This window comes from Arvicola amphibius, chromosome 6 (assembly GCF_903992535.2).
Source record: "Arvicola amphibius chromosome 6, mArvAmp1.2, whole genome shotgun sequence".
Taxonomy (NCBI): Eukaryota; Metazoa; Chordata; class Mammalia; order Rodentia; family Cricetidae; genus Arvicola; species Arvicola amphibius.
The window spans coordinates 14,547,735-15,051,811 of NC_052052.2; the positions used below are offsets into that span (position 1 = coordinate 14,547,735).

Consider the following 504,077-nt stretch of genomic DNA (forward strand, 5'->3'; position numbering starts at 1 on the left):
TTTTTTTAAAAAATTTATTATGTATACAATGTTCTGTGTGTATGCCTGCAGGCCAGAAGAGGGCACTAGACCTCATTACAGATGGTTGTGAGCCACCATGTGGTTGCTGGGAATTGAACTCGACCTCTGGAAGAGCAGGCAATGCTCTTAACCGCTGACCATCTCTCCAGCCCCCATTTAAGTTCTTTAAATATTTTTTCTAAGGCATCTGTAAATGAATGAGCTAGTACGGTATCCTCCATATGATGATAAATTATACATTGAGGAAATATTTCCAATGGCGGTTGTATCAACACAAGTTAGGGATATTTAACATCCCCTGTGGAAGAATTTTCTACTGATACCCTATAACAGGCTGGGAATTTTTATAAGTAGGCACTGTGAAGACAGATTTTTCTCTATCCTGTTTTTGTAACAGTAGTAAAAAAGCAATCTTTTAAATCAATCACTATACTAGACCATCTTTAATAGAGAAAGCAAGGGAATTCCAGGCTGTAAGGAACCCATTGGTTGAATCATTTTATTAATAGCTTTCACATCTGTTATCATTCCCCATTTTCCAGATTTCTTTTTATTTATTTTGTAGGGGAAAATTGTTGTTTAATGGTAAAGCTTAGCATGCTCCAGCACCAAAACTGTCATGGAGTCAAAGCAGCAGGGAAGGCTGGGTGGCCCCATGGAGCCTCACATGGCGAAGAGGATGAGGAAGGCAACCATCAAACAGAAGAGTCCCATGGCCTCAGACAGGGAAAAGCCCAGAATGGCATAGGAGAGGAGCTGTGGCTTGAGAGACAGGTTCCTGGCATAGCCAATGATCAAGCTACCAAACACCATTCCAATGCCAGTCCCCTATCCAGCCACAACATCTGTGGCACCACAAGCACCAATAAATTTGGCAGCTGTCAATGTCCCGGGAAACAACACTGGTCTTGAGTTCCTGTCTGGACACCTGGAAATTGGAGCTGCTGCAAGGAAGGTTGTTATATGGGACCTCTGGGCTACTCACGAGGGGGGCAATGTAGACCTGATTAGCCCGCTGGTAAGGAGTGGATCAGAACTGGAGTAATGAGAATGTCCAACTGCACGAAGGCAAACCCCAAACTATATTGCTGATGATGGTGTCTGTTAATTGTGCATGGCCACATATGAATAAGGCTATGGAGTGTGGGGGAAACTGCGGGCCACAGGTCAGGAGTGTGCCATTCAACCTTCAAGTGGATGTGGAATTTCTACTTTAGATGAGAAAACCGAGGCAAAGCTGAGTTATCACCCTTGTTCTGCAATTCCAGCCCTCCAGAAGAGACCCAGTACATCATTTCCCCAAAGAAAGAAAGAAAGGTTCATGTTGGCAAGAATATCTTTGGGAAACATATGGTCTTAAAACCAAGTACGAGTGTCAATGCTGACAGCAGGTAGGGGCAGCTTCTGGGGCACACCTGGCAAAAGGAAGCAGGCCCATCTCATATGTCATGAGCTGGTATGAAGAGCAATAGATGCCAGCCTGAAGGCACCTGGAAATTATTGTTTTAATGTATTTTATCTTCTTTTTTGTTTGTTTGGTTGAGACAGGGTTTCTCTGTGTAACAGCCCTACCTGGCCTGGAACTCGCTCTGTAGACCACGCTGGCTTCAAACTCAAAGAGATCCACCTGCCCCTGCCTCTCGAGTGCAGGAGTTAAAGGCGTGCAACACCACTGCCTGGATTCTTATTCATGTGTGTGTGTGTGTCTTTGTGAGAATGTCACATGTGCCAGAGCCCATGGCCGGAAGAGGGTGCTGGATCCCCTGGGAGCTGGAGTTACACGTGGTTGTGAGTCACCTGATAGATGCTGCGAACTGAACTCCTGTCCCCTGGAAGAGCAGTGCTCTTAAATGATAAGCCATTTCTCTAGCCTTGTCTTATTTTCTCCTCTGTCCCACCTTTAACTGTGTCTCAATATATAACTCAGGCTGGCCTTGAACTTCTTGTCCTCTGGAGTCCTAAGATGTACAGTGTTGGCACTACAGATAAAAGATGCCTCCAGCTTTGAGAGACAGTTTTTATTATTTAGCCTATGGAACTTGCCAGAGCTGTGGATGATGCCCAGAAGAGCCATTTTTGAGGGCTGTGGATGGAACCTAGAGCCTTGCCCATGCTAGGCAAGCACTCTACCATTGTGCTGCATCTATAGTCCCCAAAAAATCATACCTGGGAGTCACCTGAAGACCTGTAGGTTGCTTTGCTTCTATTTGTTCTGTTTTAGGAGACTGTGATCCAAGAATCACCCTGAGGGGTTCCATATAGGTGCTCATTCCAGAGAGCCTACAGTTACTCATACCATTTGGGTAACTCTGTGAGCTGGAAGTGGTTGCTGAGAGTTGATCTGTAAAGACTACTGGATCCCAGCACGATGGCCCAGCAAGTACAAGCATCTGTTACCAAACCTGCCATCCTGACTTTGATCCCTGGGATGCACATGATAGAAGAGATCTGACTGCAGGAAACTGTCTTCTCACTTATATGTGTGCACCATGGCATGCACACCACACACACACAGCACACAAAATCAAGGAATTAAAAAAAAGTCTAGTGAAATCTAATGCGAGAACAGTGGTGCCACGCTTACGAACGGGGTGTGCTCTAAGAAATCTGTTAGGGAGGTTTCACTACCCCAACCGAGATGTGGTGGCTTACTCCACACCTGTGGCGCAGCCTCCTGGTCCTCGGACAGCATTGCAGGCCAATGTTAACACAATGGTGTCTGTGCACTTACACATACCTAAGCATAGGAAAAGTACAGTAAAAATGTAGGGTGAGCCAGGCAGTGGTGGTGCACTCCTGTAATTTCAGCACACAGGAGGCAGAGGCAGGCAGATCTCTGGGAGTTCGAGGCCAGCCTGGTCTACAAAGCGAGTCCCAAGAAAGCCAGGACTGTTACACAGAGAAACCCTGTCTCAAAATACTAAAGTGAAAAAAAAAGTAGGGCGATAGAGCTAGAGAGGTGGCTCAGAGATAAACAGAGCTTTCTGCTCTTGCAGAGGATCACAGTTTGGTCCTCAGCACCCATGCCAAGTCAGCTCACAACTGCCTGTGACTCCAGGGTTTCTGAAATCCTCTTCTCGCCTGCACTCAGGCACACCCCTCCAAAAGAGGAATACACAACAAAAATAAAAATAAAATATTGGGCTAGAGAGATGGCTTAGCAGTGAAGAACTCTTATTGCTTATTGCTCTTCCAGAGGACCTGGGTTCATCAGTATAGACATGGCAACTCATAACCACCTATAACTTCAGTAAAAAAGATCCAATACACTCTTTTGGTCTCCAAGGGCACCAGGCATGCATGTGGTATACATACATACATGCAGATAAGACATTGATATACATAAAAACAAATCTCAAAAAGGGAAATATATATAGAAGAGGACACACTAGGGTTTCTCAGCTCCATTATATGCACACTAACTGTAGAAGCCTGCTCCTACAAAGTCAGCTAGAGTTCCTGGATTAGGGGTCATTAAGGATGAGGAAAGTCAAATGAAAGGAACTGAGACAGAAACACAGGATAGAATTGGGATGTATGTTTGGCCATGCCAAAACAGCCAAACAGCCCGGAGTTCACTTAAGAACTTGCTTATATACAAAAGCAGAACAAAGCACAGCTCACATGGTCAGTATCTAACTACAAGACCATGAGTAAGCAGCCTCCTCTCCAACATGTGCTTGCTGCTCAGAAGCAAGCCTCACTTTCTATTGATGTTCCTGAGGTTTGTCGTCAGCAGTATACGCTCTACTAGATAGAGTGTTCTTTTCTCATGGGCTAAGTCTCTCACAGCCCTCAAGGTATTGGAAAAAGCTGAGCAAGCAAGCTTGAACTCAAAAGACTTGAGAGTCAAAATGGATTCTGGATGGTAACTGAGTCGCACCTAGGCTCCCACAATTAACTATGGTGTTGGACAGGCCATCACCCACCAGAATCCCAGGGTTCCTTCCCACTTGTTCAGAAGTCACCCCCACCTGTTAGAAGGGATGTTCAAATTGCACTTGAGTGAACCCTCCTCAGATCCTGTCCATCTGCATGTTGGCAGAGACTGCTCATTCATTTCCCAGCCGCCTAGACACAAATAACACAGAAACTATATTAATTACAACACTGCTTAACCGATAGCTTAAGCATATTTCTAGCTAACTCATATCTTAAATTAACCCATTTCTATTAATGTGTGTATTGCCACAAGGCTGTGATCTACTGGTAAGGTTCTGGCTGGTGGCTGGCGTCTTTCTCCTTTGGCAGCAACAAGGTGTCTCTCTGACTCCGCCTATTTTCTCTATCTCTGGATTTCCTGTCTGGCTTTACTAAGCTTCTTTAGTAGCCAATGGTAATGGGGAATCCCACATCACTTGCAGAGGCCCATGCTACTGCAGGCCTTCACAATCATTCCTGTAATAACATTTGATTCCCATGCAGTTCATTTTCTCTGCCAGTTTCTTTCATTGGCCTCATTTCTTTTGAAAAATCTCATGTTTCTTAAACCAATTTACCTCAAAGCACAGAAAATGAAAGGCTTTGGATTCATTCAAGGTTAAAGATGATCAGGTTTGATCAAGAAGACCCCCCAAAATCCTGCTTACAAACATACAGAAATAAACCTAGAAAAACTATGAGACACATAATGTATATTTTACCTATTCAAACATAAAACAAAGAAATCATCTCTGGCTAACTTGTATACAACAGTCTATACCTGTATTAATGCAGATATGTATCGCTACCTTTAAAAGTTTATGTATTTTCAGAACAAGGGGACCAGACACCAATAAAAATATAGTCCAGCTGATCCAACATCTCAGAGCTCCTCTGTCAGTTTCCTCAGAGTTCTGCATCCAGAACAGCTTCAAGGCTACCGGCAGAGATGATCTAGCCTCCCCAGACTACTCCAGGCAAGACTTAACCAACATGACTTTTCTCAGGGTCCCCCAAAGATGTCAGCATGCCCAGATAACAGGAAGCAGGCTAGAGAAACAGTACGTACAAATTCCCAAAAGATGGGAAATAGATATTTGTCATCAGTTAAGGGGGGTTGGTTACAAGTTGTTATTGATCAGTCAGGAAAAAAGCTAAACAAAAGGGTTAAATTAAAATATCTTTCTAAAGAAAAAAGGGGCTATGATATAGAAGTGAGATGAAAATGGTAGATTATTGAAACCATTTTAATCCAAAAAGCAATTATTAATCTCAAAATATTTTACATTGGTATAGATTTTGGTTTATTGATACAAGCTTAAAGTTAGTTTTGCTATAGTGTATGTATATTTTTACTCTTGTTTTGGGGTATTGTGCTTATGCAGCTCACTTACAAATACAGGTTAGTAGTTAGTCATCTATAATAATCAAACTTGTAATCATTTTAGTCATCCTATGTTTTCAAGGTTAGATAGATGGTCTTCAAACACTTCAAACACAGAATATGCCACTTAAAATATTTTAATAAAGTTTTTCTTGACAGGGAGATACATCTCCTCCTGACAGCACCAATTTACTTCAAAAGATGATGAACATCAAAGATGATCCATATGGAGTTTGCTTTAAGGCAAAAGCTAGTCATTAGTGCAAGAAACTCACCTTGCCTCAATTGCTGACAGTATACTATCCAAACTGGACCAGCAGAATGCAAAAGAAAGCAACTCCCAAACTTCGCCAAGAAAAGGTAGGACGGTCCTTCAAAATTCCTGCTTCTCAAAAAATGTCTGTCACATATACTAGGTCTGTAGGCCAAAGTTGGATGACCCAGTGTTACAGAAGAACTTTGGGTGACTGTCCAGGCAACCAGATATCCCTGTCAATAGGTAACATTACACCCTTCTGGAGTCCTGATGGAGTTAAAGATTAAATAATTAAACAAGTTTTTCTTAGTTATGATAATAGATTAGGTATAAAACTTTAGACTCACAAAGATAAGATAGACAATAGAGCATTTTCTCCAATTCTGCCAAATACAAATGGACTGGATATTGTAACTTTAATTCTTTTTTATCAGGGCGATTGAGTGCCAGCCTCAGATGCCCCCTCAGGATACAGAAGGGTACAGTCAGTGTACGGCTCAAAGGGTGTGAGGACAAAGAAATCTCTTACTCTGTGCTTCTCTTTGTCAGTTTCTTTTTGTTATCTCATGCTGCAAAGTTTTCAGCTTACACACACACACACACACACACACACACAGAGAGAGAGAGAGAGAGAGAGAGAGAGAGAGAGAGAGAGAGAGAGAGAGAGAGAGAGAGAAAGGCAATTCTCTGATAACTGCAAAGTTACAGAGATAGAATTTCTCAGGGTCATAAAGCAGGTAAGTGCTCTCCCTAGTGACACTATCAGCTTCTTTATGACCCCAGGGAGGTGTAGCTAGAAAGATGCCCAGTCAGCACTAAGAAGCAAAACAGTTGATTTAGGAAGCTTTAAATTAGAAGGGAGAAGTTTGTGCACAATACTACCTTCGCAGGTTAAAATCCTGTATTGAAAAACCAAGGTAAGAGCAGGTGTAGGGCGTCTAATAACTTTTAGGGCTAGAGCTGGGGGTCAATTGAGGTTAGCATTTTCCCAAGTTGGCTGTGGGAGAATTTGGGGCACCCAGTCTCCTTATCAGGAAGGACTATGAATAAAACAAGCTCAGACTGTCACCCCTTTATCTCTGAAGGTCCCAAATGTGACCTATATGAAAGACTCCTTTCCTGATCACATGTCCTGCCAAATGGGAGATAATTGTGGGGAGCTGGCTCCTAATGTTTACCTCTGGGAATGGAGGGGAGAGTAGACTGTGGAAACCAAGGTTTTTGACTATGTAACTAAATTCACTGGAGGTCCCAACAAGCAAAGGAACAAAGCAGGCTTTTAAGTGGCCAAAGTCCTTATGGGGCAAATATTCAATTATGAAGCATGTCCCAGTATACATTCTATGTATCAAAACTATTTACTAAATTAAGTCATCTTCCTGACCACCCACAGATATGTGTCCATAAAGTTGAAATGCAGTCAGAAGATTATGTATACAACACATGAGATGAACACTACAGTGCAGGTATTGGGGCAACACCAAGCTCCTCTAGCAAAGGTGAGCAACAGTTTTCAGAGTCGATCGTCCTGCAGGCCTCTCCTCCATCAGATAAACACTCATGGCTCACTGTGTTACTGAGGCAGGGACCCTCACTGAATCCACAGCTCATCATCTTGCCCTAGGAATCACATCTCTTGGGCATCAGGGTAACAGGCAAACTTTCACATGTATAATGCTTTGTGGGTGCTGGGGGATGGAACCCCAGTCCTCAGACTTGTGAACACTGCACCCACTGACTGACTTCAGCCCTGGGTAACATTTGCATACCACAGCAAACACACTTAAGTAGATTCTGATTATTCCCAGCTGTCATACCAAGAAGACACACCTTCCCTTCTTCCCTTCTTCCCTACCTCCCTTGTGCTCAGGGTCCCATACGTGCCAGGGCAGCACTCTCAGATAGCCATCACCAGAACTGCCAGCTCCCAAGTCAGCTGGTTGAGGCCCATGTCTCCCGTGGCAAGATCTTTCCTTCAGTAAAGAGTGTGAAGATTTCTGCAATCGGGATGCTGAGACGGCCCAAGAGCAGTTGACTCAATGAGAAGCTGGTCTCTAAAGCACCCTCACCAGGTGCCAGGCCCTGATCCCAGGGTTGGGAGGGAAAATACAAGATATGCTGTGGCATCTTGCACTGTGAAAACGCTAAAAGAAAGAGTGTGGGACAGCAAGGGGACATGAGCCTATTCCAAGGTTTAGACAATGCAAACTAGAGTGCAAACCCCAACCTTTCTGGTTTTATTTTTCAAGACAGGGTTTCTCTGTGTAGCCCTGACTGTCCTGGAATTTGCTTTGTAGACCAGGCTGGCCTTGAACTCACAGAGATCCACCTGCCTCTGCCTCCTTAATGCTGGGATTAAAGGCATGTGTCATTATGCCTGGTTCAATCTTTTTTTTTTATGCAGTACAGAAACTCTTCTAGAGCAGAGGCTGTGACGCTTTGTAGATGGTAAATTTTTGTTTCTAGTTGGAACTGGGAATTGGACATAGGACCTAACCTGTGCTAAGAATACACTTTGCTGCCTGTATCCTCAGCCTGTGAATGTCTGCTTAGAAAAACGACTCCACCACCCATCTGTGTCTAAATAAATGCAATTTAAAATGCATTTATTTTGTAAAACTTGTTTTTTCTCCCCTTATAAAGGACATCTTTCAAGTTGCTGAATAACTGTCAACTGTTTTCTTTGCACCGGAGACATTTACTGAACGTATTATACCTGCTCCTGAAGTAAAAATGTGTATAAATCCAGTATTTTACCGCCAGGCCCCGGAGAGCTTGTGTCTTGAAGCAGTGAAGGCAAGCCAGTTGTTGCCGCCTATTATTGCTTTGAGGCTTTGTGTATCCATGTGTGTGTTACATGTACGCTGTAGTAAGAGCACCCATCTGAGCAGAGTCTTAAGAGCTCTCTGACTTACTGCCTTCAGACAGGCTAGCTCACTGAATTGACTTTCACTCTGGTCATAATGCTCTCTCTGGATCAGCATGCGTCCATCTTCCCAGGGTTGGGGTTACAGGCACACAAAACCATGCACACCTTTTTATATGGGTGCTAGGGATTTGAACTCAGGTTCCCAGGCTTGTAGGGCAAGTACTCTTAGTAGTAGGGACATCTCAGTTTCTGCAAATTGTCCCCCCTAGATAGACTCTCACTCTTTAGCCCAGGCTGATCTTGAATTGGCAGCAATTCCCCTGTGTCAGTCTCTCCTGTCCTGGAATCACAGGCACGAGCTAACCATACGCAAACACTGTTCATCTTAAACTGGATCCCACCACACTCTGCTGGTAGCAATCCCAAGGCTACACACTTGGCCAACAAATTGCATTAGTTCAATGTTCATAACTTCATTTAGAACTCAGAACTCATTAACTCCAGAATGACCTTGAGCTCAAAGCAAGTCTTCTCAGTCCCCCCCCCCCCCCCCCCCCCCCCCCCGCATACCACCAGCTCCTTCACAAAGCCTGCACCTCACAGGACCTTCCTGGATGGGAATCGTCTGCACAAGGGTTACCACATTATACCATTCAATCAGGTGACTTTTCTGAAACTTCCAAGGCACCCAGGCTCTCCCAAAGCACTTCCCAAGTTCACTATTATGGCTGATGCTGCTGACTCTTCACCACAGAGAAACAGGCTCCATGACCGCATCCACTTGGATTCTGAGTGTGCTCAGCCAGGTCCAGGAAAGCCCTTTACCACAGTAGAAAACTGTTCTGCTGCCTCATGTCGGCAGGTCTCCTCCTGTGGACACTGTTAGGCAGAAGCCAGTACAAATCTCAGATTACATGGATATGGAATACAAAGTGTTTATTTGGGATCAGGCTGGCTTTGTTCATAAATACATTTTGTAGGGTGAAAGCCCAGCAACAAACTCCATCTCCAAGTACTACCTTCATGGAGGGGAAGGAGAGAAATAGGCCAGCAGCAGCAGCATAGACCCAGCAGGTCACCAGAGGCCTCACACCCACAAAAGGGCCCGATGAAGTTCGAGTGGAGTGATGTGGTCATCCACACAGCTTGAGTGATGCTGAACTCCACTCCTGCCACAAAGCAGCATTTAGCTCTCGATTTTTTCCCATTTTATGCATGTGTGTGTGTATGTGTGTGCGTGTTCACACGCATACACATGTACCTTGAGCAAAAGCACACGGGCATCAGCATGCATGGAGGTCTGAGAACAATTTGCAGAAACTGACTCTCATGCCAGCAAGCTGGCCCAGGGGTCAAGCTGAGGCCACCATGCTTGTCAGTGAGCACTTTTACCTGCAGAGGCATCTTCTTGGCCCAACTTCTTAGATTCCTTTCAAAGTTACCTTTGGGATTCTTTTTAATTTTTTTCTAAATGAATTTTTAGTTTATGCACATTGATACTTTGACTGAATGCATGTCTGTGTTAACGTGTTGTATCCCCTGGAGTTGGAATTACAGGCATTACAGTGGTGAGCAGCCATTTGTGTGTTGGGAACTGAACCCAGGTCCTCTGTAAGAGCTGCCAGTGCTCTTAACTGTAGAGTCATTTTCCCACCCTACCTTTGGGATTCTTAACTATTATAATGATTAATGAGAGATTTAAAAATCAGTGATATTATGGGGTGCTCTGCTGCCTAGAGTCCTCATACACACAGCTGCACTCCTATCTACACACAAGCACCCCCCGTATCCACACTGGACAGAAACACACATGGCTGCACACACATCATCAGCCACACCGTCAGAAGCAACTGGGATTAGGTAATGAGCAGCCAGCCAGCACCTCCCAAGCTGTCAAAAGGAGACGTCGTTTTATTTTAAACTTGCAATGCTTGTCTTTATTTTGTTCCTTATATTTTGAAAGTGAAAAGAAATAGTATTGAGTCAGTTCCTTTTTTATGTTTTTAAATATTTGTTCTATGTATTTACAAGCCTTAAGATTGCTCTAACGATTTCAATGGTATTCAGGGTATTTCCAGGGTAGCACTTTTTTTTGAACAATTCTTGGATTTTTCTGGTCCACAGTACTTCCTTCTGTTCCGAGGTTATGTATGTTTTGATTGCTAGTGTGATTTTTAACTTTTGGAAGCAAGCTGAGAAGCAGGCAGAAAGATCTGATCAGGGGTGGGAATGGAACGAGAGAGAGAGAGAAAGAGAGAGAGAAAAAAAAAGGGAGGGAAAAAAAGGATCTTTCTTACCTTGTTCACCCCAAACCTTCAAGTCTGGACTAACAGTTGTGTCTGAACACAGATGTGGGTGTATCTGAAGGGGAGGGAAATTGATTTCTCTGCTTTTCTATTATACAAGTTGTTTACAGAAACTGCAAATTAAAAATTACACACTGGCATTTGCAGTCCTTAAAATAAATTAAAAGTTCTCAACTGTTTTTTTTCCTTTCTTTTTTTCTTTTTTCTTTTTTTTTTTTTTGCTAAATGTGTTTTTTTTTTTTTAAAGTATGAGTCCTCGTTTAAAAAGAAAAGATTAAAACAGAAAATATTTTCTATAAATAGTACATGTATTTTGGTTTTCGAGCTCCCGCCCTCAGGTTTGCTGTCTCCTTGTTCCAGCACCTTTATCCTCCATGATCACCTGTTTCCTTTTCCCTCTCCCACTCGTGCACACGTGGGGTTTCTGCGAGAGTTGGCCTTGCTGCACTGTGATTGGCGAAGAAGTGAAACTTTTTAAAAAAATACTTAAATTGTTTCTTTTGTTTCTTTTGTGTATTTGAAGTATTAGTTATCCTCGGACTCCTCTTCTGCTTCCCGCAGCCACGTGAAAAATGCTGTGACAGATTTGAGGGCCACGCCCTTCCCATTCTGCTCTGCAGGGTCCTTGCTGCTTTCCCATTTATAGAAGGCATCCTCTGAGATCACCTCCTCGTCATACAGGCAATCAAAAAACATCCGGAGCAAATCTGCAAGTGGGTGGAAACAGCCATTGGTTGGGGCATCGCAGCAGCAAGGGGAAGCAGTGATGTGTGGACCAGAGAGGGAACGCATGCAGTGAGTGAGTGAATGGACGAAGGCAGTGAACAACTGAATCATCGTAGTGAACAAATACTTACTTCCTAGTACCACGCTCCAAACACTTTGATGCTGCAAACATTAACAGTCATTTGCAGAGGAAAACCCTAAGCAGTCTATATTACTTTTATACCTTTTATTTTATTCAAATCTAACATGTTCAGATACTGGGGAAGCTGTTTCTTATTATATAATTATCAAATTAAACACTTCACAAATTTTAAGGCTGTATGAAAAACAGAGAGTGACTTTGTACAGAAAACATGGGCCAAGATGATCTCTGCACTTTGGGGTATTAAATATCTCAACTGTTTGAATAATTGGAATTATTTTTCTCTTACAGTGGAAAAGGGAGAACACTGGTAGAGACATTACGCTCCTTTAAATGTATTTATTCTTCCTTTAAAACAGTTCCTTGGAACTGAGTTCAACCCAGAACACAGCAAGAGAGAAAAAGATAATTCTGTCATGATGGGGTTTTACTATGTATCTCTGGCTGGCCACAAACTCACTATGTAGAGCAGGCTAGCCTTGAACTCAAAGAAATCCACCTGCCTCTGCTCACTGAGTGCTGGATTAACTGTGAGCCCCATTGCCCCTGGCTCTTAGGACTCACTGCAGCTAGCTAGCTTCCTGACCATCAATCACACTAGTGGAGGAAGCAGTGAATGAATGGTAAATGTCAATTAGTATCAGAACCAGACAGATTCATAGCCACATTTCTTGATTAATCTTTGTAATTATAATAGTTTAACACTGAAATAAATCATGCCAAAACCCAACAAAAATAAAATCAGAACAACTCCAGTTGATCTACAGGGAAATGGAACAAGACCACAAGTCTGATGGTGGCAGGTTCCCAAACCAACAGTTCCCAGGATGTCTGCGGTCGATATACCTAATGCCAACATGGCAGCCACTTACTGCATCAGACAGCATCTCATCTGAAAAGCTTGTGTCCTCTTCTGCAACACCTCAGAAGGACACTATCCTGCCACATGACCTCACATGACTTTGAGAGAAGGACAAACAACTACAGTTTTGGATTCAGACTTCAGGGCCTCTCTGACTAACTCTGAGGATGAGATACTTTAGTCCTTCCTCTCCTCTCCCAGGAAGACTCAGGAGCACTTCCACCTTCAGAGGATAACTCTGCGAACGTCAGAACACAAGCAAAGTATCTGGAAACCACTCAAGGCCATCCCCGAAATAAGCCTGCTCCATCCATATGTACAAACTGCAATAATTCCTGAGGGTGTCCAAGATTCACTGGCCAGCACCTGACACTGGGGTGCATGGGTAACGGAAGCCTTGGTAAATGCCAGTGCTCAGGATGCTGAGATCATTGGCCAGCCTCTCAAGGCCATTTAATCTGCATCCAAGATATCCTACTTAAATGCAAGTTAAATAAAATGGGAAATTCAGTTCTCAGTCACAACAGCTACATTTACATGTACCACGGCCACAAGCATCTCAGGGTGACTAGGCTGCCATACTGAGCAGGGTATATGCATCCATTGTGACAGCAGAGCCATTAGACCTGGCCCTATGGAAAGATCAACTCTACACCAGTTGCCTTTGAGATATATTCTTACACTGCAGCCCAAACTGGCTGTGAAGCTATGCTTTTCTTGCCCTAGCCACACCCTGGGATGATGGGGGAACGTTACCCATCATCCAGTTCAACTATGTATGTATGTATGTATGTATGTATGTATGTATGTATGTATGTATGTGTATCTGTGCACCATGTGCATGCCTGTTGGGTGTGGAGACCAGAAGAGGGAGTTGTATCTCCTGGAACTGGAGTTAAGACTGGCTATGGGCAGCCATGTGGGTACCGGGAACCGAACCTAGGTCCACTGGAAGAGCAGCCAATGCTCTTTACACTTGAACTCTCTCTCTTTCTAGGCTCTAAGCTAGACTTTTTCCCCTCCTGGAGTTTAAGACAGGGTTTCTCTGTGTAATAGCCCTGATGGTCCCAAAACTTGTTCTGTAGCCCAGGCTGGCTTCAAACTCACAAAGATCCACCTGCCTCTTCCTTGAGTGCTGGCATTAAAGGCGTGTGCCACCACACCCTACTTAACTAGACTTAATAGCATTTTCTCACATAGGTTTTCACATTGCTGACTCTCTAAGTTGTTGCAAGTCATCCCACTACCCATGTCCAAACCCCAACTTTCAAGGCTTACAAATTCTACCTGATTGGCTGGACTCACTGTACCAAGATGGAAACTTACTGGCAGGTTGGTCAAGTTTTACTATTGATGCTTGTAGTGCATAAAGTGCTTGTAGTTCCTTCTCTGTGTCTGAGTCTAGGTACTTGAGTAAGATCGGCACTCTCTGCTTGATAACAGTAGTGTCCACTCTGAAGGTAGAACAGTCAGCTGCAGCGACAAGAACCAGAGTTAACACAGAACCCTTTCTACTGCTGAGTGCAGCAGGCATGCACATCTATGGAAGGAGAAGTAAGGGGCTCTAAAGCAAAGACTGAAATCTGTACATTCTTCTGTTGGATTGAACCAAGTCCCTCACACACTTGGCAAGCACTTTCCACTGAGTGGAGCCATCCCTGGACTTTTCATTTTGAGACAGGGTCTCACTAAGCTGTCTCATAAGGCCTTAAATATTTTCTGTAGCCCAGGCGGGCCTTGCGCTTTTGATCCTGCTGCCTCCACTTATAGGCCTCTGACACTAGTACACTTTTAATGGTATATTCTATAGAAAATGATATAAACCCTGAAGGGGAAATGCATGTGAAAGGCAGATTTCCCAACTTTTTACCTATGTAGATTATAATGAAACAGTACCAAGGTTTTATGGCAACTTAAGAGAGCCATATTAATCAGTTATCTCATCATAAAATTGGAGAGCTGACAGATATGTCGATTAGCTTGATTTAAACATTCCACATTGTAGATATTATCAAAACATCACTTTTAGCCTATGAATGTGTACAATTATAATTTGTCATACCAATTAAAAATATTACTAATTAATAATGTGGGAATTCAAATTAATACTTTAAAATGCAAAAATAAAGCAAAATTGGGAGCTGGAGCTATAGCTCAAGTTTACATGGCATAGATATTTAAACAATAAGCCAAACTTGGTCACAGGTAACTATACTTTTAGCACAAGGGAGGCATAAGCAGGAGAACTTGAGGTTAGCCTGGGCTATATGAAACCCCACCTCAAAAAAACCATTAAAAAATATTCAACCCGCTCATGCATGGAAGACATGGCCTTGATGATGGAAAGACAAAGTGGAAGGAAAAGTATGTGCACCCAAGGAGCAGTGCACAATTCCGCTCAACTGCAGAACATGAGGGGGGCAGGCAAGGGAGGCTCAGACCTGTTCTTACTGAGAGATCAACTATTCACCCTATGGCTGAGACAGCAGGTAGCACGATATGATGCCACCATTTGTGCAGAAACTGCAAGTGCCAAGAAATATAAAATGAGATCATGAAACACAGAGGCGACAATGTGTACTTTAGATGCTCGGAACCATAATCGACAGGTACCACTCACCTATAATAGCTGCTTTGCAAACGGCCGTCATTAAAGCTCTAAGGAATGTAGGCGAACTCATCTGGTTTTCGTCTAGATTAGCCTGGAAATGAAAACAGAAAGGATGTCTGTCAGGGTAAGGTGCTTCCACTTGTCTGTGAAAACGCTCCAGGCAGCCAGGCAGGTTTGAGGACTTCTTTCTCTGACCTCAGTCAATCATGCAGCACCATGTATTATGGTCATTTAGAGTTGCAACCACTGAACAACATTCCACGGTCACAACCCACAAGGAGACCCACCCTGTCTACATATGCAAAAGTGACCGCACTACAGGCGAGGGGCTGCTGCCCATGTCTAAATTTTAATTTTAGCACTGGGGGTTTGGGGAGGGGGAAAGGAGGGAGGGCAAAGGAGGACGTTCCGTGAGTTCTAGGCAGCTTGGTCTACAAAGTGAGCTTGAGGCCAGCTAGAGCTACACAGGAAGATGCAGCTGCACCATGAATAATGAATGCATTGTAGCCTGGATCATGTTCTCACCATGCGACTGCAGCCTTGGACCAACACTGCTGTTCATCTTCATCTACAGCAAATAGGACTGATTTCCAGAACAGCCTGGAACCTTTCAGGTGTTGAGAAATTCATTCCACTGATGTCCAATGAAGTCAAAAGGACCCTAGATTCCACTCCACTGCATGGATCCTGCTGCTTAGCCTAACACTAAGATGATGGGCAGCAACAGAAAAAGGCAAATGCACCAGGAAACAATACCTAAGAAAGGGTTTCAAATATTTCCATAGTATCCCAGGGACTTTTCCATCAGAGAATCAGCCTGAACACAGTGCAGCCTGGCAAGAAACACTGAACATGTTATTGTTTGCTTCTGGGTTTGAAAGTTTAGCCATCTAAGGTCGTTTAGAGACTGGCCAGTGGTGAAGGACTTTACAACTGAGGCAGGTCAAGGAAACCTCTTCCTGACACCTGTCCTCAATCCCACTCAACAGGAACTTCCGGGATCAGTGAGGGCAGGCAGTCAGATGGTCAGGTCTTTGGGACCACCACTGTAGCTAGGAAGGACTTTATTCCATTAGAGTTTCATGACCAGGCCAATCGCAGAAACAGAGGCATGTGGGGCCAGTGCCACATCTGGGGATGGACTATGGGAAGCAGTGGGTGCCAAGAGACATGCTGACAAACTGCACCTGCTTTACACTGCTTTAAAAGTACTTAGCTGGTCACAGTAAAGCACTGTCTGGTGAGCAGTGTGCACTCCAGGACTGCCTGGTCTCTAAAGAGAGACCTTCTCTCAAAAAACGAACTCAAGATAACCACCACCACCAACAACAACAAAAGGACAAAAACAAAAACCACAAACACACACAAAACCACCCATATAACTATATTTGGATTGAAGCCAAGCCTCAAAGAGTTACTTTTGCAAACATGGGAACAACTATTTTTGAAGAATAAATAATAGAAAAAAAAGTGTGTTATTTTAAGATAATGGGCTATTACATTTTCACTCACCGATATTTTATTTGTATTTACATATGTATGTATGAATGTATAGGCAGGGCTTCTCTTTGTAGCCCTGGCTGTCCTGGATCTCACTCAGTAGACCAGACTGACCTCAAACTCAGAGATCCACCTGCCTCTGCCTCCTGGGTGCTGGGATTAAAGGTGTGTGCCAGCACTGCCAGGCTAAACTGACATTCTTAAAAACTCCAAATAGGGGCTGGAGAGATGGCTCAGAGGTTAAGAGCATTGCCTGCTCTTCCAAAGGTCCTGAGTTCAATTCCCAGCAACCACATGGTGGCTCACAACCATCTGCAGGCATACACACAGACAGAATATTGTATACATAATAAATAAATAAATAAATAAATAAATATTTCTTTTTAGGAAAACTCCAAATATGGGGCTGGAGAGATGGCTCAGAGATTAGGTGCACCAGTTGTTCTTCCAGAGGACCCAGGTTCAATACCCAGCACCCATATGGCAGCTCACAACTTTCTATAACTCTGGCTCCAGGAGATCAAACAGCCTCACACAGACACACATGTAGGCAAAACACCAATGCATATAAAGTAAAAATAAGTTATTATTTTTTTAAAAAAACCTCCAAACAGTTATTTTATTTAGCTTTCAGTTAGGCTGCTGGAATCAAAGCTGTATACCACAGCTGCCTGGCCATTGAACAATATTTTTAAGGAACAGGTTAGCAGAGCAATTCTAAGTACTGGACAATACTTGAAATCCACAAAGGATGAGATTCCAAGCAAGGGAGCAAATAAACCAATTAACTAAATGTAATTAGACAACACTTGTAGACCATTTGAGTATTTCTCCTTTACAGCTACAAGGGAATGAACTGCTCCTTCCTTGTACAAATAAGGACAAGTATTGTAATTCTAGCATCTCACAGTAGAAAAGACTTGGAAAAAACTGCAAAGAAGCCTCCAGGTTAAGCAACAAAGTGAAGGAAGGAGGATGCTGGGCCTGCCGAAGGCTGTCGACAGCCAGACTCACAGGCACTGAGAGATCAGCCACTACTACAGCTGTCCTGCTCTCTCTTCTTGGTTTTTAAAAGAAATTTCTTTTATTAGGTAAAATCTACATTTGTTGAACCTTATCTTTATTTATTTGGTTAGAGTAAGGCATGTGTGTGTGTGTGTGGCTGTGAGTGAGGTCAAAGGCCAGCTTGCAGGAGCTGTCATTCCTCCATCATGTGAGTTCTGGTGATTGGCAAAGACATCAAGCTGGCTGCGCATAGTGGCCTCCCTTTAATCCCAGCAGAGACAGACGGTCTCAGTGAGTTTGAGGCTAGCCTGATTTACAGAGTGAGTTCCAGGACAGCCTGGGCTACAATAATAAGAGAACTTCTTTTTAAAAAGATCAAAACAAACAAACATTAAAAAAAAATGTATGAAAAAAAAGAAAATCCTATGAAGCTGAGTGGGAACTAGGGAAGGATTTGGGAGAGCTAGGGGAGGGAAAAGAATATAAAATGTATGGAATTCTCAATTATCCCTGCTGAGACTGTTGAACTGAATTCTAAAGAAACTACTGCAAATGTTAATGCAGCAGAACCTAAGAGTGGACAAATATATATATATGCAATTTTTTGGTAAAGAAATGTTAATTTATAATGAAGTTGGACAGTTTAAAGAACAAAAAGTAAAATCACAAGTATGTAGTGAATTCTGAAATGAAAGTTCTACCACTTAGACAATGTCCATCTACAAAGTCATGAGGGGATGGCGCTCAGCACGTGAGCTGCGACCTGACTTTCAGAACCGAAAGCTGTGCTGGTGGCACAGTGGTTAGCACAGCTGCCGTCTAAGAATCAACTATAACAGAATGGGTTAAGACCAGGAAAGAGATGGCTACCCGGTGGGAATCCCAGAGGAGGTCCTTGTGCTCACAGATAAGCACTGCGGGAACCAGGATTGGTTAACACACAGGGTTCCTGCAAAGGAAACTATACAGAACCTGCTACCCATCCAGAAGGCTGGGAGACCTTTTGGGCTGTGTGGAACAGACTATGCTGGATCCTCCCCCAAACCCTTATTATGAGCTTCTCAATCTACAGAATCCATCTTTATGGAAGATGTCACATGTATTTTACAAAGTTTCAATGTAGTCATATCTTAAGCTTTATTGTACACATGAGACTGAGTTGTTAATTACTAGGAATTTTTTTTAACCAAATTGTGCTGTCTAAAATAAACTAGTTGGGGTTAGATTACAAAGTTTGGACGAACATGGCTACTTAGTCATGTTGAACCAAACCACCCTCGTGCCTCCCTCCAACTGTTACTCTGCCGACCATGACAGTCACAGAGACCCCTGCAGCTACACTACAAAGTAATATTCAGAAAAATGCAGCCATGTTAAAGCAACCTTTAATTTTAATTACTCATCTTAGAATGAGACACAATTCCTGAGTTCCAGCAAGGCATCTGAAGCTATCTAATGAGCATATGACACACTCTTCTGGCCTTCTTGGGCACCAGGCATGCACACAGTGCAGACATATATGAAGGCAAAACACCCACATCATAAAATAAAATATTAAAACTATATATAAAAATATATATAAAATATATAAAAAAGCAGTGATTAAAAGAGAGAAAGCAAGCTTTCAAAAAAAGATTACCAGGTATAGACAGGGGAGAAAAAGCAATCAAGTTATTAGGGTGGGTCACATTAGTTCACAATATCTGGAGTGGTTAAAGACCACAGCAGGTTGTTGTGAGAGGGGCCGCTTGTTGGTTCCTGGCTGCTCAGCCCCGAAATAATCACACAGAAACTATATTAATTAAATCACTGCTTAGCCAATCACTTAAGTGTATTGCTAGCTAGCTCTTACATCTAGTATTAACCCATCTCCAGTATTTTATATTTTACCATGAGGCTCGTGGCCTACAGGCAAGGTTTCAGCATGTCTGTCTCTGGTGGAGGATCCATGGCTTCTCCCTGACTCCACTTCCATTCTCCCAGCATGCAGTTTAGTTTTCCCCGCTTAGCTAAATTCTGCCTTACTATAGGCTCAAGCCAGCTTTCTTTATTCATTAATGGTAATCACAACATTCAGAGGGGAAATCCCACATCAGCGGACACAGTGGGGTAAGGGAGAATTCTGCTTCTGTGACCTCATAAAAAGCCTGTAAGCACCTTCACAGACAAGCATTACCACTCAAAGGAATAGAGCAACAGGTTAAAACGTACAACATGCCGGAATACTGAAGAAAAGTCAGTGTACGTCACAGCAACTGCATGCTGCTCCTCAATTTCATCTAAGCTAGTACACAAGTGATAAAATATGGAATGCATTCTAATGAAATGAGGCCCAGAGAAATGGGTCTGTGCTCTGAATAGGTTTTTACTTGACTTGTTAAAGACTAAAATTGACTGGGCATGGTGGTGTATACAAGCAGAGGCAAGGAGATCTCTATGAGTTCAAAGCCAGTCTTGTTTAGTTAGCAAGTTCCAGACTAGCCAAGGCTTATACCTGTGATCTTGATTTAAAACAAAACAAAAAAATAACCAAACAAACAACCCCCCCAACAAACCAATAAATAAATAAAAGTGATAAAAAAGACTGAGCACTTGTAAAAACCCTCTGAATGATCTTTGAATTTCAAATACACTGCACACATATAGGCACAAAAGCTGCGGGGCATGGGGTAAAAGGTCTGAGGAAAAGGACTGCTGTGGGAACTCTAGAGAGACAGCCAGCAGAGCGTGGTTGGTGTCTGTACCTCTATCCAGTCGAAAATCCGCTCGTCGTCTGCCCTGTCCTCCATGATGAGTTTCTCCAGCCGCTGAGACAGCTCCTCAGCGGAGAGTTCTTTCTTCGAAAGTGCTTCAGAGGAACAGGAACTTTCTGACTCTATGAAGTCCAATTTCTGGAACCAAATAGGTCACATTGATATCGTTCGGTGTGCCGATTACATGAGATACTGGTATTGTTCAATGTGACAATTATGAGACACAGGCAGTGTTCACTGTGCTGATTATATGAGTCACTGGTGCGTTCAGTCCCATGGACAGGGAAGGCTGGCCATGAGCAGACACACTCCACACGGAGCTGTGAACGGCTGCTACTTCAGCAGCATTTCCATGAGTCTCCAGCCTTTCAAACAAATTGTATGTAGGGGACAGAGAGATGCTCAGTGGTTAGGAATGCACACTGCTCTTACACAGGCCCTGGGCTTGATTCCCAGCACCCACTAGGATATAATTCACAACTGTCAGTTACTTCCAGCTCCAGAGAGATCCATTGCCTCTGGCCCAAGGGCATCCGCACTCAGAGACACATACACTTAATTAGATCTAATTTTTAAATTGAAAAACAAATCTATTTAATATTTGTATGTATGTACATATGGAGGCCAGAGAATAACTTAAAAAGTTATTTTAGTTTTAATTACATGTCCTTATGGGCATGTGTACATGCAAGTGCAGGTGCTCTCAGCGTCCAGAAGAGGGCGTCTGACCTCTTGGAGCTGTGAGTTACAGGTGGCGGTCTGCAGCCTGCCATGGAACTGACCTCCACAGCAACTGTACACACATTCTTATCTGCTGAGCCAGCACTCCACCCACACTTTGCCTTTCTACCTTATGTGGGTCCCAAGGAATGAGCACAGGCCACCAAGGCTTGTGTAACAAGTGCCTTACCTGCAGCCATCTTGTCAGCCCAATCTTCAAACTTTTATATTGTACATTTCTATGCTCCATAAAAAGGCAAACTAACTCCCTATGGTTCTCTCTGTCTTGCTACCTCCAGATCACTGTGAACTGCAGTCTTGCAGGGAGTTAGGCTGCAGGAGGCCCTGAGGGCTAAGACTGCAGCTTCTCCATAACCCATGTCTGGTATTAGTTCTACAGAGAACAGTGGCAGCAATAGGTCCTAAGGATCCTGATCATGCTAACCACAAGGGCGAAAAATGATGTTATCAACTGTCATGGAAACAGTAACCAAAACCCACACTGTTCTGTCAGGCAATAAGTAAGCTACATGGCTGTGCATGGCTTTACACCATCTTTACACAGGAGTACTAAAGATCATTCAAACCAAGTTTTCTCCAGTGCTTTTTAAAATTTGGTATTGATTAAAAACTAAAACCCAACTCATTTGGATTCTATTTTGGATCCCAATGTTTTATTTCTTCCACACACTGCCTCTCCTATCTCTCCTTCTCCCCACTTTTGCAGGTTTTTAGTGGAATCCGAGACTATGAATGTGTCAAATAAGCATTTTGGCACTAAGCCACACCAGCCTGGCCCAACATTGTTATATTTTTCTGATTCGGTGTTGGTAAACAGTATGCTCCTCAGACTTCAGCACACATAAAGAAGCCTAAGAGGACAGCCATAAGCTTGATCTAGAGCTGGAGAGCTGGCTCAGTGATTAAGAGCATTGCACTGGACACTCTTCTAGAAAACTCAGGCTCAACTCCACCCACATGGTGGCTCACAACCATCTGTAATTCCAGTTCCAGGAGATCTGACTCCTTCTTCTGGCCTCCTTGGGCACTGGGCATCCACCTGGAGTCCATACATACATACATACATACAGGCAAAACACCAATCCACATAAATAAAAGCCATCAGTGTGTACAACTGTAAACTTTCCATGACATGACCCAATGCTCTGAGGGATTAAAGTATCTACAAGGAAAACCTAACATTTCACCAGAATTTACAGAACTTACTTTGAGCTATGAAGCAATTAACAGTATTAACATGTCAATAAAAGTAAAAAAAAAATGAAAACAAAGGCAATGCTCAGGGAAACACTTGTAAAAGTTACCTCTCTTCCTAGAATCTTGAGCACGGGGCTTACTTTCACTTATACCCAAGTTCACCATAGCAGCTTTTGTTGTGGGGTTTTGACATGGGGTCTCTGTGGGAGTTTGACTGTACTTGCCCCCAAGTGGTACTTCCTTGTTGAAGGAAACACGTCATTCTGGGGGCAGACTTTGAGGTTTCCTAGGCTTAGGATACTGTCTAGTTTCTCAGCTGACTTCCTGTTGCCTGCAAGATGTAGGACTCTAAGCTACTCCTCCAGCACCATATCGGCCTACATGCCACCATGCTCCCACCACGATGATAAATGGATTGAACTTTTGAAAATGTAAATGAGCCATGTCAACTAAATGTTTTCCTTATAAGATTTGCCGTGGTCATAGTGTTTCTTCAAAGCAATAGAAACCCTAAGACAGTCTCACAGGCTAGGTTGGCCTCCAATTCATTATGTAACCAAGGAGAATCTTTTAACTCCTGAACCCTACTCCGCACCTCCCAAGGGGTGGATTATGATGCTTGACCTCATGTCTTTGAAATCACAGGCAACAAAGGGAACATAGCCTGAATCAGAAGCCCACTTTTACACTGCCAGGGCTACCAGAGGGTCTCCTTTCAAGTATGACTTCTGCATTGCTTCCCAGTGTCCCGAGTTCAGCCTGAAGCACTGCTTGATTGATATCAGCAACTTCATTTCCCTGTGTTCAAGAAAGAATTTTCAGCAGGGTCTCACTATGTGGCCCTGGCTTGGCCTTGAGCCAAGAGATCAACCTGTTTCTGCTCAGTGAGGACCAGGAAAGTAGACATACTTTCTTGGTTTCCTACAACTGAAAGATTGCTTTGTGGAGTTCAGTATTATTTAGTATTACTAAGTCTTTATATATGTGTAGAATTCACAGAAAGACCATGGATTCTCGATTTGTCTTTACAGGAACATTTTTAACTACAACCTGAATTCTTGTTCTGGATACTGATTCCCTTCAATGAGGCTAATGGATACATTAGGACAGAACTGACTCAGATATCTGACTCACATTTTGGAACAGAATTCATAATACTGCCACTACTTTCTGCTGCAGTGGTAAGCACTCTTGCCTTTTCCTTTTTCCCTAAAACTTTACTTCTAGATCTGTGGTGGTGGCGGTGGCACACGACTTAGTTTTGTTCTGTTTTATTTCTGGATACAGGATTTCTCTGTGTGGCCCTGGCTGTCCTGGAACTCACTCTGTAGACCAGGCTGGTTTTGAACTCACAGATATCCACTTGCCTCAGTGTTAGCTACAGTGTGAGTTTAAGACTAACTGCTCAGCCATCTCTCCAGCCCTGTGGTTCTTCCTTCTATGAGCATGTCCCTAGTGAACCTAGACTACAGCTACAACTGAAGCAAATGCACAGCAACCCAGACACTGTCTTTGTACCCAAGATGACACTTCCTTGCTTTGGTTCTGTTATACTGCTCAAGCTGGCCTCAAATTTCTGGTAAACAAGTGATCCTCCTGCATCAGGCTTCTGAACAACTGTGACTCCAAGAACATCCACCCCATAGTGCACATCTCAATACATTGCAAAGCAATGGGTTTGCCATTTATTTATTTATTTTTACTACTGTGGGGTTTTGTTGTTGTTGTTTTTAATTTTTCCCCCCTTGGAGATAGGGTAGCCCTGGATAGCTTTCTCTATGTAGACCAGGATGGCTTCAAATGCACAGAGATGCCCTGCTGACCCAAGTGCTAGGATTATGTGCACCAGTAGGTATGGCCATTACTGATTATGTTATGACTGGCCTTAGTTTACCTTTTTGGTCTGAGACAGTATCTCACCATGTAGCCCAGACTGATTACCTGTAGATCCTACCTTCAGCCCCCATGAGGTGGGATTCCAGGGACTGGCACACAATGCTCAAACTCAAGGGATTCAGGATTTGCAGGGGTCTTGTGTGCCTTGACTTGGTGTCTTACAGTTGCTTGTTTAGTACCAGAATGCACTCTGGCTTGGAAATTTCTGCATTTGGCTATCAAACAGGAGGCAAGCTGAAGAAGGTTCTGATTTTAAGATCCCTCCAATTATTATCAGTGGGGTTTTAAATAGTCTGTCTACAGTTCTCTCTCTTGTAAGTGGCATGCTAGTCCCACCTCCCGCCCCCACACTCGAGAGTACCTCGTGGCTCGGAACACGGCAGCTTTTGTGACGTCACTACTTATCAAGTCCACTTTAGGTCACAGGTCAGTTAAGTATTCTTCTTAAACTATGTGTGTGAACATGGCTAGTCATGTGTGTACATGTGCATATATGTGTTTATGCACATCCATCTACCTTGCTTTGAAACAGGGTCTCTCACTGGCCTGGAATTCACTTACCAGGCTAGACTGTCTCGTCAGCAAGCTTTACCAATCTTCCAGTCTCTGACTATTCAGTACTGGGATACAAGTCCACACCATTTTTTACAGGGGGCCTGAGGATTAAATTCAGGCAAAGCCTTTTCTGGTCCATGCAAAAATGATGATAGTGTGCACAGAAATGTCCACTACAGCCTTTCCCACTAGATATTACAGCCTGACGACTGCCCCCTGCAGAGACTGCACCTACTGAGATTCATTAAACCTGTCTCTTCGTTTATCTGTATGCAGAAATCCCGCCTCTCTGCTTAACGCTCTATAATAAACATGGTGAGCTTCCCAGAGAGGCCACTTCACCCAAATGAAACTTTCCTGTCCATGCGCCTACTATCAGCAGAGGGCCCTGAGATGTCCTGGACGTGCTACCCGACACCAGCCGTTACTATGATTCTCAGCTAAGTTGCTGAAATGTTGGGGTCAAACCCAGGGCTCTACTGAGCCAGTATCTAGCCCCTCAACAGTACTACTTTGATTTATTTATTATTATCATTGTCTTCATCTGCAATGATGTGGCTAGATCCCAGGGCCTCATGAATGCTACACAAGAGCTCTAACAACCTCAAACCAACCATCATCAAAAGGAACTGTTACTCACCTGCTCTAAGAGAAAATTATGTACATCTTCCCCTTCTGGTAGAAAGTCCTTCCAGCTGAGTTCAGCCTCCCTCCATAAGGCTCCTACTTTCTTATGGCTCTAAAACAGAGATAAACCACCCATCAGTTTTGCTTGCAAGAAGGAACGAAGTTTTGCGTGACATACCTCTAGAGACTAAAAATAAAATAAAATTCAGTACTGATCCTTACTAGCGGGACTATTTTCTTCCAAGTAGAAATGTTTGAATACATGTAACTGTAATGGTGATTCTGGCCACACTGAGAATGCCCATACTTAGGAGGCAGAACTCATCTTGAGTTCGAAGCCAGCCTGGACTGCATAATGAGTTCCAAGATAGTCTGGGCTACAGAGTTGACCCTGTCTCCCAAACTTAAAAATAAACATATACATAAATAAATAAAACAGTGAATGACTTAGCATAACTGCTTATGAGTCAACTATTCATTTGCTAGATGCTTAATTTAGGACACTGCCAACAATTACTAAACATCCTAATCCACTAATTTTACATGTTTATACTGCTTCCCCCTCCCAGACAGCTCTGCTTATACACCTCATGAAGCAGACACAGGCCTCTCTGGCACCCCGATCAGGGATCACCTTTTTGACTCAAGCAGAAGGACCACACTCAGATGGACACACACAAGCAGGTATCCTTGCTGCTTCAGAAAGATGACGTAACAGAAACACTAGAGGCTAATGACATCATCATATAGTAGAGCAAGAGAAGAGTTGGTTTCAGCTGCAGTGTGACACATGCCTGCAATCCCAATACTTGGGAAGATAGCAGGAAGACAGTTATAAATCTGAGGCTAGCCTAGGCTGTGAACTAGAACTCTGTCTCAAAATCATAGAAATATACAAGTAAAAAAATCCCACGAAAAAGAGACAAAAACACATATCAAAATTCTGGGTTTTGTTATTTGCTTTCTGTTACTGAAAATTAAAGTAGCTAACAAATTTGAAGTGAGAACGGAGAAGGTAGAAGAGGGAAAGCTGAACTATAAGAGTTCAGGGAACACTTTAGTGTCGCAAGGCAGAGAGAGCTATCACAAGACAGGAAGTCCCAGAAGTGGGCTGTTCAAAGTGTCTAGCTATTTCACACAGGTTCCATAAATGAGTCCTGAAGGGCTTCTGCGCGTCAGAGTGGGACAGAAAGCTGTGGTTTAAAAAAAAATAAAAATAAAGCCAGGCAGTGGTGGCACACACCTTTAATACTAGCACTCGGGAGACAGAGGCAGGCGGATCTCTGCGAGTTCAAGGCCAGCCTGGTCTACAGGGTGAGTTCCAGGACAGGCTCCAAAGCTATAGAGAAACCCTGTCTCAAAAACCAAAACAAAAAAGAATGAAAACCTACAAAATGTAATCTATCACCCCAGCACCTCCAGCTCAGACAGAAGCACAGCAGGAGCCCCTAGCATCTTCCCAGAGTCCTGCTTTGCTCTGACATCCTCTTCCACACAACATCACCAGGATGAAGCACTCCCACCCCCTCTCCGTGAACGGCTCACCCCTGCCTATCTCGCTCTCCAGCCTACACAGACTTTGCAGGCTTAGTTATCTTTGAATAACAGACATTTCCCTGAGAAAAATTCATTATCCTGCACAATCACTTTACCACTTATCTGCAGCCAGATTAGAGTAGACCTCAGCAGTCAAGGTAATAAAATTAGCCATTTGTGACTCCAGAACTCCTGGAGCACAGTCCTGAGTCACTATGTGGATGCTGGATCCGAACCAGCATACTCTGCAAGAGCAGAACGTTCTCTTAATCACTGAGCCATCTCAATTCCAAGTATTAGCACAGTCATTTTGTTTCAAGAAAAGACAAACTCACAGTCACAAATACTAAGTCTCTTCAGATTCTTTAGAACTATTATATCAAATCATTCTAGTTGCGACTGAACAATTCTTCCCAGAGATCCTGGTAAAAGAGGAGTGAAGGCACCTCTGACAGAAACAAGCCAAGCAGCGGCACGCTCCTCTTCCCAAGATCAGAAAAGGAACACTCACTGTTCACATCACTGCCCTCTGACCACGCCAACAGGCCTGACGTTCAGCTAACACTCACCATTTGTTTGCATAGAAGGTGCAGTATTTCAGAAAGCAGGATCCCAGCTCTTCCCACGGGAAGCAAAGGCTTGCTAAATTCTCTGTAGAAGACAGGAGCAGCGAGTGAGATCTGACATAGCTTCTGTTCCGTAGCAGTACACAACGGAGGCGTGCCAATGGAGAGTGTGTGGGCTAGCTACTCAGACTTCCTGGCCACCACTCAGGCTTGATGGATGAACAGGAGTGGGGCTGTGGAAGCCCTGGATTTGTCTTTATTGTGAGCACTTAGGTGACTCTACTTACCTGCGACATCAAATGAAAGAGTGATGCTCATTTAAGGCTCAGTCACAAGTACAGTTAAGACAGGAATTTTTTTTTTTTTTTATGGTATTTTCTGAGTGAGGTGAAAAGAAACCGCTGTGCCATAGCCTAACCCAATCTTTCCTAAACTAAGTTCTCTAGGGCAAGCATCTTAAGCTCCCCAAGAAGGGGTTCTTCTGCCAATTAAATCAGACTATGCCCAGTTAAATCGTTTTTCTTGCTTGTTTTCCTGTGATAGTCTCACAGTCCCCAATGTGCACTTTGGAAATCTTTAAGAAGAGGGTCATGTGATACACGCAGTCAATCTTTAAGGGTCACGTGGTTTGCAGAGTGTGATGGTATGAACTGCTATAGGGACAGCAGTGTTCTGAAGGGGAGACTCATCAATAACACAAGCAGCACTGATCCCAATTCACATCCAGTTCACGATGCTGCCATTTGAACTGTGAGACTGGGATGTAGCAGAGCAGCTCAGCAAAGGCAGGCACAAACAGAGACTAACAGGAAACTTCCAGAAACAATCACTTCCTGGACTCTGAGCTGCATCTGGGACTCGTGTCCCAAACATATCTCCAGTATAGACAATGTAACAATTTCTTCTTGAAATTGAAGGCTGAGAGTCATAGGCTGTGTTATGAGTGTCCAGAGGCACCAATGGACAGCACTATGCCAGAGCAGGGGAGTTTTGAGACCATTTACCTTAGTAGATGTCAAAAAGAATAAATACAACTTACACAATAAGTTCTCTCATGGAAATTCCCCCTTCTTTTAACAAGGGGGTGACTAGTTCAGCCAGGTACAACCAAATATGGGGAATATCAATGGCCATGTCATCTGCCAATTCCAAGGTTTCAGAAAAACTGAAAAAAGAACAAGAGAAAAAAAAATCACTGAAAATGTAATTTAAAAGTTAAAATTAAACAGAGACCCAAACCAGTAAGGTACAACTTTGTGGACGCTAAGCCCATCCTCTGTGAAGCACCGGTCAGCTGCAGAGGGTGCCATGCTCTGGAGCTCACAGTAGTGTGGGGCGGGGAGGCAAACTGAAGACAGAGCGAAGAGACGCAACGGGCACGACAGGCAGCGCCAGGGGGGGAGGGAACCTCTGTAGGGACACGACGTCTCAAGTGCTTAGCCATTGAAAGTGTGGGACTAAACACATGTTACCATACAGCCAGAGACACGGGAGGAGAGAGACTTCCGTATCTTAGGACGGAAATCCAGAAGATGACGGCGGACCACTACAAACACTGTTCTAAGCTGCAAGTTATGATGGCCGAAGAGTTCTGGCCTTTGTGCTATGGAATGTAGATATTTTTTTTTTTTTTTTAAATATTTATTTATTATGTATACAATATTCTGTGTGTATGCCTGCAGGCCAGAAGAGGGCAGCAGACCCCATTACAGATGGTTGTGAGCCACCATGTGGTTGCTGGGAATTGAACTCAGGACCTTTGGAAGAGCAGGCAATGCTCTTAACCTCTGAGCCATCTCTCCAGCCCCTGTAGATATTTCTTAATGTGAAGTAAAATAAAGAGGAATTAAATATAAAACTTAGAAGAGAGCTGGACGCAGGGTCACATTCCTGCATCCCCAGCTGTTTGAGAGGCTAAGGTGAGAAGGCTAAATTCAAGTTTAAGATGAACTGTAACAGAGCCCGACCATCTCTCAAAAACACAGAAAGAAAGAAAAAAAGAAAACGGTGAGAGAAAAGGCTTCTGGGAGTCAGTCGGGTCATGTGTTGGGCTGAAGGCTGCAGCTACGGACAATGCAAACCATTCAGGTCTGTTAATGGTTTTCCTGCCTCCCTCCCTCCTTCCCTCCCTCCCCCTGCCCCCCTCCCCACTCTGGATGTCCTGGAACTCACTCTGTAGACCAGGCTGGCCTTAAAACTCACAGAGATCTGCCTGCCTTTTGCCTCCCAAGTGCTGGGATTAAAAGCATTTGTCACTATGGCCTGGCAATGGTTTTCATATACAATAGATTTTAAAAGATTTTAAAACCAGAGGCAAAAAACATGCACAAATCTGCCAGCTAAGTCAAAAGAAGGGAGGAATGAAGGGCAAGCCAGGAGCAGTGACTGCTGTGTCCTTAAATACCACATGTGCTTTTCCAAGGCAACAGCATATTCCAGTCAGGAGTCACCCAGCTTTTTTTTTTTTGGAGGGGGGGGTCGCTCCACACTACTTCATTTCCACGTAAAAGGAGCTTGCTTTATAGGAGCTACCATTTCAAAACATTCATATACATCATCTAACTGTGGTTTTCAGACATGCTACTGTCGATGTTTCGACCTCACAGCTTTGACATCCACTTGCTCTGCAGAAGAGACTAGCCCATGCTCTCATTATGTATGGGGGACACAATGGGAAACTCCAGGATTTCTGGGTTAATTACTTGATCTTGCCCACTCATGTTCTGTGGGCTCTCAGCATATAATGTGCCCAATAGACAACAGAAACCATCCTTGTTATTCAATAATAATACATCATTTTCATCTCGTAGCACAACTAAAAGACACTCATATTCTTGATCTGTTTCCACTTTGCAGTCAGCCAGTACATCTTGGAGCAGCTGACAAGACACAGCTGGGAATCAAATCCATTCTGCTGATAAAACTATCACCTTTCCCCCTTCTGAACATAGGGTTTCCATAGTACAAGTATACAGGTCTGTCTTTCTTTCTTTCTTTCTTTCTTTCTTTCTGTCTTTCTTTCTTTTTCTTTTTCTTCTTGCGGGGGTGGGGGAGGGGAAGGACAGGGTTTCTTTGTATAGTCCTGGCTGTCCTGGAACTCGATCTGTAAACTGAGCTGACCTCAAACTCACAGAGATCTGCCTGCCTCTGCCTCCCAAGTGTTAGGATTAAAGGTATGAGCCACCACTACTCAGCAGTATTTCCTTTTTAAGTTTATATAGTTAAGAACTTTTAGAAGAAAAAAATTTTGGGTATGCAAATTACTTCTATTTGCATTACTTAACCATCTTCTGTGTGTTGAGGGAATGAGAGAGCAGGACCATGCCTGTGTCCATGTATTCAGTGACCACAATGTCAATGGGGCTGCACAGGCTGCAGTAAACTGTGCTCTGTACAACAAACAGCAAACCACTATTGACCAAGGAAATCCCTAGGTCTAAGTCTAACCAGGAAAGTAAAAGACTTCCACCCTCCTTAGTGGGAACTCTGAGGACATTAACAAAAAGTGAGGGAAAGAAAAGCCATCTTAAGACAATGGCTTAGAATATTTAAAATGATAAAACATTCACTATCATTCAAAATGATCCACAGATCCAGCGCAACTTGTATCAAAATCTCATATATAGCTCAATTTAGGGTTTTGAAAAGCCCAGAACTTAAAATATCTTAGAATTACAAAAGACCTCAAACAGCCAAAATGTTGGAGGAAAAAAGCTCAAAACAAGAAAACAAAATTAAACAAAACAAAGCTGAAGGCATGCCTCTAAAGAAATTATCTCTGAATTCAAGAAATTATTTCAAAAAGGTATCATAAAGCAGTTGTAAGCAAAAGAGAATGACACTGGATAAAAACAGACCCACTGGCCAATGAAATAGGAGAGAGAACCCAAAATAAGCCCTGAGCACAGCCAGTTCACGGTCCACAAAGAAGAACACACAGTGGGGACAGGACAATCTGGTAAGGGCAGTGAGAAAGCCAGGTCTCCACAAGCAGAACAGTAGGCTAATCCTCTGCCCCAAGAAAAAACTCCAAAGTGGAGTGAAGATGTGATATTAGACCTGAAACTACTAAAAGAAAGCAGTGGCTCCACAGTGCCAACCCAGGTGACTCAAGGCTGCAGCAACCTAAGCAGCACTAAGACAAACAGGATGGTAGCCAACCCTGAAGCTGCGGAGTACAGGGAAGCACAAGATATAGACAGACACAGAACAGCAGGCAGCATTGGAGCTGAGCAAGAATGCTTAACTGCCTCCCGCCAGGAAAACAACCAGGACATGCTGTGTCATTTCAGCATCTGGGAGGAAGAAGCGGTGGGATTAGGAGCTAAAAGTCCAACTGAGCTACACAGCAAGGACCTTAGTCTCAGGAAATCTCTGAGAACTCCAGACCATTTTATATAAATTTAGAAGTTTGTGGAGGAGAAACACACACACATCAGTAACTTTCCTTCATGAGCCTGGTGATAATGAGCTGTGGTTACTTTGGTCAAGTCTTTTACATTACAGACATAAGATGGACCTCTCAGAGAAAGCCAGCAGATGGCTGCACAGCCTAGCCTAGCATACAGATTGCCATAATACCAATCAACACTGCACACGATGTTAAAATACTACAGTAGACATAAAGGTCATTGATGGAAAATATTACCCATCAGCTTAGGTGTGAGGATACCAACCCTTTGAAAAAGTCCTGCTTGCTGAGTTTTTCTGACTGCACCAGCTGATACAGTAACTGGCCCATGTGATCCCTGGTGATCTGGCTCCGTTCCAGGGTGAATTCGACACCCACCTTCACAAAAACATGCAGTGGGCCCTGGGCACCCAGCTCCTCAATGCACTGCGTGGCCTCCTGTTCAAACAACAAATAAAGGCTTGCTTCAAAACATACTTACATTAAAAGCAGTACGAAGCTTTATAAACAAGACATTTTCAAATCTAAGCTTTTATCTTATTTAATGTTAAAAAAAAGCTTTTATAGCAAATTCCTAAAAGAGAGAGGAAAGAAATAAAAATGTTCAGTCAGGTGTAGAGATGCATAAAGAAGGCTGAGGCAGAAGGATGCCTGGGCTATACACTGAGTACAAGACCTGCAGGGTGACACTATTAGGACCCATATCAGTAAATAAGAAAAAAAAATTATGTATCTAAATATAAATCTGAACACAGTGATAAACATCTGTAGTCTTAGTTGTGATCAGTTGGTTGGAAGGTTGAGGCAGGACGATCACTTTAATCTGACTTGAAACTGGGTAATTCAGTGAGACTTTGAGCCTCCTTCCCCTCTCAGACGATGGCCTTACATGGCCGACACTTTGGGTGCGTTTTAGATTTATCTTTGTAATTTTTCTGTGTGTGCATGCGCGTGAATGTATGCATGTATACCACAGGCGTCTAAGAGTCTGATGAATTAGAGCTAAAGTTGGTTATAAGCCATGTGGGTGCAGGGAACTGAACCTGAATCCTCTGCAAGAACAGTAAGTGCCCTAAACTGCTGATCCATGTCTGCAGCCCCTAGGTCAACAGTTTTATTAGAAGTAATTCAAAGGACCAGCATCAAAATATGTTCCTAAATAGAGTGTGATGGTTCATACCTGTACTCCTAGCACTCAAGAGGCTGAGGCAGGAGGACTGTCACAAGTTTTGAGGCCAGTCTCCACTATAGTAGGAGAATGAAAAAACAAAAAGATAACGTATGTGTGTGTATGTATATTATTTTATACTGTGTTTACTGACTTTGAAAAGAGATGTTAATTAACATTTATGCATAGAATGTGTATGGATGGTAGGTTGGTCATACATCATCTTAAAAATCTAAAAACAAGATACTGTGAAACAGAAAACTGAATACCAAAATTCAAAGACCTTAGTGTGAGTTGGAAGTGGTGGTGTATATCTTTTGTCCCAGGACTGTTTCACAGAGGACCTCTTCCCCCAAATACAAACAAGACCTATGTCTCAATGAGATCAACCTGCCTAGGAATGCCAGCACTGGCACAATCTTCCATTACAGAAAGTTACATGGATTATGGAGCGACCTTGCTAGTCAATTCTCTGAACTGGAGAACAAAATCCCATCTTCCTGGCCTGCTCAGTTTCCAGTGCAGCTCTCTGCCCTCAGCTACTACAGGGCTGTGGGAGGCAAGAAGGTGGCCAATGACTGCAGCAGAAGTGTCTGAGGTGTCTCTATTTTGTCTTCCCACATATGTAAAAAGCTTACACTGGGAACAGGCTACTGCTCCCTAAGTACAATGCAGCTCTTTATTGGTATGTTCAACAGAGAACTGATACTCCATGTCATGCTGTGTCTTTAGAGCCCTCTAGATTACCACAACCCTGATATCTGCGACACATTCTTGCCTGCTGTCTTGTGACTACTGCCTTTCTGCTCACCTTATCCTTTGCAGAAGAAAGCACGAATGCAAACTATTCAGTCTCCAGGTTAAAACCTGAAGTGACTATTTACTGTCTGGGCAGCTGTGCATGACATGTGCCACGTGTCCCAGGAGACCCATGAGTTTGGCTCAACACATTTCAGATGACATGTCACATAGCTGGACATGGGTTGGTGAGACAGCTTAGCCATGGGGCATGGGAAGACAGACAACAACTTGCAGTTCACGCATTCCTTCTGGTCATGAGGGACCAGAGGATTAACTCCAGGCCTGTTAGCATGGCAGCAAGTATCTTTTTACCTGCCTACATCATCTTGCTGGCCCTTACTTTCCTTTTTTCTGACTTCTGCCTGTCAAATTTCCCCACAACAGCCCACTATGCTATTTACCATATTTACTGCAGTAAATCTAGGTAGCATTCCCTAAAATGGGGTTGAAACACTTTAGGAAGTTCAGTAAGTATAGATAGATAGCATAGGCTAAAAACTTATGTTAGAGGATAGCCTGGTTTATAAAGAGAGTTCCAGTACAGCCTAAGCTACATAATGAGAACCCGTCTCAAAACAAGAAACAAAAACATACATGGTAGAGCAGGACAAATAGGAAGTCTTAAGTTCTGGCTCTGCGTATATTACTATGTGATTGCAATAGTATAATAATTTCTTAGACACACACACACACACACACACACACACACACACACACACTACTCCACCTCCCAGCCGGGGTTCACATGTAGCCAAAGCTAGCCTTGAACTCAAGCTCTTTCTACTGTTTCTACCTCCTGAGTGCTAGAACTGCAGGTACACACTACCAAGCCTGCTAACTCTGACCACCATTTCCTAAGAATGTGTGTATGCATGCATGTGAATATGCACTTGAGAACTACCAGTCACAAAATAAAGGTTCCACAAACGTTACCTTGCGCTAGCACTGGTAACAGATAGCTAACAGAGCACTTAAGAAGGTAGGAAGCCCTTCCCTGGAGTGAGCTCTGCAGGTCCTTGTGCTAACACCCTAACACTGCACAGGACATGAGATAAAGCTGTTTGTGGTCTGCAGCTAAACTCAGTATTGTATCTTCCACAGGAGACTCAGAATGGCTTTACATCTTGTTTTTCTTTCTGCAAACACGACTTTCACCATTAATGGAAACTTCAGGACTCATGAGGTGGCTCTATCACTGGCTTCAAGTGCATGAAGCACTGGGTCTGATTCCAAGGAACCCATAAACCAGGCATGATGCCATGTGCCTGCAGTTAAGGCAGTAGGGTGAGGAGGTGAGGTGAAGGTCATTGTTGGCTAGATACATTGGGAGCTTGAGGTAAAAAACCAAGAGGCCAAAATCACTTCCAGAGAATACCATAAGGATTATGCAAAACAATATATAAACAACTTGCAGAAGAGCAACTAGCACACAGCAAACTGTCAGCAAATGTCTCTATCACTGTCCAGTCCACACAGCCCACCTGCACGCACAGCTGCCTTCTGTGGAGAACAAGTGAGGCCTACCTGACTCCAACAGTCCCATCCGGGAAACCTGACTCAGCCCTACTCCTCTGAGTTTAATAAGAACCTTCCCCCTGGCTGGGCGGTGGTAGTGCCCACCTTTAATCCAAGCACTCGGGAGGCAGAGGCAGGGCAATCTCTGTGAGTTTGAGGACAGCCTGATCTACAGACTAAATTCCAGCTAGGACAAGCTTTAAAGCTACACAGAGAAAATTGTTTCAAATCCCCTGCTCCCACCACCCCTCAAAAAAAAAAGAAAGAAAAGAAAGAATAAAGAACTCCCAGGCCAGGCAGTGGTGGCGCACGCCTTTAATCCCAGCACTCGGGAGGCAGAGGCAGGTGGATCTCTGTGAGTTCGAGGCCAGCCTGGTCTACAAGAGCTAGTTCCAGGACAGGCTCCAAAGTCACAGAGAAACCCTGTCTCAAAAAATCAAAAAAAATAAAAAAAAAAAAACAAAACAAAACAAAAAAAAAACTACCTTGTACTCTCAGTTTGCAGGATCAAAGGTTTGTCAATCACTAACTCTGAACATCTACAATTTATGTCTGAAGCCAGTCTGCATCCCTTCTTCCTAAGTCTTTCATGGTTCTCTACTTCCATGCCAGGAAAAAAATAAGAAATAGGGGTGCTACAGTTCACCAGACACCCCGCTGTCTAGAAAGGTGGCTGAGGGGCTACAGCTCAGCAGTGAGTTCTTTGCTGTTCACTCAATGTTTATTCTGCTCCAGTCTCAAGTTGCTGCGAAAATACACCTGTACCTTTATCATCATCAAAAGCCAATTTTCTAGCTGGGTCTGGTGACCCATGCCTGTAATTGCAGTAAGGAGGAGGATGAGGCAGGAGGATTGCCACAAGATCAAAGCCAGTCTAGTCTATATATTGCATTCCACGTTAGTATGTGCTACTGAGCAAGACCCTGTCTCAAAACAGAATAAAATAAACCTGAGTCAGTGGTACAAACCCAGCAACTGGGAAGCAGAGGCAGGAGAACTAAACATTCAAGGTCAGACGTGGCTACAGAGGGAGTGTGAGGTTGGCCTTGGCTATGTGAGGCTCTGTTTCAAAAGCAACAAAAGCAAATACAAATACAAATACAATACAAAGCAAAACAAATACAACCAAACCAAATAAAACTTCTCAAAACTGAAACATTTCCTGCTCCCAAATTCTGGACAATATTAATTAGAAAGGCTGGGACACACATAATCAAAAGAGATGTACACAAAAAGCAGGTATGGACTCTGTTATTCAGAAAAATGGATGATGAGATTTTTGATACTAAAGCAAAATTATTTAAGACAGTTGACAAATGTTCAACAGAAGGGACATTTCCAACCTCAGCAGAGAACTAGATTGTGTCATATGACTTTGCCATTTGCCAGCTCCTCCAGCTCAGAGGACATTTGCGGAGTTATCTGCGCTGTCTGTCAACTGGACTGTGGGTTTCTGTCAGGCAGAAGGCCTATCCTACTGACCATCATTTTAAAGTCTAGGTGGAGAAGTTAGAAGGGCAAAATCACCTAAGGGTCTTGAAGTGTTGTAAGGCTGCCTGACTCGGAACACACAATGTCCTTCCATGCTTCCCACTTACAAAATAAAGAAAACTGGTGGCACCCATAATTCAGGTCAACATGAGAATGAGGATGTGTCCAAGGGCTCAGACAGGTGGATGTGGAGCCAGGAGTAACCAGCTATAACATGCTGCCTCTGCTCCTAATGCCACAGTCAGTTTAGTCTCCGCTTGGTTACACTGTCACTAGGATCCATTCTCTCTTCCCATTACATTTGTGAATGACAGAGAGCATCAATTTAAAACATGGTACCTGTCAGAAATGCATGAACTAAGCAAACTTAACCTTGAGGACTCGATTACTTAATCTATGCCTTATTCGCTCATAATGACACTGTTCAGACCCAACCCCACAGCGCTCTGACTTGGGCTGCCTAAGACCTACTTCCCTTCGTCACTGTCAACATTTACCTTAAAGTCATTGATGTGCAGGAATTCATCAATGATAGACTTGGACTTCCTCTCCACTTCTTCTTCTGACAGTGCAGGCTTGTCAGGGGCTGACATTGCACACATATCTGATTTCACTACGAATGAGACCAAAAAGTGCAGGAAGTGTCAGTAAAGTAGGGTCATGCTGGTAATATTTACACGCCTTTACATCAGTTTTGCAATGGAGATACTTTATAAATAGCAGTTTGACAGAATCAGACACATGAGAGCAGAATCAAGAAGCCCTTTACTTTAGAACAAGACAGGCACAGAGTAAAGTAACACCGTGGTCTGCTCTACAGCTACAAACAGGAGCTGGGATATTAACCTTTAGAGCCACAGCGCGGCAGTTTCTTTATTTTGATTTCCCCGCAACATTCCGAGGTTTACTACATGAAGGCCTATAGCACACACAAGGGCTGGGGTCCTGCAGGCCACACTGGTCCAGTGTGGTACCTGCGTAAACACCTCTTGACTTCTACTGCAACTGTGCATGCTGCTCCCTCAGCAGTGCTTCCCCTGCTTCACATCCGCTCATATCTACCAGGCATCATGACCTCTAAGATCATTCAAAACCACTGTATCAGTTTTGATCCAAGAATGTCTTTATGCCAATTTCCCACTTTATTTTTCTAAGAGCTGATAGAGTGTAGGTACATGGAAATAAAAACAGAGTCCAGATTAAAGACATGAAGGAACAGTTACAGCATCACCAAAGCTAGGTTGGGGAGCACATGCATACTAAATAAAAACAGACCCCACAGAAGTTACCAGAGAGATGGAGACTGGAAAAGACATTCTGATACCTTCTCTTTGTTAAGCAGAAATAATGAGAGCCTTCCCAGCCTTCAGGGTCTTTAACCAGCACAGACACTCTAATGACAATGGACAATGAGGGCTGGAAGGACTTGTGAGAAACTCAGAATGACCCGGTCACCCCGACACTCCAGAGACAGGGAGACGGAAAGCACTGTGAAGAAGACAGCTCAGGAAAGAGGCCTACGGCAGCAAATGACGCTGCTGTACAGGTGCTGCCAGTGTGGGTCCTGGATTCTGCCCATGCAGAAAGTCTTTGTGGTTTTCACTACTCCTTATCTTCCTTCATGGGTATGAGTGTTGTGCCTGCACCACTGAGTGCTGTGTCCACATAGGTCAGAAGCGGGTGCCCGAATTGGATGGCTGTGAGCCACCATGTGAGTTTTGGGAAGGATCCCCTTGGAGGGGGGCCGGTGTTTTGAACTGCTAATTCTCCAGCCCCGGTATTTTGCTTCTGCATTTTATGTCAAGAGCTAGTTCTGTCTTGTTCCCCAGAACCCCCTCACCTAGCTCCCTCGGCTTGTTTCGGTCAGCATCGGAGCTGGCCCTCTCGGCGTCCACACCTCCAGTCAGCTGCTTCACGGTCTCCAGCATCTCTCTGCGCTGCTCCTCCTGAGACTGATTGTCTAGCAGGTCTTTGCTGCTGCCCCTCAGGAAGGTGTTGGGACGGGCTGTTCCAGCTGGAAGTGGCTTGTCACTCTTCTCCCTGCCCATGCTCCCACGACTTAAAAGACAAAAAAGATATGTTTTAAAAGACAGTTTGTATTCAAACCACAGAACAACACTGTAAGCATTACCAACTACCACTGAAAATGCAGGTTTTCTACATATAACTTTATTTTAGACCTTATAGGCACGCGCATGTCATGGCATTCAGGTAGAGGTCAGAAGGCAACCTTAGGGAGTCAAGAGGTCTCCCCCACCTTAACATGGATACTGGCCATGAAATTCAGGTTATCATCCTTGACTGGCAAGCACATGACTAGCCGATCCACTTTCCAGCCTCCCACATGACTTTAGATACAAGGCAGTGACTATATTTCAAAGCATACTACTCTTGAAACAGGCTCAAATCCAAGTTTCCAGAGGAATACTGCCTAAGATGGTTTCATTTTACCTGTAGTAGGAAAAAGGATACTTATTTTTTAAATTGTATAGTCTTTGATTTTTTTTTTTTACTTAGAGTAATTTGATGGATCTTATATATAAAGTGCAACAGTTTTATTTTCAAGGATCAAAGGCACTCTTTAAAAACTCCTGCACGAGAGGGCTGGAGAGATGGCCCAGCGGTTAAGAGCATTGACTGCTCTTCCCGAGGGTCAATTCCTGCTCAACCCAGGATCAATTCCCAGCACCCACATGGCAGCTCACAACTGAGATTAAACCCAGGGCCTTAATCTGGCTAAGCATACGCCACGCAGTCTACGTATACTTCCACTTTACTAAAATATTTTAGGAGTCAATGCTAATTCCTTACTCGTTTATAGAACAGCAATGAAGTGTGAGCTGAACGAATGGCCGGAAACCACCATTAAGCGAGCCCAGACTCACAGCCTGAGAGACTCCAGAATTATCTGAGAGAAGCACAAGTGACCATTCCCAGCTAAAGGCATGTGCTTTATTATCTCAAGAGAACTGTGACAATTTATTCAGACAATTCTCCACTATTCCGACTCAGAAGCAGAAGACTGAATGGAGGGGCGGGGTGCAGAGGCGGGCAACTCAGGCTGGATGGAAGTTGACCCAAAGAACGTGCACCAGCACATGACTATCAGAACCATCAGAGTCCATACAAGCAGCAGGCACAGACCAGGTGCTCAACAGACTGCTGCAGAAGCCTCAGGAATGAGTGACAGGTCTAGACCTCTACTAACGGGATACAGTATTGAGCTTGAAGAACACAAGAGACAACTAAATGGCTGGCTAGTGACTGCTCGTGTTCCTTAATTTACACACTCGAGTGCAAGGATATTTCCACACTGGAAGAGCTTTCCAAGGCCTAGACCTGCCTGCACTGTTCTCTATCTGAGCCATCAGACTTTCCTAAGGAAAAGTAAGACCAGATATCCTGCTCTTCCCCGATTCCACTCAACCCCAAAGCCAAAACATGATTATATCCCCACCTTAGAAACTATGAAGTATCAAGGTTAAGGAAGACATTAACTTTACGGATAACAAGAATGCATGCAAGGATTATTACCATAGCTCACATGTGTTACAGGGAGAAAGAGACAGAGGAAGGGACAAAATACACCCATGTGCCAGGGAACAGACAGCCACTAGTAAACGCGAAAAGTAAATTCTCACCTGGTTAATGCCCTTCGGGAATCAAACTCTAAAGGTGTGGCTGATGGCGACCCTGAAGGTGCTGGAGGTTGCAGAGGAGAGAATCTATTTAAACTGGAAGCACTTGACCGTAAGGCATCTATAGGTGTTATAGATTTAGAAAAACAAAAACAAAAACAAAAACACAAAACACGAATTACATGGTCAATATGTAAATACTCTGTTTTCTTGCCTCCCGGGAGTAAGGAAAAAAAGCAGGAATTTCTTTCCTTTTAAAATCTGAAACAGGTCTATGTTGTCCAGGTGGGCCCTGATTCTGGGGACTACAGGTGAACTCCACGCCCCCCACTCCCCTGCCACCCTTGTTCCTTTTTTGATAAGAACTCATATAGGCCAGGCCAGTATAGAACTCACTATGTAGCCGAGGATGACCTTTAACTTCAGATCCTCATGGACTCCCATCTTCTGCAATGCTGGAACCACAAGCATTCTCAACCACAAACCATTGCTTGGAGTTACTAAGCTCAAACCCAGCGCTCTGTGCTACGCTAAAGCAGGGACTCTACCACTGAACTGACTCACCCTAGCCCGGAGGGCAGAAACTTCTCTAAGCAAAAGAGTGGAAACGGACAGTTTATCAAGCAAGAGAGCCAAGGAAGGTTAGAAGCTCAATGACCAGTAATGTTCCCCACCCAAAAAAACCAGGCCCACTGCTTACCGACAGTAACTTTTTTTTTTTTTTTTTTTTTTTTTTTACTTTTTGAGACAGGGTTTTCTCTGAAGTTTTTTGGTGCCTGTCCTGGAACTAGCTCTTGTAGACCAGGCTGGCGTTGACTCACGGAGATTCTGCCTCCCTCTGCCTCCTGAGGGCTGGGATATAAAGGCCTGCGCCACCACTGCCTGGCCCGACAGTGACTTCTAACAAGTGCAGCTGACAACTATCATATTCTGACATGTACATTACAGGGCTTTAGTATATCAGAACCTAGAGAGTTTTTGTTCAGCACAAATCTGTCCTTAAAAACATATTTAGCCAGCCACAAAAAAATGAACAGAAAAAGCCCCTAAGTATATAAGTCACCTGAGTAGGGCACAAAAACAGATGTGGTAAGCAGATGGAAGGGAACAAACCAGGACACCGCACAAAACTACCTAACATAATGCTTGTGATTTATGTAAAAGTATACAAATAGACAATGGGATTGAAAATAATTAAGAAAACTTGAAATTTCTTAGTTTTCCTTTGGGTCATTGGGTTTTCTCCGGTTGTCAAGACAGGTTTTGATGTATTCAGGCTTTTTCCAATTTGGTCAAATGTGCTAGAGGCATGAATTTGGACCAAGATACAACAATGATACCAACAAAAACACTGTGAGATGGCAGCTGGTAGTGACACAGGCCTTTAATAATCCCAGAACTCAGGAGGCAGAGGCAGGTAGATCTCTGTAGTTCAAGGGCAGCCTGGACTGCAAAGAGAGTTCAAGACAGAGCTGTTACACAGAAAAGCCTTGACTCGAAAACCAAAACCAAAAATACAATATTGTGAGAATTTTGCATATTTGCAATAAGGACTGTATGGTTCTTGAGTGTATAAACTTAAAAAAATATTTTTTTACTAATTCCTTAAGAATCATGCAATGTATTCTAATCATAATTACTCTCAATCCATTCCCCTAAATTCTTCCAGATCCACTCCCAACTCCTCTCCACTTACTGTTCTTCAAAAACCAAAAAAAAAACAAAAACAAAACAAAATGCCCCACCAAATTCAATTTGTGCTGCTTATATTACTTATGGGCATGGATCATAACAGACTTATCAGGACTGCAATTATTTTTGGTCTGTTTTGTGAGACAGGGTTTCTCTGTGTAGCTTTGACTATCCTGGAGCTGTCGCTGTAGACCAGGCTCACTTTGAACTCAGGAATGCCAAAGATCTGCCTACTTCTGCCTCCAGAGTGCTAGGATAAAGTCGTGAGCCACCACTGCCCTTTCTTAAAAGAAAACTAATCCTTCTTCCCTCAGAGGTCATCAAAGGTTAGGGTGGGAATGTGTGCCTCGCAGATGATAATATCCAGTCAGAATGTCGCTCATTCTAGTCCAAAAGTCAAGTCTGTAAAATACCTGCTCTTTCTTACCCTTCCTCCTCGCTGCAGAGTAGCCCTTGAGCAGCTAGGCAAGCGCTGCATCACTAAGCCACACATCGGCCTGCTCTTTTCTGAGACATGGTCTCACTGGCTTGTAGCTCTGCTGGTCTAGACCTCACTGTGTTGCCAAGGTGCGTGTCCAACTTACAGCAGTTCTCACTGCCTCGCCTCTTAAGTGCTAGTATCACAACACCTAGCTGCAAACTAGCTTGGTGAAGATATGGAACTAGCAGGCTTGAACAGAGGATCTTCCCATCTTAATCTCTTAATTTTAGGAGTTCAGGCCATTTGAAAAAACATAAAAATAAAAACCACCTAGTGCTGGCCTGGCATGGTCCTTTAATCTGAATACTCGGGTCTATATAGTGAGTTCCAGGCCAGTCAGGGATACAAAGTGAGGAATCAGTCTCCAAAAACAAAACAAAGGGTCTGGAGAGATGGCTCAGTGGTTAAGAGCATTGCCTGCTCTTCCAAAGGTTCCTGAGTTCAATTCCCAGCAACCACATGGTTGCTCACAACCATCTGTAATGACGTTCGGTGCCCTCTTCTGGCATACAGGCATACATGCAGACAGAATATTGTATACATATAAATAGATATTTAAAAACACAAAACAAAACAAAAATAAAATGCTTAAAAATAAAGCAAACAGCTTAACTAAAACAAAATTTTCTCTCAAAGTTTAATTGTTACTCAGGCAGTAGTGGTGCATGCCTTTAATCCCATGCATCTGGGGAGCAGAGGCAGAGCCACAAACAGAAACCCCTGTCTCAAATTACCACAAACAAACCAAACAAACAAATAAAAAACAGCAAATGTGGGAGAGGGGCTGGAGTCACAGCTCAGTGGTTAGAACACTGAATGTTCTTCCAGAAAACCTGTATCAATCCCAGCACCCACAAGGCAAGCTCATAACCACTTGTAACTCTAGGTCCCAAATTCCAGACCCTCTTCTGACCTCAGCAGCAAGAAGCAGGCATGTGGTGTACACACAAACCTCCAGGCAAAAATGTTCATACTGATAAAACAAATCTAAAAAAGTTTACAATTTTTTTTCTAAATATTGAGAGAGCCCTATAAAAAAAAGAAGCTTCTATGTGATGTTATCGAGAGGCACTGAGGAGTCCAGGCAGGTTAGACTATAGACCTTTTTCCTAACAGTTCCAGACCTGGAAGCAACACAGGGCAATGGATTATACAGACCTAGGCAGCCGTAAAGGGCCTCCACACATACCAGTCTCGCTTGCTTTGCTCCACCGCTGCTGCCTTTGCCCAGCTGCCCAGCTGTGCTTTAGAACCAGCTGAATCTTCTCGTCATGGTGGGCTGTAACAAAGTGCCAGGATATTCACAGGTAAATTCTAGAATGGTTTTTCTATCTTCTAGCGCAGTACAACACAACTTTAACAACAGCAACAAAAAAGGTTGGCGTTTCAGTTTAAGAAACCTGAATTTCACTGTAGCTTTGGAGCCTGTCCTGGCACTAGCTCTTGTAGACCAGACTGGCCTCGAACTCACAGAGATCAGCCTGACTCTGCCTCCCAAGTGCTGGGATTAAAGGCGTGCCCACCACCACCTGGCAAGAAACCTGGAATTTAAGCAGTGGTGCAACACTTAATCCCAGCACTCGGGAGGCAAAGATCCACACAAGCATAGTTTAACATAAACAAATTCTAGGCCAGCCAGGACAACCCTGCTTCAAGGTAAAACAGACCAATTTTCTTGGATTAGGCAAACCAGACCTGCATGATAGCAACACGGTTTCCAGGGTACTCAGGTCTGCTCAGAACAGCTTATTAAACTGCCAAATGAAACAACAGTTTCAAATGACTCTCCTAATACAACAATGCCAGCAGTTTTCAAACTGTTTACGTAAACCAGTCCAGGGCTGGTTTACGTAGCCCTGACTGGCCACAAACTCATAGCAATCCCCCTGTGACAACTACCAAAGTGTTAGATTTACAGGCGTGTACTGCCACACTTGGCTCTACAGAATGCATGTATATGTTTAAAATTAAACACACACACACACACACACACACACACACACACAACACACCATACACCTATTTGGGGCTTGTGTGGATGCAAGGTTTTTCATGTAGCCAAGGCTGGCTTTAAATTGCGGTGTAGCTGAAGATGACACGAACTTTCTCTGATCCTCTTAAGTACTGGGATTACAAGCATGCACCCAGTTTCGTAATTTTTTAAAGCATCATACTTGTTGGGCACTGGTGGCACACACTATATCCCAGCAGAAGCAGGTAGATCTCTGTGTGTTTGGGCCAGCCTGGTCTACAAGAGCTAGTTCTAGGAAAGCCCCAAAGCTACAGAAAAACCCTGTCTTGAAAAACAAAACAAAATAAAACATTATGCATCACAGTCACCTTAGTGATTTTCAGAAATTTGGAGGGGTCCAGAACTCGGCTGTTCTTGGCTCCTTGAACAGTATTCCATCCACCTTCGTCCACTCTTTGAACACCTGCAAAGGGGACATAATATACCAGTCTCTCATCACCTCAAGTCAGTCTGGTACTAGGTGAGCAATACTGTTAACGGAGGGATACCAGGGGATGACAAAGTTATGAAAATATTAATGACATCCCTGTTGAGTTTTATTTTCCTTTTTAAGAGACTGAGTTGTACTGTATATACCAGGTTGGCTCCATATGGATGCAAACCACTACACCTGGTCAAGAACCTTTAATCCACATAGCATGACAATGTAGAACAGGCACTGACTCTGAACAATCATTACCAACAGATAAAAACAGCCGACAACAAATGACTACTAGCTATTGGCTGAGGCAGGGTGAAGTCTGGTAGTGGCAGAGTTAATGGTAACTGTATCTGCACCGTGGAAGAGCTAAGTGAATGGTTCGTGGAATGGGCATGCTTTCCTCTCTCTCTTGATTGATCCTTAGGTGCTCCGGAGGAAAATTCTGACTTCTTTCCCTTTCAAACTTCATTTCTAATTGTAAGCTCTTGCCAAGTACACCTTTAAAATATACGCAAAGCCAGGCATGGTGGCACATACCTGCCAACTCAGAATTTGGGAGGCAGAGGCAGGAGAATCATGGAATTCTAAGCCAGTCTGGGCTACACAGAGTTCCAGGCTGGCCACATACACATAGCAAGACCCATCTCAAAAACAAAAGATAAAAAAACAAAATCACATAGAATGAGGATGGAGCCCTTTTTAGGTTGCTGAGTTCATGGCAGCTCTAATCAAGCTTCCAAGATCAGGATAAGAAATGGTTTTGGCTCTGTGTCATGGCCAATAATGTGTTCTATAAGTACAAACATCTTGCTGTTTGTTCTGTTTGGAACACATCTAGTTGTTGTCATCTCAATGAGAAAAAGACAAGATGTACTAACAAATGACCTACAACTAGTTATCAGTTTTTCTGGTCCCCACCGCTCTGTCCCTGTCTTCTGTGACTCTTGTTATCATCTAGGTCCAGAGCTCTATGCGCACTCTCCTGTTGCGGGCCTTTGAGCTTTCTCTCCTCTGTACATCTCCCTCCTTACACAGATGTGCGCATGACTTCCTGGCTTCACCTGTTTCAGGCTGGCTGGGCAGCACCAGCCTCTCCCTCATCTCCCTGGTCAAAGTCCTCTGGGATAGTGAGATGGCTCAACAGGTAGAAGCAGCTGCTGCCAGACCTGATGACCTGAGTTTGATATTGAAACCCCACATGGTAGAAGGGGAAAACAGGCCTCCTTCAATTGGTTCTCTGACCTCCAAGGCACGCCATTTATATAAATACTTTAAAAACTGCACCCCACTCCCTTTAACCCTTGCATTCCCCTCATTTCTCTCTTCTCACTTGTTCCATGGAACAGAGTAGTTTGATCAATGAAATATTCTGCTTCAATATTTATTTCCTGCTGCCCAGTACACGGCCTAGTTAAGTGACAGGCACCTGGAACTTGATGAACAGATGAAGAAATGAGCGATCACTTCACTGCCTTCTGAAAGCTGCAGAGCCGCACGGACTAACCGCTACCTGATCTTGGTGCCACCAGCACACTCGTGGCTTTCAGTGGCACCAGCGCTCCAGCTCGTTCCCGTCACTGTGCTGTTAACCACTGTCTTCTGTCAGTCACATGTGCACATCAGTCACATGTGCACATCTCCTACAAGTTAGGCCTTAACAAAATCTCTGCTTCTTTCTCCATTTTAGTCACCAGTCATAGAAGTCATTATCTGAAAAGGCATGCCTGCTAAGTCCTTGGTGGGGCAGCCCTTGAAACACAAATGTAAACTTTGCTCTCCTGACTGCTCTACAATGGGTGAAACTGTCTGCACCAGTCAATAGCAATTGAATGTTCACTCCGAGCCAGATGTTCCTGCTGGACAAGGCACAATTCCTTAAGTCCACCTTGCAAGCAGTATCTTGTGCAAGATCATACAGCTATGAAACAGCAGAACTGACACTGGGAGCCAGCAGCTCCAGAGTTCATGCTTTTAGCCATTGCTCTACAAAACCCAGCCGAGTATGTCACCCATAGAGATGCTAACTACGTTGCCTGCCGTGCTCACTGACACGCAGGGCACACTAACATGACCTATGTTCACCTGTGACAAGTTCAAAAGAAATTGACACTTTGGGAATGTTTGGAAAGTTTCTTCTCTTCTTCTTTTCTTTCTTTTGGTTTTTCGAGACAGGGTTTCCCTGTGTAACAGTTCTAGCTGTCCTGGAACTAGCTCTTGTAGACCAGGCTGGCCTCGAACTCACAGAGATCGTACCTGCCTCTGCCTCCAGAGTGCTGGAATTAAAGGTGTTCCAGCACCACCCAGCCAAGTTTGGAAGGTTTCTACTTCTGCTGCCTCTGCTCCGAACCTTCAGTAAGAGGCCAATTTCAGACAGAAGGTGCCTTTTGCAGACTTCACACAGTTTGCATCCTACATATCTATCTATGAACCTATGCACCCTTGGTGTTCTCAGAGGCCAAAAGAGGTTGCATCCCCTGAGATTTAGAGTGACAGATGGTTGTGAAGCACTTGTGGTGCTGGGAAACAGAACCTGGATCCTCAGCAAGAACAGCTAGGTGTTCTTAATCACTGAGTTATCTCTCCAGCTGATTCCTTCTATTTCTATTGGTACAAAGTCTCAGTTCCTTACACACAGAATTTCAGAGACAGTTGGAATGCTGAGTTTTGTGGAATATTACTTGACTATGTTACGTAAGGATGTGCTACATTGTTTAACGATGTAAAGATGTGGTTGCGTTTGTTTATGTAGTGGAGTATTTGTTTAACTATGTAAAGATATGCTATATTTGTTTATGCTACATTTGTTAACGATGTAAAGATGTGTTGCTCTGCCTGCATAAGGCACCTGATTAGTCTAATAAAAAGCTGAACAGTCAATAGCTAGGCAGTAGAGGAGTAGGTGGGGCTACTGGGCAGAGAGAGTAACCAGAAGGAAGAATCTAGGCTGGGGGGTGGGGTGGAGAAGATACTTCAGGCCGTCCAGCCAGCCAGCCAAACACAGAGTAGGACATACAGAATAAAAATAAAGAATAAAAAGTCTTGAAGCAAAATGTAAATGAAGAGGAAACATGTTAATTTAAGTTATAAGAGCTAGTGGAATAAGCAAAATGATGAACATTCTTAACTAATATTAAGACTTATGATTTGGGGGATGGCTGGTTGGCCCAAGGGGGGGGAAGACGACTGCTACAGTGGAGTTTAAAAAACACGTGTGATTGGTGCAAAAAGCCACAAGCCTGGAGCTTATAGGAAATCAACTGCAGCCTGTCTACCTGGCACACAGAAGCTACCAGCTTCTACTCACAACCCTCCTACCCACAAAGGGACAGGCATCTCTTATTAATACCAACTTGCTTAACACCAGTCCTTTGTTTACACACTTAAGAGAGGCAGAAACAAAACTAAGTTCTGATCTCAGTTCTCCCAACAAAAATGTCACTCGGTCGGAACATGAAATTACACCTGAGACAGGACACTGCTTATTCCCCTTAGTAACCGAGTGTTTATTCACTTCACAATGAAAACCCTTTCAAATAAAAGCCAGGTTTCTTCCATTTCCAGGCTCCTCTCTTAGAACTCCATGCCATTCGTAAATCTAAATTTTAAAGCCTACATAGCGTATCTGTCTGCACTGAGGACAGCCCCCCACATTCTCTGCACATTATTTCCCTAATAGAGAATCGTCTGCACTGAGGACAGCCCCACATCTCTGCACATTATCTCCTGTGGGAGTCAAACCGTGCAGTTCCAAGAGAGTTGTTTTCACTGCTTCTCTTACCTTGCAGGGATAGTGTGGAGGGAAGATGCTCACTGCAGGCCTATGAATGCCTGGCTTTGCATAAGGTCACAACACCCATTTCCAAGCTTGCACTCTCTTAGACAATGGTTAGTCTTAGGTGTCTTGTGTTGCCTGACAACCCCTCTCTGTTCTTTGGGACCTCATTCCGGCTCTTACCTAAGAGTCCCAGCACTCCATCCCACCCTAGCCATTCTTGCCCTCACCTGGCCTTCTCTTCTCCTTGGTCATCAGCTGCTGGGACTTTCCTCTGCTCTTCTTGTTCTTCTATTTTGGCCTCTTTGTGAATCTGCTCAATAGTTTTTGGGCCCTGATCTGCCTCTTCGGACACCCCAATTACACCTATGAAAGGAGAAAATAAGGTTATCATTCAAGTAATGCAAAATTCACAAACAGGGCGGGGGAATCTTGCTTGGTGCTTACCTAGCATGTACAGGAACAATAACCATAGTAATTTTCCGAATAAAAATAAATGAAATGCCTATACTTTTGCCTGGTGGTGGTGGCACACACCTTGTCTACAGAACTCAGGGACAGAGGCAAGTGCAACTGAGGCCAGGTCTGGTCTACAGAGTGAGTTCTAGGATGCCCAGGGCTACAACAAAGAAAAACAAACAGAAATAAACCAACAAACCTCCCAACCCCATCCTCCACCAAAATGAGCCTATGACTTTCCACCACAGGGAACCAAAGGAACCCAATAAATAGCTTCACAAAATGGAGATTATGCTTGTTCTCAGCTAGTCACAGAATGATGTATTGCTCTAGAAATTCAAGCTAACAAAATGATTAACTCGGCAGAGTTCAGGGCACATTCCAACAACTCGGTGGGTAAAAGTCAAAGGGAAGAAGGTTCCGATACAATCTCATTACTGTAATCATGGGGAGAGGAAGGGAAGTGGACCAGGAAGAACGAGGATCCCCCAGGACCTTGTAACATGAGGACTAGCCACAGTCACAGGGTTCTGCATCAAGTGGTGATGTCATTTTTAGAGCATCAATACATGACACTGATCCCAGAACTAGAATGCCACATTCAAACCGGCCTCTCTCTCTTCAGGAGACAAACTGGTCTCCCTCCATCCTGGCACCTCTCAACAGTTAAATGAGCAAGTGTGGTGGAGATGGCTAGAATTTAGTGTGTGGGATCTAATCATTGGTCGCAGCTTTTGCTACTGAGGTCAAACCTAGTGTTTAGTGAGACAAAGAGGCCTCATCAAAGCCATGGGACTGGGTGGTAATGAAGGTGGGGCCTAGGCTTCAGCTGAGGTAGTCAACATAGGGGATTAAAGCAAGAAAAAAGGAGGCAGATAAACACTGGAAGCTGGTATGACGGATGCACAGAGGGTACCGATAGGTACCATCTAGGAGTTTGCATTGTACACAGTTATCTCACTCAACATTTCTAAGACCTAGGGGTAGCAACAGTGCTATGTGGAAAGGAAACACGAGGCTTAGGAGTCAACATGTTCACTGTGGAGATGAGGCTCCAGCTGTTGAGCTTACAAAGAGTGGGTCTCACTGCCCACCAGGGGAGTCAGATGGCAATGTCGGGGCTGCAGTGTGGTGAAGACACACTCAACAGAGGGCAACTTCTTCCTGTCAGTTCAGTGCGTGGGAAAGAAGGAAAACACCTTTTCACCCCACAATCATCACCGTCTTATTTATCCAACTCCTTAAAACAGATGGGGACTCCATTGTGGTTTTGTGTTTCTTCTTCTTTTTTTCTTTTTTTGTCACCTTAACACAGAGTTGCCTAGGAAGAACCTCCATTGAGAAAATATTCCACCCAGATTGTCTGTAGGCATTTTCATGATTAATGTAGGTGCATATAAAACCTGGACTGGTGATCCATGCCTGGTCAGCGTGCTAGTGCACAGCTTTGATCCTTCACCTGGGAGGCAGAGGCAGGCAGAACCCAGTGAGTTTGAGGCCAGCCTGGTCTACATAGTGCTTTTGGTTACGGTGTTTATTGAAATGACAGAAACTGAGCATACCAGCCTGAGGTCTATCACATCCTGAAGCATGAATCGAATCCTGGATGAAGTTTTTCTTTCCTTGACGATTTTCTCCATCTGGTTAAAGTACTGGTCCATACGTGGCTGCAACACATAAAGCCACCAAGATTTCTGGCTGAGAAACCCAACTTTCTTTTTTCCATGTACTTTTTTTTTTTTTGTTTTTGTTTTTATTATAAAGGGTCTCCTTCTGTAGTCTAGGCTGTCTTAAACTTGTGATCCCCCTGCCTTGGTCGCCTGAGTGCTGGGATTATAGATATGTGCCACCATAAGGTAACAAGAAATTCTTAGGTGATTTAAGAATAAGATTTTAGCTGGGCAATGGTGACACATGCCTTTAATCCCAGCACGTGGGAAGCTGAGAAAGGTGGATCTCTAAGAGTTCAAGGCCAGCCTGGTCTACAGAGTGAGATCCAAGACAGGCTCCAAAGCTACAGAAAAATCCTGTCTTGGAAAAAAAAAAAAAGAAAGAAAGAAAGAAAGAAAGAAAAAAAGATTTAGATCTTGCCAGGCACTGGTGGCGCACACCTTTAATCCCAGCACTTGGGAGGCAGATACAGGAAGATCTCTGTGAGTTCAAGGTCAGCCGGATCTACAGAATGAGTTCCAGAACAGCCAGAGCTATAGTGAGACCCTGTCTCAAAACAAGAAAACATAGTGACTTGAGGCATGCAGGTGATACACACATGTCACCCCAGGGGGGTCAGCCTGGGGTACACAGTGAGATCCTACCTCAAGAGGAAATAAATAATCCTACTACCTAGTCTTTACTCCCATTTTCAGGTCTGGTGCCTTTCTTAACCCATTTCTGCTTACAGCCTATAAAATGGTAAAGAGAAAAAAAGAGAACGACCAAATAAGCTAGAGAATCTACACACTGATCTGCATTTAACTAGGGACCTCCCCACCTCAGATCTAAAGCAATTTCTGTATGTGACCGAGAGCCGCTATTGCAGCCTTCTGAGTCCCTGGGTCTTTACCTTTGCTTTCTCGAAGTCCAGGTCCTTGCCAATGGTGGTGAGCAGGCGACACAAGCACTCCAGGGACTCTTCGTCATGGTTCTTCAGCAGCTTCACCACACAGTCATGCATTATGGCCTCTGTTAGCATCTTGAGTTTAAAGAGTTCTCCAATAAACTTGATGTTGCCAATGGATCTCCGACGGGCTTTGTCCTTGGCTTCCTCCAGTTCATCATGAAGCCTCGTCCTCTCCTCGGGCTGTTGGGTAAAAAGGGGTGAGAGCATCTAAGATTTGGTGCCTTACGCTTTTTGGACTCTGGGGCTCTGACATAGAACAAAGAAAGGGCCTAACTCCTCAGAAAGAAAACGACGTGCAGAAATGTGAATACATCAAGATTTATAGAACCCAGCATCCTTTCTCAAGGACAAGGTTAGACTGACTTCTGGTATGGAGCTGAGTGCCTCTGACATTGGGCAATAAAACACCACTACATGCGTGTGCGTGCGCGCGCGCGCGCACACACACACACACACACACACACACACACACACACACACACGTACTAACAATAACAGGTCCCTTCGCATCTGCCACAGCTAGCTGTGGGACCATTCTGGCAGTACTTGATGCAAAGTCCTTACAGCACTGGCAGCTTCCAGTTCTTTCTGCTTCTTCTCAAAGACATCATCATCTGCTTTATCTTTTTCAAACTCCTTCTGGCAGCGGTTTAGCAGCAGTTTCCGGAAATTCACCGTGTTACCGGGCTTCTCTGCCATGGGAACCTTCAGCTGCATTCAGAGAGTAAAGTACAAAGGCAGCAAGATTACTTAACGCAGACACACAAACAAGTAAGCATTCTAAAAAAGGCATTTCCATAGTCCAGTGAAAAGGAGAAAAATGACACACCCTCAGACACACCTCTTGTCTTTTGTGAATATGCTTCCTGCTAACATCTGCTATCAGCACAGCTGTTAGCCTGGGTATACCTAGACATGACTGTGGAGGGTTATCTCTTTGTTTAGATCTTATTTATTATTGTATTTACACAAGGTGTGTGTGTATGTATGCATGTACCCATGCATATATGAGCATGGTGCATCCATGAAGGATTCTCACTTTCCACATGGATTACGGAGACAATTCAGTCTATCAAGGTGGTGTGACAGCGCCTCTGCTCACTGAGCCATCTCACCAACCCTTTATCTATGCTTTGTTAAGGTCTCGGGCGCAACCTAGGTGGCCCTGAATTCTGATCCTCCTGCTCCACCTTCCAAGAATTTGGAATACAGGAGTGCCCTACCATGAAGGAATTTTGCACAGCATTGGGCGTAGGAGTTGCATGTATGCCAGCCACCCTACTGCCTGAGCCACACCCAAAGCCCCTAGATTAAAAAAACAACAACAAAATGATTTAAACAATTTTGGCTTAAAGGAACAAAAAGAAATAACAAAGTAGGGAGAATTCCAGGGCCACAGCAAAACCTGGGAAAGGGCAGGGCTTTGAAGACTGACTGTTGCCCTAACTTTTCTCAGAAGGACGCCCTCACACTGGCCCATGCTTAGCAAGACTATCAGTATGCAGTACGGTGTTTACTTTTGTTTCTTTTGGAGACAAGCCACAGAGTGTTGCCTAGATCATTCCTGAATTAACAGCCATCCCAATTCATCCTCTAGAGGCACGCACCAGAACACCTAGTCTTTCAGGTGGCAAAAGAATGATCGTGTTAGATTTGAGTTTGGCTTACAATTAGCCATTTTAGAAATTTCCTGACAGCAGAAAGACCAGAGTGGAAGGGCTAGTCCACATGGAGGCAAGCAGTGAGGGTTTCTAGCTACTTTCAGTAAGAACTGCTTCCTAACACCTTCAATGGCTCCCTCCTATTGTTCATATCACCTGTAATACCCTCTAGAACCATGAGCTTCTGAGCAACATGCAAAAGGGCTTTTCTGGGCTCACAAAAGAAGATCCAAGAGTTCTGAAATTGCAATGGAGGACGGAGCTGTGCTACCATAGAGCACGGGAGGACAGAGCCCTGCTACCATAGAGCACGGAAGGACAGAGCTGTGCTACCTTAGAAGACTAGTCAAGTACTCCCTCTGATGCAGGAAGAATCATTTACAGTTTCTCCTCATCAGTCCAGGGGCCAACACAGCAGCAGGAAACATTAGCCTAGGAAGCAGGGCAAACTAGGAACTGCAGTTTAGACAAATGCAGCAAAGCTGCCATAAACCTGATGTCAACCCACAAAGCACAGCAATGAGATCATGGTGCAGTCAGGCCCACAGCCTTCAAGATGACAGAGACTGTGATGGCACATGTGAAGTGGCACAGGCCTGCAAAGCCAGCATTTGGGAGGTGCAGATGGGAGAGGGAGGGTCAGAAGTTCAAAGTCATCTTTAGCTATAGAGTCAAAGCCAAAGCTAGACCATGCCATCTACTCTATGACACCCAATATATGACAATGACTACAAAATATAGCAGAGAATCAGGAAGTATATCTATCAACAGGTTGGTATATGAGAGAACACTAACCTGACTAGATTCTAGAAATCCCTAAAAGGTTCTATAAAACCTACCCCTATTTTATACACTTTGGTACCGTCCAAGGACACAAGCAGAACCAACCACAATTCCACCAGCCTTTTGGAAAACCCACCAGTCTCAATATAGTGAAGTGTAAATAGAGTGAACTGGGAATGGACAGGCTATTGGCCATGGTGGGGGCATACCCCTAATCCCAGCAGCTGGGAGGCTGATGCAGGATAGTGAGTTTCCAAGCAGGCCTCAGCTATACAGCAGGACCCTATCCCAACAGGCCCAACCTTACGCCAAGGGGGTCTGACACTATACTATCAGCCCTTATGGGATGTTTCCAACAACAATGCTTGCATAGAGGAACCAGAGTCAGACGTGCACGTACCCACAGTACAATGAAATAAACACAACTTGTGGTTGTCTATGCGGTGGGAAGAGAGAAAATGAGATGAGCCAGAGATGGAAAGATGGCTCAGCAGTTAAGAGCACCTGCTGCTCGTCCAGAGGGATGAGAATTCTGTTCTTAGCACGCATGCCTAGCAGATCAAAACTGCCTATTAACTCCAGCCCCAAGAACTCTGACACCCTCTTCTGGCTTCCATAGACAGCCTGGACACACAGCATGTACTTACACAGAAACACACACACACACACACACACACAAAGAAAAAGGAAAGAAAACTTAAAAGAAATGAGCCGAGTGAAGCATGGGAGAACTCCCCACATGACAACAGAGGAGGAAGCCCACACTGCAAGTACAGGGGAACGTTAAAGCTAGGCTGAGGAGAGAGCCAGGCCAAGGTTCAAACCTCAAGTCTAGTTATTTATGTTCATATGTAATTAGGGATTGGATAAATGTCTGTGGACTTTTTTTTATTTTAAGATTTATGTATTATGTAGTACAGTGCTCTGTCTGCATGTATGCCTGCAGGCCAGAAGAGGGCACCAGACCTCATTACAGGTGGTGGTGAGTAACCATGTGGTTGCTGGGAATTAGTCTCAGGATCTCTGGAAGAGCAGTCAGTGCTCTCAACCGCTGAGCCATCTCTCCAGCCCTTTGTGGACATTTTAAGAACAGGGAGGTTACTTATTTATTTATTGCTTTTTGCTGTTGATAGCGTCTTACTCTGTACCTAGGCTGGCCTATTCCTAGCACGTATTCTCCTGACGTGCTGGATTGAAGGCAGGAGCTATATGCTCAGCAAGACGGAAATGATCAGATTTTAAACATTTTTGGTGACAACTATCTTTTCATTCCTGAGGCCAGAATTAGAACAGTTAATTTAACTTTAAATTTAGTTCATGTTAAAGTTAGCATCTGCTCTAGTTCTGTAAGATGACACTCCAGAATAAAATTGTTGCCTAGGACATAATTCCACATTACTAACTTAAACTTCCTCAGTCTTTCCAGGTTGGAGAAATCATAAGCCTATGCCAGTTTCAGTCCAGAGACCCCCAGTGGTGAGGACAGATGTTACTTTAGCACAGATCCTTTTTAATCAATGAGGACTCTATACATGAGCACTAGCAATATATTCTCCCCTTTCCATTGCCCCAATAACACTCTGGGAAGAATGTGCAGTGAGGGGAGAATATACCTCTTGGCGGTTCTGCTTTTACTGCTTCCTCTCTTCTTACCGTTACTAGGCATCGACACATGTTTGCATACGCCACAGAGAAACTGGGCTCATCAATAGCCTTCTCAAAGACCAGGTCGATGACTCCCTTCAGTCGCTCCTCGGTGTCCACAGTGAGTCCCGACACTTGCTTCATCAGCTGGTTGAACATCTGTGGTGTTAGTTTATTTAAGATACTCCGAACTTTTCTGAAAAGTTCCTAGGAGGGTTAAAATAAAAAGAGCATTACTATCTACATACTCCACGTAAACAAGGCCAATGCCCAACACCAGCGCTTTCGGTTACTGAGCAATTTTAGGAGAGGAAGACTTCAGTTACTTAAAGGTCAGAAAAGTCACCTGCAGTTTTAATGTCCCCCATGGCCCCAGGAATTCCACCTGGGGCTCCCAGTACCCTATACAGGACCAACTGCAGAACAGCCTATTGCGCCTTTCTCAGACAACAGGAACAAGATGCAGCTAAAACTTTAAAAAGGTTACAGGAACTTTTAAATCATGATTGTTTTTAGAAATTTATTACTAATTAGGGTTAAGTAAAAAGATTTTAATTAAAATGAATCTTTAAATAATGTAGAAATGATTCAGGCGGTGGTGGAATATGCCTTTAATCCCAGTACTCGGAAGGCCGAGAAAGGCCTGGTCTAGCTACCAAGTGAGTTCCAGGACAGCAAGGACTGTTACACAGAGAAACCCTGCTCAAAAAGAGTACATGCATGAAAATGCCATAATGAAACCCACTATGTAAATAATGTGTTAATTTAAAAAAATAGGAAGAAAAACATGCCTCATATGAACACAGTGAGAGCCACAGAAAAGGACACAGTGATTTCTTCTTTATCTTTGTATTGGGGATCAGACTACAGCCTTGTCCAATCTCAGTAAGCCTTTGCAGAGTGACATTTAAATCCACCAGTAAAGACAAAACAGATTATCATTCCTAAGGCTTACAGAACAATGCCATTAGAAAAAAAAGGATAAAGCCAGGTATGATGGCTAACATTTTTAATGTGTCAGAATCTCTATGAACTGGAGCCAGCCAGGGTCTGTCTCAAACAAAAACAAAAACAAAAACAAAAACAAAAAAAAAAAACTTTTCCACATACTGAAAAAGGCAGAAGAACTTACAAGGGAAGCTCAAGCTCACAGAGCACAGGCACAACCCCCTCACCTGCGTTTTAATGCTTTCAGGATCGTCGGCCTGGCTGTCCCGCTTCTGGCTGGGCTTCCAAGCGTTCTCCGCTTTTCTCAAGTGCACATCTTCCTTTACAGACACGGTGATGATCTTTCTGGGCTCCCTTCTCTGGCCAGGCTGAGACCTCCGAGGTCCAACATTCAACAACTAGGACAAGTACATGACATTCATTCAGAGAACACAGAGTGCCTGCGTCTGGAGGGCTACTCAAGCTTCATGTTCACAGCAAACAGTCTCGATGAAAAGACGAGGCATTAGGTGTTCGAGTTAGAAATAATCTTAAGAGGAAGAAAACTGGTCTCAGAATACCATCACTACAACATCGCTACCTCTTAAAGTACCAAAAGGATAATAAACTGCCATTCCCAGTCCTGCTCAGGAAACCTGTGCTCCAGGGAAACTGCACTGCACAGGCCACAGTGGCCGAATCACAGCCACGGCAATGACAAACATTCACAGTAGACCACATGGCAATCTGCCCCAAACACTAGCTGTTAAAAAAAAAAAAAAAAAGCCAGGAAAGAAGAAACTATTTGTACCAGTTGTGGTAGCACACACCCATACACCTGTCATCCCAGCACACGGGACAGGACACAGAAACGTCCACCTGAGCTAAAGGTGAGACCCTGTAGTCATATTTTGTTTGTAATCTAACAAATAAAGCTTGCCTGAAGATCAGAGGGCAGAGTTAAGCCATTAGAGGCCAGGGAGTGGTAGCATACATCTTTAATTCCAGGATTTGGGAGACAGAAGCAGAGGGATCTCAGTTAGTTCAAGGCCACCCTGTGCTACATAAGATTGAAATCTGGCTAAAAAAAGAAACCGCTCACACAGAGGTGATCCTAGCACTAGGGAGGTGGAGACAGGACTTATATGGCTGGGTGGAGAGAGGAGTATAAGGAGGGAAGAGACAGGAGCTCAGAGTAGTCTGAAGGACATGATGGTCCCTTCAGTTTGAGCATTGGTAGATGTAAAAGTTCTCTCTAGTGTCTGGCCGCACTGCTTCTCTGATCCTTCGGTTTTCACCCCTAATATCTGACTCTGGGTTTTTATTATTAAGAACAATTAGAATTTGTGCTACATTTGACACCCAACTTTTGGGGTATGAATTCATGAAAAAGCCACTTTCCTTGTAGGTTTGGAGCCACTGGTCCACCAGCTAGGTTTTCCTTTTTTCTTTCCTGCTGGGATTTCCTTGGACCCTCTTCTGGGACTGCTGCCAAACTAGGTAACTGTCTTATACCAATTATCAATCACGCACTAGGAATGGTAGTGACAAGTGGGCATCAGAATAAAAGTTTGAATCCCCATTGAGATTGTCAGAAGAACAAAATAAGGACACAGCACTGATGATAGGCTCGCAAACATTAAAAACAAACAAGTAGACAGGGAGACAGCTCAGTGGTTAACAGCATCAACTGCTCTTCTAGAGGACCTGGGTTCAACTCTTAGCACTCACATGGCAGCTCACACCTGTCTGTAACTCCATTTCAGTAGACCTGATATCCATGGGAAAACACCAATGCACAAAAAACAAAAACAAAACAAAAAAACAATATGGGTTAACTGAGAAAGACTAAAGACTAGGAAAATTCCATCAGGGACAGTTCCTAAACCAGGCTCTGAGGACACTCACTTACAAATGAATCTTCTACATAATATCTAGGTCAAACAACTCTGTTAAGACACTCACTCAGCCAAAGACAGTCTGGATTTCATGATCCAGATGAGGTTCCTGAGGCAGATCCTGTGGGTAAGTTATCTTTTCAACTGGTGGATATAATTCAAGAACAACGTTTCCAGACATTCAATCCAACCCACACTTGGACATGAAAACGTCAGAACAGATGCACTTGGAGAAAATGAAATGGCAAAGTCACGAAGCCACGGAGTGAGGGCGGGAGATGGATCGGGTGTTAAAGTCACGGAGAAGCCATGGAGGGAGGGCGGGAGATGGATCGGGTGTTAAAGTCATGGAGAAGCCATGGAGTGAGGGCGGGAGATGGATCGGGTGTTAAAGAGCAGGCTGCACAAGAAAATGACTGGAGTTCACAATCTTCAGCATCCATGTAGGAGACAGGCATGCATGGAATTGACAAAGCACATCTGTAATCTCAGTGATGGTGGACTGGGGCGGACACAGGTGATCCTGGAAGCTTGCTGCTAGCCGGTGTAGCTGAAATACCGTCTCAAAGAGTAAGGTCAACTGTGATATGGAAAGGCACCAGATATGGACCTCAGGTATGCCCACAGGCACATGCCCTGTCACACACGTGCACCATACACACATGTATCTTATCTGAAGATAGTCATTTACAAAGACTACTGCAAACACCAGTGAGCAGACCTCGAGACTATAACCTGCACCATCTCTTCACCCGCTTCATTCAGTTCCCAGAGGAAAGTCACCCTGGGTTAAAAGGTCACAAACAAGGCAAACTGGTATCTGAGCTTCTGTGAACCTGGAAAGCTGAATGTCACAGGTCCCAAGTCACATTGTCCTGGCTCCCTTAATATACAATTTACTGTCCATCTCTGTGTTTGACCTAACGTCCCTGTGACCATTGGCAATTCTCTTGGCATGGACTAACAAAGCACTAGCTTCACTAGCAGAGGGGATAAGAATGTCATCCGACAGCCTGTGAGGCTTGAGGCCACAATTTCCCTGCTTGGTTACAACTCCCTACCTAAAATCTCCACCTGTATATTTGAAGAATGATACTCTTTTGCTGTTAGTACAAAAAGTCACAGAACTGCCACTAAGTTAGAATATGATATTTGAAAAAACCTGAATCTGTTTTCCTGGGCCTTGACCACTCATATTTGGCTCTGGAATAAACTCTTATTGGAGTTTAAGATGATAGCTGTAGTTTCCACTGATACTATAAATCATCAAATTTAAAGTATGTATTAAAAATATATATATATATATTCTTTAAAAACAGTTCCATATAGTGAATGACTTACAGCCCACCCATCCATGTACATACATAATTTCAACCCACACATGGGATCCTGTTCTGTGATTATGACAGACTGAAAACAAGGTGTAGGGGTGATAGGTGAGCACTATCATGTCTACAGTTGGCTTTTCACATGAGTTCCATTCTAGGAACTGAACTTAGGCCCTCAGGTTTAGTGGCAAGCACTTTATCAACTAAGCACCTCTCTCTACTCATTTTCTGTTTTCACTATTTTACAAGATACAGCTTGTTCTCAACTTACACGGCTTCCTCTGGTTCAACTATTGGAAAACAATGAACAACAAGCTAGGAATAAAAACTGGGAAGGTACATGGCAAGGAGGCACCTTAATCTCTACCATTCAGGAGTGATTTATGAACAACACTGAGCAAAACGCGAGTAGCACAGAGGTCACCAGCCAGAGAATAACCAATCATCCCAGACACCTGCTGCTCTGCGAAGAAGCAAGCAGGGGCACAGTGTGATGCCCAGCGCAGATGCCACTTCCTCCTCTGAAAAGCCTGCCACTGTGTGTATGGCATCCTGTAGGTTACCAATGCTACACTTGTCATGGCCTAGAGTAAATGAGAGCAAACAAAAACTACATCGCCACAGCATGTCTAAACATAAATAAAAAGAGCCGGTCAGCACCCCACAGGTAAACTCTTAGGGGTGACACAGACATTACCACCAGTGGAGTGCAGCCTGGGGCTGTGCTCAGTTCCAAAACTGGCAACCCATGCCTGCTGTGTACTTAGTAAATCTGAGGAAACAAAGCCAGAGAGGATTAGCTGGGTGTCAATGGACGCTCTAGGTGACCGTGATGTCTCAGAATCCTACCAAGGTTGGAGCTACAGCAAAAGTATGTGCAGGCCACTTCAACAGAGAAGCCAGAGACAAAGACCAGACCAACTCAGTACAGAAAAAGGCACGCAGAGGTGCATTGTGCTTTTGCTTTAATATTCATAAGGACGCTATGGAGGGTCGTCTTTGCCTCTTCTACTTCTTGATCACAGGACTCAACATACAATAACAACACTTCTTGTCCTCAAACAAGATGTCTACCACAGCTTTCTAATTGACTCCGTTGTTATAGGGAACAGGCACTTACAGGCACGCCTCTTCCGCCAGGCGTATGCCTTCCAAAATCTGCAAAGGCTGGGGTGAAGTCGGGTCCGCGAGGCAAAATGCGAGGGTCCAGGGTTCGCATTGGCAATCTGGGCTGGTTGATCTGCACGCATGAAGAAGCACAGAAAAGCTTAAAGCACACAAGTTCCGGCTCATTCAGAGCCAGAAAGTTACCACAGACTTCTGTGATGCTGTGAGCTGACGAGGTAAGTCCTGGACTCTCCACCAAAGGAATTAGCTCCTGAGCCCCTAGGATGTCATGGCTGTCTCCAGGGATGATCGGCATTAGACCTGTGAGGCGAGGGTTTTACCCATGCTTCACCCCATGCCCCTACTCTCTTTATTAAATAAACACCCCTGACTTTAATAATTTTCACCGTGCACCATATAAACCAAATGTAAAGAGGAAGGAAGCTGGGGAGACAGTTCAATGGTTAGAGCACTTGCTGCCCTTGCAGAAGACTGGAGTTTAGTTCCCAGTACCCACATGACAGTTCACAACATCTGGAACTCCAGGCCTAGGAGATCTGATACCCATTTCTTGCCTGTATGTATATTAGGCAAACGTGATACACATACAATCATGCTGGCAAATACCCATACACATAAAGTAAGAAATACATACTAAAAACTCAAAATAGGGATGTCTATCTAAATGCAAAGGTCTAGGGACTTTAATCACTTTAAGTAACTATTAAGACAATTTTTATATATACAATATCTGAATTATGTCACCTGCCAGTGAAGCTTCATTTTGTAACTATCTCATCGGGTTTCTGACCCCTCCTTGTTGCTACCATATCAAAGTTTAGAACCTGGGAAAGAGCTCTATGAGTGCAGCCTTGCCTCCTCCTCCTCCACCTCATAGAAGGTTTTATCCCATCACTAGAAGAATAAACAATGAACAGACACATTAATACAGTCTTAAAAACCAACACTCAGGGCTCAGTAGTTAAGGACACTTATTCCTGCAGCAGACCAGGGTTCAGTTCCCAGCACCCACACAGTGTGGCTCACAAGTATCCTCAACCCCAGTTTCAGGGAATCTCTGACACCCTCTTCTGACCTCACTGGCACTGGAAGCATACATGCAAGTGAAACACTCATACACATAAAATTTAAAAGAAACAACAATAAAAAAAAAATCAGTACTGAAGAAGGGGCCTAAACATGCTTTTCAGTATACTAAAAAAGACAGGAATCTGGGAACAGCTAGTTCTCAAGCATTGCGTGTGGCACTTGGATGCTTATGATCAAGCATTTCCCTACGAGCTGCTTGTACTGCACCTGTCGCAGGAGCACTCATACTACCTGGCTTTCTCCCGAGCATGCGGCTTACCTTGTCGAGAACCACGTCGCTGATGGGAGGCAGGCCCTCTGGTTTTTGGATACAGGGAGGCATATACTGGAAGTCCAGTAGGAACTCCCTGTCATATTGCTTCTTGCCTTCTGTATCCACAGGCTTCCAGGACTCTAAAAAGAGCATCATAAGCAGAAACTGTTTGTCCAAACCTGTTTCAACACCTCCTCAAGGAAACAAAGGAGCCAGCTGAAAAAGCCAGCACAGGATGACAGCTGAAAGAATGAACACTCCAAACCAGTCTTGGCTCTTTCGAAACTGGGAAAGCCAAAGCAAGGAGCAAGCACTTTCTACACATCCTCATGAGAACCTCTGGACAGTCTCATTAGGACATACAGTAGTGCTTTTAGTAAATAAACCTTAAGCCAAGAAAACCGTAGGAATTGGGTAAGACTTAGTTTCCTGGGAACATGGTCGGCATATGGTTGGTTGCTCACATAAAAATGTTATTTTAGAGAAAAGAAAAAGTAAATAAAATGACACAAAACAAAAACAATTTGCTTCAGACAATGAAAATCTAGTCAGCTGAACAGAGATTTTCTTCTTTGTCTTCAGCTTAATTTGAAGAAAGCTAAGGGTACCCACACTCTTCCTCTACAACACCCTGACTTACAGGTTCTCTGAGTGAAAATGTCATTGTGTCTTTGGAAACTGTGTGTCACTATGGAGTTCAGCTCAGACTTCAGGGGCTAAAGTGTGAACCACCAGGACTGTCTTAGCTCTCATCTTTATTAGGAAATTTGAATTAGTAGTTTGCTATAGGAATTCACCTTTCTATTTGTACTATATGATCTATATAACCTCACCCTTGTAAAACAAAAATCAGTTAAAACATTTAATTATGTGTATGTATGTGTCTCTGTGTGGGTTTGTGCCCATGAGAGCAGGGCCTACAGAGGCAGAAAAGGGAATGGGATCCCCTAGACACAGGCAGTTGTGAGTTGTCTGAGGTTAAGGCTGGGAACTGAACTCTGCATGATCAGTATGTGTTTCTAAGGGTGTAGCCATTTCCAGACCCCTGGCCTTACCTTTATTATGCAAAATTAGAAAAATTCTATGTGAAATTTTATTGGACATTAAAAGCAAGCCACTATCTCCTTCTCTCCTTTCCTTCTTTGACAAAACTCAATGAAATCAAGGCTGTAGTGGTGGTGGTGGATGCCTTTCATCCCAACATTCAGGACGCAGAGGCAGGCAGGTCTGAGTTTGAGGACATCCTTGTCTACAAAACAAGTTCCAGGACAGCCAAGGATACAAAGAGAAACTCAGAGGGGAAGAAGAACAGAATCAAGCCCCAGATCATGCCAGGGTAGCAATCTATTTTATATTAATTATATTTATTAAAAATTAGGTAATTTATTGGGTCCTAGGATTTAAACTGCCCCATTCCCAACCATTACTGCTACACACTGGATTACAAAGTCAAACGACATCAGAGAGCTGGACCCTGCAACTGGGCAATGACAGTAGTGTCATCACAATTGTGAAGAATAGGCTGGTGGTCACCGTCAGTGTTTAGTGATCTGGTATAAGACTGTACCTGAAATACTGTTCCTCAAGTTTAAAAAGAAGGTTTTAGGCAAATGGATTTTTTTGTTTAATAGTTGCAAAATTCCACGTGCAGTACGAATATAATACCATGATTTCAAAAAGCCCACCCACAGCAGTGGTGCACACACAACAGGCCACTTGGGGAAGTATATGCACGTAATCCCAGTTCTTCTGGAGGCTGAGGCACAAGGACTGCAAGCCAAAGTCAGCCTGGAATACAGAGTGACTTCTGCTGTAGCCTGGGTGACATCATGAGAGACAGTCTCAAAAGTGAACAGAAAAATAGGGCTGCAACACAGCTCAGTGGTAGAATAGTTTCCAAGCATTAAAAACTAGATAAAAATTTAAAAATTTTAAAAATTAAAAAATTTAAAAAATATAGGCTAGTGGCTTCCAAACATTCTGGATGACACAAATGTTCACAGGGACTGGGGGACGTGAGAAGAAGGAGCTGGAGAGTTGATATGATCAAGATGCATTAATCTGCCCAAGAATAAATAACCATTTTTAAAAAGTGACAAGTCAGGAGTGGTGGACGGTGCCTATAATCAATCTCTCGTTAGGCTGAGGTAGAAGATCGACACAAGGTTGAGGGCAGACTGGGCTACATAACGAGATCTTGACTCAAATAAATTAATGAAGAAATAAGGACTTCATGAAGATAAACATAAAACTGAAATAAGTTTCTCAGAGCAACACTTAACTCTTATGACAAAAAAATTGCAACATTTTTCATTTATTATGCTTTGTAATTTTACTGCTTATTGCTCTGCAACTGTAGCCTGTACAAGGAGTTGAATGCAGCAGTTTGAAAAGCCCTGGCCTGGGCTATCTCCAAGTCTCACATTTTTACATTCTAATTCTGCAACTTTACTTTGCACTGGCAGAGGAAGAAAACTTTTCACCAATCCCAAACTTCTCATGCAAGGAGCCACCTCTCCACATGCCGACAGCAAGGCCCTCCATAATGTCCCACAGCAATCAGGCGTGCAGTGGTTACTGAGGTGCTGAGAACAGATCAAACCTCCGTCATGCCAGGACAGGGTCTGAATGCACCCACAGTGTCCGGCTGTGAACGAAACCCTCCAGAGCTCATGACCCCAACTCTGTAGCACCTCCTCGCTATGCAGGTCCACTCTACCTGGCTGGTCTGTACAAACATTCAGTCACTAAGAGTCAGTTTGGTCAGGGGAAAATAGACAAAACCCCTGAATCTGCAGCACGGGGAATGTCCACACTCAGGGCACTGCTTACCACTACAATACAATACCCATTAGACCAGCGCAAAGAGAAAAGCCTCGTTTCTACAAGCTGCGCTGCAGATTCCCACTGGCTGCTGCTCTGGGGCAGTAAGGTTTGGACAGGACTCTAGATTTACTAGTCACTAAGCGCCATATTGGGCTAACCTATCCGTCCTGTAAATCTTACTTTAGAATGAGTATTTATCTGTGGAAACATCTCCTTAAGACCACATAGAAGGAAACCGTGAAGGGACACAGGAAGTCAGGGCCAACTTACCTGCTTTAAATGGTAAGGTGATCCCATCCCCAGAACTATCGGTAGAGCCTGAATTGGCGTCGCCTCCTTCCCCCTCAGAAGTACTCTCGGCACCATTGCGTAGAAGCTCAGCTTCATCTCCATTTTCTTCCCCAGCTTTCACTCTTTTCGGGGCAGATGGGTCTCTCTCAAAGTGAAACCCTTGATTCATTTGATCTTGCTCAGGTTCAAGTACTATGTCATCTGGAAGCTCCTCTTCAGTTTTAGGCTAGAGTACAGGGCAACACAGAACTCACATTAAATATGCATAACAAAGGCATACACTACTCCATCAAAACAAAAAAATAACAAAACACAGGAAAACACGCCACTCAAGCTGAGTATCTGGATTCAGCACACGGCACAAGAACTATTTCATCAGTTCCCACATGACAGACAATTCAGACAGCTACTGAAATGCTTCAAGTTGGGGCCGACGGAAGCTAAATATAGTAAAGGCTTCGTGAAGAACTGTGCTCTCCTCTTTCTCTCTCTCTCTCCTCTCTCTCTCTCTCTCTCTCTCGTCTCTCTCTCTCTCTCTCTCTCCTTTTTTGAGACAGGGTTTCTCTGTGTGTGGTACTGGCTGTCTTCGGAACTCACTATATAGATCAGGCTGGAAATCAAGGATACTCCTGCCTCTGCCTCCCAAGTGACCATCCCAGCTAAGCATGCTAATTATTAAAAGCTGATGGCAGGAAAGAATCCAGGTCAGAATCTAAGCAAGTATGTCCCCTCTTGTAGTTCATCACATATCAAAAGACACTAGAGGGCAGAGGCTCCTACATGCCTCTAGCTTTGAACAGAGTATTGGGAAATTGAATTAGAGTCCTATAATCATACTCTACAAAGAGGCCATAGGTAGTTACAAAATCTGATAACTTGTTAGAATCCAAGAGCCATTATAAAGAAGTACACATACACAAGAATTCATTTACAGAAAAAAAAATCTCAGAACAGTGCCTTTCTGGGAGTCTATTTTATAGGCCAAGAGAAACTATTACTCCTCAGATCATTTCTACCATAAGTCTTGGTGCTGGGCAAGATGTCAAAGGTCTTCATGAGCAGCTGGACTCTTGAGCCAGCGTTCTCTGTGAAGTGAAGTGTCTGGTAAAGGGGGTACCCTGAATACAAGCCTTCCCGACCAGCACTCACAAGGAAGGGGTTCTGACGGAAGGTACTCGGCAGACAATCATGTTACATCAATTTTGTTAAACTCAAACATTTTTACTTTATCAATTAAGTATTGAAAAATAGTAGCAATGTTTTCCTACAATACATGAGATAACAAGGAAAGACACATTTTAGCGTTTTATCAATAGATATGGATGATTTAAAGACCTACACCCGCGAGTGGTGGCACACACCTTTAATCCCAGTAATTGGGAGCAGATCTCTTTGGTTTGAGGCTAGCTGGTCTACAGAGCGAGTTCCAGGACAGGCACCAAAGCTACACAGAGAAACCCTGTCTCAACAAATCAAAACAGAAACAAAAGACAACACCTACATGATAACATTCATACCATTTACTATTCAAGGTCATCCTAGGCTACTTGGCAAACTTTCTAAAATCAGTAGCAGGTGTCATGCAGAAACTTGAGGGCTAGTCTGTGATCTATGAAACACTGTCTCAAAACAAAAAAGAAAGCAAGCAATCTAAACTTTCAAATGTAGGTATCAAATTCTAAGAAAATAGGCTGGAAATGATGTTTTCAAGTAGGCCACTTTCAACTTTGCCAAAAGAAGACTGGGTGAAGCTACATGGTTAAGAGAAGGGCGTCAGTTCCATGCACCTGGCACTTTAGCATGCTCTGCGTACACTGACAATGACTAGAGTTACAACTTTCACTCAGTGCAGGGCATCAAAAGATTCCCTGCTGCAGCGTTCCAGCAGGGGGAACACAGGCTCTATCACTAGACCATATCACCATTCTTCCCCACTGCCCCTCAACAGTTGGCTGTTCTGGAACTAGCTCTTGTAGACCAGGCTGGCCTTGAGTTTACAAGATCCTGTCTCTGCCTCCTTCCCGAATGAAGGGATTAAAGGCATGCACCACCACGCCAGGTCTATATCACAGTTTTAAAAATTCTTACTTAAGACCTGTAAAGTGTAGAAGTGAAAGTCATTTCCTAAAACCAGAAACAGGCAATCATGTATAAACAAAGACTTGAAACTTGGAAAATTCAATTTGTAACCACAAAAGAAGCACAAGACACCTGTGGCATGAACAGTAAGCCACAATGTGAGGAGGATACAGAATCACTGAGGAGACCATCTTGCTGGTCCTTAAGGAGCAATTTTAAAGTATTTTTTTCTTCCTATTTATTTGTTTGTTTACTTATTTATTTATGGTTATTTAAAGACAAGCTCTCTCTGTGTAGGCCTTACTGTCCTGGAACACACACTATCACTCTATAGCTCAGGCTGGCCTTGAACTCAGAGATCCACCTGTGTGTGCCACCAAGCCTAACTAAAATGAGTGTATTTTCATGTACATTTTTAAGGCTGTAAATGACTGAACAAAACATTTTTATGAACACCAGTATGTAGTCGCACATTAACTATTCCTTAACTATATTATTCTTAAAGACTGAGAAGATAATGTACGAAAGGGTGAGACTCCCTGTGAAAATGAAGGTAAAGCATCTAGTACTTAATACACTGCTCTAATGGTTGTTATTGTAGGAAAGCATGGGACTATGATTCCTGAATCAAGACTAAATGAAAAGGAGAAACTATTTTAAGAATTATAAAAACATTTCATTTCTGTGGGTATGTGTGTGTGCACATTCATGTGGGTGGCAGTACCCATGGAGTCCAGAAGAAGTCATCAGATCCCAAAGCCAGAGTTATAGACAGGGATGGGTCACCCACTACAGGTGCTAGGGTGTTCTGGGGAAGGAGCCCATTCTCTCACCCCTCTAGCCTCACTACTTATAATTTTACACTGTGTGGTTAGAGTGAGTGGCTGCTTCGCAAGGAACCAAAGCAGTTTTCCCATCCCCACAGCAGGACAACCAGGGCTACAACAAGCTCTTGCCCACAGTCTGGTTCTGGCTCGCAAACTGCTTTCATAAACTGTAACAAATTAAGGATAATTTTTATTCTTGCCTCGGTTGCTATACCAAAAAGAGGATATGTCTTTTAAAAACAAATTCCAATTTCAATACACATCAGTAAGTTTAATGGAACACAACCACATTTCACCTACTGACACAGTGTATGCACTGTGTGGCCTGAAGGGCTGTGGTGGGAATATTAGTACCACAACCTTTTAAAAGGAAGAGGTCCTGACCTCCACACTGAAGAAAACAATGAGTATGTGAAGGTTCATCCACTCAGTATTCATTGACTCTTAGGAATGGGTCCAGAGCACAACACGAAAAGAGTAAACTAAAGTGAATGAGCCAAACCCGGCGTCGTTTCAAGAGGAATCCACATGCACTGCTCAAGCCTTACCCGGGCTGTGTGTGACTCCCCAGCCTCTAGGAAGTATCTTATCCTCTGCAGGAACATCATTTTCTCGGCAAGCTTCAAGGCAGAAACCAACTACTTGTACCTCTCTAACCTAGTGCTAAATCCTGTCCCTCAGCAGCACAATGATGTCACATCCATACACCTTTTTAGTGGTTGCTAGGGAACTCACTGTGACATCAACAGAGCGCCGCGTAAGGAAAATAATAGGATTGCAGAAGCAACAAAGGATACCATTAGCTTTGTGAACAAGACCAAGTTTTTCATAGAAACAAGGGCCTCGTAAGAAAATTATTTGAAAGCTGCCTTAGGCAGTGAGAAGCCTCAACAGGCAACACTTGCCTTGAAAGGCTGATGACATCAGTTGGATACCCAGAATCCACACAAAGGCGGAAGAGGAAGAAAGACCTGACTCCACAGGGCTGTTTTCTGACACATGGAACATGACATAAATGCAGGTACACAAACACAAACACAAGCTGACTCAATGGAGCGAGGCTGAGAATCTCTCTCCTCAGTCCAAGTCTAAGTTGTAAATATGCCCCCTTCCTTTAGAAAAATACAGCAACCACTAAAATGTAATCATATAGTATCTTCAGTAAAAAGTAAGAAAAGAAGAGTTTAAGGGACTATCAAGAAAGCCAGCTGGGAATGTCCAATACGAAGTGCTAGGCACGAGGAACGATTTGACTTTGGGTCCCCAGAGCACAGAAAGGCCTATCCCTGGAACTCAGTGACCAGCCCAGCTAGCTCATCTCCAGGTTAGTGGCGATGGACTAGAAAGTTACGGATAAAGTGACAGACTAAGACATCCAATGGATGGTTTATATACATCCAATGTACATGATTGCACCTCAATATAAAGGTTCAAACAAATCACACACAACACACAAAACAACAAATAAAACCACAAATAACATCCCAAACACACAGTTCCTAACTAGGAAGAGTCGACCAAACTTAACTATTTAGAAGAAATATTTTCACAGACGAGCAACAATTATTCAAGGAAATCAAACATGTTATCAAAAGTCTTAAAAACAAAGACCCCCCCACATTAGATTTTTAGCTTGATAAACCAAGATCTGATTGGAAAATGTTATCTCAAGAAAGCCAAATGTTGCAAGGCAGTGGTGGTGCACACCTTTAATCCCACCCAGTACTTGGGAGACAGAGGCAGGTGGATCTCTGTGAGTTCGAGGCCAGCCTGGTCTACAGAGTGAGTTCCAGGAGAACCAGGGCCATTATACAGAGAAATCCTGTCTCAAAATGACAACAAAAATCCCAAAACAAACAAACAAACAAAAAAAGAAAGTGGGGGCTGGAGAGATGGCTCAGAGTTTAAGAGCACTGACTGCTCTTCCAGAGGCCCTGAGTTCAAGTCCCAGCAACCACATGGTGGCTCACAACCATCTGTAATGAGATCTAGTGTCCTCTTCTGGCCTTCAGGCATACATAGAGGCTGAACACTGTACATAATGAATAAATAAATCAAGAAAGAAAGAAAGGAAGGAAGGAAGGAAGGAAGGAAGGAAGGAAGGAAGGAAGGAAGGAAGGAAGAAAAAAAAGAAAGAAAGAAAGAAAGAAAGAAAGAAAGAAAGAAAGAAAGAAAGAGAAAAAGAAAATGACGTCTTCATGAAATGACATCACTGGTCTTGGGAGAAGCTCAAGGGGGCTGTCACTCACCTCTGCCTCTGCCTCTAACACCTCTTCTGGGGTTCGGGTCCGCTCTTTCACTTTCTTCCATGTCTTTGGTGCAGTGGTGGCGGTTTGCACTGAAAGACAAGATCAGTTTTGTTACCTCTGCAGTCTGCTGGGGACTGACACGTAAAACATCCTTACATTCAAACCCAGCAGCACAGAGAAAATCACCTATGGTCAGGAGCCAGATGACGGCCAAGTGAACACTTGTACAGCAGCAGCCTCACTAATGCAATGTAAGGTAAGTGTGTTAGACATAGCTCAGCTTTCCACTGGTGGCATGTGACTCAGAAAGGATGGAGCACTCCTAATCTAAAACTTCAAAACCTAAAGTTTTGTTTTGGGTGGTTATTTTTGAGGCAAGAGCTCACCATGATGTGCTGGTTGGCCTGCAACTCTATGTAGACCAGATAGATCTTGAACTCAGAGAGATCTACCTGCCTCTGCCTCCAGAGTCTGAAGCAGCTGGACTTTCAGGTTAGAGACACTCCTCTAGTCATGTCTGCACACGCACTTCTGAACTGGAAAGCTGAGGTCTGAAAGGCTGAAGTTCCTAGCACATCAGATCACAGTGATACAGACTGGCAGGAATCTGGTCTTACTAGGCAAATGTGTGATCTTAAGAAATCCCCAGCAGAGGTCAGCTATTAAGCGTAAAAATGAAGTCAGCTAAGACAAGGTTTTCCTTGAGTATCAGGCCCCGAAAGCTCTCTGTGTAAGGTTTTTCTATGGGAGGCAGCACTGACCAACACCCACTTTCATCTAAGACCAATGCCAATGGCCAAGGCTTTCACAGTGCTGAGGAAAACTGACCATAAAGGTAACTTTTACCAAGTATTTCTATTATCAAAATTCTAAATGGAAGATTGAGTTCACAAAGACTTTTCTCTTGTTGTTGTTCTTATTTGTGGTGGTGTGGAGACTAAAGGCAGGAACACAGCCATAAAAGATATAAAATATTCATTAGACTTATGATCTCTCAGAATTCACATCTGTGTCAATACACGGATATGAAATTTATCTACAATTTAATCATCACAGGGTGAGCAGAAAATGTTAGAAGGACCTTAATAGAAACACAAGCAAAGTACACAAGCCCAGAGCAGAAGGGCTCCACGTCTCCATGAACGGACTGTGAACACACAAACTGTTTAGGATTGTCAACATTCTCCAAATCACTCCGCCATCACAAACATGCTACCATCACTGCAGGAACGTGACGGCTGTCCTCAGGTCGATTTACCTTTAATCTGTTTTTCTTCAGGGATACACTCAGCCAAGAAAATATTAAGCCAGCTATTATTTTTCTTTTGCAGCCCATATGAGGTAAAACATTTGGTCAGCGTATAGAAGTTGTGGGGATATATATTCTGGAGTTACGTGTTTCTCATGGGTCTTTTGGTCTGACACAGACACAGACTATTTAAAACAATTCTCCAGAATGGTTTTGGTTTTCATTTTGCTTTCACTCTACTAAGAGATACAGAGTTTGAAAAATCTTAGTATTTTAAATTTCATTTATTTTAATATTGGCCTGAATTCGGTCCTAAATTCCATTCACGGAAAAGGCAAGGACAGTTGAGGGATGATTTTTTTGGGGGGAGAGGGAGAACTAAATATAAACTCAGAAATAGTTTCTTTTTTTTAAATGTTTATTTATTTATTATGTATACAACATTCTGTCTGTGTGTATGCCTGCAGGCCAGAAGAGGGCACCAGACCCCATTACAGATGGTTGTGAGCCACCATGTGGTTGCTGGGAATTGAACTCAGGACCTTTGGAAGAGCAGTCAGTGCTCGTAACCTCTGAGCCATCTCTCCAGCCCCAGAAATAGTTTCTATAAACAACAAAAACAACGCAAAACATGAAAACCTATCAGTGATTTCTTCCAATAAGCTATGAAATTCTCTGAAGACTTAAATCTAATAAGCAGCAGAAATTGATGCTAATAACTGGTAGCTGCCTTGCTCAACTGGCTAAAAAGTTACTTAAGGAATCTGAAGCAGTAAATTGTGGCACACTGGAGTGGGAAGTGAATAAAAGAGATATCCCTTCCTTCTGAAAAACTGAGTGCTGCACACGGAAGACTGCTCTTCTATTCTACCATGACTGACGGGGTGGAGCAAAATGCGGGAGTGAGAAAAGCTATCAGCTCTGGAGGGAAGAAGTTAGGAGGAGAGGCAGAGCTGCAGGCTCAGATTCCAGGACTTGGTGACCTAGGCTGAGGAAGGTGCTACAGTTGAAATGGCCTCAGGCTGTCGCTATTCTGGTCCACTGCAGTAGGGACACTCAACAAGACCCAGCAGGCTGTGGAAAAGAGATGAACTGTTATTATCGTCTGCGCTATCAACATTGCATTAGGCCCCGCACGTGCTACACTGGTGAGCCGCACCAGCAGTCTGAAAGAAGCATTTCTGACATTTCCAAGACAAGGATAGGGGTCTCCACTCTTGTGCCAACACTGTACAGGCAATAGAAACCCTGAGGTGTTCCTAGTCACATAAGCCTAGACATGCCCCAGCTTCTCCCTTTAAAGAATGACATGTCCACAGGCATACATAATCAAAACAGAAAATACTAAGTAACACAGATGACCCACACAATATTATCATCCCATCCTTCTCCAAACTGTTACATGGTCAGAGGGAAACCATTTCCTTCTTCCCAGAGTTTTCCATGAAGTGACTCACTGACAACCATGAGAACTTAAGGAAACACAGGAACGCAACCAGCAGATGTTCAGAAGACTGTCATATCTGGAGGCTTGAAATAGAAACTAGAGGCAGAATTAAATCAGGCATACTCCCAGTTACCCAGGCACAGAATTCAGACCCTATATAATATTGTGCCACATTGGCTGGGTCAATGAAAAGCTAGAGCACACGCATCTTCCCAGTGCCTAAAAAAGGTGTAAAAACAAGTTGGACTTGTGTTTTTACTCATTCCTCATGTTGTCTCTACTAGAGACAAGCTGCATTCTTTCAGAAAACTGTCTTCGTCCAGTGTGGTGGCGCACACATTTGATCCCAGTATTCTGAAGGCAGTGGAAGGCATATCTCAGTGAGTGTGAAGTCACCACTGCCCTCCAAGCCCTGCGCACAACATTCTGGGGGCTCCTCTAAAGTCACCCACGTTCCTTTCCCAGATGCCTAAGAGCAAAGCAGGAGGAATCACAGCAGCAACTTTACTTCACATCACAGCTTTTCTATTACACTCTGTCAGACCATCTGTGAGGAAAAATCCGAGCAAAACAACCCGAGGCGAGGAAATCGTCAACTGAAGCAAGAGTAATCTGTTATGGTGGCCAAGAAGCAGGCAGGAGAACAGTAGCAATAGCTGGTTTTCCCCTTCACCTCCTTCCACTGAACCTGGGCCATTGGCAGGCCTTTCCTCATTAGCTAAACTTCTCTAGGAATGTGTTCAACCCAGCAATGGGCTTCACATTTCCAAGGCACTTCGCACAGTTAAGAGCACAGTAAATATTATCCACACAGTCCAGAAGCCGGACTCATATGTCAGAATGCACTTCAGACATGATCCTTTGCAAGATGGGGGAAGGGAGAGAGGTCAACCATAAAGCACAACACTGGGAGCCATTTTATCCTGAAGTACCACAGGTATTTTGGCCAATTTTCTTTCTGTCATTTGGAAATAACAGCTGCAGGGCGGCAGAGCACACCTTTAATCCCAGCACTTGGGAGGCAGAGGCAGATGGATCTCTGTGACTTTGAGCCCACTCTGGTCTAAAAAGCAAGTTCTAGGACAACGAAGGTTATTAACACAGAAAAATTCCATTTGATTGTTGTTCTTAATAATAATAAAAACTGGGAGTCAAAAATAGGGAGGGGTTAATGCTGAAAGATCAGAGAAGTAGAGCAGCCAACCACTAAAGAGTTCTTACCTCTCTACCAATGCTCAGACCAAAGAGGTCTCTACAAATCCTTAGACTGAATGCTGACCGTACCTGAGCTCCTGTCTCCTCCTGCTGTATGTTCCTCTCTCCTTCCAGCCACATCACTCCTGTCTCCACTTCCCTAGTGCTGGGATTAAAGGTGTGGGATCCCAAGTGCTGGAATCACCTTTGTGTAAGATGTTTCTCTTTTAGACTCAATTTCGTGTAGCCCAAGGTAGCCTTGAACTCACAGAGATCCATCTGCCTCTAAATCCTGGGATTGAAGGTGAGTGCCACCACTGCCTGGCTTCTATGGCTAACTAGTATCTTACCTCTGCACTCTGATCTTCAGACAAGCTTTGTTAGATTGCAAACAAAATAGCACTACAACCTATCTCAAAACAAAACAAACAAAACCCATAAAGAACGAAATAACAGTTACATATATATTTCATGTTTAGTTTACAGTCTGGGTATTTTTTATTGAATTTTATTATTTTTTTTTTTTTTTGGTTTTTCGAGACAGGGTTTCCCTGTAGTTTCTAGAGCCTGTCCTGGAACTAGCTCTTGTAGACCATGCTGGCCTCGAACTCAGAGATCCGCCTGACTCTGCCTCCCGAGTGCTGGGATTAAAGGCGTGCGCCACCACCGCCCGGCCTTTTTTTATTGAATTTTAAAATTAAACAAGAATCTAAACCTTTAATGTATTGGACTTTTGTGGAAAGTTCCAACTAACCAACCGCCAAAATTACTACATATTAACTGTAGGGTGAAAAGGCCCAAGGAAAAAACACCCTGCCCCTGAGCAGACTCAAACATGTACTTGAAATCCCACTAATCCCTAGCCACCCTGAAAGCTCTAGCCCCACAAGAAATCCTATATAAGCTCCAAACCCTGTTCAGTTTGCTGCTGTTTCTCACCCTAGAGGTAGTCATGCTCCTGGATTTTTCCTTCCCAATAAATCTATTGAAGCGGTTTGTTGTGCATGTGACACTTTTGCCAGATTGGAGCCCAGTTTTACCATTTGCCCAGAGCCAGGCCAGAGCAGAGCTGTTACACTCCATCAACACTTTCTCCTAGTGAGCAGAGATGTAACACTTGGCAGGAGCAGGACCTTCACTGGGGAAACCCTCCCCTGCTGGAGTAGAGTTCTTACACCTGCATTGGGGAAACCTTTCCCTGGAGCAAAGCTGTAAGCGCCAGGCTTACAGTGACTTTGTGGTGTTCCTTGGCTCCCACCTGCTAGGACACCTTGCTAATCAGAACAGCAATGCTCACACTGGCTGCACCGAATGGGCCTTAACGTTAGCTTCCACTAGTGTTCTGGGAGGAAGAAAGTGCCGAGTGACAGGGGCAAGGCTGAGGTTTCGGGTGTACTAGACAGTGAAAAGACCCGAGAGCTACAGGTACATTACTAAGAAAACGGAGTCATTTAATTAGAGCAAAGGAGCAGGAGGTGGCTCTGATGAAGGCATCTGCCACTAAGCAAGATAACCTGAATTCAATTCATGAGTCGCACAAGGTGGAAGGAAAAAAAAAATCAATTCCCACAAGCTGTCCTGACAGCCATACAAAGTGTTGCACACGTGTGTATACTGACAGAATGCACAAAATAAAATGTTAAAAAGACAATAAAAAGTAGGAACAGAATGAAATGTTAGACTAGCCTATGGAAAGTTCATATCAATATGAAGTTAACAGGCTTGCACATCCAGGGACTCTGATGAGCCACTGTTGGTGGCAGGTCCTAGAATCTGGAGCATTCCCTACATCAGCACCATCAATCTACACAAGATCGTGTCCTTACTCCTCCCCATAGGACCCATTCTACACCTGCATCCCAGGGATGTACATTTTATCAGGACTAACACTCAGGGTCAAGAAGCAGCCTCCACAGCTTTGTCTCCCTGTCACAATGGGACTTCTCACCCAGGTACCTGGCTCTAGCAACTACCTGTCTGTCATAAAGACCTGAGTTGTGCTTTTCATTTGAACAGAAACAACTAACAGAGGTCACTGCAATTCAGGATGAACAAGGTTGGTCCCCGACGAGATGGCTGAAGTAAGGGGAACTACAGTTTAGGGGATGGTACATGGTAGTTGATGTAGTACAACTTCATGGTTAAGACCAGCACGGACACAGGGAGGTCAAAGCCACAGAAGAAAAAGCTTGCTGCAAGACGGCAAGCGCTACCACTGCTGCTATCACTTACGGTAGTTACAGCCACCAACCAACAGCACAAAATACAGTTATGTCGGAGTTACATCAAACTGATTTTTAATTTACTCATTTAGCTGACTTGAGCATGGCTCGTGGAGGTCAGAGGACAGGAGCTTGTCCTTGTCTTTCAGCACGTGGATTCAAGTGGAAGCCAGGTCGTTGGGCCAGGACTGCAGGTTCTTAGGTTCTGAGGTCTCTCGGGAGCTTCCCAGGGTACTCAGCCCAGTACTAGCTTTAATAATGAAGTGGTTTTGCTGCTTTTCTTTATTCCTGTAAATTCTTTAGACTGAAGAGACTTCACTCTCTTGTCGCAACCTAGTAATAAGAATTGGGAGTGTGGCTGCCAGTCGAGCCTCAATTACAGAAGGATGCTTTTCTTCCTTTCCACTCTCTGGACAGTGTGCATTCCCCTCTAGTTTGGACCAGTGTGTTCAGAGTACAGGGTTCGGGACTCAAGTGACATAAAACTGAGAAAGCATTTCACCTGCTGAGGGGCAATTCATTGTCACAGGCGTACACATAAACAGAGTAGAATGTTCCAGCAATGGAACTCTCAGAGAGTTCCTAGCCTAGACACCTGGCGCTCAACTCTTCTCATCCTCGTTTTAGTTCTCTTCTTAGCGCCGTGCCCTGCGGTCAGCACTAATCACAGTCCTCGCTCCACCTCTGGGCCTCTACCTGGCTTCTTTAGGCAGTGTAAATTATTTTGTCCTCCTCCGTGACATTTTTGTTTGTTTCAGAAATTCCCATGGGATTCTAGAAAAAGAAATCAATTTATCTTGGAAACAAGGATAATATGGATGAGAAAAGAGAAATTTCACAGTGAAGACTGCAGGGCATGATGGCAAATGTCTTTGATTCCAGGACTGTGGAGGCAGAGGCAGGTGGCTCTCTGTGAGTTTGAGGCTAACCTAGTCTATATTGTGAATTCCAGGACAGTGAGGGCTTGTCTAAAACAAAACAAGAACACCCACCATAAACGGTGACTGCATAGATAACTGCAAAGAATCTCATCAATGGGGAAGATGCATGAACGGTGCCGGGAAGAGAAGCACTCAGGATTCTGCTTCTGGTACCGCACGCAGCCTCTGAGGCGCCTGTGAGGTTGGTAACTTCTTCAGGTTCGGTTTAAAGCTTTTCAGGGCTGAGCATCAGAAACAAAAATAGTATAATAAAACGAAATGTTCAGCCTTATGGTCTACCAAAAATAGATAACTAGATATAACTAAGAGTTTTTACTTCTTGCTTTAACATTATTCATCAGTAAGGCTAATTAATGAGTGACAGCTAGGTGAATTCTATTGATGTTTTCAATAAACACCTCATATTTTCTACTTTTAAATTTTGCTAATTTTATCTTTTTTCCCATCCTTTGAATTTAATAACAGTTTCTGAAGGTGGATGCTGAGACCAAAGTATGAAGATATTATTCTTTCAAAATATATACAATTATTGGTTTAAATCTCTATCTAGTTGGGTGGTGGTGGCACACACCTTTAATCCCAGCAATCAGGAAGCAGAGGCAGATGGATCTCTGAAGTTGAGGCCAGTCCAGTCTACAGAGTTCCAGGACAGCTAGGACTACACAAAGAAATTCTTCCATCTAAATAATCAGCATTGCAGTATACTATGCAGAATATCACTCCAAATGCTCACATCACAGCCCTAGGACATCATGTGTGGCGGTGCCTTTGCAGATGTGGTAAAATTAAGCATCTTCAGATGGACAGGAACCCATTACTGCCAAGTAACCAAAAAGGCATTTTAAGGTAAAGGAGGCAGCAGGACTGCGCAGCAGTAAACAGAGACTGAGAAAGCAAAGGACAGGCTCCCCCATGAGAACCCCAGAGACGCGGGCCTCTGGGAAGCTCCCGTGCATTCCACTGTGGACTTCTGACCCACAAAACTAAGATAATAAACACCCACTGTTCGTACTAAATTTACAACAGCTGCTGTAAAACAGCATGAGAAACATTCCAGAAAACCTGCTGGGTTGGCTTCTCACTCTGCTACAGATGAAAATGTTTGTACACTTCCCTTTGGCTTTTCCTCTGACCTACCAGGAAGTAATGGTGCCTGAATTCTAACTGCTGGAAAGAATTGCAGAAGGGCGTTTCTCCGTGATTTCCAAAATGAATTGCTCCATGGCAAGAGAGAACAACTGCTCTAACTTAAAGCTTAAGGAATTTAAGATACTGATTGTGCACGTAGGACAGAAGACAGCTTGTGGAAGCTGGTTCTCCACCATATGGTCTCTGGAGGGAAGCAGGTCATCAGACTTGGTGACACATACCTTTAACCACTGAGCCAACTTACAGGCCCAACTAGAACACTTTATTAAGACTTTTTAGCCGGGAAGTGGTGACGCACGTCTTTAATTCCAGCACTCGGCAGACGGATCTCTGTGAGTTCGAGGCCAGCCTGGTCTGTAAGAGCTAGTTTCAGGACAGGCTCCAAAGCTACAACAAAACCCCGTTTCCAACAAAACACAACGCAACAAACAAGAAACTTTTTAAATGAACCGAAATGAAGTCCATCTTGGTAAATTTGTCATGTGCACTTGAAAAGAATGTATAATACATGTTTTAAGGATTTCCCACTAGAATTTCTTTTTAATTTATTTTATGCATTGGTGTTTTGCTTGCATGTTTATCTGTGTGAGGGTGTCACATTCCTTGGAAATAGAGTTTCAGACAGTCATGAGTTGCCATGTGGGTACTGGGAATTGAATATGGGTCCTCTGGAAGAACAGTCAGTGCTCTTAACCCCTGAGCCATCTCTCTACCCCACGTTAGGGTTTTTTTTTTAAAATTCCAATTAATTAAAGTTGACAGAGTAGCCTGCTCATTTCTCTACAGCATTTCTGCCTTTCGGTTTGCTGGTCTTGTCAAGTCTGTATATTCCCTTCCTGTCAATTCGTGGTCTCCACAGTCTGGACATAATGAGACAGTGACAGTAACAGCACAGACAAGGAAAACTGGTTCAGACTGTAAAGTACGGGTAAACTGGACCTTCATTTCTCTTCAACTTGAGTTATGTCGTTTCAACTAACTTACTGGTAAATTCTACCAAATATTTGAGGGAAAAAACAAGTATGCACTTCTATTTCTTCCTAGGAGGTCAATGCATAAATATATATATATGACAATTAGCCAGAAACAACACTGGCATGAATTCAGATGCAAGAATAAAAAACAAGGGCTGGAGAGATAGCTCAGAGGTTAAGAGCATTGCCTGCTCTTCCAAAGGTCCTGAGTTCAATTCCCAGCAACCACATGGTGGCTCACAACCATCTGTAATGAGGTCTGGTGCCCTCTTCTGGCCTGCTGGCATACACACAGACAGAACAGTGTATACATAATAAATAAATAAATAAATATTTAAAAAAAGAATAAAAAACAAATAAAAGCAAACAAACAAAGTATAGCAGGCAGAAATTCAACAATGAATATTGCCATACAAACCTTCTTATTTCAAGCTACTACCCAGATTCTGTGGTGGAAGGAAAGAAAACAACTCCTGAGAATTGTCATTAGACTGCTAGAGATGCACCATGGCACATGTGGTCCCATACTCAGACACACAAACATACATGCAAACACAGTAAGACAAAGTGAAAAATTTATTTTTAGATCATGATCAACTTTTATCACAGGGAATCAAATTTCGTTCAATACTTAATACTAAAAAGAAAAAAGTAAATAAAAAAGCTCTAAGAACATCTCAATGGATGTAGGAAGAACACTGAACAAATTCTATTTATATGCCCAAAATAATCTCTCAGCAACAAGAAAAACTCTCCAGCTAACCGGGTACAAATTAGTGAGTGGCTGTGTGCTTTCTTCATGCACAGGAAGAGGACAGGGATAACTAGACTAGAGGTTCAACGGCGTTGAGAAATAAATGAAAAATATCAAATCTAGTTACAAATGTGTTGAAAAAACACAAAACTAGTAAGAGGGAATCAAGGAGATGGCTCAGGACCTAAGTCCGACCTTGAAAACTCATTAAACAATGTATGGAAGCCAGGGACAGTGACACAAGGTTTTAATCCCAGCACCCAGGAAGCAGAGGCAGCCTGATTTATGTGGAGAGTTCCAGGATAGAATTACACAGATAGAGTCTGTCTCAATTTCCAAACTCATTAAAAACAAATTCCAAAAAGTTGTTATTTGACCTCTAGAAGTGTGCATGTGCATGCATACATGATTGATATATGTGTGGTTATATACACACAATAAGAATAAAAAGCAAGGGGCATAGAGAAATGGCTCAGAGATTAAGGGCACGAGTTGCTCTTCCAGAGGGCCCTGAGTTAAATTCCCAGCACCCATATGGTGGCTCACACCATGTAGAATGAGATACGATGCACTCTTCAGTTTTTATTTTTATTTATTCATTTGTTTTTCAAGACAGATGTGATCTGTAGCTTTGGAGTCTGTCATGGAACTAGTTCTTGTAGAGCAGGATGACCTCCAACTCACAGAGATCCGCCTGCCTCTGCCTCCCAAGTGCTGGGATTAAAGGTGTGCGCCACCACCACCCAGCTAAGATTTGGTGCCCTCTTTTTTCATGCAGGCATACATGCAGGCAGCATACTGTATACTTAATAAATATTAATAATAACTAATCTTAAAAATAAATAACCTTAAAAAACTAGTTAAGTGAGCTTTATCAAGGTTTTTATGATAAGCTCAATATTGGCATTTCTCACACCAACAATGAATGAGAACTGGCATAAAAGATGAAAAAAAGCGCTATCTCACTGCTCAGCAGTTAAGAGCATGTGCTACCCACTCATGAAGACTCAACATTCAGATATTAAAACACACACAAGAAGCTGAGTATCTATTGTGTCAGGGCAGAGAAAACACTGGGAGGAAACAGGAAAGCAACATGGCAGAGTAAAGGCAATAAGGCTACCAGGCAGAAATTAAATGAATAAAAATGGATTAATTTATGTTATAAGAGATAGTTAGAAAAAAAAGCCTAAGCTACTGGCCAAGCTTTGATAATTAGTTTTGTGTTGTGATTTGGGAGACAGCAGAAATAACAGAAAACATCCACCTACAAATGGTGCCCAATGTCTGGCCACATATAACTACACGAGACCTGAGTAAACTTAAAAAAGGTTCTAAATACACAAAAACAGAGTCAAATGTGGCTTCCTAGTCTCATGTCTCTCATACTGGCTGCAGTACAGAGAGAGAAATGTCTCTCATCAGCTGCCTGCATGCTTGAGCCACTAGTATGTCATGAGCTAAGCCACATGCGTATTTAAGGTTTTGCTCATGCAGACAGAAAAAGTTACAGATATACAGTAAAGCAGGTCGACACGGGAAAAAACCTCTTGATATAGGTTACAGTGTGTTTAACCATGTGCGTAGGCTTAAAAACAAGAAAATGGGTATAGACAGTCATATTAAAAACAGTTTAAAATAACAAAGTCTTTAAAGAGAGAGTAAAGTGATTTTTAAAAAAAGCCATGTAAGGATGAAAAATGTACAAGGAATTTGGATCCTATATGATAGCTTAACTTTGAATTTTTTTATATATAATGTACAAAAAACAACAGCTGCTGAGAGACATTGGATTATGGAAACTGGAAAATTAAAAGACCACTTCAGCCAGGACTTCCGATATGCCCTGCACTTTCCCATTGCACACAGACTGAACAACAAATAATATAGCAAACTATACCAGGACTTAACCATTATCCCAATTTTCCCAGGGTCTCCTAAAGATACCAGCACCCTGGGCAACAGGAAGCAGTCTAGAGAACATGAGAGCCACATTCCCAAGAGGTGGAATAGATGGCTAATGGTCATTCAATGGGTTACAGATATTTGGCTTTTTTTTTTTTTTGAGGAGTGTGTATGTGGCTGGTTACAAGCTATTATTGATCACAGTATAGAAAAAAGCCGAAGAAGTCAGATCCAAGAATCTCCTGAAGGAAAGGATATAGTATAGAAATGAAGGAATAAAGGGGTGGATTATTGAGTCTACATTTACATAATCACTAGTCTCAAATATTTGACACTGGTATGGACTTCTCTACATTACAAGTTAAGATTTTTAATTATTGATCTTTATTGAACTCTACATTTTTCTCTGTCTCTCCCCTCCCCACTTCAATCCTCTCCCAAGGTCCCCATGCTCCCAATTTACCCAGGAGATCTTGTCTTTTTCTACTTTCTACTTCCCACGTCGATTAGATCTATGTATGTCTCTCTTAGTGTCCACATTGTTGTCTAAGTTCTCTGCGATTGTGGTTTGTAGGCTGGCTTTATGTTTAAAAACCACCTATGAGTGAGTACATGTGATAATTGTCTGTGTCTGGGTTACCTCACTCAAAATAATGTTTTCTAGCTCCATCCATTTTCCTGCAAAATTCAAGTTGTTATTTTTTTCTGCTGTGTAGTACTCCATTGTGTAAATGTACCACCATTTCCTTAACCATTCTTCAGTTGAGGGGCATTTAGGTTGTTTCCAGGTTCTGGCTATGACAAACAAAGCTGCCATGAACATAGTTGAGCACATGTCCTTGTGTCATAATTGAGCATTCTTTGGATATATACACAAAAGTGGTATTACTGGGGCTTGAGGAAGGTTGTTTTCTAATTTTCTGAGAAATCGCCACACTGACATACAAAGGGGTTGTACCAGCTTGCATTCCCACCAGCAATGCAGAAGTGTTCCCTTTTCCCCACAACCTCTCCAGCATAAGTTGTCATCAGTGTTTTGATCTTAGCCATTCTTACAGGTGTAAGATGGAATCTCAGAGTTGTTTTGATTGCATTTCTCTGATGACTAAGGATGTTGAACATTTCCTTAAGTGTCCTTCAGCCATTTCAGATTCCTCTGTTGAGAGTTCTCTGTTTAGGTCTGTACTCCATTGTTTTATTGGATCATGTGATCTTTTGGTGTCCAATTTCTTGAGTTCTTTATATATTTTAAAGATCAGACCTCTGTCTGATGTGGGGTTAGTGAAGATCTTTTCCCATTCTGTAGACTGTCATTTTGTTTCGTTGACCATGTCCTTTGCTTTACAGAAGCTTTTCAGTTTCAGGAGGTCCCATTTATTAATTGGTTCAGTGTCTGTGCTGCTGGGGTTATATTTAGGAAGTGGTTCCCTGTGCCAATGAGTTCAAGTGTACTTTCTACTTTCTCTTCTATAAGATTCAGTGTGGCTGGCTTTATGTTGAGGTCTTTGATCCAACTGGACTTGAATTTTGTGCATGGTGATAGATATGGGTCTATTTTCATTCTTCTACATGTTGATATCCAGTTATGCCAGCACCACTTGTTAAATATGCTTTTTTTTTTCCATTTGCTATTTTTTGCTTCTTTATCAAAGATCTAGTGTTCGAAGATGTGTGGATTGATATCCGGGTGTTCTATTTGCTTCCAAGTTATGTTGTATACTGTAATATATTCATATTCATTCTTGTTTAAGGTATTGTACCTATGTAGCTCCTTTTAAAAGGTTATGCAATGTTTTAGGCACTGAAAGATATTTAGGATGATAAATACAGGTTAGTAGTTAGTGATCTAAAACTATCAAACTTGTAGTCATGTTAGGTATGTTTTCAAGGTTATACAGAGATATAGATAGGTGATCTTCAAACGCTCCAAAGGCCTATAAATGCTTTAATAACCGACTTTTCTTGACAATGAGACATGTATGCTCCTGGAGGCACCAATCTAAGTCATACAAGAATGATGGGTATCAAGTAACCTCCATATGGAGTTTGCTTTCATTTTGGCAAGAATCCATCCTTTCGGGCAAAAAACTGCCCTTGCCTCGGAAGGCTGACAGTATGCTTTCCAAACTGGACAAGCAGAACACAAAAGAAAGAGACTGCCAAACTTAACTAAGACATTGTGGGACAGTCCTTCAAAAATTCCTGCTTCACAGAAAAGTATGTCAGACATCATACGCCTGTAGGCTAAAGATACATGCTCCAACATTATTGAGAAATCTTGGGTGACTGTTCCGTCAGCCAAATATCTATGTGGTTTTGAAAGTGGCTTGCACTGCACTTTCTATTCACACAGGTAATAGTGTATCCTTTTAATGGTCTTTGATGGAATTGAAGATTAGATAGCTATACTTATAGTTTTCTTTAGTAATGATAGTAATAGAAGGTAAATTAGGTACAAAACTTTGGACTCACCAAATCAGGATAAACAGTGGAATATTTTCTTCAAAACTGCCAAATACAAATGGACTGGACATCATAAATATAATTCTGACCTGATAATTGTTATAATTGTTTATAGTGTTATTATGCAAAGATTATTAAAACCTTTCCTCTTTAATTAGATAAAATGGGGAAATGTGGAATATCCCTTTATGTGAAGATATTTTTACTGTGATTGGTCTAATAAAAAGCTAAATGGCGAAGAGCTAGGCAAGATTTTCAGGGCAGAAAGAACACTGGGAAGAAGGGCAGAGGCCAGACACAGAGGAAACAGGAAAGCAACATGGAAAGAGTAAAGGAACAAACCCATGAAATAGAGAGTAAATGGACAGAAATGGGTTAAATTATAAGAGCTAGCTAGAAACAAGTCTAAGTTTTTGGGCCAAGCTTTCATAATTAATCTCTGTGTGCTTATTTGGGAGCTAGCAGGCGGGACAGGTAAAGTTTGCCTACATGTATCAGGCAAACGCATTTTAATTCAAGCTCCAAGGGTACGAGCATGTACATGTACCTACCTGTACCCACACAGGCATGCACAAGTAGGGTTTCTAACATGATAAAAGGTAGGAGACTTACACATTATACTTTAAAAGATTGCTGAGACAGTGACTTGCAAAAGTGAAAAAAACACTTTACTGAAGATGAGAAGCCCCCAAATTACCAGATGTCAGTTAAGCTTCAACTGAATGAAAATCAACTAGGTTTTATCTTACTTTTTTTTTTTTTTTTAACCAGGCAGGTTCTTGCTATGTAGCTTAAAGTGACCAGGAACTCTCTGTAGTAAAGCAGGGTATTTGTTTCTTTACAAATACACACACAGTAAAATTTAAACAAAAAAAAAACCAAAAAACAAAAACAAAAACAAAACACTAAGGACTTAGAAAAGCCAAAACAAACCAAACCAACAAACTAACCAAACAGCAAACAACCAAACAAGAAGAATGGAATGAAAAACTTCACAGTATCTGATGTGAAGACTTAGCACATGCCCCTGATAATCATGTCCATGCAGGGCTAACGTGAGTAAGGGACCTACAGTCAGGCATGGAGGCACATGCATGGAATCACCGTCTCAAAACTCAGAGACTGAGTTATCGTGCTAGGGCAATGAGAAGAAATTAGAAAATCCTGAGACATGTAGTATACTATGTAGTAAATGGACTCAGGGACTTGATTACTAACATACCTAATATCATAGATAACTTTTAGAATTAAAAATGTTAATAAAGCTGAAATTACAGGGATTTATGAAATGTAAAGAAGCAGCATTTCTCCCCTCCCCCCAAGACAGGGTTTCTCTGTGTGGCCCTGGCTGTCCTGGAACTCGCTCTATAGACCAGGCTGGCCTCAAACTCAGAGATCTACCCACCTCTGCCTCCCAACTGCTGGGATTAAAGGCATAATACACCATCATCTAGCTAAAAGAAACATTTCCATTTGTGTGTGTGTCTGTTGTGTACAAGCTCATGTGCACGTGTGGGTGCTTGCATGCCACACCAGGTGGCTGAATTCCTTGGAGCAAGAGTTGTAGGCATCTCTGGGATGTCTGGCTCGTTTGGGATTGAAACTTGGGTCTTCTGGGAGAGCAAGCACTTCAAGGTAATAAATATGGCCATGTTCTTGATGTTAGACTGTTTATATAACAAGAGTAAATGGTTGTGAAATTAATTAAAAATGTAAAACAGTTTTATGTAAACCATCATATCACAACTATATTTCAACTAACAGTGTTCGGGAGTCTGAGTGGTTCATAAAACATTGCATGCATGCAACCTAACAGCATGCTCACAGACAGCGGATTTCCCTTTATGAAAAGAGTCTGTGCATCAAGTAGTAGGTACCCAGACACCTTGATCCAATTTCTTCTGATTTCTGTCGCTTTAAAATTTTTGTTGTAATGGCTGGTAAGATGGCTCAGTGATTAGAAGTACTGCTGGCTGTTCTTCCACAGGTCCTAAATTTAATTCCCAGCAACCACAACCACAAGGTGGCTCACAACCATCTACGATGAGATCTGGTGCCCTCTTCTGGTGTGCAGACAGAACAGTGTATACATAATAAATAAATCTTTATTAAATGACAAAAATGTCACCTAGAACAAATAACCATAACAGTAATGCCTATCTCAATTAACTAACCCTCTTGCCATGGTGAACTTTATCTACAGTATAGAAGTCTTGGGTGTAATTATTTTCCTGCCCATAGACTCCTCCACGTAATCAAAACAGACAAGCACATTTACACACTGCAAGATTGACTGTGCAAGCTTCCTTTTCACTTAAGAAAATGTCCCCTGGGGCTGGAGAGACAACTTGGTCTTTTTTTTTTTTTTTTTTGAGACAAGGCTTCTCTGTAGCTTTGGTGCCTGTCCTGAACTAGCTTTTGTAGTTCAGGCTGGCCTTGAACTCACAGAGATCTGCCTGCCTCTGCCTCCCAAGTGCTGGAATTAAAGGCATGCGCCACCACTGCCCCCAACCTGTATACACCATTCTTTCTTCAAGACTTTTTGGTTTGATGTTTTTCTTGATACAAAGCCACACACAAACTACATGCACGTGCACAGATGCACACAAATACTCCTTCAATGATACTGTTACTCCTGACAATGTAGCAATAAAATTAAACATAGCTTTCCCCTTATATATTTAATATATTGCCACATATTTTCACCAAAATTTAAATTTATATTCTAGCTCACATATGATGCTTCCTTTTCTCCTATTCTCACAGGTATTCCATAAATAATATTAGAAAATGAGGACACTGGGCATGGTTAATAGCAGACTCTGGAAGCAAATGCAGGCAGATCTGTAAGTTAAGGTTAGCAGAACAGTTCTGGAGACAGAGATAGAGATATTGTGGGGAGGAAAGAATGATAATCTTTCCTATTTTTATAATTACATCCTTTTTCTGTAAATTTACTAGTTATGTCACATATCAAATATGCAATTCACTTATTTCCCTTAAGGAATAGACAATTGACTATTTCTGTCTCCTATGAAATCTTAGTTTGCTTTTCTTTTCGCTGGCAACTGTTCTGTACAGGTAATTTTTATTTCTTGTCTACTGATGTCCTTTTTGGCAGGACAAAGTACTCAATTCTACCAGCTATAACTTTATACAGAGGTTTCTCCAGTGAGTATGTGCTACCTTTGAAAACTGTGCCATCAGGGAAACTGAGAAGGACAAGTGCTTCTGTCTGACACATGGCAGAGACAATTGGGGGGAAGACACAGCCCCTGAAAGCTAGGGATGTCGATGTCATATATAACTAACTGCAACACTTAGAAGGCTGAGGAGAGCAAGCCCAAAGCCATCTCAGGCTACACAGAGATCCTGCATCTAAGCAAGGAAGCACACCTCCCAGAAGAACTGCTGCGTGGGTGAGCTACTATTCTGTTCTAGTTACAGACTCTGAGATCCCAAAGAAAGGATATTAGCAAACCTTCCTTGGGGAAGCCCAATAGTAGGTTCATTTCTGTTGTTGACAGGGCTACCCTGATGGACAGCAGAATGGACATGATATGGTACACTGTAAAGGGTGTCACTAGCCGTCTGGAGACAACTATCATGACACAAAACTGAAAAAGGGGGCATCTGATTGACACAGTCAATTTTGACCAATTGTTTAACATTTTAATAAAGTACTAAAATGCTTGAAAACTCCCAATAAAACTCACGTAGACACTATTTAATAGCTGATGGTGTAGGTTGTTAACTCCAGCATTCAGTGGGGTATAGAGAAGAAAGAACTTGTCAGTCTAGCAACTAAATAAAAACCAGCCTTCACTTACACAGCAAGTTCATGTGAGAACCTGGCTCAAAAACGAAAAAAAAATTTCTCCTAATTTTTGTTAGTAGATGATCACACAGCTTACTCCTTATTTTGGGAGGAGGGATTTAGGTACATGGAAAACAAACAAACAAACAAACAAACAAAAACAACCAACTTTATCAAGGTGTGGGAAGTGGGTGTGTCCCACAGAATGGCAACAAAAATGTGTGGAACAGACAGAAAACAAGATTCCTATTTCCAAGAACAGAAAGTTAATAACTTTAAAATTACTTGTCTGTGTATTCTCTCGTAGCCTATCCGTGTGGGTGCTGGGGCTCTAACTCAGATCTGCAGGCTTACACGGAGGTATTTCACTCCCCCTGCACAGTTATGCGTGAAGTCAGCTATTTTGTATTGAGAACTAAATTAGAATACTAAGCGCAATGAGCCTTTGACAGTATACACGGTTCCACTTTTACAGCAGAAATCATCAGATTCTCAGTTTTCTCTATTTTATCTTTTCTGACCAAACCCAGGTGGTCTCAGGTTTGCCTTTGCTTCCATTTATCCTCAAAGTCCCGACCTGCACTTAAAGACTTGATGATAAACCAGATGTGTTTTGTACCAGCGCCTTTGTTCGTACTCTGAAGGTGCTTTGTGACGGAGAGCTCACGTCCCTGAATTGCCACACCTGCTGCATTAACATCCATTTGAAACAGTCTGCCTTCCTGCTGCTCCTGGAAACAGGCCGTGTGGTTCATCCAAACCTGTGTGGTTGTTTTAGGTACCTGATGTAGTGATGAAAATGTGTACAATTTGTATTTAGGCAATTTAAAATTACTCCATATTAAATTGCAAATGTACTTATTTATAAAGAAAAATCAAATGTATAAACAATCTCATTTTTCCTGTGATCCAAAATTTGTTCTGTGTAGGGCAACTTATTTATAAAGCAAATATAAAGGACAAAAAGGTTAATTTTGACACAGAATAAGCAGTTAGAGAGGGCTCACATCATGTGACTGAACAGAATAGAGACAGAAGAAAAGAGGCCGGAGGCCACTGGTACACACTCAGAGAGGATTGTAATGGAACTGTCCCTGAGAGCAGAAATGCTGCATCAGCTCAGCATGGACTTTCTAGAAGCTGACCTCAGTCCCTGAGTGTGTCCAAAGCTCAGCTGCTGGCCTCCGGGCCATGATGGGGCCATAGGACTGCCACTGTAGCAGTTACTACCCCATCATCAAACTGGACCCCAGCACGAGCAGCTGGTTCTGGAGCCGCGTATTTAGCCGGTCACTGCATCTGAGTGTGCCTCTATGGCCAGCAGCCTGGGACAGCAGCAGCGTGAGGAACTCACACAGGCTTCTGAGTCTCTCTCTTGCTTCATTCAGCCCATTCGGTCTGTCTGGCAACTGTGGCTGTTTCCCCAGACCCTTTTGGCTACATGGCTGAGACTGGCATTAACTTTTCATTTCACAGTATGTCCTCTCAATCCATGATGCCTGCATCTGTTTGGGTGTCAGAACTGATTGAATTCAATGTCCTTATTCATCTCTATCCTCAGAATTAGCTGTGACATTTGCAGAGTTTAATCACGAAGTCCTTCAGCCTACATTCCTACCAGGCACCATGTTCTGCTCTCCATCTTAGGACTGCTTCAAGAAACAATTTCAGGGACTGGAGAGATGGCTCAGTGGTTAAGAGCACTGCCTGCTCTTCCAAAGGACCTGAGTTCAATTCCCGGCAACCACATGGTGGCTCACAACCATCTGTAATGGGGTCTGGTGCTCTCTTCTGGCCTGCAGGCATACACACAGACAGAATATTGTATATGTAATAAATAATAAATATTAAAAAAAGAAACAATTTCAGATGACTGGCCTCTTGTAGTTTTTACAGCTCAAAAAATTATCTATCTATCTATCTATCTATCTATCTATCTATCTATCTATCTATTTTTATTATACAATATTCTGTCTTGTGTGTCTGCCTGCAGGCCAGAAGAGGGCACCAGAACTCACTGCAGATGGTTGTGAGCCACCATGTGGTTGCTGAGAATTGAACTCAGGACCTTTGGAAGAGCAGGTAATGCTCTTAACCGCTGAGCCATCTCTCCAGCCCTAGTTTTTACAGTTTTAAAGGAATTTTGAAATGAATTCACTTACACAAAAGTGAAACCACCAAGGTACTTGACTTAGGACCCCTCTTCAAGACCCTTCACATAAGCTAAAAACTTAGATTCTATTTGGATATCAGATCCATTTTCTGCTCTATTGTGCCAAAATGTTCGCCACACTTCATTGTGTCCTTGCTATTCTTCGTGTTGGTTAAGTGTATCATATGAATTTAAGCATTTTAATGGAAAAGGATTTATTTTATTGATCACATCTAATACAGATGCTTACTGAAGATGCAGTAACAAATAAACCAACAATCAAAAGCATATCTAGGACAGTGGCTGCTTAAGTCTTTGTGCCACCCAGCTAGAATTTGTTTCAGCGCAGTTTTAGAGCAAGGAAACTATATTACACAGAGAACAACCTAGGAAGTAAAAGATGGCATGGGAAAGGAAGCCCAAAGGTTTTAACTACAAACCCTTGTCCTTCCTATGTATCTCACAACTTTGCTTTGTTGCTGTGAAAGTTCCTTAGAATTCCCGCTGCACTTCGTCCCTTCACCTCTGTAACTTGTAGAAGGTGGGACAGGGAATGCAGCAAAGGAGAACAGAGTGAGGAATATGTTTTGTCTGCTGGCTGATGGCAAGTATGTCAAATCATTAAGCAAATGAACAGTTTGCTCCAGCACACTTAGCAATGAGCAGCCCACGGAGCAATTCTGTCACCAGTGAGAACACAGATCACAGCAGCAAGACCTTTGGCAAAGTCTACATATTATTACAGACTTCACAGATTCTTCGACTAAGTACTTTTGTGTTTCTTTACCATCATCAAACTGACTGCAGCTTAAGGTAAATCTAGTACAGATGTAGATATATGGATCTTGACAGCATCAATTTATAACTCAGAGAAGAGGTTCCAAAACAAAACAAAAAAAAAAAGCTTTCCCTCTACAATGCTCTTCATCTCTGAATGAGAGGGTTCCTGGGAACATGGAAAAATGTCCCATTTGCTCATCTATGTCCTGGGGCCTACAACGTGGAAGCTGCGAGGACCTTCAGTCAAACGAAACTTCACAAGCCCAACACACCCCAGTGGAGGCTACCACTCCCGTAACTCTTCACCTTGTCCTTCCTGGAATTTACACACTTGTCTCTACAGAAAACCACTCAGAGGAAAGGAACACCAGTCTCTTCTGGAGGTCAAAGGTCAGAAATTGTGTTACATACAAATGAAAATCACCTAAAAAATTAAAATGAGGTTATTACTCAACTTAGTCCCAGATATACTATAAAGTGACATGAGTGAGGATTTAATAATGGTCATAGTCAGGCCACCAGAATTCTTGGCATTTTGTGACAATACAAAATTTGAGTATTTTTCCCCCCTGCTCTAAATTGTGGGTACGAAGACGTAACCAAATAGGTATTCTAACTTATTTAAAAATAAACACCGGGGCTGGAGGCACTACTCGGGAGGAAAGCACATGACTACATACACAGGACTCCAGGACCATCCCAGCACCTAACAACAAGAACACACGTGCCGACAGTTGTCAAGAGGCCTGTGCTCCATCACTAGACATGCAGAGAATGTCAGCACCACTTACTGCAATTAAAGCTGCTCAAATGATTCTTAAACCAACAGTATTAAATTATGAATCTAAGAAAGTAAACATTTTCTGCAATCCATTTATATGAAAATTTGACCTGAGGGGCTTGCAGTGAAGCCTGCTGCCTTTGAGCTTGAGCCCCTGAACCCATTGTGATAGGAGAGAACTCATGGAAAGTTGTCCCGTGACCTCTCTCTCCTATTCACTCTAAATTAAATATATAAATCAAATATAATAAAATATAAAAGTTATGTATGTACACACACATATAACTAAAAATATATACATGTGAAACCAATTATACAAAATAGTTGAGTGGAAGGTAGGCAACTTGGTTATTAACATCCTTGAGGCTCTGGCATATTTTATATGGAAGATTTTTCTGCGAAAATACATTTCAAGATGTCTGAGAAGAAAAAAGTGGGAAAAGAGAAGTTTGGACACAGGTTCTCAGTCACAGAGGAATACAATAACATACTTTAAGGAAGATATGTTAAATGCATGGATGATGAACAGATGCATACATAGAAAGTAATAAAGGCTGAAGAGGGAGCTGGCTCAAAAGAAAATGGCTCAACAAAAGCAAAATGACACAAGGACCCGTTGCATGCACAGGAAGCTGGGCATACATTACTTCTCCAAACACTGCCTTTCTGGGTTTGAGCACAAGGACCACTTCCAAGGCTGCTTTCCTGGCCCATCCAGGATCCTCATTTGTGACTGTCACTGAGTGTTGGTGGGTTTAGAATACTCAGCAGCTACCTCAAAACAAGGCTCTCAGACTTAGAGAGATGGAACTAGTACCAGTAAGAATTGTTTGGGAACCATAAAATCTGGGGCTGTACTTGAGGTAGTCAATAATGACGTAACTGTAGCAACCTATTTCCCAAATTGCCAAGCCATTGCTCCCCTAAGACATTAGAGTTCCTGTCCAACTGTTCGCTTTCTCAACTCCTGACAAGTACTCCACTTTGTTCTGGATATGAAAGCATGTTTCATGAAAATGAAAACATTTTCAAAGGTCTGTTTTCTTCTGAAGCAGAGCAGATGCAGCTTAATATGCTTATTGTAATGTTAAAATGACATAATGTGTACAAAAATCTTTAATCAAAGTCACATCTCCATAGGGAATATCCTAGATGATGTTGCAAGATTTTTCAGTACTGGTCCTGGTAGTGCACACAGCTTTGATCAAAGCACTTAGGAGGCAGAGGCAGGCAGATCTCTGTGAGTTCAAAGCCAGTTTGGCCTACACAGTAGTATCAAGCCAGCCAACGGTACAAAGTGTCTCAGTGTCTTGTTTCCAATTTTTTTTCCCGAAAAAGTATCAATTTCACTTGTTTTGTATGATGTCACTGAGGCACTATCAAATAACTGACAGACTGCTCAGCAGGCATACACTGAGAAGTAACACACTTTTGCTGTGGGACAATGGTCTTGTACTTAGTAAAGATGTCACTTGTATTTTAATAAAACGCTAATTGGCCAGTAGCCAGGCAGGAAGCATAATCCAGGCGACCGGGCAGGAAACAGAGATAGGGCAATGAGAACAGAATTCTGGGAAGAGAAAAAGCTCAGTCTGCAGACACAGAGGAAGCAAGATGAGAACACCTACTGATAAAGGTACCAAGCCATGTAGCTAATGATGTAGGTGGGTCTTTTATCTGTTGCTTTCATTGGTTAATTAATAAAGAAAACTGCTTGGCCTGATAGGTCAGAACATAGGTAGGCGGGGAAGACAGAACAGAATGCTGGGAGTTCTTCGAAGAAGGCAGTGAGGCAGATGCCACAGCTCTCCTCTCCGAGATGGACGCAGGTTAGAATTTTCCCAGTAAGCCACCACTTCGTGGTGCTACATAGATTATTAGAAATGGGTTAATCAAGATGTGACAGTTAGCAAATAAGAGGCTAGAACTAATGAGCCAGGTAGTGTTTAAATGAATACAGTTTCCGTGTAATTATTTGGGTAAAGCTGGCCGGTAGACAGGAGCAGGGCAGTGGGAAGCAGCCTGCAGCTCCTTCTACAGGCTAACATAGACAAGAATAATGGGCCAATTTAAGATGTAAGAATTAGTTAATAAGAAGCCTGAGCTAAGAGGCCAACAAGTTTATAATTAGTGTAGTAGACCTCTGTGTAATTCATTGGGACAAATGGCTACAGGACTGGGTGGGACAGAAACCTCTGTCAACACACGTTACTGTAACAATTTTCTGAATGAAGAAACACAAACTTAGGGCACAGGAATGAGAAAGGCTATGGCTCTGGTGTTTCTGTTATTTACCTTCACACATTACTGCTGAAGTTTAACCAAAACCAAGAGAAGCTGTATTTAATCATATACTACACACAAAATAACAGGTTCAACTTTATGTGCTGGCTAGTTTTACATCAACCTGACAAAAGCTGAGATGTTTTGAGAAGAGGGAGTCAGTCTGTGGGACGTTTTCTTGGTTGATGATGGTTGTGGGAGAGCCTAGTAGTAGACAGGTGGTCCCGGGCTACATAAGAAAACTGACTGAGCAAGCCAGGGGTAGCTTTCCTCCATGAACTCTGCATCAGCTCCTGCCTGCGTATTCCTGTCCTGACTTCCCTGGATGATGTACTCCAAACTCTAAGATAACAGAAACCTGCACTGCTTTTGGCTGTGAGGTTTGTCAAGGCAACAGAAACTGTGGCCAAGAAGCCTCACAAATGGTCTTTCACCATGAATATCTCCAGGTTCCGGAGCCATGATCCATTTGTGTAGATGATACCTGAGAGGTCTGAGAAGAGTGGTAAGTCAGAGAACCATTGAGTAAAACCCAGGAGGCTCAGAGTTTATCAGACAAGAAAGAGGCCAGTGGTTAATACACATGACTGTAGCATTACAAGATCGTCAGAATTCATGAGACTGTACATCTTATCACATACAGATTAGACTCAATGATCGTACCTACATAAGAAAGGAAAAAGCAGCAACTGCATTAACAGCAAACACAAAATGATTAGGGATTCAAATGAAATTATGAAAGAGAAGGAGTAACTGCCAGACAACTTGTGACTCCATTATAGATCATTTGGCGCTCAATGACAAGTGCCATGGCAATGACTGAAAGGATCCATTAGAAGGTGTGGAGACCACACTGGAATCCTGGTCAGGAACATCTGTGTGAGTTAGAAGCCAGCTGAGCTACACAGTGTTTTCCGCAACACCCTGGAATATAGTTTAAGGTATCAGCCAAGTATCTGTAAAAAGAGTCAAAAAAAAAAAAAGTATTGTCTCCATGAGACTATGCCTAACCACTTCTTGTTTTGTTTTCTTTGAGGCAAGGCCTTGGTTCTTGCTATGGAGTAGCCCTGACTGACCTAGAACTTGCTATGTGGCCCAAGATGGGGGCTCTGACTTGCAACACCTCCTTGTGTTGGTCTCCTGACTGCTGGCCTTACAAGCATGCATCACCACATTGGCTTCTATCCAGCATTAAAGATTTAAAGGACATGAAGTAACCCTGAATTTTCTTTCATAATTCCTATTCTTGTACAAGAACTAAAGTTTTTAAAGTTACTAAGAAAACAATGACAAAAGATGTACACTAAAGGAAACAAGTTTGTGTTTTAAAACCCTTAGAAAGTGCTGTGGCTTCTGTGCAGGGTGAAGACAGCAGTGGAAAGCTGGGCATCATTTAAAGGCAGGGAAATTATATCAGACTGTCTGGAAGAAGGTATGTTAGCAATGTATCCGTGGCAGGAGGATCAGGAGTTTAAAGTCATCATCAGTTACACAATAAGTCTGAGGGCAGTTTGGGCTTCATGAGACACTGTCTCAAAAAGCCAAAAGCCAGCATAAAGATTCCCAAGACCACAAAGGAATACCCAATTAGCAAAGGGTCTGATAATCAAGTTCAATCTGGCTACTCTCTGACACATGTAATTCTCTCTGGAACATATAAATTCTCACTTTATATGGGCAGTCATTCTTTAACCCCAATTATGCAGAACTGCAGCATCCTGATGCACCCAGGACCCCCACCTGGAACATTGCAACGAAGTAAGTACAAGGTCTACTTTTACCAAGTTTATCTATTAAACAGTCAGGACAAACCAAGTGACACCTGACTTTTCGGCACTGGGAATTGCTGATATTTAAAAGAAGTGCCTATCAACCACAGGGCATACTCATTGCCCATATGAACCCAATGTTCTAATGAAAGTGGTTCTACTGCCGAGTGCACAGAGCACAAACCACACAGCCTAGGGCAGTGCTGCAGAGGATGATTGTGCACTTAGACATTCTGAGCTGCCACTGCACAGTGAAGTGGGAAGTGCCAGGGAACCTTTGGTGCTTGATAAAAATTTCAGGCTGGAGAAATGTCTCAGTGGTAAGGAGGACTGGCTGCACCTACACGGCAGTTCACAACCATCTGTAACTCGTTGACATCATCTCATCACACGCATGCACGTGTTACACATACATACATGCAGGCAAACCTTATAAAGTAATCTTAACATTTTTTAATTGATAAAAATGAAATCCAATCATCAGACCTAGGTAAGAGTTGGTGAAGACTGTAAGAGTTTCAGAATACAAAAGAATATAGAAAAACTTGAAGGTAAGACAGGAGTGGTATATAGTCCTGATAGGCCAGAAGTCACTTTGTAGAGAGGGTAGCCTCAAGTTCGAGGGTGACCGGACCCTCCTGCCCCATTCCCGAGTGCTAGGAGTACAGGTATACACTATCACTCAAAGCCAGTGGAACTTAGAAAAGAAAAAGTGAAAGATTCAAGTATCTAACGAACAGAGCTGCTTTCTTCGTCCCGAGCAGCTGTAACCTGTGATGTCCTGAGGGCTCTTTCCCTCCACAGCTCTTCACGGCAGACATTTAGTTGTGAACCGGTCGAGATGACGGGATTGGGAGCTACAGACCACGCTGGTTCCCATGCCAGCTTCACAGTAACAGAACGAAACTCTGAGGAGATGAGCTCAACACCAACTCAACACGTACAGAGACAAATACCTTGGAGGCAATTAGTGTATTTGGGAATTCACATTTACATTTTTAGACAATGGAGTAACTCTTTTGCAGGCTGTACTAAAAAACAAGCACACCACTGAAGAAATCAGACTAGGAATTTCTGCATTCATTCGATGTTTCTGGAAGTCAAGGAAAGTAGCCAATTAAAAAATAACTCCATCATTGCCACTTCTTCATGGTCAGCAAGCATAAAATCATTAAGGGCAGAACGACTTACCTGGGGCAGGGCTCCTTCTTGAATTTAAGTTCTGAGAATCCACAATCTCTTCTGTTTTCCCAACTACTTTTGCCTCCGTTTTGTTCAGAGTCTCATTTCCATCCTCGCCAAGGCAAGTTCTTACACTCTCTCCCTCTTCAGCGACTCTCTGGACCACAGTGGCAGCAACAGGAGAACGAGCAGAGCAGGCAGAAATGACAGGAGTGCAAGGAGGAGAAGTTGGGGGAGTTGGAGGAGCTGGTGAAAAGGAAGGCAGCATGGAAGGGGTAACAGGAGTTGGGGTACACTCCACTTTCATTTCTTCCTGGGGATATTGCAGAATCTCCAATTCAAGAGTCAATGGCAGCACTTCCTGTTTTACCATGTCCACAATGCTTTCCTTGGCTGGCAATTTTTCACCAACTCCATTCATTTCATTAATTAGATTAGTACTAGAAATCAGCTCAATATTGTGAGGTGCTACACTACAGGGGTTCTTGCATATATCTCTGTCATCTATTAGTGAAGGGGCTGATGTAGCTGTGCAAGATGTGGGACTGAGTACAGGAAGTGCATCTTCTTTTGAGGGAGGGTGTTCACATTTGTCCTGGAGAACAGTAGTGAATAGTGGCTGGTTGCTCAGGGCAGCAGAAGTGGGGGAAGGAAGCGGAGGAAGGGTGGCAGGTGATGAAATCCGAGGAGGCTCTGGGGTAGGCCCTCCTGCAGTAGTCTCAGGCACTTGGCCTGCTTGCTCTTTCTTCTCCCCACTAAGGACAAGCCGAAGGACTGTGGAAGGAGACTGGAACACTGGATCTGGTTTTGGTTTTTCTTCTGAGGAAAAAGAAATAAAGAATTTTAAGAATAACTTTAAATCACAGACGACATAGTACCACCTTAGACCAAGTTCACGGGCAGCAAAACAGAGACTAAAATATTAGACTCCAAAAATACTGTCCTGTTTGTTTCTAGCCACACTTACTAGTGCTTCGTCTCCAGGTCACATGACACTTATTTTCAAGGAAGAGAGGAAATCAGGTCCCCAAATGATGAGTCACAAATGAGCACACAGGGAAGTCTCATGAAAACTAAAGTACAATCTTTACCATTGTGACACAGTCTTACTTGAGTACCCTGTGCTCATAATCCTCTTGCCTATGAAATGCTGGGATTACAGGCATGTGCCACAATATCCAGCCAAGTTCAACCACCTTTTACAGTAAAACTTTTATCTCTTCTATATTTTATTCCCTGTGGCTATTAAAAGCACAAAACTTTAATTTAAATTTAAATTTAAAGACAAATAATTAGAAACTTGTTATAAACTCCATTTTAATGACCAATAACATCAAGCACCTGAACATGGAAGATAGTTTCAAAACTCACTTCCATTTCTCAAAACAGCTTCTAACCAAAAGAACAGAGGTGTGGAAACAGAATCAATTGTTTAAGTAAGCAGTTCCAAAGAACCAAAGAGAACCAAAGTTAATGATCACATAAATCAATCTGAGAAAAAGAACACTGGATATCTCTATGTGGGAAATATTATGGAAAAAACAATCTGTGTACAGATAAAAGTAAGATCAAGAAAGTAGGAAATGAAAATCATAAAGGTACCACAAGTAAAACAAAAGAGTGCTAACCAACGTGACTTATCTCATTCCAAGGGAATGACTTGAGAATCAAAGGGAGAGCTGCTCTCTGACATTGCTGAGTGGGCTTCCTTAAACTTCCAGCTCTCTTCTAAGAGAAGGCTAGGAGACTTTCCTTTCAATGCTTGTATCCCAAACATGACTACATGGCATTGATGTCTGTGAATGAAACCATGGCTACCCATATCAAAATGGAACATAAGACCAAGCTAAGGTCAATGCATTCACAGCTTTGGAATTCACTTAAGTGACGGGCATGGAAGCTAAGGCATCTATAAGAGTCAGCGTTTTCTCATAATTGTAAAGTAAGAGCAGTAAGTGCTCACTGTCGAATCTCTCAGATTAAGCTGTCAGGGCAGAAACCAAAAATACATGAGAACCATAAGCATTCATTATATATGTGTGTGCTCTCTGTGCATCTTGTTTAACAGATATACATTTATTACAGCCCTGAGTAACTCCTATTTTGTGATTGCTAAAAAGGTGCCATGGTCGTTTATTAGGAAGAGACCAAGAATGGCAAGCATCCTCCACCTGAGGGACAGACCTGTCCTGAATGCTAACAGAGCCCAACAGAGCTAACAGCTGGGTAAGTGCATACAGTTTCTGAATACAGAGGGAATGTCTCCAAAAATCATTTCGACTGACTGTAGAGACTGTTGTACCCTTGTTTCAACACACCTGACTAAAGGAAGCATCTCCCTCAGGAAACAGAAAGTGCCCTAGCTATGTGTACTGTGAGAGAGAAACACTGATAAATACCTTAATGCATTTAATAGTTTTTCTCTTTAGAAACAAATGCAAACTATTGTTTATCTTTATAAAATGCTAAACAAAAGGGAAATAGTACATCTGTCTGTAACATTTGACTTGTTAGCCATTCAGCTGCTCATGTAAAAGAATTCTGAGAGACCAGATTACTAATGGCTATTGGCATTTATTAAGCACCTAGCAGAAACTGAGTTAAACCGCCTGCATACATTGTTCTTCATTTCTTAAAAGCACCTTCCAGGATAGAGACAACTCTTTGACTAGCAAATAGTTTAAGTTTGATTTGAAAAGCCCACATTTTTCCAAGCAGGGTGGAAAGGCTCATGAAAAATAAAAGCAGTTAGATGGCTCAAGCAGGAGGGACATTCTGTTACCCAGTGCAAACCCTCAGTAATGGCATGTTCACTGGTGAGACGAAAGCCACCCGTGGGTACAGCACACAGCCAGGTCAGGGAGAAGAGTGACTATGCAGTCCCCTGTGCAGCCCCAAGCCTGGGACCTCGTGTGCAGAAAAGGTCGGCCTCCGAGGCAGAGATCTGCCTGCTTCTGCCCAAAGCGGTGTGTCCACACACTGGACTGACAACTCTTTTAAGTAAATGAGTGCATTCCTCCATACTTCCTTCTCCTAGAAAGAATTATAGTTTGAAAAGCATTGGGGAGTTGGGAGGACCTTGGTCTTAGCATAGAGTGGGGAACCCTGATGGCTCCTTGGCCTTGAGAGGGAGGGAGGGGAGGTATGAGTGGAGAGGAGGGGAGGGAAGGGGGAGAAGGAGGGGAGGGAAGGGGGAGGAGGAGGGGAGGGAGGGGGGAGGAGGAGGGAAGGAGATGGAAATTTTTAAATATAAAAAAAATAAACCATGAGAAAAAAAAAAAAGTATAATCACCAGGTCGTGGTGGCACACGCCTTTATTAATTCCAGCACTTGGGAGGCAGAGGCAGGCTGGATCTCTGTGACTTTCAGGGCAGTCTCAAACATTTGCCAATCCACCCATATCTATATCATGTCAGATCAAAGAGCTTTTATTTAATTTAATTCAAATTTCCTCTAAGCAAACAAAACAAAGAAAAACAAAACACAAAACCTGAGGGGATTCTACATCTTTCCTTCTTGAAAATGTCAAAAAACATGTATTTTTTTTAAAACTTAGCATTCCTTTTCCTTGAACAACTACACGTAATGCTGATTCTAGAAAGGTCCAGATGATCATCATTCAGCGTGCTGAGGATGGTTTATAACTGAGCACAGCTGTGGACGAAATAAGCATCATCATTATTTATGCCCCTGCAATGCTTAAACATGCACGGGCAGCCCGTTTCTGGAGGTTCTCCACTTGTTCCACATTCTTTTTTTTTATGCTATCTATACGGTGTTTTTTGGGCCTTCCTCTTTATCTTATCCTGTGCACTCCTCCAAGCAGTGCAATCTTCACCTCAAGCGCCGTTGGAGTTCCTTCCTTCTATAGATGGAGATGTTACTTAATGTCATCATTGCATAGCCTATCTCCATGTGATGCCTAGAATCCCCAAGACATGCCATCTCAAGCACATTCAGGTGCTGTCTGAGGAGCGTTTCTTTGTCCAGGTTTCGGAGTTGTAAAGAAGGCAGCTCAAGACAAGTGTCTCATATTCTTGTAATTTTGTTGTTCTTATGTCTCTTGCTGACCAAACCTTTTCTAGTGCCTGGAATGCAGCCCTCCCTACCCCTAACCGTCTCTTAACATTTGAAATAGTTTCCTCCCAGATAGACAAAGCTGACTGTTTGCTTGAGGTTCTGATTCTTTATTACAATGTTAAAATCCTTGCGTGCCCTTCCCATGTAGGTTGTATCTCAATCTTCTCAATGTTTACTTTCATACAAGGTTTTAACTTACTTCCACTACTCTATTTACCTTGGCCTGCAGCTTATTTGGACTTTCAGCAAATAGAGCTGTATCGTCAGAGAAATGTGAGTTATTGATTTGCACATCTGTCTCCTCATTCTCTTGGGCTATTATTAATTCCTGCTATTATTATTTCCAGGAATATATTAAAGCGAATCCCTGCAACACTCCTACGATTGTCTTAAACTGATCACTTGGTTCTCCAGACTTTGATGGATGCAAAGGTATCTTTATAGGCATTTTCTAGTATTCTTATAATTGTCTCTGGGTACCTATAGAATCTCATTGCTTCCCAAAGTCCTTTCCTCCAAATGCTACCAAACACTTTCCTGAAGTCGAAGTATGCAAGGAAGATGTATTTAACAGACTTGTGCATGGAATGCTTAATTTGGCCAGCATAATTCTAAAAAGAATAGATTACATTTGTATGAGAGTGCACTAAAATTTTAAAGAAAATCTCCTAAAAAGTAACTGCTACTAAGTGTAAAAAAAAAAAAAATCAAGCAAGATATCTGCTTCCAGTGTTTTGCAGCCAGCTGCGGCAGCACACAGCTACAAAATCCCAGCACCCTAGAGGCAGCAGGACCACAGTCTGACATCAGTTTGGATTATATCTCGTTCCCAAACAATCTGAGCTTCAAACAGACCCTGTCTCAAGTTTTTGAGACAAAAAAATAGTTTCCCCCGACTAACAACAGCCTATGCTAAAATTCAGCATCAAGCTCCCACGAGCCTTATATAGTTCTGCCAGTGATATATGCGACAGCCTTCCGAAGCATGCCACCTAAGAGTTTATTTCTTATCTTTTGGGTTAAAATCTTAAGAAAATTTTAATGGCACTTGTCAATACTCATGGGCGTGTGCTGTGTCTTGTATTTCACATTATCTTTTCATCTTGTTGACAAACTCTGAACTGGAGAGGTGCCTATCCTAGCACTCAGAAGCCTGAGGCAGGAGACTCAGGGTTTAAAGGCAGCTTGCACTACAGAGCAAGTTCTAGGCTAGCCCAAGCTACAGTGTGAAGACTACTTAAATAAACCCACCAACAAACGGGAAAAAAAAAAACACCACAAATTAGATCAATTTAAAAGTCCACTTTTCAAACTTTTGTGTAATTAATTTGTGAAACAAACCCTCTTTTAAAAAATGGAATCATGCTAAAATTAAAAATATTTGTTGAAATATTTCTTTTTTTTTAAGATTTATTTATTTATTATGTATACACTGTTCTGCCTGTATATATGCCTGTATTCCAGAAGAGGGCACCAGATCTCATTACAAATGTTTGTAAGTTACCATGTGGTTGCTGGGAATTGAACTCAAGTCCTGTGGAAGAGCAACCAGTGCTCTTAACCTCTAGCTCCTGTTAAAATATTTTTATCTTAAGGACCATCCCAAGCATCTTTTAAACAATTATGTTTTAAAAAAAAAATCAAAGGTACAGCTAAAATCTATTTCTCAGGAAGGAGAAGACTGCACTTTCTAGACAAAATTTTCTTTAACGTTCATGTTTCTATCCCAAAAAGTATTATATCTGTTCTTAACAAACAGCTGGCAGCTCCTGCTTATAGCGCCACAGTAGGGTTCCTGCATCAGCAACAATGGCTATCATTTACCAAGCAGGTGGGAGTTTTACCCACCAGTGAAGAAAGTGGAAAATGCAGGTGAGAGGCTTCAGCAGGACATCACAGCTGCCTGTGTCTGCTTCCAGAGCTCCAACTGCTTATTCTCTAATTGGGTCTGGTGCCCTAGAGATATGTTATCTTCTATAAGAAATAGCAACATCCCCTAAAAATGGTGAAAATATGAACCTGTGCTATTCTTGTAAAGTAATATATATATATAGAGAGAGAGATATGCTTTAAATAATCTCCCCACACAAACTTTGTTTTTTTTTTTTTTTTTTTTTTAAAGCAAACCACAGTTGAATGCAGATAAGCATTTACTAACACACAGATACCAAGAGCAAGGCAGGTGAAACGTAAGATCCTTTCCCCTAGTTTCCTAGAAATATAGTTTCCATCTTAGATTTGGTACTGAGCAGGCATCTGAGTAATTCTCAGGTATCTGATAGAATACCGAGATCAATATACTTAATAAAAGAGACTAAAGATAAAGGGAGGAAACAGTCATACACAAACCTTGCTTCTGGTCGCTAGCTGCAGTGACAGGGGTGCTGGCAGCAAGATGAGCGCTCTCCACAGTCCCATATACCACAGGGCTGTGCTCGGGGACCTGGCTGGGCAGCTGCTGGGATTTGAAGTACAAAAAAGGGTGATAATGAGCGCGTGAACATAAAAACCAGCAACATGGAACTCAAGCAAGGAGGGGAGACACAGAGAGGAAGAGGTCACAAAATTAAAAGAAAAACAGGGTGGGGAGGTAACACAGGGCAATTAAATAAAAGCAAGGGCAAGAAGGGCAGAGGCGGCAGGGAGGGGAGGAAAAGAGATGATTACTATTAACCACAGCAAGAGCAGACAGCACAGGCATCCACACATCCACTCCAGGGTTCCTTTCAAGCACTCGCTGACTTCTAGTAGTAATGGCTGCCAATGGAACAGGATGCCACAGTGAAACAGATCTTAATGGCCTCCCAGACTAAAAGTTTTGGTAAGCTTCACTTCATCTGCCCAAAGCAGGGCAAACCGAGACCATGAAGACTTTTAAACCCAGTAACTCGAACAACGTGGAAAAGGTCACGAATACTATCAATACCACTGAGGCAGCTCAAGGCACTTCCACCTTCGCAATAGCCGCAGCTTTGGAGATGCTTCAAAGATCTGAAACCCAAGTAAAGTCTCTGGCTTCTCAGGATGATGAGATACTCTCATTTTGCACTAGGCCATTCTCTGGGACTAAAAAACGCCTATCAAAATTGGAGCAAGCAAGTCGAGGAAGCTACAGTCATTGTGCAACTTAGAGGGAACAGACACATTTATCTGTACCCCATTGGGGCCTGAGGGTCACACGAAAGCCACAAAAGAAAGCAGTGTCTCTCCTTGGAGAGCTAAGGCCCATTTCTGACAGCTCAGTATCATGTACTGAATTCTACAAGGACGACCACAGAAGCCCCGCACTGCTCTATGTGAGAAGGGAGCAGTGCGGGTGATTAAGATAGGAGGATGTTTAAGGCAACAGGAACACTCAAATGTGAGGGCTAGTAAAAAATATTTTCAGTTCAATGTCTGCCTTAAGCTTTCTAAAGGAACTATAAATGGAAAACATTGTTTAAAATAGGTAACAAATGATGATACTGTCTACATACAGCTATATGTGCAAGGGGAAAACATAAGGAGATGATGCTACAATTTTGCACATGTATTAGATCATGAAAGTGTTCACACTGCACAATTATTTATCAATGAGGGCTACAAAAATTATATTGAAAGATAAAGTCACTATTTTTATTTTGAACTAAAGAGAAACAAATGCCAACTACCACAATTGTCCGGAATTGTTATTTTCAGGGAAAACATGTGTTAAATAAGAAATTAGGAAGGCCTCAAAACCAAAACTAAAAATGTTGATTTTGTTCAATTCTATGGGCTAAAAGCAGATAAGGAGAAAAGGAAAGACAACAAGTTATTTAGTGCTTATTAAGCAACTTACTACAAAGAGAAGAAAGTTTTGCACAATGTGTCCCACTACTTCAACTGCCCTGAAGATCAGGAACTAAAACCCAACTTAACAAAATAGGAGTAAACAGCTCAAGACAGTGAACAATAAATCTCTCTAGCACAAAGAACTCTGTGACTAAGGACTTTAAAACAGTATGAATGGAGCAACTACTATTCACTAATTGGAAACAAACTCTTGGTATATTGCCGAGGTTGGTTCTAAAGTCCTGAACTCAGGCAGTCCACGTCTCAACTTCCAGATAGGTGTATATACACTCTCATTGTGCCATAGCATCCCAGGTCTCCAGCATGGGCAAGCATGCTAACCCCTAACAGATCTAGAAACAAGCATCCTAAGAAAGGAAGATAGAGAAACTAAAGTTGTCTGTCACATAAACATAAAGACCTGATTACTTGTGTAAAGCCTGGATGTGGGGGCATACACCTGTAACCTCAGGGGAAGAGGGTGGCAAGGTAGAGGAAACAAGATCTCAGGAGTCTGGCTAAATGGTTCAGTGACAGACTAAGCCACCAAACAATGAGGTGGAGGAAGACATCTTACAAGGTTCAATCCTCAAAGCCCATGTAATAAAAGCACTAGAAAGCATTCTTATAATCTCAGGTGGTGATGATGGGAGGGGCTGGTGCCACTGGTGGATAGTTCAAAGTTCACTGACTGTTCAGCCTTACCTAATCCATGAGCTACAGGTACAATGAAACCATGTTTCAAAACAAATTAAAATAAAAATAAAATAAGAGAACTCGGGCATGGCAGCACATGCCTTAATTAATCCCAGCATTTAGGAGGCAGAGGCAGATGGATCTCTGTGAGTTTGAGGCTAGGCTGATCTATAGAGCTAGTTCCAGGACATCTAAGACTGTTGTTACACAGAAACAAAAAAAAAAAACAACAACAAAAGGTGGATAGTGAAGCAAATGCTATACAAATACCCAACCACTTTCTTGTTGGGTTTAAGATCCATTCCGTAAGATGGAACCCATACCTGAAACTGCTAAAGTAGCCAAGAACCTGAGACTAGAGAGACCATAGGTCCTTTGGGAATATCTACTACTATACTACTATTCTACTAAACAAGCAATCAAAACTGACTCCTAATAACATACACTGCTATACTCATGATGGGTGCCTTCACTCAGCCCTCATCAGAGAAGCTGCTTTTTGTAGCAGATAGTAAATGGCATTCCTGAGACCCTACAACTGGACCATGTGCAGAGAGTGAGAGATTTTAGAGCACTAACCCTAAAAGGGATGTCCTTCATCAATCCCCTTCTCCCTCAGGGCTTAGGGGATCTTATGTGAAATATTGTAGGAGCAAACTCCAAGGAAGACTCATGTCCAGGAGCAGTTGACCAACACAATGGATTTTATTTGCAGGCAGGCAGGTTTTTTGTTTCAATATTTTTGTCGTTGTTGTGTGTGTGTGTGTGTGTGTGTGTGTGTGTGTGTCTGCAGAGAAAGAGAGCGAAAGTGAGCACACAAGCACTCAAGAGCACATGAAAGAAGTTGGTGGAAAGGGAAAAGAAAAGATGGGGTTGAGGGAGGGGAAAGAAGATGATAAAAATATATGAAAAAATTAACAAAATAAAAAAGTAGACTGATTAAGAGAAGATACCTAACGCTGTCCTCAGATCTATACACACTCACATAATGGCAACTTGAACAATTATGTACAATATATGCATTAATAAATACCACACACACTTAGGTGCACATATGCACACTGATGAGCACACAACTGAGATGACATCTTGAGTTAGCTAAGTACTTCTGCTAACTTCTACCCACTGGGAAGGTGTAAACCCACAACCTTTGAGGACATGCTGCTGATGGTTCACTGTGTAATGAAGATCCACTAAAGGGTCTATGCTACCTTAAACTTGAACATTTCATACCTGGTAATATTATGAAAATGACAATATTAACGTAGCATATGCTTTTAAACTCATTCTTCATTAGTTTTAATCTAGCATAATCTCAATTGAATCACCATGAGCCTAACAGAGGATTCCTCTATCTTCCCAAACCATAAATAATCATAAACTGCTTCACCTAACAAGTCATAAAAATCAGAAGTACATAAATACGGAGACACTAATATAAGCATCTGGACCCATGTAAAGAAACTGAGTTCCACCAAGAATCCACTTATGCATTCATAGGACCCCCAGCCACTGACTTCAGGCCCATTCCCTATCAGTGGGAATGATAACGTCAGAAAGGATGACTTGGATGAACATATGAACAAGAAAGATGCTAGGAAGTCACAGGTACAGATCAGGGCTAAGGCAACAAATCTCTCCGCATTGTTTCAATGGTTTACAATCTGTGCCAATGCTAAATTCTATCATGCTAAACCTTGCTAAGATCCATGTTGTCACGAATAAGAGGAAACACACAGTGACACACACAGTGAAAGGGGAGTTTAAACGAGGGCAGTAGACAAACTTCCAATAACACAGGAAATGACTGTTTTCTAACTTCTGGCTAAGATGATTACTCTTAACAAGAATTTAAGAGTCTACGATTAAACTTCGGGACCGAGGAGCAAATACTAGAAGGCCTGGGCCCAAATATCGGAGGAATTCACTCCTGAAAAGCAGGTTAAGCCAGGTATAGGCTCAGTCTATATATATAATCCAGCACTGAACAGATGCTGAGATAGGAGGCTTACCACAAATTCAAGCATCCCAGCACTGTAAATCTTGTCTCACAAAGCAAACAGACAATGACGACAAAAGCATCTAATTATTTCCTTGCTAGACAAAGCAAGTAGCCAACAAGGCAGCATATAGCTGCCCTGTACCCCATTGGGAGGCTGAACAAGAGACCTACAGGTGTGAGGCCAGACCTGGGCTGTGTGAGAATCTGCTTCAGAAAAGGAAAATAAAAGGCAACAGAAATCCGAAACTGTTCTCAATATTTCTTTGCACAATTGAGTTCTTTATATTACAGTCCACTGTTTCTGCCCCGAAAGGGTAACTGCTCTCAGTATTCAGGCAGAGGGTCAGCACGTGAGGCACAGGGTGCAATGGCCAGGTCTGGACTTCACCATAATAATGAAAGATATACATTTTGAAATAGTTGGGGCAGAAGAAATCCAGAAAAAAACCCAACACTTCAATATGTGAAAATATGGGTTGGTGCCCATGAATCCCTGCACTGGAGCAGACATTTGGTGTCACATATGGCTGCTTCTCTGCTGAAATGCTCCAACCTACAGCACCAGAGACAATGCAGCAAGATTAGTTTTAATCTAGAATAATCTCAATTCAATCACCATGAGCCTATGACACTACCAGCCCATGGCAGAAAACATTTGCCCACCCTATTACTAATAATAATATAATAATAAGACTTCCAATAATTATGTACAAATAAGCAATAAATATAGGGCATTTCTGCCAAAATCAAATACCACTTCAATGTCACATATTCGATCTTTTCCAGATTTACCTGGTTTTACTAAAAGCCCATTCAGTAACTTTAGAATAAACCTCATATAAAATGTCTCACATATTTGACATATATAGATCAAAAAAATAAATATATATAGACTTCACTGAGAAACATCCAAGTCAAATAACAAAATAAGAGCACATTTAATGATGAAATTCTTCCATGAGGAAGAAAATATGCTTCTTCCATAAGTGAGACAGAATTGCCCACAATTACACAGCTGTGTTCACTAGGTACAAAACACTGGGAACCTATGCAGAACTAAGACTAATGCTCCACAAATTTATGTACCCACTATTTGGTCAAAGGAAATAAATACCAAGATAAAAAGCACAAAAACAATCACCAGAATTCACCTAGCTATCAAGGTGATACTGGAGGACCAAACAGTATAAAGAGAACACAATCAGGTCTGTATGAGAAGCCACATCTGGAGATGGAATGTGAGGCTGAGAGGGAGGGTGAAGGAGAATGGGGAGTGTTGGGACGCCTACAGGAGAAAGTGCAGGAAGAGGAATTCCAGGCAGAAGGGAAGTTCATATGGGTGAACAGTCAGTTTATACAGGACTAAGAGGAAAACCGCAAGTGCTAGCAAGCTAGCAGAAGGAGGCAGGCCAGTCAGAACACAAGAGGAGGACCTACAAGCTATACCTGGGGTTTAGGTTTTGATCTCCATGGTAACGAGAAAGAAAGGAATGGACTTTTACCATCAATGTGACACAATGCAGAATTCTGATTTAAAAACTAACTCCAGTTCCAGGACAGCCAGGACTGTAATAGAAAAACCCAACCAACCAACCAACCAACCAACCAACCAACCAACCAACCAACCAACCAAAAGCCCGAACTCTAAGGGCTCAGCTGTTACAATACTCTGTTGTTCCCAGGGCCGACATGGTGGCTAACAAGTGCTGTGGGACAATAATCTTTTTATCCTGTCACTTGTATTATTTTTAATAAAAAGCTGATTGGCCAGTAGCCATGCAGGAAGTATAGGCGTGGCAACGAGAATTATGGGAAGAAGAAAGGAAGCCAGACACAGAGCAAGCAAGATGTGATTGCCTCACCAAAAAAGAGGCTAACACAGACAAGAATTATGATATAATTCTAATACACGTTAGAAGAGTTAATAAGTAGCCTGAGCTAATAGGCCAATCGGTTTATAATTAATGTAGGCCTCTGTATGTTTATTTGGGACTAAACGGATGTGGGACCTGGTGGGACAGAAACCTCGGTCAACACAGTCTGTAACTTCAGTCCCAGGGAATCTGGTGTCTTCTTTTGGCTTCCACAGGCAACAAGCATGTAAGTTCATACATGCAGGCAACCCACTCACACATATAAAATAAATATTTAGAATTTTAAAAGAAAAAATTAATTCTGACTACTGATGGTGGGGCAACTGGAGGGAAGAGTAAGCAGGCCACATACATAAAGTTAAAACTGCCCTGTGAAGGAAGCATTATAGGTGGTGCTGAGGGCTCGGGGAGTTTTACCAAAATAGAGGAAAGAGCTTGACAGGCCTTAGCCATTGAATACATACAATATGCTAGGAGGGATCACTCTATGAAGGCATAAGGTGAGGAGGAAGACAGTAAGATTTGGTTTCAGCTATGTATGAAGGTTTAATCTCAAAATGCTATGGTACACCACATTATAGAGACTAAGTACAAAGGTGGCCAAGTGTCATAGTCAGGGTTTCTTTTGCTGTGAAGAGACACCATGACCACAGCAACTCTTAAAAACAAAAACTTTTTTGTTGGTTTTTGTTGTTGTTGTTTTGGTTTCTGTTTGTTTATTTGTTTGTGTTTTGTTTTGTTTTTCAAGACAGGGTTTCTCTGTATAACAGCCCTAGCTGACCTAGAACTAGCTCTGTAGACCAGACTGGCCTCGAATTCATAGAGTCGCCTGCTGGGATTAAGAGAGTGTGCCACTACCACCCAGCTAAAAGGAAAACATTTAATCGAGGTGTGTAGCTTACTGTTTCAGAGGTCTAGCTCATTATCATGGTGGTACATAGGCAGATAGGGTGTTAAAGAAGCAACTGCTACAAGTTAATATGCAGGTCACAGGAAATAGACTGTCTCACTGGACATGCCTTGAGCTTATATAAGACCTCAAAGCCCATCTTCACAATGACACACTTCCTCCAACAAGACCGAATCTATTCAAAAAAGACTATATCTCCTAATAGTGCCACTCTCTTTGGGGGCCATTTACCAAGGAATCCAGATCTCTTAAGAATGGCCATGATGCAGTATGGAATGGTACACGCAATCACTTCCTAACCTGGGAGTGGCTCCAGTGACTACCGACAGCAGCAAAGCAGTGACAGGAGGCTAATTCTCAGCAGAGCTAGACAACTGAGGACTGCAATACATGACAATACCTGTGGCAATCTTAGAGAGGACGGGGGATTGGGGTCGTCAGAGCAAAGCCCCAAAACACAAACCAGTAGGAAAACCGTAGACTGCCCAGTGTAATTGTCAAACCCCTTTTAAATCCTAGCACTCAGGTGGCAAAGTATCTCTGTGAGTTCAATGCCAGCCACAGCAACACAGACCCAGGCTTAAACAAACTAACCCAAAACAAGAAATGTTAAAACATTTGAGACTACAAACATTCAAAAGCTTCTATGTATCAAAAAGGGCCATTAATAAAGGCAGAAGGAGACTATGAGACAGGAGAAACATATCATTGTTGTAGTTCCTGTCTGTGAAGTTTGCTGCTGGAAACGTAATTGCCAACCAACAGTGTAGTGGGTGGGGCAGGATTTGGTCATTATGTCATCAGGGCTCCCAAACGTATTCAAGTGTGAAGAGTGGGACTATTAGGGTCCACTGGGTGTGGTAGCAATTGCCCTTAGTCCTAATCCTTATCTAAGTTTAGGGCCAGGCTGGTTTACACAGGGAATTCTAGGCCAGAGAGGGCCTCATAATGAGATCCTGCCTCCTCCTAAAATAAAAAAAACAAAACAAAAAACAAAGAAAACCCAGCAAACTGTTGAGTAATATTAGTTTAAGATGTGTGATATTTATTTATGCTGTGGGGTACTTGTTTAATGATGTAAAGATGTGCTGTGTTCTTTTATGCTGCATTTGTTTAACTCTGTGCAGCTGTGTTACTTTGCCTGTCTAAAACACCTGATTGGTCTAATAAAGAGCTGAACTGTCAATAGCAAGGCAGGTGAAAGGCTGGCAGGCAGAAAGAATAAGTAGGAGGAGAAATCCAGTCTCAGAAAAAAAAGTATGTGGAGCAACAAAAGGAGGAGAGGATGATGTCAGGGGCCAGCTACCCAACCATGGAGTAAGAAGGAAAGAAAGATATATAGATATAAAAGATAAGAAGCCCATAGGCCAAAACATTGTTAAGACAAATGGGATAATTTAAGATAGAAAAGCTGTTTTAAAAAAAAGGCCTAGAATTACCAAGGTTTTAAAAAGAATAAGTCGCCATATAAGGAGCTGGGTGGCAGGCCCCCAAAGAACAAAAAAAAAACCAACCAACCATCCAACCAAACAAACAAACAAAAAAACCTACAGAAAATAAACTAGTAGGTTTGTTATAAATGAAAACACTCCCTTCAGGACTGCTAGTCCTCACTCTTACTGTTTGGATGGAACGTCAGACTTACCCCTGCATGATCCTGGAAGCCCTGTTCTCTCTCCTTCTCAGCCCCCTCTCCCAACCTCACCTGCTCAGTCTCTCTGAACAAAGAAAAGGCACAAAAAAAAAAAAAAAAAAAAAAAAAAAAAAAAAAAAACCTAGTTCTGCACTCTTGGCAGATATTACAGTCTCATTCCCTGAAGCTGCCAGCCATCCAAGTCCCTGCCTAAGCACAATCAGCTTTTGATCATATTTGAGCATAAGCTCAGCTTGTGGTTGACATATCATCACCCCTCACCTACAATCTATACAACTTTCCCACTCTGGCCTCAGAGCTCAACTTCTCTGGCCTCGAACTCTGGGACTGGAGAACCCGCACAGGAGTTGCTTTGCTCAATATACCTGTTGTTACACTTTTTCAGTTTGGCTTGACTGGCTCACTGCACACACGTGGCACCACTGCAGACCTGCTTTTTACAGCTACAATTCCACAGTCCAGAGGGCATGTAAGGTGAAGCCTCACACTCTAAAAACAAAGGCTAACTCAGAATCTGATGAACTACAGTTTACGTAAGTAGGAAAACAGAATCTAACGAGACGAACAGTTTATGTAACCAGCCAAAAGCATGCTTCCTCACAGCAGTAAGGAACTGCAGAAGTGGCCTCAAGTCAGTGGAATTTCCTGGTTGCTTTAAAAACAAAACAAAACAAACTAACAAAAAAGAACCAGGAAAATCTAAGTTGTATTTTTAAAATTAGATATTTTACCAAGAACAGACCAAGTGAAAGTCATTTCTTGGGTGCACTTCACTCTAAACAACTGAACAGTTTAACAAGCAACAGGCCCTGTTCACCATAACATCATTTAAACACAAAAAAAATGCATGTCAGCTTAGTCCCCAAGGTTTGCCAAGTTATCGAACAGTACCGTACTTAACTCAAGGGCTGACACTACCATATTAAAGGGAAGAACAATGTGGTTCAACGTCATAGCTGCTATTTTACTGCAGCCACCATTAAAAACCACGACAATATGCTTCCCAGAAGAGAGTGGCCAGTTTACTGCGCCAAAGACATGGACGACACAACTAAAAGTTAAGACAGGCCGGGCGGTGGTGGCGCACGCCTTTAATCCCAGCACGCGGAAGGCAGAGGCAGGCGGATCTCCAGGAGTTCAAAGCCAGCGTGGTCTAAAGCAAGACTCCAAAGCAACAGAGAAATCCTACCTCAAAAAAGCTAAGACAAGACTTCTTAAATTGTTCTGCCTCCAAGCTGTACATGCGGGAGCTTCGCTCCTCACTGTAGTTTATGCAAACATCCACAGCAGTGACTTAAGTCTCCAACCCAATGAGGAAACAACTGACTGCTAAAGCATAAAATAACTCAGCAATAAGTGCTCCCAGAGAGGCCTGCAGAGTAGTTCTGTAAGGGACAACTAGCCTGCTGGCTTTGGCAATTTCCCAAAATACAGAAGAGGATTTCCCCTTTAAGCAATCAAGTTTCCAACCTTTTCCTGACCATGTTCTTTGGTATAAGACCCTTTCCCAAGTTTTAGCTTTGCTTTACTCTAAGGGTGATCCTAAAAGGGATGAGAAGAGGGGAAGGAGGGATGGAGGGTGAGAGGGAATAAGAATAAGAGCATTTTTTAAAAATGTATTTTGGGGCTGGAGAATTGGTTTAGCACTTAAGAGCATGTGTTGCTATTACAGAGAACCCAGGTTCAATCCTAGCACCCACATGGCTTTGCAATGACAGCACATGCAGCTGTGTCCAGAGAGGTGATGAGAGCCAACTGCCATGGTGCACCGGCTAGATGCAAAGGAGGATTAAAGCTCTGTTACGGTTTCTTGCAGATACGTGTACACGTCTGCCATGCTGTGCTCAGGGGCCTGGGCAGAAGATGCTATCAGTCCGAGGCCAGTCAGGGCTACATAACAAGACCTTACTTCAGAAGAGATCAAGAAAACGAGTTAGTCACTCTTTGTAGTAAGAGCTGTCAGTTTCAACACAGCTGGGCAGACAAGCCTTATGTCAGCAGTGATCATTTGGAACACTCCATGGATTCCTTAAAAAAAAGTAAAAAATAAAAAATTACAGTTACAGATGCTTGCCCCAGCTTCTGAAAACATAGCCCACCAGGTCGGCTGCAGCTGTCAAGCTTGTGTCAGCACAGTCCTTGATGGATTCCAGATGACCCTGTAGCCATTTCCATCTGGAACACAAGGGGAAGCACTTCACTTGCTGGCCTAGCAAGAAAGGCTGTTGTAACTTGATATTAAGGAGGCAAGACTGTGATTAGAATAGACATAAACCTTTGTTTGCATGTAAAGTGAATTGTGATCGACTCAGAACACCTCTCCTATGGCTCCACAAGAAGGCTGTTCAGGCCCAAGTACTGAGTCTGGTGATGTGACGAAGTCCACTAAAAAGGCTTCAGAAGTTGCACTTTGCCTACTTTGGGCTGTATGGGATGAACTTATAAGGAAAAAAAAAGAGCAAGGTGACGTCAATGGCAGAGAATGTCAGCAGGAATATCACTGAGAGATGGAGAGGTGGGAGGTTATACAGCACAAGAGGCAAGGTAGTTCGTTGGCTGCTTGGCAGCCAAAGAAAAGACAGCTGAATGGTTCAAGAATAGACAGTACAAAAGAAGGTGAAAGGAAGATGGCAAGGGAGGACAGAACAAGACTGAAGGATAAAGACTGCTGAGGGACCACAGGGATACAAACTGTGGAGATTGGTCACTGGAAAGAGTTCCAGAAAGCTCTTGTACCTAAGAGCTGCAACACTGCTGTTAAACACTAAGGGATCCTGACTGACCAGACTTACACAAGAGCTACAGCACTGGCTGCATCATGGACACAGTAATCCCATCTTCTTAGACCTACATAAAGACTGTTAACACTAGAGGTGCCACCTGACTCTTACACACCCAGAACCAGCTCACCTACAACAATTTCACCTGCCACAGAGCAAAGGACCCTAACCAGAAACAAAAGAGGGTATATTGTGAAACAAAAAAAGACTCTTGGCACTGCACCATGACACAGAGGGCTGTCCCCACAACAGGTTTTAAACCGAAAGTCATTCAAGATGGAGCTGAAGGCTGGTGTGTTAGGGCACGCTTTTATCCCAAATCTCGGCAAACAACAAAGGCAGGCAGCTCTTTTTGAGTTCAAGGTCAGCCTGGTGTGCACAGGGAGTTTCAGGAACAACTAGAGCTAAATAATGAAACAGTATCTCAGAGAAAAGGAAAAAAAGAAAAAAAAGGAGGGAGGTAAAAGAGAAAGAGGTGACCTGGAAATGTGTCTGACTTGCAGATGTCTGATTCTCTAGGCCCAAGGCTGAGGGCTTGTCACTGTCTTCCTGGTAAGAGAATTCAGTGTTAACATCAGAACCTACAGCCTCAAGGAAAAGAGCAGACCAGCGTCTGATAGTCAGTGTTTCTTCTCATAGTTAATACTTTTTAGCCAAAGCAGAACAAGGTCAAGCCCTGTGCACAACTTTCTATGACTTCCCAAAATGAAGCCGAGAGCTGTTGATTTTCTATGAAGAAAAATATACATATTTAAAAACAAACTCCAATGCATACACAAAGACAAAATTTAAATGTATGCATTCAAATGTGTGTCACTTAATAAAAGACACTCATGCAACATAGAAGAGACAATACTCAAAAAGAAGCTCTTCCATTGTGGTCAATGCCCTGTGTCTCTCTCTACCTGTTACAAATGTAGTCAATGGTTTCAGGATATATACACTGACAACCAACACTTGTGTTCATGTCCATGATCTCAGAAAAGGGGAAGGACGGAAGATGGGCTGGAAAAGCATAGGATCACACTTGCAAGATTAAAAGACAGGAACATGTTGAATAGAGATGGACCAAAAGCACTCAATGAGTTAGGTTCCTACACCCACGTCAGCATGTACTCCAGCTCCAGGAGATACTACCTGCTGGCCCCGAAGGGCACACATACATGAGTCAGAAATTTACAAAACCACCACACAAAATAAAAAATATATCTTAAAAAAAAAAAACTAAACAAAAAACCACCGGGCAGGACCTACCAAGGACTGAAATGCAAAAAGATATAGAATTTAAGAGACAGTCACAGATGTTGAGCAACTACACACCCTACTTTAACTGATGTTTGAAAACACACTCAAATGTAATGTCCTGATCAATCAATTGTAAACTTTCTATAGTGTTAAAACACAGGTTGTCCATGTAGGTCATTTCAAATTAGAAATTCTCCCTATTGCAAATTCAGATCTAGAGAAGAAACCATATTCTTATTATTCAGATTTCAAGAAGGACAATTTTAAAAAAGAAGTTCTTTACAATCTTGAACTCTCTTAATCTAGGTGGCCACATATTCTTCGCTTCTCTGTAATGGGGGACTGAGACAAACCATCATTCAGAGAGCAATCATTTCCAGGTGAAATATACCATTACACAACAGAGCTATTCAAAACTAACTCAAGTCTATGGGTTTATAAGGGTTCTAAATCAAACTAGAACTCAGTGGCCTCAATATTTAAGTGTACGTCTTCCATATACTTCTGTGACAATAATCAAGTCGATGGGTCGCTATTCTGACGTGTCTTCTGTATTACCTATTTGTACACTAGTTCTGGGGACTCAACTTCCAACCACAGAGAAAAGCAAACCATACACCCTTAACAGCTGCTTCTGTCTGTTGGACTCTAGGCGACCGAGAAAACTGGAAAGTCACCCAGCAAATAAATAAAGTTTCAAATTTAGGAAACCAATTTTATTTTTAATTACAAGTTACAGTTGCGAAAAAACTAGCTCCCCCTGGGATGCTAGGATTCCTTCCAAGACCATAGACACATTCTTCACCAGTCCCAACAAAATGTATATACAGTTCCTGGAAATAAGCAGAGGTGATACACTCCACACAAGAAGCTCATCTGTACAGTATTCACAGTAAAAAAACGCCTGTGATCGATCCATCCAAACTTGCTCTAACATAGGCAGTCATCTGAAGCATCGCAGTCTACTAAAATGCTTCAATTCTCAATGTCATCATGCCATTCCACAGCATTTCCTAAGGCTCTAGAGGGAACTCATAAAATGCTCATCCAATGAGGTGGTTTCCACACGAACACAGCTCCTCTGGATATCATGCAATAGGTCCCTAGGAATAGCGGCAGCAACTGTGCTCTGAATGTGAAGTCAATACACAGAAACATCACCAATAATGTCTTAAAGCAACTTGGAAAGAGAAACATGTCTGTCTTAGCAATATTCAAGCTATGAGACAACCAACGTTAAGTGGGAAGTACAGAAAGTGACCACTGGAAAAGAGCGCCAGTAGAGGTTAGTGAACCGGTGCCCATCCCCACCATACTCACTCTGCTTACCTGAGGAGGAGTGGGTGTGGATGTGGGTCTTCCTATAGGTGGAGTAGGATTTCTGCTGCCACCTCCAGACATAATCTCCTCTGTTATGTCTTTACCTCCCTGATTTGGATCTCGAATTCTTATCTACAAAGTTAAATAAAATGTTAAGTATAAATCTAGGTGTTTATGTACGAGATTTAGATGATGAACCAAAGGTACACAGGGAGATAACTATTAAATTTGTTGATCTCCACAGTGGATTAAACTTCAATCACAAAACTATATAGGGTCATCTCAACACAAATGTAGGCAACAAGCTGTAATACGAACTAAATATAAAAAGAACTAAAAGCAAGGAAAGTAGGACTGAGCTGACTGAATTTCTAGGTCAAAATCTACACTTGTATAAGACTGCCAAATGCATTGATTCTACTTATAGTTTTTAATATAAAGGAGAGCCAGAGATAGTTTAAGAATAACAAAGTGTCTGAATAGGTTTTAAATCTTCTAAATGGTCCTCTGAAGCTCACTAACAAAATACATACATTTACTAAGATTTAGGAGTAGGATTTCACCTGCCCAGAACTTTGTATACTTTTATAAAGGCGCTGACTGCAGAGTGCTCTGTAAAAAATGTGCACTTCTGTGAAGATGCTGGCTGCAGCGTGCATGTACACTATGTGCATTCCTGTAAGGATGCTGGCTGTAGCGTGCATGTACACTAGTGCACTCCTGTGAGGATGCTGGGCTGCATGTACTCCTGTAAAGATACTGGCTACAGCGTGCTCTGTACACTATGTGCACTCTTGTGAGGATGCTGGCTGCAGCATGCATGTAGACTATGTACATTCCTGTAAGGATGCTGACTGTACTGTTGCTTTTTTCGAGTAAATGCCCAGACACATCATTCAAGCCAATAGGGAACAGAACAGATCAATATTATCCTAAATTTTTACAGTTAAATTATCAAAGAACCTCTACGAAGGACAAGGCAGATCTAAATGTACTGACAGGATCTTCTAAGCTAGAGTGGAACACAAACACAGTGAGCGCGAGCGTCCTGTGAATTTTCAATGGCTCTCCATGCTTATGGATGTCAAAGAGGATGGTGCTGTAATGAGAGTGGAGTACCTGGGTCCAGGACCTCGGAGCTGGGACAGTGGGGTAGGAAGTAGGTTCTCTTCTGAAGTGTATTACCTGCACAACTTGGTAAGGTAACTAATTGCTTGAAAACTTCATAGAATTCACTATCAAAAAACTTTAGAATATCTGGAAGGCTATAGGGACATAGGTGTCATTATCAGCCCTTTTGTTTGTTTTTCAAACTGTCTTTCTATGTAGCCCAGGCTGGCCTTGAACTCACTATGTAGCCCAGGCTGCTCTTGAACTTGATCAATCCTCCTGCTTCAGCCTCCCCAATATTCAGATAACAAGTGTGTGCCACCACATCCAGCTTCCTCTTTTCTTATTAACGACCTTCATCATCACTACATTTTACTTCTGTTAGCACCATTTCTCTCAGCATTGCGGACTGCCATTCAGTCAACTTTACCATACTGACTTAACACTTTAAAGTCCCATTTCTTGCCTGCAGTGTCATGCTAAACTGGAGTGTTCTGTTTACGGTGATATGTTCATAAGTCACTTATTTCTAGTCAAAGCACCGAATTTGAATCCTTTACTTGTTTTAAATAAGAGCACTTCAGGAGTGCTGGACAGCTCCACTCCCTCCTGGGGCACCTGTGGAGATGTGGGCACTACTGACTGACAGCATCATCTATTGTGTATGTTCTGCTGAGTAAAAGGCTGGAAGCCAGTCTTCTACAAAACATCCTGCAATATGTATGTGGTCCTGGGCTCTTGGGTGTGTCTCACTAGACAGAGGCAACACCTTCATAATAATGTAGACATATTTCCTAAATTCTGCTTGCTGTTTCTGTCTTACTTGCGCTCAGCACTGCAGTACAGGAGAGTCAGGATCCACTCGAGCATGCAGTATGCCTAGCTGGGAAAGGCGACACTAGGGAATGGGTATGCAGTTTCTAGTTTAAGTGCCCCACAAACACTAGGCTAGGGGGAGGTAGTAACACAGGGAGAGGAAGAAATGGCACACTGTACACTAAGGTTGATAATGATCAGATATGCTTGGTTTAGAAATGATTATATGCCCCAATTTATGACAAATCAATGAAGATCTCTTACAGTTTTTTTCTCTCTCTTGGCTGGAGGGGGCTGCTGCTGCGTAGGCACTATGATAGATGCTGACTGATACACTGGCTGACTTGGGTAAAAAGGCGTTCCTAAGGAATCAGAACAAAATAAGAAGCATTCAGTTATTTTGTCAAACACTACAGGCCTGCAATGGTGTGGTGCCCTGAACAAGCTCTTGGGAAAATGAAAACGAACTACCAAGGACTCTTCTTTGCTTCATATAGGGTTTTGACTCTGTGGCCCACACTGACCTGCAAGTCAGATCCCCCTGCCTCTGGTTCCCTGGGATGTAGGCCAGAGCCACTACAAACCTGGGTAGCATTCCCAACCTCTCTCCTCCAGCTACTATGGTAGTCAAGAAATTACCCATAAAATATGTAATATCTCTAAACACCAAAAGAATCTAAAGAAAACAGTTCAGTGCCCAATTCCTACAGAGCAACACCAGGATTATCTGGTGTACCCTGGTTACAGCATCGCTTTCAGAAAGAAAGGCCCACAGTTCACAATAGTGACTCTCTAAGTGACTATCTTCTGGGACTTTTGTTTGGGGTAGAGATGATGCGAATTCTTTGGTATGAGGAGCCAGAGCCGCGGGCAAACACCTGGTTAGGTTGAAGAGCCAGGGTCCGGCAATAGCCCACTGGTTAGGTGAAGAGCCAGGGCGGCTGCAGGCCCACTGGTTAGGTATAGAGCCAGGGCGGCTGCAGGCCACTGGTTGGGTGTAGAACTAGAGCCCTAGCAGCCACTGGTTAGGTGAAGAGCCAGGGCGGCTGCAGGCCACTGGTTAGGTATAGAGCCAGGGGCGGCTGCAGGCCACTGGTTGGGTGTAGAACTAGAGCCCTAGCAGCCACTGGTTAGGTGAAGAGCCAGAGCCGCGGCAGGCCACTGGTTAGGTGAAGAGCCGGGCGGCTGCAGGCCACTGGTTGGGTGTAGAACCAGAGCCGCGGCAGGCCACTGGTTAGGTGAAGAGCCAGGGCCCGCAGCAGGCCACTGGTTAGGTAAAGAGGCACAGCTACAGAAGGCCAGTGGTTAGGCTCCCTACAAGTCCTTAAGGGAGAGCTTTAACAAAAGATAGCAGGGAAGACAACATCCCAAGAAGAACCAAGCTCCAAGCTGAGTTCCAATTTCTGCCACACTCAAGACTACATCCCCTTCTATTTGCACCCTCTTCCTACTCCCATTCCCGCAAACACGCTGACAACAATCACATCCAAGTTAAAAAGACAGACCTTATTCATGCTCTGACTCTACTCCCAAGTCAAAGCTATCTTCTCCCCAGACAAACCTAGATACACAAGAGAGGTTTTTTTAAATATTCAAAATGTAGAATACTGTTCTAATTACTATCCAATCATGGTACACAGAAAAAAGGGGAAGGAGAGATGGGTGCAGAGTTAGAAAGTCCATCTTCAGTATCTGTTGACTGATAATGGTGTGGGAAGAAAAACATATTGAGAAAAGAAAAATTGTTGAGGTTTTTTTTAATTTTTTTTGTTTTTAACTGAGAGAAAGACAGAAGAACTACTCAGGAAACATGGAACATGAAGAAATAGCCAGAAACAAAAGAATTTCAATTCTGGGAGCTGTTTGAGATGATTACTAGTCACAAAAACAGGCATGAACAGGTACCCTTGTATGCTGGTTACTTTCATCCAGGGCATCAAACAACAAAGGCTGACACAGCGGCCTAGGCAGTCAAGACAGATCTGAACTTCGATTCTCCTGACTTCACACTCCCAGTGATAGAATCAGAAGCCTTCATCATGACACAGGTTTATGAGGTGTCCACGGTGGAACACAGAGCTCTGTGCAGATTAAGCACTCTACCAACTGAGATACATCCTCAGCCTCTAAAGTTGTTAATTTTGTAATCAGTAAAGGTTTTTTTGGTTTCTTTATTTTTCTGAAGAAAGGTTTCTCTGTATAGCCCTCGTTGTCCTGAAACTCTCTGTAGACCAGGCTGGCCTCAAACTCAAGAGATCCAGCTGCCTCTGCCTCCCCAGTGCTGGGATTAAAGGAGTAGCCAACCAAACTAGCAAAGGTTTTTGTAATAAGCAACACCAAAACCATGGGATTAGGTAAACCAGAAAATGAGAGCAGATAAAAAAGCCCAAGAAGCCATCTTTGTCAGAGGCCACAGAAGAAAAACCAGCAGGGAGGTAAACAAAGGCAATAGCTGCAGCTATTCGGGGAGGAGGCAGGCATGGGGGTGCTGTGGGCATGCAACCATCCCAGCACTGAGCTGAGGCAGCAAGATCCTGAGTTCAAATCCAGCCTGGGCTACAGAGGAAAACTTTATCTCAAAAATAACAAACACAGAGTGTGTAGGTCAGTTCTGAGATTAGGGACAGTAAGTAACCACTCAGTTTGGTAGAGGGGCGAGGGGAAGGAACCAGCAGCCTTTGGTCTCCAGATGAGCCCCCTTTGTCAATCTGAGGCTGGGCTAAACTCTGTCAAAGCAGAAAGCATGCTTACAAAAGCTGCTGAGGAGAAAGCTCAACAGAGAATGGGAAGAAAGAAAATAAAGATTGTGAAGATAGATAACCCTTTTATCTCCTTAAAAAGTTTGATGAGCCAGGAGTGGTGGTGTACGCATTTAATGTCAGCACTTGAGAGGCACAGGCAGGCAGATCTCTGAGCTCAAGGACAGCTTGGTCTACAGAGAGTTCTAGGCCAAACAGGGCTGCACAGCAAGACTGTCTTTGTTGTTGTTGTTGTTTTCAAGATAAGGTTTCTCTGTGTAACAGCCCTGACTGTCCAGGAACTCCCTCTGTAGACCAGGATAGCCTCGAACTCACAAAGATCTGTCTGCCTCCACCTACTGTGTGCTGGGATAAAGCCATGTGCCATCACCACCAGGCTAAGATTCTGACTTTTAAATTTAACGTTTGCTTAAAGGAAAAACACAGAAACAAGGCTATAACTGGACAGGAGACGAGAAGCCGCTGGCCCCATATTATTGTCGATTACTGGATATAAAGGGTACCCCCCCTGGTGACGCATCCCAACGGGAAAGTCTGAAAGTGACAGTGCGGAAGAGCTGCGAGGGCCACGGCACTCTCCTTATGCAGCGTGGTTAGACTAGGGTCTGATGCACAGGAAGGAACACTCTAAGGTCACTGCACTGTAAAATCTCCAAATGTAGCTTCCTGGGAGCTGCACGAGGCAGTGTCAGGCTCTTTGGGTATCTGTGGCATCCGGTGAAGTGGTTTGGAAAAGATGTAGGCAGAGGGCCACAATACAGTTGCAGGAAGTCCAAAGGGAAAGAAGCCCTTCTGCTCCCCCGTCCCACTGCAGCAAGCACACTACTATGGCATCAAACACTCAGGCTGCTCATCTGGTCAGACTTCCTGGACTAAATGAAAGATACAAAAGGTGACATGAGGGAACAGAATTGGTGAGAACGTTGTCTTGTCACACATCCGCCAGATGGCTGATCCATCAACGAGGTACAAATTGCTGATCTCAGCATAGGCTAAGCACAATCAGTAAAACATGGAGCTTTCTCAGCTTTTCCAGCAGGGCAGGAAACTGACTGAACCAAACGAAAGTTCTCTTTTTATGAACAAACCCAAATTCTGAGACCACCGAGAACACTTAGGAACACATAGCTATAAAAATGAGAACATTTATCACTTAAGTTAGTAAAAGTTTCTTGACCTCAAGGTTGAGTGGGAAATGAGACAGGGTTGCTTAGAACAGGACTCAGTCAACAACGAGCAAAAGACAAAATCAGCCATTTATTTTATAATTAGGTGTTCTACTGAAGACACCCCAGTGAGGAGCACTCACTGTCTATCTGCAGTAGAGAGGAAAAGAGCAAAAGCAGGGACCACAGCCTTCAAAGCCTGAGACGCCCACCTTCGCAGAAAATCCCAGTGGTTCCCCAACTTAGACCATATAAAAAGCAGGACTGAGGTGAGTAAAACTCACACTAAGAACCTCAAAATTCACATACACATACACAGTCTTATTTACTTTTCTGGCACAGGGGCCTGGCTGGCCTGGTTTCTGCCTGGAGTGTTGGGATCCCAGATATTTGCTATCATACCCAAACTTACTTATATATTCTTAAAGATTTCTCAACATGACATCTTTATAAATAACTGGTGCTATTTTTAAGTTACATCTTGTTTCTTCTTGAAACATTCTTCCAATATAAAATAATACTGACAGCAAATAGCAGTTTTTAAAGGTCTTACTGGCAAAATTAAAGATGTACTAATCCCGTATGGTTCAGTTTTTGATTGTGTTAGGTTTTAGCCATTTTACTTGCCTAGCATAGTGAAAAGACCAGGGAATTCGTGATATACACGATTCATCTTATTGGTAAAATTCCAAGTATAACAATTAAACGTGTACTTTGAGATGTTAAAGACAGAAATATCTTGACATATACAGTCTACAAAATATTTAACACAATGTCTTGTACATCATAGTTCTGGAAAAAAAACAAGAAAATTTGCATTGGCCTTAGAAATGAAGCTAGTGTCCAGCAGGGACACCTCACGACACATTCAGAACAGAAGTCTGTCACTGTCCATCAACGTCACAACACACAGGATTTCTTTGCTGGAGAACAGAACAAATGCCTCTAGTTTTGTTTTATCATAATTCAGCTTCCCGCTCACCACACAGCTCAAATGTTCCTGAGGGTTCCTAGCAGCTCAATGAACCAGAGTTCCAAAGAGGCCCAGAAGAAGGAAAAGGTGCAGGATGGGTAGAATAGGTCAAAACAGTGTAGCAAGGCCTGTCATCTGGCAAATTTTTTCTCCTTTTCTTTATCAATATTAACTGCTACCACTAACCATACCCTTAAAAATCTAAAAGTTCTGTCAACATGGGAGGCTAGCCTAAGCGTTCCACACTCTACTTTCCTCAAAATAGTCAAAACACTGCCAGAATTCTACCTTTCCAGACACTGAAGGAGAATCGTGAACTGGGAACTAAGGGTGGGAATCTAACTCTACAGTAGAACATGTACCAAGGTCTCTGTCTGGGAGACAAGAACTGAAGGAGTTGAACACAGAGCTAGGAACCTATCCCACATACACTATGAATCTATACCCAAGAGAGGCGCAGGACTGGAGAGAGAAAAGTATCTGACAGCGGCACAGCTACATAAACGGACTCCAAGAAGAAGGTGGAAGAATGCCACAGCACACCATGAGACGGTCAAGTGTCTGCAACTAATGGAACTAATGTAGTAGGGCAGAATTCTGAATTATGATAAAAGCATAGTAACTGGTAACACATTTTTACAGCTAAAAGTATCCATCCAAATGATGAAAAAATGTGAGTAGAAATTTGATTTATGATTCGTTCTAAAAATAGGTTATACTATTTTTAAAAGAAACAAATGTGGGATTTTTAATTTTTTAAGGTGAAGAAGGAGAGAGGGCAAAGATAGCTGCATGAGGGTTCCTGCCAACATGCATGATGACCAGATCCCCAGAACCCATTAAGTGGATTCTGCACTGACCTGTGACCTCTACATGTACACACACAAAATGGAAATGTGTTTGAGAACACACTGAAATAGGAAAAGATGTGTGAGATTTCTAAGTGCCCAGTAATTTCATGATATTGAAAACAGTTAAGTGCCACTTGAAATAAATGGAAAAGAAAATAACAACTGTTTGTGTTATTTCTGAGGACAGTAGCTTTCTGCATCCTGTTCTTTGAATTCTCATCACTGTTTTGGTTACTGACATAGTGAAATGGAGATCACCTTTGAAACAGTGTAGTATAGATGATGTTTGGCCTACATCATGGCTATAGGACATGCCTAATAATTTGTTTGTGGAAAAGGGACTTGTCAAAAGAAACAGATGTCAATCACAGATGAGCTGAAACTGCGTATCAACAGAGCTACTTCATAAAGATAAATAAAGCAGTGTACTTGGAACAGGAAGAAAAGTCAAACTTTTAAAGATTTATTTATTTATAATGTCTAATATGTTCTGTCTGCATATATGCATGCAGGTCAGAAGAGAGAGCCACATCTCATTACAGATGGTTGTGAGCCACCATGTAGCTGCTGGGGATTGAACTCAGGACCTCTGGAAGAACATCCAGTGCTCATAAGCTCTGAGCCATCTCTCCAGAACGAAAAACTCATCAAAAACAAAACAAAACAACAACAACAACAACAAAAAAAAAAAAACCGGTGTTTCTCTGTGTAGCCCTGACCATTCTGGAACTCATAATGTAGACCAGGCTGGCCTTGAACTCAAGAGATCTCTGCCTCCTGAGTACTGGGATTAAAGGCATGCACCACTGCCAGGCTAGAAAAGCCAATGTTTAACATGACAGATTGACAGCTACATATTACTTATTTCCTAGTTCTCATATATGATACAAGAGTCATACTAAGAGCAACAACAAGCGGAGGCCGCAACATGGAAGAAGAATTTAGTATGCTATGTCAGGGTCAAAAGATCATTCTAGTAGCCTGTAAGGAAGCTGCATATCAGAATTCAGGGAGGAACCATTGAAAACGGTTCTGTCGATTAGAACATGACCCTTCACAACATGAAATTTAAGGGAATATTAATTTTAGCATGTTTACTCTGAAAATTTAAGCTTTTCTAATTACAAAATTTTGGATAATATTTGTTGTGAGAATACAAATTAACAGAGCTGATCTATAAGAAAGCTGTTGAGGTTTTGAGATTTTATAAATTATAAATCATTTTTAAACAGTGCCACGAGGCAGTACTGACCCACAAGATGGAAAGGTTCACACTCCAAGAACCTCATCACCAAAAAAGACTCGTTACCCCAAAAGACAAGTAATTGTAAAGACAGCATGGTGCCACTAAATCCGACAGGAGAAACTCAGTGAGTGGATTACTGCGTTAAGTTAGTTGAAGCCCCAATGCCTCTGCTTTGCTAGTACTACAAACGACCACTGCTGACTGAACCTTAAAGCTTCATTTCCTAATTTCCTCTCATTTTCCTCCTTGCAGTTCAGGTTCTGTGCCATGAAACAAGTGCCATATACACTAAGTGTGCTAGACAAGTACTCAGCATTACTTCCAAGTTCCCTGACAACCCACAGGCCAACTATTAGTCGGCATTTACATCCGTACACTAAGAACACCTTTAAAGCTGAGGCAGGAGGATTCTGAGTTCAAGGACAGCCAGGCTGCCCACTGAGAACCTGTCTCCCGTCTGCTTCCCTCCACAAAAAGCATTTTTATCTCAGAACACGTCCAGACAATAGCGCTGCCTGAAGATCTACAGGTAAGAAACACATCACTTACTGCCAAACTCCCCAGAGTAGCCACTCACTGTTCTAGGGGCTTGGGTTATAGCAGAGAACAGAACAAACTGAAATATCTGCTTCATGGATATTACATGAAATGGGGGAAAGAGTGGGTTGAGGATAAAAGTTTGGGGTGGGGGGTAAAACTCAAGGATAGGAGGCAAATTTATATTATACTATTAACCAAACATAAAAATGTGCGAGACAGTTGTTTGGTGGGAGAAGCCAGAAACCTACCATGTGGAGTCAACAGAATAACCAGCCCCTTCCGGTGCTACTGACTACGCATATTTCTATAATCATTTCCCTTGTAAGCCACTCCCTGAAGAAGCACTCAAGAAAAAAAAAAGTTGGTAAGATTTTATTTAAAAATCCTTCAAACCTTTAAGTGGCAATAGCTAATGTGACCCAGCAAAGAGTAAGAGGAACATGACAAATGAGCAGAATGGCTTGGCTTTTTACTCACCATAAGCATTAGCAAAGTCCCCAGGTCCTGGTCCAGGATAAAAAGGTCCCGGCCCCGGTGGCTGAACTGGATACTGCTGTGGGGGCCCCACATACGGAGGGCCACCATGGCGGTACTAGAAGAAAACACACATTTGTGGTTGACACAGAGGGGAGTTTTAGAAAACACAGCACTGTGTACAGAGACTGTTGAGAAGACCTGAAGGTGTGGCCGTTAAATGTTTGTTTGTCCATGACAGACAGCGAGAGTGCAGAGAGCTCTTCCCTGACTGCGAAGTGAAGACATGAAACAACATCATGGGAAGGATGACACCGGGAATAATTTCACTACCAATTTGTAGATTTGTCTAAGAATCTTTGTACAGTTTTAGGTAAGTTGGTAAAAATGGCTAGACTTGCAATCAATTAAAAAGCTCCCAGGATAATAAAATCCAGTCTATCGATCACCACCACCACCCTGATCCCTATTAGAAGCCAGGCTCCCTTACCTGTGGTATACAGTACTGAGGCCCCTGGGGAACAGGGTATGGCATAGGCAGATGGTTCACCATCATGATGTGCTGGTTGGCCTGGTACACCGCAGTGGGAGTCTGTGCACCAGGACGAATGGAAGGACTGCTGTTTGGGATGGTTGCTCTGGGAGGCTGGATCTGAGGCCTCTGGAAAAACTGGGAGAGGAAGGAAGAATTTTTGTGTTTTCACAAAGGGTAATATATAGATTTATAATATCTTGAGTTTTCTTCCCCTGCCCACTACTAAACTGATCGACTTAAGAGTTAGAATATGCAGAAGACAATAGGTTGTCTAATAACTAAATTCATAAAATATCCTTCACATGGAATCAGATTCTGATCCATGTCTCCAGACAACAATACAACAGGGTGGTCTCAATACTTTAGCATCATCTATTTAAAAGTAAAAGCCATGCACTGTAACTATAATTTTTAACATCAGCAATAAAAACAACAAAAGAAGTAACTGGTATTTCTCTACATGTTCTGTTTTATAAAAAGCACTGGCTTCTGAATAAAGAGAGAGTTGCTCAAAATCAAATCATTAAAAATTAAAAGTAGTCAACCTAATACAATACTGACAGCCATTTGTAGAGTACTTAGGAGGACAAGAATCTCCACAGACACAAGCATTTTCATCCAAGCCCATCAAACCAAATTAAAACCAGCTGTAAGGCTGTCACATACAGAAAGAAGCCTGTCGAAATGGTGATACAACCTCACTCTAAACTGAACCCAATTTTGCCTTCTCAAACATTTTGCAATAAAAGTATAGAATCTAGATAAGCTTCATAATGGCCTGAAATGAGCAGAGCTCAGCCCCCTCCCAGATGGCAGCCATCACTGTAGCTATGCACAGTTCTTACTGCTTAAAGCTACACCCTATAGTGCATTTCTAGTATGGCTATCCATTAGCAACTGCATTGTAAACTAACAAGAAGGCAGAGTAATAAAGAGGCCATGCAGAACCAATAGCTTATTACCTGGATGGGTCTGAATCCTCCCTTCAATTATGAAGCAAGCAGCAGCAGGAAACAGAAAGAAAGCCAATGGAAAAGCTTATAGATCAGTAGGAAGGGCAGGCTATAGCATGCAGCTCAACAAAAACAGCTTTCTGTTCAGTAACTCAGAAGAATGAAGACTAGAAAATCAGAATGATAAGTCTTCACTTGAGGACTCTAGGACACATGGAATCAAAGTTCTAATATTTAGTTGAAAAATTGAGAAAAAGAAGAAATACATCCACTGATAAATGCTTCTAGCAGCTTCTGGTTATCACACCTTAAAAGAAGTATGTGGTAGCTAAAGTACAGCTGGGACTACTGACTTTCATTTGGCTCTTAAACGTCCAACTGCATGACTTCAGATTATTTTTCAACAATCTAGTTCCTATCTTAAATAGGGCATTAAAAAAAAAAACCACCCACAGAAACCTCTAAGTCAGAGAGCTCTAATAATACCAAGCTGAAAAAATTGGCCAAACTCTGAAAGCCCCTGAATTGCCTCCTGACATCTAGCCCTCTCGGGTCTTTTTCCATCCTTTTGTTAATAAGCATCAAGATATCCCAGGTGTCAGAATTAAGTTCTCACTTTGTGCTAAAGTGGGAAAACTGTATGTTTCGGCCCAACCCTCACTCCCATTCAACCTTCTACAAGGAAAGCCCTAAGGAGGTAATGCAGGCGTTAGGAAGCTGTAGCAGGAGAATGGAGTGAGTGAGGAATCCACTGGGGGGAGCCAAAAAGGAGTTGATGCAAATGAAAGGCACAAGAGGCAAAGTTGGTGTCTTAGGAAGAGGAAGCTGGGCAGTGACTGACAAAATGATAACAAAGTCCCCTGGTTGTCTATCTCCACCGACAGCACTTCTGTAGCTGCAAACAAGAAGGCTGAAATGACGGTCCTCCCTTCCATGGCCAGCAGACACATTCGCAGTTATATAAATCTGCTGTAAATACATTTTTTAGAATAAACTTCAGAATTTCTATTCCATTGTCAACGTATCAGGAGGCACGAAAGTATTGCTGGCTTTAAGGAGGGACAGTCATTCACCTGATTAACTACTGAACACTGCAGGATGCAGCAGGAAGGATGAAGAGATCCATGCTGTGAGATCCCTTTCCATCAACTCCAGAGGCAGTCAAGACAAGAAAAGCCACAAACCTAGAGGCACTATCTCTTTTGCCAGCTCATCAAATGACATTATACACTCGCACCTCCCCTAAAGAGTCAGTCCTATTATGGATTGGTAAGAAGAGAAGACAAGGAGGTACCTGGCTCACTTACAAGTATATGAAAGGCCGTCAGGGCAAATACTCCTACATCCTATGCATGAAGTGTTTCTCTCACCATTCTGATGGGAGTTTAACCAGCTTATCCAAAAAAGTAACTGAGATTACCTTATCAACAGGGTTTCTGAACAGCGTATTTTCTTCAGTCATGTTGAATCTGAATGTTTCTGACAAAATTGATGTAAACATAGCCAAGCCAACACAACACAAAATAAGACATTTTTATTATTTCAACTTTGAAACTGGGTAGAACCTATTAAGACAAACACATTAAGTGACAACAAATGAGCTCTCTCAAGCATTAAGAAGCTACCAAACTCGGCCCAAAGCTTTCACATAACACTAACTCACCCTTGCTGCTGTCTCTAAGGCATGTGCTACTGTGGGTGCCACAGATGCAAACAGAGAAGCAGAGTTTCACCAGAGGGCTGGGCATCCTCACCTGCAGTTTAAACACGTGGGGTCTGGACTGGTGGCTATCCAGTACTTCTCATGAGATAGAAAATGATCAACCACAAGAAATGTATTCATTTCAAAGTCAAAGGGGACTTGGTGGGACCTTGATCCAGTACACTAAAGTATAGCACATCCCTAATCATAACTAACCAATCAGAAAAAAGTGCATTGATTACTTTACGAAATTACTGTCTCCTATTCAAGGCAATACCTTTCTCCTATCCTCAAGACTTATGCCCTTTAAAGAAACAGGCACTTGGTTATGTCCATGTGCATGTTTCCCACACCATTTGAAAGACCTATTCAATCTTCACTGCATAACACTTTAGAAAAACAACCTACCTAGAGTTCCTCTTACACATACAGATAGGCACAGATGTGCGCGCACAGGCACACACACAAACACACGCACACGTATAGGACTACAAAAGCCATGATGCCTGGAAACACAAAGTAGGGGCTGAGTTTCTTTTCTACACCCCTTCCTAACCATTCACTGGTATATGAATTCTATTTAATAGTGGAGTAAGAAATGTAGGTTATTTTTCAGATGGGTAGGCATGGCAGTAAACTGCCAGTTACTAAAAGAAATATTAGAAACTTGGGCAATGAAATACATAACTGTTTCGTACTTAAATGAGTGTATGTCTTTCTTTTTACTGGCTCCAAAGTGTTCAATCTACATCACCTATCCACTCATTCACTGTCTCTGAAAACTACAATTATGCCTAACCCTTCTGTAGAAGGGACAGTTCTCAGTTATCTGAAAACCACCATCACATTTCAAGTGATTGGTGCCATACGCAGCCAGTGCTACAGTAGCGAAGGGAGTGAAGAGCTAAATGCCCACCATCACAAAGAGTTCTATTGAAATGCTGCTATAGAGGGCTGCGTCAGGTAGAAGAGAATGGACCCCAAGGATTCTGTAAAGATCTGCTCTGTCAAGTGGGGAGTCTGGAAGTGAACATCCTTTTAGAACACTTCATTCCTAGTTGTAAAATAATTGGGATGGAACTGGAAAGGTCCATCAGTGGATAAGAGCACTTGCTACTCTTCCAGAGAATCCTGGCTCGATTCCCAGTACCCATGTCAGGTGGCTCCCAGCTGCCTAGAACTCCGGTCCTGGGAGGGAGCTGATGCATTCTTCTGGCCCATGTGGCTTAAGCACATGGACATGCACACATGGGGGAAGGGGAGCACCAGAGACCTTTTATTATAAGCCAAATATTTTAACCCATGAATGCCCACACAGCAAATCAAGGAAGATACTGTCAAACCCATTTTGTAGATAGGAATGCTAAAGCCCAGGATACTCTGTGGTGAGGCTAATCCACAAAAGCCAGCTTTGTACTTGTTTCTACAACATTCTACCATACTGTCAACACGACACCAGATTAGCGTGCCCATCGTGGTCATTCTCCACACTCGGCACCACCCATTAGTACAGCTCCCACGCCTGGTCTGGTGCCTATTCACTCCTACCATACTCTGCTGTGCCCAGGTGTGGCCTCGGAGGAAGGCCTGAAGCCCTACTTACTTTTCTTTCCACATCTGAGAAACTGTCTACATAACACAGACATATCTCAGTAGTACACTTCTCTGTGAGAAACCAAGTCTGTGATGGAAAAAAATAAATAAATCACAAGCCAAACTGGCTTTAATGTTTTAGCAAAACAAAGCATGCCACAACAGGAACCCGTGCATTTTGGTGCTCCTCCACAGTGCAGATTGTCCAGCACACTCGGCTCATCCCTGCTTATGCTGACAGCCGAGCCCTGAGAACACGACATATTAGTCAGCATCTGTCAATACCACGCAAACAAAGAGCATGGAAGCCACTGCAAAATGACTTTGTGCTGGAAATACTTTAAGATATCAACTTCCTGATTTTCTCTTAAAAGACAGATGGACCGGGTATGATGGTGTATGCCTTTACTTCTAGTACTCACAAGGCACAAATAAATGGATATTTGTGAGCTTGAGGTGAATTTGTCTACACAGTGGGTTGTGGACCAGGGAGGGCTATACAATGATACAATGAGACTCAGTCTCTATAAAATAGGGGAATAATAATAATAATAATAATAATAATAATAATAATAATAATAATAACTGACAAATTACAAAAAGCTAACACTTTATCTCATTGTGAAACCCAAAAGCAGGATGAGGGTAGGAATACAGGGAAGTCCAAACTACACAAATTTCAATAATCAAATACATCAAACAACTACTACCAGGCCAAGAGTTTAACTCATACCGAGTGGGCTGTGCACATCTGCTCTCTCAGGTTCTAATCAGGTTGAGATTTTCAAGCAAGAAGGAAAGATGGCTAGCATCTTTCTAAAATGGCTCAGCAGACATCTGCCTCTTCCTTGGAAGGAAAGTATAATGCTAAAAGTTCTGCAGTTACAAAATGAAGGAACAGAAAAAAACGCCAAAAGAAGCCATGCCCACACCAAGATCCAACAGCACGGAGACTGGTTCAGACCTCACTGGAGCATGGCCGTCCTGACAGGGCTGCACCTCTAGCTTACCAAGTCCAGTTAAGGACCTTGTAAACAAAAGTAAATCCAAGAAGTAAACTCCATAGCAGTTTCTTGACTCTATTAAGAACAAACAGAATGTTCGATGCTTTAAATCGTGGGATTTTCTGTAATTCACATAACCCCATTTTACACAGAAGAAAAGAAAGTATAGTTTTTAACTACATGAGACAATGTTCTCTTTTCACAAGGATCTCTCCAAATAATCTTCAAATGATAACTCCTTTCCATCCCTACTGAGACAAGTACCAAGCCACAACAAGGCACACATTTGCCGCACAATCACAATTACCTGCTAATGAGGGTTACTTTAAGAAACATGGAAGGATAGAGAAGACAAGGAAGTGACCGCTGATGAAAGACACACAAATCTGCCAGTCTCAAAATCCTGGGGTAGGCAACATGAGGATTTTTGTGTAAAAAAATTTCACTGAGTACTCGGGTTGGCTTACAAATTAGAGTGAGCTTGCTTCAGGCTCCTAAGCAGTAGGACTACATATAACACCTGGCCAAATCTAAGACTAATTCTTTATTGGGGGAGGAGGGCAGCACTGGTTGTAGCTAGCACTTTGTAGCCCTGGCTATCCCGGAATATGTAGACAAGGCTGGCCTCACACTCACAGAGATCTGCACCTGCCTCTCAAGTGTTGGATCACAGACAAGTACTACTATGCTCAGTTCTGAAGCTAATTCTAATTCCTGCTTCAATTATATCTGGACAAAACAAACGACCACAGGTAAAAAGTCATTGTAGCTTTAACTTCTGCCTGGGTCACAACAAGCCTACTAGATTCTAGGACCAAGATGGACACATGCTTTTCTTTTAAATGTGTGTTTACGAACTTTGTCTCTGAATAGCTTTCACTGTGTGGCTGTCTATGTCCTGTTTTGTGGAGCTCTACAATACTATGCCCCTACCTTCTTCTCTCCATAAGGAGATGGCACATACAGATTCATCAAGTCCCAAAGGAATTGTGGCACCATCTCCAAGGGAGTGGATGGAACAAGTAGGGCAGGATGTGTATTTTCTGTCACTTTGAAACTGGCTGCAGATGGGGGCCAAAGACTGTTAACACTGCATATGAACATCCCAATTTACATGATGGTTGTCTACAGATGCTCATGCCACACATATTCTCTACAGTAAGCAGACTGTGCCTCCCTGTGGAGGCAAGGGAGCACACTGTTCCTTTAAACTGACATACACCATGCCAACACTGGGACAGGCACCTCCTGCTGGGAAGCGGTGCTTCAGTCCCTTATCTCTCCACAGTAACAAGCGCTGCTGCTGGAGCTAGGTGGACTGTCCTACTTTCTGTTCACAATCAAGGCAGGCCTCAACTCTATAATTCTCCTGCCTCAGTTTCCACCACTGTGCCCAGCTTAAAGTTCCTTATTCACTGAATTCTATAAGGTGCAATGAGGAGAATCTAAATGACATTTGAGCTAGAAACAGATGCCACCTAAATTTTCTGTATTCAAAAGTAATGTTCTAGGTTTCTGCACTTCATCCCAGGAACTTGTCTCCAAAAATGACCATGAGAAACTATTTCTTTGAGGCTAAAGATAATTTGGTTGGTACCATGCTTTTCTAGCTTGAGTTCAAGCTCAAGCACAAACACACAGACCATGTGTGCGTTACCTGCTTACAATCCCAGCACTTGGAAGGTACAGGCAGGAGGATCCCAAGTTCAAACCTTGGGCTGGTAAATTGGCACAGCAGGTAAGGTGCTTGCAGTGAGTGTGAGCCTAGGAACCCGCACTGGATCCCTCTAACCATGTGGGTTGGAATGAGAACACTGCTTAAGTGTCCTCTGGACTAGGACATGCACTACAGCACACACGACCACACATACACAAATAATAATAACTTAAATGACAAACAAAAAAGGTCATCCTCAGAGGGCTCCAAGCTAGCTTGTCGTCACTACCTGATAGCCTGGCCTCACCAAAGCAAGCAATGACCTTTCCTGCTAACGAATATAAAATATGTGTATACTTCTCTACTGAGCAGCAGAGTGTTTTAATAGATTGTTTATCTTGTAAATAGTTTTATTTAATCTTGAGAATTTCATCCTTTTTTTAAAAAAGCAATCAAAAAAGGCCTATTCTTGTTAAGTCCATGTTCAGGAAGCAAGGCCAACCACCAGTAATGTGTCCCTAAGATGTGCTGCACAAGGGGCAGGGCTACTAAGCCATCTTATCTCCTGAAAATCTCTGAAAGCCCTTCACACACCTTGTGAAAAAGCTTAGGAAATGAGTGCTCAGAGTCAGCAGCTGGTGAGTGTTTAATGTAGCACCCACCTTCAGGGCCACTGCAGCCCATGCCTTTCTGCTTCTGCTCCACTCTTCAAGAACAGAAAGGGTTTCAGATTAACCATCCTGAGAGACTGTCACTCTAATAAGTGGGGCTGATACTAGTAACATTGCTTTGGTTTTTCAGGATTACCCTCAAGTCAGTAATCTGTACTTCGCACCACCTACCAAAAGAAGAGGAGAAGAGCGGCCAAAGGCAATCCTAATTACTGCTACTGGCGGTCTTCCCTGAGAAAAACCAATGTTTAAGAAACACAAATGTGAGCGAAGAAACTCAACAGTGCCCCTTTTACCAAGGAACTCAAAAGGCATTGTCCTTCTCTCTACTGAACTCAAAACATCCCACTTCTTTTCCCTCTGCTTCGTGGGCACAGATGCCCCATTTCTCTCTTAGGAGCATTTGGTTTCATCCTAATTAAAATAAAAACTTTGTCTCTGCAGAACTGAACAATTTCTGAAAAACTGTGGTTAGAGCACTGGCTGACTCCGATTTGATTCCCAACACCTACACAGTGGCTCACAACCAGTTGTAACTCCAGCTTCAGGGGATTCAGTGCGCTCATCTGGCCTCCAAGAGCAACAATATATACATGGTACAGCCATACATGCAGGCAAAACACCCATATATATTAAATAAAATAAATCTGCAGACAATTCTATCACATTAGTGATATCAATGCTAGGGAACTATTTCTAAGCTGGAGCAAGCGCATGTTCCACCACATCCTGCTGGCCATCTGTATTATGTTACTCGTCTTCACACGCTTTCTTCTTTAGCATCATCCTCATCCTAGAGATGAGGAAACTGACGCTGACGGCAGTGAGTAACTTATCCAGAACACTCAATTAATAAGGGGGATGAAACCTACGTCTGTCCTAGTGCCAACGTTCCCAAGTCTGTGTAGTAGTGATCTTCAAGCTGAAAAAATAACCAAGTTACATTTTTCCCCCAGAAAAATCAAAGAATAGCCATCCATGCCATATCTATGCTTGGAAAACCTCAGAATCCAGTGGCCTTGTTTCCTCCAAATTGTTAAGACTACTTAAGAAATGGAGCTTTGTATTAAATCCCTCAATAGAAAGATTTGAAGTGAGGCAACACCTTTTAGTGAACAATAAGAATTCTGAACATAGGAATGAGTTAATATAGGAAGGGCCCACTTCATGTTTCTCAACAGAATTATGTTGCTTAAAAACATCATTAAAAGCAGCTGCCACTGACTGTGCAAGCTGGGTCACATGCTGTCACATCCCCCGCACCTCCTGAAAAGGGTGCTGGCCCTGTTTCATCTGCTTCACACGGCAGGGTCCTGAGGCTTAGAAAAAGCCTTGCCTAGTACAGCTGGTCACTGGTAAATGTGAACACTAATATGTTAGACTCTAACCTTAGTTCTTCCTACTTCACCAAAGAGAAAATGTCTCAGAACACCCCATGAAGTGTTGGTGTGGGAGCAAGGACATAACTGGAGTCTTTATTTCTCGCATAAGGTCACCTTTACTGCACACCTACGAAGTCACACAGGACCGGCCCCTTTACTGCACACCTACAAAGTTACACGGGACCGGCCCCTTTACTGCACACCTACGAAGTTACATAGGACCGGCCCCTTTACTGCACACCTACGAAGTTACACAGGATAGGTTCCTTTACTGCACACCTACCAAGTTAAATAGGACTGGCCCCTTGACTGCACACCTACTAAGTTACATAGGACCGGCTCCATTACTGCACACCTACCAAGTTAAACAGGACCAGCCCCTTTAATGCACACCTACAAAGTTACACAGGACCGGCCCCTTTACTGCACACCTACAAAGTTACATAGGACCAGTTCCTTTACTGCACACCTACGAAGTTACATAGGACTGGCTTCTTATTTTTTTTGAACTTTAATTTCTATTAGGTTCTCATCTTTCAGAATTAGTCTAAATCATTCATTCAGATTAAGTATGGTATAGGAAGAGTTCTATGCAGCAAATGAGAGCACCTTGTTGTTATGTTAGTTTATTATGAGGTCTAAATTAGTAATTCACAGTAGCTTTAGAGATCCTAATACATCGGTACCAGTTACAATAGAAGGTTAACAAAAACCCTTAGAATGGTGCCTGCTCCATTAGGTTAAATTTATTAACAAGGCCTGTGAGGACTTAATATACCTAATGTTCCACAGTTATCTAAATTCAAAGTAATCTTTTCAAAGAAAGAAAAGAAAGTTTTTAACCTCGCTATAAACATAGGCAAAGGGACTTGTTAAAAACAAAATATCATGAAAAACAAGGCCAACTGACTCTGGACAGAGGCTGCTCTTGAGGAGTCATTAGGGATAGCACATGGGGTGGCAGCATTCTAAGGGCCAGCAGCTACTAAGCCCCACATATTAGTCAGGGTAACAGTAAGGGGCAAGGGTACAGTACCTGATGATGGGCAGGTCGAGGCCCCGCTGCAAACTGAGAGGAAAAGGGAGAACAGACACAAAGGGAAAGGCACAAAGAGTCAGAAACACAACAGAAACCAAAGTTACACAATATACAACAAAATAAAAGCTAAAAACCCACAAGAGAGAAAATAAAAACACAAACATTAAAGGTTTTGCTGCAGGACAGTGACAGACAGGCACCAAGATCCAACAGGTCAACACCACCACCCAGATCTCTTCTCATTCAGAAGCTGGGGAAAAAGTTATTAAGCTATTAGCACCTGGGTGCTCACTCATAGGAATAGCATGAGTAAATCCCCCCCCTCAGAAAAGGGAAGTGTGAAACACTAGATGGTTGTATTAAAACAAACATGAAAATCAAGTATGTGGCATGAAACTATACAGCTTGAGGATACCAGAAATGCTTTCAGATTGCAAAAGCACACTAAATGGATATCAAAGATTAGATTAAAAATTTCTTTAAATGTAATGGGTGTCTAATATGCAGGCTTGACGTGTGTGCGTGCACACGGGCTGAAATGCAATTAACTAGTAAAGCTGAATAGCCAGTAAAGCAAACAGCCAGTAAAGAACAACCGTCTCTAACATAATTAGTCAAAATGGCATTATCATAAGTTGGAGGAACATGAACAAAAAGTACAAGACTTCAACTCTATGTGCAGCTTGAAGCAAACACTGGAAGCCCCACTGTGGGGCCTGCTTGCCCAGATACCAGACACTGGCCATGAGAGAAGGGGAACTTAAGTCTTCTGGGATTTCCAGCAGCTGACATGCACTTCCATTTGGCCTCTATCAGAACAATTTCCCAGTCAGGATTAAAAAAAAAAAAAAAAAAGTCAAACCTCTACAATTGAACAATTTTCAGAGCAAAATTTGGCTCCTAATAATAATAATTTTAACTAAAAAGGACAAAGAGAATACATCATACAAAGCCATACCTAGATGCTCAAACCTCCCCGGTTCTAATGAAGGCTACTTTATTCATCAGTTAAGAGAAAACCACTACAAAAAGCCATTCTGCACAGGCTTTTATTTACAATATGTAAGGACCAACTATCTGCACCTTCACAGCCCCAGGAACCAGGCTGCAGACTGAGATCACTTTTCTCTACTTAGCACTTCATTTACAACAGGAATACACCACTGTGTAACTCTCCCAACTAAGCTACCCTGTACTCATATCCAAAAGTGCCATGGAACACACAACCTCTGAACACATTTCTGCCTCTGAAGCTATAATGCCACCAAGTGTTTAAAAAGTGACCTGATGGTCTGTGCTTGCTCAGGGTGTGAGATAAGCTGCCAATTTTGGCAGATCGATTTTCAAGAATGATGAAAGGTGGCAATTAAGAATCTTCTAGAAATTTTTCCTATCCAAATTGAGGTTTTGAATTTTAAGATTTTCATTTATGAGAACAGGTCGTTCCTCCACTATGGGCATCAAGTTTCGAGATTAGGTAATATCATTCATAAGCTAAAAAGTAGAGAGGAGAAGGAGAGATCTCTGCATGACACATTTGAAGAAAACAGGAGAGAGAGAAGAGCCACTTCAGACACCAAGCTGAGTGAGGGCCAGTCTTCTCACTGTTCTGCAGAAAGGCCCCAATTCCAAGATTCTAACAAGAAAACCCAACTTTAGATAGGTAGAAAGTTCCACTAAAGAGAGAACAAAAGTGTGTGTGTGTGTGTGTGTGTGTGTGTGTGTGTGTGTGTGTGTGTGTGTGTAAGAAAACCCTAACTCAAGTCAGTCTGAAGTCCTGGCTATCCCATGGACTACTCTGGTCTGGTCCCTGATGGCGGAGGGGGTTTCCCTGTGGAGTGCTACCAGTCTGATCCTATGGATGGCTGTAAGCAACAGAACAAACTGTAGTCGCTGCTGGCCCATGTTAAAAATAGAACTTTGAGGTGGTGAGGATTATAGATATAAAAGAATACAGCCTTACGTGAACTGAAATCCAGTGCTAGTGCCACTTACCCATGCCCTCACCCTGCTGTGCAGTTGGTAACTGAGTATGGCCAATGAACAAAAAAAGATTACTACAAAAGCCAAATTGTCCCCACTCCAAATAGACTTCTAATAACTTCACTATTTTTTCTTAGACCATTTAAAAATAGTCTGCAGTTTGAAGAGCTCCATCAAGAAAGTGGGGCAGACAGGCAACATTTTTAAATGTGGAACAAGAGTCTCCATATTATGAACTTAACTAAGAGAATATGTATCAACTAGAAATATAGACAGGAAGAGATCCTGAGGGAGGGAGGGGGCATTTGGAGCCAGCAGGATTGAAAAGGCAGATGATCAGGGAAGAATGAAAAGGCTATACTATGCGTTGCCAATGGCCTATTAAAGCAGAGGTAGAATGGAAAACACTCTCATAGCTCAGCAAGCTGCAGGGCCCCTCCACACAGCCCCATGCCTCTCCTTTCCAGTCCAAGCAGTCCAAGCAGCTGGAGAATGAATGAGACTAGACCATGGCAACTTGGGATGGAAACAGAAAATACAATCCTGCCAAGTTTCACTGCAACTCTACCCTCCCAACACGAAGACAAATGAAATAAAAAAGATATCAGACCCAAAACAATAAGCAAGAGTAGTCTGTGCACTGCTAGTCTTGCACTTGCTTTGGGCATGTAATGGAATGTGTTACCTGTGGGTTTTGGTAATGTGGGTGGTAACAGTCACTACCAGAGGAAATGGCAAAAAAACTGCATAAAGGATGGCATCTGAAGAGTTTATGACCACAGGAAAAAAATGGCTGATAACTGCAGACAATTGCCCCCTATTAATCAATTATAAAGTAGAAAGGGTGGACAAGAAGCCTTGAGATTTATCTTTTAAATTCAAATTATCTTTTAGATTTAAATCAGAAAGGGATATTCCACTTCACATTTAAAATAAGTGGAAAAAATGTAAAACGTTAATTATTCCTGTCTGATTCCCAATAGAAGACCCACCCAATTTGTTATGGTTTTCCCACTGTGCCTGGCAGAAACTTGCATGCCAGGCTGAACTTCCAAAGAAGAAGTGATCAATACATTTCTATTCATCAGCCAATATGTGGATGTGGTCAGAAATAATGCGTGCCAGAGGCACTGCTGCCTGCAAGAAGTACAGTTTGTTATATTGCTTACAATGCAGTATTTTATCCAGCCTCTTCCAGCCAAGGACCTGTAAACGGGAGTCTGTTCCAAAACCTTCCTCCTCTTCCAGTTGTCTGTGCAATGTATTGGCACTGTTCTGCTGGGCTGTCAAGAAAACTGGTTTAGAGATGCAGCTCTTCAGTCGGGTTTTGCGCCAAGCTCTAACCATGTAATTTCACTCTGATTGTCTTCCCCAATCATTAAAATGGGAGAGGGGAGAGGGCCAGAGAGTTCTCTGAAGTAAGAGCTTACCATAACATTCCATGCTTAACAATCAGAACCGGGGCCTATGGAAAAGTATCTGTTGAGATCTCAGGCCCATCCAATAGACAAGTATCCACATCCCCAAACCACTCTCAGAACAAAACTTGCACCAGACATTAGGTTCACCATTTCAGTGAAAAAGGAGACAAGCAAGCAGGCAACAAGGACTGAAGTCCTACAACTCTGGAAACGGTTCCTCTGACCTCTGGGGAGGACCAGGATCTAAGAACAGGTATTGGAAAAGGCACCAAGGGAGAGGAAGGCAGGAAGAGGTGAGAAAGACAGGCCACTATGTGCAGTCTAGACTCTCCTAGTTCTTCAAGCAGGGCTCTGGAACACTTCAACAATTCAAACTTCATGCATAAAATCAAATGAGCAGGAGCTAATGCAATAACCTTCCTATGCTATAAGCAAAAAAGCAGGGTTGGGGTGCAAAAAGAAGATCCCTGTATTCCAAGAATACACAGAGCTCAAGTACAAAGAGGGATGTGGGGTACAATGAGATGTTACAGACACCTTCTGCCCAAAGCTACTCATGCAGGGTAGGAAACGACGCTAACAGTTGGACAGCTGAAGCCACTGTGCACTGTGAAACAGGAGGATGACCTGGAGTCCATCTTAGTAAGTGCTGCAATCCACATGAGGGGTGAACAAGGAGGATGACTGCATTTACATCTGTATGACAATAAATCTACTACTGAAGAAATGAATACATCTGGGTGAATGTCATGCACGTGATCATACTGTCGAGTGGTTAGAGCGATCTGGTGGCACGTGTTCAGAAACCCCACTTCCCCAGCACTCAAGTCTGAGGCACACAGGAAATCCCATCCGCTGCTAACATCATTGTGTTTCACTTTTCAAAATCAGAGCAACACAAACAAGACGTGAAGGGCGTGGAGGAGAAACCCTGAGTGCACTGGATTGTGCAGAAGAAAGCTCAGGGCACACAGCTCCACCCTCTCCTCCCTGAAAAATGTAAACTACCACTGCATCTAAGCTGGTGCAAATGCAAAGGCTGCCGGCCCAGCACTGGCAGTGTAGTGGCAGTGGTGATGATGATGGTGAGAAGTCTTCCCAGAGCACAGTGAGGATTCACAAAAATATCCCAGCAGCTACACAAAGAAAGCTGCACACTTACCGGAGACCGGGTCTGAGGCTGTGAATTCATTGTCTGAGGGGCTTGAGGGTAGACCAGTGTGGTTGGACCTGCATTCTGTCCAGAGGGATAAGGGGTCTGTCAGAGAATAGCAAAAACAACATTTAAAGAATATATATGACACAGCAACTCAAATCCAACACATTTTTTAAAGTACACAGAAGTGGTTTGCACTGTGGTCTGCAGCTTTGTTTTTAAAGTTGTAACTTAGTCAATGGAGATTTCAGAGTTAGTGTACACCTCCTGACAGTGCTATCAGCAACCCAAATCTAGGCACAAATTTATCAAACTAGGAGTACAAAAAACCTGCTGAAATCCCATCTACCTCTTGTGTGTGCATGTTGGGGGGGGCTATGGATGTGGAGTCTAGAGGGTGATGAGCAATGCTTCAACAGTGACCCCCTCCATCCAGACAGTTCAACAGTAGACAGAAGACCACAGACTGTCTTGAGTTCTTTCCTTACTCCAATCCTATTAAGTCTAGGCACAAATTGAACAACAGGGCAGTAAGTTACCTGGTCATAATTATTTTTATTTATTTATTTATTATGTATACAATATTCTGTCTGTGTGTATACCTGCAGGCCAGAAGAGGGCACCAGACCCCATTACAGATGGTTGTGAGCCACCATGTGGTTGCTGGGAATTGAACTCAGGACCTTTGGAAGAGCAGGCAGTGCTCTTAACCTCTGAGCCATCTCTCCAGCCCCCCCCCCATTATTACACATAGTTAATAATTAGATAGAACTGAACAAGCTGATTCAAGATTTCATTTTATCTTACCAAAAATATTTTCATTACATACTGCACCGAAAAACTTCTCCATATCAACTTTTTCAAAAGGCATGTGGATTTCTTACCAATTTTGGTTAATAGAGTCGAAAGCATTCTTTAAAAATTTGAAAATATACATCAAAGTAAACATCTTAAATCCTGGAAGTTGAGGGGTGTAGGTGCAAGAATTGGAAGTCTGAGACAAACAAGGACTAAACAGGACACCCTGTCTCAAAAGATTTAAGATGCTGTGTATAAACAAAGAAAAACTCTCTTGCTCAACCTCAGACCCTTCAGAGCATCTGACATTGCATTTTCATGGACCATGCTGGAAAGATGCTGGTAGCCATAGTGACTTGAAGCAACAGTGACTGACAAGTCAAATTTTTAGTATGTCTAACACATTGGCCAACAAAGGCCACACACGTAGCCAATGGAGAACACCACAAATTAGCATTCAGGAACAAGGCTTTTCTATTCAGTAGAACAGCACACATCTAGCCAGAGGTACTGTCAATGCTGTTTACAATGTACCTTTCAAAACCACATCACCGTTCCCAAACTATTATAGCAATACACCACCAAGAATTTTATTTTCCTGTAGTTTAAGCATCTGCTGTAGCATACTTTTTTTTTTTAAATCCTTTTTAAGTATTTTCACTGTTACACATACAGAGCATAGTGTCTGGTACAGGCACATACACATATAAAGCACAGTGCCTAGTGCAGAAACACACACACAACACACAGTGCCTGGTGCAGGAAGACACAAACACAACCCACAGTGCCTGGTGGAGGAACACACACACACAACACACAGTGCCTGGTGGAGGAACACACACACACAACACAGTGCTTGGTGCAGGAACACACACACTCAACACAGTGCCTGGTGCAGGAACACACACAGAACACACAGTGCCTGGTGCAGGAACACACACAACATACAGCACCTGGTGTAGAACACAAAAGCACACAACACAGTGTCTGTGCAGGAACACACACACAACACAGTGTCTGGTGCAGGCACACAAACTGTTCCGTTACAGTATAAGCTACTGTGCCCTCAGCAATATATGCTCTTCATCAGTGCACTGGGTAAGGAATTCTGCCAATAGCTCTCTCACTGGGCATTTGTCCTGTTATGCTCTAAGCAGTATAAGAAGTAGATGCCTCCAAAGCCTTTATTCCTTTCCTACACATAAAGAATGACTAACCACATTTCTTGATGGACTTCTTAACTTACTACAGTGTTTTACTAAAAATTACACAAACACTTCAACAAAAAACATTCTGTTTAATATTTATTTTTCACCATGTGAATATGTTTCTGTGTGTGGTATGTGCATGCGTTGAGTTTGGTACCTGCAGACTCTAGGAGACAGTGTTGGGTACCCTGGAGCTGGAGTTACAGATAGTTTGAGCCACCCAATGTGGGTCCTAGAAATTGAACATGGGATACTATGCAAGAGTACATATCCTTAACCATTAATCTATCTCTTCAGCTCAAAACATCCTTTTCTTAGTTTTTATATTGTGTTTCTTTACTCTTGGTATGAGTGCTCTTCCTGCACATGTTCATGTGTCACTTCGTGTATGTAGAGGTCAGAATCTGGTTCTCTCTTGCCTCCATGTGGACCCAGGAAATGAAATTCTAGCCATCAAGCTTGGTGGTGAATGGCTTTACCCACTAAGCCATCTTGCCAGTATCAGTGCAAAGATTCTTTGACCTGGCTGCATAACATCAAATGCAGAGGGCAAGGGATAAGTTGATGAGGTAACATTTCAAGAATTACTAATGGTTTTGACAACTCTCCCTTTACAATGACTTTCAAAGCCTTCTTGAGGTTGCAGCTGGAACTCTGTGGTAGGTCAACTGCCTAGCACATACAACGCCCTCAGATTTAATATCTGACACTACAATACAGAAAGAAAAAGTGATTTAGTCTCACAAGGACTACACAGCACTTCCTGTATACTGTTCAAGTTCATAAGAACCATAGACGAATATTCAGATTTCTGTAGCTTAGTGTTTCATTGAACTTTATATCCTAATAACCTGATAGCTGTCAACATAACGAAGACAAGTCAGCTGCAGAAGGTCTTAGTCACACAACTTTTAAGGCGATAATTTTTATTTATTATGTATACAGTATTATGCCTGCACGCCAGAAGAGGGAGCTAGATCTTTTCTACACAGTTGTGAGTCACCATGTGGTTGCTGAGAACTGAAAGCAAAACCTCTGAAACAGCAGCCAGTGCTCCTAACCACTGAGCCATCTCTCCAGGCAATAACAATGATTTTTAATCATTGATTTTGACAGTGAATTCCACTGGAAGACGAACAAAACTGCACATAAGCTACAAGACTCCAGAGATAGACACAAGGGACTCACACACAGACATAAGATGAATTTTCTATTTTTACAATGGAAAACAACAAATTTAGCTAACAAAACAATGGTGATATAAAAACACATAGCCTTCAGTGCATTTCACATGCTACTTGCTATTAAGATTTTAAACAGAACTCAGAGATAAAAAGTCATTTCTTGTTTTAAGGTAATCTGTTCAACTTAAACAAATAATGCCATTTGGACTAAACTTAATATGGTGTGTTCATGAGATTGTACACACAAAGGACTGAGTAGCCGAGCTGCAAACTTCTCAAGGTCTGTAGGGTGATCTTTACAATACTGACCTCCCTGACCCCAAAATTCCATCTCTAGGAATACAGTCTATAGATGAAACTCATGCTTCCACCAACCCAAACAGGAAAATTCTACACTTTTTTTTTTTTTTTTTTTTTTTTTGGTTTTTTAGAGACAGGGTTTCTCTGTGTAGCTTTCGTTCCTGTCCTGGAAGTAGCTCGTGTAGACCAGGCTGGCCTCGAACTCACAGAGATCCACTTGCCTCTGCATCCCGAGTGCTGGGATTAAAGGCATGCGCCACCACCGCCCGGCCATTCTACACTTCTGAAGAGATGGTGATGATTAGTTATTATTATTTGGACCTCACTATGTAGCCCTGGCTGTCTTGGAACTCACTAAGTAATCGAGGCTGGCTTTGAACTTAAGAGACACACCTTTGTTTACCTCCCACGTCCTGGTATTAAATGCACCACATCTGGGGAGATAATCTTAAAAGAATTAGGTAAATGTACATATATCAATACCATGGCGTCTTGCACATAGAAATAACGTGTATGAGAAGGAAGATCATAAGTTCTAGGTCATTCTGGGCTTATGGAGTGAGTTTAAGACTGGCCTGTGCAACTACCTGGCACCTTGTCTTAATTTAGAAATAAGCAAAGCAGTAGTGGGGGGGGGGAGGCACAGGGAAGACACTGGGCCCATATCTAATGGCAACAGCCTGCCAGATGTATAAAGAAAGCCATGCGCTCCATCCCAACACCAAAAAAACAGTCTTATTAACTATCTTAACTATTGAAAGTGCATAGTACAGCAGTGCTAGCTCTTTATACAGCCAGCAAAGCCCCTCCAAAACTGTCCCACTTTGCAAATCAGAAACTGATTACACTAGAAAAGTATTGATCATGCTTTTTTTGTTTTGTTTATTAGGTAGCTCTGGCTGCATCCTCCAGGGAGATCCACCTGCCTCTGCCTCCCAAGAGCTGAGATTAGCAGCACTCAGACCTGACAGTGCTATTTAGCTATGCAAATTAGCTACTCAATTACAAGTACTAACCATTCTGTTTAACTGCAATTTAACCACTCAATTTAAATTTAATAATAATTTTAATAATAATAATAAATTTAATAATAATAATAATAATAGTGGCATGTGGCCAGCATTCTGTTAAGCACAGGTATAGGAAGAAATAATTAATAAGCTTTCCTCTCCTGTAGTCAACATTTTCTGTCATTACAAAAAGCTGTAACTCCACTTCTACAGTAGTTTCAAGGTTAATTCCTCTGGAAAATGAGCCCAACAAGACTGCACATGGGTTACAAAGACTTCAGAAACAAACACACAGAACTAAGATGGATGTTCTACTTTTACAATGGAAAGCGACAAATTTAGCAAACAAAAACACATAGCTCTTGCTGCAGTTCACATGCTGGAGAGGTTCAGCAGTAGCATGTCAGAGACTGCTGGGCTGAAATTTCCAGTCTAAGAAGAAAAGTAAACAGCCTGCAGGACACATGTGCACCAGCAAGCCATGCAACTCTAAAAAAAGATGAGGATAGTTAAAAAAAAAATCAAACTTCAATGGGCTACCGAGGGCAGGGGAACAGGCTCACACCAAGTACTGTGAAATGTAATGGGGAAGGTGCTATACTGCGAGGCAGGGAGGTCAGCTCGGTCAGCACAGCACTTGCTAGGACGACAAGAGATCCCCAGAACTTGGCAGGGGATGGCAGACAGCAACACAACTATCAGCACACACCTGACCATCACTGCTTCCTTGTGGATCTTTCTATAAAGAGGATTGTGAGGAATAGTTCATTTCCAAGGAAGGAAACTAAGAATCGAGGCAGAAAACACTATTTTCCCATTTTGGAAAAGAAACACTCTCTCATTTTACATACAAGAGTTGTCACTTGAAAACAAAACCAAAATGCCCCAAACGCCAACAAGAAACATCAGAGACCTAAAAGGACTCAAGGAAAGGAAATCATCTACTGGTGGCAACTGGTGGGGCAAGAAAAGTTCAGAGAGGAGAGGAGAGAGGAACAGTAGTCTCTCTTCCTGTCCGCAAATCTGAATTCGTCTCTGTACAGCACCCGAGTCAACCTAAATCTTTATTATTTATTCTTTGAAACAAATTATCAGTTCAGCAAAATGCTAAACTTTAGATTGTTCTAGAACCTTTTTAAAACATGTATTTGTTTATTATGCGTGTACCCATATGCACACCATGGTACTTGGGGAGGTCAGAGGACTTGAGCTGTCAATTCTTTCTACCATGAGGGTACAGGATAGAATTTAGATATCAGGTCTGGCAGCAAGTTCTTTACCTTGTTCTAAAATCAGAACTATCTTATTTTAATAATTAAAAAAGAACAATATGTGATCTATCAATTAGGAAAGGAGTAAATATGGGACCACATCTAACTAGTGGCCTTGTTGTAATTCCATTCAAATGGTATCCGAGTCAGGTCCAATTGATGTGAAATCAAACAGAAGACACACGATTACAATTCCATTGTAGGTTAGCACAAAACTTCTAAGGACTGTATTAACTAAAAAGTACTGAAATAGAAATAGCGCTGGACAGTCTAACGTCTAACGATGTAATGCTGGAAGGCAGATCTCAGTTTATTAACATTCTTCTAAAAGTGAAATGGGCTGGGCAAACCAGCAGACACTGCTAATCCCAGATCTCCGGAGACAGAAAGGCAGGCAGATCTCAGTGAGTTCAAGGCCAAATTGGAGTGAGTGATAAGCTAGCCAGGGCTGCATAGAGATTCTTGTCTCTAAATAAAGTAAAATAAGTCATGAAACCAAGTGCACAGCTCACTGTGTTGTCTTTCTATACAGCACCAAGCTCCATGAGAGGTGAGTAAACTCGCATGGTGACCCTTTATCACAACTCAGCCAGGCACTGGGCAAACAGAACACTGTACCTCCTTCCCAATGAATCCAGGTATACATTGCCATTTAAAATAATCTGGAACTCATGTTAATGGAGGTACTTATGATGAACCTCAAAGAACAGGGGCACCCAAGTATCAAAAGGAAGTGTCCATCATAACTCCTAGTTTCCCAGATAAATGAGCAGAATGTGTGCTTGGGCTTCTCCGTGTTCTTGCCCTCAAAAGCCACACTATAAATAGGCTGGTGTATCACAGTCATGATCACATCTGGACACACTAAACGCTCAGTCACAGCACACGTGGCATAAACACTCCTAAACGGGGAGTGAGGGCGAACCATTATGTGGGCACTGCCACCAGTATTAAACAGCGAGGAGAGCCAACAAATACCTACAATGACTTGCTATGAGGAAAACAGTTCTTACATAAAAATTTAACAATGACCGCTGCATCAATGATGGCACTAAAAGGGCCTACTTGAACAAAAAAACAAAATGAAATGGTACCTAGTTGCTTTCTAGGGAATAAGAATATCTTCAATTCCTATTCTGTATTTAAATATCAGAGCAATAGTACAGGAGGAGGATATAATGCCATTTATAAAAGAAAGCACTCAAGACTGGGTCTCCAATATGACTTTCATCTTGCAATACTAAACAAAATATAAAAACAAAACAAAAACTACACAAGTTATATTTAGTTCATGGCTGAGCTGGATAAGTCAACATAGCCTGCTGTATAATATGACTCCCAGAGAATTCACCCTGAGGACAAACATCACATGATCAAGTTCAGAGAAGAGCTGAGTCACCCACCTCTGGTCTGGCTCTCCACTTTGATTTCCAGAAACTTGGTGGAAGCAACTACAGTCCCATAACTTTCTCAGCTGCTCTTCCCACTTCCACCAGTAAATCAGTTTCCTTAATTAGGCTGACAGGACACTTGAACCCAAGTGTACCCTATGTGCGTCAGAGGCAGCAGCCTCTATCCACCTGGGGGAAGTATCAATCATGCTACATGGCTTGTGCATTTTGAACAGGACCAACACATCCCTAGGGCTTCATTCTGGCACATCCTGAACAGTAAAACTGCTTGATTTTCCTCTAGGAATGCTCATTACATCAACAGTAATTAGCATTTGGCTCCCAAAGTCTTTTTCTTCAGATCAGAGTGAGAGAGGCAATTCAGCAAATGTATGGCATTCTGGGCAGATATTGAGAACAGTAAGACAGATGAAAAGGTGGGAAAAGATCAGTGAACAAGCGATTCACAATTCATTAAACAACTGTAAAATGTAGGTCATTACAGGTATGTGGATAATAAGTAAAAATATACAATGAGAAGATTTCACTGAGAGGTATCCAGGTAGCAACAACAATGACAACCTAGGAAACAATGACCTTCGGTCATCAGTGTAATGAGAGCAGCATCCTGAGGAGGCAGAACAAGGAGAACAAGTTACCTAAGCAGGAAGGGTCCGCAGGGGAAGAACTAAAGAAACAGTGAGGTGAGGTTGAAGAATGAGGTTTTAGGGCCATACTAAAACCATGTGTCAAGAGAAACAAGAATCATCTTAGAAGATGCTCAATGAGGCAGCGTTTGTTATCCTCAGATGTGCTAACTAGAAGAAGTATTATACAAAAGGGAAGATGGAGATCAGTGTAGCTATCAGAAAAAGGCTACTAAATTAGGAGTTCAAGCACATGGTACCTGCAGTGAACCTGAATGAACAAAGTAAGCGAGACAAATAACATACTAAATAGGGATAGCCAGATGGCTCACCAGGTAAAGGTACTTGCTGACAACTCGGGTTTGTTCTCCACACAGTAGAAGGAGAGAATGGATTCCCACAGGCGTGTGAATGTACACATAACCAAACTCATGCAATAAAAGCTAAAAACTAAAAGTGGAAAAAAGTAGCAGGACTCTGAGCAAACAGGCTGAGCTCTGACATTCCTGACGGAGCACAGAACTCAATGACTGAACAGCCAAGGACACTGATAAAGCATTGGGCCTAGGACCCAACTGTCCCTGGCTCTTGGGGACACCTCCAGTCATACTGGTCCAGTTCACCAGAACACATGAAACCTTCAGTTTCCCTGATCTAGATTTTAAAAATGCAAACAATAAATTCATTTGTGTTATGCTAAACTTATATAAAAAGAAAATCCCAAACACAAAAACGAGAGACTATAATCATACGAAGAGAATTTAAACTCAGAGGAACCTATGAATCAGGACAGAAAATAACAGACTTTCTAAGAGAGAAACAATCCCTTTGGATCAAAAACAAATAACTAAATAAAACTGAGGGGGGTATATTTAGGCAAAAGAAAAAAATCTTTATTTTTTTTGTTTGTTTGATTTTTGAGACAAGGTTTCTCTGTGTAGCTTTGGCTGTCCAGAAACTTACTCTGTAGACCAGGCTGGCCTCGAACTCACAGAGATCCGCCTGCTTCTGCCTCCCGAGTGCTGGGATTAAAGGCATGTGAGTCATCACCACCCAGTCAGGAAAAGAATTTTAAAGTAGGACACAGGGGTTGGCAGACGGCTCATCAGACAGTACGGACTCCCACAAGCTGTCCTGACTTCCACACACTGGTTGTGGCACACGTACACACATATTCATCCCACACAAACAAACTGTAATTGAGACATTACAATGAAGGAGAAAGATGGACAATGTCAAAGTGCAAGACACAAATTCCCTGAATATCGAGTTTATTTCCTGATAGGCACGTATCTACTTTAATTACACAAAGATCTCTTACAAATTTGTTTCTTGTGTTTTGTTTGCTTTTTGAGAGAGGGTTTCTTCATGTACCTGTCCCAGAAATCATTGCATAGACCAGGATGGCCTTGAAAGCACTGAGATCTGACTGCCTCTGCCTCTCCAGTGCTGGGATTAAAGGTGAATGTCACCACATCCAGCCTACAAATTATTTTTTCAGTGAGAAAATATGAGGTGACTATAGACATCTTTGCTGTGTTCTTAATCCTACATGTTCTGCGAAGACACTGCCTATGGGTTTTCCATGTGAGGCTTCAATTCTGTTGAGGTAGTTTCCTTCTATGTTGGATAACCGAGTGCTCCTGTCAGGATAGGACTTGGGCTGGGAAATGTTCGTGTGCCAGTTGAGCTGATCATTTTTATGCTTGTGTGATAGGCTGCAACAATCAGTTTCAATACTGAAACATCCTTGCATTCCAGAACTAAATAAATTCTATGAAGTGGTGAGGTAAATCTTAAAATATACTGCATAACAAAGCACTTCAAGGGGGTTGGAGAGAAAGCTCAGTGGTTAAGAGCCAGGAGCACTTTTTTTTAGAGGACCTGAGTTCGGTTCCACCACCCAGGCAAAGTGGCTGGCAACCACCTGTAACTTCCACTCCAGGGCACTAGATGCCCTTTTCTGGCATCTGCAGGCCTGCACTCATGTACACAAACCAAATTAGACTCCCCAAAAATAACTGTCACAAAGTACCACACATTTTCATAATAAATTAAAAAGATCAGAAAAATAGAGCTAGAAAGGAACTGCCTCAGTATAACAAATGCCACACACAAGTCACAACAAACATCACACGTAATGGAAAAGTCTAAGGACCCTGATCATCAGTAGAAGATCCAGCAAACAGGAAAGACAGGAAAACTTAAAGCTCCCACACAAGGCAGGAAGGAAGACTCAACACTGCAGGTGGTCACAGCAATAGCAGTGGCCTCAAAAACTCAGCCTCAAACCCTCCTGCTCGGGGAGGAGGAACAAGTACCAAAAGCTCTGCCCTGCTTACACCTGAAGCATTCAACAGAGCCCCAGTCCCCAACTACAACAATTGGAGGAAAAGGGACGACCCCCCCCCCCAACACACCCAAGAAACACAGGCTCCAATGTTCCAATGAGGAAGAGATGGGCAGACAGCAGTCCAGGCATACACTCAACAATATAAAGAGCAATACAGCACGACCAGAAACTAGGGATTCTACAACAGCAACAAACACCTGAATGTCCCAAAGCAGATAAAGAAAATGACCTTAAAGATAACTTTATGAAGATGATTTTGGCCCTTAAAGAGGAAATGGAAACTTCCCTTAAAGAAGTAGAGAAAAAAAAAACAAAAAGTTGGAAGAAATCATCAAATCTCTTAAAGGAAACCAAAAAAAAAAAAAAAAAAAAAAGGCAATCAAACAGGTGAAATAATTCAAGATTTGAAAACTGAAATAGAGGCAATAGAAAACACAACCGAGGGAAATCTGGAAATAAAAAATCTGGGTAAATGATCAGGAACCACAAAAGCAAGCATAAACAACAGAATATAAGAGATGGAAGAGAGAATCTCATGTGTTGAAGATACAATACAGGAAATAGATTCATCGATCAAAGATAATGTTAAATACAACAAATTCTTCACACAAAATATCCAAGAAATCTGGAACACCATGAAAAAACCAAACCTAAGAATAATAGTAACTGAAGGGGAAGAAGTCCAGCTCAAAGGCACAGAAATCATAAGAGAAAACTTTCCCAATCCAAAGAACATGTCAACGAAAATACAAAAAGCTTATAAAACACCAAATAAACAGAACCAAAGTTCCCTCACCACATAAAAATAAAAGACTAAACATACAGATTAAAGAAAAAATAATAAGAACTGCAAAGGAAAAAGGCCACATAACATATAAAGGCAGACCTATCAGAATTACACCCTAATTCGCAATGGAAATAATGAGAGTCAGAAAGTCCTGGTCAGGCATCATGCAGACACTAAGAGACCACAAATGCCAGCTGCGCAAACTACTATAACCAGCAAAGCTGTCAACCAACACAGATATCCCATGACATCCCATGACAAAACCAACATAGACATCCCATGACAAAACCAGATTTAATCCACAAATCTACCCTACAGAAAGTACTAGAAGGAAAACTCCAACCCAAGGAAATTAGCAACACCCACAAAAACACAGGAAATAGACAATCACACAACAGCAAATCCCGAAGAAGAGAAACCTACACATATAACAACAACAACAACAAACACAAAAATAACTAGCAATCGCTGGTCACTAATATCCCTTAATACCAGTGGACTCAATTTGCTTGTAAACAGACACAGACTAACAGATTAGATACAAAAACAGAATCCATCCTTCTGCTGTGGGGGCCAGCCATGATAGGCTAAGTATCAGCAGGTCACCCAAAGGAAGTTCTTTACTTCCAATCATTATCACCTGCCACAGTAGAACTTGGCCATCAATAAATTTAATAAGAGGCCTGGGTCTCAGTAGTTTACCCTGAGGCAATACCTGGTTGCAGAAAGAACCACAAAGTGAAATTACTTAGTACCACCCAGAAATAGACCATCCAAAGGAAATGCCCAGCATTCCAACTGCTGCAGATAGGACCTCCTCCCAGTACACACTCACCACGATACCCCTAGACAAATGTCAGCCAATCAAGGGTCCTAAATCTCAGAAACCCCTCACCCCCACCTTTACAACTATAAAAACCCAATTCTAGCTGAGCTAGGGGCTCTCCAGATATTCCAGTAAGTTGGACATGTGGAGAGACTGAGTTTGCCAACTTGTTTAAAATAAAGGATCTTTACTTTTACATATGGGACTCAGTCTCCTTGTTGGCTTTTGCGGGGATTTGGGCATAACATCTGCTGCACACAAGAAACACAACTCAACTACAAAGATAGATATTATCTCAGAATAAAGGATTGGGAAAAGGTTTTACAATCAAGTGGATCTAAGAAACAAGTTGGTGTAGCTATCCTAATATCTAACAAAACAGATTTCAAACTAAAATTAGTCAAAAGAGATGAAGAAGGTCATTTCATATTCATCACAGGAAAAATCCATTAAGACGAAGTCTCAATACTGAACATCTATGCCCCAAATACAACAGCACCCTCATTTGTAAAAGAAACATTACTAAAGCTTAAAAAACACATCAAGCCCTACACACTAAAAGTGGGAGACTTCAACACCCCACTCTCACCATTGGACAGGTCCACCAGGTAGAAACATAACAGAGAAATAAAGGAACTAACAGATGTTATGACTCAAATGGAGGTTATAGACATCTATAGAACATTTCACCCAAACACAAAAGAATATACCTCTTCTCAGCACCTCATGGATCCTACTCCAAAACTGACCACATACTCAGTAACAAAGCAAATCTCAACAGATTACAAAATACTCGAATAGTCCATGTCTTATCGCATCATCATGGCTTAAAGTTAGAATTCAACAATACTAATTGCAGAAAGCACAAAAACACATGGAAACGGAGCAAGGCTCAACTGAATCACCACTGGGTCAAGGAAGAAATAAAGAAATTAAAGACTTCCTAAAATTCAATGAAAATGATTGCACAACATTCCCAAACTTATGGGACACAATGAAGGTTGTGCAATGAGTTAAGTTTATAGCACTAAATGCCTACATGAACAAGCTGGAAAAATCCCACACTAGTGAAATAACAGGACACCTGAAAGATCTATTACAAAAAAAGGAAACTCATCCAGGAGTATGAGACAACAGGAAATAAATTGAGAGCTGAAATCAACAAAATAGAAAAAAACAATAAAGAATCAATGAGACAAAGAGTTGATTCTTCAAGAAAAAAAAAATCAATAAAATAGACAAACATTTATCCAAACTAACCAAAAGGCCGAGAGAGAATATCCAAATTAAGAAAACCAGAAATGAAAAGGGGGACGTAACAACAGACAAGGAGGAAATTCAGAGAATCATCAGGTCATATTTTGAAAACCTGTACTCCACAAAATTGGAAAAATTAAAGGAAATGGACAATTTCTGGATAAATATCACTTACCAAAATTAAATCAAGACCAGATAAGCAAATGAAATAGAGCTATAACTGCTAAGGAAATAGAAACAGTCATCAAAAGTCTCCCAACCAAAAACGCCCAGGACCAGATGGTTTCATCACAGAATTCTACAAGATTTTCAAAGAAAAACCAATAGCAATCCTCCTCAAATTTTTCCATACAATAGACACAGAAGGAACATTGTCAAACTCTTTTTATGAGGTGACAGTTACCCTGATACCCAAACCACATAAAGACATTACTAAGAAAGAGAATTACAGACCAATCTCCATCATGAACACTGATGCCACGATACTCAATAAAATATTGGCAAACCAAACACATCAGAAAAATTATCTACCATGACCAAGTAGGCTTCATCCCAGAGATGTAGGAATGGTTCAACATTCAAAAATCCGTCAATGCAATCCACCATATAAACAAACTGAAAGGAAAAAAAAACCCACATGATCATTTCATTAGATTCTGAAAAGCCTTCAACAGGTCTTGGAGAGAGCAGGGATACAAGGAACATAACTAAACATAATAAAGGTAATATACAGCAAGTCAACAGCCAACGTCAAACTAAATGGAGAGAAATTCAAAGTGATCTCACTGAAATCAGGAACAAGACAAAGTTGTCCACTCTCTCCATATCTATTCAATATAGTTCTTGAGGGTCTAGCCAGAGCAGTAAGACAACAAAAGGAGATCAGGGGATACAAATCGGAAAAGAAGAAGTCAAACTTTCATTATTTGCTAATGATATGATAGTTTACATGAGTGACCCCAAAATTTCTACCAGGGAACTCCTACAACTGATAAACACCTTCAGTAATGTAGCAGGATACAAGATCAACTCAAAAATCACAGTAACCCTACTATAAACAGATAATAAATGAGCCGAGAAAGAAATCAGAGAAACATCACAAATAACACAAAATATCTTGAGGTAACTCTAACCAATTAAGTGAAGGACTAGTATGACAAGAATTTTAAATCTTTGAAGAAAGAAATTGAAAAATCAGAAGATGAAGAGATCAGCTGGGCGGGGGTGGTGCATGGCTTTAATGCACTACCCAGCACTCGGGTAGGCAGATCTCTGTGAGTTTGATGCCAGCCTGGTCTACAAGTGCTAGTTCCAGGACAGGCTCCAAAGCTACAGAGAAATCCTGTCTCCTGTCTTGAAAAACAAAACAAAACAAAAAAGACAGAGGAAAAAAAAAAAAATTACCAAAAGCAAGAATACCATGCAAGAAAAGACAACACAAACACATCTGCTCACTGATAATACAAGTTTTCTATGCAGAAAACCTTAGGGAGGCTGTGATACATCTCAGTGGTACAGTGTCTGCAGTTTCTCACAAAGCCTTAATTAAGTTTGGTGCCCAACATTAGCTAGATGGGGGACGGGTTGGGGAGAAGAACCACACAAGGATATCTTTCACTACCTTCCCCTGACATACGTACGTACATACATACATACACACATACATACATACATACTCCACTCACAAAATATCAGAACTAATGATTTCCGTTAAGTAGGGTATAAAGTCTACACATAAAAATTATTGTAGAGATGCAACTATCTGAAGATAAAAACAGAAAGCTTCAATTTACAAAGTATTTTAAAAGAATTAATGTCAAGTGGTGATTAAGCTAAGACAGTGAAAGACTCAAACAAACAAACAAACAAAAAAAACCCTATAAAACGTTGCCGAGAGAAGCTAAGGAATGAGCAGGAAAATACTACCTATTAACAGAAAACGATGTTAACCCAACAGGACCTATCCAGCCAATGCAATTGCTATCAAGGCCCAATGGAACAGACGCTCTCTAGAAACAAAAAGCTCATCTGAGTGCGGGTATTGGCCTCCAAGGATTTTTAAACAGCAAAAAAGCCATGAAAAGAACTTAGCTGGATAGCTCAAGCCCCTCCTCTTGAAATTTTGTCACAGATCTACAAAAAACAAATCAAAAAACAAGACCACTGACTAAGACTAAGGTGATGTGCCTAGAAAAACAAAAACAAACAAAAAACCCAACATTCAAATATATGGGAAATGACCACCCAAAGAGGAAGTGTTTTTAATCAATGGTGCTGAGAAAACTGAAAATAGACAAGCCTGGCAGGGAACATGCAGGCTAAGGAGTGACTCAGTGGAAAAGAAGGTCCTACTATACCCACCAGCCCAAAAAAAGATGCAATGGTATAGACCCTGTACCAAACACAAAAGTTACCTCAAAATGGGTCAGACATCAAAGCACAAGATTTACAACTCTGAAAGTACTAGGGAAGAAAATCACTTTAAGACACTGGTAGAGACTGAGTAGGACTGTCCTGCCAGTGCTGAGAAAAAGGTCTCTGCACACAAGCGCAACAATGACAGAGTGCAGGAGAAACACTATCAGCCAGCCAGCCACTGTGGGTTCAACAGTCACAATGTAAAGAAGTCAGGATTTCAAGCACCAAAAAGCAACTGACTTAAGACGGCTCAGCATGTCAAATACTTGCTGTTAAAGCTCAGCAAGCTTGTGTCCACCCTTCAGAAGCACAGAAATAGGGAAGGAGAAAACCAACTACACAGGCATCCTCTGGCCTCCACATGTGCGCCCCCACACACCTCAAAAAATAAAAGCCTATATATATCTGCAGAAGCTGATTATGTACTTAACTATGGATTAATTCCAAATCCACAGGAGCAGACTGAGAACTTACTGGCAAAGAGACAGAGAACAGAGGGCCACTGTCCACCACTTCCCTTCACACAGGCTCTATGCTGCCTTAAAACAAGGGCTGCTGAGTGCTTCTGGGAAAACTTCAGATTCACTCACTAACTTCCACCTCTGAAGGACTGTCTGGATTTTTAATGTACTGTATTATACACACAGTTTTCTGAAGGTTTTTGTGATCTTTCTAAATAAAATTATAGGGGCAGTGGGAAAGGGGTTAGCCACACAAGCATGACTGCCTGAGTTCTTCTTTCCATGAACTGAAGTTTCCTCTGACCTTTCACAACCACACATAAGCACACACCTTGAATGCATACACACAAAATTAAAAATACATGATTATTCACAGCAATCTCAATGAGGGTCTCACCAACAATACCTTGAGTATAAAGTGCCGTGACCTGAAATCAAAGAGGAGATAAGGCACTAGAAATCTGCTATGAAAGTTCAGTAATGCCAGCTTTAATCCTAGCACTCAGGGGCAGAGGCAGCGTCTCTCTGTGAAGCCCTGGATGCTCTGGAACCCACTACGTAGACCAAGCTGGCCTTGAACTCACAGAGACCCTCGCCTGCCTCTGATTCTCAAGCATTGGGATTAAAGGCGTGCACCACCACACCTGGACCAGTTCACTATTTTTTTAATGAGATGCTGGAGAAATTACTCAATTGGTAAAATGCTAACAGAGCCTCCCTTTCAGATGTACAACTTTTGTTTTAAGTAAGGGCAGGCCTCACTATGTAACCCAAGTGGGCCTCAAACTCAGGACAACTGCTTCAAATGGTGGGATTAAAAGCATTAAAAGCATGGCTGTCTAAGGCTGCCTTTATGCCACAGCGAACTGAGAACTTTTTTATATTGTGGATGTGCTAGAGGGTTCCCTAGCCCATAGAGAATACAGATGTGCGATCAATTCCCTTTTAGCTCTCTAACTGAAAAGAAAAATTTTCCCTTCTTGGGAAAATGCTTTACAAAATGCTCCTCTGCAGGCCTCTTCACAGTGCTCCAGTGGAGAGGTTATTCATTCTGAAGGAAACTCCTTTCAGCACCAGGGCAACTGTACAACTGCAGAGGGCTGTCTGCCACAAATACTACTCTACTTAATGGTGGCTTGCGGCAAGTTCTGAATTAATGTTTTAGGCAACCATCCATTCATTAAGACACAGTACATAATTAGTCCACATTAAAGTCATGCAATCACCCTGACTGTTACCTTGTAAACCGATAGCTAATGGGCACTGTCCTCAATACACGGACAGCTTTAGTCATTCACCAGCACCCATCTCTACGGCTCTACTTGTCACCCTCAGCAATCCAAGTCAAAATATTGACTATCTACAGAATGTGGTCATTCTGAAAGCAAACTGGTTTCTCACCACCCTCTATAAACTGAAATACCGGTAACATAGTACAAAAAAACAAAAAGAAAACATGCATATAAACAAACAAAAGCCCCTTAATCTCTCGTGTTACATTTTATAAATACTTTAAAATCAGATAGGTGGGAATAGTATTTCGCTGTATCTCAACACTGCCCACGTTTTCATAAATGCTTATTTGCTGAGTGTATTCTGGAAACATTCAGCTCAGAAAAAGAGATCACTTGCTCAGGAAAAGTTAATTCATTCTCTAGGTCACGCCCACTGTTTCCTGATTTTCCAGCTCAGGAACTCAAGAGAGTCTTCACAGGAAAGGGTAGCATGACTGAAGAAACCCTTCCTCCTCAGAAAAGGATCTCCATGGGCAGACTCAGCATTTTATAGCTAAGCTTCTATGGTCAAAAAAAATAAACTTCTACTCAAATTTATCAGTGTCAGTACCACTCACTCTTAATCAAAGATCTTCTCTTTCATATAAATAAAGCAAGCATTCACATCGATAAATAGTCGAAAGAAATAACTGCCAAATTTGATTTACAGATATTTTTCTCTGGTCAAAGACTCAGGCCAGGTCAGCCACTACAAATCCTATGGAGGGATCTGTTTCACTGCCTTCAAATGCTTGGGAACAATTGAACTTTAGTTTGAAACCCATGAAGACCTAACTGCACAAAAGGGGAGCACCTGCAACCAATCAACAGTTAAAGCCTCAGGACATAATCCAGCTCTACCGCCAAAAGCTAGAGAGGACACAGCCATTGAAGGAACACCTTTTGCAGCACTACACAAATATGGCTTCAGTCAGATGAAGAAACAGCCCCGTCTCTCTCTCTCCTCTCTCTCTCTCCCCCTCCCCCCCTTCTCTCTCTCTCTCTCTCTCTCTCTCTCTCTCTCTCTCTCTCTCTCTCTCTCTCTCTGTGTGTGTGTGTGTGTGTGTGTGTGTGTGTGTGTGTGTAGGAAAGGGCTGCGTGCTCCCTAGGAAACTCACTTCTGGCAGTGAGGAGCAAAAGGGCACTTCCCATGCTTGTATTCTCAAGGCTAGGCACTCATCACAGTACCCAGGCTGAGACCCAAGCACTGAAATGTGCATCTGTGAGCAATGGGACTCACAGTATCAGCTGATTCCAGTAGGAAGATAAGACTAAGAACTCCTGAGGTAAGTCTCATTTTTGAGCACTGACATCACAGAGAGCTCCATAGACAACCATTTTTGTATTCTTTATAATTAGTTCAAGGTGACATGCCATGGTTTTCCCTGGGCCATGATAGACTCATCTAAAAGTATGGCACTCAGAATACATTTATGTCTGGGGTGCTTCATAGTCTTGCAATAGTAATGATATTGTTAACCCTACAAAGCCATGAAACATCAGGTGCTGGCAGAAAAATCCTATTGGTTCACTGAGTCCCCAGGCACCCACAGACATTACAACATCTACTTGGCTGGGCCTGGGCTATACCCAACACCACCTGAAACTGCTCTGACACCCTCTCTCTCATCTGTGCTGCTTTCTCCCATTAGCCACACCTTTATTTAGTCTCCAGATTCTTCCTTGCATTATCTACAGTGATGGTTCTCATTCCATGCATCTGTCAGAGCATACGCAATCTTGTGTGGGTCCTATAACCCCTCTTCTTTTTGAATACTGAACAGATAAATGTTTCTGCTTTTGTGTTTTGAGACAAGGTTTCTCTGTGTAACCCTGGCTGTCCTGGAACTTGCTCTATAGAGCGATATATAGACTGGCTTTGAACTCAAAGATCTACCCACCTCTGCCTTCCAGAGTTTTAAGGCATGCACCACTACCACCAGGCCTGTGCAAATAAATTTTTATAAAGTTCAATTTTTAGGAAAGGTTCTCAAGTTGACTGCTTAAAAACACTGAAATGTATTGTTTCGTTGTGTGTATGTAGAGTGTGTGCCCCCACGTGTGTGGATGCACAGGTGCACAGTCATGTGTGGAAGACAGACACGACATCAGGTTATCATAATCAATTATTCTCCATCTTATTTCTTGAGACGGGGTCTCTCATTAAACCCAGACTTCATCAACTGGCTAGCTGGTCAATAAGTCCCTAGTCCTGTCTCTCAGAGCTTGAAAATATAGACACATGCCATTACGCCTAGCTTTTTATGTAGGGATTTGTTCTCCTCCTTGGAAAGCAAGTGATTATCTACAGGACCATCTCCCAACCCTAAAACATATAATGAAACATGTGTGAGCATTTCACCCCCGCCCCCAACACCGCATACACACAGGGAAAAGGAGGGTTTCAGATTACCAGCACCTAGAGCTAGAGATGAGTGGCACACCTGATATAGGTTCTAAGACATGAACTTTGATCTCCAGGACAAGCAGCAAGTGCCCTTAACTGCTGAGCCATGTCTTCAGACAAGAAATGGTATTTCAAAGGACATATCGTGAATGATAGTTGTGTTTCCATAGTGAGCTATAAAAGCCTCGCATGCCTAAAAATGATGTACAATAGTGAATTATAAGAATACAAGGAAGAAGGCCAGGCGGTGGTGGCGCACGCCTTTAATCCCAGCACTCGGGAGAGAGACGCAGGCGGATCTCTGTGAGTTCGAGACCAGCCTGGTCTACAAGAGTTAGTTCCAGGACAGGCTCCAAAGCTACAAAGAAACCCTGTCTCGAAAAACCAAAAAAAAAAAAAAGAATACAAGGAAGACAGTCAAGAAGCTGGGAACTGTAGGGAAACAATGTGGCTCAGTGATGGAGCACTTACCTCAGATGGGTGATGCCCTAAGTTCAATTCTCAGTACCAGAAAAAATAAATAGAAGCTGGGAACCGGGGGTGCCGACTTTGTTGTCTGCCAAAGATGCTATTTGAAGACACGAGTCAAAACATTCCACCTATCAAATCAATCTGTCTCAATCTACAAAATGAAAATAAGCACACCTGTGTCACAAGGTGCCCTGAAACCGTAAGTATTGACCATCCAGCTATCACCCTGGCAATGGCACCCGGAACTCAGAGTGCCTGTGCTCTGCTGTGATCAGGAAGAACAGCACAGCTTTCAGTATTTTAGATTCCATTACTTGAATGTTTGTAGAGTCAGACATGCCTCCCACCCATCTCTAATCTAAGGAAGATCTGGTATGTTTTAGAATTTAGCCTTCTGACGCCTGAAGACCGAGTGCTCCTTTGGGAACCCTTACTGAACTATTGTTCAGTATGACATTATCCTTTTCAAAGATCCCAGAGAGGACCACTCTTCAAGAAGTCTTTATTCCTTACAGTTTTTAGAGTTAGGACAAGCTTAACAGAAGACAAAAATCTCTTGTGTATGTACCTACCTGTTTTGGGGGGGAAGGGGGGCAAAGTTTTGAGACAGGGTTTCTCTGTCCTGAATGTCCTGAAACTTTATAGACAAACAGGCTGGTCTTGAACTCACAGAGATCCATGTGCCTCTGCCTCCCGAGTGCTGGGATTAGAGGCCTGTGGCACCATCGCCCTCTCCCCACCTTTTTGATAGTCTTCTTTTTTATAGAGATAATGCAAAACTTTATAATCCCTCTTTCTAGTACTTCGGTATTTGTCTACAAATAGTTTCTGCCTTTCCTGATGCTCAAGCTGCTTTAACCATGCTCAAAGCAGAAGAAGCAAGAATGATACCTGAAGGTCAGCCCTCCATACATCTGATCAACCCAGGCTAGCCTCCAGTGCCTAAACTACTTCCTCCTTTCTAAAGGTTGCCAAATGGTTATGTAAATGAGCCAGCTGGCTTCTGAGTCATCACTCCTATTCCCAACTTCTCCATTCCCAGTGTGAACCCTGAATAGCTCTATGAACCTTTAACAGCAGTCAGAATTTCAGTCACCTCCTAAACATGGAAACTGGACAGCTGACCTCCCTCACTCTAGGGGAGAGGCGAGTGACAGCTGTTGTTCAAATATTGGTTTCTGTTACCTGTCTACTTGGTAACCCAAAACATTTCTCTCTAAATCTGCTCTAGTTTCCTAAAAGGAAATCTTCATGCATGTACAATGCTAAAAGCTTTGCAACAGGCAGGAAAAGGCACGGTGGCACACAGCTATAATACCAGCAAGGATGAGGCAGGAGGATAGAGAATGCAAGCCAGTTTGGGTTATACTGAAAACTCTTCAAACAAGCAAGCAAACAAAAACGAAGTCTACTGCCAAATGCCTCTTTAGCAATCCCATTCCCTGGGCAGGCTCGAGAACAGTCAGGCGCTGATGCTCTGAACACAGGAAACTACAGCCTGAACGCCATGTCCTCTTAGTCCTCTGAAGCTAAGAACAACATCAGGAAAAATAATAAAAAGTATAAAGTGAGCATATGATACTAAGGAATAACTTGGATTATAACCAGTGGCAATAACAGAACTGATAGAAACTTCAGAACTTATCAATGAAGGGCATCTCGTGATGCTGGCACTGAAGAGGCCCATCTCCTTGGTCCAGAACTTCATTTCTAATCACTCTACACACCTAGGGTTTTGCACTACCACCATTTCTATCTCACTTCTGCAGCTGTGTGGATGTCAGCTGTTTATCGCAGTGTTCAGTTCTAGATTACATCAGTTTCATGTTAGTCATTTGGCCAATACAATAAACTGATGTTTTGAATATCCTCTCGTTGAAATACCTTCCTGGATGGCAGTGGCACATGCCTTGAAAAATATCTATTGAGCTGGGCGGTGGTGGCGCAGGCCTTTAATCCCAGCACTCGGGCGGCGTATCTCCGTGAGTTTGAGACCAGCCTGGTCTACAAGAGCTAGTTCCAGGACAGGCTCCAAAGCTACAGAGAAACCCTGTCTCAAAAAACAAAAACAAAAACAAAAAAAATCTATTGAGTAGACGGAAAAAAAGAGGTGAAATTCAATAGCTTGAGAGCTACTGTTTAGGAAAAGTAAATGTGATCCATCACCTGGTAGACAGTTTAGAAATGATCTTTGCACTTGCAAGGCAGAGGAAGGCCTAGACTAGGAGGCCATGCTAAGTTGTTACAAGAGAACCTGTCTCAAAAGAAAGGGAAAAGGAGCTTTTATACACTGTTCTTTGCAGTTCATGAACTTTCAAATAACCTTCCTGTTTGCTCCCTTTAGAGCTAACAGTTCTTTACTGAATTGTCCTGCTCCACTCCCTACACCTCTGACAGCTACCCCAGCAAACTCAGCTCCTCTCTGAGTGTGATGCTCATTCCCTCTGATGATCTTCCCTCTGGGGTCCCGCTGATCCATCCCAGAGCTGCCTGCTCAATCACAAGCATGCAGAGGATATTTCTGCAAGAAATGTTACCAGCCCTTGGAGTGATCAAACTGTCTGACTTCCTAGTCTCTATAAAAGCAATCAGTTGCAGGACTACGGCTCTAGCTCAGTGGCAGAGCACCTGTATCACACGCTGATCCCCAGTAGGGCACTCAAAAGACAAACAGAACACTACCCTACTTTATTCTCCTTTCCAAGACTCACCTTCATGTGCTGATTTCTGAGTGGAAATAGCAACACATGGAATTATCAAAAACAATGAATGAATGAACCATCTGTATGTCTCATTAGCTCTACAAAGTGGCAACAGTTAGGCCAGCAGCAATCAGAGCTACGGGAAATACAGATCTACATGAAATACAAGTGTCCACAGAAAGAAACCTGCATGGTAAAGGAAGGCTTTTTTGTTTGTTTGTTTGTTTGAAGTAACTTGCTCAAAATACCCAAGGATAGGAAGGGGTGGGGGGCAAGAAGAGTCCTCAGTTGTACTCAGAAAAAGTTGTTCTTTCCCCTGGCAGAATTTACGTAAAAATGAGGAGCACCAATCACAAGCTGATCCCACATAAAAGACAACAAGGAATGGCTATGAAATCACATGTCTGATTCTTATAAAGTCATTTCATTTTCTAATTTTCTAGATTTCTAATATGGACTCTACCTGTGAGATGAGGTAGCTTTGTCAAGCAGAACCATACCCTCTGGGCTCACTGTGTGCCATCTGGGTAATAACTAGTCATTACTCTAACAACAGTACTTAAATATCAGGCAAGGAATTTTCTATGACACTGGGCTATTTTTCCAACTATGAGAAATGCAATGCAAGGAAAAGCACAATGAAATCAGCATCCGAAGCTGCTCCGCACGCCGGCTCACGGTGAGGTGGTAAGGTAGAAGACTGCCAAGGTGAGGCGTCAGCAGGAGCGCACAGCGAAGTCCTGCATTACAACTACAATCGCACTGTCCTGTGAAGGCTAAGAAAACAGAGCAGTGGCAATTCCCTAGCTGTTCTGACACATGAAAGCCACCACAGTTACACATAATGTGAACATACCGCTAAAACACACACACACACACACACACACACACACACACACACAGGGTTGTTCCATGGATTTAGAGTTTATTCATTATTTTTTTTTTTCCTTCTTTTTAAGGAACTTGGCCTAGAATTCCTGATCCTCCTGTCTGATCCCCAAGTGCTGGAATTACAGTCATGAGCCACAATAGCAGAATACTATTTCCTTATGTTAATAACAACTGTGAAGAAGAAAGATGACAGCACTTGTTCTAGTGGGAAATGACAGTATACTGTAATTCCAGGCAGGAGAACTGTGAGTTCAAGGCCAGCCTAAGTTATATGGTAAATTCCAAGCAAGTTTGAGCTACACAAGACCTAGGCGCAAACAAGAATCACAGACAATAGTTTTTGAAATTTTTTTAAAATATGTTTTTAAGTATGATAAGATATTATCAAAAACAAGCAAATAGCAGTTGGCACCAACAGGGCCTGCATGCTGTCAGTACTACACATAGCAAGACACCTTAAGCAGCCGCAAGGATGGCTTCCACACACCACTTCCTCCAAAGAATGTACTTCAAGATAGAGGAAAGGAGGGACTGAGAGATGGGTCAGCAATTAGGAGCATTTGTTGCTCTTGCAAATGACCCAAGTTCTGTTCCCATCACCCCATGTAGTGGCCCACAGGCATCATTAACTCTAGTTCCAGGAGATCTGAATCCCTCTTCTGGCCTCCTGGGTACCAGGCAAATATGTGGTCAATACACAAATGCACACTTGTTCAGGCAAACAAAGTATATACATAAAAATTTTTTTCAAGACAGGGTTTCTCTGTGTAACAGCTCTGGCTGTCCTGGAACTCACTTTAGAGAACAAGATTCACCTGCCTCTACCTCCCAAGTGCTGATATTAAAGGTGTATGTCACCACCATTGTGTTTAAAAGTATTTTTTAAAAGATGGAAAGGAAATACAAAACTGTAAATTTTACTTTGTTCTTCTTTTTAAGGAAATCCAACAGCCATCTATTTCAACAATAAGATATGACCAGGAAAAATAAAGCTTGAAACTTCCTTACTTAGTAAGCATATTTGTCGAAGTCATGAAACTACTATTGTTTTCTAAATACATAAAAGTTACCAATAAGTAAAATGATTAGTCATGCTAATAATAAAAATAAAATAAAATGTTTGTTTTAGTACCAAAAGCTTGTAATTCTTGCTAGGGAGAGACTGAAACAGAGGACTGCCATAAACAAGGCCTGCCTGAGCAACTTAGTGAGACCCTACCTCAGAACATTAAGTAAACAGACATAGTTCAGGGGACACACCTGCCTGGAGCATCTTCACTTACTGGGTCCACTCACGAAATCAGGTGCAATCTTAGCAGACAGACCCACAAATGAACCCAATATAATAACTGGTGGTCCTTCTCCTAAGCTTCCTAGCTATTCATGTGTTCTAGTATCTAAGAAAAGCTGATGAAATGACAGAAAGGATGGCTATAGTGGCCTCACAACTGATACCACTGAGAACACATCTTTTCTTAAATGCAAACAGTGCCATTCTAACGGATTTCAAGAAATTGAAGAACTTTGGACCAGCTGCTTTGGTCAAATCACACACTGAAAAGGTGAAAATCTCAATTGTGGAGGACTCTCTCTCCTTATTCACCAACTGTCAGCTGCTTGCTTTCAGATCAAAAGTTGCCCTATTTGCCTTTAATGGGAAAATGGATCTGACTCTATAAATTATCTCAGCATCTCACCTGGAACACTATTGTCAACAGAAGGCGCTACATAGGCACCCTTCAGGAGACATTGCCTTCCAGCCAGAACCACCCATCCTGGCTCCAAACTCTGGTTTCTCTGCTGGTCAGTTTCCAGATGGGCACAGCTTACTCTGAACAGATGCATGGTGCCGGACAGAGGGGCAGCAGTGCCCAGCAGCAAGCAGCTAACTACCTGGCAGATTTGTAGAAAGAACCTTTCTGAGAACAGCTTTTCCTCAACAGCACAAAGAGAGAACTACAGCCCGCTCCAAAGGGTAGATCTCCACCAGGGCCACTCAGCAAGCCATACCACTCCCTTTAAACAAGATCCAGAACCAGAAAGGGGACACTATGTACCTGTGCTGGTTAAAGCTCTGTCAACTTGACACAAAACATAAAGCCTCAATTGAGAAGATGCTTCTGTCTTAGCTACTGTTCTGTTACTGTATAGAGACACCACGACCAAGGCAACTCCTAAAGAAAGCATTGTTTACAGCTTCTGAGGGTTACTACATGACCATCATGGCAGGAACATGACAACACACATGGCAACTGGAGCGGTAGCTAAGAGCTACATCCTGACCCAAGTGGGAGAGAGGGGAACTCAGAGATGGGGAGAAAAGAAAAAGGAAGAGGGAAGGACGGAGGAAGGGATGGAGACAGATAAGACAGACAGATAAGGCCTGGCATGAGCTTTTAAAACCTCAAAGTCCACCACTAGTGATATACTTCCTCCAACAAGGTCACACCTATATGAGCCTATGGGGGCCATTTTCCTGAAACAACCACAACCTCCATCCATTTGGCTTGCAGGCAAGCCCACTGTGTACTTTTTTTTTTTAATTTTATTTATTATGTATACAACATTCCTTCCAAGTATGCTTGCACTCCAGAAGAAGGCACCAGATCTCATTACAGATGGCTGTGAGCCACCATGTGGTTGCTGGGAATAGAACTCAGAACCTCTGGATGAGCAGTCAGTGCTCTTAACCTCTGAGCCATCTCTCCAGCCCCCACTGTGTAGTTTTTAAATTGATGATTGATGTGGGAGAGCCCACATCATTCTGGGTGGGGCCATCCCTGTGCTGCTGATCCTGTACGCTATAAGCAAGAAAGCTGAACAAGGCACAGGGAGCAAGCCAGTAGGCATTGTTTCTCCACAGCCTCTCCTATATTTCCTGCCTCCAGGTTGCTGTTTAAGTTCCTACCCTGCCTCCCTTCAATGATGTACTGTCGGTTGTAAGCTGAAATTAATCCTTTACTCTCAAGTTGTTCTTGACCAATGTAGTGCTTTGAAAGGAAATGGCCCCCAAAGGAAGTGTGGCACTATTAGGAGGTGTGGCCTTATTGGATTAGGGTGTGGCAGTGATGGAGGAAGTGTGTGCCACTGTGGGGGCAGGCTTTGAGGTCTCATATAATCTCAAGCCAAGACCAGTGGGACAGTCTACTTCTTTTGACCTGCACATCAACATATAGCAACTTAGCCAGGACGCTCAACTGTGCTGCACTAGAGACCCTTCTACTATAAAGAGTCACAGCTTCGACGCCAGCCCTAGGAACGGGATTTTTTTCTTCACCCATCTGCCCTTCTTACACCCTCAGAGTCCCTTCTTTTCATTCAACCCATCTCCAATATAACCCGCTATTCTTAATTCATTATATTCAATATTCCCTACTCAAGCTGTTGCAATTTTTCTCTTGATGAGATTCAGACTAATATACCTTAACGACAGGTTAGACAGTTCTGTCCAAGAGCTAAGTAAACAAGAGTTTAAATATTTATTTATTTAATATATGAATGCTCCATTTTCATATACAACTTTATGCGAGAAAAGGGCATCAGATTCCACTAGAGATGATTGTGAGCCACCATGTGGTGCTGGGAATTGAACTCAGTACCTCTGAAAGAACAGCCAGTGCTCTTAACCACTGAGCCATCTCTCCAGCCCTTAAATATTTAAAATTGAAGTTCTATTATATAAAAACTAGCATTTCACAGAATCCATGAAAAATTAATTCATATAGTCCTTAACAGAGCAACAAATTGATTATGATCTAGCAAATTATAACTCCTGTTGGAAACATAAATTCTGACTAATAACCTTAAACGTCCTAATCACCAGTTTTAGAATTGTTTTTATTAACTTTAGAAGCTTCCTAATAGTCAAGTTCTAAAATGCCTAAACTATGAAAACAAAAGTTTTAAATGGAGGCTGGAAAGATGGCTCAGCGGCTACAAGCACTTGTCGTTCTTCCAGGGGGCCAGGCTTCCTTTCCCAGAGGCTTCCTAAGTCTAGACCACTCTTAAGTACAAGGGAAAAGAACATGTGGTCATAGGATAGTATCTAGAAAAGGGCAAAGGATACAGGAGACCCAGAGATGCTGTAAAGTAGGATGAACATCTGTGCTACTACCCATCAAGCAAAACATGCTGAGAGAGTCCTGATACAAAGCAAACCCAAGAACTCCTGGAAAAACAAAAACAAAACAAAACAAAACAAAAACCCAAGTTACCCCATAAAAAAGGCCATCTGCCTTTCACAGAAGCAGAAAAGCACTGTCCCCTCCACCCAAAAATATGGGAAGGGCAGAGGACACTAAAAGGCAGGTTCAGCACATCTAAGTATCTTAACTAGTTTTAGAATCACTGACCAATTTCTTAAACAAATGGGAAAAACTAAATATAAAGTCAGTTTCTTTCTTAATCACCCCAAGACAAAAAGTATAAGTTCCAGCTGCCAGCAAACACACAGGACAGGGGCCCGAACCTTCAAGAGTTCTGTCCTAACTGCCAGTGAGCAGAGTCAATTTTAGAGAAACTGAAATACATGGATTATAAGGAAATGTTTTTTAAAAGAAAACAACACAGAAAACCTGCATTTCTTACTTGAGAGAGTCCAGGGGACGATGCATGTCCCGGGGGCGTGGCCGCAAGATTGGGGTGCCCCTTGTTTATTTCATGTGCTGAGTAAGGGGAAGGGGCTGGGGGTCCCGGCTGTCTTGCTACCTGTGTTACCTGTGAGGAAGTCAGAGAACAGTAGATTAGTGACCCGATCCATGAGTACAGCTGAAATTATTAAACCTGGACTCTGTGCCTCACAAATTACAGTAACTAGTCCTAAACTGAAGACCGGTTTACTATCTTAGAATACATGAATATTTCCATGTTTGATAAATTCCTAAAGCATATAGTCTCCAGACAAAGCAAAAACCCTAAAACAAAAATAGCTAAATGAAACTGTATCTAGCATTTTATAAAGACACAGGAAATCAATGGCTATGGGAGTGGAGAGAAGAGAGAGGAGGCTCAGCTTTTCTGTAGCGTGAGGTGAGAATCACAGGACTTGTTTGTCAAGACTCTCAGAATAGCCCCTGTGATGGCTTTTTTATAATCCCAGCACTCTGGGGGAGAATGCTGAATTCAGGGCTGGCTTGAGCTCAACAAAGACTGTCTCAAGAGAAAAGGGAGAGGCTGGAAGAGGGCTTTTGTCTAATACTCATCAAGCCTGGGGGCAAACCTGGGCAGCACATAAACCAGACTTGATGGTGCTGTCCTGTAACCCCAGCTCTTGAAAAACGTGGGTAGAAACAGCAGGAGGAGTTCAAGGTCATGTGTGGCTACTTAGCAAGCTCAAATTCAAGGCTGGCCTGGGTTCCATGACACTGTCTCAAAACGAAACAAACAAGCCTGGGCAGTATATGGAACCGCTGGCAGTGGGACCAGGATCTAACTCTAATGCATGAACTGACTTTGTGGAGCCCATTCTCTATGGAGAGACGGGGGGGGGGCGAGGGGCGCCTTGTTCTGCCTCAAAGAGGTAATGGGACACAATTAGTTGACTTCCGGGGAAAGGCGTTACCTTCTCTGAGGAGCAAATGGGGATAGGGTGGGGCAAGGGGAGAGTGAAAAAGAAGAGAGAGGGGGGAACTGGGATTGGTATTTAAAAAAAATAAAAACAAAACAAAACAAAAAAACCCTGTAAGACAAGGACAAAAGCAGCTATATTTCCTAGTTAAAACTGGCTTGGGACCCACTTGCTGAACTTTAGACGGCACGAAAGCACACCTGCAAGTCAATGAATTATAGTACCTAAGCACTACTACAAAGCTCTCTGCCTGACTACAGGCTATCTAAATGTTCTGCAGACAGCAAAGGCGGCTACACTATTCTATAGTTTAGTAGGTTGGATTCAATGCATTTTCAATTGACTTGAGTAAAGCACTTGCTACAGAAGCATGAAAACCCACACAAAAGACGCATGGCCACTCATGCCTGCAAACCCTGCTTTGGGGGGAGAGAAGGGCATGCAGACTAGGAGCTCCAGAGCTCAACAGTTCACCTGTCTAGACAACTGGTAAGCCCAAGACGAACTAAGAGGGCCTCCAAAAGTAAGGTGGACAGCCACGAGTAGGGCCTGCTATCAGTCTCTGCTCTCCACACAGTCCCACACAGGAATGCATACTGTCACATATGTGCGGGCACACACACACACACACACACACACACACAAAATCTAATACAGCCCAGCTCCCCTGCACAGTCTAAGACTTACTGAAAACTGTAGCAGACTCGTAAGATTTTTTTTCATTCTGTATTTCTATTTTTTTTATATTCTATTTTATTTCATTTTGAGACAGGGTTTCTCTGTAGCCATGGCTGTCCTTAAATTCGCTCAGTAGATCAGGATGGCCTCAAAATCACAGGAATCCTCCTGCCTATACCTTCCAAGTGCTGGGACTAAAGGCATGCACCACCACAGACAAACTGACTTGTGAGTTTCTCCTCAAGATTTCTACCTAAAAATAATCTCCTGCAAAATCAATGACATTTGATAGCAACTCAGGAAGATAATGCAAATTAAACTGTTCATTAAGTGAACTGGTTCATCTATCAAACACTATCTTAACTAATTTGATCAAATATAGTAATTTAGAACTACCTCAATATGCTACCATTTTCAAATAATAATTACAATGTGTGGTGAGGCAGGAGCCTAAACATGAGAATCCTTTCTTAGGAAACATGGGGTTGCTGACCAGACATAATCACATCTGGGAAGAATGGCCACTAGGGGGCGGGGCCAGGCAGGAATGTGGAGTAGTAACATAATCCTCTAAACTTCCACTAGAAACCACAACTGAGGATTCTATATATAGCCACAGCGCAAGCTAATAAGTCATACACTGCATCTGAAACACAGAAACAGCCACTGTGGATGCAGTTAGGTCACCTCCGCAGTATCTCCAAATTGAGGCAATGCAGATGCATTGTTAAGAACCCACACAAAGCACTCCTTAGTCATACATCTTTAAGTTTGATGAAAACACATGCTTAAGCACACAGTAAGTCTTTACAAAAAAAAAAAATCTGACATCACCCAGAGTCCTATCAAGTATATTAATCTCTCAATTGTCCCTATAAAGGTAAAGGACAAATGGCTTCTATCGAAGTCACCACTCATTACTTTTCTCTAAGCCTGACTAGTGGGCCGCATTTGTAGTCCCAGACAGAAGGACGGGGATTCAATTCAAGGGTAGCCTGGGCTATGCACAGGATCCCAGGTCACCATGTATCACATGAAAGATCTTATTTCCAAAAGCCAAATAAATAAAATATAAAAACTAAGGGCTGGAGAGATTGCTCAGCAATTAAGAGCACTTATTTCATGTGCAGAGGACCCAGATTGAGTTCCCAGCATCCAGGTGGTGGTTCCCATCAATAATGCCAGATGGATTCTAGGGGATCCAGCACCTGCTTCTGACCTCTGAGGCTATTAAGCACACATACACACTCAGTATAGACACATACTTGCAAACAAAATGCCCATACACATAAAATAAATAGCTCATTAAAATAAATACAAAAACAAGCACTAACATTCAGATGGTCACAGTCCCACAAAATGGCAACATTTAACCAGGGTGACGGACAGGTGCCTGAGCTTTGCTTTCAGAAGTGACAGCCCTCACCAGTTTCCTACCATTCTAACTCTTCCCTCAGAACATGTATTTTCCCAAACAAATACTAGAGAAATACGCGAAAAATAGTATGGATCTGCCAATATGACCAGTGGATAAAGCACACGAGCCCAGAGACCCAAGTTTGATATTCAGTAAAGAACAGTCATCCACTATCTGTGTGTTGTGGAGCATGCACACACACACATACACAGAAAGACACAGAGTAAATGTAAAATATGTACACATACAGTATTCCCTAAATGAACTAGTACAGTAGATACTTAAAAAAATCTTAATGAACATCATGACAATTTTCAAATTATGATATCACCATTCATCCACAGGAAGGAAGAACTGACAGATGGGAGGAGGTAAGGAAAAAGACTTTCTCCCTTTTTCTGTTCTACACTTTATTAGGTTGGGCTACTTGCAATCCCAGGTATTCCAGTACATTTTGACCTTTTATAAAACAAGTAATTCTTGCTACCAAACTGCCTCATCCAGTTCTAACAGGAGGTGCCTAGCCTCACTACTACTTGATATACCATGGCTGGTAGATAGACATCCATGGAGGGAGGTCTGCCTGTATCCAAAGAGAAACAGCGCAGGAGGAGTGGATGGAGTGGGGGTGGTAGGAGCTGGGATGAGGAGAGGAAAGGAAGCTTTGACTGAAATGCAAAAACAAAATGGATGGATCGATGGACAGACGGACAGAGAAAAATCAAACAATCAGTTCCATGAGTCCTCAAGTCATGCTTAAACACAGAAACAGACCCCATTTGTTTTATGATGAACTCAGAACAGGGCTCAGTTATGAAGGATGTACCAAACAAGCAGATAAGATGTTTATTTTGTTAAAATGTACTTTTTAAATTTTGTAAACAAATTATTTTATTTGTCCTGTTTATGTTTATTTTTTAAGTATGAACTCAAAGAAAAGGGATAGATACCTCTGTACTATTATTTATATGAAGCAGTGTTCTCAGAACTGAAACTAGATTATAAAATCAAAATAGCAATCAATTCTGGAAAACACTAAAGATACCCTCTGTGTCCTGTGGTATCAAACATTTAGACAAGATTTAATTTTTATACAAAATTAAGTTCAAACATTCATCTGCATGCTAATTTGATTTTGTCTTTAATACAACGAGAGAAACAATGTGTGTGTCTGTGTATACCAAAGAACTGTTTCCAAAATTTATTCATGCTTATTGTTGTGCTGGTCTGGAAAAAAAAAAATGACACCCAAAGGTTCACAGGAAGCAGCACTATTAGGAGGTGTGGCCTTGCTGGAGTGGGTGTGACTTTGTTAAGTCACTGGGGGCGGGCTCTGAGGTCTCAAATGCTCAAGCCACACCCAGTGTGACTGTCTCTTCCTGCTGCCTGCAGATCTGGATGTAGACCTCTCCAACTTCTTATCCAGCACCATGTCCACCTGCATTCTGCCACATCCCACCATGCTGATAATGAACTCAGCCTCTGAATTGTGAGCCCAATTAAATGTTTTCCTCTATAAGAGTTACAATGGTCATGGTGTCTTTTCACAGGAATGAAATCCTAACTAAGACAGTAGCAAATATTTACAAAACTATTTTATATATCTATAAACCAGGACCATGTAAGAAAATGCTAACATGAAAAGGTGTCATGGGCAGACAGGTATTAGAGTCACAGCAGTAAAGACAGAGAATGTAGACTATATCTTAGAGGGAGAGACTAGAAGTATGACAAGACAGAACAAGGGCTGGCTGTGAGGCTCACTCAGATAACCAGTGAGCAGGAGAGAGTCCTACTTCCATGGACCTGCTACTCATGCTGACCTAAGACACATTTAGAGTCTCCGTGTGAAGATATAAATGGCCACCAACGTGATATGCATACCACACTGGCCGTTAACTTGAAGCCATTCTCCTTACCCCACCTCCCAGGCATTAGTATTATAGCCTATGCCCAGCTTGCATATACATTGAAAGTCCTAACTTCATGAAAATCAGAAATCCTTTGGAGTTGTGGCTTGAAGTACTGGGTCTGGGGAAGTGCTGTTCTGAAAAGGGAGGCTGAAAAGCAGGACAGACGTAAGGGAAGAGTAAGCAAGAGTTACGATACAACATCTACCAGATAGTTGTCCAGTGGGAGCAATGAATACCTGCTGGGTCTGTATGAGCTTGGTCAGACCAAACAACCTAGGGGTGGGTTCATTATCGATACTACAGATGGTATTCTAAACTAATTACCAAAACTAGCAAACAAAGACTTCTGAAAATGACACAGGGCAGAGGGGTGACATTAACTTCTGGATCAATGTGGTCAATGTAACTGTGGCGGTTAAGACCATATGCTCACTCCATGTAGTCAATGGGCTTTATATCTCTCCTGAAAACTATACAAGAAAAAAGAACCAAAACTGTAGAATAAAGCAATAATGCCTGCTAAAATTAAATCAAATCTCAAAATTACAAAAGTGATTAAAGGGTTATCACAATTTCAGCTGTCCCAAGAGTAAAGCAGATGTCACAGCAGAGAAAACAGAAGTTGTCCAGTTGTCTACAAACAGGAGAATGAATACATCATGGTCTCTGGAACTGCATCAAGTCAACAATACTAACTGCTTCTACCATGCTACTGAGAACCAGCACTGGGCCAAGCACCGGGAATCGGGCCTTCCAGCTACAGATAAGGTCCTGCCTTCCTTCTAGATCCTTAATAGGAAGTAGAGCCACAGCAAACAAAAATGGTAACTGTAAAGTGCTGCTGAAAACCAGCAACAGTTCCAGGGTCTGAAGTGGGAGAACCCACGAGTTCTTCAGGAAGGGAAAGGCTGAGTTCAGACTTATAGGTAAAGACTATTCTAAATAGAAAGAGCTAGAGTTGCCATGGCACATTCTATGAAAAGAAAAGGAGGGCTGGGAGGGGGGGGCTGGGGAAGAGAAGACTGCGTTGAGACACTGGTGAGCTGGAAACCACCCACATTCTCCTGGTGGAGACACTGAGCATCAGGGGTCATGAACTTGCAGCATCATTACTAACTGCCAAAGAGTAGCATGTGAAGCCAGCCCTGAACCACAACACTGGGGCTGAGGGTGGCAGTCAGGACCCAAGGAATGCAGACTCAAAAGGAATGGAAACGTCCTAAAACTGACTACAGTGACAGGTTACAATAAAATCTACTGACCTGGACACTTAAATGGGTTGCATGCTATTGTAATTATGTTAGTAAAAACAGGGGCAAGTAAAAAAGGGAAGGAAATGATTTTCCCAAAGCGATCAAGTCAGAAGACCCTCCTTGAGAGACAGCGGTGACTCTAGCCCAGACTTTGCAGGACACTGGCGAGCGCTACTACAACTGCACCCCAGTAAGAAGTGGTGCTCACAGAGACTGGGAACGTTGGGAGGGCACCTCACACTGGACACTGCAATACCTGGAAGCTGAGGCAGGAGGACTACCGAGAGTTCAGGTCAGATAGCACACAATGTGAGATCCAGACCAGCCTGGGCCACCTGAGACCCTCGACTTTAAAGAAATCAACCAAAGAATCATCTCTCACTGAAAGAAAAGTCATGGTCAATCTAGAAGTCTCTCTCCCATCACTAAACTCACCAGTAGTTTTGTAGCAAACACTACACTTCTTAGCTGCTATCCCTCCTCCAGTCTCTCACACCTTAGAACTGAAATCCTAAAGGCTCTCATTGGCAGCCAATCGTGAGGAGAGAAAGCAGGCAGACCAGATTGATTTCAGTACCATTATTTCTGAACTATGTAACAGGGTTTCACTTTCCTAGGTGTAATAACAATACATTTTAAAAAGTATCCAATATAGTGTTTGATATATAGAATTCCCACCTACTACAGTGTCTGCTCACATAATAAACCATGACCTCATGACCCAATCTCTTCCTGGCAATCCTAACCTTAGCATATGAGGCTTTGGAGACCTTTCACACTCAACCTATCACAAAAAGTAATGGCAGGGAGACCGAATCCAAAAGTGCTCCCAAGTGGCTCCATCTAAACAAAGGAGTAGGAATTGTTTCTATCATTAGAAATCCTTCTATATTATTTTTTCACACCATATGCATTCGATTATTCTGATCATTTTCTTTAAGAAGGACAAATGCCAATAAGGTATTTAAGGATGCATAAAGAATTAAGACAACAAAGACCTATAAGCAAGGATGCTCAACACAGCAAATACAAGAATACTGGTATAGAGCTGGAAATGTGGCTGTTTCTAGAGTACTAGCCTGACATGGGTACAGTTCTAGGTTCAATCGCCAGCACTGCATAAATCCAGGCACAGCGATACACACTTATAATCCCAACACTCAAGAGCCCAAGGCAGGAGGACTGAGAAGTCAAGAGTCATTGGTAGCTAGAATCAAAGCCAGGTGGGTAACCTGAAACCTTATAACTCTACCTAAAAAAATAAAAGAGTAATACAAATACCATGACTTAAGAAGAAAGACTAAGCAGAGGAGAACAGCAGCAATACTGAAAACATCCTGCCCCTGAAAAGGTCTCTTCTCAATATACCCAAAAGCTGGAAATGATTTCTTTCAGTACTTTATGGTACATCCATGGTCCACTAAAACAAGGCACAATTCTATATAAAACAATATATACGATAGATTAAGAAAATGCAAAATGTAAGCTGTGCTTGAAAGTATGAATTATAGGTACCAAGAAGGCTCAGTGGGTAAAGGAGCTTTGCCACACAAGGTTGGCAAATCAGAGATTGCACCCCAGAACCTACATAAAGGAAGAAGGACAGAAGCAAATCCACAATATCCTCTGACCTCCAGTGTGTGTTTTGGTAGGCATGTCCACATATATCCACCAAGCACATAATGAAACAATTCAATATTCTAAAGATTTTAAGTATGAGTTTACAATGTACATTTCCTATGTCTATGAAAAATGCTTCTCTCTAAACTGTAGGTATTTATCTAGAACATAAAACAGTATCATAATTCAGTTCTTTTCAGTTTGGGTATGTTTCTGTTACTATTAGTCAGGAAAGAAATATAGGACATGAATCTGCTATTTGACTATTATATTTGTGACAGTAAAATAATCACAAAAACAAGTCATTTGGGAAACAAATAGCTACATCCTTAAAAAAAAAGTCTATCTAAAATGTTTCATATTTTTCTGTGTGTATAAGGCATGTGTGTGAGTACAGATACATAGGCATCGTGCGGGGCTCAGCAAACAACTTTCAGAAGGTAGCTGTCTTCTTCTACCTCGGTGATTGAGGAATCAAGTTCAAGTCAGCAGACTTGCCAGGCAAGCCATTTTAGCTGCTGAGCCATCTCACAAGGCCAAGAAAAAAATAACACAAAAATGGGTGGCATGAGCTCATTAGCCAGACAGTGCAGCAACACCACCACCTGCCTTACATTTTAATCTGTATTTCTATTTTTTAGAGAGCATCTATTACTTCAATTCTGCTATTTGGAACTTGGAAGTTTCAACACTGATCTATAAAATTTTCACGCAAGATGCCAGAGTGTGGCACACAACTGTATACACAGCACTTGAGATGTGGGACATGAGGACAAGTTTGACCCCAGCCTGGGATACAAAGCCAGACTGAGGCCAGCCTAAGACTCCATAGTAAAACCTTGATCCCCAAAAGAAAGAATGGCCAATGTGAGCTAATGGGTGAGCAGAGGAGGCAGGCTTACACTCTGCAGCCCAGCCTGGCCTCAAACTCACACCAATCTTCTGCCTCGGCTTTCCCAGGGCTTGTCTCCAGGTTGTGTCCTTCCACAGGACACCGTGGCCTCTTTCACAAGGTCAGAAGCCCACTGTCAAGAGCTCAGCTTCCCCAGCGTACTGTCAAATACAGCAAGGGCTACCTTGGAATCAGCTCCCATCTTTTCTTCTGCTTTGGTTTTTTCAAGGCAGGGTTTCGCTGTGTAACAGCTCTGGCTGTCCTGAAAGTATGACTTAGGAGTCCAAGCTTGCCTCAAACTCACAGAGATCTGCCTGCGTCTGCATCTGTGTTGGACTAAAGACCTGCAATACTACCGCCCAACCAATTTCCATCATAAAACATGATTTTCACTTTTATACTTTGATTTTACTGCTGACCTCCCATTGTTAATGAGCTGGTTACAAAACTGATCCAAGGCAATTGGCTCTAATTCCAAGGTACTAGTGGAACCTAGTATAAATTAATAATAAATTCAGTAAATAGTAAGTTCAAATGTGTTATCAAAATCAAATTGTTAGATTGCTCTGGAATAGCACATGTCACAGAAGAAGTGTCACTATGTCCCCACTCGGAGCTTACGTTACAGATCATTACCTACCAAACAAAAACTTAAAACAGAAACCTGTAGACTGCAAACATAAATTCCAGGACCTTGTAAATAGGCTAAACAGAGCCAAGAATGTTGTCCTGGAGTCAGAGACCCAGGTTTGAGTATCGGTTTGGCTGCATAAAAATGTAGTTTCCTGAGCTGGAGTTGGCTCAGTGGTTAAGAGCACTCGTTGCTATTACAGAAGACCTAGATTCAACTCCCAACACCCACGTGGCAGCTCACAACCACCTCACATCTAGTCCAGATCAGGTCACCTTCTTCTGATCTCCAGGAGGACCATGCACACACAAAAGCAAAACATTCATACACGACAGATAGACAGATTGATGGATAGATATACAGTTTTGTTTTCTATAAAAGGGAAAAATAACCTGTTTTACGATGGGTTTGAATGGCTTTCATGGCTCTTATTTGCATGGTAGAAATTGCATAGAAACTCAAGCTGACCATGCAGAACTATACACTGATCAATCTGGTGCTGTGGGAAGATGTATAGCTAACAACTACCCGCCTACTGGAGCATGGCCTCATAGACTATTTACCTGGATGCAGAAGCGGGAGTCCAGGTCTCTTCCTCTCTGCCTTTCTGGTCTTGTTGGTTCGTTTTGTTTGGATCTCATCTTTATCCATTGTTCTCGCAGAGAATCCTGATTTATCTATTAATAAATACCTGTATATTTCTTAGTTCTGAGCTAGTGTGGGATTCCTTTTAAGTGCCAGACCTCTCTGCGATCAATCTGGGCTGTCCACCTTCAAAGAGTATCAATCATTCATCTGGAAACACCCTAACTACAACGCTACTTCTCCCGAATGAAGACTCTTACAACCCATTGCCCTATGATGCAAGCAGAACTCTAGTTACTACTCAATTCATTGCCCTCCTGCAGTATACTCAATAAACTTAATCTTAAAATAAAATAAAATAAAAAAATAAAGGTTATCATGTGAACTTCTTTATGAAATCTGTTAAAAGATGTTTGCCTCACAATGCTGGAATCAAGTATTTAAACATGGTAGCTACTGTGTTTAATTCTATTAACAACATTTAAAATGTAGGTTTTAAAATCTTGAATGAGAGTTTAGACTGAAATGACTGGTACCTTGACTTTTATTTTCACACCTGGAAGAATATGAGAGGTTTAATCTAATGCAGTTGGCGTCCCTAGACTAGAGGCATTGGCACCACCTGGGAGCTGAATAAAAATGTAGAATTACCAATAGTGAGGCCCCAGCAGTGCTGGCACAGCACCCCAAATGTCCTGCTTGCTGTTTTCAGCCCACAGGACCATAACACGAATTAGCTGCAGACAGTCTACTGGACTCGCACATGCTATGCTGTGTGACCAATGCGCACAACACAGCCTGCTGCCACAAACATCTAGGTCTGAGCTTTTATCCTAACAAGCACTTCCCCTTTGATGCCTCAGTCTATCCTTTCCACATCATACATTTCTGTAATCTACACTTCTGAAACTCACACTGGGATTACAAGACAGCCTGTGGGGAATGATACAAGCTACACAAATTTGGAGCTACCCAGGAACTCTCACCTCCTCAAACAAAGATGTTTGTATGCACCATGTACTCAGCTGACAGACCTCGACACTGTACACCTGATATGGGATGCCCTTCGGAACGCTGTAATTTGTGTTGCTTTTCTTGGTTGACGAATAAAGCTGCTTTGGCCTAAGGCAAGGCAGACTATAACTAGGTGGGAAAGCCAAACTGAATACAGACAGAAAGAAAGCAGAGTCAAGGGATATGCCAGCAGTCACTGGAGAAGCAAGATGAGAGATAACAAACCATGTGCCTCGTGGTAAAATATATAATAATAGAAATGTGGGGTTTCTTTTATTGGTTTGTTTATATTTTTTATTTTTTGGCTTTTTCAGACAGTTTCTCTATAGCTATGAAGCCTCACTGTAGGCCAGGCTGGCCTTGAACTCTCAGAGATCCGCATGTCTCTAATCCCGTGTGCTGGGATTAAAGGCACATGCCTTCACCTCCTGGTTCTAAAAGGGTTAATTTAATTTTAAGAGTTAATAATAAGCATAAGCCATCGGCAAAACTTTTATAATTAATATTAAGCCTAAGAGTGGTTACCCAGTAACTGGCAGGTGGGAAAGAAACCTCTAGTTACATAAACATTTTTTAGGCACATGTTCAACATTATGACTATTCAACCTTCCTGAATATATATATATTTGGTTTTACTCATCTTGAAACAAGTCTCTCACTATATTGGGCTGGCCTTGAAGTCAGAGAGCTACCTTACCTCTGCCTCCCAAGACTGAGAATAAGGACATGCAAGGCCAAACCCAGCTGTTTTCTACAGATTTGTGGAGTCAGGGCAGCACACTACTATATTTGAAGCTATTCCTTATCTCTCTTACAGTTCACGCCCTCAAATTTCAACAAACAATATTCTGATGTTTTTATTTTTAGTTCCCTAGCATGCTCTAATGTCACAAGCCTATGTGCCCTTTTCAATTACATAGGTTTTGCTCAATGTATAATTTCAAGCTAAATCTCATCTCAAGAGATTAGTTCAACTCAGCACTGCCTCCATTCCTGGGTTTCCACGTTTTCCCAACCTTAAGGTTTGCTTCTAAGAGAACTGCAGTCACTCCTTTGCTCAGGACAAGCGCTTGAAGACACAGTACCTATGGGGGTGTTTCAAACATGACAGAAGAGCAGGGGCACAAACAACTTTCTGCTTGGCCTCAGGAGTCTGCTTTTGTTTAAGTGTTCCTAGCTGATGTGGGCTTTTTTATTTTCAACAGAGGCAAAACCATTTCCCTTCTCCACATCTTACAGCTTGCTCTCCATTTCAGCTAAAGTCTAGCCAGGGTGAGGTGACCTCCCGTTCCACTGCTCTTCCTTTTGTGGCACCTACCCTACACATAACAAACAAATGGAGCCCAGGTGGATCAGGTAAACCATGCCTGTCAATGCCAGTACTTGGGAGTTAGAGGCGGACAGACCGCTGATGGAGGAGTGTCTATGTGTTACTTTCATTATTAATAAAGAAACTGCCAGCCGGGCGGTGGTGGCACACGCCTTTAATCCCAGCACTCGGGAGGCAGAGGCAGGTGGATCTCTGAGTTCGAGGCCAGCCTGGTCTACAAGAGCTAGTTCCAGGACAGGCTCTAGAAACTACAGGGAAACCCTGTCTCGAAAAACCAAAAAAAGAAAAAAAGAAAAAAAAGAAACTGCCTTGGCCCTTTAAGAGACAGAAAATTAGGTAGGCGGAGTAGACAGAACAGAATTGTGGGAGAAAGGAAGTAGAGATGGGGAGATACTCGAGGCAGTTGCCATAGTGAGTCGCCATGCCTCTCCTCTCCAAGATGGATGCAGGTTAAGATCTCTCCTGGTAAGCCACCCCTCGTAGTGCTATATAGATTACTAAATATGGGTTAGTCAAAATGTGAGAGTTAGCCAATAAGAGGCTGAAACTAATGGGCCAGGCGGTATTTAAAAGAATATAGTTTCCGTGTAATTATTTTGGGTAAAGCTGGCTGGGTGGCGGGACACAGCCCACCACTCCATCTACAGATTGGTGCCCAAGGCGCTCCAACGTGATGGACTAAATGCACTTAAAAACCTGAGAGAGCTTCAAAAAGGGAGAGAGAGTTTAACACAGCTTTTTGCTGTTTGCTAGGACGTGCTGTAGAGAGAGAGCTTCAAAAAGGGAGAGAGTTTAACACAGCTTTTTGCTGTTTGCTAGGACATGCTGTAGAGAGATTTTCTGTTTCAGCAATAGTGGCAGAAAAAAAGCTGAGTCATTTTAAAACGTGGCTTCCTGAGGCTGTGCCGCCAGTGCAAACTCTGGCTTTAAAGCATTTTATGAGACTAGATGTTTGTGTGCCCGCTCGGGATCGGAAAGAGAGTGCTCTGAGACCATGCCAATGGCTTAGAGCTCCCTGCCTGCACCTGGGCAGATGGCAGAATCAGGCTTAGGCAGGCAGAAGAGCATGGCGGATTCCTGTCGCCATACAGAGAGATGTTTTCAGACTGCGCAGTGCTCTGCATGTCAGATTTTATTGTAACTTGGATGAAAAGTTTCTGTGCTGCATGCTCAGTCTCAGAGTTAAAGTGCTGAGTGCGGCTCCTACCTGGCGGCCCCAGAGCTAGCAGAAAATGGTACATCCTCCATTTTGAAATTGGAGAGAGGTGGAGCCAACATCCAGAGCAGCCTGCGGCTCTGCAGCTCAGAGGTGCAACCCATTCAGAGTCACAAACAGCTCTGCCATGTTGGACTGGGCGTGGCAAACCTGCAGTTCCTGTTTTTGACGTAGGAATGTCACAGCTTAGAGTCTTAAGTGCTTAGCGATTTAAAAGCACAAAACAAAAGTGCTTCTGGATAGTAAAAAAATTACAGATTCACAATAGGACAGATTCAAACATATGAATGTACGTAGGCTTGAGAGAGAGAAGAAAAAAATATAAAAAATAAAGTTAATGCCTTTAAAAAAGGGTAAAGTCTTTAAAGAGACAGAGTACAGATAGTTATAGATTAAAAGAAGTAAAGTGAGAGTAAAAATAAGCCACGTAAAAACTGAAAATTCACAAAGAGTCTGGATTATGTATTTTATTGTGTTTTCTTTGAAATTTTTGACTGTAAAGGAGCTAAATACAGAGAGACATTTCATTATATGGGCTGCCAGGCTAGACCAGAATGGACATCTTAACGGTATGACTTCAGAATTTGGATCTAAGAACATGATGCTTTGGAAAAGAGTTTCTTCTTTTGTTTTCACAGAGGATGACACCCTGTGGATTGCTTCTATCCGAATATAGTATGAAAGACAACGCCCTCCTGAAAGGTTACTGTGAACACCCTCAAAAAAATTACTTCACTCAACTGCCGAATGAGATGACCCTGGCACACAGGTTACACAATAAAAGATCTGATTAACAGTGCCCCCATTCAGCAAGAAGCAGTTTGGAGAGAAATAACTGCGCCCATATTCCCAAATATTGCTTATGAATGTTTTCTTACATTTAAAGGGGGAGATGATATAGATATAATTTGCATTGGTATGGATTTTAAGGTCAATTTTGTTATATGTATATGTATTTCTGATCTTTATTAAGCTATTGTGATTGTATAGTTCATTTTAAAATGTAATGTATAATTAGGAAATATAGGTTGTTAATGGATAATCATCGATAATAGTAAAGCTTGTAGTTATGTTAAGATTTTCTAGATAGAGATATATTTTAGTTAACTAGACATTCTTCATATCTTTCAAAGGCTACAGAATATGGCATTTTAAGTGTTTTAATAACTTAGGGTTTTCATGACAATGAGACATGTCTGCTCCTGGCAGCACCAATCTACTTCAAGAGGAAGATGGGCATCGAAGAGGCTCCTTATGGAGTTTGATGGCCATTTGGGCAAGAAACTGCTCTTGCCTGGACTGTTGTATAAACTGGACACAACGAACCCACAGAGAGAGGACTGCTGAACTTGCCTAAAGATGAGATGGTCTTTTGGGGTTCCTGATTCGTGAAAGAGTCTGCAAGACATTCTGCAGGACACAGCAAAAACTGACTGAACTGTCTTTGGAATTTCCTGCTTCATGGAAATGTCTGCTGGATACTATGGGCCTGAAGGCTGAAGATGGATGCCCTAACGGTACAGAGGAACTTTGGGTGACTGTCCAGGCAGCGAGTTGTCTCTGTCATTTCTAGAGTTTGAAAGTTGCATATTTCTTATTTACTTAGGTAATATTATATCCTTCTGGAGTCTTTGATGGAGTTGAAGAATGGTTCAGTAGTTATAGTTTTCCTTAGTTATGATAAAAGATAAAATAGATTTAAATATTGTAACTGTAATTCTTGCTTGATAACTGTTTTGTTACATGTAATTTTACTATGTTAAAGCCTTTCTTTTTTGTTTAAACAGAAAAAGGGGAAATGATGAAGTTTCATTATTAAGAAACTGCCTTGGAGCCGGGGCGGTGGTAGCGCATGCCTTTAATCCCAGCACTCGGGAGGCAGAGGTAGGCGGATCTCTGTGAGTTCGAGACCAGCCTGGTCTACAAGAGCTAGCTCCAGGACAAGCTCTAAAGCTGCAGAGAAACCCTGTCTCAAAAAAACCAAAAAAAAAAAAAAAAAAAAAAAAAAAAGAAAGAAAGAAAGAAATAAAAGAAAAGAAAAGAAAAGAAAAAGAAACAAGAAACTGCCTTGACCCTTTAAGAGACAGAAAATTAGGTAGGCGGAATAGACAGAACAGAATTATGAGAGAAAGGAAGTAGAGTTGGGGAGACGCTTCAGGCAGTCGCCATATGCAGTCGCCATGCCTCTCCTCGAGATGGACACAGGTTAAGATCTCTCCTGGTAAGCGACCACCTCGTGGTGCTACACGGATTACTAAATATGGGTTAATTAGCCAATAAGAGGCTGAAACTATGGGCCAGGCAGTGTTTTAAAAGAATACAGTTTCCGGGACGCAGCCCCACCACTCCATTCTACAGACCTCTGAGTTCAAGGCCAGTCTGCCCTACAGATGGGGATCCGGGTTCGCTAGGGCTACATAAGTGGATCCCTTCTATAAAAAATAAATAAGTAAACAAGCAAAGAGGAAGAAAGATTATGCCCCAAGCCCTGCCTAGGGCAAATGTTTCGTGCTGTGACTGCCTCTCTTGTACTAGAACACAATGAGCACTCCAGAAAAAAACGCCTGACCAATTTCCAAATTGTAATGATTTTTCTTCCATAAAGTTTCCTACCCAATACAGCTATAATATACTAAGAACCTATCAGAATCATACATTTCAGTTGGCAAGATGGCTCAGCAGTTAAGAGTACTGACTGCTCTTCTAGAGGTCCTGAGTTCAATTCCCAGCAACGACATGGTGGCTCATAGCCATCTGTAATGAGATCTGGTGCCCCCTTCTGGTGTGCAGGTGTACATGGAAGGAATGTTGTATACATATTAAAAAAATTTAAAAAATCATACATTTCAATATTATGCCTCTTTCACATGTGTATGCGTATGTACGTAAAATTTTAATAATGAAGAAAAGACAGACAGACACACATGCATAGCTCTGACCTGGACTTTCTAAGTCTCTTCCTTTGAGGAAATTTAAAATAATTACTTCACACATGCTCCTAATTACATTTTTTAAATTTTTTTTAATTATAAAAGAATGTTTATTTAACGGGGCAGTGTGGCGTACACATTTAGTCCCAGCACTCGGGAGGCAGAAGCAGGTGGATCTCTGTAAATTAGAGGCCAGCCTGGTCTTTGAGTCCTCGAGTGAGTTCCAGGACAGCCAGGGCTATTACACAGAGAAACCCTGCCTTTAAAAAAAAGAAAATAAATGCTGGACAGTGGCGACGCACGCCTTTAATCCCAGCACTTGGGAGGCAGAGGCAGGCGGATCTCTGTGAGTTCAAGTCCAGCCTGGTCTACAAGAGCTAATTCCACGACAGGCTCCAAAGCCAAAGAAAAACCCTGTCTTGAGAAAAAAAAAAAGAAAAGAAAAGAAAATAGTAAGTTTATTTAAAGAAGTGTGGTAGTGAACACCTTTAATTCCAACACTCTGGGAAGGAAAGGCAGGAAGATCTTTGTGAGCTTGAGGATAGCCTGAATATATATTGAGCTCCGGGACAGTCAAGACTACATAAAGAGACCCTGTTTTAAAAAAGCAAATAAATGCTGGGTAGTGGTGGCACATGCCTTTAACCCTAGAACTTAGGAGGCAGAAGCTGAGTTCAAGGCCAGCCTGGTCACAAACTGAGTCCCAGGACAGCCAGGGCTATTACAAAGAGAAACCCTGTCTCAAAAAACAAACAAATAAAAAAACAAACAAATAAATGAATAAATAATAAAGGGGCTGGAGAGGTGGCTTGGAGGTTAAGAACACATTACTCTTTGAATTCCAGAGGGACCTGAATTCTGTTCCCAGCATCCACACTGGACAACTCTCAATCATCTCTAACTCCAGCTCCTGAACATATAATGCCCTCTTCTGGCCTCTGAAGATACCACATACACATGGTATAGACATATAGATCCACGCATACACGTAAACTTTTAAAAAATATATCTTGAAATAATGAAATTATACCACTGGTTTTATGAGTCTAAAAACTAACATACCCAATGGATCTCTGGAATCTGTAAAACCTAAAGAAATAAAATACCCTTCTACGGTACATTCTGTATAGAAATTGAACCACCACAGAATACTTTACACAAACATACATACCCAGCCTCAGGTACTGGGGACCTAATTCAAAGCCAGTCACTAAACAAGGGTTCCACCATGAACTGTGACCCCAGCCCCAGGTCACAGTGAAACATAATGGGCAAAGCTGTCAATCCTGCTCACGTCACGACCCACAAGACTCCCAGACAGCCAGGTGTGCTCATAGAAACAAGTGACACGGGCCAGTGTCTACTCAATTACAACATAACAATATTAAACCCATTCTCTAAGACAATAACTTTTAAAACCGACTGAAGCTTCATTCAGCAAAGTACTCACAGCTGCCCAACTTCCAAAGCACTCCACGGAATTGCTTTGCTTCTGAAATGACTTGTGGGACATTTTATAAAATGGCTCAATGATGTGGGACTTTCTGTATGCTATGAATACGTTTTATTACCATTGGTTAAGAAAAAAAGCTACTTTGGCCTACGGCAGGGCAGAATACAGTCAGGGTGGAAGAGATAGAGAGAGAGAAAGAGTGGCAGAGTCAAGGAGATGCCATGTAGCTGCCGAAGGAGAAGGACGCTCGAACCTTACCAATAGGGCACAACCTCATGGTGATACACAGATTAATAGAAATGGACTAATTTAAGATATAAGAGCTAGCTAGGAATATACTTGAGTCATTGGCCAAACAGTGTCATAATTAATATAGTTTCTGTGTGATTATTTGGGTCTGGGCAGCCAGGAAACCAAAGAACAGTCTCAGTCTACAGCACAGGGGCTGGAATATTCCACAGCTTAAAGAAACACACTATTAGCTGGGCGATGGTGGCGCATGCCTTTAATCCCAGCACTCGGGAGGCAGAGGCAGGTAGATCGCTGTGAGTTCGAGACCAGCCTGGTCTACAAGAGCTAGTTCCAGAACAGGCTCCAAAGCTACAGAGAAACCCTGTCTCGGAAAACCAAAGGAAAAAGGAAAAAGAAAGAAAGAAACACACTATCAAAGTGCTCTGACACAGACTCTTTCTGGGAAACCTGAAAGCCATTCCTCACTGGCATTTACCAGCTGTCTACTCCTTTACATCTCCCAGCTTAATCCTCCTTCTAAAGGAGGAAATCAAGCAAATACATATTAGATAATATTTTAATTAGGTATCTGATTTAACATTTAATGAGAAATCCACATTAAATATTAACAAAGAATCTAAACTTTCATAAATGCCATTAATTGGCAGATACAAAGACAGGCAGGAAGGAAAGCAGACCCAGACTGGTGGTAACAAGCAGCCTCTAGGGCCCTAAGGTGCAGGCAGAAGTACTTTAGAGGGACTTCAGGACAGGGAGAGGTTTGCTGGAAAATAGTGTGCTCTGCCTTGCAGTCAACATACCTCAGTTTGGCTATCTAGTACCCACATAAGAGCAGTGCATGGAGGCACAGAAACAGTGTGTTCCAAGAGTTTCTGGCAAGTTAGTCAAGCCGCTACAGTAGCCACAGGCTCAATGAGAGACTCCCTTAGAAGACAAGGTGGAAACCCAGAACAGAGGCGCATGCTTAATCCCAGCACTTAGGAAGCAGGGGCAATCTTGTTCCAGGAGAACCAGAGCTACATAGTGAGGCCATGTCTTATAAACAAACAAACCAGAATGATCAGTAGAAAACAATAAATAAGCCAACCTACATCAACCACCGGGGTCTAAAAGTTCAAACACGTTCAGTTCTGTCACTCCAGTACACAACGTGCACATGCACACACATGGAATGCAGAGGCAGAGAGAGGGGGAGGGAGGGAGGGAGGGAGGGAGGGAGGGAGGGAGGGAGGGAGGGAGGGAGGGAGGGAGATCCAAAAGTGGAATACAGCTCATATCTGTAAATGCAACATTTTGGGAGGCTGAGATAGGATGATGCTGTGAGTTTTAGACCAGCCTAAGATACATGCTAAGTTCTCGTCCCGCTTCAGCTATACAGTAAGGCCCTGCCCTCCCCCCAAAAAAAACAACCATGGGCACACCCAAACCCTAGTATTCGGGCGAAGAACTGTGGGTGAAAGGGTAGCCTTGCCTCCTCAGTCATCCTCAGTCTTCTTGGGATGAATGCTAACCATGTCACCCTCACTGAGGATGCTTGTGGGCTCTCATAACAATTACCAATGTGCACATTCTGAGTGTGCAGAGCACTGTGCATCAATTTTGTCTCAATGTGTATAAATAAATCACCACACCACAGGTTTAGAACAATGGACGGTTATTCTGTGGGTGACAGCACAGTCAAGCAGACTCTCACCTGGACACTACTGCTCAACAAGAACTGACTGTGCCAGGTCAGGCTTCTCGGCAGGAGGATCTCCACTGATTGCTAGTCTACGCAATACTCAGAAGCTGGGGAAAATCTGCAAAAACAGGATTTTCTAAACATTACATACAGCTACAGGATGGAAGAGCCTGGACTAAATGACATATAAAGTATAACTACTTACAAAAATCAAAACTGTAACAGCAAGAAGGTAATTCCTCTCTGAAGAGTAACTTAAGTAACACAGGAATCTGAAAATGAATGAATAGGAAAGCCTTCCTTCCAGTCACCCTGAAGATAGACTTCCATCCTGAAAGCAGTCACTATTCAATTACTAAGTGTGACTGCAATTACATAACACAAGCTTAACAGTCACAAATTCTAATTTCTCTCAAAAGACAGAATTAAACATACGACAGACAGACTGCACAGCCGCACTACAGAAAGTTAACAGCAAACACACTGCAGATCAGCTACCGCCTCCCCCAGCTGTCGTCTCTCCTCTACCCTGAATACCCTCATACAACTTTTCAACTATTTGTTTGAATGTTCATGGGTCATTAATGGAATCGATGTCTCAAATGACTTATCTTTGATAAATATTTAAAATAATTGAAAACAAAATAACATAACTGACATATGGAGTCATTCCAATAGGCTTGTCCAACTGCGGGTATTCTTTAGATGACTCGCAGACTATCAGCAGTGACTACTCAAGTCTACAGAAGATGACCAGTCACTAAAAAAGCAGAGTGCTGAGAGCTTTTTAAAAACTGGCCAGGAATACTACTGCCTTTCAAAGAATTTAACCAACTCAATTCAAACATTATATGGCATTGCATGTCAGTGTAGGTATGGAATGAATGAGGGTTAGCCTTTATTTACTGACACAGAAATGGGGAAAATGAACCTACAGAAAAATAATGACCAAATATAGAATCCTGATGCTTAGACAGGGGCACTAAAAACTTCAAAGACCCCAGTCACATACTCCCCTACTCACTGGCAATAATATGTACAATAATATAAAAGTCTGGACTGGGAAACTTCAACTATTAAGACTGTAATAATTTGCCAGGTGTGGTGACAAACACCTTTACTCCCAGCACTCTAGAGGCAGTCAGGAGGATCTTTGAAAACTTAAAGCCAGTCCGGCACATAGAGCAAGCTCCACAACAACCAGAGGTATTATATAGTGGCAACTGATGAAAAACAAACAAACAAGAATGCAAATAATTCATCAAAAATGAAAGCACTCCAGAGGCACAGGCATTTCCAGATCTCAAGTAAAATAAATGTAATTTTTAAGTTGAAGAAGAAACCTGCTACCAGGAAGTCTAAGGCAGAAGGATTCCTTCACTCTAATAGTCTGGGACCGCTCACATAATATAGAAACAACTAGACATTAAAAAACAGAAATAGAAGCCGGGCGGTGGCGCACGCCTTTAATCCCAGCACTCGGGAGGCAGAGGCAGGCGAATCTCTGAGTTCGAGGCCAGCCTGGTCTACAAGAGCTAGTTCCAGGACAGACTCTAGAAACTACAGGGAAACCCTGTCTCGAAAAAACAAAACAAAACAAAAACAAACAAAAAAAAATAGCTGGGCAGTGGTGGTGCACACCTTAAAAACAGCGACACTCTAAAAGGCAAATTAGTTCTATTTCTCTTTCTCTTCCTTTTGTATTCCATTATACCAGGTATAAGTTTCAAAACCTCTACACAGCCTATAATTCCCCATGTTATCTGATGCCCCAAGTCCAACCTCTCTCCACACAAGCATCTGTGCATTTTGAAGACTCTGCTAACCCACAGCCATCCCAGGGGTTCTGTACTGCAGGGGTGCTCTTTCTCTAGAAATCATCAATTTCATTTTATTTTGTTTTACAAGAACTATGCACTTCCAGAACTATGCACATGCTAGACCAAGTGTCTACTAAGTAGCTCAAGCTAGCATGGAACTAGGGATCTTTCTGCCTCAGCCTCCCCAGTATTGGCATTAAAGTGTGCACTGCCACTCCTGACTTTCTAGTTCCCTAAATGCCTTTTCCAAGAGAATTTCCTTGAGCGTGTTAGCTAGGGGAGCACATCCATCCTCTACCCTTTTATCTTACTGTTTCCACCAAAGCACTGAATACAACACCTGAACAATGTAAGCCTTTATTTTTGTTAAAAAAAAAAAAAAAATGAACGCTCCAACTTTGAGCTGCATGCACTTGCCTAGCATTTCTGAAACCCTGGCAATCTCTACTACTACTAAACTGATTCAGAACTCAAACTACTAAGAATCATATTACTTTGGATTGCAACCATTTATTGCCCCATTTCTGTCAGACTCTAGTTTCCTTTCAGCACAGGAGTAAACGGCAGATAGAGAACAGGATATTAATAGACAGGTATGTCACCTTGATTCTTAAATTCTCATAGGTTCAATGGAGAACATCATTTTAGTAACTGAATTTTCAAACTATAAAATGAACTTTCTCTTACAAATTCGTCATTCAAAACCCAATTCAAACCTCCTCGTGGGTTCACTTAGCCAATATCTATGCATATTTTATATGGAATCAGGGATAGAAAAAGTAAAGGAAAAAACACTCAATTAAGAAAAGGAAAACAGTGAGTTCAAGGCCAGCCTGGTCTATAGATCAAGTTCCAGGACAGCCAGGGCTACACATAGAAACCCTGTCTGGAAAATAAAACTTAAAAAATATATATATGTTCAATAAAAATTAAAATTCAGGGGCTGGAGAGAAGGCTCAGTGGCTAAGAACACTCAGAGCTGCTCTTGCAGAGGCCTCAGAATGGATTCCAGCATCAACACAGCAGAGACAATATCTCTAACTCCAGTCCCAGGAGATTTGATGCGTGTTCTTGGCCTCCAAGGGCACTAAACACACAGGTATACAGGTGCACATGCAGGCAACACCCACACACATAAAACAAGTACAAATTATAAAATAATAGTTTAAGTTTGGTGTAAAAAATATTAATTCCAAGGGAGTGGAAGCATGGCTCCATGGTAGAATACTTAAGCTCCTGGTATGCGCAAGGACTTGTTCTATGACCCCAACACTGCACAACAGAAGTCAGAGTTTAATAACTAGAGAGAGAGGGAAACGGGCAGATGTGGAGGTCCAGCCAACCACATCATGGTGTTCACCCCACTTCCACTCTTTATATTACAATGGTCACATGATATACATCTAATTCTACTGAGAATTTATTAATCTTCTACTTGAAGCCTATGTCAATCCAACACTACCGGGGAAATTCCAAGCACTAATGTGTGCACACAGACAACATGACAGACACTTGGAATGCTCACCGTGCTGTAGACTGCAGAGACCGTGGGAGGGAAGATCCGATCCTCCAGAGGCTGTTGTATGGGTCCTCTAGGAATCCTGGAGAGCGAGTTAAGGAGGTGAATACACAAACAGAATTGCTTAGCAGCTCGAGAAAATTCTGCCAATGACCCACTTTTATTTTTAGCCAACCTGTGGTGCTGTATACACTTATCCCTCCCAAGAAACTGGAAACTCAAGTATTTCAAATTTCCTATTGTGATTAGCAATTTCTCCAAAATTGCTTCCCACAATAACCTTCCATTGGAAATGAAAACAATGACTGAGTCCCCAAACTGTAGGTCCATTATGACTTGACCACCTTTAGACAGAAAAGTGCAAGCAACATAGTGAGGAAAGCAAGGTCAACAGACCACAACTGGCGCCTCCAGCATAGCGGAAACAGGGCCGCTGCCTTAAGGAACTTACTCTGTAGACCAGGCTGCCCTTTAACTCAGAGATCCACCTGCCTCTACCTATGTGGGATTAAAGGTGTGTACCACCACTGCCCAGCAAATTTCCCATTTTTAAAAAGAGGTTCTCCACCAGTCACTTAAAATATTTCAGAATACAAAGACAACATTGCATTAAAAGACAAAAGACTATCATTTTATTTAACTTCAAACTAGAAGACAAGAGCTGTCCTAGATGATGTGGTACCATTTTAAAAAGAAATGCTTACACGATGTAACTTACATAAAAGGGAAAAAGATCACAGCACTGTCCCTGAATGACACAAATGCATGCCAGATTATGTCTCTCTACAATAAACACAAATGATACAAATTATTTGAATTTTACCTATTTCTTCTTAACTCCAACAAGCCTGTAATCAGATTCCAGTTGGCTAATTCATTTTTTAATTATTATATCACTAATCCCAAATGAAAAAATTTTCCTCAATTTAACAAACACTTAATACTTCTTGTATAATGCTTCTTTCTAATTCACTGAGAGAGCTGGGAGGACAATATAAGAGCTACTGCAGGTGTAGTGGCTGTCAACTGTGACCCAGTACAAGAGAGGCAGAGGCAGGAGACCACTGAAAGTTCAAGGCCAGAATGGTCAAAGGAGTGAGTCCAAGGCCAGCCAAGGTAACACCTTACTGAAACTATTGCTTCAAAAAGAAAAGAGAGCCAGAGAGATGGCTTGGGAGTTAAGAACACTTGCTGTTTTTACAGAGGACCTGGGTTCACTTCTCAACACCCACACGGTGGCTTACAGCAGTTCCATGGGATCTAATTCCCTCTTCTGACCTCTACAGATACCAAGAATGCACGTGCTTTGCATGCACACATGCATACACACACACATACACACACATGCACAAAACACTCATACATATGAAATAAATCTTTAAAAATTATAGAGTGAAAGAAAAAAAGTAGTAGATTTTTGTTTGTTTGTATTTTAAGAATGACTCAAAGTTGCCAAAGTCTGAATCATTCATTAGTAGATTCTTTATTTCCAAGCAGCAGCTTAGAAGACCACAAACAAAACAAACACACCCTCTGTTTTAGTCATTAAAATATCTAAAGAGACTACAGTGGTCTCTAGACAGTTTTTAAACTAGCAACCTCACACAACAGTTAAATATTTTGTGTGCGCACTTGCTATTCTGGGAAGCAATGGAGCTGAAACATTTCATAAAGGAACCATTTCATTTTAACAGCACACAACATGCATACCACTCAATCCATGTGCACCCTCCACATCCACATACATATACTCCACACAATCCACATTCTCCACACAATCTGCATGCACACTGCAAGTACACACACTTTACAGCCACAATCTACCCATACATAATCCATATATACACTATACACACATAGCACATGCACTCACAAAGCACACTATACATATATACACGCTATACATACACTCCACACACATCACACTAAATATGCACACTATACACATACACACTGTACACACTATACACACATATCCTACACACACTCTGCACACACTATACACTCTCCACACAGTCCAAGCACACATGGTATACATACACACTTCACTACTCTCCACACAATACACAAACACATATGGTATACATACATCCTAAACATACACACACACACACACAATAAAATGCAGAAGCCTAACAAGTTCAAAGACAATGCCCTAATTATGAGCTCACAGCTCTTTAAAATCCAACTCTTCACACGAGCTCTACACTTGCGAGGCAGGTAGAAAAGAAGCCGTATTTCTTCTGTGCTTCCAACTGCCACTGCTTTTTTACAGGAAGGACTAATTCTCCTCATGGGAGAAGCAGTTCTCAAGGAGTTCAGGGCTCTGCCTGAGAAGCTGAGGCTAAGCAACTCCGCTTTCTGTTTCCCTGCTAACCAACTGGATGACTATAATAACAAGAATGCTAGAGCATCATTTGTCCACGTTACAGAACAAACTTTCTTCCTGTTTCTACAATGAAGAATGCTCATTTCATTTTTATATTCTACAAATAACTAAACACTGCTTACATAAAACAAAACTGCAGTACTATCAAAAAATAAAAAAAAAAATTTAAAAAAAAAGTCAAATAGGAATCAAACGATGTAGCTCAAGTCTGGCTACAAGTCCAAACAATCAAAAAAATAAAACAAAACACCCTAAGGAGCTCGGTGTGGTGGCTGTAATCTCAGAGCTAAGGAAGAAAAGGCAAAACGCCAGCCAGGACTAGACAGAGATCTCTTAGCAAAAACTAAGGGAGCTGAAAATACAGCTAAGCCAGCACTCACTGGTCTCTCATAGAAACTGAGTTCAGTTCCCAGTACTCATATCAGGCAGTTCACAACCACCTCTACTCCAGCTCAAGGGCTCCTGCAAGTGCAAGCACACACACGCACGAAGACACACGCAATAAATAATAAATAGGAAAAATAATTTAAATGGAATTTTGTTTGTTTGTTTGTTTTCCGAGGCAGAGTTTCTCTATGTATCAGTCCTGGCTGTCCTGGAACTCGCTCTGTAGACCAGGACAGCCTCAAACTCACAGAGAGCCATATGCCTCTGCCTCCCAAGTGCTGGGAATAAAGGTATGCGCCACCACTGCCCGGCTAAACTGAAATTCTTAAAAACTCCAAATAGGAGGCTGGAGAGATGGCTCAGAGGTTAAGAGCACTGGCTGCTCTTCCAGAGGACCCAGGATCAATCCTCAGCACCCGTATAGGAAGTTCCTAACTGTCTATAGCTCCAGTTCCAGGGAATCCAACAGCCTCACACAGACATACACATAAGTGAAACATCAATGCACATAAAGTAAAAATAATCATTTTAAAAAACCTCTAAACAAGTATTTTATTAACTTTCAGTTAGGCTGCTGTTGAGATCATCTCCACTTAAAACCCTGAGAGGGGTCAGCCAGAGACAAGCACTGGGGATCTGTTCTGTTCACAGACAGGTGAGTTCCAGAAGTGATTCCACCAGCCTGCAGCTGAGTGCAGTTCTCACACAGCTAAAGTCTCAGGCTTCTTAAAACCCTTTGAGCTGAAAGAAAGCAGCAAATATTTTTTTTAATTTTTCACGATTTTTTAAAAGATTTATTTGTACTTGTTAGCGTGAAGCAGGTATGTATGTGAGCTCTCGGAAGGCAGGAGGACAGTAGATCCCTGGAAAGCCAGAAGAGAACTCAGATGCCCTGGAACTGGAATTTCAGGCAGTCGGGAGCAAGCAGAGCAGAGCGAGTGCTGGGTACCCTACTCGGGCCTTTCGCAGCAGCGGCATACGTGCTCTCCATCGCTGAGCCTACTCCCCAGTCCCTTAGCTGTTTTTTTAGTTTGAATTGCAGGTGAGGAGTTTATAATTGTAGATGAATGTGAAAACCCAACTTTGAGTGCAACTCACAAGAATGCTGCAAAGCCCCCGTGGCTGGTTAATCTGCTATCTACATAGAGCTACAGAGCCAACAAGACGTCTTTAAAAGGGTAGGAAATTATCTTGATTTTATTTGAAGTTCTTTGATTTGTGAAAATAGAATCTATGTAGCACAAGCTAGACTGGACCTGAAAACCTCCTGCCTCCATCTCTCCAGCACCGGAATTACAGATGTGTACCACAGTGGCCAGGTGTGTGTTTTTAGGTAAGAACAATATACGAGTAGTCCCTTACATATAACTCCCAGCTTATCACACAGAATATTAAAAAGATGGTATATGTGAATATTAAAAAGATGGTATATGTCCAAAGAGTTTGGTTTATTAAAATTAGTAGCTTTTGCTGTCTTATCAAATACATTAAATGTGAGAGCTTGGTGAGGCACACACACTTGGAAACCCAACAATCAAAAGGCTAAAGCAAGAGGATTATAAATTGCTCTAGGCCATCCTAGAACAGAGCAAAAACAAAAAACAAAGGGCAAGCAGTATGCGGTGGAGATATCTTTAATCGCAACATTCTGGAGGCAGGGGCAAAATGATTTCCAGGACAGCCAGGGCTATTCAGAGAGACCCTATCTCATCCTGTGTCAAAAAAAAACCGGGGGTGGAAGGAAGCTGGGGTGGGTGTGAGGATGATAACAACATGACACTGGAGAAATGTCACACAAGAATGAAAACCTGGGGGGTTGGAGAGATGGCTCAGAGGTTAAGAGCACTGACTGCTCTTCCAGAGGTCCTGAGTTCAATTCCCAGCAACCACATGGTGGCTCACAACCATCTGTAATGAGATCTGGTGCCCTCTTCTGGCATGCAAGCATACATGGAAGAAATGTTGTATATGTAATAAATAAATAAATCTAAAAAGAAAAAAAAGAAAACCTAAACACTGACCCTGACCCTCAGCAACTTGTTAAACAGCCCAGTGCAACAGTGGGAGCCTGGAATCCCAAAGATGGACAGAAGGGGAACACGAGGCTCCTTGGGGCTCCCTGCTGATAGTCTAGACAAATCAGTGTGTTGCAGTTGGTAAGAGACTCTACCTCAAAAATGAAGAGTCAGAAAGAGGTGGCATAAGTCTCTCATCCTCACACCTGCACATGCACACAGCACACACGTACATATACATATATGCACACAAAAGTTAAATGAGAAGTCAAACTGTCTTCTTGTTGCTTCTAGTGTTTCTCTGTTTGGAGAAAGCACACTGTTAAATCACATCATCACTACCAACAGTTGGGAGCCCACGACCTTGACAGGACCTGAGGTGCTCACAGGTTGCCCACCTTTGATTTGGAGCATTAAGTAAAGCTATCAGTAAAATGGAAAGTGACAAGGAAAATCTTCCTGCACTGAAACAGCTCTGCCCCATCACTCACAGCGGACAGGCTGCCCAGGAAACTCTTATACTCCCCCAGGGTCAGAAATTCAGCATTCCTCGCACCTACAGTCAAGTACCTCCAAGTCAAGAAAAACTTAGGTGAGTAGGCCAGAGGCACATTGCTCCAGGAAGAAAAGCATCAGGGACCCCTTCAATGGTGCCATGCCACATTAACTCAAAAACGGTCATCCAATGAGGTCATCAAACAAAATCCAAAGGGCTTTTCATTCATGCTGACAGAGAACCACTGTGCATTTGAGAAATGAAATATGAGTACTCATTAATGCTCTTTATGGAAAAAGAATGAACTGATATGTCCACTGGTATGTGCTGCAGAAGGCACATTCAATAAACAAAGTGGCAACAGTAAGTGGTCCTTTCTGCTGCCTGCCTGGCGCAGGTCTTCTATGGCAGCCTCGGGGCCACGGCACACCATTCTTCACTGAACCCTTGGGGATCCTCCCATACCTCCCTCCACTCAGAACAATCCAAATCACCAGCAAAACAGCAACTCCTCGCTCTCTCACTCCCCCACCCCTCCTCCTGTTCTGTGGCAGAGGGAGGTTTAAATAGCTGAGCACAAGCCTCAGCCACCATCAAGTGTTTACACTGGCCATGTACAGCACCCAACAGACCAACAGCTCTGGACTGACCCCTCGCAGCCCACAAAACCTTTCAGTCTGTGAATGAAGCAGATCAATTCTAGACTGACAGATTTACAAAACCACATGGGCCTCAGGAAGCTACCCATCAGCTACCCTACTTGCTGCCTGTCGACGGCCACAAGAGCTAAAGCTAACTTCTAGAAACACCATGGTTCGTAATGAAAACTGCAGCAATGCCTAATGCAAAGGTTCCGAGTCCTGTTGACAGCAGAGGAGGCACAAACAGAAAACACTTCCCAACTAACAGATTAAGAGCTTGGTTTCTCTCCAGCAAAAAAGGTCAAACTGAGGCCCAATACTTCAACAAACAACAAAATAACATATTTCACCTCGAGGCACATTTACACATCAGCTTGGTGGCATGCAAGAGAATTTCTATTATAATCCCATCCTACCAAGTCACTAGGATTCACATTCTGTCTTGTTTGGGTTTTTAAGAAGTTTTGATTTAGTTTTAATTTTTTTAAGACAGAGACCTGTTACATAGGCTAAATTGGCTTAAAACTCACCATGCCATCTAGGATGGGCTAGAATTCGCCATCTTTCCGCTTCAGCCACCCCAGATTAGTCTTAGAGGCCAGAACCACCACACCTAATTCCTATTTGCATTCTTACAACACTCTTTAAACTGGGCCCAATGCGCACACACAGCTACCACCCAGCACCAGGGGTGGGGCAGATGTAGGCCAACTTGGATTACCAAGCAAGATCATATCTCAAAAATAATTATTTTTGCCGGGTGGTGGTGGCACAGGCCTTTAATTCCAGCACTCAGGAGGCAGAGGTAGGCGGATCCTGTGAGTTCGAGGCCAACCTGGTCTACAAGAGCTAGTTCCAGGACAGGCTTCAAAGCCACAGAGAAACCCTTCCAGGACAGGCTTCAAAGCCACAGAGAAACCCTATCTCGAAAAAAATAATTATTTTTTAAAGTAAATCCTCCACTTCACATTTATCGGATGTAAAATAAAAACAAGAACTACCAGGGTCAGAGTGAGAACAGTGCTAAAAGGCAAAGGCATGTGCTGCTCTTGCAGGGCACTTCAGTTCAGCTCCCAGCACCCACCCCTGGACAGCTTACAACCACCCACAACTCCACTTTCGGGAGGATCCAAAGCCTCTGGCCTCCACTAAACCTGAACTCAAATGTCCACCTGTGAGCGCATGTGCACACACACACGCACACAGAAATCTATTTTTAAAAAGTGAACTGTAATGCCATCTGACACTGGTGATCGACTCTTGTGGTTCATAAATTAATATAAAGCACAGCAACACTTTAGGGAGCTGCAGCCACACAAAAACAAATTTCTTGAGTTTTAAATGAAAATTACCTGAGTTTTAAATAATCGAATATAATTTTAACAAGACTAAGAAGTACTTCCACAGAGGCACTTTGATATAAAAAGATACCTTTTCCTAATAAATAACAGGGAAGTTTTTGGTTTACATATATTTCAAAAAACTTAATTTTCCTTTTGCAACTGTGAACTATTAAATAAAGAGGTGAAATTCTCAAAATAATACAGATGCAAAGTGCCAACAATGAGGTCGAGGGTGGCGAGCAAGAGAACCAGTGCCAACCCAACACAGGCCCTGCACAGCAGCTCTGGAGACCGTGCACCATGAAAGCACTCCTTGTCTTTCTGGTGAATACAAGTCCTTTCAATGTTACAGTATATAGTTTAAGAAAAACAAAAAAAGGCAAGTGAAGTGGAGGATGGGTCCACTTCTGTAGGGGACATCTCCTCAGCTGCCTATCTACGACTGAACAGCTTTGCAAGCCTGCAGCTACTGAGTGTGTCTATCCGCAAAGACCAGCAAGTAAGACTCTACAGCTGTTCCCACTAGAGTTCTAGGAACTGCATTCCCATCCCATTGATCATTCAGAAGAAACGAAACATGCTGTCATCTACCTCTGTGTATATGTTATCTATCTCAAGGGTAATTGCATCAGTTTTGTCTGATGGGAGAGCAGAAAGGCTTAAGACAGACATCTGTGGGCGGTGGTGGCACACGCCTTTAATCCCAGCACTCGAGAGGCAGAGGCAGGCGGATCAATGTGAGTTTGAGGCTAGCCTGATCTACAGATAAGTTCCAGGGCAGGCTCAGAAGCTACACAGAGAAACCCTTCCTCGAAAAACCAAAAGCCAAAACAAACAAAAAACCCAAAAGACAGATATCTGTGCCGGAAGGTGGTGGCACTCACCTTTAATCTCAGCACTCAGGAGGCAGAGGCAGGTGGATCTCTGTGATTGGATACTAGAGTCTCAACCAAACTCTGTCTCAGGAAAAGAGAGGGGGCGAAGGGGTTCAGACAGACATTTGCACCTGGTGTTTTTCAGAAGGCTACAGCACCAGAGGAACTTCTCTAAAATAATAGTGCAACAAGATGCCATCTCCACGCACTATCCTCATTACTTTTAACATAGTAAGCAAGCCTTGGTATAGACTACAAGTGTTCTGATCAATGCCAATCTTTACCAATCGATACAAAAGTAAAGTTGCCACCCATGAACGAAAGTGGAGAAGACTTCAAGTGTATGTACAGACACTACAGGTGACAAGCATCCAGATGTCATTCCCTCTGGGACTGTAAGCAAAGCTCCATCTTTCTATAGGTTAAGAACAGAAATGGTTTGCCTCATATTTGCCTTCATGAAAGGAAAGTTTCAATCTCCACCTCTGCAAGGCTGTCTGTGAGCAGTTAGTGTAAGGCGGTCACGACAACCATGAGAAAAGCAGTGAGGAGCCGAGCCAGCGCAGTGTGCAACCTCTCCCTAGACTTCACAGCCTCTGAGCACTCAAGCCCCATGCACTTCCAATGGCATCTGAACCCATACTGACTTCTGAAATAAAGCACTCTTTCTGCTAGGCCTGGTGGGTACTTCAAGACCTATCTAGACATCTTAGTGAGACCCTGTCTAAAGCAAAAAGAGCGCTTAGAATACAGCTCAGAAGCAGGGCACTGTGTGGTATATACAGGTCTAGGTCTGACCACCAAGCCTGAAGTAGTTAACTCACTTCAGTGAGAATAAAGGAATATGATAAAGAATGTCAGCTATCTTTACTTGGTAAACAAAGGTTTAAAGACAGCTGTGGTAGCTTCTGTCTGTAATCCAAGCATTTGGGAGGTTAATGCAGAACTCCCCTAGGTTCAAGGACAGCTTGGGCTACACAGCAAAACCGCATCTCAAAATCAAAATAAAAAGTACTTTAAAAAAACAAAGCAAGTAAAATTAAAGATATGTAAAAGCTAGCCATAGTCTGTAGCTCCGCAAACATGCTAGATTCCTCAGTGTCTTTCTAAGGAATAATTTGCTACCGGAGAAATGCTTACCCCATACAAAAGATTGCAACCAATCTCTAAGAAGGGTGTGGGATCCATCTCTGAATCCCCAGAGTCACCATCAAGCTGCCTGTATCTGTGCAGAGAATGTCTACAAGTACACATTTTAACAACCGCTAAACGCTGCTCCTAGAATTAGTGATCATTCTTTTTTTTTTAAAGATTTATTTATTTATTATGTATACAACATTCTGCCTCGATGTATGCCCGCACGCCAGAGGAGGGCGCCAGATCTCAGTACAGATGGTTGTGAGCCACCATGTGGTTGCTGGGAATTGAACTCAGGACCTCTGGAAGAGCAGCCAGTGCTCTTAACCTCTGAGCCATCTCTCCAGCCCTTAGTGATCATTCTTAAATGATCCAAAATACCTAGTAACTAGAGGCTAGAAGAGAGGAAATGGCTAAGCTACCAGCCATTCATACTACCAAAACGTGACAAATATGGCTAAAAAAAGACAATGAAAGGGGGCAGGTGATGGTGACAAACACCTTCATTCCCAATCCTCAGGGGGCGGGGCACTAGCAGGAGGATCTGAGTCAGAAGCCAACTGAGCTCACATAGCAAGTTCCAGGTTAGTGAAGGCTAATCACACCCTGCCTAAAATTATGAATGAATGAATGAGTGAATGAACGAATGAAGTGAAATAAAGCAAGAAAGTATGTCCAAGTGTTAACTGATTTCATCATCCCAGGTACAAAGATCATACTCGGCATTTATTTCCACAGTGACGTCAACTACAATATACACACTAGATAAATGATGCTGCTTCTTTGGACAGTTGTACAATTTATTAACCTTTAACAGTCAATTTCATTTCCCCTGTTTCCTTTCAAATGCATTTGCTCAAGTCTGCTTTAATCCAGTAGTCATGCCTCAGAAAGGGAGTGAGGCCAGCCCCTAAGCTAGCAGCACTGCAAATTCGACATTTAAAAATCAGCATATAAAAAACAATCGCCATCACACGTTCCAACAGTTCTAAACTCAAGATGCATATGTGTGTTTGTTTTTAGGAGATGAGTGAAGCTCACTATAGTGCCAAGACTGAAATAAGCTCAAGCAATCCACCTGCCTGGCCCTCTTGAGTAGATGGGGTACAGGCATGTACCACCATGTTTAGTTCAACAACAACCGGTGTTAAACATGCATATCCTGACTGACTGATGGGACATAAGGACTATATAGTACTACACACAAATCTCACCAACTCGTATCAGCCAAGATGCATTGCAGTACAAGGGTAGGAATGTGAACTTTAAAGTCAGGTCTGAATGGCAATTTCGGGTCCACTGCCAAGCTTCCATTTCCTAAACTGTACAATAACAGAAGTGTGTTTGCCGAGACAAGGTCTCACTCAGCCCGAGCTGCTCTATCTCACAGCATATCGAGGATGTCCGTGAACTCCGACATTCCTGTCTCTGCTTCCAGGGTGCCGAGATTACAGGCAGATTTTTTAAAATTTATTTATTTTTCTTTTGTTTTTTTGAGACAGCTTTGGAGCCTATCCTGGAACTAGCTCTTGTAGACCAGGCTGGCCTCAAACTCACAAAGATCTTCCTGCCTCTGCCTCCCAAGTGCTGGGATTAAAGGCGTGCACCACTACCGCCCGGCTAAAGCGATATTCTTAAGCAGGAAGGCACAAGGCAGAAGTTCAACACATGGGCACAATTATTATCACACTATCAGCATTCCAAATGAGAGCTCTCACAGCATGAGTAAATTATTTTATTTTAGTTTTGAGACAGGATCCCACAAAGGAAGCTGAGTTTGCCTCAAACGTGTTGTGGTCCTTCTGTCTCAACCTGCCAAGTGGGGAGTTACAGGCTCATTGGTGCACAGCTCATACCCAGGAGACTTTGCCCACAAAAGCAGTCACTAATCAGAGTATGATTTAAAGATATTGAAAATAAATATACTCCGTTCCCTCAGTTAATAGGTGCACACATGTTCAATAACAGTTAAATCTTTTAGAAATATGTAATCTCTGCATTGTTATTACAACCTAGAGTTGAATGTCTATAAGAAAGAGCACACTTCCCCTCCCACAAAGCCTTGACAACAATCCATACCTCAACCCTCAGCAAAGGGGTCTCCTCAGGCTAACCGAGGATTCTAGTTGAACACACACAACTTCACCCACAAATGACTACTTCCTTCCCTGCCCTCTGTCACTGGCAAAACAAAGCCACCACAGTTCCAGCAAGAATGACGGCTTCCCTCACTCTAAGCTATAAAATCCTTTATTTTGAGAGCAGTCCACATTTACCATGTTTACCTGCCAGCTCTACAGTTAGAAGTCACAAACCTGTAACTACAAGAGTTGTTCTGAACAAGAGCATGTCCGTCTGCTAATCCTGCCCCTGAACGTCCCACACACAAGCATGGCCAGTGCAGTCCATCCTGAACTTGGCTTGAAGCACTTCCCAACACTCAGTGTTCACCATCTGTCCAGAAGCCCAATGTGCAGAAGCCACCTGCAACCTCAACTTCCCCAACTCCCTCACTGCCCAAGTCAACTGTGTCCAACAACCATAACCGTGTGGAGAGTGGAAAGAGGGTGCAGTAGGGGTTGACAGCACGTGGCACCGAGCATCCACAACACAATGGCTCTAAGCACAGACTCAGGAAATCTGATGCCCTCTCCTGGCCTCCAAGGGTACCACACACAAGCCACGTACGCACACACACACAAATATAAAATATAAAAAATAACTTCTTTTTTTGTGTTTTTGTTTTTATTTTTGAGACAGGGTTTCTCTGTGTAGCTTTGGAGCCTGTTCTGGCACTCGCTCTGTAGACCAGGCTCACCTTGAACTCAGAGATCCACCTGCCTCTGCCTCCCAAAAACTGGGATTAAAGGCACATACCATCACCGCCCAGCTAAAAATAACATCCTTAATGAAAGTCTTTTAATGAGGAATGTTCCAAGTAATCTGCTTCAAATATGCTCAATAAGTAAGTCTTAATTAGCTACTGCAGCTAAGAGTCAGGCAGCATAACGGGAGGGGAGGTTCAAATCCTAAAATTTGAAGACAAGTAAGAATGCACACTACTAAAATAAACAGTGACAAAGCTCACTGCTCCACTTCAGTCGGCTCCAGGCATGAAAGAAAACGTTGGGTAGGGAGGGAGAGGCACACTGTGGAAAAGTCATGGCCTGGTATGCTGAGTCCTCCCCACCAAGCAAAGGATTCACGTTTGTCACTTAAGACCCTGAAGAGCCTGTATACCTACAACACGTGCTATTAACAGATCCTCACTACACCTTAGTGATTACACAACTCTCTCCCAGTCACATGGCCAGTAAGACTCAGCACAGACTCAACTCAGGTCACCAAGCTCCTCTCCCAGCCAAGCCTGCAGCCACTATCCTCCACCACCTCACCCCCAAAATGAATTTCTGTGTTCCAGAAACAAGTTTAAACACAAGCTTTCAGAAGATCCTAGAAGACTCTACTGCATGCCCTCCATGCCATACATTCAGGATGTTCAAGACAGAAGCCTCTTCACTCGAAAGAATCAACTGAAACTACTAAACAAACAGGAACAAGAAATCAAGTACCCCGCTTTTCAAACAGTGGGAAAACAAAACAGGACAGGGAGCACCGGAAACACAACAGTTTGGGTTGCTCACTGTGTCTAGAGCACATGGGAGAGACCTTTTCACATAGTGCAGATGAATGGAACAACGGTCTCACATTCAAAACAATCGCCTCATCTGATGCACGGTCACACACCTGATGCTTCAATACTGACAGTAAGGGCAGAGACTTTCTCATCCCAGTTTGTGCTAATTCAGATTCAACTGTGATTCAATTACTACAGTCCAGGCTAACAACGCTGAAGTTTCTTGTCAGCAAGTAACACAATTGAAACGTGTGAAACCAGCAAGTAACACAACCGTAATGTGTGAAACACTTCTTTCCACTGCATTTAGCACATCGGCTGGGGGCTGGTCTGCCAGGCTGCACTCACTCATGAACTGCGTCTAACCGCACTGTACCAGGCCGCTCTCACTTCAACTTAAAGCAAACTCAAGGTGAGGAGGACAACAGCAAAGGCCAGACACAAGGCCACACCATGTATTCAGGCACAGTGTACATGTGGAAACATGGAAGAAAATCTAACATAATCTACTCAATTGAAAAGTGGATTCCGGAGTCAGCCTGACACCTGAGTTCGATTCCCAGGACCTACATGGTAGAAAGATAACTGACTCTCAAAAGTTGTTTGCTGACCTCTAAACAGACCCAGAAGGAAAATAAAATACACAAAAGAAACAGTCAAATATATTGGTCCATGCCTTTAATCCCAGCACTCCAGGGGCAGTGGAAAGTGGATCGCTGTGAGTTCAAGGCCAGCCTGATCTACGTAGTGAGATCAGGAATAGCTACGGCTCCACAGAGAGACCCTTCTGCTAAAATGAATGAATGAATAAATGAATAAACAAACAAGCTGGCATAACTGGATATCAACATGTAGAAGAATGAAAATAGACCCATATCTATTACCATGAACAAAATTCAAGTCCAAATGGATCAAAGACCTCAACATAAAGTCAGCCACACTGAACCTTATAGAAGAGAAAGTGGAAAGTACACTTGAACGCATTGGCATGGGAGACCACTTCCTAAATATAACTTTTGTTTTTATTTTATGTGCATTGGTATTTTGTATGTAAGAGTGTCAGATCCCCTGGAACTGGAGTTCAGACAGTTGTGAGCTCCCATGTGGGTGCTGGGAATTGAACCCAGGTACTCTGGAAGAACAGTCAGTGCTCTTAAGGCCTGAGTCATCTCACCAGCACCAATCTGGAACATTTTTTAATCTGTCCTAGGAAACACTGATTCTGAGGCTACCACAAGTCACTGAGAAAGAAGTAAATGGGAACCAACCAAACAAAAGAAGAAGAATTAATAATAATAATAATAATAATAATAATAATAATAATAATAATAATAATTGTGTAATCCCAGTTATTCAGGAGACTAATGAAAGAGGACCACAAGACTCAGAACAGCCTGAGCTGCATAGTTAAAACACTGATGAATGAAAGATAAGAAACAGGAGAAGAAAGGAGTAAGGGACACGGGGTAGAACGCCTGCTAAGCACTCTGGGGGCCCCGGATTCACTCTCCTGTACTAGACCAAAAGCTAAACACCGTGAAACCCCTCAGAGATATGGCTCAGTTGGCAGAGCGCTTGCCCTGTATCAAACCCTGGATCCTTAGCACGTCCAAAAACTGAGCATAGTAGTTAAGTCTTGAATCTTAACACTGCAGAAGTGGAGGCAGGATCAAAAGTTCAAGGCGAGCTATGTAAGACTGTCTCAAAAATGATATAAACAAACTGATCAAAGAACACAAAAAAAAAAGGAAGAGCTGAGGAGAAGACCAGTCAGAAGCCTTTAGTATCTACTTGGAAGGACATCAGAACATTTCCTCCAACCATCAGACTTAAATGTACTGACCCTTGAGTGAAAACAGGAACGGAGGACTGAAACTACATTGGACAGTTAACATTAAAAGCAGAAAACAAACTTATCTGCAGAAAAAGTTCTTTGGAAGCTCATGATAAAATGACATTCTGCCACAGAGATGCGGGGAAAGACCACACTCACCTATGCTATCATGCCCTGCAGAGACAAGCATGCTAACCAGCAGGTGTTTTCCAAGAGCACTGTTGGGGTTGTTAGCATTCAGGCACCTGCACTGGACCCCTTGGGGACCTGACAAGATAAGCACATATGCTTGCCAGTGCTCAGGCAGTACAAATGGTCTGCTCAGGATCCTGACAACTTGGTCTCTGTGCACACGTGCTATGTCCCCTCCCCATAAGAGACAAGCTCCACCTGCCTCCTCTATCTGTCTCTCTGCTTGTTATTCTCTGTCTCTCTTTCCTCTCTTCCCCATGCCTGTCTCCAGAGTCAGTCCATCTCCCCATCTCCTCCCCAATAAATAAACCCTCCATCTGTTGTATGGCCTGACTCCTTCCTGAGGTTTTTTTGTTGTTTTTTGTTGTTTTGTTTTGTTTTTTTGTTTTTTTTTTAAATTATGGTGTGAAACTCGACAGGCTCTCCTGGTAGTTCCTCCTGCCCATTGCCAGTCTGAGGCATGCCCGGACCCTGTCTACCCACAACAGACACCTTCTAGCTCACCACCCCATTCACCAATGGCAACTGCCTTAAGTTTTCCCTTCAGTCGGTGTAAACATTTACCTGAACCAAGACAATGACCACTGATTGTCTGGCAGCCCTCTGGTACTCTTAGGGGCGGAAGTACACCTGACACAGTCCTAAAGGCTATGACTATCTTCACCTGATCTCACCTCCATTTTTAGAGCTGCAACCTTGCAGCTTCACTAAGCCCAACTGGACTGTGTGACCCCATTCCTGACCTTTTCCTATGGATGTGGCCTCTTGGTCTTGGCTTTCGTCCAGGCCTTCCGGTCTCTACAAAAGCTAAGATACCAGCCACAGAGTCTCCTCTGGCTTGGCCAGGCTAAGCCTGACCACCGCTGAGTTGGGTGACAACCCTCTGATCGGCTTGGTCCTCATTTGGTTCTTCCCAAACCTTAGGAGCCCCATGACTACAGGCTGCAGTGACCCTTTCCTTTCCCTCTCTCATCCATGGGAACCAAGTCTTCTATACCCTCTCTTCCCCTCTTATAATGACTCCTAGAAATCTTCTGCCTCTACATCTGGCACCTGACCTGAAGGGCCCTAAACTACTTCACTTTTACAATCAAATTTTGCCTCAACATCCCTTAGATATCAATTCAAATGGCCACTTCTACATTATACAACATTTTACAGGACCTTTTCAACATTCTACCAGTGATCTGACAGATGTAAGGGGGTACCCTATTTTCAATCTTTCAAGTCCTTGCTCTGTTGTTTCTAACTCTGCTTCTTTTATTAAAAAATTCCAATGTTAGTTTCCGCAGCAACAACCTGCCTCTGCCACCAAAGTAGTTCCACGTTGCCAGGTCCTTTCCGCCAAAAGTGCCCGCCAAGCAGAGCTCATTCTCTTTGCCTGTCTCTTGCCGTCTACTCCTTTGTCTCTAATTTCCTCTCTTGCTTCTCTTCTTCCTCCTGTCTGTCTGCCTCGCAAGTCCACACTTGGACAGTCTTCCACTCTTCCCCTCTCCCCATTCCCTAATAAGCCTCTTGCACTAACTCTGTTGTGAGAGGCATGTCTACTTAGTGGTAGGGCCTGCTAAAGGTACCTACTTTCTCCACTGTCTTTTTCATTACTCCAAAACCTGCTTGTGTCTGTCTGTTCTCCCTCTCTAAATATCCTGTCTAGGTCTGCTTCTACATGGGAGTCAGAGATGGAGAAGCCAGCTTCATCTTGCTCAGCACACACCAGTTTTCTCTTTTAATTTATTCAACTCCTTTTTAAGACAGAAAAACATTGTTTTAAACAGAAACCACATGGCTTTCCTCCATCTTAGCTGGTGATCTCATCATGATGGAAGCAGCCATGTAACTAGCAGTCATCTTTTACTAAGGTTAAAAGTACACTTCTTAGCCAGGCGGTGGTGGCGCACGCCTTTAATCCCAGCACTTGGGAGGCAAAGGCAGGCGGATCTTTGTGAGTTCAAGGCCATCCTGGTCTACAAGAACTAGTTCCAGGACAGGCTCCAAAGCTACAGAGAAACCCTGCCTCAAAAAATTTTTAAAAAGTACACTTCTTAGTCCTAATGAGCATTCACTGTATCTCCTTCTAGACTAAGGAAGCAACAAGTCTCAAATATTTTTAGATTGGTATTGACTTTTGAATGATGATAAAATGTATGGTTAGATTTGTTACAACATACCATATATCTGGCCTAAAATATACTCTTTATGGTGATAAAATTTAAGGTTATGAAGAGCTATTCAGACTAAAAAAAGCTAACCTAAGGATTTACAACTAAGTATGTCTTTGCCAAGTGTTCAACACCAAGATTCTAGAAAACTTAGACGAATGGCAACATATGTTTGATAAATAAGGTATTTGACAAATAAGATATATATTCTATAACGAAATGCCTGGTCCCGAGAGAGGACCTTTTCCCAGAGTTGGGCATTTGGGCAGAGGCCCCCATAACCTGTCAAGGGGGAAGTCCTGGTCTCTGTGCTCCCTCAGCTCCTGCCCATGGGCCCCACCCCAACTCACAAGCCCCCTTCTCCTGCTCCCATTCTGCCCTGGGACCCTTCCTTTGTCACTTTTCTTTGCCTTCCCAGAAGACAGCCTTTAACAGCTTGGTACAAACTTGTTCTGTTTTTACTCACGGAATTGCTATTTTGGTTTCTTTACTGAACCCATTTTCTATGATTAAAACCTCACAGGAATGGAATGCAAAGTCCTAGTCTTATGGAAGCTGCTAACACAGTGTAGACTGTTAAGAAATACAAATCATCTTATAAATGATCAAGTTCTTTAACTGTAGTCATGCTAGACGCTAATGTAATTAATTACAGGGATAAGCCTTACTTAGTCCCCTGTATATGTTTTCAGAGTTAAGCTTAAAACAAGTAACTGGAAACAGTTTGTCTACTCAGCTATACCTAATAGACAGACAGCCCTCAAAAACTCAGAGATCTACAGAATATAAAATTTTAAATGTTTAACTAAAAAGATTTTCAGGGAGCTGGAGAGATGGCTCAGTGATTAAGAGCACTGACTGCTCTTCCAGAGGACCCGGGTTCAATTCCCAGCACCCACATGGCAGCTCACAACTGTCTGAAGATCCAGTTGCAGGGGATCTGACACCTTCACACCAATGCATATATAATAAAGTTAAATAGACCATAAAAATATTTTTAAAAAAACTTAAAAAGAAAGATTTTCATACTAGAGAGACATGGCAGCTCCTGGCAGCACCCGTTTCCTCCAAAGATGGGTGAGAACAGAAGAACCTCCACCCGGAACTTGCTTCAAAAGTGGCAATGTCAGCCACTAAACAAAGCCCCCTTTCCACCTCCACTGCTGCAAAGACCCTCTTTAGACCGTGAACAAGACAGGACAGTGGGAAATGGACTGCCTCACTTTTGCCTAGACAAACAAGGTCTGTCTTCTGGGCCTGACAGTCGACTGCCCTGAGACCTCTGCCCTCAACGACCATGGAGGACTGCGGGGTGGCTGTCTAAGCAGCCAGCAAGTAGGTCTCTGTCATGTCAATCACGAACTCTGATACTGTCTGATGACCAGTAGCTCTGTTGGGCTAACAGCAGCACCCGAGACTTCAGTTGCCTTCCCGGTTCTCTGTGTAAAATCCAGGTCAGGCCCCACTCTCTCTAGACAGAATTCAAAAAAAGAGATAAACTCATAAAACTGATTTCAGTATAACCGTTTACCGTTTCTCTGTTTAAAGGAACTTGTTTTGCAGTGACTGCTCCCGGTGGTCAGTCACCTGAATCTCCTTGGTGAATTAGCAGAAGGTGCTTTAAGGTTTGTTTATGAGAAGATAGAAGAGCCTAACTGGTAATAAGGAGAAAAAAATTTAATTTATTATTAAAATAATAAAATGTTTCAGATTTCTTTCCTTCACTGTGCTATTGTTATATTAAGACTCCAAAAGTTCATAGTCTTAACAGTCAGTAATCAATGAAATTCTGACAAACTATTAATCTAGCTCTGGCAGAGTACCAAACACCATACTATACCACTATGTATGATCATAACCACAAGAACAGGATTTTAAATTCCCTTTGGTTGTTTTTTAACCATAGATTTAAAAGGTGCTTTTCACTGTGCTAAAAACATCTGTCACAGTTTTCTAGATAAAGAGAGTGTTAATGCTTTCAGCCGGAATCATCTCTGGTGTAAGTGTAGGTTACACACAGTGTGATGCGAATGTGCCAAAAGCTCATCTTTCCACAAACTCAAAGATGTTTGTAAGCTCCAGGGAGTCAACTTGGATTCATCTTGATCAGGTCAGATGCAACCCTCAATTAAGTACTAACAATCAACAGCCTAAGCCTCCCCACCTTTTCCTGGTTTTGGCACTCCCCTCACTCAATTACCAGGACCTAAGAAAATAATTTTTCCCTAAACTTGACTTTATCCTCTGCTCTGCCAGCGTCTTGCCTGGTTCAAGAAGCACCAGACAGTTCCACAGAGCCTGGACAACAGTGTAACCACCAGCTATTCCTGGACGTAGCCAGCATCCCAGCTTTCTCAGGGCCCCCAAAATGTGACACCCCCAGGCCAGCAGGAAGCAGTTTTGAAAACTCCAGTGTCTTCATCCCTGGCCCACCTGATATCTCCTTTAAATCCTCACCTTTTCATAATAAGCAAAAGAGGAATGTTAGCATTCAGCCTGCCCTAGGGAACCTAACAAGATACATGCAAGTGTTTGCCAGTACTCATGCCTGCTCAGGGTCCTGACTTACTTGGGTCTTCTGTGCACGTGCACACGCACTATGCTCCCCCTTTTAAGAGGCAAAAGCTCCATCAGCCTATTCTGTCTCTCTGCCTCTCTGTTTTTCTCTCTGTCTCTTTCCTCTCTTCCCCCACACCTATCTCCAGAGGTAGGTCTCTCCCTTTCCCCTCTCCCTTTCCCATTCCCTTCCCCCAATAAAGAAACCCTCCATATGAACTCTGCTGTAAAAAGTGATTCCTTCCCGCCACTTTTTTTTTAATTATAACATTCATAGCTTCTGGTCTAAACATCAGTGCAAGGGTTGGAAATACATCCATACCACTCTCCAACAGGTATTTTTCTTTTTCAAATCCAAGGTGTAGGACAAAGCTTTCAACAAACTGTTTCGTCAGCACACTCAAGACAGCTGCCCAAGCACTGCACTGCATGGACACTACTGACACACGGACACACAAGGGCAGTGGTGGTACACGCCTTTAATCCCCACGCTTGGGAGGCAGAGGCAGGTGGATCTCTGTGAGTTCCAGGCTAGCCTGATCTAGAGCAAGTTCCAGAACAGTCAGAGCGACACAGAAAAACCCGGTCTCGAAAAACTAAAAAAAGGAAAAAGAAAATTTGAATCACATCTCGTCAAACTAAGGCCTTCATTTTTGTAAAAACAAATGCAATAAATAATCTTTTCTTCAACTGTTAACCAAAAGAAGAAAATAATTAAGGTCTTTTATTACTAAAGTGTTTTCTGGTTGTAATTATTTAATACCAAATAATCTAAAAATCATCTTCAGATTATCAGCTGTTTCAACATTCAAGTTGATTAAAAAAAATCCTGCAAGTCCTTTCAAGTGCTAAGTTCCGTAAGCAGGCAATGCAGGTTACCAACAGGCAGTATCAACCGCTTACCATGATTTCAACAAGGTGACAAGAAATTTAAAGTCCTAAAAAGCTAGGCTGGGAAAATGGGTTAATGCAGAGTATTTATGAAAGGATGAGAGTTCACATCCATAGCACACAGAGAAAGAGAGAGGGTGTGGCAGCAGACATAGAGTATCCAAGGAACAAGTTGACTAGCAAGCCAGAAAATTCAGTGAGTCCTGGTTTCTACCGAGACCTTGCCTCAGTAAATAAAGGTGCTTGACTTCAACACACACACACACGCACACACGCGCACACACACACAAACACACACACACACACACTTACCCACATACATGCATACCCAAAATATTCTGTAAGAGACTGGAAAGATGGCTCACAGTTAAGGGTGTGCTGCTCTTCCAGAGGACCCAGTTCAGTTCCCAGCACCAAGACTGGTTGGGTTACAACTACCTGTAACTCCGTCTCTGTTAGGAGGCCCTGCTGATCAGAGGTTGCAGTCTACCATGGCCTGACAGTTCTCTCTAAAGCAGAAACTCCCTCCCCAGAGAGACTTCTGCTCTCCACCTGCCCTTATCTGGAGAAGGTCTCCAGGCCCAGGCCTGACCTTATCTGAAAGCTGTTTCTAAGCCAGGATGCCTGGTTTATCTCTAGCATGACTCTTGGCATGTTTCCTGCTAGAAGCCTTTCCCCTGCTGCACATGTGGTAACTAAGACTTGTACTAGGAGCTTTGCTATAGGGCCCTGCTGCTACATATAAAGTCTTATGATAGGAGCATGCCCCTTAATGCAAATTAGGGTTTGTCCCCAGGATTCCCAATCCTATATATTTCCTGTATTCTGAAATAAAGCTAAGATGATTCATTGAAGTTATCACCCAGAGCCAGGAGGGGTTTCACAGCTATCAGAACCCTATTCCCAGCTTCAGATCCCTTCCCCACCCCACCCCCACAGACTGGCAGTCACTGATCCTGAGGAAGGAGAACCACACATCTCTAAAACATCCGGCCCCTTTTATGTCATCTGTGGGCACTTGTATGCATGTGGCATATGTACACAGAGATACATAAAAAAAATAAATCTAAAAAAGAAAATATTGGTAAGATGGCTCAGTTAAGTGATGGGGCTTGCTACAAGTCCTGATGACCGGAATGTGGGTCCTAGAACTGACATGGTGGAGAGAACAAAGTCCTATCAATTGTTCACATGTATGAGCACATCAAGCACACACACATGCACATGTGCACACACTGGATGGATGGATGGATGGATGGATGGATGGATGGATGGATGGATGGATGGAAGACTAATAACCAAGTGCTCTGGTTATGTGTTCTGTAATAGCTAACACTGGGATGGGTACAGCACTAGACTGTCTTCATCTCTCACTGAGAATTTTCCCTTTTGAAAATAGCCTTTCAGGTCTGGAACTATAGCTTAGTGGTTAAAAACAATACTTGCTCTTCCGGAGGAACAGAGTTCAATTCTAAGCACCCACACAGTAGCTCACAAATATCTTTAACTCCAGTCTCACAGGCTTACACCCTTTCCTAGTCTTTGTGTGCAAATACAATCTGCATGACTTGGGAAGCTTAACCACCTGACTCATGGAGAAAAGGGAATTCTTTCTACATGAGCACTCGCAGGCCACTGCAGCACTGCCACATCCCATCACAGAGAGGGCCGAGGAGAAGAAGGAAGAGAGAAGGGCAGGTTGGCGGAGCCGGCAGTCAGTTGACACTAGCTCTCAATGTGAGTAGTGTGTAACCAAACTAGAACTCTAGCAGTAAGAAGCATCACTTTACTGAGGGTACATCCTGTCCTCTGGGAACCACCTTGCCAGGCCAAGGTTAAGTTGTTGTTTTTGGTTTTTCAAGACAGGGTTCCTCATGTAACAGCTCTGGCTACACTGGAACTCACTTTGTAAACCAGGCTGGCCTTGAATTCACAGATCTGCCTGTTCCTGCCTCCTGCAAGCTGGGATAAAAGGCGTGCACCACCACAGCCTGGCTCCTTGGTTACGTTTTCATTGGCCTTAGTTTTCTAATCCATTTTTCCCCACCTAGTACTTGAAGTATTTCCGTGATCCTTCTTGGAAAGGTTGTCCTTGGAATAACATTTGAGACAAATTAGTTGAATAAAACCAACTAGTAGATTAGTAGATTTCTGTTTCTGATTAAGATACATAGACCTGCAGAGAAAATCACAGCAACTCCACAACATAAAAGGCTATGTAGCCTAAAATACAACAAGCTGTCTTAAACCCATCAGAGCTGAAGTTGCAAGAAACAAAGATGACAGGAAACTGAGGAGAATCTGCAAAACTCAGTGATTCTTTTCTCTTACTCTGGTTTGGTTTCATTCCTGTTTGTCCTGGGGTTTGGTTAGAGTTTTTTGACTTTTTGTTGTTACTTTGTTTTTTTTTTTTTTTTGGGGGGGGGGGGGAGGATAGCAGAGTTTGACCATGTATGGCTGGCCTGGAATTCACTATGTAGACCAGGCTGGCCGCAAATCACAGGGATCCTGTGGATGTAATTACATGCCTTTGTCTCCCAATGCTGGGATTAAAGGTGTGCGCCATCACACCCAGCCACAGTGCAGTGATTCTTGACAGTACAGGCTGTCTGCCTTCAAACGGATGACCCAGGCACACAGTCTACTCCCACTTGCCAGAGCTTTCCAGTAGGGCTCTTTGAAGAGCCAGAGACCTTATAGCCCAGTTTTGACTAAATATGACTTCCTTGTTTGCTCAGCACTTCACTTCTAAGGACACAAAGAAGAGCCTCATAAAGGTTAAAGCTACTTCATAAACAGATTAACTGTGGAGATGAGGCATGAAAAAGGCGTCTTGCCTCCGTGCAGTTTTAAAAGCAATCCTCGTCTCTTCTGCAGGGCACAGAGTTGCGATGCAGTCCTACAAACCGGGATGAAGCCGCAGCGCAGCCTGAGCAAGGCTCTCTGTCCTGAAGCCGTGTCGCTCTGCTAACTCTGAGGCAGCATCCAATCTGTGGTGAATATTCTCCAACGGGGACAGTTTCTTCTACAAAGAAGACCAAATCCAACATGGAGTGAAAATCAGCCAGGCAGTGGTGGTGCATTATCTTTAATCCCAGCACTTGGGAGGCAGAGGCAGATGGATCTCTGTGAGATCAGGGGCCATGGTGGAGTTAGGGAACCTGTAATCCCAGCTACTTGAGGCAGGAGGACTGCAAGGTGAATGTCTTCCTGCATTATAAGGTCAAGACTAGCCAGGAAAACTGAAAACCGCTCTGGAAATACAGCTTAGAAGTAGAGCATTTTACCCAGCATATAAAAGGCTCCGCAGGACCACAAAGAGCAAAAAGAGGACGACTACTATTCTCTGAATAGTGAATCAAGTTTGGTTTGGTTTTATATATTTGCCATGTAAGCATTTTTACTTGCCCCAAAACAAAATAAAAAGTCCTATTACATAAATGACGCTGTTCTAGAGTTGAGTAATACTACAGAGATTTGTTTCCTTATGGAAGGGGGGCCACATGTATGTGCATGGTAAAAAGAGAGTCATTTGCAGGGCTAGATTCTCTCTTCCCACCAGCTGCATCTCAGGATGGAACCTGGGTCTTCAGGCCGGGTGCAAACCCTTTTCCAGATGAGCCCACAGCAGCATTTCATTTCACAGGCAGCTGAGGTCAAACACAAACTCTGCTTTCTGAATGACAGATAGTGCTGTGCACCAATGAATGGAACAGTACTGCTACTTCAAGGAAAAGAGAGGCAGTCATCAAGATGGACGTATAAGCCAGGTGGTGGTGGTGGCACACACCTTTAATCCCAGCATTTGGAAGGCAGAAGCAGGTTGATCTCTGAATTCATGGCCAGCCTTGTCTATAGAGTGAGTTCTAGACAGCCAGGGTTACCCAGAGAAACCCTGTCTCAAAAACAAACAAAAAAGATATAATCACAGAACAGCACAGGTTCAGAAGCCAGCAACAGGAAGCCACCAAGCTGCAGGTTAGCCTGGATTATATGGTGAGACCTTGTGGGTAATTTACAGTGGAAGAGTCTTTGTCCAGCATGTGGAAAGCCCTTGAGTTTGTCCCTCAGCAATGCAAACACAAAGAGAGGGACTATATTCATTTTGATATACACCTACCTAGGTGGAGTGTTTTAAACAATGGCAAACTAGATTTCAAAAATATTACATTTTTTTAAAAACTCAAGCAGACCAGAAATAAAGCAGTAATGAAAACGGGCTGGAAGAAGAAGCCAGCAGCTGAGAAGACCTTGAGAAATGCGAGCCTGCACGCATCTGAGTTCACAATGAGTACACTGTTCCCTGACAGTCTAACAAGGTCTTTATTGCTGAATTACTAAGTACCATGAAATTGAATCAAATACACTATTAAGATATAATTCTGTTATTTGGGTTATGACTCAATTATACTGTTTAAAATTCTTTTACATGTGAGCGTGTGGGCTGGAAGAAGAAAGATTTCACCAGACTACATCTCAAAAAACGACTTCATTCACAAATCCTGTTCAACAACTAGCAGATACCAACAAGCTTCTTTTGTTTCCATTTTAATGAACCGTGGTGTAACTATTTCATTCATATATGTCTGACAAAAAAATGCTTTAAGCTAATCTGGAAAGAAACTGCTGGTCTTCGCAGGTACCTTTGCCATCTATTTTCCAGAGACTTGCAGAACAAATACATTCTATAGACAAGCAAAGAGTGAGACAGGCCTGGGCACCCACTGACTCACATATGATGGGCCCATTAATGCCAGATGTACATTCTCAATAAATTCCTCCCCCCTTAAGACTGTTAGTTACCTCCGTCAGCTTCTCCCCAATTTCCTTGATAAAAACAAAACGGTCAGCTGGGCGGGCAAGCCTTTAATCCCAGCACTCAGGAGGCAGAGGCAAGTGGATCTCTGTGAATTTGAGGCCAGCCTGGTCTACAGAGCAAGTTCCAAAAGAAGGCTCCAAAGCTACACAGAGAAACCCTGTCTCAAAAAAACAAAACAAAACAAAAAGGGTCTAAGAGGCTCTGGTGTTCTAAGACATCAGGCGACTCCTGTCCTCCCCTCTCCTTCCTGCTAACTGGGACACAAACAAGCAGGACTGAAGCAGTTCAGCCAAATGGGGTAAGTATCTCTGACACCCAAATGCCACAAAGGCTCAGGTCAGGTAACATGCTAATTAGGGATATTCAAATGAAAAAGAAACACTTCTGTTTTACACCAGGGATAATACATTCATTCCTGCAGCACTCACCATCTTTTTTCATGTTTTGTAGGCTTATAAAGATTTTCAGAGACTCCAATGTCTTACTGACTTGCACAAAGTCCCCGTAAAAGAAACTGCTAGATAGGAAAACCTACAACAGGACAGAGATCAGTGGTGTGGAGCTGTCGGCCTGATTCCCACCCAACACCACAAAAGAAAAAAGACAGTTGACTTTACAGTGGGCAGGAAAATGGATAGTGGCTGTCAGCAGCCATCACTATGTTAACCTGACAAACTACATGCCAGTAATAAATGTTCTATGTTCTAAGAGGATATCAGGTGTCAGGCATGAAGGGTGGATTTTGCACATCAGGTCCCAAGAGATTTCAAAAGAATATTTAACTCATTTAACGATTCTACTTCAATAGTAATGTAGAAATAAAGACTAAAGGGGAATACCCACTGAGAAATCAATTCATTTTTCCATCTCTCTAGCACTCAATACTCCCAATGTATTCCTGCAGCAGGGGCTGGCAACGTGGCAAAGAGTGATAGTGCTTGCTGCATGAGTCTGGTGTGGAGGCCCAAAAATGTGAGCCTATTGCCACCTTGTCTGATAGCAGAGTGTTTGGAGGTTGCTCAAAATGGTTGACAAGCACAGCTGCACTTCCCAACTCAGGACGTGATTACCTGATTCTTTTGACATTAAGATGGTTCATACAAGTAGATCCATTCCATCCTAACCGATGGTCAGGATATGCAAAGGTATTTCTGCTCCTTCTTTTGTAATTATGAGATTACCTGGCAAATGGCTGTCTTCAAGATACTTGGTCTAGAGTGGTTTCAGCTCCTAAACAACAGAATGCTAATGACTTGATGCCTCAAAGTGTTGAAGCAATAAACTGTTCAGTTGTCCCTTGTAGCATGTTAAAGAAGTCTTTTGTTGCCTTTGTCCCCTTTTGTATTAGGATATAAAAGCATATGGAAAATTAAACAGGGACGATTTCAGTATTGATTGGAATGTCTTCTCAGTACTGTTCTATGGTTTCTGTTTTATTATTTTCACAAACATCTTCATATTCTTTACTAATATTTCTAAATCCCCATGCCCCTACCCTGGAAAGAGGTGTTTTTGTTGAGGCCAGTTCCCACAGTCTGGGAACTAACTTCAATCCCAAGCCATTTAAAAGTGAAAGAGAACCAATTCCACATTGACACTGTCTGTCTCCACAGGGACACATGTGCCACATACACCATAAAAAAAGAATCATAATAAATGAAGTATAAGAAAAAGTATTGCCCGAATAACTATACAAGCCCCAATTTAACATCACATTTAATATTTAAGACCTAAATTAACACCCAACTTATAGTTATTCTAACTTTCTAAACCAGACATCTTTTCCTACCTATCACCCACAGCTCTGAAATCTAATTTAGGTCTGCCCTCTCTTTTTTTGGTGGGGGGACTGAGCTTTGCTGTGTAGCCCACTGTCCTCCAATTCTCAGACTTCAAACTTCAGCCTCCTGAATGCTGAGATTGCAAGTGCACTTTTGGTTTTTTTGGTTTTTTGTTTATTTTGTTTTTAGTTTTTTGAAACAGGGTTTCTCTATGTAGCTTTGGCTGTGCTCAGGAGGAAGAGGCAGGCAGATCTCTAGTTCAAGGTCAGCCTGGTCTACAAACTGAGTTCCAGAACACCCAGGGCTACAAAGAGAAATCTTGTCTGAGAGGTGTGGGGGACAGTGTAATGAGTGCTTTTCCATGGAAGGCAGAATGTTGTCTAGACAAACGTAGACAGCTCACAAAGATGAACTGACGCTGCCCTGCCTCGCCACAGGAACATGACGTGAGCTCAAGGAGAGCAGCAGCATGCACACAGTGACGCGCTCTTCCCCTAAGATCCAGGACCCCGAGTCTGCAAAATGATACCACACTCCACAGGATCATAAACCAAGATAGCAGTGTTCAGACTGCCAGACTCCATGCTCCAACTACACAACAGCATCTTCAGAATGCAGACAAAGCTGGGCGTGCCAGCACATGCCTACAGTTCCAGCATCCAGAGTGGCAGAGGTGGCAGGCGACCTCCACAAATTAAGGCAAAAAAAATAAACAGGCACAGACAGACTAGGATGGAAGATGGTTCCTTATTTCTCTATTTTGTGAAAGCTTTGAAGCTTTGATAAACTCTTTACATACATAAGAATAAACACGTTACCAGCTACTAAGATAAAATCTACTGCGTAAAATCACCCAAAGGGAAGTAATGTTTGAGGTCTTCAGCAGGAAGAGCTGACACGGAGTCTCACTACATACACTGCCAGGCTAGCCTGGAACTCACCAGCCTCCAGGTTCCGCCTCATGCACACACACCAAACATCCAAATAAAGTGCTTTAAAGTACAGTTAGCTACCTAACAGTTTGAGAACAGTTAATAAAATTCCAGCTGGGAAAGACTGTTGAGTCAGGAAGAGCTTGTCTTGCATTCACAAGGACCTGAATTCAACCCCAAGAACACACACTTTAAAAAATAAAAAGTTATGGGGCTAGAGAGATGGCTCAACCGTTAAGACCACTGACTGCTCTTCCAGAGGACCCAGGTTCAATTTCCAGCACCCAGATGGCAGCTCACAACCATCTGTAACTCCAATTTCAGGAGACCTGACATCCATGACGAAACATCAATGAACATAAAACAAAAATAAAGTTTAACAAAAAAAGTCAAGCGTGGAGACACCTGCCTTTAATCCCAGCTCTCTAGAGACAAAGGCAGGCAAATCTCTGTGAGTTCAAGACCAGCCTGGTCTACATAGAAAGTTCCAGGACTGCCAGAGCTATGTAGAGAGAGCTATTTAAAAATAAAAATATAAATAAACAAATGAATAAATAAATAAAAAGGCGTATCAGTAAAGGCTTAAATTTCCAACATGGGGAGATGGGGACAGATGGGTCAAACTGGTGGTTTCAGTAAGAATGGCCCTCATATGGTCATACATTAGAATGTCTGGTCCCTAGTTGATGGATGTTTGAGTAGGACTAGGAGGTGTGGCCTTTGCTGAAGAAGGCATGTCACTGGCGTTGGGCTTTAAGATTTCAAAAGCCCTTGACAGGCGCAGAATGCATACACTGCCACTCTCTGTGATCAGAATGTAGCTCTCAGCCACTTTCTTTTTACAAGAGTTGCCTTGGTCATGGTGTCTCTTCCCAGCAATAGAACAGTGAGGAAGACACAGAGAAACACTGTATTTTAAATAATAGTAATTAATAAGTAAGAAAGATTTAAAACTCCATCTTTTTATTTTTGTTTTGTTTTGGTCTTCTTGAGGCAGGGTCTCACTGTGTATAACAACAGGGCCTTAAACTAACAGAGATTTTTTTTTCCTGCTTCTGCCTATCTCCTCAGTCCTGGGATTAAAGGCCACCAGCCCAGTCATTTTTTAATTCTTTTACATTAGCATTTATCATTTATACAAAATACTGGGTTTCATCTGACATCTTGTATATGAATGCACTTGGTCACTTTCACAGAACTGAATGCTTTTAAGCAATGAAGGAAACAGAAAAGGGCTGTGGCCTGGCATTAGTCCATGCTGTACACACAGGCCCCTCCAAGCCTGACTCTGAAAAAGCTGAATGGAATCAGTGCCTCACTTTCAACCACTGCATTTTTAAAAATCCAGCTGGGAGCAGCTCTGCCACCAAGCACTTCCTTGGCATAAGAGAGGCCCTGGGTTTGATCCTTCAACAGCACAGACAGTAAATGAAGTAAAAATGCTGTGCACGGAAAGCCAACCCTGAGGTCATGCTGGGAAGTGAGACTAACGCAGGCAGAGAAACTGCTGGACATTCTGTGCTCCAGAAATCTTTCCTAAGGAAGTATCTGAAATACTGTCAATCAATTGCACAGAGAGAGTCCTAGCAAAACTACTGGACAGCCATAAAGACCTCTGACCTACAAACACATACAGCTGCGCTCACGCGCATGCACACACACACACAACCGTTAGAAGAGGAAAAGCCCTTTTACATTTTCTTTAAAGATGACAGTGTCTTACTGCCCATGGAGATATACTATTTCTTCCTGGTTGCTAAGCAGCCGATCCTGGTATCCGACATCACATCAAATCTATGTCTAGTCACAGACAGAAAGGGCAAGAACTCAGGCAAAACACATCCACCCAACCAGCAGTGTATCCAGTACAGGGAGTGGCCCAGGGGTACACACAGCAACTTCAATTCCCAAATCCAACCACACCCACCTCTCACCTGGGGCTTCTTTCTGAGATCGGAGTATTCCTCACCCCAGCTGCACATTAGAAGAGACCTCTTTAATTCTGCCCCATTTGCCAATCACTTCACCCTTAATAACCATTTGCATTTCATCCAATTTACAAACTAATCAGCAATCTGAATCATTCTGCACACTGCTGTCATCAGCTGCCAGATAGGTATGCCTTGCTGCTCCAAGCAGCCAACACTGCTTGGCAAACGACAGCATCTGCTAAGGTTTCTTGCTGCGGCAGAGAAGGGGTGGGTCCCTTGCTGAAGCTATAAATCCGAATACTAGTGGCATTTCCTCCCAACTGCAGCATCCCTATATACTCTCCCCCACTTCAAGCAATCCCCATTCTGGCAACAATAATGATTCAGAGAATCCTGACCCAGGGCACTGTCCCCCAGCTCCTCCTGCTTCATCCCAGGAAGAACAGCAGCTGGATCCTGTACCAGCCCTTACTGCAGTAGCAGCCATTTTTGGTTCAGCTCTGCTGGAGCTCCAGCTGGAAGGCAGGACAGCAAGAAAAGAATGCCAAAGGACTTTGAAAAGGAAACTGCTGAGCACACCGTGTCTCACAAACACTGCACTCATTCTTCACGTCATTAAAAAGACAGCCCTCCTTTACATCAGATGTACAACTTCCAACTATCTCCTAGCTGCCAGTGTCCCAGTACCAGTGTGGCAACTACGGTAAAACACAGACAAATCCTACTGATTCAGGAGCAGGACACTCAGCGAGTTGGGCTTCTATTTAACTTAGACAACAAGCAGGTTTTCCAAGATTGCTTTGGGATGGAGGTTCAGCGGTGGGGATTACACCCAGGGGCCTTGTCCACACTGAGCAAGCACTCTAACATTCCCAGCACTTAAAAGCCAAACGGGAAAACAAACAAGTGCTGCCTTAAGAAGGAGGATCGAAGGTGGGAGGAAGCCTTTCTCCTCTTCTCCTTCACTTCCCTGTTGAGCCTCCATAAATGTTATTTTAAGTCCTCTTTTTGCTCTTAAATCAATGTAACTTAATCTGTTTTACAAATACAGGCCCTTAGAGAGCCAGACAAACTTTATTTCATTTTTCAAAATAATGTTCGTGTTCCCGATTATAAAAGCAGCACACAAGGGCTGAGGATACAGCTCAGTGGTAGAGCACTCATCTAGCACATGCAAGGACCTGGGTTCAAACCTCAGCACCAGGAAAGCAGTAAGTAATTAAACAAGTATCACTTGTTATGTAAAAACTACCTCCCCTCACTAGATGATCCTAGGAACGCTAATATACACAGGACCTTTCCACATTTCTAACTTCATTATCTTGTGTGTATATAAGAAGTCTGTTAGACACACGTCACAGCACTTATATAAAGGTCAGAGGACGGCTATGTGGAGTCCGTTCTTTCCTTCCACATTTACATGCTTTCTGGGGATGGAACTCAGGTCACAAGCTACTGAACCATCTCACTGGCTCCTCCAGGCATATTTTAAAAATAAAATTTGAGCCGGGCAGTGGGGACTTATGCCTTTAATCCCAGCACTCGGGAGGCAGAGGCAAGCAGATCTCTGAGTTCAAGACTAGCCTGGTCTACAGAATGAGTAGTTCCCAATAGTTAGGGCTACGCTGAGAAATCCTGTCCTGAAAGAAAACAAAACAAGAAAGGAGAGAAAAACAGAGAGACAGAGAGAGAAAAAGAGAAAGGAAGGAGGAAGGAAGGAAGGAAGGAAGGACGGACCAAACGAACGAACGAACTACTTTTCAGTGGTATAGCACTTGCCCACCACAAGTGAGACCCTGGTGTAATCCCAAGAACTTGAAGAAAAAAAGAAAGAAAAGAAGCAGAGTTGATTCGAAATCAATCAATCTGAAATCAGTTGCAGAATATTAAGGATATCAGAGACTAGAGAATAGGCCCAGCTGTATCAGGCCTTCCCTGCAACCCACCCCCAGCACAGCAAGATGATTAAGTACTAAACATTATTTATATTTAACATAGTAGAGCTCAATTTCTATTGTATCATCTACGGAAACAAAAGCTAAAATCCCTGGCCAGTTGTCTCTCACCTGCCCTGTTAGGGAAAAGAGACTGGATGGGTAGGCATTTGCTTTAGTTGCAATGCAAGATACTCATCTATAAACAAGAGTATCTTCAGACAAACGCTCATATCAGAATCTTAAATCACTGATAATTTATGATCCAGGAAGCTGAGGGTGTAGTATCATCATACATACAAAGCACTGGGTTTGATCCTAAGCACTACACGCACCACACACACACACACACACACACACACACACACACACACACACACACACATACTGGAGAATCAAGGTTCAAGTTCAAGGCCATCCTAGGCTACACAGTGAGAACCTGTCTCAAAAAGCAAAGGGAAAACAAAAACCTGCTCCAGCCCTCCATCTGGGCATCTCTGAGCCCCATCCCCAGACTGAAGGATGAAGGAATTAAAGTACACAGAAGAGGTTCCTGCACACTCAGGTCCGTACCTGACAGCTAATCAAGACCTCTAAGTTGCAGTGAAGCTAAAAGCAACAGGTGCACTGCCAAGCACTGTGAAAGCTGAGGAACGATCTCTAAAGATTAAAAAACAAAACAGAACAAAAAAATACTAAACTATTGACCAAAGTGCTAACAAATTTAAATAAGCATTATTAAGTATCAGGTGAAACTGAGAATAATGGTGTTCACCTTTAAGACCAGTAATAGGGAGAATAAGGATCCCCAGTTCAAGGCCAATCTGAGCTATACAAAGAATTCCTGCCTCAAAAAATAAATATAAATACCTGGGGCTGGAGAAGTGGCTTAATGATTAAGAGCAATGGCTGTTTTTCCAGAGGACCCAGTTTCAATTTCTAGCACCTATGTGGAGCCAGGTGGTGGTGGCGCACGCCTTTAATCCCCAACACTCGGGAGAGGCAGAGGCAGGCGGATCTCTGTGAGTTCAAGGTCAGACTGCTCTACAAGAGCTAGTTCCAGGACAGGAACTAAAGCTACACAGAGAAATCCTGTCTCGAAAAACAAGATAGATAAGAGAGAGAGAGAGAGAGAGAGAGAGAGAGAGAGAGAGAGAGAGAGAGAGAGAGAGAGAGAGAGAGAAAATAAAATAACTAGCATCCATGTAGAAGCTCTCTTCCAGCCTCCTCAAGCACTGATGCATGTGGCACACAGACAAACATTCAGGTAAATAGGCAAACACATAAAATTAAAATAAATAGCCGGACAGCAGTTGTGCACACCATTAATCCCAGCACTCAGGAGGCAGAGGCAGGTGGATCTCTGTGAGTTTGAGGCCAATCTGGGATACAAAGTGAGTTCCAGGACAGCCAAGGAAACAGAAAAAAATCTGTCTCAAAAAAAAACAAAAACAGGTCTAGAGAGATGGCTCAGAGGTTAAAGGCACTGCTTGCTGTTCCAAAGGTTCTGAGTTCAATTACCAGCAAGCACATGGTGGCTCACAACCATCTGTAATGAGATCTGGTTCCCTCTTCTGGCCCACAGGCAGGCAAACCACTGTATAGTTAATAAATAAATCTTAAAAAAAAAAAATGAATAAATAAAATCTCCAAAAAAGTTGTCAGCTAAATAAGCGTACACACCGTTACATTGATCCCTAAATGTCCCACTGTTTCCCACTGCTCTCTCAAGTTAATGTTCTAGTTACATTTACATCTTTTCCAAGTCCAGTAGTCACTCTTTACTTCATCCTATGGTCCTCCTGAGACACCCAGGAGACATCACCGTGTGCTACTCCTACACCCAAGCAGCGTTCAGCCACTGTCTCAAGAGTCTACAGAGTTCTCATCTCCAGGATTACTAGATGAAGTCCTGACTCCTTCAGCCCGGGGAAGGCTAGCTCTAACTCAGCTGTGGCATCTGCCATTGTAACATGTCCATCTGGTAGCTAAGTCATGTGAGAAAAGACCAAAAAGAGGATCTCCGTGACCTACTCCAAACCAAACACTCTGGCTCTTTGCATCCTCAATCCCAACATAAAATGATGCCGGTTGTTGTGGACAGTCAGGGGCTGGCAGATGACTCAGCAGGTGAAGCCATTGGTGAGCAGCGGTTTCATTACACTTTGGACAACAGAGAAGCCAGCAAAAGACAGCTGTCATTGTTTACATTGCTGAACATGCTGTCCGGCTTCACAGGCCTGTAAAGCCACCTACTGTCAGCAAGCCCATTTTCCTTAGTTAAGGGTTCAGAAGCATCAAGTATAGCAAGTAGCTCCTAAAATGCTGTGAACAATCTCCTTTCCTGAAGGACAATGAACGCATCATTTCTGGAGAGCTGGGGACCACAAAGCAGGTAACTAAACACTCAACAACCAACCTGATCACTAGAAGCCTGCCTGCCTCTAGTCGCAGTAACCTGGGCTCCGCGTGGACAGACATCATTCTCGACACAGGAAAGTGCTTCAGTAACAAACAAACAGGCGCCAGAAGCATTAAACTACTTAAAATACAAAGAGAGGAAGTGAAAACAAGTGAGATAGGAATTGCTAATCTCTCTGTGACAGTCACTTTCTGTGGCAAAGCACCCGGAGCCACTCAGTGAAACTCTGCTTTTGAATGCTCTCCACTCAGTTTCACTGCTAAGAGCCAAAAGTGATCATCTTTAAGGACCCTTGTGTCGTAAGATTTCCCTCTCCAAACCCACTTTTCCAAGTTTTCATTTATAACAGAATGACTGAGAAGTTCCCACTGACATCACACACAATGGTTTACCTACATATTTTCCCCTGTAGTCCAGTTACTAGGGAGGGTGGGGCAAGAGGATCAACTGAGAACCCAAGAGTTCAGGACCAGTACCCCAGACCCCATTTAAAAAAAAAAAAAAAAGGCAGAGAGCCTAGAAATTAGCCATCAACATGAGGCAAGAGACCAGCTGAGTATCAATAGTTCCTCCTGCTTAAAACTGATCATCAGCCTTGCCCAGTGCTAGGGAGGCAAGGGCAGGCAGATCTCTGAGTTCTGAGGCCAACCTGGTCTACATAGGGCTTCCAAGCCAGCCAGTGTTATATAGTGAGACCTGTCTCAAGAAAATAAAATATAAAGCCTGATAAATAAGAGTGAGGGACAAGGGTACAGCTTGGGATGAGAGTGCACATTTAGTATGCAGGATCCTAGCTGCCAGGACACAAAACTTAACACTGTCCATCAATTGCACATCATTCCACATTAGCATTTAATGATCTTTTATCATAAGGAAGCTCAGCGGGAAGGCTTCACAGCTGTCCCGACTCACAGCAGCTTTCTCATCAGATCACCAGCCACAGCACAGACTCTCAGGACCTTCGCCTCTCTTGGTCCTTCCACTGTACTGAAATCATCACAGACTTTTTTCCAACCCTTTCTGCTCACACGGTTTCTTCTCATTGCAAACCCCTTAAGGTATCTCCACTTACTGAACGTGCCTTCCACTCACTTCAAGCCCAATATATCCTAAACTAATGAATACAATTAAATTCTACATCTTCCTTTATTCGTTCAATGACACCAGTCTCAAAAGCTAGGAGTAGAGGGCAGGAGAAATGGCTCAGCAGCAAAGAACACTGGATGTTCTTGCAGAGGACCAGGTTCTATTCCACATAGTGGCTTACAACCCATCCTTAAATCCAAGGTCCAGGGGATCCTATGCCCTCTTCCAACCTCTGCAGGCATTAGGAATGCATAAGGTACATACGTGGAGACAAACCACTCACACATAAAATAAAATCTAAACAAACCAAAAAAACTTTACAACTATTGTGGGAGAAAAGCACAGATTGCACAACAAGATAGTCAAAGGGCCTCCTAAACTGCCCCACACATGAAAGCTTCAATTTTTTCCACTAGTAGGTCTTCTGACCACAGCAAATTCACCATGGGTGACTTATTTTTTTTAAGATTTATTTATTTATTAAGCATACAATGTAGTTCTGGCAAGGAAGGCACCAGGTCTCATTACAGATGGTTGTAAGCCACCATGTGGTTGCTGGGAATTGAACTCGGGACCTCTGGAAGAGCAGCCAGTGCTCTTACCTTCTGAGCCATCTCTCCAGTCCCCATGGACCACTTTCTAACTGCTGAGCAAGACTCTAAAGGCTTGTAACATGTCACTCAACTGTGGATGGTCTTCTGATAACTAAAATCCCCCTTTCTGTCCTCTAGTTGTCAACGATTTGCAAGGCTCAGCTCTGCCAACTCCACTGGGAGAATACCTCAGCTTTCTCAACTGTCCACGTGATATCTAGGAAGCAGGGCTTTCTTTCGTACCTCCTTCAACAGTAAGTACCCATGGAATCCACCTTTGCCTCTTTTGCTCTTTGAGTAAAAAAGGACTGTGTGCCAACTAAGCATCAAGCACTGCTAAGACAATCCCTAGTGCCCAAACAACTGCTGTAGGAGCCAAGCACGCCAGACAGATGCCTACAATAAAGGTGAGGATGGAGTCACAGGAGTCACCAATGTCTACTAACTTCAGCTTATTACTTATCATCATCATGTAAATAGACGTTTTGCCTGCATGTATGTCTGTGAACCTGGAAGGTCAGAAGAGGGCATCAGATATCCTGGGACTGAGACTGGAGTAACAGATGCTGTGAGCAACTATACGGGTGCTAGGAATCAAATCCTGGTCCTCTGAAAGAGCAGCCCATGCTTTTAGCAGCTGAGCCATCTTTCCAGACACAGATTTTTTTTTAATTTTATTTATTTTTTATTTTGTTTTGCTTTTGAGACATGGTCTCTCTGTGTAGCCCACGCTGTCCTGGAACTCACTCTGCAACTGGCCTTGAACTCAGAAATCCTCTTGCCTCTGCCTCCAAAGTGCTGGGATTAAAAATGTGTGCCAACACCACCCAGCTAAAATATTTTTAAAGTTCAAAACTATTAACATTATATGGCTATCAAGATGGTTCAGCCAGTCAAACTAAGTTCAATCTTTCCCTAGGATCTACCTGGTAGAAGAACCCTCCACATAAATGTGCACATACAAGCACAATAAATAAACCGTAATTTAAAAAACCTATTACTATTGTTTGCCTAATTAGTTGCACAAAGGAGAAGTTATTACAAAAATGAAAGCCATAGAAAAATTAAAAGAACAATAAATTAATATGGAACTAAGTAACAAACTTATCTGTCTCCTCTCCCTTTTCTGTGGTCATTCTTAAAGTAAAATGTCTGTCCACAGGCAGGCCTATGTCCAGAGTGGAAAGGGCTAAAACAAACCCTCAGCACACTGTGCCGTGCACATGGCTGCCACAGGTGCAGACCAACACTGTTGCTGGAAAGATGACAGTGGGGAAGCTTCCACTGTCACAGCTTTCACTTTCAAAGGAGCTCTGGGGAACGGGGATGGCTCAGCAGGTAAGAGCTTGCTGCTTTTGCAGAAGACCTGAGTTCAGTTCCCAGCAGCAGCATTGGGGGCTCACAACTATCTGTAACTCCAGTTCCTGGAGATACAATACTCTGTGGACACCTGCACTGACATGCAGAGACCCACACAGACACAGACACACAGGCCATCCACAGCTATGGAAGAAAAGCTTTTTTCGCTAGCTCTCTCTGAAGTACTTTTAAGCAGCCTGAATAAAGATGACTTCACTGAAGAAGGGCTACTTCAGATAACAGCTGAACCCAAAACTCAAACAACGTAGGCCACAGCTCTCAAGACACACCAGGAGCTTCCAGTGTATCCTCCTCACATCAATACCAGGTCTTCTGAAGCTGTTTTTTTACAAAATGAATTATTTTACAAAATGAATGTATTCCTGGAGAAAGAGACTCTGAAGACAGCCTGACAGTGCTGTGCCTATAATCCCAGCACCCAAGAGAACATGGAATCAGTGCATGAGGACAGGCAGAGCTACCTACCTGTCCAAGGTCAGACAGGATTACCTTACCAAGTTCAATGTACAATGAAATCTCAAAGAAAAGTGCTCACTTCAGCACCACATGCTAAAACTGGACCTATACAGAGCAGCATGGTCCCTGCACAAGGATGACACACAAATTACATATTTTTCCAGTACCATGTACAGTCAATAAACAATTTAATTCTCTTGGGGAAAAGAGTCTGTTTTTCAAATGACTTCCACTGTGAAAATGCACTTAGAAAGCTAAGCAAATAGCTGTCCTGCATGAGCCAGCCTAGCTACATACATACTGCACTCCAGGCCAATCTGGGCTGCAGACTAAAACTTCACCTCAAAATAAAACAAAACAAAAGCAGCTTTCAGGCTGGAGACGCAGCTCAGTGCGTGGTGCTTTCTCAGCACACATGAGCTAAGTTCCCTACAGGATTTCACATGGGATGCTAGACAATAGCCCAGTACAAGGGGAAAGAAGAGAGAAATGCTGCCGGGCGGTGGTGGCGCACGCCTTTAATCCCCGCACTCGGGAGGCAGATGCAGGCGGATCTCTGAGTTCGAGGCCAGCCTGGTCTACAAGAGCTAGTTCCAGGACAGGCTCTAGAAACTACAGGGAAACCCTGTCTCGAAACCACCCCCCCCCCCCAAAAAAAGAGAGAAATGCCTTTGGGACCAAAGGATTTTAAAAATCCAAATATTCATTTACTTATGTAGAGGAAGAAAATAAAATATAAACCATTTCATACTTCAAGTTTTATTGTTTTTTGGTTTTGTTTTGTTTTGAAGTTTTTTGAGACAGGGTATCTCTGTGTAGACTAGGCTGTCCTGGAACTCACTTTATATATATATACCATGTTAGCCTATAATTCACATAACTATGCTTGCCTCTGCCTCCTGAGTGCTGGGATTGAAGATGGGTGCTACCACCACCAGGCATTGAAGGAAGATTTTAATCCAGTATGGTCTCTAACTCCTTCTATAGCCAAGGATGCTCCTGAACTCCTGATGCTCCTACCTGTCTTTCCCAGGAATACACTGCCACAACCAATTTACATTGTGCTAGGGGTTCAGATTCAGGCCTTGTCATCCTAGGCAAGCATTCCAGCATATAAGCTACAGTGCCAGCCTTAAGTATTATTTTTAAATTTGCAAATCAGGAGAGTTAAAAAAAGTCATTTGGGTAGTTTTCCCCAAAGTACAGTTCTCTGCTTTAAACATGATGGGTCGAGAATCACCTATGAGGAAAATTAACCAACCCGATGAACTCCAAAAGCATACTACAGTGTTGGGGAGATGGCCTACATGGTAAAGCACCTTCACTACAGAGATGAGGACCCAAGTTCACCCAGGCATTGACGTAATAAAAACCAGGTCTGACATTACACATCTGTTACCCCCAGCCAAGAGTTTACTGGCCTGTCAGTCCAGCTAATCAGTGAGAGCAGCTTCAGTGATAAGACTTGTTTCAGGAGCTAAGGTGGGAAGTGACTGAGGAAGACACACAATGATGACCTTTGGCCTCTACATGCATACACACACACACACAAACATATATGGTAAGTTGTAGATGCTCCTATACATAAACTTGCACCAACCCGCTAAGGCTCCTGTAAACTCTATCAAGAATGAGCAGGCAGGCATGGCTCAGCTTAAGAGCACTTGATGGCCGGAAGGTGCACACCTTTAAGCCCAGCACTCAGGAGGCAGAGGCAGGTGATCTCTGTGAGTTCTTGGGCACCTGGTCTACATAGTTTTAAGACAGCCAGGGCTGTAAAGCAACACCTTGTCTCCAAAAAGCTAAATAAATAAATGAGAGGACCAGTGAAAAGACTCAGCAAACGAAGGTGCTTGTCACAGAGCCTAAGTTCCATCCTGGAACCGACTCTCCCAGGCTGACTTGACTTCACACACGCACAGAGGCATATAAGCCCTCACTGCTACACACACACACACACACACACACACACACACACACACACACACAATGTAAAAAAGAAAAGAAAGAAAACACTGATTTTCCCTCAAAGTATTTAACAGCAAATTGGCTACCCAATAAATTGATGTGTCTCTGTCAAGCCATAAGAACTATCAACAACACAGTTCCTTTGCTGCCCAAGGAAGATGCTAATCAACAAACAAGCTATCTTATGCTCTCTTAGAACTCCTAGGCTAAGAATTCAAGTAAAGGTAGGATGTTTGAGGGTCACATCTGTGAACTCCAGACCAGCCTAGGCTACACATTAAGACACTGTCTCAAAAAGATAAACGATCAGGAGTTTTTGCACTATGGTACAACCTATGATTCTGGCACAATGAAGACTGAAGGAGAAACACAGACTACATAACTGAAGTTGTCCCAAACAACAACTTAAAAAAGAACTGGAGTTCTGAGTACAAACTCAAAGATATAGTTTTCTATACTTAAGAGACTGAAACACAGCGTGTACACCTGTGTGTGTATGTGCGTGCCTTAGTACATACTTACCGTTCCCAGCTCTCTGTGTGTCTAGACCATAGCACCACCGAAAACTAAATGAGTGAATACGGTAGGGTGGTGCCGCCACCCAGAACCCACACTTTGTCTCCAGCACCAGCCTCCAGTAAAGAGAGGCAGGGTTGTAGGGGCGTGGGAGGCATATACGGCCTGTTCAGGGGAAATACTAGATGAGTCTAAAACTAAAACACTTTTTAGTGCCAGAAAGTAAAAGAAACACTTTCTCAAGAGGGTGACTGGCAGGAAAGACCTGCACAGACCTGCAGGAACGCCTCCCGGCCAAGCTGGCACAATCTGAGCAGCAAACAATAATAGTAACTGCGGGTTTTCCCTCAGAAGAAAGTACTTGAATCCATGATATGAACAAATAGCTAAATATGAGAGCAAGCTTCCTGGAAGACTGAACAACCAAACCAATAGAGAAGGAAAAGGCAGAGGAGAGAGTCACAGTCAAGCATCACCAATGTGTGTGAAGGAGGGACCAGGGATTGGCAGGAAGGCCCTCTGCAGAAGCCAGCTTCGCACACATCTCTCAATCTACTAAACGTCCCCACACTGCAGAGGGATACACTGTACTGCTCTCATGAGAAAATACTAAGAAAGCGAGGGGCATTCTCTACAGTAACTCATCACTAACGTTCTGAGTCAAGGACAGGAATACAGATACAGGGCAGAGGTAGCACAGATGATTAGCATGTGATGCCCAGAGCCCAAAACCCAGCACCTCAACAAAAATGAAAATGTAGCCGGGCAGTGGTGGCTCACACTTTTAATCACGGCACTGAGAGGCAGGGGCAGGTGGATCTCTGAGTTTGAGGCCACCCTAGTACACTGAGTGAGTTCCAGGACAGCCAAGGCTACACAGAGAAACCCTGTCTCAAAAACAGCAAAAATATGAAAATGTAAAGAGTACCGACATTATGAAAGCTAAGACCACTAAGTAAATACAGAAGAGGAAATTAAAGAAAAATAAAGGACTAGGCTGGTGGTGCTGGCCTGCAAATTATAGCTACCTGGGAGGCTGAGGCAGGAAGAACACAAGTCCAAGACATTAGCAAAAATTAATCTCAGCCTGACCAAGCTATGTGAGGCCTTATTTTTAAAATGCTGGGTTTGATGCATATCACAGCCTAAGGCAAAGAGATTATAAGTTCAAGGCCAGCCTGACGCACATAGCAAGACCATCTCAAATTAATTTTAATGAACCAGGCATGGCTCACGCCAGCAGTCCCACCACTCTGGAGATACAGGCAGGCAGGGGGATCAGATCATCCTCGGCTATGGCAAGCTTGAAGCTAGAGATTTTTGTCTCAAAAATTAATACAAGCCAGATGGTGGTGGTGCCTCTATTCCTAGCACTTAGTAGACAGAGGCAGGTCAGTCTCTGAGTTCAAGGCCACCTTGGTCTACAGAGCTAGTTCCAGAACAGTCAGGGCTACATAGAGAAACCCTGTCTAGAGAAACCCTGTCTCGAAAGAATAAAAAAATAGTAAGAACAACAAAAAAAGTGGAAAAGGATCACCGGACAGCAACTCTCCCAGAAGATTTTTCAGAAGGTAATAGCTGGGGAGGGGGAAAGTAGGGGGGTACCTTCAGGGATGAAGTCACCAGTAAGTAGCAGATGCTGCTAGAAACAGGCTCCCACTAAGGCTCCTGTAAACAACTCTAACAAGAACGTGCAGACATGGCCCAGCTTATGAACACGTACTGGTCTCCCAGAGGACACAGTTCAGTGCCCAGCATCATGTCAGGCAGCCCAGATGTCTGTCCACCTGTAACTCCTTGCTCCCTATTCTAGCATCTGCCTATACTTGAGTACACACACACACACACACACACACACTAATTTTAAAATGAATCTTTAAACAATTATAATGAAACTTCAGTTCACCAAAAAATTAGATATGAGAACCTCAGCAGGTACATCCTCGAAGGACAAACAACCCCTGCAAATTGTCCTGACCCCCACATGTATTACAGCACTCATGCACCCACATACATGTACACCCACAATAAATAAATGTAAATAAAAAGACATAAAAGTAGAGGAGGACTAGATTCAGAGTAGGAAGGGGACAAAAAGGAGCTTGGAGGAAGGTAAAAAAAAAAACCAAAGCACGTTATATACATGTATGAAAAAGGCATAAATAAATCTATTATATGACCCCAGCTAAGACCCTAAGCAATAGTGGAGAGGATGCCTGAACTGCCCTTCCCCTATAATTAGATTGATGACTATCTCAAATGTTATCATCCAGCAACTGATGGAAGCAGATGCAGAGAACCACAACGGAACACTGGGCTGAGCTCCCAAAGTCAGTGGAAGAGAGGGAGGAGTGAGAAAATGAGCAAAGAGGTGAAGACCATGATGGGGACACCCACGGAAACAGTCTACCTGGGCTAACTGAAGCCTTCCAACTCTGGCCCAACAGCGAGGAAACGAACATAGGACCAAGCTAGGTACTCTGAATGTGGGTGACAGTTGTATGGTTGGGGCAGAATGTAGAGCCACTGGCAGTAAGATCAGGATTTATCCCTACTGCTTGTTCTGCCTTTCTGGAACCCATTTTCTCTGGAGGGATACCTTGCTCAGCCTATATATAGTGGGGAAGAGTCTTGGTCCTGCCTCAAAGCAATGTGCTAGACTTTTTGTTGAGTCCCTATGAGAAGCCATACCCTCTCTGAGGAGTGAATAGGGGTGGGACAAGGAGGGAAGGGGAGGGGAAGGTGGAGGGAGCAGCAGGAGAAGAAGGAGTAGGAAATGGATTTGGCATGTAAAATAAGAAAAGATAAGTTTTTTTAAAAAAATAAATTAAAATAAAAATGGTCAAAAAAAGAAATTCATTATATATAACTAACATGCTATTAAAATGGGGGAATTTTTTTAAACAAGATTAAAATAGCTCAATGGCAAACAACTGTAAGGCACTGGGTTTGATCCCAGCAACAGAGAAGAGAGGGAGGAGGACAGAGAAAAATCAAAACGAGGAGGATGATTCTGGAAAAGAAAACATTAACAACAAATCAGGTAAAAAAAAAAAAAAAAAAAGCAGGTAAGGTCTGTAGCTTACTAGGTAGTACTGCGTGAGTGTTTCACTCTCTCCTTTTTTTAAATTTTATCTTTTAATTTTTATTTCTTCCAGAGAAAACACAGGGTCTCTCTATATGGTCTTGGCTGTCCTGGAACTCACTCTGTAGACCAGGCTGGTCTCATACTCTACCTGCTTCTGCCTCCCAAGTGCTGGAATTAAAGGTGTGCACTACCACCTGGCTAATTTCTTCCTCTTATTAAGCATGCGAAGGTTGTAAGAGATGTTAATAACAAAGTAGGTACAGGATCTCCTTCAACAACTTTCCAGCAATTTAAAAGCTAGTTTCTAGCTAGACAGATAGCTCAGCAGGAAAAGCATTTGTCAAGTAAATATGAGAACGTGAGTTCAAATCCTCAGAACCCACACAATGGCCCCAGTGCTCCTACGGGGAAAGGGCAGAGACAGGAGAATCCTACATCATTCATGGGCCAGCCAGCCTGATGTTCACAGTCACAAACGAAGTTCCTGTCTCAAACCAGCTGAAAGTCAACACCCCAAGGCTGTCTTCCAGAGGCCACAAAATAAACAAATAAAATAAATAAATAAAGCTAGTTCAGTAGCTCTTCTTAAACGGGGGTGTTGACAAGAATTTGCTCCTATTTAAGTTTACATGTTAATGTCACAGACCTTCACAACTTGAAAAAAAATAAATAAAATACAAATTACTGAACAAAGGGCTACCTCACAAAGCATTTCAGCAATACACCTAAAAATAACATGAAGCCTTCCAGTTCTAAAACAGATACTAGGTGGGGTAACCATATGACTTGCCATTCAAATCACGAGAGCAACAGAAAAGGGGGCTACCCAATTAGATAACTGTCAGTGTTGTACAAGCTCTCAAATTACTATGAGTTTACATGAAAGAAATGCTTAGGCAAGTGACCCTTTCCTTGCTAAGTCTCTTAAAAGCAAAGGGAAGATGGGGGCTGAAAGCTAAATCCAAAAACCCCAAAATTCCCTTCCAACTTAAAAAAAAAATGAAAAGCTGGCGAGATACTCAGTGGCTGAGAGCACTGCTGCTCTTGCAGAGGACCTGGGTTCAAGTCCCAGCAACCACAGGGTGGCTCACAACCATGCTAACTCCAGGACCAGGGGACCTGACACCCTCTTCTGCCCTCTATGGGCACCAGGCACAAACATTGTACACAGACTAAAAAAAAAAAAAAAAAAAAAAAACAAAGAATAAATTAAAAAGAAAAACAAACAGCTCATGGAAAGACTCTTCAAACTCTATTCTTCACTTTTTTTGTTTCGTTTTTTTCAAGACAGGATTTCTCTGTATAGCCTCACACACAGAGACCCACCGCCTCTGAGTGCTGGGATTTAAAGGTGTGCACCACCATGTCTGGTGTTTACTTGCTGCTGTTAAATTTATTCAAACACATATCTTTAAATTTTCTAAATACTGAGCTAAAGTACACTTAGATATCTGGATTTTTTTAAAAATATATTTTCTTTTTACTTGGATGTGTGTGTATACAAGGCACGTGTGTGGGGGTGCTCAGAGGCCAGAAGAGGGTGTAGGATCCACTGGAGCTGGAATTATAGGCAGCCATGAGCTGCACAACTTGAGGACCCTCTTAACCACTGAGCTACCTCTCAAGACCCCCTTCGTAATTTTTTTTAAGTCAAGAACGGAATCACTGGTTGTCCACACCAACACTCGGTTTTTCATGTTGCCTAAGATGCAAGCACACTCGACACTCACCACAACATCAAGGGTCTATACTAAGGTCAAGAGCTCACATCAGCTTCAGAACGGAAGTTACCTCAGGAAGTTGAACTGTTTCCAAATTCTACTTCTGAAAGATTGATAGTTTTAATATTGAGAGTACTGGATGTCTCAATTAAGCCTCAAGAATTCAAAAATTTTAGTCGCTAGATACTTGATGGCATTAAAATTCTGCAGAGGCTAATGAAGATCCACTTCTGCATATTTATTAGTGAGACTTACTAAAAAGTAGATATAACCTTACTGCTCTAATATTTAGAATTCAAGTCATGGAAAAGGTTTTGTTTTTGTGGGGAAATTTTCTGGCTAAAATTAACAAAGCCCATGTTTTATTAAACTCATGGGGTTATTAAATCCCTCCCTTTCTTTTCTGAGGAAGCATCTACCATGCAGCACTGACTGATGTTCAGCTCTGCGTAGAGCAGCCTGGCCTTGAACTCATGACACTCACCTGCCTCTGCCTCTGCTTCCTTATGTATGTTGTACATACAACATTAAACGTGAAAAGGCTGAATGGGAGACTTTGTCAAGTCCTTGTATTTGACGGAAGCCTTACATTCAGAATGGGGATAAAAACTAAAAACTCAGGCTGGAGAGATGACTCAGAGGTTAGGAGAACTGATTGTTGTTTCGGAGGTCCTGAGTTCAATTCCCAGCAACCACACGATGGCTCACACCCATCTATATTGAGATCTGGTGCCCAGAACACTATATACATAATAAATAAATTAAAAAAAAACAAAACTAAACTAAAGACTCAAGGGGGCTGGAGAGATGACTCTGCAGTTAAAAGCACTTGTTTCTTGCTCTTCCAGGAAACCCAAGCTCTGTCCCTGGCAGTCAGTGGGCTTCCAACTACCTCTAACTCCTGCTCCTAACTTCTTCAGACTCATTCAGAGCCCCTCAGAATCTAGATCCATTTTCTCAAGCATTCCACTACCAGAATCAGGTGCTCCCAGCACTTGGGTGAGGGACCCTTAGGACCCACTTTCTGCTGTGCTTGTTTCATACTGGATAATTAAGAGTCCCTACTCTTAATTCATTTCCTCTGCATATCCAGACCCTTTTCTCTTTACACCATCTTTGCATCAAGTTGTTTGCTTTCTGTTGGTGGCAGTGACGATGTTTTTCCAAGACAATGTCTTGTGTCGCCCAGACAGGCTGTAGCCACGGATCACTTTCAACTTCCAATCCTCCCGTGTCCATCTCCCATACTCAGCTAGCAAATTTATTTTCTATTCTTAACAATTATTTACTGTGTGTATATGTACATGCATTTGCACAGGACAAAGAAGATGAAAAGACAGCTTGTGGAAATCAGGAACCCATGGGTTCCTGGTCCCAAACTCAGGAGGTCGGATTTGGCAGCAAGCGATGATAATCTGGCCAGTCCTCAGGTTTCTTATCACTTATCTTCCAGGGTCCTGCAAAGCCTAGTACAAAGACAAAGGGCGCCTCACCCTTCCTCACAGGATTCCTGCCCATCCTCAAGAATTTAGACTGCTGGTTAATTTTCTATCTCTACCTAGTTTTACTGTCATTTCTATCTTCTCTTTGTCCCCACCTCAGCCCTGCTCCCTAACCCACTAAATCCCTCCTCTCATGACTCACTCATCACAGAAACACTTCCTGAAACCAAGTTATGATCTCTATGAGTTTGAGGCCAGTCTGATCTACAGAGTGAATTTCAGGACAGCCAGGGCTACATAGAGAAACCCTGTCTCAAAAAACCAAAAAGAAGAAGAAAAAATCTAAAACTATAGACAGACAATCTGACTGTATTTTCCAAAAACTAACAGAGTTTAAGTCTAATACAATTCAAATCCATACAGACCCGGTAGCTCAGCTCAACAGCTAAGCATATGATTAGCTCACTTGTGTACTGACAGGATACGCAACCCGGAAACAAGTACATTAATAAAACACAAGAGCCCAGGAAAGTTCAGTGGCCATATTCTACAAAACCCCCAGGCGTGATAACGCACACATGAATCCAGCACTAAAGGCTAAAGCAGAAGCTGACCCTGTCCAAAACCAAAAACCAAAACCCTTCCGAATCTTAATCTTCTAAGGTTGACAGGAAATGTTTCCGAACCAAAGTCTAACATCACAGGGGTGGAGGTCTTATGAGATCAAGTGAGAAGACACACACGTGTATTTTTTACTTCTCTGTTTTTTAAATTTTCTGCTAAAGCCGGGCACAGTGACAGTGCCTTTCATCCCGGCACTACGGAGGCAGAGGCAGCAGATACCTAAGTTTGAGGCTAGCTTGGTCTACACAGTAAACTTCTAATGTTACTTTGTATGATAAACCCGTTTTAATCTGACTACAGATGACACCCTAGTCCACATCCCCATAATCTAAACCTCAAACCCAACCTAGCCACTTCAGATTTGTAAACTGGGCCAGCACTAATCCATCTCACAGGAAATCACACCAGATTTTCAATTTTATCATGGATCAGTACGAAACAATTTCAAGACAACCTGGAATGCTGAAAGTGAGTTAAGATGCCATGCACCATACCCCTAAAACCAAGCACTACACTTACATCCTATCAACAAATACTAATATCTTAGGAGTCAGGAAGCACACAGTGGGCTCAGCACACACCAAGAAGCTGTAGCTAATAAAGGTCACAAACTGACAAGTTTCAAATGCACTTAAAATAGACTCAACTATCTCCGGTTTCAGCTGAGGCACCAGGAGAGTGAAAGGCTCCTCCTGGTTGGCACCAATCCAAAGAACTGCAAGTCATCTGAGAATCCCGAAGTCGCATGGGACTCTGCGGCATTTCATCCCTTGCAATCTCAGCTGTGCTTTAGCACTGCTGAAGTAATCTGCCTGCCGAACAATCAGGAAATCATTTCTTACTGTAGTAGCTCAAAATACTATCCCTCAAGTAAAACAGCTCTCCTCACCAGAGTTTACTCCAGAACCCACTTCCCCTCGGACCTCATAATAAACTAACTATCTTCACCCAGAGTGACCCAGTCACTGACCATAATAACCTTATTTTACGCTCTCAACCAATGTTATACAGTCTAGAGCATGACATGTCACAGAGACATTTCAGTATCTGGCTAAATCTAGTAGGAAGCTTTATATGAGCAAGCTATCTTCCCTGGGTCCATGTTAGCATCCTTGGAAAACCAATAAATTGCCACAGAAACATGGGTTCACCAGACCCACAAAGATAGCATTAATTGGTCCAAATAAGTCCTGCCCTATACTTGCAATAGCAAAACACACCTCCAAGCCATCTTCAAAATCCCAAGCCCTTGTAATTCAAGGTCACTAATCCCTTCACTTCAGAGAAAAGGAAAAAGAGATGCTCCCAATACAACAGCTCTAAAGACATAAGAATCAGAAGTTCAAGGTCATCTTCAGTGGCGTAGAGTTTAAGACCAGCCTGCCCTACATAAGACCCTGTCTCAAAATTAAATAAATTAGTAAGAGCAAACACAAACCCTCCAAATTCAAACACAGCACTTCTGAATATATCAAGCTCAATCTTGTATTTTAAGGTTGACAGAGATTATTTCAAAATTATAGTATCAGAAGGGCAATGATCGTTTTTAAAGATATGGTTATTTTAGATTTCTCTTATTATTTTATGTGTTCTGTGAGCCATGTGTGCATGCTTTTGTCTGTGGGGGAAGGGGTGCCTGTGGAGATGTCAGAAGAGGGCATCAGAGCCCCTAAAACTGAAGTTGCAGACAGTTGTGAGCTATCAAATGTGTATTTGGAATACAACTGGGTCCTCTGCAACAGCCAGGGCTCTTGCCCCAAAAAGTCAATGGTCTTATGGGATAAAACGGGAGGACGGCACTGAAGGGCAGGTGAAGCACAAATGGTCAGACCATCATGTAGGAGATACTTTGAATCTACAGCAATTACATTTTCAATAGTACTTCCACTCATTCCCCACACTAGGGAGAGGCAGACAGAAAAGCAACATGGCTATAATCTACTAACATTCTTTACAGCAGCCACAGAACTGAGGAAAGCCAGCTGGTGTGCAGGCAGCTCTAGGAAGCTGGATCAATTCTCAGTCATGGGTCTAACCTGCTCAGACATCAGTTCCGCCCAAGAAGCTCTAACTCTGCTGTATGCAGAAAAGATGCACAGCAGAGTCAACCCTGAGCCCGACCTCAAGAGTACCCTCTCTATTGGCCTGTTGGGACCAATCTCAGGGCAAGGTAACCTCAACCCTAGGCCTAGCCCCAGTCTGGAACACAGTAGGTGATAAATAAATGAGTAAATTCATAAACTCAAGAGAGACAGGCAAATGTGGTCATTCTCGCTATCACATGGGAAACACCGTTCTTAATTTTTTTTTTCAAAGAACGTCCCCCTCTCAAGATTTATCAGAAACATCAGTGTAAAACATCAACCTATTAGTGCTGAGATGGCCCACACTCAGTCTGACCAACACCCACCCCTGTCACCAGTCAACCCACTGAACATGGAGGCAGCAGCTGCGCTGTGACACAGATACCTGGAGAGAGTACTTCTCCAATCCCATTTTGCACTGTCTCCCTTCCTCCCTCCTATGAGGATCTGCCTTCAAAAATTTGTTTCGTTTGGCTTGGTTTGAGACAGGGTCTCACTGTATAGCCCTGGCTGGTCTCTAACTCAGAGATCTCCCTGCCTCTGTCTCCAAGCATTCAAGATTTGACACTTGCTTAATGTAGGGGCTTAGGAATGGAGACGTGCTGGATGCCCTAGCAGCCTCAGCATTCCAGCTACTAGCTATAATGGAATTTTGCTGGAGGCCTTGCTGACTCCTGAACAAACAGAAACAGGAGCTCAATCCAACAGAGGGCCCCTATGCTGTCAGGCTCCGTGAGAGAAGACAGCACACTTGTCTAGCAGTATGTGGCTGTGAACTAATTAAAACCCTGGACAGTGTGGCTGTGTTCTAGATTACTCTACATGGCTTCTCTCAAATACAGGGGCAAAATGGATTCTTCCTCCCAGCCCTATATGCAGGCTGCTCGCCCAGCTGAGGAGAAGTTCCATGGGCTTAGCCTTGGTCACTAGTCTGCCCACACACGACCTTTCACGAGCATAGGAAATGTAACTAACTTTCCTGAACATCAGTCAGTACCCTTGTCTGTAAAATAGACAACACCTACCTTATTAGACTTATTACTTATTAGACTCCTACATGTATGACTTCTAGAGCAGTGGGTATTATCCAAATCTAGTTATCAGAGAAGCAAAAGAAAGACATTACAAGCTTCACCCCGTAAAGACCAGCTTAAAGTCAATGGGAGGAAAATTTAAAAACAAAACAAAAAAAAGAGCAACAAGAATATTGCAAAGACAGAAAGAACACTTATAACAAAGGAGCTAGAGACAGAAGTCATATTCTAGTTGACATGGGTCTCTACCTATTTCTGTTCCTGGGAAGAGCTAATGTCTCGTATTTATTTGTTTATTTGTTTGTTTGTTTTTAAGACAGGGTTCTCTGTGGAGCTCTGGCTATCCTGGAACTTGCTCTGTAGTGCAGGTTGGCCTCAAACTCACAGAGATCCACCTGCCTCTGTCCTGAGTGCCGGGACAAAAGGTGTGCACCACCCCAGAACAGCATAATCAGCAAATGTCTTTTTTTTTAAAAAAAATGACTTATTTATTTTTATTTTCTGTGCATTGGTATTTTGCCTGCATGTGTATCTGTGTGAAGGTGTTGGACCCCCTGGAACTAGAGTTACAAGCAGTTGTAAGTTGCTATGTGAGTGCTGGAAACTGAACCCAGGTCCTTTGGAAGGGCAGATTGTGCTCCTAACTACCAAGACATCTCTCCAGCCCCTCTGCCTTATTTTAACTGGCTGCCCCAAAACAGTAAGACTCCCCCAAGAGTTTCAGCAGCCCTGAGAGAAATCACACCCTGAAGTCCACTTTACACAGAGAATACTGTATTGCTAACAAATAGGCACCTAACTCAAGTTCATTTATCTAAGATTTTCTGAAAGGTAGGCAGGCAGTTTCAATCTAAAGAGCTAGGATGTTTTATTTTTTTATTTACTTATTTATTTTTTGTTTTTTTTTTTTTGAGACAGGGTTTCTCTGTGCAGCTTTGGAGCTGTCCTGAAACTTACTCTGTAGACCAGGCTGGCCTCAAACTCACAGAGATCCGCCTGCCTCTGCCTCCTGAGTGCTGGGATCAAAGGCGTGCGCCACCACCGCCCGGCTAAGAGCTGGGATTTAATGGGAGACCCAGTAAGCTCCTAAAGAAATTCTGTGCAAAGACAGCTTTTGATGAAAATGGCAGTTACTCTGTCAGCCAGAAAAAGGATGAACACTGTCAAGATTCTCAACAGAGAGCCGAGCATACCTCAAGACAAATATTCCCATATTCTCCTTGCTCTTAGTACTTCTCCTGTCAGGTAGGTGTTTCACTGTCCTGCCATCCCAGTCTCGCTCTGCCAGGAGCCATCCACTGACTGACTGCAGTCTATGTGACCATTTCTCCTTCACCTGGCCTCAAGATCCTGCTGTGCAAAACTGCCGCCTGCTTAGAAATAGCTCCACGTTTACATTCAGATCCCTTGTTTTCAACACTTCATTTCGACAACACTTGAACACTCAGAACAAATGAAGGACACCTGGCCACGCATCGCCTTCCAATTTTTTTTTTTTAAATAAACTGCTTGAGCTAATTAATATGAAGCAAGCAATTGTACCCATATGTTTTGAGGAAATGGAGATCTACTCAAGCCACGGAAAGAGCAACTCCAGCCCCAGGGCTTCACTAGCACCAACTTACTGCATGATGGCGCTTGATCAACCCAAATTCCCACATTCCCTCTAGTTCGAAAAGCAGAATTGCTCTACTTTGATCTATTTCCGACCTCTTCCATGACCAGATGACAGTATTTTACCACTGATGTGTTCTGAGACGCCTGTAGCCTATGCTGCATTTACTATCTAGATAAATGCTTACAATTTAGCAACGTAATCTTGCCAGGCGAAAGGCAGGAATGGTAGAACACATCAAGTCTAAAATGTCAACTGCCATGACATGGGGCAAATACGACCCTAAAACAACATGGCTAAAGCCAATATTGCCACAAAGAATTTAAAATTATCTCTGAAAAGGGCACCTTACATTTCCTCATCCCTAACAGCTGCAGTTTCTATTTTAAAGAAAACATAAAAATTTAACTTGAAGCACCAATCACTACTGCAGCCAGCCTGACTTTTTCCAGTCCTTCAACCGTGAAGTGCACAGAAAAAGCCACCAACTTCACCAAGGGCTGCCTGTCACATACGGCACTTGCTATTCTGTATGTCACTAGCACACACTAATCACTTCCTCTGGTTTAACTCCCTAAAAGACGCAGGTAATGAGTAACTCGCTTGGTCCAGAGACAGAAACCTACAAGCACAGACCCAGGAAAAACAACCCTAAAATTAAGAAGGAATTTGAACTAAGCATGAAGGGAAGCTAAGCAGACCGAAGCGACCCAATTCTACGCTGAAGCAGGCTGAACAGCCAACCTGCTCCTTCCCCAGGCCAGCAGCTGCGCATGTGGGTCAGAAGTAACTGGGTTTTTAAACATTCTCAAGCAGTGAGCGCTTAACGGAACAGAATCACACAGGATCAAAACATTATGAAATCAGTACACACACCACACTGGAGCATTGAAAGATGTGGACTAACAACACTTAAAGAACGCAGAAAGGACACTTGACAGAAAACAAACAATGACCTGAGGTGACCCAAGAAAGGAAGTGTTTTTCCCCTTCTCAAAGTAATCAATACAGACAAGAATCAAACTAGACTGAGATGATCTGCAGCCCTTGCTGCCAGGATTTACTAGCTCAAACACCACGACTACGTCTAAAGTCAAATACAGGGTAACAAACGCAAAGACCACAGCACAGCAGACATCCAATAATCATTTGTTGATTTTCACAAGTACAAGGGATGTAGGGAGGAGGGGTGAATGATGAAATGTTATTCTCAGGTAGCTAACAAACACCTTCCTTGCCTGGCAGTGGTGGCGCACACTTTTTAATCCCAGCACTCAGGGGTCGGGGGCAGGCGAATCTCGAGTTCGAAGCCAGCCTGGTCTAAGCCAAGGCTACACAGAAAAACCCCGTCTCGAAAAACACCAAAAAACAAAAAAAAAGAAACGCCTCCTTGCCGAAGCTCCGTGGGAGCCGTGAATTCGACATTTCAGTCGAACTAAAACACCTGGTCGCCAAGACTTTTCAATCAAAGCTATCCCGACTTTGACATCATGAAATTAAGACACGCTGGAAACTAGACTCTTTCTGGGGAGCCCTGGTACCCCCAGATATTGGAGGCACACTTACTAAAGCCCTTAGGGACAAATGTCAGCATAACACCAGTCTTGGAAGAAGTGACACTTCTGGGGGTGCTGGGTAATGTGAGTTAACTTCCTCTTCCTTTAAAAAAGGTTAAAGACAGGGAAGAGTCCACTGTAACATTTCCTCCTTAGCCGGTTCCACCACAAACCACAACACAACTCTAATTGCTTAAAATAAAAAAATAAAAAAGCATTAGCCAGAGGGAGTGCTTTCTGTACGATATGGCAGAAGACCCAACTTACCTCGGGAACGAGCTGATTCGTTTCGAACAGGAAATTTACCAATAAAGTTTACCGTGGATTCTAAATAATAGAGAAGCCACCGAGCAAGCGCCGCTGACGGCAGGGCCTCCCGACAATCAGAAAAGCCTTGCCCGCAGGGCTGGTACCAGGCACCAGCAAATTCTGCCCAATAAAGGGGAAGGGGCCTTCGAGGGCAGAGCTCCCCCAGATCCGCGAGAGCTGCAGAGGCATGGCCCGGGGGAAGCTAGTGTTCACAGTACCGCAGACGGTCCCGGGGTCCCAGCAATGCGGCCACCGGTGCACCCCAAAAAGCTCGGGCCAAGCCCCGTCCCTTCCCTTGGACTGTGGTGGCAGGCAAGGAGGTTCCCACCAAGGGTCGCTCTGGACCGCTGGAAGGCGAAAAGGATACTGTTGGGGCGCAGGGGTCTGGAGGGCCCTGATGTTCGGGTGAGGAGGGGCCGCCGCCGCCGCTGCCGCTGCCGCCGCCGCTGCCGCCGCCGCCGGGTGAGGAGGCGGTACCGCCGCCGCTGCCGCCGCCGCTCCGGTACCGGGTCCGGTTCCTGCTGCAGCCGCTGAGCCTGATTTCAGAGCCGGTTTCTGCGGTAAACTCATGGCAAAGCGAAGCCACCAACCCCCCCAGAGCGGGACCGGGCGCGCCGGGGTGCAGGGGCCGGGGGCAGCGGAGGGGCGGGATGGGGTCAGACCCGGGGAGGCGGCGGGAGCGGGGGGCCGGGGGGAGGCTGGGAGGAGGAGGAGGAGGGGGCCGGGACCGGTCACACACGCCCTCCGCCGCCGCCGCCTCCGCCGCCGCCGCCGCCGGCAGCAGCAGCCGCCCCGCGGGCCAGCACCACCGGCTGCCGGTCTCCGTGACAACGCGACCCCGGGGAGGGGGGGGCCGGACCCGGCGGGGGCAGGAGGCGGAGAGACCGGACCTTTCACGGCAATATCCTCATGGGCCGGCGGCGGGGGGTCTCTGTCCCCCTCCCCGGGGGAAGCGGCGCCCTTCTCGGTAGCGGGGCTCGGGCGATGCGGACGGATTTTCTTCACTCAACGAGCAGAGCATCCAACATGGCGCTGCGGCCGCCTCCAGCAGTCCGGCAGGACGGCCGCTCGGAGCTTTTCGGCCCTTTTCGGAAGGGCTCGGTGGGCCGAGGGTGGAAAGCTCCTTCGGCTCTTTCCGGAGACGGCGAACGGCCGGGGTTCTTCGGGAGCTCTCGGGAGCGTCTTCGGCCGCCGTTCGGGAGAGCTGCTGGAGCTGACTATTTCTCGCGAAAGATCGGTGATCCGGGGCTGCTGAGGAACTCCGCGGCACGGTACCGGGCGGAGGGATAGACCAAAGGAGAGGTTTGTAGGGCGAGAGCCCTCCCCTGCGGCCCAGCCTCAAAGAACAATAGTAACGGCACCCGAGGCCAAGGTCCGCTGAGACCTACCAGCAAGTGTCAAGAGGCGCCCGAGCGAGAAACCGAGTCGCTATGGAGAGAACGGCTAAGCCGGAGCACAAGGCGACTGATAGGAACCCTCCTGCCGCAGGGACTTCTTAACATAACAGATGCCACTCGCCGGCACTTGACGTCGCAGGTCACTGGCATTATGTCGACACGTCGTCCTCGGATGCTCTTCAGTGCGAAATGGAAAGAGGAGCCCCATTTGCGGAGGAGGCCCAGAGAAGAAAAGTGACTTCCTTAAAGTCACCTGGCTGGGATTGAATGAAGCGAACCCAAAATCTGGATTCCACCTTCTCTGGGATGAACCGTGCCTTCTAGGATGCAAACGGACCTGCCTTTCCAGCAACTTTAACCCAGGGCTGTGTAGGGTTTTCCCGAAACCCTCCCAAGACTGTAGTCGGCTCCCTATCATCCTTTGCTGGGATGACACTTGTTGATAAGGTCTCCTCCTCCCATTCCCATCTACACTTTGCACACCACACCTGCACCCCTCAGTAGGAGCCTTGTCCCAGGCACACAGTAACATTAACTGACAAGGAGTCACAGGCATCTCCAAACTGTGAAGAGAGTAAGTATTTCATTAGCTCTTATAGTCCCAAGAAATAGGTAATCCCATTCTTACTAATTAAGAGTCTGAGGACCAAAAAGCCTAATTATCATCCGAGAGAGAGAGAGAGAGAGAGAGAGAGAGAGAGAGAGAGAGAGAGAGAGAGAGAGAGAGAGAGAGAGAGAAACTTGAGGCTCAAAACTGACAGTTTGACAAAGCCATATGATCACCAATGCCGTGAACAGAGGAAATCAGTGGATGTGAGGACATACTTCAGTGATAAAGAATACTTGCCTTGCAAACATGAGGACCCAAGTTCAGTCCCCAGAATTTACCCAGAAAGTCTAGCAGGATGACCTACCTGTGTTTACAAAACCAGCACTGAGGAAGTGGTGACCAGCAGGTCCCTCATGTTCACTGGCCAACCAGCTGACTCTCTGGTGAGTTCTAGGCCAGGAGAGATTCTGTCGCAAAAATAAAAAGGTGGGGGCTGGAAAGAAAGATGACTCAGTGGTTAAGAGCACGGACTGCTCTTCCAGAGGACCCCAATCCCATTCCCAGCACCCACATGGCAGCTCACAATTGTCTGTCACTCTAAGATCTGACACCCTCATATGCAGGCAAAATAGCAATGCAAATGAAATAAAAGTAAATAAATTGTAGATTAAATAAATAAAAAGGTGAATAGCACAGGAAGTTGTCCTCTGGCCTCCACACACATGAACACACATAAGATTGTGTCCTGGGCAGTGCTAGCAAATGCCTTTAATCCCAGCCTTGGGGGTAGGATCACAGAGGCAGGTGGATCTCTTGAGTTCTAGGCCAGCCTGGTCTACCAAGTGAGTTTCTCCAGGATGGCTAGGGTTACACAGATAATCTCTCCTCTCTCTCTCTCTCTCTCTCTCTCTCTCTCAAAAAAAAAAAAAAAGATTGTGTTCTGATTCCTACTACTGTGGTGGGTTTTGGGGCCAGGATATAGGTTAATATTTCTAGGGTTTTTTGTTTTTTGCTAGCTTACTTGTTTTTTTGAGAAAGGGTCTCAAAGCTCAGGCTTGCTTCAACTCTTTGTGTGCCTGAGGATGACCTTGAACTCCTGATCTTCTAGCCTCTACTGGGATTATAGGCATCTACCACTGTGCCCTGTTTGGGTTTTTTGCTTTTTATTTTTGGTTTTGCGAGACAGGGTTTTTCTGAATCTTTGGAGCCTGTCCTAGAACTGGCTCTTGTAGACCAGGCTGGCCTTGAACTCACAGAGATCCACCTGCCTCTGCCTCCCGAGTGCTGGGATTAAAGGCTTGCACAACCACCGCTCAGTACCTTTTTTTTTTAAGGCTTTCCCTGTAGTAGATACTTAACTCTGTAACAATTCCTGGGAGCCCCAGGTGCTCCCAGAAGGAGAAAAGAGCATCCAGATGGCATAGTCCCCACCACCTCTACCTGGCTGAGAGCCTCCATGGTTCCCAGCACCAAAAGGAAAGTCCTCTCCATCTCCTGGCCAGGACACAGCAGCTGCTTCCTACTCTGTCATCCTCAAGTGTGGATTCTCCACTCCTCCTCAGGCTTGACTGACTCCGGGGAAAATTCCCAGGTGGTCCTTAAATCCCCCAGATTCTCATTTCAGATTCTGAGACCTCGGGCTTTTTTAACCCAATCAAAATCTGTTCCCAGATGAAAAGATCTGACTTCTTGTTTACCCTAGGCTGATAGCAGATTGATAATTGCTTAATTGTTATTCTTTTCTGAGCTAGTTTCCTTTTTTTAATCTTAACAATAGCTACAAGCATCATGCAATTAGTGTGTGCCTGTTCTTTGCTAAGCATTTTGTGAGCATTATCAGTTTCAGACAGGGTAGATCCTGGAGAAAATGATGTTAAAGTGTAGATAAGATCCTGACCTCAGGTGATCAAGCAAAGGATGCTCCAAGAGCAAAGTCATGGAGATAGTTCTCTCTCCTTTCATCCAAGTGTGAGCCTTAGGGCCAGGGCTATAGTTCAGTGGTAGAACAAACGTCCTGGCTTCATCTTTGTGTGTGTGTATGTGTGGTTTTTCAAGACAGGGTTTCTCTGTGTAGCTCTGACTATCCTGGAACTCGCTTTGTAGACCAGGCTGGCCTTGATATCATTCCCCTGGCAACACTGTAAAATTAGCACTATACCTCATTCACCAGCAAAGAAATTAAGACTCAAGGACCTGAAAAGATAATTTGTATGGCTTCTAAGTGGACACCCTGGACTTCAAACCCAAGGCACTATTACTTCTTGATCTGTTAGACACCTTGCCTTCAGCATAACAACCCTCTCTCAACACAGATGCTGGCAAGAAAATCTGATTGGGTGTTAAAGAGAAGGTTCACAGGTTATGAGCACTAGTTGCTCACCTAGAGGACCCAGGTTTGATTCCCAGTACACATGGCAGCTACAATCATTTGTAACTCCAGTTCCAGAGAATCTGACGCCTTCTCCTGGCCTCCTTGGGCACCAGGCATGTACATGCACAGACATATATCAGGTAAAACACCCCAACACATAAAAAATATTCAAAGATCTGATTTCTTCACCTTGTCCATTAAGAACTTTCTATGAGGACAATTGAAATAGCTTAGTAAGTGTGGGTTCCTGCTGTCTGATGACCTGAGACTAGCCGGAACCTGCACTGTGGAATGAAGGTGGTAGGTCCAGGCCCAAATGTGGGAATGGGGGCCTCGTTGCCGGAGACTAAGGTAGCTACAAAGACTAAAGATTAGAAGAGGAGCCTGGATTCTGAAGGATCTTGGATTTAGGCTAAATCTTGAAGGGTGGGGGAAAGATTCATGGCATTCATGGAAGGCTCTTATTTTCATTTAAGTGTGTGTGTGTGTGTGTGTATCTGTGTATCAGTGTGTATGTGTGTGTGTGTTTACATGAATGCTGGTGCACAGAGACCAGAAGAGGACATCAAAAACCCTGGTGCTGAAGTCGACAGGCTTTTGTGAAGCCACCTGATATTAGTGCAGAGAATTGAACTCAGGTCTTCTGCAAGAGCTGTACACACTCCCAACCACTGAGCCATCTCCCAAGCCCCTAGAGAAAGATCTTAATCCCCTTGAAGAAACTCTACCTCCTAGAGTCTGGGGAATAAACATGGAGTGCTTCCCCAAGGATTCCCTGGTGCGCAGTCTTTTTTTTTTTTTTTTTTGGGTACACTTTAACCGTTATGATTCATTTATGCAGAGACATTTCATTGTCTTTTAAAAATCCCTCTGATGTGGCTAGTGCTCAAATGGAATATGAAATTTGAATGACTTAATAATTGTGAATTGCCAGAGGATTTTATGTTACCCCGCAGGAATCTCGGGCAACACAAGCCAGGCTCTGCCTCACCACACAGGAAGAAAGCAGGGCCAGAATATCTTAGAACAGGCAGACTTCATGCCCAAGAGGAGTGTTGTCGATTTGGATGGCCAGCAGCTATTCCCAGAGCCCACTGCACCTGTGGCAAATACCTGCATTTCCTGTGAGCAGAAAGAACACTCATTTTATGCATATTCTCAGTTAGGGGCATTGCTGTTTGCATGAACATGAACTGACCCAGGGTTCAGTGCCCAGGCTGCCTCTACCTCTAACTCCTGGGCTTCAATCCTGCCTCAGCCTTCCATCCAACCCTAGATGTAGCTTTTGTTCTTTCCTCCACCTCCTTTCCTGCCCTCCTCCCCAGCATTAGGGATGAACCCAGGACCTCATGAAAACTACCACTGGTTTACAACCCCGGCCCATTCCCTTTTGGGTGTGCTATAGAACTAGAGTTATAGATGGTTGTGAATCACTGTAGTCATTTGAATGTACTTGGCCCCCATAAGCTCATAGGGAGTGACACTATTAGGAGGTGCAACTTTGTTGAAGTAGGTATGGCCTTGATGGAGGAGGTGTGTCATTGTGGAGGCAAGTTTGGAGGTCTCATATATTCTCAAGCCACACCCAGTGTCTCAGACCACTTCCGTTTTGCCTTCTGATCAAGATGTAGCCAGTACCATGTCTGCCTGCACACCACTGTGTCCTGCCATGATGATAACAGACTAAACTTCTGAAAATATAAGCCACCCCAATCAAATGTTTTTCTTTTGTAAGAGTGTCATGGTGTCTCTATAACACTAGAAACCCTAACTAAGAAAGCCATTATGTGGGTGCTGGGAACTGAACCTGGAACCTCTGCAAGAGCAGAGCCACCTCTTAACAGCTGAGTGACCTCTCATCCCATCCCATCCCAGTGTGACGTCTTTCTGTTGTTTTTTTGAGACAAGGTCTCACTGTGTCACCCTGGTTGTCCTGGAACTCATTCTGTAGACCAGACTGGCCTCAGACTTAGAGATTTGCCTATCCCTGCCTCCCAAGTGCTGGAATTAAAGACGTGTGCCACCACCTCCTGTTATTTCCTAATTTAAAGCCCGTGAGGCTTGGTTCATAGAGTGCTGATGATATAATCCTTAAAAAAACAAATACCTTCCCAAACTATGTTGGCAAGCTAGAACTACGTGGTCCTTTTGTTTGTTTGTTTTTACTGGAGGAGCCAGCTTTTTGGCATAAAAACCAGCCATGTCAATGCCAAGAAATGCCATCTCCATTAGCCACAGAGGTTATGTGGTTATGTCACGAGGTTCATCTACTTGATACATACCAAGCTTTACTAAAAGCATGTTCAGTGCAGGCCTTGATGGCCCAAGATCTAAACACAATTAAGTGCAGACATGAAAAAAACCCAAAGGAAAGAAAAAGCATGTGGGAGGCAGAGGGAGGAGGATCAAGGGTTCACGGTGGTCCTCAGCTAGTCAGTGCTCCCAGGCCAGCCAGCCACATGAGACACTGACAACAAAACAAAGCTAATGTTGAGACATACTCTTGAAACTCCAGCCCTTGGAAGGTGGAGGCAAGACATTCAGGCATTCAAAGTCTTCCTCAGCTACCTAGCAAATGGAGGGTCACATAAGCATTCCTAGACCCCTGCCCCCAAAATCAGAGAGCTAGGGAGGTGGCTCAGCAAGTAGGGCCCTTACTGCGCAAGTGTGACTGAATTCTCACTGTAAGTCCACACAGAAGCTGGTGGGTGTGGCTGCCTTCCAGTGACCCTAGTGCTAAGAGTGGAGACAAAGGATCCCTGGGGCAAGCTGTCAAGAGAAGCCAACCCTGGGAAAGAGACACCTGGTGTGGCCCTATGGCTTGCATGCGAGCATGGGAGATGGGGGATTGGCGGACATGCATGTGTGCACATACATACCATGAAGTGAGAGGCTGGGGGGGGCGGGGCAGATGGTTGACAAAGACATTGAGATTGAGCTTTGTTGATATTCCAGAGACAGGAGGGCCAGCAAGTTTGAGGCCAGGGTGAACAGGGAAGTTGCCAAGTTATCTCCACCTCCTGAATTGAATGCTGGGATTGCAGGTATGTGCCATATAGCAGCCCACTACAGAGTCTGTGGTTGAAGGTGACAGATGAACCCACCTTCACCTCACGACAGAGCCTATGGTTGAAAGTGACAGGTGAACCCATCTTCTCCCTCCTTGTCTAGCAAATCACTCAACAGGTTCAGGTGGCAGTAGCTGGACCTGAGGACAAGGTGACCTGTGGCCATGCTGGTGCCAGGCTTCCTCCCTTGCACCAACCCCCTCACTTCAGCCCAGTGAAAGGTCTCTAGACAGCTGTGCCAGGGTATTTCTCTAAATGACAAGTTCATAGCATCTGGAATCTAGAAACCACATCCTTTGTCCTGGATGGTCCAACCCTCCCCTGACTCTTAACCTGAAACCATGTAAATATCTTGCCAAGCTGGATGCCTTGGGAAGACCCTGGATTCTATCCTGCCTCTGTCTAGTGACTGGAGGAGGAAGCTGGATTTCCAGATGCCCACAGCTGGAGCCAGGCTCCAGGCAGGCTCCAGCGATCTGATCTTCATGGGAGCTTGCCAGTACTTCCCAACACCTGGAAAGAGGCTGGGGGATTGCTGTGTTCTGCCACCAGCAGGAGAACAAACATAGCATTTACAGTTAGAATTAATTCTACGGTTTAATGTCTTTGGTTTCCCAAATTCAGCGATTCCCCCACCCCTCCTGTCTCTTTCTCCACCCTCATTACATGCTCTCTCTCCCACTGGAACAGAGAAGTTGAAAATCCCTGGTGCGCCGTGTGTACGCAGCTTAAGTGATAATAAAGTGAATCCAAATTGCTTGGCTAAACGCTCGTGACCCTGTCACATCTGGTTCTTGCCATCCTTGCTTCTTAATTCGTTCCCACCCACACTCTGAACACCCGCTTTCATTTGTTCCCAAGGCTTTCTATGCAGTTTCTCTCTCGTCCCCCACTCCACTAACTCCTGTTCATGGAGTACCTACAAGCTCCTATTTATCCTTCAAATCCCAACTCAGAGCCAGGCATGCACCTGTAACCCAGCACTGGGAGGGCACGACAGGCTTGCTAAGAGTCTCAGACCAGTTTGGGCCACATAGCAAATTCCAGGACAGCCAGGGCTACATAACAAGAACCTGTCCAGAAAAAAATTAGGAACTGAAACAAATTACGAACTAGTGTTACAGTCTTATAGGATGAATTTGCCTCAGTTTCTCCTCTTCCTTAGCCAGATGCAACTGTTCCGTCCCTTCTGCTTCTCCTGTGTTAGGATGCTATTTCTTGTGATTCTATTACACCGTAGTAATAAGGAACTTACACAACTCAGTGCATGGAAGATGGTAGGTACTCAGTAAATCTCTCTCTCTCTCTCTCTCTCTCTCTCTCTCTCTCTCTCTCTCACACACACACACACACATACACACACACACACACACACAGAGTCCCTAGACCAGATTGCCCTTAACCATCCCACCCCCATGTAGGTGAGAATCAACTTGAACTTTTGGTCCTGCCTCTGCCTCTGCCTCTGCCTCCGCCTCCTGAAAGCAGGGATTCCACCATGCTCAGTTTATGCAGTGCTGGGGACTGCATAGGCAAGCAGTCTATTGACCAAACTACAGCCCCAGCATGGTGAGTTGCTTTCTGCTTGTGAGACATGGTCTCACACAGCTCACGCTGGCCTTAAACTTGTTGTGTAGCCAAAGATGATGTTGAACCCCGATCCTCCTGCCTCCATCTCTAATCTGCTAGGATTCCAGGTATGTATACCCGGTTTCACAACTTCTTTGAACATAAAGAGAAACCTCTTATGCCTTTAATCCCAGCACTCAGGAGTGAACCCTTCTAAGGCTCTCTCCCAGGGGTCCGGGCTATGACTTTCACTTTTGTCACCAATGTCCAGAGGCTGACTCACTGGAACAGGAAGAAGGGCTCCAGATACCAGAGAGATGGTGATTCATCTTATGTAACTCTACTCTGGCCAATTTGGGGGACATCCTTCACTTGGAGAGGTGCGAGTCCTCTTCCTTCCTGGTGTTTGTGGAGTTCTTTCCTGCTGAGGAAACGGAGCCGGGTTCTTGGCACTGTGACCAGGGGCTATGGGATTAAGGCCCAGGCTTGACCTACTTCTGCAGCATAGGAAGTGGGTTTTAGAAAACTGTGGATCATGGCACCGAGCCCATCTCTGAGGCCGTATAGTTAAAGTGTTTCTCTCTCTGGACCTTGGATTCTCTCATCTGTCAGAAGAGGCCTGTGGTAGTCCTGACATTCCAGAAAAGTTATGAAAAGAAAGATCTAGCAAGATCCAGAGACATATAGGATGTTGTCAATAAATGAGGCACCCCGTCTTCCTGTTGGTGATGGTGCATGCCTTTAGTACCAGCACTTGAGAGGCAGGGGGATCTCTGTGAGTTTGAAGTTAGCCTGGTCTACAGAGCAAGTTCTAGGACAGCCAGGGCTACACAGAGAAACCCTGTAAAAAGAAGAGGAGGAGGAGAGGAAAGAAAAGAAAGGAAGGAAGAGAAGGAAGGAAGGAAGGAAGGAAGGAAGGAAGGATTACGGAGGATGAAAGATCATACGAACGGTAAGGAGACAAAGAAAAACGAAACGAAAGTTCGTGAAAGCGGCCAAAGTAGCTAAGACATCCACTACAGACAGAAATAAGACCCGAATGACACGAACAAGAAATCCTTCCCGCAGGCCCACTGGACCGGGCCGGCGGAGCCAGCCGACCGGATACCCGCCCGCCCCGCCATGCCCGAACTCACGCCCGCACGCCGGCCCGGGCCGTCCTGCGCCCTCCTGCCCTCGCCCGTAGCCTCCCGCCCGCCCGCCGCGCCGCCCGCCCGCCCCAGCCCGCCCGCCACGTTCCTCCGCGGCCCGGCTCGGCTCCCGGCGACCGCCGGCGTCACGACCGTGCCCTGCCCGTCCATCCTGGCCTCCGTGTCCTGCCCTGGAATAGAAGGTAAGGACGGATGTAATGGAAGGAGCAAAGTGCAGGTCTGACGCAGCCAGGTGGCTTGGGTTCCGATCTCTCAGCTCATTAACTGGGTGACTGCTGCCTCTGTCTTTTTCTCTGATAGAGTCACTCATCTCACCGGACTTCATAATGAAGTAGTGGAGAGTGCCCGGTGGGGACTGTGACTCATCGCTAGAGCGCGTGCTTAGCATCCACAAGGCCCCGGGGTGCAAATCAGTGAGAGTGTAAATCCTCACAAAAGCAGTGTGAACCAGCTCTCTTCCAGTCCAGCAAGCTCGCACACTGTCTTTATGAAACATCCTGCTAACCGCCCACGACCGGCTATGCCACTGGGACTCAGTTTCTCCAGAGAACATTTCGGTTTCCATTCCTTGCTGATTCTCACTCCAGTCCAGGCCTAGAATTGAAGGGAAACCTGACCTCAGTAAATGGACCCAGGTGCATGGCATGGCTCCAGTGTGTACCCCCAAAGTTCATGGACTGAAAACAGAACCCCCAGACATTACACTGATGGTACTTGGAGGGTAGAGGGTGGATCTTGCAAAGTAATGAGGAGCCAGTGAAGTCATGAGAGCGTGGAACCCAGTGATGGTGTTCGTGGCATAATGTACCCAGTCTGTATGTATGTATGTTCACATGGACATGCGTGTACAAATGTATGTGCACATGTGAGCGTGCACATGGAGCTAGAGATCAGCTTTGGATGTCATTCCTCTGCAGATACTCACCTTGTTTCATGAGACAGGGTTCTCCTGGGTCCTGGGCTCATGCATCGGCTAGGTGGGCAGGCTTCTGGTGACCAAGTCTACTTCTTCAGCACTTGGATTACAGAAATATACCATACAGCTGACTCTTTTACATGGGTGCCAGGGCTCAAACTCCGCTCCTCATGCTTTCAAAAGCAAGCACTTCACTGACTGAGCTGTTAATGGGTTTTTAAAAGAAGGAAGGAAGCAGCAGGGTAGATGGTTCAGTGGTTAAGAACATGTCCTGTTCTTGAGAGGACCCGACTTCAAGTCCTAGCCTCCACGTTAGGTGTTTCACAGGCACCTTCAACTCCAGCACCAGGGGACCTAGTGCCCTCTTCTGGCCTTCCACAGACACTCACCCACACGTGCGCTGGCATGCACATCATGATTAAAAGTAAAATATGTGGGTCAGGCATGGTGGCACATGCCTTTAATTCCAGCACGCAGGAGGCCAAGGCAGGCTGAGACTAGCCTAGTCTACATAGTGAGTTCTAGGACAGCCAGGGCAACAGAGTGTGACAAACCCCCCCACCCGGCTTTTGGAGTTTCTCTGTGTATCCCTGGCTACCCCGGAACCTGCTCTGTAGACCAAGCTGGCCTCAGACTCAGAGATCCTCCTGCCTCTGCCTCCCAAGTGCTGGAATTAAAGATGTGCACCACCACTGCCTGGCTTTTGAGACAGTTTCTAAAAATAAATAAATAACGCCGTCTGTGGTATCAGTTGCAGCAACAGTAAACAGACAAGGAAGATGTGCAAAGCCTGGGCTCCGGATCTGGATTTGAAATCTCAGCCTCGTACCTCTCTACCTAGCGGGCTCCTCTTCTCCAAACCCCAGGTTCCCATTGAGAATGATCATATCTATCTCACAGAGCCGACTTGAAGAGTACATGATCAGAGGCTTCATTCTGGGGCCAGGCCTACTGCCAGTGCTCAGGGAATAGCAATTTCCCTCCTCACCCTCTGGCATCCGGCTCCTTCCCCAAGCTGGCACTACACCGAATTCCAAGTGGCCACGGTGGCTATTATTTCTGAGAATACAACCCTTGGCTATTCTGTGTCTTTCCAGTCGCACCATCCTCCAGCCCTCAGCATTTCAAAGGAGGAAAAGCCCAAGTGTTGTGCCACGAGGTTGGCAAACATCCCAGAGAATCTGTGGGCCAGCCACTGAGCCTGACACTCAGCCCCTCAGTCTCATTCACCCACGTCTGACAAGGTCAATGAGGAAAGTACACAGCAGTGATCAAAAGGGCCGTCTAAAGCTCTCAGGGGCAACTCTCCACACAAAAGTGCATGCAGGGGGTGCTCCATCAAAGCTCCTCCACTCACAGACATCCATCAGGCCCAGAGATACCAAAATCTGGTTCCCATGACAACACTGTTGCAAATGTTATATATAAATGTGTGTGTGCGCGCGCCTGTGTGTGTGCTCCTGTGTTTACACAGTCACCCAGAGATGCACCGAAATAAACTCTTGGCACAGTCTCCCCCACCCACACTCCAAACAGGAAATAACCTGTGAGGATTGATTGCTGGCCGGCCAGTTTTTGAATAAACGGGCTTCCAAACAAAGGCTTCCCAGTGAGTGACAGCTGTTTCGGTGTGCATCTGCTTTGTCTCCTGCACCTGGAATAAAGCCATAAATCACTGTTGAAAGAATGAAGAAGTGTGCCGTGTGCCAGGGGTGGTGGTGAACGCCTTTAACCCCACACTCAGGAGGCAGAGGCAGGCAGATCTCTGTGAGTTCAAGGCCAGCCTGGTCTACAGTGTGAGTTCCAGGACAGTTTCCAAAACTTTCCAAAGCTACACAGAGAAACTCTGTCTCAAAAACAAAAACAAAACAAAACAAGCAAACAAAACCAGAAACAAACAAAAACCCCCCAAAAACGAATAAGTGATGGATAAAAAAGAAAAGAAAGCCAGGGGTGGTGGCACAAGACTTTAATCCCAGCACTCAGGAGGCAGAGGCAGGAGGATCTCTGTGAGTTTGAGGCCAGCCTGGTCTACACTACAAAGCAAGTTCCAGGACAGCCAGGGCTACACAGAGAACCCAAAAAAAGGGGGGCGGGGAGAGAGGACGACAATCGGGGCTATAAATGTCTCACTGAATGTCGAGTCACATCTAACCCATTCTGTTTTGTTTTGTTTTCCGATGGAGAGACTGAGGCTCACGAGGAAGATGGCGTTAAGTTGGGAGCATAGCCCCCCAGCCCCTGGCACCCATCCCAGCCAACCTGGCCTGGGAGTTGCATTGCTCTGGACACAAAATCCCAGCATGCCTGACCCCTCCCTCGTGGGGGGGTGTCAGGACCACCCCCACAGGGTATTTAAGTGGGCTCCCAGAGGAGAAACACGTGGTTTTCGTCTCTGCATGGGCTCCCTGCTGTCCTGTCTCCCCACCATGCACTTGGCCACCCAAGAGTGTCTTCTTAATAAAACGATGGGCATTTTGGTTCTGTTTGATTTGACCTGATTGGATTTCTTGCACCGGCACAGCTGCCCTTTTCTTCTTATTTTTTATTAACAGATGGAATTGCTAGGCATGGAAGAATCTGTAATCTCAGCACTAGTGGGGCAGAGGACCCGGAGAAGGGGGATTGCACATTCAAGACCACCTTAGGATAAACAGTGAGTTCAAGCGCAGCTTGTGACACAGTGAGATCCTCTCTCAACTGATGGATTAATTTAATGAAATAAACCATCCTGGAGAGAGCATGTCCATTGCACTCATGAACTCCCCTTAGCTGCGCTTACCTACACAGGATCAAGTCAATGCATCAGTCAGCGCTCTGGCAGGCCAGCACTAACTGGACTTGGTTACAAAAAACAAACCACCTGTCCTCCCACCAACCAACACAAAAGAAAAGGACACACGACAGGGAGAGTTTGGGGTGGGTGGACATGGCGGGGGAATATTATTCTCAGCTGTGTTGCTTCTGTTTATGCTGCGTTTGATTAACTGTGAAGCTGTGAGTCTTTGTCTGTCTAAAACACCCAGTGGTCCACTAAAGAGATGAACGCCAATAGAGAGGCAGGAGCAAGGACAGGTGGGGCTAGCAGGCAGAGGGGATAAATAGAAGGAGAAACTCTGGGAGGAGAGAGAATGAAGAGCACCAAGAGAACAAGGAGAGGAGGACATCACTAGGCCCCAGCTGCCTAGCGACACAGCAAGCCAGGGAGAAAGAAGGAAAGTAAGGTACACAGAAACAGAGAAAGATAAAAGCCCAGAGATAAAAGGTAGTTGGCATATTTTTTTTCTTTTTTTATTGATTTTATTGAACTACTCATTTTTCCATGATCCCTTCCCTTCCTATCCCCTCCCCTTCAACCCTCTCCCATGGCCCCCATGCTCCCAATTTACTCAGGAGATCTTGCCTTTCTCATTTGTATTAGATCCATGTATGTCTCTCTTAGGGTCCTCGTTGCTGTCTAGGTTCTCTGGGATTATGATTTATAGGCTGGCTTTCTTTGCTTTATGTCTAAAAACCACTCATGAGTGAGTATATATATATATATTTGTCTTTCTGGGTCTGAGTTACGTCACTCAATATGTTTTCTAAGGCTCCCAGCTGCTGCCCCAGCACCATAGGCTGTCATGCTCCCGGCCATGACGATCACGGACTAACCCTCTGAAACTGCAAGCAAGCCCCCAATCAAACGGTCTCTTTATAAGAGTTGTCTTGGTCATGCTGTCTCTTCACAGCCATAGAATGGCAACTAAGATGCCCGACTTGCTCCAGTACTTCCTTATCCAGCCCAGCACCCCTGCTTAGGGGTGGCACGACCACAGTGGGCTGCATCAAATTAGCAATTATGAAAAATGTCCTCCCCATGCCTGCAGGCCAATTTGATGGAGGCAATTCCTCAACTGAGGTCCCTCCTTCTCAGGTGACTCTAATGTCAACCAGGTTATGGTTAGGGGTTGGCATGGAGATTAAACTCAGGTCTGAAACGCTGAGTTCTGAGCCTCCATATTGGCCAGCCATGTCTAAAATGAGGGTGATGTGGAGCCTGGGCCTAGGTTATAACTTCTGTTCTTGTTACTGTTAAGGTTCAGAGATCAAAGTAACGTGCCCAAGCCAGGAAGTTGTGGGAGAGGAACGAGGGACTAGAACTCACATCTTCAGGCGCCTAGTCCACGATTACTTTAAGTGTCCGCCCTGCCATCAAATGTCTAAGGAGTCAGGGTGGGTCCTGCAGCTAGATTACCAGGATGTGGACCCAGGCCTGAGTCCTTTGTGTTTTGGCGCCATCTGGTGGTCATATGTGAACACTGTCGCAAGAAACTGCTTGCTTGAGCCCGTGTATGCCCTCTGAAGAACCGGACTTGGAAATGGTAGGTAGAGCCCAGACACAGGTTCCTTGCTACCCTGGGTGTGGCACGCACCCCACTTTCCATGCTCCCTGACTGACTGCTGTCTCCATTTCTATTCCAGTCACCTGCCACTCCAGTCTTCATGCAGCTCCAGAAACAGCTGTGAAGAACCTTTCAAAGCTGGGTCAGGTGTGACGGCACACACCTTTAGACTCAGTGCCCAGGAGGGAGAGGCAGCTGAATCTCTGGGGCTTGAGGTCAGCCTGGTCTACATACCTAGTTCCAGGCCAGCCATGGCTATCTGAGAACCTGCCTGAAAACAAACCCCCGAGAGCCTGCTTAATATGCCGCTACCACCACGTTTGGCCTTGGTTTTGTTTTTAAGACTTTTAACTCGTGGGTATGTGTGAGTACCTGTATGTATCTGTGTGCCATGCGTACCTGTTCTCCCAGATGTAGATCCACTGCTTGATCAAATCCCACATCCTCCCTTACACGGTGCCACTGCCTCAGATGTGACTTACTTACCTTTACCATGACGTGCTCACCTGGCAGGGTCAGAAGACACACCATGATGTCCAGGGTTCCACCTGGTGCACACCTGTAGTCTCCACGCCTGGGAGGTGGAGGCAGGAGGACCAGGAGTTTAAGATCGGTCATCCTCAGCTACGTAGCAAGTTCAAGGCCAGCCCGGGCTACCTGAAATTCTGTCTTAAATAATGAGAACATAACATAAAACAGAATAGTCCTCGGTACTGCTGTGCATTTTCTCACCAACATCAGTCAGCTTAACAAATTCTGTCTAAGATGACAATGTATCAGGCAGGTGGTGGTGGCGCACCCTGTAATCCCAGTACTTGGGAGGCAGAGGCAGGTGAATGTCTGAGTTCAAGGCCAGCCTGGTCTACAGAGTGAGTTCCAGGACAGCTGGTGCTACACAGAGAAACCCTGTCTCAAAAAACAACAACAACAAAAACAAAAGAGGTTGGTGCGGAATACTACTCTAACTAGGTGAGGGTGTGCTACGTTTGCTTATACTGCATCTGTTCAGCTACATAAAGATGTGTTGCTGTTTTATCTTGCCCACCTAAGGCACCTGATCGGTCTGAGGAAAAGCTGAACAGCCAATAGCCAGGCAGTAGAGGAACAGGCAGGGCTGAGACAGTAAAGTCAGATGGAATCTGGGGTTGGGAGAAGAGAAATGAGAAGAGAGAACTAGGGAGAAAGAGAGGGAGACACCTGGAGCCAGCCAGGCAGGGAGCCGCTAGCTAGATATGGAGGAAGAAGCAGTAGAGTAGTACATGAGAGAGAGGGGGTGGGGGGAATAAAGGTAAAAGGCCTGAGGCAAAAACATCAATGAAGAGAAACAGGTTAAGTTACAAGAGCTAGCAAGAAACAAGCATAAGATAAGGCTGGGTATTTATAATTAAGTTTCCACATCACGATTTGGGAGCCGGTTGGTGGCCCAAGAGGAAGCCTGTTACGATGATGTGGTTTAGTGGCTATAGTGCCCACCAGCACCGGCGGTCTAGCCCAGAACCACACCCACCTGCATACACACTCTTTCAGATAATTCTGTTGGGATTTCGCTTGTGAGAATGCTGGTGCTGGGATTACAGGTTAGTGTGGGGGAACATCTGGAGCATTTATGGTATGTGTGTGGCCAGGGGATGCATCTGCGCTTACTCTCATCACCAGTGAAGCGGTACAGTTCTTTGTGAAGTCATTTGTCCGTAGGCCCATTGCTGTGCTGGTGTCTATGAGCCCTGAACGGCTCCTCTAATCCCCCGGTGCACAGTATACCCTGCTGGCTCTCTGGCTCATAGTTAATGACGTCAGATCGCTTACGTTTTCAGTTCTTCTGAAGACACAGCTCTGTTGTCTCCACCATCCTCAGCGGGAAGGGCAAACACCAAATAGCCACGCAGGAAGTTCAAGTCCTACGTGGGGAGGGGCACGGCTAAGGATGGCAAGGATGTATTGTTTTCAAAGAGAAGGGAAGAGAGGAGATGTGGGGGCTCTGAGCCATCTCTCCAGCCGCTTGTCAGATTTCAAGTTATCCCAACTACCTTTTGCTTCTGGGCTTTTGTCTATCTCTATTTCTGGATACCTTTCTTACCTTCTGACTCCATGACTTTGCTGTGTAGCTGAGTGGCTGCCCCTGATGTCCTCCTCTCGCTCCTCTTTCTCCTTGTTTCTCCTTCTATTTATCCTCTCTGCTGGCCTGCCCCGCCTACCCTTGCTCCTGCCTCACTACTGACTGCTCAGCTCTTTATTAGATCATCAGGTATTTTAGACCTGCAGAGAACCACAGCTTCAGTTAATCAAGTGCAGCCTAAACAAAAGCTACACACCGGGCTGGACAAGAAGATGCATATAAAACTGCTGGCTCGCTCTTGAGCCTCTTTGAAAACCCTTGTTCGACCCAAACATCTCAGACTGGAAAGTCCTTTGCTCTAAGACAATGGAAACATGACTTTTCAGTGTATGTGCACGCATGTAAGCATGTGTGTGGTGGGGGCACAGTTCTCACCAACAAGGGGTACTCACATGAGCACCTCCTTGAAGGAGTGGCCAGGAGTGGGCACGGGAAGCAGTAACTTGGGTCTGAGACTTCTACAAGGGTGGGGAGCTTTGGTTGACCAGGGTCCTTCTCATGGTCCTACAGGACACACATCTCCCAAGAAGGACGGACACTCAGACACACGGCGCTTGGTACAAGAACTTTATTGTAATTACAAGAGTGCCACGCCAAAACTACAGTAGCACAAACATAATAATACAAAAAATAGATTCCCCAGCTCCAAACCCCACGTTCTGTACCCGCAGGGAAGCTCCCAGCATTGAGAGGAGGGGTCTTTCTGAGAGCAGCAGCCCTTTCTCACTTCAGCTTTTCTCAAATCTCGGGGGGGGGGGGCAGGCTGCTGCTTTTACACCCACCTATCCTTGCTCAGCCTGGGCTTTCCTGCTACGGCTGCCTTGCACACCCTGAGCTGACTCCCAGCTGAGGACCCTGCTTCTACATACGGGTGCTGGACTCTTTCCAGGACTGCCTCTCCACAGGAAGGCAGGACGGAAAGGGGCAGGGGCCCGGAAGGTCCACCTTTACGTGGCAGGACATGGCTCCAGCACCTTCCTGCTTCCTGTGCTACCTTTCTCTGAAGAGCTACGAGACCTTGACCAAGCTTACAGGAACCAGGAACTTTGTCAGGGGCTAGCTTGCAGCTCCCTGGCCAAGAGCTAAGGCTAACCCTAAACTGGCAGGACAGAGACTACGTTTCTGAGCTTCTTGGCAGAGGAAGAATATGGTATTGGGGGGGGGGGTTGCTGTGAGACGTGGGGCATGGCCTGCCAGGTGGCGGGTGGTACCCCTGGGCTCCCTGCTCACAGGTCTGGGGGCCTGCCCCCCTACAGCAATCATGAGAACCACAATACACACCACCTAGTGGGGACCCACACATCTACTACTGGGTGATGCTGTCGGGCAGACGACTTCCCTGTAGCCCAGATGGGGCTGGGATCCTTCCATTCTCAGCCTCCTCTGGCTCACAGACCTCCCCCCCAAGTGAGAGGAAATCCCCCACTTATAAGAAGAACTGGTTTAATTCAACTCGAGGGCCACGGGAGGCTGGAAGTCTGAGAGGGATCAACAGCTCCCAACACTGGACATCTGGAACAGCTGCTCTGTAGGCAGGCTGGGACGGCAGCCCTGGGGTCCTGGGTGATGTGCTGTGGTAGTGGCTTCTAGTCAGGTGCTGCCTCCTTGGTGGAACTCAGGAGCAACAGCCTCAGTTAAGGCACTAGAGAACAGGTCCTGGGAACCAGGCCAGGGCAACTCTGGGCTACAGAGCTTGGAGGGAGAACTGAACTACTTCCTTTTTTCCTTTACCTTGGTGCCAAGCGTCAGTGAGGCAGATCACTTCAAAATGTTGGAATTGCTACAGAGTGGCATCCGATCCCCAAGGCCAGAAGAGGTGGGACCAGAAGAAAGACATCTTTGGAGAAGAGTGTGGGTCATGGGACTCAGCCTTGAGGGGCTCCTATGGTTTAGTCCAGGCTGCTCGGGTACCCCCATGGGAGAGCCCTACTCTGCCCTCAGGCTGCCTCAGCTATCAGCTCTGGGTACCAGACCATCCTTGTTGGGGTTCCCACGGTTAGATTCCAGAGACAGGGCAGGTGAGCTGAGAAGGGTCATGCCCAGAAGGGAGGTCCCTCAGTTGGCTCCTCCCTCGTCCTGGTCCCTATGTCTCCTGTCTGCACGGGTGACTGCAGAAACAGTCACACCAACAATGGGCTAATGTAGCGTTCAGTATAGGGGCTTGCTCAGCAGCCTGGGGTCCCCTGGGGTAAATCAGTGGGGCTTCCTTTGTCCACAGGTTATTTAGAAAAAGAGAACATAATAAATATACTAATCTTTCCTTTTTTTAAAAAAAAAGTGTTTTAAATGCATTTTTCCCTGAAGATTTCCAGTGTATTCCATAATGCTTAAAAAATAGTCTCCCCAAAAATATATCTTTAAAGCATTTGACACAGTGGTATTGTGGTATAACTGGCATTGGATGTGGGCGAGGGCTATGTCCCGTTGCCGTTGTCAGTGTGAGGCCCACCAGCTCGACACACAAACGCCCTCTAGCATCCCACATGGGTGCCAGGGCTTCACAGGGGTCAGATCTTGGGTTTGAGTGATGGACCGTCACCATAGGCTTAGACGGGATGGCTGTATACCCTCCAGGGTGGGGAAGGGGCCCTAGGCAGCTGAGGGGCTAGGCCAGGAGCTGGCTGCGGGCCCCTTCCCCTCTTCCACGTGTGCTTTCTGTGCTGCAGCCCTTACCAGACTTCGCATTTGTGATGAGGGTTCATGGGGGACCCAAGAGGGCAGTGAAAGTGTTCTGAGAATTCCTTGGAGTTAGAGACGGAGCCGATGACCCGGAAGCGGGAGGGGCTGTGTGGGTCGGTGATGAGGCCTTCATGGGAGCTCTCAGGTGTGCGGACGGAGCACCAGACCTAGGGGAGGGGTTAACAAAGGGAATCTGGGGTTACCATGGGGCCCTGAAGCTGCTCGATTGGTCCTACCATGACAGCAACAGCATGAGCCTCAGATCTCGGGGAGCCAGGAAGACCTCTAGGTGGATTTCTGCCCCTCCGTGCACCCTGTCTTCATGCAGGGGAATGTCCCAAAGATAGTCTGCTGATTTAGGAAGGTGCCATTTGTGAGGAACCTGCCTTTGGCTGTGGAGCTCTTGTACATGCCCACGATGGAACACACCTGCCTTGCCTCCCAGTGAGCTCACCTGTGCAAATCCCAGGAAGAAGAGCTGGTTGTTGGTGAGACCCAGGGTGGGCAGCGTCTGCTCGGCTCCATTTTTCTTCACCCAGTTCTGGTAAGCCTGGGAGGAGAGAAAAGCAGAGGTGAGACACGATATAGGTGAGGGTAGGTCCCTTGTGGAGGTTCAGGGAAGCCCTACTACCGGGGCAGAGGTGGGCACCCGGGTGTCAGGGTCCTTCTGTGTTCTCATTCAACCCGATGGCCTAAAACACACACCCTGTCAGGCCAGTTGTTAACTGCATGCTTTCCACTCCAGTCTCTTCCCCACGTACACCTCAAGATCAACACAGCAGGAATGGGATAATAGCTCTCCCCACCCCCACATCCCCGTGCACACACAAATGCACACCAAGCCTTCCCATCATAGTCAGCAGGAACCCTCCCCAGCTGCTCAAGCCCAAAGGCTAGATAGAGCTCTTCTTTGATCCTTTGCTTGCTTCTTCTTCCCTTCCTTTTTTTTTTTTTGTTTTTTTGTTTTTGGTTTTTTTTTTTTTTTTTTTTTTTTTTTTGAGACTGGGTTTCTCTGTATCTTTGGAGCCTGTCCGGAAACTCACTCTGTAGACCAGGCTGGCATCAAACTCAGAGATCTGCTGTGGGATAATACTCTGTCCCCAGTAAAGATTTGTCACTTGTAGTGGTTTAATAAGATGCTGATCGTCCAGTAGCCAGGCAGGAAATATAGGCAGGGTGACCAGACTAAAAGAATTCGGGGAAGAGGAAAGGCAGAGACGCAGTCACCAGCCAATCATAGAGGAAGATGAGAATAATGCCTCGCTGAGAAAAGGTACCAAGCCACACGGCTAAACACAGATAAGAATTATGAGTTAATTTAAGTTGTAAGAGCTAGTTAGTAATAAGCTTGAGCTAATAGGCTAATCAGTTTATAATTAAAATAAGCCTCTATGTGTTTTGTTGGGACTGACGGCTGTGGCACTGGGAAGGACAGAAACACTGTGCTATGCTACAAATGGCACCAACGTGAGGCAACTATATCTATATAAAACCTGAGAAAGCTTGGGGAGGAATTCTAGACACAAAAAGAACAGAGTCAAGCATTCTGGTGGCGGCACTTTCTTGGCTGAGCTCTATTTGCTAAAGGCAAGCACATCTCCTTTAAGAGAAGATTCATGACTCAGTATTAGCAGCATAAACTGTGCAGCTCTTTTAAGAGGCCCTGCTACCAAACACTTACATGGTGTTTAGGAGCAGCCACTGGCATGCTTCTTGGTGGTGGCATGGACTGAGAAACTCTACAGAGTTGTGGTAAAAAAAAAAAAAATATGGCTCCCACCAGTACCTCCATCATGAAGCTAATCTCTCAGGAAGCCAAGGAGTGGGGTGGATCCAGTTGCCAAAGCTGCAGCTTTAATCCTCTAACCGTATCACTTTGCAGACTAAAGACTCGTGGTCAGAAAAAGATACATAGTAAATACAGATTCAGGGGGGGAAACACCTCTAAACGGTTTACAGTGTGTTTAAAAATATACATAGCCTTGTTTATGTGTTTAAAAATATACATAGCCTTGGCAGAGAAAGAAAAAAGGACAGAGAAAGTCCTTAAAGAAACATAGTTAGGTGTGGTAGCACACACCTTTAATCCCAGAACTTGGAAGGCAGAGGCAGGTGGATCTCTGTGAGTTCGATGTCAGCCTGGTCTACAGAGTGTACAGAGTGAGATCCAGAATAACTAAAGAACACAAAGAAACCTTGTATCAAAAATACAAACAAACAAACAAAAAAAAAACCCCAAACCTAACAACAACCCAAAAATTAAAAATAAAGAATTTTTAAAAAGCCACACATAAAGAGTCTGGATACTGTATATTATTGTGTTGTCTTTGAATTGTTTGCTGAGAAAGGAGCAACAGCTGCTAAAAGACATTTGATTATAAATGCTGAAGGATTAACCCAACCCATATATTTTGAAAATGCCTTGACTTCAAACCTTAAGTCAAAAGATATATTACTTTGGAGAAGAGGTTTTGTTTTTGTTTCTACAGGAAATGAGAGGTTGTAGATTCATTCTGGGTTTAGAAAAATCAGGTTTGATTGAGGAATAGCCCTGGAAAAAATCTCCAATGGAAACAGATGACCCAGATGATCCAACATCTCAGAGCACCTCTGTTGCAGTTTCCTCTGAGTTCTACATCCAGAACAGCTTCAAGACTGCTGGCTGAGATGATCCAGCCTCACAGACTACTCCAGTCAGGATTGACCATAATGCTAAATTTTCTTTAGGCTCCCATAAGATTATCAGTGCCTCCAATCAGTAGGAAGTAGCCTAGAAAACTATGCCCACATTCCCAAAAAATGGATTATGGATGTTTGTCTTTGTTTAGTGTGTTGGTTACAAGTTGATAATGGTCAGGAAAAAGGCAAAACAAAGGAGATTAGATTTAGAGTTCTTGTTTCGAAAAGAAAAAAGGGGAAAAGTACTGTGGGATAATACTCCTGTAAAGATTTGTCACTCATATTGGTTTAATAAGATGCTTATTGGCCAGTAGCCAGGCATGAAGTAAAGGCAGGTGGCCAGACTTGGAGAATTGGGGGGGGGGGGGAGGCAGAGATTTTGGAATCACCAGCCAGACGTAGAGGAAACAAAATGAGAATGCCTCACTGATAAAAGGTACCAAGCCACATGGCTAAACATAGACAAGAATGACAGGTTAAGTTGTAAAAGCTAGGTAGTAATAAGCCTGAGCTAATAGGACAACCAGTTTATAATTGAAATAAGCCTCTATGTGTTTTGTTGGCACCGAATGGCTGCGGCACTGGGCAGGACAGAAACCTTGTGCTACAGAGATCTACCTGTCTCTGCCTCCTGAGTGCTGGGATTCTGAGATTAAAGGTGTGTGCCACCACTACCTGGCACCACCCTCTTTTTAAAAGTAATTTTTACTAAAGTTTTTTTAGATTTATTTGCTCTAAGAATCTGAGTGTTTTGCCTGCATGTACGCGTGTGTATTGTCAGAAAAGGGTATCAGGATACCCTGGAACTTGTGTAATGGATGGTTGTGAGCCATTCTGTGGGTACTGCAAACCAAACCACTTTTTTTGGTAACCCAATTATGCAGTTCTCAAGCATGAAGTTTATTGACAATAACATCATGTTGCAATGTCAAAGATTGGCCGCCCCGGTAGGCTACAATTCAAATGTCATTCCTTCTAGAAGGCCATCTTTGGACCCAACAATCCATCACTGGCTCCATTCAATGTTCTTTGCACAATCAGTAACACACAGGTTCTTCCTTCTGTTGTCAGGCTCTCTGTGCTTGCCTTCTGCCCCCGGTTCACGTCACAGGCTGGGCAGGAGCAGCTCCCACCTGTCAGCTACACTCTGTAGCAATTCAAGTGCAGCACAGGTGGGCAGAAAGCTCCTAATACATGCCTGCTGGCAGACAGATGTTAGGCCAACTGTAAAATGCTACTGAACTCAGTTTCCAAATCTGCAAAATAGAGATTCAGTGCTGCTATGGAACAATCTTTGTACACTGTAAATAAGTATTACTCTCATTGGTTAATAAAGAGCTGACTGGCCTAGAGCTGGGCAGGAAGAGATTGGGTGGGAGAGCCAGACTAGGAGGACACTGGGAACAATAATGGCGGAGTCTCAGGAGTCATGAGGAGATGCAGAGAAAGCAGGAGACGAATTTGTCATCCTGAGAAAAGGCACTGAGCCAGGTGACAGAGCATAGATAAGAAATATGGGTTAATGTAAAATGTAAGAGTTAATAAGCCTGAGCTATTGGTTGAGCATTTATAACTAATGCTCTGGTTATCTGGAGGGTGGTTGGCAGGACAGAAAAGTCTGCCTACATGAAGCCAACACCAAGTCTTGAACTTGCTGGGGATCCCGAGCCTGCTCGCAGAATGGTCCCAGTAAACATTACTTTTCGGCATGTCTGCCAGAAGCCTACCTGTTCTCGGCCAGCTCTCTTTTCTACTTAACTGACATCTCCGAGTGCCTCTCTGGATCAGGAGCGGGTCCCAGGCACCTGGCTGTTCTTTCCCAACAGCCCATTGGTGCAGCTGTGAGTTCTCAGCCACACACTTGGGTCAATTATGCTAGCCCTGAGACTCGAACCCAGAACTCTCTCAGTTCAGTTGGGATTTGACATGAGGTGTCCCCCATAGGCTCATGTGTCTGAACACTTGGTTACCAGGTAGTGGTACTGTCTGGGACTGCTGTGGAACCTTTAGCAGGTGGCATCTCACTGGAGGACTCCAGGCTTTACAGTTCACTTCACTTCCTATTTACTTTCTCAACCCTGACTGCAGAAGCTATGTGGCTCCTGCCACCATGCCTTCCCACCACAACAGAGTACCTCCCATTGCAAACCAGGACAGTGCCCACGGGGAGCAGACATACCCGGTAGGCGGCCTTAAGTCCCCCATTGTCGGCGATGTTCTCCCCGAGGGTGTGCCGGCCGTTCACGGGCTCCCCGTTCACGCTGTAGTTGCTGTATTGCTGCACCATGCACTCGGTCTGCTGCTTGAACGCCTCCACGGACGAGTTCTTCCACCAGGGCCGGAGGTTCCCGTCTTTGTCATACTCCCGACCTGTGGAGGAAGGAGAGTGGTCACATAGAGGGACCTGTTGCTACTCCTCTGCCACCCTCTGGTGTGGGAGAATTGTCTGTATTCTGTCAATCATGTTTTAAATAAACGCTGACTGGCCAGGCAGGAAGTATAGGCGGGTCAACCAGACAGGAAGTAGAGGCAGGGAGATGAGAACAGGAGAATGCTGGGAAGGAGGAAGCCCATTCCCCCCATTTCCTGCCCAGACCACCGAAAGACAAGATGTAACCTGCCCGACTGAGAAAGGTACTGAGCCATGTGGCTAACATAGATAAGAACTATGGGTTAATATAAGCTACAAGAGCTAATAAGATTGAGCTAATGGGCCAATCAGTTTTATAACTTATGGAGATCTCTGTGTGATTTTCTTTGGGGCTTGCCGGGTGTGGGGTACTGGGCAGGACAGAAACCCCAACAAGCAGGCCCCTTCATGTTACAACCCTCCAGGCCATGTGACTGAGGCTTGGCCAGTCAACCAGAGACCACATGAGAAAATGGTCCAGGCCACTGATGGTAAGTTCCAGGGCACAGAAGACTGGGGCTGGTTTTTAACACTGACAAAGAGTCCCTAACCCCAAGGAACAGACTCCTAGCCAGGGCTAGCAGTGCCAGGATCACAGGTAGGCCCCAGATTTTCCCTCTGGGCAAAGGGGTTCCCAAGGCAGGAAGCAATAAGTGGGATTCTGGCTTTTAGCTAATGGTAAGGGCTTGACTGCCATTTCTCTATGGTCAGACCAGAGAAGTTTCTAGAATGGTAGAATGTGGAATATTCCTTTAAACAATGTCACTGTGACTGGTTTAATAAAGAAGCTGAATGGCCAATAGCTGGATAGGCAGAGGTAAGGTGGGACTGGCAGACAAAAAAGAGCTAGAAAAAAGAAGAGACCGACTCTCAGGAGTAGCAAGGAGACCAAGAGAAAGCAGAAGAACGTGCCATACTGAGAAAAGGTACTGAGTCACGTGGCAGGCGTTGAGAGGAATATAGGTTAATTTAAGTTATAAGAGCTAGTCAGTGACAAACTGAGCTACCAATCAAGCATTTATAAATAGTTAAGTCTCTGTGTAGTTATTTGGGAACTGGCTGGTGGGACAGAAAAATTCTGTCTACAGTAGAGAACTGTACACTCCCTGCCGAACACTATTGCTAACCTCTAAGTAAGAGCAGGGGCTTCAAAGTAAGCACAGACCTTCCCACCATTACACGAAATCCTCATGTTCACAGCAGAGAGAAGAGGCGTGGACAGGAGATGGGACTGGCTGAAGCTCATACTGAAGGCAGCGGAGCCAAAGCTTTGAACACCAACACCCATCCTTCTTTACTAAGAACCTCAGCAGAGAAGAGACCAGGAAACAGACAGGGCGGGCAGGAAGCAGACAGGGCAGCCAGTGAAGCAGCCAGGACAGCCAGGGAAGCAGACAGGGCGGGGGCAGGAAGCAGCCAGGGCAGACAGGGAAGCAGACAGGGTAGGCAGAGAGCAGACAGGGCGGGCAGCAAACTGGCTGGTTCTACCAAAATGGGGGCCCCACGTCATGTGTACCTTGATCGTCGAATGCGTGCGTCAGCTCATGGCCCACAACAACACCAATGCCACCGAAGTTCAAGGCGCTAGAGGAGGGTGAGGAGTACAGGTGAGGGTGACTCCCACTATGTGACCTCTGGTCTCAATACCCAGTAGGGACCCACAAGGCTTTCTGGGAATGTGGCCCCTGGAGATAGGAGGGGGCTGGGCAGAGTCAACCACAGCGGACTCTGCCCTCTGGGAGCCATGCATGTGTAAGTCACCTCAGCAGAGTTGGGTCTTTTTTTAAATTGATTTTTACTGAGCTCTACATTTTTCTCTTCTCCCCTCCCTGCCTCTCCCCTCCTCTTCAACCATCTCCCAAGGTCCCCATGCTCCCCAATTTACTCAGGAGATCTTGTCCTTTTCTACTTCCCGAGTTGGGTCTTAATACTCATGAATGGCTGGGGGCCAGGTCAGCCTCTGCCTAAGTGTCACGCAGTGAATATCCAGCCCGGAGTTCAGATCCAGGACGGTGCCTTTCAAAGCCTGCCTGCATGAGATATGGGCATAATGTCTACCCTCCAGCTGTGTTTTAAGATGCTGTCCAGAGAGAACCTGATCCTGTGACGTGCTCCTCCAAGTCCCACCATGTGGGGACATGCAGAGCCAAGAGAGGCCAGGAGGGAAGGGCCGGGGTCACAGAAGCTGTTTCGTCCACCATCTCTGTCTCCCTATCCCAGGCCTCCTGGCACCCATGGCTGACTAAGTGGTCGGCTATGGGAGCTGGGCCAGACTGGACTAGGGGCTGATGAGGCTGGCGAATGGTGGTGTCAGAGAACCTGGCATGACCTACTTGGGCGAGGAGCGGGTATAGAACGGTGCCTGCAGGATTCCAGCTGGAAACACGATCTCGTTCTTGGTGGGGGAATAGTAAGCATTCACCATGGGCGGGGTCATACTCCACCTGCAAGCCACAAGCACACATGAGATCTCTGGCAAACTCGGTAGAAGGGGAGGTGGGCAGGACTTAGACACCACTGTCAAGGGGCTGAGCTGGGTGGTGGTGGCACACGCTTTGATCCCAGCACTCGGGAGCCAGAGGCAGGCGGATCTCTGAGTTTGATGCTGGCCGGCCTACAGAGCAAGTTCCAGACAGCCACAGCTATGTAACAGAGTGACTCTGTCTCAAAAAAGGGAACAAACAAACAAACAATGTAGATTCTGGGGCCTAGAAATGTAGTTCAGAATGGTAAAGTGCTTGTCAAAGTTGTACAAAGCCCTGGGTTTGGTTATACGCTGCATAAACCAGGGTAACAGTATATGCCTGTAATCACATCATTCAGGAGGTAGCGTTCAAGGTCACCCTCTACTGATGTGTCACACATCTGAGCACACGGTTCAAAAGCCTCTATCAGCAGTTCTCCGCGTGCCTTAAGGGCCACCAGGGCCTCCCCAGCAGGAACGCTACCAAAACCAGATCAATATTGTAGGGATACTTTGTGTTTTAACAGATGAAGCTTGCCTGAAGATCAGAGTGCAGAGCTAAGCCACCAGGGGCCAGGCAGTGGTGGCACACACCTTTAATCTCGGGACTTGGGGGACAGACGGATCTCTGTTAGTTTGAGGCCACCCTGGGCTACATGAAATTGATCCAGTCTGAAAGAGAAATGGAACCCAAACAAAGGTGACTCCAGCACTTGGGATCCCACGCCTTTAAGGCCAGCACTAGGGAGATGGGGACAGGAGTGCTGTGGTTGGGCTGGGAGAGGAACATGAGGCGGGAGGAGACAGGAGCTCAGAGCAGTCTGAGATGCTGTCTGAGGGCAGGATCACCCTTCGGTCTGAGCATTGATAAGGTAAGAACTCTAGTGTCTGGCCGCTCTGCTTCTCTGATCCTTCAGCTTTCACGCCCTGGTAGCTGACTCTGAGTTTTTATTATTAAGAACAATTAGAATTCGAGATACACAACACAGCTGGGGATGGTGAGATATGCCTGAAATCCCAGCACTCAAGGTGTGGAGGCAGGAGGATGAGAGCAGGAATCCAAAGTCATCTTCAGCTGATGTGAGGTCAAGGCCAACTAGGGTGACATGAAATCCTGTTTCGAAAACACCGAGGTGGGGTGGGGGGGGGAGACTGGGGAGATAGATGGTTCACTGGTGAAGAGCTGGCTATGCAAGTATGAAGACTGAAGTTCAGGTCCCCAGCAGCCATGTAAATGCCAGGTGGCATACACAAGGTGGCTGGCCTGCAATTCTAGCACTTGGGAGGCAGAGACAGAGAACCTTGGAACCAATGTGTTAGCTAGATTAGTGACTCTGGCTGAAGCAGGAGACCCTTCCTCAACAGAGGAAGTAGAGACCGACTGAGGAAGACACCCACATTTGCCCTGGGTGACTTCAGAGGTGCACACGCTCCCACATGTGCTCACACTCATGCAAACACGCACACACCAAAAACAAACCAGAAAAATCCACAATCAAAAAAAAGAAACAACGCCCCAAGCCCATCAAGCCACCGCCCTTGAGGGGTATTATAGCTGCTGAGTCCATTAAACCCAGACATCCCCCTCCTCCCAGGAGCCTCTTAATTTTCTGTGTGACCCATGGGATCACCCACAAAGCACTCTAGCCTTCTTGATGCTGTTTCCGGCATTTCTTTCAGGGTGCCTGACAAACCACAGTAACCTTGGATACTGAATGCTTTCTTGCAAATGGGCAAAGCAAGTTCACAATCTCTGGGAAAACAACTGATGTCATCTGTTTACCCATGACAAGAATGTGAGGCTTCAAAATAAGTTTTGGGTGGGCTAGAGATGACTCAGTGGTTAAGAGCACTGGCTACTCTTCCGGAGGATCTGGGTCCATTCAGTTCTCAGCTGCCACACGTCAGCTCACAAGGGCCTGTAAATCCAGTTCCCGGGGATTTGATGCCCTCTTCTGGCCACCACAGGTACTGCATGCATGTGGTACAAATATACACAGGCAAAACACACAAAATGAGTAAAAATTTGAAAGGGATGAGAGAAATTATGTAGTTATATTATAATCTAAAAAAATTAAAGAAAGTGATACAAATGTATAATCTTGGGTGGGGTGTGTGTGGTGGCGCATACCTTTAAGCCTAGCACTCAGGAGGCAGAGGCAGGTGGGGATCTCTGAGTTCAAGGCCAGCCTGGGCTACAAAACGAGTTCCAGGACAGTCAGGACTGTTACACAGAGAAACTTTATCTCAAAAAAACAAAAATAAAATTAAAAAAAACATCTTTTTGGTTTATTTTTTGAGACAGGGTTTCTCTTTGTATCCCTGGCTGTCCAGAAACTTGCTCTGTAGACCAGGCTGGCCTCAAACTCAGAGATTCACCTGCCTCTGTCTTCCAAGTGCTGGGAATAAAGGTGTGTGGCACCACCACCTGGCTATTTTTTATTATAAGCAGAATAGGAATATATATAAGTATTAGAAAAGACTATTAAAAATTTTCCCCTTCCCGTGGGACATGGTGGTACACACTTTTAATTCTCAGCACTTAGGAGGCAGAGACAGGTGGATCTCTGTGAGTTTGAAGCCAGCCTGGTTTACAGAGCGAGTTCCAGGACAGCCACGGCTATGGAGAGAGATCCTGCCTAAAAACAAAACAAAAAAACCCCACAAAAATAATAAAAATAAATCTTCTCCCTTTCTAACCATATGTCTGTGTGAGGCTGGCTTTTCTATCTCTATCTCTACTTCAAAACAACTTGTTAGAGGAGAGGATGTTGAGGCAGACATGAGAACCCAGCTGCCTTCTGTTAAGCCAGAATTAAAGAAATCTGAAGAGGCTGGGGTATAGCTCAGCGGTAGGGGAAGGCACTGATTCTACCCTAAGAATGTGTTCTGAAAAGAAATGTACAATACTTCTGCCTCTCTCTCCTTCCTCCTTTCTTCCCTCCCCTCCTCTCGCGCACATGCACATGCACACACACCCTATGGAGATTTGTGTTTCAGGGGCCAAGAGATGGCTCGTCAGTTAAGAGCGCCTGTTCTTACTGAAGCTTTGGGTTTGGTTCTTACCACCATGTGGCGGCTCATGGCTACCTGTGGCTTCAGTTCCAGAGACTCTGACCTATCTTCTGATCTCTCTGGACACCAAGCATACCCACGGTACACAGAGAGACAAGCAGACAAAACACTCATATATATGATTAAACAAATCTACAAAATGCATTTTTATGTGTGCCTGTGTGCCTGTGTGTGGGTATGTGCAGGGGTCCACGGAGGCCAGAGGTGCTGAGAACTGTATTTGGGTTCCAAGAAAAGTAGGGTATGTTTTCAGTTTTTTTGCTTTTGTTTTATTTTCAAGACAGGATTTCTCTTTGTAGCCCTGCCCGTCCTGGAACTCTCTCTGTAGACCAGGTTGGCCTATGCCTCCTGAGTGCTTGGATTAAAGGTGTATACTACCACACTTGGCTACAGGATGTGTTCTTTACTGCTGAGCTATCTAATCTCTTCTAGCCCCATTAGAGAGAGAGACAGGGTCTCACTATGGAGCCCTTGCTGGCCTGGAACTCTATCAGGCTAGCCTCAAACTCAAGAGATTTGCCTGCCTCTGCTTCATGAGTGTTTGGATTATAGGCACATGCTACCATACCCTGCACATAAACATTTTTGAGAAAATATTCACTTTTTAAACTTTTCATAAAACCAGAAGAATGCACGTTTTGTGCTTTCTGGATATCTGGTTTGTTTTAGACCACGTTTCATGTATGTGGGGCTGGACTGGAATTTGTTATGTCGCAGGGGTGACCTTACTCTCCTGTTCCTCCTTCCTCCATTCACCCAAGTTCTGAAACTGCAGCTGTGTACATCACCCTGTTTTTTATGAGGTGCTGAGGGTCAAGAATGCCAGGCAAGCACTCCATCGTCTGAGCAACACCTGCAGAGCTGAGGACGGAGTAGTAATTTCTTACGCATATGGAAGCGCCCTAAGACCAAAAAGGTGGTAACTAACCATATAAAGTGAACCAGATAGCTGGCATTTCAGCATTTTCCTGGCGCAGCGGGGAGAGCCAACAAAGAATGGGAAAAGAGAAAGGGCATTTTCCACATGGGCCCAGTTGTTCTGTTTCCTCCCAGCGAGCACCACAGAGGTATTCTGCCAGGAGTCATTAAGCCACGTAAAGATATTGAGAGCTTGCCCACATCACATCTATATCCAAATAACCACCGGCACATTCACGGGTACATAACAAAATTTAGCTGAAAGAACAGGTTAAGGGGCTGGAGAGATGGCTCAGTGGTTAAGAGCATTGCCTGCCCTTCCAAAGGTCCTGAGTTCAATTCCCAGCAACCACATGGTGGCTCACAACCATCTGTAATGAGGTCTGGTGTCCTCTTCTGGCCTGCAGGCATACACACAGACAGAATATTGTATAATAAATTAAATAAATAAATAAATAAATTTATTAAAAAAAAAAAGTTAAATTTAAGATCAGATGAACTGGCAGCCGTGCCTGTGCTATACTTTGACACTTAAAAGCCCTTCTCAAGTTTTAGGAAGTACCATTGAAGACTTCAGAGGAAACAGATTTCTGCGCCTCTTGTCCACAAGAGGGTGCCAGAGGCAAAGAGGCGTTGTCAGTAGTGAGGTGAAGACTTCTGCAGGATGCTTTTGGGATGGAGAAAGGAAATCACAGGAAGAGGACTGAGCTGAGAGGGTGCCTGAGTTTTCTAAAGAGACTTCGTTTGTTTTATTTTATTTTGTGTTTTTGTTTTGTGACCTGGGGATAGAACCCAAGATTTTATGCACACCAGACAAGTGCTCTACCCTTGAGTATAATAGACATGCTTAGCTGAGGAGTCTGTGTGTATGTGCGTGTGTGTGCATGCGTGCGTATGCATGTGTGTGTGTGTCTGTCTGTGTGTGTGTAGGCCAGAGTTCATTGTTGAATGTCTTCCTCTGTTGCTGTCCACCTTAGTTTTTTGAGACAAGGTCTCTCGTGGAACCTGGAGCTTGTAGATTTGGCTAGACTGGCGGGTGTGATGTGCCCAGGGGTCCTTTTGTCTTTTCTGCCTGCACCAAGGGAAGGTGGCAGACACACAGCGCCCTCACACCTCTACAGCAAACACTTAAAAAAAATAAACTAAATAAAATACCAACACACCCCTAGTTGTGTGCAGTAGATGTGCCTGTTGTTTGGGCATTGGGGATGCAGAGTCACAAGGGCCAGTGTAGCTCATGAGTTCAAGGCCAGCCTGGACAACATACTGGAATCCCAATCTCAAAACAGAAAAAGACAGACACTGGGTCTCGCTCCAGGTGTTTCTGATTTAAGAAGCTCTGGGGTTTGTTTGCAGTGCTGGGGATCGAACTCAGATCCTTGCATTTACCAGGCAAGCACTCTACCACTGAGCAACATTCCAGTCCAAAAGGTTGTACTGATGAAAAGCTCCCCAGAGCCTGCTGCTATGGAGAGGTACAGTTCAACAGTTAACTGCGGTTGGGACCCCTCCAAAACCTCCCGCAAGCCCCTACGGGGAAGTCACCACTTCTGTTCACGAGGAATGGAGGACCACCCATGGGGCCTGCCCCTCCCCAGGGCTCCTATAACCTCACTGTCACCAGGGCCCAAGAGTGAGCTTCTTCCTCTGAACGCTGCTGAGTCAGCAGAGCCAGGACCGGAAGTCAGCTCCAGTCAGCTCCACCCACTCCCCAGCAGGCCAGGCGCTGGGGAGGATGCTGACCTGCCAGCCCCCAGCCAGGACCACTCCGGCTTTCTGTATCTGCCGAGTGGGAGCACCACCGTGAGTGGGAGTACCACCGTCTTCGTTCCTTAGACAGCGCCCACGACCAGTGTATCTGGCTTATGGCGAGCCAGTGATGAAGCCGCACTCCACCCAACACAGGTCACCCTGGGTCTCCCCGCGTTCAAGGAGCCCACACCTCGGGGAACTCACTGATCTCTGTTGGGGGCTTTCCTGAGCTGGTCGGCTGTGACCCTCCACGAGAAGTTAAAAAATCGCATGGCGTTCTCAAAGTAGAGATCAGGAACTGCCGTGTACTGCGGAAGCAAAGCAGAACGAAAGATCAGCGCATGCGCAAGGGAGCTGAGGCTCCCACAAAAACAACCCATTAGTCTACAGGCCAGAGACTGGGTGGAGGGCGCAGGGCTGTAGGCCCAGAGCCTCTTTCGGCCTTGACTTTCCTCTTTAAAGCCACTAAAAGCATTACCCAGGGGTGCCTGATATGCCCTGTTGCAGCATTTGGGACTTCAGCAAGAATATGCCCAGCATGACAGACACCTATGCCTGTCCTAGCCAATACTGCAAACACTGACTGCGAAGAACTTTAAATGGATTTGTGTGGCTTCTACATTTTAATTTAATTGGGTTGGGGGCGTAGCTCAGCTGGTAGAGCGCTTGTTTGCCACGAGAGAAGCCCTGGGGGTCCAATCCCCAGCATTCATACACTGGACGTGGTGGTGCCCGCCTGAGACCCCAGCACTTGGGAGGCATAGGCAGGAGGATCAGAAGTTCAAGGTCACCCTTGGCCACACAGAGTTCAAGGCTAGCCTGGACTATGTAAGAGTTCAAAACTAACCTGGACTATGTAAGACCCTGGCTCTGAGTCAGTAAATGAGATAGAAATGAATTGTTAAATAGGTCCCTGTGGACAGCACAGACGTAATGACCGGAGCGAGACTCTATCTCAGAAGTGGAGGGGTGGGCACACTCCTTCACATGCCCTTTAACACCCAGCTGCACCTCATACATCCCTTGACCAACAGCCTGGATTCTGCCCAAGACAAATGCAGAGTTCTAGCTTAGATATATTCTAGATCTTTCTAGCTACTGGAAACAGCCAAGGAGTCAGGCCCTGACCTGGGGCAGCACCTGGTGGCCTCCAGGAGTCCTTGGTTCTGACAGCCTGATATCCAGGGCCACTTTAAATGATTCCCAAGGAATCGGGCTACGGACAAGAGTCTCACAGCCTCAGAGGTAATTTTTAACAGATTCAGGGGTTAAATGTAACTACAAAGTGAGGTTACTGTAATGTCACAAGTGCCCCAGCTCACAACTCTAAACCAAGAGAGCACAGAAGACCAATCACAGAGACAGGAGAACAGCAGCCAGCTCAAGGCAGCTGATTGGCTGAGGGCTCCAAGCTCAGGGAAGGGCAATTACCCCTTGCTGCCTAAAGGAAGCTTTAAAACGCTTTTGGAGTGTGCTTTCCTCTTTCTGTTAGCGTTTCAAGGTCAAAGTCAAGAGTTCAGTTCTCCAAGGAAGGAAGAGAAGACCTGAGGCCTGAGGATGTCTGGGAGGAGCAGCAGGGGGTGGGGGGCTCACTGGGATGCTTTCGGCCTACCAATTCTCACTGTCTGCTTTCTGCCTTCATTTCTTCAAAGTAATATTTTAAAAAACTTGTGTGTGTGTGTGTGTGTGTATTTGTGTGTGTGTGGGTGACCACGGAGCAAGAAGGAGTCAGATCCCCTAGACCCCTAGAGCTGGAGTTGCAGGCAGTTATAAGCTGCCCAACAGGGGTGCTGAGAACCCAACCCAGGTTGTCTGCAGGAGCAGTGTGTGCTCTTAGGCACTGAGCCAGCTCTCCAGCTCCTCCCTTACCCTTTTCTTTTTATTTATTTATTTATTTATTTATTTATCCATTTATTTATTTATTTTGCATACAATATTCTGTCTGTGTGTATGCCTGCAGGCCAGAAGAAGGCACCAGACCTCATTAAAGATGGTTGTGAGCCACCATGTGGTTGCCAGGAATTGAACTCAGGACCTTTGGAAGAGCAGGCAATGCTCTTAACCACTGAGCCATCTCTCCAGCCCCCTTCCCTTACCCTTTTCATTGTTTGTTTGAGACCTGTTCTATCCTGTAGTCCAGGCTGGCCTTGAACTTGCCAGGTAGCCAAAGATGGCCTTGAACCCCACCCAGCTCCTCCTGTCCAAGCTTTTGGAGAGCTAGGATTAGAGACGCCCGTAGCCACGTCTGGTTATTCCCCTAATCTTTGGTTCTGTTTCGTGAGTGTTGGGGACGGAACCTATGGCTTCACACGCTCTAAATGCATGCTCCACCACTGAGCCACCTTGCCCTTGCCATTCTCCTGTACTTTCCCACTTGCTCCCTGGAGCTGGCCGTTTCTAGTGGAGCACACAGTTGTGCTCCAGTAACAACCACCGAGCAATGGCTGAGGGTGGTTCTGAGGAGACAGAAACGCCCACTGACCCATCACCCAAAGGAATAGGGAAAGCCGTCCTTAGGCCCATATCCCCAAGTCACTTTGATACAGGCTGATAACCATGTTATCTCCGGCATCTAAATGAGGTCAAACCTGAACTTTTCTCATGTGGGTATAAGGGAGTTTGCGAGGCAGGTGGAAGCCACTTACATCATTGAAGACTTTGTCCAGCTCCTTGGGGTCCATGATGAAGTTGGGGTAGCCTATCATGTTGTAGATGGCATCCGCCTGGACAGAAGGGATGGAGTATGTCAGTGCCAAGTGATGTTGGCCAAGCCTGCCCCGGTTCTGTGGGGTCCGGGGCTCAGGGTGTACGTCAAGGAGAGCCAGGGCTAGCCTCCGGCTTCCTTAGGGCTTCTCCATCTTTTCCTGGAACAAGTCTGGTAAATTCTGATGAAATGCCACTTTCCCCAAGAGAGCCATTATGGTTTGGATGTGTGCCCCCAGAGCCGATGCACTGTAACTGAATCCCATGTGGAACAGAGATGAGAGGAAAGCCGATTACATCACACAGCCTTCCTTGGCCCTCGTGGATGCCGCCACGGTTGCAGGAATGAGAGGGGAAGGAGGTTAACCATATCAGGCGTTAGCCGGCTCTTATGAAAGGATTGATCCAGTCCCTCTACGGTGTGCATCTTCCTCGCCCTTCCCACCTCTGCTATGGGAAATCTCTGGATATCTCATGCCAATGTGGGCTTCAGGGTATCAAGGGTCCTGATGGAGTTGCAGGGCACAATGGCATTCATGCGCTCTTGACTGGACAGAATCTCTTGCACCCGCTCCCTCTTCCACCAGCTCTGTCCCGGCAGCCTAGTGCCCTCTGAACTCCCAGGCAGCCTCACCTTTTCCTTGGCTGATCTCCGGGTGTCTTCATCCATCCACTTCAGGGTACTCAGGCTCTCTTCAAAGGCCTTCTTGATCTCTGAGATTATCTCGCTGGCCTGAGGGGACAGACGCCATGACAGTAAGGGCTGGGCTATGACATCACCGAAACACAACAGGAGCCCTGTGTAGAAGGATGCTGCCATCCAAAGACTACTCTCTGGTGCTGGGTCAGGGAGAAGCCCAGTTTCCCACGAATCCTCTCCCGATGGTATCCGGCAAGACAAGACAGGCCTCTGGCTATCATGACTCGGGTCAAGTAAGATGAGGCAGGCTTTGGGGAAGTTGGGAAAGCTTCCATTGTAGGACGTTTTCAGAGTCTCCAACATGAACCAGAGCACTGAGTTTCCTTCAGAGAAGGAAGTAGCCTCTCCCACACTGACCCGAGCAAAGAAACCATTTTTAATGGAATGAGCTTGGAATTCTAGAGAATTTGCTTCTGAGGGACAGTTCCCAAAAGGTTGTGATCACTCCAGAGACAAACAGCAGCCCTGGAAGGTAACTATGTCAGGGCTGGACCAGGAGGCCAAAGACAGGTAGAAGATTCTAGAGGAGGCACGGTCCAGCAGCAGGAGGACTGGGGTTTGAAGGCAGAGAGCCCTTGACTCCAACGGAGTCTGTATGTTAACCACCTACTGCAGTCGGTACTATCAGCAACAAAGGCTGGGGACGCAGCTCGGTCACTAGAATGTTCGCCTGGCACGCACGGGGTTCACACCCCAGGGCCCCTAACCACAGGAGGAACTTACGATGTTCTTGCTGTCTTCAGCAAAGGTGGCTTTCACAAACATGGGGCCCAGGGCAAAACCAAGGTTGTTTTCTGTGTCACTCACGCAAAACTTCCAGCGGGGCAGGCAGGTCTGGAAAACACACGTGTGCGTGTCAGCGGGCTCAACCCTTCCTCCCGGACCCTTCCTTCCGGGAAGCGGTGCCACCAGGGGCCTGTGCTTCCTCCCGGAGCTTCAGAGAGAGACACCTTTTTTGACCCAGTAGGGGCTTCTGGATGCAATGAACCAGGAAGACACAGGCCTAGGGGTATAGCTCACTGATGGAGTGCTCACCCCGGTATGCAGCCGGACCCACGTCTCCCTGGGACCTGAGCCCACAGCCACAGCCGCAGCCAGACCCACGTTTCCCTGGGACCTGAGCCCACAGCCACAGCCGCAGCCAGACCCACGTCTCCCTGGGACCTGAGCCCACAGCCACAGCCGCAGCCGGACCCACGTCTCCCTGGGACCTGAGCCCACAGCCACAGCCGCAGCCAGACCCACGTCTCCCTGGGACCTGAGCCCACAGCCATAGCCGCAGCTGGACCCACGTCTCCCTGGGACCCTGCCCATACATGGGTGTGTACAGCAGTGCCCTCACCTTCTTGGTCCCGTACATGACCTCCATGAACTTCTCATCGGCATCCTGAAAGCGCTGATCCAGGAAGGAGCTCGTTTTCCTAACCAGGTTCCACATCATGTAGTTGTTGAGGAGACTGTGGCAATAAGGCCAGGGTGAGCTCAGAGACCCCAGGCAGCATTTCAACTCAGTTTCTGATCTCAGCTCTTCTCCAGCCTGTCCCCATGGCTGTTTACCACCCTCTATACGCACAGGGAACATTAGCTCTTCAAGGTAAAGCTTAGCTCTTCCACCACAGAAACCCCCGGGTGTCTAATGCAATCACTCAGATGCCGCTAGTACTCATTAATCGCCATGGCTTGATTACTCCGTCTGTGCTAGAACAACGGGGGCCCATGGCCTGTCAGACTCAAGGTTCCATGATTGGCAGCTCCATCTGACCCATCTCTAGGGTACAGGAAACCTGCCAACCACACTTGTAAAGAAGCCATCTTAGCACAAAGATGTCTGTTTAAGCTGAACGCCTGACAAACGTATGTAGCCAAGCAAACGTATGTGTACAATGGGACACTGCGCAGCCAGGAAGACTCTGACCGAGAGTTGGGACGTTATTAGGGAAGATGACAAAGGCCGTGGGAAAAGCATCTGGTCCTGATGACGGAGGAATACCATGTATCAGGAAACCTCTCTTTCTCGGTGAGTACACATGAACAAACAGACACACATCCTGGGAGCTCCCTTTCCCCTATAGCTTCCAACATTCCTATCTGTAAGATCCTAACGGTATCTCTGAGTATCAGCTGGAACTAGTACCTAGCATGTACTGGACTGAAGTACTTGTCAGCGCTAGCTTCCCTTAGCTCTCTCTCTCTCCACAGCCTGGCTAGGTGGGAGAAGGACCCCAGGGAAGGATGAGACCTGCCCCAAAGTTACAAAGCTATGAGAAGAGGGGCTGGGATTCAAACCTGCACTCATAACCAGAAGCATCACAGAGAAGCCCACCCAGGGCCCCTTTCCTGAGTCCCCATGTCCCCTGTCCCCACCAGGCCTGAGGGCAGGATGACCAGCCAAGGAGCTGTCCCCGACCACCTTGTCCCTTCAGCACCCATGTGTCACCGTTACCATTTGTCGGTGTTGTTGATGAGGGTGGAGACTTGTCCCAGGTATTCCTTGTCGTAGACCACGATGGGCTCAGATTCATTGATCTCCACTGGGTAAAAAATGGTGTTGAGGAAGGGCAACCAGTTGATGGCGGGTGCCAAGGTCTGCAAGGGCAAAGGTCAGTGTGAGGGTGGCCAGGCCACATTCCCCCTCAACCCAGGTCTCCAGGCCATTCCTCAGGAGAAGACATCATCACGACCTGACAAGGGCAGAGGATGATGCTGTCTGCCAGGGCACAGGGCAGAGTCAGGGCTGGCTGGCCAGTTTCTGTCCAAGGCAGCCTAAGGAGCCAGGTGCCAAGACCTTGTGTGAGGGGTTGGCAAAGTGACTCGGGGTTTAAGACTGCTTGCTGCTCCTGTCTGCAAGTTTGGTTCCTAGCACTCATGTCAGGAGGCTCACAACCACCTGTAATTCCAGTCCCAGGAGATCCAACCCCTTCCTCTGGAGTCTGCAGGTACCTGCACACACATATACACATCCCTGGCAAAACACACATACATATAAATAAAAATTAAAAGTAGACCTCACTCGAGAGCTGCTGCAGCTGAAGCCAGCACTGAGGAGGCAGGGACAGACAGATCTCTGTGAGTTTGAGGTCAGGTCTACATAGCAAGTTCCAGGCCAAACAGGGCTACATGGTGAGACCTTGCCTCAAAATAATTAAGTAATTTAAAGAATGGGGATAGCTGGCCAGTAGTGGCACATGTCTTCCCCTTGGGCTCTTGTAAGGACTAGCCAAGGCTATCTGGAGTAATACGCATGAAGCTCTCCCAGTGCACGTGCTATGCGTGTGGGGCTTGGTGGATGATGGCAACTACATCTCTGTCTTCCCTCATTTTGTTGTAGTTCCCCTTCAAAAAATAACAAGAGCCTCATACGGCCTGTTGGGACGAGAGGCCTACATCACCATGTCTGGATAGCCCCATTTAAAACCTACAGCTGTGTATCTGTGTATGTGTGCACACCACAGCATGCCTGTAGTGTAGAGAACAGCTCGAGGGAGCCACTTCTCTTCTCCCACTGTCTGGGAGTCATGGATCCAGCTGAGGTCGGCTTGGCACAGGCGCCCTTCACTTTCATCTTGCCAGCTCTGTATCATCTCAATTCCTCCCTCCACCCCAACAAAGTTTCATTATGTAGACCAGGTTAGCCTTGAACTTGCAGTGATCCTCTTGCCTCTGCCTCCCACTGCTGGGACTGCACCATCATGCCAGGCTCATCTTAAACATGACTGAGCCTAGTTGAGTGGCATTAGTAATTCCCTGTTTTGCCACCATTACCCCGCCCCCTACCCAGCCTCAGGTTCCTAGCATCTTGCCAGACTGAAGACATCTACTGACAATTTCTCAAGTCCCTAGAAAGTGGAATCATCCACTCTATTTTCTGTCTCTACCAAAGTTACACCAAGAGCCTCAGCTAAGTGAAGACGAAGACAGACTGCTCTTGTATATTTTTTCCTTCTGATGCTTGAACCTGGGGCTTTGCACACAAGGTCAATCCTCTTCCACAGAGCTGCCCCCCATCTCCCAACCCCCCGAAGTTTGCTCTTTTGTAGCTGGCTGGTTTCACTTAGCACAGTGTCCCCGAGCAGAGTTGCACAACTTTGGAACCATCAGCCCCAGCCCCGTGTCACCCACATGTCCTGTTATTTTTAGTGTGCCACTTTTCAGAACGTGCGGTCTTTCAGGGCGACGGAGACTGAGCTTTGGCACAATTGACCATCCGCAGAACGCACCGTGGACACCTGGCTCTTAGCAAGCAAGCCGTCAATGGCAGTCATTCTGATCATTGTTCAAGTTCTGTCCCAAGTGGCCCTGGCTCTGGGGAATTTCAAATTCCATTCTCACTTCCTTGAGGAAATAGAAAATGTCAGATAAACAAAGGCAGGAGTGACACCTCCGCTGTAAAACCCTTCACGTGGGAAAAACCAGGAAATGCCACGAAGTTCATCTGTAAGATCAGAGCAGCACACAGCCTGTCCTCAGGGAGAGTGGAGGTCAGCCCTAAGACTCTCTATTTAACAGGCGACTGTACACAATGAAAAGTGACCTTCCCGAGGTCTCGTGTCAGCTGACGCCTGTGTAGGACTACAAAGCGGGTTCAGTCACCACTGGTTTATTTGCTTGTTGGCAGTGTTGGAAACTGAACTTGGCCTCCCAAACGCTAAGCCTGTGGGCTACACTCATAGGATACTATTTCTGGGCGTCAAAGGGCATTTCAGCTATTGCAGTACAGAGAGCTGGAAGGACAGACTTGAGGCTGAGGGTGAGCCTGTTAAAGCTACGAGTCAGCTTCCAGCAAGGGGTTGATTTGTGCCATTGGTGGTGACTGTACCGGGCTGGAAACTGAACAGCATAGCGGGCAGGGAGCCAGTGGATCACAATACATCCCTGCTGCACGGGAGATTTGAGCTGGATGTGAACAGAGCTGATGGAGTCCCTGGCAGGAACCAGTTCAGGGTTCAGAGCCACTTCACAGCCTTTCTCTAACATGGAGACAACTCCATCAGCTTTCAGAGCAGCCTGCTGTCCTCTGGAAATGGCCTGTTCTGTACCAAGCATCCTTGTCTGCTGGCTCGTCCTCCCTGCCCTCCTCCTGGCAGATCCTCCGGCTCTGGGTGGCTAGGAGGCTGAGAGGTGCACTCGTGAGATCTTCAAATAGGACTCAGTCATTAAAGCCACCTGATGGCAAGATCCTCTGGCAAAGACCAGGGGAAACGGATACACTTTCAAATGTCACTGCTCACATAATTGTGAGAACCACAAGTCACTGGAACTCGCTGACAGAGATATCGATGGTGAAAATCACCGCGGAATCTACACAACCTGTCCCTGTGGGGCCAGCAGATGTTCCCAGTGGGAAGTGCCCTGGCTCTGAAGTAAGGAGCCGTGGGTGAACACTAGAACTTTCAAATTTCCAGCCTCGATTGCTTCGGTGATTCTTAACTTAACATGTTTCCATGGAGATGGCTGTTTTAGTCAACTGGGACATTCTCCTGTGACTCAGTCCCCCTGAGGACACCGATGAGCTCTATTTTCCATACTTGAAGCCAAGGAGACCTGCTGAGTACCAACCAACGAGGCTTGGGGAGTTAGAGAGACCAGCAGAGTGGCACACATCTATAGTCCTGGCACTGGGGAGGCAGAGACAGGAGGATCACTAGTTTGAGGCCAGCCTGTACTATAGAAGACCCTGACTCAAAATTCCCAAGGCTGGGGTGTGATATGGACATCTCACTGATGGCCTGACCTTGTGCAGGGGCAAAGCAGTGTCTTCTGGGACACAATGGGGCACTGTACTCAGAACAGCTGTGGCTACTTGCTTGGGAGCAAAGCACTCAGCATTCCAGCATGGAGTGAGAGGGTCCTCCAAACTCCCACCCCAGCCAGAGAGTTGCTGACATTGATGTTCCTGGAAGACAAGTCAGCTTTCATTAAGGGTGTGATCCTTGGTAGGTCGACCATGTCCACTGGCTGGCCCACAACCCTGAGTACAAGGGCAGCACAAACACAACTTGGTAGTTATTTTTTAAAAAAGCATGAACTTGGGTGTGGGTGGGATCTGGGAGGAATTAGGTAGAGGAAGAGGAGAGGGTGAATTTGGCCAAAATACATTGTATAGCTAGCTGGGTATGGTGGCACCTGAGTGTAAGCCTAGTACTTGGGAGGCAGAAACAGGTGCTAGCTGTGAATTTAAGGTCAGCCTGGTCAACATAGCAAGTTCCAGGTTATACAGCTTGAGGCCAGCCTGTTATACACACATACACACATGCACACACACACACACACACACACAGCCTGTGCTATATGTTAGCACAGGCTGACCTCAAGCTATATAACATACACATACACACATATACACACATACATGTGTATATACACACACATACATACACAATCACATATGTCTGGAGAGATGTCTCAGTGGGTAACAGCACATAACGCTTTTGTAGAACACCCAAGTTTGGAACATAGCACCCATGTCAGGCGGCTAACAACTGTCCATAACTCCAGCTCTAGGGTCCAACACCCTTTTCTGAACTCTGGGCATTTGCACTCATGTGTACATTCAAGGGACATACACATATATAGACAACTTAAAAATAATAAAAATAAATATCTAAAAACCAAGCTAAGACTGGGATGCGGCTCAGTGGTGGACCAGTTGTCTAAATGTGCAGGTTCAGTTCCCAACACTGTAAATAAAATGGGAACAAAGGGAACTGACACTCTAGGATTCCTTCCCCAGTGGAGAAAACAGGCAGAGAAGGGAGCCTAGCCTCCAACAACCTTTGACACAGAAGCTCCTATGAAGGAACGGACAAGTGTCTGGAGAAGGGATGCAGGATGTTTGATTCGTGGGCGTGAATAAAGTCTTTATTCTGGGCTAGCCTGAAGCCATCTGATACAGCAGCAGGGCTAGCCGAGAACCACCGTGAAGCTGGCAGTGCCTTTATCTACCCAGAGTCTGGAAAGAAAGTAAGTCTCCGGCAACCAGAAAAGATGTTCTGTGCTAAATTACTTGTAGCTATTTTAGTGCCGGGGACCCAGGTAGCATTGCCAGTCACAAAGAACAACCATCAGCAGTGTGTATGCTCACCCCTCTCTGCCTCATCATACCCCATGGGCAGGTGGGGAGCCAGGCCTATGCCAGCTTCCTGGGGTACAGGGTACCTGCACATCTGCCCGATGCTCCTGGCTAACATCCCCTGGCAGCCATTTTCCAAAGACCCCGAGAGTTAAAGAGGAGAATGCTGGCCGCTAGGGCAGGCAGGGGTGGTGTCCCATTTACCTTTGTGTTCTGACCCAGAGCAGGCTCAGAGAATGGGTCATGTGTTACAGGAAGGGGATTGAAGCTCAAGGGGTTGAGCCATGTGACCTGCCTCAACTCACACAGCTTGAGATGGAATAGGGCAGTGCCATGTTCTGACCCCAAGCCCAGGCTAGCCCTTGTAGGCTGCTGCCTCTAAGGGGACTGTCCCACCTGAGCACTGAGGAGCAGGCTAGGTAGAACCAATCATCCATCTTTTCTCCCCTTTATTCTGTGGACAAATAGCTCATAGGTAAGGGGCAGAGGAGGTGGGGTCCAGACTCCAGTGACCACTGGCTGACCACAGTTGTTCCTTATATCATTCCGGGCATCAATTTCAGCATGGTAAGCCCTGCGGGGCTGGAGCAAACCGAATTACGCCAAGCAAACAACATCTCCCTCAACCTTTTAGCCTCAGAGCGGAAAACAGTGCCAGATGGTGCCCGGCACAGACTACCTGTCTCCATAACAACCCACTCGGTGCCACGTCCCCTGGGAACCTGCAGGCAGCTGGCAGCTACGGGAGGCCTGAGTGGGCTTTGGTTCCTCCTGGAACTCTTACGGCCTGGCTTAAGTGTCAGTCATTAAACTCGAGTCCCTGGCCTTTCCTGCCCAGGTCAAGGCCCAGCTTCCCCTCCTCCAAAGCTGTTATCAGAGAGATACAGACTGTCTCCTGGGGCAGGCTAACTCCAGGGCACAGGAGAGCAAGCCCATATACACCAGAAGGAAGAAAAGAGGGTAAAACAGTTTACTGTCTGAGGGAAGGGACAGATGTCAGACAAAAGCTGGCTGGGTGAGATGCGAGGACACAGTGGTGAAACTCTGGATCCATGAAACAGACATGGTGTCCTTCCTGGGGCAAGAGCAAGGCTCAGACAACAGTGTCACCTGATGGAAGGCCCTCTCCCCTTGGGACCTAAGGCAAGGCTGAAAGCAAGACAGACCACAGAGGAACCAGCAGGCCACCAACTGAGGAATCCTGAGGTCCAATCAGCCAGCAGGGGGCAGCCGAGGACAGGCCCGACTAAAGAGGCCACCGCGGGTCTCTAGCAAGCCTCTACTCTGGTCACGCCAGAGAAAGTGTAGGTCCAGCAGGCAGTGACAGCTCAAGGATGGGTCACAATCAAGAGGGGAGCTCTAGGAAGCCAAGCCTCAGTCCCAGCTTAGGAGCCTCCAGGCCCTAACCATGCTACTTGGCTGACCAGCGCAGAAGGTGGAGCTCAGTTGGGAGAAGGGCAGAGGCAGTCGGAGCTCTGAGAGTTTGAGGCCAGTCTGGTCTACAGAGCGAGTTCCAGGACAGCCAGGCTACACAGAGAAACCGTGTCTCAAGAAGAAAAAAAAAATTAACATGGCATGGTGTGGCCCACTTGTAGAGATAGAGGCAGGAGGATCTGAAGTTCAAGGTCTTCTTCTTTGGCTACCTAGTGAGTTCAAAGTCAGCCTGTAATATATAATGCCCAATCGCAAAATAATGAAGTGCAATGAGCTTTGTAGGAGTTTTTCATAAAAAAAAAAGAAAAGGGAAAAACTATATCCCACAACTCTGCGGTGCTCCATCACCAAGCACGAGACACACGGTACACGAAAGGATGCAACCATTCCACCCGTGGGAGCTGTCATCACCACCGCGGTCTTCAGGGAAACATCTCAGAAAGCAGCCTCGCTCTGGCATCCTTCCTACCCTCGTGGTCTTTACTGGGTAAGGTTCCCTCCCTGAGCGGATGGATCAACACCCTCCTTCATCAGGAGGATGATCCTCGATCCTTCATCAGGACCTGGTAAGGTGGGTCCGACGCACCCGTGCCCAGCGAAGCGCCCGTGCCCAGCGCCTTCACGGGCGCCCTGGCCCTGCCCGATGCACGAGCGCTCTTCAGCCTACCTGCAGCTCGGCAGCCGTCACTTTGTGGTAGATGAGCTCCTCGTCGCGGCGCTTCTCCTGGGGGATGGTGATATTGGCCAGCGCTGTCTCAAAGTCCAGGATCTGCTGCATCTGGGGCCGGATGGAGTCCTCGTCCCCACCGCCCAGCAGTTTCCCCAGCTGGACCATGTAGTTCAGGTAGCCAGTCAGCACCTGTGGGATCCCGCACCCCAAAACTGTTGGTGGCAGCTACCTGCTGTCCTCTGAGCTAGAGGAAGGCAGGACAGACTACAGCCCAGTACTTATAGCCAAAGAACTCACTATGTAGACCAGGCTGGCCTTGAATTCACAGAGATCCACCTGCTTCTCCTTTTCTAAAGGTATATGCCTGCCTTGTTTTCCTATTTTTGAGACAAGGTTTTACTCTGTAGCCCAGACAGGCCTGGAACTCATGGCAACCCTCCTTCCTCAGTCTCCCAAGTGCTGGGATTACGGGCATGTGCCACCAAGTCCAGCTTCTGAAACACAGCTTCAAGAATGATTTTGATGCTGTGTCTGTCCACTGGCTCCCTATACCCCTCAGGATTAAGCTGAAGTGCTTCCACAGGTCCCAGGAAGGCCCTGGGGGACCCTGCTGCCCTGGCCCTACCTCTCTGGGCTCAATTCCAGAGTTGATCTATCTTTTCCATTTTTAGTTTTAGTTCTACACTGTGTGTGTGTGAGGAGTGTTGGAGGCTGCATGCACCATGCTGTGTGTGTGGAGGCAGAGGACAGGCTTTGGGCTCAGTTCTCCCTTTCCACCTTTACGTGGGTTCTGGAGCTCGAACTCATGTTGTGAGGCTTGTGTGGCAAGCCTCTCTGCCTTCTGAGCCATCTCACTGGCCCAACTGTCATTCCTTTAATGCGCCTGCTCTGAACCATCTGCTGCTGTGTGTCTTCTGATCTGAGTCAAGTCCCCGCATTACATTTTCTCAGCTGCCTCTCCACACGATTCTGGGCCTCTAGCTGGGTGATCAGCCAAGCGAGGCTTGCCTCTGCTAGACTTTGAAGTCCCTGGGGACCACCTCCCGAGCACTGGGCACTGAATAGGTGCAGGTGGAATAATGGAAGGACACGGGTGTGAGCTTCTGACCAGGTGTCCCCGAGGGCATTACAGGCACAGAAGGTTCTGGAGGAGCTGGCTTGGGTGTACAAACTGACCTCACCCCTACTATGACCGTGAGCAGTCCCCGAGTGTTCCCGAGTTAAAGGCGAGGTCAAAGGCCATCAGCTTGACAGCGGTGATGCCCACAAAAGGCCCGGTGCCTACAAACGGTGGCGGCTGTCACCACTGTCTTCTTTAGGGAAGGGATAAATGATGCCCTTGTGCCTGCCACGCCTGACAGTGATGTAGGAGGATGGGGGACACCCCTCCCCCACCAAGGGCTGCCTGTCAACCCCCAGGAAACTGAGCCCTCCGCAGAAACTCAGTTGTGCTGGGCATGCACAGCGGGGCAGGCTGGGCAAGCTCACCTTCTCGTTTTCCGTCTTGTTCAGATAGTAGTCCCTAGAGGGCAAGCCGAGGCCAGACTGGTCCACCTGCAGAGGGACGCAGGATGAGAGGGAGGCTCCCACCATGGCTACCACCTTCCCTGGGGCAGGTCCCAGCAGGAACAGAAGGAGCTGCTAGCTGTCACAGACACATCCACCCAGGGACCCAGGGTGGGACGTGCACATTCCCACCTATCTGAGTGACTTGGATTCTTCCAAAGGGCTAGACAAACCTCTTTAAACCACCCCTGGCCTAGTCAAAAACTCTGTTTCACCAAACACTGTCCATGTGGTTCGAGCTACCCCAAGCTATGTGGTTGTGGTGAGGTGACCAAACCTTCCTGATCCCTTGGTTCTTCCTCTAGAAACTAAGGGGAATGGCAGCTACCCTGCGGAACTGGAATGAGAACTTGTGGAGACAATGGTGGTAATGAGTCTGGCAGGGAGGAGAGGAGCATTCTAGAAAGCTGCCATGGAGTCTTTTGGTTCTCATCTTGGCATACCTCATCTCAGGCAGGAGTCATTACAGTGCATTTGGCCAACAAGGAAACTATAGTTCAGAGAGACTGAACCACTTGCCTACGATCACACAGCAAGTGTGATGTATGGATGGGTCAGGCGAAAGCAGGGAGAGATGGACTCCAACCCATTCCAAGCAGAGCCACAAAGCCCAGGGGCTGAGGTAGAGGAGCAGAGGGCGTCACTAGTCCTGTCCAGGAGTTAATGTCACTTCCTAGGCTCGGCCCACCTGGATCACGTTGCTGTTGGAGTTCTTAGAGTCGGCACTGACGTAGACAGAGAAGAAGGGCGAGGTGCGGTAGTGGGCTGTGACCACCTGCAGCGTGTCCTGGAAGTTGTCCTTGGCCCAGGGTCCTGTGATATTCCAGCCTCCAAGCTGTGGGGAGAGAGCAGACGGGGTGGTGTGTGTGCACAGGTGTGTGCCTGTGGTGAGCTGGTGTGAGAACATTATGCAAATAAGAGTCACATGTTTTATCACCCTGGAGCAGGCCAATCCTCTTCCCTTTTAAGCAAATGAACGGGGTGATGTTCACTGAGGGGTTCTGTGCATCTTTGTGTCTGCATGTCTTGGTACTTAGGGCACCATTCATCTTGGGTTTTTAGATTCTCTTTTACAGACAGGGTCTCACCATGTAGCCCTGGCTGTCCTGAAACTCACTATGTAGACCAGGCTGGCCTCAAACTCACAGAGATCCCTTGCCTTCACTTCTACAACACTGGGATTAAAAGTGTGTGCCAACACTTAAGTGTGCTAAGAGCACACAAGGCTGTTGCTCCCACATGGCTGGGAGGGAAGTGGGTTGGGATTCTGCCATGGACACAGTTTCTTGAGTCACACAGACACAGTGGTATTAAAACATAATTCCAATTTATTGGGAAAAATCTGAGAAGTCACAGTGGTCTTGTCTTGCAAGCTGGTGATGAGCGCTTGCTCCATAAATATGGAAATCCAAGTTGAAATTCCTAGCACCCACAATAAAAGCTGGGTACAGCTTCTTACAGGAATGGAAGGATCACTGGGGCTTTCTGGCTATCCCCCAGCTCCATGTTCAGTAAGGAGACCCGATCTTTGGGCAGTAAGGAAGAGAGTGACAGAACAGGACACCAATGCCCTCCTCTGCCTCCATGTGCCCACACGTGTGTGCACGAGCACACACACACACACACACACACACACACACACTATAGCTTCAGTTCCCCCCTAGCCTGGCACAAGCTGACCCATGGAACCTGTGTAAGAGAGGAGGGACAGATACTGCCCCACACTCACTAACTCCCATGCAAGACCTTCCTTAAGGTGAGCTGAGAGGCAAAGTCCACGAGGAAGCAGGGGTGTCTAGAAAACATTTCCAGCCACCTCTTCGTGCACCGGAAGTCTGGCTAGCCTTGGGCAGCCCTCCCTGGAGGCCACTGGAGACTGCGATGTAGCTCAGCTGGCAGCGTACACATCTAACGTGTGTGATGGCCTGGGCTCAATCTCCAGCACTACACAAGACCAGGCACGATGGCGCATGCCTGTCATCTCAGCCCTCATGAGGTCAAGGCAGCAAGATCAGAAGTTCAAGGGCATCCTTGGCTACATAGCAAGTCTGAGGCCAGCCTAAGCTACACGACTCTGTTTCTAAAAAACAAAACAAAACAAAAGAAAAGAAAAAACAAAAAACAAAGAACAACAAAGTAAAGGAGAAACAGCTGGTCCTCCTCCTGCAGAGAGCTTAACATCATATACACAGGGCCGCAGCAGCAACAGAGAGGAAGATTTTGATACTGATACCTTGCCTCCACCTAGACATACACATTCCTCACCCCCCCTCCAGATGTTGATACACACTCTATAGCATCCACGCAGACAGATCCACCCACATGAAGCCATGCACACACATGCTCAGGCAACCCCAACACCCACAGCAGACAGATGGGCACCGAGCTCCGCCTGGGTGGGGTAGCCGGAGGTGTGGGCTGGCTGAGAGCTGGGGCAGAAGCCGGAGGGCCTGGCAGGAGGCTGAGCAGAGGGAGGCAGTGGACGTCCACCTGAGCACCCACCTTCTCGATCAGCTCCATCAGGGGCTTGGCCCGCAGCTCCTCAATCCTAGTTTCGTTCATACACGCACGGTAGTATACTTGGGCCTTCCTCTCTGCCTCACTCACGCTGGCCGTGGAATTTTCTAGAACGTCAAGAAATAACAGAGTTGTGTCCCAACTGGGTGAGTCCTTCCCGGGTCCTCAGCACTCTGGACTGTACAAAAGCACACGGCAATTACTGTCCATGGAGGAGAAGCCTCGTCCTGGGGTTGTGAATGAGGGCCTGTGGGCAGAGCTGACAAGACTAGAGGTACCCCAGAATCTTAGCTGATGTTTTCCCTCTCTGCAAGATGGCCTTACAGATTTGTCTCTGGGATGGCAGTGTGTGATGTGTTGGACAGTATTCTGTCAACTTGACACAGGCTCGAGTCATCTCTGAGGAGGGATGTTAATTAAGAAAATGCCTTCAAAAGATCAGGCTGTAGGCAAGCCAGTAGAGCTTTTTCTTAATTAGGGATTGATGGGGAAGGGGGTGGGCCCAGTCCATTGGGAATGCATACACTCCTAGGCAGGTAGCCCATTGGGAATATATACACCCCTAGGCAGGTGGTCCTGGGTTCTATCAGAAAGCAGGCTGAGCAAGCCACAAGCGCAAGCCAGTAAGCAGCTCCCCTCAATGGCCTTCGCATAATCTCCTGCCTCCAGGTTCCTGCCCTGACTTTCTTCAGCAATGGGTTACAATGTGGAAGCATAAGCCAGATAAACCCTTTCCTCTCCGACTTGCTTTCGGTTATTGTGCTTCATCACAGCAGTGGTAACCCTAACTAAAATATATGTGCCCACCCAACAGGATGGTTGGTTTTCCTACCAGCCAGCATATGGCCCTGCATCTCTGCCTGAAAGGTGGGCATCCTGCCATGGTTTTCAGATCCCAGATGACCTCGCCTGGGAGAAAGGCAGGAACTGGATAAGGCTTGAAAGGCTTCATTCATTAGGAACTGACTTCCCGCTTCCTCCTGGGAGGGCTAGATTATGTTTGCCAGGCTTACAGAGGGTTCAAGGGGTTGTTTTCCACGTCCCACCCTGGGGGCCCAGGCTGTGGCTGTATCTCATCCCTCTGGGAGTGGGCTGGGCACCCAGGAGACTCCCCCCCACCCCATCTCCTGTGCTCCCTGTCACCTCCTGAAGGCCACATGCCTGCACATGTGAGGCCTGGAAGGTTCCTGTTGCTCCCAAGGTAGTCACACCACTGGACACTGCTCAGGTTCTCAAGGGGTCTACTGTGCACTAGAGCTCCTGCATCTGAGCAAGCACACATGCATTAACACACACACACACGCATGCACGCATATGCACACATGCACACACAAACACCAGAGTCCAGCTTCAGAGTGGGCCACTCTGAGATGCTGAGACCATCTTTTCATCCTCTTGAAGACCTTGAAGTCTTTCCTTTGCCTCCTTCCAAGACCTCCCCAGCCCTTCCTCATCCTGAACACATCTCAGGTGGGACCCTATGCCTCCATTCATCGGGCAGACATCAGAGGTTCACTCTGGGCCACACACCGTGTAACCACTGGGATACCAAAGGCAAGGCCCCTGCTCCATGGGGTTTCTGCACAAAATGCTGTGGAAGCCAGGCTCAGATCCCAGGTCTTCTCAGAAGCTTGTGGATCTGAAGCTTTTTATTATAGGCCTTCAGCACACTGGGCAAGGCCTGGATGCCGGACACCAGGTTGAGCATGAAGTTTTACAGACAGACATGGGACCTGCTCTCTGACCCAGAAAGGGATGGGAATGTGCAGAGAAAAGCCTGCAGGAGACAAAATGCTTTAAAGAAGGTGATGGCTCTGGCTTCAAGCTGGGATGACCTCAGGTGCCACCATTCTCAGATTATCCAGTGCTGGTGCCACCCCCAAGGCCCTGCAATGCTGGGCAATGCTGGGCAAGCACTCTACCAACTAAGTACAGCCCCAGCTCCATATGATGTTCTGTGTGAACAGAGTCTCAAAGATTAAAGGGGGTTCACAGTATGGGGGAAGGGCTCTTGATGGGGGCAGGACAGTAGAGAACCAAGGAGAGGAACAGAAAAGGACAAAGAGAGAGCCCTTTGTCACAGGCAAGTGATGTTACTTCCTGGGAAGTCTCTCTCTCTCTCTCTCTCTCTCTCTCTCTCTCTCTCTCTCTCTCTCTCTCTCTCTCTCTCTCTCTCTCTCTCTCTCTCTAATTTATGTGTGTTGATGGTTTGTCTGCATGTATGTCTGTCTGTATGAGGGTGTCAGGTACCCTGGAACTGGAGTTACAGACAGTTGAGTTGCCATGTGGGTGCTGGGAATTGAACCTGGGTCCTCCAGAAGAGCAACTCTTAACAGCTCTCAACTGCTGAGCTGACTCTTCAGACCCTCATGGGAAGTTTTAATCAGCAGCTGCATCTCTCCAGAGAGTCCCATTACCCATCCTCACCAGAAATGGATCAGTAGTCCCCAAGGGAGTGATGGGACAAAGCCTCTATTAGAGGGAGAGTGGAAACAGGAGAGCCAGTGTCTCAGGCTAGACAGGCAAAGCAGGGATGGGAAGGGGGAGTGTCCCACACCCTAGGGTCTCATCTCCATGGCAACACTCCCACCAGCTCAGCTCTTAGAAGGGAAAGCAGGGAGCACCAGGTGCTGGCTAGGCCCCAGAAGCTTTCCCTCACCATCCATACCTGGCTCTGGCCATGACCCTAAGAGGTCAGGGCCAGCATCAGAGGCAGAAGCTGTGCTCAGAAATAAGCCTGGCATCTGCTTTCCCAGGGGCCCCAAGGCCACAGAGATAAGAGACCTAAAGACAGGCTCCCCAGGGACAGCCTGGCTGTGCTCATCACAGTGTGTTCTGAGTTCCAGCTGGAGGCCACTGACCCGACACCCCTCCACCCCCACCCCAGCATCTGGAGGGAGAGAGAACACTTGCTTCACAAACAGCCATCCTTTCACCTTTCCTGCGAGGCTTCCCTGACCAAGTTTGGTTTCTGTGGCCATGCTCCTGGCTCCCACAGCTAATCCCTCAGTTCCCAGGATTGGCAGAGGCTGGGCTGGGTGTAATGGATGCATGGGCAGGGAGCCAGGCACCAAGCAGTGGCGAGAGCATTTAACTACGTACTGGGATAGGGGCTACGTCTAGCCTGCTTCTGCCTCATGTCCTGTATCTCAGTCATCTTTGTGTCCCTAGGACCTGGCACACAGTAGGCCCTCAGTCACACGTGTTACAAGGGCAGAGTTCAGTTCATGGAGAATAAGGCTGAACATCCTATCAGGAAGAGCAGGGCGGTAAGGCTCTCTAGCAGGCCCGAGCATGGCAAACACGGCACTATGGCCCTGGCAGGTCTTGCCCCCTTCCCTTGCTGAACTATTAGATTGCACTCCTAAAGTTAGCCCCCAAGGTCCATTCCCTTATTTGGCTGCTGACTCCTTCCTGCAGACTAAACACCAAGGTCCAACTATCAAACTTCATTATTTGGCTACACTGGCTGACCTGTCTGATTAGGACTTTCCAACTCTCTCTAGCAGAGACTTCCCCTTTTCTCCTTAAGAGAAAAGTCACTCCTACAAAAACCAAAACAAACAAAAACCACCTGCTGCTGCTCCTTGCTGCCTGCCTTTGTCTGATCCAGAGGCAACCCCCTACTCCTGGGTAATAAATCTCCTTTCTGCTGAGAAACTGCTGTCTGGATATGCCCTGTACTGACTCCAAGGGGCCCCCCATCCCCTACAATAAGGCCAGTGACAGGCTGAGATCTATCAAAAGAGGAAGGTAAGCAGGATGTGTGGGCACAATGGGGGATGGGCATTCATATCTCTGCCCGCTGTATCTCACCTGTGCGCCCATGAAAACCTGAATGATGCAGAAGTTCAGGGGCAGCCTGAGGCTCAGCAGCCTCCTCTTCTCCTCACTCCTCATTCGGGAGCAGCTACCACCTTGCAAGCTCAAGTTAGCCATATCGAGCTGGGGGATTGGCTTGGTTGGTAAAGTGTGCTATGCAAGCAGGAGAACCTGGGTTCAGAGCCCCAGAACCCATGTAAGAGCTGGGTATAGCAGCACACACTTGTAACCCCAAGGCTGGAGGGTGGGGATGGGGACACAGAGACCCAGGTGGATTCCTAGAGCTCATGGGTCAGTCAACCTAGCTGAATCAGTGAGAGGATCCCGTCAAAAAAACAAAATAAAAAACCTGTAAAGAGCAATGGAGGAAAACACCTGCCCTTGCCCTCTGGCCTCCAAATGCAGACACACACACACACACACACACACACACACACACTCACACACACACACACTCACACACACCTGTGAGAGGACACAAATGATGGCTGCATGAGAGGTACTTCCCTAGACCAGGTAACAAAGGTAGGTCTTGGCCAGAGGGTGGCAGAGGCGGGGTGGGAAGCTCTTGGGACGTCAAAGGAAAGATTGAGCAGTGGGCTCGACTTCTTCGGCAGGAGAAATCTGGGAGAAAAGGAGACCTCCAGGGCTCCAGTGGGGTGGAAATCATTCGGCAGCATTGGGCCAGACAACAGAGTTTCCAATTGCCTAGGTACTTCCTTCCAGGGACCCCATGTTCCAGAAACTTCCACAGTCACTTCCCCAAAGTCCCAGAGAGGAAAGACAGCACACTGTTTAATTGGCCCTCTCTTTCCTCTGGGAGTTTTTCTTGGATCCCTTTCTCATATCAGCACTGGGCTTAGGAAGCAAACGCCCAGGCAGCCAGGCAGGCAGGGGGTCAAGATGGGCTGCAGGAACAGGGTGCCTGCGAATTCCACGGTCTCCCTGGCAGTCATGGCATTGTCTGGGCAGAAGCATGTGGGGCCTGGAGTCTCCATCAGGGCAAGGCCTGTGTTTGTTTTAGATAACACCATAGACTCAGTTCAGACAGCTCCAGGCCTCAAGAGCTCCATACTAGAGGGGAGAAGAGGGACTGATAAAGAGGAGGCCAGCTCTTTGTGACAATACCATGGGTATTTCCTGGTGCCGAGTGCAGGCAGGGTCAGGCCTGTGTCTCATCACCACACGACACAGAGGGATGGATGTGGTGTTATCAGCCAAAGGGAAGGAAAAGGAGGCCAGGAAGGTGAAGGAGCCTGCCAACAAAGGCTAATCCATTAATGAGCCTCCTGGAATTTGAACCCAGGCATTCTTAAGCCTCCCTGAGAAAGCAGACTGCCTTTTTGCACGTGGGTGTGGCCATGTGTGCAACTAGTCATAACACTTCCCACAAGTGGCTCTTACTTGGATCACACCCAATCTAGAGCCAAATAACTGGGAACTCGTCCTATGTCACCTAAGTGGCTGAGGCCAGGACGGGCGCCCCAGTCTTTCTGTTTGCTTGTCTCTTCTTGCCAGTCAGTATGCTGAAAAATCAGGCCAGAAGACAGACCATCCACCGTCCCCGCTCCGCCCCTGAGAAGTCCTACACCCACCTCTCTGCCTGAATCATCAAATCCACCAAAACCATTCCACAATGAAAGTCCGCCAACTGCTGCAGACACTACACCAGGGGAAGCCTTTGCACGGCAAACAGAGGACAGGAAGAGGAAACCGAGTGAGACAGTAAGCACTGGGAAAACATAACCAAAATGAAAACGAGATGATAGAATCAACATGCACTCATCATGAGACTGGAATGTTCTGTGCTCTCGGAGTGGCTGGTATCAGGGATATAGGAAAGGAAGGGAGATAATTATCTCCCTCCTACCCCCGCCCATTCACGCCCCCCCAGCCCTGGGGGGACCCAGGGGCTTGTGCATGCCAGGCCAGCACTCTTCCCCCTGAGCTGCCTCCCTAGTCTCGACAGCCGATTGTTCCTTACGGCGTCTGTGCTGCTTCAATCGTCACAACAAGTCTGTGATAAATATTTTAAGTATCTATCCTTGTTTTGCTTTTGAGTCTGGGTCTCATAACCCAGGCTGACCTTGAACTCAATAGATAGCAAAGGATGGCTCTGAACTCCTGATCTTCCCACCTCTGCCTCCAGAATGCCAGGATTAGAGGAATGCACCACCATGCCCAGCTTTATGTTCTCATCTTATAAGATGTTGTCAGACTGAAAGGTACAGCCGTCAGTGTGGTTCAGGCCCCAGGAGGCCCTTTGATAGAAGACATAACAGGCAAAGAGGCTTAAGAGAGTTTAGAAGGGCTTAGGAGATGGCTCAGTGTCCTAGAAACATGAGGATCTAAGTCTGGAATGCCAGCACCCACGTAGAAGCTGGGTGTGGCAGCAAAGGCCTGTCACCCCAAAGCTGAGAGATGGAGACAGGTCAATTCTAGGCATCGCTGGTCAACCAGTCTAGCACTTCAGGAAGAGACCCTGTTTCAAAAACGTAAGGTAGAGGAGTAACTGAGAAAGATATTCAGTCTTGTCATCTGGCCTGCACACAAATGTGCACAGGCAAGCACACATGCTCATGCGTGTGTGCGCGCACACACACACACACACATACACACACACCAAACAAACAAACAAACACAACACTGTACAAGACAGGGAGGGAGCTATCGGTTTGGAGGGTTTGTGGGGCAGGCTGTCTAGATGGTGAAATAATATGAGCTAAACCCAGAGGCACAGCCAAGTCTAAGGGCTGACAGAAGCCAGTCCCAGTAATCCCAGCACTTAGGAAGTGGACACGGAGGCTAAGAAACTGAAATCATCCCTGGCTTCCTAGGGAGTTCAAGGCTAGCATGTGCCAGGGACCCTGAGGGAGGGAGGGAGAAGGGAAGGCATGGCTCCTTCAGAAGACATGGTCTGTTCAAGGCTACATTTCGTGTTCATGCTAACACCGGCGCTGTGGGGCCAGGAGCACAGTCCTCACTTGACACTCCAAATGCCTCACTCTGTCTCCCTAGCTCCCGAGAGCCGGCCCCTGGTTACCCTGGAGGTGCTAAGTACCCCGTGTTCCAGTGCCTGCCAGCTGTTAGCCCTGGCTCCTCCTGAGGCCTGACCCTTTGGCTTAGCGAAGCTGAAACTGGCTGCTCCTTTGGGGGTTCCCAGGTATCTAAGATATAGCTGAAGAGCCACTTGGCTGGGGAAGGTGACCCTAGGACATGTCTTGGGAGTGTGTATGTGTGTGTGGGTTCCTGACCAGTATGACATGGAGGTGTCCTCCATGATATGGGACCCAGGGCTTGCCTGGCCTACAGGGCTTAACCCAACAGCCACTAAGAAAGCATGCCACAGGCCTCACTCCCAAGCAAAACCAGGCCTCTCCATAGTACATGTGATTTAAAGAGAGCCAGGAGTGAGCCAGCACAGACTTTGAGTCTCCACGGCTCTCAGTCCTAACCCCTAGCTCCACCATTTCCTAGGAAACCCATTTTTGTCTCTGAGTGTCATTTGCAACAGTCACAGGCCTGGACCTCTGAGGATGCATCGTGAAAAACCAATTAAAAACTTAGCATCAGGGCTGGAGAGTTGGCTCAGCGGTTAAGAGTATTGCCTGCTCTTCCAAAGGTCCTAAGTTCAATTCCCAGCAACCACATGGTGGCTCACAACCATCTGTAATAAGGTCTGGTGCCCTCTTCTGGCTTGCAGGCATACACACAGATAGAATATTGTATACATAACAAACAAACAAACAAACAAATAAAACAACTTAGCACCTTACAGATACACCCAGGACCACCTTCCCTGGTAACTGGTCCACATCATGCTGAGACACAAGACAGTCTAGGATTTTGCCGTCCTCTGATCCCTCGCCACATCCTTACCAGTGATCTGTGTGAGATTCCACGCTATGGAGGAGTCAAGGACCTGGAGCCCCTCTACAGTCGTGCATATTGCTAGACAGGAGTCTACTTGGAATTCACACAAAGCTATGTTTTGCTGAGCACTTCAGGGGCCATGCAGGCCCCATGTTCCGCCTCTGAACCGCTGCATGAAGGGCAATACTCACAATGGCCTTCCCTGTCTAATGGCACTGAGAGCCATGTTTCAGGGGGTTTGGAACTGTGGCGTAGATTAGAGCCCTGCGTGAGCCACCAGCCTGGTCTGCAGGGAGAGTACCTGGCTTCAGAACTCTACAGTGTGGTCCCAATACCTCCAGGCGCTGCTGTTCCCCAGGTCTTAACTGGTTGTTACTGCGCCGGGCAGATTCCTACCATCGACTGGACCCCAAGGGACAGAATGGATAGAAAGTCACAGCCCAGGACTGGAGGTCACGCCCTGTGAATCCTGATAACTTAGTGGGTAAAGCGATGACCTGAGGGGTCCTGTGACCTGAGGAGCTGCTGGGGATGGTGGGGGAGAGGCTGGGTAGGCAGCTTGGCAACAACAGCTCCGGTCTGAGGCTGGGGGTGGGAAAGAAAGGTAAAGTGTCCTTAACCCACTTGCGTCTGAAGGGCATGGCTGCCTAAAAACCAGCTGTTAAATCGGAATCATTCCCTATCTCCTGAGAGGACTTTCGTCACTTGGAGAGGATCTGTCCTCTTTTAAGCAGCTCCTTCTGTGTCACCTACACCTCAGTACGTTGAAGACAAGCCGCGTGTGGTGGCTCACCCCTGTCATCCCAGCCCTGGGAGGAAAAGACAGGGGGATTGTTTCAAATCCAAGGATGGTCCAGACTATACAGGGAGACCCTGTCTCGAAAATCCAAACAACTGCCAAGACACAGTTAAGTATTCATGAGGCTAAACTGTGTCACTGACAGATGGAGTAATAGATGTTTCACTACCTGGCCCTTCCCCAGTTTTAGGAGCCCCCTCCCCCTCAAGAGGGCAGAGGTCAGCAGACGGAGCTGGAAAGGGTTGCTTGAGGTCAACGCATGGTCTAACACACACTGGGACTCCTGGGAGAGGAGGCAGTGGGAGGGCAGGGTCTTAGATATTAACCAGGAAAAGAGCACCAACAGGACAGACCTGGGGTCTAACCATGGACTCCACAGTCAAAGGGACTTTGGATAGTCAGGTGTCCTTCAAAGCTGATGATCACCAACAACCCAGGTGACTCTTACCTATGGAGTGATGAACTCCGACAATCTGTTAGTACACATTTTTTCTCTGTTTTTTCTTTTTGAGACAGGGTCTCATGCATAAGTCCAGGTTGACTTTATTTCTTTTTATTTTATGTGCATACATGCAGGGATGTTTTCCCTGCATGTATGTCTGTGTGAGGGTATCAGATCTTGGGGGTTACAGACAGGTGTGAACTGCCATTCAGGCACTGGGAATTGAACCTGGGACCTCTGAAAGAACTGTCAGTGCTCTTAACTGCTGAGCATCTCTGCAGCCCCCAGCTTGGCTTTAAATTGAACTTTAGATCTCCCCGCCTCACCTCCCGAGTGCTGGGATTGCAGGCGTGTGCAGATACCACACCAGGTTTCACATGAGATATATGCCCCACCCTCTGGGATGCCACCACTGATCAAAATGTACAGTGTGATCTGGACCATCTCGCCTCCATTCCTTTCATTCACAATACTGCAAACTCAGTCCGTTTCAAAGAGCTCAGAGCTAGTGCCAGCCAGGCGCTACTCTGTGCCTTGAAAGCTTCGGCGAGAAGCTCTGTGTGCCTGCTCAGTGCCAGCGGCCTCACACATGCTCTATAGTGCTGCAAACTGTGCGTGCTACTGATCTCACATCACAGACGAAGAGACTAAAGCTCAGCGTTAACCAGCTCACTCGGGCTCACACGGCGAGGGACATTGCCCCTCTCAGCCCCGTCATTGGTCCCCCTGGTTCTTACCCAAAAGATGCTTGATGATGGCTTGATTGTGTTCCCAGAGGTTGCTGAAGGTCCCCCAGCGTGAATGTCCATCCGGCACGGGGTTGGCCTTGATCCAGCCCCCACAGGCATAGCTGAAGAAGTCTTGGCAGGGGTCTACCGTGGGGTCCATGGAGTTTAGGATGGAGCTGGTCACTGAGACACAGGCCTCACTCAGACATACTTGGGGTGTTCCTGAGGGTCAAGGACAAGAGGCCAATGAGAGGTGAGCAGTGCAGGTAGCCTGGAGCTCAGGGTCCCAGGGGCCATAAGTCTCACCAGGCCCAGACCTAAATGGGCAGCTACTAGATCCCCTACGAGATACAAACTTGGCAGATTTAGCATCTCTTGGCGCTTAGAATAAAACCTCTGTTAGCTGAGTAAACTCCCTTCTGTGGTTTCAAAGAGCTCGGAGCTAAGCCGATTTTCTCTCAGCCATCTCTTCTCCACAAAGACTTCTGATCCTGATGCCAACAAATTCATTTGACTTTTCAATACAATTAACAATGAATGTCTTCCAGGTTCTCTCTCTCTCTGGGCGTGCGTGTGTGTGTGTGTGTGTGTGTGTGTGTGTGTGTGTGTGTGAGAGAGAGAGAGAGAGAGAGAGAGAGAGAATATTATGCAATGTACATGTCATACACACATGTGTGTTCATATACCATACATATACAGACATGTATACATACACACATGCACAAACACACACATGCATGCACACAATTAGGGCAGAGAATGTAGCTCAGTTAGTAAAACCCTGAGTTCAGTCCCCAGTACCACATAAAACAGAACATGGTGGCACAGGACTGTCATCCTAACATTTGGGGGGGGGGGGGTAGAGGCAAGAGGATCAGAAGTTCAAAGTCACCCTCAACTACAAAAAGTTGTGGGAAGCCAGCCTGAGGTGTATGAGACCCTACCTCAAAACAACAAAAAAAAAAAAACAAAAACAAAAAACAAAACAAAATTACTGCGCTATTGGCATCCGAGTTGAATAGAATCTTAAGGGCAGGGAACGGAGCCAGGGCCTTCCTTGCACATGGTAGATAAGTGTTCTACCACTGAGTCACAGCCCACAGAGAGACATTCTGTGGCAGGGGTGACGGTGTCACTTACAGTAATACTCAGATCATCTGAGTCGCACACCCCAGTTCCTGGCCACGAGGAAGACCAGCACTTGAGGGGAAAGGGAACGTGTGCGCGTTTGAAAAGGGCTATTCGCTATTACAGCATAACTTCGTACTGGCCAAATAATACCCATTGTTTCACTCAGCCAACTACAGGAAGTCTAGCCTGACAAGATCTTGGCTGGAAATGCCCAGAAGACAGACACTGAAGGGACCTGGGTTTGAAAACAACGTGAGAAGTTGAGCGGTGTTGGCGCATGCCTTTAATCCCAGCACTCAGGAGGCAGAGGCAGGCGAGACCAGCCTGGTCTACAGAGTGAGGTCCAGGACAGCCAGGGCTACCTAGATCAGCCAAGGCTACACAGAGAAACTGTCTTGAGAAACTGAAACAACAACAACAAAAAAAAACCCCAAACATCCCTGGCCCATCAGGAACTTAACGTCTATCTGACTAATGAATGGTTTGGAGGTCCCCAGCTGGCCAACTGATATTTGGGGTCCTCTCATCTAAGTTCGCTGTTCCTCGGAAACCTTCCCAGGCCGTCTTGTGCTGTGCTCCTTCCTGCCTTGGACACCTGCCGTCCTTCCATGGACTGTGCTACACCGCAGCCACATCCCTTTTGACACGGCAAGGGTATGAACTTGTTCTCACACAGTCTTTGTCCAGCCCCATGCTGTTCAGTGGATGTTTGTGGCATGAATAAATGACCTACTAAATGAAAGTGTTTGAAGACCTGGCCACCTGCTGGAGAGGAGACAAATATTCCTTTCTTTTGGGACACACACAATCAGCCGAGAAGGCAGAAACCAGCTCAGATGTAATTTACTCATCCGACAGCACCTGGCCTCCATGCCATCCAAGGTGCTTTAATTCTTTAAAAACACGTATTCATTGTGTGAGAATGTGTGTAAGCTCACGTGTGAATGTGTGTATGTGTGAGTGTACTGTGAGATTGCATGCCACAGCATGCTCGCGGAGGTCAGAGGATAAGTTCCAGGCACCAGGGCTCTCCTCCGTCTACCATGTAGGCTCTAGGCATTAAACTCAGGTCATCAGGTTGACAGCAAGTGCCTTTACCCACTTAGTTATCTATCTGGCCCTCAAGATGCTTTAAAGTGCTCTGCAGAATAGGGTTAGGGAAACAGGTTAGTCAGTAATCCCAGAACCCTCATACAAATGCCAGGAGTGATGGCACACACTTGCAATCCCAATGCCAGGTGCTGGAGACACGAGCATCCATGGTTTTGTTGGCAAGCTGGCCAAGCATAATAGGTGAGCTCCAGGCTAGTGAGGGTCACTATCATGATGAATGGCGTCCCTAAGGATGACATCCAAGGGTTGCCCGGCCTCTTCAAACACAAGCGCACACGCGCACACACACACCCTCCCACAACCAAAAAACCAACAACAAAACTTCTCAATAAAGAGATGGCTTGGTGGTTAAAGAACACTGGCTCCTCTTCCAAAGGACCTGGGTTCAATTCCCAGCACCCACAAGGCAGCTCACAACTGTCTGTAACTCTGGATTCTAATTTCCAGTATCTGCTTCTGATCTCTGCAGGTACCAAGCATGCATGAGGTGCGCAAACACAAAGACAAAATGCTCAGACAGATAAATAAAATAAATAAAAATTTAAAAGTATTTTTAAAAAATTCCCAGAAAAACCTTGTGTTGGTTTTGTTGCCATTTGGAAACCGGCTCCAAGTCTCTGGAAAGGAGGCTTCCAAAGCAGGGAAATGGGTCAGAATGTCCTCAGGGGCCCAGACACTGCACAGAGGTTAGGCTTCCAGAATCGTCTGAGGAGCTGCTTTGCCTGGCCTGGCTGTTTGCTCAGATGTGGCCAAAGTCAGGGCCTGCTGATGTACGATGAGGTTCTGCCAAGCCCCGAGGTGGCTGCTGCTTTCTCAGGTGCTGCACAGATTTCCTGAGCCTTAGCCCAGTTCTACCTTAAGGCGAGAGGGCCATTCCAACCCAGGTCCAGGCTTGGAGGCAGAGAGAGGAATGGACCGAGGCGGACACTAGACTCCTCCCCAGAACCCCCACCTGGCACAACAGCAGCTGTGTGAGGCCTGGGTACCAAACTTAGGCTGTCAGGCTTGGTAGCAAGCACTCTACCTACTGAGTCATCCTGTCAGCCCCCACCATGCCTCCTATCTAGGAGTTGTCCTTGGGGAGCTCTCTTTGAGTACTGAAGAAACCTGTTGGGGTTCCCAAGGGGAGTCCCAGGGCAGCATACTTGCTGAGGTCCAGCCTGCTTGTCATTTCTGGGCCAAGAGTGAGCAGACAGTTCTGGGCCCACCCTGCCTGGCAGGATGCTCTGAACTGAAGCTGTCTCAGGATGGGGTAGCTGCAGAGAGTGCTCTGATTTTCACACACTCATATACATACCTCCACAGTCACACACACACACACACACACACACACGCATGCACGCACGCACGCACGCACACACATGCGCACACATGCGTACACACACGCACTCTCCTTTATGCACCTTTGTCTACCTAGCCACTCATTTATCCGGCTTCTACACACCTGTGGCTGCAGACACTATGCTGAGCACGGGGCTAGGGGACCAGAAATAAGGACTTGATCAGCACAGTATGATTTCAGCACCTCTGAGCCAGGCACGTTTGGAAAACTAACTCTACAAACCATTAGTGAGTCAGTTAAATAACCAAGCAATTATTTCTGAAGCACCTTATAGATACTTGGGCTAGTCACAGAGTGAGCACTCATGAAATGTTTGAGGAATGAATGAACTAAGGACTAGTGCCCCACACAGGAGGGGCATATGAATGAAGTCCCAGCCCTCTATCTAAGAATCCAAAATGTTTCCTCTCCCATTCCAGGATGGCCACCCTCAATCAACTTTACAGTGGAGGAAGGCTCAATACAGCCACTATAATGGGGTGGGTGACAGTCGGCGGGTGGGACCCCAAAAAAAGCCCTCCTTGGATTTCTCTGACGACAAAAATAGCAGACAGTTGGGGGTGGGAGAATGGAAGACCTTAGACTTGATTTTAATGTGGATCCATTCTTCCCAGATCCTTCAGCGCTAACCTAGCAGGGTTAGAAGGACCCACCATGACGGCAGGGTCAGAGGGACCCACCATGACAGCGGGGTTAGGGGGACCCACCACGACGGCGGGGTCAGAGGAACCCACCATGACAGAGGGGGAAGAGGGACCCATCCTGACAGCAGGGGCAGAGGGACCCATCCTGACGGCGGGGTCAGAAGGACCCATCCTGACGGCGGGGTCAGAGGGACCCACCACGACAGCGGGGGTAGGGGGACCCACCACGATGGCAGGGTCAGGGGGACTCATCATGACAGCGGGGTCAGAGGGACCCACCATGTCGGCGGGGTCAGGGGGACCCATCATGACAGGTCAGTAGGACCCACCACGGTGGGGGTAGGGAGACCCACCACGACGGCGGGGTCAGGGGGATCCACCACGACGATGGGGTCAGGGGGACCCACCATGACAGCGGGGTCAGGGGGACCCACCATGACAGCGGGGTCAGGGGGACCTATCATGACAGGTCAGGAGGAGCCATCATGTGCCCATTCAGTGTGGAGGAGAGTCATGTGTGCACAGAGACACACAAAGGCCCTGGGGAACAAAGGACAGTCTTTCCAAAGAAGCTGCCTGCCCTGGAGTACACTGCGATTACAAAGAGAGGTGGGGCCTTGGCTCTGGATTCCTCTGAAACCTGGAAACTGGTGAGCAAACCCAGGCTCCCCACTCAATTCCCCTGCCCTGCAGCCTTGTCTGAGTTGGTCTCAGTGCCTCCACCACACCTCACAGGGCTCCTGGGAGGAGGAAATAAGTTGCGCGTGTGAGGGGAGGGTCCATGGGAAATACCCGGTAAACAGAAGCCATGACTGTCCTTCTTCTACTGAGACTAGAAATGGCAGGAAGTCACGCCTTGAGCAAAAGCTAAATGAAAAAGTCCTCAGGGACACCAGATACACGTCATCAAAGTCATCCCTCAATCTGGCACTCCCTCGGCCCCATTTAGAGAAGAGAGAAAAAAAAAAAAACACGTAATTTTGGAATGAAGTGGCTTGTTCAGCCTTTAAGTTGCTGGACCAGGGTGTGAACGTACATCCTTTTCATTGTGTGGCCTTGAGGCAGGGTCCACAGTAGCCTAGAAAGACTTTGAACTCACTAAGTGGTCCAGGCTAACCTTGAAATCTTTATCCACCTGCCTCAGCCTACTAGGGTATCGAGATTATAGGCAGGAGCCACCACACCCAAATTTGTCCTTCTGACTTCAAAACCTTTACAGTACCCCTTCCACCCACCTGTCTGCACCCCGAGTCCCTAGGCATCTCTCTCCTTGGCTTTGGAGGCCAATCCCAGCTTGAACAGACACACACACACACACACACACACACACCCCGCCGCCTTGCACCAAGTGACAGGCAGAAAGGATGGTTACGCCTACCACAAATAGCAGATGCACCTACTTGCCCGGTACTGGATACCCAGGGCTGCCAGGCAGGCTACCAGCCCTGCTGCCAGAAGTGCCACCAGCACCACCAGTCGCTTCTCCACCGAGGTCCGAGCTGCCCAGCACCTCTGGCCGCTCCGGGGGCTTCGAAAGTTCACCTGCAAGGAAGGAGGCAAGAGGGGTGGCAAGACTGTGAGCCCCGAGCCCCCCTTCTCCAAGGGGAAGGGGTTCTGCTGCAGGCCCAGGCCCTGGGGAGGCATCAGGCTGCTGGTCTGTCTCAGGGGTGGTCCAGTTCCCACAGAGTCTGCCTTAATCCAGGAACAGAACCACCACCCCGGTCAGTAGCTTAGATTTGTGCTCAGACATCAGAACTAGCAGCTCAGCCCAGGAGGGCTTGTGTTTTCTGTGACACCCGATACCGGTAGATGAAAAAAATCTACAGTGTTCCCATTTCTCCAGTAAGGAGCTCAAAAAAAGAACAGGATGTTTGGACTTGAAGGCATTCAGAGGGCGGCCAGCTGGGCCCTCCTCGGAGCTCCCACATCTACAGAGCCAGAGACGAGCAAGACATGACCGATCACAGCTCCTGCTTCCTACAAGTGGGGACACATTCGGCTTCTCAAGCCTTTCTAATCCTATCAGGGCTGCCTCCCTCGTTGCTTCTCTTTTTACAAAGGAGGAAACTGAGGTTCCCGGTCTCCTGTCACATAGCTGAATGGGCAGGTCTGAGATCTGAAAGTGGTCTGTAGATCCAGAGCCCACCAACGGGTCAGAGACATGGGTCTCAGAAAATGGTCAGGGAAGACAAGACAAGAAATAGCTTCATTTGGGCAGATCTTCTAAAGGGAGAAAAATGTGCCAGGCCCTCATCGTCTGGCTAAACAGGAAAGGAGGCACAATGGGGGGAAGTGGAGGGTGTGGCAGGCCCTTGGGGGCAGGAGACTTGAGGAGGGACATGCCTGCCAACAGCACCCGGGACCCTCAACCCACGCTCTTCTTCACACCCAAAGCCAGCCCGGGGGCGGGGTGAGGGGTGGAGAGGTCTCTTCTGTTCCGAGAGGTACTTCCTGCAAAAGCCAGGAGGGGCAAAGCCAGGAAGAGTCCCCAGAAGGTGGGGCTGTTCAGTGACGTCACCCTGGACAAATAGCTGGGCACCGACTCAAAGGGGAAGAACTGGATTCCTCTGTTTTCATCAACCGCTTACAGCCAAGATGGGAGACAGATAATGAACAGATGGGTGGGCATGGAAGGCTTCCTGGAGGAGGTGGTGTCTGGGTTGGAGTTGGAGATAAGACGGCCGGGGGTGCAAGGCATGGCTCTGAGAAAGAACAGGAACTTCCTCCACAGGACTGGCAAGAGATGTCACTACATCTTTAGGGTGAACAAGGAAGAGGGAGTGATGCTCGCAGGAAACAGAAGAGGAACAACACGAGTCCCTAAGACGTCCCTGGCATGCCAGGGGACCTAGCGATACCTGACTCTGTCTCTGACTCCCCACACCGATGTGCAGGGACTGCCCCAGTGCACACGAGATCTAGGATGGGGCACCTTAGGGAAGGGCATCTTGGTCATCCTGCGGTACCCCCTGGGTGCTAAGAGAGAAAGAGGAACACGGGGACTTCTTATGGAAGAAAAACTGGGATCTAAAACTGAAAAGGGGACACCAAGAACTGGGACACTCTGACCGCCCAGGAGGCGTGCACCCCATGGCAGTGGCCAGCTGGTAGTGGGGTGGCCAGGTGGTGGTGGGGCCGCTTGAAGAGATCCTCTTAGCTTTCTCAAACAGGTTTCTGAGCAGGGTAGTCTCACCTGCTCAGAGACAGCCTGGGGCGTGTGCTCCGTGTGCACAGTACCTTTCGGCCATCTTACATTACTCAGGTTTATCTCAGATTCTGGTACACAGAGAGGCCCCAAGGTCTTCAGTCAGGTGCAGCCTTGCCCCAGGGACACTGACATCAGTGTCCCTTCACCTGGATGTCCTGCTCCAGGACTTGTCCCAACCTTTCTCTTCCATCTCGTAGCCTCTCCTGCCCTACGGTCATGGCTCAGCTGACAGAGCATGAACACAGGGGGACCTTGGTTTAAGACGCCTCCTCTGCTTGGTGCCAACTCTGAGGAGCTGGTGGGACAGACTGTTCAGCTTGGGGAAAAGCAGGGGAACCACCTCGTCAGGACACCAAAGGGCTGTGGTAAGGGGAACGAGGAGAGAGCTAGGTGCAGAGACATCAGGGAGATGAGAGAGGACGGAAGAGATGGCAGATGAAAACAAACGGAGAGCAACTTAGAAACACTTGAGAGCTGACGTTTTTGCACCTGGCACCCATTTGTTCTGTTTTGTTGACTGGTGGGGGAGCTCCCAGGAACAGGTACCAGTGGGAGCTCTAGAGGAGGCACAGCTAGTGGGGGCTTAGGGGACAGATGCGGGAGGGCAAACCAAGAGCCATCTCTCTAGATCATGCAGTCTTGTCCATGAGGCCCTGCCGCCTCCCCTACCAGAAGACAGGAAAGCTGGGACGTCGTTGCTCCGCGTCAAGCTAAGTGTTGAATCTAAACAGATGGCATCCACTGTGAATTAAATTAGAATTAAGTCAGAATTGAATTAAAAAGCCACAGTTCCAAGTAAGACCGGCGAAAGGGATTTGAAAACAGGGCCATTAGCTTTCGTCATGCTTGCCTTTCAAGGATGGGCCAAGCACTTCTAGGTTTCTGGACAAACCTTGTCTCTGAGGGCAGAGGGAATTCAGAGCAGTTCCTGGGGATAAGAGTCACCTGGAAGCTCTGGGTTGGGAGCAGGGGAAGCTGGGTCAATGGTGGTATGGTAGACAGGTCTGGGTGGTTTCAGGGTACCACTCTGTCCCTTTTCTCTGAGCCCCCAATACATGTGCCCGGAAGTGGATTCCATGAGATGAGAAAGAGAACAAGGAACTATGTTAAGTGTTTTCGTGCTTTCTTTCAGAAACGAGGGCATGTCAATCACAGGAGACCACACTACAGCCACCTGGATTAGTGGCAAGCAGCCCAATCCATTTTGGGAGAGGTCACTGGGAAGTAGCCATTGTCCAAGCCACAGAGCTGACACCTCGAAGACAGATTAAAGTCACTGGACTCTCAGCCCACTGGCGGGCTTAGCATCCGATCTGACACTGTGAGGTAGAGATATAGAAGGAGAGCAGGAGATAGGGATGCCCTCCCAAGAGAGAAGGGGAGGAAGATGAGGAACAAGGAGAGGGAAGGAGCTTGAGATCAGAGGGAGAAAGCAGAGGTGTGCAGCCCTGGTGTTCCCAGGGTTTGCAGGGCACGGGAACAAAGCCTATTAGAAGCGGGGATAAATATTTGGTTACAGAAGTTGAGTGCCTGGCTCACCTAGGCTTGTAGCAAGAACGAGTTCTACAGGTGAGGAAGGGTGCCTGCCCCGGGGCCCAGAAGAAGAGCCAGCAGTGCAGGGGTGGGAACTGAGCTAAGCCTGCTTTCAGAGTCTAAGGGCCCCCAGCAACCTGGCTTCACAGAGCAGCAAACAGGGGTTGCCTGCCAAAGCGCTGGCAGGGAGCCTACTCCTCACAGCCCAGAGGCCCAGTGTCGTGGTGGCTGGCAGGGGGACCAGGCTCTCTGTCACAGACTCAAGTCTTTCAGAGCAGGCGGACCATGACAGCTCAGCCTCATGGGGGGCCCTGCCTCCGTGGGGGGATCGTCTGGGGAAGTTACTTCCAGTAAAGTTTCCATGAGGTAGATTTCCGGCTGAGGCCACTGAGGTCAGTTCTGAGCAGAACTCTGATGTCTTCCCAACTCTGCCCGAGCACCACCTGCCAAAGGCTCCTCCATGCCTGACCTTGGAGAGACTGGTGACAGCTAAATATCCCTCCTGTGGGAGTGGACTTCAGAAAAATCAACCTTTATGGGGAAACGCAGTCTCAGGAAATGTGTGTGTTCCCAGAAGGAATAGGCAGCTCTCCAGCATGAGGGAAAAGAGGTGAGCCAGGACCCTGGGAGTGTGCCAAGGCAGCCTCTGGGCCTGTCTCCCAGCTCTAATACTAGGAAGCTGGGGTGAAGTCCCCAGGTGTGACCATGTCAGATTCTAGAACCTGCTGGCCAAGAGTCTTTCTTACGCTGTAACTGGTGGACAGAGCTGAAGGTCCCTCCTGACAAGAGGAAAGTTGTCTGAGAGTCCTAAGTGGGTCTGTCCTTCAAATCACTCTCCTAAGATAGCCCTATGCAGAGGGCGGTATGTCATGGTTCTGAGATTTACATATCTCAGTTTTCCTTTTCTTATTTTTCCCCAGAAGTAACTGGATGTTTTTCAAAAGTTTTGGTGAACAGCTGTAGCCAGGTCCCTTGACTACTTTCCTTCAAGCGACTGCAATTGGTGTGTGTGTGTGTGTGTGTGTGTGTGTGTGTGTGTGTGTGTGAGAGAGAGAGAGAGAGAGAGAGAGAGAGGGGGGGGGGGGGGTGGGTGGAGGAGGGGAGAGAAACGGGGGGAGGAGGTAGCTGGCATTTACAAAGCAGAGATTTGAAGGAAAATGCTACTAGCACAGGGTATCCCAGAGGTATCAGGCACATTAAATTTCTGCAACAGCTAGACTCGTTTTCAGAGCACTGGGCATGACATTTTTTCTTAAAAACCAATACTGCCTCATTTGAATCTTAGCTCTAAGAGGTGAGTCGCCAACAATAACCCATCTTGTAAAGAAAGTTGTATGAGTAAGGTTCTTTTAGGTTTCTAAAGTCCCAGACAAACAGACAGACAGACAGACAGACAGACAGACAGACTGACAGACAGACAGACTGACAGGGTCACATGACTTTAAACTTGTGCTTAGAGTGCTGGGGCATGGAGCTGAAGAAGCAGGAAGCCCCAGGTTTGGTCCCCAGCACTGACTGACTTGTGTTTACTCTGGGGATGTCATGGAGACTTGCAGGGCACCTAGAGAAATGGCTCCAAATTCTCAGCAACCTTTCTGTGGGGGAATCAGGAGATGCACATGCACAGACAGCTTGCTGTGGAGACACCAAGACTAAGGTTCAACCCACACAAGGATGCCTTCATACCTGTCCTGTGCCTCACTCAGCTTCAGTGCCTGTGATATGTCTGCCGTGTGGCTACCAGCCCTTACCTTGTGGGTCACATAACAGTGATCCTAGCAGTGACACAGGTCACTCTATTTTCTTTTGTCCTATCTTACAGATGTGGGCTGGAAGAGACTCTATGGCTTGCTCAGAGTCTCCAGTGGGGTCAGAATTCACAGTCAGGCCCTTGGCTTCAGAGAGAGAGACAGAGACAGAGAGTTCTCTGTGCTCCAGGGGAAGCGCGCTCAGATGAACACGCTGCTGATATGGAAAGACTATCTACACACACCCGGGTGAGCCGCTACAGATGGCCTATTATTTCCCTGTGAATTTGGAGGTGCTTTTACGCTGATACACTTAACACCTTCTAGGAAAAGTCAGACTGAAAGAGACTGTGGATGAGATTGGATTTGTGAAGGGAGAGTGTTGCTTGGCCCCTCATGAGGAGTCCATAGGAAAGAGGTCCCATACAGGCGGGATGTGACTATCCTGAGGTGAGCTGTCAGTCTTCCCAGGTTTCCTCCAGAGTAGGTAGAGGAAGTAACCCTACAGCTTAGAGGAAGTCCTGAAGGTTGAGTGGGATGCTGCAGGGATGGGGCCGAATTCCAGTGAGCGGAGGCACTGGGGAGAAGGAACATGGAGTCTCCAGAGGAGACCAATGGGGCTTACATCCCTAACCAGAGAAGAGCAAGGCAGGCCTGGCAGGCTGAGCCTCCACTCCTCCTGTGAGATAAGTTTTGATTAGGTGTCCTTCACAAGGTACCCAAGACTCTTTCCTGTCCCTCCCTTGGCCCGCACAGCAGAAATCTTGGTCCTGGCCCTCTCTGGGATGATTTCTCAAGAACCGGATCCCAGAACTGCCCTGGGTGTTCCTATTCAAAACTCAGTTTACCCACCCATATCTAAACCCTACCTACAGAGAGGGCTTGGCCAAAAGGTCTGCCCTGGGCAGAGGAGAGGAGAGAGCCAGGCAACAGCCCTCAAGCAAGGCACTGTCAAGCCAGGAGGCGATGTGGAGTCTCTGTAAAATTCCCACAGAGGCAGACCCTAGAAGGAAGGAACCAGGCTTCCGGAGTAAACTGGCAAAGGGCAGAGGTGGGGGAATGAACGGGGGTTGGGTCATTCCTTCCCCCAGTTAATATAGGTAGTCAGGGAGGAGAGAGAGAAATAAAGAGGTCACCCTTCACAGACAGGGCTCTAGGGAGGCAGGACCGGCCATGCAGAAGCTAAGCTTTAGACTGTCGGTGCTGGGAGCTGGGCCCCTGTTACCCTGGGCAGGTTCCCCACCACCATGGCCACCACCACAGCTGTTCTGTGAAAGTTCAGGGCAGGAGAATGCCTTTGCATCTGAGCTGTGACCTGGAGGATCTCGGGAAGGATGGAACTGTAGGTGGGTGTGATGGAAGCCAGCCTCTGAGTGCGCTTCTTGGGGGGCTCAGAGCTGCGGGGTGCACGGCCCACCTTTTTCCCCTCCCGGCTAAGTGGGGGCGGGGCACAGCTGAACTAGCAAAGGTCAGAGTTCCTACCTGTAAGCCATTGGGGTACACCTCGCCCTCGGAGAGTGAGTCCACCAGGTCCTCTTCGTCCAGCGTGGCCCGCTTGTAGGATGACATCTGCAATGCCAAGTGCAGTACGGACTCTCTCAGCGTCTCCATGGCCAAATGGGGAAGCGGGCCCCGGCGCCCCGCCCCACCCCGGCCACCCGAGATCAGCCCACGGATGGCTGGCCCTCCCTATGCACCACACCAGCCTCACCCCCAGAGAGGACAGAGCGGCGGCCAGCGGCGGCCACACGCTCCGCATGCTGTGCCCCAAGTTGCCCAGAACGGATCGGATCCCCTGGTATCTCCACACGCTGGCTGCCGGGGGCGGGGCCCGCTGGGAAGTGGGCGTGGCCTGTTGGACACAGGTCTCTCCCTGGCCTTCCGCGTTCGTGATGGGGACCTCTTCACATGCCCAGCCCCTGATCATAGCTGGCAGGACAGGGCCCCATAGAGGCTTCATTCATAATGGGACCCGCCCCCCCCCCCATGGCAGAGACTAAGAGGCAAGGTCAACAAAGGCTAGCCGGGTCAAGACACATTGCTTCGCCATTAGCCCTTAGGTGAGACAAGGGGTCTTCCGTCTAGATAGAAAGGCTTGCAGGGTGGGGGTGGAAGTGAGGGGTGGAGATGGAGGCAGGAATCCCCCCACATCTCAGTTCCTTTCCCCTCTAATTAGGGAGTTTTAAAGCCAGAGTTCTGAGTGAAGTTCACACAATTCTAAGAAAGTCCCTGACGTGAGGAAAACTGCTGAGTGAATCTGGAGGTTTCTGCCTTCCAAAGACCCATTTCTCTCTCTCTCTCTCTCTCTCTCTCTCTCTCTCTCTCTCTCTCTCTCTCTCTCTCTCAGGCAAAACACCAATGCACATAAACAAAAATAAATTTATTTTTTTAAAAAGGTGTATGATATGAAAGTCAGGCAGTGATGGTGCACGCCTTTAATCCCAGCACTTGGGAGGCAGAAGCAGGTGGATCTCTGTGAGTTTGAGGCCAGCCCAGTGTACAAAGTGAATTCCAGGACAGCCAAGGTTACATAGAGAAACCCTGTCTTGAAAAAAAAATGTGTATCAATGTTTTGTCTGTCTGTTTGTATGTGTACAGCATCTGTGACCGTGAAGGTCAGAATGGTGGACTGGATCCCAGGACTGGAGTTATGGATGATTGTGAGCCCCAGTGTGGGTGCTGGGAACTGAACCTAGGTCATCCAGAAGAGCAGACAATGTTCTTAACCGCTGAGCCATCCCTCCAAAGCACCACAGTGTTGGGCATGTATACAGGTGAACCAGTGTGTGTCGGGGGGTGAGGTGGCTGTCTAAGGTAGGGGAGGGGTTAGTGAGGAAAGTGGCTCCTGGGGTTTCCCAGGCTTTATGGGCCAGCAAGATGGCTCAGCCAGGTAAAGGTGACTGCCGCCAAAGCCGGCCACTAGAGTTCATCCCTAGGACCCTCCCTGTGACAGCCCACTCAACTGCCAGAGTCAGCCAGCCACTGTAAACGACATACTCATCACACTACACTTGCTTCAAAGTCCTCTGTGTTCCCCAACCTTTTGCCAGGCTCAGGGCTTCCCCTCCCAGGCCCTCCTCTTCAGTTACCACCCACGGGCCCCAGATCTCTCCCCTGGCTTTTGTTCAGATCTGTGAATACCTAGGCTGCTCCTTCTCAGCCAAGTCCTTTGTAGCTGCTGCTCCCTCCATCTGGAACATTCTTTTCTGGTTTTTGCTCCTCCCACAGTCAGCTCCAGTCTCAGATTAAATGCCACCTGCTCAAATGTCCAAAACACCCTAGGTAGCTGCTCACATTTTCTTACAGAAGCCTCTTCCTTTCCTTATAGAAGTGATTGTGGTCTGTTAGGCTTGCTTTGTTTGGGGAGATAGGGGTTTATTACATAGCCTAGACAAGCCTGGAACTCACGATCCTCTTGCCTCTACCTCCCCGGTACTGGGATCAGAGGTGTGCACCTCCACGTACACCCACCAGCACTCGGTTAACATTTTGTTGCTGTTTTTATGTGCTTACCACCTGCTGCTCTTCCCCCCTCTACCCCTAGACCCATGAGCTTTGCCTACAGAAGCGGGGCTCCTGTGGGAGACTCGCCATCCCCAGGCATGGAGCAGGTGCTCAACAATAGTTCTTCAGCTGAATGGTGGAGCAAGTAGCGGTGCCTTCGAATTCTCACAAAGCCTCAGCGTGTAATGTACTGCCTGAGAGAACACAGAAACACATCCAAGGGACACCAGTCCTGGCGAAAGCAAGGTATGTGTGGAGGGGAAGCATCTCTTTCTAAAGATTCATTTATACGGGGGCTTCAGAGATGGCTCAGTGGTTAAGAGCACTTGCTGCTCTCCCAGAGGACCCAGGTTCAGTTCCTAGGACCCACATGGCAGTCACAAATCTGATCCAGTTCCAGAGGACCAGATGCCCTCTTGTGGCCTGAACAGGCACTGCATGCATGTGGTGCACTTATATATGTACTTGTATGTTCAGTGAAATGATAAAAAAAAACAACTCTGCAAACATGAAATAAAATTTCAAAAAAGATTTGCTTCTGGGTGTAGTGGCACACACCTTTAATCCAAGCACTCAGAAAGCAGAGGCAGGTGGATCCAAGTTCAAGGTCAGTCTGGTTTAAAAAATGAGTTCTAGGACAGCCAGGGCTACAGTAAGACCTTGTCTCAAAAACCATTGGAGAAACAAAAGATTTACGCACTCTTATTTCATGTATATAACTGTTTTGCTTGCACATATGTATGTACACCATATGGCTAACTGGTGCTCAGAAGAGGGCACTGAGTCTCTGGAACTGGAATTACAGATAGGTGTGAGCTGCCATGTGGGTGCTGGGAGCTGAACTTGGACCCTCTGCAAGAGCAGTCAGTGCTCTTAACTCCTGGATCCATCTCTGCAGCCCCACCTTGGGTGTATGGGAGCAAACCAAATTCTTGACACGTCTGCCTCTCTTTCACTGGGTGGAAGATTTCCTATTACCTCACTCCAGGAGAGAAAGACACCTTCCCAGGGCATCCAGACTCATGAGGTCCCCTCAAAAACAAGAGATTTGGCTGCATTAAGTGACAGCTAATCACCTGAGAAAAGGCCCCCCCTGGAAAAAGAGCACTGGTCCCACCAACACTCCCCCGGGACCCAGAGGGCAGAGCGGTGAACAGTTCCTACTTTTGAGCCTCTCAGTCTGGTGTCCTTTCCTTTGGTGGGTTTCCTCGGCCCTTTTTATGCAGATTGAAACACGAAGCTAAGGGAAGTAGCTTGTGGGCAGGCAGGTTAAGCAATGGCTCCTCCCACTTCCAGTTCATTTCAGAGACCTCCCCTTCTGGGAAACCTCCTGACCACTGACAGCATCTACCTCCAGAGGTGTCCTCCCAGGCCCTCCCCCGCGCTGCCTCCTTGGAGCAGGCATCTCAAGATAGGAGTGGGCTAAAGACAGAGCACGGCCTGTCCCCTCAGGGGCCTGGTCTGGGGCTACAGCCTCTAGATGTTTGAGCAAAGGTGCTTACGGGTGGGTGGGTGGACAACCATGTCCCATCCATCCCAATGGGACGTCTATCTAGTGACTAGATGACATGAGGTTCATATACCTCTCAAGAGAAATAAGCATTGCAAAAAACTGTGGATTTCTCAGCCCACAAAAGCCCCGCCCCATTTTTGTAATGTCAGCTGGAGCCTGAAGTGAAACTTCACCTACCTCGGAGGTATGGGGCATCTTCTCCCACCTTTCCTTAGTGGGAAGCATGTTATGGCTAAGTGGGTGACATCCAGCAATGGTTGTCAGCCCTCTGGACCTGCCAGGTACTCCACAGACGACAGGTCCCCACAGGCCACCTGGCTGCCCAGCAGGTGTGTTTTCCATTTATAGAGGGAGGAAGGTGAGGTTGTGTCGGGACCCTACACATACTGGGTATCACTTAAGATGTCTTAAGTGTTCCTTTGGTCTTACTCAGTACTTCATCCCTCTCAGACAACATCCTTATCTCCACTTAACAAACAGCTGAGTGAGGGTCAGGGAGGATTCACCCTCCAGTACCCTGGTTGAACCATGAGGTAGCTAGGACACAAGCTTTTTTTACCTTCCTGCAAACCCACCCATACTGGCTTCATTAAGTTGTCTCAAGGAGGCCAGGCCACACAGCAAGTCAGTCAAGTACCAGAGTCAGGTCACAAGCCTGGGCGCTGGATACCAGGGCCTATGTTCTTTGTGCAATGCAGGACTACTTCCGGTGGGGACCCCGAGTCTGGGCTGGCGGAAAAACCAAGGCTTGCTTTAATGGCTTCATTTGTGGTTATATGGACACCACACCCTGCCCTTGGGAAAGCAGAACTGCTGCTTTGTGGGGACCCCCCCCACACACACCCAGAAATCTGGCTGCATCTGGGCCTGGCACACACAGAACTGCTTGGCTGAGATCAAGAATGGTGAAGTGGGAAGGGCAGCTCCCTGCGGAATGCAGGTCCGGATCCCCGATGCCCAGCTGTACGGGGAAGTGATGAAAACCAGGTGAGGAGGATGTGCCCGATCTGGAAGCTTGCCCTGCAGCGACCATCGTGGGTCTCGGATGAACACAGTGAGACACAAAGATGCTTCCATGTTTCTAATGACAACGGCCCGTGGCCTGGTGATACCCAGGAACCCCACGGGCCTCAACAGTTTTCCTCACGGTTGGTTTGCCCAAGGCAGAGATCTTCCGGGAATCTTGGAGTGGGTCAGGAGTGGCAAAGAGTGGCATTTTGTACCTGGGCTGGGAAGCCACACCCTGAGCTGTTTTCACATGCTACGTCTCCACAGCCTAAGGGCCACCCTCGCAGCCAAGCTCCCATCAGTTGTCCGCTAGCAACAGGCTAGGATCTGGGAGAAGCTACGTGTCACCCGGTACACACCCAACAGGCATGAAGATGGAGGTACACACCCAACAGGCATGAAGATGGAGCTGGCGGAAGTTCTCACTGAAACTTCAGGCAGCTAACCCATTCTGCCACTTCCCAGGGGCAGGGAAGTGCCAAGTCCACAGCAAGTACCCGTGGTATTCCTACCATTATCAGATATGTGTGTATGTGCCGCAGGCCAGAGGACTACCTCAAGTGGGGTCCCACAGGCACGGCTGCCTTTTTCACTGAGACAGGGTCTCTCACTTGGCTGTAACTCTCTGAGCAGGATGGACCGGCTAGCCAGAGAACCCCATGGATTCTTCTGTTTCTACTTCCCCAGCTCTGGGATAACAAGCCCCCGCCTCTAAACCTGGCTTTAAATATATATAATTTATTTCGATTTTATGTTCTTTGGTGTTCTACCTGTGTGTATGTCTGTGTGAGGGTGTCTGATCTCCTGGAACTTAAAGATCTCCTGGAGTTACAGATAGTTGTGATATGGGTGCTGGGAATTGAACCTGGGTCCTTTGCAAAAGCAGCAGCCAGTGCTCTCAACTGCTGAGCCATCTCTCCAGTCCCAACATTTGGCGTTTTATGTGGGCTCTGGGGATTGAATGGAGGTCCTCCTGACTGCAATGGCAAGCATTTTACTGACTGATCGCTCCCCCCGTAGCTACTGTAGTTACTTCTAAAACAAGGTTCTTACACCGTCAATTGATCCCTGCAATGAAACACAGGGCTGGGGATGTAGCTCAGCAGGTGGAGCGCTTGCTTAGCATGAAGCCCTGGGTCCAGTCACAAAGTGGGTATGGTGGCAGGTCCCAGGTCTTAGGAGGTAGGGCAGGAAGATCAGGAGTTCAAGGCTATTCTTGACTACATAGTAAATCCAAGGCCACCCTGGAAGACAAAAGAGACCCTGCTCCACATATACAAAGCAATGAAGGAAGGAAGGAGGGAGGGGGGGGGGGGGAGGAAAGGAGGGAGGGAGGGAGGAAGGAAGGGAGGAAGAAAAGAGATGTCAGTATCAGAATAGGGATAGAAGGCCAGTCTGACTATATAAGACTGTCTTAAATAAAACAATAAATAAATGTAGCTGGCCAAGGCTAGCAACCTGCTTGCAGTTTGAGTCCAAGCACTAAGTAGTAGTAGTAGTAGTAATAATAATAATAATAATATAACTGGACACCCCCCCAAGTTGCTGACTCTCGACAAGGCTCTTTTATGCCCTTATCTTATTCATGTCTATGATCATCTTGTGGAACCAATCCTGAGACTCCTATTTCACAGGTTTGGAAACTGAGGCCTGCCAGTTAACACAACTAAGACGATCTCAGATTTTCCTCATCTTCTCTCATTCCCCCTTTTCTTTTTTTTATATGTAATTGTTATTTATTTATTTCTCTATTTATTATATGTTTGTTTGTTTTTGACCACATGACTGGCTGTTCACTAAATCCTAGGGCCCTACTATCTCTTTTTTTTATTTTTTATTATTATTATTAAAAATTTCCGCCTTCTCCCCACTCATTCCCCCTTTTCTTGTTGCTCCCCCTAGCTCTTAGGCAGGGCTCTTTGGAGGCCACAGGCCACTCCATCTGAGCTGTGGGAATAGAGGGCTAGAACTTGGTAGGTGGGGAAAAGAGACTTGGCTTTGGGCCACCAACCGTTCTGATGGCACTGGCCTAGCAGGGAAAGGGGATATTGGGCAAGAGATGGAAGGCAGGGAAGGCCTAAAGCCGAGGTTCCATGCCTGGCTGGCCACTCCCCTTCTTACCTAGTGTATAGGTGACCCATACTCTCTTTCCCCTTGCCTGGTATCTGCATCCGTCACCGCCACCCCCTCTTCTTCCCAATGTACTCGCTTTCCTTTGCCTGGTATCCCCATCCGTCACCTCTAGCCTCTGTGAACAGCCTCAGAGGCTCAGCTCCTCCAGGAAGCCTTCCCTTATGAGCTTCTGAGTCCCTAGCTCTCCCCATGGCTCATCTCCCATTGAACTCTGGGTACAAAGATGCAAATTACCTGACAAGATCCAGCCTGTCTCCTGCTAAGAGACCGACTTCCTGGGGCTACACAATGAAAACTGCAGGCTGGCACCTCCACCTTCTCTCCGCCCCGGGATCCAATTTAGTATCTCTCTTGCCTAGTATCCACCCCCATACACATTGGAACCACAGCAGAACACTGGGTCGGGTCCCCTAATGCACGGGTTTCCTGCTCCCAAACCTCTGTATGCCCTCGGATTTCTTGACCAGTGAACGTCTTGGCTCGGATATCTTCCTCCGGGCAGCCTTCCAGGACTTCACCAGGACCCTCCCCCTCTCCTCTCAAACAGGCCTTCGGCTAAGTATCTCACTCTAAGCACAGTATGGCTTTGACATCTCAGTTCCTTCTGTGCTTTGATTCCCCCCCCACCCCCGCATCTCATGGGGATGGCAAGAGTACCCAGCATGTGAGGCCTTTATAGGTGCTGGGTGAAGCAAGGCATATAGGCTCCTTAGCTCGGTGCCAACCAGGCAGGGAAGTGACATCCAGTCACTGTCCCCTTGCATGTAGCAGACTAAGAAAGCGCCAGTTTTTCAGGAGGGAGGAGGACCCACATGTGAAAATCGAAGGACGGCAGAGGGTGTTCACACATGCCCCACAGTCACACGCCTGGAAAGCCAGAGTCTGGGTCCCCTCCCTGGGGGTTCCAGCCCACGGCAGTTGGTTCTACCGTGACAAGAGCAGCCACCACCTCCTACCTTCCCACCTCGCACCTGTCTGGCACCGTCTGCCTCGGGCATCGCTCCCCTCATCTCAGTGCACCGCGTACAAGGCAGACCAGTGAGCTGGCCCTGAATCCGGAGCCACCAGCAGATGCCTGCACCTTGATGCTCCAGCACCCTTGTGAGGAATAACCCAGCTGGGTAAGTCCCAGGCTGAAGAGGCCAGGGGTGCTGGAACAATTTGCTGACCTAATCATGTAAAAACACAGGACAAAGCTGATCTGTCTGGTTTAATGATATTTATAACGTGCCTGACCTGCTTGGTAATTAGGTTCACCCAGGAAACAGCTTGTGGAAGTGGTGGTAATTAGTGTTTGTGTTACCCCTGGTGGGCAGGCAGTGGCTGGAGAGAAGAAACAGATGGGACAGGAAGCTTAGGCACACCCCAGATTCGTGAACCCCAAGACAACCAACATATGTGTACAATCCTATCCAGACCTCGTTGAGGTCCAAGGTGGCCATGATGAATCCTTCTGAAGGTTGAGAAAATTAACTCAGAAAGGTCTATTCCCTTGTCACATGACAGCCAGGGTTCACACAGGTTTCTTATTTCCTTGGGCAGCAGGAAGTCATTAGGGGAAGGGGTGGGGGACAGGAGGGTTACATAACCGATCTGACATTGACTTGCCCTTAACAAACACACAGAGAGATGCTGGAGCGGCTGAGGGTGTAGCTCAGTTGATACAGGGCCCAACACCCTGGTCCAGCACCCTGAACCACATCTGTGGGACGTGACAGGACACATCTGCGATGCCAGCATCTGGAAGGAGGATGCAGGAGGATCAGAAGTTCAAGGCTGTCCTCAGTTCCATAGTGAGAGCTGAGAATATATGAGATTCTATCTATCTTTATATATGAGATTTTATCTATCTTTATACATGAGAATATATGAGATTCTATCTTTAAAAAATTTTATTAAAAGAAAGAAAACAACAGCAACAAAAAATCCGGGGCTGGAGAGATGGTTCAGTGAATGAGAACAATGGCTATTCTCTTAGAGGACCCAGATTTGAACCCCAACACACACATGGTGGCTCACAACCATCCGTACCTCCAGCTCTAGGGGGTTTACAGGCACTAGGCACACATGTGGTACACAGGTACACAGACAAAACACTCATATACTTAAAGCATTTTAGAACAAGATTCAGCCCAGCACCCAAAATGCAAAGGTAACCTAAGTCAAACCAGGAATGGCGGCACAGAAGAATGAAAACCTCAGTATCAACCCCAGCTACAGAGAACTAGAAGTCAGCCTGGACTAGTCAGCTACACGACACCCTGTCTGAAACAAACGAAAAGGTCCAATGAGGCTGAGGGTCTCTTTTATGGGGAATTCTGGCATTGTAGATAAAGCTTCATTGGGCTAAACTGGAGACCTGTCTGTCCCCGTACTTAAAAGGCTAATGCTGGCCGGGTGGTGGTGGCGCATCCTTTTAATCCCAGCACTCGGGAGGCAGAGGCAGGCCGATCTCTGTGAGTTCGAGGCCAACCTGGGCTACAAGAGCTAGTTCCGGGACAGTCTCCAAAAGCTACGGAAGAAACCCTGTCTCTAAAAACCAAAAAAAAAAAAAAAAAAAGGCTAATGCTGTTTCACAGCCGCCTCACAGAGGTCCTGAGAGTGGGAATTTAAGCCAGGCTTTCCCCACAACTCTTCCCATTTCACAGACTGAGAAACTAAGGCTTCAGGAACTTCCGAGTGAGGGGACACAGGCAGCATGGGGTCGAGGGGAACGAGCTGCCCGAGAGGCAGAGCTCCTGTGCCCAGACTCCAACCCACGCCTCTTCTCACCCTGTCACCACCTCTAGCCATGTGGCTGTGTGTGGGGAGAGAAGTCAAGTGTGGTGGCACACACATTAAACCCAGCACGCGGGAAGTAGAGGCAGGCGAATTTCTGAGTTTGGGGCCAGTCTGGTCAACAATGAGAGTTCCAGGACAGCCAGGGCTACACAGAGAAACCCTTCCTTGAAAATAAATAAATAGTATAATAATAATAATAATAATAACAACAACAACAACAATAATAATAATAGTAAAAAACACATCTTAAAAGTGGGATTTAAAAAAAACAGCAAATGTTTATTTAGCACCAACTCTACACCCACTCAGAGATTTGCAGGCAGGCTACAGCCACAGGGGGGAGTCTGGACAGGTCTGCAGGCCCTTTTATGCCATCTTCTTCAAACACTAGAGACTGCAGATGCTTTTCTCCCCAGAGTGGGTCCTGAGGATGCAACAAGGATCCTGGAGTGAGAGATGGGATGGGAGTTCAGCTGAGCTCCCCAGCCTCTTCCCTGGGAGGCAAAAGGTTGCCCTGCCAGTGATCCTTATCCTCCACTTCTCCAGATAGCAGGCCTGTTAGGACACATCCTCAGGAAGTAGGGGTGCCCAGCCCCTAGCACCCCTGAGGCAGCAACATGTCCTGGCCCTGTCAGATTTCACCCTCGCCTTCCTGAGCTGGGCCCCACTTCTCACCTCCCACAAGCCCTCATCAGGCATTTACCAGGTTCCTAGCCTCCTTTCCTCCCCTCAGGCCATGCCAGCATTACTAAAGTTGGGGGTCCCATCACCCGGCTGCTAAGAAAGCACCCAGACATAAAAGTGGTCCATACCAGGGCAGTCTCAGTGGGCAGGGCTAGGTCCTTTCAGGCCTGTTCAGGGAAAAAGCACCTCACTGGCTGGCAAAGCTGCACCTCAGGTGGCATCGCCATGCCAAGCAGCCTCATCTTCCCTGAACCCTGGAGGAGCATGAGTAATGGTTAGGAACCCAGTCCCTGGTAACAGCTATGTTCAAATCTCTGCTCATCCTCGAGCCGGCACTCAATCCCTGCCTGCGGCTCAGCTTGCTCAACTATGAGATGGATTTATTAAAAATCATTACAAGGATTAGATGGCTTCTCGGGATAAGGACCTGCAGCAAAGGGAGGGCTGGACCAAGCATCAGCTGCTCCTGTCACTGCTGCCTTCAGATTCCCACTCCCACTGCCAGCTGGTCAGATCTGGCCAACAGATGTGTCAAAGTCTTTAAAATACCAGCACGGTGAGGATTTTACGTGAAAATCAGCATTTTAAAGTTTCCTTCGTAAAAGCAAACAAAACAAAAACATACGAATGCTGCTAGGTCCACATTCTCAAATAGCTGGAGGGAAGACAGCTGCCCCCAGTGGACAGATCACAACTCCCCGGGCACACAGGCACACAGCCCTGCCTCACTTCTCCTGACCTCCTCTCTGAGGCCCAGGCTTGGCAGTTCCTTTTCACCACGCTGGCGCCATGACATGCAACAAAGAGAAAAGTTGCCTCCCACTAGGAGGCTCCTCAGTCAAATGTGGGAAAATGATTTAAGTCAGACCAACTAAGCAATGGTGACAGACGTCCGGAGGGTGGAGACCTCAGAAGGCAGACTTCCTAGAATGGAGCAAGACTGGGAAATAGGGACATTTTGGAAGGGTCCCATCTTGATTTCACTGTGGTGGCCTACAGATATGTGTGTGTTTGTAAAAACACGTGTGGCTGCCACCTGTGTGCTTTATTCTATGCAAGTGACACCTAGACAGGAAAGAAATGGGAAAGGAAGCGTGGGGGGAGGGGCCGAGGTCCAGACAGGCCTGACTCCTCTGGCTGTGAGGATGAGGCCTGTTAAATGTGGCAGAGACCAGAGACGACAGCAACCAGTCCGCTCTCCTTGCACAATGCCGGCCACATCAGAGGCTGGAATCCAGAGTTTAAAGCTAGAGTGGCTGAAGACCACTGTACAAGACCCATGGTGTCCAAAACAGAAGCCATCAGCTGCGTGCGACAACCTATGAGCTGAATTGGGCCTGGGGATGTAACCGAGTTGGTAAAGTGCTCTGTGTAGCACGCAGATGCCCCTGCATTCCAACTCCAGCCCACGTAAACTGGGGGGGGTGTGTGCGCACTCGAAGGTAGGGCAGGCAGGTCCTCCTCAGCTATAATAATGAGTTCAAGGCCAGCCCGTATGTATCAACTTTTTTTAATTAATTAGTTTTGGTTTTTCGAGACAGAATTTAGAGCTCTGTGTAACAGCCCTAGCTGTCCTGGAACTCACTCTGTAGAAATCTGCCTGCCTCTGCCTCTTTACTGCTGGGATTAGAAGTGTGTGCCATCACTGCCTGGCTAATTTTTTAAAAATACAATTTAGATTTTTAGATTCCCTGGATCTGGAGTTACAAATAGTTGTGAACTGCCCTAGCACACCTGGGGGTAAAGCTACTCCTGGCCCTCACCGCTATAGGGCATCCAGCAGTCTTGTCCCCCAAGACTCTGACCTCCGAGTTGGGGTAACATTATACCTCCCCTTCCCTCTTAAGACTGGGCACATCCACTCACGTTTCCAGGGCACACAGAACACTAAGGGCCAGGACGACCTTGTAGGAGAGCTGCCGTGTGAGGGGCCCACCCTGAAATTCTAGAGCAGGGGGGCATAGGAGCAATGTGGGGGCCAGGAGGGAGCTTTCCATCTGTGACAGTGTGGAAAATGAGTGGGCAGGGAAGATAAAACAGGCTGGACTCAATGCTGCGGGCCTGGGAGGAAGAGTTGCTGAGCACAGGGAAAAACTCCCACTGGCCCCCATGTCTGTGGTTGGACTAGGATCTGGGAACAGCACTGAACAGACACTGCTGTGGTCACACTGGTGCAAAAGGGAGCCACACCCAGCTCCAGAAAGTTCCTCTGCCTGGAGGGGTATGGACCCCATCAGGATGGGAGAAGCGGCTCGCTCGCCATAGGGACTGCTGGGAACAGAGTCAGCAGGGCTCAGAGCCCACAGTCAGACAAATCTGCCTTTTAAACCTCCACCCAAACCTCTTTAGAAGCTCTGAAGCTGGTATTCAACTGCTCATTCATTCATTCATTCATTCATTCACTGACTCATTCATTCATTCATCCTGTACCTGCATCCCAGGAAATGAACCCCCTACAGAGAGTATATCATTAAACAAGACAGGAGTCCTCACTCCCAGCAACTTGAATTGTGGTGTGGAAGAGAAATAATAAACAATGTGGCTGAAATAATCATAGCATCAAACATATACTGAGTGCTTGCTCTACCCTAGCCAAATACTACATGCTAAGTGCTTTAAATGTATATATATCTCAAATGTATCCTCACAAAAGTAGCAATATCTATTGTTGCTGATTCTCTTTGGTAGGTGAGGAAACAGGCACAGAGAAGTTACATCCTGTAGCCAGCCAGGGTCATCTAGGCAGGGGTGGAGGGTGGGGTTTGGATCTAAACCCCAGCAATGGGACTCCTGTTTCAGTTCCTGAACTGACCATGTACTGGTGGCCTCCTGAAAGAAAGGACAGCAGGGAGGGGTCATGCAGGTGCTGGGAGAAAGACTCATTGCCTGAAACCAGAAAAACCAGGGTGAATCAGGTGAATCCTATTTCAGGCCCTCTGCAAAAGCTCCTGAGGCAAGAGGGAGAACGGAGTTTAAGAAGGAGTGGGGCAGTGTGGTGGTGGGGATCCTGCCTTCCAGCCCTGGAGCATCCTACAGACTAGTAACCCAGGCTCTGAGAGAAAGCCCAGCCCTGGGGCCGCTGAGCCAGAGATGCAGCCAGGAACCGACCTCTGCCATCCAGCCGGTGCTTTTTCCAAAGCCCCATGTGTCAGCTGCCAGTGGTAAGGGCTCGAAGCTGAGCCAACTTTAGGTGCAGGAAGACAGGACAACAGAGTGGTCTCTGTCCCTCCCACCCAGACTACCCTCCACGCTGAGCAGTGTGGGCCTCCCTCAACGCTGTCCTGTGTGATGCTGACTACCAGTTTTAGCATTCCTGCATGGGGTGAGTACTCTCTGTGGTCGGATGTTGGGTCACACTGTAATATGGCAAGAAGGTTGACTTCTGACTTAGCCACTTAGAAACCATGTCATACTGACAGTGTCTTCCAATCCTCAGAACCTCAGTTTCTCCCTATATACAGGAGGGCAGCAGTTTTCTTCCTTCATAGGGATTCTGAGGGAGAGAGGACTTCCTTGGGTAATGGTACCACACCACAGTGGCTGGCTTTGCAGCCTCCAGAAAAACAGGGTTTAAACTGGCATAGTCATGATGCAAGGGCCTCCAGCTGCAGAGAGAACCCTGGGGAGACCTTATCATGCACCCCAGAGGACATCCTGGTTACCTGCCCCCAGGCTCGGGGCTATGGATTCTTCATACCTCAGCAAAATAACCAAAGGCAGGAAGTGGGGAGCTCAGACTTGACAGCCAAGATAGAGAAGCACGTGTGCCCACGCAGACAGCTGCTCTGAGCACTGGGCTCTAGACAGGATGTGGGAGGAGATGGGCAAGCCTCTAGCATGGAGGCGCCTAGCAGAGGAGAGGTCCACTCTGCTCGGGGTGGGATCTGGTCCCCAGCAGCATCCCTCTGCATGCTCACTCTTTTCTCCTTTTCTTTCTTTCTTTTAAAGATTTGTTTATTTTATCTTATATGTATGGGAATGTTGCCAGCATGCACAGATATGTGCACCACATACATGCCTGGTGCAATGGATCCCCTGGAACTAGAGTTACAGGCAGTTGTGAGCTGCCATGTGGGTGCTGGGAATTGAACCCGGGTCCCTAGAGGAGCTGCCAGTGCTCTTAACTGCTGAGCCATCTCTCCAGCCCCAATCACTGTTTTCTTAAGCCCACAGTGGGTCCCATCTGTGTCACCAGGAAGTCTAGAACAGTCACTTTGAAGAAACCTGGCTGGCCTGCTCTTGGCAAGGAGCATGACCAAGCCCCCTTAGAATCCACATCATCACTGAAGCTGTCTCTGTCACCTCCCTCTGGCTCTGCTGTTAGCAAATCCTAACTCCCAGGGCTGGGCCTATGCTGGGTCTCTTCTGTTCCAGAGCAAAGTGGACTATTTACTCAAAGGCAGGCCAACGAGGCAAAGTCTACAAGGTTGCACAGAGCCCAGCAAATGGGTTGTGTGACCTCAAAAAAATTTTTGCTCTGGCTGAGCCTCACCTCTCCCTTGTAAACAGGGTTTCGCCTTTGAATTGAGAAAAGCATGAGGGAGAAGCCTGGGTATGGAGGTGGGCAAGCTGAAGCCCGGCTGTTGCAGAAGGTCCTGGCTGTCCGCCCCCCCCGGGCGGGGGGGGGGCGAGAGGGGCTCCTCTGTTTTCCCTTTTGCAACATTCAGTGCACACTCCCCCTCCTGCCTGCTCAGGGCTTCTCTGGCTGCAATCACTACAACTCCCCAGTACTAGGCTACCAGCCAGGGCTTCTTAAAGTCACCAGCTTCCCGCCGAGGGCTCAGCAGGGCCTAGCCAAAGCCCATCACTCACCGCTGGAGAGTATCACATCACAGCTTGCAGAATGGCAGGGTGCCTGGCAGGAGCCTGGCACCAGCTCCACGGTCCGCCTGGGCTGGGAAATGGCTAGGACAGCAGCACCCCACCATCCTGTCCTCCGAGAGTCTTTCTTCCCTATCTCCCGGGCCACACTGGGGCTCCAGAGTTCCAGGGCCACATTCCAACTATGGACACTTCAGCCTCATCCCCACTAGGCCAGGAGACAGGGACAGAGCTCTGGGCTGGGTTGGGTTTAAGAAGAGAAACTCAGGCGCAGACAGAATGGAGTTCAAGTTTAGCTGTGTGACCCTAAATGAGCAACTGAAGCCCTCTGTGCCTATTCTCATACCTATAAAGAGTCAAAATAATGGCATCCACCTTCCTGCTCGTTGGGAGGAGAATCAGTTCTTTATAAAGTGTCTGGAAGGCAGCCTGGTTCTGCCTGAATGCACGGGTGAGCAGATGAGTGTGTCACGTGCTCAAGCTCTGTTGCCCAAACATCATCATCCTCTTAGGACCGCGATCATGACCCTCTCACCAGCTGTCTCTGCCACTGCTCCACAAGAGCCCTTCCCACACAGGATCTCTGAGATGCTTCCTTAACTGGGACCCTCGGGTTTGTGAATGACATAACCTCAACTCCGGCTGGGTTTCTGCCAGGCAGGATTTGATCCAGACCTTCAGACATGCTGCTGGGAATGCCCCCCACGCGGGCAGTGCCCTCCCCATGTGCTACCCACACTCACTCCCACCTCCTGAGACCAGACATCCTTCCCAGTAGAGGAGCCAGCCACGCTCACTGTGTGCCAGCCTAAAAATCTTCTCCCTGACTGGTCTGACTGATGAAGTTCAGGAGAGAACTCAGGTTGGCCAGGCCTGGGCTATGCCTGCATGTTCTCCTTGTCTGTACAGTCATGCAGCAGACACCATGGTACTGCCAGGGATGACTCTGGGGACCCATCTGCTACCAGAGCATGGAGTCTTGAAGGCCCAGGCTCTGGTGACCTCGGTCCCACATATCCAATTCATCAAAAGTTCTCAGCTTGGGCTCTCCCAAGTCCTGGAGATTTATCCTCACTCAGCAACTTCACTCCAGAAACCCCACGTGATAAGGAGGTAGTGATGTCATCCCTCAGGAAACAGGAGAAGGGCCACTGTGACCCATGGAGGAGACAAGATCTATACTCAAAACAGATTTCCTCACCCCACACAAGGGCCAGGTGTGTCTCAAACCCACATTGATCATCTTGCCTTCATCCCCCCACGCATAAGCCATCAGCTTGGTCTTTTTTCTTGAGACTAGGTAGTCCAAGATCTTGAACTTCTGATCCTCCTTCCTCTACCTCCCAAGATTACTGGTGTGTGTGTCACCAGGAACATTTTATGTGGTGCTAGGGATGGAGCCCAGGGCTTTGCCCATGCAAGGCAAGTACTCTACCAAATAAGCTATGGCCACAGCCTGTAAGCTTCTTTATTAGCCAGAGAAAAGAATTCCAAGGGTCAGTCGGGTGGTGGTGGTGCACGCCTTTAACCGCAGCACTCGGGAGGCAGAGGCAGGCGAATCTCTGTGAGTTCGAGGCCAGCCTGATCTACAGAGTGAGTTCCAGAATAGCCAAGGATACACATAGAAACCCTGTCTTGAAAAACCAAGAAAGGGCTGGAGAGATGGCTCAGTGGTTAAGAACACCGCCTGCTGGTCTAAAGGTCCTGAGTTCAATTCCCAGCAACCACATGGTGGCTTACAACCATCTGTAATGAGATCTGGTGCCCTCTTCTGTCCTGCAAGCATGAATGTAGGCAAAATACTGTATACACAATAAATAAATAAATCTTTTTTTTTTAAAAAAAAAAAAAAAAAGCAAAACAACAACAAACAGACCCAGAATCCCAGGGTCTGGGTTTCCAATGAGAGTAGAACAGTGCAAACAGTTCTATGATGCTGTTCATTTGAGCCCCTTACACCCCAGAATAAGTGCTGGCAGTGTCCCCCAACTTTGCAGATGTGAAACCTGCTCTTGCTGCACAGCCAGAAAGAGTCAGAGTCTGGGGAGAGGGGGCTCCAAATGCCTGCGTCACTCTGCCTCCTTATCCCCACCATCCCATCCGTGATACCAGGCTTCCCTGAAGGGCTGGTCCTCACTCCACACAAGGCCCAGGCCCCTCGGAATACCAAAGCTCCACACTGTCAGCCCCAGCCAATCAGAGTGGATCCTCAGTCAAACAGCCTCCTGAGCTGCAGTTGCCTTGGTGACCAGGAATGTCTCTGCCTCAGGAAGCCCACCCAGGCTCAGCTTCCCACCAGGTCCCCAACACTCCACCCACCACTACCACCACCACACGTGATCATCTTGGGGTGGGAAGAGCCCAGGAGAGGCCTTGGAAGGGAAGGGAGAGTTGTACTGGCTCAGAGGACAAAGTCTTGGCTCAGGGTGGTCCCCAGGTATAGGGTAGATCTGAGAGGCTTTGGGGAAGTTCTAGGTTCAGCGTAAGCAGACTGGGAGTGAGCACCAGGCTCTGAGTCCTCGAAAGCCAACTGCTCCCCCAGTCTTGGAGGCGGAGGAGCCAAGATGGGAGACTGTGGACTGCGCCGCGGGTCTCTGATGGGCGCTGTGTGGCTCTAGACAAGAGGTCTCACCACTCTGAGTACATGTGACATACACATGAAAGTCGACCTCACTGGCCCTGGATAGAAGGAAGGTGAGGATGCAGGAAAGGACACATCACAATCAAGCGCTGTCTCCCAAGAGAGGCACTCCCAGACACCTGGCGTGACACTGCGTGCTAGTGTGACCACACAGGAATGTCCTGGCCATAGGAACACGGAACAGAAAGCTGGAATATACTCCGGGTTCAACCTGAGGACTCTGGGCCGCTGTTGATGCTTGCTGCTGCTTGCAGTAACCAGCAATGGCATCTGCGACAGAACAAAAGCCACTTCCCGGAGGAGTGACTCAGTTGGGGCCATGCAGGTTCTAAGGTAGCCAAGCCAGCAACCCCATGTTAGGAATGTGGACTAGAGAGGCAGAGAGGGTGAATGCAGCCCCAGGTCACACAGCTGGCAAGAGGGTCTCTGCTGCTCTTAGTGGCATGCCACAGTGACAGACGGAGTGTCTGGGAAGGGTGTCTCTGCTGGGGGACTCACACAGACGACATTCCCAAACCCCCTCTCGGGTCCCCGAAAGGCTGACTCTGTAGTCACCCAGCCTGGGGATCCCCTCCCCTCTAGGGCTTGGCTCTGCTCAGCCCAGCTCCAGAGCCAATTTGCAATTGCATAATGGACAATTAGGGACAAGCTTTCTCCTCTTCTAAGGGAGCAGTCAGCCTGATGGCAAAGACAGAGCAGAGAGGACCCAGGAAGCCTGTCCCCTGATCCCTGTCAAGATGGACAGCCCCTCTCCTGGCCCAGCCTAGCTGGAAGAATCAGGACTTGAGTGTACTGCCTGTCCCATACCCCCTCCCCACTCCCCCGTCCTCATCTGCCTCCTGTCTCCCCTCTAGGAAGACTCCTGACAAGGCTGGACTGTGGATTTCCTGTGATGCTTGCCATTCCAATGCCATCAGGTTGGTGACACCTGGCCTGTCGCACAGTTATGACTACCTAGGCACTGTGCCCAGAGTTAACTTTATACTTGCTAATTCTCTGCCTACCAGTTACTTAGTCCGTATTCTCACTTCACAGAAGGAAACGGAGACACACAACTAGCAATCAGGCAGCTCACACTGCAATGACTCCCATCAGAGGACGTCAGCTAGTCGCTGGCCCAGATCCAACCTCTGCACTTCCCCATGGGTCAGTGTCAGACACGAGAGCCTCCTCAAACCCCAGTCCCCGATGGGCTCCTAGGCCAAAGGTGACCAGCCAGCTGGCTCCACTCAATCTAACAGCTGCCAGGATACCTTGGAAAGCCCTGCATACCGACGTCTAGGTCACCAGGCATCCAAAACCTCCCTCATTCCCTTCTTCCCAAATGTCTACACAACAGCTTCAGGAGAGAAACAGCTGGCCTGGGTGCTATAATAGGACGGGGGCAGGGGAGGCACATGATTAACTATTCTCTGAGGTAGGAAAGACCCTCCTCAAAAAGGATTAGGCAAGCCCCCAGCACCTGGTACAACTCAATCAATAACCAGATACCTGCACGGACCAGACACCGTTCTGAGCACTGCTCATCACTGGCTGATCTGGAGCCTTCCCCGTTCCCCTCCCTAATGTATGGCTGTATATACCCAGTGACATGCATCCCCTTGGAAGCTACTGTGTAACCAGGAAGCATCAGAATACTGGTGACAGCAGGAAAGCAGTCACCCAGGGCCTGGATGGACCCCAGGACACCAAGTGGACACAACTCAGACCCAACAGTTAGGGAACAGTCAGCAGCAGAAGTAAACAGCCTGTGGTCTGTGACTCATGTGATTCCTGTTTAGGGCACCACGCCATGCTGTGTATCATTGGAGCACAGCCACTCAGGACAAGAGATTCCCCAGAAGAGGGCGTGACAAGCCATGGGACCCCAGGCCACAGGGGTGCGGTCCACTGTACTCAGAATGTTCTATTTCAGAGGCTGGATGGCTTGTCTGCCACCCGTATTTTCACCAAGGCCTGTGCTTTTTTCTTTTCCTTTTTTTAAAATATGGGGTTTTGCCTGCACGTGTGTCTGTGTGATGGTTGTGAGGGTGTTGATCCTCTGGAATCGGAGTTACAGACAGATGTGAGCCACCATGTGGGGGCTGGGATTGAACCTGGATCTTCTAGAAGAGCAGCCAGGGTTCCTAACTGCTGAACCATCTCTCCAGCCCCTCAGCTCTGTGCTTTTGATGGATCTGAAGTACCTTGCTTCATACCACAAAAGGCCGGGGCTTTAGAGGGAGACAGATGTGGGAGACCCTGGAATGCACAGAGGGTAAGAGTTGGTCCTCTAGGCCTCAGATGAAGGGCCTACTTGTCACCAGGCCAGTCCCAGCCTACAGTGATGCTCAGTTGCTGACATGCCAGGCCTCAGGGTACTGGGCAGCCTTGACCTCTCCATCAAGGGTCTGCACTGGCTAGACTCCTCCCTATGACGTTTCAAACTTCTGTTCCTTGCCTGGGGAAGGAGAGTTCATGTCACACGGTCCCTTCCTCTCAACTGATGTACTCCCTACTCTGGCCCTCCTGAGGCTGACTCTGTGTCCCATTCTGGAAAAGTACCTAACCTGGACCAAAATCAACCTCCTGGTGACATTTACAAATCCCTGCTATAAATACCACTTTTGGGTATATATCCAAAGGATGCTCAATGGTGCCACAAGGGCATGTGCTCAACTATGTTCAAGGCAGCATGTTTGTCATAGCCAGAACCTGGAAACAACCTAAATGCCCCTTGACTGAAGAATGGATGAGGAAAATGTGGTACATTTACACAGTACTACACAGCATAAAAAAAATGACATCTTGAAATTTTCAGGCAAATGGATGGAGCTGAGTGAGGTAACCCAGACCCAGAAAGACAATTATCACATGTACTCACTCATAGGTGGTTTTTAAACATAAAGCAAAGAAAACCAGCCTACAAATCACAATCCCAGAGAACCTAGACAACAATGAAGACACTAAGAGAAACATACATGGATCTAATCTACATGGGAAGTAGAAAAAGTTAAGATCTCCTGAGTAAATTGGGAGCATGGGGACCATGGGAGAGGGTTGAAGGGGAGGGGAGAGGCAGGAAGAGGAGCAGATAAAAATGTAGAGCTCAATAAAAACCAATACACACACACACACAAAACAAAACAAAAAAACCAAATCCCTTCTATAGCAGGGCTATTCAAATGTACAGTGCAAGTGTCTATCTCCTGGCTCAGAGACAGACTCCGATGGGACCCTAATATTCTCCAACCAAATTGGAGCCAGTGCCACCTCCTCAACTTGAGGGTTTCCATGAAGGCACCAGGGTGATCCCCAGCTCTGTCATAGCCCTGGTGGGCTCTCTGTTTGGCTAGAAGATGACTGTAGTTAGTGTCTGGGAGTAGTTTACGCCTCAGGGAAGTAGGGCACAGAAGGCCCCCATGGAGGTGCTGAGTGCCTGAACCACTAGAGAAGCCATGCTGTGGCCCACGCGAGGGGCTTTATCCAAGTTACTGAGCACTCTAGTGTGGTACCAGGGCTCGGCTCTATGGCAGCAGAGTAGTATGACAAACGGTTTTGGGTCATGGCATCTGGGGGAATCTATGGGCTCCATCTCTGTCCTTTCCTGACCCTGTCCCATGCCATCAACACAGGGAAATTTGGCCTTAGGCTCCTTCTTGGGGACCTGAACTCCAGGTTCACCTAAGTATTCTTTGTGACTCTCTTGGGGGGCGGACCTTTCCCCTACTCCATGTGATGGGTGGGGTGGGGTCTGATGTCCACCCACTGCTCTTTTTCTTCTTTTGTGACAGGGTCACACACTGTAGCACAACACAGTCTCAAACTCATCGCCATCCCCCTTCAGAACCAGGGGTTAGGATGATGGCTGAAAACCCATTTTTGAGGACATCAAGTTAGTGAATCTGTCTGAGACCCAATACACAGGCCTAGGCTTCCAGAGCTGAGGAGATCTTTTTCCTGGTGGGGAGAAAGAGGCCACCAGAAGCTACAGAGGGACCACTGCATCTAAGCCACCCCAGCTGGGCCTGTCCCTCACCCTGTGATGGAGAAGGCTCGGGGCGAAGTTCTGTGGCAGAACATTTACTGGTCTGGTACACATAAAGCTCTGGGCTACAGCCCGATGCTCAAATAAATGATTGAAACAAATTTCACCTTTTTTCGTTGAGGGGAGAACATTAAACCCAGGAGTCTACAGCAAGAATTTGAGTAGGCAGATGGCGGTATCTCTGAGGTGGAGGCTGATGGTGCTGAATGAGGGTTGGAACTAAGTTTCCTGAGAAACACTGAGACAGGTTCAGGCATACTGTCCAAGCTGCACTTCCATCTACCCATCCTCTGCCGTGTTTTAAATTTGCCTCCCAAAGTCTCTGTGTTAGAAACGTACACTCTAGACTCCCATCAGCGTAAGTGGATGTATGGTCTTGGGAGGTCACTGGGGATGGATGTGGCCAGGACGGTGGGGACTTCACTGCTTTATAAGAAGGGGATGAGAGAGGTAGGTGTGGTAGCCCGCACATTGAATTCTAGGGAGGCAGAGGCAGGCAGATCTCTGTGAGTTCAAGGCCAGCCTGGTCTACGCAGAAAGTTCCAGGCCAGCCTGGGCTACACAGTGAGACCCAAAATGCTGTGTTCTCACCCTGCTGCATACAATGCTCTGGATCATGCATAAAATGGCAGGGAGGGCCTCACAGACACAAGCACTGTGTTCTTGAACGTTCCAGCCTCCAGGACAAATAAACCTCTGCTCTTTAAAAATGACCTAGCCTTGGTTTTTTTGTCATGGCAACAAAAAATAGACCAGGACACCCTCCCGGAAAACTAAACTTTGTGGTTTTCAAAGGAATTAGATTTGTACAACTCCTATGGTTCAGTTTCTACATTAGCTAAGTAAAAAATAATAAACCAGACTAAGACACTGTCTGAAAATGGCCTGGCACATGCCAAGTGTGCAGTAAATGTCAGCTTCGTGGCACCCCTCATTCATCTACCAGGATGCCCGGCACCAAGTGAGGTACAGGACGGTGCTAGCAGCTGGTCCCTGGTTTGCCTCCGTCCGCCAGTGAGCTGACAAGTGTCCGGATGTTTACACTAGATGGTCAGGGCCCCCTGCCTGTCCAGGACAGGCTGTATAAACACATGCAGTCCCACGGTGCCTGCCGCGAGCTTCCCAGGAACACACACACTGCCCACCTCTGGGATGGCCTCATTTTGATGTTCTGCCTTTGGATGTTTGCTGTGTCCCGCTGGCACCCGCGAGACTGTCCTGACCAGGTCCACGCCCACCCCAGACAAGGATGAACTGAGAGAGCCGAGTTCTGCTACATCGAGTGCACATTTATAAATGTGGAAACAATAGAGCCAGAATATGATGACCATGAAGTGATGTAACGTGGCAAAAACACTCCAAACAGTGCCCGACTCGAGAAAGGAACCAGAAAGATAAGACTGAACAAAATGTATTATTGTTTCCTGGTGAGAGCACGGCCAAGAAGTCGGTGAGACACTGAGAACACATCCTAAGTACAAATAAACTCCCAGCTAGACTGTGCCAGCGATTTCCTGATGTTAACTTACAAACCACTTACAACAACCTCAGAAGCTACATCACTGCCTGGCATTTGTAGAAAGGAAAAAAGTCTCAGAGAGGCCAGGTCACTTAGCTGGGGTCACACAGCCCCACCACATCATGACCCTACAGAGACTTGTTTCTGGGTTTCCCTCTCCATGTCTCTCCTCATTCTGGGAAGCAGCTGAGGAGGGAGGGGGGTCCCACTGCGTCTAAGCCTGTAGTTCTCAACCTGTGGGTCGCGATCTCTTTCTGGGCTAAATGATAATCAGAAAACACAGATATTTACATTACGATTCATAGCAGTAGCAAAGTTACAGTTATGAAGCAGCTATGAAATAATTTTGTGGTTGAGGTCACCACAACATGAAGAACTGTATTAAAGGGTCTCAGCGTTAGGAAGGTTGAGAACCACTGCGAAGCCATCTGGGCAAGGGGAGCTTCCTGAGGCCCAGGGCTCAGCTGTCAGGCCATCCTTGCCCACTGACTGAGGACTGCCACTGACAGGCCTCTTGGTTTGGAAAGAGGAGGAGGGACTTCCTTATCCAAGTACCTCACTGATACATCTCCACGGCCCTTACGGCCACCCAAGGCCACAGGTATTATTGGTCCCTTTCACAGAGGAAGAAAATGAGGGTCCGGGAGACCTGGCCTGAGGTTCACAGCCACTGAGTAAACAGGACAGCAACTCACACAGCTTACCCAACAGGCTTACAGGTCTCTCAGGCGAGAAAGGACAAGGACACAGACACCTTCACATAAATATAAGGCCTTCCAGCTAGGAGGGCGGGACACACACAGTATAGGCTCCTTAAGAATCTGTACAGCATACACAAAGGGTCTCCCCACTGGGAAGAGGGCCCCTCAGACAGACCCAGAATCTGCTGGGAGACCCCAGAAATCCTTTCCCTGAACAACCATATGTAGACAGCACCTTCCTGAGGAGAAGAGACTGCCCTACAGTCATGGATTTGCTGGGCCAGCTATTAGCCGAGTCCACTCTCCAGCAGGCCTGCCTGCTGCAGAATTCCATTTGAGAGAAGAGAAACTGAACTCCGAGGGGCAAGCAGTGTTCTTTAAGACCGACACTCGTGGGCTGGAGAGATGGCTCAGTGGTTAAGAACACTGCCTGCGCTTCCAAAGGTCCTGAGTTCAATTCCCAGCAACCACATGGTGGCTCCCAACCATCTGTAATGAGGTCTGGTGCCCTCTTCTGGCCTGCAGACATACACACAGAATATTGTATATATAATAAATAAATATAAAAAAAAAAAAGACCGACACTCGTGTCCCTGGCCACCTTCATCCTCTCTCTGAAGACCCCTGACTGTGACTCCTGTGACTCCCAGGCAGCTGGGACAATATCTGAGGTCAGGGTCAGCTGCCTGCGTCAGCCACGTTCCACATTATCGTGAGCAAATACCAGACAAAAGCGACCTAAGGAGGGAGGTTTATTCTGGACCACAGTTTGCAGATGCGGTCCTATCCGGTTTGAGGGTACCCTCTATCGTGGCGGGGAAAGTGCGGTCACAGGAGTACCCACAGGCAGAAAGCAGAGAGAGATGGATTCTGGGTACTCAGCTCGCTTTCTGTTGGGACACCAGCCCAGGGGATGGTGCTGCCCACATTCGGGGAGGGCTTTCCCACCTCAGTCAATCTAGTCCAGAAACTCTCTCACAGAGAGGCCTACCTCCTGACACATTGCCCCATCTTAAACAGGAGGAAACAGAAACTTGGAGAGCAGTCTTCCATGATGGGTACAGGGAAGGTTAATATGCCCCCCCTGAAATCCAGGGCGTGCTCCAGGCTGAGCGTGGATGACTCAATAACAGTCCCCCCCACCCACATATCTATCTCTTGACAGAGACTTCCCTCTCTATGACATGGACCCCCAGCAAGAAGGATTTTTTTTTTCTTTTTTTCTGAGACAGGGTTTCTCTATATAACATCCCTAGCTGTCCTAGCTTTGTAGATCAGGCTGGCCTCGAATTCATAGAGAGCCTCTGCCTCCTGAGTGCTGGGATTAAAGGTGTGCACCACCACTGCCTGGCTGCAAAGAGAATTTGATGGTCCTTTGCAAGCTGAAGCAAAGCATCCATCCTGTATGCACAGTTGTCATAGAAATACCAAAAAATGTTCCTATGGGAAGTAATGGGTCAACCTCTCTCACCAAGACAGTACATAAAGCAGGCAAGGGCATAAACTAGGGCTGTGCCAGGGCCCTTCCATATACCCCGTCCCAAAGCCCCAGGACTTGTGACAAAGATGGCAGGCTCTAGTTGGTCCAGGACCAACGAAATAGCAAGAAAGTGGTGTCATTTGGGGGCCCAGTTGTCAGGAGTTGAACTAAAGAGCTACCCAGGTGAGCAGGACAGAAACGCACAGGCACGAAGCCAAGTGTGGTGGCACACACCAACAATCCCAGCATCTGAAATGTGGACGTAGGAAGATCGGGAATAGTTTTCCTGCGCTATATAACAAGTTTAGGTTCCATGAGACTCTGCTTCAAAAACAAAGAAACAGCTGGGAACCTCAGAGGACCCTCTCTGTGTGCTTCATCTCCAAGTCCAGCAGAAGGGAGTTTCTCTGGGCTCACTCCTCATCTTCAAAAAGGGAAGCGTGATTTGTGGCTTATCTGACAGCTGGTGGCTCAAACAAGGTCACAGATATGGAACATGGACACAGGTGCTTGGGGACGGGAGCACAGTTCACCCAGAGCAACCACGTGCTGCTTCCAGAGGAAGTCAGCCGAGCTGCTGTCAGCTTGCTATATATTGTGAGAATGAACAGCTCTCACCCCGCCCAGTGATGCAGCCGGGCCACAGAGCAGCTCTCTTACAGCCCATTGGTCCAGGTAGGACTAGGAAAGGCAGGCCACGGGGATCTTAGCACATCATTGATCAGATGACATGGGGTGGGGACAGATTAGATGGGGCAGGGCAGTGAGAAAGCGATCCCTTACCTCCTAGGGCAAAGGTCAATGGTGGCCAGCAGGGACACAACCCAGGTTCCTGAGGTGAGAGGAGAAGGATGGGCTAGCCTGGAATAGGGGTTTGTTAAGAGCCTTGGCAGCTTGGGGCCATAGCAGAGGTCGGAGAGGAAGGGAATTTATCAAACATCCACACGTGCAGCCCCAGGGGATGGCATCTCTTGCTTCACATTCCCTATAGACCCTGGGTACAGATCCTGGGATCCCGACAGCATTTTCAGGTGGGCACACAGAAACCGAGACTTCAGCTTCAGTCCTGGGTGTCCAAGGCCACACCACAGGAAAGAATGGAGATTCTCCCCCCCCCCTCTCTTTCTCTCTCTCTTCCTCCCTCTCCTTTCCCTTCCTTCTCCATCTGCACCATTCCACTTCATCTGCACCATTCCACTTTATCTGTTTACCTTTTTTTGAACAGGGTCTTACATAACCCAGACTGGCCTTGAACTCTTGACTCTCCTGCGTCACCTCCCAAGGGCTAGCACTGCACGCCACGCGTGCACCGCAGGGACACAACACATTTGTCACATTTGGTTTTCTAGCCTGTGGGTGGGGGGGGTGTTGGAGGGTGAAGGGGAGTGGGGGCGGGGACCAAGGCCTTTATGCGTGCTCGGTAAGCACTCTATAAGCTAAGGTATGTCCTCCTTCAAACCCTACTCAGTGGCCTCTTACTGCTCTTAGAATAAAGGTAAAACTCCCAACTATGCTCTACAGCCTACAAGGATCCCAGGCTCTGGGTTTGTCACCCTGCTCCACCTCATTTCACAGACTGAGCCCACCCTCATGATCCCATGTCCTAGTGAATGCTTTTCCCCTTGCTTTTCTTTTTACCTACCCACCTACCTACCTACCTACCTACCTACCTACCTACCTACGCCTTTCACATTTCCTTAAACCACAGGGCCTTTGCACACACTATCTCCTGACCCCATAAGGCTCTTCCCTCCCACCAAGTCAAGCACCTCCTCTGCAGCTTCTCTAAGCTCCCAGGCTGGGGCATGTCTCCTGTGACAACAGGCATTTGTCACGGCTGCAACATTACGCTTCCCATGACAGTCTGCTAAAGCTCGCCCTTGCCTTTTGCTTCATTGTGTTAAATCGGAGGCGTTTGTGGAACACCTACTATGCTCTAGGTCCTATCCAAGGTCCTGCAGGGACATGCTATGTAGGTTCCCCACATTCATGGAATTCAGGGTTCCTGGGCAGGAACTGAGAAAGGCATGACCTAGGTAAAGGTGAGGAGGAGGGAGGAAGTGGAAGCTGGGTTACAGGACTTCCTGTTAGGCTGGGTGGGAAAAGCACACAGGCAAGGCAAGGCGCGCAAGCATTCTGTGGAGAAGACCGAGCCTCTCCTCGAGGTAATAGGCATCCACGGAGGGTTTTAGGCAGGACTGCGGCCTGTCTAGATGGAAGTTTCAGAGATACAGTGGGACTCTGGGGAGAAGGGAAAGCAGGAGGGTACAGGTGGAGACTCCACCTTCAACCAGATGAGCATGTGGCCTGGCCGGAGCTATGGACGGAGACTGACAGGAGTGGGCCATAGACGGAGGAAAAGGAAGGGTCATCAACATCTCAGATCCCACACCAATAACCCCTGGCTGGGGTCTGGAGGAGCAGCAGACTCTGGAACTCTGGAGTTGGGCTCACTTCCCAAAACAAGGTTTCCTGTGCCTTCCCAAGGGGTCCCGGGGACGGAGGTGTGAGCTGTGCCTGGTGGGCTGGAGAGGACTCGGCAGAGCCTTGGTGGAGTCACCTTTCTGTCTAAAAAGTATGCATTCCACTCCCAACAGTGCCTTCTGAATTTACCGTAAAAGTGGCTGCTCTGTGCCCCAGGGCAATCTCGTGCCCTACTGTGAGACCTCACGGGGGCGGGGGGGCAGTTGATGCTGGGCAGGCGGGTGAGGGACCAAAATGTACTTGGCCCCGGTCCAGGCTGGTCACAGCTGGCTGCTCATATTCATCCACTCACTTACACATTCATTTCCCCCAATGTTCGTTCCTTTTATTTCAAGATGATGATGATGATGATTTTCAGACAAGGTCTCTTTATGTTCTCCTGGTTGTTCTCTCTATGTAGACCAGGCTGACTTCAAACTCACAGAGATCTGTCTGCCTCTGCCAAACAAGTGCTGGGATTCAAGGCGTGCACCATCAATCACATCTAGCCCAAAGGTTATTTTTTTAATTAAAAAACTATATTTACTTTATGAGTGTTTAGCCTTCCTGGATGGATGTGTACCACATATGTATGTGCCTGGTGTCAACAGAGGTCAGAAGAGGGCATTGGAGCCCCTGGAACTGGAGCTACAGATGATTGTGAGCCACCGTGTGGGTGCTGGAGATCAAACCTAGGTCTACTGCAAGATCAATAAGAGCTCTGAACCACCGAAACATCTCTCTAAGCTCCTAAAGATTACCTTTTCTTTTTATTTACACAGGTGTGTGTGGGGATGCTCTTGGAGACAAGAGGGCGTTAGATCCCCTGGGATAGAGTCATGGGTGGTTGTGAGCTACCGTGTGGCATGTGGGAATCAAACTCCAGTCCTTTGCAAGAGCAACAAGTGTTCTTAGCCACTTCTGCAGCTCCAGCCTCCATTGACTCTTTAATTTTTTTTTTTTTATTTTTGAGACAGGGTTTCTCTGTAGCTTTTGGTGCCTGTCCTGGAACTAGCTCCTGTAGACCAGGCTGGCCTTGAACTCACAGAGATCCACCTGCCTCTGCCTCCCGAGTGCTGAGATTAAAGGCGTGCGCCACCACCGCCCGGCTGACTCATTTCATTCTTTTATTTATGTACTGATTATATACACCTGTGCACATGCCATGGCGTCTACGTGGAGACTGGAGGACAGCTGCCAAGAGTCAGGTCTCTCCTTCCACAGTGGGTTCCGAGGACAGAACTCAGGTTGTCAGGCTTGTGGACATGCGCCTTTGCCTGCTGAGCCATCTTGCTGGTCCCCTAGTTACTGCTTTTGCAAATAAATACCAGCATGCCAACTATGTGTTAGCACTGTGCTGTGTGGGTTTAGCAGGGGACACAGCAAATACATCCCTTGCCTTCACGGAATGTCCATGCTAGGAGGCGGAGGCAGAACGCGTAAGACAGAGAATACAACCAGTTTTGGTGAATGCCAAGAAGAGCAACTAACAGCGAGGGGAGCCAGGCTGCGCCACAGTCCTCTCATGCCAGCTGCTCAGGGAGGAAGGCGGGAATTATGGTGAGTGTGAGGGCTGCCTGAACGACAGAGCGAGTTCAGGGACAGAGCAAGCAACTTGGTGAGACCCTGGCTCAGAATCCAAAGTAAAAGAGAGCTGGAGCTCAACGGTACTTATATAGCATGCATGAGCGCCTGGGTTTCGTTCCCGGTCACACACACACCATGAAGGGGACAGAGGCTGTGCGGTGAGGGCCAAGGAAGAGAACGGCTCTCTGAGAGGGCCTTCGAGTGCAGACTCAGAGGAAATAGCTGCTGTGCAGAAAAGAGAGTCCTGAATAAAATGGCGCATTTCAAGTTACCTAGGAAGCGCCTGGAACAGTGTGAGGGCACTGGACTGGACCCAGGCTCGGAGTTTGTCGCTGGGGAGCCTGGAACAACCATCCTTGCTTGCCCTGACGGCCATCTTGCTTGCCTCCCTCACTAAAGCTGGATTTCTAAAGCCCCACAATGACTACGGCCAGTCAGTGGGTGAGGGGGCAGTATGGAAGGACCAGGACTGAGGAGGAGAGGATGGGGGGGCGTGTTCAGGGGTATTCTACACCCACTGTGGGCCTTCTAAGCTCATTCAGGTTTAAGAGGATTTGAGGGGATGGATCTATATGTCCCCAGGCCACAAGACAGAGACCATCCGTGGGGGACCAAGGGGAACCCTCTACCTACTCAGCCCACCCAGTGCTGTAGGGGTGACTTGGTGCTCTCAGAGCTGGGAGCCACTGCCGTAATCAGTCTGGTTGCTCCACAGAACACTGACCCTATTCTTCCGTACATGGCTGAAGTGTTTGTTCCTCAGAGTTGAGAACTGAGTTTGAAGGGGACCAAAGGGGACTGTCCCTACCCAACCCTTTCCCCTCCCTCCTCCTACATAAAGTAAAACATCTCCTCTGTTAGAAAAATGACTCATTTTCCTTGGGCCAAGGCAGAGCAAGCCAGGCTGGGGAGCCTCGGGGTCACTAGATCCATCTTCCACCTAGCTGGCGACTGAGATGGCTCTGAGCCCCAGGAAGACAGAAAGGAAGGTGCAGCCATGCAGAGAGAGGGTGCTGCCTCGCCTCTCCTTACCCAGTTTCCCATGTGTCACTGGGTGTTGCCCACACTGCTCCATTAGAACTGACTGAGAAGAAAAATTCCTCTGGACTTTCCTGAGTGAGTTCTGTGGCTGACTCACGGACAGCCGGAGACAGGATGAGAGACACAAGGCACCAAAGAAAGAAGAGCCCACCTTGATTTGCAGGCTCCTTGGTGGAGGGCCCAAGACCTCCGCAGAGATGTGTAAAGGTGTTGTGTTTGGGATTCTGCTTGCTTGCTTTCTTTTCTTCCTTCCTTCCTTTTTTCCCTTTCTTTCAAGATTTATTTATTATGGACAGTGTTCTGCCTGCATGTATGCCTGCAGGCCAGAAGAGGGCACCAGATCTCATTACAGATGGTTCTGAGACACCATCTGGGTGCTGGGAATTGAACTAGGGTCCTCTGCAAGAGCAGCCAGTGTTCTTAACCACTGAACCGATTCTACAGTTCCCTGTCTACTGCTTCTTAAAAGACTTTAAAATTACTTTATTTGGAGTTGGAGAGATGACTCGGTGGTTAAAAGCTCCAACTGCTCTTCCAGAGGATCCAGGTTCAGTTCCCAGCACCGACATGTCAGCTCACAACTGTCTGTAACTCCAGTTCCAGGGGATTTGGCATCCTCATACATACATGCAAGCAAAACACCAATAAACATAAAATAAAGTTAAAAATAAACTTAAAAATTTTATTTCATTTATGATTTTTGTGACTTTAGTTCCAGGGGATCTGGTGTCCATTTCTTTTTTTTAATATTTATTTATTATGTATACAATATTCTGTCTGTGTGTATGCCTGAGGGCCAGAAGAGGACACCAGTCCCCATTACAGATGGTTGTGAGCCACCATGTGCTTGCTGGGAATTGTACTCAGGACCTTTGGAAGAGCAGGCAATGCTCTTAACCTCTGAGCCATCTTTCCAGCCTCTGGTGTCCTTTTCTGACCTCCTATGGGCACCAGGCACACATGATATACATAAATATGTATGCAGGCAAAACACTCGCACACAAAATAATACAATAAATCTTTTATTTAAAAAAGTGATAGAGCAGTAGTCAGGAACCAGGTTGGACGGCCAACGGCAATTTTGTACATTTGTCATTAGCTAACACTGAACCCTTAGCAATATCTTCCCTGGTGACCATGTGACTATGAGGTAGCCCTAGGACTGTCCATCTGCACATGGCACAGTCCTGCCAGGGGTTCCTTCCCTCCATTTGTCCTTTCCTGAATACAAGCATAGAGCCAGGACATATGCTGCAACCCCTGGGAAGTTCCATCTCCTCCAGGGGACAAAAGTACCAGTCACCGTGGAAGGGCGTGAATGCCCTAGGACAGACTGGGCTGCCTCCTCGTTCAGCTCTGAACCTGCCTGCACCCGCCTGCACCCCTTCATAGCAACCCCTGTTGGCTCCCAGGCAATCTTCCAGCAGCGGCCTTCCTGAGTCCAAACAAAACACAGACACTCCCCAGGGCTGTCAGAGCACCCATTGAGAACCCTGACACCTCTCGGTGATGGGCCCTGGACATGTTACCGCATCCCCTAGGCTCCAGTCTCCCCGTGTAAAACAATGGGACATAAATCAGAGAGTCCCAGTTACTCAGGAGGCTGAGGCAGGAGGATTACTTGAGCTCAGGAGTTCAGAACCATTCCAAGCATTATGGCAAGGCCTTTTGTGTGCATGGGAGGAGGGGTAGGACCGGTCTCTTTGGTCTGACTGTATGAAACAAGCCAATGTATTTGCCACTTAGCTTGGGGCTTGGCTCCGTGTTAACGCTTAATAAATCATGCTTTCACCTCCTGCTCCCTGGAGAATGGGAACAAGGCAGCGAGGCAGTAAGAACAAGTGGCATTAAGGGTCCTGGCTTCTGTCCTCCAGGTGCCAGGTGAGGTTTAAGGAACACCTTGGCTTCAGGAGCCATCAGGGGTCTGTCACTGTCCGCCCTCTTTGGAAACTCGCTATTCTATGCCCTGATGTAATCAATGATCCCATAAGAGAGCTGCATCCTGACCCTCTTAAACTTGCCTGCCCCTGGCACAGAGGGCATGGGGACCTGAAGCTAGAGGCCACTGGGCCTGGACCCTTCAGTGTTCTTCCTGCTCCTCATCCTCACTCATCTTCCTCCACCCCACGTCCTCAGCCAGCAACAGCTACTTCCCAAGTGAGTTGCCAACCATAGCTCCCTGAACAGAGTACTCGTGGGAGAGGCTGGGGAGTCTTGGGGGTGGGGGAGCAGAAGAGAGACTGGGGGGTTACAGCTATTAAGCATTAGGCAGACGTCAGAATACAGGACCCTGGGAGACTGAGGGAGGGGAGGTGAAGGCAGACTGAGTCCCAGAGCATGGGAACTGGGTCCAGGGACAGGGACAACATTGGTGGCGGAGGGACAGCAGCTCAAGACCGGGTGAGAAGAAGGGGGAACCCCAGAGAGAGCTGATGCAGGGGATTCCCCACTGTGGCCCCCAGGAAGAAACAAATGCCCCAAAGGAAGGAGGTGGAGGCAGGTTCCCAGTTGAACATTCTGATAACTAAGCCCTTAGAGATAACACTGGCCAAAGAGGACCAACCAAAGAAGAACACATAAGTGCCTGCCAGAGCTCCCAGCTCAGGAGAGTCAGATGAGAGACTGTCTTAGCTTCTGAGGGGACCCCAGAAAGCCCAGACTTTGTTCCTGCAGCTCCTTTCTGTGGCAGAGACATCATGGCAGACCCCTCCCCATCCACAGTGCTTTTTGTACACTGTAGACCTCGCAGCATCCCTGGTCCTTGTGAACCTCCCAGATCCCAAAAGCCTGGGTCACTCCAGGATCAGAGAAGTCACAGGGAAAGAATTTGGAGGTCAGAGTGCTGCCCCTCCCCCATTAGCTGCTTCAAAGACAGAAGGCATTCTGGCCTCACAGCACTCCCTGCCTTGAAGTCCCAGGCTCTGCAGGGATTGGGGGAAAGGGGGGAGGAAGACTCCAGAAAAACAGCTGCCAGCAATGTGGATCCCAGTCAGGGTCTGGCTGGAAGGCCTGAGCAGGGGGGCTGTCTTCCCCCCAGCATCTGGGCTCTGCTGCTTCAGCTGTGGCACCAGTCACTCACGCAACCCTTTTAGACTCTGGACTGTCACCTGTCAAAGCAATGGGCTGGATCTCACCCTGCCTCCCTCAATTGCAATCCCTGCCAACTCCATTCCTCCGCCAGTCCCAGGCATGACCCTCCCTGCCCAAGGGCCAGAATGAGCATGACAGAAGGCAAGAGGGATCTTGTCATTACCCAGATGGCAGCCCTTCCAATTCAAGGGAAGTCTCCACACTGCCAGCTACTGATTTTCACCTCTTCCTCTCAGGGTTTAAATACGACCTTTGGTATTAAAGAACTAAAAGTTTGACTTGAATGTCTACACAGCCTTATGGCTCTCATTCACTGCTTTGGGGACTAAGTTCAAAGCTCTTACCTGGCTTATACGGCTGTGTAGGGCCCAACCCCTGGCCACCTCCTGCCCTCACCTTAGATCACCTTAGATCTCACCCTTGCCACTGATTCCAGCTCTATGGAACAATACTATATAGGCCACTTACCTCAGGGCTTTTAACACACAAATCTTGTCTTGGTGGAGAGCCTATGTGAGCTATCTCTTGTTAACATTTAATTCACCCTTCCAAGGCCTCCGAACAGGTGTCTCCCCTCAGGGAACAACCCTTCTGCCTGAGGGCGGGATGGTTCCTCTGGCACTACGATTACAGCACACACTGCTCTTTAGTAGGCAGCCTAAGGCTAGCACATACTGGCAGGCATCATTACTGCTCATGTATCTATTTATTTATTTGTGTGTGCGCGTGCTCAGAACACACCGCGTCGGAGTCATTTCTCTTCTTCCACCTCGTGCATCCCCAGGACAGAACTCAAACTGTCAGGTTTGGTGTCGAGCGCCTTTACCCGCTAACTATGCGTGTCCTTCACTGTCACCACTGGTCTTAATAATAAAAACCAGGAGTCAGACATCGGGGTGAAAGCTGAAAGATCAGAGAAGCAGAGCAGCCAGCCCCTAGTTCTTACCTCTACTGCAGACTGAAAAGGAGATCCTGTCTCTACTACAGGCTTAATCTCAGCTCAGACACTAAACTAGGTACATTTCTTGATGATGTACTGGGCAAAAAGCAACTTAAGTGGGGTCTTACAGTTTAAGGCGGGATACAGGAGCTGAGAGGCTCAGTGATTAGAATGAATTGCTCTCGCAAGGACCTGGGTTCTGCTCCCAGACTTCATGTCAGGCAGCAAGGCAGCAGCCAGTCACCTGTAACTCCAGCTCCAGGATGAATCAACATCTCTGGCTTCTGTGGGATCTGCATGCTCACACACACACACACACACACACACACACCCCTAGCAGGAAGGCAAGAGTCAGGGACCCAGTGGCAGCAAGTCACACTGTATCCGGGGTCAGGAAGACTTGCTCAGCTTCTCTTCTTTTTTTAATTCAGCCTGCGACCTCCATGCCATGGGGTGGCGCTGTCCACATTCAGGTCAGCTATTCTCAACCCCAATTAACCCAATGTAGAAACTCTCTGACAGCGTGTCTGGAGGTTTGCCTGCTAGATGAGCCTGAATCTCATCAGGCTCAGTCAGGATTGAATACTACAGCACTCTAGCTGGCTTTGGGAAAATTGCCCAAACTCTCCGAGCCACCATTTCCCCATTTGACTGAAGATTCCCAAGGTTTTCATGATTGTTAGAAATCTCTCTCAAGACTCCCTGAATTCTCTGCATCAATTTCCCCAACCGAGTGATACTCTGATGGTGGAAATGATAAAACAGAACACTGGGGGACTGCTGGGCCATGAGCAGTGTAACCTGTTGGAATTTCCCAAGTGAGACCTATCACTCTCCAAGGTGAGAGTCAGGAAGTTTGCTGGAACTGCAGGTTTCAGAACCCCACTCAAAACCTAATGAGTCAGGATCTCTGGAAAGAGAGTAAAGATGCCCTGGCAGCCACTATCCCTCTTGGCTGAGAACCTGAGAAACCTGGCATAGCTGACAACACGGTCACCAGGAAGGTGTAGGACCTATCACATCACAGGTTGTTCCTAGTAGCTTAAAAACATGGCCCAAATCTCAGAGTTGGACCTGTCCAGGGGCAGGTTCCAGTCCTTCTACTTGCTTAGGCCTGTAACGTTGAACTCTGGGCTCATCAGTTAAGAGCCACCTCCCCTGTGTCTGAGGGCAGCTAATAGCCTTGTTGCTATGAGCAAAGGAGGTGCTGGGTGTGGGGAAGAGGGTCCCTGCAAAACAGATCAGAAACCACTCCTCCGTTGCCAACTCCAGGGATGGAATCGGTGTGTCCTGGGGACTTCCCAAGTCCTAAGCATCTTCAAAGGCAGAGTCTCTCCCTGGCAGTTGGGCAAGAGGCAGAGGGTGAAAGAGAACGCAACTGGTGGATTGTCTGAGGCTCTGTGGAGCCACCAGGACACAAGTCACATCTAGTTGGCATGCCATGTGGGTGAGAACAACGAGTCTGGAGCCAGGCTATCCAGGTTCTGGCTTTGCCACTCCTGGCTCTGCCTGACTGGTAGACTCCAGGAGCCAGCTCAAACATCAGATCCCTGGGCCCAGTTAGCTGCCCGTTCCTCTGGTCCTTCAAAGCTGCCCACACACCCACACAATACCATCCAACAACTTCCCTGCTGGCTTGTCTAGCTCTCCCACAGGCCTCTCACTTCCTGATGAGCCCAGATACCTCATGCCTGGCACTCAGCAGATGTTAGTTCTGTCAGAGTTCCACCATTTTCTGCTTTCTAAGTCCCCTTCCTCCCCCTTCTAAATGCAGCTATGCTAATCCCCATTCCTCCCTCCAAGGCAACCCCTGGATCTGCAAGGTCTGAAGTTCTGGATTCCTTTTCCTGGGGGTCTGAATCTGCTCATCCCAGAACTATGCTGGAGACTTCAGAAAACCTACTGTGACTCTCTTCCCATGGCAGGTGAAGCACGGAGTCCACACAACCGTCCTGACAGAACGCCAGGGTTGGGGATGTGGGGGGGGAGGAGAGACTGAAGAAGAGCTGTGGATAATACGGTGCATAAGAGCCTGGACTCAGGAGACCGTGGGATGGCTCAGCCAGCAAAAACACTTGCTACCAAACCCACCAACCTGAGTTCAATTCCCAGGGCCCGCATGGTAGAAGGAGAAAACAGATTCCCACACATTGTCTTCTGCCTTCCACACACAGACCCAACACACACAAAGCACTTGGACTCTGTAACCAAAACACCCAAGTTCAAATCTAGTTCCTGGGACTAGAGAGATGGCTCTGCACTCACTACTCTTGCAGAGGTTGTGGGTTGGGTTCCCAAAACCCACTTGGTGGCTCTTAATCATCCATAACTCCAGTTCCAAAGGAATCGGATGCCCTCTTCCAACTTCCACAGACAGCGGACACCAATGCAGTGTACATGCATATGTGCAGGCAAAACACTTACACACAAAGAATAAAATAAATAAATCTAAAGACAGTTTAAGCTGGGCAGCAGTGGTGGCACACGCCTTTTATCCCAGCACTTAGGAGGCAGAGGCAGGTGGATCTCTGTGAGTTTGAGGCCAGCCTGGTCTATAGACCTGGCTCCAGGACAGTCAGGGCTACACAGGGAAACCCTGTCTCGAAGCAAACAAGACTAAAATAAGACAGGACTGTATGATGTGGATGGACACAGCGACCTAGAAAGCTTCTAAGAGCGATACAGAGAACATCCCAGAAGAGTCTGTGACGTGCCACTCCTGCCAGCAGTGCGCACCTTCTCTGCATCCATCTCCTTTGCCATCTGTGATCACTGAGGGATGGAGCCACAGCTGCTACCTCAGGGACTGGAAGATTGAGTCTCAGAAAGGAAAACTCACCCTCAGCAAGTCCTTCACAAACCAGTTGGCGTAAACGGGGTTACATGCATGGCCCCCTGCCCATGACCACTAGGCCACACTGCCACTGCTGGGTGCAATGCAGGATATGGTAAGTCACTCGGTCCTTACTCTGGCATGATCCTTGGTGCCTGCCTGCTTGCCACTGAGACACAGCTCCAGCCACCTGAGTCTTGTTTTTATGTGTGCGTGCGCACCTGTCTATCTGAGTGTGTGTGTGAGAGAGAGACAGGGAGAGACAAGAGCGAGATCCTCGGTGCCTGCTTGCTTGCCAATGAGACACAGCTCCAGCCACCTGAGTCTTGTTTTTATGTATGTGTGGGCCTCTGTAAGTGTGCGTCTGTCTGTGTGTGTGTGACCCTCGGTGCCTGCCCGTTTGCCACTGAGACACAGCCCCAGTCACGCCAGCATTGTTTAAATGTGTGTGCACACCTGTGAGTGTGTGTGTGTCTGTGTGTCTGTCTGTCTGTGTTGAGGTGATGGTGATACTAAGGGTCTGCATTGAATCACTTATAATGGAGAAGCAAAATAAGACAGACCAACAACAGGGATCTTCCCACCTCCCATCTACCTGCATCCCCAGGCCTGGAGAGCAGCATGGGCAACAGCTCTTCAAAAGACTCAGGGCAGGGGGCTTGGGAGATGCTTCAGTGAGCAAAGCGTTTGCTTTACAAGCCAGAAGTCCTGAGTTCTAGCCCAGAACCCACAAAAGAAAAGCTGTGGGTGGGGCTGCTGGAGCCACGACTCACCGCTCTTGCAGAGGCCTGGGGTTTGGTTCCTTGGCACATCAGGCAGCTCACAACCACATGTAACACCAGTTCCAGGGGATTCACTGTCCTCTGACCTCTGTGGGCATCGACATGCATATGGTGTACATAAACTCATGTAGGCACACACAACACAGGCAGGCAGGCAGGCAGGCGGGCAGACAGACAGACAGACAGACAGACAGACAGAACTTTAATAAAGGAAGGAAAAACTGGGCATGGTGCTGCTGTACACATGGAATTCCTAAGCTGGGAAGGCAGAGACAGGCAGATCTCTAGGACTGAATGACCAGACAACCTAGCTGACATGGAAGATTCCAGGCCAGTGAGAGATTCTTTTTTTTTTTTTTTTTTTTTTTTTTTTTTTTTTTTTTGGTTTTTCGAGACAGGGTTTCTCTGCAGCTTTAGAGCCTGTCCTGGAACTAGCTCTTGTAGACCAGGCTGGTCTCGAACTCACAGAGATCCGCCTGCCTCTGCCTCCCAAGTGCTGGGATTAAAGGCGTGCGCCACCACCGCCCGGCCCAGTGAGAGATTCTTTCTCAGAAAAACAAACAAAAAAGGAGTGGAGGGTAGACAGTGCTTGAGGTTCAATACCAATGCTGTCCTCTGGTCTCTGTGTGTCCAGAAGTGTGTTGTGCGTGTGCACACGTGTGCTTGGGCAGCAAGCATTCTTATCCACTGGGCTGTTTCCCCAGCCCTCTTTCTATTCTTTGCCTCCCCAAGAGGAAGTCAGTCTGGAGGACGCCTACATCCCACTTCCAGAGGATTCCGTGAACTCTCTTACCCTCTTATGTCTCCCCACCCTGTTCACTGTTCCTGGAAGTCCAGGAAGAAGTCCACTGACCACCTAGACACTCGAGGAAAAAGAAACGCCACCCGGGAACCACAAAGCCACAGGAATGCCCAGAATAGAGCTTTAGCCGAGGGCATAGGGCTGTCCTTGTAACCATGGCCACCCCTGCCCTCATTTCTCAGTAGGCAGGGTATGTAAAAACAGTGGAAGCAAGCTCAAGCTCTCTGGGTTTCTGGGAGCTTGGTGGTGAGAACTGGATCACTTGGGAGAATGACAAGGCTGAGTTCAAGCGTAGGTGAAAGATGGGTCTGTCTAGCTGGAGAATAATAACCACCGAACCTTCCTACCAGGAATGGTGGTCTGGATGCATTTTGCATGCCCATCCTCTAACCCTCTCCATCCCTAAAGTAACTAAAACCTAGCCTCTGGAGACACAAGCACAGCCACACCCTTAGGCCAGGGTGCATCTCCTGCTGGACACAGCCTCTCTTTGCCTCGCTCCTGCCCCCTTCAGTCTATCTGGCACACAACAGCCAATACCTTTCTAAAACAAACCCAAAGGAGTTGCCACATTGAAGACCTCCAGGGACTCGACATCACTCTGGGAATGAGATGCCAATTCACTTCCCCTCCAGATGTGGCTCTCACGACCAGCCCCAGTCCCGTCCACCTCCTCCAACACCTTCCCATGACGCCTCTGCTCAGCCATGCCGGCCATCTTCCACCTTAGCATGCCAAGTCCTATGGCTCTCTGGTGTGCTCTCTGTACTTCTGTTCTTTCTGCCCCAAACTCCTCTTCTACATCTTTACCCTGCTGCCCTCTCCTCAACCTTCCCGCTCTGGCCACCACCTAGAGCTGCCACATCACATTCATTCTCCCGTGCCACCCTGCTTTGCTTTCTCACTGCTCTCTGAAATGCCGTCTCTGGCAGGCGGGCTTGCATGTGGTATCAGTTTTTCTCCACTGGACCTGAGCTTCTTGCAGGCTGGGGTTTGATGACCACAGAGATTTTTGTCCTTTGGATGAGTTGGGACCTCATTTGTCTTTTACGACCTGTAGGTGAAGACTGAGTGGATTGCCGAAGGCCAGAGCCTTGGTGTGTGATAAAAGCACTCACCCAGGCTGGCCTGATGCCAAGGCTGTCTCTTCTAAACCTCCTAGGGTGGGGCAGACTCAGAAGGAAGCTATCAGGGAGGGGGATTAAGAGAGGAGAGCCATCTTCTCTCCCAGGGCCTTCTGTAGAGGGAAAGGGTAGCTGGGGCTAAGGGATTATCTTGATCCAACCCTGGAGGCAGGAAAACCCTATTGATGGAGCAAGTGGTCCCCAAACAAGGAGACCACCAGAAGCCAGTGATGGGGATCTTCAATCCACAAGATGCTTTGCGAGGTGGGGCGGGGAGGGGGCTCAGGGTGGGGGAGGGAAAGGTACAAGCCTAAGCCATATAGCCAATCAGTGGCAGGACATGCTAGAGGGTGAGGGGAGCCTCTTCTCTAACCTGAGGAATCCAGGGCTGACAGAATGCAGTTCAGGGTTTGCCAGGCCCTGAGGGCAGAGGGGCAGGGCTATGGAGGAGGAGCCAAGGGATGAGACCATCAGGCCCTGGAAGCCTGTTCTAGGCCAAGCACTAGCTGTGACAGGGAGGGCAGTGGCAGGCTCCGAAATGGAACACCTACGTCAGAGGGTGGTGGGGCAGCTACATAAGTCAGACACGTATGGACATGAACAAAAATGTCACACTGGCCTCAAACTGAGAGCAACCCAAATGTCAGTCACAGATGGTCACAAGTTTATCTACTCAACAGGACACAGCTCAGCTTAACAAAGAGCAGATTCTGGAACTGTACAATGTCACCCACCTGTGACGGGCCTATGGGGGCTGTAGAACGGCATCCATCTTGGTCCAAATGTTAAACAGAGAACACACTGGTGAAACCAGGCAGGGGAAGATGCGTGTGCCCTGGGGACACTGCCAACATTTATGGTAGTGCATGATCTCTGTGCACCAGTGTCACCGCATCACAGCTGGGCAGTGACAGTGACAGCAGCTGAGCTCTGTGGAGCCCCAGGACTTCCCAGCACTGAGCCGAGCGCCAAGGAACCCCTAAACTCCCCAACACTGAGCTGTGCTTTGTGGAGCTCCTGGACTCCTCAACACAGATCCTGAAACAAGATCTGTTCTAACTCGTGCAACTACTGAACCAAAACGTCCCAGCAGGTTCACACTAGAGAGGAAACCAAGCTCAGAGGGAAGACATAGAGCAGAAAGTGACACAGTGGAAAGGGGTGCAGGCATAGCCCAATGGGTAGAGTGCTTGTCTGGCGTGCATGAGGCCCTGGGTTCAATCCCCATCACAGGGTAAACCTGGTGTGATTGTACCTGTAACCCCAGCACTCATGAGGCAGCAGTATAGGTTCAAGGCCCACTTCATCTACACAGATGATCCAGGCCAGCCTGGGCTACATGAGACCGTATCTCAATTAATTAACTGTATCTCAATTAATTAACTAAGTAATTAAAAAAAAAAAGAAGTGATGGAACCAGATTAGATCCTGGGTTTCCTGGTCTCCCGAGACTCAGCCAGTCCCCAGGGCCCTGCTTTGCCCTGCCCTGCCCTGTCCCCCTTGCCTTCATGGGCTGTTCACCCTCAAGCCTGCCACCTGTGGTCCCTCTTCTCAGGGTGGAGGGGACTGGCCTACTCACATGCTCAATGGACTCACTTCTACAAAACAACTGCTTAGGAAATTAGTCCTCCCTCCCTCCCTCCCTCCCCATGAGCTGCCTGCAACCTCTGCGCCCCTCTCCCAGCCACACATCACTGTGGCCATTCCAGTCCTGGACCTCAGCCCACTCATCAGGAGCTCCACCGTCTGACTGGGGGGGGGGGGGTCCTACTCAAGCCCTGACCACAAGAGCACAGGAAGGCCGTGAGGTTAGAGTCCCCACCCTCGGCTGCAGTTTCCAAGTGACGCAAACCAGTGTCTGGATTCAGAGAATCAATCATAAAACATTTCTTTGGAATAACAAGGGCTGCCACGGCCATTTCTCCTGTCCCTTCCTGTGCCAGCTCTGCTGAGCATTCTCTCACTGACCATCCAAAACGGGGGCCGTGGGACCCCCCTCCTCAGGGCCCAAAGTCGGAGATCAAGGGTCATATGAAACACGTCCACCATCCCCGACAGGGAACTGGTAAGGTTAGGTGCAAACCAGGCCCACACATGATCAAGGCTGGGCTCGCTATGCTTGGTGCTCTACAGGAGAAGTCTGAAAATGGCTGTTGACTATTCCAGCCTTGTCATTTTGCAGACAGGGAAACTAAGGCCTGGGAAGGGAGACTGTCTTATGGGGGGGGTCTCTGTACTTGGCCTTGGTTCTCCTGGAGCACCTGCAGAGGCAGCAGATGGGAGGGGGAGGTTCTGGCTCCAGGCAGAAGTAAATATTGACATGATGTGTTTACACTGTAACCCGAGTCCTCCTGGCTGCCGCCCACACCCGCCCTTGCATCCCAGCCAAGAAAGCAAAGGAGCAGGCCAGGAGGTGGGCTTGGAGAGACAGCTTCTGGGCCAGGGGCTGTGCCATCTACACACAGGAGCATGTGGTCCGAAATCCCAGGATACAGCCAGTCAGGAGTCCTGGGCAGTGCCAGGCAGAGAGTGACTGTCACAGAAGCCTGGGAGTTGGGAGGTCTGGATTGTGTTCCAGGCCTGGCTCTGCCTCTCTTCAGCAGTGGGACCCAGGAATGGTGAGCAAAGGTGATCCTGTCCAAGGAACCAGGCCACCAGCCTTTCAGCCTGGCCAGCACCCAGTCCCAGCAGCCCCCAGTACCTCTGCCTGTTGCCCAGGGGGTCCGGTCCCCATCCCCAGGAGCTTTCTCAGGAAGATTAAATAAGTAGCAGTTAAGGGTCAACGCCCTTTGCTCCCTGGCTCAAGACCTCAGCTCCCAAAGGGAACTCTGGGCATCTGCTCTCACAACCCCAGGCCTAGGAAGCCTCATCTCTAGGGTTGAAGAAAAGATGAAAGCAAGAAGGGCCTAGGGGAAATAGGGAGGAGCCCTAGCTCTAAACTCCTGAGTGGCTCCCCACTGGCCTTAGAATCTTGTCCCAAATCACTCTCATGGCCCTCCCCAAGTGCACCGGCTCTGGCCAGCTGCCAGACGTCCCGGGCACGGGCACCCCTCGTGAGCAAGCAGAGGCCAGCTGCCTCATCTTGCATACACAGCCCCACTGCCTGAAGCCCCTTCTGGACTCACTCGCGCTTCCGTGGTGATGGAGACTGAGTTTCGAGTTTCGCTACGCATCCCTCAGTTGGCCTCAAACTCTGGCAACCCTCTTGCCTCTGTCTCTTCAAGGCTGGGATTACAGGCTTGTGCCGTGAAGCTGGGCTCTGCTCATTCATTCTTTCTTCGGGCTGTAGCCTGAAGAATGTCATGGTCTCAAGGAGCCTCTTCCAATCCCCAGGCCAGGTGCCCCATCCCCATCCCCTCCCGCCCCCACATCTCCATAGCAACAGGAACTGTGCTTGTCATTTCCTGCCCATAGGCTTGCCTACCGGACTGTGGCAAAGACATGTCAATCTTCGCCACACTGACCACAGTCCTGGACTGACTTGGTGGATGCATGAACCGGTGATGAACACAATTACTGCAAGCGGACATGACAGCACAGACACGCCAAAACTACCTATCTGCGGATGGCTCTCCCTCTTTGTAGCCACCTCTGCTCTCCAAGCCCCCTAATCCTAACAGGATGGAAGTCTCTGTAAATCGATCTTAGAAACTGGGCTCATTCCTTCCCAGAAGGCAACAGCATCCTTCTTTATCAAAAACTGAGGCAATGCAGAGACACATGAGCAGCCACCACCGCTTGGCTACTTAGCCAAGCACAAGTGCAGGGGCATGAATAACCTAGTGTAACCCAGTCTCGAGGCCAAGCCAGGGCAAGGTGGCCACCACCCTACTCTCAGAACCCCCTGCCTCCTAGCTTCAAACAATAACACTGTCCCTTGCGTTTTTAATAATTTCTCCGTGTTTCCATCTAGGTATCCTCACAGCGATAAAAAGCAGGACATCTGCCCCGCATGGCAGGAAAAGGAGCACAGAAAGGGAGGACGCCTGCCCTAAGGTTATACACAGCAATCTGACGGGACATCAGGATTCAAATTTGGGTCCTGGATTTTGCCTTCAGTTCAACCTCTGTTCAGTGAAGACCTCCCTCTATTCAACAGCAGCCCCAACTCAGTTGCCCTCCCCACTGTGTAATATGTAAGACACCACCGGAACTGTGTGGGAGTTGGGGATTGCCTCCTTTCCTTCAGCCCCTCTGCCTGCTTAGTCCTCCTAGACCTAGCGGGCTCATGCCTTTAACATCCGGCTGGCTGTGCCGCTGGACCACCTCCTTCCCATCCCTGCCGCAGGGTGGTTTGAGGACATCTGGAGGTAGGAGATATAAAAAGCCTCTTGGGAGTTCGCATCCCTATAGCTTGCCCTGAGGGCTGGCGAGGGGTGGGGGTGGGGGCTTTCGACAGGAGGCCATTAGGAACAGTGCTGATTCTTTGCCAAGAGGTTAGAGACCTGGGTGGAGAGCTAGGAGTACCAGGGAGATCCAGAGCCAACAACAGGAAGCAGCCTGCACAGGGCAAAGGAACCCCATTAGAACCTGGGGGTGCTCTGCCGGAGGGGTGGGAAGCTGGATTTAAGACCCAGAGTGAAATAGCACTGAATCCAAGCCCCTCTTGGGAAAGATGGCAAAAGGAACCAGCTTCAGGGGAATCCAAGGAGGCCTGACGTCAGTCCTCACCCCACCCACTCACGGCGCATCAACACTGTGCGTCAGCGGACTATAAGTGGGCTCCCCCCCACCGCCCGTGGAAGTCAAGGCCTCTGCTCTCTGTCCCCGCTATTTCCCAAGCCTGCCTTGTCCCCTCTCAGCTGCCCCCACATACCTGAGTGGTTAACAGCTCTATTCTGGTCCTGCCCTGAGTATTCTGCGTCCTCATACCTCTGGTCCACTAGCACACAGGTTCCCCTTAACTGGAACAAGTGTTCCTCTTTGGATCACATCAGCTTGATGACTCTCCCACCTCTCCAGCCAGAAGGGAACGCTTGCTGGCCATGACACAGCCACCTCCCTGAAGGACATGACACCTGGCCTGAGGACATTCAGGGATGGGTAAAAGCCACGTCAACACATGGTTTATGTCACTTTTTTCCCCCTTGTAGAAGGTCTGGCACAGAGCAAGCATCCTGTAAGCCTCTGTTAAACAAGAAACAGGACATTGCCTTTCTTTAAGACTCACTGTCATCTTCTCCTACACATGACAAATATCAACGGCTCTTCCAGACCAGCAAATAGGGTGGGTGGTTAGCAGAACTTCCTAACTGGAGCTCAAGGTTGTAAAAGAAAGTAAATGGTATCCCAGACACTCTCACTTGGGTTTATCTCAGCCTCATCCCCACACAGTCCTAGGAGATGGGAACTATCAGCCATCTCACTGATGAAGAGTGCAGGATGGGGTTATAATAAACCCGACCAAAGCCCTTGTAGGGACATGAAGGAGAAGGGACGAGAACCCAAATCTGTTTGGGGACAAAGTCTAAGGTCTTTCTGATGGGCTAGGAAGCATTTCAGGTGTTAGCCGGAGATGGCCCAGTCAGCTAAGAGCAGCTGCTCTTGCAGAGGACCCCCAGGGGTCAGTTTCAAGCACCTACATGGTGGCTTATAACTGTTACTCCAGGTCCAGAAGATCCGACACTCTTTTCTCGCCTCCATAGGCGCCGGGCATGCATGTGGTACACACACATACATGGAAGCCAAGCACTCATACAAATAAAATCAAATTATAGAAGAAATGTCACCAAGGCAGAGCGGGCTGTTAGTTGGTTTGTTTGTGCTCAGGCTGCCCTTGAACTCACGACCTGCCTGCTGCCACCTCCCAAACACTGGGATGAGAGGCAGGCACCACGACACCAGATTTCCTGGTGCTTGCTCAGGAGGAGAAGCCTCCTCTTTGTGAGCAGCTCAGGTCGGGGTGGGTGCAGAGAGAGGACGTGTGACCTCAGAGTCGGTCCCTCTTTTATTGCTGTCTCACATCCTCGGGTTTTAAATCAAGAGCCGGTCCACAGGTGACGCATTCCCCAGCCATGAAACTATCCAAGCAACACATTCCTGAGCGATTCTTAATAGGGGAGGTAAGTCAGGTCCAAGATGACCGCTCTCTGGGCACCTTGGGGGTCGAATTCAGACATCAGTCTCTAGAGGGACAAGTGATGTCTCGTGGGAAAGATGCCAGTGGGTAAGAGAGGAGACTCAGAGAACAGAGGAAAGCGGTGTCTAAGGGGAACTTAGGTTCCTATCAGTAGGGGTTTGGGGGGACTAAGGGCAGGACAACTGATCCTAGAGCTGTCACTGCAGCCTTTTCCGCTCTCTCCATGGTACCCCTCCATTCCTCACTGAACCCCTAAGACTTGAAAGTGACATCATAGGAGCAGGCAAGTCTCTGGGACCAACTGCAGAGAGCCCATACGAAAATCAGGTCAGACAGGGTGTCTTGGATCCAGTGCACAGGCCAAAGAGGAGGCAATGAGAGGGTCGCAGGGAGAGCAGCACACCTGGCGTGTGATGGAGATAACAGGCTCTGGAGAGGCAACCTGAGGCTTTGGCTCTGCGGCAGAGACAACTCACTCGCCTACCCAAAGCTCTCAAAAGCAACCGTGTCTGGATTAGATGGGTGTTCCTCCTGAGGCTTAAGCCCCAACAAAATCCCCTTCCTCAAGAACCCCTTTACTTTGGCGTTTTTGCCCAAAGGAGCTAGCACTTGGCCCCTCCTCTGAGTATTCATTACTGGGAGATGCTGGAGACACCAGATAACTCGTAGAACCTCAGACTGTCCGCCCTCCTCTCTGAGCCACCCTACCCCACGCGCCACACAGCAGGATCAGCAGTAGGAGAAAAGTACCCAGTATCCCAAGATGTACAGAGCGTTCTCGAACCCCAAACCCACTTGAACTATGCGGGATGAGAGCTCAAGGCCAGCCGAACCCTGACGTTTCTTGAATCGACCCGGCCTGGCTGCACAAGGTCTCCACGCCAAACCAAGCTCAGAGACTTACGCATACCCTAAACCTATCTCACGAGCTGCCCCCCAAATCCAAAGCGCCACCCCAAATCTTCCACGCAAGGCCGGAACTAGTAGTCCAAAACCAAGGTACTCGAGGCCCGGACGCCCCTCGGTTTCACGCCTAAGAACAGCGGGACGCGAGCCGCGGGCCGCAGCTGCAAGGGACGCCCAGCCCCCCGCGAGACGGCCAGGATGCCATCACCCTGCTACTGCCGGGACCGTCGGGGCTGCATCGACCCGCGGCGGGCTGCGGGCGTACTCACCATCGCTAGCGGGCTCCGAACGGCCCGGCTCTGGTTGCGCCTCCCGCTGTGGCTCAGGCTTCGGCTGCTCTGCTCTGCGTTGCGCAGCGCTGCGCTCCCCGCTCGGACGGCGCGGCTAGCTGCCGGGGCGGCGCGCGCGGCTTGGGCGCCCAGGCCAGGGGGCGGGATCCACCGCGAACCAATAACGAGGCGCGGGGGCTGTGGGCCCGGGGAGCAACAGCCAATCAGACGCGTAGGCCAAGCTCCCTCGCCCCCGCGGGCTTCTTAACCCGTGGCGCGCCGGAACGCAGGAGCCCCCGGCGGCCCGGGATGCTGGTGGATCCAGTGGCGCGCGCCCAGTCCTCCAACTCGGCGTGCCTAGACTACACCTTGTCGGGACCCGCTTCTAGGGTCAGATGGAGCTGGCGACAGACCCACCTGTGCCCAGTTGGAGCTCTGAGAGTTTTGGCGACCTTTGTCTCTTGCCTGGCGCCTGCACTGGAGTATGACCCTGATCGCTGCAGCTGCGAGTGTGTGTGTGTGTGTGTGTGTGTTCAAGGAAGAAGGGAGGAGACAGAAAAGGGGGAAGGGATGGATTCTGCATGCCTGTGTGTTTATGTGGAAAGACAGAGGACTATATTTGGGGATTGTTACTCGTGTGTGTGTGTGTGTGTGTGTGTGTGTGTATACACGTACACGTGCGCGCGCTCTTGAGAGAGGAGCAAAGCAAAGAGAAATGGAATGAAGGCCCGGTAGGCGTGGGCACTTATACCTCCAGCGGAGAAACTTTCTCCTCATGCCTGATGCGCAGGTGCAGAGGAGGAAGAAGAGGGGACTGCGTGTGTTGTGTGAGCTGTGCGTTTGTGACCTGTTGAGCATGCATGTGGGTAGAGGCTTCATGCCTCTGTTGGGAAAGAGTAGACAGTGAATCCCGTTCGGTCCACGTGTTAGGCGCACATACACAGTTGAGGAACATGGCAGAGATTTACCACAGCTTTGTAGATGACTCGGTTCGTGAGACGGAGAGGTCAGTGTATCCTGTGTGGCGAACGTGTGTGCTTTGTTTTGTTTGTGTGACTTTTCTCTGTGACTTTTTTTTTTTTTTTAAAGACAGGTCTCAGGGCTGGAGAGATGGCTCAGGGGTTAAGTGCATGTACTGCTCTTGCCCCGACAGAGGGTGGGGGAGGGGTGGAGTGGGGGTTGGTCCCCAGAAGCAGCATCACAGGCTCACAACTGCCTGCAGCTCCAGTGCAAGGGTCCAACGCCCTATTCTGGCATCTTCAGACACCTGCATTCACACGTGCACATAACCACACACAGACAAATACATGCACATAATTTAAAAAACAAACTACTGGGGGCTGGAGAGATAGCTCAGAGGTTAAGAGCATTGCCTGCTCTTCCAAAGGTCCTGAGTTCAATTCCCAGTCAGCCACATGGTGGCTCACAACCATCTGTAATGGGGTCTTCCTCTTCTGGCCTGCGGTCATATACACAGACAGAATATTATATCCATAATAAATAAATATATTTAAAAAAAAACAAACTACTGTGCTAGGGTGGTGCTCGTGTTTGATCCCAGCACTCAGGAGGGATGAGTGTGTCTCATCAGGTGGATCTCTGAGTTCAAGGCCAGCCCTGTCTACAGAGCGAGTTCCAGGATAGCCAGGGCTACACAGAGAAACTATGTCTTGAAAAACCAAACAAACAAACAAATAAACAGAGATGGGTCTCCCAGTACCTAGCCCAGGCTGGTTTGGAAATTCCAACCCTGCCTCTGCCTCTAGAGTACTTGAGGTTACAGGCTTGCCCACCATGCCCCACTTATATGACTTTTGTCATTATATTTGTATGGTATCAAGAAAAGAAACTAACGTGTAAGGGATGCGATGTCTATGTTGCAAGACAAAGACATCCTGGAGGAATTGAGATGAGTCTCTGAAGGATGGCTGTGATTGGTGAAGCAGGAAGGGGAGACCTAGGGAATCTCCGTTACCAACCACAGGAGGCAAGGAGGAGGGGAGGGTTGAATTGGCTGGGGACAGCGGTGGATTTGCAAAGAGAAAGAACCAAATACTAGGAAGGAAGCGTAGAAAAAGCTGGCTGAAACCCCCTTCCAGGGTTTGTCTCTGATTGCCCCTTGACACATCAGGGAATGAAAAGCCAGACCCAGGCTTTGGATGTTCCTGGATGGTGTCTGTGGGAGCTTGGAGGGGTGGACACAGCGCTCCATAGCCCCTTCCACCTGGCGTCACCCTGAGTTGTTTGCTGTGGAGGTACAGGTGCAGGAGAAGGTCACAGGGTATGCACGGTGACAGCAGCAGGTAGGATGAGTGGGCTTGAGTGCAGGCTGTGCTGGGCTGCATGTGTGCAGGCTTCAGTGGGGACAGGCCTAAGGTGTCAGAGCCCTTCTGCGGGACAGAGAACAGACACATACAAACCATCAGCCCCTGACCTATTTTTTTCTCTTTTTGGATTATTGTAAGACAGATTTCTTATAACCCAGGCATGTAGTGGGAGCATCCTGGGACTCCCGATCCTCTCGGCTCCACCTCCCATATCTAGAGATGCAGGTGTTCACTGCCGTGCCCTGCATATGTGGTGTTGACTTCATGCATGCTAGGCAAGCATTTAACCAACTATGCTATGGCCCCGGCCTGGTTTAAGCTTTTTGGTGCCCCCTCAAGTGACCTCCCAGGAGTCTCAGTGTGCCAGCTGGAGAGATGTCTTAAGTCCAGGGAGACAGGAAAGCCTACCCAGTTACTCCAGCTCTGCCATTGTTAGTACGTGGCTTTGGACAGTTCTCCCCCCTCTCTGAGCCTCAATCTTCTCCTCTATAAAATGGGCTTTGCCATTCCTGCCTGCTTCATTCTGCTCATGCTAAAGCTCTGGGAATTCACGTACAATGTGGGTACATTGCAGACTGCTACAAACCCTGAAACCATCTTGCTCTGCTTACAAAAAGTTTAGACATTGTTTGTAGTGGATACAGCCTCTCATCTCAGCACATGGAAACAGAGGCAGAGACAGGCCAGGCAGATCTCTGTGAGTTTGAAGTCAGCCTGGTCTAGATAGTGAATCCCAGACCAGCCAGAATGACAAAGTGGTATCCTAAAAAAAAAAAAAAAAAAAAAAATCAGAAAGAAGCAAAATGAGACTGTTGACAGCCCAGCTAATATCCGCCTTAAAGAGGGAATGATTGACAGGTGACACTGACGCTTCTGGTCTGCTCTGTGACGTCAGGGCTTGGGAACACAAGTGAGTGTGCTCAGTTAATAACAGCTCCCATGGTATCTATGTGCCCTTTGTTCCCCCTTACAGTCCAACAATAAATTACGAAGAGGGTGTGGTGGCACAGGCCTGCGAGCCCAGCACACGGGAGGTAGAGGCACGACGGGCAGGTGTGCAAGGCAGCTTCAGTTAGGTCAGCCTAGGTCAGCCTGAGCTACCTGAGAACCTTTTTGCTTTGTGTTGTGTTTCTGGTTGTTCGAGACAGGATTTCTCTGTGGAGCTCTGGCTGTCCTGGAACTCACTCTGTTGACCAGGCTGACCTCAGACTCACAGAGATCTGCCTGCCCAGGAGACCGTATTTTAAAACAAAACAAAGAGAAAAGGTCAAGTCTCATGAGCACATGTTGCTCACACACACCATAGACTTCCTGGAATGTGCTATCACAGGGTCAGCAATAGTAGGTGTGGTCCCACCTCTGTGAAGATGGCGGAGGGTGTGGGCACTGGCGAGACAGCCCAGTGGGTAAAAGTGTTTTCCACCAAGCCTAAGGACCTCAGTTTATCCCTGGGAACTCACGGGGTGGAAGGAAAAAACACCCACAAACCATCCTCTGACCTCCGTGTGGGCTGTGACACTTATACACCCCACCCCAGCCCCGCCAGCAGTAAACACAGAAGTACATAAAAAAGCAAAGAGAGCCTATACCTTCCGTGTTCAAAGGCGCGTGTGGATGGACAGGACGTGCAGCCTGACAAAACTCCTAGCTGGCCGGGCACCAAAACTGGGAGCCCAGTGGAGCAGTCCTGATGCCATGACCAAGTCCTGTCTGTGCTACCCTGCTGCTCTGGGAAAGGCCGCTCTGGGCCTTATGGAACTCAACGAGGGGGGGGGGGGGGGGGGGAGAGGCGCGTCTGGCACCTCTAACCTCTACCCAGGGATCTAGAGATCATCTCTAGATACTGAGAACCCAGGAATGTTTAGCATTTGCCGCGTGCTAGACACGTACCAGGTGGCTGGTGTTTTGTGGTATTGGCTTGTTAATTCCGACAGTTCGGAAGCGAAGGGGCCATGACTCAGCCTGTTTCCATGTCGCCAGTGAGAGAATTTAGAAGGATTTCGAGAGCAGCCAGTGCTACTAGCTCAGCAGGGGACCCAGGTTCTACTCCCAGTACTCTCTTGATGGCGCTCTGTAACTCCAGTTTGTAACTCCTGTTCAAGAGGTTCTGGCGCCCTCTTCTGGCCTGCACGTGGTATGCAGCCATATACCTATAAACATAAACTAATGAAATTAAATTTAGAGAAAAATAAATTCAAGACCATCTCCTGCTCCAAATTCACGACCAGCCTGGACTATATAAAATCTGAGAGAGAGAGAGAGAGAGAGAGAGAGAGAGAGAGAGAGAGAGAGAGAGAGAGGGAGGGAGGGAGGGAGGGAGGGAGGGAGGGAGGGAGGGAGGGAGGGAGGGAGGGAGGGAGGGAGGGAGGGAGAGAGCGCCACAGTGTGGTCCTCCTCTGCAGGCAACTTTTGGGGACCTCTCCTGGGCCCCCCATCATCCAGCAGTAGGATATCAGAGTCAGCCATGACTTTGAGAGGAAGACCACAATAGCCGGCCCACTCCCTTCTTCCCCAAGGAAGGAAAGCAGGCAGCTGTCCTGGGCTTTACCCTGTGGGCAGGGTGGAGGGACGGGAGAGAGATGAGCTGCCGAGAAAGGGTGGAGGCTACAGAGAGAAACCAAGAGGAAAGGACTGAGGCTGGGGGGCTGCACCCTGACCAGAGGGGCTGCTGTGTGAGGTGTTGAGCGAGTGTGGGACAGGTATGAGGAAGGAAGGAGACAGAGAAAGTTTCAGGAGGCCGGATGCCGGACCTGGAATCCCAGAACTAGGGAGGTGGAGGGAAGAGGGGTCACAATTTTGAGGCCAACCTGGTCTATAGAAACAGGGACCAAAGAGAGAGCAAGGCGGGTGGGCAAGCAGGGAGGGAATTTTGGAAACTTATTGGGGTGATAAGTGATTTGATTTCCTAGACCCAAAAAGCTGAATAAATACTTATATTGTTTTTCAGGTGGCTGAGTTAAAGGTAAAGACTCTTGCTGTAAAACCTGACTTCTTGAGCTGGATCCCTAGAGTCCATGGGTTGTAATGAGAGAACTGACTTCCACCCATTGTCCTCTGACCACCACACACTCACGTGGCATGCATGCACACACACGCACACAGGCACACATCATGCACACAGACACACACTGTGCACACATACACCATGCACACACACACCATGCACACACACACCATGTACACACACACATTATGCACACACACCATGCATACACACCATGCACACACACCCTGCACACACACATGCACACACCATATATACACATACACCATGAACAAACCATGCACATACACATTATGCACACACACCATGCACACGCACATGCACACGCACATGCACACATATTATGCACACACCATGTACACATACACACCATGCACATACACACCATACACATACACCATGCACAAGTACACACACACCATGCACACATATAAAATAATAAATAAATAAATAAATATTTAATTTCATTCTTTTCAGCAGAGGAATTTAAGATTCCAGCAAAATAAGGAACAAGACAGGCCTCAAGGTGGCTCAACTTCAACAGATTACATTTTTATAAACAGGCACCCTCCCTCTTCCAGTGCCCTCTTCTGGCTTCCACAGGTGCCAGGAACACACACACGGTACACTGTCACACATGAAGGCAAAACGCCCATGCGCAGAATAAAATCATGATTTAAAACTGCTGGAGCCAGAGGGCTGGAGAGATGGCTCAGAGGTTAAGAGCATTGCCTGCTCTTCCAAAGGTCCTGAGTTCAATTCCCAGCAACCACATGGTGGCTCACAACCATCTGTAATGGGGTCTGGTGCCCTCTTCTGGCATGCAGGCATACACACAGACAGAATATTGTATACATAATAAATAAACAAACAAATAAATATTTTTAAAAAACTGTTGGAGCCAGATGTGGTAGCACATTCCTTTAATCCCAGCACTTGGGAAGCAGATGCAGGTGGATCTCTGTGAGTTCAAGGCCAGCCTGGTCTACATAGTTCCAAGAGAGCCAAAGCTATATAATAGAGAGATCTTGTCTGGCACACACACAAAAAAATCTCTTAAAATAAACAAAGAGATTTCTTCTTCCTGGCTACTGAAATGTGTGCACCAGGCACTGGGCCAGGTGTTCTTCTGTATGAATCCATTCACATCTACAGTGGCTCAATGGATATGGGAATCCCCATTGCACAGATGAGGAAATCAAGGCTAGAGGGGTAAAACCATATGTCCAAGGTCACAGGTGGGAGAGCTGGCACAAAACAATTTGTCCCATTATTTTAATCTGATAAATGTATTTTCCTATTTTTTTTAATGTGAGCTGCTTTATATCTTGTTTGTGATTTGGATGGGGATAGATAGGAGGGAAAGGCAGGCATGTGTTATCATGTGCCTATCTCAACCTGCTGTGGGAGCCTGTGAATATGTGTTATTCTCATTGGTTGATAAATAAAGCTGTTTTGACCTATGGAAAAGCAGGATAAAGCCAGGTGAGAAATCCAAGCACAAACACAGGTGAAGAAGGGTGGAGTCTGAGAGATGCCAGCCAGCTACCAAGGAAGGGAGACATATGGAAAATGAGGTAATGCCACGGTCACATGGCAATACATAGGTGAATAGAAATGGGTTAATTTAAATGTAAGAGTTAGCTAATAATAAACCTGAGCCATCAGCCAAACATTTATAAGTAACAGTAAGCCTCGGAGTGGTTATTCGGGGACTGGTGGGTGGGAGAGAAACTCTCCTGTATTGCTCCATTCTCTGTACTGAGCTGGAGCTGAGTGCTGCTGGGTATCATTTCACTCGGGGACTGGAGGACAGGTTTCTGGAGCACCCACTGATGGAACTCTTGCTACGCTTGCACATAGCCCAGAGCCAGGCAGTAGCTGAGAAACCAAGCAAGCCAGGGTGCATCAAGTCAGTGGGAGCGAAGTGTGAGAGTTCGCTAAGGTGATCTCCAGGTAGCCAAGGTACCAGAGAGCTGCAGGGTAGAAGGCAACCTTCTGTCCTGCCCTAGAAACCTGCTGACAGCAGGGCCCAGCTACAGCTCCTCCTGGTTGAGGGGCTGAGGGTGTTATTCTAAGTCACCCTAGAAACAGCCTACTAGAACCCCATGTACCTCCCTTTTTGCCTCAGCTGTTCGGAAGCTCTTAGGGTAGTTCTCTCTTTTAGTCTCAATAACTAATTCAGTCTTTGTTTGTTTCATATAGCCCCGGCTGGCCTTGAACTCCTGAACCTCCTGCCTCTACTTCCCTAGTGCTAGCATCGTAGGTGTGTGCCACCACAACCACGTCTTTAAATTTCTGTGTATTTATGCTGGGGATTGAACCTGGGACTTTGAACATGCTAGGCGAGCACTGTATCACGGAGCTACACCCCCAGCCTACTAGAAGGGTTTCAATTTCTCTTTTGTTTGTTTTGGACAGGTCCCTCTAATTTCAGTTGTCCTGCAACTTGAGGCACTCCTGCTTCTGTCTCCAAGTGCTAGGATTACAAGGGTGCCATCGTGCCCTGCTCGATCTTCCTTTTCATTTTTAATTGTTTTTATTTTATTATTTTGGAGGCGGTGGATGGAGACGGGGCTTACTCTGTAACCCAGGCTGGCACAGAACTCATGATGTAGATTAGGCTAGCCTTGAACTCACTGCAATCCTCCTAGTCATGGCTCCCAAAGGTGTGGGTCACCAGGCCCAGCTTGAACTTCATTATGTGTGTGTGTTTGAGATAGGGTCATGATTCCAAGTTTCTGTTGCTGTGAAGAGACACCATGACCACAGCAACTCTTAGAAAGGAAAACATTTCATTGAGGTGGTGACTTATAATTTCAAAGGTTTAGTACATTATCATCGTGGCAGGGAGCACGGCAGTGTTCAGGCAGATATGGTGCCGACTTCGTCTCGATCAAATGCAACAGGAAGTGGACTGAGGTACTGGCTTGGACATATATGAGACCTCAAAGTCCACCCCTCCACACAGTGACACACTTCCTCCAACAAAGCCACACCTCCTAATAGTGCCACTTCCTATGAGCTGCTCATGGGCGACAATTACATTCAATCCATCCTAACCTTACACTTCTGATCTTCCTGCCTCCATTGCCTGCCTGCCTCCAAGGCACTGAGTTTGTTCAGTGTTTGGTTTCAACCTAGGACTTTGTATACACTAAGCAAGCACTCTACAACATCACTGGCACGTTCAAAGACATCCTGAGCTACATGAGCGTCCTCTCTCTCTTTTAATTCACAGTGTGAATGAGGAGGTTGAGAGCTAGACAGAGGCAGATTGTTGGGATATTAAAAAAAGCAAGGAACAGGGTGGGGGTAGGCAGAGTGACTAGAAGAGCGGGTACAGTAAAGTCAGCTTAGCCTTTTGGAAAAGGGGCAATTGGTGCTGAAGGTATCTGTTGGGGAGGTGGGATGGGAGGGGTGAAAGAGCTGAAAAAAAAGTGAGAAAGAGCTGGCTCCATCCGGAGAGCCTTGAAGAGCCTCCAGGTAGTGGGTCGCACCTGTGTAAAGTCCTTAGCAAGAGAGGAAGTCCAAGGCCTCTGAAGACGGGCCAGCAGCTGAGCTGCAGGGAGGGCTGGAGAGATTCACCCTGGACCGTCTGGGGACCTGATGTGGTTAGAGCTTTCCTGGGAAACTAGCCTCAGAGGCAAAGAAAATCCGGGCAATCCCAGGGCTGGGCAGAGCTCCACCGGGAGGACATCGGCTGCTGCAGTTGTGGCTGCAGCTTTTGAGCTGAGGTGAGGGCTGGAGAGAGGCACCGAACCGGGCACCATTGAAATAGAACCAGGTTGTTCTGCCTGCTGAATCCAGGGCATGGGAAGGTCAGAGCCACCCTGCTAAAGCTGTCCCCTCTGCCTTGAACGCCCTTTTCTCAGCTGTCGGCTGCTTGAGTCCAGACCATCACAGCCTCCGTGAGCTTTTCCTGGCCACTTTGATCTGACAGGGGGCAGGTGGGGTCTTCCCCATCTCTGCTCACACACACCTCCATGTGGCTGCATACACACACACACACACACCTCTACCCTATTCTGCCCAGTCGGTTTCCTCTGGTGGTCTCTTCAGCCTGACCCCAATTCTGCAGCCAGCACACAGTGCTCCATAAACTCTCTTCAGTGACTATTACTTTAGGCTCCATAGGACTCCCATTTAACAGAAGAAAATCCCGGGGGTTCAGAGGAATGAAGTGGTTTGCCCCGCATCACATAGTCTGTCTGTGGCAGTGTGGGATTTGAACCTGCTTCTCGTTTATGACCCTTACCCTCCACTAAGATGTATGTGTCATCTTACAGCCAGTTCCCATGGAGGGGACAATGTAGATTCCCACTGCACCTGCGTATGGTGTGGGCCCCTGGGTGCAGAGAAAGCTATGTAGAATCTATAAGGGCTCAGACTCCTTGGATATGAAATGAAAGGTTGTGTATCTTGGGTTTATGACCCTGCTGGTCCCTTTGCACCATCTGGGAAGCTGTGTGAAGTACTTGAAGGCAGATCCTTCCTGGTCAATTGACTCCTCATCCCTAGGGGAGAGGTCTCCAAGTATATAAAACCTCAGGGGCTTTGTATTCATGGACGGAGAACTGACAGCTAGCACTAAGTAGGAAGTCACTCTTCCCTTCATGATGCAGAGAGTAGGACCTGGAGCTGTGTAGGAGTGGATTCTGGTCCCCACCTACCCCTTCCTTTCCCAAGCCTGGAATGAATAGCCTCACTCAGCGCTGTGGAGGTCACACAGCTGGGAAATGGCCCTGGGCTTTCATCCAGTTCTGTTGCTACGAGCTGCAGGTCCTTGAGAGAAGGTCCAGGCAGGTACAGGAGGAGAGTGGGCAGACCGATCCCCTCCCAGCCTGCAAGTCTCCTAACATCCGTGTTGGCTGCTGTCCCTGTGATCTGTCAGGGGTGCTGAGATTCCCACAGCGCTTTAACTGCATGACTCACACTGTTTGGGCTGCTGCTGTCTGTGGAGACGGCATGAAGTCATTGTGCCTCGGCCACCTCCTAGCCCGACACGTGCCCAGGCACCTCACCTCCACTACCCACTGAGGTCCAGGCTCCGGTTGCGGCAGGCCAGAAAAGATATGTAGTCAGTGAGTATGACATCATGGGTTGGGGTGGGGTGGGGCAAAAACCAACCCTGTGGGAGACTGATGTCGCCAATGTTAATGCCAGTCACAGGCAGACCCCATGCCCAACACCTACCCTAAAGTAAAGTATTCGTCTCTGTGTCACATTCCCCTTTAAATGAAAACAAACATTTATAAACAATATTTGGGAATCTGGGCATTGTTTTCTAGACTACTTCCTGCTGATTATTGGGCAAAGTATTTTTAGGGTTCATGGAGACCTTTCGGGGGATCTTGTTCCATCAAACCACTTTAGCCTGGAAGGAATCCACAGGTTCCCATACCCTGTGGAAACAAAAGCAGACCCTCTTTTCCAAAGTAACATATCCTTAAGCCGGGCGGTGGTGGCGCACGCCTTTAATCCCAGCACTCGGGAGGCAGAGGCAGGCGGATCTCTGTGAGTTCGAGGCCAGCCTGGTCTACAAGAGCTAGTTCCAGGACAGGCTCTAAAAAAAGCTGCAGAGAAACCCTGTCTCGAAAAACCAAAAAAAAAAAAAAAAAAAAAAAAAAAAAAAAAACATATCCTTAGACTCAAATTTTGAAGTCAAGATACCTTTATGTTGGTTTAACTTAGCAGTCCCCAGAGTCAAATGTCTCTCTGCAGTCAAAAAATTTAAAGAAAACACAATACTATACATAATCCAGACTCTCTGTGTATATTCCATCTTTACTCCTTTAATCTATGACTGTCCGTGCTCTTTTATATTACTTTTACTGTCTCTTTAAAGACTAAAAGACTTTGTTTTAATTTTTAAAGCTGTTTACTTCTTTTTATAACTGTCTATACTCTTTTTGTTCTCTCTCCCAGCCTATGCACATTTATCCAACACTGTGACCCATTTTGAGGTCTTTTTAATCTGAATCTCTCTCTCTCTCTCTCTCTCTCTCTCTCTCTCTCTCTCTCTTTTGGCTTTTTGAGACAGGGTTTCTCAGTAGCTGTGGAGCCTGACCTAGAACTAGCTCTTGTAGACCAGGCTGGCCTCAAACTCACAGAGATCTGCCTGCCTCTGCCTCCTGGGTGCTGGAATTAAAGGCATACGCCAGCACAAATCTGTCTTTATTGTGTATTTGTAATCATTTTCTGGCCAGGAGCACTTCTTTTTTAAATATTAAGTGGGGCATGGCTAGGACCAACTCCATGGCCCTGAATGTTTGCTCTGCCCAGTCCAACACGGCAGAGGCATGTTCACTGCTTCTGCAAGCCATGTTCACCCTCTAGCTCCAGGGATACAGTGGGTCTATGTTGCCATTAAGCAATTTGTGACATGCTGCTCACAGACCCCAAGTACTCTGTAACAGGACCGCCCGAAAGAACCAGAGCCATTTGTGCCTTGCCACCAGCACGAACCAGAAAGCTGGCTCTTAAGGAAGCCTTGCCCCTGCTCGCTGCCAGCAAACAGAACCTATCTGAAAAAAAATATGTGGCTACCAAAAAGCTGCACGTGGCTCCCATTTTGTGGGTCTAGAAGCCCTGTTTTTTTTTTTCTTAATCTTCTTTAAGTCTGATGTGGATCCATGCCCCAGTTGGTGGGCACCATTTTGTAAGTGGAGGCTGCTCTTTTGTTTCCCAGCCACCAGATCTGAAAAGTCACAAGAAACTGTATTAATTACAACACTGCTTGGTCGATAGCTTAGGTGTATTCCTAGCTGTCTCTTACATCTTAAATTAACCCGTTCCTATTAATCTGTGTATTGCCACAAGGCTGTGGCTTACAGGTAAAGGTTCTAGGTGTCTGGCTCTTTTAGCAGGTACATGGCGTCTCCCTGACTCTGCCTCTATCTCTCTATATGTATCTTCTAGCCTGGCTGTATTCTGCCCTGCTATAGGCCAAAGCAACTTTATTCACTAGCCAATAAAAGCAACACATATACAGAAAGACATCCCACATCAGAGACTTCAAGATATATTTCTGAAAGGGGGCAAACAGGCTGGATTTGAACCCAGGCCCTCCTGTCAGGCAGGGAAAGGAGCAGTTGGCTCAAGTTCTCAGGGCAACTGGTCTTCAAAATCCAGAAATATATTGATAGAGTCTTGCTTTGTAGCCAAGGCCAGCCCCAAAGCCTGTTCTTCCTGACTCTCTGGAGACACATGCTTGCAACCCTAGCACTTGGCAGACAGAGACAGGTGGGTGAGCAATCTCAGGTCAGCTTCAACTATACAGTGAGTCTGAGGCCAACTTGGGTGACAAGAGACCCTGTGACATGGTTAGCACAAACTGGCAGTTTGACGGGATCTAGAATCACCTGGAGAACGGGTCTCTGAGCATACCTGTAAGAACTATAGTGATTATGTTAATGATGTGGGAAGATCCATCCTAAGTGTGGGCGGCACCCTTCCCTACAGGGAGCTGGAGGCAGGCAGATATCTGAGATCCAGGGCAGTCAGGGATACACAGACAAATCCTGTATCCAAAAAAAAAAAAAAAAAAAACAAACAAAAACTTAAATGAAGCCAGCGTGTATGTATGTGTGTGTGTGTGTGTGTGTGTGTAAGAGAGAGAGAAAGAGAGGGGGGGAGGGAGGGAGAGAACAAGCAAGCAAGTGGCATGGGGTTTTGAAACCTCAAAGCCCACCCCCAGTGACATACCTCCTCCAGCCAGGCCACACCTTCTAACCTTTCCCAAACAGTTCCACCAACTGGAAACCAAGCATTCAAACATATAATCCTATTGGGGCCATCCTCATTCAAACCACCACACTTTTTAGTCCCCAAATAGCCTCTCTTTTACTTTCAAATAATTTTTTTATAACCCAGTATGTTTTATTAGGTTGCTTATCCAAGTATGGGCACCTCAGCAGTAACATACCATTGAAGAAAATGTCTCTCCCTTCTCCAAGATTACTCCTTTTTATTCCTCTGATTTTTCATTCTCCATATAATTTTGTGGTTTTTTTGTTGAATATAAATATTCACTATATATATATATGTATATATATATAGTAACCTGTACAGTCTTTTAAGACATAAATAAGTATATATTTAAAAGATAAGGAAAGAGAAAGGGAGGAAGGAAGAAAGGGAGGAAGAAAGGAAGGAAAGAAAGAAAGAAAGAAAGAAAGCAAGCAAGCAAGCAAGCAATAGTGAACACACTCTAGGCCATCACAGCAACAGGGGCAAAGGCCCTGCAGTATAGAAGCTGCCAGAATATTGGTGCAAGACAGGGAAGTGAGGGAAGAAAGCACACCAGAAAGGGAGCCAGAGTAGTGTCGGACTGTGAGGACCAGGCCAGAGAGCTACACTTGACCTTGAGAGCACAGAACTTCACACTGGTTCCCATCTCTGGGGAGCCGCGTGTGTGTTCCTAGGAAGAAGCTGCCACTGGGATTTCAGAATGCAGACTTCTCCCTTTAGTTAGACCTAGCAAAAAGGAGCCCTAGCAAAAAGGAGCCCAAGCAAATCCTGCTTCTTCAGAACGGTCCAGCCGAGAGCTGCCTGTCCCAAGTCAGTGCTTAGGTCTGCTTGGACCTCATCCACTGTTGGCGTTATCTGGAGAAGATGAGGAAATTCAGAAGCTGGACTCAGTGTGGCTGTCTTTTTCAGTGTCCTGAGCTCAGCTCTGGAGCATGGGAGAAGTTCAATGCCCTGGAGGATGCTTCCAACTTGAAATAAAAATTTAAATGATGCCAAAGTAACCACAGCCACCAAAACAACACACTCCCAACCTGTGAACAGAGATCATTTCCATTAAAAATTATAAAACTAGATTCCTTAATAAAGAAAAACCCATTTTGATATAGGGAGTATGTATGTTTGAGTACATCTGATAAGAGAGTGACCTCCAAATGCTGGCTCACCAAAGGTCCTTTGTGGTCCATGAAGTTGCTATGGTTAAAAAAGGAGCAGGGCTGGGGCATGGCTCAGTGGTGGAACCAGAGCTCAGTGAAACATGTGGGAGACCCTGGGCTCCTTCCCAGGGACAGCAAAAGCAGCACAGAATAGACAGGAGAGGATGGACATGTGTGTGCAGCTCAGGAGAAGACAGACATACATGTGCAGCAGGGGAGGGCGCAGGACAAGTCAGTGGGCTTACCCAACCCATACAGGGCAAGAGCAGCTAAACTGGACCATTCCCAAAGGGAAAGCGGAAACATCACAGCATCTCCAAGATGGAGACAGCAAGAGCGGGAGTTCAAATTTGTCCTAGCTACATAGGGATTTCGAAGGCAGCCTGAGCCACAGGAAACACTGTTTCAAGAAACAATAACGCAGAGGCAGGCCAGCTTGGTCTACAGAGTGAGTTCCAGGACAGCCAGGGTACAGCCAGGGATACACAGAAAAACCCTGTCTCAAAAAAAAAAAAAAATAAACAACAAAAAAGGAACAATAATACACTGCACATCCGATGGTTCATTCTCATAGGGTGTGTAAGGAGGGAGATTTTCTTTCTTTCTTTCTTTCTTTCTTTCTTTCTTTCTTTCTTTCTTTCGTTCTTTCTTTCTTCCCTTTCTTTTATTTTCTTTTCTTTCTTTTTTTTCTTTTTTTTGTTGCTGTTTTTGTTTTTCCAGACATCCAGACAGTGTTTCTCTGTAGCTTTGGAGCCTGTCCTGGAACTTGCTCTTGTAGACCAGGTTGGCCTCAAACTCACAGAGATCCACCTGCCTCTGCCTCCTGAGCGCTGGGATTAAAGGCGTGCGCTGCCACCACCGGGCTTGAGGAGGGAGATTTTCAAAGTATAAGTATTCTGTTGTCAGAATTTAATGACTTCGTGCCAAGCTCAGAATTAAATTTCTTGCGGCAGCCTTCAAAGGCTGGTGCGATCTACCTCTCTCACCCCTGTTCTACTCCTGAGCACCAGCTACTGCCACCTTCCTAGGAAATACCAAATTCATGGGCCTGCGGCCTTGGCAGACGCTGTTCCCAGGCCTGGATGAAGCAAGGTGTTCTTCCTCACCGGCTGAGTCCCAGGAATGCCACCTTCCCAAGGGGCTCTGTCTCCTACACCTGCATGCCACACACAGCTCTGCTGTACCAGGCTTTTCCTTTTTGGCCACCAACCAGCTCCCAAATCATGACAGGGAGACTTACTGGTTATGAATGCTCAGCCTAGCTTAGGCACGTTTCTGGCTAGCTCTTTTAACTTAAATTAACCTGTCTCTCTTTATTTACCTTTTGCCTCTGGGATTTTTACCTTTCTTCCTTCTGTATATTCTATTTTCGCCGCTTCTCAAGTCCGGCTGGCTGGCAGCTGCCTGGCTGACCCTGGAAATGTCCCTCTCTTTCTCCTCATTCTCTCCTCCTTCCTTCTCTCCTAGATGGCTTCTCCTCCTACTTATTCTGACTGCCTGTCAGCCCTGCCTATCCTTTCTCTGCCTAGCTATTGGCCATTCAGCTCTTTATTAGATCAATCAGGTGCCTTAGGCAGGCAAGGTGGGGCAAGTGCAGCCCATCTTTACATAATTAAACACACCATCCCTACGACGTTAAACAAACGCACATAAACAAATAGAACACACCGTTACACAGAGTAATATTCCAGAGCGTAAACTAATGTAGCCCATCTTTGTCTAGTTAAAATAATATTCCACAACACCTCACCCTTTTCTAGTACACTGCCAAAGCCTTCCTAACTTAGGACCTTACTTACCACTTCCTGGATCCATCTTGAGAGCTATTCTTTCCTCCTTTAGTGTCTAAATCCATGCAGATCTTTCCACAGAGGTAGGTGGCATCCAAGTCCTGTTTGTAACTAGATATCCAGCCCTTCACCAGAGCTTCGCACCCAGAAGGAACTCAGTAAAAGTTTATTGCACAGAGCACAACATTCCATTTCACACCCACTGGAATGGCTGGCATCCAAAGGCAGGCCGTAGAGAATGGAGAGCTTTTATACACTGGCAGTAAAATGTCCATTCCCCAGGAAGGTAAACAAGGGGCCCTCTGTGCCTCAGGGACACACCCAGGAGAAAGAGTAAGCCACGTCCACACAAAAACATGCTCATGTTCATAGCAGCGCTACTGTCCTGACACTGCGGATGTCCCTCCGCTGACATAAAGCATGGCTGCACTTCTGTCCTGACAATGTGGACGTAGCTCAGCTGCCATAAAGCATGGCTGTGAGGCAGTGACACACACACACTCGCTGTGTGATTTCACCTACGTAAAATGTTCAGGGTAGGGAAGTCTGCAAAGGCAGATGGTGGCTATTGGTTGTTTTTTATTCTATTTGTTCTTTTGGGGACCTGCCATCCATCCCAAATAAACCACCATGGAGTTTTAGTCTTTCTTACAAATGCTCAGCCTTAGCTTGGCTTGATTCTAGCCAGCTTTTGTTAACTCGAATTATCCTATCTTTTGCCTCCGGACTTTAACCTTTCTCTGTTCCTGTATACCTTTCATTACTTCTCACTGTGTGGTTTGCTGTGTATCTGGGTGGCTGGCCCATGGTGTCCTCCTCCTTCTTTCCTCTGCTCCTTCGCCCCTTGTTCTATCTTTTCTCCTCTTTTTTTCTCCTATTTATCCTCTCTGCCTGGCGGCACCGCCTATCCTTGCTCCTGCCTCTCTATTGGCCGTTCAGCTCTTTATTAGGACCAGACAAAGACCCACAGCTTCACAGAGTTAAACAAATGTAGTCTAACCAAAAGCAACACACCTGAAAATAATATTCAACAAAAGATGGTAGGTTAGTGGTTGCCAGGGGAAGGGGACAGGAGGGAGATGGATGACGGGGAGCTGCTGCCGAGAAACCCAGGGGCACTGCCGATGGGAGAGGAGGGGTGAAGGGATGCTCTGGATTGGTGGTAATCCTTTTGCAACGTTGTGATGGTGCTAAGAACCAATGGGTTGGCTCACTGGGGGTGAAAATGTCCAGTCGGTGATATGTGGATGATGTCTGTAATTTTTAAAAGGTATATCACACACATCCATAACTGTCTTATTTACAACAGCCCCCAGGTGAAAAGAACCTAATGTCTGGGACATCCCTGATTGACAGATAGTGAAGAGGGGGTCTGCCTATCCAATGGAATATTACTCCATGATAAAAAGACGTGAAGCAAAAAAAAAAAAAAAAAAAAAAAAAAAAAAAAAAAAACCAAAAAAAAAAAAAAGCCGGGCGGTGGTGGCGCACGCCTTTAATCCCAGCACTCGGGAGGCAGAGGCAGGCGGATCTCTGAGTTCGAGGTCAGCCTGGTCTACAAGAGCTAGTCCCAGGACAGGCTCTAGAAACTACAGGGAAACCCTGTCTCGAAAAAAAAACACCCCCCCCCCAAAAAAAAGACGTGAAGCAGTGACCCGAGTTACAACACAGACAAAACCACGGTAAGTGCCTGCCTTGAGAGCAGTGGCTCTGTGGGTCATGACCCCTCTGGCAAACCTCCATCTCCAAAAATATTACTTCATAATTCATAACGGTAGCAAAATTGCAGTTATGAAACAGCAACAAAAATAGTTTTATGGTTGGGATTACCACAGCAATGAGGAACTGTATTAAAGGGTTGCAGCATTAGGAAGGCTGAGAATATATAGAATGAATTTATATAAGGTGTGGGCAGCAAGCTGTCTCAGCACTGGGTGATTGCCACCAAGCTTGACAGCCAGAGCTTGGTTCCGGGGACCCACATGGTGGAAGGAGAGTTGACTTCTCCCCAGTCATTCTCTGGCTGGCATATGCACGTTATGGCACACGAGGGGCTCCCCGGTAAATAACAATGTAATAAAACAGTTTAAATTGTCTCCAATAATGGACAATAGAGATGGGGTGGCCTACAGCTGAAGAGGGAGAACAGAGAGCAGGTAGAAGCTCGGGAGCAGCTGCTTAGGGCCCAAGGTGCCTCTGGGAGAAGGCTCTGGAACTCAGGTATGGCGATGGTATCAGAAGCACACCAGATCCATTGTGCTGTTTGCTTTAAATTCTAGGTGACTCCAGATGCGGTGGTGGATGTCTCTAATCTCTTCACTTTGCAGGTGAAGGCAGAAGCCTCTGGCGCTCAGAGTCATCTTTTACTACATAGTTTGGGGCCAGTCTGGGCTAAATGAGACCTTGTCTCAAGCCCTCCCTAATAAACAAATAAAACCCTTTAGTTTGTTGACTGAATGAATGAGAAGAGGGAGAAAGCCAGGAACTTTTCCTCGGATCTGTGCAGAACTGACTCCTTAAGATAGCCAACTTGGAGCCGGGCATTGGTGGCGCACGCCTTTAATCCCAGCATAGCCAACTTGGGGGCGGTTGTGGCTGGAGAGATGGCTCAGCGATTGGGAGCACTGGCTGCTTTCCCAGAGGTCCTGAGTTTAGTTCCTAGCAACCATGTGGTGGCTCACAAACATCTAGAATGAGATCTGGTGCCCTCTTCTGGCCTACAGGCAAACATGCAGGAGGAACACTGTATACATAATAGATAATTCTTTTTAAAAAATATTTATTTATTATGTATACAGTTAGCCAGAAGAAGGCACCAGACCTCATTACAGATGGTTGCGAGCCACCATGTGGTTGCTGGGAATTGAACTCAGGACCTTTGGAAGAGCAGGCAATGCTCTTAACCACTGAACCATCTCTCCAGCCCCTAGATAATTCTAAAAAAAAAAAAAAAAAGATAGCCAAGTCAGTTTGGTGTTTCAAGCCTTTAATCCCAGCACTCGGGAGGCAGAGGCAGGGGTGTCTCTGTGAGTTCAAGCATAGCCTGGTTTTATATCGCTCCAGGACAGGCCAGTTTACACAGTGATCTAGATCCTGTCTCCAAAAACAAACTGACAAACAAATGAGATGTTCAAGTTGGATAGCCAGTATCACTGTTTGGTCCCTTCTTCCTGGCTTCCACTCTTTTCTCTGAGGTCTGAGTTCAGGCAGAAACCCACCCTGGGCAGGAGGTGGCAGCTGGCGTGGACCATGACTGCCCTCTGGTGGTAATCTGAAGCAAGCCCCTGGGGATGGCTGGAAGGGAGGGGCGTGTGTGGCAAGGGCTTTAGACTGCTAAGGAGACTCTTGGGAAGATAGATAAACTTCTAGATATCTGGTGACAGAGCCAGAACAGGACATCAGACATACTCCTCTGACCTCTCCACCCAAATGCAGACATGACAGACGGACAGACACACTGGTGAAAGAGAAAACTCTTTGGGACTGGTGAGAGGAAATCCTGGGCAACCTAGTGAGATGCCTTGAAATGAAAACTGAAGAAGAGGGGGGGTGGGGGAAGAAGAGGAGGGGGTGGGGAAAAGAGGAGGGGGTGGGGGAAAAAGAGGAGGGGGTGGGGGAAAGAAGAGGAGGGGGTGGGGAAAAGAGGAGGGGGTGGGGGAAAGGAGGAGGGAGTGGGAAAAAAGGAGGAGGGGGTGAGGGAAAGGAGGAGGGAGTAGGGGAAGAAGAGGAGCCGGGAAAGGAGGAGGCTTGCACATATAGCTCAGGGGTGAAATGCTTGCGTACTGTAAATGAAGCTCTAGGTTCAGTCCTCAGTACAGAAAGAAAAGGAAAGAAAAAAGCTGGGCATGGCGGTGCACACCTTTAATCCCAGTACTCGGGAGGCAGAGGCAGGCAGAGGCAGATCCATAGAGGGAGTCCAGGACAGTCAGGACTACACAGTGAGACCCTATCTCAAAAGAAGAAAGGAAGGGAGGGAGGGAGGGAGGGAGGAAGGCAAAACCCCTGGATGACTTAGATACTACATGTATGTGTGTGCATGTTCATGTGTGCATGCTTTCACGTAGATGCCAGAGGCCAGAAAAAGATGTCAGGTGTCCTTATTCCCTTAAGACAGTGTCCCTCTGGACCTGGTGCTAGGCTGGGGGCCAGCAAGTCCCAGGCATCCTTTCTCCACCCCATAGCATTGGGGTTCCAGGCACGTGTGGGTGCACCTAGTTCTTATATGGATACCAGGGGATTCGACCCAGGTCCTGATGTTCAGGCAGCAAATCATTTCTCAGCCAATGTCCATCTTCCTTTTGAGACAGGGTCTCTCACTGGTCTGGAAGTCACCGAGTAGGCTAGGCTGTTTGGCCAGTGAGCCCCTGGGATCTGCTGCGATCTCCACAGCCCTGGGATTACAAGCATGTGCCACCATGTCCAGATCTGCACATGTGGGTTCAGGAGAATTGAACTCAGGTCCTTGTGCTTGTGGGACAATCACTTTACAGAGAGAGCCATCTCTTCAGCCCTAGAAGCCTTTTTAAATTTTTGTTTTGTTTTTTTGTTTTTTTCTTTTTTTGTTTGTTTTGTTTTGTTTTCAAAACAGGGTTTCTCTGTGTATCTTTGGAACCTGCCCTGAAACATACCATGTAGACCAGGCTGGTCTTGAACTCCCAGAGATCCATCTGCCTCTGCTTCCCAAGTGGTGGGACTAAAGGAATGTCTCACCACCACCCGACTAACATTTATTTATGTGCATGAGTTTATTTTTGTGCTTGTGAGTGTCCAAGCCTCCAGATGTGGAGGTCAGAGAATAACTTGTGGGATTTGGCTCTGTCCTTCCACCATATGGGTCCCTGGGATCCAACTCAGGTCTTCAGGCTTGATAGCAGACATCGATACGTGCTGAGCCACCTCACTGGCCTGATAGTACTTATTTTTTTAAGATTTATTTTTATTTTATATGTGTGTGGACAGAGCATTGGATCTCCTGGAAATGGAGTCACAGACAATTGTGGGACACATGTGGGTGTTGGGATTCGAACCTGGGTCCTCTGGAAGAGCAGCCAGTGCTCTTAACCTCCAACCCATCTCTTCAGCCCTACCACTCCTTCTTGAAGTGACTCACTACGTGGTCAGATGGAAAGGCTGGGTTCACTCACTCCATCTTTCTGCTGTGGTAGCTAGCCCCTGCGCCCTGAGGTCCTAAGGGCTTCTGAACAAGCACAGATGTGTGCCCACCCAGGGGCAAGTCTGGAAATGTGTTGACCATCATCTTGATGAGTAAGGGAGGGCATTGCAAGATGAACTGTGCTGGAAGAAAGGACACAGCTCCCCGAGGAGGGTTGTCACAGTTTGATCTGTCCTCAGGGTCCCATTCAGGGCCTCCTTGAGAAGGGAGTCCTTGAGGTAAGCTCTGATGGATCGTTAGAAGCTAACGGGTGAAGGGAGGGGAGGAGGTTGGTCCAGGAGACAGTCTCTAGGCAGTAGGGAGGCTATGGATCTGGCCATGGTGCTGGAGTGCCCAGGGGTAGGGAGAGGCATCAGGGGCCAGAACAGGTGGCCTTGAAGGCTGCTGTTCTTGGGATTTAGACCTTGACCCAAAGAAAAATGGCTTTCACCTGTGTTTCACATAGAATGACATCACAATCAAATGTACCAATCTGCTGCCATGTGGCGAGCACACTGAATGGGGACAGCTTTTGGAAAAACCTAGGTTGCTGTCTTAGTTAGGGTTCTATTGCTGCGAAGAGACACTGTGACCACGGCAACTCTTAGAAAGGAAAACATTTCTCTTACAGTTAAGAAGTTCAGTTCATTATCATCACGGCAGGAGACATGCGGCGTGCAGGCAGACATGATGCTAGAGAAGGAGCTGGGAGTTCTACACCTTGATATGCAGGCAGCAGGGAGAAACTGTGCCACACTGGGCATAGCTTGAGCATGTAAGAGCTCAAAACACACTCCACAGTGACAAACTTCCCCCAACTAGACTACACCTATCCTCAAAAGGCCACACCTCCTAATGATGCCACTCCCTATGGGACAATCATTCAAACGCATGAGTCTGTGGGGGCCATACATAGTCAAACTACCACAGCAGATGTATAGTAGAGGCTTGGGGGAGATGCTGAGATGGGCGGGCCAGCCATGGGATGGATGGGTACGGGCAAGGGAGAGGGAACTCTTCCGGATGAGTACTGGGTTTCTAGGTGATTTAGAGGCTCAGACTGGGAAGCTCTGAGTTGGCAAGCTGAGGGGGAGATGTGTTTACGGTGCCCATGTGGAGATAGGTACAGCCGGATGCCCCCCTTGGCACCAGAGGAAAGATTAAAGTAGAATATGGCATGATTGACAAGGTGGGCTACGCTGCCTTGAGGGTTGCAGGACTCCTCTTTGTTATAAGCCAGTAACGCATCCCCTGCCAGGGAGGTACCCCACAGTGGTGGCATGCATGTGGGAGCCACCAATATCTTCATGGTCATCCAGGGAGAGAACAGGGTGTGGGGAGGGTTTGAGAGGGTATTGAGGAGCCCCAGCCATCTTCAAAAGGGACTGGGAAGTAGAGTTGGGAGGGAGCAAAACCAAGCAGAGGCCTGGCCAGTGGAAGATGCATTCAGCAGTGTCAGGGGCTGCCAGGAAGGAGGCCACGTGAGCTGAGGCTGGACACTGGCTGCTGGGTTAGAGAACATTCAGTTGGCCTGACTTGGAAGCATGGGACAAAATCCAGAACATCTTGTGCTGAAGGAAACAAACGGGTGTCCTTCCAATGCTTTTTTAAAATTACTTTTCTGAGAAAGGTATGCCAGGCTGGTCTTGAACTCTTGATCCTCCTTCCACAGCCTCCCAGTATTTGGAGTCACAGAAATAGGGTTTTCTTGTTGTTGTTGTTGTGGCATTGGGTACCAAACTCAGGGTCAGAACTCTACCGTTGAGCTAGGTCTCCAGGCCCTCTTTCCTTCCCCTCCGCTCTACACGACAGGGTCTCATGTAGTCCAGGCTGGTGCTGACTTCCCTATGTAGCTGAGGATGGTCTTGAATTTCTGGTCTCCCTGGTTCTGTTTCCAGAGTGGTAGTATTGCAGTGTGCAGCACCATGGCGGGCTGATGCAGTTCTCAGAGGTGAGCACACGAGGCAAGTGTCTCCCAACAGAGCCACAGTCTGAGCTATATAGTCTCTGCCCTACTTTTTTTTCTTTTTTCTTTTTTTTTTTTTTTTTTGGTTTTTCGAGACAGGGTTTCTCTGCAGCTTTTTTAGAGCCTGACCTGGAACTAGCTCTTGTAGACCAGGCTGGCCTCGAACTCACAGAGATCCGCCTGCCTCTGCCTCCCGAGTGCTGGGATTAAAGGTGTGCGCCACCACCGCCCGGCTTCTGCCCTACTTTTTGCAAAGATTTTCTTCCTAAGAAAACAGGCAGTTCAAGTTTGGGTCGGGGTGGGGAGGCTCTTCTGTTTGCTTTTTTTTTTTTTCCCCCAAAATGAGACTCCCAGGAGCGTTTGGGTTGGGTGTGGGGTAGACTGTGTGTAGAGGAGGGTATGAGGGGGATGGCTGAAGCTGACTTTCAATTTGCTGTGTGGTTAAAGGTGACCTTGAACTTCTAATCCTCTTGCCTGTACCTCCCAAGTGCTGGGATTACAGGCAGGTCACCACCGTACACATATCTCAGGAAGGGAAATACACACACACACACACACACACACACACACACATACACACACACACACATCTCAGGAAGGGAAATTGAGGCAGGAAGCCAGTGCAGAGGGCCTTGAATACTATGTAGACAATCTGAGCCTAACCCAATGAGGGTAGAGAAGACCAGGCAAGCTGCACCTGGGAATGGAGTTCAGGGAGAGTGGAAAGTTTCAGTTTCTAAGGAGATATAGGGGCGATTCTGAAGCTTAGGTAAAGCTAGGTTAACTCTCTCTCCCTCCTTCCCTCCCTCCCTTTCTCTCTCTCCTTCTGTCTCTCTTTCTTTCTCTCTCTCCCCTTGAGCTTGACTGATCTCTAACTCCTAGCTTAAGTGATCCCCCCTCCCCCTGCCTCAGATTCTTGAGTAGCTAGGTCTACAGGCCCAGGCTCTGAGTTTTTGACTTTATCTTAGTGTCTCAGTGCAACCACAGACCCAATTCCTACAGTTGCTGTGTGTGGATTCCTGAGTCTGGTTTGGTCTTGTTGCCAAGAACTCGCCCAGGGAGATGTTGAATGTTGAAGTCTGACTTAGTGATCAGCTGCGAACAGGGAAGTGTTTGTAAAAAACTAACCAGCAGGGGGAAGCAGATACCCACCCAGGGAGGACTAGATCTGCATTGAATTATGGTACCCAAGAGAGCAATGCTGGGGACAGCTCTGAACCCCCGCCAGGCTAGTCAGGAATCAGTGAGAGGAACAAGTAGGAACAGGACAGACTACTCCTATCCCAGATTGGGTGAGAGCAACCAGGTCTAGCCCAGTCACCACATATGAGCCAGGAGGGAGGTAAGGATTCAACCTGGCCCGGTTCTGGGTCCAGGTAGGGGGCTCTGTAGCGGAAAGGATGAAGAAACAGCTCTGGTTAAGAGCAACTGCTTGTGCCAGGCGGTGGTGGTAGCACACGCCTTTAGTTCCAGCTCTTGGAAGGCAGAGCTCTTGGAGGTCGAGGCCAGCCTGGTCTACAGAGCAAGTTCTAGGACAGCCAGGGCAGCACAGAGAAACCCTCTCTTGGAAAACCAACGAGAACAACAAAAAGGAGTAACTGCTTGGGTAAGAGGCAGAGCAGTGGGGGAAGGGAGCAGACCTGTCCCATGACTGAGGGAACAGAGTCCAGGTTAACATGGGGGAGGGGCTGTGGAATGAAGCAGGCTGGTAGGGTCACCTGAGCTAGAAGTTAAGAGTTGCCATCAGAGGCCGGGCGGTGGTGGCGCACGCCTTTAATCCCAGCACTCGGGAGGCAGAGGCAGGCGGATCTCTGTGAGTTCAAGACCAGCCTGGTCTACAAGAGCTAGCTCCAGGACAGGCTCTAAAGCTGCAGAGAAACCCTGTCTCAAAAAAACAAAAAAAAAAAAACAAAAAACAAAAAAAAAAAAAAAAAGAGTTGCCATCAGGGGTAAGAGATGGGGTGAGAGATGGCTCAGAGGTTAAGAGCACTGCCTGCTCTTCCAAAGGTCCTGGGTTCAATTCCCAGCAACCACATGGTGGCTCACAACCATCTGTAATGGGGTCTGGTGCCCTCTTCTAGCCTGCAGGCATACACACAGACAGAATATTGTATACTAAATAAATAAATATTTTTTTAAAAAAGAGTTGCTCTCAGGGAATAGGGCACAGAGCAGGGTGGGGGGAAGGGCAGGAAGAGGAGAAGGGGTGTGGGGATGAATAGTGGCGGGGGGGGGGGCAGACTGGATCCAGCAAGGTCGGGCTGGGGAGACCCTGGGGTAGGGACAGTGCCCCATCACACTTGATCCTCTTGGCAGTGAGTAGCATGACAGCCTCTTCCCTTTCCTTTTCCCTTCTGGTCTCTTGTCATCCTTCCCTGTCATCTCAGAAGATGGAGGCCCAGAATCAGGGATGCAAATCCATAGCAGGCTACAAATGCAGTCTCCATGGGCTTGCAGATCAACAGCAGTGGCCATGTGCAAGGTGGCCCAGGAGCATCTGAGGCCTCCAACTGCCAGGGTTGGAAGAGCTCCCCACATTGTTGTGCCCTGTGCCTCACTGTATGGAGGCGAAAACCAAGACATAACTCCCTTGTGTGTGGGGGGGAATGCCTTCCTGGAGATACAGCAGTTCAAGGATAGGCACAGTGAGTCAGGTCATGGCTGGAGCCCCCTACGCCTGGACAATCCAGGCTTATGACACCTCCAAGGGGAGTCTTTTCAGGACAGAAAATGCTGCCACGGGAGCTTATGAAATCCTACGTCTCAATTCTAAAGCGAGGGTTCAGAAGAAAGAACCCTCGTCTTTAATACGACTGGATAATCTTACTTTCAAATTGAGAACAAACCGAGAGAACGCAATTATAAGCTCTTCTCACCCTGAACACAAAGATGAGAAACTTAGGCAAAGTATCTGTTAGCTCAATCCTGTGTTTATTTTTCTCACCAAATGGGGCTTATCCCAGATGAAAGAGCAGAATTTAACCTTCTGAAAACGCAGCCATTAAGTTCTCCATGTTAATCAATGGACTAAGGGAGAAAAGTCACAAGATCACCCCATTGCAGACACACGTACATAAGAAAGCTTCTCAGAAAGTCACCACCATCTGCATTTTCAAAAATCCTTAGAAAGCCAGGAATAGAAAAAAAAACTTATCAAAAGTTTTATCAGGGCTGGACATGTGGCTCAGTAGTTAAAGCACTGGCTGCTCTTGCAGAGGGCCTAGGTTCGATTCCCAGCACACACCCACTCACAATCATCTGTAACTCCAGTTCCCGGGATCCAATGACCTCTTCCAGGCATACAGTCAAAGCACTTATACACATAAAATAATAAATAAATCTAAAAAATTTCAGTTATTAAGGCCAGTGAGATGGTTAAGCAGATAAAGGAACTTACCACCAAGTCTGGAGATCTGATATCGATTCCTGGGACCAATATAGTGGAAGAAAATTGACTCCCATAAGTTTTCCTCTGACCTTCGCATACACACACACACACACACACACACACACACGGATGCATGCTCACATACATGCACGCATTCACGCATACACATACGCACGCTCACCCCCCCACACTCACACATATACACACACACGCATGCATGCATGCACTCACACATGCACGCACGTGTACACATGCATGCACACACACATGCAAACACACAAATGTAATTTTTTTAGAAGTCTTTTAAAAGTGTGATTAAAGGCTGGGCATTGTTACATATACCTTTAATCTCAAGTACTCAGAAAGCAGAGGCAGGCAGATCTCTGTGAGTTCGAGGCCAGCCTGGGATGCACAACAAGTTCCAGACTAGCCAGAGCTAAATAGTGAGACCCTGCCTTGAAAGACAAACAAAAAAAAAAAAAGAAAAAAGGAAGGAAGAAAGAAAGAAAGAAAGAAAAGAAAGAAAAGAAAAGAAAAGAAAAGAAAAGAAAAGAAAAGAAAAGAAAAGAAAAAGGATGATATAAAAAGTGTAGTCAGCCGGGCGGTGGTGGCGCACGCCTTTAATCCCAGCACTCGGGAGGCAGAGGCAGGCGGATCTCTGTGAGTTCGAGGCCAGCCTGGTCTACAAGAGCTAGGTCCAGGACAGGCTCTAAAAAAGCTGCAGAGAAACCCTGTCTTGAAAAACCAAAAAAAAAAAAAAAAGTGTAGCCAGAGCTGGGTGGTGGTGGCACATGCCTTTAATCCCAGCACTCGGGAGGCAGAGACAGACGGATCTCTGTCAGTTTGAGGCCAGACTGGTCTACAGAGCGAGTTCCAGGACAGGCTCCAAAGCTACAGAGAAACTCTGTCTTGAAAAACAAAAACAAAACAAAAAACTGTAGCCAAAATTTAAGAAAACATACATATTTTTAAACTTTCTTTTATGTATATGATTATTTTGTCTGTGTGTTGTTTATGAACCATGTGTGTGCAGTGCCAGAGGCAGAGAGGCTATTGGGTACCCTGGAACTGGGAATTGAACCCAGGTCCTCTGCAAGAACAGCTAATGCTCTTTACCACTGAGCCAACTCTCCAGCCTGTGAAAAATACATATTTTTGGAGTATTTGGCATCAAATCCAGGGCCTTGGACATGCTAGGTATGTTCTCTACCGCTGAGTTTTACACCAGCTCAAGTGTCTTCTTTTGTTGTTTGTTTTTCTCTTTCTAGGTTGGCCTTGAACTCATCTTGGTCTCCCAAATACTGGTATTACGGGTACACAGCACTGTGTGACCCAAATTAACGATTATTATTGTTATCTATAGGGTCTCACTCCAAAACTGTCCTGAAGTTTCCTGTGTAGACTATGCCAGCCTCGAACATTTAGTGATCCTCCTTCTCCTCAAAATGCTGGGATTGCAAAATAATTTACTTATTTTTATTTTAGGATCATGGACGTTTGTTTTGCCTGCGTGTCTGTCTGTCTGTCTGTCTGTATGAGGATGTCAGAGCCCTTGGGATTGGAGTTCCAGACGGTTGTGAGCTGCTATGTGGGTGCTGGGAATTGAACCTGAGTCCTCTACAAGAGCAGCCAGTGCTTTTAACCACTGAGCCATCTCTCCAGGCCCCCTAAAAGCCTACTTTTAAGGGAGATCAGGGACAGCTGAAGGTTGCCTGATGTCATGGTTACTAGTTCAGTTTGCTCTCAGGTTCTCGCTGACGTTCTGAAGAAATGCAAGGGTGGGAAGAGAAGAGGCAAATGATCATTACAGATGATGTAGTTACCCACACAGAGAAACCAATACAATAATTATCAGATCAAAGATCCACCTATGAAAGCCAATAGAGCTTCTCCGTGTCAGCACGACTGCTAGAAAACACGGGAAAATAAAATACCGAAATACCCAGGAATCAGCTAGCGTCGTCCCGTCTCCTTTTCTCTCCCTTTCCAGAAGTCGTCAGGTGGGGTTTGTGAAGAAGGACTTGGGGTGGGGTGGATTGACACTCCAGTATTGGAGCCTGGAGGCCTGGCCCAGGCAGGGTGGGAATGGGCTGTGTGCTTACTAGTTCCTGCCGTTGAGAAGGGCCACACAGTGACATGTCAGATCCTGCCTTCAAAATACTGTTCCCCACCAAAGACCCCTGGTTCCTTGAACAAATGGTGGAACCCAAGATTGGGGTTGAGAATGTAGAAGGTGACCTTGGGTCATCTTTCACAAAAGAGTAAGAAATGCACAAAAAATGATGGGATAGACAGTTGTGGGCGGGTAGGGAGGGGAGTCAGTTTTCTGTAAGCGTGTAGTCCATGGTAGGTGGACCCTGCGTCTGCAGATGGCCCCACACCTGAACATATATGTACAGTTCTAACTGCATTCAGAGAGTTAATAAAAAGCAAAAGGAAGGAAAGAAAGAAGGAGAGCCAGAGAGAAGGCTTAGCAGTAAAGAGCATTTACTGCTCTTGCAGGGGACCAGGGTTCAGTTCCTAGTACCAACGTAGGGTGGCTCATAGCCATCTGTAACTCCAGATTTAGGGTATCTAGTGTCTTCTGGTCTCTGTAGGCACCTACATACACATGGCACACACACACACACACACACACACACACATACACACACACATGCACGCACACACACGAATAATAACCTTAAAAAAGAGAAAATCGGGAGAGGAATGTGAGTGGGGAACCCAGGAGAAGTTGAAAGAAGGGTGCATGTGACTGAAATACATTGTGTGTGTATATTAAATTCTGAAAGAATAAATTTAAAATGTTATATAATAATGAAAAAAGAATGCTGGGGGCCGTGTTTTAAGGAAAAGTTTGACTTGAAAAGACTCTCACTGGTCAGCCAAGGGAGAGTTTGGGGGCAGAACTGATAATGAAGGGTTTGGTTGAATAGACTAGAAAGCCAGGAGCCGGGCTGCAGCTGGATGAAACTAGAATAGTCAGTAGAATCGTCGTATAATTCTAGAGGACCAGTGCCACAGGGCCAGGGGGACCGCCCAGCCAGTAAGTGCCAAGGGAGCGTGAGGACAAGGCTTTATACACAACAGCCATGTAAAGAGCCAGCTATGGCAGCTCAGACCTGCGCAGTCAGGGAGGTAGAGGCAGGAAACACCCAGGGCTCATCAGTCAGCCAGACTTGCCAAATCAGAGAGCCCCAGTTCACTGAAAGACCCTATCTCAAACAAAAGTGGAAACCCACTGTGGAAACATGTATCTCTGGGTTCCACACACACTGCACACACCGTATAGACAGACATGTGTATGTCCACACACATAATCAAAAAAGAAGACTTTTTTTTTTTTTTTTTTTTTTGGTTTTTCGAGACAGGGTTTCTCTGTGGCTTTGGAGCCTGTCCTGGAACTAGCTCTTGTAGACCAGGCTGGTCTCGAACTCACAGAGATCCACCTGCCTCTGCCTCCCGAGTGCTGGGATTAAAGGCGTGCGCCACCACCGCCCGGCGAAGAAGACATTTTAAAAGTGGTGAGTTGAAACAATAAAAAACAATAGAAAAATAGAAAAAAAAATCAGAAAACCAGGGGTACATGTTGCAGTTAGGATGAGAATAGGGTATTAGAATTTTCAAGAACATACCATGGAATAGGTTCTAAACACCAAGGGGAAAAGAGTAGCTTGGTGGAACTGGTCAGATGGGTCTCTATCAAGAGATCAGAGCACAGAGAGCCAGCGGTGGGACACGGAATGTACCCTCTGATGGGAGCCATGGGAACAGAGTAACTCCCGAGGGCTGGGGTTAGAGGCATGCACCACCATGCCCGGCTGGATTCCTCAGATGGTAATTCCTTGGTTCAGCAGGTTAAGGCATTTGCCACCAAGCCTGATGACCTGAGTTCAACTGCCAAGACCCACATGGTAGAAAGAGAGAACCAACTTCTGAGAGCTGTCCTCTGACCCTCTGGCCTCCACACTTATACCCACGCACACGAAACAAAGCAATACAATATTTCAAAAAAAAATAGTTTTTCAGGAAGCCAGGGAGCTTCTGGTCACCTCCTCCTCCTCCTCCTCTTCCTCCTCCTCCTCCTCCTTCATAGCGTGTATGAGTGTTTTTTCATACTTTTTGTAATCCTTCCGTGTACAAGTGTTTTTCCTGCACGTATGTCTGCGTGCCACATGCGTGCAGTGCCCTCAGAGGGGATCCCTGAAGCTGGAGTTACAGATGGTTGTGAGCTGCCACATAGGTTCTGAGAATCTAGCCTAGGTCCTCTGCCAAGAGCAGCCAGTGCTCTTAACCACTGAGCCATCTCTCTAGCTTGTGTTTCTGGTTATCTTTTGGCTGGAAAATATAGTCTGAATAATTCAGTTTGTAAAAATGGTGTGTGTGTGTGGTTCATGGTCTAACATATGGCTGTTAAAGAAAAAGCTGCACGTTTATTTGAAAAGATGTCAAGCGGGGCTGGAGAGATGCCCAGGGGTTAGGAAGCCCTCACTGTTCTTCTGGAGGGCCGAGCTCAGTTCCCAGCTTCCCAGTCAGGATGCTCACAGCCCCCCTACTCCAGCTCCAGATCTCCCCTGTCTCTTCCAGCACCTGCACTCGCATGCTCATCCCTACAGACTTTAAAATAAATCTTTTTTTTTTTAAAAGGGAAGAAATGCTGTTTGAATTCTCAAGTCACATTTGTTGAGGACATCACTAACTGATCACAGAAACAAACTCTGACGTCACACCTCAGGGAACCCTAGAATCCTTCTCAACCCAGCCCCTCATGAAGCCTCCACCCACTGGCAAGAGAAGGCCACTCAGTATGGAACCCATATCCTGCCCAGTGTGGCTCCTGGGTAGGAAGTCTGACTGTGGACAGTCAGATCTCAGCTCCCCTGTCTTTCAGTCCTCGGTAGCCCCATCTCCCATCCTCAGATTTCTTGCCTGAACACACTGTTAATGACAGTCCTGCTGCCTACCGTGGAGAGGATTAAGGATTAAGTGAGAGCCAAGTGCTTAACTGAGTGACTGCCACCCAGCAGGCAAGCACCAGCCAGCCCATGCCCTCCTCTACCTGCCTGCCTCCTTCCAACCTTGGGCACTGCCAGGCAACAGGAGAACCGCCTGCCCGTGAGAGGCCGCTGCCATCCAGCCTTTGCCTGTTCTCATCAGCTCCTGCTGTTGGCATCTGCACCCCACTCCCGTTCTCCCAGAGGCACTTCTCACTCGGGAGTCCCATTGCACCAGGTACAGCTGCCTCTGGCTGTAGAAGCAAAATCCTTGCAGCTGGGCATGGCTGCGTCACCTTGGCTAACCAATCAGACCTCTCCCGGGCAGCTTTTGCAGTCAGACGAGGGACAAAAGGGTGATGGGCAGAAATGTAGTGTCTTAGGGTTGCTGTTGCTGCGATGGAGCACCATGACCACAGCGACTTGGGGAGGAGAGGGTTTATTTGACTTACATGTCCACATTCGTGGTTCACCATTGAAGGAAGTCAGGGCAGGAACTCAAGCAGGGCAGAAGCCTGGAGGCAGGAGCTGATACAGAGGCCAAGGAGGAGTGCTGCTTACAGGCTTGTCATCGCTCAGCCTGCTTTCTTGTAGCACCCAGGACCACCAGCCCAAGGTGGCACCACCTACAAAAGGTTGCGCCCCCTCCCCCGTGATCACTAATTAAGAAAATGCCCTACAGGCTTACCTGCAGCCTGATCTTAGGGAGGCATTTCTCTCAACTGAGGCTCCCTCCTCTCTGATGACTCTAGCTCGTGTCAAGTTGACATAAAACTAGCCAGCACACATGGTCTCTAATTTGGCTCTTGAGTGATGGTAGCAATTTTGAGGTAGGGCCTGGTAGGAAATCCTTAGGTCATTGGGTGTGTGTCCTTGATGGGAGTTGTGGGACTTCAGAATCTCTCTCTCTCTCTCTCTCTCTCTCTCTCTCTCTCTCTCTCTCTCTCTCTCTCTCTCTCCCTCTCTCTCTCTCTCTCCCCTCTCTCTTTCCTGACTAGAAGTGAGTGATTTTACCCTTCCATGAGCTCCTGCAAGGTGGTACCTGTTTCACCAAATCAAAGGGGCCAACCAGTTACAGACAGAAACCTTTAAAACCGTGAGCCAGAACAGACCTTTTCTCGTAAAGATGACTCACTCCGGCATTCGTTTTAGTAACTGGAAAGCTGAGTGATACACGCTGAATAGCTTGGCATTGGCTCATGTCAAGCTTTTCCATGAAATAAATGCCGGGGATGCTGTATAGCCGTTTCCTCTGCAGTTAAAGCTTTCCGTCTTGGAGGGGAGTGTCTTAGGGGAAAGTCTTAAGACACAGGATGTTGCGAGAAAGTTGCCAGGCTGTTTCAAGGGAAGGTGATGCACTCCATTCTGCAGAGAAGCCCTTTTTAAACACTAAACAAACAACTCGAAATAGCTTCAGGAAGTCCCTGAGGCTGACCAGATTCACTAGGGCCTCCCTCCCCAAGAGTACACATGCAGGGGAGACTGAGAACCTGATGTGGGATTCCCCTCTGTATACTGTGAATATGTTTTATTACATTGTTTAATAAAGAATCTGCTTTGAGCCTATGGCAGCGCAGAATAGAGCAAGGCGGGAATTCCATGCAGAGATAGAGGAGAAAAGAAGGCGGAATCAGAGAGACACCACATAGCCGCTAAGGAGACAGGTGCCAAACAGAACCTTACTCGTAGGCCACAGCCATGTGGCGATATACAGATTAATAAAAATGGGTTAATTTAAGATGTAAGAGTTAGCTAGATATATACATAAGCTATTGGTCAAACCGGGTCATAATGAACATGGTTTCTGTGGGATTATTTCAGGTCTGGATGGCCAGGAAACAAACAAACAGTCTCTGCCTACAAGAACAAATCTCAGAGGAGCTGAGCTGCCAAGAAGACTCAGAGAAGCCAAGCGGGAAGAAGCAGAAACCAGCTGAGCCCCTTGGAAAGGACACTCCAGCCTGTGGAGCGGCCGGCAGGCTGTGTGGTGTGCTCTAAGTTCCCAGTTTTGTGAGCTGTCACCATGGTGGGGTGGGCCTTGGTGATGCAGCTGTGCTTCAATCATTTCTGCTCCTGTAAGTAGGCCCTCATCCATATTCCTATAAGCAATCCCGTAAAACTCACTGGCTCACTAAGTTGGACTTTGGTGGCATCCATGCTTTGGTCTGTTTTGGGCGCCCTATGTTGTTAGTAGGTGTATGCGTGTGTGTGTGTGTGTGTGTGTGTGTGTGTGTGTGTGTGTGTGTATTTAATCCTAGCCATTCTGAAGGTGTAAGATGGTATCTCAGAGTTGTTTTGATTTGCGTTTCCATGATGGCTAAGGATGTTGAGCAACTCCTTAAACATCTTTCAGCCATTTGAGTTTCTTCTGTTGAGAATTCTGTTTAGATCAGTAGCCCATTTTTAAATTGGATTATTTAATATTTTGGTGTCTAGTTTCTAGAGTTCTTTGTATATTTTGGAGATCTGTCAGATGTGGAGTTGGTGAAGAACTTTTTTCATTCTGAAGGCTGTCGTTTTGTCTTGTTGACTGTGTCCTTTGCCCCTCCCAGTGTCCCCTAACTCCGCCTCTTCAGGGAGTCTCCACACATCTGCCCTTTTCTGTGCCTAAGCCTGTGTTAGAGATCAGGCAGCGGAGGAAGGAAAATGCTGGTTCATTGTTCCACAAATGAGCAGACAATGCAGAGTTCCTCTCCAGAGCCGACCACAGGCAAATGTCACACCTGTGCTGATGGTACACACTCAGGCGAATGCCCTGAGGTCTCAACCGACTGGGCCCTGGCTTTGGCGCTCAGCCTGCTGGGGCCTCTCTGGTGTCTTTGGAGTTACTGCTTCCCGACCTCAGGCTTTTACAAACCATACAGGTTTTGGGGAAAGACATGGGGCCTGATGTGGAACCGCCACAAGAGAGCCCTGAAGAGCCACTGGTCCAATGACTCCAAAGAGCATCTTAACGCCAGTGCCGGGTTCACCTAATGGTTTTAAATAGTCACCACATGGAGGCTGTGGAGATGGTGTTGTCATGAAAGCGTGTAGACCAAGTTTGGCTTGCCTGGATCCACACAAGTACTGCTGAGCCAAGACACCATGACCAACGGGCAAGTTGGGGAAAAAAGGGTTTATTTGGTTTTTGCTTTCATTTTACTGCTAATTGCTGAAGGAAGTCAGGACAGAAACTCAAACAGGGCAGGAACCCAGAGGCAGGAGCTGATGCAGAGGCCATGGAGGGGTGCTGCTCACTGGCTTGCTCCCCCATGGCTTGCTCAGCCTGATTTCTTATAAAATCTAATACTACCAGGCCAGGGATGGCCCCACCCACATGGGTTGGCTCCTCCCCCACTGACCACTAATTGAGATAATGCCTTAAAACTGGACCTCGTGGAGGCATTTCCTCAACTGAGGCTCCTTCCTCTCTGACGACTCCAGCTTTTGTCAAGTGGACACAAAACCAGTCAGGATAGAGTGCGTGAGGTGATGGCCTGCAGCCCCAGCCCTCAGGACCCCGGATGTGAGCTGAATCCTAGGCTCTGGGTTCTTGTAAGGGACCCAGCCTCAGTCTATAAAGTGGAGAGCAAAAGAAAAACACGTAGAGTCAACCTCTGGCCTCTCCATGAGACCACACATATATGTATACATGCACTTGCACACAAGAACACACATAAACAGACCACACACTAAAAAAAAAAAAAGTCCTGAGGCTGGAGAGACGGCTCAGAGGTTAAGAGCACTGACTGCTCTTCCAGAGGTCCTGAGTTCAATTCCCAGCAACCACATGATGGCTCACAACCATCTGTGATGAGATCTGGCGCCCTCTTCTGGTGTGTGGGCATACACGGAAGCAGAATGTTGTACACATAATAAATAATTAAATAAATAAGTTTTTTAAAAAATTATTTGAACTATATGGAAAAAAATGTCCTGATCATTTTGTTGTTGTTGTTGTTGACAAAGCAAGCCCTGGACTAGCAGCATGGTCTCCGGGGTCCCCAGCAGGTGGATGACCTTATGTCAAGGTAAGAAGCTAAAATATTTCACTCTACAGTCTGCCCAGTCTGTCTGCCCACGCCCTGGATCCCATCCTCACCTCCTGTTCTGAGCATCTGCTTTGCGGGGTCAGGGAGGCGGCTCAGCACATAGCAGGGCTCCTGCCCACCCTGACAGCCTGAACACTTGGTAGAGGAAGAGAAAGGCTCACAGCTGCCATCTGACTTCCACACGTGCTTTGTGGCCCCTCAAAAACAAATTAATGTAGAAAATAAGTCATTGGCTTTGCGTTGAACCAGCGCTAAGAGCCTTCTCGAACCCCAGAGGCAGGCTTCCCTTCTCGGCCTTTTTGGTTTTCAAACAGGTGCGTGGTTCAGGAGCGCTAAGTAATGGAACACAAAGTCACCCTTCTTAAAAAGCACGGAGTAAAGACTGAAGCGCAAACTTTAACTCCATAATCCCTACCCAGCCATGTCTCTCCAGGGGTCCAAAGTATTTGACACATTACTACATGCGACTCACCTGAGAGAGAAGGTCCCAGGAATAAGATGGCTGAACAAGAAGTGGCTGTTGGAGGGCAATCTGGACATTTCCAGCACTTGGACTCTCATAGTGCGCAGAGGAACTTCCTGAAGACAAGTCCTTTGCCGGTGTGGCAGCGCTGGCTAGTCCACCGCTCTGAATGAGAGAGGGCGCCTTCCGCCTGCATAGCCCAGGACTCTACCCACTGGTCCCAGGGGGCTACTGGGCACTTAACCTGTGGCTACTGATGGGGGAAACAGGACTTCAGTGTCATTCATTTTTAATTAATTTAAATTTATGCATCAATCACTACCTGCGGCTGGTGGCTTCGGTGTTGGACAGTACCAGCTGTGTGACTTGGGGCCTTCAAGCCACATGAAAGGAAGCTGCAGACAGATGCCTGACACACCACCCCCAAGTGCTTGGGTTTCTGTAGCAAAATAAGGACACTTTCCTTTGAGTGCTGCTTAAGAGTTTTATCCCTAAAGATTTGCATAGTTTTAAAAAAATTTCATGTCTTAGCTGGGCGGTGATGGTGCACACCTTTAATCCCCAGCACTCAAGAGGAAGAGGCAGGTGGATCTCTGTGGGTTTGAGACCAGCCTGGTCTACAAGAGCTAGTTCCAGGATAAGCTCCAAAGCTACAGAGAAACCCTGTCTCAAAAAACCAAAACAAGCAAACAAAAGGCTATGTCTTTACTTTTATTGGTTGAATATTTTGCTTTCATATATGTGTATATGCCCATGTGTGCCTAGTTCCTGTGGAGGTCAGAGAGGGCATCAGATCCCCTGGAGCAGGAGTTACAGGGGGCTGTGAGCCACTGTGTGGGTGCTGGAACTTGAACTCAAGTCCTCTGCAAGAGCAGCTAGTGCTCTTAACCACTGAGCCCTCTCTCCAGCCACTGATCTTAGCATAATTTATGCCTCCAGTGTAACAGCGAAAGACTTCCTTGTGTCTATTGAGAATTTACAACCTATGGAACTTACCCCCTTAAGAATATAACTCTCGCAGCTGGTGTGGTAGCTTAGTGGATGTTGTGCCCTCTTCTGGTCTCTGCAGGTACTGCACTCAAGTTAAGTACCTATACACAGATATACAGACATACACATAATTAAAGATAAAATAAGTCTTTAAAAAAAAAAAAAGAGGTGGTGGGGGTAAAATTCTAGGCCAGGTGTGGTGGTGCATGCCTGTAACCTCAGCATTTGTGAGGTGAATGCAGGAGGATCAGGAGTTCAGGGTCGTTCTTGGCTGCATAGTGAATTCAACGCCAGCCTGGACTCTATGATACCCTGTCCCAAGAAGCCAAACAAACAAAAAGAATAGAGTTCTAAATGCTTCTGTTATTTTTACAGAGTTCTGAAGACAACCCACTCAACCTGTGGACATTTTTATCCCCCTAAAAGGAAGCCCATGTCACTGGTGACCTCTCATCGTGTCCCCCCACCCCTCCTGTCCCCAGCTCACACCCACCCCAGGCAAACACAGCCACTTTCCGACATCATGGATTTGCATACCCTAAACGGTTTTATTTAAATGGACTCTTTGTGCAGTCCTCAGACTCATTGCCTCTACTTTGCAAGGTTTTAAAAGCCATGCTTTTCATAGCATGCACCAGTACTGAGGTAATGACCTGAGAAGGTGGCTCAGTTGGCAGAGTACTGGCCCAGCATGCCCAAAGCCCTGCGTTTCAGCCCCAGCAGGGCACAAACCTAGAGCTGTGACACAGGAGAGGGAGATTCCCAATTTTAAGTCCCCCAGGAGAAGTCCCACAACCTTTCATGCCAGCACTTGAGGCAGAGGCAGGCAGATCTCCACAGCCACTTCCAGGGCCAGCCAGGGCTGCACAATGAGGAAAAATAATTCCTGAGTCATGACACAGAATTGGAAGCTAGCTGGGGTGAAACTTGCATTATATTGGTAAATTATCATGTGCTATTTGAGAAGCTGGGCTGCTCCTGCCCGGTTTCAGACCTAAGTATGTTTGTCTCTGGGTCCTCACGGGCTCCTTGTTTGGGGCTGGGCTCCTCAACTCTGTGACAGGGAAGGCAGAACGGCCTGAGAGCAGTTGGAGGGAGAAGCATTTCCGGCTAGAGCTGGGTATTGATTATCCATGGTATAAGAGTTCTAGCAGAGGCTGGAGAGATGGCTCAGCGGTTGAGAGCATTGGCTGCTCTTCCAGAGGTCCCGGATTCAATTCTCAGCAACCACAAGGTGGCTCACAACCATCTGTAATGAGATCTGGTTCTCTCTTTCTGGCCTGCAGGCATACATGCAGGCAGAACATTAAATGCATAAAAAGTAAATAAATCTGGAAAAAAGAGTTCTAGCAAAGGGAAAGTATTTGAAATCTCCACCATGGGCAGAAAGCTCATATGAGGGTTCCAGTTACCTGCCTTAATTTCCCGTTAGTTTCTGCTGGATGCTTTGAGTTCTGAATTTGATCGTATTTTGTTCTTTCCCTCGCTACCCCCTTGCTCTTTTGCTCCTTATTCTTTTACCTTGGCTTGTTGTATGCTCAATAACTCTTTCACTCAGAGCTGAAAATATGGGTGTCAAGGTCATTCTCCGGGATCTTCAGGGCACTGGGCTATATGAGATCCTGTCTGAAATAAAACAACCACAACAAAATCCATTTGCTTTTTTAAAGCGCTTTACAGTGTATACTCCAGCGCCTCTAGGGCACTCGCATTGGTGGACAACAGTCTCAGGCAATCCCTGCTGCTGTAACAAAATACCTCGGACCGGGTAGTTTATAAATCATGGACGTCGTGGACCAGACACGAAAATCACTTTGGTGTTTGTGCGGGTCTGCTTCTGGCTGGTGGTATATTCTCTGTGTCTGCAATGGCAAAAGGGAGTCAGTGTCTCCTTCAGACCTGTTGTAAGGGTGCTAATGCATTTCTCCCAGAACATCTTCATCTCCCCCCACAGACTCTCTGTTCCTGTTCAATAGTCACACTCCCCACCTCTACTCTCTGTTCTTGGCAACCTGAACCTGCTTTCTCTCTTTGGGCCCAAAGTCCTTTCTAACACTGTTTCCAAATAAACATAGTGTAGTGATATTTTATTTGTATTTTAATAAATAGAGCTTGCCTGAAGATCAGAATCCAAAACTAAACCACTAGAGGCCAGGGAGTGGTGGCACACAACTTTAATCCCAGGACTCAGGAGACAGAGGCAGACGGAGCTCTGTGAGTTCAAGGCCACCCTGGGCTACACAAGATTGATCCAGAAACAGATCCAGGTGGTGGTGGCTCAAACCAGTGTTTGGGAGTCACAGACCTTTAATATCTGCACTAAGGAGGTGGAGACAGGAGTGATATGGCTGGGCAGAGAGAAGAATACAAAGGGGAAGAGACAGGAAATCGCTGGAGTGTGGAGTCTGAGGATTCATGGAGATGTTGTACCTGTATCACACCGGACCCCAAACAAGACCACCACAGATGCAGTATCCAGCACAAACACACTGGGATTTATAACAAGACCACCAAAGATGCAGTATCCAGCACAAACACACTGGGGTTTATTGATTACAAGTTAGCTCACTTGGACTGAAATCCAACAGTCCGACACAGCAGGTGAGGAAGAATGGTCCTGAGCTCTCAGGGTAATGGGTTTTTTTAAGGGAAAAACCACAAGCAGGGTGGCACAAGCCTTGGCATTTTGGGATTGGGTAAAAGTATACAACTTTTGAATTCCTTGGTTTGGGTATAGGAGAATTTCAAACAGGACTGTCAGCAGACAGGAATTTTAAAACAGCAGTTTATCAGATACCTACAAGGACATTCGAAGCAAGCAGATGTTGTCTGGACACCCTGGTGGGTCACTTTGACCAGGGCTGGCACAGTTTCTTGGGGATGTTTATGACTTTGCTGGGCTGCATTCACCTCCCTAGTTAGGTCCTGTCTAAAATGGTGTTCTTTCTCAAAATGGAGTTTGTCTTGCTCCTTCAGAGACAGATCTCTCCCTTTTGGTCTGAAGATTTGGTAGAGGTAAAAGGTCTCTCTCGTGGTTGGCTGCTTTGCTTTTCTGATCTTCAGCTTGAGCACCAATATCTGTCTCTGGGTTTTTGGTTTTTATTATTTCTGCAACAATGTAGTATGACTTTTTACATTTGGGTTCCTTCCTTCAGCAGCTAGAGGTTCTAGTACACACCTGTAATCCCAACATCTGGGAGGCTGAAGTAGGAGAAGCAGAAGATCAAAGTTGTCTTCAGTTACAGAGTACGTCTATGGCCAGCTTGGGTTACCTGAGACGCTGTCTCAGAACAAATAAACAGAAATGTGAACGTAGCTGTGCTTCACTGTGAACAGCACACTGGTGTGTGAGTGTGAGTGTGTGCAGGTGTTTGTGTGTGTGTGCGCGCGTACCAGCTTTTGCTGTTTCATGAGTTGATGGACATTTGAGCTGTTTCTACCCCTTGGCTACTATGGGCAGTGCTGTTCTAAACACCAGGGTAAAACTTTTAATCTTTTGTTTTGTCTTGTGTTTGTATTTTTGAAACAGTCTCATTATGTAGCCCAGCTGGCCTTAAACTTGTAATCCTCCTGCCTCAAGCTCCTGAGTACTGGGATCAGCAGTGTGCACTACCGCCATTCCTGGTGGGATGATGTTACTGTTGAAGCGCTTGTGTGAACTCGTGATTGTCCATCCAGGAGTGGCACCACTGGGCTATGGCAACCAGATCTTTCAGATTCTGAGGGGCTGTAGCCCAGCTGTCCCAGGCTCTGGCTTGTTTGTTCACAGGCAGAGGGCGGATTGCCATCATCTGTGACATCAGCTGTAGCCCTCCTACAGCGGGACTGTGGCACCGTGGGAATGTCCACTGTTCCACCTTCTTCACTTGTACTTCCCAAGGACTGTTTACTATTTTTGTTTTGTTTTTGCTGTGACAACAAAATGTACTTTTTTTTTGCTTTTATCTCCCATGCCACTGGGCCACATCCCCACCCCTTAGACTGTGTCAGATATATGTTCTGCAAACCTTTACTCTGTGGTCTTTCTTAATTTCTTGTGTCCTTTGATGCATGCGAAATTTTAATGTCAAAGCAATTTCCTTTGTCTGTTTTCTCTTTTGTAGCCTGTGTGTCTGGAGTCACGCTCAAGAACCCATTTCTAAACCAAAGCTCACGACCAGTGGGCCTTTTCTTTTCTTCCTAGAACTTCACAGTTTAACGTTTTGTATTTTGGCCTCTGACCTAATTTCAGTTAATTTTTGCATATTGTGCTAGACTTTTTGCCACTGTGAAAAATTCCTGAGGAAAATGACATAAGGGAAGGATTTGTGTCCCTTTCTGAGCTTTCCCCTTGCGGCCAGCTGGATTCCTGCTCTTAGGACCGTGGTCAGGCAGGAGGCTGTAGGTATGAAGAGCCAGATGCCTGCCAGAAAGCAGCAAGAGACAGGAGCACCTGGAACAAGATATAACTTCTAGACTGGGCGGTGGTGGTACATGTCTTTAATCCCAGTCATAGCTACAAAGAAAAACCAAAAGAAAGAAGAAAGAAAGAAAGAAAGAAAGAAAGAAAGAAAGAAAGAAAGAAAGAAAAGACGGAGGGAGGGAGGAAGGGAGGGAGGAAGAAAGAAGTCCTTAGTGACCTAGTTCTTCCAACCAGGCCATACCTCCGAAAGCCCCCACTTTCTACACAGCCCTGGTTATCCTGGAACTCACTATGTAAACTATGCTGGCCTTGACCTCACAGAGATCCTCTGTCTCCTGAATTCTGGGATTAAAGGCTTGAGTCACCACCATGTCTGGTGAAGATTTATTTATTTTTATTTTATGTATATGGGTGTTTTGCCTGAATGTATGCTCGTGTACTGTGTACATGCCTGGTGTCCATGAATGCCAGAGAGGAGAATTAGATCCTTTGGAACTGGAATTACAGATAGCTGTAAGTTGCCATATAGATGCTGGGAATTGAACCTGGGTCTTCTGTACTTAGCCAATGCTCTTGACTGCTGAGCCATCTCTCCAGCCCAATCCAAACTGGGACTAACTAGATCCCCCCACACACACACAGTTGATCATCAAGCCTTTAACACAGCAGCCTCGTGTGTGTGCAAGGCAGAGTCATGTCTCAACAACAGCACACACAATGTGAGGGAAGGCTTCCACTTCATCCCTACCTGCCGAGCCATCTCACGAATTGAACTTCCTTGTCTACCTAGAGCAGAGGTTTGCAGGAGTCAGTTGTTGCAAATACCTTCTCCAGGGAAGTGTCCAGGCAGGCACTGACCTGAGACACCAGGACAGTCCAAAAATAAAATTATGTCAAACCTTACCGTCCATTTAGGGAAGCCTCAAAATGGCCCTTCTCCCACACCTTTGTCCAGAGAAGCCTGGAAATTTGGTAGCATCTGTGCAGTGAACTGTCACTAAGTGGTACCCTGAGTACATGCAAATAAACCTGCTCTGCTCCCAAGAATTTGCCTGTGGACAGGTGACTTGTAGATTGTGACTGCTGGGTTCAAGTCAGAAGAACCATTTACCTCCATAAATCTACTTCCTCCTCCTCCTCCTGGTCTTGCTGCTTCTCCTCCTCCTGCCTTCCACCTTTCTTCTTCTCCCTCCTGCTACTTCTCCTTCTGATCCTCCTCCTGCTTCTCCTCCTGCCCTCTACCTTCCTTCTTCTCCCTCCTCCTGCTTCTCCTCCTCCTGATCCTCCACCTTTAGTGGCATTCAATAAAGCTTGCCTGAAGATCAGAGAGTAAAATAGCCCCACTGGTCAGCCTTATAGAACAGGCAGTGATAACACTTTTAATGCCCGTAGCCACATTAGTTTGCCACAGAAACTGGGCAGTGCATACCTTTAATCCCAGTGGTACACTTCTTTAGTCCCAGCCCTAGAGAGGATTATAAAACGGGAGGAGACAGCTCTCAGTCTCAGTCTCATTCTGAGATTCCTGGAGGCAGAATCACCATTTTTGGACTGAGGCAGAGGTAAGAGTTAGTGGCTGGCTGTTTTGCTTTTCTGACCTTCAGGTTGAACTCCAATTTCTCTCTGAGTTTTTATTAATTGTGCATCAATTGGCACCCACCAAGGGGCACAAATTTAGGAAAAAGTCATTTGCCTGAGGCTTTTCAACCACCAGCCCAGGCCAGAACTGGGACTGGAATTCCAGCTCTAGGGATTGGAACCCCAAACTAGCCAGCTGGTTCGGGAAAAGCACTTGTGCTCCCAGCTCCCATTCACCCCAGCTTAGCTTCCTCTTCTGCTGTGCCCCGTCGTCCTTGCTGCCACTCTGTGGGGTACCCACATGGCTTCCTGCAGCCCCTCACAACTTCCTGTGGCTCCTATGGTCCTGCAGCTGCCCCAACCCCATGTGCGTGCAACTCCCACGTGGTTACTGCAGCTTTCCCCGACTCATGTGACCCGTGTGCAACTGCTGCATGCCTGCCCCGACTGGTAACTCTTTAACAAAATTTCGTTCAGTTTGGATTTGAGTTCTGCTTAGAAAATACACAGGTTTTTCTGGCCCACATCGTTATTATACCTTAAAAGTCTCAACTAAGCCAGGATTTTAACAGAGGTCAGTCATCTGCTATATATATATATGTGTGTGTGTGTGTGTGTGTGTGTGTGTGTGTGTATGTATATATATATATTTGTAATTTGTAAACCACTCCTAAAATAATGCAGATAATATTCCCATCCAAGAATTTAATAACCTTTTTGTTTTTATCATGGATGGAATTCTAGGAGAGGTATATGACCTACCTGGGATGTATACATTCTTAGCCATATCTGCTACCAATTTGATAATTCATATTTTATCTTTAAAGAAATGGTTTGATAACAGAGTCAAGAATGAGAAACTTTTAGAAATGATACAGACTTTACAGACTAGTAATGAGAATTGAAAATGATAGCCATGATTTGATAGACAAAATTCACTCCATGTCAGTGGGTTATGAGACCTTACAAAATGGCATTGAGAGATTATCCGAAAGGATTCATACTGTTGAAACTGACAATCAAAATTTGTTAAAAAGTTATGACAAGATAGCAGAAAGAACACCACTCACGGAAGGCAATCTACACACCATCCATATAATCTCTAAAGATTAGAAGAGATCATTAATGGGAAAATTTAAAACCTTGAAATCACATGTGCAGAATGAGAAACAGAAATTAATTTATTTGATGAAATCATTACAAATATTCACAGGTTAAGAGATTCAGACTTTACAAAAGACAGTGGTAAAAAGATTTGAATCAGTTGAGAAACTTGACGCCGGGCGGTGGTGGCGCACGCCTTTAATCCCAGCACTCGGGAGGCAGAGGCAGGCGGATCTCTGAGTTCGAGGCCAGCCTGGTCTACAAGAGCTAGTTCCAGGACAGGCTCTAGAAACTACAGGGAAACCCTGTCTCGAAAAACCAAAAAAAAAAAAAAAAAAAAAAAAAAGAAACCTCATAAGGGTTGAGACAGGTTTCTTTTCTTGTCTTTACAGGAAAATACCCATCTTCGAAAAGTCAAGAGACCTTGGACATCTAGAAGCCTAAAGAAGAAAAGATAAGAAAGAAAGAATCATCAAGCAAAGAGAAGTCTGACTTATGGTACCAATATCCTCTGCAAGGTAAAATCCCACTACCTCAACATACACATTCCCTACTTTTCATATAATGGTAGTCTACAACTCACTTAAAAATCAAAGCTGGCTTTGGAGTTGGATGTTGGCTCTCCTTCTCTAAATCTGAGCATGTTGTTAAGAGAAAAATTCAGAGTTTCTGTTTCATATCAGGAGCCACCTGGTGTGGGACAGAAGGAAGATAAAATCTAGGGACTAAGATTTACAAAACTCTGCTTTCAAAAATTTTACTTATCCCCATACCTATTTTCATCTCTGTGGTACCTTTCTTTGAATATATGTCTATTGAAATTCAAACTTTCCATGTTGATATAAATAATGCTTAAGTTTTCCATGGTGAACAATAAATTTTCCTACAGTAATCTTTGAAGTCTCCAGGAAGAAGATGGGACCCCACAACAATGATTCCACCTGGTTCCTATGATGTCATTCAGCTGATAGCACTATTTAAAGATCAGCTTTGGACTAGAAACTGCTCAGAACAATTTCAAGGTGGCTAGCTGAGATGATCCAGCCTAACAGGCCACTCTAGCTAGGACTTGAGACAAGCCCTGCACTTTCCCATGATGCAGAAACTGAATGACACAGCTACCTCTCCCAGGACTTGACAACTGACCAAAAATTTTCTTTCAGAAATCCCTAAAGATACCTTTTCCCCCAGACAGAAGGAAATAAATTTGAGAATACAATGCCCACATTCCAAAGAGGTGGGGTGGTTGATTTTTGTTGTTCAATTGATTGTGGATAATTAGATATGATAGGATAAAAGAGTAGATTACTAAATCTTCTCTGAAAAGAAAAAAGGGGATATAAATATGATAAGACACAAAGGTATATTATTGAATCTACTTTTAAAAAGAAACTACTAGTTTTAAATATTTTACATTGGATTGTATTTTTGTATATTTTATACAAATTTTGTATACTGATACAAATTTGAGATTAATTTTGTTAAAACATACTGTACATACATTTCTAATCTTGTTCAAGGTATTGTGCCTATAAAGCTCATTTGACAATGTAATTCAAATGTCTAGTCCTTGAAAATTACTATTACTGGGGCTGGAGAGATGGCTCAGTGGTTAAGAGCATTGCCTGCTCTTCCAAAGGTCCTGAGTTCAATTCCCAGCAACTGCATGGTGGTTCACAACCATCTGTAAAGAGATCTGATGCCCTCTTCTGGCCTGCAGGCACACATGCAGACAGAATACTGAGAATACTGTATACATAATAAATAAATAACAAATAAATAAATAAATCTTGTTAAAAAAGGAAAGAAAGAAAATTACTATTACCAACTGTTTAGGATTATAAGGAAATGCAGGTTAATAATTAGTCACCTACTATAATCGAACTTGTATATACATTAGGTATATTTTCAAGGTCAAACAAAGATATATTTTAGATAGACAGGTCATCTTCAAATACTTTAGAGATCTACAAAATATAGCACTTAAGATATTTTAATAACCTAGGCTCCTTTTATGACAATGAGACATGCCTGCTCCTGACAGTACCAATCTACTTCAGAGAAGATACTGGACATCAAAGAAACTCCACATGGAGTTTACATTCTTTTTGGCAAAAGTTAAGCCACTGGGTAAGCAAATGCCCTTGCCTTGACTGCTGACAGCATGCTGTCCTAATTGGAGAAGCAAGACGTTTTCCTTGGCTCACTGCTTAGGAGCTGTATTAGTCAGGTTTCTCTAGAGAAACAGAACTGACAGAACTAATCTATCCCTCTGTATACCTATCTGTATATAAACAGGATTTATTAGAGGGGTTATAGGCTGCCTCCTATGGAAAGTCTAAGAATTCCATAGTTCAGTCCTTGAGGCTGAGTGTCTTAGCTGGTCTTCAATGGACATTGGCATCATGAAGAAGAAGGCTCTAATGCCACTGAAGGAATGAACTCACCAGCAAGAATGAGAGCAGACAGGCAAAGAGCAGGTGCTTCCCGCTTCCATGCCCTTTGTATAGGCTGCCACCAGAAGATGTGGCCACATTTAAGGTGGATCTTGCCACCTCAAAAGATCTGGATTTAAGGAGGTTCTTCTTACTTCAAATCATGAAAAATCCCTCAAAGGGTGTCCCCAGCTGCTTGGGTATTAGTTAATTTCAGATGTAGGCAAGTTGACAACTGAGAATAGCCACCCAAATCCACCCCTTGTCAACTTGACACACAACCAGACCTCCTTATGTCATGCTTAATTTCCAAATGAAAACAACAACCATGTTATAATTATACTTAACATGATATAATGAGCCCACATACAACCTCAAATACATTATATATTTTAGAATAGGTGGCAATGTTCCTTTAGGGACAAATTTTTTAGTATCTCAAAACTTAAATATGATAACCACTGATATTCTCTCACTTGATGTTACATTACATGATAAAGAAAGCAAGCAAAGAATACATAAATATTTGCAAAAACATATTCTTACCATATGACACATATGACAGAAACACTCCTGTCAATTATAATCCTCCATTCTGCAATGGTCATGTGGCCTCAGAACTTAGAACTACCCTCAGCAAGTACTTCAGTAGGTCTTGGCTCCTCTTGGGAAGGAGTGACCCACACCTTCATTTCTGACAGGTCTGTGCCCTTTGTCATCCTGCCTGCATTATGGTGTAGCAGTTTCCCATTGCCTTTAATCAGAGGACATTGCAGCACCTCAATCCCACGACAAGGGATGCCCTAAAGGATCTCCTGCACTTCAAACGTAATCCTTCTTACCTCTATTGTGGAGAAGCATTTCAGTTTTTTCTTGGTAATCTGGACCAATCACCCCTTCTAACACTGTTACTCCTTTCTTGGCCTTTTTAGTTTAAGGGCATCAGAAGTCCAAAGGGACCAGAGGGGAATCTGAGCTCTCAGCCCGATGGGATGTTTGTTGTGGCTCCTGACAGAAGCATTCTCCCTCTTCTGGAACTGAAACTTCTAGGTTAGCAGAATTTAAGTTCTTGGGGACAGGAAACAAACATTTTCCTAGCGGGTCACTAGGGATGATAGTGGGTGGAACTATTCCCTTTTCCATCCCTTAATTCCTGGGCCTAGAGATCCTGGCTGCGGAAGAGACTATACCATACATTGGATGCTAACTCAAAGCATATACCACCTTCTGGAGAACCCTGGCCCAGCCCTCCAGACTGCTGCCATCTAATTGATAGTGTAACTGCATCTTCAAAAGACCATTCCAGCATATTATCAGACCATGAGCTTCAGGATGGTGAGGAACATGGTAAGACCAGTCGTAGTTGTTTTCTTCACTCCCTGGGGGTCCACCACCCAACTCCCAAATAAACAGAGAAGACTTATTCTTACTTATGAATGCCTGGCTTTAGCAGGGCTTGTTTCTAGCCAGCTTTTTTAATTTAAATTATCCTGTTTCTCTTTAACTATGTTCTGTTTCTGGGCTTTATACCTTTTTTAAGTCTATATCTCTTTCTTTCCTTTTTACTCCGTGGCTGGCTGTGTGACGACGGGGTGGCTGGCCCCTGGTGACCTCCTCTCCTCTTCCCTCTCCTCACTGCCTTTCCTAGCCCCGTCTGTTTGTCTCTCCTTCATAGCTCTTAACCATTTAGCTTTTCATTAGCTCATTCAGATATTTTAGGCAGGCAAAGTAACACAGCTTCACGGAGTTAAGCAAATGCAACACAAAAGAATGCAGCACATCTTTGCATCATTAAGCCAATATTCCACAGCATAAATGAATGTAAGCTCATATTCCACAACATCCAGTGGATTCCACGATTGTGGCCCCACTGTAACACTTCTCTGGCTGTGAAGTGAGTTCTTTGGTCAGAAGCAATAACGTGTGGAATACCGTGTTGGTGGATAAGACATTCTGTAAGCCTATGATTGGTGGTTGTGGTAGAAGAATTAGGTGCAGGAAAGGCAAACCCATAACCGGAATAAGTATCTACTCCAGTCAGGACAAAGCATTGTCTTTCTCATGGAGGAAGCAGTCCAGTGGAGTCAACCTGCCATCAGGTCACTGGCTGGTCATCCCAGGGAGTAGTGTCATACTGGGGGTCAAGTTTGGTTTCTGCTGTTGGTGGATCTGGCATTGCTATAGCCAGGCCAGCTTTGGTGAGTGCAAGCTCATGATGTCGAGCCCATGCATAATGCCCATCTCTGCCATCGTGGCCACTTTGTTCTTTGGCCCACTGGGCAGTGGCAAGAATGGCTAGGGAAGAGGCTGGCTGCCCACAGAATGGGTCATCCCGTCTGTTTGATTCGCTTTCTCTGCTGAAGCCTCATTTGCTTAAAAAATAATTTATGTTTATGTGCATTGGTGTTTTGCCTGTGTGAGGATGTTGGGTTCCCTAAAACTGAAGTTACAGACATTTATGAGCTGCTGTGTGGTGTTGGAAATTGAACCCAGGCCCTATGGAAGAACAGTCAGTGCTATTAACTACTGAGTCGACTCTCCAGCCCCGTGAAGTCACCTTTTGATGAACATTCGCATGGGATACAGGGACCTTTACATCCTTTGCCCACTTGGAGAAATCCAGCCACACACTTCTTTTTTTTATATTTATTTATTTATTATGTATACAGCATTCCTTCCATGTATGGCTGCAGTCCAGAAGAGGGCACCAGATCCCATTACAGATGGTTGTGAGCCACCATGTGGTTGCTGGGAACTGAACTCAGGACCTTTGGAAGAGCAGGCAATGCTCTTAACCTCTGAGCCATCTCTCCAGCCCCCCACACTTCTTCGCATGTCTTTCTCGCCAGTTTCCAGTCGTACTCCTTCTAAGTCCATGATCACCCAGCCAGTCCTTTGGCTACAGCCCATGAGTCAGTGAACAACCACACACTGGCCATTTCTTTTTCAAACACAATGTGTGACCCCACTCCTGGTACCAATTTCTGTCTTGGTTAGGGTTACTATTGCTGGGATGAACACTATGACAAAAGCAACTCAGAGAGGAAAGGAAAGGGTTTATTTGGCTTCCACTTCCACATCACTGAAGAAAGTCAGAACAGGAACTAAAGCAGGCCAGGATCCTGGAGGCAAGGGCTGATGCAGAGGCCATGGAGGAGTGTTGCTTACTGGTTTGCTCCTTCTGGCTTATCCAGTTTGTTTTAGTGTACACCCTAGTACCACCTGCCCAGAGGTGACATCACCCACAATGGGCTGAATGCTCCTACATCAACCACTATTTAAGAAAATGCCAGGCATAGTGGCTCACACCATCAATCCCAGCAGAGGATTAAATCCCAGGGAGACAGAAGCAGATGGATCCCCCTGTGACTTCCAGACCAGCATACATAGTGAGTTTCAGGACAGCCAGGGTTACATAGAGAGACAGTGTCAAAGAGAGAGAGAGAGAGAGAGAGAGAGAGAGAGAGAGAGAGAGAGACAGAGAGAGAGACAGAGAGAGAGACAGAGAGAGAAAGAGAGAGACAGAGAGAAAGAGAAAGAGAGACAGAGAGAAAGAGAAAGAGAGACAGAGAGAGACAGAGACAAAGAGACAGAGAGACAGAGAGACAGAGACAGAGACAGAGAGAGAAAGAATGTCCTACAGGTCTACTTACAGCCTGCTCTTATGGAGGCATTTTTTTCAATTGAGGTTTCCTCTCCGATGACTCTAGCTGTGTCCAGTCAGCACAGGAGGCTTTAGTCCACGGTCACTTGTCCTATTGCTTTCAGGTCCATGGTAAAACAAATCCCAGAAGAGAAGAAGCGGGGCTTGGACCCCAATACCCCTCTAGGTCCAACTCCTCAGTAGTGTCACAGGATGGGGACCAAGCCTTCAACATGTGGACTTAGGGGAATATTCAAAATCTAACCAAGAGCAGTGGCGCCTCAGCAGGAGTGGGGCTGGGCCATGGCACGATCAGATGTGTCCTTCCTTCCTTCCTTCCTTCCTTCCTTCCTTCCTTTCTTTCTTTCTTTCTTTCTTTCTTTCTTTCTTTCTTTCTTTCTTTCTTTCTTCGGTCTTATAAGAAGCTAACCTAGGTGTAGACAGGGGACAAGCTCAAGGACACAGGTTCCAGCTGCAGCCTGGCCTGTCACTCCAGTCTTTTGGGGGCAAGACAGGAAGTGGGAACCCAGCAAAGGAGGTTGAAGTTGGTCCTGATGCTCCTGGGGTGGGGAATGGATTGGGGGAGGTAAGAGATTCCAAGAGAGGGTCTTGGCAAAGCTGGATTTCATCTTGCTCCTAAGCTTTCACACACTCCCCCAACACACACCCCTGGGGATAAAACTTCTCAGGCTAGAGAAATAGCTAGGCTTGGCAGTCAGCTGGGTAATCAGCCCTGAATGTCACAGAAGTCTGAAGAAAACCTGGGAGAAGTGACCACAGAGGAGTGCTCTGAGGACGATCAGTATCGACGCTGTGAGTCTGTGGTGAGACTTTGCGGTCCCAGGGTAGAGATGGACCACCCCTCCTCCCCACAGGCCTCCGAGTCAGGGGCGGGTGAGGTAAGGAGACCCTTCACCCCCACATCCTAGAGTGTGAGACTCTAAATGCCAACAGTAGGTCCTGGACCCAGTACAAAAGATCACAGGCCATAGCCCCATGTCATTAGAGGTTGCTGGTCTCAGGTTTAGCCTGTCACAGCCTTCAAAGACTGCGCTAGTGTTCACAGCCAAGCCCCACCCCCACTCCACCCCCACCTAGCACTCTGAATTCACAAGATTCTGGGAGACATTTTGCAGGGTGCTCACAGCCTTGCTGTCCAGCATAATAAGACCCCAATGTGCTCTTAATGACCCCAATTCACAGGCCAGGGAGGCTTTTCTGTTTTCAATTTTCTCTCCTTCTACCTGAGTCAATACACCATCAACGCTCCCTGTTATTTGCTAAAGTCCAGGGTAGGCAACAGATTGGAGGTAGACTTTACTGAAGCATTTTGTATTCATGGAAACCTGAGCTCACGATTGCCTTCTATTTATAGCCAAGTGAGATAGGCTTTCCAGCTCCTATTTAATTCTAAAATATATCTATTGGTGTTTAAAAAAAAAGAAAAGAAAAGAAAAAGCCACCGGAAGTAACATAGCAACCAAGTTTCAGTTTGGGTGGTGGGGTGAAAGCGTGCCATCTACGGGGACAGGGAAAACAGCTGTCTAAAATTTGAGAGAATTTTCTAGAAGAGGAAGTGCCTTGCCTCCCACCCAGTGTCATGGACTGGAATTCGCCCTGTTGGAGTCCCTGTCCCGCTTCTTTCCAAAATACCCCGAAGATCAGAGAACTTTCCTTTTGGCCCAGGACCAACTGGCAGAGATCTGCTAGTAGCAATTAACAACGTGGTATTGTTTTCAGGGGACCTGTTTCCTGCCTCTCCCCCAAACCCTGAGAAAAAATATATATAAACAAATCACCAGGACTCAGTCAACACTGGTGGCTCATGCTCACAGCTCAGGTTTCATGATGCTTCAAGCGACAGTAATAAAGTAGACGACAGAGTCTAGAGAAAGAGGGAGAGGGAGACTGAGAATGTCTGTGGGGTGGGGCAGTGGGGGGAGGTAACGAGATAGAACATTAGCTAGGACCAGTCATTCTGATGTTGGGGACCTGACTCCTGTCTTCAGGGCCCACTCTGGACCTTAGGTGGCCTGTTCTCAATCTTGCCTCTTACCAAACTCTCCCTAGGTAATTCCAAACATAAATAGCATTAAGTCACAAACGCATATCAAATAAGTATGCCAAAATGTTTAAGCCTAGGTAAGTTCACTGATTGCAAAACACTAGATAAGACTGTGTGAGTTGGCTTTTGTTCTCACCACTTTCCCTGGGTCTTTTCTTTTCAGACTCTAGTGATCTTCCTGGTACTCTAGAGAGTTTTAAAATTTTTTAAATCTTATGTGTGTATTTGTCTGTATGTATATGTATGCATGTGTGTATTTCTAAGTATGTATGTGTGTATGTGAATGTTTATATATGTGTGTATATGTATGTGTATATGTGCTTATGTATGCACGTATGTATGCTTGTATATATGTATGTGTATATATGTGTGTATGTGTGTGTTTGTATGTATATGTGTGACTGTATGTATGTATGTATGTGTATGTGTGTGCTTCAGTGCCTCCAGTTCCAGGGGATTTGGCACCCCACAGACACACATGAGTGTGGAGGTCATAGGGCATCTTGCAGGAGTCTGTTTTCTGCTTCCATTGTGCAGGTCCTGGGTACTGGATGCAGGTCCTCAGCTTGGCAGCAATCCTCCTGTCCCTGGACACATTGTTTTAGAGTGACCACTAGCAGCAAAGGGAGGGTAGGGTGAAGACAGGACAAGGGGTGGGGTTGGCCCAACCCAAGGGCTGCTGCTGTGCCCGTCCAGGATTAGAATGCGGAACTGTCTTACTTTTATGTCCATTGGTGTTTTGCCTTCATGTATATCTGTGAGGGTGCCAAATCTCCTGGGACTGGAGTTACAGACATTTGTGAGCTTGTCACCTGTGAGGGTCTTTGCAGTCAGACTTCAGGCCAGTGAGTCAGGGACCTCTCTCCTATTCCCTACCTCCAGCTGATTGTCAGGCTAGCAATTATTCCAGTTTTATTCCATGGGAGCCCCCTGCAGTACTTCATGGAGGCATGGGGAGATCTGGATACAGAATATATTCCTTCACAGGCAGAGAAAAAGATTAAAGAATAAACAATGGTCTGGGAAGTGGTGGCACACATCTTTAATCCCAGCACTTGGGAGGCAGAGGCAGGGGGATCTCTGTGAGTTCAAGGCCAGCCTGGTGTATAGAGCAAGTACCAGGACAACCAGGGCTATACAGAGAAACCTTGTCTCAAAAAAGAAACAACAACAACAAAAAGAATTTTTAAAAAGAATAAAAGGGGTGCTGGAGAGGTGGCTCAGTGATTAAGAGCACTGGCTGCTCTTCCGGAGGATTTGGGGTTCAGTTCCCAGTACCCACATGACAGCTCACAACTGTCTGTAACTCCAGTCCCAGGAGATTTGGCACCCTCACAGACATACATGAAGACAAAAGACCAATGGACATAAAATAAAAATAAGTACCTTTTTTTTTTTTCCAAAACAGGTTTTCTCTGTGTAGATTTGGCTGTCCTGCAATTCATGTTATAGACCAGACTGGCCTCAAACACACAGAGATCCTCCTGCTTCTGTTTTCCCAGTGCTGGGATTAGAGGTGTGCACCACCACACCTGTCATAAATATAATCTTTTAAAAATGTCAGATATAGTGGTGCACACCTTTAATTTCAGGACTGGGAAGGCAGAGGAAGGGGGATCCCTGTAAACTTGAGACCAGTCTGGTCTACAAAGTGAATTCTAGGACAGCCAGAGCTACATAGTGAGACTCTGTCTTGAAAAAAAAAAAGAATGGGGGGAGGGGCTGGAGAGATGGCTCAGTGGTTAAGAGCATTTGCTGCCCTGGCAGAGGACCTGGGTTCCATTCCCAGCACCCACGCGGCAGCTCACAACTGTCTGTAACAGCCATTCTAAGGGCTCTGTCACCCCTTCTGACCTCAGAAGGCTTTGTATGCACATGGCATACTTACATGTATGCAGGCAAAACATTCATGTACATAAAACTAAACAAATAAAAATAATGAATAATGAATGGGAGCTAAGAAATATAGAGCTTAGTCGGCAGAATTATTACCGAGCATGCAGAAAGCCTCGGGTTCCATCCCCAGCACAGCATAAAGCCAGTACGCCTGTAATCCCAGCACTCAAGAGGCAGGAGCAGGACAATCAGAAGTTCAAGGTCATCCTTGGCTACACAGTGAGTTTGAGACCAGACTGGGATACGTGAGACTTTATTAAAAGGGTTGAGGGGCCGAGTGGTGGTGGTGCACAGCTTTAATCCCAGCACTTGGGAGGCAGAGGCAGGGGAATCTCTGTGAGTTCGAGTCCAGCCTGGTCAACAGAGCTAGTTCCAGGATAGCTAGGACTGTTACACAGAGAAACACTGTCTCGAAGAAAAAAAAGCGTCCAGAGACCAGGATGGCCTGCCACTCACTGTCTTAACATACACATGTGACAGGGGACACATTCTAGACCAGCAGCAGGCAGGGCAAGGCCCCGTACCTGTTCAACCTTGTCCTTTGGGAAATCAGAAAACACAAGTTTACTGTTACCTGTGGCTCCTGTAAGGGACAGGGTGAGTGTGTGATGTAATTACGAAACTGACCTAGCACACACAGCTGGTGACGGAGAAACTTTGGATCTCTTCAGAAGGAATCTTGTTGACTGTAGGAGGAGAGACAAGGTTGCAGCTAGGTCCTGGGGGACCTACTTGGGCACTGTAGGCATACAGCCAAATGGTAGTAGAGGCAACAGACCCCAGTTCTCACCTGCTTCATCCTTCCCGCCAATCATCCACCCAATTGCTCTCTTTCCTTGTTAACACTGAGTGGACTGAGCCTATCGCTCACCCCCTCCCCATTTCACAAGGAAAGAGCCGGTGGGTATAGGAGAACGCGAGTCTGCCTCCAGGGACAAACTGGACCCCCATCTGTACCTTATATGGGAAGTCCTCTCAAGCCACAAGAACAACAATATATATACTGTCCCCAGGTTAACCAACCCCAGACTCCTCCAAGGACTGCATTGAGCAGTGATGGCTCCTGCTCACAGCAACCTGCATCTCCCCACCCATGTGGTCCCCACCCATGTGGTCACCATTTTTTCCTAGCTAAGCACTCAGTTCTTTCCTCTTCCTTCTCCTCCTCTTTCCACGTCTCTTCTTCTCCTTCATTGAGTCGGATTGTCATGCAATCTGAGATGTCTGTAACTCACTGTGTAGCTGAGAATGACTAGGCTGGTCTTGAACTCCCCGATAGTCCTGCCTCCTCCTCCCAAATGCTGAGGTTGCAGGCGTACACTCTCACGCTTGGACTCAGCCTTTACTTAGACAACTTCTAGTTTGGTATCAGAGATATGAGCAGGTAGAAGAGCTGGGCAGGGGTGGTTGTCTCAGCGAAGGAGTGGGTGCCTGGACGGCAAACAGATTTCCGTGTCCAATCAAATATAGGCACGCCAAGATTGGTGTTTGGCGTTAACATTTTTCAGAAAGCCCCACTCGGACTCTACTTTGACAAGTTTTAACCAGCCGGACTCTGAAGCCTGGAGAGTCCTCCCTTGCCTCTGCCCTCAGGATACAGTACCCACGCTCCGAGGTGGTGGACACACCACCATTTTTACTGACCTTCAAGGGCAGGTTACCACCTGCCTGCTCTTTCCTGGCAGAGGTCAGGCGGTGCCGGGACAAGGATAGTATTATGGTGTGGAGCAACAACCAGAGTTTCCTTAAATGGCCCTGAACATGCTCCAGGCCCAGGCACCAGTGCCTGAATCCGTGTCCACAGGGTCTCCCTCAGGAGGAGCACAGGGGCAAGTGGAATGTAGCTTCTCCCCCAACCCCCAAAGAGAAATTGGCTTGCTTGTGGCTCATTTTAGGAAGGAATGAGATCGTGAATTTTTAAAGTAGCGTACAAGTAATTGGTTTCCTTATGGCACTTGCACATGTTCAGTTTTTGGCTGCTCCTCCCACCTCTTCCTGTCCAGTCCCGTTATACTCCCCGTCACACGTATTTATTACCTTCCCCACGCCTCTCTCCGAAAGCCGATCCCTCCCCCCTTGGACTTCTAATTACACACACTCACTCACACATAAATGCACACACACACACACACACACACACACACACACGTCAGCAGCCAGGTGTGGTGGCACACGCCTTTAAGCCCAGAAATCAGGAGGCAAAGGTGGGCAGATCTGAAAGTCTGGGGCCAGCCTGGTCTACCTAGTGGGTTCCAGGACAGCTAGAACTATCTAGAGAACCCTTGTCTCAAACAAGCAAGCAGGGGAAAAAAATAACAAAGTTAGCAGCTGGGAACCCGCTGATGAGAACACACAGTGACTGTCGTTCTAACCCCGGGTCACCTCACTGAATTTCGAGTCCCACCCGTTTTCCTGAAAATGTCGTAACTTCACTTTTTTTCTGTACAGCTGAAAAAGATTCCATGGTGCATGTGGACCACACATTTACTATCTGTTCTTCAGCTGACGGACATGCAGGCTGGTTCTGTCTCTGAGTGCTACGGAGCAGCCGTGGACACGGATGTGCGAGTGTCTCTGTGGGGTGTCTCAGGAAAGAGACAGCTGCGTCCTATGGTAGTTGCAGACCGCGGTTTTGTAGAGAGAATTCTGCTCTGATTTCCATAGCGTCCACGCCAGTTCACGCTTTGACCAGCAGTGACTAGAGACTCATCTTTCCCACGTCCGTGTCCGGGACACATGTTTCTTACCATTTGTTTTCCTGATGGCAGCTCCTCAAAATCAGGTTTAATTTGCATTCCCCCCCTCGGCTAAGGATGTCATGCATTTAAAAAAAAAAATCTCCTGGCCATTTGTATTTTTTCTTCTGAAACCTTCTAGTGCATCAGCCCATTGATTGACTGGCCAGTTTGCTTGATATTGTGTGTGTGTGTGTGTGTGTGTGTGTGTGTGTGTGTGTGTGTGTGTGTGTAATTTTTGCAGCTTTTAGGAAGTGGCTTTTTCTGGGCAGGACCCGTTTTGGTCACATGAAAGATCGGGGTGGGGGAATTTGAAGATGCAACTGAAATGTTGAAGTTAAATTCAGCCAGCCTTCTCAGGTCCTAGAAGCAGAAACTAGGAAGGTGAAGATGGAGCCACAGCGGAGCTGCCTTAGTTTCCCCTGTGCTCCCACTCCCCCTAATCCCAGCAGGTTCCCTGGCTCAGCTTGGCTCCAGCACACAGGACAATTTGACCTTACACACCTTATGGGTAATTCGTTAGTTCAGGCTCCGATTATGAACTTGGTTGGTGCAATTCCGTTTTGTATCTGGGGACAAGACCAGAGAGTGGCTGGACCTGGTACAGTTGGCATGGCGACAACTGCCCATCTTCTCCATTACAGAATGAAACAGGAGGTGTCATTTGTGACCTCAAGAATTTGTATGATCGAATCTAGTCTGGGGTGTATTGTCCCAGACTTAGGTCAATGCCTTCATCTCTGGGAGCTACCAGGTTGGCATTGCATAGCCTCGGCCCAATCCATGGTTGACTGCACAAGGACATGTGACCAATTGGGTGAATCTGGTTCTCTTTCCTGGGCCCTGGCAATGTGATGCATTCATGGGGTCACAGGGAAAACCCTGGGGAGGCCTTGTCATGCTGCAGAAGCCAGAGAGGTGGAGGAAATATTGTCTGCACTGGTGACTGATCAAATCCTGGCTTGCTGTCTTCCACAGGGCTCTGGATGGCCACAGCAAACCATCAGGAGAGCTTTTCCGTTGCCTCTCACTAAACCCTCATTAGTACTGATAGCTACTAAGGCACTGGGAGTACCGGCTGCCAATAGGTTTAGCTTGCACACTGAATTCTTCCAAGGGATGCAGAAGCACAGAGCGACCCACTTGCTTAAAGTTGTACAACCATTGGGGTCACATTTGAATCCAGATGGTCCTTCGGATGTGATCTGTGGCCTGTCCCTACAGTCTGTCAGTGGGAACGTCAGAGGTTCACGCCTTCTGGCCCATCCTGGCTCACTCTAAGCCAGTTGAGATTGGAGGGGTAGCAGAGGAGGGGGTGACCCAGTTTTCCCAGTCTACTCCCACTTCCTGGAGATGAAGGGGGAGTCTGAAGTTGCTGGGCTTGGGTGATTCATTACTTGGGATTGTAAACTCTAAGCTCACATGTTTTCTTCACTTGGATTGTAGAGGCCTCTGGGACCACATTGGAAGAGATTGGAAAAGACCCTAGAAGAGTGCTCACTAGAAGAGTGTCATTTGAGAAGTTGACCTTTTTTCTCTTGTGGACATCAAAGTTTGGGGTCATTTACTAATACTACTTGGATAAGGTTATGGGGGGATGTCTTGTGTCTTTTTTTTTTTTTTTTTTGAGAAAGTGTCTCATACATCCCAGGTTAACCTCAAGCTCCACAGAAGAGGATGATCTTGAATTCCTGAACCTCCTACCTCTACTTCCTGAGTGCTGAGTTTATAGATAGAAGCCACAGGCTCAGTTTGTAGAATGCCAGGGCTCATCCAGGGCTTTGTACATGCTAGGGGAGCGCTCTACCAACTAGCCTGTCTTAGTCACTGTTCTATGACTATGAAGAAACACCCTAGCCAAGGAAATTCTTTGGGTTTTTTTTTTGCTTTTTTTGTTTAGTTTTGTTTTGCTTGTTTTGGTTTTTTGTTTTGTTTTGGTTTCTCTGTGTAACAGCCCTGGATGTCCTGGAACTAGCTCTTGCAGACCAGGCTGGTCTCGAACTCACAGAGATCCGCCTGCCTCTGCCTCCCGAGTGCTGGGATTAAAGGTGTGCGCCACCACAGCCCAGCCAGCCAAGGCAATTCTTATAAAGCTTTTCCAGCACTCAGGAGGCAGAGGCAGGCAGATCTCTGTAAGTTCAAGGCCAGCCAGGTCTACAAAGAGAGTTCCAGGACAGTCAAAGCTGTACAGAGAGACCTTGTCTTGAAAAATGAACAAACAAAAAAGCATTTAATTGGGGGCATGCTTACAGGCTTACAGTTTCAGAGAGTTAGTCCATGATCATGATGATGGAAAGCAGACAGGTACTGGAGCAGTAGTTGGGAGCTTTACATACTGATCTGCAGACTGCAGAGAGAGAGAGAGAGAGAGAGAGAGAGAGAGAGAGAGAGAGAGAGAGAGAGAGAGAGAGAGAGAGAGATTGGGTCTGGTGTGGGCTTTTGAAACCTCAAAGCCCACCCGCAGTCACACACCTCCTCCAACAAGGCCACACCTCCTAATCCTTCCCAAACAGTTCCCTGCTTTCTCATAGTGCCCAGGACCACCTGCCCAGGGCTGGTACCACTCACAATGAGCAGGGTCCTCCCACACCAAGCATCATTCAAGAAAATGAACCTCAGACTTTGAACCAGCAGAAAATTGAACCAGCAGGCCAATCTTATAGAGGTATTTTCTCAGTTAGAATCCTGGCTTCCCAGGCATGTCTCTAGCTTGTGTCAAGTTAAAAACCAGCCAGCAAAGAAGTTTAAAAATGCGGTGAAGCTGGGAGATGGTGGCACTGACTTTAACCCAGTGCTTGGGAGGCAGAGGCAGGAGGATTTCTGAGCTTGAGTCCAGCCTGGTATGCAGAGTGAGTTCCAGGACAGCCAGAACTACACAGAGAAACCCTGCCTTGAAAAGCAAAACAAGACAAAATGTTGGGTTTTGCACATATACAATATGGCTGTTATTATTTTGGATATTTTGAGGCAAGGTCTCATGTTGAGGAAACTGCCTGACTCGATTTTGAAGGTGGGAGTCATTATACCATATTTTTATATATAAGTTTCTATTTACTGTGAGAGTTGAGTTGCTCTCTGTTTCCTGGAAACTGACCTTCGCTAACCCATGACCTGATTTGTTTTTGAAAATACCCTTAACCTCCCTGACCCTTCCTGACTCTCTCTAATCACATGGTGGGTGGCCACATAATTTTTTAAAAAGATTTTTTGTATATACTTATTGTCCCATTGTCTCTCTTCTGTAAAACTATAGTGATTTTACTCCTTAACAAGGGCCCAAGAGGTGAATTCAGGGCTGCTTTCTTTAACCCGTCTTAGGAGGCAGTTGCTGACCAACTCTTGGATGCACCTCCCCTCAAAATCAAATGCTTCAAATTTGGCTCAGATTTGTGGTAGTGGTCTTATTCTCGCCATTGGGATTAACAGTGTATTTCAGGGTAGCCTTGAACCCGTTGTGCAGCAGAGGCTAACCTTAAACTCCTGATCCTCCTGCCTCTACCCTAAGTACTGGGATTATAGCTGTATATACTACAGCTAGTTTATGTAGTGCTGGGGATCGGATCCAGGGCCTTGTGCATGCTGGGTAAGCAGTGCACAAGCTGAGCTACATTCCAGCTTCCTGTTTGGATTTATTTTTGTTTGTTTGTTTTGTTTTTGATACAGGATATCATACTGTGGCCAAGGTTGGCCAGGAAGTCATTATGTAGAACCACTTGGCTTTGGAACTGTGGCAATCCTCCTGCATCAGCCTCCTGAATGTTGGGATTACAGGCCTGAGGCTCCACACACTGCTTAAATATTGTTATTATTTTCCTTAAAGCAATTTGCTTTGGCAAGCATAGACCCCCAGAGAAGGAAGAGTGGAGAACTGTGTAAATGCTGAAGATATGTGTTGCCATTGGTGACTTGCCTCCCAAGCACCTCCTCTTCTCATTCCTTCTTGGGGAAGATGTGTGGCTCCACCATCTCCATGGGTGGCCTTTGTTGGCTTACAGCAGTCACTGGTTCAGGAAGCCATGATGGAGGTCAGGCCACAAGACTCCTAGAGTCTGCCAGGTGGTGGTGGCGCACACCTTTAATCCCAGCACTCAGGAGGCAGAGGCAGGTGGATCTCTGTGAATTTGAGGCCAGCCTGGTCTATAAGAGCTAGTTCCAGGACAGGCTCTAAAATTACAGTGAAAACCAAAAGAGACTCCTAGAGTACAAAACTTGCCTTTTTGTAAGGCAATAGGTTTTCTGTCTGTCTGGAATGTATGCATGTATCTGTTTTCTCATTGTGTGTATATGATATGCATTCCTATGTGGGCATGAGTTTGCTGTGGCGCTCTTGAGCTGGGTAGAGGACGGTGTGATGGAGTTGGTTCTCTCCTTTTTCTTTACATGGGTTGCAGGAATTGTTGTCAGGCCTGGGCAGCAAATGCTTTGCCTGTTGAGCCTGCCTTCCATTTTACCTTCCCTTCTCTTTCTTTTTTCTTTTCTTTTCTAGACAGGGTTTCCCTGTGTAGCTCTGAATTCACTCTGTAGACCAGGCTGGCCTCAAACTCACAGAGACCTGCTTGCCTCTGCCTCCTGAGTACCAGGATTAAAGGCGTGCCAAGCTCGATCTTTCTTCTTAGTTTTTAAATTCTTTTTCCTTCTTTCCTGATGTGAAATGCCCTTCTGTATGTTGTGAATGTGTTTTATTACCATTGGTTAATAAAGAATTGATATGACAAATAGCCAGGCAGAATAAAGCCAAGGAGGAAATCCAAGCAAAGATAAAAGGTAAAAACAGGCAGAGTTAGGGAAATGCCAGCAGCCACCAGATAAAGCAAGAGGTGAGGTAACAAACTATGAGCCTTGTGGTAAAATATAGAATAGAAATGGGTTAGTTTCAGTTCTAAAAGCTTGTTAGTAATAAGCCTGAGCCATCAGTCAAACAGTTTGTAATTAATATTAAACCTCAGAGTGGTTATTTGGGAAATGGTAGATGGGGGAGAAACCTCCAGTTACCTTCTTTCCTCCCTTCCTTCCTCCCTTCCTTCCTTCCTTCCTTCCCTCCCTCCCTCCCTCCCTTCCTTCCTTCCTTCCTTCCTTACTTCTTCCTTCTTCCTTTCTTTCTTTTTCTTTCTTCCTTCTACCCTGCCTCCCTCCCTCCCTCCCTCCTTCCCTTCCTCTCTTTCTTCAGTGTGTATGTATGTGTGGTGTTCAAGTATTTATGCATGTAGTTTTTCATGACTGGGCACAATGTGTCCAGATGTGTGATCATGTGCTATGGTGCCATGCATGGGGAGGCCAGAGGGTGATGTTGGGTGTCTTCTTCCATCACTCTCTACTCTATTTACTGAGGCTGAACTCGGGCCCCCATACTTTATTCCCTGAGCCGTCTCTGGATCCCCACTCCTTTTTTTTTTTTTTTTGATATGTTGAAGGTGACTTTCATATATCCCGGGGACTTCACCTGGTTGGAAGCAGAGGGAAATGTGGAAAAGAGAGAACCTGGGTCCTTCCTGCTACCATCAAGCCATTCCGTTAGTGAGAAGACAGATTCTTTAGTTTTTAAACCTATTTGGGAAGTTGAAGTTTCTGTAACATACAACCTATGACAACTTCCTCCTAAAGAAACAGAAACAGGGTGTTGCACCCCACAGGTCCTGCCATGTGGACCTGGCAGAGCCGAGGAGGTGGGAACAAGAAGGTAGATCCCAGTTAGGAAGTCAGCCTTCCCACACAGCTGTCAGTGAATGCATCAGCTACCCCACAGCCTGGAGATCCTATCTTAGGAGTTGAACTCACACCTATACACCTATAAAGCTGCCCCTGAGGATCAGGATTCTGGGCTCATTGGTGACTGCCTGTGAAAAAGAGACCTGCTGTCTTTGAACTGGGCCTGTGTAGACGGAGAGGGAAATGGGGCTTTGCTAAGAGGAATGGCGATCACAGCTGTCCAACCCCAATGCTGACCTCACGACCTTATACCATATTTAGAAACAAAAGCTGGGAGGTAGGAGACTTAGCAGATCAAACTGGAGATCTAGACCCTTCCCAACCACACCCAGTTAAGCCTTTGTTTGACAAGATCGGCTTCTTCTCTTGTTCCCACCAGGATGTGGACTTTGGGCCAGAAGCCAATTAGTGGTGGTGCCCTGCCCCTGCCGTGGGTTTGACCTGCTGTGCTAGAGAGACTCTCTGTGATCACAAGGGTCAGGAGACTCACAGAGTTTAAGGTTATTTTCTTTTTAAATAAGATTTATTCTTTTTCTCTACCTTTGTGTGTGTGTGTGTGTGTGTGTGGTGTGTGTGTGTATTTGAGTGCAGGTACCTGCAGAGGTCAGAAGAGAGCATCATTTCCCCTGGAGCTGGAGTTACAGGCAGCTGTGAGCCCCCTGATGTGGGTGCTCAGGTCATCTCTAAGAGCGGTACATACTCTCTTAACCTCTGAGTTGTCTCTCCAGGCCCTCAGCATCTTTTCTCAGATCTAGTCCCAGATTTTGTTTTGGGTACAGAGATCTGGCAGGACCACGGAGTTGGGCCGCTAGTGTATGCAGCCGAATGGAAGCGAAATAAGTCAGAAACTGGACCCCTAGAGCACACTGAAAACCCTTGCTGCCAGCACCAGGGAGGAAGCTTGGTGGGTGAAAGTACAAAGAACCAGATGCAGCAGTGTACCGCTGTAATCCCTGTAATCTTGTGGCAATACGGGAAGTAGGAGCAGGTGAATTACCTAGAAGCTTATGGGCTGGTAAGCATGGAGCACACTGTGCTTTAGGTAATAAGAGTAATTCTAACTCAACAAGGTGAAAGAAGTAAACAGACTCCCAAAAGTTGCCCTCTGACCCCCATAGGTGTGGCACGATGTGTGTGTACACCACACACACACACCATTTAAAAGGGGGCCTGGTTCTGTGCACATGTTTAACACATGAGGCCCTGTCTAATCCCCAGCACCAGCTATTTGTATGAAGAGCTGTCCCCAATCTTGCCAATCTAAGATTGCCCGCCTAGCAGGAAGCAAGATGTTAAAGCACTGCCATTCTCAACGGAGTCTCCACATGGTCCATGGAAGAAGGGAGGTGGACCAACGGACAGACAGGAGGATGGAGGATATACAGGGGGACAATGGGAGGCAAAGAGAACCCCGGGGTGGGGGCGGGGCAGAGGTCTTTCCTCAGCCGTCCTGCACACAGCCAAGCCCTCGCCCTACTGATAGGAGCCTGCCTTCCTGACTCCACTGTGGTGAAGTCCCGCTGTGCCTGCTGGGGTCTGCCTCGGTCTCTGGAATCCGCTCCTAGAAGGCTGCCTCGACCTTTGCACTTGGCCTCCAGCCACCTTTTCCGGGGCTGAGAGTAGGAAGTGGCGTGCTCCCTCTCCCAGTTTGGAGTCTGCTCACAAGTCCCTTGAGAAATAAGGACAAAATGGCACACTGTTTGGTGGACAATGAGGTTTTTCTTACAGAGCGGGTTCCTGTGAGCTTTCCTGAAGGGCAGTTGGGGTTGGAGGACACCCTGTGGGCCGGAGACCGGGAGCAGGGCTGACATGCTGGGAAGGTACTGGGGCTGGGGAACAGGGTTGCATATGGTATGAAGGGACCGTGATCAAAGACCAGAGAAACAGGAGGTGAGCAAGAGCAGCAGGAGCTGAGAGAAGGAAATGGGCGGGGCAGGATCGGGAGGTTCCATTTAGGATGGGGTGAGGCTTGGCGTTGGTCCCCGAAGGGAATGTTGCACACTACACAAAAGCCTAGAAAATAGACAGGATCCCTGGGTTTGGATTTTCCTTCTTCCTATCTGAGTTGCGGTGATCAGCCTTCTCTTTCTCCCTTGGACAGTTGTATTTAATGCTACAGTTGGCTCCTCTTCAGCACACCCGAATCTGCTCTGGCTTTCTCTATAACCTTATCGTCCTCATTACCACATAATCCACTCGTTTATAATGTGTAACATCTTCTTAAGGATGTCTGTCACCTTTGCATTGTTCACTTGTGTCTGGGCTTCCTGGAGCAGTGTTGGCCACACGAGGCATCCAATACACCTTTGTGGAATGCATGAAGTTGCTAGTCTGTCCTAGCTGCGCTGAGTGCTTCCTCCTTTGAAAGAAAATGGAGCTAGGGACTCAGGAGAGTGCTCACCAAACATGCACAAGACCCTTGATTCCATCCCCAGCACTTCACAAACTGGACACATTGGTCCGTGTCTATAATCCCAGCACTCTGGTGGTAGAGGATGGAGATTCAGGAGTTTAAGATCATGCTCAGTGAGGCTAGGGATGTAGTTCAGTTGGTAGAGTATTCGCCTAGCATACATGAAGCCCTGGGTTCAATTCCCAGCACTACATACACCAGATTTGGTAGCACACATCTGCAATCCCATCATGAAGGATATGACCTTGACTGCATATCCAGTGTGGGGCCATCGAGCAACATGAAACCCAGACCAGGCTAGCATCAAACTGAGAGATCCTCTTGCCTCTGCCTCCCAAGTGCTGGGATTAAAGGGGTATGCCACCAATGCCTGGCAAGACCTTCCTCTTAAAATGGGGGGAGAAAGGCAATAGAGAGACTGTCTCCATGGCTACGAAATGAGTCTTTCTGTAAAGAGAGCTTTATGTCTGGTTGACAGGCACAAAGGAAGTGTCCCTCAAATGACAGCTCACAATGGGCTTTGCTTTCCCTATCTGTGAATCCCCCACGCTGTGGGGCTGCTCCAAGGAGCCAGTGGGTCACATGTGGAGTCAGCAACCCATGGAGCAGGCTCCTCGTTCTAAATCCCCAAGTTCATTTTCATACTGAGTTGAAAGCAGGACCACAGTCAACCCAGGGAGTAAAAGAGCTGGAGCTTTGGTTGGTTAGACCTAGGCCTGAAACAAAACAATCACACCGGGGCTGGAGAGATGGCTCAGAGGTTAAGAGCATTGCCTGCTCTACCAAAGGTCCTGAGTTCAATTCCCAGCAACCACATGGTGGCTCACAACCATCTGCAATGGGGTCTGGTGCCCTCTTCTGGCCTTCAGGCATACATACAGACAGAATATTGTATATATAGTAAATAAATAAATATTTGGTGAAACACTGTAATAATATAATAATAATAATAATAATGAAAAGAAAAAAAGGGAAAAAAACAAAAAACAATCACACCTTTTAAATATCTACCAGATTTCACAATCTTTCCTTCCCCTGGAGGCCACATTACCCTTTCCAGTCCCTTTCCCTTGTCTCTGTCCACTGAAGTCCCTACTCCACACATTTGGATTCCTGGCCCTCACTTGATTTTTTTTTCCCCTGAGACATGGTCTCTCTTTGTAGCTGTTTGGCTTTGGAGTGTGATCTTCCTGCCTCTGTCTTCTGAGTACTAGGATTACAGGTGTGGGGGGTCAGACTCTGTGAAACCTGGGCCTTGTTTCAGGCAGGGAGCTCTGCATGGAGTTAACAAGGACAAAGTGAATGAATAGCTCCCAGGCAAGGGAGCTTGGAGGTCAAAGGGTGGTGTTTGCCCATTTCTTTCAGCTAAGGATTGTACCTGGGAGACCAGGTGTGAAGAGATAGGGAGAGGTCTATACAAGGAGCTAGCTGCCAAGCAGCTAGGTAGGTGCCAAGCAGCTAGGTAGGTGCCAAGCAGGCCTGGCACCTTGGAATCTGGGCTATATTTACACATTTTCCAGACCAAATGGCTAGAGGAAATCTGGGTCCCAACAGAGATACCTTCTCAACCCACCGGCCAGCCAGGGCAGAGCCGGCCTTGGGCTCCTGATGTGAAGGCCTGCCTTCCTCCTCATTTTTAGGCAGCATCAAAAGTGGTACCCAGAGGTAGGGAAGCAAGGGGTGCTGGGAGACAATATCCCAGCTGATTGCTTTGTTCCCTGCTGAAGTTGGGACCCAGGGCTTTAGGCACATAGGCGAGCGCTACACCATGGAGCTACATTCTTCAACTGAATTCTTGAGGGATGGAGCCCAGCAGCAGGGAACATGTGTGAGGGCAGAAGGCAGCTGGACAAGCAGCCACTCCAATCCTTTGGAGAAGGCTTGGGGGCAAACCATGAAGATACAATGGTCTCAGGCCGGTCATGAGCCAAACCAGAAGTCCCCATTCCCCCAACCTTGGGAGATGAGAAGCCAGGAGATGGTGCTGGGAGCCCACAGTGATGAGACAGAACACTTCTAACTCCCAGTTCAGCTTCTCAACTCTGCCCATGTTGGGAAGGAAAACCTTCTGTGCCTGGGATGTCCCTTGGCACACAGACACTGATACTATCTCAAGCCTTTTGTAACCTTGAGCTCTTTCTTGGCGTTAGTGAGCAATTGCCAAGCGTTGTGCTCTGGGCTCCTTGCTGTCCATTAATTCCCAGCTTCTTACAGGCAAGGAGGGGAAATGGCCAAAGTGTCATTTACTCATCGGCCCCACAACTTTTGCCATCACAACCTCGCTGCAAAATACATAAATAAAGAGTATTTATCCAATGCTTGGACTCACTTTTTAAAAACATGAACTTATTTCTAGAGGGAAATTTCATAGCACTACTGTAAATAAGCAGCATTGATTATTAAGATACAAGAAGAAATAAAAACAAATTCAGACATTCTTGGGTTTTGGCTTCAGGCTCCATTCTGGCCCTGAACTTACCAATGAGTCACGGGCTCTCACTGGGCCTTGATTTCCTTCCTGTACAATGGGCTCATAGGGAAGGAAATCTCGGATAGAAGGTTCCTACGATGGAACTTCAGGCTCCACTTGGTCAGTGCTGGCGCTTAGGTGCTTAGGAAGATGGAATGCGGAGAACGTGTGATCCCTGCCTTCAAATCTCTGGCTGTTGGGGGTTCGAGGCACAAATTATAGAGGCAGCCTCAGTAATCCATAAGAAGATATTTCTCTTAGAAGAAAAGGAGCTCCCAATTAAAGGAGGTGTTTAAAGGAACCCCCAGGAGGTCTCAGCAGGAACTGATCAGAGACTTCAAACTCAGCCTGGCTCTCACGGAAGAGACCTTGGGGAAAGGAGGAAGTGGTCTCAGGGGACCGGGTGAGGCCAGCAAGCACCCAGCGGCTGGCTGCCTTTCCTCTCCCATTGATCTAGAATTTGTTTCCTGTGCATTTTCCAAACATGGTCTCTTAACTCCCCCCAACAACCGGAGGTAAGGGAAACCAGTGTCACTGCCTGTTAAAGAGCACTGGCCAGTCCCTGGAGGCCACCAGAGTAGGTTTGTGGCTCTGGACAGTCTGGCTCCACTGCCGTAGGCAGGTCTTGGGGCCTCCAGCTGGGACAGAAAGAGCGTCCTGATTCCCTGAAGACAATAGAGGTGGAGGACCCTGCTCGAGGGGGTCTCCCTGGGCTTCCTCCTGCCTTAGCTAAGGGCGAGAAAGAAAGTGGATGGGAAAGGGATGGGTGTGGGGATCGGAGGCACACATGATTACAGATAAGGGTATATAGGCAGAGAGAGACACACGGATTTAAGGAAAGTCAAGTGGGTCTATAGACTCCTAGACAGACGCGCAGGGACAGGCACAGACAGCCATCGAAAGACAAAGACTTCTACAAAGAAATCAAAGATAACGACCGTAGCCAGCTGCACCCCGGAGGCCCAGAATTAGCTTCAGGCAGAGAGAGGGAGGCAAGGCTGGTCTCCTTGCCTGCTGTAGCCCTCGGACCGGGTCGAGAGCATCTTTCCCGGCAGGGGGCGCCCTGGCAACGCGGAGGCACCGGCCTGGGGCTCGGGGTGCGGGCCGGGGGCGGGGCGGGCGGGGGCGGGGAGGCCGGCGGGCCCTCTGGCCCGGCCGCCTTCATAAACCCGCGGGGGAGGTGACCGCCAGCGTACGCTCCCGCCACTGCACTCCCAAGGACCGCGGCTCGCGCGCCGGCACGGACCCTCCCCACGAGTGCCTGCAGGTAAGGAAAGCATGCTGCGCCCGCGACTGGATCGACTCCCACACGCGCTCTCCGCTGGCCCCGCAGTGACTGTCCCAGTCACGGTGGGGACACGTGGAAGGACAGGCGTCCTGGGGACCCACGACCACTCGTTCTTCTCCAGCCCCCGCGCGCATCTCTTGGGGCCTGACTGGATGATGGACGGGGCGCCCGCGAAGCCGCTGCCCAGGACCCATCCTCATGCTAAGCACCTGCTCCCGGTGTCCACGCGGCTGCATAGCCCACAGCTGCGCCCTTCGTGGTTCCAAGCCACTCTGTCCCCCGTGGTGTCTAAAATAGTTAGGGAGCATCTGGGAAGCACATGCTGGGATTCTTGGCGGGAGAGATTGGAGACCGCGTGCTAGTGTCTTTTTGAGAGTGGGGGAGCCCAGGAAACGGAAGGAGCCTGCAACCGGCTCTGGATTGCGAGCAGGTGAGAGTGGGGCTGCTGCCTTGTCCAGCCTGGGTAAGAAAGGGTTAAAGGCACGGTCACAGCGGCAGGACCCAGGGCGGAGGAAAACCTCGTCCTCACCCCCGCTTTGTCCGTGGTGAACCTTTTCAACAGTAATGGGCCTGGGGGAGGGGGCCTTGCAAAGGACTCTGGGGTGTGCCTGTGAATCCTTGATTAAATGAGGGTTGGAGGGCTGATGCTGGCAGTCTGGAGGCTGAGGAGCGCTGTGAGTTCGTGGCCAGCTTGAGCTACCTAGGGAGATTGTGTCCCCAAGTCATAGTGCATACACATACAAGCATACATATGGGCCCCAAGAAGAACTCAAAGACCGTCCCACCTCCCTCTTCAGGCAGGCCGGGTGAGAATTAGAGAAGATGACAGCTGTTTATTGAATGCCTACTATGCGCTAAAACCTGCCCTGACACCTGGCAGACATCTCATTTACAGATGGGGACAGCGAGCTGTAGACAGTGGAAGCAAGTGCTGTCAGGGCTTAAATCTGGTCGCTGACCTTGTCCCTACGCTCTCCAGCCGAGTTGGAGAGCCCCCTTCTGGCCCTCCTGGACTGGACCTGCCTCCAGGCATCCTGCATCCTGTAGTTCTCCCCACCAACTCCTGCCCCAACCCCTGTCCGTCTCTCTCTGCCTCCCTGTCCAGTTTCAAAACCATTCTTGAATCCTCTGGGGGAGAATACAGCTTCTCAAAGTCCCCACTGGTGGAGAGAGACAGGGCTGGGCTGGTCCCCATCCATGTCCATGATGGTCCCATCTATATCTTAAGACTACAATGAATCAAAAGACCAAACAGGCCAGAAGAGCGGTGCCTTCAATCCACACAAACTTACTGGCCACCAACTTCATGCTAAGTGCTGTTCCAGGTGTTGGGAATGTCGCAGAAAATGACAAAATCCCTTCTCTCCAAGTAGACATTGGCATAACAAAATTTTTTCAGGCTTTGAAAATTTGAGTGTCACCGGGTGGTGGCAGCGCACACCTTTAATCCCAGCACTCAGGAGGCAGAGGCAGGCGGATCTCTGTGAGTTCCAGACCAGCCTGGTTAAAAAAGAGGGAGTTCCAGGACAGGCTCCAAAGCTACACAGTGTCAAAACTGCTACGGTAGAATCAAAATGAGGTAATTCTCAAAGAAAGGGGTAAAGATGTAACTAACAAAGTGTGTCACCACCGTGAGCAGTCAGCACACGGTACTGATGAAGACAGGCCATCTAGCTGTGTGGTCAGGGCACAGCTCTGGTCTCATTGTGGATGGAAGTCTCCTTGAGGCTGTTGAGGAGCTGGAGTTCACAGGTCCTAGAACCTACTGGCGGGGCGGACTCTGTGTGAGTACAGCTTGAAAGGCATTTAGCAGATTTGTGTGCATTAGAAAACAGTGGCTGTTCTCAGCTCTGGTCTCGGCAGAGATTGCATCAGAGTCCATGTACATAGTTATGTCATTGCCTTTGGACCCTGCGTCCCCGTCAACCACCTTTGCCCGGGCTCTGCCCCTTCCCCGGTGGACTGTGCCGTGAGGGAGCATGCTGCCATTATTGTACTCAGATGCCACCTCCTCCCTCCTGGACACAGCCTGGGAAGGGAGCCTGGAGTTCCAGGCTGGGCACAGCCCTGGGGTCTCCTGCCATCCACCTCCACCTCATCGCACAGCCGAGTAGCAGGCCCTGTCCTGTTCTATCCTGCAAAGATAGCAGATGTTAGTGATCCTTTCCCGCATGTGAAGGAACCTCTTGTAGAGCCAGTGGCTTGCCCTGGGACATACAGAAGCCATCTGGGCAACCCGGGGCTGGGACCTACAATGTCAAGTCCAGTGATCTCCCTGCAATATCATTTGTGGGCTTCAGGTTTCTGGGGAAGGGGAGATGGGGGTTGACCATGACATAGAATTTAGGGGTGGAGCTTGAAGCTCTCAGTGCGAAGTCTATCTGGCTGGACTTATTAACACAAAACCCTGGAGCTGGAGGAGAGTATTGTGGGGCGTGTGAGCCAGCCGGGCTGAGAACTGGTGCTCAGAATTCTCCACGTGGCCACAGGAATGCTGACTGAGCTCCCTCGCACAACAGCCCCATCGTCATTGGCACACCAGAGCTGGGCTGTGTGGTATGTTTGTTATTTTGGCTTTTTTTCCTCCCCTTCTTTTTCTGGAGCTGTTCTAACCTTCAGAATACAGTGGGAGGCAGTAGACTGAGAATTCATTATCTGTACTGTAGTGGCCCTCTTGGACCCTTCGTGGCCTCATCCGTGATGTGAGGAGGTCATCGTAGGTACCTTGCAGAGTCGCTGAGGGTCCACGAGGACATAAGCAGTCTATCAACTTGAGATTTCAACTATATGGATTATTCTGGAGATTTTATGTTCTCTGGGAGGCAGTTTCATAGCCCAAGGGGACAGAGCAAGGTCTTTGACCTAGATGTCAGGGAAGGTGCTGGCTTGAGTCAGTATCTTGGTTCCAGTCCTCAGCACATGTGACATGTGACATGAAGGCAGTCTCGTTTCCTCTCTGAGTGTCAGAGTGTCAGTTCATAGTGGGCCCAGCATCATTATTTGATGCTCCATGTCCAAAGAACACTCCAAAGTGCTCTCTATATTTATCCGCCTTCTCATACCCCCCTCCCTCACATTTTGTAATTGCTCCCAGAAAAAGTCCATGCTTAAAGTTTTCCATGCTTCAAACCCCGGCCTCGCTGCGGCATGAAATCAATTGTTTGCATTTAATTTAACTTCTCAAATGAAGGGGTAAAATTTGGGATGAGGGTAGGGGCTGGAGGAGAAGATCAAGTTAAAGCAGATGTGTTTTTGTTTAACTGCAGGATGGTGGTTAAACTGCCCCCCATGTTATTACCACCGTCCCTTTTGAATTCCAGTAACCAAGAGTCGGGTTTCTCTAAAAACTGTGGTGTTCTTTCCTGGCTAGCGTAGACTTGCCCTCCCAGTATTATTATTATTATTATTGCTTTATAGTCATCAGAGGCCACAAAGTGCTGGCTGGAGAGGAGACCTCAGAGATGCCTAGAATTGTAGACCTGCCAGGCCTTCAGACCCTGGCTGTGTACATCCGTGTCTTTGAGGCCCAGAGTGGGAAAGAGGTTTGCCCAGAGGTATCCGGTGGCTTAGACTCAGCCTCCTGGCTCTTTGGATTTTCCGAAGGTGACCCTCACACTCACCACGCCCCTCTTGGACTTGGGCTGTCACTTTCACTGTACGTCCTTAATTTACTTTCATTTATTCATTTGAAGCCCAGGCTGGCCTTGAAACTTGCTGTGTAGCAAGGAGGCAGAACTCCACCACCACCACCACCATGATTGCTTCCATCAAAAACACTTGAACTTTTCTGGCCAAGTGGTGGTGGCGGCGCATGCCTTTAATCCCAGCACTCGGGAGGCAGAGGCAGGCGGATCTCTGTGAGTTTGAGGTCAGCCTGGTCTACAAGAGCTAGTTCCAGGACAGGCTCCGAAGCAACACAGAGAAATCCTATCTCAAAAAACCAAAAACAAAAACAAAAACAAAAAACAAAACCTTAAATACTTGAGCTTTTCTGATCCTCTTGCCTCCACCTCCATGTTCTGGGATTACAGTTGAGTTCCTCCAGGCCTGGTTTATGCGCTGAGACTGGAACTGAAGACTTCGTGCATGCTAGACACGTCCTCAACTCCAGTTTCCCTTTCTTTGAAAAGCTGCAGTCACTCAAGGGATGGGGAAGATAGTGCGGATGATGGGAGAGATCTTGAGCTCGGGAGAGAGGTGTGACGTTGGGCAAATCACCTCTCTTCTCTAGCCTCAGTTTCCCCCTCTGTAAACCAAGATATCCCAAGAGGAAGGAGGATGGGATTTCCTTAAACTTGGAATGGGTCTCACTGAGGTCCCTCACATCTGGCCTACTGTATGTGGAGGGAGGGCCCAATGCCTGGAGGCTTATGGGGCTGGGGGTGGGACACTTGGCTCCTTACAGTGAGTTCAAAGCCTCAATTTAGTCGTTGGTGTTGTTAATCTTGGGATGGTTTCATTTTACATAAAAACACGGGTTTCTGACTTCTCTTGAAAGATCAGAAGATGTGGCTCTACGGGGCCACGCCCCTGCCTGGCCACAAAGCTGGAGCTGAGTGGCAGCCGCCTCAGCCATTTAACGCAGTTCCCTCGCACACCCACTCCCCTCACCAACATCACCAGCCGCCTCTGAGTTTGTCGTTTAGGGGCAGAGTTAGATGGGTCCTAAAACCGTGATGCTCAGGTCATATTTGAATGACTATGGGTGGCCGGGGCCAGCCTGCAGGGGACTGGGTGGGACCAAGGAGACAAAGGCAGTTGATCTGTTTCTGTGGCCTAGATGCAACTCTGAAAGATATTGTTTATGCGGGGAACCTCTTCCTGCTGCTTCTGTGGAATCTAGGGGCTCCAGAAGTTTGGGGGGATGGGAGGACATCATTGCCTGCCTGCCAACATGTAGCTAGCGGGGGATTGCCCAAGACATAGTTACTCTCGAACATGAACAACCTAGGCAGAAGGGACACCCATGATATATGTCACCTCACCTCATCTTATTCCCATGTCACACACAGGACCTGTAACCTTAACCACAGCTCTCTTCTTCATCCCTTGGCTGGTGCCAAAAAGTCTTTGATGGCAGGTGGGTCCCAAAGTGGCCTGGGTCGGTCGGAGTCTCAGAATCACTGAGAGAGCAGGAGGGCACAATGAGAGGCTGTGGCCTCGTGGATAGACATGGAGTGTAGCCAGGCATGAGAGTCTGGGTCCCCAGGTATAAATTGTTTGAGGGCCACAAAGTGAACTGCGGCAGGGGGACCTCAATTGCTGAGAGTGACTCAGGTCCCCTACCCCTTGTACTTGACACCTCTGTAATCATGTTTCCACCCTGGGCTCTCAGCACCCGCGTACACATGCCCCATTCTGCCCTCTTGCTGCTGAAGAGACTCAGAGTTTGTGGACCCGTGGAAGGGTCTGGAAGGTGATGTCTGTGTAGTTAGACCTGCTGTGAGCCCCCAGCCCCTCCTGCAGCCATAACCCCAGTCTTTTGATATTCTTCTGGTTTGGGTTTTTTCACAGTTTCCCCATATAGCTCAGGCTGGCCTCAAACTTCTGGCAGTCCCCCTGCCTCAGCTTGCCAAATACTGTAATTACGTGAGCCTCACCTGAGCTTATGTCTGAGCCTTGTCCTCATCCTCTGGGATGTCTGGGTTGAAGTTCTGTCCTTCATCTGGTGGTCAATAGGCGCTGAACGGAGCTCTGGCAGTATTTCCATGGACTTCAGAAGTTTTCAAGAGCCAGAGTGAATTGCTTTTATTTGGAAAACCCTAAGTGTGACCTTTACAAAGATCTACCCAATGGGGTTATTTTATTTTACTTTTTGCAGGAGAGAATATAGGACCCCAGAATTTCACTCTTGCTAGGCTAGTCCACTCTAGCAGCTGAGTTCCATCCTGGTCCTTTCCTTTGTCAAGGACACAGCAGGCATCCTAAGGTGAGATTCCTTTCCCTGGAAACTCCCAGTCCAGCCAGCTGCATGGGCCAAGCCCATCTCTACCCACCCACCCCAGAGTGACTTACCTGACCTCTGCATAGGACTGACTCCCGCATTTGCTGCTAAGTCAGGATCGTCCCGGTCCCTCTCCCCAACTCCTTCCTTCTTGGCAAGCCCGTTGCTGCATTGTTGTGACTGTGGCCTCTACCAGGCTGGGGGGGCGGGGAGTGTGTCTCAGTTGGTAGAATGCTTGTCTGTGATTCACAGAGGCCATCACCAATGCTAAGTAAGCTGGGCATGACGGCGGCATGCCCAGTACTCAGAAGTTCAGGGCCATCCTTAGCTGTATATGAAGTCTGAGGCCAATCTGGATTACATGAATCTGTAAAAAAGAAAAAAGGCCTGGCGCAGGCCTATAATCCCAGTTACCTAGGAGCTGAGGCAGCAGGATAATAAGTTCAAAGCCTGCCTGGGTAATAGGTGAGTACTGTCTCAAAGTGTTGAAACTTAGTGCCACGACAGAGAATAGAGGGTTTACTTAGTGTACGTGAGTCCCCCGGGTTCAGTCCCCAGTAACACAGGGACCCTTTCCTTCCCTTAGTCTGTTATCTGTAACATTCATGATGACATTCATTTGGTCCTTTGACAGCCCTTGCTGGGAAATGGGAAGTAGAGATCTCTCCTTGTTGCAGTCCGAGATGCTTCTTCACTGAGCCACAAGTGGCATAAGGCAACTTCCTGGAAGGGCCAGTTCCTTATTTATGTTGAAAGAATAAAGTTTAGAAATTCCGTTTCTGGTGATCGTGGCTATCAAGCGTTCCTCTTTGCATCTTGTTCAAACCCTTATCTTTCAGTACTCATCTTCGATAGATTATTCGATTTGACCCATCCTTTTACCTAGTAGTAAGGGCTTATTCTGGGCCCGAAGCTGGGCTAGTTATGTTGAATGTCTTTATTGTCTTTAACTTGCTATTTTGTCCTTCTTACAAAGTACAAAGCTCAGAGATGGTAACTTTCTGAAAACCACACAGTTACAAAGTATCTGCACCACCTGGGGTTAGGCGGTTAGGTCTCAGGCTTGGTCAGAAGAGCTTTTATGTTTGGGTGCAGATCCCCAGGAGACTTCCCCCGTACACACTATTTTCAGTTGAACCGTCTGTCTCTGGGATTTGCAGCACAGGGTTGGGGTCCCCAAAGGGAGGGGACTTAGCACCACCAGGACTTCTAGTTCTGCCACAGCATCTGCTCTCCCAGACAAATGAATCTCTGCCTGGCCACGCCCCTTCCTGGTCCAGCACGCCAGTGCAGTCTTAGCAGGTGACCTCCCGAGCACCCAGAGGGCACGGATTTGAATTCCAGCTGAGTAGCCCTGTTTTTGTCCTCCTGTCTGGGCGTCTAGTGTCTTTCCTGAAGCCCCTCCTTCATGCAAATGAATCAGGGCCCTAGGCCTTTCCTAGTTCCTTGGTGACACAAAACTGACCTGCGTGCAGCCACTTCCCTGCCCTGCCCCTGCGTCAGACACCATTAATCCACTGTTGCTCTCTCTCCTGCTGAATTTCCTCCCACTACAGTATGGTGCTCCAGACTACCGCAAGTCACTAATGAGAACTGGCACACAGGAAGAAGGGACAACCCAGAAGCAGATTAAATTTAGCAATGCCATGGACCAGGGGTGGGAAGCAAATTGGTCCAGGTGGCACTCGGTTCAGTGGCATGGTTCTCCTCAGTCCTAGCGCAGACCGCCTGTGCCAGAACTGGCTTCTGGTGTGGTGCAAGACCTTTTATGGGGCCACAGCGAGACCCCACATTTAGCCTCGAGTAATTCTGGTTTGTGGATCTGGCTGTTGCCCTGACTTATGTAAGAGGGGCAAGGAAGGGGCTGTTTCAGGCTTTCCTGGAAAGAGCTGAATGAAGGCTCCCACCGCTACCTTACCTAATAACCGCAACAGTGGTAACAATAATACTAACAGAATGGAACGCCCCCCCCCGACCCTGAATGTCTTATCCATGCCCCTCTGCTAGCCTTATTTATATGCATTCGTGCCATTAACAACTAGAACAGCCCAGTGTTCTAGCCAAAACTTGACTTAAGGGAAGTATGTTGTTTGAATCTCCTGCTTGCTTCCCAGTCAATCCTGAGTCAGCCAGGTTTCACATTAGTACTTCCTGGGTCACTGGGGTCTTACTTAGGAGGTGACGTTTCTTTACAAGCCAGAGTGGAGAGTCTTCTACCTTGGAACCCAAGGCCTAATCATGTGCTGCCTCATGAAGCCACAGCTCAGTCCTGGCCCTTCCCTGAACTCTAAAACGGGACCGACCTCTGCAAATGGGAAACTGAGGCTCAGGGAGGGAGAAGGGTAGGGCAAGGAAACACATAGGGCGTGCACTGCCCTGTTGCCCGTGTGGACCCATCCCAGGTCCATTTCAATCCACCCCATTCTGTGGGTTTGTCACTTTAACTCCCTCAGCCTCAGCTTCCAGGCTCTTGCTGTAATTCACGTTTTAAAGCCATTTCTTCCCTTTTTGTTTTTGAAACAGGGTCCCACTAATGTAGCTCTGGCTGACGTAAACTCTGTGTAGACCAGGCTGGCCTTGAACTCACAGAGATCCACCAGCCTCTGCCTCCTGAGTGCTGGCATTAAAGTTGTGCCACCATACTGGGCATTAAAGCCATTTCTTCTTCATGGACTCTGAGGATCCTCAGAGGCATGTCCAGTCTGCCTGCGGCACATGGCTGATGATGGATAAAAGTGTGGCTCAAAATTAGGGATGTTTTTGTGATTAAAAATAAAAAAGCCAAGCGGTGGTGGTATATGCCTTTAATTCCAGCGTTCGGGAGGTAGAGGTAGGTGGGTCTCTGTGAGTTCTAAGCGAGCCAGATGTACAGAGGGGGAACTGAGGCTCAGAAAGGCAAGGCAATTTGTTCAAGGTCAGATTGAGGGCAAAAGTCACCCTCAAATTTAAGTCAGGAGCTCAAGCAAAGGCCTTCCCTGAGTGTGTCCCCAGCTTTTTTTAGCTCCGCCCTTCCCTGCCCAGCCACCCTGCAGGGCAGTCTCCTGGCCTGTGGTCCCTCTAATATCAGGCTGCCTTCTAGATGTTGATCAGAGATCTCGAGCCTGGTGCATGAGGTCTGATCTCACACAGGTGCCCGGCTTAGAGCGTGAGCTCCAGGAGGGCGGTGCCACAGACACCCCGGATATGGTTCAGGGCCCAGTAGGGGACTCAGGGCCCAGCAGCTCCAGGCAGCACACCTGCCAGACTTCCCACAGCCCGCCAGCTCCGTGGCCTGACAGCATGGGAAGGCTTACGTTTACCCCCTGAGCCTCTCCTGGCCCCTCCCTGGCCAACCTGCCCTCACCCCTGTGGTCTTCCTTGCTCCGTCCATGACACTGGCTCTCCACAGCCCTGGTCTGTCCACTGGGGCGTAGAGGCAGGAGGCTAGAGAGTTCAGGCAAGCCTGGGAGACAAAGCAATATCCTGGTTTGACAGACGTAAAATAAACACAAAGTCATCCCAGGGATCATTTCTCAAATCCACCTGTCCCCGCACCCTAGTGCATGGCAGGCACTTCATACAAGCTTGTTAGATGAATAAATATTTGAAGAATAAAATCCTACAGAGATAAGTGTTTTTTTTTTTTTTTAAGTGATCTTGTGTGACTCCTGGGTCTCAGTCTCCATATATCGAGTAGCTAACTCCACCCGAGGTCTGTTTACTGATTTATACATCAGTGCATGTTTGCTTAAATATGGGGTAACCCGAGCCCAGCTTTGTTCTGAGCCCATCACAGGCATTTATTCATTTACTTCTTGTAACTGAGGCTCAGGGAAATTGAGCACATATTCTCCAGGTCAGACACTTGCTGTCCAGTCCAAAGGTTCGACTGTCCCCAAGGCTGCAGGTGCTCCGTGGAGCATAAAATAGGAGAGCCCCACCCCCTTCATCTTCCCCAACGTAGAACCCTGCCCCAGATTCAAGAGTTCAAACATAAGAGTGTGGAGGGCTAAGGAAAGTACTTCTGCTGCCCAGATCATGAAACCGCTCCAAGAAAACGCCCGCCCAACCCAGTGCGGAGCACATGGTGGGTCTCGTGACCGCCATCGTTGGAGTAGGCAGCGGCGGTGCCCTAGGTAGAAGCTGCTAGAAGGAGACCCATCTGCAAACCAGGAGTGCTTTCAGCAGAGAAAGGACAGAGGTCCTGACCTCGCTCTGACCTGTGGTAGGTGCGATAACTTAGGGCCCTTTCATTGCCTCTCCTGGGAGAGGGAGTGCCTGCTGCTCTCTCTGTTTCTGCTCACACGTGGGGACTTGGCCAATACATGGTGAGTGACTGGTCGGTCTGAGTGTGCATGCCGGCTGTTAGGCTGTGGCATCTGTCTGGATGATTCGGGATGTTTCCTGCTGGCTTCCTGGCACCTCATTGGGCTGGCCCCAGGCAGGCAGGTCCCTGTAAGCGCTCAGTCAGGGCCCTGTGTAATACGCGGGGAAGAAACAGTAGCCTCACTTCCTTGAGGCCTTTCTCACTTATTTTCCTGGAGGTTGGGTCCAGAGAGATTGTTAGGGATGGTGACTGACCTGGCACCACCCCAGCTGGGGCAGACCCACTATGTCAGCTCCTGGATTCCCTGGCACCACCCAGAACAGAGAGAGAGTGTGCAGACTGCCATGTATGTCTCTAAGCTGGGGAAGGAAGGTCTCAGAGTTTCAAGGTGGGTGGGGAGCCATGCAATGTGTGTCACACAGAAACAGGAACCCCGAAATGCCCAGGGCTACAGAACTGGCTAGTGGTGGTGCTGAGATTCAAACCCAGATCCTGGACTCTTTGTTCTCTGGCTTCTGGGTTGGTTTGTACCAGTCCGGGCTTGACTTTGAAGCTCTGTCTCCCTCGGGAATAGTTGGTGCCGAGTTCCTATCCTGGCTCTCCTTAATCTGTTTATTAATGTGACTATGTAGAGCTGTCATTTACTAAAGCTTCACACAGCGCAGGCTGCGAAGAGGACTTGCTACCCTTCCTGTCTCCAAGAAGTAGGTTCTGGAGTCCTTTTCCTCTAAGGTGAAGGTGCACAGAGGAAGGGAAGGGAAATATCCCAGGTCACATAGTTCGTCAAAGGTTAATCCAACATTGAACGCCAGCAGCTTGGCTCCAGATTCTGCACTGGGCCTACTCAGTTGCTAGAGAAATCTCTGTGGGCTGGATATGCCTAACTGCTTGAACCAGTTGCTGCTGGAGCCAGACTTAGGGGGGGACAGGAGTTGAGCAAGCAGCAGGATTAGATGACAGAACACCCCAGAGAGTCACTGAGCTGCCCCCTGCCTCAGAGCTGACCTGAAGGATTTATCTGTTGTCGGTGATTCCTGGAGTCTCCAGGTCAGGGGGAGGCCACTGTTAGCTCAGGAGTCCTGGTGATGGAACTGGCCCAGCCGTCAGAGGCCAGCCAGGGCTCTGGCCTTGGGCCTGATTCTGCAGGATTTCAATCCCTTACTTCCAGAGTCTTCCTGGGCCACGGGAATCTCCCTGCAGTGACTTATGCAAGAGTTTTGCTCTCCAATTTCCTCCTCCGCCATGGGCTCCCAGGCTGTGCCAGGCCTGGTTGTCCTGCTTCCCTGTGGTGGGGGAAGTGCACCCTTTCCCCCTGGGCAGCTACCCCAGCTGAATAACCAAGTGCTTCCCTATGGCTCTTGGCCAGGCAGGGCTCACAGTGCAGACCTCTGCCAGCCTCCGTGTCCTGTGGCACATTCCAGCTGCCCAGGGTAGACTCCAGGGAGAATGTCCATCCCAACAGCTGTGGCAGCCTAGGACCAGATGCCACCAGGGATAAAGGCAGCCCTGGTAGGTAGGGTTTGCCCCTCTCTGCCTGGAATGGTTCCAGGTAAAGGAAGCAAGACACCCTTGTCCCAAGAAATCCCTGCTGGGGTGGCATTTCAATGGCTCCTTAGTGGGTGCCAGTTTTCTGGTACCTGTGAATGCAGAGAAGAGAGAAAAGAGCCAGGAAGGGCAGAAGGATGCAAGAGGACCTCCATTTAGCTCTTCAACAAACAGTTATTTCTACATATTATTTTACTTATTTATTTTTTAAAATTTATTTGTACTTTACGTGCCTTGGTGTTTTGCCTGCATGTGTGTGTGTCTGTGTGAGGCACACTAGAACTGTGTCTAGTTCTAGTCTCCTGGAACTGGAGTTTCAGACAGTTTGAGCTGCTATGTGGGTGCTGGGATTAAACCCAGGTCCTCTAGAAGAGCAGTCAAAGCTCTTAACCACTGAGCCATCTCTCCAGCCGCTACTTACTTATTTTTAAATTTGATTGTATTTTATATGTGTGGTGTCTTGCCTGCACGTGTGTCTGTGTATGACTGGTGCCCACAGAGTCCAGAAGAGGGTGCTGGATTCCCCTGGAACTGGAGATGGGTTGTGGGCCACTATGTGGGTGCTGGGAATTGAACCTGGATCCTTTGGAATAACAGCCAGTACTCTTAACCAGTGAGCCATCTCTCCAGTCCCTGGTTTTATTTTTTGAGGCAGGATCTGTAACATAGACTGGCCTCAAACTCCTGTTGTAGCAGACTGTGACCTTAAACTCCCAATTCTCCTGAGGTGTGCACCACCACACCTGGTTTATGCGGGGCTGCAGGTGGGATGTAGGGCCTTGAGCACTCTAGGTGAGTACTGTCCACTGAGCCACATCCTCAGCCTTTTGACAGATCCGTCTTTAGTCCTCTACCTGCAGGGCCTTGGTACATCAGTTCCCAGCAAACATTCCCTCCTTGGGGAGGGGAGCTGATCAGCTTCAACAGCCTACACAAAACTAGTGCCTTGGGTTGGAGGAAGTACAAGATAGGCTACCCAACTAACCCGTGGCAGAATGAACAGGAAAGGCTACCAGGGAAGGTGGCTTTCATCCTATAGACAGGTCTGGTTTAGGAACCACAGCAGTGCCTGACCCTGCCCAAGCTCGATCACCTGGGAAAAGTCAGCAGAATCTGGGGAAAGTCAGCAGAAGATAACAAAGTTTATCTCCAGTATGAACAGCGATGACGAGGAATGGCCTTATGAAGGGTCAAGGGACTCCAGGGCTGGGGTCTCTGGAGGTGGTGGCCTTTCTGCTGGAGGGTAAGAGAAAGGGGGTCACACAAAGACCTGTACAAAGAGTGTTCTAGAAGGTCAAGGGCATACCCGAAACAGTAAGAAGAGAATAAACCGGGTACAGTGGTGATATATAATCCTGCCTATAATCCCAGCTTTGGGAGGTGAAAGCCAGAAGGCCAGAAGTTCAAGGTCATCCTCAGCTACCCAGTGAGTTCCAGACTAATCTGGGTTACTTGAGACCCTGTCTCAAAAACATCTCAGAAATAAAACAAACCCAAAGAAAGGGAGAAAATAAAATAAAACAAAACTTAGGGGTAGAAAAATTGGCATAGGTCAGAAGGGTGGAGCTTGGGGTGATTTCAGAAAGATGGGTAGGACCTGGGGCATGTGGCCTTTGGCCCCATTGATGGCAGGAGAATGCAGAGCTGAGTGGCCTGTTTATTGGTGGCCCCTTCACAATGGAATGGCTTTGGTGCCTCGCTGCTGCCCCCTTCAGGTACAGATGGAACTGCAAAGCCCAGGGACAGAAAGGGTCCTCCCAAGGTCATAGGTGGAGGGGTGGGACTAGGCTTCCACCTCTGTCTTCCCACACTGCTTCTCTGGGTCTAACCGGCTGCTTACTAATCATTTACAGGAAGTCCTGTCCTTGCCGTGTTTGACAGGTGGAGGGTGAAGCTCTTCTCGGCCTAGGGGGTTTAGTGTCCTGACCTGGGTTCCGAATGGTGAATCTACAGAGCCTCAGAGACAGTGAGAATAACGAGAATAACATGGTTTTTAATTCCTAAGATTGCTTGGGCCTCTCTGAGTCAGGGTGAGTAGCAGGTCCTTTTTTTTTTTTTTTTTTTTTTTTTTTTTGGTTTTTCGAGACAGGGTTTCTCTGCAGCTTTAGAGCCTGTCCTGGAGCTAGCTCTTGTAGACCAGGCTGGTCTCGAACTCACAGAGATCCGCCTGCCTCTGCCTCCTAAGTGCTGGGATTAAAGGCGTGCGCCACCACCGCCCAGCATAGCAGGTCCTTCTTATGCCTGCCTGTCTGGCATGGCATGGATGCTTGCTGAGAGTCGCCAGCCTGTCCCGGAACTAGCTCTTGTAGACCAGATTGGCCTCGAACTCACAGAGATCCGCCTACCTCTACCTCCCGAGTGCTGGGATTAAAGGTTGCGCCAACCTGTCTCCAAGCAGCCTTCCCATTGCTCCGTAACTGGAGCCTTGTTTAGCTGCTTATGTTGATAAATTCAGAGACCCCATGTCTTAGTCAGGGTTTCTCCGGCTATGACAAAACACCGTGACCAAAGCAGCCCCGGGAGGAAAGGGTTTATGTGGCTTACACTTCTATATCGCTGTTCATCATCAAAGGAAGTCAGGGCAGAAAGTCAAACAAAGCAGGAACCTGGAGGCAGGAGCTGAAATGGAGTCCGTGAGAGTGCTGCCTATTGGCTTGCTCCTCGTGGCTTGCTCCTCGTGGCTTGTTCCTCGTGGCTTGTTCCTCGTGGCTTGCTCCTCGTGGCTTGCTCCTCGTGGCTTGTTCCTCGTGGCTTGCTCCTCGTGGCTTGTTCCTCGTGGCTTGCTCCTCGTGGCTTGCTCCTCGTGGCTTGCTCCTCGTGGCTTGCTCCTCGTGGCTTGTTCCTCGTGGCTTGCTCCTCGTGGCTTGTTCCTCGTGGCTTGCTCCTCGTGGCTTGTTCCTCGTGGCTTGCTCCTCGTGGCTTGTTCCTCGTGGCTTGCTCCTCGTGGCTTGCTCCTCGTGGCTTGTTCTTCGTGGCTTGCTCCTCGTGGCTTGCTCCTCGTGGCTTGCTCAAGCCCAGCACCACCAGCCCAGGGATGGTACCACCCCTAATAGGCTGGACCTGCCCCAATCAACCGCTAATTAAGAAAATGCTCTACAGACTGACCTTAAGGGGGCCTTTTTTGTTTTTTTCAGTTGGGGCTCCCTTCTCTCTGATGACTCTAGCTTATGTCAAGTTGACATAAAACCAGCCAGGACAGCTGACCTCTTGTCTACTTGACAGGCAAAAACACACCATTGTTAAGCCACACCCCTTTCTTTCCTGTTCATACCAAAAGCCACACACTAGTAAAAACATCACAATATAAAGCATTTTACAGACTTAAGTCCCACAGCCTTCCAAATTCACAGCCTTAGCAGTTGTGTCTTTAAAAATTCCAGTCTCTTTAATAAAAGCCCAAATTCTCTGTAAAAGTTCAGTCTCTCTCTCTCTCTCTCTCTCTCTCTCTCTCTCTCTCTCTCTCTCTCTCTCTTCTCTCTCTCTCCTCTCTCGTTTGAATTAGTTTAACTGTGGACTGCTGAGCTAGCTCCAGTTCTTGAGACAGTGTTTCACACAGCCCAGGCTGGCCTCCAACTCACTGTGCAGCCGAGGGTGACCTTGAACTCGTGACCCTTCTGCCTTCATCTCTCCAGCACTGGGATTGCATGTGTGCACCAAGACATCCAGCTCTCTTGCACTTTCACCATTTGTACTTATTTATTTACACAGAGTCTTACTGCCTCCACATGCTAGGGTTAAAAGCATGTACCACCATGCCCAGGCTAGTGTTATTTATTAGTATTAATATTGTACATATGTAGATAGACAACATGTATATGGCCTGTCACCCCTCACCCACTTTTATACATATGTGTGGTGTGTATATACTAGTTAGTGTGAGTGTATGCATGCATGTGGGTATGTGCACATGTATGTGCCCTCATGTCGTGGTCAGGTTAGCCTCAGGTGTCTTCATCAATTTCTCTCCACCTTTCTCTTTGCAAGAGGTCTCTCACTGGACCTACAGCTCCTAGGCTGGCTGACCAGTGAACTACGGGAGTGTTCCGGTCTCTGTACCCTCTCCGCTGGGGTTGCAGGCACTCACCACAACTCCCTGTGTTGTTAGTTGGTTCGTTCTCGAGAAGATTCTAGGGATCTGAGCTCACATCCTCATCTGTGCAGCGGGCTCCTTGCTGGCTGAGCTTTCTCCCGTGCTCCCCTTTGCCTTTGAGATTAGTATTTACAACCATATGTTTATGTAGTATGCATGCACAAAATACATATTTAACCTTATGAAAGGCCTTCACACTGTATAGAAATTCTCACTGTCAATCTTCTATCGCTGAGGCTCAGCCATATTTTTGCATGTATTCTGTGACTCGCTTCTTTCCCGCTGTATAATACTTCCTGTGGTTGACTATTCCACAATATATATAAATAGATATATTTATATAACATATATTGTTTTTATCTTGTGCTAAGAATGGGATCCAAAATCTCAAGCTTGCAAACACTCTGCCCCTGAGCTATACTCCCAGCCTCTATGTGTGTTTGTTGGCTTTGGTTCTCAGCCTTTTGCTGATGTGGAAAAAGAGCACTCAGAAATATTGATGAACACAGGACTGGGCAGATGGCTCAGGCGGTAAAGTACTTGCCAGCCATGCAAGTATAAGGACCTGAGTTCAATTCCCGAAGCCTGTGTAGAAAGTAGGGCTTGGTGATATAGACCTGGGGTCTTGTGGTCCCAGTGTTGAGAAGTTAGAGACAGGTTGATCCTGGGGCTTGCTGGCCAGCCTAATCAGTCATTCCACGTTCTAGTGATAGATCAGTCTCAAAAGAGAAAGGTTGAGGAGGCATGAGAAGACTCAGTAGGTAAAGGCATTTGCCACCAAGCCTGAAGACATATGTTCAATTTTTGGGACCCACATGGTAGAAGGAGAGAACCAACTCCTAAGACTTGTGTTCTGACCTGTCTCTACACACACACACACACACACACACACACACACAAACGTACATACAGTGGTTGTACTAAGTGTCTTGAACTCCTTATGATCTTCTGAGCCAGGTGGTGGTGGCGCATGCCTTTGATTCCAGCAGTCTGGAGACAGAGGCAGGTGGATCTTTGTGAGTTCGAGACCAGCCTGGTCTACAGAGTGAGTTCCAGGACAGCCGAAAGATTCTGATCTTCCTGCGCTCTGCTCCCAAGTCCGTCCGCCGGGACCACAGGTGACACTCCCACCCTAGCTGATGAGCTGGGATGGGTCCTAGAGCTCTCTCATGCTGCATAAGCACTCCAGCAACTGAGATACAATGAGCTTCACCCCCGGCCCTACTGGGAGCTTTTAAAAGAATCTTAATTTGTGTTTAGAGTGCATGAAATGCTTTTACAATTATTTTGAGATGATTATATGGCTTTTCTTGTTTAATCTGTTAATGCCACTCATCATATAAAAGACTTTCCCATGAAGCCTCCCAGGCTTGACCTGGCTGAGGACCTGGCTGGTTTGCTGTGTATTCCAGCTTGCGTCGGTGACATATTGTCTAGAATCGTCCATCCTTCTGGGTTTGAGGGTTGTGGTGACCATGAGCATCATGCTGGATGGTGGTTTTTACTCTCCTTCTGCAAAAGTTCAAGTAAAATCAAGAACATTTGTTTCTTGAAATTTGGTAGTGTTTACTGGTGAGGTCATCTTTGCCTGGCGTTTTCCTTGGGAAAGATATTTCACTGTGGTCTCAGTTTCTTTATTTAGGTTCTCCACGGCTGCTTACCTCAGCTTTGGTAAGTTCTAGTTTTAGGAATTTATGCATTTAATTTACATTTTGACATTTATATACATACAGGTCTAGCATTTTCTCATAGCTCTCTTGACTATGATAGGTCTCTCTCTCTCTCTCTGTCTCTCTGTCTCTCTCTCTCTCTCTCTCTCTCTCTCTCTCTCTCTCTGCCTTGCACATGCTAAGCGTGAACTCTGCCACTCTTATGTTTCTAAGATGCATTCTCACCTGTTGGGTCAGAAACCCCATCCTCTGTCGTGAGGTTGGTCCATATGTCAATAATCCGCCATTGTTGAATCATTCCTCTGCTATCGGATGCTTCAGCCTTCCAGTTTGGGCTGTTACAAATCAGGCTCTGTTCAATGCTCTTGTAGGAATCTTCATGCAGATAGACTTTCATTTTTTTAAATATTTATTTATTTGTTATGTATACAATATTCTGTCTGCGTGTATGCCTGAAGGCCAGAAGAGGGCACCAGACCTCATTACAGATGGTTGTGAACCATCATGTGGTTGCTGGGAATTGAATTCAAGACCTTTGGAAGAGCAGTCAACGCTCTTAGCCACTGAGCCATCTCTCCAGCCCCCTAGACTTTCATTTCTTTGAGCTAGTGGTTAGGGTGGAATTGCTGGCCATATGATGCACATATGCAGTAGCGTTCATCCAGCACTCCTACAGGGAGATAAGAGGGCAGAGCACGAGAATCCTTGAAAGCTCACACCCCCAGCTAGCCTGCTGTACACAGTAGCAATGTCCACTGTCTCGAACAAGGTGGAGGGTGAGAACCAACGCCTGAGGCTGTCACATGTGTATGAGGGCGTGCATGCACTCATACACATGAGCATGCAGAGAGCTCATGGTGTGTGCATGTGCACACACACACATACATGATGGTGCTAGCTGTGGTGGTACACATGTGTAATCCCAGCAGTCAGGAGACAAGCAGGAATATCTCTACAGATTTAAGTCTACATAGTCTACATAGAGACTTCCAGACTGGCTAGGGCTACACAGGGAGACCAAGCCTAAAAGAGGTTAAAGGGCTATTGTATGCTCTTGTAACCAAGATGTAATAATTCTAAGTTTTTCTATGTTCTTGTTAATGATTGGTTTTTCTAGTCTATTTATTCTGTTTTACTTTCATATCATTTATTTATTTATTTATTTATTTATTTATTTATTTTAAGGCAAGGGTCTTACTATATGGCTCTGCTTGGCCTAGAACTCAGTATGAAGACCAGGAAGACCAGGCTGGCCTCAAACTCACAAGAGATCATCCTGCCTCGATCTCCTGGGTCCTGGAACAACACCCAGTCTTATTAACTTACTGATTGATGGAGACAGAGTCTCCTGTAGAGAAGGCTAACCTCCCTGTAGCTGAGGCTGGTCTTGAACTCCCGGTTCTCTGACCTCTACTTCTGAGTGCTGAGATCACAGGCCTGTGCTATCTGCTCTTCTGGTCTTTCTGATTTGGTTGTAGGCCTTCCCATTGGTGTGAGTGGATCTCCTTCCCTCCGCCTGGTGCTAATGCTGCCAAGGTCCTCCCAACCTTCCTGGTTCCTATACTTTCTTCGTGGAGTACCCGTCTTCCTGAGGAGTTGTGCATTTTATTATCAGCCTTGGGGAGTGTTTTTTTGACTAATTAGCAGTCCCCTTCAGACATAACTGATGTCAACATTTAATCCGATTTTGCACTTTATTGCTTTCTTAAGTATCTTTAAATAGTTTTTGTTTTGTTTGTTTTTTGAGACAGGGTTTCTCTGTAGCTTTGGAGCCTCTCCTGGAACTAACTGTTGTAGACCAGATTGGCCTCTAATTTACAAAGATCCGCCTGCCTCTGCCTCCTGAGTGCTGGGATTAAAGGCATGCGCCACCACCTCCCGGCCTCTTTAAATAGTTTTAAACTACTTTTTATTTAGTATGCATGTATGCACACATGAGCTGTAGCACCTGCGTGGAGATCAGAGAACAACTTTGGGGTAGTTGGGCCTGTGCTTCCATCATGTGGGGTCAGACTTGATGGGAAGTGTGGAGTGTTACCTGCTGCTGCGCCATCTTACCTGCCCTCTAAAATATCTTTCTTTCTTTCTTTCTTTCTTTCTTTCTTTCTTTCTTTCTTTCTTTCTTTCTTTCTTTCTTTCTTTCTCTCTGGGTGTTTTTTTGTTTGTTTTTTGAGACAAGGTTTCTCTGTGAAACAGTCCTGGCTGTCCTGGAACTCACCCTGTAGACCAGGCTGGCCTCGAACTCCCAGAGATCCACCAGCCTCTTCCTTCCGAGTGCTGGGATTAAAGGTGTGCACCACCACCACTCCGCTAAAATATCTTTTAAAGAAAGGACATTTTAAAATTTTAATTAAGTCCAAGTGACCATTTGTTTTTCCCTTATGAAGTCACAATAATATGCTTTTATGACTTTCCCAGAGGCTTAATGGTTCTCTTACAGTTACGTTGCTGAGCCACTCACACGAATCACGCTGGCTTTCACCTGAGCCATCTCACGGGTCCCCATTTTGCTCCACTCCCTCCCAGAAGTCAGTCGTGTACCCCGGAAATACCCTGGCTCCTGCCTGGACCTCTCTTACTTTTTTTTTTTTTTTTTTTAAAAATCTCTTATGTGTTTTGTTTCAATGAGTCACCTGTGCAGACTGTTCCTTCCAGGGTTTGGTTGGTTTAGTTGTTTTGTTTTGTTTTTAGCATTTTCAGTCTTGTTTTGTGTTGCTAAGATTCCTGTTGCCCCCGTGACTTCCCTTCCCAATTTCCCAGTGCTTATTTGGAGGCCTCTGTTTCCACACAGCTGATTCCTATGCTGTCTCTGATGACTGTGTCTTTCAACATCTGTGAGTGCTGGCCCTTTAGCTGGGTGTGCATTACGGGGTTCACCTGGTTTGTGGATACTGTGTTTTGGGGGGACGGAGTAGGCTTAACCCTAGTCTTCAGCCCCAAGAAAAGGACAGACCATGCTAGAGACCTGGACCACAGGCTAGCTTGCTGTTTGGGTTTGGTCTGGTCCATTCCCTCTGCAGGCAGCTGATACCTCAGGCCTGAGCCTCGCCTTCTCTTCCCAGGAAGGAGTCTGGAGGAAGTGGTCCATCCACTCAGGTCAAAGTACGCCATGGTACAGTAGGGCATGTGTGGAGTGACTGTGTGTGGGTCCCCTTCTATTTCCTCTGACCCCGCACGTCTTTAATATTGTCCAGACTGCCCGTTTCTAACCCAGGCTTCCAGCTGTGGTGGTCCAGGGACAGTAGATGCATGTCCAGGTGTATGGACATCTTGGTGCACAAGGAAAGCAGAGAACTCAATCTGGCTTTCAAACAGGCTTTTCCCCAGCCTTTTTCCCCACTCTGGGCACATGCAAGCCCAGCACTGGCTGCTGGGGGCTTCTGTTTCCTCAGTCAGCTGGGCGGTCACATTTGCTCCATGTTATCTGGAGTTGACTTCGGAGTGGAATGCAGGAGCCACCTCTGATACTGGTTTTTTTGTTTTTCCTTCCTTCCTTCCTTCCTTCCTTCCTTCCTTCCTTCCTTCCTTCCCTCCCTCCCTCCCTCTCTCCTTCCCTCCCTCCCTCCCTCCCTCCCTCCCTCCCTCCTTCCCTCCCTCCTTCCTTTCTTAAACACAGGGTCTGGTGTAGCCCAATCTGATCTCACTACTCAGCTCACTCTATAGCCAAGGATGACCTAGAACTTGTGATTCTTCTGAGTGCTGGGGTTACAGCCACACACCACTGTGCCCTGTATCTGTGGTGCCGGAGATCCAGCTCAGAGCCTCCTGTGTGCCAGGCAAGCGCTCTGCCAGTTGAGCTATGTCGCCAGCCCCCTTCTGTTCATTTCTGATCAAGGCGTGCGGGTCCTGGCCTGCCCCCCCCCCCATCTGAAGCACGGTGACCAGAGCTCCAAAGCAGCATCACAAAGACACTGGAGCCACCAGCCCTAGACTCTAGCTCGGTTTAGAAGAGACGGACCTGCACCTTTATTTATTTAATTAATTTTTGCAGTGGCACATGGAACCTGGTGCTCCACTACTGAGCTGCGCCTCTGGTCTGCTCTTTTTAAACATTAGAAACATTACAAACAAAGCAACAACAGAAAAGAAAAACACGAGCAAATTAAACCAGAATGAGAGGCGAGTACAGTGATTCACATCTGTAATTCCAGCACTCAGGAGCACCAAGCCAGGAGAATTAAGAGTTCAGGCTCTGGCTGTGTGACTTTGCGAAGGTCACATAACCTCTTAGGACTTTATCCTCCTGAGAAAAAGCCCCGAAAGCCTGCGGCTGTCCCCTTGTAGGCCTGTGCTTTTGTGTCGAGTGACTCCGGAAACCTCGGCTGAGTCACCCCAGCATGACAACAAACTGCTTGAACTTTGAACAGTTTAGACTCAATCCTAGCTCCACTGCTCCTATGCTGTGTGCCCTTAGACAGGTCTCTTCACCTCTCTGTGTACCCTAAAATGAGGATGACCCTATGAGTACCTACCTCAAAGTACGGGTGTATAGCTCTATAGCTCAGTGATAGTGTTTGCCTATCATGGACTAGGCCCTGCGTTTCATCCCAATACTGCAAAAATAAGTCAACAATAGCTCCTCTGGGAAATGCTTTCCACATGCATCCTATTGACTAAGGCTTTGAGCAGACATGGCCTGCTGCATTACATGTGTGTGGTGGAATGGGTACAGCATGGGGCTTGACCCTCAGCGGGATGGGGGGTTACAGCATGGGGCTTGACCATCAGCGGGATGGGGGGTTACAGCATGGGGCTTGACCATCTGCAGGATGGGGGTGGGTACAGCATGGGGCTTGACCATCAGCAGGATGGGGGGGTGCAGCATGGGGCTTTACCATCAGCAGGATGGGGGGGTGCAGCATGGGGCTTGACCATCAGCAGGATGAGGTGGGTACAGCATGGAGCTTGACCATCAGCAGGATGAGTGCTGGAAAGACCAGAGAAACCGGGTCTACCAGATGAGCCTAGTGTGGGAAACCCATTGGAAGTTGCTACCCCACATGTGTGCTCCAGCTGTGTGCCCCACACGTGTGCAGATGGCTTTGATAGTCTTGACATGCAGCCTGGAGCCTTCTTATCTTCCGCCGGATGTATGCAGTCTCTCAGCTATGTGATACTGCTGTAGAGCCCTGGAGATGGGTTCTGGTGAGCCCAGCCTCCCTCCGTCCCTCCGCCCTTCCCTCCCTCCCTCCCCCCTCCCTCCCTCCCTCTGTCTGTCTCCCTCCCTTCCTCCCTCCCTCCCTCCCTCCCTCCCTCTCTCCCTCCTTGTGTCTTCCTGCACTGCTCACTAACCTAGCTTACCCTCAGCAGGGTTCATTTTCTTGTCCATTGCCTTACCACTGACAGGGGTTTAACCTATTCTGTTGGCCCCTGGTAGGCAGTAGCTGTTAAGTAAAAAGCAGCCTGGGGGCCATTGTTTGAGCACAATGTGGAGGCACAGGAGGTGTGAAATCCACATCAGCTGGGCCTCAGGAGTGGAGGAGTAGACTCATCTGCAATGACAGAGGCTCCCTAGGAAATCATTTGATGCTCAGGTGCCAGGCTGCTGGGCAGCAGTGCGCTCTCTATGGGAGAGCATTGCTGAAGTCCCTGGGCACTTGGGCAAGCAAGGATCCCAGGACACTGTGCGGTTCTGATTCTTTTAACTTTTTAAACTGCTTTGAAGGCTGTCAGGCAGAATGAACAGCCTCAGGAGCTACGGCCCAGCCCCACCCCTGCTTCCCAGTGACCAGGGGCAAAGGCCCCAGGCTTGGGGCCAGGCACATCTGGTAAGTGGCTGGTTCTGCCCCCTCTTCTGCTCAGGGACCTTGGGTGAGTCACATCACCCCTCTGTACCTCTCTCCTCCTCTGAGATGGGTGTTACACAGTTCTGTATCAGTCCTGGGGACTGACTGATCCTGGCCTGAAGGGCCCAGTGGTCCTAGCCCAGGGCTGGGCTCACAATGTTAAATGGAACCCATGACAACCTGTGGGATGGTGTGTGACTGCAGCCATGATGGGCAGTCCTGCCCAGAAATCCCCTTTAATTCTCTCCTCCTCCTTTTCCCTCCTCCCTTCCCTCCCTATCTCTCTCTTCCTCCCTTCCTCCCTCCCTTCCTTTCTTCTGTGACAGGGTCTCACTATATAGCCCTGGCTGGCCTAGAACTTGCTCTGTAGCTCAGGCTAGCCTTGAACTTCAGCAGTCCTCCTGCCTCTGCCTCTGGAATACTGGGATTAGAGACATGCATCACCACGCACAGCCCTGGATTCCACATGAGTGTGGCTCATGTGCCTGTGCGGTTCACTAGCAGTGTGTCCAACCACCTTTAGCTTGTTTGTCCCATCTCTCTTCCCTTTGGTGGAAATAACCAGCTGAGTGTGAACGAGCAGATGTGATTGTTTATCGTGTGGGGAGCTGAGGAAAACCCTCTGGACCGGAGTTCTGAGGGCAGAGTCTGGGCTCCAGGCAACGGAAAAGCCAAAGCAAACAGTGGGAGAATAAACTGGCTCCCATTCAGAGGTGAGCTTCAGGCATGCCTGCGTCCAGGGCCTGGACGCCATTGTCCAACTCGTGAGTTTCTCCAGAGGTTTCTAGTCTGCCCTCCTGGCCATTGTTCTCCTTTAGGGGTTCCCCACTCCCCACTCCCAGCACCGTGCCATCCAGGTGGAGACGGTCCCAGCATCTGCCAGTCACAACAGCCGAAGGGGGTGGGCTTCAATGTCCCCGTTAGGAAGGGGAATGGATTCGGAATAGCCAGATAGGACAGTAGATGTCACCACGTCACCGCGGGGGCAGCAGAGAACACCAAAGTGGTCCTGTCTCATAAGCTGACTTTGGAAGCTTCATGGAGTGATCACCCCTGTGCTGGAGATGGGAGGCCAGCCAAGAGTTGTCCCCGTGGGCTCACTTTCTCTCAGAATGGTAACCAGGGAGAGAGGGAAGGCCGGGGACACTAGCCCACCCTTATGTGTGATAGTGCCCCCAGGAGGCAGGTCACATTCAAGACAGGAGGAGCTGGGTGAGAGCCAGAGTGGCCTGAGATGACATGGCTTCCTGCCAGTCCCCCAGCCCAGGCTAAGCCAGGAGACTCTGCTGACGTAGGGTCCCATGTCACAGCCCCAGTCCATGTGGGGTGCTGCTGGGTGCCAAAGGCATTGCGTGAGGGGTCCAACAGGCCCGGCTGCCTCCCAGCACTCCCACACCTTGCTGAGGGAGCCATGAGTTTTCTCTACTGGTGGGCCTGAGAGTTCTGCCCACACTGGGTTCTAGAGAGATTACATAGAAAGCTTCAAGCACACAGTAGGTGCCCTGTGAAGACTTTCTCCTCTAATTATTATTTCTGTGTGACCTTGACCAACTTGCTTCACTCCTCTGTGCCTGGGGAGCAGAGACAGCATCCACCAGTCAGAACTGTGCTGGCTTCCTTGCTGGCTTCCTATCATAATAGGTGACAGTGTTTTTCCTCATTGTCCCTTATCCTGTTGAATCCCCATTCCTACAGGGGCAAGAGAGGTCACTGTGATCACAGCCTCTCCCCCGCCTCCCACTGTGGGTTTAATTCTTTGAGTTAGGCGCTCATGTAGCCCAGGCTGACTCTTCCTGCTCCCACCATCCAAGTGCGGAGATGACAGACCTGAGGCATCAACCTGCCTTGATTAGCTCACCACAGACCAATGTTCCCGCCCCTCTTGCCCCCTCTGCTGAGAGCCTCTGACACCCCGGTTGCTGGGAGCCTAACAGCCGTCTCAGGCTCAATTGGAATGCGGAGAGGATGCTGTGGGGGCCCAGCTGCCAACCTCCAGCTTCTGTGTGTTCCCTGTGTCAGGCCCACCCAGCATGACACAAGTTCAAGGTTAGTCTCCACACAGTCCGAAGCCTCGTGTCTAGGGTGCTAACCAGGTCCTCCCAGAGGAAACGCAGCCAGGACAGAGCTGGGGGTGGAAAGGGTGTCTGAGTGTGGGAGCCGTTGACTCCCATCGGTCTAGGGGGGGGTGATCTGAAGCCGGGGATTGTGGGAGAGGTAGGGTGTACCCAGGATCACAGCCTGCCCAAGTCCCATGGGATTTCCACAGTCCAGCTGGCCATGGGTATTGGGGTAGGGACCTGGACCCAGCCTGTCCCCGGAGTGACTCTAGGCCTTTCTCAACATGTGACTTCAGGCAGGTAACCTCATCTCTCTCTGGGGCCAGGGGAACCCCTCCCCCCACAGGAGTCTAAGGCAAGCATGCCAAAATGAGATTTGGGAAGAGTGCATTCTGAGTCATGAGTCACCAGGTGTTGTCCGGTCCCTGTTACGAATGTATTGCGCAGAGCAAGTAGCGTGGCTCATTTCCAGTCAGGCAGGGTGCTGTTGCAGGAATTTACACTCAGACCCCAAGAGGCCTCACCAAAGCAGAAAAACACCCACACAGAAGGCTGAATTCTGACATGGTCACTTGCTGTTTGACTATGGGAAAGCTGCTTAACCTCTCTGGGCTCTTGTTTTCCCATCTGTAGAATGGGAAAAGCTGTAGTGTTTAACTTGCAGGTTATTGTGGAATAAATGAGTCAATAGAGGTAAAACTAGCCCTGGCTAGCCTGGGACTTGTTATGTAGACCAGGATAGCTTTGAACTCAGAGAGATCTACTTGCCTCTGCCTCCAAGTTCTGGGATAAAAGACCTTCACCATCACACTGCCTACATATCTCTCTCTGAGCTAGCCAGGGCGTCACAGCCAGACCCTGTAAGTTCGGGGCAGGATGAGGGAGGAGTGTTCTCTAATGCTATGTTTGATGTATTATCCTCTGGCGGTGTGCGTAACATAGAGTTTCAAAACACCAGCATCTGCACCGTGCCTTGCAGACAGGCTTACACCTCTAATAAACTCCAATAGGAAGAAGACCCATCAAGGTACTGTGTGACTCTGAAAGGTCGTGGACCCTCTCTGTGCCTGTCAGTGTTTGATGGTAGTGAAAGGAAGGACAGGACTGCCACATCTCCTGGTAATGGAGGGATTTCCACTGCCAGAGCTGGGTACAGCATGGGAGGAGCCGCGGGGGTCTGAAACACACCTCAGGGATGCATGGCTCCTGTGCGCCTTCAGCCTCTTCCCTGCTCAGCCTCCAGGCTCACAGGCCTGAGGGAGGGAGGAAGCCTATGTTCCTATAAAGTGGTACCCTGGACCTTTCACCTCCCTCCCAGCCTGCCTGTGTCTCCTCCCACACTGGCCCTTTGCCTGCCACAGGCTGCGGCCCACAGGGTTGTCTGGTGTCCCTGTGAAGTGAGCCTTATGCCCTGGGCCTTCTGATTCCAGCTCTGATAGCCATGCCCTCACTTATGAAATCGGGCTGGTGACGTGGATGAGTGAAGGCACAAGCCAGGTCCTGCTTTGACTCCTTTGGGGCCACTCCAGGCTGCTCTATCATCAGACACCTGCTGCCTGCTTGGCCACTGTCCCTGACTGAAATACTGCGCGTCCTGCCTCTTAGCTGCCGATCCTCCTGGCTGTTCCTCTCACCTCTCCTCACTGCCAGACCTCCTGGCAACCTTCCCTCCAAGACTACCCTGAATAGTCTGTCCCCTCTAAGGGGACAGAGCCTCATGCTGCCTAGAGGTTGTTTCTTCCCAGTGTGTATGAGACAGGCCAGGGAACGGGACCTGTGACCTCCTCGATCCGAATGCTGAACTTTGCTTCGAACACTTAGGGCAGGAAAGACCATTTTGGCCTCAGGTGAGCAGGCATGCGGGCAGGCTCGTGAGCGTGAGTGTGTGTGTGTGTGTGTTTGTGTGCGCACACGTGTCCATGCAGCTCCCCTCTGTCTCCCCTACTTTCCTGCATTCCTAGCTGTTTCTGCCCCACAAACCCTCACGCCTGCCTATCCCCAGTTCAGATTGAGCCTTATGCAACAGGTAAAATGTCCAGAATCTTCAGGGCAGCCCCGAATCTTTCTCAGACCCCACTCTACGAGGGAGTTACCCGATACAGGGGTGAGACTTCTTACCTCAGTTATCCAGTTTAAAGGGCAGAGACGAGGCTCACCCTGGCAGCCTGGCCCAGTGTTACCCTCCTGCTGCCAGGCTGCCTCTTCCAACACCCACTATTGGCTGGCCTGGCAGGCCTTGCCTGCCTCCTGGCTGCTGCACGGGCTTATCCAGCCACAGACTGCCCAAGGGCAGAGACGCTCATGCTGTGTTAGAAGGTGATGCCTGGCAGGGTCTGGGGTGAGGGCAGTTGGCAGGCAGAGCTGAGGGGGAGATGGAAAGGCAACAAGAGGAGTCCTTGGGTAGACTTCAGAGAACTTTCCAGAACAGGAAGGGCAGTATACAGCTGTACCAAGGCTGGGGGTGTGCCCAGATGGCCGGTGTTCCCTCCTTCAATCTTGTCCTCCTGTGTGTCAGTTTCCTGCCCAGGAGGGACATCTGCACCTGGAGACCGGAGACCTGAAGCTTGCTCCGTCCCCCTCTCCCCATTGTCTGACTTAACGCCATCTAGAGCCGTTCCTCTCGGATCTAACCGCAGCCCACTCCCACCAGCACGTGTCTCTTCCTGAGCCCTTAATATGAATGAATGAAATTCATTCCATCTGTGGATGAATAACGCCCTGGGCAGCGAGGATCATCACAGACACCTGCCTTGGTGGAGAGGCAGGTCCCAGGTCCCCTTTGAGCCCCTGCAGCTAAAGCCAACCTGCAACAGCGCCTCCTTGCCCAGTGGCTTCTGGAAACCCCTGTCCCTGCTATGTCTTCCCCAGCCTCTCTGCATCAGGGAATGCTCTGAATTCCAGTTGGCAGGGATGTGACCTGAGCTGCACCTCTGGGGCCCAGAAGGTGGCTAGCTGGAGGACATGGAGTCACTAGCCTCCTGAGTGCCAGGACTACAGGTGTATGTCCCCATGTCTGCCTCTTCTTTTTCAACTTAAGTACATCTACCCCTCCAGAAAACCCATCTTACCCAGTGCCCCTTTAAACCCACCCATGGAATGCTCACAACCCCCAACAGCGCAGTCAGATGCAAAATTTTCATTATGTTTTTATGTATATATTTTGTGTGCGCATGTGCACATGTTGTTGGGGGGACTGAGAGACTCAGAGCCTACGTTTCTCAATCTGTGAGGGGGGACCATCATCGCCATAGTACAGGATGCCTTAAGAGGCAAGCTGGGGGCAGGCAGTCCCCTCGGGTGAACATTAGCTCCCCCTCCAGCCCATGTGGATTCTCAGGAAACTGCCAGTTTGGGGCCTGGAAGGCTTGGTGCTGTTCTGGTTCTGAGACTGGCAGATTGGGGTTCAGATTCCATCCATCCCATGGTACCTGTCTCCTCATCTGTAAACGGGTCAGATGGTGTTGGACACACAGTAGGTACTTTATTCTGGACTTGGATACGTCTCTCCGGCTTGCGAACGGTGGGCAACAGCTTCTGTGAGGACCCCATCAGGGTTTCCTTTCTTTCTGAGCTTTATTGATTATTAATTTTCTAACTTTTGGTTTTCAGAGACAGGATCTTTGTGTGTGTGCATGTTAAAAGTTTTACCATGGGTTTCGGGTCCCCTGGAACTGGAGTTGCAGACAGTTGTGAGCTGCCATGTGGGTGCTGGGAACTGAACCTGGGTCCTCTGGAAGAGCAGCCAGTGCTCTTAACCACTGACCCATCTCTCCAGCCCCCAGAGACAAGGTCTCATGAAGCCCAGGCTGCTTAACTATGGAGCTGTCTTAGCTTAACTATGGAGTTGTCTTAGCTACGCTATGTAGAAGTCTTAGTTCCTTTTGCTGTTGCTGTGGTAAGGTCTTCCAACAGAAGCAACTTAAGAAAGAAAGTGTTTAATCTTAGCTCACAGTTCAAGGTGCCGTCCGTTGTGGTGCGTAAATCACAGCCATGGCAGGAGGAGCCTGAAGCAGCCTGTGGCATAGAACCCACCATCAGGAATCAGGTGAACACACAATGCTTGGTTCTTCTCCATCTTTCCCAGGTCAGGACTCAAGTCCGGGAATGGTGCCACCAGATCTTCGAAATTCAATTTAATCATAATAGCCCCCCATGGGCACACCCAAAGGCCATTCTAGAGGATTCTAAAGTCTGTTGACGATTAACACTAGCCGGCACAATAGTGGAGTGGAAGTGCTGCCACTTCCTAAGTACTGAAATGACAGGCAAGCACCGTCGTGCCTGGTTTATGCTGTGATGTGGATGGAGCCCAGGGCTTTCTGCACGCTAGGCAAGCACTCGACCATGTGGGCCACACCCCTGGCCCCTCTTTACTTTTATCTTATAAAGTGCCTGGCACATAGTAGGTGCCTTGTTTACTGGCTGCTCAGTAATCTCTCTAGAACCTAGAACTAAGTTGGGTATACAGCAGGTGCTCAGCAAATGTTCTGGGGTCAGGCGTGGAGGAGCAAAGCTGAATGAGCAGCATCAGGTAGCCCTGCCCACAACCTCAACCCAGGCCTGGAGTGGGGGAGGGGACATTTGTAGGTTCCATCTCCTCCTTCCTGCCTAATCCCCTGAGATTAGCTCAGGGGTAACCCCCGGGCTTCAGAGTCAGCAGGTTTGTGTGACAACCACATCTAAAGGCTCGCTTCACTTCAAGATGGCCCTCCTGTCACCCACCCTGAACATGGTGGTCACGGCGGTTGGCAGCCTCCTCCTATTCATGCTGGCCCTGGGCCTGCTATGCTTCTTCACCTGTCGCCTGGCCAGGCCACTCAGGTAGGAGATTCTAACTCCTGTCCCTGCTGAGTGCTCTGTCCCTAATGACTGTTCATGTGGGACAGAAGAAAGGTGGACACTAGTCTTGAGGAAACTGAGGCCAGAAGAGGACAGTCCCCTGGAGAAGGAGACGGCGGAGTCAGCCTGGGTGTGTATGTGATTGTCAGCTAGCTGGTTAGATCTTAGCTCAGTTTTCTGAACTGAGATGTAAGGCCAGGAATACCCACGGCTGGGAGGCAACAGAGTGCCTGGGAATGAGCATCTTCGGCCCGGTCTCTCAGATTGTCCTGGCTCTATTGACACCAGCTGGAGACTGGCGTTCTGCCAAACTCTGGAGCCACTGCCTCAGAATGCCATTGTCAGGGCCCCGGCCCAGCCACTCAGCCTCCCTCTGGCTTGCCAAGTAACTGCTTCCTCACCCGAAGCCAGAGCCCAGCCAGAGCCATTGCGCTCCTGTCCTAAAGAGTCAGATCACGTAGCTGGAAGCCTGGCAGAGAGACCAGGCAATGGAAGGGGACTATGGGACAATGGGTGGCAGGCAACCGGGACTCACCCAGACCAGGCCCAGCAGAGTCCCCCACCCTGAGCTGCCTGAAGCCTCTGGAGTGAGGGAGGGGAGGAGTCTGAGCTGAGGCAGGAGGCTGAAGGATTTTCTGGGTCTGCAGTGCTCAGTGTCACACAGCCTTCTTAATGTGGGGCCCTGGGACTAGAGTTCAGCATCCCGGGCAGACGGTGAGCTTTCAGGCTCAATGTGCAAAGACCTTCACTGTCTGGATCTGCAGTTCCCAGAGCTTCACCCTGGAGGGAAGAGACTCTGGCCCCTCAGACTAACCATGCAGGCTGCCCGAGTCCTTTCAGTGGCCCCCTCAGTCCTTTGTCTTGGACACTAGGTGCAGAGGGTGGAATGAATTCTCTTTCTCGGGCCCCAAGTGCGGTAGCTCCGCGTCCACTCCCTTTTCTCCTTATCCCTGTTCCCTGCGCCACCCACAGTGTTTGGTCCTCTGGGATCCTTCCTCAAGTTCTGTCCGTGCTGCAGGTTTGACAACTAATTTTGCTACTGATACAGCACAGCCATAGAGGAGGCGTTATTACCGACATGTTTTCCTTATTATGGACAAGAGCTTGCTGGGTACTAAGCCAGTGTTAACAGGGAATCCGCCATGGTGATCTCCATAATGGTTTCTGTAAAGTTTTGCCGTAAGGCTTTGACCATTTGACCAAGTTAAAGAAAAGTTTTGGGGGCCCACCTAGAGTGGAGTTCAGGGACTGAAGCAATTGCCTAGCCTGTGTGAGGCTGGGTTCCGTCTAGAACCGAGGGTGGAAGGGGAGGAGGGAGGGAGGGAAGAAAAGAAGACAAAGAGGAAGAAAACCCCCACGGTTCTTTTTAGCCTGGCTCTCCGAGGGCTCCCGTCATGTCGTTTCCATGCCCTGTTCCCTCGCGGGCATTCTTACTGGGTCTCATCAAGGTGGTGACAGTATGCCATTGACCTGCCAGACCCATCTCCAGCTGCCTGTTCTTCACAATGACACCTCAACCCATCACATCCAATCCAAGTCCCTGAATTGTCCCCACAAAATCCCTCACTCCACCTCACACCTCCAAATGCCAACCCATGCTGAAAGATGGATTCTTCCACCCTAAGATCAGAAACAAGGAAAAACATGGTTATTTTTGCCCTTTCTGTTCCTCCTGACACTAGATGTACTGACCAGTACAAAAAATAAATAAATAAATAAAAATAAAAAGCAAGGAGGACAGAGTGGAAAAAGCCATGTGACTAGAAAGTAGAAAGTAAAGCTTTTTACTTAAAAAAAATCATATTTTATTTAGTTTGTATGTGTGTGAGTGTGCAGATGCATATGTGAGCAAGAGTGTGTGCATGCATGTGTGGCGTATGTGGAGGTCAGAGGAACCTTTCAGGAATCTGTTCTCTCCTTTCATCCTATAGGTCCCCGGAATCCAACTCAGGTTGTCAGGCTTGGCAGCAAGTGCTTTACCCATACAGCCATTTTGCTGGCCCTTAAGCTCTTGGTAAATTACCTGCTTGTCTACATAGAAAATGCCAAGGAGCTGGGTGGTGGTGGCGCACGCCTTTAATCCCAGCACTCGGGAGGCAGAGGCAGGCGGATCTCTGTGAGTTCAAGGCCAGCCTGGTCTACAAGAGCTAGTTCCAGAACAGGCTCTAAAACTACAGAAAAACCCTGTGTCAAAAAACAAAAAGAAAAAGAAAATGCCAAGGAATCCCCACATGTACACACAAAATGCTTAGAATTTAAGTGAGTTCAGCATAGAAGGTCAAAATGTAAAACAACAAAAGATTTCTTTTTAGTAGCATTAAAGAAACAAAGGTGGACATATACGACTCCCCCAAGAGAGAAGTGCATAGGTGTAAATGTAACAAAACCTGTCTAAATTCTCTATGCTGACCAAAGTGCCAGAGGGATGGAGACAGATACTGTCTGTGTTCATGATGGAAGAATCTACACCGCAGACAACGATGGCTTTCTTTATAGATATTAAAATTTTGTTGTATGTGTATGAGTGCTTTGTTTGTTTGTATGTCTGTGCATGGTGTGTGTGTGTGTGTGTGTGTGTGTGTGTAGTGCCCTCAGGGTTCAGAAGAGGGCATCGGAGCCCCTGAAACTGGAGTTACAGATGGTTGTGAGCTACCCTGTGGGTGCTGGGAATCAAATTCAGGTCCTTTGTGAGAGCTGTCAGTGCCCTTAACCAGAGAGCCGTATCTCTAGCCCCTATATTAATTTAAATTGATTTGTATTGATTGTGTGTGAGAGACAGCATGTGTGCTCACGTGCCACCATGCATGTGTGAAGCCAGAGGTCAACTTGCATGAGTCAGCTCACTCCTTCCACCACGTGGGCTCCAGGGATCGAACTCAAGTCGTCAGGCTTGGCGGCGGCAAGCCGCCTTTATATACTGAGCCATCTCACTGGTCGAATCTGTTGGTCACGTGGTGATAGAGGACAAATCAGGGACCACCATGTGTAGCAATGGGGGACTGCTTGATCTCAAAGGGACACACAGGCTTGGGTGGCACGGCAGGTCTCCACCCTAATCATGGCGGCATTGGAGGGATCTATTCTTGTGTCAGGCCTCAGAGCCTTTGCTTTACGCTTGAGGAAATGGAGGGGTTGGGGTTGCCATAGTAATCTTGCTGCTATTTCTGGAATCAGAAGGCCTATGGTCAAGGTTCCCTCCGCCACCGTCTTGTTAGTCAGCACAGGCTCCTCGTGGCTCCCCTCCGTCACTGGGGACTGTAAAATGTCCTCTTTTCTCGCTGCGGAAGTTGCTTGTGGGAACCCCACTGGAAATCCCATTCCAGGCCATCTCACATTGACTGTGCTCCCCAAGGGCGGCTCTACCCTTATAGAGAAGTCGCCATACCGTAAAGAAAGATGGTTGGATTTTCAAACTGAGCCCACGGGCAGACGGTGCACCTCATCAGTAAACAGACAGCTCCTGAACCTCAGAAGTTCCCATGGTCCTCTTTAGGCTCCACACCTACACCCTTGTCCTGCCTTATTCCACTCTCTCTGGTGGAAAAAACAAAGGGGTGCCGCACGGTTCTGCTATCGATGCCGGTGTGTGCCCACGGTTCTGCTTTCCTGGCTCAGCCTTACATTGTTAGGGCCGTGTGTGTTTCTGTACGGCGTTGTCAACTGTGAGTTCTGAACTCCTGTACGAGCCTGGACGGACAAGCGTAACAAGGGCTGGCGTGGAATAAAAGGGGTCCCGTGGCAGCTGTGGTGCGTGACGCCAGGTGCCCGACGTTGCACTCATTGGCACTCTTCTGGTAGTGAGGGACCAGCACAGTCCTGTGACTCCCAGGGCTAGGACTCATGGCCTTAGGGCGGCAGATCTAAAGCCCTGAGTCGAGGCCTCTTTGGGATTGCATTTCAGAGGCTTTCATTACATTCCTAACAGTAGCAAGATTACAGTTGTGAAGTAGCAATGAAATAATTTTGTGGTTGGGGGTCACAATAATACGAGGAGCTGTATTAAAGGGTTGCAGCATTAGGAAGGTTGAGAACCTCTGGACTAGAGGCTGCCAGTGTAAGTGGCTAGGAGAGACCAGGAAAGTTATTTTGAAAACAGAGTCGTATGTGCTAACAATTGAGGCTGTGTGAAGCTGGAGGAAACGTGTCAGAATTCATCCTGAAAGTGGTGGCTTCGGGTTTAAGAATCGCGAATGCTATTAGAACACATTAATATTTTATATCCATTTGATGGCTTTTTCTGATTTTAGGACTTGCTATGAAATTATTTGGCAACTAAAGTAGAATAAAAAAATTTAGATGCTGAGCAATGGTAGCGCACACCTTTCATCCCAGCTTGGGAAGCAGAGGCAGGAGGATCTCTGTGAGTTTGAGGTCAGCCTGGTCTACAGAGTGAGTTCCAGGACAGCCAGAACTACACCATGAAACTCTGTCTCAAAAAAACAAAACAAAAAGCAAAAAGCATTAGAATTTGGGTTTGGGCTGGTGGGTCAATGGGGGAAAAGCTCATGTTACCAAAAGCACAAGGACCAAAGCTTGGGCACCTAGCCCCCAGTGGGGAAATCCGGGCATGGTGACACCTATCTATAACCCTAGCCTTGGGGATGGAGAAGGAGACAGGAGGACCCCTGGGGCTTGCACCACATCTGGTAAGAGACCCCTCCAGAAACCAGTGTGGGGAGCAATAGAGGTGGGCACTCAAAGCCTCCACAGATAAATAAATCCACATACATGTATACACAAACACACACATATACTATGCCCACGGTGTTTTTACTGTGTGTGTTTATGTGTGTATGTGAGGGGTAGGTGGGCCGTTGGATGGTGTGCCATTTTATGTGTGTGGAGGTCAAAGAGCAACTTTCAGGAGTTGTTCCTCCCCTTCCGCTGTGTGGACTCCAGGAATCGAATCCGGGTCATTAGCCTTGTCAGCGAGCACCTTTATCTACTGAGCCATCTCACTGGCCAAAATTGGTTTTTAAATTTAGCAGTCACCTGAGCTGACCTCAGAGTTAAATGCAGTTGGGCACTAGGCGGAGGGTGCTCCCTCCGGATTGCTACCTTCCTCTTACCCACCCTTTCTGCACCTTTACAGTTCCTTGTTCTGGTAGATCAGCAGTTTATCTGTCCCAACATCTTTCATAGAGTTTTGCCGTTCCATTTCCCATCACCAATGGGGTAATCACATCCGGCCTTGGGCTGACAGGGTAACATTATTTCCCAACGAAACGCTTGATGTTTAAAATCACACCTCTTCCTGTAGCATCCTTAGCCAGATGGTTGGACATCCTGTAGCCAGCTGCCTGTGATCACAAGAACATAACCGCAGTTTAAAACACGCTTAAGCCATTCATGCGCACTCATTTTAGGTGGCTTGGGAAAAAATTTAAGAGGAAATAATCATTCCCAGTCTTGCCACCCTGCACAAACCACCAGTGGATGTTTGCTGTGTTTCTTCCAGTTCTTTTAAAACAGATTCTTTCTTTCTTTCTTTCTTTCTTTCTTTTTTTTTTTTTTTTTTTTTTTTTTTTTTTTTTTTTTGGTTTTTCGAGACAGGGTTTCTCTGTGGCTTTGGAGCCTGTCCTGGAACTAGCTCTTGTAGACCAGGCTGGTCTCGAACTCACAGAGATCCGCCTGCCTCTGCCTCCCGAGTGCTGGGATTAAAGGCGTGCGCCACCACCGCCCGGCTCTTTCTTTCTTTCTTTCTTTCTTTCTTTCTTTCTTTCTTTCTTTCTTTCTCTCTCTCTCTATCTATCTCTATCTCTATCTCTTTCTCTTTCTTTCTCTCTTTCTTTCTTTCTTTCTTTCTTTCTTTCTTTCTTTCTTTCCTTTCTTCCTCCCCTTCCTTCCTTCCTTTCTCTTTTTTCAGACAAGGTTTCTCTATAACTTTGGATTAAAACATTTTTACCTGGGCATGGTGGCGCACGCCTTTAATCCCAGCACTCGGGAAGCAGAGACAGGCGGATCTCGGAGTTCTAGGCCAGCCTGGTCTACAGAGCCTCAGCCAGGACAGCCAGGACTATTACACAGAGAAACCCTAATGAAAAACCAAAAAAAGAAAAAAAATATTGTAAAAAAAATTTTTACAGAGAGCTGAGAGTGTTACTGTATGAAGCCTGAAGCCCAGAGTTTGGTCCCCAGCACGGGGGGTGTGGGGAGCAGAATATTCTTCAAATGTCTGTTGCCGTTGTTCAGGAGGGCCGTGGTGCAGTGGGGAGGTTAGAGGACAGTGTGGGCATCACAGTCAGTTCCCTGCTTCCACCCTGTAGGTTCTGCTCAGGAAACGAACCACATCGTGTCATCAGGCTTGAGGCAAGCGCCTTTACCTTCTGAGCTACCTCCGCGGTCCCAGGGGACAGCTTTCAAAGGCATTCCTCTTCTTCCACGGAAGGTTCTGGCATCAAACTCATGTACCCAGGCTTGCTTGGCAAATGGTTTCACTCTCCCTAGCTCCAAGGAAGAATATCTTAACAGATACACCAGCGCAGAAGGTGTGCCCAGGGCCAAGGAGCCTGTGGGAAGCTGCTTAGTGTGTGAGTCAGACCAAAGAATCCTCAGTTCAAACTCAGTGGCAATCAGCTGTCCAGCTTGTATGAGGCCCTGGGTTTGATCTCTGGCATTGTCCCCACCCCCCTAAAAAATAAAAAATTTGGGAAAATACAGAGATCATTAACAAAAAATAAAAAAGAAAAAAAGAAAAGAAAATATAGAAGTCAGCTACTGAGACGTATGCCTGTAATCCCAGAATTTGGTAGGCATAGGTAGACAGGAGGATCAGGAGTTCAAGGTCATCCTCAGCCAGTCTGAGCTATGGAGATACTTTGGCTTCTATACCTCTTACCAAAAACTGATTCGTCCTTGAAGAGAATCGGGCAAATATTGGTGTCCTGGACACAAATATCCTTGTGAGGAAACTCGGGCTGTTTTATCCCTGCTGTGTGAGGCACACGGAGTCAGAAGGCCCTGGACTCAGTTGTAGTTTACTTCTTGGGGTGTGGTCCATGAGCCAGCAGCAGCCAGAGCATCGCCTGAGAGCTTCCAGAATGATGGACTCTAGGCTGGGCGACTCCAACACTGTCCTTTACCTGGCATGAAAAGTCTGCCCTTGGGGAGGTTAGGCAGCTGGGGTTGGGGTATATATTTGCAGGACAGGTGCATTTAGGCCCGGAGAGATGACTCAGCCGTGTAGAGCACTGCCTGCTCTTCCAAAGGTCCTGAGTTCAATTCCCAGCAACCACATGGTGGCTCACAGATGCATTTATGTGTGCTTGCACAGGTGTTCACGTGATTCTGTCCCAGAGTGGTAGCCCACCGCTGGGCTTTGGTATTCAACAGCTTGCCGGATGAACCAAGGAACAAAGGCCTGAATGAAGAAACTGCCCTAGGGTGGCATCCACATACCTTTTCTCCTCTTTTCTAACTTCTAGGATCGGAACGTCAATTAACGTCTGACTCTGCCAGCCTGCCTCTTCCCACCTACCCATCTGGTCTCCGGAGAGGAACGGGTCTCGGGGTACACCATGATCTTACCATTCTTAGTACTGGCCATCGGCACCTGCCTTACCAGCTCTTTTGTGCCAGGTGGGACTGCCGGGCTCAGGTGGAAGGAGTGGGTGAGGAGGGTGGAGGAGAGTGTGGTCTGGCTTCAAGGTCATGGACTCATCCAGAGTATCGGAGAGCTGGAGCCAAGTGCTGCAAGCAAGACCCCCTCAGCTTGCTTTTGAACTCACCTTCAGTGGGAAGGTGTGTGTGTGTGTGTGTGTGTGTGTGTGTGTATGAGTGTGTGTATATGTGTGTATGAGTGTGTGTGTGTATGAGTGTATATATGTGTGTGTATGTGTGTGTACGAGTGTGTGTGTATGTGTGTGTACGAGTGTGTGTGTGTATGTGTGTGTATGTGTGTGTGTGTGTGTGTGTGTGTGTGTGTGTGCGCGCGCGCGCTCGCGCAGGTGCCTACAGAGGCCAGAAGAGTATCCCAGATCCTGTGGAACCGAGTTTAAAGGCCATTGTAAACCATCCCACATGGATTCTGGGAATCCAACTCCTGGTCCTCTGAGTAAACAGTACATCTTCTTAACTGCTGATCCGTGTTTCTGTGGGAATTTTTTTTGTTCACCCATGGAAGCATTTCTATGATGTGGTGTTGTGTTTAACCCTTTCCACCATAGAGGACAGAAGAGGGCATTGGATCCCCTGGGACTGGAGTTACAGACAACTGTGAGCCACCATGCGGCTGCCAAAAATCAAACAGGTTCCCTAGAAGAGCAGCCAGTGCCGCTAACCCCCAGCCGCCCCTCCAGTCCTCCACCTTATTTCTGAGATGGGGGCTCTGACTGAACCGGGAGCTTACATTTTTACACACATACACACATACACACATTTTTAACAGCAACCCCTAGAGCCCACCTGACTCGTTTCCCCACCATGGGTTACAGATGCATGTCGGGAATCTGAACTCAGGTCCTCTCCCTTGCACAGCAAGACCGTTAGCCCTGAGCTACCCCCTCAGCTCATCTGCCCAGCATTTCTGTAGCTAGAGTCAGCAAGGAGAGCCCTCCTTGGCTCCCTCCATCGTGTGGCTGAAAGTCCTGCTGCCCTGCTCTCCATGAGCCTCAGTTTCTCCATCTGTCTGGTGGAGATACTGCCAACTCTGGAGTCATTAAGGAGTTGCAGGGACTGACCTGACTTAGTACCTGACAAGAAGGGATCTCATGGGCTGGAGAGATGGCTCAGTGGTTAAGAGCACTGACTGCCCTTACAGAGGTCCTGAGTTCATTTCCCAGCAACCACATGATGGCTCACAACCATCTGTAGTTAGATCTGGCGCCCTCTTCTGGCCTGTAGGCAGACATACATAATAAATATAATAAATCTTAAAAGTGGGGAGTGCAGAGAATGCTGGTTTCTTAGGAAGTCTCTGGGGGTGGGTGTTTGTTCCAACAGTGGTGGGGTTCCCAGGTCAGCATGTTCTCTGGAGTCCAGTGAGTCCCATCCATGGGCATCCTTGGGAATCCAGGTTCACCTGGACAGGGTCCCTGCTTCTCAGCACTCCAGCCTTCTGGATATGAGAGATGAGCTAGAGACAGAAAAGGAAGAGAAGCAAAACCAAATAGACAAAAAAAAAAAAACACCAAAAAAAACCCCAACAAAACCCAGATGGGTCTGGGGAGATGGTTCAGTCATTAAGAGCACCAGCTGCTCTTCCAGAGGACCCAGGTTCAACTCCCAGCATCTACATGGCACCTACAAAGAAGCTCATAACCATCTGTAACTCCATTCCTAGGGGATCCAACAGAATGATGGGTTTTCATATATATTTTTTCATATATATATTCATATGTATATATATATTTGTTTCCATATATTATATATTGTGTTTATATTATATATTATGCATATATTGTGCTTGTGGAGCCACCATTCAGATTAGGGGAACATTCCCAGGCACAGAACAGAAGCCAGTTTCTCAGTGCCCCTCCCAACATCCCTTCCTGGTGCCAAGCACCACTCTGAATGTTCTAGACCCCATAATGAATTTATGCAATGGGTACTAATTAGTACCTTAGGACATAAAGTCACATCCTGGGCATCGGTCCCTGTCATTTGTCCCTTGAGACAATGGTCTCCTGGTATTCAGTCATCCAAACAGTTATTGCTTAATACTGCCGGTTCTCTAGCAAGGCGGTTGGTGTGATATTGACTCAGCCCTTGCTAGAAACAGGCTCTGGAGTCCCCTTTGGATTTCCAATCTAGCAGAGGCTGGTTAGAATGGTGGCAGGGCCAGTATTGAGAAAGATCACGGACATGGGCAGACTGGCATCAGTCAGGCCTGGTGTCTGCCTCGCTGCTGGGGGTAATTGGCATGTGGTCAGAATGGACTGAAGTGGCACCGAGTGACGGCAGAGGCTCCGTGACCGAGGGTGTGAGAGACTGGAGTCGCCCCTGTTTATAGAATCAGTGATCTAAACCATTGGCCTGGGGGCTGGCGAGATGTGGGCTCAGTTGGTCAGGAACTGGGTTTGATCCCCAGCTGCCATGTTAAAAGCTAGATGTGGGGACGTAAGCTCATGATCCCAGGGCTGGGAAAGTGGGGATTGGGGGGTTCCTGGGGCTTACACAGCCAGATCAGCTCCAGGGCCCAGTGAGAAGCCTTGTCTCCTAAAAACAAGTGACTATCTGTTATCGTCTCACCAGCTCCCCATTCCACTCCCCTGGCCAGAAACTAGAGAGAAGAACTTACCCAATGGCCAGAGCTGAACAGCAAGGCCCAGGCCTCCAGGTTCCACTGGGGGTCTCTACTGTGAGGTCTGAAACTGAGGGTCCCAGCAGACACTTGTGACAGAGGAGGGACTGGAGCTTAGGGATGAGGACAGCAGGCAGAGTTTGGGGTGCAGGACACAGCTCTGAGAGATCACAGAGGAGAGCTGGAGGCTGGGGTGCCCAAGGCTTGAGGTAGAGTATAGTCCCCCTCCCTGGGTTGTCCATAGTGGCCATTGCCTGGCGATGTGAAACGTCCTCAGATCTTCCTCAGTGGCTCATTTTTGGTCTCTTCCCTTCCTGCTGGGAGGAAGTGATGCACCTCCTTTGAGGTAGCTGAGGAGACACAGAAGGTATGCGTGTTCCGAACTCTTGGCACACAGGCTGGGATCCATACAGGTGCCAGGACAGAGTGGTTCCTCAGGAGCATGCTGTCCTAAGAGGCAAGTGTGGGCCTGAGCAGGCTGGAACGTGTGGCTGTATCTCCAGCCCACAGATTGGCACTGTGACCCTAGGCTGGCCCCTTTACCTCTCCTGGCCTCTGCCTCACCCTGACCAGGGTGGGAAATCTCTGAAGGAGGCATCCATGCAGGGCCTTCAACCCTGGACTTTCAGTGCTGTGGGCAGGTCTACTGAGGCCAGGGAGAGCCATAGAGGAAGCTTTATAAACAGTGGAGATGGGAGCCTAGGGAGAGGGGATACAGGGTGGGAAGAAGGCGAAGGGACATCTTCGGAACCTCTGTGAAGCAGGTATGTCATTTCCAATTAGTATGGTCCTCAAAAAGACCCTGAGTCAGGGCTGGAGAGATGGCTCACTGGTTAGAAGCATTGCCTGCTCTTCCAAAGGTCCTGAGTTCAATTCTCAGCAACCACATGGTGGCTCACAACCATCTGTAATGAGGTCTGGTGCCCTCTTCTGGCCTGTAGACATACACACAAACAGAATATTGTATACATAATAAATAAATAAATAAATAAATAAATATTTTTATTAAAAATTTCCACCTCCTCCCCGCCTCCCATTTACCTGCCCCTCCCCCTAAATAAATAAATATTAAAAAAAAAGACCCTGAGTCAGCCTGGCGGTGGTGGCACACACCCTTAATCCGAACACAACGGAGGCAGAGGCAGGTAGATCTCTGTGAGTTTGAGGCCAGCCTGGTCCACAGAGTTGGTTCCAGGATATCAGGGCTACACATAGATATACTGTCTCAACAACAACGTAAAAGACCCCAAATCAAAAGTACAGATAACCCATTTGACAGGCAAGGAAACTGAGGCTCAGGGAAGTGATTTGCCTGAAGTACCACAGCTATGGATTGGTTGGTACAGAAGGTAAAGAATGGAGAAGGGGAGGAAGGGAAGAAGAGAAGAGACTTTATTTATTTATTTATTTATTTATTTATTTATTGGTTTTTCGAGGCAGGGTTTCTCTGTAGCTTTGGAGCCTGTCCTGGAACTAGCTCTTTTTAAAAAAAAAAAAAATATTTGTTTATTTATTATGTATACAATATTCTGTCTGTATGTATGCCTGAAGGCCAGAAGAGGGCACCAGACCCCATTGCAGATGGTTGTGAGCCACCATGTGGTTGCTGGGAATTGAACTCAGGACCTTTGGAAGAGCAGGCAATGCTCTTAACCTCTGAGCCATCTCTCCAGCCCCTGGAACTAGCTCTTGTAGACCAGGCTAGCCTCAAACTCACAGAAACCCATCTGCCTCTGCCTCCCGAGTGCTGGGACTAAAGGCATGCACCACTACCAAGCTGCTGAGACTCCAGTTAATTAACTCTACTAGGGAGGTAGTGAGGGTTAGAGAGTGAGGGGTGGGGGTGGAGATTCAGCCAATCCCTTCCCAGCTACCCCAGCAGGAGTGCCTTGTCTGTTCATGTGAGGCATTCAACCAAAGGCTGGGTTTGCTTCCTGCCTCAGCTCTTAGTGTTCTCACCAAGAAGCCCCAATCCAGCTGAGTCCACTGTAATAAAAAAGCCAGGTAGAGTTTATCATTGATAGCTAGCTACCTCTAGGGACTTCTGCAGCGGTTTCTTCCTGGGAAGAGGTTTAAAATTACCCTGCTTGCTGCTGATTGAAGGACAGATATGGGTTTGGCAGGGAAATCTAACTTTGCCAAAGTTTGTTCATGCTTTGTGTCTTTAGAGGAGTCACTTGGTATCTCTGGTCTCTGGTATCTTCATTTTGAGATGTGTGAAATTACCAGTGTCCCCAGGCTTGTTTACAGGGTTTGCCTGGAACCTGTTCACAGACCTTCATTATCCCCTCCATGTTTAGATCATCTCAGCTCCCAGGAATGAGCTACTGGGGTATCCTAAATTCTGAGGATGGATAACCAATTCCCCACTTTGCCAAATAACCGCTTCTATCTGCAGAAAAAGAGAAAGACCCCAATTATTGGCGACATCAAGCCCAGGAGACCTTGAAAAATGCTCTGAAACTCCAGAAACTCAACACAAATGTGGCCAAGAATGTCATCATGTTCCTGGGAGATGGTGAGGCTCGGGGCAGTGACTCTGAGAATGGTGGGGCTGGGAACAGAGAGGCTGGAAATGGTGGGGCTGGGGACAGTGACCCTGACAATGGTAGGGCTGGGGGCAGTGACCCTGACAATGGTGGGGCTGGGGACAGTGACCCTGGGAATGGTGGGGCTGGGGGCAGTGAGGCTGGGAATGGTGGGGCTGGGGGCAGTGAGGCTGGGAATGGAGGGGATGGGGGCAGTGACCCTGGGAATGGAGGGGATGGGGGCAGTGACCCTGGGAATGGTGGGGCTGGGGCAGTGACCCTGGTTATGGTGGGGCTGGGAGCAGTGACCCTGGGAATGGAGAGGCTAGGGGCAGTCAAGTTGGGGGCATTGAGGCTAGGTCATTGAAGCCTGAGGTGACGTTGGCTGGAAAGAATGACTTCTGCTAGGAAGTGACAGGGCCATGTGGAGGAGGACTCTGGGGCATGGATTTAGGAGAAAGGGACAGGAGACATTAACAGAGCCTTGCCCTCTGTCTGCTGCCCACTGTCCTTGGCTGTCTTGGCCCTGAACTAGAGAGCTCTGGGAAGGCTGAGTGGAAGGCCTGAGAGTCTGAGCTGTCTGTCCCCACACAGGGATGGGCGTCTCCACAGTAACAGCTGCCCGCATCCTTAAGGGCCAGCTACACCATAACTCGGGGGAGGAAACACGCCTGGAGATGGACAAGTTCCCCTTTGTGGCTCTCTCCAAGGTGAGCTGTCCCAGTTCCACCCTCCACATGGTGGACTGCAAAGCTTTCGGACCTCCTGGGTCCCGTGGTCCCATCATGACACCCGGATAAAAGAATCCATTCCCAAGGTTTTGGAGGCTTTTAGCTCATTGATCTAGAACCTATTGTTGGTGTGTAACACACTCAGGTAAAAGTGAGTGTGGTCCAGTTTGAATCTGTCCCAAGCTGCTGGTGTCTGAGTAACTAACACCTGCTGTCCCGAGCTGTGTCTTGTCCTTGTTCCTTCCTCCGCTGACAGTTGCCATTGTCCTGACCCCTATACCAATGATTGATTGTGCCTGCTCTTGTGTTTTCTGTAAACAGAGTCAGCCTAGTTCACACCTCCCAGGTTAGATTATCCACATGAACCATTCGGAACCCTGCATGCTGTGGGCAGCTATGGTTCTTGGGGGAAAGGGGTTAGGGGAGTATATAACAAGCACCTCCTAGCCACCCAGAGTCAGGTCTCAGCTTCTTCTAGGGAAAGAGGGGGGACTGTAGTTTCTGGACCTCTGGGGAGCTCTCAAGCTCATGGGGGCCAGGAAGGTAGGCTTATAGGATCTCCCTGGGAAGTCTGGACACAGTGGTGACAATTTGCAGGGGCAGCAGAGAAGCCAGGTTGGTCTCTCAGACCCATTGTCCCCTCCCCTCAGGTGGGACATTCTGACCCACCTGCTCCCCACCCCATGCTGGTTCCACAGACCCAGGCTTGGAGGAAAACCCTGAGTTCTGCCAAGGCATGGGAAGCAGGCAGCTCAGTCAGGTGACCTTCTGGTTCTGGGAGACCTCAATGAGCGGCAGCAGCCCTCACACCCTGTTCCCCTGATGGAACTGGGGACAGAGTGGCCACGGTGGGTGCCCATCCCCTGACTCTCCCTCCCACCTGCAGACATACAACACCAACGCTCAGGTTCCCGACAGCGCGGGCACCGCCACTGCCTACTTGTGTGGTGTGAAGGCCAATGAGGGCACTGTGGGAGTGAGCGCGGCCACTGAGCGTACGCGGTGCAACACCACTCAGGGGAACGAGGTCACCTCCATCCTGCGCTGGGCCAAGGATGCCGGTGAGCCATCACAGGCAGAGGTTCTGTGACTGTCTGGGTCTTAGCCTCCCCATCCATGCATGCCAGGGTGGAGGCAGGTTCTGCAGAGTCTCTTGTTCCCCTGTGCAGAGGAGCCAGGGAAGCCCCCCCCCCCCCCGCAGCTGAGGAGCTTGCATGGAGGGCCTGGGTCTGTGTCATTCGCTACAGAGTGGGCACGGCATTGGAACCCCCCAATTTTGAGTGAAGATCAGAGCACCAAGCCAGGGCCAGCCCGCAGCAGTTCAGGGTGACTGCGCCTTCCTTCTGCCCCAGGGACTTGGAAGGCAGGGTGACAGAGCCCTTCTCTCTCCATCTGAGGTTCCTTTGGGGCTGCCTAGGGCTTCCTATAGGCATGGGCTTCACAAGTCACGCATGGAGGAGAGGACCTCAGCCTGCCTCAGGTACAGGGAAGGGTGTTTGCTGCATCTGCCTTCAGGCAAACTAGGGAAACTGAGGCCCAGGCAGCCAGAGGAACTGATGGGAGGCAGTCTACGGCAGCAGGGGGAGGTAACAATCTGAAGGGCGTCCCTCATCTACAAGGTGTGCTCACCTCTCCTGTCCCATACCTCAGGGAAGTCTGTGGGCATCGTGACCACCACACGGGTAAACCACGCCACCCCCAGTGCAGCCTATGCACACTCGGCTGATCGGGACTGGTACTCGGATAATGAGATGCCACCGGAGGCTCTGAGCCAGGGCTGCAAGGACATCGCCTATCAGCTGATGCACAACATCCGGGACATCGATGTGAGTGCAAGCGCCAGGCATGGCTATGACAGGGTGGGGGACAGTGGGGTGCTGGGGGAGGGTGACGTGGGAAAGGCCTGGGTTCTCCATATACCTGGGAGAGCTCTCAAGCCATTAGGGGATTTGTGGTTGGAGCAGGCAGCCACAGTAAGATTTCTCTGCGGTGGGGCTGTGAGGCGAACCCTCATGTGGCTGCCACACCCCGAGAACCAAGTACCCAGGGATTATTCCATGAATTGGAGTCTGATGCTGCACCCTATCCCCAGTATGCACTGATACCTCTCCGATATGCACTGACATCATGCACAAACACAGTATGCACTAACAGCCCCCCCATACACACAATACGCAATGACACTCCCCTGCAATATGCACTGACACACAGTGTGGTCTTAGAGGATGGTCTGCACAGAGTGGCACCTGCCTGCACACAGAGCTGACATGCCCAGGAAACATCCAGAGCATGCCATGCCTTTCCCAGCCTTGCTCCGCTTTTGTCTAGCTTGTATGACCTTGTGCCGTTACTGAACCCCTGAACGTCCCCTCGTACAAACCCTTCAGCCAACTGGACCTGCTCCAGCAGCCCACTGCGAGAACTAAGTAAGAAAATCCTAGTTGAGTTTGGTGCGGAGCCTGCCCCGTGAGGGCTCAAGTGGCAGCCCTTACATGTAAACCACCTGTCCTTGACGTACACACTTAACACCCAAACAGGTTCTTACATGCAGGCCTCAGCTCTTGCGGAGAGTTTCTGGGTTGTTCTTTTTCTACTTTGAGGGCTGACAATGACTTAGACCCACTGAGCCTGAAATATGGGCTCAGTGAGGCTCGGGGAAAGCCCTGAGATTCAGGTGCCGTCTCTCTCTGCCCTCCTCAATCTCTCATGACCCCGGCTCTCTTTCCAAGTAGCGGGTGAAACTGCTGCCTTCAGGGACAGTGGTCCTGTTGCCTCCTCTTAGGAAAGAGCCACCTGGGACGTAGCCACCCATCTGGCTTTATCTCCACCTGCCAGGCCGCCCTCCCCCTCCTTTGCCCTCCCATTTCCCACCTGCTGGCTCCCAGGCTATGCTGTGGGAGGCCAGAATGAGGTCATGTGTGAGCACACTGGTCCCGGGGGTAATTACAGTAACTCTAGCCAGCTTGGGCAGGAGTTGCTGAGGCAGGGCGAGGCACTTTGGGAAGAGATGCTTCGCAGGCAGTGAGGGGAGCTGGGGTCTCCTAGAGCCGTGAGGGCATGAGCCAAGGAGTCAGAAGGGGAGCCCTTAAGACCCCCCCTCTGACTTTACTCTCCTCTTCCAGTTCCCCCCCATTTGCCCCTCTGTCACCCCCACTACCCCAAAAGCCCTCCAAACCATCCATGAAATGAAAATCCTGGTGTCCACTCTGAAAATAAATATCTCAAGCTTTAAAGAGAGAGAGAGAAAGAGAAAGACACAAACCAAACCCCAAAGGCGAAGAGCGAGCCTGTTATTTGGGAGTTTAATGAGGCCATGTGAAGTCTCCACTGGGCTGGGAACCTCGTGCTCCCGGCAGGAAGATTGGGGGATTTAGTTCCACTCTGAAAATGCCAAGGGGTCAGGTTCTGTGGGAACAGAAGGCGCCAGCGACCTGGAGTCCTTTCCTCCCCATCCCAGTCTGCACCGTCCAAGCTCCTAACCACATGGTGAAGGTAAGACCTGGCCTCCTTGGGAGCGGATCTTCCACGGCGGGGTCTTCCCTGGACAGCCATTCCCATTTTATAGACTGGGAAACTGAGGCCCTGCAAGGTCAAAATCAGGCCTTTGGTTAACAAACAGTAGAGTTGGGTTTTTACTTCGGTGTCCTTGGTCTTTCTGGGTGCCCATGGCTGCCTCAGGGGTGCCTTCCCCACATCTACTGCCTGCTCAGATACCCAACCCTCTCCTTACCCCATAGAACCCTGGGAAATAGAATTGAAGGTAGAGAGAGAACTTTGTCCCATCTGGGGACAGTGGATCTCAGGTGTCAGCCAGGGGCAGCAAGTTGGGCTGTCGCCCACGGTGACAGGAGGACACGGTATGGCGGTCACCATGGGCTGTGGCTGTTATGTTCTTGGCCTCTACTTTAAAAATAGTTAGGACTTCAAACATGGATTCCCTAGGAAAACAAACAACCCCGCGTCCGTCTGCCCGCGCATCCCAGCCACAGTGGATAAAATTAGCCTGGCGGTGACTACACAGACGTGAGGCTGGCCCGTGTTTGCCCAGGCAGTGGGCTGGTTCCCAGCTGGGCTGCCCTGAGACCTCCCTGGCCGAAGCCACTCACTGTGGGAGAAGAGACTCCTGAAGGTCCCTTCCTTGGCTCCGTGCATACAACAGAGCCCCCAGGGGCTTCTGGTAGAGAAACACTGGGTTCTGAGTTAGAATCTTATCTGTCATGCACACAGTCATGCACCACTGTGTGGCTGAGGGGCAAGAAATCACATATCTGTATTCGTGTCTGTATTGAGAAAATGCTGACTGCTTCCCTTGCAGCTTGGGTAGGAGACTGAATGAGTTACTCCATTTCAGTGGCTGAGGGCCTGGCACACAGTAAATGGGCTTTCCTCCACAGGGGGGTTTAGCCTGGTGGAGTAGGCATTCAGGAACACTAATATTTCACCCAGAAGCCCCAAACCTCAGTTCTGCTAGATCAGTGATTTCATTTCTCCAATCTGAACAAGTAGGGGCTGAGAGAACACTGGCCCAGGGTTTAACCTGCTGGGCGAGCGTCCACACCTCCTCCCAGACTCTGGTGGCTGCTTTCCAGGCTGGGACGCCAGGGGCTTCTGAACAATTTAGAACCCTGGGTGTGATGGCTTATGTGTCCCTCAGGTGATCATGGGGGGCGGCCGGAAGTACATGTACCCGAAGAATAGAACCGATGTGGAGTATGAACTGGATGAAAAGGCCAGGGGCACAAGGCTGGACGGCCTGGACCTCATCAGCATTTGGAAGAGCTTCAAACCCAGACACAAGGTAGCTGACGGCTGCAGGTGGGGTCAGCTATGGGACTTTGGGCCATGGGACCCCCACCTGTGCCTCAAATGTTCTCTTCCAGGAAGGGTCCTGCTTCTTCCTTTGTTTGTTCTACCCCTTACAGACCTGTGACCAACACTCAAGCTCTCTGCAGGGTGGGCACCAAGGGGGGTGGTGACAGGGTTAGGGAGTCACCTAGATGAACCCCAGACAGATGGGGCACCTACAGAGGCACCAGAACAGAGGGAGTGTGGTGTGCCTGGCTGGCAGGAAGTTGGGATCATCAGGCATGCAGAGGGGTTACCACAGAAGCCCTGGGCAAATGAGAGGGCATGGGGAGGCAGTGCGGGGCAGTGACGGAGACACAGCTGAGGAGAATTCCTGGCTGAAGAGGGAGGTGTAAAGCCCTCAGAATGCATCCCCTGGGCCAGGGCATGGATGGGCTGGGACAGAGGCTGCAGCAAGGTCAGGCCAGGCTCTGATTCCTCTGAGAGGCCTCTGGCCCTTTAAATCTGCAACAGTGGGCCAGCCGGGCAGCTGGGTCTGGAAATGACTGTGGTCAGGGCTGAAGACAGTGGGGAGCAGCCTGGCAGCCACTTTGATGTCACTCTGGGGTTGGGTTTCTCAGGGTTCCAAGGCAGTCCCCTGGGGAGGCTTGGTGGGATGAGGTTGAGCTAAGACTATGGTTGGGACAAGGCTGGGGACAGCCCCATGCATGGGTACAGGGTGTGGGAGCAAACTGACTGTTCTCTTTCCCCTCTTGGGCCAGCTTGGACAGGCAAACCAAAGAAACACCGGCCTCCTTGCCTCAGTGTCCATGATCAGGGCCAGCAAGCCTTCCTAATTGTCCTGGGACTCTGTCTGGACTCCTAGCGTGGGGAGGGGCCCGTACTATGGCCATGAGCTGTGCCCGATAAGTCCCTTTTGGATCCCGGATTCTGGGCGTCAATAGAAAGACCTAGTAGTTCTCAGTGACCCTGCTGTATGTGTGCATCAGTCTATAAAACGGGGGACAGCCTTGAGGCTGCTGTGAGGATTGCCTGACACAGCAGGGCACTGGGGACCCGAGCCCCTTCTTATGTCCCTTCCTCCACTCCCAGAGAGCAGCCTAGAGTATTGGGAAAACAAAGCAAAACAATAAAACTGCTGCTATGGCAGCTGCCCAGAGAAGGCAATAGGGCTGTCTTGAAGATAGCAAATTCCTCACAGTGCTGGGACCACATGCCTCCTGGGCCTGGATAATCCAGCCAGAGTCTCGCTGTGTTCCTGTGCTGTGGGGGAGGGATGGAATTCCCGAGGCACAGCCAGTGAACTTCACTCCTTCCTGGCTCTCCAGCCCCACCCCACCCCCCAAACACCACTTATTCCCTTCTGTAGGCATCCAAGGTCCCTGTGACCTACACATCTCATCTTTGCCCAGTGACATCCTTATGGGACAAACAGTTCCCTGGTCCCAGATGGATCAGTTTCTACTTTGCTTCAGGACCCCCAGAAGGTGTCACCTCCACCAGGAAGCCCTGCTTGCTCTAGCCCCCAGGATCCTTGTCTACCTGGGTTGTACACGATAATGCCCGTGTGTCTGTCAGTTTTTGAGTACTGAGACGGTAGGTTTCCAGGGCAAGATGTTAAATGATGAAGGGAAACTGAATACCCTGACTCCGAGGCCAGTTGGAGCTGTCCCCAGATTTCCCGGCCTGCGCTGACACAGCTCTTCCCATCCCCAGCACTCCCACTATGTCTGGAACCGCACTGAGCTGCTGGCCCTCAACCCCTCCATGGTGGACTACCTCTTAGGTAAGTAGAGAAGGCGGGGACCCCATGACTGGGGCTAAAAGAGGCAGCCCCCTGTTGCAGGGCCTTTCCAGGATGCAGAGGGAGGAAAGAAGGTTTTCGTTTGTAGAATTAAGCTGTTCGAAGAGATGAGCCCCAGCTGGCATAAGAACCCAAGACCAGAGAGGGGAACATGCATGGCACAGCCAGGGCAGAGCCAGCCAGGCAGCCTCTGCCAGTCCTCAGGGTGACCACTGTTCCCTAGAGAGTAGAGACCAGCAAAGGGTGTGGGCACTCCAGAGGCTGATTGGCACAGAGGCCAGCTTGCCAGCAGGAGGGACACAGGGCCTGAGCTGCAGGAGGCTGGTGGCTCACACCATCTTGAAGGTCAGCTCTTGCTTCTAAGATGCTTGAGATGGAGTGGCATAGAGGGTGTGCTGGGCTCAGCTGGCGCATGGTGGCAGGGTGAGGGATGGCACTCATGTGGGAGTAAACCGGGGACAGTGAGCAGAAGACACAATGACCCCGAAGTTTCTGCCGCTTCATTGCACAGGCCTCTGTGCCCTCCGACCTCATCTACAAAAATGCACAGGTCGAGCCCCGGCCAGAGTCCACGGCCGGAGAGACAGGGTGCCATGTCTTCTTAGGTTTGAGTCACAGGTCTCAACCTTCCACCTGCTGAAAACAGCAAGTTGCTGGGCCCCTCAGAGCCTCTGTCTCCTCCTCTCTGAGGTGGGACATAGACACCCCCACCTGTGCCCCCAGTGTGGTGGGCTGTAGACCCTGTGCCCCCGGTGTGGTGGGCTGTAGACCCTGTGCCCCCGGTGTGGTGGGCTGTAGACCCTGTGCCCCCGGTGAGGTAGGCTGTAGACCCTGTGCCCCCGGTGTGGTGGGCTGTAGACCCTGTGCCCCCGGTGTGGTGGGCTGTAGACCCTGTGCCCCCGGTGAGGTAGGCTGTAGACCCTGTGCCCCCGGTGTGGTGGGCTGTAGACCCTGTGCCCCCGGTGTGGTGGGCTGTAGACCCTGTGCCCCCAGTGCGGTGGGCTGAGAATGATGAAAACTGAGTCCTCTTCTGGATCCACAGATCCTCCCAGTAAGATCTCTCCTTCCTACATTTGCCCTAAGCTGAGCATAGGGATTTTGAATCCTCTGTGACACCCCAGGTTTCTTGGGGGTTCTCCCTGCAGGCTCAAGACTTTTGGCACCCACACTCTTGCCTACACCCACAGGTCTCTTTGAACCCGGGGACATGCAGTATGAGTTGAACAGAAACAACCTGACTGACCCTTCGCTCTCTGAGATGGTGGAAGTGGCCCTCAACATCCTGATGAAGAATCCCAAAGGCTTCTTCCTGCTGGTGGAAGGTAGGGCCTGATAGAGAAGAACCTTCCAGAAACATGACTTGGGTTAGGCAGGGGGATGGTACAGCTTTTAAAGAGAACTGCCACTTTGGGGATGAAGAGAGAACTCCCTCTTAGGAGAGGATGCTCCCAGGGAAGACTGGGAGTTCAGAGGATAGGGAACTGCCTCTCTGTCAGCCCAGTCTGAGTGAGCTTCCTGGCAGAGGAGGCAGGCGTCTTTCTCTAAGACCTGGCTGTGGAGGGCCATCCAGCCGCTAAGCACCACCTGTGCAAAACCAGTTCCACCTGCTCTGGCTGTCAGGGGTCAGGGAGATGATGCTTGGGTTCTTGCCTTCATGCTACCATGGCTGTGGGGCCTTCACTAAGCATGTCTGTAAAATGAGGCCAAAACTTGTCCCCTGTCCTAGAGCGGAGACTCAGCTCCATTGTGTTCAGAAGTGTAAAGCAAGGACTTGGGGTAGATGATCCAGTCAGTGAAGAGCCTGCTGCGCAAGCATGAGGACCCAAGTTCAGATCCCAGAACAGGCGAGAAAGTCAGGCCTGGTGATGAGCACCGGGAAATGCTGTCCTGAAGGGGTGGTGACCGGTAGGGTCAGCCAAGAGCCATCCAGGTTCCCCTTCAGGTTCACTGAGAGATCCTGTCTCAAAAAATGGAGGCGGAGGGGCTGGAGATATGGCTCAGCAATTAAGAGCAGTTCCCAGCGCCCACATTAGGCAGCTCACAACCACTTGTATTGCCAGCTCTAAGGGATCCGACACCCTTTCTGGCCTTCACAGGCACTCCCAACACAGAGAAAGAGAGAAATAAAAATAAAAATGCATCTTGAGGCTGAGAAGCTGGTTCAGCAGTTAAGAGTGCTTGCTGTTTTCCCAGCAACTTTGGTTCCTACCACCAACACCAGGCTGCTCACAGCTAACTGCCTGTAACTCTAGTTCTTGAGGACCTGATGGTGTCTTCTGGTCTCTATGGACACTGCACACATGTTCATAACCAAGTGTGTGTGTGTGTGTGTGTGTGTGTGTGTGAGAGAGAGAGAGAGAGAGAGAGAGAGAGAGAGAGAGAGAGAGATATTAAAGTTAAAAATAAAAACTGCATGTGGTAGCCCACACCTTTAAACCTTTAATTCCAGCACTTGGAAGGCAGAAACAGGCAGAACCCTGAGTTCAAGGCCAGCCAGCACTTGGAAGGCAGAAACAGGCAGATCCCTGAGTTCAAGGCCAGCCTGGTCTACAGAGTGAGTTCAAGGCCAGCCTGGCTTACACAGCAAGTTCCAGGACAACCAGGGCTACACAGTGAGACCCTGTCTCAAAAAAGAAATAAATAAATTCTTTAAAAATAAATAAAAGGGAAAGTGATTGAGAAAAGACACGTAGCCTCAATCTCCAGTCTCTATACACATCCATGTGGCCCGGTACACACACCCTTAACAAACTAGTACATAGATCCTGGAGGAGCAGGCAATGAGAGTTAGACCTCAGTGTTTCCATTGCTATCGCTGTAATTACACAGTAGCCAAAGCAACAATGGGAAGTAACAAAGTTTCCAGAGTTTTCCAGATTTTCGACAGCCCTTGCCCTCTATGGTCCCTTGCATGGCCCTGCTGAGCTACGCATGTACTCACCCCATGCAGACACGCAGGCATGTCTGCACACACCCGTGCCCAATATACACACACCCGTTCAGGCTCCTCCACCTTCCAGAGGCCAGTGGCCACCAGCCCAGCTAGGCTACCTTCTTGCCAAGCCCTGGGGTTCCCACCAGTGCCGCGCGGTCTGGCTCCAAACAGGCCTCCGATCTGAGGAAGCGCCAGGAACCAGTGGTAGTGAACACGGGTCCCCCGGGAGTGGTCCTCTTTGTGAGCAAGGCCAGGCCAGCTGCTCCCAGAACCACAACAAAGGGAAGGCTAGCCTTCCTGCCCTGCCAACCAGCCCGGCCAGCAGTGAGGATGAAGTTAGCAGGGAGGGAGCTCCTCCTGGAGCCCCAGCTGAGGACCCTCAGAACTGGGAGTGACCACTAGGTGGCATCCTGCAGGCAGATAAAGAAAAGCAGTTGCTAAGGCCTGCATATATACTCCAAGGGGCTAGCGTTATGGGATTCAACCTGCCATTGGCCTTTCTGGAAAGGCCACCGTGACACTTGCTTAGGCGCTTGGGGGCTTGTGCTACTGTGAAGATCCAGAAGTCTCCATGCTTTCTGCTTATAGGGATGCATTCATGGAGGTGGCAAAATTATGGGCTTCGGAATGAGTCAGACCTGAGCTCCTATCCAGTACCCCCTATGGGAATGCCACGCCCCCATGCTTCCTCAGATGGCCTAAACTATCTATATACAGGGCTGAGTCATCATCTCTGCTGGGGGTTGCTGTGAAATCAAACGAGATGCCTCTGTCATATACCCAACACACAGTAGGGACTTAAGCGTGTTCCCCTTCCCTTCCTTTCACTTCCCTGAAGCCTTCAGCCACCCCTTAAACAGTTGAGGATGCTGAGCAGGGAGCAGAGGGATGGGGGAAGGAGCCAAGCTCTGACCCTGCATTTCTCCCTTCGCTCGGTGACTCTGCTCTGCCCACGTTCACCTTGCCCATCCTCTGAAAGCCACTTGACCATGTGAGACGCCTGAGGTGGACCTGGGGAGTCCCTGGTGAAGGTCACTGTCATTCCCTATCAAGGAATTGTTAATCTGATGACAGTGCCCTGGGGCCTGTGGAGGCAGGCTCCCTCCCCTGTCACCTCACAGGAGGCCTTTGTCTTGATGTCCCCAGGAGGCAGGATTGACCACGGGCACCACGAGGGCAAGGCTAAGCAGGCCTTGCATGAGGCCGTGGAGATGGACCAGGCCATCGGAAAGGCAGGTGCTATGACTTCCCAGAAAGACACCTTGACTGTGGTGACAGCCGATCATTCCCATGTTTTCACTTTCGGTGGATACACCCCCCGAGGCAACTCTATCTTTGGTGAGTGGGCCACTTCCTGGGGTGGGAAAGCCAGCAAGGTGACTGGGATCCCGTGCGAACTGAGGAAAAACAATGAGATACTGGTGACAGGAGGGAGAATACAAGAGAGCTGAACATGGCGGACGGGCAAGTCGGCTGTGGCAGCATAGAGAACGGGAGAGAGAAAGGGTAGATGCATGGGGGGGAGATATTGACGGGATGAAAGGCATTGGCATTTGGAAGGTGGCTTCATGGAGGTCGTTTGGGTTCCTGAAGGATCGCAGGGATACCAAGCCACAGACCCCAAGGAGCTTGGTTAGGGGGCTACCAACCAGATTTCCAGTTCTCTGTGGTGACCTTGGGCCCCCTTCCCTGCACAGGCCTGGCTCCCATGGTGAGTGACACAGACAAGAAGCCTTTCACAGCCATCCTCTACGGCAATGGGCCTGGCTACAAGGTGGTGGATGGTGAACGAGAAAATGTCTCCATGGTGGATTATGGTGAGACCGCCACAGCCGGGGCTGGGCGGGGAGAGGGTGTCCCTCCAGCATGGGCTGACGTGGTCCTGGAGAAGCCCAGGTTTGAGTCAGAACTTCAGTTCGGGTTCTCTCCCGTGCTTTAGCAACCTGGATACAGGATTCCACCTTACTCAGCTTTGATTTCTCTCATGAAAGGCGCCTGCCTTCTGGGGACTTTATCCTGGAAGGTGAAATTGTCTCATGAGCCTAGCTTGGTGCCTGGCCTGGGTGGGTACCACCTGTGTTTTACCGGATGGATATTCTGTAAGGGCCTGAGAGTGTTGTCTTCTGGGTCAGGCAGGCTTGGGTTTGAACCCAGTTGCCTCTGGTGAAATACCCACCCACCTCCACCCCGCTACCCCTGTCGCCGCCATTGCTGCCATCAACCCACCCACCCTACACCCCAACTGTCACCATCTGTCACCATTCTGGGTGCTGAGCCCTGGCTTCCTCTTCTGTGAAAAGAGCCTTCAAGCCATCTGGGGGTGAAGGAAAAGGGGCTGCTGCTTCTCTTATAGCATTGAGGCCTAGGCAGGCACTCAAAAGATGTTTCTTGACCTACAGCTCACAACAACTACCAGGCCCAGTCTGCTGTCCCCCTGCGCCACGAGACCCATGGTGGGGAAGACGTGGCCGTCTTTGCCAAGGGCCCCATGGCACACCTGCTTCACGGCGTCCACGAGCAGAACTACATCCCCCACGTGATGGCATATGCCGCCTGCATTGGGGCCAACCTCGACCACTGTGCCTCTGCCAGCTCCTCGAGCAGCCCCGCCCTAGGGACCCTGCTGTTCCCATTGGCGCTGCTCCCCCTGAGCACTCTGTTCTGAGGGCCCACGCCCCACGAGCCCACAATGGATAGCCAGCTCCCCTCCCTATGTGGCCCACCACCTGGCAGCCCACACTCAAGGGAGAGGCTCAGGCAGCCTCCAGCGGGAACAGAAGTTTGCTGCCCATCTTCCGTCCGGAACCCTCCATGGGCTGGAAGATTCCAGGCTCTGCCTATACTCCCTACTCAGTACGCTTTGGCCGGCAGGGCAGGTCTCTCTCTTGGGCAGGCAGAACACAGACTGCACAAATTCCCAAAGCACCTTATTTTTCTACCAAATATATTCTCCAGACCCTGCAACCTCCTTGGAACATTCCAGATCTGACCTTCCCTCCCCTCATCCCTTCCTTCTGGAACACTGGGCCCCATAGTCATGGCCAGTCCCCAAGCCCAGCCCTTCCTGGAGGGGAGACCAGGTCTGCTCAGGATGAGACTCCCAGGAAGCCACCTCCGGGGTTGGCTGTCTCCCCAGGGTGGCCGCCGGACAGGACGCACACTCCCCACCCAGCTCCAGAGACACACGCCAGCCCTTCACTGAAGCGGTCCTCCTGTTTGGAACAGCAAAAAAAGAAAAAAAATTAATTTCTCTTTTTGGTGTTGGTTAAAAGGGAACACAAGACATTTAAATAAAAACGTCCCAAATATTTCTGAGACCAAAGCTGAGTCTTTGTGGTCAGTGGGAAAGAGACCAAAATAGGCCCATCACTCAGGAAAGAACTGGACTTGGGGTCCAGGGTGAGGGCATGGTGAGCAGAGACATCAGGGCTCCTGCCAGTCAAGGGGTTCACCACTCACCAGCTGCAATGGTGTGGATCCCTGGCTTTGTGTCCCAGTGCCCTGGTGTATGACAGTGGGAGACAACCCACTGGTGGGTCATTGTGAGTTGAAAAAAAAAAAAGAGTCCTTTGTCTCTAAACCCACAGCAGGGAAGGCTTCAGTGACCCGGGATGCCCTTACAACATGACACCCACAAAACACATTGCATGGCCTGGTGCAGTGTATGAAGCTCATTGCCTTCAGCAAATCCCAAGCGCCTGCCAGGCACTGTGTAAAGGCTCAATAATTGCATGGCGGTGGCCAGCGAGAAGGCTTAGCCCATTAAGCTGCTTGCCGCACAAGCACAATGACTCAGGTTTGATCCCCAGAACCCATGGAAGGTAGGAGGAGAATACTGTCCCCACAAGTTGTCCTCCGACCTCCCACGCATGTACTGTGTGACACACGCTCACACACCATCAATCCTAGAGGGTCATCGTGAGTGGGATGGACATACTCCTTCCCTTACAGAACTTCTAGTGACTGATTTTCCCATGTCCACTTCTCCTGGAAATGCTCCAGATATTGGGGTATACAGAGTCCTCCAAGATTACACCTCTTGCCTCACGTTGCTTTGCTCATGACAATGAACACTGACCCCTGCCTAGAGCTAATAACTCTGGCCTGATACTGTGTGTGTATTCCTTCAGTTTCCTCTTGAGACTTTTTCCCATCACCCACGTTTATGAATGAGGACACCCACAGAGTAGGAGGCCATATGATTGTCAAGGTCCCCCACGTTGTAGACAGGGATTTGAATCCAGATTTGCTCGATGCCAACGTTCCTGCACTTAATGACATATTTTATTTGTTTGTAATACATTTCCAAATTCCTGCCCACCCAGTCCAGCCAGTGCCAATGACGCACAATCCACACCAGTGAAACAGGAACCAAGACCGAATAGCTGGAGTGGACTGCAAAGGACACTGAGCAAATCCTACTCCGAGCTCCCTAGCAGTCAAAGCAAAAAGGGAAGCACAGCCAGGCTGATGCTGGCATGGAAAATTAAATTGTATGTGGTCTCTCCAGGACAGAGAACCCCACCTCATCTTGAACTGTGTATTGCAATGAATTGAGGTCTTAGCACAATACCTGCACAGTCTTTGCTGGTTCTCTGGACTATCATTTAAGCAGTTCTTTCTATTCACATGGAAGCAGTCCTTTAAACATCTCCCAGTACTCTCTGCAGCCTATCAGTGTTCACAGCTAAGAACACGATCGCCACAGGGACTGGAGACAACGGGTGTGTGAACCATGGCTTTGCGTCTCAGGCTGAATTGGGCATGAGTTGCTAAGCTGAAGAAGTAGAAATAGGAGAACAAGAGGGTTGTGTGCCTTGGCAGCAGGGTGCAAGAGACTTCAGAGTCACGCCCAGGGTGTGGAGGAGATGGGCTGTTTCTTCTCTAGCTCCCCTCCCTCACTGGCCAAGGACTGGGTCAGAGAAAGAGCACACTGAGCTCCCAGCTTGCTTCTTGAAGGGCTGAAACCCCAGACCAGTTATAGGAATCAATGCTGGAGGGCACGGGAGCATCTGCTGAGCCTTGGGATGTGCTCAAGGGTGCCCCCCTTGAGCATGGCTGAATCAGAACCACAGACACAGTGGACTGGGGCAGAGTCTCGCAGGCCCCTGACACCTGTGCCTAGCACACTGTGGGCACCGAAGACCCCTGGAACATGCAGCACTTCCTCTGTGGGATGTTGTCAAAGTTGTCCGGGTGCTCACGTCCCAGAATGCTGAGTCCTGCCTCACACACATCATAGTACCACTGTAACCGTGGCTGCTGATCACATGGGTAATGCATCCCAATCTGAGTCAGGGGTCTAGGCAGTGGGCCCAACTCTGTCCCCAGCAACCACAACCATCGCAATTGGCATCCAGTGGCTCACGGGTTCCCTTGTCTTCAGGTTTCTCAGGCAAGGACAAAGATGGGCAGGCAGGTCCTCTTCATAACACAGTGTGAGTCTGTTTCCATGTCAACAGATGGGTACCCTGGCTAAGAGGTACAGACCCAGGCTCTTCCCACCAGCAGCTACCACCTCTGCCTGCTGCACCGGTGCCCTTTCTATCCCACCAGTAGTTGCAGAGCCAGCACCCTGCTTTGCAACCTGATCACGCCTAACTTCTACTTGGAGTTCATTGGTAGGAACTGGTCACGTGTCCATCCAAGTGCAAAGGATACTGGGAAATGTAGTTTTGGTTGGGCAGCTGCCCTTTACCAACACAGAAGCAATGTCCTGGGAAGAGATGAGCTGAAACAGCTGGGCAGCAGGACTTCAGGTGCCACTCTGAAAAGGCTGAGGGTTGCCGATGAAGGCCCTGTGGAGCCACAGAAGGTCCTAGACCTGGAGAATGAGCACCATTGCTGACACCTCTCCGCAGCCAGTTTTGAGGAAATTTCTCTGATGCTGGAGGCTGGGCAGCAGCGCTAAGACTGCTGCACCAGATTAGGGAAGTCTGGGGCCTTGGAAACAAGGTGGGAGATGCCCAGACATGGCCCTCAGCAATCTGGCTCCTTATGGAGGAGGAGTCTAGTGCTGTACCTGAGTGGTGTCAACACTCCAATACTCTGAGATTAAGAGCTGGTGGCAGCAAGACACCATACTCAGTGCCCCAGATGTGGAAGTGATTTTCCACCTAAACAAAAGACATGCTCTGCACACCCCAGCCACCACCATCCTGTCTGGTAGATAGTATCACCCTCGCTTACAGATGGAAAAGCTGAGGCATGATAGCTCCAGGCCCCCTTGCTGGGTTTCACCCCCTCCCTCCCGTACGTCTAAGGTGTTAATCTATCTAAGGACAAGTGCTCCAACCCCACAAGCCACAGGACTGTGGGTTTCTTGGGGAGAATTGGGGGAGAGACCCAGACAGTGAAGTTTGTAATTACCCCTGGGCTGAACTAAAGACCTCCCACTGGGATGCTCCCCGGGATGATGCAGGGGAGTGGTGATTAAGCAGTTGGGGAGAGGCTCCTGGTCGCTACATGGTTTCCTCTACCTCCATCGTGACATCAGGCCCTTTCCCCCGCTCCTCAGGGTCGTCAGGGTGACCCTCAGGTGAGTGGGCATGAAAGCTGACGGCAGAGAAAAGACATAACAGGCAGGGCTACTGGCTGGACCACCTCCACCCTGCCTGTAGGAGCACAGTCACAGGCTCCTCACACAGTAGGTTATCCACACAGTAGGTGCATAAATGCTCTCCCAAGCAGTCCCGACTCCAGCGATTTCCTTGATGTCCCCTGGGTCTCAGGCACTGAGTCCCTAAGTGCTCCTTGACGTGCATGGGTTCATTAATTTTTACCAACCATGTTTGGAAGGCCAGGGCTATTATCTCATTTTACAGATGAATCAACAGGGTCAGACAAGAAAGGTGATAAACTCCAGGAAAATGTAACGTTAGTGAGGGTTAGGGCCAAGGCTCCAAGGCTGGCAGCACAGGCTTTTAAAAAAAATTTAATTTAACCCTGTCTCGAAAAAACCAAAAAAAAAAAAATTTAATTTAATTTATTATTGCATTTGTGCATGATATGTGTCGTGAACATAAATATGTGCGTCGCAGTGCATGTGTGGAGGTCAAAAGACTTTCAGGATCTGTGTGTCTTCCACCAAGGGTTCTGGGTAGCAGTGAAACTCTGAGGCAGGCACCCTTTTACAGATAAGAAATAAATCCTGAATGCTACCTGTCAGGGGAGACCTGTCTGGGAAAGTGACATGAACAGGGACCCAGTTAGAAAAATGGTGGCCTGCAGAAAGCTGAAGGGCAGGTCACTGGAAGCAGGGACAAAGCCAGGCAAGAAGGAACTGATGTGTCCAAGGAGTAAAGAGAGGATGACATACTGGAGCCAGAGGAAGAGCAGTGGGGCTTGGAGAGTAAGGGCCAGCCCTAGACTGTGGTGCATAGCAGTCTGTGTATTCTGGTGGCGGAGGGGAAGCCACCATGGGGCCTAAAGAGTGGAGGGCCAGGACCTGTGCCTTTGCGTTGTAAGGTAGACTTAGCTGCTGTCAACCGAGCCTGGACAGCAGTGGAGACTGCTATATAGCCTGTGGGCCCTTGTGTCCTCGGGGAAAGAGGTGGTAGTGGCTTGGAGTGGTGGAGAACCGTGGCTGATGGCTGGATCATAGATATGTTGGGGAGCTAAAGCCAGCAGGGCCGTCTGGCAGATGGCATGTGGAGAGTGGAGGAGCCTGGGGCACAGCAAGAACCCCAGTTGCCCACAGACAGGGTCACAGAGGTATGTAGAGTTCTGGGCACACAGGGGAAGTGATTTGCCTGAGGTTACACAGAGCCGATGGCCAGTGTGTTCCTTCCACCCCAGGACCATCCACCTCTGGGAGGGTGAGGAGAGACGTAGCTGAAGGGGCACACTTGTTACCAGACTCAAGTAGGGTGAGAAGAAGCCCCGAGGATGAACTCAGACAGATCCCTCCAGCCTGGGCCACTGCCCATGGAGCCTTTTTTGAGCTGTTCCCTGCCTATGGCATGGATGGAAAAGCTCACCAGGGAAGGAGGGGCTGGGGTCAGGTGATTGACAAACCATCATTTCGATGGTGGGCTTCTGTCTAGACCAATTCAGGAGCTGGGTGGAAACCCTCCAACTATGAAGCTCCTGGTGTCTTCCTGGACTTAGGACCTGGGGTCTAAAGTCTTTCCTGAGCACCCCAAAGCACCATTTGTCTGATGCCTGCTCTGCCCCATACCCAGCCCACCCCCAGACCTCAGGACCCCTCCAGGTCCCCTTCAGCTTGGCTCTGGTCATGGCTCCTTTCCTGAGGCCAGGACTGAGGCCTCCCTGGCTGCTGCCCAGACCACCCAGCGCCAGGCCCTGGCGGAGCCCGTCAGGGCCTGGCCAGCCGTGGTCTGGCTCCGCCTGAGGGGCTGTGGCCTGGGAACCACTGGCTGTCTCCTCAGGGAAGCGGCTGGGTCTCCAGAACAAACATGGAACCGCAGGCTCCTCTCCTGCCCACCGAAGAGGGAGCTGCTTCTGGCTCCTAGCCACAGGCCACTCTCCAGGCCTGGCTCCCACCCTGTGGGGGATGGGCTAGGGAACGGAGTGGTGAGTACAGCCCTGAACTTGGGGGACAGGAGGGCTACATAGCAGGAAGAGGGCCTATGGGTCTTTGTGACCAGAGGGAGGGGCAGATGGTTGAGACAACTGAAGGAACGAGGCTGTGATGAGTGAGAATGTAGGTGACCCCAGGAGACCCTGGGAGACCCCTAGGATGGAGGCTTTGGTGGAGGCCGGGGTGGAGCTCTTCTGAACCTCAAGCCAAGAACAAAGCTTTGGAATCAGACAAGGCTGGTTTCAAATCCAGACTCAGCCACATCTAAGCTAATGCGTCTTGGGAAAGTAACTCCTTGGACCCTCAGTTTCTCCCTTTAAAAAAAAAAAAAGAAAAAAGAAAAGGAGTTCCCGTAGCCTCTGTGTTGCAGAGTAATGGAGAGACGACATAGTCCCTCGGATAGAAAATGCCCAGTGCAGAGCGCAGCACAGAGTGGAGCCTCGAGGGACATCAGCTACAGCCCCCACCATGGCTCTTGGGGGGTCCTCGGCCTGGGGGGGGGAGCAGACCGGGACAACCTCACTGATTCACACCAGCTGGGGGATGGGTCCCATCTGACTCCACTAGAAGCCGCAATTAGAGCCCAATTTAAGGAAATGCTGGGCTGGCTCTTCCCCGGACAGATGTGATTATAGGCTCAGAGCTAAAGTGTTACTAACAGGATGACACAGAGGTCCCGGCCAGGCCACAGGGGTGTCCAGCCCAGCCCCCTTCCTACACTCTGGGGAAACAGAGGCCTCCGGTGTAGAAGGAGCCAGGCTCCAGACCCCCCTGCAGGGAAAAGGGCTATGCTCTATACTCCTCCAACTCCTACTTTCTTTGAAGGATTTACTGCAGTGTCTGGATGATGGGAGGGACAACTGAAGCCCCCAAGCAAGGCAGCATCTCAGAGTCAGTGATGGCCATAAACCCATCTGGCTTCTCCATGCACACCTCCCAGGAACCTAGACCTGATCATCAAAATGAACAGTGGTAGCAGTTCCCTTCTGGAATGTTCACCTGAGTGCCTCGCCATCCTCACAGACCCCAGAGAGAGCTGCTAGTGCAGGCCTCATTCTAGGGAAGGGACCACTGTGGTGCTGAGCCTTCAGTGACTTGTCCACGGTCAGGCTCGGAGCCAGGAGCAGAGCGAGGCATGGCACAGCACAGGTGTCCCTTGTAGAGTCGGACATATTGCCCTAAGACCCTTCAGCAGGAAGCCTGGGCAGGGGACTCACAGATGATGGAAATTGTGAGCAAGCCAACAAGGGTGGAAGTGTGGTGGGGGGATGGGTTGGGTGGGCGGAGAAGCTGGTGAAAGAGGGGACTGATAAACAGGAGATGGGTGGATGACTGAGTGGAGGGACGGATGTATAGACAGATGTGTGGATGGATGGGTGAATCTGTGAACAGATGGTTGGGTGAGCGCATGGATGAGTGGGTAGGTGGACGGGTGTTTAGGTGGATGAATAGTGGGTAGGTGGGTAGAGGGCTAGATGTGCAGATGGATAGGTGGGTAGACAGGTGGATGGGTGGATGGGTGGGGGAATGGATGGACAGACGGATGGTTGGATGGGTGGATGGACGAAGGCTAAGTAGATGGGTGAATGTATAGGTTGTGGAAGGCTGGATGTGTGTAGATAAGTGTGTAGGTGGATAGACATGTGGACGGACAGATGGATGAACAGACGGATGAATATGTAAGTGGGTAGGTGGATGGATAGGTGGGTGGAGGGATGGACATGCAGGCATATAGGTGAGTGTGTGGATAGATAGGTAGATGGGTGGGCGGGAGGATATGTGGGAGATGTGTGGGTAGAGGAATGGATGTTGATGGACAGATGGCTGAGTGAATGAGTTTGTAGAGGAAAAGATGGCTGATGGATAAATGGGTTGATAAGCTATTTAAGGGGCTCTGTCTAGAGAGGGTTAAGAGGGACACAGAGCAGTTCCCCAGTTGTCCCCTCCAGGGAGACCCCTGAGATGAATGGACTATGGAATCATGGTTGAAACCTCATCCATCCGGGTCAGGGATCTTCAGTGCTCTGGGTCTTAGGTGTCCCATGGCTCAGACACCCCCTAAAGAGCGTAGAACAGTACCTTGGGTCTGCTCCTCCACTTTAGAAGGCAGAGTTCCCTGCTTGAAGCCCCGCTCCTGCATTCTTAACTGGAGTTGAGCTCCATTTCTGGCCTCTGCCCATGCTGAGCTGCCTCTCGAGGCCCTGAGGCTGGAGCCAGTGTCCCCAACCCCAGCATTAACTCCCAGGAACTTAGGAGTGGGGTGCTAGAGCCCTCTTCTGGCCATGTGCCCCACATTCTATGGGATGGGCTGTGAGTTCTCTTACTCAGGGACACTTAGAGAGGTCACTGTGTGCCTGCTCCTGGGGCCCAGCAGAGTGCACACGACCCTCTCTTCCGCTGCCCGGGGACTGTGCTTGGATGGCATGTGCCACCACACCATGTCCCCCAAGGATTCTCCCCATTTGCAAAGGGAGCCCCTTCCCCATTCTGGCCAGGAACTGTGCCTCTATCCTCAAACCAGTCTGTAGACTGGCTGTCCCTGTCCCTGAGAGGCCTCCCCTCACTCCTAGGACCACAGGACAAGACTGCCAGATAAAACACAGGGCGCTAGTTCACTGTGAATGTCAGGTAAACAGGAATCATTTTTTTTTGCTATAAGTATGTCCCAAATATTGTATGAGGTATACTTAAGCTAAAAATGAGTCTGTGTTTACCTGACATTCAAATTTAACTAGGTACCACATGTTTCTGTTTGCTGCCTGCCAACCCTTGCCCTGAAGCTCATTCCCCCAGCTGGCACCTGGCCTGGCCAGATGGTCCAGGTCGTGCCTGGACTTGGCCCCTGCATGCCGGACCTAGCTCTTGTCAGTGCTAGGACTCCTACTCTCGATTCCAGGTGGACACCTACCTCCACCAGCCTGCACAGAGCAGGCTATGGACTGTCTGGCATGCTGCGTCCAGCCTTCTGGGCCAGGAGAGTGGTGGAGTCCCAGCTGCAGAGTATAGACTAGAAGGTCAGAGACAGAGGGGGCACAGTGACAGAGGCACATAAGACCTAGAAGGGGTGGGGATGGTCCAGGGACCGAGACAGACAGCCAAAGGTGCTGAACTGCAGTGGGGGAGGGGTCCACACTGTGGCAGAGGCCGGCCTGAGGCTCCGAATCCCAGCATCAGTGGGTTCACAGGCTTAGGAAGCAGCATGGGGTGTCAAGGAGGAGCCCCTCCCAGGGGCACACATAGGAACATTCACAGCTTCCCAGAAGGGCCCATGGGGCAGCCAGAGTGGCTTTTAAAATTAGCTTCGCTAACCAGATCTGGTTATTTCAGGAGGCCCCATCCTGGGATGTCCCCTCAATAGGGCAGGCTCAGGGAGGGAGGAAGGGAGGGAGGGTGGACTTCTACATTCCAGGGTTCCTGGCTGAGCACCCCCTGTAGCCTGAGAAGCAGTGAACTTCCAGGTCCTGGTCCCCTGGTACTGAACCAGCCTGCGCCTACAGTCACCTCTTTTGGCAACATCCTGGAATTGGCCATGGGTATCCAAGGACACCTCTGCTGTGGGGGTGGGGTGGTACGGGAGGACCTCTGCTGTGAGGGTGGGGTGGTACGGGAGGACCTCTGCTGTGGGGGTGGGGTGGTATGGGAGGACCCTCATTTTGGGCATGGATTCTGTACCAGGCTTCATGCACGGCTCCTTAGAAGTATGACAGTGTCCCGGACATAGGTAGGTTTGTCTGTGTCAAGGTGACACTTGGAAAGTCTTGCCCACAGGGAGCTGGGGATGCCAGGGATACGAGGTGCCCCCACTGTCTCCTGGGGAAGAGCTGTTGTTTCCAGCACCAGGGTTATTTCTAACAGAGCCTGTTGCTTCCCGGAGCTGGTACCCCCCGCCCTAGCCTTAATTCCAGCCTCGGGTTAGTGTCCTGGCTTGCTCTCCCCACCTCAGAACCAAGGGCAGGCACAGAACTGGCACGGGGACAAGAGAAACAGCACTGTCCACTTTGATCCCAGAGGCAGGATCCATCCTCGGCCTCCCTGAGCCCCACCTTGGAGCTAGAGAGGAATGGCTTGGGCCATGCACGGCGGCCTGGAGCCTTCTTCACGCTGCACCACTGGTGCAAACAGGCAGGGGAGTGGTAGGGGCTGGCCGGGGCTTGCTCTCCTGGCTATTCACCTGTTTTTGTTCCAGGGCCCTGCTGCTCCAGCTCAGCTCTGGGATAGGTCAGGGAAGTGGGTACACAATTGAACAAAGTCCCAGAAAGGGGATGCTCAGCCCGAAAGCCTGTGGCACTGAGGTTCAGTGAAGCATTCCCAAAGTCTCCCAACTATACCTGTGTGGAGCCAGCCCCCGGGACAATGTCCTCTGGACACAGACTGGACTGCATCCTCTGAAGGCTTAGCAATAAGGATGTCTATGGGTACCTCTGTTCAGAGGCCCTATCAACTCTGCTGCTGTCCCCAATCCCCCTGCACTAGTGTCCAAGCCCTGTGGCTTCGGCTGCACCAAGACCATCGTGGTGAGGCCTCATTCAATGGGACCTCATACCAGGGACCACAGAAGAGGAAGTGGAGGACCAGATGCATCCTTCACCTCCCTGAGCCCCACCTTGGAGCTCGAGAGTAACGGCCAAGATCACCAGGAGAATGAACTCAGAGTCCGTGTCCAGGAAGCTCTATGCTAGATGTAACGGCTGTAGGCCTTAGGCTGGGGCAGAATGCACAGTAGAGCTGAGTTGGTGGGAGATGGGGTGACCTAGGAGGGGAACCACCAAGCCAGGGCAGCTTGGAGCCAAACCCTGCTGGTCAAGGCTGGAATCTGGGTATGAGTCATGGTCTCTGGGTGGCCTGAGGCAGCCAAGGGTCATAGCAGGACCCTGTCAAGAAAGGCATGGTACATCTTAGCCTCCCAGTGTCCTCAGCATCTTCCTGGGAAGGTGGGAGTGAGGTAGGGATACCAAACTTCTAGAGAAGCTGAGCACGGCTACTCCCTCTGAGCTCAATTAGATAGCTTAAGTTCAATGTCCCACCCATGAGTCTCCTGTGGCTCTATCCCTGAAGAAACCCATCCTTCATGGTGCCTCCAACCAGTTGGGACCACTCAGACTCCATTAGCAGCCACCACAGCTCGAAGTGACTCTTCACTGTTATCCTGGGCTTGGCATTCATGGCCATGTGTTCTCTGGCTTCAACCTAGACTATCTTCTTGTCCCTTCTAGGACGGTCCTGACTTTGGACCCCTCCCAATTTGAGGTGCTCTCCAGCCTCTACACACGCAGGACCATTTCCCAGAGACCTCTTCCTCCTCCACCCTGTGGCTGGTGGTTCTACACTGTGACTGCCTGAGGCTGGGATTTTGACCTCCCTGCTGGCAATCCTTTGGTGCCCCCTGGTGGCCACATAAGGGAAACCCTCGGGATTTGTGGGCATGAGCTTAAGGAAAGGAGATAATTGTTAGTTGATCACCTACTGTGTGCTGGCCTCTATGTCTGGTGACAGTATACCCCAGCTCACTGGATGCTCACAGATACCCCCTGAAGAGGTCAC

At 46.7% G+C, this 504,077-nt stretch overlaps 3 protein-coding genes and 1 pseudogene across 6 annotated transcripts; 2 read left to right on the forward strand and 2 right to left on the reverse strand.

Annotated features, from left to right (window-relative positions):
• Positions 1 to 10,342: 10,342 nt before the first annotated feature.
• Eif4g3 (eukaryotic translation initiation factor 4 gamma 3) lies at positions 10,343 to 249,979 on the reverse strand. The gene is given in 37 exon segments (XM_042055219.1): positions 10,343 to 11,464; positions 13,814 to 13,960; positions 15,108 to 15,189; positions 20,348 to 20,494; positions 25,386 to 25,484; positions 27,478 to 27,559; positions 28,514 to 28,639; positions 32,151 to 32,323; positions 37,358 to 37,473; positions 38,701 to 38,918; positions 40,502 to 40,619; positions 43,861 to 43,950; positions 44,984 to 45,106; positions 49,127 to 49,160; positions 49,162 to 49,253; positions 50,911 to 51,022; positions 51,919 to 52,155; positions 52,540 to 52,686; positions 56,073 to 56,270; positions 57,239 to 57,409; positions 61,337 to 61,456; positions 62,693 to 62,826; positions 65,783 to 66,029; positions 70,959 to 71,047; positions 98,030 to 98,839; positions 104,450 to 104,558; positions 118,404 to 118,526; positions 120,585 to 120,682; positions 128,333 to 128,447; positions 128,820 to 128,999; positions 138,863 to 138,895; positions 142,018 to 142,131; positions 143,432 to 143,527; positions 171,669 to 171,797; positions 194,858 to 194,933; positions 249,062 to 249,230; positions 249,585 to 249,979. Coding segments are annotated over 33 exon segments (4,896 nt in total). The 5' UTR covers positions 143,462 to 143,527; positions 171,669 to 171,797; positions 194,858 to 194,933; positions 249,062 to 249,230; positions 249,585 to 249,979; the 3' UTR covers positions 10,343 to 11,282.
• On the forward strand, positions 232,809 to 232,897 carry LOC119818091 (annotated as a pseudogene).
• Positions 249,980 to 266,770: 16,791 nt separating the features above from the next.
• Positions 266,771 to 368,421, reverse strand: Ece1 (endothelin converting enzyme 1). 2 transcript variants are annotated; one of them, XM_038332337.2, is made up of 19 exons: positions 367,965 to 368,421; positions 320,719 to 320,805; positions 314,148 to 314,289; positions 308,527 to 308,739; positions 298,839 to 298,960; positions 297,025 to 297,171; positions 296,259 to 296,324; positions 294,768 to 294,959; positions 288,041 to 288,183; positions 286,940 to 287,054; positions 286,321 to 286,431; positions 285,532 to 285,630; positions 284,840 to 284,917; positions 282,399 to 282,502; positions 276,319 to 276,429; positions 275,502 to 275,569; positions 273,755 to 273,945; positions 269,351 to 269,446; positions 266,771 to 269,063 (listed from the first exon to the last, which is right to left on the reverse strand). In XM_038332337.2, the coding sequence occupies exons 1-19, from the start codon at positions 367,965 to 367,967 to the stop codon at positions 268,887 to 268,889; spliced, it is 2,265 nt and encodes a 754-aa protein (XP_038188265.1). In that variant the 5' UTR covers positions 367,968 to 368,421; the 3' UTR covers positions 266,771 to 268,886. The 2 variants fall into 2 exon arrangements, with proteins under 2 accessions (XP_038188265.1, XP_038188264.1); XM_038332336.2 differs by lacking the exon at positions 367,965 to 368,421 and adding an exon at positions 320,948 to 321,010.
• A 68,140-nt stretch (positions 368,422 to 436,561) lies between these two features.
• Positions 436,562 to 493,316, forward strand: Alpl (alkaline phosphatase, biomineralization associated). Of its 3 annotated transcripts, none has more exons than XM_038334001.1 (12): positions 436,562 to 436,692; positions 474,375 to 474,528; positions 479,589 to 479,708; positions 480,313 to 480,428; positions 481,336 to 481,510; positions 482,100 to 482,275; positions 485,104 to 485,247; positions 486,972 to 487,041; positions 488,247 to 488,381; positions 491,141 to 491,332; positions 491,692 to 491,811; positions 492,394 to 493,316. In XM_038334001.1, exons 2-12 carry the CDS (start codon positions 474,468 to 474,470, stop codon positions 492,657 to 492,659), a joined length of 1,575 nt encoding a protein of 524 aa, XP_038189929.1. In that variant the 5' UTR covers positions 436,562 to 436,692; positions 474,375 to 474,467; the 3' UTR covers positions 492,660 to 493,316. The 3 variants fall into 3 exon arrangements, with proteins under 3 accessions (XP_038189929.1, XP_038189931.1, XP_038189930.1); XM_038334003.1 differs by lacking the exon at positions 436,562 to 436,692 and adding an exon at positions 439,134 to 439,269; XM_038334002.1 differs by lacking the exon at positions 436,562 to 436,692 and adding an exon at positions 463,615 to 463,958.
• The last annotated feature ends 10,761 nt before the right edge of the window (positions 493,317 to 504,077 follow it).

What these genes read in the sequence shown, in the direction of transcription:
- Ece1 (XM_038332336.2), bottom strand. Translation starts at nt 320,995, where the DNA reads ATGCGGAGCGTGTGGCCGCCGCTGGCCGCCGCTCTGTCCTCTCTGGGG. An exon ending in CCGCTCTGTCCTCTCTGGGG is followed by an intron (nt 320,806 to 320,947) that starts GTGAGGCTGGTG and finishes TTGGCATTGCAG; the next exon opens with ATGTCATCCTACAAGCGGGC. An exon ending in GCACGCATTCGACGATCAAG is followed by an intron (nt 273,946 to 275,501) that starts GTACACATGACG and finishes CTTCCTCCACAG; the next exon opens with GTCGGGAGTATGACAAAGAC.
- Alpl (XM_038334001.1), top strand. Translation starts at nt 474,468, where the DNA reads ATGATCTTACCATTCTTAGTACTGGCCATCGGCACCTGCCTTACCAGC. An exon ending in GCGCTGGGCCAAGGATGCCG is followed by an intron (nt 481,511 to 482,099) that starts GTGAGCCATCAC and finishes CCCATACCTCAG; the next exon opens with GGAAGTCTGTGGGCATCGTG. An exon ending in ACAACATCCGGGACATCGAT is followed by an intron (nt 482,276 to 485,103) that starts GTGAGTGCAAGC and finishes TGTGTCCCTCAG; the next exon opens with GTGATCATGGGGGGCGGCCG.